Here is a 563,770-nt window from a genome sequence, read left to right on the forward strand (position 1 = left end):
AACAGCCTTTCCACTCAACTACTACTGCTGCTGCTGCACCACAAGACTAATACAGCTACATCTACTGCCAGAGCAAGGCTACCACAGTAACACCTACACCCATTATTACTACCTCTACAAGACTACTGTAAATAATGCTACTTTTAGTACAAGGCTACACCAATCAATACTACTTCGACTACCAAACTACTACAACTACAACCAATACTTCTACTGCAACTATAAGTAACATACGGTAATGTAATACCAGTGCTGCTCTACAAGGCTGCTACAGTTAATACTTCCAATACGAGACATAACGTTACACATTCATTACAGTCAACAGGCTGCTGTCACTACAGGACTGAGTCTGGTACCTAACATCAGCTGAAAGCTTTCTGAGTATAGACATTTTGTTGTCACAGGAGTTACGACACATTTCTGAGTATAACCACTTGATGGAAGAACAACTTCCTGCAGAAAAAAAGTCAAAAGGTGACAAACCTCCTGTTTGCATATTAAACTCTTGTCTTTGACTTTAAAGCTGCTGCTTAGTTTACACATTTATACAGTTGTTATAATGAATAGTGATGAGAGCTGTGCTTCAGGCTTAAACATCTGTTGCTGCTGTGCATTTTGCACACATGAGAGTGTACCAGCAAAACAAGCTCACTCCAACACAGATTGTTTTTCAAAGACAACACACAACTGTGAAAAGAATGTGGCGTACAGTTAAAAAACAGAAACGTGCTCAACCACAGAGAGCGTTTTCAAGAAATCTGAAAGTGTCAGAGCAAAACAGGGCACCGGAATCCACTCTGAACTGTGTTTGTGAGGACAAAGGTGAGAGCCTGATTGTGGTGCAAGGTGTCCTTATAAAGGGTTTATTTACACATCCAAACAATAGTTTATTATGTAACAAGTCCATGAGAACGATGCACCATCTACAACACAACTGCATGGGGCAAAGGCCATACTGCAGCTATACGTCATGTGTGTTTGATCTTTTATTTAAAAACACAAAGGAAGAATGACTATCTATACAGACGTGTCTGAGCTGGTAATGGCAGGGATTCAGTCTGCTCTGTGCATGTTGTATTATTTATGCTGTCACAAATCATTACACTTTATTAAAGGGTAAACTGTCGGGGTTGCCACTGTATTAGCCTCTTCTCATTAGTGTTGACAGGCAGCCATAATGTTATGTAAGCAGCAGGGAAGTGCTTCCACAAATTTAACCCTTGCACAAGTACAGCAAAATTGTCTTTGCCAAACTACTTTATTTCTGAAATCATAATGAACCTGTGTTTGAGGCGCCTGTGTTGCTGCCAGTAAGCCCTTTTAATGGATCATCATGTACTCACCTTTCTAAAAAACAGCAGGTGAAGTTTGAAGCAATTACACAAATATGTGCAGTAATTAAACTCGATACAAGGGGAAAATGTTTTTTTACCTGGCGATAATGGAAGCTTTTACAGTAGTGCAACTGAAATACAGCTAATTAATGCAATGTGGAGTAAATTGTACAAAGGCGTTCAGTGTTTGTGGGCTGGATGTAATGAGGTTCTGTAGTTCAGGTCATATGTAGAGAAGATTGAAGCAAGGCGTCTGGACTTGTAGAGTTTTCTTGAAGACGTTTCGCTGCTCATCCAAGCAGCTTCATCAGTTCTAACTGTTTGGTGGGGAAACATGTGGTTGCAAACCTGTGGCTACCCGAAGTGGGCACTCACAAAGCCACAAAAACAAGACCCCCCAACAACAAGAAGAAGGACAACAACCGGCGGAGAATCATGGAGACCTCTCCATTCCATATGTGTCAGGAGTATCAGAGAAACTCCGCAGGATCTTCAACAACCATGACATCCTGGTCACAACAAAAAGAGCATTATACTGCATTGTATCTACCTCCTGTTTGATGTTTCTATATTAAGCACAAGTGTGACAGCACCTTATTTACTGCTGAATACACACTGGTCATTGCTGCATTCAGTGGAATTCATGTTGAGTGTGGTTGATAATTAAAGAGCTCATTAGTTTGAACTGATACTGGCAAACATAGCACACCATCTAGGATCAATAAGCATTCACAGTGAGCCCAGCTGAAACAATGCATAATGATGTCACAACAGTGTTACAGACAGTGAAAGAAATTACACAATCATCTGTTACATTTACTCCACCTAAATATTCACTACACTCTGTGTGTTTGGGAACTTTTCACACTTGTCACACTTGAGTTCCTTTTCTGTGGCTGTGGTTGTTCCTGTCTTCAGTTCTCCTACTGGAAGGATGGTAATGTCTGAGAGGTTTGAATGAGTGCTGGAATTTAACATGCAATCATTCTGTTTTACTTCCTGAATGGGTGTATATAAGTCTAAAATAATTCATTTTGAATGACACTTTTTTTTTATCTAACACTGGTTTTCTCTTGCTGCCACATAATTCCTCTACTTCACACTATGAGGCCTCCGGATGTGTCATTTCCCCAGAGGATAATTATTCTTGTCCACTTATCTTTATCAAATCACATAACAATAACAGAGGGGATCATTGATAGGATATCTGCTATCACTGTGCAGAGTGTGCTTTGAACATTTTATGAGCCAGGTGTCATCTTTCAGGCTTTATCTCATTGACAGAGATTGTTGAGGGACTTGCAGACTAACTTAGCAAGGCTGATGACCTAAACAAGGTTTGCAATTATCAGACAGAAACCAGAAATGCAGCTACAGAACTACAAAATCACATGATATGTTTTCTTACCAACATTCCTCCAGGAAAAAAATACATACAATCAAAATTACATAAAATATAAACACAGCCCATAAAGGTATGAGTGAAAAGAGGCTGGAGACTGGAGACCAAGGGTGTAGCTTTTGCATGGATGGAGGGAACGCGTCCCCACCAATAACTGTGTCCCTTCCTAAAAAAAAACAGATTCTCATTGGGTGCAGAAAGGGTTAAATTTGTTAGGTCCCCATGTCAAAAGCAAATCTACACTCCTGCAGGAGACCCTTTTACACAGAGACGCCACTAAGAAACTGCCATTATGACACGTCACGTAATGTTTCCTAAGAACCACTGCACCATTGTTGAGTAACATTATTTCCACTGTCACACAGCCATTATGACAAGTTGCACACATGGACTGCAGGTCAGAGCTTTAAAGAAGGCAATACAAGTTAAATCCTGCAAGCATCACTGACCTTTGTGCACAATGAGGGGTTTCTCACTCTTTGCACATGACTACCTGTGCGGCATTACAGTAATAACACTAAATTCCATGTAAACTTATTAAACTTATAAACTTATTTGCCTTCCTGTTACCAATAGGTGGTGCTTTAGTTAATTCTGTTTATTAGCATGAGACTTGCAAAAGTTATGCAAGTGAAGGAGGAGGGTCAGTTCACAACAAAAAGAGCATTATACTGCATTGTATCTACCTCCTGTTTGATGTTTCTATATTAAGCACAAGTGTGACAGCACCTTATTTACTGCAGAATACACACTGGTCATTGTTGCATTCAGTGGAATTCATGTTGAGTGTCGTTGATAATTAAAAAGCTCATTACTTTGAACTGATACTGGCGAATATATCACACCATCTCTGATACTTAATAAGCATTCACAGTGAGCCCAGCTGCAACAATGCATAATGATGACAGCTGTATAATGTGTTTATTGTGATTTAGACATAAACAGATCAGCCTGTTTATAAAGGCCTTCAAAGTATGAGGCACAAGTGAGTTGTTTTTTAGGGTCATGTCTGCTGGATGATTTATTCATAGTTCCTAGACGATGCTATTGACTGTATTGAATAGTCAAGAGTAAGTAAGTAAAACAAATGAATTAAATGTTGCCATGCAAACGAGGGTGCAGAAACTTCTTATTTCAGACCAACATAAAACAGGAAGTGGAGACACAAGACTGATTTGGTTACAGAGAGACTGCTGGATGGTGGCAGATCAAGGTGACCAAAGCACAAACAGAGTGACAAGCAAGTCGTATTAACATGTAGTCCTGATAATGGCAACACGGAGGTGTTCTAGAAGTTTGATAGCAACACACACAAGCAGTCCGATCAGGTGGTACCAGCACCCATGTGCTTTTTGTCCTAGTAGTCACATTGCGATGGCAGTCTATTCAACCATGATGTTAAGACATGTATGTAGATGTGGTGTGATAGTGTGTGTTAGTGTCTTAGTTTAGATTTGGAAAAACCCAGCAGCTGGGGTTGTGTGTAGATCTTTCAACAGCTATGTCATTGTGAGTGCTTCATACTGATCATTGGAATCAGGTGAGACCTCAAGTTTATTTTCACTCTTTACTTGAGAATTTGTGAAGACTTTTTCCATCACTTCACACTTCCTGTGTTTGATATGTGATAAGTATCATTTAGGGAGGCCTATAGTATTGGATTATTACATTACACTGTTAAAAAAAAAAAAAGGCATTTTTGTCTATTTTTCCAGTTCACTTCAAATCAGCTGCAAATTTTGCAATAAATTAAAAGAACTTGTTGAGGAAGGAAACGGTCTGTTTGAATAGTTAGAAAGGAAGGAAGAAGAAGAGGTGGCATCGGCTCATCGCGCACTCAGACAAGAGGAACAGCGATTCAGAGAAAAACCAAATCCGTCCATGTGACCACGTCTGGTTTCCTCCTCTGTTAGCAAACGGTATGTGCCAGAACACACTGTTCTCTCAATGAGGCCATTGACTTGTGTTACGCAACACTAACGAGAGAAAGTGTAGTTACTGTCCTCGCGTTAACTGTGTGTCTAATGACTCTGTTGTAATGCCATTCAAAGAACAGAGAAATCAGACACTTATTAACTTTGTCATGTTTTATTACCTTTAAAACTACTCACGGTGGATGTTGACGAGTCAGAAAAGATTACACATGTATGTTTCTTGCTATCATTCTTTATTTACATTTTAGCATTAAGACAGCATACTTAATGATCAGAAAAGTGCTTTAGTGTAGTGGAAGAAAAAGACTTCAGGAAGTGAAGTGAAAAAGCAAAACAAACACACAAACAAACGAAATGTGCTCAACATGTTACTGTACAAATAATACTTCAACAACACATTAAAAAAACCCATAGCATATTTTATCACAGCAAACTGTGTTCATAGCTTCATAGTGATAGACTAAATATCTATCATGATAACTACATATAATTTAATATTCGTACTATCAATAGCACTACCAGGAAAGTGCAACCACAGAGGCGGCACACGGATGACATTCATTCACAGTGACACAGAGCTGGCTACTACAAGAACTCGTGCAACCAGCCACTTTAAATGTGTGAGAGTGTCGGTCGTCACTATCCACCTCTTTAGCCCCTGAGGGATTAAAAGAATAGGGAAGCTTGTTGGGTTCTTTTAGCTTTGCCCACTGATATCTAGTCTGCACATCAGTTTCGAGGTCCGTCACACATAGGACTCCTTGGCATAAGAAAATTCCTCGAACACAGGCTGGCTGCACCTCCGTGACACCACCTCGTGACGGCCTGCGGACACAGACTCAGACATGGCCCTCTGGCGGAAAGGTTGCCGGTGCTCTACAGTGTTGGCTTTGTCATCTGGAGGCAAGTAGTCCTGATTGTACACGTACTGAGTGCCAAAGCAAGAGGGTGGAAAGTCATAGCTGACAGAAGATGGCCGGGACCTCCTCTGCAGCTCAGAGGCATCTTGTACAGTCATTGAGCCATACTGTGGAGGGGGACCCATGTTCTGCACAGCCTGTTCATATGATGGAGGCCTGCAGACAGCTGAAAGGGGGCGTGGTTTGCGCTGAAGGGGCGGGCTGGGCTGTGGATCTGCCTCACTTTGTGAGTCCTCTGGAAGTGTTTCACAGGGGAAGGAGGTGTCCTTCTGTGAGTCTTTCTTCAGGCTGCTCCTGCTGAATGTTGCTAGGCTCCTGGACCTCATCAGGACTTTACCGGCTGCTCTCACTGACCGTGAGCGCCTCTTTTCCTCTGCAGTTGGTTTGGCAGTGTCCTGTTTTGTCTTTCTAGCTTCTGAAGGCTGGCTGATGGTGTTTGCTCTCCTGAGACACCCCGGTGACACTTGTGGAGAACTGGTGAATACAGAGCCCTCTGAGTGGTTAGAGGTGGCACTTTCAAGGGAAGAGCACGAGCAGTCTTTGCTCATGTAGGACAGCTGATCCACATTTGAGCTGCTGCTGAGCTTTGAAAATGGCAGAACTGCCTTGGCTCCACCTCGACCTTTGAGCAGGAAGGAGTCGTCAGAGATCTGCTTTTTTAGGGGCTGCCCATCAAAGTCCCTGCTCCTCTCTACGGAGAAGTCATCATGGCTCCTGGCGTGGCTGCGCAGGCTCTCCAATTCAGCTGAGAGGAGGATTATGGGCTCGGAGCAGCGGCGGTTAAAGGCTGGTTTTGTGCCAAATTCAGACGACCAAGAAGAGGCAGTTGTGCTGGGACTGAGAGAGGAAGATGAGGATGAAGAGCCACACTCTCTGTGTGTGGATGTGGCGTTGACCTCAGCGTCTCCATCTGGGTCAGTGCTGTCATACGCAGAGTCATGATGCTGGGAGGACACAGAGTCTGTAGAGAAGTTGTAGAGAGGTAATAAGCTATCGTTGAGCTAGTGTGGGGTAAAATTGAGAATTCAGACAGAAACCAAATATTAAACCAAAACCAAATATTAGTTTTGGAAAGAAAATAACATCCGAGTGACTTACCTTCATCAGTATCCAGCAGATTTGGAATATTCTCTCCAAGAATCTCACAGTTCTCAATCAGGTACTGAGTCAGCTGTGTGGCCTGCAAAAACCAGAAAAAGGAGATGATTAAAATTATGTGAATGCTCTTCAAAAATAAAAGACATACAATCCATACTTCGTTTTTTTATAAAGCGCTCGACTAAACAGCCCTGAGGAGTCTGTGCAATCTAACTTGTGAAACCTTCAGAGGTTTTCTGCTCTGTGAACCACAAAGCTTCAAAGCACCAAAGGTGAGAAATGTATATTCATAACAAAACTTTCTACCTTCTCCATCTGTTCCTGTTGCTTATCTAGCGGTGTGTCGTCCAGCTGCAGCAGCGTGGGGCCGATACACACTGCCAGATTTGAGGCATCCATCTTGTTTACATCTGCGCTCTTCAGGATGTGATGGAGGACGCACATTAGATGCTGCAGGAGGAGTTTGTTGAGCCTTGGAAGATCGTCTACCACCCTGAAAGAGGAAGGAGATGAGAAAAAAAGACAGGAAGAAGTTAGGTTGGCGCTCCTTTTTTAAAAAGGGGTGGGTTAAAGATTCTTCCTTTTTTTAACAGAGAACAGACTGAACAAAAGGAGAAGTGGCTTCTAGTCTGCTTTCAAAAGAGGAGGCTGGGAGTGCTTTGCAAAACTCCACTCCAAAACCGTTTAACCACATAACTATTCATTCAAATACTTTCAGTATGTTTTAATAATAAAATGTCTTAGGCAGAGAGTGTGGACTCAGTAGCAGATGATTGCTTACTTTGTGATTTCCTGAGCTCTCTTCTGGGCATCTTCAAAGTCCAGAGCTGCCATCCACTTGTCATGAAGTTCAGACACCAGCAGGCTGCCAGGAAGTTCCTTCAGAAAGCTCTGCGATCAAATGAAACAGTGATCATTAATAAAAATGAGGTGTGTAGATGAACTACATTTCATTCATGATGATATCACATATTTAAATATTTCAGAAAACTAAGTACTTTGCAAATTCATGCTTCAGTGGCAGTGATTAAAATAAGTTATGTAAATCATTAGTGGTTTTTGCAAATTGCAGAAAGGATCACAGGAACCTACTTTGAGCAGTCCAACAAGCAGGACGACTGGCTGGCTCTCCATGTCCACCCCTGCACCGGTGTTCAGCTGCTCCCTGAGGTCCTTCATGATCTTGCTGTTGCACGGCTTCCGAAACACCCCCTCTGTGGATGGGCCTCTCTTCCTCAGCAACACCAGCATCTCCTGCAAAGAGGACGGGATAGGTGGGTCAAAGGTCACATAGGATTTCAAACAAAGCAGTGACAGACTTCTGAAACTACTGATTTAGGCTTTTGTCAGGCTTACGGTGACTGGTTTGGGAAGCGAGCAGCCGTCTGCACATATCTTGTTGAGGGGTTGTCCAAACAGCTGAGGCTTCTGCTTTGCTGCTTTGATGAAGCTGGAGCCCCTTTTGAGCCTCTTCATTAGGTTCCTCTTGGAGTCTGAGGGCAGCAGAAATGTTTTATCCATCACCATTTTATGTTACAAACAAAAAAAATGTTGGTGCGACATTGTAAGAGAACCAGGCGCACAAGAGGTGCAGCACAATGCTGCTCTCTTATCTTAGTTAGATTTCCTTTTTCAGTCTCTGTGGTTTTTTGTCACCTCTGCACATGGCACTCTTAACAAGGCCCTCCCCCCCCTCTGCTAAAACATGTAGAGAGAGACTTTCAAACTCACCAATGGACTGCTTTTCCTCTGGATTATTCGACTGTTTTGACAGCACAGACACCTTTGCATCGCCCTGACAACAAAACAGAGAAGCACTGTGGTGACGAGCACGCAAGAGGAACAACGAAGCAGGAGTGGGTTTTTTCTTTCAGTACCGTGCCGGCTGCACACACCCACGCCTGCTAACATGTGATCATAATTCACTACTGACAAATATAATAAATAAACAGAGACGCACAGGTGTAAGTCGGTGAAGGGGCTTTTACTTACATCACAATGCACAATTAGATGTTCCATGCCACCTCCTGTTAGAGTTTTAGTCTACAAGGTGAAACAAAGAGAGGATACTGAGAAATGTTTCCTTTCCTTTAATTTGTTGGTCTGGACAAAGAGATCAATCACTTACTGTGATGCTGCCACTCAAAACCTTCATGAGGACGTCCGGAGGTGAAGAAGCACAGCCTGCTCTTGCTTTTGCGTCTTTAATTTTTCTGTAATACAATAAAAAAACACATATTTACTTAAAAAAAACATCTAAATGTAGGGTGCCATGACTGAGCTTCAAGTCATTCAGTTTTCTCTCTAACTCCCCTCCACATCTCCAATGATTTTAATCAAATATAAGTTATAAATAAAAAATAAAATAAGAAAAAATAAAAAATATAAATAAAAATATAAAATAATTATAAAAAATTAACAGAACATTGACCTTTTATAATCCAAAATGTTCAAAACCTAATTTGTCTCAACACGACCTCATTCTGGAAAAAGATCTATCAAAAATCTATCAAAACACATGATTGATTTCTGATGTAAACATGGCTCCTCTTACCTGTGTAGAGTACCTAACCAGCGTTCTTTCACCTCAGGCGAGCTGCGGGCAAAATAACAGCATGGTGTGAGTTACTAATCCACAGAGAGAACACACCAGCACAGGCAGAGTGGGAGGACTGACACACAGCGAGCTACCAAGGCGTCTTTTAACAACTCTGGTGGAAAGTGTAACTCAGTCATGGGAACAGGAAGCAGCGTCACGGCGGGTCCCCAAACCAGACACCTTCCACTTCCTCAAAGACTATAGCTTCACTGCAGCTTGCTGTCCACCAGTGGAAAAAACCAAAGATGACGGAACACACACGCGTGCCTACGTACACACCTGAAGGGCCTCACCTTTAGTTTAGTGCCACGCACTTTTTTATTTTATTTTTTTTAACATCATATGGCTGCCAGTGTGAACAACAAGTGGGCACATGGTGTCTCATTGCAGCGAATGAAACTTTCCCACACTGAATCATTATCAGAGTCCAGACATCCAAACAGAAAGAGGTGTCTCATTCTCAGACACAACACTCAAAAACCCACCAGTGTATTCATCACTTTCTTGGAATACAGATAAAAGAGTAGGTTTTTAAGCTGATTTTGAGATTAATGTGGGAGTCAGTGAATAACACAAATGACTGACAAATGAACCCTCTTTCAATGAGTGACTAAAAAATGACAGTAACTCCTGATCTTTACAGTAAAGCTCATTGTTTCCAGATCAAGACAGAGCATGTTCATCCCCTCACATGAAGATTTGTCAATCAGCTTCACACTTCCTATTTTACTAGCTCCTATCTTGTGATGCTGCAGGGACGACTTTCTCCACACCACTTCCCTGTTTTAAAGGCCACAAATCATATGACCATTTATTACAAGTCCACATATTCTGTGTAAAGTCTCAGATTACAGTCATCCAATGACTGGCAAACACAGCCGAATAAGAAACAGAAAGCTCAATGGTTAGATAAACCTGCTAATAGGATGGTCTGCTATCATTGCGAATGACAAAGAATAAAAATGTTTAATCATCACCTTTTAGACTAGCTGTAACTGTAGGCCAACATGTTCTCACAAAAAAATGCCGCAATTGCTGGATAGTACATCCACCAGTCACAATCTCCCCATTTTGGGACAAATTAAGGCTTTCTTAATCTTAATCCTAATCTTAGAAACATATAATTTGGTGCTCGACATACAGCCACAAGGTGGTAGCTATAAGAAGGTACATACAACACGGCAGACTTCTAGCAGGAGTCAGAGGTTTGAGTCCCCCTGACACCATGAGCTGTTGTTTCATTTTTAATTTGGCATAAAAACACTACTAGTTAGAGATTACATACAGAGCAAGGGATTAAAAATCATCAACCATCTTAAAACATACAAATTCATAACATGAAGAGCTTACAAGGAAAACCATTTCCACTCTGCAGTTGCTAATTAAACACACTCACCTGTTCTGAAGACTGAAATATCAACCTCATGTTATGTTTACGGGCTGAGTATGAATATTATGTATTCTCTGTTTTCATATAACACACATGTTCTGTTGGGTAAAGCTCTGCAGGTTCTGTTTAGGACAATCTGTCTGTGCAGGGCTATATCTGTAAGACTATGACATAACAAAGGAAGTGCCATTCACGCTGTAAAAGTAACTATCCTCAAGAAAATAACTGACATTAGGAGAATTATGCATTAACAAGATTAGGATGTACAAGGAAAAATATCCTCACTGCATCACCGCTTACCGAAAACACACCAGACAAACAGTAAGAGCCCAGGCCAGGATGAAAGTCACCCTGAGGTCAATATCCCCTGTCATCCCATCTTCGTCCTCCTGCTCGTCCTCAAACCCATAAAGCCAGATGTCCTCGAGGCTCACTCTGTGCTTCAGACGGTAGCTGGCAGTCGACCTGTTGAATTAAAAGCAAACAAAAAGTCCTTTAAGTAGTCCTCTCATGGCTTTTTTCTTGGTATTACACTGCAGGTTTCAGTTCCATAAATTTCTGTCTCACTCTTTCTCCTCTCATTAGTGCTGCTGGTTTTGGAATATTGTTACAGAATAGAGGATATTATGACAAAGGTTACTTGTGTGATAGTCAATAGAAAAAAACATCAATAAATTTGTGTAAAGCTAATGTTTGATGTGTTTGTGACACCAAAGAAATATCACAGCGGTGTGTTCGAACTCTTTGTACCCTGAAGCTTTGTGCTGAGAGGCTCCTGGTAGAGCCTGAATAAAAAGCCTCTGTGATTGGCTCAAAAGCAGCTTCCACAAAGGTGACCAGACAATAAACAGGCAGAAATCATTTTCCCACCATGGCTTCATGCAGCCACACTTCAGTTTTAAACAGTGCCACCCTGCTGACCTGATTGTGTTTGTAGGACGCGCTGCTTTACCAACCCTGCAGCGTGGATGGGTAAGAGAGAAAATTACAAGTTGGAGAGGAGCTCAGGATGCAGGTGTTTATGGGAAAGAACCATGAAGAGACAACTGAGCTGTTGACCATGCAACATTGGGACAAATAAAGACAGATGGATTAATGTAGTGGGGGGTCCACTGTGCATTGTGTAGAAGGAAGATTATTATTATTATGTCTAGTTTTGATACATTTTTCCAGATTGCAACCGCTCTGTAAACGATGTTCCATGTAAGCCTACAATTTCCTGCCAATAATGTGCAGACAGCTGAACGGAAGGAAAAACATCTTTAAAACTAAGCTATGTATTTGACACAGCACACTTATTCACAACATAGAGCAGACAAACACCAACACGTCTAAAAGTGACAGACATGAGTAGTCTAGCTTTTTCACTTCCTTTAAAAGCAGAATTAGTTAATTAATTTCACACAAAAACACTGTTAAAACTGTGAGATGGAACCTTAAGGTGGACTGACCTAGCTTAGCTTATGGACATCAATCAAACACACTGCTTATTGAGAAAGACACAGAAGACAAAACTGTCCTCTCAAACAAACTACAAAAAGCTACATGACGTAGTAGCATGTAGCACAAAAACATGACTAGAAATAATGAGTGCTCATACGGCATATAAGCCTCCAGAATCTGTTTACTGTACTGTTGTCCCAGCTGTGAGCGGCTACAGGAACAGTGGGTAGGTCGCGGTACAGAGATGACTGTTTGTCCTCCCACTCAATGCGCTCGACTACGCTAGACTCACACGCAGTGTGACAAACAGATCCAATCCAACTCTATCTATCTATCGTGCAGGTCGGATCACAGCTGACCCTTCTCACCCTGGACATGGACTCTTTGAGCCACTCCCTTCAGGCAGGAGGTTACGATCCATTCGGACCAGAACCTCACGCCACAAGAACAGCTTCTTCCCCTCTGCTGTTGGACTGTTAAACTGTAATTAATGCACTGCTCTGCACTGTCACTTCACAAGGTCACTTTAGTATAGTCACTGCATATTGATGACGATTTGCACTGTTTACTCCATCTTGCACTATTTGTACACTAGTACCACCTCACCACTCAGCAGTGGACTATCTAGATGTCCACTGCTGAGTTTCCCCTCATGTGCTAACAGGGAACACCCCTGTGTGGTTTTTTTTTTTACTCTTAATTTACCAGCTAAGCATTGTTGGGAGATTCCCCAGCAGTCCAAGTGAGAAGGCCAAAAATACACAAGTTTTGATTTTAGTTCCTCTTTCACTCTCTAGTTCAAACTCTACACATCTCACATGTTCATCTCTGGAAAGTTGCTGAAATACCACATCAGCATTACTGTATTTCCCTGTTTTTTCATGTTTCTGTTACTTGTGAGTAATTTTATGTGGCATGGATGTTTATTCTCTTTACCGTGTAGCCTATGTATTAATATCTTACTTGAGTTTAGCAAAGACAATGACGTCGCTGAAGAGGAACAGGTGTCTCTCCCTGGTCTTTGTCCCCTCAGTGACCTGGACACACTCGTCCAGCAGCAGCTCTCCATTCTCACTGGTGAGGCCGAGGACAAATGGACTCTGCTCCACAGACACCCAGCAGGGAGCCTCTTCCCTGAGGACACACGCACACACACACACACACACTTAAAAAAAGGTAAGTGACAATGAGCCACACTCCTGTTTGATTAATCATAGGGCTAGCAGTAAACACTAACCAAAAGGAAGCTAGAGGGCTTCTAGACTTCATTTACAGTTGTACAGTGTAAACTTCAGGTATTCTGGGAAGATCAGGTGGGTTAGCCACTAGTTTCTCTTGCTACATGTGGTCAGTTTTAGTCTTTGTAGGATTAACCTGTGACAAGTAAAATAAATTTTGATCATTTAATCCTGAAGTTTGATCCCATAACATTAACATTATAAAGGAAAATAGGCAAGCTGGGTTGAAATCACACCTGACAGCTGATGCAGGGCTGCAGATGTTATGCAGCCCAGCTGCATAACATCTGCAGCCCAGAGACATGACACAGTTTCACATTTATCCACCATGTTGTTTTTCCATTAAAATATGAATATTTATCACATTTCTTTGAACTTTTACATGTTACCCTTTGCATACATTTGGATTGAGAAGCTTATGTAAGCAGAGGTTAAATTCTGAATTTGTATTCACAAAATTTACCATGGTTATGTTACCATATGTTATCTAATTCATTTTGTTAGAAATGTTGAATGATTGAAATTCAAAGCAAAGACATGATGAGAGCCAGTTAATTCGTCCAATGCTCCTTTATCTCATTGTTCAGATCTGTTTTTTAATTTTACACTAAACGGAGCATCAATGAAAATATTCTAACAACTCCAAAGTGTCACAGGTATTATGTTTTGGTGATTATAATCTAATGTGAACTACCTGAGGAAACTCACCTTTTACAGGCTCTAATCAATACAGCCTTCATCCTCCCCAAATATCAGGAAGTAATGCTTTAATATGAAGAAAATGTCAAATCCAAGCGAGAAGGTGTCACTGATCCAACCAGATCAATATGTGATTCACATCATAAACAAATGACTGAATCATGGTTGGATTTCATCTATAACTGGGAAGATTAACTCTTATCTTAGATGAAATTTTACAACAGTATTTATGCCTGCAGCAAAATAGTTTATAGTTAGTATAGTTAGTTGATGTTATTCTTTAAAAATAGAAAAAAAAATCCCTGCAGTGTCACAAACAAGTGAAGACCAGGCGAGTGAAGATGTTTGTTGTATGTGGTTCTGAAACTAGTTTGGTGATAGCTCGTCCCACTGAAATTCAAATTCTGACATTAGCGGTACTTTCCCTGTCACTCATCTGTGGTCTACTGAAGGTGACACATAAAACAAGAGGGAAAGCTTTGCATATGTGTGTGTGAGTGTGTGCGTGCGTGTGTGTGTGTGTGTGTGTGTGTGTGTGTGTGTGTGTGTGTGTGTGTGTGAGTGCGTGCGTGTGTGCGTGCGTGCTTGCAAACAACACAAACCAAACAGCTACAGTAGTTGTAAAGTCACACCTTGCATGATCACTGCTTGTTTATGTTCATAAGTGTGAGTTGTTTACAGCACTAAATATTACACATTTTTAAAGAGTGTGTAATAAGTCTCTTGTTGAAAGTGTGATAAAAACGACACTCTTCACTGCCAGAGGGTGACTAAGAAGAATTGTGCCTTATTGTGTTTCAAATATCACACGGTTTTGTATCAATAGACTTATCGATCTTTGCCCCAGAGCTTAACAATTATTGACCTATGAGGTCTCAACCCTTGTGACCTCCTCCACTTTACTGCCTTCATGGCCAAAAATGTACTCACCCTAAAAACTGCTATAAAATTATTATACATCAATAATATTTTTTCTCCTTTTTTTAAAAAACTAAATCACTTAAAAACTTCAGGAAAGTTTCAAATTTGTTGCAGTTTGAAAATAAATGATGAAAAATGATTTCAAACACAAACTAACTATTCTTGGGCCCCTTGGTGGTCACACATCGCCATAATATAACAAAAATACAAGAATTTCATTGGTCAGTTTTGGCTCCACAGGAAGTATCTGGTACTATATAAATTCGACATTTAAAAAAAGACGTTAAAAAACTATAAAAAGAAATTCCTGAGGAGGGCACAAGGGTTAAATACGTCAACGGCAGTCCCACAAGAGTGAAACTAACACCTACAGGCCCACCCACCCCGAACACATGATGTGTGTGTTTGAGAGCAGAAGGGGTGGATGTGTGAGAGTGGGATGTGTCTGACATTTGTCTTCTTTGCTTTGTGGGACTCGCCCACTGGTCTCCCTGGTGGTCTTAGTACAACTTGTGATGACAGTTTTAAAAGGTTAAAACGTCAGATAAACTAGAGAAGGTGATGCAGAGCCCACACGTCTGACGAGACCAAAAAAAAAAAAAACTTTTTATTGACCTGATGACTCAAAGCGTGGTTAGACGCCTCGTCACTCTACAGTCTAGAGTATATATAAATCCCTAAATCATCGTTTAATGAACAATTTCCTACATTGACACATTTAACTCAGCAATTGTGGAGAATAAGGTCCCTTCACAACAAAAGTCTGAAATCAGGTGATTAGTTTGTGTGACTGCGGATTAATAGAGAAGTCTCTTAGGATCTAATATGTCCAATTGTCTGAAGATGTCCACTTCTCATCAGGATAGGACTGCACAGAGACACTCCTAGGAGATACCTGGCTCTGTAGAAATGTACCATAGTTGTTCCTCTGAACACTGAAGCGCATGAGGAGGATGTTACAGCAGCAATATGAAACAACTTAGATCAAGGATCAATATCATCAGTGCAGCTTGGCCCTGACAGTCTGTATTGTAGCAAGTGAGGTTCAAAGAGCCTGTTGTTGGTTCAGAGCCCTGCTCAGTAAATCCCCACTGGGACATCTGTGCTTGTGGCCGGAGATGAGGCAGCTGTTTGCAACAACATGGTGACACTGTGACGTTCGACACGTGGAGAGAGTGAGGCAGTAGTGGTGATGTTGGGGGGTGTGAGGGTATCTGGGGTATATGATATGAGATATAAGCTTTCAGGTTACATGTGCACTGCCACCTGTAGGCCAGAGGCTGCAGGGAACAGAAGGTTTTCTCCTCTGAAACCAAAATTCTGATATTCAGTCATTTAGTCATTTTGAATGGGCCTAGAATAGACCGATACAACTGAATAGAAAAGAAAATAAGTCCTTGGCTTGACAGTCCTTGACTTTTACAATCCAGCTCAGGCAGTTTTTATTGCACTTTTATGGTTGGAAAAACTAGTGCTGTGAAAGATCATCCCTGTAAAACACATCAGCAGTGAAACCTGCTATGATTGTTTCTCTGTCTCTCTCTTTCATCTGTGAAGCTGTCAGTGAACAACTCCACAGGTCACAAACATACGAAGTGTTATTTGTGTTTATGCTGCACCACACCTCTCATATTACATTACTTACATTCGACATTGATTTGACCTTTGACCTCTTATTGTTTTTTTAATGAAATGTTTCATAATATCTGGCTCTCCTCTCTTGGTATGCATCGATTTCCTCATGTTACATAACTGAAAAATCATATCTCAGTGGGATTATAATTGGGTGAGAACAAATATAGATCAATGCCATTTCCACAACACAGCACCTTTTAGATCTCAAGACACACACAGCCTGAGACGCGCTTAGAGATGCTCAGAAGGGATGGCAGAACAAAAGTGCAGTGGGCTTTAAAAGGTTTAAAATGATGACATGCAGACCTGATAGGAGACCACGACATCCCCAAAGCCTTCCCAAACACCAGTGATGGAGCAGAGCGCCGTCTCTGAGCCAAGTGTCTGAGGTGCTAAGAAAACAGGAGACATGTAACGGTTAAACTCATAAATGTGGACTGTTTTAATGTAAATAAGATGCAACTGTAAAATCCATGCTTCCAAACATCCTACTCCTGATTGATCAACTTATAGGAGAAACCAGAGGGTTTGTATAAAGTGTTACATAAAGATAAAGTACACACGAGCCTGCAGAAGTAAAAAATACATCTAGCCCATGCTCAGCTTATGGGCTGACTCTGCTGAGATGACAGTTTACATGTTGCTTAGCAATGAGGTATTAAACTTAACACAAAAGAGCTTAGAGGAGGTTTTAAAAGTCATCCGTACACAGATGACATCCCTGTTTGTTTATTAATTTGAAACAAATAATGCTTCATTTTGGATCTTTAACATTTTAAAAGTGGTCGGTTGATTTCATGATTAGTTTAATTTCTCAATTATATATCACATAAACCAATGATACACAGACCAAACATTGCATGACAGCTTAAGTTCTGACCAGGCCTGTAAGAATGGATTATTAGATGCCTTTGTCCATTAGTTATCCATCAATTTACCTTCTGAGGTGAAACAAGGTGCTAGAATAAATGTCCCATTGTTAGAATTTCTGTGGAAACTGATCCACTGGTCTTATGTTTCACAATTTCTTTAAACAGAGGACTTTTTAAAAAATGTTGGATGGCACAGCTGTAGTGTTGAATGATAATAATTTAATGTATCTTTTCATTTTCCCAGCAGGAAGCCTCCTTTAGACAAATCATCATTTGTTTGCTTGTGTGAAAGAAAACAAACAGGCCCTCTGTGTTGTTTTGGCTGTTTTTGTGCTCTAATTGCTGGACAAACTGAGAAATTGGGTTAAACAGAAAAAAACAGCAACACAAAAGCTGGAACACTTAACAAAGCGTCTCTTTCTGGCTTCCACAAGGGGAGACAGGCTGGCACATGAAGTCCACTGACTCATGATGGACAGCGCCAAGCACACAGAGGAATGGAGTGACCTGTCTACCACATGTGAGGAGCTGGACAGACAAAAGTACCTCATTATATCCTCCATATTTCAATATTGAGACTTCTCTGTCCACAAGCTTTCTCTTCTGTGTAAAATTCATAAAGCCTTTCTGTCATATGTCTTCTTCTCATGCCATTAAGGTCTTTAAACTATAGGTAGTTATTCTGTCAAATGACTCAGTCCCTCTATAGTGCAAACCTGCAGTTGCAGGTGACTCATCCATCCACACACTGCATGCTCTGCTTAGGTTTAAATACATCGATGACATGACAAGATGACATAGGATAGAATAGGTACTTTATTAAACCGGAGGAAAATTCAAGACATGGCTGCATTAAGTCCATACAGTCAGTTGTACCACAGACCGCCCTGCCTAACCTTCAGGCCTTCAGGTGAGATTTCTGTAGGACACCACAATATGGCTGCTCTAAGTAAAAAAACTCAAAGGATGGCACACCCATGGTGAAGCCCCTCCCACTGACATGGAGGCAGTCTTATAGGACAGCTGGCTGCATTTGACAGTGAATGCATCTCACCTGGACATATCACAGTATGATACACTGTGTGTGTCTGACACATACATGCATATAGTAATAATCAATTCTCAGCTTACTGAGGTGCAATAACTCTATGCATAGGTTGACAGTCAGAGAGACATATAGAGACCAACAACTGACCACACTCACACCTACAGCCAGTTTAGAGCCATCACTCATTGGAATGTGGGAGGAAGCCGGCGGAATGTCCAGGGGCTCCACAGAGAGGTTCAAGCCCTAGGCCTTTTGCTGTATCACAGCACAGTGGATGTGGACAGAGCTGCACAAGGCAGCTTCTACCAGGTTGATGGTAATTTCCTATTTGCCCTGAAATCCTGAGCTACTCTTGCTAACTTCACTAGCATTAACACTTCTCCATAGTTCAACCATTTTGTCCAAATATATTCATATTGAATGCTAAAAAACAAGATGGCACAGGCGAAGCAGAGTCTAATCTGATGTGACTGGTTGACAGCATCCCATTTTGCTTTCATCTAGTCAAAATTCAATTAACAGTCAGCAACAGGATCCCTTTCACCTTTGCCAGCAGGCAGTGGATCAATACTCACAAGAGCAGGTGCAGCATCATCATAGCTTCCTCTTCTCATGGCTGCAATTCCATATTCGGCAGTGTCCATGCTGGAGTTTCCAAGTGAGGCCTAAACCCCCTGCTGCCCTGTGCTGCACCGTGAGCAGTCAATATGCTGCTTTCAATTTTGCAAAGCAGATAAGAGGCAGTCTGTGCTCCCAGTTTGTGGGGGCTTTGCTGTGAATGGGACGGGTGGAGCGGCAGGACAGAAATGACGCCTCCTATCCTGCACAACAGCTTCTTCTAGCTGGTGCTAATGAGGGTTTGAACAATGGAGGCCTGGCTGGCACACAAAACCCTCTCCAACCATGCCTCCCTCCCTCCATCTCTCCATCCCAGCCTGTCCTGTTACGCTCCACTGGGGCAGCTTCCTCCCATAATGAGATCGCCGTGCGTCCCATCAGGGACTGTCGCCTCGTCCTCATTTCCAGACTAACGAGGGTGAGATGTCGTGACAGCCATTGCTTCCAAAAAACAGGGTCTCACAGATCGCCCCCTCGTTCCTCATAGACATGATTCCTAAAGCTAGAGGGAGTTCATCTTTGTTGTTATTTACCTAGTTTGTGCATTTGAATATCAGCAAATTCTACTTAATGTGTCTTTAATGACAAAACCACCTGAAGCAGGACAGACACACATACGGACAGCATGTGCAGTCAGTTGTTGATACTGTCCTGCTTCCAGTCTGGACCTCATTAATGTTCTGTGACCTTTTGTCTCTGAATATTTTCCTCACATTTCATTTCAGAGGTACTTTGGTTTAAACAACAAATTAGTGGCTGTGTGGACATCCGCACCGAACCACATGTTCTGATGGACACATAGGACACATAATTGTTCTTCTTATACACATTTGAGTCCATACGTGCAGTGGTTAAAGGTTGTATAGTGCTCACACAAACAGGCGCTTACACTAACTTAATAGCAGGCCATTTTGTTTTCCATCGTATGTGAGCGACCTCGCAGCAACAACAAAGTCGTAAGTACCTAGATGTTTACACCACGCAGGCTTATGTGTATTCAGAGAAAGAAATAACATCCTCAAGGAAAATGACTGTGATGGCCCATTCAGCCACTTCAGCCTCTTCCCTGTGAGGCTTTGTTCTGTGACAAAATCACCTACATTTGCAAAATACATTAACGCCATTGACGTTAAATTGAAAAAACAAAGTGGAATTGTCACTTGAGTGGTCTGTGTAGTTTTGTCATCATCACACATTTCTGACTTAATACTGTGTAAAGACAGGAAGATGAGCAGGGACAGTAAGCAGACTCAGAGAAAACAAAAAGGTGGTGACACTGTCTTTAATCATGTTTCTTCATAAGTCTGCTGTAGAGAAAATGGCTAAAATTTTAAAAATCTTTTCCAAAATCATTCTGAGCAGTGATTCATATCCTCAAGCTGACTGAACAGCAGATGACTGTTATAACAATGTCAGTGTGTTATTATATCATTAGAGGTGAACCAGAAGGAGAGATTTACATAGAAATACATATTATACTCCTGTGTGTTTGCATCATTTCTCAGATTTTCTTACTTAAATTTAAAAAGAAAAACACTTTGGACTTATCCTTACAATAACATAATAATAAGGCCAATTAGCTTAGTATTTTATTTTATTTTATTTTATTTCGGACCTTTAGGAAATGCTCCTCAGCAGATCATCATCACTGTCAACTTGGTGCTCAGTGAGCTTCTTCCTCATCTCAGAGGGGGTACAGTCTGAATCACTTTTTACTTACGACGCCCACACATCAGCAGTGGACATTTTGACTCTGGTCCTAGAGGACCCTCCTGCCTGTGTGTTCTTCTGACTGCAGGTAGTACTTACAAAAGCTGCTGCAGACTGTTAAGCCTTTCTATGTCCAGATGCAGCTTTATCTAGCACAGTCAAATGTTTGACCACAGTATTTAGAGCTCAGTTCACATTTCTGCACCTTTTTTTTGCTCAGTGTTTTTCGCCTGTGTGATTTTCTGCCCTGCAGAGAGTTCACACAGGAAAATGCAATTAGGTTTTGCCACTTATTAGAACAATAGGAGGTGGAAACACTACATTGCTTTGTGCCTTCGCTCATCAATGCAGCCTATTGTTCAGAGGTTACATCATTGGCAGCACATTATACACATCGCTCTGCTCGTGTAAAGAATGGAAACAGTATCTACAACTGAGGCTTTAATGCGCTGCTCTTTGCTGTGTTGGAACTGTCACGTTCCATATGTGTTGTGTGTGTATGTGCATGTGACTTCTTCATTAATGGATGTGCTTAGGAAATACTTAAGAGGATTGCATATGCAAGTCCATCACACAGGATTACCTTACGATGCTCATACTCCAAGACATCACTCCAGTCCACAGTGGGGACCATCAAGGAGTGTGGATGTGAACTCATCCAGCAGCAGCTCTGTTCGCTTGATTTAAAGCCCTCGGATTTCTTGCATAAGAAGAAGATGGATACAGAGCGAGAGCAGCAGACAAATAGTTCTGCCACTCGTTAACATGCATGAAGCTGTTAAGGCGTTTACACAAGAACTCAGATATGGGATGGGTCAGCTCTGCGAGGGAATTTCATTTCCCTCTTCATGTATAAGAAGGTATTGAGTCATCAAACTATCGGATCATGGACTGAATAAAAATTAGCATATTAGGACTCTAGGTTCTGAAAACACATTTGATTATCCTGCTAATATAGATCCGATCCTGTCCCTTCTATCAATTAACAAAGCTCACATTCACAGCATCAGATTCTTACATTTGAAGAACAGAACCCCTACATCTTGCTTTGTGCACATCATTTCCTCTCTCTGCAGCTGTACTGTGTGTAGTAGTTGCTGCCTGTCTTGTGTGATTTTCTGCCACTTATGTCAGTCACTTATTCTGCTGCTGCTCTGCTGCCCAGCGATTTAAGAATAACCTTTAATTTTGTCCTCAGACCTGCAGTACTTCCGAGGCAATTTAACGTAAACATACAATATATACAAGTATATACAAGTCACTAGACACATTTTCACAGCAGCAGATGAAGGACGTGCTGGGTACGTCACATAAATCCACTATTAAGAGAAAATACGAATTACTGGCTTAACCTACGTTCAAAATGTGACATCAGACATGTAAAAATCACAGGAGGTTTAAATTCACAGGCCAAAACTCTGTTTAATGAGGTAGATAAAAACACAGTGACGTCAGATAACATATTGTAAATATTACACATATGTCAACAGATTTCTTCTGCTGCTGCTAAAATAAAATAACAGACCTCCAGCTGTACAAGTTTACATAAATGTAAGTCACAACATCAAACACACCACTATACAATGTAGCAGCTACAGAGAACACAAACAGCTTCATACACATTACAAATATAACAGCAGTGTGTGTTACACAAACACAAACATTTTACACACATCACAGTATGGAGCAGCACATTCATTTCTGTTAATATTGAATGCAGGACTTATGGTCCAATATATTTATTCCTGCTCCGCTGTGTGCATAAAGCTAAATATAACAAAACATAAACATAACATTAAGACAGCTATGAAACACCCCATAACCACAGGTTAGTGTGTCCTAAGCATCAACATTTAACTCGATCAAGGAGAACCACACCAGTTCAAAAGCGTCTCTCAGCAGCAGCACACAACAACGGCAACACAAAGGCACAGAGGTCATCACTGCAAGCTGGTGTGTTGTTTGGCCAAAGCAATACAATATGCAGAATGACACGCACATGCTGGATCTTTATTATTCAGTTTCACCTCCTCATGGCTGCACATCAGCCCTCTGCTCATTCTGTTTCGTTACCATAGGGACAACCTTTCTGTCAAGTTATTCAACTTATTCAAGACACATCATCCCGTTTTATTTATTATATATATTGATAATTCTCTTATTTTTGGAATCTTTAATTGCCAAAACCAGCAATGCTGATAATTTTCCTCAGTGAAACAGCCCAGGTGTTTTGGTCCATGGCTGTGTGGAGCTGTCATATAGAGACAGACAGGGAGTTCTCGGGAAGCTTTTTGTCTATGATGGGGGGGTTGCTCTTTGTTGAGGACCCCCAGCAGATGTGCACTGGCCTGCCGTTTGCACCGCTGCTGCCTGCCTGCAGGACTTTACCTTTGGACTTGCTCATGTTGTGCGTTCTGTCCTGAGACACGTTCTTCTTTTGAAAGCAGCCGTGTTCCTGCAGCTGGATGTGGATGGGACAAGGGGCCTGATGGCCCGTCGTGATGTGGATACCCACCCGGTTTCCCCCGATCTGCTGGTAGAATGAGAGAAGCAGGCAGCGCAGCTCCTGCTGGAAGGTTTTGTTGAAGTAGAAGTAAATGAAGGGGTTGTAGATGTGGGAGCATTTGGCAAAGAGCGCAGGGAAAACAAAACCTTCCGGAGCCATGTACCGGTGCTCCTTGTGGAAAATGAAGAGGAAGGACACCACAGTGTAGGGGGCCCAGGCAATCACAAAGCCAAAACTGATGCAGAAGAACATCTGGAAGAGGAAGTAAGAGAGTGGAAGAGACTTAAAAACAGAAACACAGTGATTCATCTGTAGTAACTCTGGAAACATGAGGCACGTTTCCCAGGAGACCAGCTATTTAAAAAACAAACCTGTGGTCCTATGATTAAGCAATGGCCCAATTGTCATGTGAGTAATACAGAAAAGTGACAGCGAAAATAGAAGTAGACACCGAAAATACCATTTTGTTCTATTTTCAGTAGCAAAGCACACCTCCCACAGACTGAGTGAGGGCAACATGGCTGCCTTCTGTAGGGAAACCTAAATTAAAGGCAGCTGGACTCAACAGTGATACTCAAACATTACTAAAGAAGCAGTGGTCCATAACCATTGTAATGTGAGTGACATGTAAGGTTATGTATGTATGTATGTATTATGTAGGTTATTATGTACATGATATCTTTGCCGGGAAGATGCTTGAGGCGAAGCCTGAAGGCTACAGAAGCTTTGAGACTAAATAAAGATAGCACAGCGCCGGGCTGTAGAGGGTCATAGCTCTTTTTCCTGGAACAAACACAATGTTACTAGAAATTAATCCATTTTTATTTCCATCTGTGTACAGGATAAAATGCATTACTTTTCACCAATGTACAGGGTCATAAAGTATCTTGAAAAGCTCTATATAAATAAATGGCTTATTAAATTCCCCTTGTGGATCCCTTGATTTGAGGAACAAAAGGCACATTATCAAATAAAAAAGGATGCTAAATGTCATCTATAAAAATCTGGAAGCTCTTCTCCTTTATTTTTTGCCACAGTTTTAACACAATGCTGCCACTCATCTAGTTTAGTAACCGCAGTAACTTCTGCATCCCGTGACATCACACGCATACTCTCTATTTTTAAATATTGTGATACTTTTTCACCATATTACATCATACAAACGTATACACAAGTGTTAAAGGCTCAGTGTGCAGGATTTAGTGACATCTAGTGGTGAAGTTGCAGATTGCAACCAAACGCACATCCTTCCACAAGTGGTCCCTGAGTAGCATTAAAAACAGGATTCATCCATTGAAAGTGTTCATTTGATATGTTAATCAGGGACATACGTATAAAGTTTAAACTCACCATGGAGAGTCTCTTTTCAGTGTGGCGCAGGTTGTTGCGGATTCCTCTCGCAGACAGCAGGTAGGAGAAGTGGGACACCTTGTAGAGGATGCGACACTGCGAAATGACAATGAGGAGGACAGGAACCAGCGTGAAGCAGGCGAAAGAGCAGATGACGTAGAACGCGTCCTTCGCGGAGGTGTGATAGCCCCTCCAGGCGATGGTGCAGGACAGGCCGTAAGGCTCTGGGACGTACTCGCCCCAGCCGAACAGCGGAAAGGAGGACCACACCACAGCCACCAGCCAGATGGCGCAGCAAACCAGGCGGATGTTGGCGCCTTTCAGCCACACAGCTGAGAGGAGAAACAAAACGTTACATACAGTTCAGAAGACTTTTTCCTCACTCAACTTCTAAGCAGCTAATCTTAACAACAACAACTGCCCTTACCGTAACCCAAGCTGTAGCAGGTCTTTAGGTATCGGATGATGCTGATGGCGGCGATTGTGAACATGCCGCACAGGCCAAAGATGTAGCAGCCAAGGCCGTAGTAAACACAGGTGATGTTTTCTCCCAGCCAGGCGTGGTTAAAGGAGGACAGGATGGAGAGCGGGTAGAAGCAGATGCAGCAGAGGAAGTCCACCACAGCCAGGTTGACACACAGCAGCTCTGAGCCCACCATCTTCTTCCTCCTACGGCTGCAGATCACCAGCACCAGCCCATTCCCCAGCACAGAGAGCAGGACTACACAGCAGAGGAGAGGACCAGGACTAAGAGAGGCTGCACAGATCTGAAGTGATGACTTGTTAACTGTCAATGTTCTGATTGTTCTGACACAAACACTTTGGAGAAATACACAATAAAAGGTCTAAAACACACAATCATACAAAAATAAAATAATTCACAAGACTTGCACAAAGACAATATATGAAATAAACTGACCAGATAACAAAAGGTGAAAAAAACATTTCTCCTATTTCTCCTAACTTTAAAGCTTCTCAAAAGAAAAGTCAACATTGCATAAAGTTTAAATTAGTTAATTTTAATGAAATAACTTTTAAAACAATAAAACGTACACGTTTTGGTTTTGTCTAACTTTCGCAGGGATAAAAGGGCGACCTACCGACGGAGAGGATGGTCAGCCCCACACATATGTCCGCAGCCGGGGTGAGTTTGGAGGTGAAGGCAGAGAGGGTCCGGTTCTCATCAGAGTAGTTCAGAGTCATCGCGCGTCGCTGCTCCTCAGGCTGTCTGCAGGTAAACAACCAGGAGCCGGTCCTGTCCGTCAAAGAGAGGAGCGCGCGCCAAGGCTCACTTTCTTTTATGCTGGCGGAGCGTCGCCTAGGTAACCGGAAGCCGTCTTACTACTAAGGTAAACAGACCCGAAGGGAGGCAGTGAACAGATGATTGACTGATCACTATAGTTATGATGTTTTCTCTTTTTTTAAAATGACGAAGAGAGTACCAAATGTGGAAACAGGCAAAAAAACAAATAATTATAATAAAACAGTCTCCCATCCATCCCTCCAGCTCATCTCAAATGGTTGAAAGTTTCCAGGTATTTTGTCTATGCTCACTGTATTTCCTATAATGCTGCGCTGCATGTGTAATCCCCGTAAACGTACAGATTAGCCTCATTCATTGTGGTCACAAAGAAAAGGAACTGAGGAGACCCCTACAGAAACAGAACCCAAAACCACCAGGAGGTTTGACCAAGCCAATGATCAGAATCCTCCTGTTTCAGACAAAATTAATTCATAAAAAAATACATCCAGAATCTACAGTTAATTAAGTATCTTATTAAATTAAATATCTTCTCAAATATCACTGGTTCACTCCTTTGGTACAATTTGCTCTAATGGCAGTTTAAGTTATAATTATCTTGCTCTGTCATGTGAATTTTTCTAATCATGTAGATTTGCTGTATTATTAAAGACTCGTCTGGTCTTTCAGTGGTTTAATTTAGTGTATGTACACACAGTTTCTACTCTCAAGGTCATAATCAGCAGTATGTAAGCAACACAGTCTCATATAGAATGTTTACAGCTCTCATTGCATGTACACAGTACGGTACTTGTGGCCCACCATACCTATTTAAAAGCTCTATGATTACGTTGTATGTGTACTTTATGACACTTTGTTCCATTTGCAGCTATGAATTGTCTTTTTTTTTAAAAAAATCTCACCATCGGTCTGAGGTTTTAAAGAACTATTTAAAGAAATATATTTGTCACTGTGGTTCTGGAGTCTTTAAATGAAACATCTTGCGCCATCTGCTGACCTCCATGAAGAACTACACTCCTATGAGTAAATGAAAAGGAGACCGGTGGTTAGACTTTGAGTAGAAAGATAAAGTAGACTTTATTTGATGGTGAAACCTAAATAAGATCTGTGATTACAAAACAGGTTCCCCACATAGACCCTTTAAACTTCACAGAGGCTGGAATGCTGTACTGACAGAAAGGCATCAGAAAAGACTGGACCTAAAGTATGAAGTTAAACATAAGAGAGCAGACACCGAGGTTCAGAGGGAACAGCGTTTCATTCAAAAGGTTGTTCCTATCATCTATGGCAGTCATGTTAGGTTACTGAACACATGTATCAACTCTCAACAGAAGAAACTGGAGAATGAGACTCAGAAACAGGCATTGATGGTACTGACTGTAACAACAATGCTGTTACGTTATTTTCTTCACTACGTCGTAAGTTTTGTTGGGTTATAAATCAAATAGCTGCACAAGAGCTAAGAAGTCATTGAGAGAGAACCATTTATGTTTCTATAACCATTGACTGCACCACAGAAACATTACACTGTACATAAAACCTGAAAACTGAGTGGCATGTCCCTTTAAGTAGCCTCTGATCTATACACATACGCCACAAATATACACTCAAGCTCATCATGATCCATCAAAAACAAACTCTTGTCAATACTCTGGAAAAATATAGCACTATTATAGTACTGTTTTAGGTAGGCAGTTCAACATTATGGTAAATATGTGACCCCCTTTAATGTTCAGCGAATGCCAGTAGCCAGTTAGCTTAGCTTAGCAAAAGACTGGAAACACAAGTTTCATATTTTTTCACGAATTAAAATAAATGTGTACATTTTTTTGTATGCCCATAGACTGTGATTCAGTGCTGGAAAATTAGCTAGTGCTAGGATGAGGATGTTAGCTACCTAATGAAACAAAATACTCATCCAAATTACCAGGGCTGGTCAGCCCCTTCATCAACTAACTAACAAACTACTAATCAGCTATCATCACAAAGATCTATATGCTAAGTTACAGCTGTTTTGCTTGTGCTGCATGTTGTCTAGCTTGCGAAGCTAACTGGCTCTAACTTCATTCAACCACTAATTTCACCTCTTTGAATGTAACAATATTTCTCAAAAGAAGTTGAACTATTCCGGTCATTTAACTCATTCTTTAAAGGCGCTCTCTCAATACTTTAGTGTAAATCCTTTGTAATATAAATGAAACATTATCATAACTATTATCTTCATGTTTTCACCCAGATTAAAAAAATATTTACCAACACCTGAAACACAAAAATAGACCCACATATATAACATTTACCCACACTGTTAATCAGTTTTTAAATCAAGTCACTTCCTGATTTATTACCTCACACCTGGGATGCATTTCCTAATGATTTTTGGCCATGTAGCTCCTGTTCTCTCTCTCTCTCTTCTAACAGGAAGTGACTGTCTGCTGGTTACGTCTGCCCCTGACAATGTCCACGTCTCTATACTCATCAACACTATACATCTAATTTTGGGTCTGGTCCCATCGGCCCCAAAAAACCTCCCAAAAAAATCTGCCATTCCCTTCTCTCGTTAGGTTTGCACCCAAGTGTTGGCAGCGAGGAGGAAAAGCACATTAAAAATAGACATCTTTAAATAGCTATTCAGCTTTTCTAAGTGCAGCACAATCGGAAACATTAAATTCAAGTCATTATTATTCTCTCCCCTCTCGTGTATCATACAACGAATATAATGAAAGAAAAATTCAGTTAAGAAACTAAATGTGAAAGGATAAATCTTTGATCAGACAAATAATCAATATACTGCAGCCACACTGTAACATCCAAAAATAGTTTTACATTGAAATTATATATATATATTTATATATATAATTTTTTTTCTGCCAAGAAATGCTGCCGTTCTAAGTGTCACTCTAAGAAGATTTAATATACTGCTGAGGTGAAATTTGTGTTTTGACGTTTCCTCCCCTGGCGGTCCTGAAGGCGGCCGTTATCAGATAAAAAACTCCAGCATCTGCTGTCATTTGGCACATGGGGAGCTCTCCATGGCCGCCGCGCTGATGTCAGCATCGTTGTCGTCTGTGGTGATGGCAGCAGCATCAGCGCTTTTGTCCTGCTTGTCATCATTGTTATTGTTACTATTGTTGTTGTTGTTGTTGATTTGGACACTTGGGAGGCCGTGGCTGTTGTTCTGCACCAGAGGGGCGTTGCTGAGCCTGAGCTCATCCAGCTTCTTCCACAGCTCATCCCGCTCCTGCTCCTTCTTCTTCTCCCTGGAAAAAACATAACTCATCAGTGCATCATTTTGTATGGCCAGTGTGAGGTTTATTCTAATAAGCAGAGCCGTAGGAGTCATGATGTACTCAGTTTGCTTTGACTCTTCCTCAGTCCTGCATCTAAATAGACATTAAATCAATTTGCCTGAGTGGGCGTGGATTTACTTTTGACCTGGCACTCATATTTGGCTTTTATTTATGGAAACAACATCTGGTGTGTTGGCTGTAGCATTTCCTGCCAAAAACCGAATATCAAGTAGAGACAGAATATGTGTGTTAACTCATTTATCATGCATATGACTCAAATGGATAAACACATTGCTGAATAAAAGTAAAGCCTGAGTCCTCATATAGGAAGGCAAAATACACATTTTCAACATTAAACCTGTTCAGCTAAAAGCAGAACGATCAAATCAGTGTCATACAGACCATGTAGAATAAGTCTCTGGTTTTAGGGTGGATTTAGTGGATGACATGAGGACAAGCATGGATACTGTTACTTACCGCTGCCTGTCTGCTTTGTAGGAGGATGTCAGCTCATCAAACAATGTGCAGTTCATCTCCATCAGTGTCTTCAGCACGTTGTAGACCAGAGCTACGATTGTCCTGGTACGCAGCAGAGACACAATGACATCAGAAACACACTAACACATTACATATGCTAAAAGATGAGAGCTGTCTGACAGTTCAAAAACGGGGAAACAATCATAGACGTACAATAGAAAAGCCCCTAGTAAAAAATTATGAATACAACAACAAAATAAAAGTAGATTGAGGTGGACCGACATGCCAAGAGTAGGCACTGCAACAGAGGTGTGAGAATGAAGGGATTGACAGAGGAGATGGGTTTTCAGGAGCCTCTTAAAATGTTCAGGATTATGTAGCATGTGATCATGAAGGGATAGTACTCACGGGTTCCAGTGCTCTTTGGAGATTCTGTAGAGGCTACCGAACATAATAGGAAGGACCTTGTCAATGTTCTCCTCAATGAGGCTGAGAATGTACTCGTTATTCCAGAAGTACAGCGCTCGCTCTGCGACCTGTGAGGACAGAGACAGTCTGATGTAAAAGATATGGTCATTTTAAAGGATGTAGTCTGTTCTGTTGCCTAAACTGTGGGTGGACAGAATAGTCTTCAAAAAAACATTTATGTTTGTTGTGAATGCACCTGAAAATGTGGATTGGCCACACATCTAGAAATCTGTTTGAACAACGGCTCCTGGACTTTTTTGAATTGTGTTGGTTCAATGACGTCCAAAATCTCTTCGATTTCCCCCAGGAACATCACCTGATTGGACAAGAGATGCAGAGCATTAAAATGTGCTTGACAATAGACACAGTTGTTAAGTGTGCAGAGTATTTATAGACAGGCACAGAACCTCCTTCTGGCTGCAGGTTTTAGGCCAGAATTTGAGCAGACCACGGATCACCTGCAGAGAAAAACAACATTTCTTGAGAATTTCTCATGTCTGTGTGAGTGGGTGGTTTTCTAGCACCCAGTACAAATTTCTCTGAAGTATAGACCAATTTAGCACTCCAGGCTTTGTGCTTTGAGTGGGTGGAATGATAAAAATAAAAGTACCGGCTCTGTGAGCGTAGGATCCTTCTCCAGAAACTGGACCACACAATAAGCCAGCTGAGGAGCACAGAAGGAAACAAACTCAAAATGTGTGGAGGCAGTGAAGAAAGACAGTGACACACATACGCATTATGCACACATACTGTTGGAACAAAAGCCATACCTAAATCTGACAGTAACTGAAGATACAGTACATTAAAATCAATAAGGCAAGTATTTTCATTTCTGAGCCACTAGAAGGTGCTATAGTCCAGAGATTACACAATGCTGAGACATGACATGACACTCCTTTAACTCTAGATATTATCCATGCAATGACAAAAAATAACAATAATGGATTGGACACTGGTTGATCAGCAGTTTCTTCTACCTGTGCGTGGAAAAGGGCCAGTCCTTTGGCTGTGTGTAATGGGATGAGCACCTTCATCAGGAACTGCTTGTGCTCTGCCTTCAGAGGCAAAGCAAAACCGTTGATGATACTGTAAACAGAGACACAACAAGATTAAAGACAAAACAGCAACACAAACCTGAAACATGGAAAGAATTTCTGACAGACAACCCAAAAATATTCTATTTACTCAAAACTCACCTTCCCAGAATCTCTAGCAGTTCAGCAACACCATTGAAGTGCTCAGTCTCATATATGAACCTGCAACAAAAACACATAATTAATAATATGATAATTATGAAACATGTCACTCTAAAAGTACAAAGCACAAAATCACACTGATAAAATAACCGATGCAGACAGCTCAGTTTTTCTTTAAATATTGTCACTCTGATTTGGGAATACATTAAGTAGACACACAAAACTCTTACATGACAACTTTGAGCAGAATGATGTAAAGCTGAAACCAAACAAAAACTCATAGCGGGCTGCAAACACATGGAGGGATTACAGATAAACAGAATGATCTGTTTTAGAATTATCTTAAAAAATTCAAAATTCATCTGAACACTAAAAGCCTCTTATGTAAGGTAATGATCCATACAGTGCGTCACTCACTTCCTCTGTTTGCTAATGTATTTCCATCTAGCAGTGCAGGATTGGTATGTACAGACAGAGCTTGACAACTGTGGCACTATTTTTATCTTCGATGGCAGATGGTCAAAGTGGGTGCACCCGTTTTGCCACCTTGCCTGTTGGAAACGACATCAAGTGTCCCCTGTTTCAATCATCTAAAGCTCATTGTCACACAGCAACAGGAGCAGTAAATATGCAACACCATGCTGCTGTGAGTAAGTGATGCCTCCAACTGAACATGTTTACTTCTTTCAGGGCCTAAAGGGCACGAGGGAGTCTGTCATAAAAGTAAGACCAGACCACTTCACACCAAAATATCATAGAGATATGTCAACACTCCCTCAGACAAAGTGTCTTTTATAACCAATGGAGAAAGACAGTAAGTAATAAGCTTTAGTGGATCAAATAGTTCCAGGTAATGTGGTGCCGAAGGAGCCATGGACCCTAATCAGCCCAGTCCAGCATTAGGGTTTACACTGCAGAGTAGGATCCACCTGGCTCATGAGGTGATGTGAGAAATCAATAACTCTCCACTTGACCCACAACGAATTAAGCTGAGCTAAGCTGAGCCTCCTGGTTGGTCTTTAGCCCCTTTCTGACAGCCTCACCATTTTGTGTGTAAGATATAGAAGCAGGGCACTGTTATGTGTGCTTTGAGCTGGCACAGAAGCACATTGCTGGACTGGTGACTGTATGAGGAGACAGAGCTGTAACTGTACACATCTGATGATAGAACACCGGCATAGGGCCTGTACACTGAGGTAACATTATGCGTTGTTTGAGGTGGGTCCTTTTTAAATCAGCCTCCAGTTCTCTATCCTGAAATGGAATAATTCCTCTCACTTTCTCCATCTCTCAGTCTATAACTTGTGGTCACAGCATATTTGCATACAAGAAGCTGAAAAGTTTAAAACTTTAACAAACATGACACGAAATTGCCATATTTGGTCAAACATATACATGTTACTGGCTAGCTGTACTAGTACTAGTGTGCAGCTAACCTGATTTGGACAGTACCACAGCACCACATCACACCATAGTCCCTGATAAAGTTAAGATAAAAGATTGTGTAAATCACACTCTACCGATCAAATCTTTCCAAAAAACCATAGTAACTAGTTTATGTAAAAAGAAAGTGATTATAATATCAAACATGTATCCTGGCTGCTGCTAACTTACCGCAAGAAAATGTTGTTGATTTGCTTCCTGATGAAGGCTCGCAACCCCAGAAACTTTCCATAAATCCGATGCAGGATAGTCTTTAAGAAATCCCTCTCTCTAGGATCTTCACTGTCGAACAGATCCAGCAGCTGCAAAGAGAAGGGGCAGTTGTCAGTCCTGATCCATCATTACAGATGAGTCAGTGACTCATTTGTAATGATGAGAATAATTATAGTGTGAGTAGCTTTTCATGGTCTGTTGTAGTTTTTGCTACTGAGCATGTGACACATTCAAGGGCTTTAGTGGTAAATGCAGGTTTGGAGCAGTGACTGAAAATGCTGTGATGTGCTGCTCTGATTAATAAAGGAGAGGCCAACCTAATCAATCAATCAATCACCGTTTGAGCTGAAGACAGAGCCTGACACATTTGATGTCACAGCAGTTACCCTATGAGTCACTCGGTACACTGCTTTAATGGGCTTGCTATAACACTGTAGCTTATGAAAGTGTAATAATTCCTGTGACGTAGGTACAGGCTCATTTTATTTCATGTGATAAAACGCTGCTGGAAACCCTAAATGGTGACATTATGTTAGTAATAAGCATTTTAATATCAATTTTCTCTATATTACCAAATCCTGGGTCAGAATTAAAAAAAATAGATAAAACTTAAACATGCAAAATGTGAGTTTTGTTGAGTTCAGGGCAGTGAAAATAAGCTTAAAATACAACATGATACCTTAATGTGCTCAATTTTAAGCATTTCAGGCAATATAGCTAGTTGCTAAGTCGATTTTGTGAGTTGTTGTGCAGCTAGCTCCTTGTAGATTGTCAGGGTTTCTTGGCTGAAAACAGAGTGAGTACAGGTTGCTTTGAAATCCCTGGCATACAACAGCTATTTGGAACATACTGTTGAGGGCACCAGTGCCACTGATTTCAAAAGGATTGTGTTTCCAGGCTCGATCAGCATTGGGCTATGCTACTCATTCTCCACTAGCATGCCATCAGCACCTTGGTGACAGGTCTGGCAGTCTATTTTTAACCATGCGTATATCCAGGAAAAGGGGTTTCATGTTAGTGCACACATGTTTCTGCTGTACTGCTGATTCAAACACATTCAGCTCAATACAACTAAAAGGTGCAACCAGCCTTTCTCTGTCATGCTGGTATTTAACATGTTTTGTGTTTTTTTGTACCCAATTACTAGAACTAGCTATTGATGATGTAAAAAACTGCAGTTCCTGTGATGGCCTTCAGGTTGGATCAGAAATAGTTGATTTGAGGAATAGTCATCTATATGTGAAGTCTAAGCTGACCAACCATGACATAAAAAAGTACCAAACATATCAACAGCAGAGTGTTTGTAGGAGTTAAACATGCAATCTGCTGTCTTTAACATATGCCTTTCACCAAGGTATTTATAATCTATGTGGAGTCAGGACATTGTGTACAGTACAGTAAACTAATATGCGGAAGTGCTTTATAGCCAGTAAAGGATTTAGAGGGAAGTGATAAAGCGTGCTTGTTTATGTGTCAGGTATCTGATTCTGTCAGCTAAGTCTCTCTTTCTTTTCTGCATTTACCAACCCTATGTCAAATTTACTTTAATATCAAGCATGTATATTGCAGAATTATTTAGTCAAATATCAAAGTCAAAATATAAACAACACTTGCTGTACCATGAGGGGTTAAACCAGCATTAGTGCTGAAACAATTAGATGATTGATGGAAAATTAATCGTCATTTGGTCCTGATCTCTCAGCTGCACTTTAAGCGAAGCCGAATCTGACTTCTATTATCAAGCAAAAGCTCCCAGTGTACTCTGACAAACTGTTTATGCCTAAGGTTAATGTCAATATTCAATCACAACAGGTCACACCAGAACTGAGATTTCTCAGGAGCCTGCCCAGGATGAGATAGACGACAAAATAAGTCGATACAGGCTACATGTTGTCCATTTGTATCTAAACTGTTAGTTTTGATGTGATTGTTTAAAATCCTGACTGTGATGACTGTCAAGTGAAACAGCACACAAATCAAACCTCAGGCTTTCACTGACTCTGGCAAGACAATGCCATATTAAAGGGTCATCTGTCCTGCTTCAGTGCACAGTGCCAGGACTGTGTTAGCACATAAAAATGCTGAGTGTGACTTCTGACCTTCATGTGATTTCATTTTGTTAGGCGATTAAATGTCTTTACTTGTAGTAAGTGCAGGCACGGAAAGGTGCCGACAGGGATATCAGGTTAGATATATATATATATATATATATATATATATATATATATTGAATGAGTGTACTCTGTTACATGACTGCAAGCAAACAGAGCTGCATACAGACAAAAAAGCAACCTGAAACAGACCGAGCCAATAGTTGAGCGGTTAGGATGCCGTCAGCAGTGAGTCCCTGGTTCGATTACCTTTAATGGACGTCATACCCCTGCTCTGTTGCTCCTCATTTCCTGTCTGTAGTGCATAACAGCCTCTTAAAAATACACTAACATGTGGTCAAATTTGCAGAGTTGCTGCCCAAATGCAAGATCAAAATGTGTACACGAGTAGCTGGTAACTGCCATATACTGCATTCTGTGCAGTATGGCTTTAACAAGACAAAGCTCCCACACACAGCTGAAGGGAGTTCAGATGTTATTACTCACTCACCTCAGCTTATGCTAGGCTTATACTACAGGTCACACCAAATACTTAAAGAGAAATGTAAGATTTTCTAATCTCAAACACGCACCTGGTACAAGTGTTGAAAACACATTAATAGCTGCCAGAAAAGGCTGAATGAGTCAACGGAAGGGGAGAGATTGAAGCTAAGTCTACAGTAGTATGCTAACTTTAAGGGCTACAATGTATATCATGCTAAAAATCAACCTTAAAGTATGAATGTAATCAGCCCAGCTTATCAAAAATTGTTTGATACTTATTAATGTCCTGAATACACTGTGAGCTGTGCAGAGGGTTAAACACACATCATAACATTTTACCAATGCTCCTTGACAAAAAGCCTAGACCACATGCCTCACCACATGTTCTGCTCCTAGCTCCACAAATGGTTGTTTTCCCATGGTGATGCCTGTTTTCTACAACAGCTGTGCACTAGTTGATCCAGCAACACTAGAGAAGCGACTCAAGAACTAAAAAAAGGATAAAAGAAACAGGCCTAATCTCATTTCTAACATGTGGCACAGAGAGCCACTGAGACTATACTTTGTTCTGGATTTGCACCCTTGTGATTCATATCCCCTTCACATGCTCACAGGTTGCTTACACATGCTTCAGTGTGCTTTTTTTTGTGCTTTTACTCAACCATTTCTAAAGGGAGGGCCTGCACAACACAAGTGCAACAACAGAAACACCTTGATGTAGGTATTGCTCCCTGGTGGCTTCTTTTTGGTGATCTTTTCTCTAAACACAAACTGCAGAACCTCTTCCTCCTTTAGGACTGCTTCTACTATCTCATAGGGATATTTGTGGACCTGTTTCTATACAATGTGTCTTATGTCAAGTGAAAGGCAGCCACAGGCCTTCTCATCCTGCCACCCAAACCTCCACTTCATTCCCTTTGCTTCGACCACACTTCACTTCTCTCTTCTTGAAGAGTAAACAACAGGCAGCTATTTAAAGCTTCCCCAACGACATGCTCACATCATGGAAAGTCGGACCAGGCACCTCGGATGTGGCCCAGCCAACATTCCAGGCCTTGTGGTCCCCATTAGCTGCTACTTTGCAAGAAGTGGAGCATTCCTGCAGTAGGTGGGTACTGTGCCAAGACAGACGCGAGACAAGCTCCAGCATATTAATGGTTTGACTCATCCAACAAAGCATACTGTAGGCTGGTGAACTCACATTATAAAGTGTTAGGCAATTACTGTTGTGGTATGTAGCACATTCACAAACTCTAATTAATTGAAAAACATTTAGACGTGTCAGAAATATGAGTCATCCAAATGTTTAAAAAGGGAACCTACCTGCAGAACAAACTTCTGATCAATATACCGCTTTGCAATGCTGGGCTGGAAATCTGGATTCTCTAAAAAGCGCAGCAGAAACTCGTAGACCAGCTGGAAGATAGAAGAAATAGCAAAAACTTAAATTAAGGTTTGCCCAGCAGACAATTATGTCACCTTAATATTTAGACATAGAGGGTTTTTTTCAGGAATCTGGTACATCTCACCAGTCATCATATCATTAGAAAGGGTGAGTAAAAAAAGTTGAGGGTGAACTGGGAATCTTAATTTTATGATGCAGATAAGAAAAGCATGTATGACAGTGAGAGTTTCCAGGCAAATCAATAAACAGGTTTCTTAGTCAAGAGTGATGATGCTACGGCTGAAAAATGAAAAGATTAAAAGTGCACAGTGCTGTTTGCCGTTAAGTTCTTCCTTTGCAGGAGATAATTAATTTATCTGTGCTTCTCCCTCTCTTTGCACAACTTTTAATTAGAGATAGGCTGTATTAATATGAATTAGTTACCATCTGCAACACACAAACACTGTTGCAGGATGCCTTAAGCTGAACTTTGTCAATTTCAAATTAATAACCCAATTAATCAGGGCACCCTTAAACAGGAGGGAAAATCCACCAGTGCCACCTTTAACTTAGAGGGACACACAGAAGGACAAACAAGTGCAAGTTTCACATCCTTACTTGGATGTGAGGCCAGGAAGCCTCTAGAGTGGGTTCATCCTCTTCTGGGTCAAAATCTGGATTATCACTCGGCGGAAGAGTCCGGAAGATGTTGGTGCAGATCTACAGAGCACAGAGAAAATCTTATTAATTAAAAAAAACTGATAAGAGATATTTTTTTCTTGATAACCTAGAAGTTGCACTTAATCTAAACATGCAACAAGAAACCACAAAATGTTTAAACAATTATTCAATTTCTAAGCCTCCACACAAGAGGCTCTAATATTACAAGTCTGTTACTACGATTGGCTGCCATTCCTACACATGATCCTCCTCTCTTAACCACACACTGTACATAGTGTAGTGCAAATGAGTACAGTCTTCTTATAGCGTGACAAACCTCTAAATTTGGGTACAGTTCATTTGTATATACCTCAAACAAATCCTGATGACAAGTACTGAAATAGATCACTCTTTGGGCAGGTGGTTTGTATGTTATGTATTTAGTTTTCCAGAGAATAAAAAACTAGAATAATAACAAACATACATGAATCACACGAATGGCAGTTTGTTTATTGGAATGGACTATTTGTGTTTAATTCACCTGATAATGTTCTATACTGTGACCAAAACAGGAAGGAGCTTGATTAAACCACTACCAATTCTGCACCTGTTGCAGCTGCCCTATTAAAATTCTGTACAGAAGACAATCGCTGTAGACGGGTCACTGCCACCTCTATCCCACCTTGTTATTTTTAGCAAGGGTAAATCCAAGAGTGACATATTCGGCAGCAGGGAGCTGGAAAAGCCAGCATTATGTGATTGGATGCATGCTCACATACTGAAGTGATAAAGACAATATCAAATTAACTATTGGCAGCTGGAAAATCCAACTGACACTAATGGGAGAGGAAAGCCAGCAGAGGAATTTGAAACTAGACAGCAGCCAAAATTCTGCCACGCTGAGGAATACACAGAAAAAAGCCTCTGCACCTGCTGGCAGCACTGTCACAGACCAAGTAAAAGTAAAACATTAATTGGTGTCCTACTAAAACATACAACTAATTGGAGCTTGTTACACAACACTGAAGAGATCAGTCAGTGAACTTGATCCTTTTAAGAGGAAGATCTACAAGTCCTGAGTGTTGGTTGCCAGAGGAAACAGGAGTGCATGGAGCCATTGTTATGCGGTTCTTTATTGCTATTTTTTTCTTCCATGCCTCAGCTTGTTATAATAATAATACTATTGCAACATAAAACAAACAACTTTTTGTTACCTTGCCACAGAAGATGATTGAAGCACTTTCCTGCTCACCACAAAATGGAAGAGAATAAGACACAAGCACTACTACACTGTCTTAGAAGAGCGAGACATGTTTTACTTATGGCTAAAAAAAGTTCACCTGTGTTTTTTTCAATTCTTTAAAAAAACCACAAGACGTTACAGTCTGCTAGAAATGCCGATCTACAGTACCCAAAGAAGTATAGCTGTCTTCTTCACCAACCTGTTTACCTTCACTTCTGTCACCCATATTTCACCACAGCAGAAAAGTTAGATGCTGTTTGCCAACCCTGATATGTTCCTTTCTATTGCAAAGAAAAAATCAAGATGTACTATATTTTCTCTCACCTCTTTTTTAAGGCAGTCTGCAGTATTGTGGATTCTTTCAGCCATAATAATCGTGTAGTGAAAATCTTATATTGTGACTGATTTCACAGTTACATTTCTACATAACAGTCAGTTTGAAAAGCTACACATAATTCATAGAAAAAAATCTCTGACATGCTGCTTTAGAATTTGTTATTCATATTTTTTTTGAGAACTTGTTTTGTCAGCTGCTCTTGCAAAGTCACTGTATTTTTCCCTGGAACTGTCCAGAGATGATGAGAGCTATGTAACATTTCACATCGCCCTGCTGAAAGTGTCTACTGAACAGAGGTAAACTACGTAACTATGCCTGGTTTGCTGTAGCATCTCAACAATCCAGATTTAATTTGCTCATGTCTATCTTTAGATATTAGCTGAAAGGAATTGTAGTAAGCTTGATCTCATGCTGCTATAGTTCATTCACTCCAAGGAAGAACAAGCCTTCCAGCTCATCACTGTTTCTCATTACTAAGCTGTTATTAGCCTGTGCGTCCTTCCTGTTACTTCAGAGATGTCTGACTGCAACCATTTTGTTGAAAAGGCATCTGGCAATGATAATCAACTCATTTACATCAAGCAAGCCATCCATGCTTAGCCAAACATCAAGACAACCTGCTGATTACCTTCAGTGTTTAAACAGAACGTCTGTCTTTGGAGCTACACACGTCCAAGTCCTCTGCCACTATATCTCACTGCTTCTTTCACAATAATATTGCCAAAGAACACACATTTAACATCACAAAAGAGCTCCACTGTGAGTCCACTGAGGATATTCATTTGGCTGTAATTCACACCAATTACAGGTTACATAATTTAACACAAACATCAGAGGGCTTTTTAACTCCTGCAGTCACTTCACAGTATTGAAAAATAACAACAGTTATTGGACAAAACAAGAGGAAATATTGTGGGAGGACAGCAAACAAGGGAGGCGTGTGTGAAATGATCATGAAGACGAGAAAGGAATTGCTTATTTGTGTGACAGAAATGTGGCTGCAGATGAAAGAGATGTGCAGCCTATGATGTGACCTCTGAGTCTGATGGTACTACACCTAGCAACGCAATATATAAAAGATAGAATGATGAGGGTGTAGAGTCCAACAGTAGCAAACACTACAAAAAAAGTGTAAATTAAAATAAATAAAAGAGGCATTAGGCAGATAAACCTGCAGTCTTTTCCACACTACCCACTCCAGGAAGAGTTCAATCACAACTGCCAGAGAAAGATGATTTTATATAATATACTACTAACACTAATTACTAGGGATGCACCGCATTTTCGGCCACCGAAACAGGATGTTGTTGCGATGACGCTCCAGCATGTCTGCTGTGTCTTTTCTTGCTCCATTTGAGCAGCTAACCAAAGAGATCCGCTCCTCTGATGCATTTGCAGCAGACGTTATTCCTTTAAACGCAGCACAAAAGCATCTTCTAGGCAAAGAGACAGGCCGCAGAGTGTAAACGATGAAAAGTACACTCGTAGTCCGTCAGCATGCATTTCACTGCTCGGCTTCTCTGCACTTCATCACGGCATTGATCCGCGCTATAAAGATCATCCTTGGATGTGGGAATAAAGCAGCGCACATGAGAAATGATCCAGGCCACGTGGATGTGTAGAACCTGCTTGGAGACGGGGAAGCGCACAGCGCGCCCTCGCTGTCTGATGTGTTCAGTCAGATCCTGCAGTAGAGTGCCTCAAAAAAATCAGAGACAGGCTATTCTGTTCTGATTTACTATGTGACATCAGATTTATTTTTCTGCTGGCCATTTTTTTAATTTAACAAAATGTTTATTTATGCACTGACCCTATTTAAATAAGATGTACACATAATGTACACATGAGTGGGGTCAAGCCAAGTTATTTTATTTTATATTGTGCATTGTTTGAATGTGCTAAATAAATATTTTGAATTGCTTTATTCTTTGAAACATTAATATTAAGTTGTGCATTTGAAATGCATTGATTTTAGTGAGGTTAGTACACAGTTATAGCCATAAACGCAATGGTACTAATAATTGGCATAATACGGTTTGTTTTGGTGTTTCGGTTTTCGGCCTTGGATTCCTCATTTTTGGTTTTCGGTTTTTCATTTCGGTGCATCCCTACTAATTACAGAGTTGGCGAAAGAGGTAAAATCTCCTTTCACATAGATGAGAAACCTTGCTGTTGTTACTTCCAACAACCTCAGTGATCAAAGCAGTCCTCCATGCAGCAGAATAATGGGCAGCACTTTAAACACTCACCTCTTCATTATCATGTGATGCCAAGCATGTAGTATCTGGGAGAGCTATTATCAAGCCAGCTTTCTGAAAGAGCAGCTGCTATTTGTCTAACCTCATTCAGAAAGTTGTCCGTGGAGCAGACACTTGGCTTCTTTCAAGCTTAACACCCATGTTCCTTTTCTTCTTCATCTAAAAACAAATTACGTTATAAAGAAAGACCTCTAAAAAAAAACAAAAAAAAACGACACTATTCCAGGCAACAAACCTGCAAGGCCTGTTGTGTTACCTGTAGTAGGGCTGGGCGATTAATTGAAATTCGATTTCAATTTCGATTTTGGCTTCCTAAGATTATGAAAACAAGATAATCGACATAAAACGATTATTGTGCCAAATGCCTTGCGTGCGTGTTGCTCTCTCTCCTGTGATGAAACATAGCAGCGACACGGTGCTCCGCACCCCGCCCCCCCAAACACAAACAGTAACTTCACTTTCAGCAGCTACTTTAGCTCCCCGGGGGAAGTTGTTTATGACCAAGTGATAAAGGAGCAGAAAAAGTCACAGAAAGTTAAAGTCTCCTCGTCTCCTGCCACCACCTGTCAGGCATCCATCGAGTGCACTCTTTGTAATGCAACAGACTATCCAACCAGCTCCCGGTGACACCAAGGAATCACAGAGGGCATCACATTCATGCTAGCCAAGACGTGCACAATCAGCACCGTTAGCAACCCGGGGTTCGAGAAACTGGTGACTACTTTGGACAGGCACTAGACAAAGTGTCTTAGATTTCTTTTTTTTTCCCTAAAGACCACACGGGGCAAAACATTGACGAAGGCCTGATGCAAGTGGTGGCTGTGTGGGATTTAAAGCAGGAGAACATAGTCACCTGTCTGCGCCAGACCATGTGTTTCTTGCTCAAAACATTTAAGAGGTTTTATGAGGAAGATTGCAGGGAGTCGGAGGTTTTCTCCTACATTTAGTACTTTGGAAAGTTTTCTATTTAAAAGGGGAAAGGTTATTGCATGCTGTTTTAATTAACCCAACTTTTGTTACAAAGTGTGTTACTCCTTTTGGCCTCAAAAACAATCGTATTTAAACATATTTAAGTTGAACATTAATATAATAATCGTACTATACATTTGTTTAAATTGCTCTGAAGTTCACTGTGGCATTGAGTACTCTACCACATAGTTTTTTGTATTTTTTGCATATATGTTATTTTTCACTTTGTTGTAATTTATTTTTGTCACTTTAGCTGTAATTAAACATTAATTGATGTGTGAAAAAGAAAAACCTGTTTCAAGTTCAATAAAAGCCAATTTTCAAATCCATGAATAATCATGATTTCAATTTGAATCATGATAATCGTGCTTATCGCAATCAAATATTAGGTGTTTTTTGCTTTTGGGTTGCTGTGATTTATTATAATTACAATGGTATGACTGATAAACTCTGACCTGGAAGGTTTTGCTGCAGTATTCACTGCCTGTGTTGTCATATGCTGATAGTATAATTACAGTGAACTGTACAACACCTTAAAGTCCTGAATCAATAGTTGCAAAGCATTGCCTGGATTACTGCCTACAGTCCATTAGTAATCTGAAGACGCCTTGACTCAGCTCACCGGTGTTCATCATGATAAGCTGTAGTGTGGTGTGAATCACTGACTACAGGACCCACTGTTGTGTTTTAAATGCTGCACATGAGTCACTATTGTACTGTGGGAGTAAACTGGGCAGCACAGGGCACCTTCTTATGAACACAAATCTATACCATGCCGGCCAAAGATACTCTGTACGGTGTTGCACTGGAAGTTAATGTACTATTGTGTAAGACATCTCCTGTAACAGTCAAGGTGTTGATGTTTCACAAAATCTGTTCAGGAGGAAGGAGGGAAAGGAAAGGGGGGTGGGGATAATTCAGAATATGGATTTATTCATTTCTGTTTACACTGTGGCCTCTGTGTTGAAAAGGTTAAAGGGTATGGGGGTTTGCATGAGGATTATTAAGTTCCTCATATGCTGCTGACTTGACACAGGCCTCCAGCCTGAAGAAGCCACTTGGGGGAGTGGCAAAACGTCTTCAAAAAAACAATCCTTGAGTCCAGTTGCCTCGATTTAAACTCTTGGAAATGATTATGACCTTGATGAATGAGAGCATCCACAGATAGATCAGCCTCCATGTTTAATCCTGCCCAAGTGCATGGGACACACAGCGACACAGAGACGAGGCTTCTTTGCTATTAAATGACAAACACTAGCATTATTTGGGAATTAACTGCAGCTGTTGTGACTTTAAGCTCTGCATGAGTTTCAAACCTAAAAAGGCCAAAGGAAGTTTAGACAAGCATGAATAACGACAAGTGCATCCTCACCATATTAATGATCTCTGGGTATGCAGGCTCCACCAGCACTCCTCTGTTGGTAGAAACGTAGTCCACCAGCTCGTTGAGTGTAGCTCTCTTGATCTCTTTGCTTTTCAGGTCTGTCACAGAGTCCAGGAAGTCAAATAGCATGCAGCACTGTTGGAGTTTCTGCGTGAACAGTTCCTGCTGTTCCGTGGAGGGGGCATCTGGAACCACACATAAGGAGGAAATATGATAATTTACTCATTTAAGAACTGATGAAAAAAATGATAATTCTCTAAGCTCCATGCAGTTCTCTGTGCTTTGGCCTCAGACATATTTCAAATCCATGTGGTGTCATTTTTTTCTGCAATATTAAGATCTGCATCTCTGTGTGATGATGGTAATATCACAATCATAGAATGTGCCTTTTTGTAGAATAACACAATTACAGCACTATAAATAATAATAACTGATTTGGTGTTTTTACACAAATGTAAATTGGCAATAAAAAATTTGAAAATACACACAGGTGGAAGTGGAAAAAATGGGTCCGCATACTACACATATTTTTATATCCTCACCAAACCAGTCTTTCACAGTACTTTGCATCTCCAGCTCTACACTGATGTTTGTCTTTGCCGGCAAAACAGTTCTAACATCCAGCACTGTGCCACTCAACACTTCCTATATGCCATTTTGCTGCATTTATGGTTTGGCTCAAATAGGTTTTATTGTCACTCTTGTTCTCCTCTCTGCTCTGCACAAACACATACTGCAGATCAGAAGAATACATACAGAATGCATAACAATTTTGGTCCAATGTCCCAGGAAAGTCCACAATGGTTTTCTGAAAGCAGAAACTTTAAACTAACGGTAAGACAGAGGCAGACAGAGACAATGCACCAAATAATAACCACACAGAAGCAACCCAGTCGTTCTCAGCTTTGACTGCAAAGCCTTTTATGGATTAGGCGGTGAGAGCATTCGGGGTTATTAGAGCTGTAAAACTTGACCCCAGCTAAGCTATAAACAGCGCTTGGCAGCCGTCCAGAGATGCAGTGACACACTGTACAGTGATGTCCTGTTCCAGCACATCTCATCGCTGCATACACTGAACTCTTTTTGTAAGCACGATGATAAAGCTGACGTGAAGCTGAACTGCTGGTCTGATTTATAACAACTCAACAACTAGATACCCCAAAGGATCCTAGGTTACACAAATATAGATGCTGCCCATGTCAACTGTTGACAACGAGATGTCTACAAGTGTCTTCATTAACCTGAATGTCTATGCTGCATTTTCTTTGCAAATTAAATGCAAAACGATGAACAAATTCTGCCGATTTCTATAGATGAATATATATACTTACAGTGATGCTCTGTTATTTGCTGCATACTTTTTTATACATATGCTCTTTCTTTATGAGAAAAAAAGAGGCCAGTTAACAGATGCAAAGACATTAATCAACCATAAAAAAAAAACTGAAGAAGAGTTACATTTCTCTTGAGAACTGAACAGACATTACCCCATTAAATGGTGCAGTCTCAGTCCAGAGCAGCCCAAAAAAAATTCACAGTGGTTTCACACATAGTGAAAATATTCCTGTAGTGTTGACAGCTGACGAAGTATTTATGCAACTGATCTCTGCAGGTCAGACCCTTGCTGCTGCTGAGAGTGAAGCCAATATGTGAGTGTAACTGTACCAAGCCGGCTTGTTAACGCACTACTTTGCTGTAATGCCAATTTTCCAAAGTATCAAATCTCAAAGGATTCTATACTGAAAGGGCAGACTGAATACCAAACTGGAACAAGAAAGATAAAGGGCCACGATGCCCCTAAGGCCTGAATGTGCTGCTTACATGACACATGGATAGCTCCCATTTCTTCCCTGTCAGTAGTAGTATGTAGCAGAAGAGTAGGGCTGAGGGTCATCACTTTCACAGATTCAGAGTCAAGGGGACCTGAAGTAAGAACCTAGTACTGAAGAAGATAGTTAGAAATGCAGCAAGACCTCTCCATGTTAGACCAAGTGAAACCACAGAACGCACTTCAGCATTTTATGTTGAATTTACATTTGAGGTTTCTTACACAAGCAGATGATGGTCCAGGTGACATAGGGAATATGATGAAGGAAAAGGTCACTCATTTTAGAGGGGTGATGCCAAAGCTGCTTCTTCCTCAGTAAATTAAATATGTAAAACATCCTTTGTTACAGGGAATTGTCTTTCCTCCCTAAGAGGAGAGATGGCTGTAGATGCATTCCCCTGCATGTGAAGCTAATTTTTCTATCACATACAGATGCATTAGAGCACCAAATCCTCAGGGTACAAAGAAAGAAGAATAATTCCATTAGAACCAAGAAGCTATGCAAGAGAACAAAGACCAAGAAGCGACAGAGATCAGAGAGAAAAAACATCCAAATTATACCAGCTGCCAAAAATGTAAATTGATTTAGTTTCAGAGCAACAAACACTGCTGTTAATTTAAGGAATAAAATAGGACTCTGTTACTCCCACAAGAAATATTTTATCTTGGAATCCCAACTACAGTGTAGAAGAAAGACAAGACACCACCATTTATTAAAAAATAATCTCTGTGTGCTGCTGGATCTAAACAAAGCTCAAGAAATCACTTACATCTCTATCCAGATGCAGTAACATGCTATTTCAAACCACACATTGACATGAGTCAGAAAGTGGCTCAAGGTTAAAAAAGTCACAGATGGCTTCCAGCAGACATTGGTGTCTTCCTGATCAGTTGGTTTTACAGCTCCAGGTACAACCACACAAAAACCTTGATCCCGATACTAAAAGAAGACACAGCAGCTCAGCTGCTTCCTATTTGCATGGTCAGGTTCTCACTGCTGCAGACCACTGTATAAACCACATATTATACACTCTGTTCAGTTATGATATTTTCTGGGTGTCATTTTATGTTAGTTCCTATTTTTCAGTCTGTTGTAAAGGAGAGAATACCACACTGGTTTGTCACTATGAGAAGCATGCCATGTCAGCGGTGGGTAGGGCACAAGAGGCCTCTGGATGAGTTGATTGATTTTTGCATGTCTTATCATTATCACAGCACAGTACTGTTTACACATTCGAAGCAGTTGCTATGAGAACATGAAATTTAACATGCACAATTGCTGTGAGTGACAGGTTGAATGAGTTCAATAGTCCATGGGCTTTAGCACTGAGTGCATGATTGCATGCATCAAGCAAATTATAAGCATAAGGTTTTAATTTGATATACACTGGTGGCAGGTATATTGTATGGTTTTACATTTGCAGAATCCATAGGAACTAACAGAAGGAATGTCCAGTATGCTTAATATTGAACCAAATAATGATTTATGTACTTGAAGATACTAATATACCAGTGAGCATTATCATAGCTGCTAGCTACCATTTTGCTATGTCTTTTGCTGTAAAGTAGAAAGATAATTTCACAACATTTGCAGCCCCTTGCTCACATATTCACAGCTAAGCCAATGTGTCTGAGCCCTGAAGTTAGCTCACACAGCAGCTAAGTAGAGACAAGCTTGTGCTGACTTCAGACTAATTTATTGAAATCATCATAGAGGCCGATTGTGCCTAAATAAGGCCATAAAGTCTGAGTAACTCTCAGCAGACCTCTTACAGGCATTTGGGATTAAAGAAATGCTTTCACTTCCCAGGATCAATCAATGTGAAAAATGTTATCAAAATAACTCAGTCCCACGTAGGTTAGACTGTTTACAAAATCCAAACAATGACTGCATCATTGAGGGTGGTGAGTTTTAAATAAATTCCATGACTGACAGGCACACTGTATTTGACATTACTGCAGTTACACAATGAGTTTCCATTTTAGCATCACTCGTTTGACTGATGTGTTAGTGAGCATTTTGCTGTGTTATCCTGCGGCAAAGGGCAGCAGTCCATATTTAAAGCAACCTTCTGAGGCAGAGTTTGTAATGATTATGAACAGTGGATAGGGTTAGGGTGAAATTAGAGATTCATTTGTCATAATAAAAACTGTGTTATTAAAGATAGGCTGAAGAGATTTTCAAATCTTTCACAGTATGGCAATGAGTGCTGGTGTCAAGTGTTTGACCTATATTTGCATCTGGATTACCACTGTTCTGTAGCAACATCCAAACAGAAAAAGGGTTGATGGAAAATGGAAGCTGGAAACTGAAAAAGTTCTGACATAGAAAACATTAAACTGACAGTTTAGAAGAAGACTGACCTTGAGTGACAGCTGTTTCTGCTGACGTATTTACCGTGTTTAATAAAGTGTAAAATGTGTATAGAAGGGGAAAAAATACACTTTGGCCCATTTTACGATAAAAAAGCAACAACAAATACTGACCAAGTTCACTCGTTTTATTTTCGGTTTCTAACCACTACTTTTTCGACTATGTATTACAGTCATGTACAGTGCGCGCCCCATTTCCAACTTTTAGATGTAAAAAAGCTATTGGGACCAGTTCATAATAGAAATCACAACAATGGTGGAACACCTGGGAGATCATGACATGAAATATACAACAAACATATTTATATCTCAGAATTTTAAAGCTGGCCTCATCAAATCAACTTCATGCTAATACATAATACCTTTTGGTGGACATCAACAGTTCATAGAACTAAAGCCAAGCAAAAAGACACCAAAACAAACAGAGGAAAAGTATGCTGGTCAGGTGACCTCTGAACAGTGACAGATTTGTCCTGCTTTTATCCCCCTATAATACAACATTTAGGACTTTAGTTAGACTTGACAGCATTCTGAATATACTTACTTACAGCTATACCATCTTTTGTTGTCAATTTAAAGACCCTAATGAACAAACTGTGAAAGCTTTTGACTGCACATCTGCAGGTGTTCATGTAATGAGCTCAGCATCGACTTAACCAACTTCACCTGTTAAGTTTGCAGTCTTCACTTCACAACAAAAAAAGGAGCTGCCAAACTGGTTGGATAACATGGGACTACTGTTATTTAGAGAGTTGTCTGCACATTTGTTTAGACTGAAGATTATTATAATGCTGGCATAATGTCACAACAGAAGCCAAGAGACTCTAGAAAGTATCCTGCAGCCTACAAACTCAAACTTCTACAAATAAAAGAAACCTATAAACTGCAAATCAATACAGGCAACAACCATGTACAACAGCCACAATCAATGTTTTTACGAGAGCACTATGAGAAGCAATAGAATGACTTAAGAGTTATAAATTCTTGGATGCAATCTCAACCTCATAGTCCGAGGATTATTTCTGAGAAATGAGAGTGCAGGACAGTAACAGACTTTAAGAAACAGCAACACAGTTGCAATTATCATGAGAAAATTATGTTAAAACATAATTCCAATATGGAGTCCTGTCTAGGGTGAATGGATTAGATGTCCCACTTTCTATTTTAGTAAACAGGTTTCAAAAAAATCTTTCTAATAACTGATCACCTACCCCAAGCTGAACACTTGCATGATTGGCCACAAGTTCAATTAAAGCATGAAGTATGGAACATCAAGACAGAAGACTGAATGCCAATCAGCAGATGGTAGTAAGTAACAGCTGAGGCTAATAGCTTTGTTTACGCAACTTCAGCAGTTAAATCAACCTGTAATTCAGAGGTGCTTTTACATCTTAACAGAGTGAAAACTAGCTAGCAGGGATCTGATTCTCCAAGTTTAAACCTGTCAAAGTGTCAACTTATTGGGTTCCTATTACATTACACTCAGCATCCAATGTCAATTTAAAGATGGACACACAGACCACATATGTCAGATGTCTTCTCTCTCCATGAATGACCTGTTAGGTTCTATTTTAATCTTGCACTATGAGCAGTCAAGCTAGAGAAGAGAGGAGCTAGCAAGCTAGCAACCCTGTTTTACTACCTCTTAACCACCTCTGTGGGGTACCGTGAAACCTAAGCATGTGTGAGTTACTTAGACATGAACCTCAAATGATCTGGCCAAAAGAGGTCATGCTGTGCATGGGAGAAAGAGAGAACTGGACAGTTAGGATGGCTTACACATTCCTATTTTTGCATCTGCTACAAGATTTCAACACACCTTGATGTGCTTTCACATGAATTCAAAATGCTGCCGTAACACAATCACACACCAGCAAATCATTTGCTCATAAAAAGAAATGGAGAACAGCAACAAAATGGATGTATTGCAGATGCAAGAGGGCGATGAAGATAATAAGTTGGTGGTAGTTTAGGAGTCAGTATTTTAAAAACTTTTTAACTTTCAGGTTTTAAACTTAACATAAGAGATAAAAGAAGCATCTGATTACTATTTGTTTCGTAATAAAAACTTAATATGTACTCAGCAGTGTCACACAACCACCATCTTCAACCACCAGGCACAAAATAAAACTGAAGCAATTTTTTTTTTCTGACAAAAACTTGAAAGCAAATCGCAACCTGCCTGAGGTGACAATTATGACACAAACAGCAACACACGCACGCCTCTTTGTTTCCCACAAAATTATTTATCGATTTGCCATCTGCTGGCAAAGATGATGGAAACAGCCTGTGTCAGACACGCATGTGGATCAATAGGCCTGTAGAGTGAACATGTTTTTCATGGCTGGGACATTAATGAATGATTTCTAAATGATCTATTAAAAAATGTCTCAAATATAACAATATAACCTGCAACTAAAATGTTTTTATTTATTTTATAAATCATCCATTGAGGGTTACATATTTATAATTAATGACTTTCAGGGTGTACCTGGTTTTGATTATGGATAAATGTATTTTAATGAACAGTAAATATTTAAAAAATACTCACTTGAGGCAAATTGTGAGAACCTGGGAGTCTTCAACATGTGCATAAAAGGCTTATAAAATATCTACATTCATGTGGACATAATAAAGGAAAGGACTGTATGGCAGCTAAAAATCAAATTAGTTAATTAACTGAAATGTTATTAGAAGTCACCTGAGGCATAAGGAAGAAAGCATACAAAACCATACTTACCCGAAGGTCGGGTTTAATCAGGATAGACATATGTCACATTTAGCAGTTTAAAGATTGTAAGCACCATATTGAACAATCCCTCAAACTGAACATCTTGTGTTAATACTACATACTAAAATCTGTCTAAAGGCATTTAAGAGGAGTTTTTATAGCTTTGCAAAGTGGCTATGTAAAAAATGTTGCAGCAGTGTTAGATTATTTCCCTCAAGTTGAGCTTCTGTGTGCATGTATGTGTGCATATGGTGGCCAGCAGCCTAATTATAGGGGCTTATGGGCCACATATTTCGTCTGTGTGGGCTTTGGTGTGCTTTAGACTTGATGTGAGTGGTAAAAAAGTGAAATTGGAGTAGGACATCAGGCCCTCCCTCCATCCAAAAACATCCAACTGTGTGCCCTCTTTCCTTGCTTCCGCTCACATGCTCTGCTACTGAACTCCTCAGTAACTCGTACAACCATTTCCCTCATTTTTTAACCCTTGGGTTAGGACTATTTGGGTGCCTTTTTCTCTATTGTCTCCAACTCCGGTTGCACTTGTGTACAAGGATAGAGTTGTCCAGACATTAGCAGGTGTGCTGCTGCTGGCTGCTCCTCTTTTTTTCTGCTCAGGCAAGAAAGTGGTCGTAAGTGGCTTGTAGGCAGACAGGCAGTTGTTGCACAGTTATCACCCCCAACTGTCTTCTGACATAATGCCCAGTTAAAGTGGAGGCAGCACAGCTAGATCAACTGTCACTTGTGCATCAAAGATGTGCGGTGACCTCTACTGGGTTAAACTCGGCTTAGTGACAGCAAAGTGCAAAGAGAAAAAACACAAAAAAGGAAAGAATCATCAACAGATTCTCTTCATGGGAACAAATCATGGAAAATTAAAATCAATGCACATTTTGTCAGACTTTATAGCTGCACTGTCGATTGTGACAATAACCTGTCAAATGTAAGCTGAGGTCTAGTTAGGACTCTTTCCAGTGGCAGAAATATCAACCTAAATGAAGCAGTCTGTATTTGGAAAGTAAAACATTTCCCTGGCTTGCTCTCAAGGCTTCTGGCTGCCATGGAAACAATGTTGGTCTCTGAATGACTCATCTTTTCAGTGTCTATCACACAACAGCAGCTATAAGCACTCCAGCATCTCCCCTGCAGGAGGGAAGAAGCATCTTTGCAGGCTACTATCTTTTAGCATCCAAAAAAAACAGGCTGCAGACATTTCCATTCGTTGGCTAGGTTACTATAGGAACTAGGAATACATGTTGTAGCATGACTTTGAGCAACACAATACTACCATATATTGTGTTTTACCTACAACTAGTGCATTCTGGTCGTCATGAAAACAGGCAACATTACTACAACATAATATCAGCTTATTACACCCTGTATATCTGGACAGCTCATGTCCTGTATATAAATTATGACTCACACTGTGTGCTACTAGTCAACAGATGGGCAATCAATGAATAACAACCAAATGGAATAATTGTTGCTTGTTCTGCAAAGTCCTCTAGATAAGGGGAAAATGGGGTCAAAATTGGAAATGTAATATTAATGGATTGCCATTCATGAAGCTGGTAAAGAAGAAGAACACACCATTACGCAACAATAAGAAGCCTTTAGAGTTCTTAAAATAACAGAGAAAACTCCAAGTGCTAATACATTCAAATGTTTGCTGCAGAACTAGTAAGCAAGCTGGGACATAAGAAGTTAGGACACTTTTGTTGACAATATCTTAAAGTGTTTTTGTGAGAGGTGGTGGTTTATGGTAGGGGTGGGCGATATGGCAAACTTTTTTATGGCACGATTCTTTAATGGTAAAATCACAATCGCGATTTTATCACATTTTGTTTGTTTTTGATTTTATCACGTTTGTCAGAGCTGTGTCCTTATATGGAGGACGTCATTATTGTTGCCTCTGTCTGCATCTGATGTACACACGTAGGGTTGGGTGATATTGGCAAAAAAATTAACCACGATTAATTGTGGCATTTAGCCGATAACAATTAATTTGACGATTAATTGATGACAATTGCACATGTTTTTGACTCTAAATTAGCACAGTGTTCTAGCATGATACCAACAAATCATCAGTCAAGTTAACTACTTCATTCTAACGGGTTAAGCTAGTGAGTAGTGATTAGGCACCAACCAGCCATGGAAATATGTATTGATAATATTGAGGCACAAACTGCTTCAAAATAATAATGAAGCAAACATTTAAAGTAACTTTGTGCTTCAAATGTTTTTATCTTAAGGTCACAAAGCATGTCAACATTAAAATTAAACAGACAAATAGACAAATAAGTTCAGAAAAGTCACATCAGTGATTATTTCAAGTTAAAAAATGTGTCTGCGAAAATGAACCTGTGGTTGGAATATGTCCCACACTAGTGCATGTTTTCACTCAGACTGTAGAACAGCAGCAGAAAAACAAACAAATAAACAAACTGGACAATTTCACATTTAAATGTGTGTCTGTGCAAATCAACCTACGTTACATTCTTCCAGCGCTTAGTTTGGTCGTAAGCAGCACAATGACTAAACGTATCGTGGATTCTCGGCTGAGTGGAATTCTTTCCAATATCTGCTGGAGGAGACTTCGCTGTTGTAATGTTTCCTATCTTGCGGGCTTATGGTGATAGACGTTGAACTTATGTTAGGAACGTGCTGCTCCGCATTATTTAACTGAACACCACTGCCTTCCACCATTATTGTTATTGTGGGCTCACATGTGCGCGGGTGATGGTGAGAGTACACCGCACACAAAAATGCATCATCATGACAATGCACTAATCGCCGTAATCGATAAGTGGCAAATATTAATCGATGACAGTTTTTCTGACGATTAATTGCACACGATACGATTTTGCACAAGCCTATACACACGCGTGCACAGACCTCCTTATACGGCCCTCCCACTTCGCGCACACACAGGCTTAGAAGACGCGTCGCTGGGGTGGACTAAGGGTGGAGTTTGTTTTTGCGACCAATTCCTCCATTTTCTTTACGTTTTTTAGCCGTAGCTTCCTAACAGGGAGGCTGCCATTGTTGGTCGTGTTCACATTAAGCACACAGAGTTGGCAGAGGGAAAAAAACTCATGCGTCTGCGCGAACACAGAACTGCAATTAATCGAAAGTGCTCTATGGATGATAAAACACTGTCTGTTTTGGCAAATCGCCAACACATTCAAATCCTTTACGATCTTTTATCGTCAAATTGCACACCCCTATTTTATGGTTAGCAAGCCAGACAGGACATAAGAATATAACTCCAGGCTAACTTCCAAAAGTTGCATGCATGTAAGCAACTTTTGCTGCGTCATCCCAACAGGAAAGTTTCCACAAAATAAACAAAAGATCTAAACTTTTTAGGAACTGAAATCTTTAACTGTATTCCCTTGCCAAATGACAAAAAGAGCAATCCCATGCACAAAGACAAAGTGGTGAGAACTCGCAGGTTTGTAAAATTGAGCTCTGGGGGCATGTTCAATTATTATGGAAAACCATGCAATACTATATTTTTTTCTCTTTAAAATAATGCTTACAAAAGCATCAAAAGGTTGATGGCATATCAACTCATAACAGTATGAATGCTCTCTCTCTCTCTCTCTCTCTGTCTGTATTTGAACTTTGGTGAACAGTGACGCTGCTAACATGGGGATGGTTGTCCACTTAAAACAGCGCTTAAGAAACAAATAACATCATAAAAGATTCATCCATCTGTTTTGTTACTGTCAATGTTTAACACTGTGAAGTTTTTGGTCAGTAACTATAAACTTCATGTACCTCATGTCCTAACACCTGGCCCTAAAAAGCTTTATTTATTTATTTAGATAAAAAATTAAGTGTTTGTATAAGCTCTCCAAACATTTTTTTCTAAATACACAAAATATAGAGATTACTTTCTCTGTAACTTACAGTACAAACCAAGGTGAAGCATGAATCGCCCTCAAGCTTTCAGTGAAGGAAAGTGGGATAATTTGCCTGTCACTTTCACCCTTGTCAAAGCAGTGGATGCTGTGCTGTTTCAAGTCAGTCTGGGGCGTTGTTCTGCCGAAATGCAGCAGTTTAGGAAAATTACACTAAGTGATTCCTCCAGAATAACTGTGCCTCTCTCTACATCTGCATCACACCAGATTAACAATAAAACATTAAAGGGTTTTATACAATTATCCGCTACCAGTGTGTGATATATTTGTGACACAATATGTTTTCAACATTTGGGAAGTTGCATCATGATAAGTTCCATCTACCTGACCAGGCAGGTCTTTCTCACACAGCTGGTAAGCTGTTCAGGCTTGTCTAAGTTATAAGTAAGAGAAAATAAAATTTATATCTAGTTGCTAGATTGAAGAATTGTGCTCAATCCTTCTTTGGTCAAAAAATAAAATATAAAATATAAATTTCCATTTTTGAACTGTGACATCCATTATTATACATGTTGTGGCATGCATCCCTCTGGATTGCTAGATTAATGCAAGATGTATTTGCATCATTTCCAGTTAAGGGCATGCTTTGGTTACAATTACAAAAACCTAAACTCAACTAAACGTAGGGACTTGACAAAACTCAGCCAGGCCTCCAGCCCACATTCTTTTTCCTACCAAAAACACACTGACAACAGTCTGCAAGGTTTAATACTGGCCACCCATATTATCCCTCCAGTGTCACATTTCACTTGAGGCATTTTTGCACTTCTGCATTCTCTCCATTTCTTGCTAGTTGCCACTGACAAGACAACAGCACACACCCTTTCAGAGCAGACATGACTAAAAGACAAAAATACCTGGTGTCCAACAGGAAACAGGTGGATCTTACTTTCTCTCCTCCTTTGTGTTGTCTTAAGTATTACTGATTACAACTACACTAGTTTTAGTATGTTTATCACACTTTGTTGACTGCTGGGGCAACGCTGCCTCTGGCAACATACTGGAGTTTAAATTCTTCAGGTGTGCACTGAAAACAGGTTTAAATCCATTACAGAGAAAGTCATTGTAAAATGTTCCTTCACTATCAACAATCTCAACCAGCGTCAACAAACAGAAGAGAAAACATGCTGCTTTTTGTGACCAGTCACAGTGTCTTATGATTTTGACATTATCTTCAAAACCTTAACCTGCAGTGTTTTGTAGAGGGATCTGAAGATGGTGGAGATATTGAGCCTGTGGGAGTACCAACTAAAAGACGTTGACGCAAAAGCATAAATCCCTCTTAACCCCCTCTTCAAAATCTCTGTGCGCCTGTGCATGGCCCTTTGCATGACAAAGTGGATGTTATCAAAAAAGAAACACTGATGCTGACCTATTCACAAAAATCTTTAAGGAGACAAAACTGATGTAATGCACTTTGGAAGAGTGTCATGCAATCTTTTCAGATGCCCTGTAGCCCTTTAAGCTGCATGCATGGAGGAAATGAAGCAAATAAGTGAAGGGGAATGTTTGTACCACTGTTTCCTTGTAGCTACTCTATGTATGCACAGAACAGCACTGCCATTTTTCCCCCAAACAGATTTCCTGCAACTGTAGTTACAGGTACATGCAGAGTCCAATTAGCCAGCAGTGGACACAGCACTCTAGTAATGACAGACTATTTTAAGCGGCAGACCCTTCATCCTCTTACCGTACCTTTGAGCTGCGGTAGCGGGGAGAGCTCCACCGGAGCGCTCTGTGTGCGGTACTGTGAGGAGCCTTGGGATTTTCTCTGTTTCTGCGCCTTCCTCATGGACTTCCTCGTAAACCCGTCCACTTTCTCGGATGCAGAGATGGCCGACATTTTGATGCAGAAACTGACTTTCAGACAAACTGATGTATCCTTATAGGTCAAATGAAATGTTTTCCTCTTCACATCCGCAGCACCACAGTTAATGGGTTCACCTTCCTGTTCACGTTATTCTGTATGATCCAACATGGTCCGGAGGTTAGACTGTATCCGAGAGCTGCATCATTACGATATCTTGTTTACGGGGACAACCACCAAAACACGAACCAAAAAGACTCACGACGTCGCAACCTGGAGTTATCCTACATAAAACGTAAGAAAATATCACTTCACTTTCTAAACTGCTCCCGTGTTTTGCTGCTTTATCGTGTTTGCAAAATGTCTACCTGTTGCAAAACGTAAGAAGGACATGATCATTAAAAAGTTGTATGAATAAGTCGCAACAGCAGCAGTACAGTGGAGCTAGGCTGACAGCTAATGTACCTAGCTAGCTTGCTAAAATTAGCAAACCTTAACGTGAACGGCTACAACTATTCGCACCGTAAAAAAAAAGTTACAAAAATAGATGCTCTGTGAAATCACTCGAATTCTTCGTGAAAGCATCGACTCCGCGTCTTCAAGCGCTGGTTTTAATCCTAGTTCGACTTCCGCTGAGTATATGTTCAGAAAAAACTATCCGCGGTCGATGAAGTTGAATTTCGCTTGACGACTCTTTAGCTCGCAAAAGTTAGCTGTGTCTACGTACGTGCGACTCAGTCTTAGCTACATTCCCCGCTGAAAACAGTGCGACAGTAACGTTTTCACGGCCTCCAAAAAGGCCGAGTAATCTTACATACAACAAATTAGGAGATGTCGTGCAGAGCAGGCAGCCATAAACACTCCCAGCACTGCCGTCTGTCTGTGCGCTGGACTGCGGAGCGCTGACAGGGCACGTCACAGAATGACGTTTCGATTTGCCAATCAGGCGCTGAGATTTTCAAACCTGGAAACTTTTTAAGCCAATCAGGTCGCACAGAAAACGGGCCCTGAACATGTGACATGTGAAAACAAATAGGTGACGTACAGTTGAATGATGACTGGCAAGCAGCTGTAGTAGGTATTTATGACCAAGGAAAGTCACTGCAGTTAAATCGAGCCAAACCATTATGTATAATTACATGTGAGTTTCAGTGATAAGATGTGCCGTTGTTAAATATGTATGAACAACAGCGTGTTGTCCAATATTGTCACTTCCATTCAAATGTATAGGGATAAACTTTCACATAAGTCAACCTACATCTACAGCCAAGTCGCTACTATTGGAAACTGACTTCAGATATTTTAAATCATACACTGTATCTAAAATCTGGAAGAAATGTGTAAAATGTCATCTTGAGCTTGATTAATTCTAACCCATCAATGCATCTATTCAAATAATACCAGGAACAAATGTTCTGCAGGACCTAAAATAAACCACACAAAATTGTTTTAAAATTTAATAAAAACGGACAAAATTTGTGTCCATTAAATACAAACAAACCAAGCAACATTCATTGGTTATTTTGTACACATTAACAACTTTGAGCATTTACTCTATAAAAAATATAAAATAAATGCGTGATACAAAAGACCTGTACATAGAAAAGGCCAGAATTAGATGAAGGCGTATATGGTTTGCAGATCTGTGACAAGATCATGACCTCAATAAATGGGGTTTTTAGGAAGAATTTAAAACATTTCAAGAATCAATATCTGATCACCAGAACAACCTGCTCTTGTATTAATTCCTATTTTACAGATGTCAGACTTCAGTAAAGTAAAATATATTTTTCTGCAACCTGCAGCTTCATTTGTCAGCAAGACTCTGCAGGGGATCAGAAAATTGTGCAGGAGGTGACTGCAAACCTTACAAACCAATTAAAATAAAATAGCGCTAGTTAAAAAAAAAAAAAAAAAAAACACACACACACACAAACCCTTTAGAATGTCAAAACCAGAACGATTATTCAGTCAATCTGTATGCAGCCCAGGTTCATGGAATCTTTAAAGGCTTTTTATGTTGTCCCACTTAAAATGTCCATAATGAAAAGAGCCTTTGTTTAGCTCACTCCGTTGGCCTTTTTGTGAAATACATGGAGATTTTCTTCATGTTTTGAGGAGAGCGGAGGGTCTGAAAAACAAAAATCAATCCATGTAAACATTGAACTAATAAGGAGAGAAAGATGTCTATTAGCCAGGTTAGAAAAGTTCTTACCGGTGAAGCTGGGATCTTCCCCTCCTGTTTCTTTGTGCCACTGGGACTTCTGGGAGTACTTGGGCTACCATCTCCTTTCTTCATCTTTTGGCTCATTGCTGACAACCAGTTGGTTGCTCTGGGAGAGCAGTTCTCCTTTCCAGTCTGTCTGGAAGAGGCTTGTTTGTTGTCCTCTGTGCTACAGTCTGTTTGGCTGTCTTGTGCAGGGCAGAAGATACTCGCCAGGGCTCGGATCCTCTTGGCAGCAGGGAAGAGTTCAGAAACACAGTCACATTGTTCTGCACCCTTGCATGCTGCCGACAAACTGCTTCCAGTTTCCAACCTGCGTTTGACCCGTCGCTCTGTAGGAGAGGTGCTGCTTGCTGGGCTCTGGGGACGTGGGCTTAGCACACGATGGAGTGAAGGGCTGACCTGACCAGCGGATCTATGGCTTGGGGACAACCACTGTTTGATAGAAGATGGCGTTCTCTGTAGAACAGCAGCTGCCTTAGAGTTCTGAGAGGGGACGGGTGACGTGGTGCTGGAAGGAAGCGGCAGAGCAGCTCCACTGGGAGCGCAGGCGGCAAGCTGAGGGGAGGCAGGGCCGCGAAGACTCTCTGTTCTCTGGGTTTTGGCTGGGGTTGTCTCCATTCTGACCAAAGGTCCTAAACACAAGCAAATCCCATGTTAGTTCAGATGTTTAAATACAATACTAAACTATACTATATGTGTGATGTTTTACTACACGCACTATCAGTACATCTGTTTAGAAGGTAGCTGAGTGGTAATTTACTAGATGGTAGATAAAATACTTACTTGCTGTAGACATCTGACGAGCCCACCCTACTAGGTTAGCCTCTCCCACTAATGACTGTGCTTCATCAGCTTCCCGCTGAAGCCGCCAGATCCGTACAGTGTGGTCATCAGAACAGGAAGCAATCTGCCAACAGAGTGGCGAGGGATTAATACAGACTCATTAAAAGACCAGCTTCACAGCAGGAGGACTATAACGACCTCTGCAAAAAGACAGACTTTGTGTGGGCAGTTTTATATATTTTTTTACATAGTTTGCTGCTTACCTTTGTGAAATCTGTTGGACACCATGCAACGGATGTCACCTCCTCGCTATGACCTTGAAGCGTTATGGGAGGCTGTCGAGGATCAGAGATCTGAAAAAGTAAAAAGAGGTGAAAAAAATGCCATTATAAAACACAAATAGCAAATCTTAACAGAATAATGTCCAATAAAGCCCAGAATGTACAGTACCTTCCAAATATACGTCTGGTTGTCACTTGAGCCGCTGGCCAAAAACTGGTCATCTGGGCTAATTGTGGACTTGACATAAAATGAGGAGTTCTGGTGACCGCTGAAAACCGCCACTGTGGAAGAAAATGCAGGTCACAATCAGGATCACTCAAAATAACTTCAATTTGGGATATAAAGAAGGAAATGGGGTAAAAAAAAACACATATGTGTAAAAAATGACTGCCTATACTAATTGATGTCATTATTAACCACCTGATCAACATTATAACTTTATTTCAGGGCCTTGAGGAGGAAACAGAGCATCCCTACTTTATCTTTGTATCAACTGGGCTATTTAACAGTTGCTGTTCATGCCCCGTGACAGTTAAGACACAGGGCTTTAGCGCCATCTAGTGCTAGAGTTTGGATAAACTGGAAAATGTTCAGATACACAACATGTATAGGGAAGAGTTTGGCTCACCTGGCGTTGTTTTAATTCCACAGACATTGAACATGTAGATGTTGTCATCTGTGCAGTTACACATCACATTGGATCTCGAAGAGTCAAGAACTAGTCCAGAATAACCTGCAAAATAACAATGTAACAATATTCAGCTTATTTGTGGTCATTTGGTGTGTTACCTGTAGATGTGATGGGCAGAATGTTGCAGAGCTAACCCAGACGCATGCGCATGCAGGAACCAGGATACGGGTATGTCTGCAGTGGTACAGGATCATGATGGTGTGCGGTGTAGTTCTTCCTCAGATCCCACATCTTGATTACTCTAAATGGAAAAAAAAAGGAAAAATAAATACAGTTTTTACACTTGTAGTCATGTCATCCCAATGAGCATGTGGCAGATTTTTTTTTTTACCCGTCAACAGCCCCTGAAGAGATGAGGGTGTGCTGATCCCGAAACAAAACCACGGTGACACTTTGCTGAGTGTCCTGCAAAAAGAGATCAAAGATCAGTCTTCCATCTGCATCCCCACTTTTTTTTTTAATTTAACAGCTGCCGCTGAGACTCACCACGCTCGGAGCCATGCCCCGCATGCTGCTCCGCCTCTTCTTTGTTTTAGAGGGAGGGTTTGTATCAGCTTTGTTGTGTGCACCACTGATCTGTTTCACTTGTCTGTAGAAACCATCTGAGATGATGAAAAAAAAAAACATAAACATTCTGGCTGATATTTCTCTTTCTGCACATGTACACTATACATATTAAAGCCTGACAGGCTGATTTTAGTGATATAGAAGATATTTGAACATAAACTTCTACATTGTAAAAAACATTTTCTCTGATTAACATGTGTGTTTACTATGTTAGCACGGTGGCTATTCAGCCTGTCAATATCAATCACACATACCTAGTATTACACAGACTCTATTACACATTAGAAAAGTGAAGCCTTTATAATATATACCTTTTTTGCTGCATCTGATGTCCCAGACCATAATATTTCCATCCCTGGCTCCAGTGCAGAACACCGCTGATTAAAAGAACACACACAAAAAATCACTAATCTGATACTAAAAAAATGTTAATGCACATGATAGCTGCAGTTCAATTAAAGACATAAATCAGGTTTTCAGCTCTAGTAAATATAAAGTTGTACTACAAGTATCAGTACTGTTTTATAATCCCATGACACAGTATCTGCTGAGTATAAAGTGTACCTTTTTCCTGTGGTGCAAAAGCCACCGACTTAAGGCTACAGAGGTGACCCTTGAAGCTGCCTAACATCTCCCCAGACTTCACATCCCACAGCCGGGCCATCTGGTCACCTGCAGCAGTCACCTGAAGATAACACGCATGACACATAAGAAGTTTATATATAATAGTTTAGACAGGACTAGAAAATATGATGATAATGAACTTACCAACTGATGCTCCTCTGGAACCCAGGCAATGTCAAAGACAGCATTCTCATGAGCCAGCCATTCTGCAAAGTTCATAGATTGTTATATTTCCTGATGGTCAATGGGACACCTGTGAACCAAGGTGTCTCTAAAAAATACCTTTAAGAAGCGGGTTTTCTCGGCTTTCAGTGTTATAGATCCTCACAATGCCTTCTTCGTTAGCTGCTGCCAGGACGTTCTGAATGCTTCCTGCTGGGAGAAGAGAGACTGTCAGTCAGGCAAATGACAATGGTGCCTTCTCACAGATATGCTGACACGGGAAAATGTATTACCAGAAGAGAAAGCTAAACCAAACGGTGGCACAGAATCACCCAGGTTTCCATATGAGATGTGCTCGTCGTGTCGCACACACCGATAGCCTTCCAGCAGTGAGCTCAGAGGATACCTGGACCTGGAATCTGCAAAGACAGCTGAAAGGAAAGTACAATTACAATAATGCAATAGTTTTAACGTATGATTCAGAAGTCAGTAATATTTCTGTCATTGCCTGCATCAAGTGTCAAAAGGAAGTTGCAAGTAACTGTTTTCATTATTAAGCTGACTGACTGGTTGCTTATAAGAGATTAGAAAAGTCCCGCTTTTTAATGTCAGTGCTGTGACTACTGCATTTAGGCAGCAAAGGTAATTATCAAGCAGATAACAATGCCAACTTTGCAAAATAATAAATAAATAAACAGGTTATCAGGGAGGTGGACGTGCACAATCACGCTTCTGTGCCACCTGCGTAAATTGCGCACAGCCACACACAGTCTGGAGGCAGGAAATACATTTTATATAGTTTAGTGTTTCCAGCATGAAACAGTCTTAGAACTGCTGCGGGATATAGGCTAGTAAGACAGGGTTGATGGCGGCACGCAGGGGTCGGGAGTGGTGCTTCAGACCCGTACGTGCGCTAACGCGCATTCAAGACTTTCATTGAAGCCAAATTAGAATGTTAACATTACACTTGACAGTAATGGCAACAGAAATACTACAATCCCAACAATCTAACTATCTATACAGGCTTCACGTGTACAAGCATATACATCAGAAAGTTTGTCTAACATTTCCCTCGATAATAGCCTAGCTAAACCCTGCACAACAAAGCCCCCAGCACACACTGGTTACACACAAGTCACATCACGATCTTACCATTCTGCCTCCGTCTGCCCACTCCTCTATCAACAATCGCGTGGAAAAGCATCCCGACACACCAACAGAATATAATCTGCAATACTGGTTGATATTGATGAGAAATGCCGCAGATCGCTGGCCGCTGATCTCTCTTTTCCGTGTCCGACTCCGAGTCTTTCCCGCGAACAGATCGCCTGAACAGAGGGACTGAATTCCCCGCTAAAGTTACGTTTCTCCTTACTATTGGTTAACAGAGCGACTTCCTGATCAGAGCACTTCCGCTTCCACTATCTTTGTGGTATGTTTGTGTAAAGTGTGCCAGAGTCCCCTTCAGCATAAATGAACCTCTCTCTGGGTTCACTTGGTTTAGGATAACAAGCACAGTAGTTATGCTAAGTGATTATGAATTATCATAAAACGATCGAATGTTTTGTATACATAACAATAGCAAATAAAGGGCTTCCAATGATTTATATATAATAAAAAGGACATAAAGTAGAGTACACGACTATATATTAACACTTGAACTGTATTGTGAAAAGTCTTCACCGGATGCAGTATAGCTGTTTCTTTCAGTTACCCAAGGAGCACCTAAACAGTCAAATGCTAACGGCTCACGCTGAGATATTATAGATTTTTACCAAATCACAAATGCTAAGTAATGTCGCTTTCAACAGCTCGTTCTTTCTTGTCAGAGGCTTGTTATGGCGAACAAGAACTGGACGCCAATTCTGCGCTTATGGAGCTGGATAAAGGTGCGTTAGCTAGCTTGCTAACCAGTTAGCATCTCGCCCATTGATTCTTTTCTGCTCCTGATGATTCTACATGTGGCACTTTTTATGTTAAATAACATGTATAAATGTATAAATAACTGCTGTGTTGTAACTGGTAAAATTGATGTGATTTCAGGGTTGCGGTCGGGGAAGCTCGGAGAGCAGTGTGAAGCTGTGGTGTTGTTCCCCAAACTCTTCCAGAAGTACCCTTTTCCCATCCTCATCAACTCTGCGTTTCTAAAGCTAGCAGACATCTTCAGACTCGGGTATGGTTGATTAAAAAGACCACATCACTAACGTCGGTGTCTAAAATCCATCAGTTAGTCATTCTATTACACTTGTTTACCGTCTTTAGTACACGATAGTGTGAGTTAAAGTGCTTTATAGTTTCATGTAAATACGTTTACAGCCATAACATCACTTTCCATTTCATGAACCCAATAAACTGAAGCTATATTAAGTGAAGCCTCAAGTTTGTTCATTACAGCTGCTTTCATGCTATCGTCATCATTATCGCAAGTAATAAGTAATAACTTCTCCTGTTCCACAAACATCTGTGTTTATAGAAACTTGTCTTGTTTTTTTTTTCAGCAACAACTTCCTCCGGCTCTGTGTGCTGAAGGTGACTCAACAGAGTGAGAAACATTTAGAGAAGATCCTCAATGTGGATGAATTTGTTAAAAGGGTGTTCTCAGTCATTCACAGCAATGACCCGGTGGCCAGAGCCATCACTCTGAGGTAACTGTGAGCAATGAAAATGAAGCAGAGGTGTACTGGAGTCATACATTGTGCCAACATTTGATGATTTAAGATTTAAAAGAAAAAAATGCGTTGTTGTTCCATTTGTTCAGGATGCTTGGTAGTTTGGCTTCCATCATCCCAGAGAGAAAGAATGCCCACCACACTATTCGCCAAAGCCTCGACTCTCATGACAATGTTGAAGTGGAAGCTGCCATTTTTGCTGCTGCAAGCTTCTCTGCACAGTCAAAGTGAGGAAGGAGAACTACTAATAAAACTGTATTGTGTAAGATGTGATGACATTCTTAGATGATTAAATATGTTTTTGTTTTGTCTTCAGAGACTTTGCAGCTGGAATTTGCAACAAAGTTAGTGAGATGATTCAAGGTAAATGTTTATTTCACAATAAGAAACAGCTGCTGTTGATGGACATTGTCATGTGAAGGTCAGCTTTTACACTTGAGTTTGCATTCCTTTTTGATGTGTTGTATACTTCCAACCTAGGTTTAGACACACCAGTGGAGCTGAAGCTGAAGCTGATTCCAATGCTGCAGCACATGCATCATGATGCCAGCTTGGCATCTAGCAGCAGAGACCTTCTGCAGCACCTGGTCAACTCTTACCCCTCCACCCCCATGGTCATCGTCTCACTGCACACCTTCACACAGTTGGCTGCCTCTTCCCTCATTGATATCCCTAAGCAGGTCTCCCGCCTCAGAGTTATATTTGTTTTATTAAACAGGAGAGAGAATGAGAGAAAGACTTGGCACTGCTGTTCTTTTTAATGTTTGAACTCTCTGTGCAGTTGCAGCTCTTGCTTCAATACCTTAAGGATGATCCAAGAAAAGCTGTGAAGAGACTTGCGGTTAATGATTTAAAGCTCCTGGCTAAAAAGGCTCCTCACCTGTGGATTAGAGAAAACACTCAGGTAGCAAAGCTAAAAGTTGCATCGCAGGATTGTTTTATGGTTGGTGTATAATGTGTGTGTAATAGTGTGTTTTTATCTTTTCAGACCCTGTGTGAATGTGCTCTGACAATCCCTTACAACAACTTGAAGCTGGGGATGTTGTCTGTCCTGTCCACCCTCTCTGGGACAATTGCAATAAAACAGTATTTTGATAATGTGGCAGGTATTTTCCACTTGTAAATAATTACTTTTAGTGCGGCATGCTTTTATTCCTGTCAGGCTTTATATTCCGCTGTTGTACATAAATACAAAATGTTTCTCTCAGGTGGATCATTGGTTGCTCCCCGGCTCACTGACCTGGTTAAACTGGCACAAGAATGCTGTTACCACAGCAACCTGGCAGTGGCTGCTCACGGGGTCATAGTGCTTTCCAACATTGCCATTACCTGTCCAGAAAGGGGTTAGTTACAGTGAGCAGTAGTGTGTTTCTGGCTTGATCTGTGTCATTACTTAACATGGTGAATTTCTCTTCCCTAGATATTGTACAGTTAGAGCATGACACTGTTTTGGGAGTGAACTCTCTTCTGATGCTGTGCAGTCAGGACAACAGCCCCAGTGCACAGGCTACACTTAAAGTAAGATGCTACAAACTTATAGTATATGCTCTTTGCTAATTAGCTGATCTAATATAGATTAGAATATAATAAAATGTAGTTTAAAATGCATCATGGAAGGTGGTTTTAACCTTGAACATCTGCCTCTACTGCCATCTCATTCACCAACCCTTCTGATGTCTCCTTCACCTTCCACTTTTGTTTGACTCAGACTGCACTCACCTCACTGGTTAAGCTTCTGAAAAGTCGACCCCATCTCAGCCAATCAGCAGTGGATTTCCTGCTTGGACAGCTCCACTTATCCTGTGACTCTTCTCGGGTTCTTGTGTGCCACGCTCTGGCGGCCATCGCCACCCACCTACCTGTACTGGGTGACGGTATGCTAGGGGATCTGGTGGACCTCTACCGAGTGGCCAGTCACTCGTCCACTGACAAGCAGCAGGAGCTTCTGGTGAGAGATGCATGTGTCACTTTAGCTAGTTTAAAATAGCTAGTGTTCAAACAGTGATTTGAAGCTTACAGCAGGTAAAAGTACAGCAGGCAACTGCTAAATGAATATGTATATGCAAGTACCTTTTGCTGTTGTCATCTAGATTTCTTAGACCAACTATTTCTAACCCATGTTAGAATTGTTGGCACTTTGTTGTTGATTTTTGGAGTTTTCCTTTTGTCCCCCACTGTGATTGCTGCAGGTATCCTTGGCAACTGTGATTTTTGTTGCCAGCCAATCTTCTCTGTCAGCTGAAGTGAAGACTATCATCAAACAGCAGCTGGAGAATGTTGCTAACGGCTGGACAGTGTATCGCATTGCACGGCAGGCCTCCCGCATGGTAAGCCAATGTTTTAATTATGATGACACAAGGAACCATGACTCATCTGAATTAAAATTCTTCTCAATTACCTGCAGGGATGCCATGAGTTCTCCAGCGAGCTGTACCAGTGTCTGCGGACTCGTGTGGCCTCAGAGCACTTCTACTTCTGGCTAAACAGCCTGAAGGAGTTTTCCCAAGCTGAGCAGTGCCTCAGTCATGTGGAGGACGGAGACTACAGTGGAGCAATGGGTGCCATCGCTGAAGCCCTGCGCTCCTACCAAAAGGGCATCGCCTCCCTAACAGTCAGTCATCTGTCAGACATCTGCTTGTCAAAAATCATTAATCCAGTTCTTCTTTCAGTGGTGACAGGAAGCTGCTGATAGTTAGTCTTTGCTGCTATTAGAGTTTTAAGCATCACAAGCTGCTAATGGCTCAACTGACCTGACAGCCACAGTATTCTACTAGATCAACTCAACAAAACCAGTGCAACTATTTAACTGTGGTGTCTATGTGTCTATCTAATTACTCACTGCAGGCAGCAAGCACTCCTCTGAGTCCACTCACATTCCAGTGTGACTTCATTAAGCTGCGGATTGACACCCTGCAAGCCCTGTCGCAGCTCATTTGTACCTGCAACAGCCTGAAGACCAGCCCTCCTCCAGCCATTGCCACCACCATTGCCATCACTTCGGGCAATGACCTGCAACGGTGTGGCCGCATCTCATTGCAGGTGAAGTATCAGAGTCTAAATGTGTGCAGGTCAATGTGGATGTTTTTTTTGTATTAAATTCTAGGAGTTTGCGAACCATGGCAACACATTTGGTTAGAAATGAAAACCTGAATGTGTGGAAATTAGGCCGACCAAATTGACGAGGTTGTCCACCATGTAGGGTCAACACAATTAAACTGAGGAAAAAGATATATGGATTGTAAAATGTTGGTGATGTGGGAAGCTACAGATCAATATCTGTATTTTGAAGTTATAAATCAATGAAATAAATAGACCACATTGGTCATTGTTGAGCATGATTTGCACCTCTTACAGAAATAATGTGTTTTGTTTCCTCCCCAGATGAAGGTGTGCATGGATGAGTTCCGAAGTCTTGCTGCTCGCTACGCAGATTTACACCAGTCATCATTTGATGCTGATTACGCCACCCTTCGCAATGTGGAGTTGTATCCTCAGTAGTGTCCTATTCACATACTGCACTTGTTTCTTTTTGACAATCCATTTTTTTTGCTATTGCTTGTATTTCTTTATCCATCTGTCCAGACAGCAGCAGAGCTGTTTGCTTGTCTCCCATGTTATTGAAGCTTTGATACTGGACCCGCAGGCTGCCAGGTGAGACCTGATGTGTATGTCAAGAATGATGGAAGGATTTGCATGGAAGATGTAACATATTGTCTCCGTTTTTGTAATCCAGTTTTCAGGAGTTTGGCACCTTGGGGTCTGTCCAGACAGAGAGTGAATATGAGCGACGGATGATGTCTGTCTTCAACCACGTGTTAGAGGAAGTGGAAGGCCTCACCAAGAAACACCCTCCTGTTTCACACTTGGTAAGATTAACAGAGCTTTTGTGAGTTCTTTGGTGCTTACAGCAAGGGGTTACAGTTGGACTACAGGGTGACAGAATTTCAGTGTAAATACTATCTAGTCCTGTATTATGGATAAATTAATTTATAGAGTTATGCTTAATTGACTAGTTTGACACTCATAAGACCCTGGTTAAAGGTAGGGTAGGAGATTTTGAAAACTCAGTGAGAGTCAGCCAAATTTAGAAAGTAAACACACGCCCCTTTCACTCAGAGCCCACCCCGAGGCCACGCCTCCCAACCAGTCTGTGACTTCGGCCATCATGCACGTACCTCTCTGGTGCGCGCAGAGCAGGAAGAGAGTGACAACCAGCCAACTATAAGCGCAGGAGCGCCTCGTAGGATTGGCTGATGTTTTTAGCGTTTTATAGCTTCCACAGATGATTAATATTCTTCGTTTTAAAGCGAAACTGCCAAACTAATTGGTTGCTATCAGATTGTAAAGAGAAGTTACACTAATTTAACAAAAAGTGCATCAGAATGAAATCTCCTACCCTACCTTTAAATCAATATAATTGCTAGAGTTAGTTAACAAGTGGAAGCAAAATATTTAAGTCGTGTAAATATATTGTATGTATTTGTTTTTCCAGCATACAGGTTGTCTGTGTGATGCTGTCATCGCATTGCTGAAGGTGCCGCTCTCTTTTCAAAGATATTTCTTCCAAAAGCTGCAGTCCACCAGCATTAAGGTAACGGATAACCAAAGATGTTTTCTATGTGCCATCATTTTAAGTTTTTAAACCTGTGTTGGGGTTTCACAGGGGTTAAAATTAGATATGAAAGACAAATATAAAGTTAACCTAGTTCCGAATAAAACAAATCTGGCTGCTTGCATCTCTAAAGTCCACTAATTAACATGTTATGTGTAGGACTGTTTCTTGGCAGGGTGCAGTCACTTCCTGGAGTCTGGTTGTTCAGTGACAAGCAGCCACCTTCAAGAAGTCAGTGTGCTTAGCCAAGAAGGAGTCCAAGAAAATAGTCTCCTATGAAAGAAAGACATGAGAAACAAGTTCTTCTACAAATAGTGCTTTATGACATCCAACATAAAAGTGACTTGTGTCTAAATAACACAATGGAGTCATTTTAGGATATTGATGAAGCCGGACATGTTGCTTATCGCAGGTCTTCAGTTACATGGCTGTCACATCTTCTCTTCAATACTTGTAAATGTTATCATTGTGTCTTCCCAGCTCGCCCTGTCTCCATCCCCACGCACACCAAGTGAACCAATACCAGTGCAGAACAGCCAGCAGCTGACTCTGAAGGTGGAGGGTGTGGTGCAGCATGGTTCAACCCCAGGACTTTTCAGGAAGATTCAGTCCGTCTGTCTCAATGTCACTTCAGTTCTCCAGAGCAAGATGGGGCCTGACTACAAGGTACTAAAACCTTACAGCCAGAAGAACTTTAGTACTTTACACCCTGCTTTTCTTATCAATTCTCATATGTGTGTGTTTTTACTCTTTTAGATCCCACTGGACACTAAAACAAATGAGATTGAGCAGCGTGTAGAACCCCACAATGACTACTTCAGCACCCAGTTCTTGCTGAACTTCTCCATCCTGGGGACCCACACCGTCACTGTGGAGGCTTCTGTAGTGGATGAGAGCGGCATTGAATGGAAGACAGGGCCCAAGACGACGGTATCGGTCAAGTCTCTGGAGGATCCGTACTCCCAGCAGCTCCGCCACCAGCTACAGCAGGGTGGACCTCCGCCCCCTCCACAGAGGGGCGCTTACACCCGCTTCTAGTGATTACCCTGAAGTGTTTGCTTAACATTATGTATATATTTTTCAAGGATTAAAAGACTGTATTTTGATTTAATACCATTTATGTGCTGTACTTCTTTTTTTGATTGCAATATTCTCTAGGGAAATGCAGCACTGTTTATCCTTGAAATAAGCATGTCACAAATGCAATGACACAGAGAGGCTCCAGGGGGCAGGCCATAGTCGTAAGGATCATTGTCAGTAGAGCTGTAGAGAAGATTGAAGCAAGGCGTCTGGACTTGTAGAGTTTTCTAGAAGACGTTTCGCTGCTCATTGCTTCAATCTTCTCTACGTATGATGACCTGGATGACTGAGAATCTTCATCAACACGTCAGTAGAGCTGGGAAATCTTTTCATGATAATTTAAGTCCACATTGTGGGTAATAATCACAAATGTTTTAGCAGCATTTAAATTTGTACTGTACTGTTTTTTAATATTTATAGAAAGTACTTACAAATAAGTTGTTTGTAGGGTGGTTTAAAGTCCCAGCTCCACCCTGAAGTCTGCAGTCTTAAAATAACTTGAGGTTTCACGCAAAGTCACAAGATTTAGTCACGAAATAAGAAGTTTTTAATAGACATTGTCCTCAGCATTCACATTGGAGCATGTGCACTACAAGACGAGAAGCTGGTGAACACCAAGGACTGTCAAGTAAGAGGGGAAAAAAGGATGTTCCGTTATAGGTTTCCAACATCAATTTAAATTTAATTTGTAATGTCTTATTAAGCCAATTAAGTCCGTTAAATTAATTTCTATTAAAAATCCATAGCTTTCTTAATATTGACAACTTCATAACCTATACTGGCTACCATGCTTTGTGATTTACTTCACTCACATTATTCTGGAATTAGAATATTATATTAAAGAACAATATTAAAGGGTTTGCACTTGGTTTAAGTTGTCTATTTTACACGAATAAAACTATAAACCCTAAAAACAGACCTAAGATCACAGGTTACATAAAACAAGAATAAATAATATAGAAACATATAATCTCATTTACATAAATAAGTGATTTATTTTTAACATCAATATTGTGGTAAATTAATACATTTCAGTGGTGCTTTTATTTTGAAGACAGATGGGTTCCGCTTCCGCTTTTGACGTGATTCCCTTTTGTGAACATTGACGCGGTGTGAATCGGGATCCGGAGGAAGGAATAACGGGTCCTGCCACCCGGGGACGAAAAAAATCGCTGCTTTTCGTTTTTGACTCGCCTGTGTCGTGTATATTTTGTGCAGCATTTGTCTAACGAGCAGCACTGATCCAGGGCACGTCCATATTCGCAAAGGGAGGCTCAGCAGCTAGCTAACTTGACGACGATGATGATGATGCATCAGAGGAATTATCCCGGTGTCTCTGACTGAGATGGAGCCAGCGACGCTCAAGTGGAGTTGCTTGCTTGCTAGCTAGCTAGCGAGCTAACGGTGCCCGCCGGGACACCCGAGCAGACCTGGATAACGTCAGCTAAATGGGTGCAACTGCAGTTTTATTGCACAGGGTTTGCTGTAACATTATCAGACACTTCCACCTCTGTGCCCTGATTTGATAAGAGACGGACCATGCCAACTAGCAAAAAATTGCTAACTTAACCATTCAGGTTAGCCACACGTGACATAATTTATCTCGCTTCAACAATTAGCTACACCTCCGGCCGTCCGTGGATGCTTCAGTGACATTTAATTGGGTAAGTGATGCGAGCTACTGGACTTTTACTTCTAAATTACAGGGTCAGACTATAATCAGGGATGAGGCACCCGGATTTTGCGCTCTGCACCAGCCTCCAGACATCCAGCGACCGAGTTATCATCTGGAATTGTCTCATAAATATCAGAGTCCTTGAGCATTTTTAGCTGCTTCTGCTATGCGTCTCAGTGTATTTTGCAATCATGTGCCAGCCAGTGGGTTGTCATATGTCACATATTTCTTGACATCTGCACCAGTTATGCTAACTCACTCTCTTGCTAGCTAGCGTGCCATGAAGTACTCGACCACGTCCCGGGCGACTGGTCCTTTTATGGTCCTGTCTTTGCATGTATTACTGTTACGGCGGGACAGCTAGCTAACAGACGGTCACGAATAACCCACAACCACAATCCCGAATAAATCCTCTTCAATAATAATCAAAAGATTGTGTATGCTGCTCGTGTGTTAGAGATAAATTCCGTATAATAGCCTCACCCTCATCCGGTTATCGACAGTCACTTCTAGGTGTGTTTCTAATAACACTGGGTATTTTTTTGCGGATGTGTTCAGAGCACGACAGTTTGTGTATGGACATATAAGTTACATGGCTTGTTTTCTGTTTTGTCAGGCAGGTCGAGACTAGATGCTAACTGCTGCTCTGTGTGTCTCTCTTGCAGACGGTGTGTATCAGGATGGCACAGCTCTTGGACGGGGCCGGCAAACTGGGCTGGGTTCTCCTCAAGGCTGTGCTCCGTTTCGTGTTTATGTTCTTTAACAACGGTGTAGCCATCCCATCCTACTGCTTATACCTGCTGCTTCTTCAGCCCCTGAGAATATGGGACAGCTCCACTTTCTGGCACATTGAAGGAATCATGTTTAAATGGTTGCTAGCCATGGTGTCTTCATGGGGCTGGATAGCAGGGTACACAGGTAAGATAGATGTCATTCATTCTGCTGTGTGAGCACTTACTGATGCACTAGATTGATCTGAAGTCAGACTCTCCTTCACTTTTTCAGAAAAATATTATAAATTGGTAGGCATTTGCCAATATGTGATTAGCACATGAGAAAGAAACTAATTCCCTTTGGAGCCCAGGCCTTTGAGCAGACAGACACCACATCAGACCCTCAAAACTGATTTACCTTACATTTATCTGACACTTAAAGAATGAACGAACTGATGGGTTAATTGATAATCATTATTCACATCCATACAGCAAAGATGCAGGAATAGTGTTGTGTAATAGTGAGACAGACTTGCCTGACAGGTACGATGGAAGAACAGGAGGAAATCAAAAGTGTTCCCTTTTAAATAGTCGGTTGAATATTTTGAAGGTAGTCAGGCAACAGTGGTGTTTGGTTGCACAGTGCAAAATGCTTACAAATTGTTAAGTGGTGAACATGGGGAGCAACAAGACGCACTGATTAATAATTCAGCGTGTACAGCCTATAGAACACCTGGGCTGACGCCAACGAATGTGTGTTGTAGACCTTGATTGACAGTATTTGGAGGGGATGTGCTGCATGGAAGTGTCATGTTGGGCGATAAAAGTTCAGTTTGGATTAACGTGTAGTGTCATTTTCCCATTTTAGTAGCACAGAACCATAAAAACGACTAGTAAGGTAGACTTGTACAACCTCCACTTCCCTGCACTGTGTGAAGAACCTTTTAGTTGTTGTCCAAGGTCACAGCTTCACTGTGACTCTTAACAGTACTGTACAGATCTTTGGAGTAACAGCTGCACATTATGTCGGCAGCATATAGGCATTGCATTCTTTACATGCAAGCAGTTGAGAGGAATAGTGACTGCATATGCTGGACATTCACCCTATATTATCCCAAAGTCAAGTCATGTTTGTGGAGTCTTTAGGTGTCTTTTAGAGCTGCAGTTATCAGTGAACAGAAAGTGAATCTGCAACTGTAGTAAATCAGTCAGATGAGACATGTTTTTAGAAAAAAAATCAATATTTGTTTTTTTTTGCTACATTTAGACTCAAGTATCACTTGTATCACTGAGTTTGCAACAATTCCAACTATTTTTAGGGTTTTATGTTTATTCATTACCTAAATAATGTTATTGTTTTGTTTATTTACACTAAAAAACTACAATTTATCAAAGCAGGAAGCTGTGAAAATGAATTGTCAGACTTTCAACACAATGGTTCTCAAAAGTAACATGTGTGACATATGAAAAATATATAGGGTTAAAGGTAAGATGCTTAATCAAAACCAAAGACATTTTATTTTAGAGATCTTCCAATGCTGCACTTGTAGTCAAGAAATGCTACGTGTTTTAAAGCATACTTGCTCACAGTTTGATACACGGCAGACATGAACGATGTTGCATCATCTCCGCTGGAGAAGCAGAACAGTGGTGCTTTGTAGATATCATGGATCATTTTATCAGTAACAAGCTGCCATGAACAGTGTCACTGGGAGAGTCTGTATAAATATCATTAATTATGGAGTTCTTTTACAGCTTCTCATACAGGCTTAGTTTTACTCATTTAATGAAGGGGAGAGGTTAGAGTAGCTGTGGTAGTGTGAGGTGAATGCACTCTCAGTCTCTGGTGTTTATCTTTAAGTGTTTTTTGATCTTGAAACTCATCCTGTAGTTATACATAATAAACTATATGGGTATTGGTGGGAAACTGGGGCCAAAAGTATGAGTTGTTCTGGTCAAAATTTTCTTGAAAGACAGGCTACATTATTTGACTAAACACTGCACCCACTGTGCAAACAGATTCACTCATCAGATGTTATCTTAGCGTAGCAGATCTTCTGCGTTAGTTATCCCAGAACTGTTGTAAGGGATATAATGCTGGTGTTCAGCTCTCGGTAAAGTGAGGACATATCACTGCACGGATGATGTGTTTACGGCATTCATCCATATCTTAAAAACTGAGTCTCATCAGCTAGCAAATAGTGGGTTTACTGAGAAACACCAAGCTAGTGCTGCTTCTGCTGCTAGCTCTGTGGCTTCACTTAGCATCATAAACCCCCTCCCAAACCCTCAGTGTGTTATTTGATTATATAAGCTAATGGCATTGTAATGTCAGCTAACAGATCGCTCACATGTGATCATTAAAGCAACATTTCAAAAGCAGAAAGCTAACATAACCAAAAACTATATAAACCTGCCTTAAGAGAGCCACCAGAATATGAACATTTAACTGAAATCTCTGTGGTATTGTGTTGCATCGTCATTCAGGCTGACCCCCTTTACCCCTGTTGTTGTCAAAAGCATTGCAACTGTATTTGGTCTGATGAGACTCACACACACACACAACAGTGAGCACAAACAGGTGCACTAAAGCCAGCAGGATTAAGTTTTCATTGGATGTTGTATGAGTGGGTAGTCTGTTGGACTTGTGAAGAGATCAAAGTCTGAACATGCAGACAGTGTACACTTGTTTCCTGGTTATAAGTTGCACTTTCCCGTATTTGATTGTAATGTAAAGTCAGTTGGTTATTTTAGAGTGCAATTTAACAGTGATTGATGCGACGTTATCAGTTCTACAATATCTATGACACTTATTGTTCAACATAATCACCTTGTCGACTGTCTTTATACTGTCTTTTGTTGAGTATATGTATTTGTTGAGCAATGACATCATCATCATCATCATCACAGTGTAGTGGTAACCACTGTTTGTTGAAGAGGTAGTGTTGTGAATAGGTGAATAGAGTTAGGATCCATGTTCCTGGATGATCATCACTACTGTGCGGTAGTGTGCTTGAGGGTCGCCCTGGAGGAAGAGCACTCCTCAGATCTTCTTGATGTCCTCATGTAGCCGTCTCGGAGATCAGCATAGGGCCTCCGGTATAGTTAGGCACCTTTTAAGGTCTGTCACTGTCATCAGTCCCCTTGCATCCCAGAAAACAGTGGCCATCACAGTTCCTGCAGACCTCTCAAGCTGTCAGAAAGACCACCCTCCAAAGTGTTGCCAGCACAGTACCCTTGTAGATCTCTGTGTAAAATCTTTATACTCGATGACTCCATAAAGGCCTGGTTTTACTTACAAGTTACACAAAATGGAAATACTACAAGCTTTAATAACCTCAAACTTTCTGCATTGTCACTTAGAGTTTCAAAATGCCAGTGGGCACTGAGAGATCTGAACAGGTCATTTGATTTTTATCACCCTGGACTTGTACATTTTTCTGCTCAAACGTGTTTTCCTGAGGACTTTTCGGTTTCATAATCTAGAAACGGATAATTTTTTTTTTTTTCAAAAACATACATGTAGTTATTTGCTGGCATGTAGCCCTCTATCTGACATCTAGTAAAGTGAAAGTAATTGTATTGCAGTGTTTCCTCTCACTTTAAGTGAAGCCCAACATCAGCGTGGTAAGCAAGGAGTGACATGGAAACAGCTCTTTATTCTGCAGTCATAACTAAGAGTGTTCCTGTGAATATTGTGGTAAAAGAATGATCAGATTAGCTGAGCAGTAGGTAGATCATCTCACTTTGAAGCTGTAACACAAGTGTCTTGCATTTGTTAAAGGCTACATACACCCACAGAAGTGTTATCAGTTTATTGGCTGATTAGACTTCTCTGGACTGCGTGGGTGTGAACAGATCATCTTTGATTGACATTGCCCTGACTGTCCTGAATTCTTTGTTGCACCTGTTAGAGGCAGGCCTCTTTGATTCTTTTCAGTAGATTATCAACATTTTGCTGAGCTCTGTCAGTCTTCTGATCCCTGTCATGTTGCCTGTGATAGCACAGAAAGGCACTTCTGATATGTTTTATGGCTTGCTGGCAGACTTTGGTAGAAGTTTATTGTGCATAGTGCTTGCAGACACATTGTAGGTTGGGATGAGCTTGCAGTCATGTCTTAAAGCACAAGTGAAGGAGTGGAACAATGGCACTGCAGCTCAGCATTAGTTGAGAGGGCGATAGCATGAATGGAAATTAACATCTCTTTTGTACTGAGGCCCTGAAACATGTTTGCATAAGTGGAGGCTGATGTTTAATTCCCTGGTGTACCGAAAGACTGTTGGGTATTGATGTGGATGAACAGCACATAATGTGGTAAATCCATATTTTAATGTTGATGTGGTGTTATTGATACAAACTTTTAGAACAAGTGGATGGTGTCAAATTGGCTTTTAGCAATTAATGAGGGTGAGAAGGTGCAATTCATATAACTCATAATAACTCATTCAACTCCACTGAACCTTCATGGAGACTGTGATGACTGGATGTATTCAGACCAGATAGGTTTACATATCTAGTAAATATTCCTACAATGCCAAATATTTTTTTTGTTGAGCTAATTGGATCATCTCATCTCTTAACCATCAAATTTATGACTATTTAACAGTGTTATGTAGACTGAGTAATTCACACTAACCCACAGTCAGCCATCTATAAATTCTGACCTCTGCTATGTTTTTGAGGCAGATATTTTAAGAGTTTCTACTTTTCACTTTTTTCAGATGGGTGGTTGAGATCACTCAACTTCACTTTGGCCCACACTATAACATTTGAGGAATAGCCCTGACAGTTTGTGGTATTTTCTTTGGCTTCTGTCTACAACTATTTAGGAATTTATACACACATCCCCAGTCCTCCCCAGCATGAATCCTACAGATTTTGAATTTCATTGTATTTTCTTTAATTGGTAAATGAACTTGAAATCTAACATAACTTAAGGACTTGAGGATCTGTGGTCCAAACAGATCTTTGTGGACACACTCAGGTAGATGTCCACATTTGTGAAGGTGATGTCACAATGGAAGTATTGTGATGAATGGCAAGGTCAGTGGTACACCGTTTAGCTGACCACAGATACTGGATTAGACACTGTGCCTGCAGCGTGGCTGTCATCCTGCTGTGCTAACTGTGTCATCTCTCAAAGACAATTTCCCTAATGTATTCTATCTGACAGATGACCCATCTCTGATATCATTTACGCCTTTCTCCTGCAACAGTAGGGACTTCAGCAACCATGAAAGCATGCTCCTTATGAAATGACATTGCCTTCAGGGTACATACACCCGTGCTCGAGTGTCACAGATGTGTCACTTTTCTGAAAGTATGCTCCCGATTCCCGTGCCCATGAGGATCGGTCTTATTCTTTACAAGACAGGAGGTGAAACAAAGGCCTAAATTGAACATGCCAATGACTTGTCTCCTGCCATATTTTTTGACTCTAGTGGAAACGGATTATCTACTCTATTTTTTTGTTCGTGATTGTCTGAACATTCACATCTCTTTGTGGAAGTGAATGAACAGTGATTGTATTGATGTTGCCAATTTCCTATAATCTTTCCATAATGCAAAAGATTTAACAAACTCAAATGTCTTAATGGCTTAAATGTCCTAAATGTGACTGCACTGTGACACATTAAATGGAGATAAACAACAGGGAGGCAGCTTCCTGTATTAAGTGCTTAGAGTTGGTGAGTCGGGAGTGTGTGCTTCCATTATTTGCTAATAAACTGAATGAATGTTAACATTACATAACTGTATCTAATTGAAAATGGCTAGTAGCGTCTACGGTGCAGTGGATCGAGTTTCAGAGTAGACTGATGTACACACTTGTCACAAACTATTCTGTCGAGGCATTAATTCCGATTTTTAGTGCGAGTCATGCAGTAATGGGTGTAACTGACATGCTGCTTACATGTTTTTTTTTCCTTGGGGTTATGGTGGCAGATCTTATACTTCAATCAGTGGAGTCTACACTAACATTAAATTTAAAAAGGCCTGCAGGTTTTAGGCGTGTGCCTGGTTTATAATTGAAGCAACACAGACTTAGAGATCATTTTATTTCAGAAAACCTCGTATTTACTCAAATAATTTGACCCTAGAGTTGTAGGTCTCAGCTAACCTGTTCATTAACAATGTGTTTAACTGCTGCTAATCTTTATATTAAAATGGAACAATCAATGAAGATACAGATCATAGTTCTTTGTTGCTGTTGACTATCTAGTACTGCAAAACTAAACATGGCCCCTTGTCAACACAGCTCAGTTTTCTTGCTTAGTTTTGATCACTCCCTGAATTCCCGTGTTCAATAATTATGTTTTGATCTCATAGACACTCTGTATTTTAGCCTCATATTGATCTATGAATTGTTTCTTATTCCTGCAGAAGTACAGAACTGATGTTTACTGTAGCATCCGGGGTGCATTCACTTCAAAAATAACGCTTTAGTTTTGAATAAATATGGTTAATTTAAATCAAGTCATGGTAGTTTTCTTACTTACAATTGAAAAGCATTGGGTTCTACCTCTGCTATTGATGAATGTGTTCTCTCCTTGACAAGAGAGAGTTGAAGTTCGTATTAGTTGGACAGAAAATACATTTAGAGCGTGGGTCTACCTGACGACTGAACACACACTTTCTGTTCCACTGTGCCAGCGGAGGAAAAAAACTCTTGAAATGAGTATTACTTGCTTCATTTCCCAGAATGGCTTTTGACTAACCCTGAAGAGTGTGTGTGACTCTGATGCTTAAGTGTATAGAGACATAGGAGTAGTAAGCGAGGCAGTTTGTTGTTTAATGGCAAAACATTTTTTTTTCTTAAAGCTCAACAGTCAATTCTGTACCGGCCTCTGCTGTGCTTAATTTGTCCCTTATTGCAGGTGAACTTTACACTGACATTAATTTCTCATTGCGATGTGATATCGTAATTGTTATGTCAGGGAAATCGCCCATTAAGTAAGAAACATTTAACAATCAGTGATGAAACGGGCAAGAAATGAGATAAGCTTTGACTTTATTAGTGTTTTTAAGGTATTTTTTCAGCTCTCTTGCATTTGGTGGCACTATTACTTAATAAAGATGTTACTTGTTACTTGGTTTACAAACCAATTCTGATCAACCTCTTTCAGCCTGCAATCTTGATGTAAACTCCCCCGCAGACAGGAGGTGCCCATTCACTCTGCACCCCAAGCCCTCACTGATTAAACATTTGCATCACACAGACCTAGTCAGTCCAGCCCTGAACTGCAGGGATCACCAGTGAACGATTGCAACTTGACTAATTCTCTTCACCTTTGGTTCTCTTTTAATATGCAAAGCTGTTGAAGTGTGTTTCATTTGCAGAGGAAGCTCATGTGTTCTCCTGGAGTGCCATTGTTGTCAGCCCTCACCTCACAGCCAGGTTTCCTCCTCTGCTGCAACTCCCATGTGTATTCTGTTTGCAATCACATACAGGTGAATGGATTGTGAAGTAGCTATGTGTTCTGAATAGGGAGCAGACAGTGTAAATCAGTGAAAGAGAGCCTGAAGATCCACTCCTGTCAGTGCTGACAGACATGCAGCTTTGTCAGGTTGAAAGCGTTTGTCAAATAGAGATACTATATCACTTACAAACAGCAGTGGAGGTCTGTTAACAGGCACTATGTGGTTTGTTAACAACCACGTTAAATCCACATCTGTATCCTTGTCCTCTGCACTTGTGTCTTCAAAGGACAGTTCAACCCGATAACTAAATATTAGATTGTTTTGGGGTGAGCTGCAGAGTTTTTGAGTCCTTCCTGCTCTCCTGTTATGCTTTGATTGACTTGAATGAACAATAACTGCCTTATCACTGATATGACGTCTACATCACTAATTCACTTTTATTAATCCAGGCTGTCTGGCTGTGACATTTGAATGAAGCTGCCTGTTAAGTCACCAAACAGGAAATGACTCATATCTCCACAGCGTTTTAACACATCATGATCAAATTTGTTCTGTGGGTCGAAGAGACCTCGATGTACCTGTGTGCAGTGTACCCTGCCTGATGTGTCTGTACTAGGCCCAAAGAGCTGCAGCATACAGCTATACTCTGCTTTGTATTATTTTTATCACTTTGACAGTGAACAAAGCCCTGGATCTGCACTCAGATGTACACTGATGCCTTCTGTGGTGAAGAGGGAAGCATTATTTATGGACATGCAAATAAGCCTCCTCTCCCAACGTGTAGCGCTGACACACAGCTTCCCCAGGTGTCTCAGGCAGGGACCTCTTACACCAACGAGTCAACTAGTGTTGTGTGTTAACACAAAGCCTGATGATTGCTTCTTTAAACTAAAGAAAGTCAGACTGCAATGTTTGAGGACCTTTTGACTAAAAATAATCTAATGCTAGCAAGAACAGAAACAGCTGCACAATTTCTAATACCCAGTATGCCGCTTCAGGCAGTGACAGTATTCATACAAACACTGTCAGTACAAATGTATTTACATTTACTATTCATAATTAAGGGATTATTGTCTTAGACCTTATTCGAATTTTTCTTCTGAACAATATCCTGGGATTTTCACCCCCCACTGTTCATCAGTGATTTAAAAAAAAAAAAAATCTTCAGCATTAGAAATTTCTTTCAGATGCCTCCTAGGTTTTTACTCCAGATGCTGCACTGCTCAGCAGCTGCCTCTCAAATCGGGGGCTGTGTTCTTCACAGGACACAGGGTACACTAAACAAACTGGGCGAAATATGGACAATTTTTCACAAATATTGCAGTTACAATTTGGATTAAAATTATATTTTTTATTATTACTCTCAGGGCGTGACATTAAAGGTAGCCTGGTCCAAGTAGGTGGATTGAATGTCTTAGGAAACATAAATTGATTTTTTTTTTTTTTTTTTTTTTTACTATGGGAATGAATCCTTCTGGGATCATTACAAGGACATTCGTTTCATACTGTACTGATGCCTCAAATATGTCTGAAATCTTCCAGTTAAAACCACATTTTATTTTTTATACTATTGACATTGATGCTGAGAGTTATGTCCTAGCTACTGTATCCCTGGATCCTATTTACAGACTTTTTACAGAATTACAAACATTCATACACTCATGCACATGCTGTCATGGATTTTAACATCAGCGGGTTTAGGGCTGAAAACCTCTAGTGTTGCAGGTAAAGATATAACATTATCCATGTGCATGAGTAGTCGATATTAATTAGCTCCTGTGTGCACTGTAATAACCTCCATATAAAGATTCAGTAATCTGCGACCCAGATGTGTTATGTGGCGTTAAAGAAACTTCTTAATAAGTTGAACTGTCGATGATGTGGTGGTGTCTGTGCGTTTGTGACTGAGGGAGAGAGGAAGTGTGTTCCTCGTGCTGCAGACACAGCAGAGTCTGCATGTGGATCGGACTCTTAGTCCAGCAGTACAGTCCTCAGGTGTCTGTCCGGTTTATTGACATGGCCCAAAAATCTGTGTGTTTGTATTGTATTAATGGTAAGGACTCTCACTCTTTCAATCATTCACGCAAGCAATCAGGAGAGAGTGGGACATCTGTGTTATAAAAGATCTTTGCAGCACCATAAAGATAGATGATAAGACTGATCAGCCACGATTGTTTGTGTCCGTCCCAGTAAAGTGTCCGGGTGACATTGCACGTTAAAGTTTCATGTATTTATCGATGCTTTAATTTAATAATCGACTCAGGATTGTCCACGGTCGAGCCGTGATGCATCGATTTTTCTTTCCTCCCACCACTAATCAACAGTGAAAAGTGACTGTGCACCGTTTCCTGAAATTTGCTTCTTTTAAAACCAGACTAAAATATTGTCATTCACTTTCTACATGGATTATTATGCATATTCAGTGATGACTAATCCCAAAGCCCAGCAGGATATATAAAATCCCACTGTATGTGATGTAATCATGCAGACCACCTCTGGAGGTGGTCAGAGGCTCATTTGGCCACATTACCAGCAAAGTGTAAATGTTTACACGTCCCACTCAGCAGGTGGGCTCACAGAACTTTATGATCCAGGCAGAAAGAAAATGCAGACCATATGGGGAGGCTGGCAGTTTGCTATCCAAATGCTGGAATACTGGGGAACAAGAAACACCAAGTGGACCTGTCTGTCTCTGATCTTTCTTGGAAACGTGTTTCCTAAATTACGATGTTCAGGTGTCGAAATTGATATCAGGATGGGGAAAAACGTTTACAGATCAGAGGGAGGAAAACGCGAGGACGTCTGAAGAGTAACTTCACTTAAGTTTCATTGACAAACTTAGACTGCAAATGGTTATATGAAGTTATATGAACTTTGACCATGTTTGAATGATTATTTCTACAGTTTGTTAAATGTACTTTTGCTTTTTTTTCTTGGGCTTTGCAGTAACAGAGTGGGGTGATGATGTGCGGCCAATCTCCGAGGAAGAAGCTATGGTTATAGTGAACCACCAATCCACAGGGGATGTGTGCACGCTCATGATGTGCTTACAAGACAAGGGCACGGTAAGTGGAGACAGAACTGTGTTACCTCTCTGTAAGGAAAAGTGAGAGTGCAGCAATGTGGAGGTTGCAATGGCGATGTGAGGGTAAATTCTACGGATGTCTGAACCTGCGGGCTGCTGTCAAAGCTTGTTTGCAAATAAGGAGTTCCTGTTCAATGTCAAACAAAACCCCTTTAGCCTAGGTGTGTTTGTTTACCTAACTTGACTTTGCTATGCACAACAGAAGTCATCCTAAAGGATGCAATGTGCTCATTCCCCGAATACTTTGCAGGTAATTGAATGAACCAACTCCCATCACACCTTAATTTAAACCAATCAGATCTCTTCTCGCTGTTTTACTTTACTACAGTACGCTGATTGGGCCAACCCACTGTTTTTCAGGCACAAGCACGTAATGATAATGTGTGATTTCACATGTCTCATGGGAATTAAGCTGTGGTGTGTTTTCTTGTGTCACTATGTGTCATACAAACATTGCACTTCTCATGTATGAAGAAATTCAACTTGCACAACCTTGCATGACTCAGGGATGTTGGAACTAAAATGTTTTTATCTGTTTGCATCAAATAGTCTGTATCTGCATACATTTCAGAATCAGAATCAGAATCATGTTTATTGCCATGTAAGTGAAGGGGGTTCACATTACTAGGAATTTGCCTTAGTGATTGGTGCATACAAAGAACATATAACAATTAACATGCAATAAGATAAAAACTAAGATAAATTGCATTTATCAGCTTCAGCTCCATTAGCAGTAATGAAAACATGACAAATGGGTGGAGAAGTTAATTTCAGAGTTTTTCTCAATCTAGTGACTTTCTTTCCATCTCATGTCTCTAAAAATGTGCACGGAGATCAGCTCATCCTTTCCTTGAATCCCTATCTTAGAGGTGCAAAGTGCACAGTTGGAATGATCCAAGTTGAAATAAACCTGAATAATCCTTAAGTCTGTTTGTCAAAGGTTAGCCGGTCTTTCAGCTGATTGTGTGTTTAGCTATATGCCAGCTGATAAAATAAAAATGGGCTTGACAGCTAAATTACAGCAAGCGTATGTTTGAAAAATGACATCAAGTGTAAATGAAATGTTAAGTGTGTTTATGGAGTTGAGCCATTTGTGGTATTGGACTGAGTTGAGAGGAGGGAGATATTTCCGTGTAGTTCAGGTAAGAGACCTAGTAATAGGATAATGCTTTTCAAGTCAAAACAGGTGATGATGGCAGCGGTAAACAGTGCTGTGGTGTGCTGCGTTCAATATATATGTGTGTGACTGTTCAGCATCTGGGCTCTCAGGCAGCTGCCAGCAAGTGTTGGAAGTCAAGTTGTGTCGGCTTTGCATTCTTCCCCACTGATCATTGTAAATAAGCAAGGGAGCAAACCATGTCTAAACAGGGCATGCACCTATTAGTCTGTTGCAATTGGTGTCTTTTACTCACATAGTTGTCTGGCAACACAAACACAAATCAGGGGCAGCTGTGTTGTTGTGTGAGTGTGGTTTGTTTTTGTTAGTCATGGCTAGTGCTGCATTGCACAAACATGATGCCATGATCTGCCTCAACAACTGCATCCCTGGCCCAGTTTATCCTCTTAGTACTGAAAGGACAGTAAGCCAAAGCTGCATTGGTGCAGGTCATGAGGATGGAAATGCTCTGATGGGCAGTTATTCAGGTATTGACACCAAAGACTGAAAAAGATGACACAGTGTTACAGATGTTTATTGTATTTTTATTCCCTTTTTCAGGTGGTGCGGAAAATGATGTGGTTGATGGACCATGTGTTCAAATACACCAATTTTGGCCTAGTGTCCCTGATCCATGGGGATTTCTTCATCAGACAGGTAAGAGAGCCACAGAGCACGCCAAACGTCTCACATTAATCTGGATTGCTTCACATTTTGAAGCTGCCTGAATGATTTGCAGGTTGTATTTTTGCGGTTTTCCATAAGTGTGCTTTCCCTGAAGGTCTGAGGATTAAAACTACAAACCTTTTGGCCACATCCATTTAGCCTAGGCTAGTGGTAAAAGGGACCATGCTTTCTATTGGTCAAGTTTCTCCCCATTTGTGATGGGGAAAAAAGCAGTGGACAGTATAGTGGGAGGGCTGCTGAGCCCTACTGGATCAGGCTGCTTTGTTGACAGTATTACACAAGAAGCCTGCTGCCTTCAGGCACCCTGTGAGTTAAGAATTCATTGATATCAGGCAAGTTTGACAGGTTATTCTGAGGTCAGCAACACTAAATGCCATCAAACTGAGCAGGTGTACAAATTCAGAAAATGTCTGACCAGAGATGATGCTCAAGAATAATTTTCTGCAATTTCCTTGCAGGGCAGCTATGGACTGTCAGCATCTGAGCCATTAGTAATAATTCGGCGTACCTGAAGGAGGTTAAAGTGTTTGTTGCATAACCTTTAGCAGGAAGGGCAAAAAAATCACCTAATAAATAAATACACTGAATCTATGCGGAGTTGGTGATAAGTGTTCAGTGTCAGTTTATTGGTTTGTACACTTTAGACAATGTTGACAGAAAGTGATTCACTTAAATGGCTGCTGTCAGCTAATCTGTCCCAAGATTCACTTGGAGGTTACAATGTGCACCTTGCCTTCTGGAGTCAGTCAAGTAATGAAATAGTTTGGACCATACTAAAATGCACAAAGATAGCATTACTTTTTTGTCTGAAAATAGATGTTGCTGATGGGCTGTTGGTGGTAGCAGAAAGTGGTTGTCCACCTTTGTTTTGTCAAAAATCTCACACTCTTCTCTCACTCTTTTGGGCAGCAAAAACAGCACAGTGAGAGGGAATTACATATTTTTTTGGGTCAAGGAAATGCTTTGCCATGGAATTTCACATGGGCACTGTGCCGAGGGTGAAGCACCTGGAGCCTGCTAACAGCCAGACGGGTTGTAGTGAAAAGTCTAAGCAGGATCGGTCATTTCTGCCATCCTTCTCTATCTCCATCTCTGTGATGCCCTCTAGCATTCTTGCGTGTGCATTCTTGATATCTTTCCCCAGAATACTTTGCACATCCACACAGCTCAGCATGCAGCTGCCCTGGCCACCCAAGCACCTGCTGTCCACTAAGGCTGGCAGACATGGGTCTGGCATCATCATAACACAACACAGTGATGCCTCTTTGCTTCATTTTGTCACATCCGAAGGACATTTTCTTATTGTTGGATGCTTGAAGGCACATCGGTGTTAGCTTTGTCTTTAGCTTTTGCTGTAGTTTATGGGTTGTTGTTAAATTGTTTTCATTTCAATATGTCAGCATTTAAAGCACTCGTCATCATGGTCTACATGATGTCATGACCATGAGTGTCCGACACAAACATTGTCTACAGCATCAGGCTGCTTCTGCTGGCTCACCTTATTCTGTGTCCTCCCTATAAAGTAGTGCCAAACCAGGTCACCTTCCTACATTGCATTATTGTCCAGCAATGGCTGCTCTGCAACTTAAATATTGTTGTCAGTTTATGTAACACTGTGAGGCGTCAGTCCAAATTTCTGTAGCTCGTTGCTCTGTATGTGGTCAACTTACAGGTTGATACCTGTATGTAATTTCTATATATTAAGTAAAGTATGAAGCAGTTCCTTCTCACAATGGTTGCTGCTGTCCATCATATAATATAGTTTGGCAGACCTGATAACCAGGCAATTGAGTGAGTAACCTTTGTTCTATCATGTGTGAGTGTAACTGAAAATGAACCTGAACAGGTTGTTCACTTTAGAGATAGGTAGTCTTCCATCACAGAGCTTCAGTTATGTTATAAATCCACTAATGATTCACCCAAATCCAAACCAAAGGACAAATGTAACATATTAATTTGTAAAAGGGTTTGTCCTCTGAGTACTCTATGTCTGCACACTGCATAGACAGTGCGACTAACAGCAACACTATGGAGTACAATTTTACTCTGTTCATATGGCTCTTCATCTTCAATTAAAAAAAATAAAATAAACAGCGGCAGCCACAAGGTCATGTGTACTACAGTCTGGGATGTGTTCCTCCTAATGTCTGTAATTTTTACAAACAACTCTGAGACCTATAATAAAAGATAAAATGTTTATTCTTCCCACTGTAACCAGCATTAGCAGTTGCAATACACACATCTACATAAACAGACCTGACAGGCCATGCTAATACATTTAAAATGACTTTTGACCAGGCCTAACTAAAAATCAATCCAGCTCCTCCTCATCCCCGCCCTGTTAATGCTCTTGCAGTTGTCAAGGCCATCATGTTTTGCATCCATTTCATGTTGAGCCATTAATGTTCAGAGTGCTTCACAGTGTCCTGTAGCCAGTGTATGATTTGGTTTTAATTGATGGTTTCTAGTGTTTGTTCTAATCAGACAAACATACTTTCTATTTCATCACGTTAATTATTTTTAGCATTTAGCAACAGTTTTTTGTGTTCTTAGGGCAACTGATGAAGGTAATTGCCCTTTTCTGTTTTTTTTTAACAGGGTAAAGCTCACAGAGACAAGCAGCTGGTCTACCTGAAAGATCACCTAGAAAAATACTACCATAGCCGTGACAGGAAGTGGATAGTGCTGTTCCCAGAAGGTGGCTTCCTTCGCAAGAGACGGGAAACCAGCCAGTTGTTTGCCAAGAAAAATTCTCTCCCCCATTTGACCCACGTCACGTTGCCTCGCCTTGGGGCCAGCCATGTTATCCTGAAAACCCTGGCTGCCCAGCAGGAGAATGGCAGTGTGGGCAGTGACACCGGCATCCCGAACCAGACAGGTAATGAGAAGTCTGTTAAGCCTAATATGCCACTGTTAGGTGCAGGACTTTTTTCAGACTGAGGTTTGGGTCTCAAAGGCTACACTGCTATTTCTGGGGAAGTCCTGGAAGTTTTTTTCTTCCTTTATTTAACAGTGTGTGATGAACACCCCTCTGCACACAGTGCTCTGTAGTGCTTGATCAAGGAGGCTTAATGTTGTATGATGATAGCATGCTTCAGACGTGAAACCTTAAATCTCTTATCGCAGCATACCCGTGTCCTCTGGGAGTTCTGTTTTAAATGGTGGTAAAGATTGCGAGGGAGAGGAAAGGGGTGACATGTGCAGAGGTGCCAGAAATTGCATCAGATGTTCCTGAAAAGCCCAGCGGTGATTTGCAGGAGAGTCATTCTTCTGTCTGGAGACCAGCCCTAAATACAGCCAGTGAGCAGATACCGCCGCAAGCCTTTTGAGAGTGAAAGGGGATGATTTCATTTTCTCACTTATTCATAGGAATTTAAAGAGATTTTACAAAACAAAAATAGAAATCCACCTAATGTGTATTACTTTAAGCCTCCTTCTCATTCATCTTTCAAGTTTTTTTTCTAAAAACAAATGCATCTGTCCATTGACTGTCCTTAGAGATTCCATTTTTACACATATACAGGTGGCTTCTTACTGCCACTGCTATCCAAAATGTAATAAGTTGCTTCCCTCAGGGATCTGACCTAATTTCCTCTTCAAAAATCTGGCGAATCTCATGTCCAAAAAGTAATAATTGTCGGCTTGGTTTCGCTGAATCACACTATGAAGTGCATGGCAGGGGTACAGAAAATATTCTGCCAGATGACACATGTCATGTAACCTACCAGACTTTTTGTTCACTGAACAAAATTGACATTGTATTGACATTGTTCATTTACACATTGTGCTGATACAAATCTGCAAAGTTTGCTTTTATTGTGGATTCTGTACTGTGGCAATAAATGTAAGGTTTAGGTTTTGACTTGGCAAGAATGATCAGATTAGCCAGTAAAGCTATTCTTTGGTGCCTCAGCAAAAAGTGCAGAGTTAAAACAGCCATAAATGTACGGATTCAATGACTCCCACATGACTGTGCACACTGCACACTCCATTTACCCTATGGACTCCCCTGGCTTCTGTTCAAAATCCATTTTTTAAGGGTGTGCTGTGTTAATAGTAAATGGGAGAGACTTTGGGCCAGCATTATTGAGAGTGTGGCTCAGAGACTTTAGCTAACACAGCTCTGTGTGCTACAGCCTCAGCACTAAGAGCTGTGTATCCCTCTGCAGGACAGACTGTCAAGACAAAGGAGAAATATCTGTTAACCGGACAGTATACCAGATTTTGAATGCACTAAATGAAGTGCTGGTTTCTGCTAATTTAGCATAACGTACTTAACTAACCTGATCAGAATCAACAAACACTAATGAGTGTAGAGGTTTTGTTTATGACTCCTGGGCAAGAAGATGTGTTTTTCTTTAACATTTGAGACACATCAGTCTTATTCACATCTAAATATACATTATGTTTAGTATACTATATCTCTAGTCCATATGCCAGTTGTTTCATATAGCTTTTTTTGTCCTTCCCTATGTTCCAGCGGCTCAGGAGGAGGGAAGCTGGTTGCTGCAGTAGGGCTCGTCCTTGCACTTGAATCTAGCTAATGGCATTAAAACCTAGGGCACGAAAACACACATACCCAGAAGAGCACTATGTCCTATCCTTTGTGTGTGTGTGTGTGTGTGCATGATCAAAGACACAACTCTGTCTCCCTCTGACCCTCGCTGATGCTCTGCGGAGGTGCCTAGAGCTTGCTGACTCACTCAGAGACAAATGGGCCACTTGGAGAAAATAGGATTTGATGTAAATGTGTGTGCCGCTGTGTATCAACCATGCAATGTCACCCAGGCTAAATAAACTGCACAGTGCAAATACAAAGTACATGGGTCACTGATCGTCAGTGTAGCTCACAGCCTGCAGAGAGGCTGACTGATAAAGAGTTATGTGTTGTAAAACCATATTTACAGTTGGCGAGTAGACAAAGTTCACGGTTCTGAGTCATGTTAGGGTGGGAATGGAACTCAGGGCAATCATGTTGGGTAATACCAACCAATCAGAAGCCTCTTTTTCTCCATACTTCAGGGAGTAGGAGGGACAGGTGGGGGCTACACGTGTTAATTGTCTACCAGGGTGGCCCGAGGGAGTGCCAGATATCTGCCAGTGCGCTTCCTTCCTCCGTTTGCAAAAGGACAGGGCGCCTCTGATGTCAGTTGCTCCTTACAGTATGGTTTGTCACAACATATAGGGCACTATCAATACCTTGGCTTAGGGCCTTGTGGCTGGCCACTCCTTGGAACTGGATGTAATTACCCACTGAAAGATAATTGGGGAGTTGTCCATGCCCATCAATAGCAAGGGTAACATTAGTGTAACCTAACCAGCTTTCTCCATCGTGTGTAAACTTCAGACACAGATGTGTGAACCAGGTGCCAAGTGCATACCCTCCATGCAACCTGCTTCCAGAGCTCTCTTGTTTTTTTTACTAGCTTAAATCCACCATGCTTAGACTACAAAATAGTAGAAGCAGACTAGAAGTGACAGTATATGTGCAACAGATGTTTCATATTAGGCCTTATACCAGGCTTAAGCCTCAAGATAGTCTGATTACGGGTAACTGTTTGTAGCAGCATCCATAGGAGAATGTAACAAGTCCAGTGCGTATTGAGCTATGCTGACATTCACATAGTGTACTTAAGTTTGAGGAACTGTGTTGCTTATGAACCTTAACCGTCTGTTCTGCTATAATGACACACTGCTCAACCCTATTTGCTTATTTTCTGCATTTGCTGTGAAGTGTTGACATTATAGCCTGTTGCAACATTTCCTGTTTTACTGCAGCTAACCCTGACAGAATGTAATGTAATGTGGCCAATAACTTTTTTTGGTCCCATGGCATTTGTTTCCCCATAAAGAAGCCACTGTGCTTGAAGAGGGAAGTGCTGGCTGCACAGTAACAGCAGCTTGAGCTATGACATTAGCCAGGCAATCAAATATGCTGCGCTGTCTCATACCAAGCTCATTTTAGAGTTGTCTGTGCTGCTCGTGCTCTCTGTTTTCTGTTTGACAGACGTGTGTGTCCTAAGGGGAACAGTCCAACGTTTCAGATGCTAAAGTTATTTCATGTCTGTGCATCCAGTAGAGAGATGGGCTGAGACATGCTGAGACATGATTATGTGATCATGGTTCACCTGACTTCAACATTCCCTAAGAGGCACTGAATACTATCTATATCTCTGTCCATATGTGTGGGTTAGAACAGAGCTGGCCCTACTTAATGCAAACAAATGTTCACACACTGCAGCTAACTGCACCTCTAAACTGAATCCTTTTCCCCCTTTTACTGTTCAAATCAAAAGTAAGGTTAAGAAGTGTCTGTTTGGTGGTTATCTTTAGTAAAATGACACGTTACGAAAGATTTGCTTTTCAGGTGAAAATGTAACTGTGACTCATGAATGTAGCTACCAGCCAAATTATGTCAGGTTGGGACTTCAGCTGGTGTTCCACCAGTCACTTTGGCAGCTTACCAGCCTTCATCTGCCTGCTTTGCTGTTATATAAAATGCTCTAGGGACACCTACAGGTTACAGACTCTGTCCTAAATCAGGAGCACCAGGGTGAAGTGATGTATGGAGCTGTCACTGCTTTTGATTATTTTTTGGTTGAATGCAAATAAGAATGTTCTCTGTGTTTCTGCTTCTTTCATGACAGCCAATAAACGTAGAAGTCTGCAGTGGGTAATAGATGTAACCATAGGATACCCTAAAGCAAGACCTATGGACATCCAGACTTGGATATTTGGCTACAGGCCTCCTACAGTCACACATGTACATTACAGGTAAGTACTAAATGATCAATACATTCTCCTGTTTACTTCTGTTTATGGACTGTTCCTCTTGTCACAATGGTTATTTGTCACCTACGTGAGTTGGCTGACCATGCAAATACATTATGCAAAAGCCTCTCATGTGAAAATGAACCACATTACATCATGAAATGAGTCTGCACAGAGTGGTGAAAACTTTTTGTCAGTCTTGGGTTTGCTAGGAAATCTGATATCCTACTGAAACCCCACCAGCATGGTTTGGAACACTGTCTGACAATGCTGAACTTACATGTGTCATTTACAGACTAAGAGAACAAGACTAGTATTTAAACTCACCTCCCAGGGTTGATACTGGAGTTTTGGAGTGATTTGAGAGATATGTTGCTGCAAAGTTGCTGCAAAGCTGTTTTCCCTCCATGTATTTGTGTTCCCCGTAGCATGCAGACTCCTCTGTTGTTAATCTGTGATGGTGGGCCGGAAGTACATTTTGTGTTGATTCGGGACAAAGTGCATTGTCTCTGCAATAGTCTTGATCAGAAAGAATGTGCCCAGGCTCCAGCAGTAGTCATCAGGCCTTCATGACCTTAATGACCTTAGCACCCCTGACACAGCTCATGTGTGTTCACTACTCTGTGTGGAGGGTGGGACAGGGCAAAGTAAATGGTGATTCATGAACTATGCCTTGCTTGCTCCTCCCTAGAGACTTCTCTGCCCACCTAGACTAAAGCTGAGGACTCATTAAGTCTGTAATTAGACGAGCAGAGGAGCCTGTCGTCCCACCTCACCTCCGGGACTCTCTAATCAGCCATCGATACAATCAGCTTCCCTTGCTTGGTCAGCAGGCTCAGTGCACACAGGGAGGCACCCAACCACAGCTGTTCCTGTGACAAGCATACACATTCAGTTCTAGCCGTGCACAGTAAACGGTGCTGATCACAGAGAAGTTAGACCCATGCTGGTACAGGTGCAGCGTCAACAAGAGGATTAATCTGCCTGCTGATCAAGGGAACACTGTGGGGGAGTGAGCAGTGCGATGCACTTTGGTGCTGCTGGTAGTAGAGGCAGCTAGACAAGTGTGCCACCCTTACAACAGCATTTATGCTGTGTCAGTTATGAACAGTTTCCACAGGGAGTGCAGAATTTACTGCTATAAATAACATCTCAAGAAAATCACAGAATCTTTAAGAATTTGTTCAGTTCTGAAGATATCTGTTCAATCAAAGGTTCAGTGTGCAGTAGCCATTCCAATTAAAGAGTAATTTGAGTGGCAAACCAGCAGTCTGTGGAGATCTACGGGCATTATAATTTACTTAAGAACAAATACTAACACTGGATTGGGTGGTCAGACCTTTGCCAGTGTAAAGGTTTGTTTTCGGGTTTTGTATTGAATCAGATCTGTCCCAGTTTCAGTGTGTATTCCAGGGTGTTACATCATGCTTGAATCCCTTAGATTGGCTGTTGTATTATTCATTTTAAAAAAAATAGATATATCAGATCAGATGTTAAATGTGTCATGTAGATTTGCTTAAGTAGTGGTACAAAATAAAACATGATTTTATTCATTTTAATTGCCTCAAGCAGACCCGTTCTAGCTGTTCTGGTTTGCATCTTAACAACGATTAGCTACTTTTCTGTTGAGGTTCACGTCAGCTATTGCATAGATTTTTTTTTTTGTTTTGTTTATTTTTGTCTTCCAAAAAGATGGCAGCCCCTTTACTATACTGACCATAGCATGACCATCAGCTCAATTGTATTATTAAATGTTTCTCCTTAATATCTCTGAAGTATATCTTAAGGATTACAACTAAAGTGCTGTCAAAGGCAAAGAGTATATGTTAGCTAGATGTCCACTGTAGTCTTTGTGGCATGTAACAGCACTACATCCAACAGCTTCAGCCTCTTTCTCTAGAAACTGACCTTGATAGTAGGCTGGCGTCCTTCTGCGTTAACATTTTATAGGTCTGTATAGATTATACGAGCAAGCATGAGCCTCAGCTTCACAACAGGCAGCTGAGTATTGAGTAATATTCTAGATGAATGTGTGTCAAGCTCTCTGCACTTTTTTAAATCCTTCTACCTCCCTCCTCCAGTTCTCACCCTTTAGCTTTACCCTCCCTCACTGCATCTCCTGCCCTCTCCCCATCTAATCTCAGCATCCCAGATTGCAGCATCATAAGCTCTCAGTGAATGGCATATGGGAGGGCTAGGTGGGTGTACAGGGGCTGAGCAAGGGCAGCAGTGGGTGTTACATACGTTGATCTCCTTTTTCTTTTAAATGCACCTTCTCCTTGTTTCCTTTTGCTGCTGTGTGTGTTTCTGAAAGGTGCCGTTTGAAAATATCTGAGAGGTGACATGATTTATGGAGTCAGATTCTGCCTGGTCATCACATGGATGCTTTTGAGCTGCACACCTGGTTTTTCCCAGGCGCAAAAACATTGTGAGCTTGCAGGCTGCTTGTTAGGATTTTTTTCCTAGCAAATACTTTGGTCAAAACATTTGTACTTTTATGATATAAATTATACATTTCCTTCTGATTCTGATAATTTTGTGCCAATTGTGGTCGTTTAGCATTTTATCCACGATCAATATCTCTCATGCTCATGTCTTAGCTGTGATTGTAATGAGTGTCTTGGGATGATAAATGAGTGGAAGGATTTTTTTTAAGCTGAGAGTACTTGTGTCGCCATAGAAACTAATTGCAGAAGTCATCCCTCACCCATGTTCACTTAATTCAAAGCTAAACTCGCCTCCAGAGTTCTTAGTGAGGTTGAAGGAGAGAGCTGTGTATGCCTGTCATGATCACAGAAATGTGTTTCAGATAGATCAGATGTTAAATGTGTCATGTAGATTTGCTAAGTAGTGGTGCAATATAAAACATGATTGTCATTTTAATTGCCTCAAGCAGACAAATTCCAGCTGTTCTGGTTTGCATGGTAACAATGATTAGCTACTTTTCCGTTGAGGTTCACGATAGCTATTGCATCGATTAGAAGGGAGAGAAAAAAGTAAGTCGGTGTAGTTATAGGAGCTGTGGCACCAATCCACTTCTCCACCAATGAGCAGAAATGATTAGACTGGCATTGAGTTGATATAAACAGAGCAGCCATCTCTGTGATCCTTAATGCACAGAGCTGCATCTCTATCTAGGGATGCATCTATTCTCTCTTAATATTGTATACGAGGGATTCATGCCTGAGCAGCAGGTTTAATATGTTGGCAGACTTGAATCAAACAACATGAGTCAAACAGTCAGCTTTGTGGAGATATTTCATGATTTGTGATATCTGCAAAGGAACTGGTATCAGCTCTGTATCGGACAGAAGCTCAGCTCAGGTGTCAGCCAACCAGTCCACACTGCTACATGGAATAGATGGTGGGGGAGCTCCCTGACTTTTTTATTATTCCTCACACACATCATGGCTTTGGTTGTTGTCTGATATCTCCTTCCTGTCTTGTCGCACAGAGGGCAGTCTAGACATCATGGCTACATCACTGACACACCTATCTAGTTCAAAGTTGTGTTAAGTGAAGCTATAGTACCGTAATACATGTACTCTGCTGATGTATCCTTAAGTTAATTTTTAGAACCTGTGAATGTTTATACATTCATGATATTACAAATTGTGAATTAGCTAATGTAATTTCATGGTAAATAGTGGAGCAGTAATTCATATTCATACTGTCTAAGTGAAAGCACCTCAAACTTTGTTTGTTTGTTTCTGCCTTTTTATTTTATTTTTCAGGTTAAAATGACATTGACCGTGAACCCTCATAAACAGCAGGACGTACTGACTACCAAGTCATATGAGGCCATGTACGGTAGTCTGTTTCTACCTGCCACAGAGGTTTTATTGCCCTTTATTCCTGACCTGTGCACTGATAACAGGTCAATGCTCTTCTGTGAGGTTGTCATTAACCTCAACACAGCAGCACTCTGTCAGTGGCATATGGTCACCGCAGCAAGATGAAAGCTTGGTCCTGCCACGTAGACACAAAGCGCAAAGTGGGGATAAATCCAAACCGGTCACATGTAAAGGTCACCTTTTTTGGTTATGTTTGTTTAAATTGTGTTTTTATAAACTAACATCATTTCTAATTTGTACTGTAAAGATTTCCAGTCAATTAGAGAAAAAGCAAGTTTTATGTGATCAAAAAGTACTCTTGTCTCCATGTTGGGAAGGCCTCACCTTTTCTCCCTCTGGCTGAGCCCTGTTTTGGTTTCTGTCAAACCACTTCCTGGAACATAGACAGATCTGAGAGAGAGGAAGCAGATTAAACACTAACTGGAGCAGTTAACAAGCGGAGTCTTGACGTCCCTCAACTTCTCTCTGAATGCAGATAAGGGCTTTCTGCAAGCAAGGGCCTTTAAAGGTTGTGTCGAGTGTGTGGTCTGCTTAGGGATCTCCATCAACTTGAAGCAAGTCACATGACTGTTGATGCAGCTAGCAGCGGTTTGGGATTTTGAGCTTTTCTACGCGTGGTTGAGGACCCTTATCTTAACTAGAAAGAGACAGGGTGCAGGACAGGTGACTTCCTCTAGTCCCAGAGCCTTGCTGGCCGCTAATCTCAATACTCACCTTTGTAACATTGTGCCCAAGAGCAGGCCTCTCAGGGAACTTCTTTGTTTCTCTGAATTTCACAGGCAGAGACTTAGGGCCTTATAGAGTCCCCAAACAATGACTGGCTTTACTCCAAAGAGGCTTGTTGAGTGGACAGACTTTAGTAGCTACAGTGCAAATTTAATTAGCTTCCTCGTCCAGTTCAAAGTGGAAACAGTATCTCAGGAATAAGAGCTGAACAGAAGCTAAATGGTTCGAATGAGGTAATAAATATGATGACCAAATTGTTTATTACTCTAATTACTTTGCTCTTTTCTAATAAATGAGCATGTGCACAACTACCCAGCCATTAAAATCTGTCATCTTTAAGTGAACACAGGAGTTGGGGCATCACTTGTAAGGAGGGATCTCTATCATTTGTTAAATGTAATGTGGGTCGACACATGGTAAAAGCCTGACGTTGAAGGTTATTGACAGGAGAAACTGCAGCCCTCTCACAGCTGTCTGTCTGTCCGCCTGGGTGTCAGGTTAACAAGCTGGCTGCTGCCAAGTGGGTTAGGTTGGAAAGAAGAGCGCAGCCATGGCCTCACGCCAGCACATCACCCCCAGTTCCACACCACCATCACTGTTGTACGCTGTGACACATCCCACTGAAACTCTGCACACAACAGAAACAAACACCGCCATACTCTGTTTCTCATTCTGCACAATATTGACATAGTAGTGCAATGTTTCCATTTTTTACACGGTTGCAAACAGCGGAGCATTGTTACAGACTGTGTGGCTCCCTGCTGTAACCTGCAGGTGAGCTAATGCCCTGATTGATCAAAGTCTGTTTGTTTTCTGTGAGCCATAACGGCCCGTTGATGTTGGCCACAGCTTAGTTCAGCCTGATGCATATCAGCAGCCAGTAGTAGTAGAGTAATACAATACTGGCTCCTCTCCAGGGCAGCTACACATGATTCCCCTTGCATTTTTAGGCCTGTAAGATTTTATTTTAATTATGTGAAGGGGTGCTGTTGTCCAGTGCTATTTTGGTTTCTCAGCCCAACTTTTTCATCAGACATTACAGGGGTCAAGTCGACTGCCACAAGTCACTGCTACAGCATAGAAATCATCCACCCTCCAGCCTGAATGCTGATCTGCTAAACAAGCCACGTAATCTCACTTGATGCCAGTGGCTGGAGGAGGAGACATCATAAGTGGTGTGCAAGGAAGCAATAGGCTGCAATAGGTCCTCTCTAGACTAAAACCTACCCCTGCAGGTCTGCTCTCTGATATGCTGCACTTCAAGAGCTTTCACCATTGATGCGCCTACTGTACCAATTATTGTTGGTCATGATTGATTAGTTAGAATTACAGGTGTGTCTTCAAATTCTCTTGATAATTTCATACTTTTGCAAATTGTACATTTTTAAAGGTGTTATAGTTTGTCATTTTCTTTGGTCTTTTGATTTTTTCGCTTATGATTTGTAATCAATCAATTAATGATAAAGCTATCTAAACTAAAAGAGATAGATTAATTGACATTGATATCATTGTTCCTTGCAGCCATAATAAAATATATTGTCAGGTGTTTTTAGGATTGGCATTTAACTCTCTGCCTCCTACCTGCTTATTAATCTAATTTCCACAGACATTGTTCTTTAAACAAACCAGACTTATAAACCAGTGAAAGCAGCTGATACAAGGCTCTCTAAGTCTGTTGTTTTCCTGTGCCTGAATCAGCAGCGCCTCCTTCATCCTCAGCTGCTCCAGCAGCTTGTGCAGCTGTCCTGAACACCAAAAGATCCTGATTTCTGCATGAATATTTCAGCTGCAGGAAAGCACTGTGGCAGCCACCTGCTACCCGACGCTCTAAATGCTCAAACCCCGCGATAAGTGGCCCGAGTCGGCTCGGCTTGTTTTCCTCTGCCAGGATTACAGCAGCGCTATCAGTTCACATTCCAGAGAAGACGGAGCTCTACCTATAGTGGAGCAGGTGTGAAATGCTCTCTAGGCTCACACATGTGATGTTGTATATTTGTAAATTCATTTGAAAAAGACTGGAAACAAAATAGAGACTGTGACAAGAAAACAGATTTTGTTGTTCTAGAGGTGATTTGCTCTTTGCTTTCTTTGCTGCTCTCTGTGTTGGTAGAAAGAGGCTGTGATGTGGCTGTTATTCTCAGCCTCTTTTTGAACGTTTCCCTTCTTTGCTAAATCATTAGGGGATCCTGTCATCAGTAACGACATCTGATATCCACAGACACAGGAGGAGAGGCTTTGTGGAACGTCTTGCTTCGGCCTCTAATCGCCCTATCAGGTGGCTACAGCAGTTTGGCTCCAGTTTTGGGCAGATTGATCAGTTCACACAGGGCGGTGATGTGACTGCTGGTCAAACCCTGTTGTCTCCTTAAAACTTCTGCTTTATTAGAACCTTTAAAGGATGAAAGTGGTGGATTTTAGTCAGCTCTATCTTGGAATTAAACGGACATTTCACAGCTGCCACAGTAATGACAGTGACAGTACTCAGACAGGACCTTGTTTAAACTCTCCAAAAAGTGACGCCCACACAGTGAACTGCTGGATAATGAGGAGAATGAGTTCACAGATATGCACCTAAAATATACGAAGCAACGGAAGTGTGTGTTGAATCAGTAGCTCCAGCCCCTCCTGTCTATGGAACAAGCCTTTTCCTGATTTGGTCATTTTACACTGAACCAAAACAAACAAGAGCCTTTTTCACACAGCCTGTTCAAGGTGGGACTGCTGCGCCTCGCTGTTCTGTGCTTAAGGTACAATAGCAGAACAACAGGTAATTTTGTTGCACCTCTGAGCTGGCAGATAAGTTAGTCACAGCTGCCACAGCAGGATGTAAAGACAGTTGAAAGTGTTCACAGAGGTGAGGGCCTGAGTGTAATCTCTGTGCCCACAGCTGGTTTTTGTCTTCCAGTGGAAGGGGGACTTCTATGTTGAATGGTATCATTTAGATCATTTTTTAAATTACTTTATTACTTTTGATGGAATAATGTGTATGACTGTAAATAACAGTATTGTATCAGTAAATCAGCCTAGGAAATAGCAGAAATTGATGTTTTGACTGGTGATGACATCACTGTACTCGGATATACAAGTTCAGCCTCGACTGTTCACATTTGAGCAGCTGAAATCAAAGAGTGTCTCTTGTCTGTTTAGAAATGACTCCCAGAACAGTTGATCGATTACCTCATCAGTTGCTGATTACGTTTGTGTCCAAACAAGTCTTTTTAGGGATAATAAGAATTCATTCAAGCCGTTATTTTCATTGTGTCCATGCCTGTTATCAGCTAAACGACAGACTCTTGCCTTTCCTTCGATTGCTTTTTAATATCAATCACTTGGTGATCAATAGTGGTATTACTTATTACTCCCCCCCACCCCCAATAGTGAGGTTTTCCTTATTGCTGCTTTTTACTGTGGACATTATCTCTTGGGGAATATTGAGCCAGTGTTGAGTGCAGAGGAAATGCTTGTCTGAGGGAGGAGACTGTAACCTCTATTTGAAGGTGACCAGGAGCCGGCTGTGTGGGAGTGCAGCCTACCAGAGACCCCTTCTGGCTACAGACAAGATTTCATCAGCATTCTCCATCATGGCTCATGAAAGTGACCCTTTTTTATCAGCCGCCTACTGTTTGTGTTTTGTCAGCCGCTGAGTCAGTCACTGTGGTTTTGTTTAAAAAGTGTTTTCTCATTTGGAATTGCCAGAAAATAATGGTCTACAAATAAAATTATAGTATTTAATTATTGACAGATAAATAACCATAGAAATAAAATGTACACTTAGAGGCCCATTCTGAGCCAGGAACCCTGTGTTTATCTGACAAAATAAGAGGACTGCTTTTGCAGGTTGTTGACTTTCTGTTGACCAAATGATGCCAGAACCTCTAATGGGTAAAAATACACACTTGCCGCCCCACATGGATCAAAGTTGTTGTCTGATTACAAAAAGCATCTTGGCAAAAGGTTGAATTGGGTTTATTGATTCTGCCCCTTCTCTGACTCTGAACTTTTTCTTGATGGCTAAACTGATTTAACTTTTTCAGTTTTTTTTTTCTGACTGCTTCTTCCCACTCACTGCTATCCGAGCCATTTTGTTGAGCTGTCTGTCTGCTGTCAGGGCTCCCCTCAGCACTTCTGTCTTCCTGTGTCACAGTGATGAGCCTGCTGGCTAATGAAACCCCAGAAACAAGCTAAAGCTACAGCAAACACAGTCTGCTGTAATAGACTCCAGTCTGAAATAGACTGCTCTGCTCAGGGACCACGGCTCACTCCCTGGGTTTGGACTGCAGCTTCCACGACAGATCAATGCAGACAGTTTTTGCTGAGTGAGACTTCGGCAATCCTTTTTTTTTTTAAGGTGTATGTGTGTTTCATCTTTCTCCTTGTCTGCTCTGTCTCTCTCTTCTCCTTCAGGATGTACCCAATAAAAGAGGTTCCTGTGGAGCCAGAGGCCCTGACTGACTGGCTGTATCAGAGATTTGTGGAGAAAGAAGAGCTGCTGGCCCACTTCTACGACACAGGTCTGTCTCACTATGTCAAGCAGAAACACTAGCATACTGCAGCTGGATGAAGATGCTCTTATTATATCAATCATTGCATAGTATCAGCGTTTTAGAGAAGGTCTGCAAAGCATGTTAACTTTCAGAATAAATGCAAAACCCAGGCAGATTTCAGAGTTGAAATGTCAAGCTGTGTGTCCAAGCAGCTGTATGCACAACACATCATGAGCTCTGCACTAAATCTGACCTGTCAGGGTTCGATACTACCCCAAACCATTCTTTTTTTTCCTACCCAAAACAGCAGCTATAGGGCTATATATATATATATATATTCTACATTGTATTTATAGAAGAGTAAGACATCATGCCGAGTGTTTTCCTTCATGTTCCTGCAGGATCATTCCCTCCTCCAGAAGGCCAGATGCAGGCGATTTCCCGGCAGATGACCCTTGACCCTGTGTGGCTGTGCTTCATCCAGTCACTTGCTTTCGCTTCTGGCTACATGTGGTACAGCGTCCTCCAGTACCTCTACTGCTGTTTATTTTGAGTGCGCTGATGAGGCGAGAATCTTTTATCGGACCACTGGAAAAGCCTCAGGATCAGATGGTGTGTGGCCTGGCGTCATGCTTTCCCCTTACGATGGATGAATGTACATTTGCAACAGGGGAGAGACTCAACAGGAAACAAATACAAACATATGAACACACAGATTTACAAAAAGAAAAAGCCCATTCAGTATGAAACTGGTCACAGGCATAGTTAACTTGCACACAACCCTAACGCCACACTCTCGCTCCACTGGCCTAGCAGAATAATCTCTTTCACACTCATCACAACTCACATTTTGATGTTTACACGTCCTCATACACACTGACGCTCACACATACATGACTTTAATGAAATGAGGCTCAGGACTCTCCAGATGATGCTCTGGACTGGACTCTCTTCCCCTCCTAGGCTTTAGCCGTAGTAGTTTTACAGAGTATAGTATGTGTGTGGACGTGTGTATGTGTGTGAATGAGATATACGTGACTAGAAGCATAAAGTCTGCCCGTATTCTTCTTCCTGGTGAGAGTCGATGAAGCCCACTGGACCTCTCTCTTTTTGCGCCTGCTGACTTGTCAGCTGGCTTACACCTTCCAGAGTGAGCGGCTGTATGAACGCTGAGGCTGCCGCTCCTCTGGCCTTCATTGCACTAAGAATCCATACTGCCCTAACTGCTCCCTGTCCCAGGAAATACTCCTGAACGGTAGCTGTCAATGTCTTCATTTTTGTTGTTTTGTTCATTTAACCCGCATATCTTCACAACAACAGCCATTGTATTTGTTGTTGGTGTCTTTTTTTGTTGTTGTTGTCGTTGTCTTGGACTTTTTGCCACCTGTCTGTCGAGGCAGTATTGTGAGCTTGCTAAGAAAAGGAGGGGGATGATCACACTGCTGAAAACCTAAAAGGATGGTGGCTGCTGCTGTCATGCAGCGGTTCATACAGGATTGTTTTTTTTTTTGTGAAGGGAAGGAAGAGGAGATGTAAAGAAATAAAAACAAAAAAAGAAAAGGTGACACCGTGGGGCAGGATTTGCAGTCTGATCACCTTAAGAAAAACTGGATTCCCCTTTTCACGCTCTGCTCTCCAACACACACACGGCCATGTGCAGCTACACACAGCAGAGTCTGTCTGGAGGATGATGACTAAGAAGGCAGAGACTCTTATTCCCCCATTGGACTACATAGTTTTACAAATATTTAAGCCATATGCTTAGTGTTGTCGGGCGGGGAAAAGAAGAAGAAACATGATTTTTATAGAAAGCTACCCTAATGTTCAGCATTCTGCAATAGAGATTTTGGCTTACAGAACTATAGGTGTCATTACTGTAAATTTACAGCATAACCTGCCTAAGTGAGTGTGTGTGGTGTCTTTTCCCCCGCTTCATTTTTGATATATATGATTCATGTCGTGTTGCTCTGTGATGTCAGAGTGTGGCGGCAATTTCACCTGCAGTGGTCAAATTTTATTTCATTTTAAATCCTGTCTTCATGTCATACTATGTTTAAATCTTGTACATAACAAAGTTGAGGAAGAGTTTTCATTGTTGGAAGTGGTCTGTGATAATTTCAGAGAATTTTATTTTAAAATGTGAATGTTTAAAAAAAAAACAGGAATTAGAAAGCAGGATTTTCCCTTCACTTCTCAGTGTTTTGTTTGTGCTTCATATAGCTAGTGCACTGCACATGGGCCCAGTTTCAGACCTGCACCTTTTTAAAATCATCAAGATTTAGCAGAAATAGTTTCAAGCCTTACCAGGTCTCCTGGTTGACCACAGTCCCAAATTATGATGTGTCCTCACATTCCCTCCTGACAACTGTGCCGTTCTGAAGATGGTTTCAGGGTGTCAAGCTGAAACTGGGCCAGGAAGGAATCACTTGTCACTTGCGAGGGAAACTCTGGCAGGGCCCCTGCGTTGATGCAGATGTTCTCTCTCGAATGTACCCGTGTCGTGGTTTCAGTTAAACATGCTAGGCCTGCTTTTATTAAGGAAATTATAGAGGAGCAGTAATTATCATTGTCATAAATGAATGCTTAAAAGGTGAATTTTAGCAGTCCCTGCCATCCCTCTGTGCCACTGTTGGTTTAAAAACTGTGTGAAATGCAAAAAAAAGGGCTACCTGACTAGGTAGGTTAAACATTTTAAACGGGCTGTAAATGTGCTCCATCCTGCGGCCCTCACAGATTCCCCCATCATCGTGAGAGTGACTTGAAATGAAGCTTCATCTTGTTTTTCTTTCACCTTTTTCTTTCTTTTTTTTGACCATGTCTCCAAAGAAGGCAGGGAAATGATGTTTTCCTAGATGTGGTTTTAGGAAATAAACACAATAGGGACTTAAACAAATTATAATAGTACTGTCTGTAATTTTCCATTTTGTACTTCTCCTTTAATTCCTAGCTACACAGCCATTTTACAACACAAAAAACTTGTGCTGGAATAAAACATCATAAAGATCCTAACTGTTCCTCTTACTTATTCTTCGTATTCTTTTAAACTGTACATGAAGCATAATTTTTAATTATGGAAAATTCTTTGACACCCACGGATGAACGTTCCAATATTATGACATCATAAGGGGCTGTGAAGCTGAATGTTTCATTCAGATACACGCTCATACATGCAGGTGGCTTCAGGAAGCAGACGTTGTTAGGAGGTGATGTCCTTACACTCCACTCCTCACTGAGGTGATCAGGCTCTGGTCTCTGGGTAACCGAAGCCTGTGTTTGCTTAGCGCTGTGCTCCTTGTTTAACTGTGGAGTCAGTCTCTGGCTGTTGAAAGTAACTGGTTGATGTTACAGAGCTCAGATTTCAGCCCTGACGTCAGGGAGTCTTCACGGCTCAGCTGATCGTCAGTGTGCCTTCACATTACAAGACAAAGATCTCCTTACCTTAGCAGCACTGCATGTCCCAAACTAATGAACAAAGAAAATGATAGTTGAGTAAATCAATTTTATTATGTCACAGTACTAGAACTATCATATGTAACCTTTCCTGCTGGTAAGCTGCAAAATTAGCCAAATTTACAGAATAAATGCAAGCTGAGGTCAGACTGGCGTGTCATCAGTTGTTTTACAGCAGCTTGAGTGGTCTGTGGCCACGCACTTCGAGCAGCCGATGGGAACTGAGGGTGAAAACTGCAGGAAGTGAGCTGGAAAACGGCATTAAATATGCACCAAGCTTCACCAAAAGTACCAAAGGGCTAACAGCCAGGAGCCAAGGTGGCTGCTGCTCAGTGTGGAGTTGGACTGTATAGATACCCTTTTCCTAAGGTCACCCACATCACACAAAGAAGTCTCTAGAGAAACTTTACTGTCCTCTGCAGAGGCACCAGTGTTTCTTTACAGACACCTGCAATGAACTATTTCACGGACACTGCTCCCTGAGGTCCTCGATGCCACGCTTTGATGCCTGCTCCCCCGTGAATGCAGCGTCCCTTGAGTCAGCAAGCAGTAAAACATCCAGCTGTGGAGAGGAGGGCTGGGTTGAATGTCACTGCAGTCGCCGTGGGCTTCACAGAGTCTCCGTGTTCACCCTCCTCCTCCTCCTGCCTCCTGCTGTCAGGCTGGTCAAACCGTCTGTGCTGTTAGATCATATATCTCATGTGAAAACAGCGTTTACATGTCCTATTGGAGATGACCTCATTTAGGAGTACATGAAATATAAAATGAAACCCTTTGTGGATTCTTTTAAAGACTGGAGTGTAACATGTTCATTTATATGAACATTTCTGTACAATCACTTTATTTATTATTCATTGGAGCATCTCATTCTGCAGGTGGAGATGCTAAGCAACATAAAGCATACAGGTGAGTCTGATTAAGAATGTATGTCACCCCTCTTCAGAAAAGTCACCCAAAAAAGAGGGAGTGAAAGGTGACAGAGGCCTCTGGTAACCCTTATTACTGCCCTGCAGTCACTCCTGCAGAGGTGAGGGGCTTATTATGGGATGGAGTTGTCTGTCCTCCCTGTCGCTTCCTCTCAACTCCTGGCCTTTTAACGGGGGCAGCTGACGTCAGAGCGGCCTCAGGCACACGACTGTCTCTGTTGTTTTTAGCTGTCAGTTTTCCACCACCATCACCCCCACCCCACCCAACCCACCCACAACTGTTCCTGGCTGATGTCCAAATTCCTCCAGCTCTTTGTAGGAGTGACCTTTGCAGAGGCAGGCTGACTGACAGACCGGCCCGGGCGCTCACTCTCCTGGTGGTGTTAGTGGTGCCAGTGTGTGGTGCTGGCAGCAGAAAACCCAGTGACTGTGTTCTCACATGGAGGGTTTACGCTTAAATAAGACTCTTCTTTTGTGGCAGAAATATAATAAAAAGGGGAATAATGACTAATATCAGTGAATGGCAGCTGTATGATAGCTAAGATGTTTGAAGGATCAAATGCGTAAAGGATCTTTGAACAAATTGTTATCCGATTGTGTTATTAACAGATCAATACCTGCCTCGGTAACACAGCTCGGATTTTTTATTCTCTTCATTAACACCAGTCAATTCACAGCAGACTGAGTATATGACATATGCGCATGCCATATGTGGTAGCCAGATATAGGAGCAGAGTGAGAGGTCGCTGCGTGTAGCCACTCTCAGATGGTGACCCCTCATGTGGTCCTGATGGTCAAATCAAATGACCAGTGAAAGCAAGATGCAGATCAGCCTCCCCTCTGTGGCACACACTTCCAGCCATGGAGACTGCTCCGATGACTGCCTGCGACCTTTCCATGTGTTCTGGGAGTTCTGGAGAGACCCGGTAAGGCGGGGATGCCCCCAAGGGTCGTGTCAGTCCCTCACTGTCAGAGATGTGGAGAAGCTACCAGTGTTTTATTTATTTAGCTTCTGGTTCGTCTTTGGAGAGAGTTTGGTTTATTATTTTTTTAGGCTATGGATATTCTTTGCTTGAATAAACTGCTCATACTGGGAGATTATAAATAGTCATCATTGTAGAAAGAAATGTGTTGACAGACCTGTTTTTTGTTAAGATTCCAATTACATTTTATAACTGCATATAACTGGTGTATAAACAGGAGGCTTGTGTGTGCTGTTAGGAGTCACATTATCAAATGTGCAGAATGCACAACTGCAACAAACTGCATACCGAAGAGAAATATATTAAATATACATTTAAAAAAATCACTTTCTTATCTTAAATGTCATGTTTTCAGATAAATAAAAAAAAATAATGTCCATGATTCATTCAAATGATCGGCAAACGCATTACACTGTGTAAACTGTGTGTTTTTGGCGCCACCCCATGGACAGTGCAGCGCACATCCTCTAGCCCTGCTCTAGCCCGCCTGTTCTCGCGGTATTCAGGCTCCGGGTAAGCGCACAACTTGCATCCTGGAACTGGCCAATCAGGAACCACTGTACTGCGTGAGCGGGCCAATTAGCATCAAGGATTTCGGCACCGATTTAAACCGAGAGCGAACACTTCCTGTTTTGCAAACAGCAACAACCACGAGAGAGGACGAACGAAGAAAGACGAACGCTTTGTTTTTATCGATAACAAAGTCAGTCCGAGCACAAATCTCAGTGCGTTCAGATTTAAAGCCGCTAACGTTAAGTTTGGTAACTTTTTACGTTAGAAACGGTTGATTTAAATCAATATGCCATCCTGTGTTGAGGACTACGAGGTGTTGTACACTATTGGCTCCGGTTCTTATGGAAGGTGCCAAAAAATAAGACGAAAGTCCGACAGTAAAGTAAGTAACTTCTTACGAGTCACCACCTGAAACATGCAGGGTTTAGGTGACGGTTTGTCGTTGCAGCCATCAGACTTTCTGCTTGTTATCATTCAGTCGATAAGACTGAATAGCTAAAGAAAAGTTAATTATCATTCACAGTTATATTCACACTTGTCTGGTGCAAACAGCAAAGGCATCTTATTTCTGTTAAAATGTATGTATGTAGATCAGTTGGTCTTTCCAACACAGCTCTTAACTTTTCATTGGTAACTTTGCTTTAACTTTGTTTGTTGTTTTTTTTTTTTTAGTTTGATTGCCGTTGCTAGGCAATCAAACTAATATTCTTCTCTTTCTTCTTCTTCTTCTTTTATCTTTCTTATTCTTCCGTACGTTTTTTGGCGCAAGGTATCTTCAGCATACACTGCCCGATTTCAGCCATTCAACTATCAAAATGTTCATCTCACAGAGGACATTCCGGGTCAACTTCAAGTTTTTCTAAAAAAATTATAGTTTTTCAAATATTAAGTAATTTCGGTGTCATTTTTAACATGGGAGTCTGAGAGAGCCCTTCAACGAGGGTCATCTGCCAAATGTATCTCCTCCTACAAATTTCAATCTACAGACTCCATTTTAGTCTTGAAACGCTCATTGGATGCTGCTCTATCAAACTTGTATTCAGAATTTTCTAATTCTGAATCGTTTCCACACGCCTGGCTCTCAAATATGGAGTGGTTTATGAGGTCTCCTCTGCATGGTGACAGACTGACACACAGAGGCATGCAAAGCTCTGAATCGTTCAAAGCAATGCTTCAGCTGCAGCAATCAAAATTGCATTTTCTTCAGGAAATGCCCTTTTCTAGTCTAACCTCCATCCTGCTGGGTAGTTAAAGTGTTTTTATTTCTGCAGATCCTTGTGTGGAAGGAGCTGGACTATGGCACCATGGCAGACAGTGAGAAGAAGATGCTGGTGTCTGAGGTGAACCTCCTTAGGGAGCTCAGGCACCCAAACATAGTGAGGTACTTTGACCGCATCATAGATCGCACCAACACCACGCTGTACATTGTCATGGAGTACTGTGAAGGTGGTGACCTCTCCAGTCTCATCAGCCGGTGCATCAAAGAGAGGTAACTGTGTGATGGGAGGGGAAAAAAGCATACAGCTCTTAACTCCACCTCTGAAAACTTAAAAGTGCCTCTGTCTCTGTGTATGTGTTTGTACTTTAATAGGCGTTATTTGGAGGAACAGTTCATCCTGCGAGTCACGGCGCAACTCATATTAGCCCTGAAGGAGTGTCACAGGAGGAGTGATGGCAGGGCCACGGTGCTTCATCGGGACCTGAAACCAGCCAACGTCTTCCTGGACATCAAACAGAATGTCAAGCTCGGGGACTTTGGCCTTGCGAGGATCCTGAACCATGAAACTAGCTTTGCAAAGACATTTGTCGGCACTCCTTACTACATGTCTCCAGTGAGTTCTGTATTGCTGCATCTGTAATTTTTCTTTTTGATTAGTTTGAGTGCCGTTGCTAGGCCATTAAACTATTGTTATTCACCCTCTTTCATCTCCTTCTTCTTATTTCGTTTTCTTATCTTTCTTATTCTTCCGTACGTTTTTTGGCGCAGCGTATCTTCAGCATACATTGGCCGATTTCAGCCATTCAACTATGAAAATGTTCATCTTCTTCAGCTGCAGCAATCAAACTTGTTCTTTTTAATTTAGGAAACTTTTGGAGCAATTTAATGGTCCTTGACTGATTGTGTGATAATTAATCTACCACTGTTCCTTACCTATCTATCTATCTATACCTATCTGTTTTTTTCTTTTTAGGAACAGATCAACAGAATGTCATACAATGAGAAGTCCGATATTTGGTCACTGGGATGTTTGCTGTATGAACTGTGTGCATTGTCGTAAGTTTTTAAACTCTTCTGCTTCATCTGACAGACTGCATGGTAACAGTGTGACTTTAGGTTTGACAGTACTATGTTTTTTTAGGCCACCATTTACCGCTTACAACCAGAAGGATCTGGCAGAGAAGATCAGAGAGGGGAAGTTCAGAAGAATCCCATATCGCTACTCAGAGGAACTGAACGCTCTGCTCAGCAAAATGCTCAACTTAAAGGTTAGAAATAAATAATTTAACAATGCTAATATATATTGTTTAAGTCTTACTTTGCCAGGCATCTGTCTCTGTGCCATTAGCTTCCCAGTTAGTGTTTTCATGTATAACTGTAGTTCCTCTCTGACAGGACTATCTGAGGCCTTCTGTGGAGTCTATTCTCCAGAGCAGCCTGCTGAGTGGAGCAGTGGCTGAGGAGCAGAGGAGGATGCAGGCACAGCCAAGAAGGAAGTCTGCGAACTCGGGCTGTCCTCTGCCTAAGCCGGCTGAACCGGCACCTGTCTCGGCTGCTGAACTTAGACTCAGGGATCAGGCACTGCGAGACAGAGAACAGGCACTGAAGGAACGAGAGGAGAGGCTGGAGAGTAAGACTTCTTATCAGACCTCTTCTTTAAGCCTAGACCTCAACTGAAAGAAATCATATTTCTGATGAAAATCTGCAGTGTGCATTTTAGACATTATTTTAATTTATTTATGGACTTAAATATAATATTTTATATCAAAATTTTACACTATCCAGCCACATTAATAGCACCGACAGGTGATGTGATGAAGATTGATATCGTTTAATTGATTTCTTTAAAGGGATATTAATATGTGATGGGTGATTAATTTAACTTGGAGGAAGATGAGCTCTTACTTTTACTAAGAAGGGATCCACAGGTGTGTGCATGCATCTTTATTATGGGAAGAGATCACACAGGATGCACTGCAGGAAGAAGGCGAGCCAGTGGAAGCTGTGCGAGGCTCTGCAAGGTTCCCTTAAATCCTGGCATTCATGTGGATGTTGACATGGTTACATACCACCCACCTGAATGTTGTTGCTGAACTCTTCATGTCATTACATAGATGGTGTTAATATTGTGGCTGATTAGTATCTGTAATAAAATAGAAAATCAGATCTACATTTCACGTAGAATGTGAATTGTAGTGCAGCCCGCTTGGTGGATCATGTTCATCAAACAAAAGAAACGGCAAATATTGACCTACTTCCACACCTACAGTTCCCAGCTGACAGTGGAGATTACACACGGCAATGTAAATATGTGTGTGCACAAATGCAAAGAAAAACTAAAACGGGCCCTTCTTTTGTGTTTTAATGGTAGAAAGGGAACAGGAGCTGTGTGTTCGTGAGCGGCTGTCAAATGAGAAGCTTGCACGGTAAACCATCTGTATAAAGTAGTTTTGCCTTTTATGTGATGAAGTCTTTCCCGCTGATGTTTACATTTTTGAATCCATTGTTTTTAGAGTGCAGAGTTTAATGAAGACATACAGCTGTCTACAGCAGCAGAGGGAGCTGCTGCAATTCTGTGGCAAAGACATAGGTACGGGAATCCAACAGAGACCTCTGGACTTACTGAGACGAGACAAGAAATGAGATGGTTTTATACATTTATTGCTGCTGAAATCTAGTATATTTATTTTTTATCATGTTAATAAAGTTTTTATACGTTAATAAAGCACTAATTAAACCTTTGTGTAGCTCATAATACATACCTATGACCTGTAATCAGCTGTCATTTTGAGTTGCAAAGATGACAGTTGCTAATCGCTCATTTGTCTTTTTGCCATTTGGTTCCAGATGTGGAGAACCAGTCTCCGGGCAAGAAGAAAGTCCACTTTGCTGCTGAGAGCAAAGAGAACCAGAGACCTGACAGTCGTCAGAGTGTAACATCCCAGGAGCTGATGTTACTGAGGAGGATTCAGGCAGCAAATCTACGTGCACAGGCTCTGAACGATGTGGAGAAGATGTGTCAGTTAAAGAGCAGGCAGATACTCGGCATACGCTGAGCACACACACTGAATGTACACACTACTGATGACAAGGAACCACTGGATGTATGTTAAGATTTGTTTTTTATTTGATAATCTAGTAGCTGTGATAATATCTGTTTAAAGATTTGTTTAGTTTTGGTCTTGTGTTATTGCAGGCAGCTGTTGTGATTGTTAGTGTACTGTATATCAGTATATTCTATAGTATATTCTGTTTTTTCATTAGTTTCTTGATGCGTACAGCATTTTACTTTTCATGACAGGGCAGAGCACATGTACAGTAAACTGTCCACAACTGTACTTTTGTACTTCAATTGATCTAAATTAAAGGAATTGTAAACATATATATATATATATATATATAAATATTTAAAGAATATATTGTTTTCACATTCATCATTTTGTCATTATTAAAATTAAATTACAAATTACAATTAAAGTGTATTCAGGTGCTGTTTAATCAAGATTGATAGTTCCCACAAGGGGTCATCAGTTTCCCATGAAAAGCCAACGCCTGCTCAGTGATCACAGGTAAAATGGTGATGAACTTTCAGACTCGGAAGTCCTTTGTTATTCATTCAAACAGATTGGTTAATTTAATTAGAGACGGGTATTTAATCAGCGTTCACGGTGAAATAAAAAGATAAAGATAGCTTTCATATGCGCAGCTATTTAGTAAAACGCTTATGTTTATATGCTTTAGCTCATTTAAAATGTGGAAGTGTGAAAACCCTTTAAAAACATAATTAGTTCCTTGTGTGTAGGGAAAACACCGTGCACATATAGTTATAAGTCATAATTTATATCTGAATGTTGTAGTTTGATTGCTTTATCTTCACGGATGATAAATCAATAAAGAAAGCTAATAAAACGGCCAATGTGTCTGAAGCACCGATACCACTGGATTTAGAGATCGATCAAGAGTGTTATCGCGAGATTATACGTTTCTATGGCGTTCGTAGCAACCGTTGTTGTCTGGCTTGTTTGCCCCGCCCACTTGTGAGAGTTGCGAAATCTGACCAGTCAGATTAGTCTCTGCGTATCATTGACCAATTGGAATTCCCCTGGGCGTGTCAACATGGGGCCGTGTTCCGTGTGGAAAGTTTACCGGTTCGGGTGCAAAGTTTCAGCCGTCTGCAAACCGGAGCTCGTCGGCAAACCGATCTCGAAAATGCTGGAGGCGTCCTTATATACCAGAGTCTAGTATCTCGCACTGTTTTAGCCCAGGTTTGTCTTTAGATATAACCGAGTGATGCTGCCGTTGCCGAATAAAGGCAGAGTGCGAGGACGCTGTTAGCTTTGACTGTATTGTCTCAGGGAGCCAGCTAGCTTAACGTAACTCGTTAGCTTGGAGTAAACCTGAGAGCTAGCTAGCTGATGTCCCGGTGATTTCGTGGGAAGACACGGTAAAACGATATTAAACTTAATACTATAACCGGCGAAAGACCGTCAGGAGAGGAGGAAAAATGGTTTGTGAGCCAAATCGTGCCCGGCTACTATGCATGCTTTCATTGACTTTTGGGTTTTTCATTGTGGAAGTGGTGGTCAGTCGGATCACCTCATCTCTATCAATGCTGTCGGATTCCTTTCACATGCTATCGGATGTCATTGCGCTGGTAGTGGCTCTTGTCGCGGGGCGATTTGCCGAGAAAACCCATGCGACCAACAAAAACACCTTTGGGTGGATCCGGGCGGAGGTGATGGGGGCTCTGGTCAACGCCGTGTTCCTCACGGCGCTGTGCTTCACCATCGTCCTGGAGGCGGTCGAGCGTTTCACAGAGCCCCACGAGATCGAGAGTCCGGAGGTGGTCGCCGGGGTCGGCGTCGCAGGGCTCCTGGTGAACCTGCTCGGGATTTGCTTGTTCCATGGGCACGCTGGGTCAGGCCACGGACACTCGCATGGAGGTCACTCTCATGGGAATAAGAGCAAGAGGGGGAAGGCTGGCAAGTCGCTAAAGGCTGGGAACGGGTCTTCAGGAGAGGAGACCAACAACCTAGTGGGCAATCATAGCAGTCCGGGAGACGTCAAACCAAGACATGGTACGTGTGAAAGTCACTGTGTTTTACTGTCTTGTGTCTAATCTTTTGTTATGTTGTTTGTGTATTAAAGACCATTAAGCACTGTGTAAACGCACCCTCTTTGTGTCCTACTATTAATCTGACAGTCTGTGCCAGACTTTATCCTCATTGTTAGAAGTCCAGATTGCGTAACAGTACATCCATATATCTCCTGCCTGCCCCCGAGGACCGCCTGAGTGACTAATCCTTATTGTTTCCTTGACGGCTGCGGTATTTAGACATAACGTGTTTGGTATCACACGCTTGTTTGGTCATTCTATCCGCGGAGACGTGGTTACCGTTTCTCAGAGACAGCATTGGGTAAAGGGTCAGGTTTCAGAGTTTGTGATACTGACCACTTATAAATAAAGACCTATCACTTAACATATTATTTTAATTTGCAGCTGTGGTACATGTTGAACAGTGATGGCCTGGTGTTTATTTACAGTACACAAAGAAGCAGCTCATTCTTCAGTCTGTGCTGTTCCATTCACAGCATGACAGCGAGGAAACAAACAGCCCCAAAAAGCCTCCCTGATTCTTCTGACGGTCAGTCTGTCGTAGAGTCTGTTCCCCTCACTGAAGGGTTAAACCCATACAGAAGACCATACATTTCTCCCCCCACACCGTTAGGCCCTGCCAGTTTCAATAAATGGGGTCTATTCCCTCCCTCCTCCATGGTGCACTGATTGCTGTTACTGGGTCATACATCAGTGTAACTGTGGAGTCGACAGCCCCAGACACACCATTAGCTGCTGATGAATGACCCGGCGGCGTCCTGGGATAAAAAATGTGAAAGTGGTGTTGCTCAGGTGCCCGTTTCCCTCAGAGCAGTGCGCTCTGTGCCATGCTTTCTGTGATTACTAATTAAATTTGTTTAATGTGAATTACTGCACAGTGTTTTGGTGCGTTTAGGATCCCACATGCTGGGAGTTTTCTCTCATGTAATCCACCATGACTGTCTGGTATGTTGTTTCTCTGGTGTGGAGCCCCAAGCTGTTACAGCAGTAAGTCATGAGGCCAAAAATCTGCCTCAGTGAAAGCTTCACCATTATAGCAAAAAAAAAAAAAGTCTAAATTGAGAGCTCAATGTCTGGCAGGATGACCATACACCATAAAGGTAGATTGATAATTTGTTGTTTCTTCCAATGTTATTACATGTTTTGGTTTGTATGCCATATCTCCTTTGAAGGCAGTATTAGTATCTCAGTGCTAAAGTCCATTTGATTATTTAACTGCCATGTTCCAGTAAACTAAACCAACCTCTGTTTTTATCTTCAGAAGTCAGCTGTAAAGACGGCACTGAGGTGCAGATGAATGGCAACACCCATTTCGACGAGATGGAAGAGGATCAAACCTCCTCATCACACCTCAACATGCGCGGCGTCTTCCTGCATGTGTTGGGCGACACCCTGGGTTCTGTCATCGTGGTGGTCAATGCTTTAATATTTACCTTTGTGTGGAACCCCTGCAAAACCGGTGAAGAATGTGTGAACTTGTGCGGCAACAGCCATGTCACAGACCACCAGCATATCAACCACACTATTGTTGATCTGACGGAAGCATCAGTCAGGAAGATCGCCGGCCCCTGCTGGGTTCTCTACCTGGAGCCCACGCTCTGCATCGTCATGGTAGGCATCCTACTGTGCACAACCTACCCACTGCTGAAGGAATCAGCCCTCATCCTGCTGCAGACCGTGCCCAAGCAGATCAACATGCACAGGCTTAATGAGCAGCTCCTGAGCCTGGATGGCGTTCTGGCCATTCACGAGCTGCACATCTGGCAGTTGGCCGGAAGCCGCATCATTGCCACAGCACATATCAAGTGCCACGACCCCACTTCGTATATGGAGGTAGCCAAGCGCATTAAGGACTTCTTCCATAATGAGGGCATCCACGCCACCACCATCCAGCCAGAGTTTGTCACGTTCAACTCGGAGTCTCGAGACTCCATGTGTGAGCTCTCCTGTCGGACTCAGTGTGCTCCCAAGCTGTGCTGCGGCTCTGTGGACAAACAGAGCGACAGGAAGGCCAGTTGTGACAGCAAGGCCCCTCCTGCTCCTGCCCTGGGAGTGATCAGTGAGACTCCAGAGCAGGCTGCAGGTGTTCAGGTGCACCCCCGGTCTGAGGCTACGGTTACTATAACTAGAGAGGTGGAGTCGTCTCTGTGAGATGGTGAAAGAGACGGGGGAGAAGCGGGAAAACTCACATTTACTTTGGGCAAAAGGTTCACTGTCATTTTCAGGAAGCTCTAATCTTTTGTTGTCCTGTTAAGGAAATAATCTTCCTTTGCCTTTTTATTCTCGGTTATACAGTGTTCCCTACAGTGTTCATGCATTTGAACCTTCTCTCAATCTTCTCCCTCCGTATGTATTTCCTGCCTCTCCTCTGCCACTCGGCCCCTCTCTTGTTGTCTGTAGCCCTGGCGGTAAGGGTGCAATGCATGTTAGGGGTTCACTGACCTTTTCTCCTCCAGGACTGGAGTGAGGCCTGCATGAGTGTCCCTCATTAGCACCGTGTTGTGATGCGTCATCTTGTCCCATGGTGTTTCTGCGCCAAAGCTTCTCACTGCAGGACTGAAGGAACTGGAGAGAGGTTCTCCTTACCAAATGGACACACTCACAACAACACATGCAAGTCGGAGCACACATCACTAGGTTATTTAGTTTAGCCTATGGACCTTTTTGGCAAAGTCTACCTTTTGGTTTTTTTCATGTGTAGGCTTTTGAGCAGATCTATTTTCTTACCCTCTGGCCCCAAGTGGAATAGTATTGTATTGGATAATAATTTAAGTATTTAAGTTATTAGAAATGATCTATTTCTCTCTGTAGATGCTTTTTTTAAATATTTAGTTTGGATGATAAACATGTTTTTGTTGCAATTTCTACTGTCTTGGAACTTTTTGACAGACCATCTATGCTGTAGTCAGTTTTTTCATTTTTATAATTTGGTTTTTCAGATTTTTCTTGGGCCTTGACTCTGTTTTAATTGCAGTCATCAGTAGGATACAGAAGCCGTATCAACACCTCTCTCACATTGCCTTTTTTAGTAAAAACTGCTGTGGTATAGCACTAAGTGTAGTTGACACCGTGTAATGGAACTTCTTGCGATGGCACAGTCACTAATTAAATGTTTGTTTATTCAGAAATTTGATGCCTTGCCATTGGTGAAACAACATTCTGTTTACTGGAAAGCTTTCTGATGATAGTTGATTTGTGTGTGTGTGTTTTTTTTTAAATCCTCATGAATGTGTTCGGCACCTTGTCACAATCCATGCTGGAGGAATTTTTATATTCTTCCAGGACGTTATACTATATTTGCATGACCAAACTGAGACCTGGTGTTCGACTTTTTAACAGCTCCTCTAAGAGCTCTAGTTGCTGCTTACCAGTCTGCTGGTATCCTCCAACATTACTCATAAGTGTGTGTAGGGAATGACTCATATAGCTCGCCGGTCCTCTGCTTCGGACAGGCGAGAGGCTGAATTTAACTACAATATGGTGGCCTTTGAAATTGTATGACCTTTTTTCCCCCTCAACATTGATGAGTTTCAGATTTCCACTTTCAATTAAATGTGTATGCAATATAGAAAAATGTGCTGGGTGTATTTTTCTTCTCATTTGTAATGTTTGGTCACTTTTATCCTGTCTTTTATGACTTGAGCTCTATGTGCAAAATGAAAACAAAAGTGTTTTTTTTATTTTAGATATGACACATCGGCTGATGTGTTTTTTGATATATATATATGCATTATATATACATATATCTACAGTACTTGTTCAATGTGTCATTGTGAAATAAAAACAAAATATGGCTGTTTAGTACAGTTGACCACAAGTTTGTCTTGGTGCTGCTTTGTCTATGTTTGTAGTCAAATATGTGTGTATGTGGGGTGTATGTATAATCACACTGAAGCTTTATTTTATTGTCATGTTCTAGAAATATTTTTTTATTGACTTGATGATTTGAGGCACAACAGTAGTAAAAAATGGGCACCTTTCACCTGCAGGGTCAGAAGTAGCATCAGATACTAAGTCGCTAAGGCTAAGAATAGTAATTTACCAGGCTTGCAGTGTTTTGTTTAGAAAAATAAACTAGTTAAAAGTAAAAGTAGAAAACAGCTGAAATTTGTTCAGACTGAAACTTGGACTGACCACACCTCATTCAAAAAAAGATTAGTTTTAAGACTGGATTTGGAACTCTCCAACATCAAAAGTGGGGGGAGGGGGGGTTAATCTTCTTGTATAACAGGTGGGAAATATATATATTAGCCTATTGTGAATTGAATGAATTCAAAAGCTCACTGTGTAACATGTTTATCTATAGGGATATTTGAGGCTTTTGTCCTCTGTCCCTTTACAAAGCCTCAGCTACCTAAACAGTAATAATGGTTGGGAGTAAATCCAACCATACTGAGTGTGGTGTGTGAGGCTGCAATTACACACAAGTCCATAATTGCATGATTTCACAACTCTTCCCCGCAGTGTGAAGAAGTGGATACTGGCCTCAGTCTGTGGTTTCAGTGGAAAGCTGCTGACTGTGAATGTGAGGCTGGTGGAGCTGCTGGCGGAGCTGCCGCCGGCCCTGATGGGACTTATGTAATCGGCCCAGGGGCATTCCAAAGGCAACGAGACGTGGAGCCCTCACACAGCATTCCTCAGCGCTGCCGGCCTGCTCGCTCCTCAGTCACTGTCCCTTAACTTGTGGACAGAATGGTTCATGCGTCAGGTGTTCTTTGCACTTTGTATGCACCAATAAAATGGGGTCTGCATGCATTCACTTTATGCTTCCTGTGCATTATCATTGTGTCATTTGAGTTGTAGAGATAAGCATCTGAAAAACACGATTGCTCAGCAGGTTGTGAAAAACGATAAGATATATGGATTATACAAATGTTGGTGTGTAGTTCACTGTAATGGAAATAACTTTCCATTTCAAAGAGCTAGCTCAGCTAAACAAAAAAAAAAAACAAACATCAAATTTTTTTTGTTTAATCACTTCAAAACGGAACAATATCATTTTCAAACAGATACAGTGGGTGGATGGTCAACAAGAAATAGCAGATTTTTTCTATATAATAATCTACATCACTGGTGGCTGTAGGCTTTGAGATTGATACACCCCTGGTTAACCACTAGCTCTGTACAAAAATGAGTCACCTTCAGAAATAAAAAGCTCACTGCTCATTAAAAACATGTGTGAATTTATAAGCAAACACCACCTAAGTGACCATACTGAGTATTAAAGGTTGTGTGTGTGTGGTCACATCAGGCCTTGTCTCCCCAGCTTTGTCTGTGGGATTTTCAAACTGGCTGAGCACTGCCTCAGGCAGGAGGGAGGGGGGGTTAACACTGGACTTCAGGGTTAGAGGTCACTCTACTGCTAAATGGAATTACCTTTGCCGACACAGCGTTTGTGGTCGAAGTCACACACGCAAGCTAAAACCCTAAAGTCATTCATCGGAGGGAGAGCAGCACACAATACCCCCCAAAAATGGCACCATAATGCACTTGGCCAATTTGAGCCCTTGTGTGCTTCCTTCATAGATGCTATAGTCAGAGCCAGCTGTCTTTATGCTAAGCTAAAGTAACATGATTTTAATTTTTTGTACATGTAGCTCAGGCATCTGAATCCTGCTACTGCTGTAATATCCATTCATATACACAGAGCTTAGTCCTGCACAGCCATCCAGGCTTTTCTACTACTTTCCTTCTGGTCCTCCTGAGGGTATCACAGCTGATCCCAGGCCTGCTGGGAGGTACAGTGTGATCCCTCCAGTGAGTCTGTTAAAACGCTGGCTGCTGCAGGTTTTCCTTCAAAGAAGCAAATACAGTAATACTGAACTGAAACACAACCATGTGAACCAAAAAGAGGAACTCCTTTTGACCAAGTGAATCTGGAACAGATGCTGCTGATGATGCAGTTTTGTGTACGTCAGTTTCTTTCATTTTGTTCTTTTTTTTTGTTTTGGGGGAATAACACTGTTTTAAACAAGAAGATCCAAATTACAGAGAATAAAGGGAATCACTTTGGGAATCTCCCTGGACTTCATCACGCTCACTCCCACACTTTCTTTCTTAAATCTGACCACATGGCAGGTCTGTGTAAAGCCCTGTCAGTCTTACAGAGAGATTAGGAGGGCTGGAATGTTAACCAGCTCTGTGGCTCACTGGTAGTGATGATGATGATGATGATGATGATGATGATGGAAGTGTCTGTAGGACAAAGCTTTAAATGTTTTTTTAATTGCCCTGGATAACACCATTTCAGTCTTAAAATCAGGAAAATAATTACTATATTGATTCATGATAAAATATAAATTAGTTTCTATTCATCCTTTATAAAGCCATCTATACATTTGTGCTTTCTGTAGATACAGTGACTGCTTAACTACTTACTTAACTATTGTTTACATCATAGTAACATTTATAATCCAAGCTACTTTTTTATAGCTTTAGATTTTAGATGTTTTATCTGGATCTGAATCCTACACAGCTTGATAATGGGGCAGCCTGTGTAGTGCTCATCATGCAGGTTGTGGAACTTAAAAACCTAGTAAGTGAGATCAGATTTATTGATGCTTCAACGAAGCATCACAGTGACAGGAACTCAAGATCAATAATGATGTAGAATACATGGAGAAGGAATTATTGATAAATGCTGAAAAATAAGTGTTGAATCAGCCTTGTGTTTTCTCAGCACTGTTGAAGGAAGGTGTTTGAGTTAATGTGTCACAGACTGTACAGTCAGGCCTCTCTTGCCGGCCTCTCAGACTTTGATCACTGAGTTGAGTGGGTTCAATGAGCAATAATTAATTCCTCACTGATAAACCTAACAAGTGATGGATGAGCAGATCAACACCCAACACTCACTCTATCCTTCCGCCATTATGCAATCTCCATACAGGGAAAGATAAATGGCGTCTCGTGCACGTGAAAGCACACAACAGCCGTCATTCAGCCGCCACTCAGAGTGTGAGGACAGCAGCAGCAGCTCATCACAAAGAATCTGAAGAGAGGAGAGGTCAATATTAGCAACCTGCTGACTATATTAAAACTGAATGTTAAATATAAAAACAATAAAGTGTGAAGAAACAATGGCTGCCAAGTCAACAAGCTAATCAGCCAGGCCCAGCCTGTAACAGTGAGTCCTGTCACAGAGGGTTGTATAGTCACATAGGCCCCAGTCTGCCGTCAGTCCTATGTAATAAGGAGAAAAATTAACTTTAAATTTAAATCACACAGGTTTTATTTACTTTTAACAAGCAAATAACCAATATGTAATGTTAAACTGGAACATGGTTAGAATGGTTTGATGATTTATACACAAAAACACCAGAAAAATGCAGATATAAATTAATCAGTGTAACATTTTAAAGTACATTGATGGTAAATTGAATTAAAACACTTTGTGTTTCTTCAGCTTGTCTCTAAATAAATGATGGTTTGGTGATGATTTCATGGCCTCTGACTGCTCTGTGTGTCATTGTACGTCACCATAATGATGCCAACAGATTTCTGCTGTTACACGATGTTTGCTTTCCTTCCTCCTCCTCCAGCTCACAGATTTCTACAGTTCAGATTTATCTTCGGAAACAAACACCCAGGAAAGCACTGCTGTCGTAGCTACAGCACATACTTCATCCCTCCCCCGTCCGTAACACACACACACACACACACGTGTCATCACGAGGATGTGTGTAATAACTGTCAGCAGTAACTCTGTGAAAGCAGCAGCTGTGAGGACAAACCAACACATCACATAACTGACTGATGTGGTTTTGATATACTTGCCTCCTACACACACTAACACACACCCACACACATCTGCCTGATAACATATGACCACACAGTGTCTCTTCTCACCATGATGCTATGGTTAAAACACATTTGATGATTTGAGCTTTTTTCTTGTATTAGAAGCATGAAATGTGGGTCCGCTGCTCTCTGCACCACTTCAGTCTGACATTGAATTCAATACAATGATCCCATACGGATGAGTTGAATGACCAGTTTCACATAATATTAAAAAAAATAACCACCATCAAGCTGTTCTAAAGATATTTTTTGTCTTTTCCCTGAAACACTTTGCATTTCTTCACAATAACACTTGTATTTCCTCTCAACCACCGACAGAGGAGAGACTGTATTTGTGTATTATACAGAAATCTGACACTTTGTTTGTATGAGGTAAACCACCTGCTGACCCCTGCTGAGGCTGATGGAGACAAGCCACGAGCTGCCACTGTAATTGTGTCAGCAGCAGTGGATGCTTCCTGAATTTCACACGAGGATTACAAAAAAAATTAACTCCTCCCCGCACAGTGACAGCTATGCCTCACACCTATTTGCATTGTGTTGCTGAGATAGCTAATAAAGTTAGCATGCTAATCAGCTAGCAACAATCTGTACATTTGTGTAATACCACTTTGTACCACAAGATGGTGAAGTGAAAATGCACAGAACCTGTGTCCTCTGCAGATGTGTAACTACATAGTTACACCGACAATGTTTGCAGAAATGTAGACTTTCACACCTAATCAATTACACACTATAGTCACTCCCAGGGTTAAGAGATAACACTCTGAACTCCAGTTTACACAGAGAAATGACTTCTTTAAATTTCATTTCTGACCATCTGGCTTCACAATATGGCCGTGCAGCAGTCAGAGAATCAGGCCTCAGGGTGTCCCTGCCAAACTGACTATGTGACTGCAAGCTGGCATGCAGTGGGGGTAAGCAGGGACACACGGGATGAGTTTTATATAACATGTTTTTATAAAGTATGTATTTACTTTTCTTCTTCATGAGGTCTTTAAAGTTATGCTGCTGAATAATCACAGACACTGTAGTGACTGTTAGAAGGAGCCAACCAGCAGACAAACACAAAGGGTCAGACATTGGTTAAGACACTAATAATGTGAATCTTTTCTCTCTCCTCCATTCATCTTGTTGTCAACAAATTGATGTGCCGGGGTTTACGGCAAGAAAAGAGCCCGCAAGCTTTGAAAACATGGTGAGCCTTTAGGCCGCTGTGATGAGTGACTGCGCCTCATTTTGCACTTTCTTTATGTCTGTGAGAGCATTCAGCCCCCAGCACACAGTCACTGACCTTAGTACGCAGTCCACAGAGGCTTTTCTAGTGAAATGGGATGCTGGACAAAGGCCAATGAAAAAGGGGATGTCAGCAAATTGGAGTTTTTTTTTTCACTCTCTCGCTCTCATGTGATCTGCCCTGAACTTCCTTCCCTAAAGCCACAGCAGAGGGCAGCTTGGGACTGTGCTGCTGGGCATTTTGACATTCTAGTCAGAAGGTAAAGAACATATCTGATATTGCATAGTGCTGAGATTACATAATGAAGACTACGCAAAGGGAAACTTTCTAGTAGTTGAGTCAGATAAGGAAGAAGCTGCACACGGAGCAACCAGTGTTTACACCAATGTTTTTTTTGGTTAAAGTAGCCATGTAAATGAGAGATGAGATAAAGCACCTGAAAATAAAATCAAACACTGATGAAATCTTGCTGCTTTATACTGTTAACTGTGGAACAAACAGGAAACACCAGCCCACATGTACATCTGTGTTGACGTAACTTCAGAGTGACCAAGACTCTCCTGACTCTATGGTAATCCAAGCTGATTGGCTGCTAGCATTCATCTTTGGAGGGATATAAACTGCTGGTTGGGCTCATAGACTGTAGATAGAGACGGACGATGCAGTTCTGCCTACACACATCATTCAATATCTCCCTGATGTGTGAAACTGATGTCATGTTGCACAGTAGAGGTCGAGCTGCTTATCCATCGAGTTCACTATCAAACCTAACATCTGACGGTGTTCGGTGTCAGATCGTGGATCCAGAGGTCATGTTCTCTCATAAATATGCATTGTCAGACTGCAACAGTGTTACATGAAGTAAAGAAGAAGCCAGCTGAGAGCTGTGAGAACAGGATCCCTGCGTTGTGCTCGGCTCATCATGTGACTGTTACTCACTTCAGTGTGGAGTGCACAAAGCCTGACACATGTATATGGGAGCTCCATGAGACAATCAGACAAAGCTCACATTCAGCAGTGTGTTTGTGTCCACAACACTTTGCTGATTGTTTTTTTCGTCACTGGAGGAGCCTGATCGCCCTTTAATGTGCTGCTCGACGAGCTGCAGAGCTTCATGAGGAGTGAAACACAGTGTTGATCCCTGCCCACCAACACGTCTGATTCCTCTTATCGTTATTGTTGAAAGTTCAGTGAGGAATGTGTTCATGCATGTGGATCAATGTTTGTTTAGCAGGTGAGGCTGCGTGTCGTTTATTTGATAAACAGTTCAGGCTTTCATCTCAACAGTGTGAGGTATGAAGTTTCAGAACATAAAGATCATTCCCCTGCTCCTTTTTATCTCCACCCATGCAGCACCACTCACATCATCAGAGAATGTCTTTATACAAGCAAACAGAGATGTTACCACAGGGATAAAGAGCGGAGTTCATGGTGCCTTTTAGCTGGTGAGCCTGTTCCCTCTAGTGGTGCTTTTGAGTTCTGCAAGATAAAAGAAAAACAAGCAGACAGATGCCCTGATTTATCAGTACACACATTTTTTAAAAGGACTCACAGGAGCCAGATGTCTGTGCATGTTATTGTTGTTCAAGCTGTACTCTGATCAATGTGTGCCTCCCCCTTACTCACACTGACTCACTATCTATATATGATTATAAGGTTTCATCAGGGTCAGTTATGGTTTTATAAAAAACCTCAGACATATAAAAGAGAAGCTTTCAATAAGAAGATACCTAAAATAAATAAAGTGTAATAAAATAAAGTAAAATAAGTGCAACATTTCTTAAAATATGGCAAACAATGCTTTACATAGAGAAGTATTATTTGGCTCCAGAGGTATGAGATGCCTGTGTGGAGACAACACGCAAAAATACAGATAATCAGATACACATAAAGAACAGAAACTAAAGAAAAAAAACTGAATGTGATTTTTGACAATTTACAGTCACCATAGCCACGATCATCCATTTTTATATTTTTTGTCTGAGAACTCACAAATAAATACTTAATAAAGATGAAATGGGTGTACATAGGTGAAAGAGTTTTTGTTGAGATACAACAATTAAATAATTTTATTGCCTTCATCCACGGCTCGGCATTCTAGGAAACACGTGCATTTATTCAGAGTATAGGCTTAGCTGGCTAACATAGCTTAGCACCAACACGAGAAATGGACAAACATGCACAGCTTTTTCCGAATGTGGGTTATTAGTAACGGCAAGTCTCATTCATTAGCTCATTTATTCGTTTTATTTGTGCAAAACATACTTGTGCAAATTTTTCTGTGACAAACAGCCATCAGCAGCTTCAGCTGCAGCACCTGTGGATCCATCGTGCACTGATACAAACCACACAGTCTGACTAACGGTGTGACTCAGGTCTGAGATGTATTGATGATGTAAGTAGGAGATCCCATCATGGGACAGATCACACAGCAGTATGTGCCAAATCTACCAAATAACATGAGTGCTGGTGACTCACCATCAGAGCCCTGCAGCCGCCGATCTGTGAGGTCAGCATGGGGCTGATGGAGAGAATCACTTTAGAGGATTAGGACTGTCATCTGTTTGGATTACGGAGGCAGTTTACCTGCCCATCTGTCACCTTCAAACTGTGTCAGACACAGTGCCGGTGCATGCAGGAGGCCTCGCTACTCACATTTATCTGTTCAGACAGATTAAAAACATGAGATAATGGATGTGAATATAGTGCCTGCAATACCTTTACAATGTCTTCCAGTGATAGAGGATGAAGTCTGGCAAATCTCATCACTATTACCTGACTTTGTGTGTTGTCCACATAACACACCCACCTGAATGGCTGGCAGTGTCATGTCATATATATGAAATGTTTGGATCTTCATCATTTCCCATAAAAAACATCATCATCACTATCAAAGGGATTCCTTGGCAGAACTACAGTGTGGGTACCACATTCATTCACAGTGCAATGTGCAATAATGCTGAAGTAATCCAAAGTATCATTTCAAATAAAAGTGCATGTCTTCTGTTGTGAAATTGTTTTTTTTAAACTGACTCTGAATGTTTCTTGCAGTGACTGATCAGAGTTCATAGATCAGCCAGCATTTTCTTTAGCAGTGTTAACAGGGAGGAGGAGGAGGAGGAGGAGGAGGAGATGGTGGAGATGAAGATGTGGTGAGAATTTCAAGGTTACTGTGAATAAGTGCAGAAGGAAACCGTCTGAGGTTAGCTGTTCACACCTACACACAGAGTAAACCAACAAACCTTGAAATCCACCTACACAGTGACAGCACACACAGTCTGGACTCCTTCTCTGTGCTTCTGTATCATCTGACACACACACACACACACACACACACACACACACACACAGAAACATTTCCTCCTGTAATTAGCACATTTCCCCTGATTCATGCACAGCTGTTATGGGCCAGTGGCTCTCATTAGCATTAGCAAGTTAATTTAACCAGGATGACCTCTTGCACGTTGCACCACTTACAGTAAGTAAGCCGTCACCGCACCCACACTATGCTAACCCTGCTCACAGAACAACATTTTCTGATTTATCTCCTTCTCTCCATCTCGCCACTCAACCCACTCTGTCCTCTTTATCTGCCTCTTCATCGCTCTCTAGCTCCCTTTCAGCTGATGGAGCTTATTGTGGACAAATAGGCTTAGGAGCATCACTATGGCAACGGTGCATCGTAAAAAGCTACATAAGCACTTCATCAGGGGCTGTGATCCAAATGCTCCCATTGGAGATAGTAACCCCAACCTCCTGCAACAAGTAAAGGCAGGCCAGAGAGGCCCCTGGGAGGGGGAGGAGGAGGAGTGAGGGAGAGAGAGGAGGAGATAACGCTCTGAGGAGGAGAAAACATTTTCCTTCTCTCTGTAACTGCTTTTCATTCAGCCGGTCTCATCTCTACAGCATCCTTCAAGCTTTTCTGTGGACTTTTATTTTTCTCCTCTGTGGTGATTTTGTTTTCTTTCTTCGCCCAAGCAAAGTTTAAGAGAAAGAAGAAAAAGGTAAGAAAAGATTTTAGATTCTGTAACTAATCCAAGGGAACCTTTCAAAATAAAAGCTTGTTTTCTATTTCGATTCTGCTAAAAAGTCATTTTTGGAGTTAGAGCTATATCTGGTTTAAGATGAAACACTACGTGAATATAAATGATTAGACTGATATAAAATCTATTGATAAATATTAAAGCAAAACAATCAATGGCTACAGGGTCCCAGCTGAGGACTCCATACATTTCTGGACTTCACAGTACATTTAATACTTTGGACACCTGTTGAAATCTTCGTTAAATCCCTAATGAGCCGGAGCATCGCCCCTGATGCCTTCCTTTCTTTCTAAGGACAGGATGCAGGAGCAATATATGGAGGCTCGGTAACTTTCTGGCTCCATTTTGAAGGGTTAGTCACCTCAGAGCAGGTCAGCCCCTAATCTCACCGTGTCGCTCTGTTGTGAAACATTACGTCACCTCATGCTGTTAATCTGAAAATAACATTGAACATACAGCAGCTGTGTTTTGGTGGACAACCTCTGCATGTAAACCACACTGTTAAACTACAGAACTAGCACCTTATGGCCGTCGTCCGTCTGCCCTAAAGGAAGCGTTTTGCAGAACATGATGCTTTCACAGTGAAGGATTTATCTTTAAGACTTACATAAGCAAGGTCAGCTTATTTAACATGTCTTTGACCATAAATATAAAGATGAATGTAAAGAATGTTTGCATCAAATTTGAGGAAAAAAAGCAACCTCATGTTTTAAGAAATAAACAAAAATATGTTGTGAGCAATGAATCAGTTTAACAAGAACAGCACATATGTATGTATGTATTTGGGTGTTACCAATGTGCAGGCCTAACAACTGAAAGAATAAATAATCACACAACCACAACATGTGTACAGTTATATTATGTTTGTTCAAACAATGCAAGGACATAATTATCCTTTAATATAATTAAAATATGTCTTTATTACTGGAAAAACTGGATAAATCTACAAAAAAGGGTCTGAAATCCAAAAAAATGAAATCTTCACATCTGGGAGGCTGGAATGAGACACTGGATTTTTTCTTCTTTTACAAATTAGTAAAACAATGATTGATCTAATTCACAAAACTCACAGAAACAGCTGCTCACATTTATCAGCCTGCTCTCCTGTAAAACCTAATGAAAGCTTTGATTGACACACAGCACATAAATCAGCAGACTACTCTGGTGTGTTTTGTTTTGTCATAAAAACATACAAAAGAGCATTGATCTGCCTGATTGCAGCATCCGTGGCAACGCACACAGACACCTGTAGAGAACAAAGAGGAGATGGAGGACATCGTCCTTTGAGAATATGTCCTGGTGTGCTTCACACTTCAGAGGATTTTAAATGATGCTAAAATATACAGAGTACACTGTGTCTGTGTGAAAAAAGTGAAGCTGATATAATACATCTTCAGACGGCCTTGTAAAAAATCTATTCAGTCATTTGCCTTTTATTCTCCACTCATCCTTGTAATCCTGAACATTTTTGCCTGAAATGTTCTGAGGTCTCTAATCATTTCACTGTGATGACTCTGGTGGTCTCTTCCCTGCCAGGGCACGGTGAAGGAGGACAAGACCATGGCCTCCTGGTTCAGCTGGAATGAGCCATATTACCGGACCCCCCGCCGGGACCCGGCTGATGTGGTCGCTGACACCCTGATGCTGGAGTTCAGCTGGCAGCTGAAAGAGGCAGAGAGGCAGCAGAAAGAGAGGGAGAGCGAGTACCGGCGCCTGAAGACTGGGGTGGACTACAGCTGGCTTGCCAGCACGCCCCGCTCCTCCTACAGCATCAGCACCGGGGAGAGGCTCGGCCTGGAGGACCTCTGCTCCAAGGTGCCCCCATCCTGCTGCGGGCTGGTCATACTCAAGTAAGGAGACACAAAAACACTAAGTACATTCATGATAACCTGGTTGTAGCTATAATGTGAGTATGTGTAATAATCCAGATTACAGGTTTATATTATAATAATTGTAATAATTTCTATTATCACAGACAAGGAGACATTTCCTAATAAAAGCAGAACACTTCTGAAATATATAATGCTGTGGTGTGTCCATCCTTTCAGCAAAGACGTTCCCGAGCTAGGCAGTGTAGCAGCTGTTCCTAGAAAGCTGCTGGGGTCTCGTGTGTCTTGTTAGAGTTCGACAGCTTTAATGTGAGTGAGCAGTGAGGTGCTAAGCGCTAAGTGGAAGTCCCAAACACAACAGAGACCAAGTGCAGCATGTTTGTGTGATTCTAATTACACGGAGACCGCAGCTGTCAGATGAGCTGTGAGGTGTAATCATGTCTTGATTTTTGAGCTTCTTCATTTTTATTGTTTATTTAGATTAAAAACCAGTGAGTATCTCCACAATAAATACTATTCTAATATTACACAACCAAAATGTACAAGTATAAACAATAATATAAATATGTATCTGTGGAGTTTACATACATGTGTTGGTGGTGCGAGGTTAATTATCACGGACAGCTCTGAACACTGAACGCATGTTTGTCTATTTAAAGGCCTGTTAAACCTTCATCCACCTCTTGTTAGGAGGAGGAGGAGTTGGCAGGATATTGCTGGTCAGGCAGGTGGGGGTGGGGGGTGCAGTGTGCCTGCAATGTTCTTTTGTACAAAGAAAAAATTGAACCCTGTGTTTAATATAGTGATGAGCAGCATGCAGTTCTGTTCTGTGTCATGTGTGCAGTTTGCACTTCATCCTCATCTGCTGCAGGTTCTTGGCTGATTTTCTTGTACCTCTGTAGTTGAGCTGCAATAGTTAAAACTGGGACTCTGCCAACTGCATCTGTGTGTGGGTGTGGAATGAAGTGATTAGTTTGTTTGTTAGCGAAGCGGCTGTGATTTGCAGTTGAACAGGTACGTTCCTATAGGAATTAGTATTTCTGAGCATAAAGTAGATCTATGTAAGAACAGCTGCTTTTTCTATTTATAAATATGAGGCATGTGTCTGAAACACATTTTACAAAATGGGAGAAAAGCAACTGGCATTGCAGGACGCTAATCAAACACCATCCAACAGATTTTGAATCAGGTCTAATTGGTGGGAGTGGATCTGATGATGGCAAAGTATATGAGGGTCCCTGGGGTACACACAGATGGTCTTAAACAAAACCAGGACTACTAAGCAGTCAAGAAGCCTGTCATTAAAAGGTGAAATATCTTGGTTGTCTTCAGCTCACCTGTGTTGTGTCTTCTTTGGCCCAGGTTCAGGGAGGTCATGCAGGCTAATGAGCCTGAAGTGCATGAGGTGTCTGGCGTTTTCCGTTCTGTCCTCCTGGATGCTCTGGACCAACTGAAGGAGGAACAGGAGGCACAGCGGCTCGCCCGCCAGTGGAACAACAAACGTGCCACGAGCATTTCCCTGATGAACTTCAGGTCCAGGATCAAAATCAACCCATTTGGAAGCACACTGGGTCTGACCACTTCTGCGGCAGAGGGGGCGGGGATGAGCGACCTCAAGACGGTGTCAGAAGACGTGGAGAGGGGGATGGACAGGGATGAGAGGGCACAGAGGGCGTGGAGCATGCCTGACTTCAGATATAAAGGCACCAACAGCAGCAGTAAGGTCATCTGATGTGTTCATGGTCGGAGATGACAATAGAACATTTCAGTTGGACAAATAGACTCAGCTGCAGTATTTCACAGGGGAGGATGAATCAATTCCTCCTGTTGATTTTAAGTATTGAGACTACTGAGACTACTCAGTTTAACTTTTCTTATCTGAAAGGGAAACACCAGATGTTTTCCTCTTGTTTTCATGTCTTGCATGAGATTTGAGATCTGAGCATTGAGGGTTATTGAATGTAGCCCAGTGGAGACTGTGTAATTAAAATGTTCTTGTTGCAGGACAAAGTCGGTGCTGGGTCAGACTACATAAATGACCTGTTATGTGAATGGTAATTTATAATTTGAATGTTTTTTGTGAGATTTCTGCATAAATAGTTCACTCAGTCAGAGGCAGCATCAGACTGTGGCTCCAAACAGCACACAAGGATGGAGATGCATAGTTCACTATCCAAGGAAAGCACACCGAAAGCTTTCCTCCTGTGCTCTTTATTTGCAAGAAGGTGTCAAAAGAGATTAAATGTTGAGTTTTTTTTGTGAAACATTTTAAGTAAAATCTTACCAGCAGTTAAAATGCTGTTTCTTTTCCATTTGTCACACAAACATTTGCACCGTCCATACAGAGCTTTCAACTGGTTTGACTGCAAGGGGAACTAACAATGTTGTAAAACTGACTGATATCAACACAACATCTATGATAGAACTTGAGAATACATACTGTGACTAAGACTTACAGTAACAACTCATTCTCAGTTGTAACTTCATTACAAGATGACAATACAGTGGTTTAAACAGCCAGGTTAACACAGGAGACATGACAGGTCTGTTATCTACAGGAAAAAAATGAATGACTGCCACAGCCAGCGTGTGGATTTTAAATAGTTTGGGGAGAATTTTGAAAGCTGACAGTGAGGAGTGACATTTTTTATTTGAATTTGTGTGGGTGGTCTGATGGTTTGAAAAAAAACTGTGGGTGTAGTTCATTAACCCTCTGTAGCACACTCCTCATCTTGTACTGTATATTAGGCTGGAAGCTTTGACATCCTCATATACACAGAGTACACCTGAAACTCTGACTAAAGGCTGTTTTGTTTTGTTCAGATTTATTCAGAGAATTCTCAAGAATGTTTATGTGTGCGTTCATCATTCATTATCACAGTGACCTCAATTCTTTACTTGCATACAAAGACGGTCAAAAAAGCAAAAGCAGGACCTTTTCCATAATGTACATGTCTTAGTCAGGTCCATCATGTGCTCTCCAAGCAGGAAGAATCATACCTGGCCTCTGAAGGATAGAAGACTATCCTTGCTTCTGGAAAACAGCAGGTATTTTTGGTTCGTATTTGATTGATATTTTTGTCAATGGAGTGGTGGCCATTTAAAGTAGCGTTCAAACTACAAGCAAAGTCAAGACGTCAGTAACAGACAGCAGTCAGCAGTCTTTATTTCTGTCTGATCAAGCTGGCCAAGTTGGACAATGTGAAACGTAATTAACACTTCTTAAATAACAAAATGTAATCAGACTAAGCTAAGGTACTGACCACCTGCACAGCCGCATGGTGACACTGTCATCACTCCATCGAGCTTGGTGATCCCTCTGTGGCGATGAGTCGGTGTTGTTATAATCGCCTTTCCAGAAAACTTCATTTTTGTTCTCCTGGACAGCCGAGGTGTTTCCTGAGTTCTTCCACTGTATATGTGCCCGACCACCAGGACTGGTGTCTATGATGGCTTCAGAGGGTGGAGTTCAAGAACTCAAGAAGTTCTGCTCGATTTTTATCCCGCTGCCACAGAACAAGAGCATGTTACCCAAGGCAATAAACGCTGTATTCAAAATGATAAAAAGGGTGTCAGAAAATACTACCTGCTTGTCTTTCTTTGACTTCTTTACTTTCATCTTTATCTTCTTCCCTGAAATCATGCTGTACTTGCCTTTTTTTCTGTCTTTCAAATACTGAAAGAAAAACACATCTTAGTGAATAATATCTCTGTAACATAAGCTATAAATCTGTAATGAACTGATATAGAGAGGTGGAAAATTCACAGTCCAGTGGGAACATTAATGGACTGGTACCTTGGAGATCTGTACAGGTCCCGAATTTTCCTCTCCCTTTGATTTCTTGTCTTTTTTACGTTTTTGTCGCTTCTCTTTTTTCCCCCTCTGTTTTAAAACACACATAAATTAAATCTGTTAAGTACAACACCAAAAATGTGTTGATGCAAGAAGATCAACGTTCAAAAACATACTTTTTTGTGTTTCTCCTTGTTTCTCTTCTTAGTTTGCTTTCTGGATTTACTCCGCGAATCTATAAACAACAATAAAGGCACCGTAAGTCAAATATAACAACTGATTTTAAAGATCACTTCATGAAAGCAAAAACAAGACAGTATTTTAGATTTACAAAGATCAGATCACAACAAGTTTACAAAAATTGTTGGATACCTCAGACATGGACTGCGCACTTACCACTACTACTAGAGCTACTCCGGCTGCAGCTGGATGAGCGTGATGAACCAGAAGAAGAGGAGGAGGACGACGATGAGGCTGATGATGAAGATGATGAAGATGAACTGGAAGACGACGACGAAGAAGATCTGCTACGACTACGTTTCCGCTTCTTTTTTTCTGGTCCTAAAAAAAATGAAACAAAATAACACTGTTAAATGAGGGTTTGTGAGGAATTAGTAGGAGCAATAATCTAATGACTGTATGTACAATGTGTAGCAGCAACAGATTTGTTTTCAATGTCTGAAAGAACAGAATAGAGACAAAGAAAAAAGAACCAACTCAACTGCTTAACGATTTAAATAGATAAACAATGTTTCTAGGAAATGACAGTTCATATCATCATAACATGCATCTTGAACTCCTGGTGTTGTGAAAAGGTGGCCTTGCCTCTGCTCGTTGATCTCTTCCTTTCGTCCGTTCTGGAGCTGGAGCTGGAGACCCTGCACTCCGCTTTGGTGGACTACAAACACAGAGAAGGTTTTATCTCAGTGTGGCCGCAGCGGCAATCAGGTTTTGAGTGAAATCGGATCTGTGCTACAGAAAGCGTACGCTAATAATTTAATAAACAATAAAAGCTACAGCGATCCGCTTAGAATAGGTATACTAAGACATACAATGACCGCATCGCTAATAAGCTTGTTGTTAGAAGAATATTTAAAGCGATGTTTTGGGCTTTCTGTATTGCTAAACATTACACTGATACAGCTATGTTTACTGAGCTAAAGCTAAAACGCACTGTGAGTATTGATCATTTAACGACCACTGTCGCTGAAAGAAAACTTTTACACTCACCATTGTGGCAGCAAAATCTAGTTAATATACCACATATATATAAAACTTAACCACAACCTGTGGAAAACGACAAATTCAATATTAAATCTCTGTCATTTTCGGTACATTAGCAATAGTTAGCAATCTTAGGAGACATTTTGTATCCCGTGATGCAACGCTGTAAGTTGCATTCAAACCAAGCGGCAACGATGCAGGCTGAAAAATGAGGCCAATGCGGAAGTGGCTTAAACTGCAATACCGCAGTACTGTTTTCACTCAGTTTTCGAGAGCAGCACACTCAAAATATGAAAACGGACACCTAAAGACACCTAAGCTGGTTTTGGTCCCGTGTCAGCATAAGCAAAATAAATTCACTGACTCACTTTCTGGTCCCTTTTTTCCGCCAGCAGAGGTCGCTGTTTTACCCTTTTTTGTGGACAGTTATGACTGCAGTTATGCATGAATGCAGTGGGCCAATGCACTACAATAGGGCCTAAATAGTGTAGTTTTTATGTATTCTCCATGTACCTGACTCTCTTTGTGTTGATTTATTGTTATTGAGGTGAAACTTTGTCACTTTATTCAGAGCTTCTTGTCATATCTTGTCAACCCAAAAGAAAGTCTGGAAAACTGGATGAAGAGGCAAGGTGCCAGTAGGTTTGGGAGTTGATTTTGAGCCAATCTTCAACCTGAAACGATCCACCTTGATTATTTTTTAATAATACCAGCCCATACCAGTGTCCCATCTACACCTTGCTGGCGTCTCAGGCGAAGTGGAGCCGATCCACCCATGGGTCCATTCATCTGGTCTGTCAAGAGCAACTCTTATCTCATCAGTCCATAAAAGCTCTTGGCTAGGCCTTGATGTTTCAAATAATGTGTCTTGTTCTGCGGTGCTCAGATTTCAGCCTTCCTTACCGTTGGAGGATTCTGGAGAAATCCCACCCGTGTTGTTAAACATTCCTGCAAACTCCCTATAATGTGATTTATGAATTCCTGTTAACGTTAAGGCTTTGTTTGGGAAGATGTAGCATGCTTCCTCCCTATGTGTGTTATATGTGACAAGTATCCCTAAGGGGGAAAGTGAAACCAGTGACCATCTTGTGACCGTGCATATGTAAGCTTGATATATGATTTTGTTTTCTTGCATATGACTGTCCTGAGACAAAGCATCTGTTAGATAACAGGAGTTACAAGAAGGGAGCTGACCTTGAGCATTCCTGCAGAGACTTCTGTCTGTGTGGCCGCTCCTTCTTGCAAGAATAAAAACACTTAAGTGATTAACAGTTGATATTTTTGGTTTTATTCCTAACACATAGCTTGTCCATGTGTCTGAGCACTAAACTCCTTGTTCTTCTAGGCAAGCAGGCAAGTTGCAGTTCTGGTACATAGAGCATGATGGGTTCCTGGTAGCTTCATGTTTTAATTCTCAAATCTTTGTCAGTTAATTTGCATCTATTTTTCTCTTTTTGTGACCCTGCTGACTAGTTGCAAAAAATAGAATAAAACAAATAATGGTTCTTTGGTTACGCCCAGATATCTTTGCAATTTCAAGAGTGCTGCATCCCTCAGGTTTTAGAAAAGAAGCGGCCTAATAATTATGCACACTGTGATTTAAGGTGTTGAGGTCCTTAGGCCACACCCTCCCTCACACTAATACATATTAATATACAAAACATATCACCTGATATGCCTAAATCCAATAAGCATTCAATTTTTTACAGCTTGGAGTTGGACAATATGCATAAGCTGTGAGGCTTGATCTGAATAGTTGCAATCAAACATCCACCCATTAGCTACACCCACTTTATCCTGTGCTACAGGGGCTGGGGCCTATCACCACTACACAACGATAACCACTTTGCCACCCTGCTGCCCTGCTACAACCAAACGTGAATGAATGACTCAAGTCGCTGTTTTAAAAAAAACCACCACATAATCACCAGTATTGTACAAAAACATATTTATTATGACAGTATTAGTATATTATACAAATTAGAGCATACGCCACCTGTATAACAATACAAAATCTGGTGTTTCAGTGTTCTGGGCTTCAAAAACCAGAATATCATTGATTAATTCAATATGTAGTCAGTTTCATCTATCTCTCAGTCCTATGCTGTTCTGTTAAAAACATTAAAAAGTTGACCTGTCATACGACACATACATACAATACACACAGGCAGCCCTGTTGCACATGTGAGAGTAACATCAGACTGAAACAGAAAGTAACAGTAAGATACAAAAAGACCAACTGTAGTGGTGCATTAATAATGACAGTTGTTTTTTGCTATATTGTCACTTCATATCAGAATGTAAATTCTTCATAAACAGAAAGATATCTGAAAAATAATTCAGTACCAGTCGTTATATATTTGATAAAACTGACCATGTCAATCCATCTAAGAACTAAGATCTGTACATGTAAGATTACATCTCGTCTCTAAATAGAAAACAGAATAAAACACAAAACCTGTGACACCCAGTCTAATGCTAATGTGTACAGCTGCCTCAGACAGAAAATGGTTGGAAGTACTAGAAGATAAGACACACAGGAACATTATGCGACTATCCCTGCCCATGTCAGAGCCACGCTGCTGCTTTACACACAGTTGCACCCCGACTCCTCGCACAAGGACTGGGCTCCAGTGAGGTAATGTGAAGCATGAAATGAATGTAGTATGAAGAATATATGCTAACATCTTAAAATGTGTTTATTTAAGAATATAAAATGACATAAGAAAAAAGCTTTTACAAATGTATCAGCAGTGATGCTATGGAGTGGCCCACTGTGTTTTGTATGGTGGTTCATGAGGGCTGTTTAGTATCTATCAAAACTTTCAGTGAAAAAAAAAATCCCTGAAGTTTAACCTTGTTTTTTTTAATGTAAATTGGATTGATTACTTTTTGGGGGAGCTCAGAACTTTGTTTTTTAAAGGATAACATCCATCCATCCATCATCTGAACCCGCTTTGTCCTGCAGCGCAGGGTCACGGGGGGCTGGAGCCTATCCCAGCTAACTACGGGTGAGAGGCGGGGTACACCCTGGACAGGTCACCAGTCCATCACAGGGCAACCCACACAAACAACCATTCACACTCACACCTATGGGCAATTTAGAGTGACCAATTGACCTTGTCTTTAGAATGTGGGAGGAAGCCGGAGCACCCGGAGAAAACCCACGCAGGCTGTGACACGTATTTGTGGACAAGGTTAAAGTGAAATGACAATCCTTTACTCATTGGTTTCTATAGTTGAGGGGATAGTGAGCGGATATTTAAGCTTCGGCTTTGTTCTTTGAGTGATCTGCGTGAGCCAAGCTCTCCTCGTTCTCGTCCTCCTCCTCGGGAACCTGAAAAAACATGCAACACAAATGACTTATCTGCAGTGTAATGAAATATGATGCAGACAACAAGCAATTATTGTCTAATAAAACACAAAGTTGCTGCTTGATAGAAATTTGATTTTGCGGATGAATCAAAAAACCACAAATACTCCTAACCTGGCATGATCTGATAGTAAGTTAATCAGTGATCTACAGCAGTTCTTGGCAGTCAGAGGCTGGAGGAAATATTTATGAGGAAGGGGATTTCTTACCTCCCAGTAAATGGAGTCATCGAAGCAGTTCTGGTCTGGTGGCTGTCCCCAGAATGGCAACTTCATTATTAAACCTTGGTTCAAGAAAATACATGGTTTGATTACTCAGATGTTGCCCTTTGGCCAAATTATGAGGCCTATCCACTGAATTTAATAAACCTGTGTCTTGTTATTTTTCAGATCCACCAACCTGTAACAGCACCTCCAACCAAAGCAAACCCCAGGGATGAAGCCAAGGCAGCAGCTTGCATGGCAGCGTTACCACTGAGGGGGAGGCGAGGTGGGGGAGACAGGATTGTAAAAGAGAATATTCATAAGAATAAACTGTAAATTTACATATGTGCTGATATATTTGTTATGTACGTTCATATCTGCATCTATCACTGTGCAGGATTTGTGATGAGTGAGGTGACCATTACTTTTCTTTCTTCCCGAAAGCCACAGCCACAATACTAGCCAGTCCACCCAGGATGCCAGGCATGCCGTGCAGATTGTGGACACCACAGGTATCCTGGATACCCAGTTTGGATGCCAGGATGGGCTAGAGAGGAGGGAAAGAGGTGACTCTCTTCATGGAATATGACATTTACAGGATTCAGTCTATTTATTGATCATTTTAAAGAAGTTTATATTTTAATTGAAAAGATTCTATAAATATCTAACTCACAGTGAGGAACTTGAAGCCCGTAGTAGAGATTATTCCAGCTACAAATCCGATCAGCATGGCCCCAAATGGTCCGATGTTCATGTCAGCACATGTTCCCACAGCAACGCCACCAGCCAAAGTGGCATTCTGAATATGCACCTACAAGGTATAAAAAAACAGAAGTAAGTGACTGAATCTGTGTTTTTACATTTGTTTTAAACATTAAAGGGATTGCTGATTGACCATGTCCAGTTTTCCTTTGTGCTCCACGAGACTGGAGATGGCGTAGGCAGAGAGCACACAGGCAGCCAGGGAGAGGTAGGTGTTGATCACTGCAGTGAGCTGAGGTAAGCCAGTATCAGCGATGGCAGAGTTAAAGCTGGGCCAGAACATCCACAAGAAGACGGTTCCTTGAGGAAAAGAACATGCAGTCGTCTATTACATGTATTCTCTTTAATTTCCACTGAACAGAACCACCCTGTCTGGCACATGCTTTGTCCACTAGGTGGCAGAAGACATGCTTGTGCAAGAGGACAGTGATGAACCAGTGAGGGGAAAGTACAGGTCAACAGGTAGGCATGCCACACGATGAGCCTCTTTAAATACTTTGAATTGTCTCTCACCAATCATAGCAAACAGGTCGGAGTGATAAACAGATCCGTCGTTGTCGTGTCCATTTCTTAAACCTGGTCGGTAAAGCACACGAGCCACTGCCAGGCCGAAATAGGCTCCATAAGCGTGGATGATCATGGATGCTCCGACATCACTGGCCTGGAGGTACAGACGCACATCAGTGTTTCTGTCAGTGAATGCTTCTGGTTGTGTCACTGTGGACTCACCTCTAGAACATTAGCCACCAAATGCTCATTGATGGAGAAGATGGTGATCTCCAGTATGGTCATGATAAGGAGCTGCACAGGGCTGGTTTTACCCAGAACGGCCCCAAAGGAGATCAGGACTGTGGCTGTGCTGAAGTCTGCGTTGATAATTCTGCAGAAAAAAACAGTTGTTCAGGAATAACCCTATTTTTACACCTAATTTAATTTTGTTTCTAAAATAGATTGATGGTATCACTTTAATGCATCCAGAGACATTCATACTTGAAAATGCTGATTTTGATCTTGCCGTCTTCTAGATGCCAGATGCCCTGCATGAGGAGGCCCCACTGCAGGCCGAAGGCAGCCAGGAGCAAGTTGATGCCCACGCTGCTGAAGCCATATCTCTTGAGGAATGTCATCAGGAACCCAAAACCAATAAAGATCATGACATGGACATCTTGAAACACTGCAGAGAGAGGAGAGAGGAGGTCAGTTCTGCTGCTGACTGAATGACAGGTTATGCTGGAACAGTCCCACGCCGCCTTAATTCAGTGTGGACATGAAACTAAATAAGGTGAAACACTTATATGACACATCAAGAAGCATCAGTTAGAGTCAGTGGCGTTTGACTTAGCGGACTTCACAGGAATCCTTTCTCTCCACAGGAGCTGTACGGTCAGCTGCAACATGTTAGATGGAAAAGCAATTCAATAACACTGTGAATGGCATTCTGGGAAAGTGTTCTCACTGTTCCTATTGGATTTGTCTCCCTGGGCGGTTTCTATTCTATTAAGTGCATACGATCTTAAATTAAGTTTAGACTCATGAAGTCTCAAGGGGGAGGGTGCATCTGATGCACTCTTATCTCTTAGGGTCAGCTGTAACATGGCGGGGTTGGAAAGTTGGATCTTGAATTTATTATCCATACATGGCGTTCTAACTGCATGTATGACTGCATGAACAGAAAAAAACCTTGAAGCAGAGCAACTCTATAAATCACAGGTGATGACATGTTGAAAGAGCCTCTCCCTCACCAGAGGAAGTAGGACTCTTATTTCCCGAAAGCCTTTAAGCTTTGTGTGATGAGCCGCTCATGTGGAAAATGCATCAAGGTGGATTCATGTGCAGACGTAAAAAACAATGGGCTTCACTTCCTCACTTCATAACGAGCATGATGCAGTCACTATTGTCTAGACAGGACCCACTCAGGCATCCTGCTGCGTTAACTTCTTATGCTTCTGCAACTTTATTGTGTAGGTTAGACCTGCCTTCCAGCACCTTTCATTTAGTTCTCTCGGACCCCCACGGGACTCACACAAGTTATGCATCCTGTGAATGTCTTAATTCAGGGGTTACATCCTTGGAAAGATGTGGCTTACAGATGATTTTAATACTGTGTCACCTTTTTGCACCAAAAAAGAGTGCAACCACTAAATGCATTTGAGCAGTCACAGTTCATTTTCATCATACACAGAAAATACTGCAGCTTCCCATTCATAATAATGAGGAAGATGAAATTCACCCACACCCATTTTCATAAACAATATTTGCATATAGCGTGTGTCAGCAGAACATGTTCCTCAGTAAAGAAATAAACTCACTCACTAGCTTCTCTTTGTGGTTAATCAGAAATTTGAAGACTAAGCACAACTCAGCGGGGGTGTAAACATCTCTGGGTGTACCTCCACAGCTTTGCCCTCTGACCCCTCTCTTTCTGTGTGACTCAGTTTTCCTTGTAGCAGTAGACTAAGGATGGGGATGTAAGATAAAATTGGAACGCAGCCACAATGACTGGCACCACGCCCAGATGTTAGGTAATCATCTGATGAACTGGATGAGCCAAAAGATCAGAGAGAATCCCCCAAAGAGGTGCACGAGTGCAGACTGTAAGGGTGATGCAGCCCGTGCAAAAAAAGGTGAATTATAATATATATATTTTCTTTTTGTAAACATAACTATGATTAGTAATGCTGTGAATGGTCTACTAGCACATCTAGAATTACCCAATTTTCTCTACAATTAAAAAAAGCTTTTATAGTTTTTACTTAGTGTAGTATATTTACTTATTTGTCTAGTTTGAACCTATAATTACAGTTTCTGATGTGTGTATTCAGCATATGTGGAGCTGTTGCGCTCCCAAAGTTAAAGAAATTCCTAATGGACTTTTGCACATTTGCATATTTATTTATTTTCTGATGAGGGAGAAGGTGCAAAGGTGATAATAAGAAGTTTAACAGATAAACTTCTATTCAATAAAAATGGAAAACGTAATCCTGTAAAGTAATTTCTTGACCGAGGTGCATCCATCTGAAGTGAAAGATATCCTCAGCCTTAATGCAAAGCTAATCTCTTTGGGTCTTAACTGCCCCACCCAATCATGAACAGACATCCATACAGTAAAACAGCAGTTGAGACTCGCAGCTATCTTCGTGCAGATAAGTGGTCACGACGCATGAAAACCACTTGACTGTAGTAACTGCTCTGGGTGCTTTTATTACCTCTCTTTGACACATTAGAGTAAATCACATGTGACCTCCTCTGTATAAGACCTGCACTTCTCCTTGCATGGTCTTCTTGACTCCTCAGCTGTATGTGTTCAGAAAGACGAGATGAGAATACAACCCCATGACTCCTCTTATTGCATTCAGCAGACCTGCTTTTGGAAACAACCTCCAAATACTTCTGTGTCTGTTTGCAACTAATTAGGAAAATTATTCCCCTAAAATAGGATTCACATTATTCCAGCGAAAGAAGGCGGCCTTTTTCAGCTCACTCTTCAGACTACACAACTGAAGCTTGGAAATTTTGAAGAGTTGTAGTTTCATTCATTTGAAAAAAATAGGATTTTTTTTTACCTTTTGAAAGTCACTCTTAGTCATATTATTTAATGAATTAATTAATTTGTACCAGCTCACAAATATGCATACAAATGTGTAATAATTGAGATCTACATGTTATAGCCTCCTATGATGTTACTCTTGCAGCATCCTTCAGCATGCAAACTTACTGGGGTAGAGGTCCATAGGCTGCTTTTCATGCGTCTTATTGGAGTGTGAGTCATGGCCATGACTTTTCCCATCGTCGTAGATCACAAACATTGCGAACAGAATGATGGTGATAATCTCCAAAACCAAGGCCACGATGGGGAACTTCAGCCTCATGTTGGTGGCATACGCAGGCATCCTGGGACCAAGGACTCTGGTTATCTCTCACCAGCTCTGTCAGTCTGTCCCTCCCTGTCTGTCTTTAAGGGTAGTGCAGTGTGAAGGGAGGGAAGAAAGCTGCATTTGGTTTTAAACTGGTGCAGATTTCGTGGTGACCAATGACAGGGCAGAGGAGTGGGGCCTCAGTGGTTAACACCCCCACATGCACTTTGCTCACGAGGGATGGGTTCTTCTCTGCAGACAGCCGAGGGACAAAGCAAAACACAAACATAATACCACTCGGCAAGTGAGCGGACATGTGGGACAGACTTAATGACTGCAGCTTCCCTCTCATTTTTCACTGTCAAAGTTATGTTTGTTGACTTCAGTTCAGACTGAACCTTTAATCTCCTGAAGTACAGTAGCAAAGTACAAAATACAAGAAAAGGAGCATATATTCTTCACAACTTTTTTCTTTTTTTTGCTCTACTGAACCTTGTTTATCTGTAAACGGATAAAAAAAAAGTTGAAGTTCACTTAAGCAGGGAGTCCACCATAAATCCTGATATATCCGGGTGAGGGTGTAGGAGAACTGAGTCACATTCAGCCTCATGCAGCTGTTGGAGTACTTGCAGCTTTTGATGTTTTCTTGCTTTTTTTCACTCCTTGGATCATTTTGCATCAGCTCTGCTAGTAGAGAAGGTGGATCATAATCGCCTGAAAGCACCACTGGACACAAAAAAGTATTCACATTCAAGCAGCAAAATACCATGAAGACAACCTAAAGAACAAGGTTATTGGTCATAGTTGGACCAGAGGATGGTGCATGGGGGATTTCCACCTTTGAACTGTAGCATGGTGACATCTCTGGTCGTTGTCTCTTGTTCTAAGGTTCTAAGAAATACAGCACATTGTCATGGCAATCATGAACCCTGCAGACTGTTATCAAGTTACTTAAGAGTTCACTGTCAACTGTTTGCCAGAGTTGTCGTTACAAACACCACATACCTCTGCTTCCTTTCCCACTGGAAACCACTCAGGCTTCCGTCGACTCTGATTGGCCTGCGTGTTCTGATCTAGTAAGAGGCTCCCACAGCGAGCGTGGGGACAATATGGGGCTTCTCACCAAATTACCTCAGGCCAGAGGTCCTCCGTTTGGGCCAGGAGGTTTGAATGAGCAAAGTTGGTAATCACTGCTGGCAACACATTTCTGTTTGTCTTGGAGCTGAGAGTTTCCCAGAGCCTTTGGGAAATTGCTTCCAAATGTTGAGAGATATCAAAAACTCTGCTGCGCCGCTACGACTAATCTACATGCACTGAAGTATTATTCAATCACTGTGCACTGCAGAGGTTTTGCACTTACTTCTTGGCAGGCTGAGGAGGTTTTCTTTGAGGTCGGCATCCCTTTTTTTTAAACAAGTAGCAAATTTGAAAAGCATGAGAGGATTTGTGGTCCAGCCCCCAGAGTCATTCATCCATGATGGGCGCAGAAATGCTATGGCATTAGCTCCCAGTCTCTTAACTCTTATTTTATTGGCACATTTATTAAAGAATAAACTGTGGTAGTGTTATTGTTTGGCCTCTTGTAGTGGCCGTGGCTGTGTGAAATGTTTATATGACAATGAAACCCCAATTTGCCACCAGTCAGCTTGTGATTATACAGCCTGGAGGATCGACGTTTCTCCCCAGAGCTGTAATCTGCAGCTGACAGCACTGAGAGCATGAGAACTGTTTACATTTGTCAAGACTGTTCAATGACAGTAAATGCCTACAGTCTCACATTTCACAGTGGTCATCCCAGAGTTATATGTGCTCTTAGGTTGTTATCTTATGTGGTGCTAGCACGTTACACTAAAATCTTTGAGTAATGGTCCATCGAGTAAAACTGATGCTAAGACCATGATTGTAATGGTGATGGTAATCTTTATGCGTTCTTATATTTCATTGATGTAAGTAATAGCATGACATGCTGTAATATTTTTCACACTCATGAATACAAAAATGAGGTTGCAGCTCTCTTAGTCTCTTAGTATTTGAAGGATTGATAGCTGAAAAAACACCATGGGAGTTGTAGTTAACTGAAAATTACACACAACCTTGAACTCTTCAACTTAAACTATCAGGGCATCAATATATTTTTGGAGCATGGTTGTAAATCATTGACTTTCACTGTTATACAAGCCACAGAAGTACTCCAGTTGGTCACAGAAGAGAAAACACAGGGCAAGCATGTAAGTTTCTGACAGATTCACTATAACTTGGATACAGGATCTTCTCAGCTACAGATTTGCTGAGCGTCTTTCCAGTGACTAAGTCTTACTCGTGCCAGGTTTGCTGCCTGAGTGTGTTTACACCATCTGTCTTTTTGCTTGTAGTCTTTTAATGAGGAATATTGAGTGTGTGTCAGCTTATATTAGAATATTTTTTTCTAATCACCAAACATTTTTCTCCACACTCCTGTTATTGGGTCTCTTGATCAGGTCACAATCATAGTACCTTCAAGTCTGAGCTCTGGGAGTCTGGGCTCAATTGCAAGAGCACATTACATCACATCACAGAGTGATCAGCGCCATGGAGCTCAAGCACAAACTATGAATTGGCCATTACACTCAAAAAGAGCCTAGGTTTGAATGTTATAAGCAGAAGCTGAAGTGCACTATGGTTGTGCAGTATGGTTGTTCAGGAATTTGCCATTTGAGCAGTCTCAATACTTGCTTTGTTTACCTTTTTGTTTGTTTCTCTCAGTTCATGTCTTGCACACAAGATAGTCATTTGGGCACAATGAGATCAGTATCATTTAGAAGATGCATTACATTCAGAACGGCTGGTTTTCTCTTTATAACGTGCAGTCTTACAGTGCACGGAGTAAGCTGCCAGTTCTATCTAGTTATTTTTGCTAAAAAGAAATGAGTTGGCATGGTCTCGCTCAAGAAATCTCACAAGCTTTGAACATTAAAGAATGAATCAAAGAATAAAACGGCTTTCTCTTATCAGCTGAAATCACTTTTAATCTAGCCTCCCTGTGAACTTCACATTCCAGGAAAGCCATTAAGCCATTTATCTCTCCTCACTCACAACCCCACCGTAACGCACAGATTTGGTGAAAATAAACAAGTTATCAGGCCTAAATGCGCTCCTTTTGTCTAAGATCTCCACGTGCCATTATACAACGTACTTGAATACACTGACCTCTTTGATGTCCAGCTCAGTGTACAGCTGATACCATGTTCCAACTTGGTCCATATGTCGCAAACGTGAGTGTTGCTGTAATGGTCTGACGACTTGGTGAGTGGAGGGGATCAAAGAGTGAAGGATTTGGATGATATATTATGTCTTCAGTTGGCTTTAGTTTTCAGTGGCAAAGCATTGCTGCACATGTAAAGGTCACACTGAGGGTTTGGAGGTTCATTGTCTCATATTTGCTGTTTGATTTAGGAAAATGTTAATTTTATGAGATGATATAGGAGTTGAGGAGGGGGTTCATTTTATCATGTTACCTCGTGGGGGAGCACTTAGAAGCTGATGTTTTTGTGTGGTTGTTCCCATGCAAAGGTCACCTCCCTAAGCATTGTTGCTGTTAAGTATGAACCTCTTATCACTGGCAATTAGGAGCAGCGAGGAGTATTCTCTTTGCTCTGCAAGATACAGACCTGAGCGCTCGTGCTCAGCTTCGCCTCTTGTTGGATACTCAGGGGAGAAACACCACATTCCTGTCTGGAGAATTCCTCCATGTAGAGATATGTATGCTGATGATTAGAAACAGAGGCCAGTGCGAGTGACAAAAACCAGGTCTGTTCTCCTCACCAGTAAAGCAGTTCGTTTTTTTTTCTTGGGTGGAGTAACCACAGTATATATCACACACAGCTTTCCACGCAAATGTGCGTGAGATAAAGGGAGAAGCATGTGTGCAATAGCTTCAGCAATCCAGCCTGATTTATGAAGCCTGATAAATAAATCGAGGGGAGTTACTCAAGCGAAGGCTGACCTCCACTCGCAGCGAGGCAGTGGGGGTACTTTGAAGTGTTTGATGAAGCCGGTGCATCCACTGGGAAGCATTCATTGTTGTAACGTTTCTGTTTTCAATCTGCTTTAGGTAAAAAGCAGCACTGCAGGTCCGTGCTGCCTGCAGAACTCCAAATACTGGCAGCTTCAAATTAAAAATATAATGTTTGAATAACCTGTCTTGACTGTGTCTGTGCTGCTGGTTACTGCCATTTTCTACGTGAATTTATGCAACATGCAGCAGGATCAAGAACTGTTCAGTTTCCATCTGCATTACATGATATTATTGGCAGCATGAGCCAGTTCTGGGACCTCCCTGTCATTCCATGTGCATTGCTGAAAAGCTTAAGGTGCCCATACTGCTTGGCATTCTGGTGTTGAGCATGTGCAATACAGCTTTTTAATCATATGTTATCTTACAAAAGGAGCATAATCGGCCCAGAATGGACAACAGACATGTTTGCAGAGAAGATCTTTAATCCCTCTTGTATAGCTGCATAAGAAAGATAAAGAAGAAACATCACACTCCAGCCCTCAATTCTATGCCGGCTGTGTTTACAGCATATTTGTCAATGTGCATTGGATCCCGGATGACTCATGATATGTGTGGCGGCCATCATTCAAAAACAGCCTTTATTGTCTCTTGTAGAATCATACACATTTAGCTCTCTTATGCTTATGGACACAAGTCATTCGGTATTTTAAAGACATTTTGACAGACATGACATAGACGAGGATCACCAGCTGCCACACACCACAGTCATTCTAGTATGGGATAATACAGGAGATGATGCTGTTCTCTGGAGCATTTCGGCTTATGAACAATTGTAGTGTATTTTTTTCACAATGAATACACTTGGTAGAACTGGACATGTAAGGAACTGTATTCGAATGTGCTGGAGAACGCCTGTGTTTTTTGAGACAGCAGCTGTTTCACTGGAGTTGTAAAAAAGCTTGGCGATTTTTTTTGTACTTATCTACAACTGACAGCCTATTTTTGTGTCATGTGAGATGCTCATTATTGTTGTCTTTAGCATCAACAATAATGAGCATCTCACATTGACAGATTGGGATAGAAAAGATGAAGATCTTCTTTCAAAGGAAAGTTTTTTTTTAACAGCTGTTATTGAGTTGTAAAATAAACCCACGTGGTCTTTTTGGCCATTTTTCTTTTTTTTCTTAAAGCAACAGGGAGAGATATGGTGGACATGCAGTCTCGCCAGTCTCTAATTTTGCAGACATGGCCTTAAGTGAACACAAAGAGTGAGGTGAGACGAGAGAGGTGTGGAACCAGGCTGAGAATCATCCTCTTAGGACCATGATCGAACTGTCATTCCTCGGAACAAACTTACGTCCTTGTTCTCAGCGATTCATTCCCAACACGCCTAAACCACAGGAGTGTGAACTGGAATGCTGAGGATGATAACGCATGGACGCTCCCGCTCTCGCTCCTGAAGCTGCTCTCTCACTCCATTCCCATCCTGAACGTACCCCACCCCTCGTTTCCTGTGGCGGGGTATGAGGGGAACAGTTGTACACCCTGATAAGCGTGGTCAGAGGGAAGCCGATGCAGAGGGGGTGGGTAATCAGCATGTTGGATGCAATCAAGAACAATCACCAGCTCTCATCATGTTTATGTTGCGGTGGCTCTTTATACTATTTAAGTGCAGGGTAGTTATTTTCCTGTATAGCATCCTATAGTGTGGGACATTACATTTGTATGTACTGTGGTGCAGAGGACAAACATTAACTTTGGTGACCAAAAGAAGCCTGAAATAAATGTTTTATTATATAAATATATATAATATATAATAAAATAATATAATATATTATATAATTATTATAAATTTTGTTGTTTTGTCTTCATAATGTTCACATGCAGCACCTATGCATTTTAAAGGCTTTACCCTCAGCGGTGAATGCTGTATTTAAAGATAGCTGAGAGCCCTCCAATGTTTAACAGGTGTGTGTGCTGCTCCTGTTACTGTGGGATGTGCAGCAGGCATCCGTCAAAACAGAGTGCAGACAGAGGAGCGTGAGTTCTACAGCGTGGGACTGAAACCACATGTGCAGAATGCGATACAGAGAGATTGCAGCTATGTGCTTCTACATGACAGCAGAGAGATGTACAGCAACTGAGCCTCTGAGGTCCGTTCATGCTTTTTAAAGATGGTTTTAAGAAGCTAAACTTAGGGATTCAGGTAAACATGCATTGAATGTTGAAATATGTTACCCATTATGTCTACAAATACATTCCATGCCATGCTGACTGTTTACAGAGACAGTATGCGGTCTATCTGTAGCACTATGTGTAACATGCCAGCTTTAGAGAGGCAGGGGATGGAGGGAAGGGGTGAGGGAGGGATGAGGGGGGTTGTGATTTGGTTGTTTTGCAGTGTCATGGGATTTCTTCTGTTTGCTCTCATACACAGATAAATCTTTGCTTTACTTTCTAGTTTCCTTAATTACAAAGATAACACAAGCAAATTCTGACCTCAGGCCCAGGGAAGTATAAAATAAATATATAAAACTCTATATTATGAAGCTGATATTTCTTCTAGCAGGTGACAGGAAATGCATTCAGACAGGCGATGTGTCAGCTGTGCTAACTGAAGACACGACACAGAGCACAGCAGGAGCAAATATACATTTTAAAACACACAACACCACCCCTGTTGTTTTCTTGTTTATAATTTCCCACAGTACTCATTCTTATATATAAACTGCCAGGCCTGAAAGCCTGCATTTTATTCTTGGATGAAAACCTTTGAAAGCCAGCGCTGCAGCTTCCTCTGTAGTACATCCTGGTGTCACACTGCCTTCTAAACACAGAGCCTCCCTGCAGTGATGTTGTAATTGCTTTATCTAGCATGGGCTTCTTTAAATGACGCCTAATTGAGGGCTTCTGCCGCACCCTTTCCTCATGTGGCTCCACGCAGCAATCAACCTGCCGTGTTATCGCCACATCTTAATAAAAACTAAAATGATTGGGCCACAACCCAGGACTTCCCACAGAACTAGAAAAAAAATGAAAGAAAGGAGAAAAAGGGCTGGAGTGGGTCGCAAAACCGAGAAAACATCCTGACTTACATGATGTGGGGAGTGGGCCTTCAATGCTCAGGATGTGGAGAGAGAAGAAGTAACAGGAAGAAGAAAGAAAAAACTACTTGTCACGCAAACAACAGGCCCCTCGCAGGAGGAGCTCTGTATATATATGATGTCATGTATACATATGATGAGTTAAACCTACAGTGTGTCAAACACCTTGCAGAGATGACAGTCAGCAGAAACAAGGGCAGGTTCAGCTGTGTAACCAAATCCCTTTAATTCAGGTTAATTGTTTGTATGATTACGCAGCTGTTTAAATGTAGGACCACATGCTAGTTATTACTATGGACATGATAATTACATAAGAGCTGCAGACATGTACATTCACTGTATATGGGAAACTATGTGTGAAAGATGTTCTCATGACTTTTTTAACACCTTGAGTCATAAATTAAAGGGAGTTGTGGTTAATTTCAAGTGTAGCAGGCTGCAGTCGGGTCGTGCAGACAGCTTCTTGCAGGGTATGTGTGCGTGCAGTGTTGATTTAAGTTAAGTTCACCAGGAGGTTGTTGGACTGGCAGTTATTTGAAGCTCAAGGTTTAAAAGGTTTGATAAATGCAGTGGTGCATGTTGAATCTGTAGCTCCCCTCAGCTTTACAAAGCTTGATAATAGTTGTTATCTAAGCAATTTATGTTTGGTATCTACTATGAAAATCATCCAACAACCAACCTGTATGACCTGCATAGGGAGAGGTGTCATTGAAATCTTCCAAAGCCATGATAGTAATTTGGACTAGAATATGTGGAGAGAATCTGGTTTTCACAGAGATGTGGCTCAGTGCCAGTGTTTGGCTGTGGTGTTAAGCTAAACACATATTTCCCTTTAGAATCTGGTAAAGAATAAAAACAGATCTAAAAGTGAGTACATTCACTTCGCCTGACAGGTTTCAATCATTTTTAATATAGCCACTATCGTAACTCTAGTTTTCACACACAGCTATTATAAAGGAATTCTTTCAAAATGGTGCCATATGTGTGGCCAAACCGAGTGTGAAAAAGTGTTTTTTTATGTCAAGTAATTATAGTTGAGTTGATGATTTAGATTGGATTTTTTCATGTGTAGAAAACAATGTGAATACTTCACATGCCTGTGGGTCATATAGTAAGTGCTGCTTATAACAGAGCTATAAATTCAAAGATGATGAGGACAATATGTTTACACACACTGTTGATTGTTGTTCAGCGGTGAGGCAACAGCTCTGGTTATGCAACTACACGCATAACCACTGACTATGAATCTCTCTGCAGCTCTCCAGTCATTTATACCTACCAGCATGTCACAGTGGAAAAACAATGTTTATCTCAGTCACATGTGTGGTCCAGTAAAAATAATCTCAAATATTATTGTACTGAAAGCATGAAAACCTCATATGAATAAAACTGAGCTTCTGTTGTTTCCATTGCTGTCATAGCTACTGACTGGTTATATATTATTGACATTAGATGTTAATAGGATATAATGTAATTTGGGATTTAATGAGATAGAACACATAGTTTTCAGTCAAACTCAAGCTCCTGGAGTCAGTTCCACTGAAGTGTAAAAAGTTGCCCTTTATGTTTAGTCTTGCTGTGGATATTAGCTGCTTTTGGAGTCATCCTCAGTGGTCATTCATAGAACTGCAGTTTTTTTGCTGCTTGATCTCAGCACAGAGCTTCAAAACTGCTCCTCAGGGAACCTCTTTGTGACATCACACAGTGTTCGTCCATCTTTCTTTAAGACACAGAAAGTGATGAATGCTGCACCAAACAAAAGCGCCCCATATGGTAGCTAACAACATTAGACCACCCTTGTGTGCTGCATGAAACAGAAGTGACCAAAAAGAGGCACAGCCATAGTGTTAGCTGACTGAACTCCTCCCTAGTCACTGTTGTGTGTTCTTGGGCAAGACACTTCACCCTAGCCTGTGGCGCGCCTTGCTAGTCATTGTATGACACTGCTTGGCAGCAGCTGTAAAGAATTTCCCTCTGGGATTAATACAGTATCTAAAATAAAAAAAAAAATAAATAAAAATAAATGGGCTCCTGCATGCTAACAGACCTTTACACTCAGGAGTTAAAACAGTAATACTGTTGGCAAAATCTGACCAAAATAATAATGGTCATAGTTTGAGCTGAGAATATTCAAATGTATTTTCAGAATTCTAGTACATATGAAAGTTTATTTTATTTTATTTTATTTGTGCTGATGTCTCTGGCACCCAGAAGAACCTGCACTCATACATACATACGTCTAGTGTTTACTATGAACTTACTACCGTGAGTTTCTCTCCAGGAAGACTTGACCTTTCAAACTATGTTCTCTCACATCACATAACTGCTGATCCAGGAATGTAGTATGTGCTGCCCGCTGACATAATGAACGGTGAGTGATTGACCGTTGCGTGACCAAACCATTCCTGAGTGAAGCTTATGGATTTGGTCCTTGCATCTGCCTGACAACAGCTAATGGCAAACAGGCTTACCAGGATGAGAGAGAGGAATGTTCTCCCCGTCTTCTGTGTAAACGTCAGGCCTGGCAAACGTCTGTCTCAGATTACTGTGGCAGCAGCGATAAGCAGATGCAAAGACCCGTGGGGGTTATTTATTATTAAGGCCAAGATTGGGGGAAAAATACCCCGAGAACTGCTATGAGAACAATGCTGTGGAGAAAATAAAGCACTACTCTCATGCAATATTTGTCAGAGCCCTGTGAAAATACATTATGACAGATAAATTGTTCAGGCGTTTTCTCCAGATATCAGTTTTCAGGAATCTCATACTGAACTGCATTTCATGAAATATAATATTAAAGTCGACATGGAGGTTTGCATGAGGCACAGAAACCATCCTTTGAAGACACCAGTAGCTCAGAGAATGTATTGATCTGTTGATTTCTTTGAAGCTGGTTGTTTGGGACATGTCACATGTGTCAGTGTTTTCCACTGTGTTGTTTTTATTATTAGTATTGTCTGATATATATTATATTTAAGCTCTGTTGTTGTCTAAAAATGTGTAAAAAGAAGCCACACTGGATGATACGCTCACTCAAACATTGTGTTTGGTTTACCTCCACACTGTCGCTGGCTGAGGTATACAGATTTTACTGTAATGCACTGTACACTGTACAGTGGGGAAAAAAAGTATTTAGTCAGCCACCAATTGTGCAAGTTCTCCCACTTAAAAAGATGAGAGAGGCCTGTAATTTTCATCATATGTATACCTGAACTATGAGAGACAAAATAAGAGAAGAGAAGAAAATCACATTGTAGGATTTTTAATGAATTAATTGGTAAATTCCTCAGTAAAAGAAGTATTTGGTCACCTACAAACAAGCAAGATTTCTGGCTCTCACAGACCTGTAACTTTTTCTTTAAGAGGCTCCTCTGTCCTCCACTCGTTACCTGTATTAATGGCATCTGTTTGGAGTCGTTATCAGTATAAAAGACACCTGTCCACAACCTCAAACAGTCACACTCCAAACTCCACTATGGCCAAGACCAAAGAGCTGTCAAAGGACACCAGAAACAAAATTGTAGACCTGCACCAGGCTGGGAAGACTGAATCTGCAATAGGTAAGCAGCTTGGTGTGAAGAAATCAACTGTGGGAGCAATTATTAGAAAATGGAAGACATACAAGACCACTGATAATCTCCCTCGATCTGGGGCTCCACGCAAGATCTCACCCCGTGGGGTCAAAATGATCACCAGAACTGTGAGCAAAAATCCCAGAACCACACGGGGGGACCTAGTGAATGACCTCCGGAGAGCTGGGACCAAAGTAACAAAAGCTACCATCAGTAACACACTGCGCCGCCAGGGCCCGTTTGAAGTTTGCTAGAGAGCATTTGGATGATCCAGAAGAGGATTGGGAGAATGTCATATGGTCAGATGAAACCAAAATAGAACTTTTTGGTAAAAACTCAACTTGTCGTGTTTGGAGGAGAAAGAATGCCGAGTTGCATCCGAAGAACACCATACCTACTGTGAAGCATGGGGGTGGAAACATCATGCTTTGGGGCTGTTTTTCTGCAAAGGGACCTGGACGACTGATCCGTGTAAATGAAAGAATGAATGGGGCCATGTATCGTGAGATTTTGAGTGAAAACCTCCTTCCATCAGCAAGGGCATTGAAGATGAAACGTGGCTGGGTCTTTCAACATGACAATGATCCCAAACACACCGCCCGGGCAACAAAGGAGTGGCTTCGTAAGAAGCATTGCAAGGTCCTGGAGTGGCCTAGCCAGTCTCCAGATCTCAACCCCATAGAAAATCTTTGGAGGGAGTTGAAAGTCCGTGTTACCCAGCGTCAGCCCCAAAACATTACTGCTCTAGAGGAGATCTGCATGAAGGAATGGGCCAAAATACCAGCAAAAGTGTGTGAAAACCTTGTGAAGACTTACAGAAAACGTTTGACCTCTGTCATTGCCAACAAAGGGTATATAACAAAGTATTGAGATGACATTTTGTTATTGACCAAATACTTATTTTCCACCATAATTTGCAAATAAATTCTTTAAAAATCCTACAATGTGATTTTCTGGATTTTTGTTTCTCATTTTGTCTCTCATAGTTGAGGTATACCTGTGATGAAAATTACAGGGCTCTCTCATCTTTTTAAATAGGAGAACTTGCACAATTGGTGGCTGACTAAATACTTTTTTTCCCCACTGTATGTAAACACAACATACGGTACTTTTCCAGGTGGCTAGAACATAAGTAAATGTGTTCACACCTCCGAACAGAACCTTTTTGTTAGCACGCATTAAACACCAGGGAGAGCAGAGTGACTGCCAAATGTTTTACTGTCTGTTTGGAGAACTGCAGCTCATCTGCAGCTGTTCATCTTCATGAAGACCTTTCCTTTGGACATTTTTATGTTCCTTTAATTCAATTAAATTTTATTTATATAGCACCTTTTACAATCAACATTGTCTCTAGCAGACCTGGATCATAAGGGAGAAACTTCCTGCTCATAGCTAGCTGGGTGAAGGAGGAGAAGAAGAGGTAGACAGGGAAGAGAGGATGACAGAGAGAGCGAGAGTGAGAGAGAGAGACATACATGCAGTAACCATCATACATTACAGAGAACAAACATGACAGGTTGTTATAATTGTAGTGCTGAAAAACTGTGTATTGTTTTTATTTGTATTTTAGCTGAGGTGTTAAGTTAATTATACTAGTACTACCTAGAAAGCGACATATGCAGGTGTTGACAGTAGACACTGAGTTTGTCAGAGGGCCGGATGCCGTTCAGCATGTTGATCTGGACGGAGAGAGGGAGAGAGAGAGAGAGAGAGAGAGAGAGATCTACAAGGAAGACTGGACACACACTGACTGACTCAGTGACGTGAAGTAATGGATCATAGGTCGGTCTGATGAGGGGAGAGGAGGTAGGGGAACTGCTCAGTGGATCATGTTTGTGTCCCCTGGCAGCGTAGATACTTTTATTTAGAGATGATCTGTCTTGGGGACAGATGTTGGAATAACTTAATGATAGTGTAAAAATAGGTTTATTATAGTGCATTGTAAAGTTTAATAATCTCATAATCAACTATTTTGTATGCAATAATTAGCACTGGCAGTAATTCATATACTATTGGCACATTGACACCAAGAAACCAAATTCATTCACTGAGAAATAACAGTTGAACAAAAACAGAATACCGGTAATTAAAAATAAGCAATGGAAAATAGAAAGTGGAAAAAATTCCTAATCAATAATCCTTATTATATAAACTCACATTAATGCTGTAACAACATAAAGAGTGAATCTTAGTTCCATAATTTCTGAAGATATCATGATCACATCAGGCTATAAATGTGTTTTGTTTAGTCACCTCTGGACAGGACTAAACTTAAAAACACACATTCATTTGAGAGTTCATACATACACTTTTATGTTTCACAGTAGTGGTTGTGTGTGAATGGATGTTGTGTCATATATTGTGTTTGGAATACTCCCCCCTTTAACCATTTCCTGTTCTTCTGTTTTGGGACCCGTTTCCAAATGTTTGTTTAATGTACATTGGCTGGAGGACTATTGAGTGAGACTAGCTATCAAGTAAGAGAAAGAACAACACCCATCTGCTAATGGCTGACGTGAACCAGGTCTGTTTTATTTAGCCGCGTATGCTGGGAGAGCTCCGTCTTTGGCCACTGGTTGAACTCCTCACCATCATGCTTGCTCGTACAATAATAACCAAAGTTGCTCTAACAGGCACTTTAGGAAGCACAGGGCACACAGAGGCCCCATACAGTGAATCCAGTCCCTAGATTATGAACTTTCAAAGACAATATAGGGAAGTATGCGGTTACTATAGCACCAGCTACGATGTACAGATTAGAAATGAGGTGTTTGGCGTGCCTACAGCCCCCCTTCCTCCTTCTTTATCGATGAAAGTGATCTGTCAGTGTGTCGGTATGTGGCACAGCAGATCTGTTTTCAGTGGGCTTTGGATCAGATGTATCCTTGTTTGTGTGTTGAAAGCTCGAGGGGCGAGCTGACGAGCCTTTTAGCGAGCTTTGTTGTGCTGCATCTAAAAAGCACTCAATGAAAGGAAGGAAGCTGGACAACTGCAGCTCTGCTTTCATTAGATGCCCCTCCGACTGTTCCTGTGGCAGAGCCACGCTTCCCGCAGGTGATACGTTAGTGAGGCCTCTGAGACCAGCAGCTCCAATCCAAGGAGCAGCTGTTATGATTCTCTGTTGTGGTGTGTGGGTAATTGTACTTACTGCATCCACTGGCGTGTAAAGTAAATCAAAGAGAGAACCTCTGCATGAACGTCTATGCACCTTTCAATTTGTTTTATATAGTAGGTTTTTAAGAGCATATGAAGACAACCACCAAGACAAAAGTGTCATTCAAGCTCATTTTGATAGTCCTGGTGCATTAAAACCCTCCATTTGACTTTTTGTTACCATTGGAGGCTAGTTTCACTTAGAAGTATTTAATCTTTGTTTTCAAGTCAGTTTAACAAACTAAATCAAGAGTAGTTTGCCGCACTGAGCCCTGAGATCTTTGGTTGTAAATGGAGTGCAGCACTTTTTTTCCCCCAGCTTCCTGTTTCTGATCTGAGGGGACTGTGATGTAGAGAGATAACAGCTCAGACTAAATGAACTGTCCTCAGTCTGGACAGTCTGATGTAACTGATCATTTTCTGTCTTCCTGCCCTGCAAGAATGTCTATTCTGAGCCTCTGCCAGCTTATTTCCAGCCCACTTTTTGCTTTTTTTTCCACATTTCATCAGAAATATTGCAGGAAATATCTTCTGCACTTAAAACTCTGTCAACTATCAAGCTGTGCTTTGATGTGTGGTTGTAGATGAAGTGACGGCACATAGGCCTGTGTGGATTGGTCAGTGTAAATCAAATGTACAACAGCTTTAACAAGCATGTACATAACTTTACACAATCTACAGTTCAGGAAGACAAACTGACGCCAAAGTCATAAACACTTTCTGGCCCTGGGACTAACTGTTGAGGCTTGCTGTTGTACTTGATAAGCCCCACAGGATGGCAAGACCGGGCTTATCGAGCTTGGCCAAACCAGTAGACCTCTGCTATCACTGGCCCCACTGGCAGAGGAAAAACTCATCCCCTTATCTCCCCTCTGCTGGTGGAATAACACTACCCTGTCCGCTCGCTTCAGGTGCTTCTCTCATTTTGCCTCCTTGTTAACCTCATGGGGAATCCGGTGACGGAGCAGAAACAAGAGGCCCTCGCATCTGTTCAGCTCTTATGCTCGTTTGGCACACAGACAATGTTACAGAAATTCAGTCCAAGTGTTTATTTTCAGTGAAAGAAGTCCTGTTATCACATGGAAAGAGAGCTAATTCCCACACAATAGCAGTGCGTGTGACAACGTGGCAATAGGAAATCTAATGTTTACCTTAGAGACGATTATTTTATGAGCTGAAATGAAAACAACCTTGCTTCTTAAGTGCTGAGTGCAAAGGCCTGTGCAGGAAAAAAAATACAAAAAACTTCCAGTCAACTGCACGGGCCTGTAGATCCATCTGTGCTCCTCGAATGCAGACTGCATGAGGCTAACTCATACAAACACAACCTTACTTGAACCGGGGGCCTGCTGTGCAGCTCGAGCGTGTGGTTGACCCCTGAGGAGAGGCGGAGAGTCTCTTAGCCTCAGATGGTGGAGAGACGGAGAAACAAATGTAAAGCAGGAGGTTTGCTGCATCTTAGTGGCCCTCCCTTTTTACATCAAGGACCTCAGGGGCTGAGATATGAAGTCATTATGAAAATGCCCAAAACTGCACCACCCACTTATGATACAACTTGGATTTTATTCCTTCATGTATTCCTTTTATTTTCATTCCTAAATGAATGTGACCCTCCTTGAGTGCCAGTGAGATGCTCCATGTACTCACCACAGCTTTGCCCACATTTGGATCAGGCATTGCCAAGATTGCTTAGGCTACATTCACTGTGTGCTAACAAATTGCTTTTGGACACTGAAAAATGAAATCGTGAACCATTAAAGGACCTGTTTTTTAGGATAAACACAGTATTATTTAATGCTGAAGTGGCAGAATGCAACTAACTCAATACCAGTCCCATTCCAAGTGAGTAAACAAATGACAGTGGATGACACTTTAAAGGCCCTCACCGCAGTCAGTGTTTTATCCCTGAGTAGCTACAAAATGCCTTCTGCTTACTTACAGTACTTCAATATATGTATTAGACATAAATGCAGTGCTCAGTATTGAACAAAGATAACGAGGAATAATTATTACTGTCAGCAGGTGTGGCCTCAGACTGTGGACGTTTCTTGGCTGAGCTTTGGGAAATCTGTTTTTAACTTTTTCCTCCCACTACTGCCAAATCCACCCTGTCAGGTCCGTTCTCCTTCCTCTCTGTGAGTTTACACCTCACGTACAGTCAAAGGACAGTCGACCCTGCTGGCACTGTTTGTCCAGTGAGTTTGTATGCCAAAGCAAATTTCCTCTTTAATCTCAGCTAATCACTGCGCAGGTCAGACCGCCCGAAGTGTTAGGCCTGAGGGAAGTGCTTATTTGTTTACTGACAACACACAGAGAGGACACATTTTTAATCTAAGCTGAGAATGCACCACAGAAATTTATGATTGTGAAGATTGATTTTTATTGAAACTGACTGATGAGTCAGAGCACACGTGGACGTATGGCATTCAGATTATCTGATTGGTGCACTTGCAGGATGCAGGACACCAAGAGGCCACGTCACTGTGGCTGCAGCCCCACTGCTGCTTCAGCTCGGGACAGTTGCTGTACTTATCAGCGTAGGGACAGGGGTTGGCTGGAGGAGACACAGAAGCAGAGTGTGAGAAGATCGGGAGAGGGGTGCAGTCTATAAGACAGTGTCATTGACAAACACAAAAAATGACATCTTCTACTTACTGCACAGTTTGTCGTCACAGGCGTTGGGGCAGTCGCCGCAAGAAGGTCCTGATTTGTACGGGTTAGTGTACTGGTAGTTTCCACTGTAATGTAGGACACAACTTCAAAAATTAAACACAGTTAAAGACTGAAGAGCCCAAACATGAGTCTCCTCTGAGCACTTTTTATTTTAAAAAGTGAGAACACATGCTTACGGTGGGCAATAGTGGCAGACGTAGAAGTACTTGTACTTAGAGTTGGGGCAGTAGGACATGGCACATCCAATCTGGTTAGACCTGTACCAAATAAGCTGTGCAGAAACAAAATACAAACTCAAGTAGAGATCTACACTCAGCATTTTATAAACAGGCGTGTTAGCTAATCAGAGTCCGCAAGAGAGTCTCTCTCCTTCATCCTCTCTCTCTCTTTCTCTCTCTCCTTCATCCTCTCTGACTAGCGGCAGGACTGGTTCCCCCTTAAGCTGACGGGTCCTGCTCAAGGTTTCTTCCTCTTAAAGGGAGTTTTTCCTTGCCACAGTGCTCTTAGGGGGGTTCCTGTGAAGCGCTTTGAGACAATGTCTGATTGTAATATGCGCTATATAAATAAAACTGAATTGAATTGAATTAAACAAACCTGTGTGAAGTGTCCCACCACTCCTCCATTGATAGAGCCCACTCCGTAGCGCCAGTCCTTGACCTCGTCATACCAGGACTGAATGGCATTACCCCAGGTGTTCTTGTAGCTGGACATGTACAGATTTTCCCCACATCCACTGGCTGCAGTGAAAAAGGAGGAGATGAGAGAGATGCATCAGTCACTGTCAACCACATGACTTTCTAATTGTTGAGTTTTTTTACACCTTACATTACAATGACATAACCAACAAATTCCAGTCATTTATGGTTTATTACATGAAAAAAAAACTATCAGGCCCATTCAAAATCCCTTCTACTGTAAGGACAGCTAGTTTTGGTGTCTTAAAAACAAGAAGAAGAACTTACTGCTGATCTCTCTGGAGCTGGCAGGGCTGTGTTTCATGGAGCAGGTGTTGGCCCATCTCTGAGCATTGGCTGCAGCCTCACTGTTCCAGCTCTGTGGGGAGCAGAGGACACAGAGCGGCCTTTAGATGAGCGGATGCAGACATACACAGTTCATTCTTCATTCTTAAGCATGTCTTAAGCATGTCTCTCTTTTATTATTATGTGTCCAACTGTGTTGTGTCCAACTAAGCCAACAAAATTTAATTGTGCCTTGCATAGTGACAATAAAGATTCTTGATTGATTCTTGATTCACTCATACTGCTAATAAAGCTTTGAAAATAGTGTTACCATTTTCAGCATGTTGCTAGCAGTGGGCTGGACGTCCCTCCTCAAGGTGTTGTGTTTGTTCACAATCTCACTCTGCTCTGAAGAGGTGGTCAGGACAGTGGCTAAAACAAACAAACAAACAAACAAATGAGCATGATGAGTATTAACATACAGCATATTTGTGAATATAACTGTGTATAAAATACACTTACCCTCCTTCAAATAGCATTGTTCAGAGAAGAGAGACAAAATAAATGAATGCATTAAAGAGTAAATCTTAAATAAAAATGTACATTTTTTTACATTTTCTATTTTACTTACACCAGAGCCCTCTGCCTCCACATCTGCCAAGGTGCTGGGCACCTGAAGGGCAACGACGAGGCCGATGGCGCACAGGAAAGAGAAAGTGTACAGATCCATGGTTAAATCCAGGGCTGCTGATCAGGTGTGTTTTATATAGACAGGGCCGCACCCACACGAGGACTCAACACACACGTTCAAGGGCATCAAAGTTTGTAGAGAGCAAGCAAACTTAAGATAATGCTGCACCTGTGGCACGTCCTTGGGATGTATGTTTCATACATCTGTACGGTGGCCAGGAGGGGCAAACCAAAATTACTAAATTTAGAAGATTTAGAAAAATGTACTATTGGCGAGACAAAAACATTTTAACAAATCATCAACAAAATGACATTTCTAAAACACATTTACAAGTGACGAAACAAATGTAGGCCTACATTTCGGAAAACAAATTAACAAGACGCAAAACACTTACTAACGCCAAACCGTATGGCTTAAGTTTATCATATCCGTCCGCTTGTCACATATAGTTCCGGCCTATGGAGGGGTAAGTTCTTCTTATAATTATAAGAAGAGGGTTTAAACATTCTGCGTGCTCTACACTCGCACCCTCGAGGATTGAATTCATCACATGATCCATCTTCACTCGCAGATTTTGTTGCTGTCCACCATGAACTCCAAACACAACAACAACTCAAATTGTCCGCTCTCGTTATCACTTCCGGGTCAGTTGGTACATTCCATTTTCGGTTGATTTTAGAAGTGTTTGTAAAAGTTTTTTACGTTTTGTGACGTGTGATAAAGAGGCATACTCTGTACTTTACACATATTCTAACCACACACTTCAGTGTGTACACCTCTGTGACCTTTACAAAGCAGAACATGTCCAGCTTTGATTGACACTGTCAGAGAGAAATAAATGTGTTTATATAAGAGCAGAGTTTTCAATGATGAGGACGTCATTTCAGGACATCATCGTCATGGTGATTAAAAGAAAAAAAAAGAACACACACACTGTGGATGGATGTTCCTAATGATGTGACCAGGAGCCGGGACATCAGCAGAGTGAGGAGAAGGTGAACAATCAAACACAGCATGTATCTTAAACAAATTCTGATAACTGCAAATGTCAACCTCAGATCGAGAACACTGACAAGACTTTGTTTCTCAATTTCTTGACCTTGGTAGTTTAAAGAGTCATTTTCAGCACAGCACAGTCAGTATGACAGGAGGAATTCCCCCATATATCAGTCAAATTAAGACAACTTTACCAGTATAATTTATTTACTAATTAACACTCACAGTGAGTATTAATTAGTGATTAGTTTGCACTATATGTCAATGTTTTCCAGCAGAATTCACTTCTTCATGTTGTCTTCCACTCCCTCCTTAATCTGAACCTTGCCTTTGGATTGTAATGTATTAGTATGTACTGTATTTTATGATTTTTGTTACAGCTTACACAACTGATAATCAATATTTATTAGTACACTCATTCTTTGGTTTTGTTATTACAGTTGATAAAATAGTGATAAAAGTTGTTGGGTTAGACTAAAAGAAGAAAAAAAAATAAAACTTTAAGTTAATTATAGAGAGTTATTACATAAAGGTACCCTTTACCTTCCACATAATCTTTTGATATTGATTAGTTTACATAATGCGTCTTAATAATTAAATGCACTGTTGTATTTATCCAAATGAGCTTGTTGTTCGATTACAAAGCTGGCCTGTGATTGATTACTACCACATAGTTGTTCAATGTGTTGATTTGCTCCCCTCCTGTGATTAACGCTTGCAGGTACCACTTCCTCTGAGCATGCGCAGATCCAGTGCTCGCGGACATCAGGTTGAAGTGAGCGTCCTCGTCCACCAGGAGGGAGCTGGTTTGTTTTATTTATCTACGCTCTCTGGTCCTTTTTTCCTCCTCCTCCTCCTCCTCCTCCGCCGCCGCCGCTGCTGCTGCTGCTGCCGCGGTGTAAAACAACAACAGCACGGAGGGAGTAGAAGCCATAAAATGAAGAAACGTTATGTGGACGCGAACAGGCTACGGAAGATGAAAAAGCTGAAAATCACGGAGAAGCTGTCTGAAAGGTAGCAGATAGCGCCGCCAGCAGCAGCCGCCGCCGCCGCCGTGTCGCCTGGCTGCTGCTGCTGCGGCTGCTTTTGTTGTGGTGCCGGTCTTTGTGTTCATTTCAGCCGTCGTCATCCTGCTCACCTGTGCGCCTCACATCCCATCACTTCATCCGTGATTTTACACAAACACGTCTGAAGCTGTTAGAAGCGCAGACTCACTTCAGCCTACATTTTGTACAGAAACACACAAAATGTGCAAGTTGGCGTCGGCCTGTTTTCCTGTCTGCCTTGTTTTCCACACCGCCTCCTCCAGCCTTTGAACCGGGAGGTGTTTGGGAAAAATGTGTCTTTTATTCGGTTGAACAAACACATTTTATTTTGCACATAAAAGCAGGAGGTGAAAACGTCTAGACGGAATCCAGACATAAAAAAAACACTTGTCCTTGTGGAGCATCTCTTTCACAAAGGCAAGACCAAACATGAGGACTGTGTTGTGTATTTTAAAGGCTTTGCTCTCTGTGTGCTTTTTACTGTGACAACATAGTGCTGTGATTATCCTTATTCAGAATAAATTCTACAGTTAGATTTTTCCCCCTGTGCATATTTGACAGATATATACAAAAATATCTTTAAAAAAATGAAGATGAACTCTTCCACTAGCACATCACAGCACTCATTTGAGCAGTTGTGGTCCTATTACAATTAAACTACTGCTACTGAAATTAAAAATTTTCTTAGCAAAAATACAAAATAGTGTGATAAACAACAGTGTAAGCCTGAATTGTTCTCATAGGGAGGGATTGAGACTTAAATAATGTTGTTTTTAATTGTTAAATTAATTGATTTATTGTGAATAAAAACACCAGTGAGGTAAACAGCCGTGCATTATTTACAAGCAAAATTACAAAGCAGATTTGAAGAAGGATGTCGTGGTACTCCCCTTCTCTCCTCCAGATGAAATATTGCCATGGTTACCAAACAAAGAAGGGGCGATGTGATAGCAGCCTATGGATGAGCAGAACAAAGGAGGAAAGCTCAGCTCCTGTTTGGCTCCTGTGGTCGACTAATAAACTGAACGAGGGAGCAGTCATTGTTCTTCAGCGCCCCTACTTAAAAAGGATGGACCGCGGTTTTAAGTCGAAGCTCAATTATAGGTTCAGCTCTGTGTATCCCATTTATTTAGATTCTTCTATCTCAAAGTGCACACGTTTGTTTCAAGGAGCTCCACAGTAAACATCCACATGGTGACATTTTGTGTGTAATTACAATGATTTTATTTCCTTTTGTTTACATTCCGTGCATCTCTCTGCAGCGCGTACACCTTCCTGAAGTTTATGGTGATGTGGACGCTGGTGCTGCTGGCAGATTTTATCCTGGAGTTCAGACTGGAGTACCTGTGGCCATGCTGGCTCTTCTTCGGGAGTGTGTACACCACTTTCCACTGCCATGGGCTGGTGAGGACTCCTGCTATGTGTGGTTTCACATATTGTGCAGTGGCTGTGATGATGATGTAGACACAGAGAACATGGCTTTATTCAGTTTGATGGATTTTACTCAAACAGTTTTTGTTTTGTGTTTTTTTTCCAGGTTATTTGTGTTGTTTTTGTTTGTGCTGCCTTCACTCTGGACATCTTTTGTTTAATTTTTGTTCCTTTGCACTGGCTGTTCTTTGTGGCAAGCACCTATGTATTATTCAACTACATATGGCACACAGGTGAGTATGTGCATTATTTATTTGTCTGGAGTTGTTCCTCTCACAAATAATATGAGACTTCATGTGAATGATTTGTATAATATATTTCTTTTTAGAGAAGGGCATCTGTATTTCGACGGTGTCCCTGTGGATTCTGCTAGTGTACACAGAGGCCTCGCTTCGACTCAAAGACCTTAAAACCTCTCATGCTAACCTGTCTCATCTCTTTGCTGCACATTGGTATGTTGAGTTTAGCATATTTAAAACATCTGGTGGTGTTTTAATGAGTTTTAACGAGTCTGTAAAAATACTATTAGTATTATTTTATATGACTAAAAACCATGTGTACTTTAATGCTGCTTTTATGGTACCTCGTCCAAAGGAGCTGTACTATTCCCTTAAATGTAAAGTGTATAAATACACCTAACCTCATCATTAGAATAAGCAGCTCTAATTAACGTTCTGGTGTTTTCAGTGATGAGCCAAGCTGTGCTTGTGCTTTAGTAACAGTATAATCTGCCTTGTTTTCCCTTCTGTGTTCCTCTTCAGTATTGGATACCCTGTGGTTTATCTGGGGTTTGATGCCACCTGCTACTTCAGCAACATCTTTAAGCTGCGCACGCAGAAAGCTGTGCAGAGTGAGAATGACTTTCACATGCACCTCCTTCAACACTCACTCCCTCCTGGTCTGCAGGTTTACCCCAAGTCTGGCCCAGATGGCAGCAGCAGTAAGTCTGTGCACCTGCTCCATTCATTCATTTGCACCTCTCTCCTCACATCCGGTAGGATTTTTTTAGCAGCTCTAGTGAGATCAGAGGTTTCTGTAGGAGGAGGGCTTAAAACAGCAGTTTCAGTCAGTCGTTATAGTTACATGCAAACAGATTCAGACATTTAACATGGAAAATATGCCAGTGTAAGTTTTATAAGTTAAGTATACAAGATGTAAAAGAGTGCATGTTCCATATGATGTTAGATGTTTTAACAGCAGAACTGTTAGGAATTGATTGATTTTTTGTCTATGTTTGCAGGTTCAAAATGGAAACTTAAGCCTGAGTCAACTCAGTATCAGTGTCAGAATGGTGCTGTGGTGGCTCATGATGAGGCGCACACTGTGGACTGCCTTCAGATCCGCAGTGAAGAGAGAGCAGCAGACAAGGAGATGATCCGGCGGCAGTCATCATCATCATCGTCCAAACCTGCTGTAGGCGAGTCCAAAGATCTGCTTCACAGCGGGGCTGGAGGACCAGAATCATCTACAACACCAGAAAATCTACCTCAGGAGGAGCACGCAAGCAAAGCCACACGGGCGGCTAAGAGCTCTTCACCAAAAGCCCGCAGAGGCAGCACAAACACTCCTTCACCACCTGCAGGAAGGACAGAGAAGAAGCAGAGATCCAGCTCAAAAACAATCAGCCCCAACAGGGACGCAGTGGACAAAAGTGCAGCGGCTGCCCAGAATTACCACGCTGAACAGATGAGCAAGTAAGTCACCGTCCAGTGTACACTTCAACATGTGAAGGTCATATCAGTGCTAATAATAAGACTCTCCTCATCTGCCAGGCTGGAGCAGGAGCTGAAGAAGCTGAAGAGTGACCTGCAGACGAGCAGGCAGAGCGAACAGGAGCTGCGGAGTCACATCTGCAACCTGACCAACAGTGAGAGGAGCCTCAGACCAGAGGTTTCCCTGCTCAGGCAGTCCAACATGCTGCTTCAGAGCAAGTGAGTGACTCCTTCTATGGGCAGTTTTACACATGACATCAGTCTATAAATAATAACATGATGGGGTGAATGTAGGCACATGTGCAGTCTAAACATGTTGCCATGCAAACAGCATTTAGTGGACAGATGTCTGATCTGTTAGAGCACACACACAGACATGTTTTTATAGAGAGGAATGCACTCAAACATCAGAACTCTGTGGTTATAGCTCCACTTGCAGCGATAATATTTGAAGTGCACCCAAAAATCAATTATTCATGTTATTACTGTTGACCTAAAGTGCTCTTTATCTGTTGCGATGGCTTTGATGTGGGTTGCTGAGTCTTAGAGATGTTCAGCTTTCTCTCCAATATGATGGAATTAGAAAGCACTCAGCTTGTGCTGCTCTTATGCAGCAAAACAATACAATTGGAAAATTCAATAGCCGAGACTCTTTCCAGGAATCATGGCCCAGTTTCTTAAGGAAATCCACAAATTGTGTTCTGAACAATTTAACGTGGGAACTAATCATGCCACTGCACAGGAGACTAGCATCTACGCAGTGACGAGCGCTGTGACTCATCCAAGGAGGACGTTGATAATATTCACATCAAGACATGCTGTCACCAATACGAGCATGTTATTACAGCTTTGTGTGAAAAATATGAGAATTTACAGTTTGATTATGGGCTGAGTCATCTCTTCAATCAATCAACTCATTGTTGATTAATGTGATGTGAGGAAAAGGGGAACAAGTGTCGCAGTTTCGCAGTTTCCCAAAGTTGACGTGAAGTGATGCTAACCAACAAACAGGGAAATCTGTACATTGTTTTTATTTTTACTTCACTAAAGATGTTCCTCCACTGCTGCATTTTCTCTAAAATGTGACTCCACAGACATTAGCATTCTGAGCACATTAAAAAGTGATAAAATGTTCTCAGTTCAACCAGTCCCAGAGGCACATATAGTACATCAAAGGTGCATCCGGCAGCCAGAGGCTGTGGGTCCTGTTTAAGATGAGCATGTTTGATCAGCACCACAGCTTTGATAAGACATGCTCCACTTTTTAAATGAAGGGGCTCTTCAGTGACTTAGCAGCTACCCTGATGACAAGAAAACATCTTATCTTCTGTTTTTTAGAGTTTGCTGACACTAATCTCCAACCAGACTATTTGCCCGTGGCTGCAATCCACCTATTTGCATATAATGTCATCTTTGCAGGATTTTGTGCCTGACTAAAAACAAGCAGCGGGACAAACAGACCAGTGCGATGCTGGAGAAGAAGACCAGAGCAGAGGCCGAGGCCCGACTCTCTGCTGAGAAACAGTTGGCTGAGCTTCAGGCTCAGAAACTGGAGGAGGCAGCGAGCACAGCACGCAGTCTAACAAACAGGTAAATCACACCTACCAGACCTGTAAACTCTCTCTGAGTGCAGGGAAAAGTAACCCAACCTCTAAATCTGTGTCTGGGTAGAATTAAAAGCTGCTGCATCAAACAAAACTATTCCTTTATTATACAATACTTACATTTTGTTGCTGGCTGTCAGTAATGTATTTGCTTCATCTTAGCAAAACACCCATGTAAGCATTGCTGCTGAATGTTAATGTTTCTTTGTGAGTAATTGATTTAAATTTCCTCTGACACTTCCGCTCATGCGGCTCAAACCTGTTATCTTCTCCATCTCCTATACCAGGCAGGAACACTGTGAAACCCAAATGTTAAGGAAAAGAGTAAAAGATCTAGAGACAGAGTACAAACAACTACAGCTGGAGTATCAAGTGAAAGAGAGTCGTGTGGTAGATCTAGAGAGTGATGTTGAGGTATCTTTTTCTCTCTTTGGGAATGAACCTGTCAGTGTCTGTGAGTGATCCAGTTGTGATGGTGATGAAGTAGTTTGAGTTGATTCTTGTTTTTGTTGTGACATCTGTTAGAATGGGGACATGTAGTCTTTTTATTTTGGCCTGCAGTAAGTTCACATATTGCACTTTGTCATCACATCAGTATGCAGTGTCAGTGTATGGTTGTTTGTCAGGTCTGTACATTTTACTGTGTGGCATTTGATTTCATGTTTTCTCCCCATGATGCATGCCCAACAGAAGCCAGGTCTTTCATAAAAACATTGCACTGATGCTGTAAACACAGAAAGAAAGAGTCTTACAATGTGCAGCTCTCATGTTTTTTGAATGGCTTGCTGTTTTCATCATCAGTGTGTAAATGCTGTGGTTCCCGCAGGAGGACGTCTTCCTGTTGGTGTTTTTCACTTTGTTCTTACGGCTGATGTGTGTGTGTTTTATTTTATTTTTTTGTTCGACTCAGGCTCTGGGAAAGTACCGCTGCGTGGAGAAAGAGACAGACATGCTGCTGTCCACTCTGTCAGCCATGCAGGAGAAAGCTCAGCATCTGGAGTACAACCTGAGCGCTGAGACCCGCATCAAACTGGACCTGTTTTCTGCACTGGGAGACGCCCGTAGACAACTGGAGATCGCTCAAGGTTTGCATTATATTTATGAAATTAATCAGTTTGCGAATTTTCCCTGTGCACATTTTGTGTAAGTTTTGTTCTCTGTTTTTAGCCTTGATTAATTTTTTCACAGAGAAATGAATGTAATTTTGAGGTACAAACGTGAGCTAAGAAACAAGTGATAAGACTTTGTGGGGAAATGGATCCAACAGCACCACCTTGTGGAAACAATGCAGTCTATGTTTGAGCTGTATGGGCAGGGTGTTAACTACAGTAAAAAACAGTGGTACAGACATGGAAGCCAGGCAATGCACTGCAAAGCTGTGAGTAGTAAAAATTACTGTTCACCGGTGGAGCTGTTTTCTATGAGGCTAGTTTTCCATGAGAAATGACTGCCTGATGCAGTTAGAGCTTTGATGATAAAGAGAACTGTATTGATAGTTTTAGTTGCTAAACAGTTTACAATGGCTTCCATATCTATCCAGATAAACTGATGAGGCAGGACAAGGAGATCTGTGAAATGAAGCAGAAGATTGCGGAGGTGATGGCGGTCAGCCCCGGCATGTCCTACATGGCTCCTCGGCCACAGGTGCCTCAGTATCTCACCAAGCTACTCAACTCTGAGCGCTACATGCTGAATCCACGGGCACTAATGTACCAGTGTCTTAAGAAATAGAGAAGCTCCGACACACCCTCAGACCTCCTGGAGTCCATCGCACCCTGAAGACATCTACTTCCAGCCATGAGTGAGCCTCTGTGAGTCGAATGCCTTTTGCTGCACTGGTGGTGCTACTTTGATATTATTCTGTATATTTCCTGTTTCCTACCACATCGGGGCTCTACTCCAAAATACAGTTTGTAATATGCAGAGCTGTTCAAGGCACATCATTCAGCAGAGAAAAGCACATCATGGCTGACCCTGAGCCTTTGAGTAAAGATCTGAAGCTGTGTGGAGGCTTTTATGCTGAAATAACAGAGAACAGGAAGTACATGACTGACGGAGGAAGCTTTACTTTTGTTTGCAGAGATTCAAAAATGTAATTTAACGATACATTAAGCTGCCTTTAGTTTTAGTTTATTACTGCAGCTACAAAAATATTGGATGATCAGTCTGTACAAATTGCCATCAAAAATATTTAGAGATCATACTCAGCTTAAGAGTTTATGTTATATTCTCTAAAGAATTTAAAGTAACAGTAAAAAATAGTCAAATATTTTTTTTTGTTTGAGTAAAACAGAATGATCTCATGGCAGACATGTTGATGTGTAAGCACAGGTGTCACTGATGACCCTAGCACTAACCTCCTATAGAGCTATGACAGTGAGGCGGTGCTGATGTTTGGAAAGGACACATGCTAACATCAGCCAGTCACACAACACACTGCTGCAGGTGTTTAAAAGCTAGCAGTACCTAATGCTTATAGCATGTTTGATACTGGGACAGCTAAATGGAATGCAGCCAGCATGTATTTTATCATTTACACCTGTGCTTTCCACTAAAAAGTAATTTATATTTAAAGCTGCAGCAGATTGTGGCTAAATGTATTGATTCAGAGAATTGTGATCCATATCTCACTAAGATTATGAGAGCTGAATAAGGATCAATATTGAATTGTATTGTTTATTGACCACATCTTTATTGGAAAAAAATACATATTAGGTCCAAATAAAAATCTATAGAAATTTCTCTCAAAGCATAAATCTAACATATTGTAAAGTTTTAAGGCAAATATGCAGCAAGATGTTCTTGTCTGCGCCTGTAAATAGATAATCATTTGAATTGTGCTTAAATTAAGAGAAAAGTTGTGGGTTTGTCAAATTAACCTTTTCGTAATGGGACTCTTCAGTTACAATATTTCTGTCTAACAGGCATCTTTTTAATAAGCTTCCTGGCTGCAGTCGTGAGACTCTATAATGATGTTTTGTTGTCAGTGACCTGATGAAGTAAAGGAGACACAGTAAGTGGAGCTCGCTGTGAGCTGCAATTCAGCTACAACTTCTGTGTTTGGGAGCTGTTGGCTTCACAGACCAACTGCTGTGGAAAAGCGACCTGACCGGTTGCCACTTTTAAAGGAGGAGTTAAATAAGAAGGAATGGTGTCGACCAAAAGTGGCTCACAAATTCATTACTGTGCCTATATACATTACTTTCGAAGCGGAAAGTAAAACACAAATTCAATGTGAAAGAGTAATGTGTTTGAATTGAAGTGCTATGTACTGTTTTTGTAGTTTTTTGTTCCATGTTTTTTACTCACACTGTACAGAGTTAAAAAAAACACTCATTGAACTGGATGTTGCCATTTTGGTAGCTCTTTATTTAGACTGTGTTTCTAGGGTGTTTTATATGGGAAAAATATTTTTTAGTCTTGCTGTTCTTCTTATTATACTGCTGTAATTTTGTACGGCAACGTGTTTGTCAGCATGAACGTGTTTTATTCAACTGTTATTGGAGCACACATTGTGACGTTATGTACATGGATATACTTGTACAAGGGCTATGGTTTCTAATAATTGTTAATTCAGTGATGCTCTGAGGACGGAGATCACACTCCTGATACACCAGGATGGAGTTTTGTATAAATAAAATGAACTGTTGAATTTCATCTCATCTGTGTGCGCATTATTTGACCTTATTTAAATATTTTCATGACATTTGATGTTTTTCTTTTCCAGAAATACTCAAGCCAAGTTAAGAAACAAAGCAAATTTTCTTCCACAGAGCAGGTCTAACAGAGATTTGGTTTTTGCCAAATTAAGATCTGTAATAATGTAATTTATGTAAAGATGACACCAAACAACGCTATATAGTGCTGACAGTGTAGTTTTTTTTTTTAATTCATTTCAGGAAGTGAAAAAAGAAGGTAAATGCATTGCAGAAACAGAGCACAGTGTCCAGCATACAGTGTACAAGATGGTTACAAGCATGCCGGGCAGCCACACACTTGTAACTCGAGTATCTACAGACCCTGTCAGTCAGAATACAGAAGACAAGAATGGACCACTGACTACATTTTCAATGACTCACAAATCCACCCAATTCCCTCCTGTTGGTGTGCAGGACATTTCCAACAGGATGCAGAAGTGTGCAAACTAGCAGAGAGATCCCCAGTCAGTTAACAGCAGAGAGCGGTCTGAGCCAATGAGAACATCATAGCACACAGAACAGCTCAGACGTGAAGGAAACAAATGCTTCAGAGCCATGAAATTTAAAGTGTTGATGGGCTTAAGCTGGAATAATGAACCAGAAGCAAGTTTACTGCATGAGCTAACATGATCTAACCAGCCTCTACTATGCCACCTAAAGACATCTTTTCTTTGACCTGATTGATAAGTGCTGCAAAGATCTACTTGTAGTAGTTGGGCCACAGTCAAGTGAGTACACCTCTTTGTCAACAAAGAAAACGGATGATTTAAAGAAAGCATACATTCCAACAACCACCGGCCTTAGTGCTGCAAGTGAAGTACATGACACACTCAGGAAAAAGATACACAAATAAATAGTTTGTCTCTTTAGAATATTTTATCTCTTCAGACTATGTTGCACAATTACAGAATTATTTGAAGTAAAATTGACACTGGTATCTGTTGCATTACAAGTGTGATGCACTCAAAACTATCACGAGGCAAAAGGATGCCTGCCCTCGCTGCCCAGGAGAAAATTTAAAAGGACTAGACTTAACCTTACAACGTTCACACACACACACACTCATACGGTATGCCAGGACAAAGAGTTTGTTTTTCTTTCATACAGACAACCATTAAACAGTGTTAAGTAAAATGTTTAAAATACAATTTCAACACTGACTTAAGGAAAACACTGCTGTTATCCAATTTGTTTACCTCCCATCATTTCTTCAACACTTCAGTTTTTGAGAGAAAGAGCCAAACTGAAAACATTTGTATTTTCCATTAAGTTGAATCTAGGATTTCCTCTTTTCCTCTTTTCAAAGAGAAGCAGATGGCTGTATTGGGTGGGAAAACCAAAAATAAAAGATAGTATAGCAACAACCACTTAGTGGCAGCTTTTCCCACCAGAAGAAAGAAGGACAGGCTGCAGGATCTGAACTCAGACCAAGGCTTCCTCCTGTCCTCGCAAAGCTTTCTTGCAACTTGAAGATGGAGCAAAAGCTAGTCCTATTTGTAGAGGACGAGGAGGGCTGAGAGAAGGCCTGGAGAATCCTCCGCTATGAGGAAACTGTCACTGGATTGAGAGAACCATTCCGGCTGTAGAACTTTGAGAAGGCCTCTTCAAGAACAGATGCAAGTCGCGGCTGGTCGCCCTAAATCAGAGAGAGAAGGTGAAACTGTTTACAGCTGCTACTGGTAACACATAAGGTAAGGATGCCATAACATCAGACAATAACAAGCCTACACAAGCTAACGTTAGCCAGCTGCAAGGGATGTAGAATAGGAACATTTCCTTTTATAATTTGACTCTCAGACACCATCTCCAAACACAAAAACATTTTTCTTCCAAAATGTTGCTCCATGTGTTACATTTAACACCTGCTTCCAAATGCCTTTAACTACAGATGTAAGTCATCATGCTGCTCTTAGAATGCACAGCTATATTATTACTATATCTACTACTGAAAAAGACCAACATCATCTCTCCTGATTTGTACCAAAGTACTGCCTCTTGTGAGTGGTTACTAACCACTAATGAGTGGCTGGTGAGTTGATATAATGTAATAATGACAAACTCTTACCTCACTGATGAACCCCAGCTGAACAAGCTCCACAGCTAGCTCCTGCACATTCTCATCTAGGCAAAAATACAAACATAATCTCTTGTCAATATTATCATCAATCAAAGGTTATATCTTATTTATTACTAAGGTGATTGACAGGTAGGCTGCACAGTTTTGAAGGGACTCACTTGGTAACAAATCACAGCTCAAGTGCCTGTTCAGTTTATCCTCAAGTTTCAACAGCAAGGTCAGCTGAGGATAGAAAACATTAGACCATTTTAAAGTCTGACAGAACACCTTCATATACCACATGAAGAAAACCTTTGCATCATTGAATCAGACAGACATGAGAAACCTACATGATGCTTTGTGCCCTCATCAACAGGCTCAATATTACACTGCATCTGAAGGACCTGGAGGAGCAAGCAGAAAACAGATCAATACATGCGCATGCAGACTGATCGGAGAGATATAAATAACATTTTTAGGAGTTCTGTGGATTCTATTTTTTTTAATAAACACAAGCAGGATTAAAAATATTTGATTTCACTTTGTCCTTACTTTCCGCGTCTCAAGCTCTGCAGGTTCAGGAGTTGGGGTTTTAACTGAGGGGGGCACTATGGGTGACTTCACAGCCTCCTGCTGAGGCTGCTGTGGACAGGGCATCCCAAATGCAGTCAAAGGGTAGATCCCATTTCTGATAGATCAAGAGACAAAAAGCATCACAACACTAGCTTCTTTGCAGGGCTTCTGACAGAAGAAACAGTGCAATATCAATACCTGAATCAGTTCTTTTACTCAAGTGAAAGTAACTCACAAAGTCACTTTAATGTAGGCTTGTGCAAAATCGTATAAATTCAATTCAAATCAACGTCTGTCACCATAAGCTGGAGCACAAAGAAAGCCAAAGAAAGCCAGACGAGGCCACAACACCGGCTACAGCTACGCATTAGGTGTGAAGCGTGGAGCGTTGGTTGTTGCCATAGTAACGGAATGTTTGCTCGTATCAAAAGAATAGAGCGGCCTCCCGATCTTTATTTATTGACTTTCTGCTGCTGTTCTGAGTGAAAACATGCACTAGTGTGTGACATATTCCAGTCACAGGTTCATTTGCACAGACACATTTTTTAACGTGAAATAATCACTGATGTGACTTTTCTGATGTGACTTGTTTAATTTTAATGTTGATATGCACTGCTCTGTGACCTTAAGATAAGAACATCTGAAGGACAAAGTTACTTTAAATGTTTGCTTCATTATTATTTTGAAGCAGTTTGTGCATCTGTTATCAATACATATTTCAAACATGACTGGTTTGTGCCTAATCACCACTTTAACCTGTTAGAATGAAGGAGTTAACTTGACTGATGATTTGTCAGAATTATTTAAGCACAATGTGGTGATTTAGAGTCAAAAACATGTCAGTGCAACCGTCATCAATTAATCGTTATTGGCTAAATGTCACAATTAATCGTGATTAATTTTTTTGCCAATATCGCCCAACCCTACTTTAATGTCTGGAAAATTTTAAGCTTGACAGTGTACATGTGGAAGGAACCAAAAATGTTCTAAGCTGACTCAAATGGTCTGGAGAATCAGGCCCTGAAGTGAAGGGCTGATCCGAGACATGTTCTAACCTCCTGGAAATACTCAGCTGGGTCCAGAAGGCAGATTAATAAATAAACATCAACGTCTCTATGTTGTTTTGTAGCAAAACTTAATGTACTTCAGCGTATATGTACTAGACGTGGAAACAAACAACAACAACAAATAGGTATTACCATAAACCAGCACACTTAGGCTCAATTAGACATTATGCACTTTGTACCTGGCAGAATAAAGTCTGCTTATTGTGCACTGAGGCATTTTCAATCTCAAACACAGCTCCAACTGAGACAAACAATCTTTTCTGGACTGCAGTGAATGTGTGAAAGAAGCTTTACAGTTTCTTACCTTACATCTTCCAGGAACTTGTCCAGCTCAAGGGCAGGAAACTGGGAGAGCCTGAAACAAAATGAAACTAATTTCAACTGCATTTAACAGCTGGAAGGTCTTAGAAATTGTAGCACTTAGCTCTGAGGTAAAGACCGCATTTAAATCGTATTGATAAATAAAACATCCAGACACAATTGCTCTAGTATCTTACAGAAATTATTACAGAAAACAAGACTACACTCTGACTTACTTCATCTGAACTCCCTCCTTGCCCTCCACAATTACCAAGTTGGGGTCCATGTTTTTCGTCATCTCCTCTAAAGCATTTTCTGGAATCATGTCTGCAAAGAAACAGAAACCTGCTATTAGGCAAGGCAAGGCAAGGCAAGGCAAGCTTTATTTATATAGCACCATTCATACACAAGGCAATTCAGAGTGCTTTACATAAGATGAAATCACAGAATAAAAACATTTTAAAACATTAAATTATGAAGGAAATTAAAATCATAAAAAGAATAAAATCATAAAAAACATCAAATAGAATCAGGATGATTAAATGAGAAGAGTGCAGTCAAGTAATTAGGAGAACGCTGCAGTAAACAAATGTGTTTTCAGGCCTGACTTAAAAGAAGTGACTGTCTGAGCAGACCTCAGGTGTTCAGGAAGGCTGTTCCACAGGTGAGGGGCAGAATAACTGAATCCTGCTTCACTCTGTTTGGTTCTGACCCTGGGTACACACAGTAGGCCTGTCCCTGATGATCTCAGGCGTCTGGATGGTTCATAGGGAACCAATAAGTCCGGGCTGTATTTTGGTCCAAGACCATTCAGTGCTTTGTAGACCAGGAGTAAAGTTTTGAAATGTATCCTTTGACTCACAGGAAGCCAGTGCAGTGATTTGAGGACCGGTGTGATGTGGTCCATTTTCCTGGTGTTACTCAGAACTCTAGCAGCAGCATTTTGGACCAGCTGCAGCTGCCTGACTGATTTTTTGCTAAGACCTGTGAGGACGCCGTTACAATAATCTAGCCTACTGAAAATAAATGCATGAATAAGTTTTTCTGTGTCTTGTTTGGACAGAAAGCCCTTGATCCTAGCAATGTTTTTTCAGGTGGCAATAGGCAGACTTAGTAATGGCTTTTACATGGGTGTTAAAATTCAGGTCTGAGTCGAGTATTACACCGAGATTTCTGGCTTGGTTTGTGACCTTCAGTGACATGGAGTTAAGGTAAGCGCTGATCTTAGCTCTTTCATTTTTGGGGCCAAAAACAAAAAATCATCTCTGTTTTGTCAGCATTGAGCTGGAGAAAGTTCTGGCTCATCCACTCATTGATTTGTTGAGTACACTTACTTAGTGAGTGTAAGGGACTGTAGTCATGTGATGACACTGATATATAAAGCTGTGTGTCGTCTGCATTAGAAAACATTTCCCCATGCCATCATTTTAAACAGGAGTAGGAGTAAGGAGTAAAAGTTTAAACATTTTTAAATGTCTATTTGTTTCATAATACTGTAAGGAAGGAGTATTCAATTTCAAGTTGAAGAGGTCCAGTTAGAGAAAATTTCTGGAAGCAAAGGTCCAAATATATATATTCGGACCTTTGCTAGGATTATATATAGCCTATATATATGGTTGGATGGATGCATGGAACCAACACGGCAGTACAATACAGCACAATTTAAAACCTTTGACAATATTTTTGTCACATAATATAGAACTGTAGAATGTTCTTTCAATAATTACATAAAAGTAGGATTGCATTTTAAAATAAGGGGAAAGGAGGGGGTGTATGTTTATTACATAATGTTATATAATGTTCACCATAATATTCATTTCCATGCATGTTCATCGCAATGCTGGAAACACTATCACTTCGGACAAAGTTTTTGTTTAATTTACTTAATTTGAATAATACTTTGCTACATATCCACCTCTAGATAACATAACTTATGCCAGCTAATATTTTCAAATCTCATTTCCATTCAGTATGCTTGAAAGTAACCTGTAATCCTGTGCTTGGGTCCTCTCCTCATCCTCATCCTCCACCATCCAACATTAGGCTACTATAAGACTATTTAATCGTTTTCCGAACACATATCTATTTACAGATGCTGCCGGAATGCCGTACTGGACCGTTCTGGTCCACTTTCTTGGTCTTCTTTCTTTTCTTTTCTCTCGTCTTTTCAAGTGCGTAATCTGTCTGCAACTTGTATTGCAATCGCAACCACCCGAAATGCCCAGATTTGATTGGCTGAGAGTTATCACGTGGGATGGATAAACTCGTATGCAATTGATCTGTGCGTTTCCTCATGCGCTAAGCCACTACCGTGAAGTCAATGGAAGCTGCGGCAGTTAAAATAGAAGCGTCCCATCAGGTTTTAAAGAATAACCTGCTGTTTAGACTATAAATTTGGGTCCGTATGGGACAGCTTCTGGGTCTGGACCCGGACCGTGGTCCGCCATTTGGTGACCCTGCTGTGGAGTATAAACATTTATCCGTATTTATTCAAGTATATCTGACTCACGCTGGTGGCTGACGATGCAGTGTGCAGCCAGCAGCTTAAGTAAGGGCACCTCAAACAAGGCCTGGTGGAACAACAGCTCCTTGGCTGTGGGTCGCTTACTGGGGTCCACCTCCAGACACTTCTGGATGAACTCCTGTGGACGTGTAGAGGAAACGAAAAAAAAAAAAAAAGTTATGAACCTTTCCCATAAACAGACTTTAAATGTCTGCCAGAGTGACACTCACCCGTTGTAAGGGGTCCTCTAGAGACTGAATGGCACTGTTTATTGCTTCTTGAGACACATAAGACGAATCTCCATTACTCTGGATTTCCAGCACAGCCATCTGAGGAGTAGATTGGACAAAGAAGGGATTCATAAATACAAAAATGTTTGTTAGACAGAGATGGTGATTTTCATTTGCTACAAACATTAAATGTAACAAATGTACATTAAAGTAAGTAGGCACATCTACCAGTATATAACACAGCTCAGAGCAGAACAAGTATCCTCTTACCTCTAAGGCGCACATTCCAAAGGAATATATATCCACGGCTGTGGTAACATTGGCAACAGCTAAAAGCAGATGAAAAGTTGATTATTACACGAAGACAAATGTGAGTTGAATCTCAGGCAAATGATACACTGACTGAACCTTACCTCCATATTCTGGAGCGAAAAAGTGAAGGCTCTTCTGCTCTTCCCGACAGGTTTTCACATGATTGTTGATGGTGTCAGGAGCAACTAAAATATTAAAGAGAGGGAAATGGAAGTGAAGAAATCTATAGTACAGAAATGTGACAAAGAGGAACAAAGAAGCCCACCTGAGCCAATTTTGATGAGGCCATTGTGTTGGATGAAGATGGTGTCACAGGTCAGGTTGCCATGAATGATGGGAGGTTCACATGAATGCAGGTAGCTGAAGGCGAAAGAACAAGGGTTAAGGGCAAGGACCAAAGAAGAACATATGTACAGCTCCACACAGGTTAACACATACAAAACATAGCAGCAAATACACACTTATTACAGTGTGAAAGAAGATAACTTTGCTGACTTCCGTATTTTGGAGGTTACACTAACCTAAGAGCTGACAGTATCTGTGTGCACCAGCGCTTCCAGGCCTGTCAGAAAAAGTATGTTAGAAAACATAAGCCTCTCAACCTGTCAGAATAATAAGAAAGGGTAATAATAATAAGAATAAGAAAAGTAACTACATTTTAAGCCTTTCATACCTTTTCATTCATAGTCTTGTGGTTTTTCTTGGTCTTCTTCAGAAACTGTTTGAGGCTTCCTGACGACATGTATTCAGTGATGAAAATGACCTGCGAACAACAACGTCACCAATGTAATCGAATAAGCACAGAAGCCATCCGTGTTCCCTTCATGTTTGAAGTAAATGGAGGCCGTACCCTTGCTCTGTTCTCTTTGACATCCGCCCAGTACTTGTGGAACTTCACAATGTTCAAATGCTCCAGCTGGATCAAATTGTCAAACACAGCTTTGACTTTTTCCTTTTAGGAAAAAAAGAAACAGAACAAATGACCTATTAATACACAACAACTTATGTTTTTAACAAAATCATACGTCTGTGCAAAGATGTCATTACAAAAACCTCAGGATTAATGAAACCTTAGAACCCAGGAGGGCAGCTTAAAAGATGGACAGGGAATGTAAGCATAAAATACAAACATCACATCCTTTACTAAAGTGCATGCTTTTGTTTTTAACCACCGATGTTACACTGTTCATCCCAGCCAGAAACTATGAAAACAGGAATGACTGTCTAACCACACATTGGCAATGTTTCTCTAATTAATTAATCTGTAATTAAAAAAAGTAAGCAACACTCTGGATCTTCGACTAATGCCCTTTGTGGAGGTAACACTTGAACTGTAAGTCACCACTGAAATGCCTAGAATGTCAAAAATAAAAATGTATGCATAACCCTAAATAGCCCACATTTTACTGTACTTCTATCCTGATTTCGTTCTGCAACTAAACAGGCACAGTGTGTCCTTTGCTATGCAGCTGGCAACAACAGGCAGACCACTTGGCTAAGGAGCTTAAAGCCAAAGGGAAAAATGAAAACCTCTTCAAATCTGAGGTCAGAGTATAACAGAACATTAAAGACATTAAGACAAACCATAAAACATTAGTGTTAAACACTTGCTAATCACAGTTATCCTGTAAATGTTGCAGATGTATTTCTTTAATCTCTGCACCAACCTCCTGCAGCTTGAAATTCTTCCTCTCTGAGAACATGACCTCATTCCACACCACCTCAACTCCTTCCTCTGTGTCCATGGCCAAGTAAGCATTATCAATCCCAGGGACATTGCGCTGATTCACCTTTCAGAGAGGGAATTAACAAAAACAATGGATCAGTCACAATATCTACACCCTAATCCAGATGAACATGCCTCATCTACAGAAATAACCCCCTTACCTCTTCTCTGCGTTTCTGCCAACGTCCACATGGGCTCTCCTCCAAAATTTCTGACTCATCCTCACTCTCCTCTTCCTCATCCTCTGTGGCAGCAGTAGCAGAAGACTGGGTCACCATAGACACCGGAGGAGACACGGATGAAACTCCTTGTTGACCCGTGGGTGCCGCAGCCACGGACTCCGGCTTCACTTCCTGGACAGTGTCCGGGCCCTGCTTACTTTCTCCCTCAGACATTTTCTCGGGTTGTCAGGCCCAACAGCCTGCTGTACGACACAGAAATAATATAAATACTACATAGTCCATGGCAACGTATTATTGCCGGTTAAGGACATACACTCAAAAAATACCACGACCTCATAATAGCCTCACGATAACAACAACTGTATCTTTCCAACAGTGGCAGAAGCAACTGTCCCGTAGGAAGCTAGCTCGAACAGGAAAGGCCACAATAAGCTGTATCAAAAACATCAGTATAGATAATAAATGCAGGCACATACTTGTATAAGACGGGAGATGTGTCGATGCCAGCTCCAGTTTAACAGACTCCCACCGTAGCAGACTAAGAACAGCTATCTAGTTAGCTCTGTTAGCTAGTAATCTTGTCGGTGTCTCAGCCGAGTTGCAGCTAGCTTCGTGGCGCTGCTAACTTCTTGCTTGCAGCAACTTGTCAAGTTATCGAGTATACACAAATACGAAGAAATACGACGGAACAACGCTGACTGTCGTGCCTTTATTCACTTTAATGCCTAAACGTATCTCGATACGTGCTGGTTAGCTAACTCGCTGCTAACTAGCCACAGTTTTAGCAGCCCACCGCCTCTTGCTGCTTCTCAAGACTCCAGCCCTGCTAATGTGTGCTCAGAGAAAAAGCTACTGCTAATGTGAATAAACTACACAACACAGCTAAAGTCCATATCGCGACTTGTAACTACTAACATCACAACAGTTCATAAAAGGTCGACATTAGAAACCAAACACGGTAAATGGTTTCATTAACTTTATATCCTCGAACACAGCGGCTGACTTGAGAGCTAGCTTAACATTTAGCCTGATACGATGGCGACAACTTCCAGATGCACACTGCACTACTAGCTCGGGAACGTCAGTGCAAGGCAGGTTGCCAGGTACGAATGATCAAAGCCTTCAAAACAGCACATTAAAAACACAGGAAAGGAGTTCAAAACAGGGGCACACGATAACAGAAATGTTTCTAGGAAACACAAAAAAGACAGACCTATTATTTAATTAGTTTGATTGCCGTTGCGAGACAATCAAACTAGTGTTCTTCATTGTTAAATAGAGGCCAAAATAATAACTAAGTAATAATGCAGGGTTCTATCAAATCTGGCAACCCCGTTCTCAGCAGCCTCCCCTCTTATTAGTTTGAATGCTGTTGCTAGGCAATCAAACTATCGTTATTCTACGTCTTTATTATTAGTTTGATTTCAGAGCAATCAAACTTTAGTTCTTCTACTTCTTTATTTTTATTATTATTATTATATTTTCTTCCGTACACTTTTTGGCTCAGCGTATCTTGGGCATACTTTGTGCCAAACCGTTCAAATGTCAAAATGTTCAGCTTATTGAGGACATGATGGGTCAACTTTTAGTTTTTTCAGCTATTTATAGTTATTAAACCAGTTTCTGCGTTTCTATCCTGCTGCCACGTCTGCACCTTTTATCTGACAGGGATAATTTGTTCGAAGGAAAAATGGTCTGGGTTCTGATGGTGTCAGTCTTAAAACTCAACACCAAACTGTTTTGCCTGTAGATCCAGCTGTTCGGGGGGAGTGCCGGTCATTCTTCCATTAAGACATAATGTAAAACCAAAAACAGAGAAGCAGAGCTGCCATATTTTCTAACTTGCCGCCATCTCCACATCTTTAATGTCACAGGCATAAAAATTATACCAGTTGTAGAGCAACTTCTTGTGATTCTGATGGTGTTCTTATTTTGAAGGCTTTGGTTTGGACAAAAAGAGACATTGTTCAGAGGGTGCAACCCCCATTAAAATACATGGGATCTGCCTGAGAGGGGTAAAAGGAGAATCACACAGGTGTCTTAAATAGGGGTTAATTAGGCAGGCAGGGCTGTTACCATGGTGACAGGCTGACACACAGAGGCATACAAAGCAGCCATATTTGTAGTCTTTATCCATCATTACGCATGATATGTGCCATATTCATTGCTATGGAGCTGTTTGCTACATATCTACATCAAAATCATTTAGTCTCTCTAAGCCTCAGCTATTATTCCAAGATCAGACAATTCACCTGCTGTTCAAAGCAATTATTCAGCTCCTGTTCAGATTAATTCAGCTGTTTTATGAGTGATTCAGCTAATATTCAGATTAACTCAGCTGTTTTATGAGTGATTCAGCTAATATTCAGATTAATTCAGCTGTTTTATGAGTGATTCAGCTAATATTCAGATTAATTCAGCTGTTACATGCAGATTTCATATTCTCAAAGAGTTCAAAGCAATCATTAAAATAAGCGTTCAAAGCAATGCTTCAGCTTCCGCAATCAAACTTGCCTTTTCTTCAGGAAATGCTTTTTCTAGTTATTATTATTCCGTACGTTTTTTGGCTCAGCATATCTTCAGAATGCATGGACCGATTCAAACCATTCAAACATCAAAAGATACAGCTCATTCAGGACATACCCGGAAACCTTCAATAATAATTACAAATATTATAATATTAAAAATATTAAACCTTTTCCACCCTCAAATTAACATGGGAGTCAATGAGAGAGCCTTTCAAACCATCTCTTCTGCAAAATGCTACTCCTCCTACAAATGTCAAGATAGAGAAACCATTCAAAGCTTAAAATACTTCCAACATCTTGGTCTTCAAAACTTGTACAGAATTTGGAAGTTCAGCTCCGTCTTCAAATGACCAGGGATTAAAGATGAAGTGGTTTTTGAGGTCTCTTTTGAGTTTAACATTAGTGTGTATTGTGTGGAATGTTGGGAGCTAGAGTGGGTGAGTCATCACTCAGAGTGGAGAGAGGCTGAGGAGATGCCTAAAAAAAATTTCTCTAACCTGCGCTTAGACCTGCACCGTCCATATTACTGGGATAATTTTTATATCAGTTCGAAGGAAAATTTGTTGGCTTTCTTATGGTGTCCCTCTTAAAACTCCACACCAAACCGTTTTGCCCTGACAGCCAGCTGTTCGGGGAGAGTGCCGGTCATTCCTCCATTAAGACATAATGTAAAACCAAAAACAGAGAAGCAGAGCTGCCATATTATCTAACTCGCCGCCATTTCCACATCTTTGACATCCCAGACATAAAAATTATACCAGTTGTAGAGAAACTTCTTGTGATTCTCACGGTGTTCTTACGTTTTGTCTGAAGGCTTCGGTTTGGACAAAAAACGAAGTTGTTCGGAGGGTGGTTTTACATAGGAAATATGCATTAGGAGGGGCCATATTTGTAGTCTTTATCAGACTTTAAGCATTATAGCTGTCATATTGATCATCTTTCAGCTGTATACTACTTTTCCACATTCAAATCACACAGCCTGAGCTTCTTAGTCTTATGGTATTATTCCAGCCTCAGACCTTTCATATGGTATATTCACAGGCTATTCTTTAAGGTCGTGACTTTATACTGTTCTTGTCTTCAGCTGTTTCTCTTTCACATCTTCATAATATTAAAACATTTTCTACTTTTCCAAATAAGAGCTTCATCTTTCTAAATTCTTAACTGTGTTTCAGCAAATTAAGTTCAGATTGCAGATTCTCCAGCAATTCAGAGCAATCCTTCACATCAGCGTTCAAAGCAATGCTTCAGCTGTGGCAATCAAACTTGCATTTTCTTCAGGAAATGCTTTTCTAGTTTAGTATGGGCACAGACTGACAGAGAATCAGACCAACTGAGCACTGATTCATGATCAATGGTTGGTTTAGCAGCTACAACAAACCACTGACAAGGAAGTAGATTTCAGGGTGTTTGTTTTGCCACTAGGTGTCAATGTAGCAGACCATATAAAAGTTATACATTATACATACATAATATATGGATTATTTAACTGCTTAATGTTTTTGTACACTGCCAAATCCAACAGTAAGCCATCTAAATATCCAGGAAAATATAACTGTGGTTTAGCCATTGATTGGTGGTATCTTTATCTTGTCAGTCATGTATAAACCTTTGTTATTTATGTATTTATGTATTTATTTTCTATCTATAGTATTTATTTAGAGAAGTGGCTACTGGAAAGGCGTCCGTGCAAGCCACTTCTCAGACTCTCCTGACTTAGACCTACATAGACCTACTAAGATCAATTCAATTTAATTCAATTTTATTTTTATAGCGCTTTTTACAATCAGAATTGCCTTAACGCGCTTTACAGAAACCCAGAGCCTGAACCCCCAAGGAAAAGCTCCCTTTGTTAAAGTAAAGATTCTATTAATTCAGATTGATTGCAAATTTTAGACTGTAGGCTATGCCTGAACATGTGACATGGTATCTTTAGTTTCCCTTTGAGAAGACTCCTCCCCGCCTTTAAAGAGACCTATATTTAGGTGTAGGTATCCAGCTACACAACAGTGAGAGCTGGTGTGGGAGGCTGGTCAGTGACAGTTCACCAGCAGCAGAGAGGGGGAACTAAAAAGTTAAAAGGAGCATACAGGTTTGGGGGTGTTTTGCAACTTCATGTGCTGCAAGGACTCCAGTGTTTCTTTTCTAGAGTAGAGGCTGAGACGCATACTGACAAAATGGGGGATGAGCAAGCTGAAGTGCCCCTGATTGAAGAGATAACGGTGAAAGTGCTCTTTGACAGTGAAGCATCACTCGGGCCTGATGCTTTAGCCGATTACCCTTTTGCTGGATCAAACTCCATCTACTCAGCAATTCTAAGCAGAAATGAGGCTGTGAAAGATGCTAAGCGTCTAAAGACATTTTTGGAACTGCGGGACAAATACCTGAGTAAGAATATTTTGTTTGAGGACCCCCTGTTTCCTGCAGATGACTCCTCACTGTTCTACAGTCAGAAACCTTCCATGAAGTTTGAGTGGAAACGCCCCTCGGTGAGTCTTTTAGTCATCATATCCTTTAACGTGCACTTCATGCAAAAGAGTCTCTAACATGTTTACAGAGGCTCTTCTCTATAATCCCCTGTATCTAATTACTAACTCCACAACACATGGGTGTGGTGTAAGGTTGGTATGGCTGCATAGATGGTGGTGCATAGCTGTGGGTTATCACCTTCTGCACTCACAGACAGCTGACTCTCACACAGAGCAACACTCTCAACTCGAACTGGGAAACATAAAGGCTCTTGTCATGCTCTCATAGTTCTTATAGTTTACTGATAAACACTTCTGAAGGGGTTTGAAAGTTTTCCAACATTTTGCCTGTGACAGAAAAAGGATCTGACTGTATACGTAATGATAGCAGCTGTTAAAGGACGTTTGGCAGCAGAGGTTTAGCTGGATTTGGCACGAAGAGACATATGTCCTTAACTATATATTTAAAACAAAATACTGAATGTTATCAAGTAACAGCACTTTAAAAAGACAGCAATTAACACATATTAAAGCATTATATTAGGCTCCTACATTGTAAATCAAAAAACATTTTATAGTATTTATATTTTAATCTGTGATTTTTTTCACTGTTCACATTCAAATACATATATTTTCAAAACAGGAGCATACCCTAAAGTCTTATTAAAAAAACAGGATTAAAATAAAAATATAATATGATACATAACATAGATGTAATAGTATTCACTTTGATGTGAAGTAAACTCATCTTTGCATGGTGATGCATCTCCCACTGTTTGCAGTCCTAATGCTAAGCTAACTTGTATGAATCATCATACATCATACATTATGCCTCATTTATGTGCAAATGTTTGTTTTGTAGATCGGCTTGATTGCTGTTTAGCGGCAGCTGACAAAGTTGGCGTGAGACACTTAGCTTAGATTAGTGACACATGAATCCCGTCCGGGGGTCACACGGGGGGGCTCTAATTTCAGAACATAAGATTGACAGCCTTAGTTTCCAGTTTTCAGTGGTATAATGAGGAGTCACTGCTGCTGTCAATCCCCTGAAATTATAGAGATCTCACTTTATATTTGGTCTGTTGTTACACAAACATTTGTGTTTATTGATTGCTGCTTGATAATTATGCATATTACATGCATATTATAGTTTGTATGTCGTTGACACCATCTTAGCATTTGACTTCTATTAAACATCTTCTTGAAATAATAATGCTTTCTTTAGTCATCTTGTGGCCTTTATAACACCCTGGACATCCAGGGACAAAGTCAAATGTTGGAACCGTGTAACATGACTAACACTACATCCTTTCCCCTCTGTTAGACCTTCATAATCAATAAAGTAAACAGTAAGGTGACACATCTCCAACTCATTTTCAGCTTCAGCTTGATATATTTATCAACTGAGTGGAGCAGTGCTGTTATGAATTTTGGACCAATTTGAGTTGAAGCTCTTCCATGTAACCTTTTTCATAATGGGGATGACATATGCTTCAACATGCTCATTTCGTCTTCTAGGAAATTTGTGAAAATCCCCAGTTCACCATAGATGGAGCCAACAGAACCGACATCTGTCAAGGAGAATTAGGTAATATGTGTTTCTGCTTCTGAATAATTAGCTTCCTTTTGCTGAGAACACACAGCACACATAATTAAAATATCAAAGTGTTGCTGCTGTGTAGTGAAACCAAAAATATACCAGCCAAGACTATAGTCTTACTCACCCCAGTGACACCTGCAGGTCTAATCTGTGACAACATACTTTGTGAAGTGATATGTTTGGATGAAACCTTTTCATAGCTCATGAATCTGCTGTTGACAGGTGATTGCTGGCTGCTAGCTGCTATCGCCTGTTTGACACTGAATGAGAAGCTGCTGTACAGAGTGATTCCTCCAGACCAGAGCTTTACTGAGAACTATGCCGGCATCTTCCACTTCCAGGTTTGACAGGCATAAACATTTCTATTGCTGCTTTTAACATTACAATAACATATACAAAATAACGTCTTGTTGCACACAGTTCTGGCGTTATGGCGAATGGATCGATGTGGTTGTCGATGACCGTATTCCCACCTGCAAAAACCAGCTGGTGTTTACCAAATCTTTCAGGAAGAACGAGTTCTGGAGCGCTCTTTTGGAAAAAGCTTATGCCAAGTAAGCAGACTCTATTAATGTCCGCTGTAGTCATGCAGCTTTCACATGAGCAGCACCCATGTGTTGCTTGTTAATTCATTCAGTCCGGTCAGATTTCATTCTATTCACTAAAAAAAGAACTCTGACATCAGATCATTTTAGGCATTTTAAATTCAAATCCACCTGTTTTATTGTGTGACAAGTGTGAAGGTTGAGGAAGAGGGAAAAGTTACGACCATTAACCCTGACCATCAGTGTATAGCCACACCTGTGCACTCTTTCTCATGTGTCCTATAAGTTGGCTGCAGATGCTGTGAAATGTCTAAGTGTCAGAGAACCAACATGTCAGCGCCCTGTTCTGAGTGATTGACCTTTCTCTCACAGGTTGCATGGATCGTATGAGGCCCTGAAAGGGGGCAACACTTTGGAAGCCATGGAGGATTTTACAGGTGGAGTTACGGAGTATTTTGAGTTGTCCGAGGCACCCACAGAGCTTTACAACATCATGAGGAAGGCGCTGGAGAGAGGCTCGCTGATGGGCTGCTCTATAGATGTAGGTGGTAAAGAAGCAAATACACACAACAGCCATGAAAACAGAAAATGTATAACATGTGAAAACAGACAGACATCAATAATTGTCTTTATAAAACAACCATTTCTGACACGTGTGTTTGTGTCAGATTACCTCAGCCGGTGAAATCGAGTCTCAGACTGAACAGGGGCTGGTCAGAGGTCATGCCTACTCCATCATAAGCCTAGAAGAGGTGCAGTAAAATGTCTGAATGCAGGTTTTATGGAAAGATGAAGCTGTTTTCCATAAAAGATGATAAGTGGCATTTTGCTTTCTAGTGTGACGAAGTTTCCAAGGACTCGAGAATTCGCCTGATCCGGTTACGTAACCCCTGGGGTTGGGTACTCTGGAAGGGACCCTGGAGTCCAAAGTAAGATGTACTATTTACACATATGAACTTCTTTTATGTATATTATGATGATGCTCTGTGTTTCTGAGACTTCTAATCCTGCAGCAGCTCTTTGAGTTTGTTAAGTCTGTTATGATTTTTCTGTAGTTCGAAGGAATGGTCGACTATTTCCTCTGCAGACAGGGAGAACCTAAAGAAGCAGACTGTAGAGACAAGTGAGTTCTGGTGAGTGAAAACTACTTCACCACATTACTAATGTGCTTGTAGTAAAATTTTCCCCTGATCATTCAAGAATTGTCCCAAATTTATACTACTTCTTGGGATTTAATGCTGTTTTTTGGCCTTTTTTGGAGACCCTTTCTGTATTTGGTCTTCACACAGTGGGACAAATCTGATTAGTTACAGTTTTTCTTTCATATTTGTGTTTCAGGATGTCCTTTGATGATTTCATCAAGAAATTCACCAAGCTGGAGATGTGCAACCTGACTCCCGACGCGCTGCAAGGCGATGAAAGAAACAGCTGGACAGTGTCTGTGAATGAGGGCCGCTGGGTGAGGGGCAGTTCTGCTGGCGGCTGCAGGAACTTCCCAGGTAAACAGCTTTTTTTTATACCTTTAACGGGTAATACAGCAAAAAAAGGGTAGTTTTTCTGTATTCATTATCTTTGTGTGTCACAGACACGTTCTGGACCAACCCTCAGTATCGCCTGGAGCTGTATGAGCAGGATGACGATTCAGAGGATGGGCAGGAGGGCTGCACCGTCGTGGTGGCTCTGATGCAAAAAGGTCGAAGAAGGCAGCACAATCAAGGCCCCAGATTCCTCACCATTGGGTTTTCCATCTATGAGGTAGTGATCGTATCACACCTTAAATGTCCTCTAGTATGAGTCAGTTTGACATTTACTCTGAGTTACTCTGTATGTCTGCAGGTGCCAAAGGAGGTATGCCTGTCTTGAAGAAGGACATCATTGTGATGAAGTCAGTCAGTCAGTGTTCACATTGGATATACACACATAAAGCACCATACATTACAACTGTCCTCACCATCCTTAGAAGTGGTTACTTCTGCGCTTCCATCCACAGATGTGTGGACAGAATCAGCATCTGCAGAAAGACTTCTTCCTCTACACAGCCTCTAAGGCCAAATGCCAGAGCTACATTAACCTGAGGGAAGTGACGGAGCGCTTCCTGCTGCCTCCCGGGGAGTATGTCATCATCCCCACCACCTTTAACCCCCATGAAGAGGGAGAGTTCATCATCAGGGTCTTCTCTGAGAAGGAGAGCATGTCTGAGTGAGGATCAGTGAGGGTGGGGCGTACGCTAGCAAGTCCATTACCAATGAATGGCAGCTAATGTTTGTCTGTTTTTCTTCAGAGAAGCAGAGAACACCATCGGATCTAACCAGATGCAGGTTTGCACTGTGATGGAAGGAGTTACAGATGTATATTATGAATCCTATCTGTGTGATTGACGTCTCATCTGCACTGTTCACTCATACACCAACTAACAGACTTATAATATATAATAATATAATATAATATTTAAGTGTTTTCATCTCATTTCATCATTCTTTCCCTCCTTGTCTTATTGGTCATCAGCAAGACAAGAAAAAGAAAGACAAGGTAATCAATGCACGCGGTGCTTCAAACTCTGCTCTTCCTCTTCATCATGTGTCCTCATTTAGCATTGCCATTATTAATCTCCAATCACAGGACGGAGTATTAACCTTTTCTCTTCTTCCTTCTCTTGTATAACCCTTCACTGCTGTTACCCACATGCCAGCCTATTGTATTTGTGTCAGACAGAGCACGTGCCAACAAAGAGATCGAGCATGAAGGTATTCTGGGCGAAAAGAGGAAGAAACCAAAGGTAATTTCCTCTACGTCATAGATTAGCAGACCTCACCGTGACCTTTGTCCTGTTGTCATTTCTGCTGACTGATGCCACTGAAATGAATCTTCCTAGTTTAGTAATGGGAATAAAACAATTGAGTCTGAAGCCAGTAGGTATCAAGTGGCTCAGCTGCACCTGTTGTCCTTTAGGGCCTCAGTGTCTAGAAACCTTCACATGCTGCCCCCTACTGGTACCACAAACACATGTACGCAGAAATAATCAGTCACATTGTGGGTTCTGTAAAGGTTAAATTATTTATCAGTTATTGACTATTTTTGAGTCAAAATGTGTCACTTGGAAAAAAAATTTGTTTTAATCTCTTCTGAAGCGAAAACAGCTTGAACCCGAGAAAGAGAACGAAGAGGAGAAGCATTTCAGGGCCATTTACAAACAGATTGCTGGTGAGGTGAGTGCAGCAGGAAGAAGGACAACTCATGCAACTCATGTGAGTGTTTAATTTGAGCTAATAATGAGCTAACTGTTCCTCCATCCGTCCCTCAGGACATGGAGATCTGTGCCAATGAACTCCGGAAGATCATGAAGAATGTACTAGACAAACGTGAGTATGCTGAATAACAAACCATGAAGAGGTTATGATTGCTCAGTCTCACATCGACATGAACATTTTTTTTTACAGATAGTGAAATAAAGACAGAAGGATTCAGCCTTGAGACATGCCGGAGTATGATTGCTTTAATGGATGTATCCTTTGAGCTTAAAGGCCATTTCAGGGTGGCAGTTAGACTGATCTGAAGGTGTTAAAGGTTGCACAGAGGTCTCTCCTTTGAATACAGCTCTGAATACAGTCCTATAGGGGAAGCACTTTTTAGAAGGAACAAAGACGATAGTGAGGGCTTCACTAAAACAGGAAGTGGTTCCTGCATTTGAAAAACCATACGTTTTTATGCCTCCTGAACAGCCTGATTATGTCCCACTGGTGCAGTTACACGCATTGTTTTTTCCCATAACGGATCCTTCCTCAGACTGATGGGTCAGGAAAGCTGAGTCTACAAGAGTTCAAACACTTGTGGAAAAAGATCAAGGAGTGGCAGGTAGGACAGTTTTCCCCTCCGGGCTCATATAACAAGTTAAACTGGTTTAACGAGACACTCGGGCTCTTTCTGTGTACAGGTGATCTTCAGGCGTTATGACAAAGACAAAAGCTGCTCTATCAGTAGTTTTGAGATGAGGAACGCTGTTAATGATGCAGGTGGGCCATAGCTTAAGTATTCTTTGTTCTTAAGATGAAATAAATAATCTTAAAATAAATATCTCCTTCCTTCTGACAGGGTTTCAACTCAACAAGCAGTTATATGATATCATAGCAATGCGCTATGCAGACGAACATCTCAACATAGATTTTGACAGTTACATCTGCTGCTTTGTGAGGCTAGAGGGAATGTTCAGTGAGTAAAAATATCACCAACATTCATCTTTCAAATTACTGTATGCCTTCTTAGCACCCGTATGTATTTCCCTTGCACTTTGTATAACTCACTGGAAGCCAGCTTGCAGGTCTCAGTGACCTTACACTCACCTTCATGAGACAATATAAACAGACCGGTGAGGGATCATGTGGTCTGTCTCTTGCAGGAGCTTTCAATGCCTTTGACAAAGACGGCGATGGAATAATCAAACTCAATGTCCTGGAGGTGAGTCACTGCGCAACATGCTATTTCCTAAGTCACTATTCCCTCAAGATTAGTGCTCAAAAAATGAAGCACTGATCATTGTTTCCTTTTCTTCTCCTTCCAGTGGCTTCAGCTGACCATGTACTCATAGGTCACCTTCTTATTAGACGGTCTTTGACGTTTCAAACACAGGATTTATCACCTTCTGGTTTTGTCATCTCTCATATCTAGATTTACTTTACAGCTAATGGGACAACTGTTTTACTTTATAGAAATTCATAATGTAAGCTGATTTAAAATAAAGTGTAGTTCATTTTGTGGAGACTTTGGGGTTTGTATGTATGTGATCTGGTCATAACTGCACAGTATTTTTAGCTTTTTAATCATAATGAGTTTACCCAGTTCTAACAGTCAAAACATTGTATGTAACAGTAAAAAGACTCACGAACAGAAGCAGACAAAAAAAATGCTGTACGTGAGGTGCCATTACGTTGTCTCTCCAGTAGAGTGCACTAGAGTACATTCCATGATTAAAAAACATGGGTGTGGGGGATGGAGGCTAAATGCTATCACTTTCTGTTTCATTATGCGCCTTATTTTGTCCAAAACCCATCTGAAAACATGTAGATTATTGAATAAAAGTTACATCATAAAATGAATACAGAAGCGAATTCTCACAAAACACGTGCTTTCGTAGTTACCCAACAAAACTTATTTTAATTGTAAAATACACATATATATGAACAAACAATATTCAGACACAGCTCTTACAGGAGTATGTGGGTGGCCCTTAAAAGGGCCTTTTGTGTGTCCACGTTAACAGCAGGTTTACTTGGAGCTGGTGTACTTGGTCACGGCCTTTGTTCCCTCAGACACAGCGTGTTTAGCCAGCTCACCCGGAAGCAGCAGGCGCACGGCGGTCTGGATCTCCCTGGAGGTGATGGTGGAGCGCTTGTTGTAGTGGGCCAGGCGGGAAGCCTCACCAGCGATACGCTCGAAGATGTCGCTCACGAAGGAGTTCATGATGCTCATGGCTTTAGACGAAATCCCGGTGTCTGGGTGGACCTGCTTCAGGACCTTGTAGACGTAGATCGCATAACTCTCCTTCCTGGTTCTCCTCTTCTTCTTGCCGCTCTTTGAAACAGTCTTGGAGACTGCTTTCTTGGAGCCCTTCTTCGGTGCTTTCACGGTCTCAGGCATGGCTGAAAGTTGCTAACTCACAATCAGATTGTTGGAGTATTGTTAGTGCGCTCGATTTGTATTCACTCTATGCAAATAGAACTGTGCTGCTGCTCACACATGATTGGTTGTTGTCTGAGTGACAGTGAGCATGCGCAAAACCCCCTCTGACTGCAATGTGCATTATATATTCAAGATTCAAGAAGTTTATTATCAAATGCACAGCAGAGGTTACACGGAGCAATGAAATTCTTACTTTGCGAGTTCCCTTCACCTGACTAGAATAGAATAGAATAGAATAGAATAGAATAGAATAGAATAGAATATACTTTATTAATCCCTTTGGAAAGGTCCCTCAGGGAAATTCGGGTACCAGCAGCAATACAACACCAACAGTCAGAGCAAGAGTTAAATAGAATAAAATAGAACATAGTACAGTAAAAACATTGCACACCAGCATAAATGGTACAGATGGATTATTGCACATATAAATTATTGCACATGTGTTGTATCAGATGGGCTGTACTCCTCCCTCCTTCTCCCCCTCCTGCCAAAAGCAGAGTTGTAGAGTTTGATGGATGGGTAGGAGCAGCCTGTGACTGTTCAGGCTCCTCTGAGCGCTGATGACAGTGTGCAGAGGATGACTGGCATCGTCCACAATAGTTTTCTTAGTGTTCTCCTCTCTGCCACTGTCACCAGGGAGTCCAGCTTCATGCTGACCACAGAGCCGGCCCGCCTGATAAGTCTGTCCAGCCTGTTAGCACACCTTTTGTTTATGTTACCCCCCCAGCAGACAACAGCATAAAAAGTGTACTGGCCACCACAGAGTGGTAGAACATCCACAAGAGTTTCCTGCAGATGTTGAAGGCTCCCAGTCTTCACAGGAAGTACAGACGGCTCTGGCCCTTCTTGTACAGGTGATCTGTACAGCATGTCCAGTCCAGCTTGTTGTCCAGCCACAACCGGAAGTACTTGTAGTTGCCTACAATTTCCACCTCGTTGTCCCTGATGGTCACTGGACGTGGTTGTGGGCTGGACTTCCTGAAGTCAATGACCAGCTCCTTAGTTTTTGAGGTGTTAAGCTGGAGATGGTTCATCTGACTCCGGGTGAGAAAGTCGCTCACTACATTCCTGTACTCATCCTCTCCATCATCCCTGATACACCCCACCATGGCTGTGTCATCTGCAAACTTCACAATAGTACACAACTAAACTTAAGATAAAAGAAAATGAACTTATTTTAAGCATAGAAAGAATAAATAAAATAAGCAAAAAAAGCTAATGTGTAATTAGTACTTTGTATTACACTATATTTGGATTTAAAACATGCACATTATATCACACTAAAATGCTACACAAAGTGTACATTTTATTTATTTATTTAATATACTCTGTTGATCTGAATGGGACTTATGTCTGGGGGAGAATAGAATAGAATTAATCCCTCCAGTCGCACTACAACACCGACATAGCAAGATTAGCACTAAAAGATGCTGGTATCATAATATAATAGAAGAATAATATAGAATTATAGTGAGAGTTGTCACTTTATTTTACTATTGAGCTTTCATCGTATTGCCAATTATAGTGACATGATGATCGATTTATATTGACATATTTCAGCTGTATCGTTAGTTTCAGGACAGAGCTCTTGGGCTGAGGTGGGTGGCTCTTAGAAGAGCCGTTGGGGTTTCAGTAGGAGTTGGTCAGGATCCGTTTAGCCGCCGAAGCCGTACAGGGTGCGGCCCTGCCTCTTCAGGGCGTACACCACGTCCATGGCGGTGACGGTCTTCCTCTTGGCGTGCTCGGTGTAGGTGACGGCATCGCGGATGACGTTCTCCAGGAAGACCTTCAGCACACCGCGGGTCTCCTCGTAGATCAGCCCAGAGATACGCTTCACACCACCGCGGCGAGCCAGACGGCGGATAGCGGGTTTGGTGATTCCCTGGATGTTATCGCGGAGAACCTTGCGGTGACGCTTGGCGCCTCCTTTCCCGAGTCCCTTGCCTCCTTTGCCTCTGCCGCTCATCTTGAGATCTTCTTCGGTCGAAGTCGAATGAAGCGTCGAGCCGCGCACTCTCCTATTTATGGGACCATGGGCGCGAATTTGGCCGGGCGGAGCGAACTCTGTGGATCCTCCTACATAGAGTGTGAACGGATATCTTGACTGTTGCTGTGTAGTTTTAATCACATTTTATACAAAAATAATTTACTATTATTGTGTCCACCTAAACCAACTCCACAACCACAAACCTTAAACCTTAAACTAACAACTATACACATTAAATATTAGTCTTCTGAATCCCATTCCAATTTAATATTTTCAGTAGCTATACCAAACTAGTTACATCTTCATGAAGATCAACAACCAGGTCATCGGAATAATTGTGAGAACATAAAAACATATTCATGAACTAGGGGTGGGCGAATCGATCTAAATGTTGATAGTATCGATACCAAAGTTAGGATCAGTATTTACTCGATACTAGCATGGTGAGATCGAACTTCATTCGTATTACTCGCGGTGCAGACAGCGCTCCTCTCTCACTCTGCTCAGTGCGCAGGCGCACTCCGCCCCTCCCCCTCCTCCACTCTGCCGGAGCAGTGCAGCTAGCGTCCTGGAGATGGCAGAGAGGAAGAGGGGCGCTGTGTGGAGTTATTTCACAGCGACAGACGTAGAAGAAGAAACCGCTACTTGTGAGGTGTGCAGGAAAGCGTCTGCCACTGTGGCGACTCAATTAATTTACACAAACATAAAGCAGCAGAGCCCAAAGACCTCGAGCTGCAGAGTAAACTGAGGGAGGAGGAAGAGGCAGATCCCCAAACACGAACCAGAGACTGTGATCACTGACAAAGGCTTTACTGCATAAAACTGCAGGTAGATGATTTAAAAAAGTGAAAGTTTAGATTTAGCAGAATGACTGAACAGTCATCATATCACCAGCTGAAGTAAACTAAAAAACTAAAACTAAAGCTAAAATTCTCAAATTCCAAAATATATCAAATAATGTAATTATATAAGTTTATATAATGATATGTAATTCAATATGATTAGTATAATTATGCTTTATTCTTCATATTTAGGCTACATATTTAGGTTAGTTAGGTTAGTTAGACTTTTATAAAATTATCTTAGGTATGCTGTTTCACCTACTATTTATTACTATATACACTATACTATATATTAATATTTATTATATTTAAAGGCAAAAAAGAATTTATGATCATGAAATTTCAAAGTAAAAGTATCGGTATCGGCGATACTGGCCCTGTACTTGGTATCGGATCACTGACATTTTCAGTATCGCCCACCCCCATCATGAACTTAGTGCTAACGCCCCCTATTTGAATATTAAGAGCTTTCATGTCGTCTACAACTAGAATCCAAATGTGAGCTGTTAAGAACAGACTATATTGATTGATTCATTGATTTAAGATCAGTGATTATAGCTCATACTGTACTTTTGATGGTGGAATGACCCACACACAGTTTACATGATAGTGATAGAGAGTAACTTGGTAGGAAAGTTTTGCTCTTAATCAGACTGTGGGTGGCTCTTAAAAGAGCCGTTTTGTTGGAAGCCGACTTCACATTTTACTTCTTTGCGGGCTTCTCAGTCTTCTTGGGCAGGAGGACAGCCTGGATGTTGGGCAGCACACCACCCTGCGCAATGGTCACGCCACCGAGCAGCTTGTTGAGCTCCTCGTCGTTACGGACAGCCAGCTGCAGATGACGGGGGATGATTCTGGTCTTCTTGTTGTCGCGGGCAGCGTTGCCAGCCAGCTCCAAGATCTCAGCGGTCAGGTACTCCAGCACTGCGGCCAAATAGACCGGAGCGCCGGCACCAACTCGCTCAGCATAGTTTCCCTTCCTCAAGAGCCTGTGAACACGGCCGACAGGGAACTGAAGCCCAGCACGAGAGGAGCGGGTCTTGGCCTTAGCTCTAGCCTTGCCGCCGGTCTTTCCACGTCCAGACATCTTCAGAGTATTGTTCTTCTTTCAAACACAACAGAAAAGAGATGGTTTCTAACAGCGTGCGCTGGCTTCATATAACAACGACGAGCGCGTTCATTGGCTACAATAAGCGTTAACACAACCGTCCAATCACAGACCACGTGATGACACGCCTCCATAATAGTGTCTCGTGGGCAACATTTCCGCCAACAACCACTTCCGGAATTCAAATTTTAAACATTTTCCCGCGTCCCGTCAAGGCGGGATGTTACAATTTTTATTATCTTCATTATGTTGAATATTCTCAGTCATCCAGGTCATTTAGCTACATTCAAAAGAATTTACTTGAAGATGTTTTGCTGCTCATCCAAGCAGCTTCATCAGTTATCCTTATGACAAATTTCATACATTTATTAGTAGTCCCCAAACTTCAAAAATGTCTCAGCACAAACACTGGATCATTATATTTTAAATACATGTGTGAATTCAGTTATTTATGTTACAATCAATGTAATCAAATTGCAGTCTAAATGTAAAATATTTAGACCATCAGCTATTAATTTTTTTAAACGGGATCTAAGACGACCAAATAAACTGAAAAATAGAATAGAAAAGAAATACTTTGTTTATCCCAAGCTGGGTCTTTTCATGATTGCGGCAGTAAAATACAGGCACTCAAGCATACTAAAAATATACCTCTAACAGTAAGAATTAAACAATATAAACATATAAGCATTTAGTATAAGTATAAGCATTTACAGCATAATGAAAAAATAAACAGTTGCAAAAACACTGCAGAAACAATGTGCAATTGGTTATGCAGGTATAAATATAAGTCTAGACAAGATAGACCTTTATTCCAAATTGCAGGACCAGAACAGTGCAGTTTGAAAGTTAAAAACCTAAACCTTGTGCAAAATCTGTCCATTACAGCAGTCAGTCTGTATTATCTCTGGCAGAGATGAGGTGTTGTCTTATGGCATGAGGCAGGAAAGATGTCCTGTAACAATAACTTCTGCCTTCAGCATATTGAGCCTCAGGCAAATTCTTTAGTTTTGCAGGGTGAACTGGGCTTTGTTTCAGACAAACACAACATACTGCTTATCCAGGAACAGAATAACTGACTATGAAGTTTTTTCAGTGCTCAGTAACAATGAGACGTGTTGTTTAATACAGTGTTTTTAGCATGAACGTGTTTAAGGACATGTTCTCTTTATGTGAAGATGTGTGGCTCTTAAAAGAGCCGTTTTGTTTAGGTGGGTCTCAGATCAGTTTAAGCTCTCTCTCCACGAATGCGGCGGGCCAGCTGGATGTCTTTGGGCATGATGGTGACTCTCTTGGCGTGAATGGCGCACAGATTGGTGTCCTCAAACAACCCGACCAGATAAGCCTCACTCGCCTCCTGCAGAGCCATGACCGCAGAGCTCTGGAAGCGAAGATCAGTCTTGAAGTCCTGAGCAATTTCTCTAACCAGGCGCTGGAAGGGCAGCTTACGGATCAGCAACTCGGTGGATTTCTGGTAGCGACGAATCTCTCTCAGAGCAACGGTACCGGGCCTGTAACGATGGGGCTTCTTCACTCCGCCGGTAGCTGGGGCGCTCTTACGGGCAGCTTTGGTAGCCAGCTGCTTCCTGGGAGCTTTCCCACCGGTGGACTTACGAGCGGTCTGCTTGGTTCTTGCCATTGTAGCTTTTTCTAAAGTCTTCTCCGAACAGCAAAGAAGTAGTAGTAAAAATGAATATAGTAGCTCAAAGCCGGGTCGTGGGTTTATATAGCACATGCAGAGCAAGCGTCGCCGCTGATTGGCCCAGGTAGAGCTGCGCGCGCAAAGACTCAGACTAGCTATTGGTTACTGCGATTTGAAAAGTTAAAGGAAACCACACCTCCTCAAGATCATAAGGGATTTAAAAACGAACAAATTAAAGCCGAAAAACTAAGAAACATCACAAAACAATCTACAGTAATGTTTCCTAACAACTTGATTTAATTTAAAATATTAATATGTATATAATAATTTTAATATTTAAAACTATTAAGTAATTAGTTGTCGTTGCTAGGCAAATCTTGTTATTCACTCCCTTTCTTCTTCTTCTTTTTTATTCTTCCGTAAGTTTTTTTGGCGCAGCGTATCTTCAGCAATGTTCATCTCACAGAGGAAATCCCGGGTCAATTTCAAGTTTTTTTCAAAAAATTATAGTTTTTCAAATATTAAGCAATTTCGGTGTCATCTGCCAAATGTATCTCCTCCTACAAATTTCAAGCTACAGACTCCATTTCCAGTCTTAAAACGCTCATTAGATGCTGCTCTATCAAACTTGTATCCAGAATTTTCTAATTCCGAACGCCAGGCTCACAATGTTGGAGTGGTTTTTGAGGTCTCCTCTGCTGTTGCCATGGTGACAGGTTGACACACAAAGACGTACAAAGCTCTGATTCTCCAGCAATTCAGAGCAATCCTTCACATCAGCAGTCAAAGCAATGCTTCAGCTGCAGCAATCAAACTTGCATTATCTTCAGGAAATGCCCTTTTCTAGTTTAAAATTATAAATAGACAACCAAACCCTGCTATTCTTCATCTGTATTGTCAGTAAATTAAAAAAAATCAGATTGAGTAATTGCTTTTTTCTAGTTATTATTTTCACAAATAACATATACTGCAAACAATCACTACATATACTCATTTTTATACCATGTTAACTCTACATAACATTTACCAAATCGCATAACACTGATTTTTGTAGAAACTAAATTGGAATGTATATGATGGCTTAATTATGTATTTTTTTCAATTTAGGATGCACTGAGCTCTGAGTGTAGTCTGCTAATAAAGTGGCCTAATCGAATTAGTGCAACTGTTTCAATAAACATTTTGCTTGCTATGGATACTAAATAATAAAGGATGTCAACACCTGTAATACTGCAAATTGTCTTTATTGCTGCACATACATACTGTAGATGTTGAACAAAAAAAATAACCATTGTACAGTACAACATACAAAATTTAAGGCATGACTTTAATACAGTATCTATTAACAATGTCAGAATCACCAAATACTAAACTATTTTTTTTTTCAGTTATCAGATATACAGCAGGGACAACAGTCAGGTGATGTGTGTGTTGAGTGCATTGTGCATCGCCATTTCAAAAATGCACTGTGGTTGAGTTGAATTATAAAAAAGAATATCACAAGCTGCTGCATCCATTTGAATGTGTTATTATACTCTTATCTTTAATGTCTACTTTAAAATAACTTATGTTATGTTGACGGTCGGTTGGTAAATGTGTTGATCTATGTGTCTGTGTGGTAATAAGTAGTAGGGATAAGCCGATTCAACATTCTTCTGACAAGTTTATGCTGCATGTTTGAAACTTTGCACGCAGCTACAGCAACATACCACTTTATTTGTAATACTTTAATGCAAACAGCAAAATCCGAGCATTCTATTAGCCAAACAATTGTTTTTTTTAAGTTGTAGTAGGTTTTTTTTTAAGTTTAAGTAGTTTAAGAAATTCTGTATCTACAGAAACAAAACAGGAATGTGCCCTAACTGTATGGAACTCCACTCAAGTCACAGCTGCAGTTTACTGTCGTCCTGCACGTGGATCTGCATGTGTTCAGGCACATCCTGCAAGGAAAGCCAAAAAATAGACTGAGGATTTTTTTTCCTGCGCTCACAGAAGCACAGAGCTAAGTGTCCTCTGTCAATTCGCAACTAGACAGTAGTTACATACAAGTGAATTTGCTGTTCTTAGCCATAGAGTGGTGTTGTACCACTAAAAACCTCATGACTTAGTGTGCATTAATTACCTGTCGAACTGATTGTTGTGAGGTAAAAAAGGTGTCACAGCCTCTCCAGCGGCATTTCATAGTGTGGAGGTTTAGATTGCTGTGATCATTAACAAGGTGCTGTAAAAGATGGTCTTCCACGCCGAAGATGAGGGAGCAATTTTGCCACTGTAAAGAGAGAATATATGAACAAAATACAAAAACCTCATAACTCAATATCTTAAAGATACACCCTTTAAAAGAAGTAAAAGTTCTTACCCAGCAGCGGTAGTTTTTCATCAGGTTGAGTTTAACAGCTTGAACTGTGCCATCATAACAACCTGTGTAGATCTGTGTCAAACAAATAAATGTACATTTAAAGCATTTATTAATTTTTTACCTCTATGAAACCAGCCTTGTAAGATTGCTAAAAATGCTGGAGGAGTTTTGTTTTACTTACTACACTCTTGTGTACAGCCATGCACATCACCATATCACTGTGACCTCCATACACTTGCAGGCGGTCATGGGACTAAAAAAAAAAAAAAAAATCAACAACAAAAATAAACAGTCCATTTAAAAGACTTAGATTCCAAAAACCTCTTTTAAGTGTTAAGAAAATTTGATGAATTACATAAAATGAAATATATAAATACCTGCAACTCATAAACTCGAACCAGTTTATCCAGACAGGCTGTCACCATCACTTTTCCCAAGATGACAATTGACGTGACTGCATGACCGTGACCCTTGTAGATACGAACCAACTCGCCCGTCTACAATCAAGGATGGAAGACAACAATAATGGTGACAATGAAAGCATTGAATTTAAACAGAAACAAATCCAAACACAAAGAGACAGTACACAATCTATTAGTTTGTTTTGTTAATTGAGGTTTTAATATACTGGTAACACATACGTGGATGTTGTGAGCATGTACGGATGTGTCACTGGAGCCACTGAAGACCAGATCATTCACCACCTGAAAACAACAAGAAGGTGAGGTTTAGATAATGCTTAACATGAAAAGTAATAATTTCTACAACAGCCACTTTTTCTCACCTTCATACAGAGCACCGTCTTGGTGTGACCCTCCAGTGATCGCAGCAGCAGGCCGCTCTTGGCATCACGTACACTGATGGTGCTGTCATAGGATCCAACCAGCAGCAACCGACGTGCGCCCTCCTGAGTTGTACCAAGACAGCTCACTCCTCGAGGGCTGTGGCACTCAAACACATCCAGCTGCTTCAGGGTCTATAACAACAGAGTAAAACATGGCTGGAGTAAACTGAAAATGAGGTCTGAAAAAATGATCACTGCCGCTGTATTTAAATAGTTTCACTCACCTTTAAATCATAACTACTGACTGACCCATTGGCAAGGCCAGCATACAGAATGTTCCAGGCTATGTGCAAACACAACACTCTGTCTGGTAAAGAGATCTGCTCCAAACACTTGTTAGTCTACAGATGGAAAAAAAAAAAGAAGAACTTTAAGAAAGCAATGTTAAGTAAAGCCTTTTGGACAGATAAAGATGATTTTTCCCATAAGTATGTCTAGGCAGGTGTTAAGTTTTATACCTTTATGCTGAAACAGCGGATAGTCTGGTCACTGGATCCAGTGTAGAGTCGTGCTGGCATGTTTGAGAAGGATGACACCAGCAGACAGTTGACTTTATTTGTGTGACCCTCAAACACTGTTAGACACTCCCTGGTCTGGACATATAGACACAAAAATATAAATTATTAGTTAACTTTGCAGCAAAATAATGTACACAGTAATTTAGAACAAAAAAAATGAATATATATAATATGAACACATATTTTCAAAAGGTCTAGTATGTGTAATTTAGTGCCATCTAGTGGTAACATCGTATTCATAAATCAACCTCTCCCTTTCAATGCTACAGCAGCTGAGCTTCTCTCTAGAACCAGTGTTTGGGTTTACTGCTATGGAAACATAGTGGAAGAAGATTTGACCTCCATGTAGAAGGGTTTGACAGAAGAGTGTATTTTGAACTGGTGGCAACATACCAGCAGACTATAAGCCCGCACTGTGTTATCCCCTGAACATGTGTACAGTCTGCCATCATGAACCTGGAGGCCATGAACAGACCCGGTGTGATTTAGGAAGGCTCCTAATGACGGCTCCTCGTCCTCAACAGGTGCTGAAAAAGAAGTAAATAAAACAATTTATTTACATTTTCAATACAGAAAAAAGGGAACACAAAACACATTGGTGACAGACTAGTAACAAAGCAAAACAAGACAAGACAAATAAAGCATCAAAAAATTACACACTGAAGGAACACTCACCTGCAGGAGTGTTGGCATCTTCTGATGGCGTAGCAGAAGGCTTAAATTTTCTGAAAAGAAAGAAATGATGTTACATTTCATATTTGCTTACATGCAATCTGAAAATAAAGATCTCGACTGCCAATGCTGACATGGATGAAACTCACCTTTCAGTGTCTGTTTGCTGACATGTCTGTGTGCTTGAAGAGGTGGACTCCACAGTCTCAGTGTTCTGAGGTACCTCTGTAGTAGCAGGTGAGTCCTCATTGTCTAATTCATCAACATCTATGATCTCCTGGGCAGAATAACTGACCATTTCAACAGAGACATCGCTCTCATTACCTTCATCGTCTACAGCAGAGGTGTTTTTTACTCCTTCTGCCGCAGAATTGTCAGTTGCTGACTCTTTGCTTGGATTTCCTCCTGCATCCTTCACATTTTCATCTGGCTGTGCCTGTTTTGCCAGTGTCTCTGTCCTCATACTGTCCTGTAACCCCTCCCTCATCTCTTGCTCCTGCAGCTGGGCAGATAATTCAGGATGTGCATTCAGTGATGTGGAACATTGTACTTGGGGTTTTTTAGCAGGAGCTGCAGAGTAACTGGTCTGATGGCAGACTTCTTGCTTTAGTGATACATTGGGGCGGGCAATGGGAGCTGGATGAGGTACGGCAATAGAGGATGCTGTGGTTGTGGCTGGCGATGGCTGGCTTGAAGAAGTGGGGAAGGCACTTGAGGCAGCAGCCACTGCTGATGAGGTGGTTACTTTCTCTGGTACATTCAATGTTTCAGAAAAGCCTCCTGCAATGAAACAGAGAGTTGAGTATTTATCATGCAAAAACAGTGTGAACACACAGTGTAAATCCACTCTACCCTGTATTCCTTGCAGGATCTCAATCCGCTTGGCTCTCAAAGTGTTGACCTCAGTCATAAACTAAAACAAACACAAGATACATGTGATGTCAACATGGGAAAAGAGAAAAAAAAGGTCAATATTCATTGCAGGACTTTGTCTGCTTTAGTGCTGGCACCTGCTGTCTCAGTAGAAGCAGTCTTTGGACCTCTGTGTAGGCAGCTTGCAGGGCGTTGCGGGCCTGGACCAAGGACTTGTCTATATCCACTAAAGAGTGGCTCAGCTGGTCCTCACGCAGAGACACCACTAACAGCTGGTCCATTGGATCTTGGTCTGTGGGACTGACTGGAGAACATTTGGAAATATTCACAAGAGAATGAAATACATATAGTGATGAATGATTTATCAATTAGGTTTACTATGTTACTGTGGTAGCTGGTAAATTTGACACCTATAATCTTATGTGTCAAATTTGACACGAGATATTCTTACTATTAAAATAGCACAGAAACTGAATTACAGTTACCATTGTTTGACTTTTTCTTCTTTTTTGCACTTTGTTCCTCGTCAAGAACACTATGATCCTGCAAGAATGAAAAAACAATAATTAAATCCATCAATTAAACTGTTTGGCTTTGTCCACAGTACAAAGCAATACCCACTGTCCTCATGTTTTTCCTCTTGCTGGCACCATTGTTCTCGCTTGAATCTCGACTTTCATTGTCCCAGTTTGGTTCCGCTTTCACAGGGAGTCTTGCTTCTGTCTGGCTGCCACCCTCTTGTGTTGTGTCAGGCTGTTCCAAAGGTTTTTGCGTCAGAGAAACTGACCGTGTGTCTGCTGTGTGTTGGGGTGGAGGTTGTAAAGCCCAGCGTGAGCCTGATGGACCATCTAAAAAGGACTCCCAGTGGAAACCTTCGGATAGAGGCAGGTCATCGACTACGGGTTGTGTTGACTGTTCTTGGTCTGGCACACGGTTTACCATCTTGGTTGCAAACCTGGGGGTGTTTTTGATCTTCTTCATTTTCCCTGCATCACTCATCCTGCTCGGGTTCTGTTTACTCCTGGTCCCTGATAAGCTGTGCAACTTGTTTAGGGTTGGCTGAAGTTTAGACTTCTTCAGTTGCAGAGCTTTGGCTGAATTGTGTGCAATTCGGACCTTGCCCTTGCCGTTTGTGGGTTCACAGAATGTAGTCGTGATTGTACTTTGGCTAAGAGAAGTCTGGCTGTCAGGGGCTGGTTGAGATTTCTTTTCCTTGCCCCCTAAAAGTCTATTTACAGTCACCGAGCTGTTCTCACTCTGTTCTTGAGTCTTGTTGAAAGCCATATTTTTTGGTTTAGCATATGAGATAGAGTTAGCTTGTGTAGATGTTACTGGAGTTACTGAAGCAGAGGTGCTTGCTGGCTGCTTGATCTCAGCTCCAGGTTGTTTACGAGCGGTCACATGGCTGCCAGCCTCACTGTCCTGCTTCCGAGCTTCTCGATCTGCTCTACATGGCTCCCTCACACCTAGAGCTCTTCTGATCTGCTTCAGCATGCCACTGACATCAGCGTCCCTTGTAGGAGCTGTGCTGACAGATGGATTTGTGGAAGTAGGCTGAGCTGAAAAGTGTGGCTGAGATGATCCCTGACTCACAATTTGGTCCTGACCACAAATAGATCTGCTCTCAGGGAGGAAACTGCTCACAGGGTAATCCCTGCTGAAGTCTGTTGCATAGTTGTGGTACTGGCCAACCCCAGGCCATGGGGGTTGTTCAGTAAACCTGCAAGAACTCGTAAGATATGGGTCTGTGTACTGCCTGTTGACAGGTGGTTGGTTGTACTGGTGCGGAAAGGGAGGGTGATGCCCAGGCCATTGTGACCAATGCGGTCCTCTCCAATTTGGATTCTGAGGATATGAATGGGCGGGCCAAGGCGGTCTTTGCGGTGCAGACACTTTGTTTTCGATATTTTTGAAAACAGCGTTGTTGCTTTCTTTGTGAGTGCCGTGGATTGGGTTGGATGTGCCTCTCTTCTGTCCACTGGATGCCTCAGTGTTTTTTCCTTTGGCCTCAAAACCTGCACACTTCTGCCCAGCCATCTGCTTCTGTTTCTTTTTTGTCTTTCCTTTTGTCTTCCTCCTGCATTTGAAAGAGATGTCAATCAAACCTAGTATTTCAAAACAGCATATTTTGACTCAGTAACAGATCAAACACTTACTCCTCTTTCTTCAGTGTCTTGTTTCTTTTCATGATCATTTGTATGATCTCCTTGTCAAGAACTTTCCACACCGAGAGTGGCTTTACATTGTTGGACGTCATCCTCTTGAAATTGGCTTTGTGTAGAGCAGTTGAGATGTGCTGGGCGTACTGTTGTAAATCCATTGAGCATACCTTGCAAGCCTGGCACATATGAAGTTTCTTCCTGTTCAAGGAAGGACACAAAGCAATGTCTGATGTCACCAATTATAGTGTTAAATCTTAACTTCAGTATTTCAATTTTAATGTTGTCAAATTATTATTATTTAGGTTGTTAGTATAAATCTCATGTTTTCAGAATTTTCTGGCACAAAATACCTCAAAATATATACTCCTGGTTTCAGCCCTGTATCACAAGTTAAAATACAAACTTTTATGCTTAAAAGAGGTCATACCCAGCAAAGACCACCAATATGGCAAGAAAACTAAAACACTAGAGTTCAACTGTACATGTCTGAACCATCCAAGGATGAGGATTTTTCAAACATTACTCACTTGTCCGTCACTGCATCCAGCTCTCTGTGATGCAGCATGCTGTGCATATGGTCGTGTCCTTCCTATAGTCATAAGATGTTGACATGTTGAAAAATGTTCTTCATTACAGCAAAAAGGTCTTAAAAATCGGCACCACTTACATGCTTTAAATAATTTCTGCGACACACAATACAGTAGATAGGATTGGCCTTCTTGAACGATGGTGAAGGATTCTTCTTCTTAGGTGTAGGTTCTTCCTTCTTGAGTGGAGTTGTAAAGTCTGCCATGCCTGAACAGTTGAAACTAAAACACAAGGAATTAAAACAAAGATTTAGTGCATCATCGTATAAAATGCAGCATAATAACCATCATGTTACAACAGCATGAAATAATAAGTAGCAGACTGGTTATGACACAAAAAAAATCCCTGCGACTGTCAAGCATAAACTTGTATATTTAACACAACGTGGTCTTCAAGCCAGCAGCAGTCCAGGAGTTACACGTTAACGTGATGTGCATTACAGTTGCTACAACCGATGCGTACTGCTAGCGGTTCTATATGGATACAGCATAATAATTAAGCTACATAGTAAACATAATAAAATTACCGAACAAATTTCACATGGCAACAAAACTCAACTGCTCCTATAACGCCATGTTTGCCTCACATGTGTCTTCTTCTTTGTTTTTAAATGTAATATTACAGGTATACCGCCACCTACTGTACGATGTAGAACAGGATTCACCGCAATCTAATTAAATAATTTAAATAACTTATAAATACAAACAATACAAACTGCAATGATTCCGCTTTTGTTTTCGTTTTTGTTCTTTTGTTCTTCGTTTTTTCCCGTTTTCTACTTACCAGTTATTTCTTCTTCTTCGCTTTTATGGGTGATTGTACGTCCACGAATGATACGCTAAAGCTGTAACCGGAAGTTGGGCGGAGTGCAGTCTCCGTAGATCTACAGAAGGTATGATAGAAGGGTTTTAGGCCTATAATACGCTGAAGATGTTTTACAGATCTAAAGAACCGTGGAGGGACAGCTGTGTCGTGCGGAAGAGAATACTAAGTACCTAGCATTGTTAGCCGTATACGGTGTATTACTGCAGAATTTACTTTTGTTTTTAACTATTGCAAAACAGATTTTAGTTAGAATGTGCAACGGCTGTGTGAAAAAGGAATACCCGGACCGGGTAAGTAAGTTTAGGCAACTAAGTGACCTCACTTCTTCTTGCTTTGACGCTAACTTTACATCGTATATAATGTATAAGCTAATGTTGTGAAAGCTAATAGTGACGTTTATGCTTAAAAGACAATATGGCCCTATTAAAACGTTTAGAATTAAACGAAATTACTACACAAGAAAGACAGAAAAGTGTGTGATAGTTCCTTTTATTGTCTGTGTAGGGGAACACGTGTCTGGAGAATGGCTCTTACTTGATGAACTACCTGGGCTGTGCCAACTGTCATCAGAGGGACTTCGTGCTCATCAGCAATAAAGCAACCGAGGATGAGGATGGAGAGGAGATTGTCACTTATGACCGTTAGTCTCTCTTCTCGTGCTCCAAATAAGCAGATAATACTTAAGGCTGAAGGTTACTGATATCACAGTCCATATACAAAACAAATATATCTTAGATGTTTCACACCAGTTTGTAAGGATATTTTAGGCAATGTTATATGGGGCATTACCCTTTGTATATGAGAAGTTTTATCAAATTTTCACATAAACGAGAATATAGATATTTGTTTTGGTCAGTTTTTGGTGTTTCTAATTGTGAAAATCTGTGAAATCCATTCACTGCTCTAATTTACAAACTTTTGTCTTCTTCAGACGTTTGTAAAAATTGTGACCACATCATTGCCAGACACGAGTACACCTTTTCTGTTGTTGATGAATATCAGGTTAGTTGTTTATTTCCCTTGCCTAAAACAGAAAACATCTAAGTTTGTGTTACATATACAAGTCATACAAGTCTGTCGTGTGTTATCCAGGAATACACAATGCTCTGCATGTTGTGTGGAAAAGCAGAGGACTCTATCAGTGTGCTTCCAGATGACCCCAGACAATCTGCGCCTCTCTTTTAGATGTCACAACACCAACCCTGCAGTATGTCAGTTCTGAAATATTCTTTAATAGTCTTATTATACATTGAAACTGTTGTCTGTAATGAAGCATGCCATACTTCGCAGCTTGTTATTCACTCTTTTAAGAACTACTCTATGCTATGGCAGACCATCCATGATGATAAAGACATCCCAGATCTGTCAATAATGTAAATAAACATTTTTACTATGGAGAATTATATTTCTTTGCATTTTACTGCATCTTGACATGATTCTATAAAACTTAATGAAAAACTACTGAAATTGTCCAGAATTAAAATGTCACAATGTAGACTTTTTTAGCTTCATGTTAAGTTTCTTAGTATATTTCATGTTTTGTCATAGTTGCTTGTGCTCAAGGGTGAAGTTTTAGCATGGACAGACATGTGTCCAGCAGTCACTAAATTGTCCCCACCAATTATTTGATCCCCTCCAAAAAACAGATCCTTATTGGGTGCAGAAAGGGTTAAATTGGCTTGGTGCATATCGAAGAGATGGCAGCCATAAAGAAGGTCTATATAAGGAGTTATTTTGTAAATAAACCTAGGAGTAACAGTTCGCTAATGAAATGAGTTCATCATAATAATTGTAGTCTTTGTCCCCAACAATGCCAAAAGCAAATCTACGCCCTTGCCTGTGCTACACTAAAATATACATTTATCTTCCATTATAGACCTTTATTCTCTATTTGTTATACATTTTTCTACTAGTTTTTTTTTAATTCTTGGTTTATGTGTTACAAAACGTATCAGTGTTGCAAAAAAGTACGATTACTCTACTGTGTGGACAGATTTAAAACAGTCCTTAATCAGCTCTGTGTAAATCTGTTTTATACATGCACATTTATAATAAAAAAAATCTGCTTTAAATCTTATTTTTGTCAGTTGCTGATTTTAAGTTGATTACACATTGCCTTTGTTGCTCAATAAAATGCAAGTAACCTGTATATGCTCATTGTTGTTGTCATCTGTCTCTCTCAGCCTCTCCACCGTCAGCAATCTCTTGTGCCCGCAGTGGCGTCTGTCACTGCAAGCAGCAGCTTCAACAAAATCTGACATGCAGTTCTCAGGAGATTCTAGTGTTATAAAAATGTTCTACTTTATCATCCGAGCATGTTTAGTCGAGGTCGAACTGTGCGTCTCTTCCCGTTATCTGATATCTTCTAATGGAGCTGTGTCAAATAATGATGCAAGCTGATGCCAGTCTACTTTATAATGTATTTTGATCAGAAGCAATTTGATAAAAATACAGATGCTTTAGCTGAATGTACAAATAAATAAAAAAAAACATTTGCAAAGATACTCATGCACTTTTACAATACTTAAGTTTGAGTGCACTTAACATGTACATTCTAAAATGCTTTTTGCATGACATATTTTCTAGCAAAGTAAAAGCACGCTACTACACAGTGATATGCCAAAATGAGCAGTCTGTAGTTACATAATGAACAGTATCAGTTTATCCAAGAGTGAGGTCATTATGGGGCTGCATGCCCTGGTTCTGTACATGAATGCTGATGTTGGTATAGTGATTGGTGTCTTTTTCTAATATTAGTGTAGTAATGTGAGTACATAGTTACATTAGTGTATACCATCTTTGTAATGGTACATATCTACAGTTAGCATCGTTTTTACATCCCTCAAGTATTAAACATATTTTTTGGTCTCATAGTAGGCCTATATGGAGTGTTGAAGGAACAGAGAAGAATGAAATGAGAGGTAAGAGTTGGCATTCTCAAGATTTTCCTTTTGTTCGCTTTTGTTGCAACTGCTGTTATCAAGCCACAATGTCAAGTATTTTAAGAGACATGTCAAATGAAGGAATAAATAAATAAATACAATTTGTCATAAATTTTACATTACATACAGTACATTCCCTTGAGTAAATACCTTATTTACACATGCTATCAGGGACTGGACGTGAGGCAGCCTCTCACTACAGTTGCACAATCCGGATCTGTCACTTAGTGTGAAAATAGAGTCATCGAGTCACTTTGCCAGAGCCTTTACCCTCATAGATTGGACCTCTTCCTCTGGAGCTGTGGCTCCACTGGCCTTGCCCGGACCGGTCTTGTGGGTGAGCATGGCGAGGAGGCGGGGAGCCGGAGAAGCTAGATGGAGAGCGGCTGCGTCCCGGCAGCGCCCCGCCTTCACGGAGCTCCTGGCGAGAAGGTGAGGAGCTTAGTGAGCGCTGCAGGGAAGAGGAGGAGCTGCGAGGGCGTGGAGGAGGGCTGAAGAGCATTCCGCCACGGTCCTGCATCAGCTGAGTCAGACTGGCCAGGAAGTCTGCATCACTGGTGCTGCTGGCGCGCACCCTTAACCGCCGCCGTCTGCAGAAACAGAAGATGAGCTATTAGCAACAATGTAATAAAATGTATTATCAATACACAACATTTATCAATCCCTGCTTCACCTCCTGGGTGCAGGACACATACCTGTTGTCCACACACGGTCGCATAGGGGGTTTCCCAGGAGGTGGTCGAGGCAGAAACCTGCTGGTCAGTTGCTCCGGTACAAACGTGCCACTCACAGGACGTGGTATCTTACTTTTGCTACCTGACGAGGACGACAAGGACAGAGGGTCCTCTCCTGCACAATCAGATCTGGAACCTCGCTCTGAGGAGAGTCTGTCTCTCGGCAGAGCGCAGGGCAGGTTGTCACAGGACAGAGACGGCGAGGGAGAATGGGTGGGGGAGCCGGGCACTGGACTGCTCCAGCGATGACGTCGCTCCAGGTTCAGGTCTCTGCTTGGAGAGTCCAAAGGGTTGTTGGGATCTCGTACTGGAATTCGACTCAATCTTGGGGATGATGGAGAGTCTCTTTGTCTGAGCAGAGCAGGAGGTGGAGAGGAGGAGACAGTCACGGTGCTCTCCGCTGCACCTCCAGCTGTATCGGCCTGAGGCTGCTGATTCGGCTCTGAGGAGCGATCAGGCAGACCAGAATCGCTCTCTGGATCTCTATCATTGGTCAGGTGGGTGGTGGGGCCTTTGGCTGGGCACGGCACTGAAGCCTGCTGCCCTCCATCCTTTAGGATTTCTTTAGATTTTCCAGATGGTGCCTCAAGTGGTATTGCATCACTCTTTTCCTGTGCAGGTGATTGAGGTGCACAGCTGGAGGACTGGAGAAGTTAAATAAGTATTAGTAGTTAGTATATAAAAAAACTAAAAAACTTCAGGAAGAGGTGTCAGACAGCTACTTCCAATGAATCCTGATCATCTATAACATCAACATTTGCACAACAAACAAAGTTTGCACTGACAAACTGTGTTTGGCTTCCATCAGTTCACATGCAACTCTACCTACCTGTTCCATCTGGGGTCTTCCCATAATGACTGAAGGCATCTGTCCCAGCATCCCTGGAAGCCTCCTGTGGCCCAATAACCATGTACCCGGCATTGCCATCTGAGACAGGACCGGGCTGCTGGGAACTGCACTAGACTGGCCATCCTGTGGTTCTGAATAGTGGTTCTCAGTCTCAGCAGCTGGCTTTTCCTCCTGCAGGGCTTCTGCTGGAGCTTTAACTCCAGACCCGCTGCCTTGCTCCAGTTCTAGCATCACCCACTCTTGAGAGTCTCCCTCCTGGGGTACAGGACTGAAGTTCACAGCGACAAACCCACTGCTTGCTGCACCTTCCTCCTGATCAGGGGTTGCAGTGCCAGAGTGTTCCTCGTTGCAGGAAGGTGTCTGCTGCCCACGTTCCTTCTCAGGAATGGATTTTTCCCCAACATGAGAGAGGACCTGACGCTGTTTACCCAGGCTGAAATGGCACATTGTAAGAATTAACGTAGCATTTTGTTCGTTTGTGCTTATTATTATTATTATTATTATAAATGGTACTTACTAGGCCTCGAGGAAGCGTTCAATGGTGGGTTTTGGTTCAGGTGCGAGCCTCTTCTCGAATGCCAAGCTTTGACTGTGCCTCATCCTCCGGAGAAGTGGTGCAGCCCGCTCTAAGAACATGGTCTCTGATCGCACTCGTCTGGGCGAGCTCTGCATGGAGCCTGTGTTGGGACTCTGGTTCCCTTGGTTTTGACTGTGTTCATCTTCACTCACCACCTGAGAGGAATGCAGTGCACTTTTTCTTAACTGAAGTATCAGAAATGCAGCAAATGATTGCAGTAAATTGAATCAGTCAGCAGTTACTGACCTTCCTGATCATCGGCTGTGCATGTTTATGGTTCCGGTTGCGGTCCATCTCCTCCCATACATCTCCACCAGGAGTGGTTGGTGTAGGGATGGGGGGGCAGTTGTCAGCATCACTGAGGCGCTCCCCTTGCAGGACATCCTCAGTGTTCTCCCTCTGCAGCTCGCCTGGCAGCACTGAAGCATTGGCCATGCTGTGAAGGAGAGGGAAGGTCATCCTGCAGCTCATTTCCACAGCAAAATTTACAGCAGTGATTTCTCAGGGATCACTGACTCTGCAGAATTACAGTCTAAGAATAGCTGCAACTATATATATATTTGAACACATATTCAATAGAGTGTGAAGGATGTTTGAATAGCACTAGTGAAACTGCAGGCAAGGACCAAGTGTCAATAATGTCAGAGTTTTCTTTAGCTGCAAGTACCCCAAGTAAGCTGGTGTGAGGCGGGTGAGCTGCTGAGCAGTGGTTGCTGCAGCAGTGATGGTCAGCACATCCTCCGAGTCACATTTCTCCCAGTCATAAGGGTCATTCTCCAGCACATTTTGGCTCTTCATGGCATTGTCAAAAAGTGACATCAGGAGCTGTCATAGAGAGAGACAGACAAAACCACATGCATCAGCAATTCGCCAGCTGGAGCAAAATAAACAGGCCGAAATGCACAAAAAGGCCAACCTGATAGTCAGGCTTAGTGAAGTAGTCCAAGGTCAAGATGTGATCCAGGAAAGTACTGAACTCTGAGGGAAGGTGCTTAAGCATGAGTCGATGGTCATATGTCTCTTTTAAGTTGCCCACTTGTTCCTAAAAGGAAAACAAAATTAAAATATATGAGCAAACAACTTTACTGTGGGAAAAACATTCTGAAGACATGATAGAAGCCCTTACTTTGTCTTTAATCTTTCTCCAGGGAAGCTGGCCAACCATGAATTCAACCAGCATGTAGAAGAGGGACCACAGGTCATCATGACGACCCATTTCCTGCAGATTCAGACAGACGAAGCGGATTTAATAATAAAGACAGGTCCGACTAAACAACATGTAGGATTACAGGAGCTGATGTTTTGAGTATGTATAACAAGGTGTTTTTCTTCTGCAGGAATGCAGGTCAGGTGCTTGGAAACTGGTTTGAATGACTTGGCTAGGCTCCTTGCAAGGAGCCTGCAAGGAGCCAGTAAAGTCTCAAGGCATAGGGCTCATCATAACGCTACAGTAGAGCCTACTGTGATCCACAACTAAGGAGTTCATTTAGAGTACAATGTGATACTGTTCTCAATTACTATGCCTAAATAGATAAATTGCAAAGTCACAGAAGACAGTACAATGTCCCACATAAAATGGTAGCAGGACATAAGAAAGAGACTACATTGGTAAAAATGTCTAATGACCAATCTCACCTTATTCTTGTGAGCATTGATTGAAGCATATCGCACAGTCCCTCTGAAGCCTGCTACAGGACGAGGCTGAAAGAGAAAACACATTCAACATGCAGTCACTGAAACATATACAGTAAAACACTATGCCCTTTACATCACGCAGTATGCTGCGTATGTTTCTAGATGCTATAAAAAAAGGAAATTGTATTTACTGCCTTAACAGAGCTTTATTGTGAATGATGAGTCCATAGCACTGATGTCTCATCAGGTGACAGACCATAAAAATAAAAAAGGATAGATGTCCTTTATAAGCCACAACTACGCTTTAATGTACTTACAGGACGGACTTCCTGGGTGGAGTTGGTAAACTGACGAGCCAAACCGAAATCAAGCATATAGCAGCATCTGCAAGTACTGGCTAGTCTTCCCATCGCAAAGTTTGACTGCAATTTTTACAGACATAAAAAAAGATTGTGATAAGCAGTTAAAAGCAGTTAAAATAAATTATAGACATAACAATAAGTAAGCTTACTGGTTTGATGTCACGGTGCAGGAAGCCTACAGAGTGGATACTTTCAATGGCCTCTAAAATCTGCTTGCCAAGTCTTAAAGTTGTGGAGACGGAGAAAGTGCCACGGGTCATCGTCCTGCGTAGATCTGCCAGATTCCTTCCCTGTAGACAAGAAACCAGTATTGCATGTCACATACACGGCACACAGCTATGTGGTGTTTAAAATGACATGCTTTGACTGAAGAATCTCACCTGGAGCTCCATCACCACGTAGTTGAAGCGATCATTCCTGCCACAGCCCACAAAGCGACACACATGGTCTTTGCCTGAAATAAGGAAATATTCATGGTTAGTCAGGTTTATAACCTATTCAAATATATGATATTATACACTGAAATCCAGATTTAATAAAATCTTTAATAAAAATGAATTATTATTAGGCGATAGATAGCTATTATAACTTCTCACTCATTTACCCAATGTAGCAACAAGATATCAGAAATCAGAATCAGAAATTACTTTATTTATCCCCAAGGGGAAATTCTTGAAATTCTTGATATAGCCCCTAATTCACAACTAATGGCAGATATTTTCAGTGCTTTACCACATTTCATTCTGACCATCAATATATTCTGATTCTGCAATAGAGGGGGGTTGGATGTTGCATCAGGAAAAAAAAACAATTCTGCAATCCAAGAGAGAGGATACCACGTGCCATCTGCACCATACAGACAGAAAGTGTGATCATGAAGTTGCTAAAAACACTACTACTCGTCAGATGTTTGAACGACTTCAGTTTCTTTGTCAGTGACAGGAGGAAGCAGGTATCACTCACCCTGAAGTTTCTTCAGCACTGCCACCTCCATCTTCAGCACCTGTTTGGGTTGCTGAGCAGACTCCACCTTTAAGGCAACAGTGGCCTGGCTGAACTGATCCAGAACCTCATAAATCTCCCCAAAACCACCTCCACCTATCTTCCTCACCTGCCATCGCAAACACACAAAAAAAATTATTAAAATTATTATTATTACTTTGTATTTTAGTGAGTAGACGCAGATGTTGTGATTTCACTTACCACTTTCCATCTATCCCTGACCACATCTGCCACTGACAGGATGTCTGTGTGCTCTCCAGCCCCACTCATCCCGAGTGCTCTCAGCTACAACCTGCACCTGGCATCAGTGTTGCAAGACGCTCACTGAAAACAGAGAACAGATTAGCTCTGTTATCAACACACACTGCAGAGCCTACAGTGAAGAGCAAACATTGGTCTAGATGAACCTTACTGAAAAATATGAACCATTTTAACCAAGTTTGATTGCTGCAGCTGAAGCATTGCTTTGAATGCTGATGTGAAGGACTGCTCTGAATTGCTGGATAATCTGCAATCTGAATTTATTTATTTATTTAATTTATTTATTTGCTGAAACACAGTTAAGAACTTAGAAAGACGAAGCTCTTATTTTGAAAAGTAGAAAATGTTTAAATATTAGAAAGAAACAGCTGAAGACAAGACCAGTATGAAGTCACTGACCTTAAAGAATAGCCTGTGAATATGCCATATGAAAGGTCTGAGGCTGGAATAATACCATAGGAATATATATAATATATAAAAAGCACAGGCTGTGTGATTTAAAACTTCTTGTGTGTCAGCCTGTCACCATGGTAACAACCCTGGCTGCAGGTATCCATGGCAACCTGAATGCTTATCTACTGTCCCTCACTCCAGCTCTCTCTGTCCCCCTCCTAATGCATTTCCAATGTAAAAACACCCTCTAAACAACTTGTTTTTGTCCAAACTGAAGCCTTCAGACAAAAAATATGGACACCATCAGAATCGCAAGAAGTTGCTCTACAACACAGTATATTTTTATGTCTATGATGTCAAAGATGTGGAGATGGTGGCGAGTTAGAAAATATGGCTGCTCTGCTTCTCTGTTTTTGGTTTTACATTATGTCTTAATGGAAGAATGACCGGAACTCTCCCCGAACAGCTGGCTGTACAAGCAAAACGGTTTGGTGTTCAGTTTTAAGAGTGACACCATCAGAAAGCTAACGAGTGTTCCTTAGAACTGATATAAAAATTATCCCAGTGAGATGGAAGGTGCAGGCCTGAGTGCAGGTTAGAGAGATTGTTTTAGGCATCTCCTCAGCCTCTCTCCACTCTGAGTGATGACATCATCCACTCTGGCTCCCAACATTCCGCGCAATACACACTAATGTTAAACTCAGAGGAGACCTCAAAAACCACTCCTACTTTGAGAGCCTGGCGCGCGAAAACGATTCGGAATTAGAAAATTCTGAATACAAGTTTGATAGAGCAGCATCTAATGAGCTTTTTAAGATTAAAATCGAGTCTGTAGCGTGACATTTGTAGGAGGAGATAATTTGGAAGATGGCCCTCGTTGAAAGGCTCTCTCATAGACTTCAATGCTAAATGGCTTTTGAATTTTTATTAATATTTTGAGAACGAAACTTATTTGAACAAATCCAAATACAAGTTTATTGGCCCTCAAAGAGTTGAACAGAATGATGTTTGAATGGTTTCTGTAGCTGAAAGCATGTGGAACTAGTTACATGTCAAAGTTGCTCCTCCATGTATTCCTATGAGAAAAAAATCTGAAACTGATTAATATTTGGAATATTATAATATTTAGAAAAAATTTGAAGTTGACCCGGAATGTCCTCAATAAGCTGAACATTTTGATATTTGCATGGCTGAAATCCCTCAATGTATGCTGAAGATACGCTGCGCCAAAAAACGTACTGAAGAATAAGAAGAAGAAAGAAGAGAAGAACAAGTTTGATGATAGCCTTGCAGCAATCAAACTAATAAAGAGGGTGAAGAACAAGAGTTTGATTGCCTTGCAGCAATCAAACTAATAATAAAGACGTAGAATCTCAAGAGTTTGATTGCTTTGCAGCAATCAAACTAAATATTAGCTTCACCACACGTCTTCAAGGTGCATATAAGAATTACCAGTGCTAGCTGATGGTCAAAAGACAACAGCTAGCATCGCGGGGTTTGAATCAGATCCAAACATTACACAGTTATCATAGCTCAGCGACACTCACGGGTCGTGTTTATCCATTAGCTAGTCGTTACAGAATCTTAGCTGTTAAGAAGCTAATCTCGCTGTTTGGATGCTGCGGCTCCGGTGGTCCTGTAAGCCAGCTAACTAGCATGTTTACCCGCTGACCTCTTACCTCGCTTCGCTGCACCGTTGCGATTCCAGCTAGTGTGTAAAATCCCAAAAGTCTCCATGCTTCCAATTCTGCACCGAGCTAAATGAGTCACCACAAGCAGCAGCAGTTTATTTTAGAAGTGAAACAGTGGTGATGGACCATAGCTGCAGTTAGCCCGTTAGCCTGCTAATGGATGGATGGGGTACGACAACCCGTGCGCCTTCAGAAGGCGGCGGTGCTGACGTCACAGTGCGAGTGCCTCCTGATTGATCCGCAGACTCCTGCATCCACGAGAGGGGAGACACACTGAATACGTAACAGAGCACGGAGAGAGTCCACGGACATCCTGAGAGGACAGTGGAGAGAATACAGGAAAGACCAACACTGAACGTAATCACTGAAAAATAAAAGCTGCAGAGGTGCTGCAGGGCACGACAGCACACCTCCTAACAAATCCTCCTGCATCATTCATGAATCACTCATTTGCAATCTGGAGCACTAATGCTGACGTCATGGCTGGAATTAACCATCATATAGATTATTATGATTGGCATGGATATTCTTGAGATCGGGCCACAGTGACCTTTGACTGCTAGCTGAGGCGGCCATTGCTTAACAGTCAAGGCGTAAACCACCACAGACAGTGATAAAACAGCTGACAGATACTGCAGATGGCACCCCAAAGTGTCGATGCACGTCATTCCAGTGGTTGTTTAAAGGGGGGGTGGTCGTTGCATTGTGTTAAAGTTTGTCAGCCCTCTGGGGCCCCTCTAACAACTGGGTGCCTCATGCAGTTGCCAGCATGTTTTGTGTGGCACCTCTGACTGCTGTGAAAGCAAAACAGAAACAACTTCTAGTCCAAATATGATGACCACTCATCCAGAAAACTTCTACATGCTCTTATTGTGGTAGATAGAAACATTGTGTTGATGCAACAACATGGCTTTCCTTAGTATAAAAATATTTTTTATTTGACTTCAACTTACATCATATATTTGAATCCATTTGAAATGGATGTGTAGTCGACCTGATATATATATATATATCTCACTTGGTTTTTTCCTTTATACGTGGTATCCACGTATAAAAGAAAAATCCAAGTGATTGGGGTAATAAACAGCATGTCAATGTATCAGTTGTGCTTGTGGTTGTAAGTCTGCTTTGATTTGAGTTATAAAGTCGTCTGTGTCCCTGTGCGGAGCTGGGACTCGCCCTCTCCGGTGCAGCCTGGACAGCAAAACGAACGCACACGGATACAGCGATGGGAGTGGCCAGACAATCGGATTGGATAACAGGATGTGAGTTGCGCTGTTTTTTGGGGTGAGGCGGTGCGTTTGGAGGTGCACAACTTTTCTGTGTGTTTGCGCAGTTTCACTGCGTTTCACACACTCCGGACAAACCTAAACAGCAGCTTTTCAATCAGTCCAGCTCCGCAGCAGCAGCGCTCAGATCAGAGGAAGTACCCGAGCAGGCCGCTGCACGGCAGAGTTTTCACACCGTCTCATGTGCGCTTTACTCGCAGATGAGGGGGGAGAAAGTTGTGGACATGTTTTTTTGGAAGTGCACGGTTCTGCCAAAAGACTGTGCAACATTGCAGCTGCAGCGTTAATGAGTCTCTCCAGCCTGTCCGGACTTTGGAGCGTGTGTTCGTGGGGCTGTTAACTTCGTCTGATCGCCATATTGTGCGCCGTGAAACTCGAAGGAAAGTTGTCAGAGTTATGACATTTGCTGCGCACAATCCCTTCATGGAGCTGCATGCAGTCGACTTTGATCGAAACCAAAGTGACTCCATGGGGCTGTTCACGGAGAGCCCCGTGTACCACTGATAAGGTATATATGCTGTGTTATAAGTAATGCTTCTTAATCTGCCTAACAGCACGCAGCTCCTCAGACGCTTCCTTGTTGCTTATTTTTAACAAAACATCACTGGCTATCGGGTGATTGCTCGAGCCCCTTCGTTTCCTGTATTTCTTGTTAAGCCAAATGGCAGCTACTGTAAGCGCCTCCCTGCTGACTGCCGCCTCAAAACTTTTCTTATGTCCTCTCTTTGCGCGCACTTGGACGTTAAGATCAAACTCGTCTCATGCATAAGCTTTCTTCTGCAGACATTCTCTTCTGTGAATGTTCACTTTCCTCACAGGGCTATCTGCTGGTGTAGGCCTCAGTTTCCTCTTTGCTGCAAACGATTAAAAACTTTTAACTTCTTCTTTCTCTTGTAAGGTCTGGCTCACTGAAGAGGAGCAGAGGAATGGACTGTCGGCCTCACTTTTGATTCTTGAAGGAGGTGCTACATGTTCCCCACCCTGCACTTTCCTTTGGGATTTATGTTTCCTCCCAGAGACCTCTGCGTACACAGTTAAAGAGTGAACACACACTAACTCTGAGAGCACTGACTCCAACATTTTCATACCTTTTTAATAGTACTATGAGTCTTCCCTCTCAAGTTAATACAGACAAGAGTGGCAAGCATCAGAGCACAGCCATGAAAGAGGCTGTGCAGCATTCAGGGGAGGTTTATTATGGTATGGGACCCCCAGCTCTGGAGTCTGGCCACAGGGAATCTGCTGGCGGCTCTGGAGTTTATAACCCAGAGAAAGGGCCCCAAAGCCTGCCACATTATCAACAGGCCACTCCAGTAAAATGGATGCAGGACTCCATACAGGCCCCCGGCTGGACTCAGGAAGCGCCTGTTCCTGCCTGGGGGCAGAACTTTGGCCCCTACATGAGCGGCATGAACGTCAGGGGTCAGATGGCATTTCACAAAGGAGTCCATGAAGGTGTAGCTCTACCGATGGGTGGGGAAAATCAGCTTCCTGGACCTGTGGAGGTTTACAGGGATGCCTCCCAGGCTCAAGCTCAGGGGAGAGGGCTCGAGTGGGAACAGCACGCCGCGGCAGCAATGCACCAGGCCCAGCTGCAAGCCTATCAACATGGCCACAAAGGCGTCGAGCTCCAGGGTCAGCCACATGTGCCATCTCACACTCTGCAGAGCTCTATGCTGCAGCCCTTCCAGGCCACGTTCAGACCCAGCAAGCAGCAGTTCTCATCTGGGTATTATTTTCCAGGAAACAAGACAATGCCTAACCTGGCCTACAGTGATCAGCCTAAAAGTCAACAGCAGCTTCTACACCAGATGCAACAGCAGCAACAAATGCATCATCATCATCAGCAGCAACAGCAGCAGCAACAACAGTTACAACAGCAGCATCATCATCTCCAACTGCAGCAACAGCAACATTTGCAACAACAACAGATCCAACAGCATCAGATGCAGCAGCAGCAGCTGCAGCAAATGCAGCAACATTATCACCAGCAGCAGATACAGGAGCAACAGCAGCAAATTCAGCAAATGCTGCAGCAACAAAATGTGCCACAAGAATCAACACAAACACAGATGCAGCCAAAACCACAACAGACTCAAAACCCTACAGCTTATCAGCCTCCTGAGCCTCGTCCACCAGACACGGTGTCTAAAAAAGAAAACGTACAGCCAGCGGAGCAGACACAAGAACCTGAGGCTCAGACATGCGAGACACCAGCACTACCTGATCCATGCCCTGCAAAGGCCACCACAAGTCCAGCAGAGCCTGCAGATGCTGCAACAGCTGCCCGTCGGCGCTCCCGTCGCCTTTCTAAAGATGGGCAGTCCCCAGTGGGTCCTCCTTCGACAAACGTCTGGTCTCAGGCCTCTAAAGAGCCTCCACCTTCCCAAAATGGAGTAGCAGGTGTGCAGGCTGCAAGAGGTGAGAGCCAACTGACAACAGGAGGCGTCATCCAGACCACCCGTAGGAGAAGGAGGGCGTCCAAGGAGATCAACCTGGAGACCCTCGCCCAGAAGGCGTCAGAGATGGAGTCCCTGCCTGCAAAAACTGTTAAGGTTAATTATGTATTTAAAATTCAATTACATTTGCTTCAGGCTTAGTTTACAAAGTGAGAGATTTTTGTTTCTCATCTGGCAAACAGCTGTACAAAGAGGAAGAGCTGTGTTTCTATGCAGAACTTCCCTACAGTTTACAAAATCCTTTTCTTGGGTCAGTTTACTCCACTCGTACAGCTGTCAAGTCTCAGCTATTGCAGGCTGTTTTACGAGAGTGTGCAGTCATGCTATACTGTGCATAATTCTGCACCACGTCCTGGTGCAACCTGAATATCAGATTCAGATTTGGAATTTGAATGATCCCTCTCACATTATGCTTCATTGAAAGATGATACTTTTTTTTTAATCTCGTTATTCAGGATTCATGTTTACATTCTAAAGGCCACACCCACTTCTTTATTTTCTCTTCTTCATAACACAGTCAGCAGACAGAGCAACTAGGAAAGTACAGTTTTCCTCCTCAGCACAGGGACATGTAGTCCTCTTCCCTGAGGGGCTGTACACACACAGCCTGTCGTAGGTTTTTGTGCATGGTGGATGTAAAGTTGGAGCGGCTGCATGTCTGCACACCTCCACATTCCTCAGGCCTATTCCCAGTCTTGCAATGGAGCTAGGGAGGGGCTGAGCTGTCAACCTGCACAGCTACTACAGTACACTCCTTTCTCCCCAAACAGGTTTAATAAGGCTATTCACAGCTCAGAGCTGTTGTATTGTCGTTTGCTAGCAGCAGTTTTTTCTGGGTCAGGAGATTCTAAGCTATTGTCCTGAATGTCCTTTGCTTGAAATATAAACTATAAACCTGATTTATAGTTTTCACTGCTGCTGGTAGTATTTAGGATTGCTGAAAATTTTTATCAGTTTGACCAGAAATACCAGAGAGGTGTGTACACTTCTCTGAACGACCACAGAAATATGTGGTCATAAAACGTCTGGAAAATTTCTGCACAAGGTAAATGTGAAATTAACATTTAAGATAAAATAGCGATTACATCACAATTATTGGAAATAATCTTTACTTACCCAAAAATGCCAAATACTTGCAAGATGAAGGACTTTAAATGTGTGTTTATTTCTTATGTTTTATGCTATTACATACAGATCTTTCATTTATCTGCAGTCGGAAACCTTACCACTAGATGGCACTAAAATCTGCACACTGGTCCTTTAAGTGAAAATGTAGCTGCTCTTAGAATTCTGTTTGCTCCACTTCTTTGAAAAACTATTTGTATATGAAGGCAATCAAAGAATAACAAACTGTTGAAGTACTTAATGTTTGTTGTTTTTTTTGTCATTATGTGTCTTTGGAAATATGCTAATTTTGCATCCATATTGTCAGTATTAAATACAACATAGTATGTATATACATGTTCCTAGTAGGAACTTCCTACAGGAGGCATATATATTAATGTGTTTTATGTTAATTTCACATTCAACAATAATGCACATCATGCTTTTTTTTCCCCATCTACTTTCCCAACCTCCCTGTTCCTTTCTCTTCTCCATGCTCTCTGCTTCTTCTTCTGTGTTCCTGCCTCAGCAGGAAGATGGTCCATCAGGAAGACAAACCAACATGGCGCCCCTGGTTATTCCTGTGTCTGTGCCTGTGCATAGGAGTCAGGTGGATCCTCAGGGTGGCTGGGCACAGGGACGCCTTAACCCGCCTGTTGGACTACCCGATCGCAAACCTTCTGTCATTGTGGCTCGGCGGCGGTCCCGCAGAAACTCCATGACTGAGAGTTTTGGGCAGGTTAGTTCTCTGAGGAGGGGAGGTTTGCAGTAACTGTGTTTGTAGATGTTTATCCAGACTGAGACCACTTTACGTAAATACCTTAAGACCCCCTTAGAGAATTGTGGAGAATTTTTAGCAATGATACTGTAATCCCACCCAGTTACTCAGACGGCCTCAAAGTTCACGTTCTCATGAGTACTAGAAGCCTCACTAGAGGTCAGACTTTAAGACAGTTTTGTGAAAACATGACCCACAAATCCTGAACTGCACAAACAGCGGTTAGGAACAGGGTTTAATGTTTGCACTGAAGCAAAGCTCCACAGGGCATTAATCACTGGTTTAGGAGAATTAAGAGGATACCTTGACAGCCAGTAAATTGACTGATTGATGTGATAGATTCTGGAATTGTTGTGTTTTTTTTGGAGCTCAGAACAGACCTACCAAACACTGAGTTTAATGTTTATGTAGGCAGATATAAAACTGATATTCATGCTCAGGTGCAGGCCAATAGATGAATATGAAAAATAATAAAATGCTGGTATATTTTCTCCAATTGCACTTCATTTCTCCTCCACCCAGGATGCGGAGAATGATTCCGGGATGGATGAAGATGGAAAAGCTAAATTTAAGCGACGGCCCCGCCCTGAACCACTCATCATCCCTTCATCCGTCTATCCTAACATCACTTCCTACCAGAGTAACCTGCGCTCTCCTGTTCGTCTGTCGGAGAACCCTCTCACCCTGCCCCCATACACACCTCCACCCATCTTGTCTCCTGTTCGTGAGGGCTCAGGACTTTATTTCTCCACCTTCCTCACCAACATAGCTGTTAGCAATCAAATCCTGCCACCGCCGCCTACACCCAAATCTATGACTCGTAGCCTGTTGCGCTCCAGTAAGTCTCACTACTTCCTTCAGTCTTTCTGTGTTTTGGCAGCCAGGTGTTCTCAGACAGGAGCTTTTTCATTTGTGTCTTTCAGCAAGCTCAGAAGTCACACCTCCTGTCTTACCATTGATCTCCGATGCCACACCTGTGAGCCTTGAACCGTAAGTACCATCTCAAACAGCCTATTGATGGTTGTTTATGACAGCAACTTCATAACTTTGCACTGGTGTCCAGGCGCATCAACATCGGACTCAAGTACCAGGCAGAAATTCCTGATTTGCACGATCAACTTTCCTCCCAGTTTGACCAGCACAAAGCTGACCTGGTTTGGTGTCCTGTGGAGGACTCCAAGCTTAAACATGGCGACCAAGAAAGCAGTTAGTATCTCATGTTACACTGTTTATTTTGTCAAGGGTTTTTTTTGTCTCATCTCCTCTTCACTACTTTTCCTTTTCTAGTGAAGGAAATGATGAACATGGCTTGTTCAAGTGTCCTCAGTGGGGGAGGAACCAATCAGGAGCTGGCTTTACACTGTTTACATGAATGTGGAGGCAATTTCCTTGTGAGTAAAGTGATTCAAACAATATAGATAACCCATTATTAAGGTAGAGTAAATGTGCTGTATTAGCTGTATTAGCATCAACAGTATTTGTGTAATTACTCTCAGACAAACCTACTGCACTGAAGCTTTAAATTAAATTCATTTACAACATTTCCATAATGCAGTTTACACATAATAAGGTATATTTTCACCACACTTTGATGCTGCTTTTAAGGAAACACTGGAACGTTTGATGCTTCAGGAACCAATTTTCCCCAAAGATCATCATCTGGCAGGCTATCACTACTCAGGTGAAAAAGCTTTTTTTTCATGTCTATATCACTCCTGTCAACTCTGATATTTCCTAATTTATCTCATTTGCTCAGTTTTTTCCTGTTTCTCTTTAAAAGTTTCCTCATTCCTCTCTGTTTCATTGTACTGCCTCTGTTTTCCTCACAGGCTCCGACAGTTGGACTGCAGAGGAGAAGCGCTACTTCAATAAAGGGATCTCAGCCTACAGGAAGGACTTTTTTCTGGTGCAGAAACTGGTATGCCATATTGATTTTAGCCTGCAGCATTATCATTCAATGTAAATAAGTCTTTAAAAAATAGATTTGAATATGATTAAATGGGCTCTGTGTGTGGCATCAGTAAATCTGTACCACACTCACAGAGGCATTAGTGTAATTACTTTAAACAAACAACACAATTAGAGTCAGATTCAGACATGATGGGAAATATGCTTTTACAAACAGGAAGAAAATGCTCTTTCAAAGAGGGCAAGCAAGAATTAAACTGGATAATTTACATCCTCTTTGTGGCAGGAACTTAAATTCCTTGAAAACATCAACAGTAATGATTCCAATGCTGTGAGACAGACTTACCCAAGGCTGCGTGTGTTTTATTAGAAGGAGAAAATACATATAACTGTTGGTTTAATGTGCACGTTTCTTGGATTATTTCTAGGTGCGGACTAAGACAGTGGCTCAGTGTGTCGAGTTCTACTATACATACAAGAAGCAGGTGAAGATTGGTCGTAATGGCATATTAACCTTCGGACCTCCGGATTCACCTGTGGAGAAGCATGCTGAGTCTGTGGTAGATGTTAAGGTAGCTCTGCACTCTATTGTGTTATACTAATGTCTAGTTAAACTTTACAATATCTTTATTGATCTTAACAGTTGTATGTTCAACTCAGTCAATACAATAAAGTGATTACATAGTGAATTTCCTCCCCTCCCTCCCCAACTTATGAGTAGATGAAAGCTTTTGACTTGAGAGTCAAAGACATGTGAATGAAATGCTCTCACATGTGTTAACTCAGCTTTTCTGGTGTGTTCATCATAACACAGAGCTCGCAGCAGTCTAAACTGACTCAAGCAGAGGCTGAAGAGGACAAGAAGGATGCCTCTTATGACCAGAGCTTTGAGAGCAGCCATCAGGCAAGAGTTGCTCAGTCACTACAGGCTCATGACTATGTATGTATTTCACTACATAATCTAGTTTATTGATTGGTAGTATTACTCATACAATTCAAGTTTGAAATGATGATAGCTGCAGCCCACACTGATGTATTATTATTGTTGCTCCAGGTGGGAACAGTGCTGCTGCCGGTCGCTCTGAATAAGGATGCTCCTCAGCCGTCAGCATTTCCCAGGCCGCGAGCAGAGCCTACAGCAAAGAAGAGCAAACCACCAACGAAGCCACCACCAGACCCTGATGCAGTATTTCCATGCAAGAAATGTGGCAGGTATGAAATCCTCTGCAGCGGAGTTTAATAAGTCGTTATTGGCTTCTTAGCCTGTGTACATGTTGTATTGCATTATTCCAAACAGTGTGTAATGTTCTTTCTGTACTACAGGGTGTTTAATAAAGTGAAAAGCCGTAGTGCCCACATGAAGAGTCACGCCGAGCAGGAGAAGAAAGCTGCCGCTCTGCGTCAGAAAGAAGAGGAGCTGGCTGCTCAAGCCAGGAAAGCGGCAGTGGCAGCGGCGGCAGCTGCTCGCCAGGGAGGAAATGGGAACAGCGAGAGGGAGCAGGTCAGCAGCCAGGAAGACTCATCCGAAGGGGAGGATGACGATGATGAAGACTGGCATTGAGAGGCAACAAAGAACAAAGAACGAGGAGATGGACTTATGGGTAAATAAATAGCAGAGGTGGGGACTGTGAGAGAAAGTCCTCATGTCAATTTTCACACTCCTCTCCTTACTGAGGCCGTCTCTCTGAGCTTTACACCAGCACACTCCACGTTTTCACATCTATATCTTTTAAATTTTCAGAGTAACTTTATTTTATTTTTTTTGTAAATGCACTTATACTATTTGCTTTTGCTTTTGCCAATATTGCCTTTTTTATACCCTTTTATTTAATTGAATTTACATCAAAATACATCACATCTACTTTAAACGGATGTTAATCAGGACACATGTCTATCAATAAAATGATCTCAATGCAATCTTTACTAGATTCCTAGAAGCCCTTTTAACTAAAGATTGAAGTACTTCTATTTAAAATATCTATACTGCAGAGTTCCATCAGATTTTTAGGTTGGTTGTACACTTATTTTTACAACTAAGGGACCTTTTCAATTGTATATGTAAAAAAAAAAGTATATATGAGATTGTCATATATTTATGATACTGCATTTTGCAATGATTTTGGTAATATAAAAATAATCATGTTGGCTGCAATATGACTGGTGAGTTGAAAAATATATTAAACAGTCTACAATTCTGAGGAGTGCATCTGTTTTTTTTTTTAATTTTATGTTAAATGTGGTAATTGCAGTACATTGTTGTACCAGCAGGTGGAGGCAGAGGTTCAGTTTAGTGGAGGACATTTCATGTTAGTGTGGAGATGAATTACTATTTTGCTTGTCTTTATTGATTTAAATGAACTCCGTGTGATTGTCTGAGAATCTATTCTTAATTTTATCTACTCAAAATACTAAATGTAGTCGCTTAAAATGCAGTCCTCATACCACCCTCCATATTTGACGAGAAAGAGAAATTTACCTCCAATATCTACTGCACTCTCAGGTCTCATCCTGTGTGCCAGACAGGCTCCACAGGCCTATCATTTTCAGATTAAGAGCTGGAAAGCCAACTCGTCTTCAGACACTAGGGTGTGGTGAAACTGTGCATTGATCAGTGGTGACATAATTCAACCATTTAAGTGCATGCTCAGTAAAGTGAAATGTTGCCAGTTGCCCTCAGGGGATGTGATACAAGGCGTATTGCCCTGAAATTGTGGCAGAGAACTCTGCTTCCCACTCATCACTGACTGATTGGCTTTTATGTGCCTTTTTGCTGTAGTAAGCTTGCTGGAGGCACAATGCAAATTAAGATGGAAAAATAAAATCCACAGACCTTTCTTCATTCATGTAGTGTACTGACATTTATCACATAGTGACATTATGAGGGGTGATTGATTACTTGGTGAGTGGAGGTAGAAGGAATCTACATTCCAGGATGCAGACCTCACCACTGTAGGTTTGTGGGCTAGAGTGTTGGTCTGATGGAAAAGCACTTCTCTTGTCAGCTTCACTGACTTCTGTCCTGTCTGACATGTTGTCACTGAGATCAGTGGTATTCTTGTAAAAGGTAATCCACCAACTCTTTGTATTACAGAGCGCCTGATGAGGCCGACCTCACTGATTCCTTAAAGGCTGGTGATTCTAGGTGTTTGCACTGTTTTGACTGTGGACTCCCAGCTCATCTATGGTCATAAACTGCAGGATCTATCTCCAAGATTAGCAGGCTATCTCTACCAAATTGTTGTGTGGACCTATTCACACAAAATACCATGCTTTATCATCATGTTACAGATCTAGCTCATGATGTTCTATTTGGTCAGAGTGACTCTGCTGTTTTTTTGTTAATCTGAAAAAAAGATTCAATTATTTTATACTGAACACATTGTTTCACTACATTATTTTTCATTACTACCAGTGCTCCAAATCTGTCAGAAAACCAGGACAAAATCAGGGACAAGGGGAAGTGAATTTTAAGATGGAATTACATAGTCTTCCTGCTCTTTATTGAGAACACATCTACACCTGCTTATTCATGCAGTTATCCAATCAGCTTGTTACATGGCAGCAGTGCAGTGGGTAAAATGGTGCAGATTTAGATCAGGAGCATCATTACATCAGAAGAGAGTGAATGTGATTTCAGTAGTTTTAAAAGCAGGATCAATTCTGCAGTTGTAAAACCTTTGTTATAGGGAAAAATGGAGGCAAACAAAATCATTATTCCTCATAAAAATGGCAAAAAGAATAGGCCCTGAAACCTCCTTTTAAAACTGTTGACTTATCTGTCAGTGCTTGAACTGACAGTGTGGTAGAATCACTTCTCTCAGGGCTGTGTGATGAAGCACTGTGGTTTTACAGTGTGGATTAAATGTCTTCTCTGCACACAGGGCCTGCTAATAAGGCCCCATTGGAGACCCAGCTACATGAACAAAATAAAATAGGTTAGTGATAGAGGAGAAGATGAAGACATCATGCTGTGGAAGACTGTGAAGAGACAAGGGCAAAACGCTGAATCAATGTCACTGAACGCCAGGAGGACAGATGAGGAGATCAATGGTTCTCCTCCAGCAGGGCCGAGGTTAAATCTGACGCAAACCAGGAATGTACATTATGATTATTTATGTTCAGTCATTCGGCTATAAAAAAAACTTTGATCATTTTCTGGATATGACCTGTGAGGCTGCAGGTCAATGTCATTCCTGCTATAGGTAACAGAGGCCACCCAGCAAGTCCACGTACTGAACCCAGCATCATCATCCTGAATATTGGCTACAGGATATAGCAAAGAAATTGAAAAATGTATTTATTCCATTTAAGATTAGCCATCTTCAAAGCTAAAACTGCAACATAAAGACACCGAGCAAGTCAAATGAGTTAAAAAACAAACAAAAATCTAAATAAATGTTTCTTTGTGGGACTGAAAAAACATTTTTGGAGTAAACAGATCACCTTCCCCTCTGCCACTCTAAATCATCACTGAGAGAAGAGAAACGACATGGACAGCTCTGTGTCCATGTCAGCTCGCTTTCTGATTGTAGCTGAGATGGAAAAATGTGCTGCAGGCATATGAATTACATCTTTGAATCACAAACTGTCAGTTTCAATACATCCTGACAGAAAATGTTCTGTCACATCAAAATGGATGCAAATATGGACCAGGCACGTGCACGGATAGACCTCAGAGCGCCTGTTCATCACGATTTAAAAGGATACATGTTGCTCTGTCATCACACATCACACTTGATCCCAAACCTGTAAAAATAAAATGACCTCTGTGTAAGATGGTGGAGGCTAAAATCAATAATAATAAGTAAAACATTAAATTCTTGTATACTCGATGCAGAAACACCATACAACAAGCAGCTCTTATTGTGAGTTACACATCATCTGTCCAGTACTGATTACATTAAGCTGCCCTTGATGCTGAAACTAAATTACTTCATGTAATGGCTATGGCAGCCATATAACTGATAGACCACTCAGCTCAATTTCAATGTGCGGTCAGTGGCCTTGGGAGACACACTCTGCCTCCGTGACCTATCCACCCCCGGACGTCTCTCACTTTGATTGGTTACATGTGTGTCATTTTTATCTACAGCGCTCCAGCATTTTAAGAAAATTCTCTGGTCCGTGTAGACATTAAGGAGCCCAGCACTCTGCTGCTGTGGATCAGCTTCTACTCATACAGTGGCTCGCTTAATGGAATTAGACCCATCTGTCTGTATTTTAGCTGGAGTCAGCAGCATTACTCTCTCACCATTATGTAAATCACTGTCGACTGGACTCCATTCATCTCCAGCGCAGCGGGGCTGTGATGCCTCAGAAACAGGCGGTGTCTGTGACGCACTGGCACGTTACACGAGATCTATCTATCTGCTCATTTTAATGGAACATATAGATCTCACCCTCAGTCCATTTTGTAAAGTGTTGTTTCTGCTGTTTTTCAGTGAAGAAGCTCCTCTGATGTCAGCTGCAAGAAAAGGACATTTTAATCTAATTCATGGCACAAAATCCAATATAGGGGCCACGGTTTAGCAGCTGAAATTATTAAATGTGTCTTGTTTATTTGTCATAATAAACCTATTTATAAGTTTGTCTTTTTTCATTTTCTATGATCATCAAAATATGAATATATCTTCAATCATTACTTGACTCTGAAATCAGTGGACTACCTCAAACACATATAGATTTATGAATGTGTATGAAGATTTCATTCTTTACACACAGTCTGTCTACTTGCTAGCAGACATGCAAACACACAGCTATGCTATAAGGCACATGCAGGTCTCAAACAATATTATTTTACACTGTCATGTCTGATGTCTATGGTCTAATGCTAGCTGAAAGTCTCTTTTTCTCTATATTTTTTGCTACCATCTTTAGGTCTTTACCTTGATTTCCTTCACCGAGCACAGCGGTCGGTAAAGTCGCCCCCTGCCAGGCCCAGCTCGGATACAAAAACACACAATGAGAAACACACATCAAATGTCACTGCAGAGGTCCAGTGCAGTGTGAAGATGTTAGGTGTGGAAGAGTGGACGTTTATTCTGACCTGAAGAGTGAGACACGTTTAAACACAACTATTTAAATCACTGCAGCAGGTGCCCACACATCACAAACAGTAAAGTCATTGCTTGTTTATCACCACAGACTCCTCCTTTGTTCTGACTCTGCAAAAAAACAAAAGCAACATGCAAGGCCACCTTGCTGAAATTTGAAATTATCCACAAGATGGGCTGCAGCTCTGCCAAAAGCACTCACTCACACAAAGTGCTCCAATTCAGTCTTCATTTCCTGACTCCTGCCAATCTTCCAATGAGAGTTCAAGAGCTTTTTGGCCCATCCTCACTGAGTCAGAGCTTTAACAAAGACAGTCTGTACACAAGGACATTATTTATTGCTTGCTCTGCAATAAAACACCTTTACAATTCATTAGAAATGGCTAAAAGAATACTGCTAAGCACTTTTGCATTGAGCAGTAGTGACCTTGTAATTTAATTTTAAACATGGTGCTTTTAGCTGCTTGAAGCAGCCGCTCAGTATCAGATACCGAGCAGCATACACACACTAGAAGCCTGTTCCATACATGTGTCCACACTGACAAACTCTCTTTACTGGGTTATGTTTGGTGCACATTTTTAAGACTTAAGCTCATGACAGCCTACATACAAACCAAAGACAGAACTTTCTATGGTTTTGAGTCCTTTTGGGAGGCTCCGACCATCGCCATGTTGAGTGTGTTACAGCTGTCATGAAAAGGGAACTTATCCACTGTTTGTTTTGCTTTTACTAGGGTGTAAACATGCTAATTTCTGCTGTCAAGTTGGACATTTTGACATGGGAGACTATGGGGATTGACTGGCTTTTGCTGCCACTCCCTAGAGGCTGTGGAGAACTTCTTCTATTGCTTCATGTTTTCAGCCCAGGAAGCTTGATACAAACGAAGAAGAAATACCGGTATTTATATATTCTCAGGACTGTGATAATTTCAAGTGTAAGAATAAATTGAGACCTCCATGTTAAAATGGTCAACAGCAGTAATAGAAATTTTTACAGCCTTTACACTTTGATGGACAGGTCAGTGCTGCATTAGGCAGGAGTCAGGTAGAACCAGGCTAAAACACAACATTTATTTTTTATCATTGTACAAATAGTGAATTATAAAAAAATCCATGTCAAAATCATGACATGCAACTTCTCTTAAGCATGTTATGGAGAGGCGGAGCGGTGTCTGCCTATTCAACAGATACAGTTTGATGGTGCATACTGCTGACACATCATAATAAATTTCTTTATAATGGTGTTTATGAAATGTGCTGCTTCAGCTGATGATCATTATAAATGGACCATCGTGCTGTCATTTATCTTGTTCAAACATTATACTCTCACAGCTCGAATTGTTTTGCAAGAATATTTCATTCCTGCAATTTTATTTAAATAAATATGTGTAAATACATACTGCACTTCATCAAGATAAAGCATCATAAGTAGAACACCCAGTGTTTACTGTCTGATTTTTTTTTTTACAGATATCACTGAGTCATACAAAAAAATAAAAAAAACACTCCACTGAACTCACAGTTAATATACAAAAACCACCTCAGCGTGTTTCTTCTCTGCATGAGGATGTCTCCTGAGCCAACGCTTTTAGCTTGGCCAGTATCCTGTTCAATCTGGCTGTGATCTATCTTCTGATCTGATGGATACTGAGTCAGTCATCCATCATAAAGTCATCAACATGCAGCCTTCTCCTCTCACAGGGGAGGTGATGTAGTAGTCGGAATGCTCAGATTTATCTCAGTGACTGCTGTTTTTTTTTTTTTTTTCTGCGCACGGTGCCTGTCCTGTCATGCAGTGCTCCTTCATCCAGCTGTGATGGAGGGTCGGTGTGTATCAGCTAAGTAAACTAGAGTTTGGGTGAAAGGAAGTAGTATTCAGTTTTATTCATGCAAATAAGAAAGTACAATAATTCTCACTGAAAGTGTAAAAATAAGATAAAACAGAGATACTTGACATTACAGCGCTTGAGTAAATGTACTTACTTCCCATCAGTGAGGAAGCGTTGTGATTTGTTGACATCAGGACTTCGGCCTTGTGATCGATCCAGGCGTGCAGCCAGAGCTCCATTAGAGAACATGCAGCAGTGAAAGCTGAGTGATGGGGCTTCCCTCAATTTGCCTCTGACATCTACACTATTATTTATAGAAGTATTAGCACGGGTTTAGGCATTAGGTCATACATTAATTATATTATATATAGGCCTTTTGCTGTTTTATTAAAGAGGTAAAATCACAGGGGACCTTCCGTGCAGTCTTGTGTTTAATGTGGAACAACATTTCAGTCCCTGCTCAGAACAGCTGTAAGTGAGGACGAAGATGAAGGCGGCCAATTCATTCACACCATGCTTTGTCAGAGGATTATTCACTAGCCTGAATTACATTGAACAGTAATGGAAGTGAACTATGTGGGAACCTCTGGGACAAAGAAATGGAGTGCCAAAAAAACTGCAGTTCTTTGAGTGGCCTCTGGGGGCTTTTTGTCAATTTATGCATAATTAGGAGGGTTCATCCATCTTTGTCTGCAGAATAAACACGTTTGCACAATTCAGGCCTCACAAAAACAGAAAGACAATCAACAATATTAAACTAAAATCACTAAACAGACATTGTTTTGACAGCAGCTTACATTCCCCTCATAAACACTGTATATTTTTTATTTGACACATTTGTATGCAGAAGTGAAGACAACACCACATAAATCTTTGTATGCTTACACTTTATTGTACAATCGATCAATGGAGAAAGGTTTTCTCTGGTGCCGGTAACAATCTAAATCAGACTTTATTGCCTCTTAATGACCGCTCAGATTGTTGTTATTTCAGCCTCTGCTCAGCAGCTACCATTTGCACGCTGCGTGTTATTGGACAAGACTATTGCTCCGTCCAAGAGTGCCTCCTCTGTTTACATGTTCAGGTAAATACACTGTCTCTATCCATTTACACAGAGAGGATCAGGTTCGGGCTCTAATTTAAATTAAACTGACAACTCCAATAACGTCTATTTCTGTGCTCTAACATAAACAACTGTGCTCATTCTCTGCAGCAGATTTGTGTTTGTATGGAAACATGTTATGTAAGATGCCACCAGGATGGAGAGGAAAGTGCACAGTCTGAACACCACCCTCAGCTGTGCTCCCCTGCAAATGAAATGATACGGTTAAGCAAGCAAAATAATAATAATAAAAAAAAATCAGTTGGAGAATATATTAAAACGGTGCAATCTCAGGGCTATTTATTCAGTACAGGCTAAAGATAAATCGACTAAATTAGTAATGAAGAAAATGAGTTTGCTCCTTTGGGTCCTGTCCTTAAGTAAATACTGGACTCCTCGATCACTCTGGCAAGATCACACAAAATAATTTAATGGCTCAATAAACCAGAACAGGAGTCCAAGATAATTCTGCCTTATTTTAACTGCTGTGTACATCTACAGAAATTAATGCTAAAGTACAAACAAGATCAGAACCACATTTAAAAATAAAATACACACGGTAATTAAGTGTACTCTCACCTCTGCAAATAAGATTTGCGGTGACAGTAATCATTCTGCGGTAAGTAAAATTTAGAAATCAATTATCCACAAGGTCATCCCGAGCTAATCAAAGTGATCACTGGGGCGCAATTCTGCTAAGAAGCCCAACGGCCAATTACTCAGTGAATAATGTCTTCAGAGCTTTGTTAAGTGCTTCTGCTCTCACAGCACACCCAAGTCGATTTCCATTTTAATGTCATATCGACAACACAAAGTAAGTCACAGCAAACCTGATGGTGATGATGATGTCCCCAAACTTTTATAAAAAAGAGACTTTTTGGGTTAATAAAGGAGCATTTCACCCATTCACCATGCAGTTAGAGACAGATTGATCTGAACAAGTTGTCAGCTTCATCCACCTTCACAATGTTCCTGTGGGATTTGCAGATTGGAACTCATAATGTTTCACCTTTCTAAGCTAAACTAAATGTCGAGAATTAAATCTCCATTCACACTTCTGTGAGGTTTTCATATTTCCTTGCACATATCTTCCAGATGTGCCCAAAATCATCCAGCACTGCAGATATCAATAAATCTAACCATTGATTAGAAGAGATTAAACACAACGCTAACTCAGCTACAGCTGGGTATAGATTGTCATTGATTTTTAATTTGCAGACATTTATTGATGTCTTAAATGGCTGAGTGGACATAATTATTGTAGCACTTGCATTACATGGTCCAGGCAGTTACATCCACCACGGTCATGGAAAATGAAATCACGCTGCAGAAACTTTCAGGCTCAGTACTGATGGATTCTATAATAGCATGGATGCATTTTATGATTATGGCCTCAAAGTAATAAAATCATACATTTATGTGCCTACACCTATAGGCAGGCAGATTGCACTTCATCTGGATTTACTGATTCACTGCATGTACCCTGGCTGTTTAATCATCTCATAGTACTTGCTAACCTTAATTGTTATCTGGTCAAACCAGACATGTGCAAAGATACCATGGAGTCTTTTTTATTGTTTGTGATGTGGCTTTCACAGAGGTCTCTAGCAAAAAGGTGACTGTTATCCTCACATTTAGCTCACTGTGCAGATTTGTGGACCCATCTCGAACTAGAGTTCTGCAGAACCAGGGGAGGCTCATTTGTCTTCTGTTTAGCATCCCTCTCTCCCCCCTCTCAGTCTCTGATTCATTAGCAGGACTCGGAGCCCTTCTGCCCTCCTTTACTGCCTCCATTAAATCCTCCCTCTCTTCATTGCAACCCTCCATGGATGGCGAGTGCGTCAGTTCATCATCCAGGCAAAGAGCCGCAGTCATGTTGTTGACATTTGTCATCCTGCCTACTTTATCCGTAGTCAGGCCCTGCCCAGCTCCGCTCTCCGTCACTCTGAAACAAACACATAATGAAATGTAGATTCAATATGATGCTATACTGGGCCTGTGATTAACAGTTCCTCAGTTAAACAACTTTATCAGCCTTGCCAGGTTTTCTTGTATCTGCTTTGGAGGTAAACTGAATAAAGAATATTTGTTTATAACAACATGTTGTTTATTGGAGCATATAATGAAATGGGACTGCAGCTAATAAAGTGTCCCATAAACAGTGACTTAGGAGTGAATGTGCATTGATTAGTGGTGGGAAATTCCAGAGCACAGAGACAAAGGTATTTTCATTTTAAAATAATGATTACAAAATAATTTTTCATGGCATATCAGCTCATAACATGTAACAGTCCACCCTCCTTACTAGCCTGAGTGGCACCAGTACAGGCATACATCACTACAGCCCAGGCTTGACAGAGCAATGTGTTGCTTTAAATACACAACAGAAGCAGCAACAACATGATAGTAACATGAAGGTTTTTTCCACCTTTCACTGGTATTTTGGAGAGCTTTCTAGATTTTTAGGAAAAAAGATTATTTATCAAAAATGATTCTCACATCCTAAAGAGCCTCAGGGTGTGTAATATTGATAAAGATCTACACAGTACAGTTTTAAACAAAGTGCATTTTTTTGTCTTTGTGTCTTAAATTATACACCGGTTTGCAGGAAGCTGCACAACAACCTTGCAGCATTTAGTTGTTAACCTCATGTAACCTGTCCAAACAAACAGGAATTGAATCTGTCTGCAAAGTCAAACAGTGCAGGTCCCCGAGGAGCTGATGCTGCTCTGAGTGGTGAACTGGAGCAAAGGACTGAGAGAGACACCAGGGACACATGGGACACTGGATTATCTGCTAATCTCAGCCTTCATGATTGCTGAGGGTTTCCTGAGCATGAGTATAAGGGTGGACAATGAGCATGACCAAAAAAGGCTTACAGCAATGCTGCAGTCTTCCCTTGTTCTAAATGGGATAAGTCACACTGCAGTGTCCAAGGTGAGGTGAAGGTGATTTTAGCCTTGGCTGCTTATTTCTTGTCAGACATAACACTTCTACATTCATTTTTAAATCTAGCTTAGACAAAGATGTAGAGTGTTATACATTTGCTATATTTTTATTAAAAGGTGAATAAATAAATACTGTATATATATATATTTAACCATGGAAAATGCAAATGTCATTTCTGTAATGGATAATAAAGGTTCAGAAGTTCAACGGAACATATTTGTCTGTGAAAAGCTCATGGATCTAGCTGTAGTGTGGCAGACCTATGAGTTTTCCAGCCAGAACCTCAACCCTCTGTCAGTGTAACAAATGATTATGTACATGCACAATAACAATGTCCATCCTGTCTGTGAGCAATAAACGTGCACAGGGAAGAAAAAGCAGGATACAAATATAAACACAGTGTTCTATCTGAGCTGATCTGAAACCACACAGCTTCTCATAAGAGCTGAGTGGAAGTGATCTGGCTATACTCTGCAGTGAGCAGTACCAAGCAATGACCGAAATGCTGCATTTAAGTTCATATGAGAGCTGTTTTTTTATTCACCTCAGGAGCAACAGGAACACTTTCCTTCTTTTGATAAACAGACCTGCTTCTAATCATGTTCAAGCTCATTAACATTTCACAAACCGTTTTAGTTTTGATCATGATCTGCCAAACACTGATGCACAAGCTGCATTACACAGCACTGCCACCACGTTTCTCTCAGATAATAACTTCTTATAAGTGGTCAGCGACCTGCAGATTGGAGTATCACTTAAAGCTTATTGTGCCGTTAGTCACTACAAGCAACATTAAACCTCGATGTCTTTGTTAATAAGACTTCTGTAAATCTGTGACTGGAGGATGAACTTCACTTTTAACATGCAGAATAACAAGGTTTCTTTGTATCTGTGGATGCTCTCATTCATCCAGGATCAGTCATTTCCAAGAGTTTAAATCGAGGCAACTGGACTCAAGGATTGTTTTTTGAAGACGTTTCATCACTCCCCCAAGTGGCTTCTTCAGTTCTGCTGGGTTTCTTTGGTTAAAACACATCAAAGAGGTATAGTGGACAATGGGAAGGGGCTATTTTGAATTGTGCAATGACTTAAACACATTTTTTCATAGATAATTAGATAGAAAAGATAGTATAACGTGAGCTGGCGGGTAAAGAGAAATGATTTATCCATCTGTCCAAACATGCTAAAAAATGTAAACGTAACATAGGCTGTAATTTAGCATTTAGCATGTTAGCATGCTAATATTTGCAGAGACTAATCCAATGAAGGCCCTAAAGGTAAAAAAAGAAAATCACTTTTAGTGACAGTTAGGAGTCATCCATTCAGGATGAGGCTTTGATTCATACTCAACTAGTCAAGATAATTTAGTTCAGAGTGATCTGCCATTCTGTATGTGTAGTGTGTAAAAATCTGTCTTTCTGAATCAACCATGTGTTTTCCAACATCAGGTAGTCCAGAAATGTTTATTTACACTCTTTAATGTGTTGTAGCTGATTAAATTGCATAAGTCTCCACGTGTCATAGTTTAATGTATGAAGAGCTGTTGCAGCTGCTTCAGCAGAATTTCACACAACATAAAACTCCCCTTTCCTTTTGCACATTCATCACTGCATGCACTGACCTTTTCCTGTTGTGTGAGGTTCAGGGACAAATGCCTGTATAGACCCCGAGGCTTTATGTAATTTACAAGTTCATACCTGGAAACAAATGTCAGATTTTGCTGGGAAAGATTTATGGCTCTGCTTCAACAAACTTTAAACCGCACAGATGGGTGTGAAGTGAGTGTGAAGGCCGGCAAAGCCTCTGCTCTTTCCTTTGCAGTGACTTTTGTTTTCACGTGAATGTCCACCAGACTCTGCAGAAAAAGGAGTATCCCCTCCTGACAGCACTGCAAGCTGAGAAACATCACTGTCTCTACTCTGCACACAAACAACTCACTTCGAATTAACATCAAAGCGCTGCCTGGAGATCACTAGTAGAACTCTAAAAGAGGAAAAAAAAGGAGCTTAGTAAGTTTTATTGATCAATTTTTACATGCCACTCATGAAAATGATCACAGTGTTTCTGACAGGAATCCAATTGTTCAGTGACACCTTTTATCATGGTAGTTTAATGCTCCACTACATCCAATCAGCTTGGATTAAGATTTTATTTGACCCAGCAGAGGTCCTGTGGTATGCAGCTTGACCTCAGCTTTGACGCCATGAAGGAGTTTCATTTAAAGAAAAAAAGCCTAAAGGGGAAGTTCGAAGTTAATTTCTCCTCATCATTCCTGCAGCTGTGACATTTATGCTGACACAATCAATGGGGCCTTTACAGCCACTGGCATTTTTATGTTTTAATTTATATTAGCAATACTCTGACCAATGTCAACTAATATGTCCAGCTTAAGTACATTTTTAAAGCAATCGGTATTATCTTATTATAATCACCAGCAGTCCCCTGCCGCTGCAGTTATGTGGCCAGTTGAGGCTGGCTCCAAAATGTGCTGACCTGACGTAAAGATGGTTGGTGCACTAAACTCTAGGAAGTCTTTCCACATACACATAACATTTTTGAAATCTAGCAGGCAGCCAGTGAAGCTGGCTTTGTGTAGCATGTACCCGCTATTGTTTTTGAACCAACCAAGCACACAGCTTCCAGTCTGACAAGGCAGCTCCTGTGTGACCTTACAAATCTCACTAGTATCCAGCTTCCTTGTAGAGTAAAACATTTGTAATTCTTAAGCTAATAAACTTACTGACTAACAAACTGATAAGCTCCTATTCTTTATAAAATCTGCAAGTCATACTCCTCTACAAAAGTCATATTGTTCTGGGTCAGGAGCTCTGTGATGGACAGGTGAGCTATCCCTGTGGAACCCTGACTCTCCCCAAATGTCAGCCCCACTCTGACCCCTCTACAGGACAAATCTAATGGATGGGTGAAGACAGGAGTGGATGATATAAATAATAAACTGTGCTCCACGCTCACTTGGGGAGTGTCCTTTTTAGAAATTCTACTTCTAAATGTTCAGACTGAAATACCAGCAGAATGTTACATGAGATGAACATCTGATATATTAACAACATAATTCTATTTTTTCAGTGTGTAATCAATAGAAGTTGTTCTGCAGAGTAAAGTCACCTACAACAGCTACAATTAAATGTATAAAGCATCAAACTGCTGCAGTAAGTACACGTCCTGAAGTAAGCAAACCTCTTGCTGGCAGCAAATTGACAGACTATCAAATCAACTTCCCTCATCTGAATCAATGTCCAAAGCCACAAGGATTCTGAGAGTAATAGTGAGAAACACATGCTATCTGTTCATTTGCAACTACTGCAACTACCCCCCAGGTATAGATCCATATCATTTTCCACCAACATTGTTTTTCTTCAATGTACCTTTTACACTCTAGTGTGATTATTAATTAATAATTTAAATCAATCAATATGACAATGATGCATCATTTTATCCAAATATCATTACTTCCTTTTTTATTTTCTTTATAGCAGTTGTTTGTCTTAAACTGAGATTATAATCCACTGTAGATACTACTCTGACCTGTGGACAATGATTAGCATCTACAGGATGGACGCTAAAACACATTTTATTCTGTTGATCTGAGCGATCTTCCTACACGTTTAGTTAATAGAAGATGCACAAATGCAGGCATAAACCAACCAATACACACAGGAGGCCATCTTTCTGAATCTGCAAGCATGCAAAGGTCTGTGTGCCACAGAGCTGGTGTATCCACCTATCTGTGCCTACGCAAACTTGTGCGCACACTGGAAAACTGGAAAATCAAAACAGGCCATATGAGGTCGATCGCTGCCTGCACCTGTACAGTTTGTCCTTAAAAGACAGAAAATGCCCCTCAAGCCGAGAAAAAAAAGAAAGAAAGAGAGAAGTGTGTGTGTGCACAGACTGTAGACATGTCTCCATGTTGATCAAGGCTTTCAGGCACCGACGTGTTGTGGTTGCAGAGTGCACACCCTGCAAAACAAATCGCTCTGAATCTCACATTCAACCTCTGATGATAACATGTGCTTCACACAGGTCATGTGCAACAACAAAAAATCAAAGTATAACAATACCACAAAATCCACTTGACCCCTAATTACAGCTTGCAGCATTTTTAACACAAACTATAAGCAGGAGGGGCTGAGTCATTTGCTGTCATTTGATTTTATCCATGTAACTGCATAGCCACTGTGATGTAGTGTGCTCTTTACATCTGTATGTAAATAGACTAGTGACAATCAGTCACTAATTTTCAGTGTCTGTCATTACAATAAATGGAAACTGACAAAAGCAAAAAACCTGAAGTGTGGATTAAGCAATATGCTAATGTGCTAGCTGATACAGGAAGCCAAATGATCGAAGCTCATTTGCAACTGTTAATGAATAATAAGAGAGTAATTGGGTTTACAAGCTGATGTAAAGTAAGATGGCTAAACATTCAGCCTCCAGAGAAGAAACCGGCTTCAGTCAAAATAAATAGTTCACATAACAGCTTGATGTTAAGCGAAGATGCACGAGCACCTTAGAGACCCCTGCGGAGAAAAGATTTTCTTTATGTCTGTTGCTTGTTTGTGGGACAGCAGCTCGTCTGAGTGGAAATGATAACACGAGACAGGAAATCAATACATTCAGGAAGAGTAAAAGTGTGAATTTGCCTTTTCGGTGCCAATGAAGTTATAAACTGCCAGAAATGAGAAGCATCTTTCTTTGGTTTTATTTTATACCCACCCAGCATGCTCAATCCCAAACTTTATTATCTGCACATCTGTGCTTATCACAGTGCTCCAACAGAGAAATGAGGCTTCAGTTCACCAGTTCATCAATAATATTGCATAATTCTACACAGCTATTTTTATTTCTGTCTTTCAAAAATGCATTATTTATGTCTAGTCATGCAGGCACTAGAGATCTATAACACCATTTTTAAACATCAAACTGTTGTCATCCTAGACTTTTGCATTTGCGAAACTCTGAGTCTGAACATTCAGCGAGCAGACAGATCAATAAAGGACATTACTTTGAAAAACATTAACATTATGGCCTCCTACATGCATCATTGCAGTTTTCTCGAGCGGAAAATGGGCTTTCAAACCTCTGAGCAAGGTTCAGATAATTCCCTTTAGATTTCCTGGTTTTAGCGACGCCGTATATTTCACAAGCGATTCCCCTGTAAGAAAAACTTCATGGCCACAATATTTCTCTGTCAAATTGCTGGAGGAAGACAGTGCAGGAGAGAAGGTCAGTGATGAAGCACTCTGCCCTCAGAGGCCTCGGTGTGACTTGCAGCCATAAAGGGAGTAATACTCAGTGAAATGGCAGGGATGTCATTTTGCTGCTCCATTTTCAGTGTCATTATCGTACACCTCGATATCCTGGAGACTGGAGGCATCTGTGTCGTCTCCTACACTGCTCTCACTGTTCCTGAAGGTGATGCCTCCTATGAAAGGATACACACTCCCTGTGAACAAGTCTCTGATGTTGTAATAAGGGAGTTCAGGGTCTTGCCTCTCAGGCTTGGTGATGCACTGCCCCTCGATGGCTTTGTTTCTTTGATAATATTTTGAAAACTTATTGAAGATGATGGTGATGGGCAAAGCCACTACTAACAGGCCACAGATGATACACAAGGTGGCTACTATCTTCCCTGGCAGCGTCACTGGGCACGTGTCACCATAACCCACTGTGGTCATTGTAATTGTGGCCCACCACCACCCTGAAGGGATGGTCCCCAAATCTGTGTTCTCCTCCTCTTTCTCTGCAAAGTAGATAAGAGCAGAGAAGATGGAGATTCCCACCGAGAGAAAGAGAAGAAGAAGCCCCACTTCCTGGTAGCTGTGGCGCACAGTGGCACCCAGTGCCCGCAGCCCGATGGAGTGACGGGCCAGTTTCAAGATTCTAAGAACCCTCATGAGGCGCAGAACCTGCACCACTTTTCCCACATTTTCCAGGTCCTCATTCTCCTCTGCGCTCTCCTCGTCTGCCGTCTCCAGAGCTAAAGTGGCATAAAACGGTAAAATGGAAGCAACATCGATGATGTTTAAGGGGTTTCCGAGGAATTTCCTGCAAGAAGGTGCCACAATCAGCCTGATGATGAACTCCAAGGAGAAGCAGGTGATACATATCCCCTCCAGAATGCCCAGAACGGGGTCCTCAATGGGCCTCTCATTGTTGTCCACACGCTGAAACTCAGGCATGCTGTGAACACACATAGCTACAATAGAGGTGAGCACCATGCTGAGGGATGCCACAGCTATGATCTTTGAGGCTGTGGAGTGACCTGGATCCTCCAGTCGGAGCCAAACATAGCTCCTCAGTTCTGCACACCAGGCACCTTTGAACTTGGCGAGGTCTTTATCGAGAGCAGAAAGCTCCTCGAAGGATGAGTGAAAGCTCGGTTGCTGCTGGTCATCGCTCCTGATGTCCCAGTCTCTGTCTTCGATGTACTCCTTCCTCTCATGGTACCAGTTGCTGCAACAGGAGCTGAGGTGGAGCTCCTGGATGCCCCAATACTCAATCTCCTGGCTGAAGGAGAAGACGCACAGCTCCTCCATCATGTGGATGCGTCCTGTGTGGTAGAAGTTCAACACGCACAGGAAAACACGTGGATTCCTGTCAAAGTAGTACTCCTTCTCCGCCGGGCTGTAATCATCACAGAGCTCCAGGATCGCCGCCTCGCTCTGGCAGCACAGCAAACGAGCCAGGCGCGTGTGAGGAAAGCGGAGCAGCATGTGTGGGTCCACTTCATGTCGCACGCCTCCCACATTGAGGTGGACCTGGTCCTCCTCTTTCCCACGCCGGTGGAGGATTTGCCCATACCCCATGATCCTGGTTGTCATGATGAGAAACAGAGTCAGTTAATTTTTGAAAGATGAGAAATACCCCCAGAGGCATCTATAGTCAGGATAGAGAGCATAACACTCATGTACAGGGATGTCCATCAGGACATATTTGACTGCACAACACATTAGTCCTCCGAAGGAAAAAAATCAATATGGCACACACACAAACACACACAGGAAATGGCTTGTAGTGGAGTGAGCAAAGAGGCGTGAGGTGCTGTCACTTCTTGGAGGGCTCATGCAGAATTATCACTGACAGAATCAAATTAGAGTGGACCAGACTAACTCAGAGGAAATGAGAGACAACAAGTTGAAACTGAAGACACCATCATTTCGAACAATTATTACATCTGCCTGATTTCCAGCATGTGGTTAATCTCTGAATCTTCTGTTGTTTCTCCATTCTTATTTAACATTTTTAAATGTTTAACATTTTAAAACCTACCTGCACTTGAAGCCTTTCTTTCCATGAAAGTAACTTTTATCTGGCCGGTTTTCTGCTCATGTTCTTCTGATATGCCGCGAGCAGCAGGTCGGTGGAGGGAGTGCGGTGTAGCAGCTTCACGGATGGGACAAGAAGGAGAGGTGGAGGCGGGACAGCAGCAGATTGTTCCCTTTTACAGGGAACAGGGAGGGGCGAGAGAGGAGGAGAGGAAAGGAGAGAGAGAGAGAGAGAGAGAGGCTGCATATAGAAACAAATAAGGCTGTAAGTAGTAGGAATCTGGAAAAAAAACCTTTTCTATATATATTATCTGTATGTTATTATAAGACCATGTGATGTGCTGTCACTGAAAATTATTTTTTTAATGACTTGGCCTGTACTTGTAACTGCAGCTAAATACAGCAGACCTCACTGGGAAGTTGCCAAAAAAGTAAAATCGGACTCTTGACATTTCAATCCTGTGAGAAAGCACTGCTGACAGGCCAACTGCCAAACCAGACTCCAACACTGTATTTGGCAGTAAAAAAAAAAGGGAAAGACAGCAGACCTTAAAAAAATAACTGTGAGGGCAAGGCAGACAATATTTACAGCGATGAATCGATGAGGTTTTCATATATTTGTTATTTCTGATGATGCTAGCTAAAACACACTATTATCATCAGTTCTGTCAAAGTTTGCTGCTTTTAGTGATGATCTACTGTAGTTCTCAATATGCTGACTGCACATGTTTACCTCCTTTTATGAACACATAAATAGGCTGGATGTTCTGAATCACATGTTAAAGCACATTTGTCTAGAAGACTATATGTTGATGTGTTTGTACTGCCCAAACATCGCCACGCTAACAAACGTTTTTATGGGTTTTGCTTGCTTATTTTAAATTTAATATTGTAATACTTCGTGAAACGTTTTAACAACTTAGCAATGAAATAAAAAGCATGCTTCATTTCATGTTTTACTCACAGCAATAAATTCTGTGGAATGCCTTGTAGTTTTATTGGTGGCTGCTCTAATGCACTGCAGCCTCTCTGCAGACACTCCCTTGAAGTCATCCACACAATTATCCCCATCAGGCTGAACAGGATCCACCTGTGTGTGGCTGTATTTGTTCAGTCTACCTGTGCAAAGGCTCAGGCTCGCAAAGTTTGTTCCCACCTCAAATGTCCTTAAAAGTGTAAAACAGGAACACAGACGTTTCTGGTTCCTCACCTCTTGTGCCATGAGTCATTTGTTTAGATTGGGGTTTGTAGTTGTTTCCTTTTCATGTGTTTTCTCCATGTTCACGGTTTTCTGTGAAAATGATTTGATCATTTTTTCAGGTGTTGCTTTCTGCTGATAGGTTTTATAACCACAGAGGCTCAAAATAAGTCTTCTATAAGTAAGTGTCAGTTTTCAGTGCCAACACGGACACTTGATAATATTACTGATCTTCTATGAATGTTCGCTCCCAGATATCAGCTCAAAATGTCTGGGGAATGTCATACGTGTGGAGTTTGGTCCACTTGGTGGGAACCTTCTGGACGTTGCTGCAGTAGTGGGTGAGTTGAATTTTCTTTTTTTTTTTTTACAAAACAAATGTTCAGACTATTTATTTTCTTTCTTTCTTCTAAGACAACATTTCCATCCCTCTGACAAAACATTTGGCATCTCGATGTGGCTTCAGCATGAGGACAGACCAGCAGGGGAACGCCTTGATTTCAGCCTCTATTCAGAACTGTTTTGCACTAAATGTGGTAAGAGAAATGAAGGTTTCATTTTGTATAACAGCAGTGAATGTACAGTGTGTGTCTTCATGCATCATTTATCTGTGTGTGTGTGACTGTAGAAGGATGAAACCTTCACAACCATATTGCAGCTTTGGCTGCATGGGCTGGTTAAAGACGAGGTGTACCAGGTGGCAGAAACCTGTCACTACACTCCCTGGGCCTCAAGAGAAATCATCTGTGACCCCAACTATATGGAGGTAAGTGAATGCAGCACGACTCTCGGGGTTATGTTTCAGTCTAAATGATAAGTGGCTCTCAGGCCCATGTGAGGCAGGTAGATGTGATAGATTATCACTTATGGATCGGCCTCATTTCTAGGTGTCTGTGAAAATGGCAGCTCCAGATGAATATGCCCTGCTTGAACAACCCATCCCAGAGCCTAATTCAAGATTTAGTCACCTTCAACAAGCTGCAGAGGTATGAGATTTATGTCTTTTAAATAAAAAAGTATCCAGGAGCCATCTTCTCTGCTCATAAAGAAACCTTTTCTTACGGAGCCAGCCTCCTGATGCAGAATTCACAATGATAGCAGTTGTGCTGTACACACCAGTGAAGAAGGTGATGAAGGTGCGTGAGATCAACAGAAGAGGATACTGGATCCAAAACAGCCCTACAAGACTGATTGTGCGAGGTCCAAGGAATCCAGCTGATGCATACACCCACAGTGTGAGTACATTCTGCCCTTCAGAAAGACTCACTACTCAAAATGGATTTGGATCAAGCTGCCTTTTTAACCTGATTACATTTGTGTAACATCCATTTGGCACTGCACGTGCACCAACAGGCTGCTACTCATTTTGTTTACACAAACCTATTACATAATGTTTATTTTAGTTTTGACATCTGTGTCACTAAATGTTTGTGGATTTAACTTTAATCTGTAACCTCTCCCTCACAGGTAGCAGGCGTGCCTATGACTGTGTTCAAAACCTCTACAATCTTGGAAAACAAAGGGTTGGTGACTCACATTGATGCTGCAACAGCGTGTCCAACAATGGCAGGTATGTTGTGGACTTTAGTATTTTGTAGGAAGTTTACAATGAACAATTAAACTGGCATGTCATCAGCTCAGCAGGCCAACCAACAAACCGGTGACACCTCGTCCCAGGCCAGAGCCTTTTTGTGGCGATCTCTAAAAGCAAAAACAGTAGGGTCATATAACGCCAGGTGCCCAGGTTTCTGAGTATGTTCCCCAAGATCCACGCAAGCTAAGAACGTCTACATTCCAATTGGTTGTCAGTGTTTTACAGCTGAAACGCACTATAGGGTATTTGCGTAGAGTTCAGCTCTTGCCCATAGAAAGTGAATGACCTGGCTATTTTACAGCTTTAGTCGCTCTTGGTGTGAGCGCACAGTAAGCCTGGATTTTAAAAAAAAAAAAAAAAAAAAAAAAAAAAAAAGTCTGAGGCAGACTCCAAACATGAGACATCTGCCACAGTAGCAGACTGTAATCACATTGGTTTTTATGTTAAAAACAAACAAAAAAATGATTACAGCCTGCACGTTAAGTGACTTTACATCTTAAGACTATTCTCAGGATTGTTCTAACCATTTCATTTCATTTGCAGGTTTTTGGATTATGGCTAAAATCAGAGGATTTAGCTGTTTTTATAGACTGATTGATTACTGGGCAGTTATGAAAGTGATGTTGACCTTATCACCAATTCTTCCTAAAATGTCAAACCAACTTTTTTTCTGTCTGTGAGGCCTGCAGCTCTAACTGTTGATCCATAAATCATTTTTTTTTTCTGCTGTACAGGCAGCGTTTCCTTCTCTTCGAACACAATCACCTGGTACGTGCCTCGCCACATTGACCCGCTCATTTCTTCAAGTGACTTCCAGCTGTTGGAGGTGCATGTTGGACTTGATGGCCAGAGGATCACCTTTGCTGATATGGAGGCCAGACAATTCAGCATGTCTGTCAATGACATGCTCATCATCCTTGAGATTCCTGTCGGGGCTGCTGGTGGCTTCTTTCAGGTCAATGTCAATATTAAGCAATGCAGCTAATAAAACTATCGTAAAAGATTTGTCTTAAGATAGGATTTAGGAGCAAAACCTTTTGTTTAATGTACATGTTTTTGTAATCCGGCTTTGCAGAGTCATGTTCAGGATAATCAGTACCTCATCTCTTACACGATTGAGCCGATGCTCGAGCTTCTCTGGACCGAAGATGCTGCTCACAAGGACACCAGATACAAAGTCTTACTTCCAACCACAACACCACTAATGTCTCAGCCGCTTCAAATTTTTGACTGTGAGTCTCATCCTTTTGTCACACTCAAGTAAAGCAATAAATCATCTCCCCTTTTTGCCCCACAGACACAGTTCCTGAGGAGCAGGTGTTTAAGGTAATGCTCGGGCAGTTTGCCTCCGATGTGGCACTAACACACATCAACTGCTCCTCTGAGGTTCTGTCTGTGACGGAGCTAAATGACAATGGCTTTAACCTTCTGGAGCACCAGTCCCCTAACAGCAGCTTTAAGTTCTTCACACTTGAAGTGCCCTTCACAGCATCTGTGGTTCATCAGAGGGTGAGATTATGCTTTCATCTTGGGGAAATGAAATTGAGTCTTTGGTTTATTTCTTGTGCATTTCTCAACAGAAAGAAATGGGGAACACTGTCTACTCTCTTCTCCTGACCTTTGGTCTGCTGGTGCTGGAGAGGTTCATTCCATTTTCTCACACCACTTATCTGGAAGCTTCTTTAGGCGACACAGGTCTGTGTGTAGACTTTAGTGCATTTTACCTGACAAAACTAATTTGAATGTCAGGGAGTAAAAAATACAGTTTGGTGAGCCTGGTAATGCTTCAGCCAAAAGCCCCGAGGACACCCGGTCAATACATTGTCATGGAGCCAAGTTTCAACCAGCAGGCCAACTAGAAGGCTAGTAAACAGCCATGTCAGCTATCAAGCTCTGTGCCATTATATCATTGGATGGAATCACTACCACTATTGATGTTTGTATCATAGATCATGTTGGTCAGCTGGCATGTCATATTACTTCACCAGCAACCCACTGGGTAACACCCTAAACATGGCATCAACCTAGTGCCCTTGGTTAGCATTGTCAGATTAGTAATTTGCAATACAAGCTAGCCGATATAAATATAATCTAATTTTTGCAGCATCAGCTGAGGAAAGCAGCATCCTTTGGATTTAGTTTAAAAGCATTAAATTGCTTAATGACACATGGTTCTCTTCCAGATCATTTGTGTACCCCTTCAGTTCCTCCCTCCGTCTCTGGTCACTGTGGCGATCAGAACTTTTACATCCTTGTGGAGTATGGAACCCCACGCCACCCCTTCCTGACTGTAGTCGGAAAACAAATTCTGACCCGCAGTTTGGCTATTCAGTACCACCTCCAGGAGAATGAGACACACTTCAGCTTTGTTGTGCCATTTTCAGCCCCTGATGTTGCATTTGAGGTATGCAGAGATTTATTCTCGCAATCTTCCAAATAATTTGACTTTTTTGTCATTTAAAACTTTCTCCATCATTTCCCAGTCTATTGAGTCCTCATCCATTGGGGGCAGACTCAATGTGACTCTGACTAATCCAGAGACAAACGCAAATATCCAAGAATTCTCTGCGGCCTGCAGGTTCTTCTCCACACTGACTGGTGTGTTTGTGAGATCTTTTTTTTCCCTCTGCTTGTGAATACAGCTGCCACACACTTACGTCTGATCCTCTTTTACTCAGAGTGTTTCCCTAATGGAACCATGACGGCTCTGGCTGTGAAACTGGAGTCTGTTCCCAGTCTGAACACCAGTCAGCTCACACTCAGAGATCCTGCCTGTGGTCCAGCCTACAGTGATGCCCGCTACGCCTACTTTGTCTTCACTGCCAACTCCTGTGGGACCACCAGGATGGTTAAGTGCTGCTGACAAGCTCAATGCAGATTCTCAGTACAGAGATGGAGCTAAATGATGTTTTACTTTGTTCTTTTTTTTAGTTTTTGGCCAAAACCATGATGCTGATGTATGAAAATAAAATCTCTCTGCCAGACGAGATCGAACTGAATAGGGTGTTAAACTCAGAGGAACCGGAGTATGAGTGAGTTACACTTCCTCTTCCACAGCTGTCACTTCATGCAGCACTTTGTGACTAGATAGAGCAACCATATATTAAAACAAAGCAGACATAAGTTCATTTTATGTCCCCTATTAATGTCTCCTAAAAAGTAATGCTCAGCATTAAGTTTTAAGACTGTCACAGCTTTTCAATGGGTTATCTCTTCAATCAGGTTGAAGATTTCGTGTTACTATGACATCAACAAATCCCACACAGTGGCCTTTCACACCAGACCTCGCAGGAGTGAACCCTATGCTGAAATTTCAAAGGGCCAGCTGCAAGTTGTGATGAGACTTTCTCTGGGTAGGAAAAGTTAGGATGTCTTTTTAGCATGTAAAACACAGCAGAGGATTAGAGACACCATTGTCTGTCTTTAAGAGTATAAAGGTGTTGTTGGTTCTAAACTGACAGTGTCCTCTGAAGTCAGGAGGCAATCTCGCAAATTGATCTTGAACGAGCTGCATTGGTCAAGTAATTGGACCTCCTGACATCAAGTTCACTGCAGAATCTTTAAACCTAATCACCTAACTACTGATTTAAGAAGACTTGTGGACTGTGTGGATTCTTTAACGGTGTCTGTCTCTCCGCTCAGACAACTCCTACAGAGTGTTTCACAGGGCCGTAGGCTACCCCATAATCAAATACCTCCAACAGCCGCTGTACTTCGAGTTGGAGCTGGTAAAGGCAACAAATCCAAACGTGTCACTGGAGCTGGAGAACTGCTGGGCGACGCTGGATGAAGACAGGACATCCCAGCCCAGATGGAATCTCATCATCAACGGGTAACTTTCCAGCTAAAAATAAAATAGAGGTAATATATTGTTCTTCTTCTTCACCTGATTAACTGTCATAACATTCCAGTTGTCCAAACCCAGTGGATACGTACCAGGTAGTTTTCCATCCCATCTTGTCAGATACCAGAGTTCAGTATCCCTCTCACTTCAAGCGCTTTGAGGTCCAGATGTTTGCCTTTGCTGACGACAAAGATGACTTGAGCCGCCAGGTAATGATGCTCATTGTCCTTATTTACAAAGCCAACTATGCAAATTGCAGAAGCTGTGAATGTGTTTATTGCAGGTTTTCGTCCACTGTGACGTTGCAATCTGTGATGCCAGAAATCCACTTGCTGGAGTTTGTAATGGGCAGTGTTCAAACCCAGAGAATGGGATAAAAGGTACGAGGTGATGCAGTGTTCCTCTGGTTTTAAACTGGATATTGTCTTTATGGTACATTGATGTTCTTTTTCCACAGGTCAGAGACGAGCTGCTTCAGATGTACACAGTTTCACACATGTATCGCTGGGTCCAGTACTTATGAGTTTATATAATGCTAATGAAGATGTTTAGAATTCACACTTGGCACAAAACATGCAATACAAAATAATCTGAATTCTCAGTCACAGTTAGTCAATTTTAAGAGAGTGAAAATAATTACAAAATATGTTGCGAATAAATAAAACCTTCTGCCAACAATCTTCATTGCCATCAGTATCTTTTCCTCTCCAATCAACACTACACCACGCACACTACCCACTGCGATGCAAACTAAATTACCTGCTCAACTTAAGAATAAGATGAACAAATTTAACAAATCAACCTACCAAGCCAAATTTACCACGCTACCACAACTTATAGAACACTGAGTTGAAATGACTAGACATTGTTAATGTGGTAAATGACTGTTCTAGTTAGAAAAAGCTGCTTTTTAATGGAAAATATACAAAGGTATACAGAGGCCCTTTTTGAGCAACCATCATTTCTATGTTCTAATCGTACATTGTGTTAATCATGTGCTAATCATGTTAAAAAGGCTAATTGAGAATTAGAAAACTCCTGTGAAATTATATTAGCACAGTAGAACTGTTATGCTGATCAGAAAAGCTATAGAACTGGTCTGGTGACCCCAAACTTTTGAACATTAGTGTATTAAATAGTAAAATGTATATAAATTAAAAAGACAAACTGTCTACTTTGCTTTAATGAATAATGGGATGCATTTGGCCCACATGCTCGATTGCCAACAGCTACAGTATATCCATATAGACATCAGCACTTTGCCAAAAGGAGCTGATCGTTGCAAAAAACCTCTTTAAAGCATTTATACGCCTTAGTTGAGCAATTTCCCCCGGGATTATTAAAGTATTTCTGATAATTATGTCTCAGTGTAGACCCATTTATTTTAAAGTGCTAGATAATCTTGTTTATTCTACTGAACAATGCCCGTCAGACTTCACAGGTTTGAATTCACTCAGGAGGACTTATTGAGACTTCCTCTGATGCCATTTTAGCATTCACATTTAAAAGACAGCAACTTTGTGAAAAAGGAAGCCTGTACCTGTAATCCTGGTAAATGAGGACTAGCACACCTTTAGTGAATTTCAGGAGAAGGACATGAATAGAAAGCAGACTCAATCTGCAGCAGGCCTCAAAAAGTAGAAACTCCAGATACACATATGAAACAAATGACCGTTTGGGGTGCATGAACAAAAAAAATATTTCAGGAGAACACATAGCTTTACGAATGTTTATTGGAGGTTTGGCTGTAATAGAATAGGTCCAGAGGAGATCTGCTTCTGTTGGGTGGAGTTTGAACTTCTTTGTTCTGGAAATGCAGAAAAGAAGTCAACAGCAGCACATTTGAGTTTGCTATTAAGTGCTCGGGTTTGTTTGACATGTACTTCTGCTTGCACCTTTGATCAAAGGAGGTTTAAAGTTCTGGATGCCTGCAGGATGAACACACTGCCCTGTGCAAGCAGGTTCCGCCTGGCTGGTGTCACAGATTATTGCATCACAGTGGACATAAATCTGTGGACACAGGAGGGTTTGGTATAAAGGGCTAAATGTAGTCACTATTCTGTGTTCAGATATTTTACCTCATCCATCAGAACCTCTTCATCTTTAGTGAAAGCGAACATCTTCGCAGAGAAGCGTCTGATGTGAGACGGGACCAAGTCTGTGGTGTCACTCAAAACGGGATGGAAGATGGTCACATAGCCGTCCTCATGGTTCTCACAGCTTGTAAGGAATTTAATAGAATTATGCAGAAGAATTGCTTCAAATATTTAGAGAAACTTACACTTCACCTGTCCACAATAATGTCCCAGCTCGGCAGAGACGTTCTGTCTTCTTGAAGAGTAGCCCAACAGTTCTGCAAGATGAGTTCCAGCTGGGGGTCCGTTGAGTACATGAGTGCCACCTCAAAATACAGAGACTGCCTCAGATACTTCACCACAGGATAGTCCTCTGGTTGGTAGAAGTCACCGTAGGAAGAATCTGCAGGAGGAAAGGTAGTTTGATGGATTTACAGGAGTCTGAAGGCACATATCAGATGAAAACATTGATCTTTACCTAGAGCTAGCCTCATCTGCACCATCAGCTGTCCTGAACCGATCTCTGCACTGGGCTCATAGTTACTTGGCTTATGAGTGAAGGAAATGGTCTCAGTCTTGTTGACCGCATAGTAGCAGGAAATTGTTTGCCTAGAGAAAGTTAAATGGTTGATTAAGTTGCAAAACACACATAACTAGATTGTATATATTATAATATATTATCCCACCTGTATGCTGGATCAGGGAGGGATGTGTAGGCTACTCCTTTGTCATAATACAGGCCAATCTCATTTTCATACAGCATGTAGTCATCAAAGAACTGAAATTAAAAAATAAAGTGGTAAAAAACTCATTGAATTCAAACCATTACAGAGAAAGTAAATTTACCATTCTTGTTGTCCCACAGGAATCAGCCGTAAAGGTAAAGTGGGCGAAGCGGTCGTCGCTGAAATCTGGTGTGCAGGACTGGTCCTTTAACGACAGCCAGCCTGGGACAAGATTAGGTACCGATTCCAACTTTACAGCCATAGCAGTTATTGTCCCATTGGGGTAGCAACCTTTAAAAAAATGTACAAGAGGATTAAGACGATGTCTTGTACAAATGCTGCAGATGATACAAGACAATCATGTTACAAGTTGTGCTGAAGGGAAAGTTGCAGGCCAGGTAGAGATCGCCGAGCACCCTCTGGTTGTCAGGGTCCCACAGCAGCATGTCAAGTCTGGCTCTGATGGAGTCTGATGCAATATGCTGCAAGATAAACAACATTATCTGGTGCAGAGCGTCCGTTATGAGTTATGATGTGCAGCTATGACATACCTCAAATGCTACATCCATGGAAAGGTACGGCACCGCCATGCTGAAGTGTGTGCTGTTTTCTTGAAACTTGTATTCTTCAGCCAGCTGTGGCGTCAGCTGTCGAGATCCTACCATGGTCTGAAAATTGCGGCCTTTATTGCCCAATGTCACATTGACATAGAACAGAATCTCGTCACAGGTTCCAACAAGTGTAGGCAGCACTGCATGATGGAGGAATTCACAGGTTATCAAATTTGACCTAGTAACACAGGTTCAAGAGTTCATTGTCGAGTCAAGTCTGTGCCAAATTTTAAGAAACTTCTTTAAATGTGTGCCATTTCCTAAAGTAAAGGTATATTAATTTAATCTCACCAACATCCTGCAGGGATGCCTCTAAGTTCACTGGGTGGGCAAAGGGAGTTTCATCAGGCAGGATAATAAACCCAAAGATCAGGGGGAGGAAGTAGGTTGTAACCAACAGCTCAGAATTCTTCAGATAGCAAGAAAGTTCATGGTTATGTCACAGGTATGTAGGGACAGTTTCAGAATCAGACATGACTTACATGCTTCAGCACAACATCAGCATCAAAGGGCACTTGTAACAAGAAGCCTTTGGTTCCACTGGGTAAACTGTGCTCCTGGATAGTGAAGCCTCTGGCTTGGCTCTCCTCAACAGTGAGCACACCAGTAGAAAAGGTGATGTTCCTCAACTCCACGTCACCAAGGAAATTCCCCAGATGGACTCTGAACGTGCGATCTTCTTGGGTGGTACCTGTGGAACAAATACTGGCAAGTCAGACCTATTCCATGCACCTGGGATTTTACATCTGCTAAGTAGCACTTACGATCTTCAACAAGAGGAAGGCGAGGCATCAGAGGGGTTGTGATTGGGAACAAAACTCTGTATCTGGTATCTTCTGCGTGATCCGCCCTCCACAGCACTTCCAGCATGGGCTCGATAGTGTAGGTGATGTGGTACTGGTAATCTGGGGCATGGCTCTGCAATTATTCATGGCATGTTAATAAAACATGCAAATGGACTGAAGCCTTGAAAATTAAATCTAGAGACTCTCACAACCTTGTAGTAACCATCAGGTGAGCCCACTGGGATCTCCATGATGATGTGAAAGCCTGTGGTGGACAGTGTGTACCCCCTGGCGGCCATCTGAGACTGATCCAGCCTCTGCCCGTTGATGCCCATGTACATTTCTTCAATTTTAAACTTTGCATCCATAACAGGGGTCAGACGACGTGGCACATGCCAAGAGATTACGTCCTCAGTGAAGAGGACGCCACCTATTAAGGAAGAAAAAGTTGAATGGTGTAATATTTAATGTTTTACAAAAAAATCCAGAGACAATGGAGGCTCACCAGTGGGACAAGCAGCAGCCAAGTTCACCACACTCAGACCATCTTGTGCCTTGTAGTAAGCACTCACCCTGAAAACCTCCATGGGGACTCCAGCTATCTGAAAGTGGGTTTTAAGTGTCATTTATGAACAACACTAAATGAATAGTTGACAAGAAGAATATGCAGCTTACATCCACTGAGTAAGTCTCTGCTGTATTGTATGGGCTTCGCATAACCAGACGACTGGAGGTGGTCATGGTACTGTAGCCAGCTTGTTCAGCCTCTCTCAGCATCATTGTCACTGGTTCAGGAGTAAAAAATGTAATTTTCCAGACACTAGGTGATGCCCCAGACACCTGCAGCAAAAGGAGATTTTTGTTATCTTTATTTTTTCCAGTTCAAAAGGGGGAAAAAAAGCAAGTTGAGGCATAAATGTACATACATTAGGAATAGCATTGACTTGAGAGTCATCTTTAACATTGTGTGGCTGCCTCTTAGTTCCTCTTTGTGAATCAGGCGCAGCCATGTAGTTTGACACCTGAAGATAGGACAAGCCATAACATTACAGTTTAATCACACACAAACAGTCAAATCAAATGCATAAAGACACCCACTTCCACGTAGTTCCTGTCACACAGAATCTCTTTGGAGGCCCAGCGAGTGTAGCTGCATGTCTGAGTCACATCATGGCTGACCACGTTTGAGGGGCCGTGTCTGTATAGTCGCAGTTTCAAGCCAACATTGAATGTTGTATCATCCTATAAATGAACAGCAGGACATTAGGAGAAAAGTCCATTTCCAAATATCTATGTATAATTTAATATTTTTAGGAAGTAATGTTGCACTGCAAATATGTTCAAATAAGTTCTGTTGCATGCAGTGATACCATAACCACTTAGAGACAAACATCTGGGGGAAATGTGTATTATTTTTGGTGACTTGTCACTGATAAAAAAAAACAAAATAAAGCTGCAGCCTCAGCTTAACAAACCTTGTTGTCTACATAACAACCCAGAAGAGATGTATAAATTCTGGTGTTCCCCCATGGGTCAGACTCCATGCTGTATCCACACTGAGCAGCCAGGCTGGGTGTCAACACAACATGCTTGGTGCCATCTGCAGAAGAAGAAATGTGACAGGTGTCACTTCTCTGTAACAAGCCAACCTGCTCAGAATAAGCTCATTTTTCCTTCTTCTTCTTACTGATTGCTTCCACCTCAAGCTGGTTCCCCACTGCAAGAGCTTTGTCCAATGTCAGCCTCATCAGATTCCCTACGCAGTCAGAATTTAAGCCACTGCCTATGGAGAGAAAGCTGGTTAACCTGAAGTTTAGCCTGTCTGAAAGCAACTCAATGTGGGTTAGTCTTACTTGACTGCGGACCAAGCTTTGTGTTTGGCCTCGCTTGACCCAAGAGACACACCACAGCCACCACCAGGTTCCATAACAAACTTAGAAGAAGTAGATGCATCAATTAGCAACATTAAACTGACTCATTAAAAATGAACTAGAATATAAACTTACATGTCAAGTGTCCACATGTTGTGACAACGCAGCAAACGAACCACAATCAAAGTTAGGCATTAAATCCCAGCAAGCCCCATTAACAATTCAGCCGTGAAGTGACAGCACTGACCACCTCAACCAGAGGCCACCAGCTGTTTTATGTTATCAGTTAATCACTCCTGCACAGGTGCTGTGCATTGCTGAGGCTGCCTGTCTCACTCACTGAGACCGGCTTGCTGGAGAGTGAATCAGACACATGAATCAGTGTGGTAAAAAAATTTATTGGTTACCGATTTTAAACATATATATATATATATATATATATAAAAGACTGTAGTTTGAGCTGACAAACCATCAAAAATCTTGAACGCGACTCCCTGTTTCACCCACTGCTCCTGCATCGATTTGCCTGTCCACTCTCAGACTTGTTCTATAATATCCGTTTGTCTCTGAGACTATTACATTTTTTCTCCAGCTGAAAGGATCTTGAGTCAGTGCAACGGAACATCAATGCTCTGCTTCATAAAAATCTATCAGCTGTCACACCCAATCCGCCAGGATGTCAGCTCTGTCTTTGTTTGCACAGATGAAATAATGGCATGTTCTCATGCAGTGAATAAAGAAACTGGCAGTGACTGACAGTATGTGTATTGGTACACTTTGACCCTCTGCATGTTACGATGTGGTCAGTATCCCCTGTTTATCTTCTGCTGCTGGTCCACAAGTGTCTGCTGCAGGCTCACTTTGGCATCTTCAAAATCCGGACTGAGCTTTAATGCATGCTGGAAATCACTCTTGGCATCGTCAAAAAAGCCTGGAAGATAACAAAAAAAAATCTCCTATGAGGTTGTGTTTTATAATAAACTGCCAGGCCGCTTTGCCTGAGCAGTAAGGAGAAGGGGCAGGCATTTTAGTTACAAATACACAGCGCCATCTTGTGTCTCATAAAAAAACACAACAAACCAAATGTGTAATTGTGTATGTGTATTTGAAGTGATCGCCTGATCCAGCTGAAAATATAATAACTTGTATTTTTAGTGTTTATATTCAATGTATGAAATCAGCATTTACTTACTGCTGCTGTCTTTAGGTTCTTTGTCTATTGTGCTATTGCTTCTAGGAACTAAATATTTAAAAACACGATTAACACATGATCAACGCATCAGTATCGCATTCATCCTCTTCAAAAATTCATTTAAATTGCTCCTTGTATTAGAATACTGATAAACACTTTACTACAATTTGCTTGTAGTAAAACAGATTGTTTTGGTTTTCAGCTGGACTTACATTATTAAACACAGAGATGTAGACATAAATTAGACATGCGCAAAACAACATTATGTACTTGTTTATTTCGTTCTGTTAGAAGAAAACAAAGGCAAATATGTCTTTGTACTTTGTCAAACAGTTTCCCGTTCTTACCTAATCTATAGTGGATGAGTCCTCTGTTGTAGAAAGGTATTTCGAACTGGCTGTCAACCTGTATTGCGGAAGTGTAGTCCTCTATCGCTTCCTTAAAATCCACCCTTAGGTATTTTATCTGTCCACGATTGTTGTAAGCCGTGGCCAAATTACTAGCTTCACAGTCCCTGCACAAAAACGACACAGCAACATCAGTTTCATTTATAGCGAGTTTACTGACACCACAGTGCAGAGACATGTAACTGTCATCAGCTTTTTGACAGCTAAAAGAATACGCTATGACACTAGCTTAGCTAACAGCAGCTAATAGCTGGTTTACCGTCTCGAAAAGGGCAATGGTACCTGGACTGTAAACAGGAAGAGATAAACTTTGTGTACAGCTCTTCTGCATCTTTAAAATTCCGACTTTTAAACTCAGAGTGCGCATTTTCAAGTGTTTGAGACATATCTTCCTTCATGAGTTTGTGTTCCTCAAATGCGGATGTTACGTCATACATAAACATCCAATCACCTTCTACTACACAACAAGCAGGGTTGGTTTGATAATGCATCACGTCCGGTCAAATTTTGCATTCCATAAATCTATATATTAAACAATTACAAGAACATTACTTTAATATCAATACATAAATATATGATATTATTATATTATTGTATTTTATTTTTTACGTACTGAGCTTTTTAGACACAAATGTGGGAAGAGGGAAAAACTCAAACCTATCACATCACATCAGAATCTGTTGGTGTGTCAATAATCCTCTTGTCCCACAATCATTATGAAAACGTCCTGTTTGACAACTCAAGTGTGCAACCATTGTTTTGTAACAGCAGGTGGCAGGCTTGACACAGATGTGATTAAAACAACACTGTGTGTATGTGTGTAGTACTTTTGGACAGTACAAACAAATGAAACCTACAACATCCGATCACAGCACCCCCTGTAAAAATGGAGATGTTTTCCAATAGAATGCTGTGATTAAATTCATCACACAGGACACTCACTACAGTAATTTAAAAAAAAACACCACCTGTAAAGAAATGGGTGAAACATTCTCAGACAAATTCCCAGTTAAAGAGGTCAACTGTCCTGGTGAAAAACGACACCTTAAGGAACTCTGGGTCACTCAGAAACCGCGTTACTTCCCTTTTGCGGCCCATTTATCTCCAGACGAGTTAAAACACATCAAACGGAGACCAGTTTGACCTGGAGGAAAAAAGGTCACTGACTCCAGAAAAAATGGAAATAACACTGCTGACCATTACATCACACAAATAAAGGAGGAGGTTTCTGCATCTGAAAATAGCCAGAAAAAAAACTGGATGTTGAGATAAAGATGATGAAGTCAGTGAGAAAAAGAAACAAAATCACCAAACTCCTTTTCTGTCCATTCAGATGTTACAAAATCAGGCTTAGTATGTGATGGACTTGACGTGAAGGTTGTTATGTTCGGATGAGCCTCTCTAGATGTTGCTATTTGCTGGGAGAATTAACACAAAGCATCCAAGTCCTCTTTGGTCTGGCAAAACTAGGACACGCATCAATCACACACCTTTATCTCTTCACAAAGACCCCCAGCGCCTTATAGTGTCAGGGGAGGTCTGTGTTAGGTTAAAGTTAAACATTTTTACACTTTTGTTTCATAGAAACACTGATTTTTAAGGAAACAATGCCAAAATAATTTGCAGTGACAGTTTTCAAACATCACAGCATTAATCACATCTTCATCATGCTGTCAAAAGGAACATCTTGCACCAGTGTGTCCCCCTCAGGTGATAAGCCCTTAAGATAACAGCATAAAACTATACTGTTGAAAAATGACAGCTGCTGAACAGGGATGCATTGTGTTACACTTGATGTGTCTCTTCCTCTCATACACATGTGAGTCTCATTTATCTTTTTTGTGGTGTTGTGTGTGTGCTGTGTGTGTGTGGTAACCATGAACTGAACTAGCAAACAAACATAAAACAGCTGTCTGCTTAAAAGAAGAAGGAACACGGTCCAACCCAGACTCGAGGTAAACGTTGGAGTGTTGACTCTCCACCTCACACAGGCAGCGCAGACAGAGACGCTCTGTTGTCAGAACGGGTTTGGGCAAATAGGCCGCCTCATTCCAGAGGGAACAGGATGACCTCTGTCTGTTGTTCTTAGGCAATGCGGAAGGTGTAAAAAGGATGATGGTGATAACAGAGAACAAAAACAGATGGCAGCTAAAGGAAAGTTGTTCAAATAATCACTTCCTGTTAACAGCTCAGTCCAGCCGTGAGAAAACTTGAGACTTTAAGCTGTGATATTACAGTCTGATGGTGGAGAAAGTCAGAAAGCCATCTCCCTCTGACCTCAGATATCAAAGTAGCTTGACCAGTTTGTGATGGTGAAGTGAACTATAGCACATTGTTAATAGATGTCAGAGCTCCACCATCATATTTGCCTTTCTATATTGACATAGAAATACATATATGGCATAGAAATTTACAGTTATGTAAGAGAGACTGACATAAAGCCTCTCTGTATCTGCAGACACTATTTTTCCAAATATTTTTCATTCATCCATCAATTTTCTAACCCTCTTCCTCCTGTGCAGGGTCAGGGGGTGGCTGCAGTCCATCCCAGCTGTCAACAGGTGAGAGGTGAGAGAAGTTCAGGCAACAGTATAACGTGTTAACACTTTAGATAATTGTAATAGCTCGAGTAAAATATTAAATATAATGGAACCTTCCTCAGTATTAACCACATGACCCTCAGTGTTATACTGCATACAAGATGCAAATAAATGTGAAGAAATGTCAAATTTTTTCAAGGCTATATTATGAAACTACATATGCTAGACTCTATCAATCAACAGTGAGACTAAAAAGTATCTTTTATTTATTTTGATATGACTACTTTGGGCAGTGATGAGTTACAAATCTGAATGGCTGCACACTGACAATGGCAAATATTACATATGGACTGCATATATAGACCTGTAGCTCAGCTTTAAACTTTTTATTTCTACACACTCACTGTCATATATAACACACATAACGCACACACACATATATATATGTGTGTATGTGTGTGTGTGTGTGTGTGTATTTCTCATTTTTTGCTGTGGTAACATGAATTTATCTCTCCCTCATGGCTGCAGAGAGAGAGAGAGAGAGAGAGAGAGATCAATGAAATGCAACATCAACTGGGTGGGTAGGGGGCATGGTAGGTTGTTCTTTGTGACAGCTGAGCTGCATACAAGAACCCTTTCAAAAGTCATTCTTATTGTTCACCATAACACTGTACAGCTGCTCAGTGTGTGTGAGACAGGTGAAGTTTAATCAGTTGAATGATTGTAGAGAAAAAAAAACACATATACCTAGGTTTGTTGCTTTATGTGGAGTAACAATCTTTATTGCCATAGAAATCTCATTTTATGTGTACTGACCACTTCACTGATCATCTTCACTTCACTTCTCCACATCATTATTGCTTTAAAATTGTGATGTGTTGACATAAAAAATACAACATGTGCCCATGTGATGATTTTATTTTTTTCAGTTTTATTACATTTATATATTTTTTCTATACTGCTATCAAAAACTCAACAGATTAACTTGTCATTTCTCTAATGTAAAAGTAATATAAATCCAGAAAATATGAAAAACATATTAATAATTTCTTGCTGATAAAAAGTTTACCTAATATGGTATAAAAACTATTTACAATATTCATCTTTATACAATAATGATGCAATCCAGCACAGGAGGAACATAAGCCGGACAGGAGTTTAAGTAACAGCAGTGTTATAAAAAGTATTTTTTTAAATGTCAGTAAATTGTTGGATTGTTGGTTTATGGATCACAGCTTCTCTCAGTTTCTGTACAGTAGTAAGGAGGGCAGATGACAGGAAGCTCATGTCCGTGTTGCAGCTGCCTGTGCAGAAGGTAAATAAACAGCAGGTCAAAAAGCGTGGAGGGCGGAAACGTTTACTGCCAATCACTCAGGAGAAGACAAAAAAAACACATTCACCTCCACAGCTTTAACTTCGGCCCAGCATGTTCTCCAGATGCTCTATTCTCCCAGACACATCGGCCAGTGTGACCAGTCAAGGAAAATCAGTTGACAATAAAAATGGCTTCCCAGTAACAGTAACCACCTGTCAGACACGGTTTATTATAAACTGTGCTCCATCTGAAACAACAGGAAGGATATGCTTGGCTGTGAGCTGCTGGATGGCTGTCTGCGTCTGCTTCTGGAAAGCCAGTCTGGCCTCACATTTGCAGGGATCCTCCACCACCTCCACCTTCACTTCTTCACCGAGAGAAAGCAAATTTCACATGAGCGTAACAGATCATGTTGAGGAGCACACAGAATACCACCCACACTACCTTTTTTTTCCATTTTTTTTCCAGACAAGGCTGCTGTTCAAGAACAAATGAACGGGAATGCATTTTCACAGCAAGGTAGAAAGTACAAACTGTGCAAAATAAAGATTCATTTACTGTTACTGTTAATTCTATAATATTACCCAGTTATTGTCCAACAAATGCTACAGTCAGCAGTGAATCATAGTGTTGTGCACCAGTTGGTTGTGATGTTGTGAAGCCCTGCATTAGAAATGAAAGCAGCAGGAATCCATACAGCGTGATCTTACGTTTCAGGGAACATGTTTTCTTGTCCGCATTCAAGATATAACCATTCCGGCACTTGCAGTAATAGGAGGCGTTGCTGTTGACACAAATGTGCTCGCAGTCATGTCCCATGGCACAGGGGTCCAGACCTAGAATAAGCCGGGATTAAGGGAATGCGCTGACAAGATGGCAGCATGGGAACAGATTCATGTGCTAGCATACAGCATAATAGGCAGGTAGCTGGTGGTATAGGTAAGGTTGAGCTCTGCAGCTGCAAAGAGAAGTAAAATCACCTATTTTTACTTCATTTGTTTTTTTTTCCACCCAATTATAGATACGTTTCTGTTTGTAGCACACGTGTGGTCCATTCAAACGCCTTCACCACATCTCAGCCAAGGTCAACTGCCATGTGTGTTGGACAACACAGGTAAAATCACAGAACCCTGAAGTTGTGAGACAGTCACAGCACATGGACACACGGTGTCCTTAATCAGGAGACAATTATGAAGAAGAAAATTTCAGGTTTACAGCAAAGCCTCCAAACTTTAAAATACATTCAGGACTTAAAGCTACAGTATGGAATGTTTGTCTCCCCCTTCTGGCAGTGAGAGTAATGACACCAACATGCTGCCTATTGGCTTAATAAACAGTGTCAGCAAATGATCATTTATATAAAAAGCTCCCTAGTGTAGCTTCAAATTATGAACTCACCCTATGTGCCTGAATTCCCCCCGTGGATCAATAAAGTTTGTTTACATAGGTGTCAGAGTTCAGAGTTTTCAGAGTTGTTGTGAGAACAACTGAGGATTTTCTGTACATTTCAGTCATCTTAAATACGAAGCACAGAATCACCTTATACATTTTTTGCTTAAACAAAAAATAAAAAAAGAAGAAGCTCAAAGTTTAGAGCTGCATGGCTCCAAAACTTTACGCGGGTTTAAAGCAGGTTCTAGTGCCGACATCTGCAGTCCATGTGGGGGTTTAGACATCTGCCCTTTTTTCAGAGTTTATAATTCACCAATAACACTATAAATATTCCCCCTTTAGACTGTAGGTGCCCCTTACTGAGGAACTAGAACCAGGGTTAATGGCTGTAAAATGTATTGCAGGCGCCCCTTTGTCCTACCACACAGGGTCTCCCTGAACTTGGAGGTGAGCTTCTCGATTACACCGTAGGTCTCCACGTAGAAGACGTGGTCATCCAGTGGGATGCTGGCCATCTGCTTCAGGGAGCGCATGTCTGCACGGTCCACCCCAACGGCGTAGATCTCGATGCCGGACGCCCTGGCTGCAGCGGACACTTCTTCTACCTGGTCTTGAGGTCTCCCATCTGTCACAATGATGGCCACCTTAGAGATCTTCCTGGAGCGAGGCCGGGCCCCAGACTGCTCTGTGAAGGCCTCGTTCATGGCAGTCTTGATGGCGAGGCCGGTCATGGTGCCGGCCGCCAGGGGGTCGATCTTGGAGATGGCTTTCTTCAGGTCGAGCTTGTTGAAGTGGTCTTTAAGCAGGAACTCGATCTTCACAGTGCTGGCATAGTTGACCACAGCGACTCTGGTGGCATCCGCACCCACATCAAGTGTGTCGACCATGTCAGCCAGGAATATTTTGACCTTCTCAAACTCACCAGGACGCACGCTGCGAGAGCTGTCGATGATGAAGACCAGGTCCAGAGGGCGGCTCCTGCACTCAGAGTCTGTCTCTAGTGATCAACCAAACCAGGGCAGGATTAAGTCCATATGAAAATCATTCTTAATATCAAAACAAAACAAAACATGACGGCTTGTTGTTTGTAGTTTCACAGTGACAGTGATACAGTTAATCAGCCACAGCAGTTTGATGCACAACAAACGGTCTCACAGGAGAACAAGATGTTGTGATGCTAGATGCTGCTGTGTAAAAATGATACGACACACTGTGCATCATTTCTGTGCCTTATCCTTTCATCTCATTATCCTGAATGAAAAGGATGCCCAGCCCACAAGTGACATCACACCTACACATGGAGACAGTGTTAGGATCCGTGCCTGTCCAATCACAAAAACATACACTCAATGAACTACAACTACTGTAGTCTAGCATCAGATTCTCTCGGTGATTGTAATATTTTCAACAAAAATGTGATGTGTGTGTTTTTAGGTACCACCTGCTGACCTGATGTTTACCTACAAACATGAGTGTCTTGGGCCACTCTCAACAATAAACAATGTCTTGCTTAGTGAAACAACAAAAACATCTGACCTGAAAAGAGGAGCAGTGTTTGGGTTGGAAAGCCAACCTGACTGGTAATATTCTACCTGTCTCCACAGGACTGACGGTGCTGATGAAGCCGCTTTGGGTACTGACCGGTAGCGTCACAGGAGCGGCCGTGGTCTCCACAGTGGTCACCACCATTGGCAGGACGGTTGTCAGCGGTACTGCTGTCGTCACTGGCAGAGTGGGCAGCAGTGTCGGCTCTGGTAGAGTCGCAAGGATGGTGGGGAGTTGTACCACGCGGGTCGTTGGTACTGTTGGGTCCGACTTTGTTGGGCATGGACCTTTCACTTTGTAAGGGATCAGGCCTTTGGCCTTATGATGTGGATGATGAGCTACAGGTGGAGACAGACCTTTGTATATGTGATGCATGTGCGGAGACACTGGCCCTTTGAATCTGTGCTGATAAGGCGGCATGGGGACCGAGGGTCTGTGGTAAGTCACTGGTGGAGAGTGAGGAAAAGGTCGATACACTACCGGTGGAGGGATCCTTGGTGGCTGGTAGTGGTAGTGATACCCTCCTCTATATGTGTAATCACTTCTGTGAACTACAGGGCCACCAGAAAGGAAAAGTGATAGAGAACATTAGTAGAAAGTTGTGTGAGTAGTGACATGTACAACAATCACTTGTGTTTCATTACAAGACACATGATTAGTGGAAGCATGAGTGTATGTTCAGCCACCTGGGTGGTTTCAAACAAGCAGGGATTACACTGTAAAGTGCTTGTGAAACCCTCCAGTCCAGATGTCAGACTCCATGCATGTTGTGTTTGAGACAAGTGTAAAATCCTGCTGTTAGAACGAATCAGGCTCAGATTACATATCTTATGTGTAAAAAAAGTACTATCACTTTCCTATCACAATTATCTAAGGTATAAAACAACAGTTTATTCGCATTTATATAACAAACAGTTAATCAGAAAATAATAATTAATATAATCCTAAAATCCTAATCCTAAAAAATAGGACTCACTAACTTTAGGAAAGGAAGGATTTCATCTTAATCTGAAGTCGCAAAAAAATAAGAGAAACTTTTCAAATTTTGCTCTGAATTGCAGTAAAACAAAACAAGATAACTTAAAGTAACTTAACTTTCATCTACTGCTAGTTTAACAGCTGGAAGTAACCAGAAAATGCACTCTCTCTAAAAATACACTCTTGGTATTTTATAGGACTTACTTGATGGGTTGAGCGTTCTGAGCGGTGGTCGACCATTATTTCTGGTCTGTGCGTAACTTTGCGCGGCTATCAGCTGCGGGTCACCCGCGCTGAAGTGGTACGTCGCCAGTGCGTCAGACAGCAGCAGCGCAGCGCCGTACAGCAGGCTGCAGAGGGAAGACTTCATCATGCAGGCGTTCTCAACCTCTCACTCTCTGTCCACTCTGTCTGTGAGGGTCGGGATCCTGCTGCGCTCTGCTGGGGTCCGACCACCTCCACATATGAGGGGAGGTCAGAGAAACACGTCACAACTGTCTGACCAATCACAGCCGGGAAGTGACCATCAGGAAGGTAAACTATATGAGGGAGCTTTACTGTTCTGTCCAACCCTTCCTCAGTCAAACTAAGTTCTTAAACATTCTATGTATTTGGTGTGGTCTGAAGTCATATTATATGATTATATTTGAAACAAATATGAAATATAGGGTTTATTTATACTGTATTTTTTTTCTTTTGATACAATTACAGTTACCAGCTTGTTATCAGATTTAAAATGTTAAATGATTATTTGTATTCTTGGAGGACTAAAGTCATCATAAAAAGACAAAAAAGTGTTGTTTTAAAACTGGCTACATGAGGCTGGGACAAAAAGCATGTCAATCCTGAGTTAAAAGACTGAACACCACATGTAAATGTTCTGAAACCTTTATTGAAGCCAAACGTATTTTCCACTATAGGATAAAATCATATCACCAGTAAATAGGAGGACGAAGGTATTGATAAGCATGCAACAACTAATGTTCACAAAACCAGCCATTTGCAGAGAACAGCTGAGAAAGCAACAGAGGATGTCTCTCCCCTTCTTCAGTCTCAGCTGGAAAATAACTCACTAGCCTTGCTAACACATCAGGGAAGCAGAAAGCGCCGTCAACGTCTGGGGTCTGCAGTGAACCGAACCACGGCAAAGCTAAATAAATAAAACTGACAAAAGTGCTACAGACTCCATCCAAGGACTGAGGTGGAATAGTCTAGGAGGTCTTAATATTTAGGGGAACACAGTTCAACAATAAAAGCTATAATAAGTGGATTGTCCTTTTTTTTTTTTTACACTTCATATATCAATCTATTTATAGGATGGTGCTGGGTTGATGAGAGCATTTCAAGCTATTTAATTTTCACATATATATCCCTTTTACTAAGACATAAAAAATGCCGTGGGGGGGGGGGGGGGTCACTTCATTCATTCATTCATTTTCCACACAGATTTCCCACCTTCCTCCTCTCACATCTCCAGGATGCTCTACGTATTTACACTCTGAGTTACAGCACGGAGGCCGAACTAAACATCTTCAGAGGCCTTACACATACTCAGGGTTGGGGTTAGTGAGGGGATGTAGGAATGCATATGATGGCTGTGTGTGCATGTGTGCAATTTGGCAACAGGGTTGGTGCTTAGGCAGGCATGTAAGGGGGGGGTGGCTCCTTTTCTGGCATCTTCATTGCCATCTCGTAAGTGGGCAGGATGTACTGGAGAAGAAAACAAGAGGAAAACATTAAAACCGGGTTACATATACTGTACAGTAACACTGAGCAGGCTCTGTAATAAACAACCATGTGTGATTGTTTGTTTTTTCTAAAGATGTTTGCAGACACATTTTACTACAATAAGTGTACACACTTAAAGTCACCTAATAAGCCATCATTTATGACAACGTTTTGTTTACAAAGAGAAGCAAGACTCAACAAGACAGACTGGCAGACTAAAACTGATGCACCGACTAATGTGGAAATATACATGGGAAGAATGAACCAACTCTCTGACATGCTATGGTGTTCCTGGCAGATGCTTTTTGTACCGATTATGCTCCAAATGTGGGGATGGTGTGCCGCCTGCTGGCCAGACTAAGGCATTACACTTCATATTTTACAGTGGCCTGCAGGCTGAAAATCTCCACCCATACTCTAAGCACTAAACCATGAAAAAAGCTTATACAAAGTCTGTGTGTCTTTTTAAGACTGTGAATTGGTTGCATACCTGCGGAGGGGTCTCAAAGGCAGGGTAGACAGCAATCTCTGGCATGTTCCTGTTGTTGATGTACTTGTAGCAGTTCCACACACAGTTGATCAAGTACGCCTGGAAGACAGAAACTCACATAATTTGCACTGAGTTTAAGCAGCAGCTTTGCGTTAGGCTGCAGAAATCGTGGGTCTGTCTCTTTGCTGTGAATTTATAACAGTTTCACCTTCAGGATGATAAGGAAGGCAAAGAACACCAGCACGAAGAGCAGCAGGCAGCTGGAGTTCAGAGACAGGAGGCTTTCCTTGTATGGGAAGTCCGGCTGAGGAAGAAAACAACGGACAAGGAATTTATGTAAGTCACACGACCGTCAGTCATTTAAGAGAAGAAAAATGAACCAACAAAAAAGACGACTTCAGACTGTGTTTCATGAAGACTGTGATAAATAAGATGAGAGGGACTGACCAGCTGGTCCAGGTAGTCCCTGATCCTCGGTAGGTAGGTGAGAGAGCTGATGGCCACCAGGCAGCTCAGAGCAAAGTCAAACAGCTGGTAGCAGAAAAACGGGATGAGCCAGCCGTCACGATGCTGAGGAAGTTTAAAACAGATGAAGCAAATTACTAATCTGAGCAGATTATTTTGGAAGGACCATTATGCTTATTTTAACCTCATCTCCACTTGTTACCAATATTCTTACAGGTAAGCAGCTTATGAATGACTACTAAACCTACAAGACAGTGTGCACTCACAGCCTAAAATAGAAAACAGTGTTCGTAATCCCAGTTTGTTTTCCTAAGTGTAATGTGACGACATATAGCAGTGTTCTTTCCAGAAAGCGGACTATAACCAGAGATCACTTTGTTTATAGAGTAGCTCCAAACAGACAAACTACACTGACTCTACAGGGAGCCTCACATTTTAAGAATATAATGTATAAGTATCAGCTACTGTAGGTTCTCCTACACACATTAGAAAAGGGAGGGGGTGTATATTTAGTTGCAATCTCCAACATCACCACTAGATGTCAGTTTATTCTTTTTTTAACCCTCTGGTTTCTTTTGTCACTTTTTAAGTTAAGACTACAGAAAGAAGATCAGCTGCCATTATAAAGCTTTATAATGCCTTTTATTACTGTAACAAGAACAGAGAGGATTTAATATCAGCAACAGGGTCCTTCCTTTGAGTTGTAAGAAACTCCTAAAAGCAGTCTACTTTGCCTTTGACACAAATCTGGTTCAATGCACTCCTACAGTAAAAAGCATGTGAAATTTCTTTGGTGTCACAGTTCAAACATGTATGGATTGGATATATACTGGGGACGGCTGCCACACTACACTACATCTGTCTGGGAGTGTGTGATTGCACAGCTAAAGTGTAGCTTTTGCACAGAGTGCCCAGCCTGCAAACATATATCATACTTTAACTGCGCAGTCATCCCAGCTAGCAGCTTAGTGCGGGTCCTTGTCAAAATACTATCAAACCTGTCAGTCCTGATGCCGTCAGGCAGGCCTGTGAGGTGAAGATTACAGGCAGTGAAAATAAAATCCCACTACATCAGGATTTCTTCACAACCAGCTAACATGTGCGCTAAAGGCAGGGTTTTTTTACACTTACCTCTGCTGACACCTGAAAGCCATGCTTCTTTAACACATGTATTTTAGGATTATATATTTGCATTAAAAAAACCATCACAGAACTTCAAATATGTTTTCGATAAACAATTCTAAAGGAAAAGCCTGCTTACAGTGATGGCTCCATACACCATCATGGCACTGATAGTGACCATCAACAGAGAGATGGCGAATCCAACGCAGGCATTTTCTGTATGAGGAAAAAAAAGGAAGAATAAACACAGTCATTTAAAACTGGAGTGTTTGAACTGTAAGTGAGAGCAGATGCCTGTGCTCTTTAAGGCAGCTAAAATTTGCATATAATGTTAAGTCTCCAGAGCTTTTGGTTTCCAGTTAACTCTCCTTAAGCATTAAGCCTCTCCCTTCCAGCTGCATAGTGTCAGTAAGTACACGATGAAACTCAACCTGAGAAAATGAAAAGGTCGCTCAGTGTCCCACCTCCATAACTCCTCTGCCTGTTGTACTAAAGATGCTCTTGAGGGACACGCACTGCAGCACCACAGTTATTCAACAAAATCCTTATCAAAACTGAATACATTACACATCTACCCAGAGGTTCTACTAAAGATGAATATTCAGCTTAATCCAAAGTAAATGGCAGATTGTTCTCAAATGTTCTCTCTATTTGTTACATAACTTTACATGGGCCAGGATTCTGGGACAGAATATGTGCAGGTCAATGAAGCTGCACTAACGGTCGGTAGTAATGACAATTGAACCAGTGTGAATGTTAACATTGTCTCAGCAGACTGTGGACAGCCTCCACTGGCCTGTATGCTGGCAGGAGCCGGCGTGGGAAGGTCAACCCACAGCAGTTATTTCCCCTCCTCTCCTGCTGAGTCACTGTTTTAGAAAAATGAAGAGGCCTTCACCAAGCCAACAAAACAACCACCAGCTAGACAGAAAAAGCCCTCTGACAGTCCCGCCAGCCCTGCCCCAGCACACACACAAACGGCACTGATGAACATCAATCCTTGAACAAACACAAAAGAAACAACTCCAGTGCCACCTTGTCACGAACTGCATTTTAAGACAGGATGTAAACAACTCCACAATGTTCAGATGTCCTCATAAGTTGTTTTGTTTGGAATTCAGCGGGGAGCTGCTCTCCCTGGGGGAAATGAATCACAGGATCAACCACGGAACAACAGCAGCTCATGGGTTAGTGGAAAGTCCAAAACATAGATAGACTTCTTAAGTCAATGAATATTGTTCACTGATGTTTTAGCGCTGAGCTCATTGTAATACAGGACACAGAGGAAATCAAAGGCCCAGCATTACTGAATATGTCCTCGGTTTTTCAGGATGAAAGGATGTTTATGCTTACCCGACATCCGGTCGGAGGCAAAGTAATGGTCAAAGAACTCAATTTCCAAGTCAGTAGTGGGTACATTTTCTGGGTGAGTCACAGCTACAGTCAGCAGGATTCCCATCAACAGGTTCACTACCTGAGTGGAGAAAACAGGAGCTTTAATTATTACATTGATGTTATTGCACATATGCAGGTTTTTTATATAAACAGAGTGGGTTGAGAAAGGTGACTCCTTCTTCCTAGAAGATAAGTCTGGGTTTTGTTTTTTGTTTTTTTTGCACCTACAATGTCACATCCAAGGCCATACCAGAAAACCTACACTCAAGAATCTGGGAGTTACCGACAGTATAAACAATATAACACAACATGGAAGGGTAGTTTCTGCCTTACAGTGGTTACTTTTTGTTTCCTTTTTTGAGTCAGCACTGAATAAAAAGTGTAATTGTTAAGTTTCTGAATAAAAACAGGAAATTTATGGCAGAGGAGATGCTTAATTTGCCAAATAATGTGTGCCAAAAATGTAACGCTGATCGCAACCTTTACCATTGCAGACATTTTCTTTAAAATAAACAGATTTATTTAATAGGCTCTAACAATGAAAAGGACAAAGTTTAGATGCTATGCTACACTAAACAAGAAAATTATTAGAGTGGACATAGAATGACCCAAAAATAAAAACTGTATGTTGGTGTTGGTGCATATTATTTAATATCCAAAAACATTCATGCGGCCTTCATTTAACAGGAGAATACTCTATAAATACCCAGCTGTTTACATTTAAGAAGAAAATGTGTGTGAAAGATGAAGGTAAAATGTTCAGATTAATTTCCCACTGTCCTGATAATTACGGTGACTTCGTGTCACAGTGCTGTATCACTGATTTCGTGGAAACAGAGGGACAGATAGCTCACGTGTTTCAGATTGTTAAATCTGGGGAAAAATCAGAGCAGGATTTAGAAACCGAATCCTGGAACATCTGCTCTGTGACGCGGGGAAACGAGAAGGGGATTAATCGTGCTGCAGGAACAGTGTGTGCAGAGGAATGGCTAACAGTTAGCTGACATTAGCTTTAAGGTGCAGTCTTTGATTTGCATTTTAATACTCCATCATCATTTAAGAGGTACTGTACAGCAGCAGGACTATACGGTCCACCGTCCTTTCTGCTTAAGCCTGACACGACATGACAACCTTCATGTTAGCAGTTAGCCAAATGCCGTCCCGCTTAAATATTAAACCTTAATTTCCGACCCAGCTAATACAGTTAGTGGATGTGAGTGCTGTTAAATTGCAGACACCTTCTGACTGTAATCTGTTTTAGAGCATCTTCGAAGTTGTGCGAGTAACATCAGATTGTACTGAATGCTAACGCTAGTTAGCAGGAAATGATAGCAGGCTCTGCTGAACCTAGCATAAACTCGAGATGTAATGGCTATGTATGCACTAAAGAGTGATGCTTAGCTAATGTTTAAATTCCTGACATCGATTATAAAACATTATCATCGCCGTCTGAATAGGCCTTTGTTTTGTAAGTTCGTACTGTAGCGAACTTCACGCTATTAATAATCGGCGCTAGGTGACGTTGGTTTGCTAACTTACATTTCGAGAACCATTTTACATACCATGTACCATGTCCCCAGGATGATGGTCCCCGTTCGGACATGGCAACATCCGCAACACCTAGTGGTGTACAGTCTGTCTCGACTGGGTTTAAAATGATGCATGTCCTCCACGAGTGTAGGAAGAAACATCGGAAAGCTGTTCGTGAGGGAGAAAAATCTCAGCATCAACAATCGCCGAACGAACACGGAGGAACGCCCCCACGATCTCTTCCCTGACGATCTGCGAAAACAAACGCTACGCGCTGACGGGGGGAAGAGGCGGGGCTACGCGTTTGACTGACAGGAGTTTGAACTAATAAAATGTCAGTGGTTAAATTACAATACAACCTAAACATATACAGTGTAATACACACACACAGATTAGAATGGTTACAAATCTCTTTATTGACCATTATCAAATAAAATAAATCTGCATATAGTACAAGGGCAATATCATATATTATGTTATAGCAGCTTGTATTGCCATTTTACATTTACTATACATCCCTGAATATGTTGATGAAGATTCTCAGTCATCCAGGTCATCATACGTAGAGAAGGTTGAAGCAAGGCGTCTGGACTTGTAGAGTTTTCTAGAAGACGTTTCACTGCTCATCCAAGCGGCTTCATCAGTTCTAACTGTTTGGTGGGGAAACATGGTTTATATGTGGTTACAGACCTATGTGGGTGGGTCTGGGTAAAACTTTAAAAAACTTAAAAACAATAGCACTAAATGTTTCCATACTTACCTGTGATGTTCTGGCTGACTGGGCCAGGTGTGTCTAACGACTGGCTAACGACTATGAAACTGTCGGAGGGGGACTGGTTGACAGCCCTTTGTTCTTACTGTGAGTATGTGCAAACTTCCTGGGAATGGATGGAATCACTGCATTGTATGTGGTAGAAAGATGATGTCTGAGGCCACCACCTCTGTTAAGGGAAGGTTTTTCCAGCTTAACATAGATGGCTCCTTTAACTCCTCTTTCATACCACCTTTCCTCCCTGTCTAAAATGTGAACATTGTTGTCCTCAAAGGAGTGTCCTTTGTCTTTGAGGTGGAGGTGAACAGCTGAGTCTTGTCCTGAGGAGGTGGCTCTCCTGTGCTGAGCCATTCTTCTGTGGAGTGGTTGTTTAGTGTTGTTTCCCCACCAAACAGTTAGAACTGATGAAGCTGCTTGGATGAGCAGCGAAACGTCTTCTAGAAAACTCTACAAGTCCAGACGCCTTGCTTCAACCTTCTCTACGTATCCCTGAATATGTTTCTTATAGGCTACTTCTTCTTGATTATTGTCTCAACTGAGATTTACACTTGAACTTTTTATTTTTTAAGTCCTAAGAAGGATTTTATGTTTTTTTTATTTAAGTGCTACAATGTGTAAAGAGTATGGAGCTGCCAGTTTAAAGCAATTATACATAAAACGTACATGCAATTAATTAATAAAATAATTAATAGTACTACACTTAACATGTACTTTCCCCCTAAAGTGAATAAAAGCACCAACATTTCTATCCGAGAAAATAAATCATGTTTTCATATATAAAAAAATAATGGATAATATTATTTTCTAAAAAAAACAAAAATGAATCAACATTTGAACAAGGCTACATATGCTGAAAGACCTTCACTGCACCGTCCTTTCATGAAACAGGAAACACTGACATTATATGCTAGAGGTTCCATTAAAACAAATGGAGGAGAATCTTATACATTTCTTTGATAAATCATTATACAAAAGCAATAAACTAGGATCATTACATACAGTACATACAATTTTTATGTTTTAACGTAAAGTTTTAAATGGTATCTCACACATTATGATGACAATTTAGTTGGAGAGTTCAGAATCAGTCAATTTTTCCAGTTTTTAACAGTTGATAGATCAATATTGTGAGATATTCTGAACCTAAACTATACTGGCCCACTATTATCAGCTTATAAAACCAACATTGATGCAACAGAGTTAAACAATAACATCTCTTGTGGGTTTGTGATAACCTTCATTTGCATCCTTCTTCCAGGCTAGAATGGGTCCTTCCTCATCATGATTCTGCATTTGGTAGATTAATACTGCCATCAGCATAGCTGCAAGTATCGCTCCTGTCACTCCCCCTGCAATAAGGGCTGTAAACACATAAATAAATGAGCTGAAAGACAAACAAAGACAAACGCACATGTTGGTCAAATTCACTGCACAATGCTGCAAAGTACCTGCGTGGATGTCGGGCCGCTCCCAGGGCCACTTGCTGCTTTCTATAAAAACAAATCCAGAGTCTCCTGCAGGCCAGAGTGTGCTGTCAAAGGTCAAACCTGAAGAACCCTGAAGCAACAGAAGGGACAGTTGCATAAGAACAATTCCCTGCTCCACCAGCCATTTAAACACGTTAGGAAACACTGAGATTTAATACAAGCAGTTGTGCCGTACATGTAAAGTATTATCGTTTCCTCCTCCTGCTGCAAGAAGTCTGACATCTTCGCTGTTAACTGTGTTGCTCTCAGTTTTATCTGCAGATAAAAGTGATATATTGTTGTGAGTAGATAAACATGGATCATAAACATTTTATAGCAGTCAGAATTACCTGGATCTGAGCCATCTCCTGAACCAGAACCTGAGCTGTCCAGATCGTACCCTGATCCCTCAAGGTCCTCCGGAGAGGCGGAAAGCTAATTCCATGCAGAAAAATGAAAATAAGGATGTTTAAATTTGCAGAAAACATTGCTGCATATTGTCCTGGTGTAAGACATATAATAACATCCAAGAGGCTTTCTTAAGAAGGCAATAAAGAAATCAATCATATCAAAGTCCCTCAGCCTGAAACTGCACCATGTGCCTGACAAACCCATTATGACTCATTGTTACAGAATAATGCTTCTTCTACTACTGCTGCTTTCTTTATTACATTTTTTTCCACCACCTGCAAAGTTGGAGTTGCAAAGTTACTGGACTTTTTTTTTTAAATGTGGAAGTGATACTAGTTATTTCTCTTTTCAGCACTTTAAAATTTTGTCTGAAGTTGAGGACTGAAAACACTCCTTGTGACACCTACACACACATTCCACAGTGTTAAAAATAGAACAGTGAGCAGATTCCACCACTGTGTACATTTATTTTATAATGACAACTGTTCCCAACATTAACAACACAAGATTCAAGCCCTATGCTTACAATAAGTTGCCATTTTAGATAACAAATACAGCATAACTAGCAGGTTAATAACAGGAAGTGAGAAGAGCACAAGACTGACGTAACGTCTCTGCAGTGTTGCAAACAGACAGACTTACCAAACTGTTGATCGGATGTATTAATCCAAATGTTATAAATAAAGAAGCTGTCACTGATAACCTCATGTTTCTGCTGAGCTGCTTTACACCTTTATTTTGTCCTCTTCCTCACTGAAGGACCAGCGGAGGTGAAACTGGAGCCTTGGTCTGCCAAAGCCCCGCCCACCAATAAAATCTGTACACACCCGCAGCTGATAACAGGTGACTGCCACACACTGTTTATGAAAGTGATCATAACATCTTATACATAAACTGCATGAGTGCTGACATCATTCACCAAAGCCTGGGGGTCCCAACATAGGGTTCTGGACCTCTGTGATGGGACGCAAAATAATGACTATTGTAGAAAATGAGGTATTAAAAAAAATTATGGTGAAACAGTGAAGTTTCACCATGTCAAGCCTTTAAAATGAGTCTAAAGTGTTGTAAACCATAGCCAAGAAGTGAGATATTTGACAGTAGCTAATATAACTGTAATTCATATTTTTAAAGCCTGCTCACTTTGAGTTTATAAGTAGTTTTGGTTGGCTTTAAAGTGAAATTGTTAGTTCACTCTAGATAAGCAGGGATACAAAAAACAAACCACCAAGCAGAGACCAAAGCGATTCACGTAATCTATATATGTACACACAGTCTTATACAAAAGTTTGGGCACCCCTTAGGAAAATCACTGCCTGCCTGATGTTTTGCTCACTTTTGCATTTTGTCAGTGTTCTCACCCCTAGAGGTAGCATGAGGCGGTGTCTACAACCCACACAAGCTGCTCAGGTAGTGCAGCTCATCCAGGATGGAACATCAATGAGAGCTGTGGCAAGAAGGTTTGCTGTGTCTGTCAGCACAGTGTCCAGAGCATGGAGGAGATACCAGGAGACAGGCCAGTACACCAGGTGACATGGAGGGGGCCATAGGAGGGCAACAACCCAGCAGCAGGACTGCTACCTCCTCCTTTGTGCAAGGAGGAGCAGGAGGAGCACTGCCAGAGCCCTGCAACAAGACCTCCAGCGGGCTTCTAATATGCATGCAAGTGGGGCTTGTGCTTACAGCCCAACACTGTGCAGGGTGATTGGCATTTGCCATGAGAACACCAAGATTGGCAGATTCACCCTTGGCACCCTGTGCTCTTCACAGATGAGAGCAGGTTCACACTGAGCACATGTGACAGACGTGGCAGTCTGGAAATGCTGTGGAGAAAGTTCTGCTGCCTGTTACATCCTCCAGCATGACCGGTAATGGTGTGGAGAGGCATTTCTTTGGAGGGCCGCACAGTCCTCCATGTGCTAGTCAGAGGTACCCTGACTGCCATTAGGTACCGGGATGAGATCCTCAGACCCATTGTGAGATTATATGCTGGTGCATTTGGCCCTGGGTTCTGTCTGATGCATGACAATGCTAAGTGTGTCAGCAGTTCCTGCGTGATTAAGGCATTGATGCTATGGACTGGCCTGCCCGTTCCCCAGACCTGAATCCAATCAACCACATCTAGGACATCATGTCTCGTTCCATCCACCAACGGCCCGTTGCACCACAGACTGTCCAGGAGTTGACTGATGCTTTAATCCAGGTCTGGGAGGAGATCCCTCAGGACAACATCTGCCGCCTCATCAGGAGCATGCCCAGGCGTAGCAGGGAGGTCATACAGGCATGTGGAGGCCACACACACTACTGAGCCTTATTCTGAATTGTCTTGAGGAATTTCCACTCAAATCCAGACCTCCATGGGTTAATCATTTTGATTTACATCATTGATCATTTTATGATATTTTATCCTCAACCTTATCCATTCTATGTAATGAATGGAGATTTTCAACTGGAATATTTCATTCAATGAGATCTAGGTGTTATTTTAGTGTTCCCTTTATTTTTTTGAGTAGTGTATATATTCAGGACAGTGTCTTTACTGTGCAAAATCTTTAGAAAAGGACCATTTCTCCTGAGGTCTCCGAGGTATAAACACCACTCATTCCTTCCTGTTGCTGTCAGATTTTTCAACACTTCCTCTCTGCAGTAATGCTAACTTCAACCAATGTGCCAACTAATATTTTGCCATACAGTCAGTCTAATAAAAGGACATTAAATTAAACAGTATTTGGATCAATGTACTTCCACCAATAGTCTAAAATTAAGTGAGGAGTGTGGAGCCTAGGTTAGATGGGAGTCATTTTTAGGAACCCTAGAACACCAGTTTCTCAGCGTAGTGCCATCTTATATTTACACTCAGCAGAGATGGAGCACGGGGAACTCAGAAGAACCACAACAATGCAGGTCAAATGTTAGAAGAACAGTTTAATCATACATAGTCACAATTCTGCTTCCAAAAATGAGTTTGTTTTCTTCATCTAACATCTGGAAATGTACATAAGGCCACCTGAAAATGTACATGACTTTGACAGTGTGACAAAACTCATATGTTCATATTTATATAATTGACAATATTTTACATTGCTTTTGCTTACAAGGTAGTCGCTGTTCCAAAATACAGCACTCTTCTGTACAAAAATAATTCTTGTCATATCCTGTGAAGTTTCCATGGTAGCAGAGGACTAAATGCAGCCTCAGTTTTTAGTACAGAGTGTTTCTTTTTTATGTTTTAAACTGTCACACATCAGAAAGACTATCAACAGTGGATGTTACAGCTTCAGTACAAATAAGAGGCTGGCCTTTTCCATAACGGATTAAAAACAAAAAACCATGCCAGATTGTGAAGCCATAAAGTTTTTTTTTCCTTTTAAAATAACACTAGATCAAATAAAACTGTATACATTATATTCAAGGGGAAAGGAGTGATGAATATACACACATCTAAATGCACAAGTTTGCCTTTTTCTCCCCAAAAAAGTGTAAAAGACATCCCATTTACAGCATAAACGTTTACAAATGTACAACTGTACAGATGAAATAAAAGCATCACTACAAATTCAGAGCAAGGCCTGTCAAAACACCACGACTAGACATTTTTTTTCCATTTAAACTAAGAATCTTACACTTATTAACTGCACATATACTACATGTATTCTACAATTCATATGAAGCAAAGAAGCCATCACTACGAGCATTACAGATGAATTGTATAAGCTTTTTGATGGCCCCACCCGCCTCCACCAATGCACTTGCATACCCAACCGAAACAAAAAAAAGTCTTTTAAAAACAAAAAGAGAACCATTAAAAAAAAGGTTCATCCAACATCCCTTTCTTCAACCTATCCCGCTACTTCTAGTTCATTTCACTTCAGATATAAAGCCGGCATCAACTCCACTTCACAACATTTGTTTTCTTTTGACTGATCAGACCATAAGGCGGTGGGGGGGTTCCATCATTTGCAAGCCCCTCCAAACCCAAAAGCAACAATTTACTCATACATAAAGATGCTATACATTGCTAAACTACTTCTACGCAAGAGATGATTATTCAGTACATAAAGATACCGTTTTCTAGGGCAGTGTTCATCTCAAACTACAAGACAGATAAGATGTTACACAAAACATGGTAAAGAAAAAAAAATCATTCCAAGGATTAAAAACCTGTCACAGCATGCCAACGCATACCCTGCCTTCCCACCCCCACTACGATAAGCGCCCCTCCCTACTACTATGGTTGTTTGTGTTACGTGTCTCGCTGTACAACCTAACCTCATGCTCTGCTTCTTTAAGTTAGCTGTTGTCCCCTCACTTGCATAAACCCGAGTGGATGAGTGAGACGGCTCAGTGGATGCAGCGGTCTGTAAGGGTTAGTACCAAAACATCAGGCAGACTGCGAGCTGCCACCAAGTCTGGAAAAAGGAGGCAAAGAAAAGCCACCAAGTGGAAAATACTACCCTAAACTAAAGCACCGAAATCCACAATGCCAAGCTAGCACAGAGGCCTGGACGACCTCTGGGTGACCGTGGCACAGGATACATAGTACTCACCTGTTGAGACGGAGGGGTTTGTATCCCACATACTATGTAGTGCTATTTCAAAACTAATCCATCAGCTGCTTTGGCATGGGAAAACACTTTTTACTGTGCGTGGGGTTAATATACAAATATAATATTCAATCACCTAGACTTAATTAGAACAGCTGACATAATAAGTCTGGTTACAAAAACAAATGGAGTTGTGTGTTTTAAAAGGATCACTCAGTTTAGCCTTAGAAAGTCACTTGCTGGTGTTAACTGTAAGAATTGTAAATTTCAGCAAATGTGTAATTTTCTACAGAGAATTTACAAGGTAAAAAACTAAATGTACAAGATAATATGAAAAGCAGTCAAATACATCAATTACATCATTAACAATGGGCTTGTGCTTTACCCAGAAAAACAAAAAAACAAAAACAGCCTGCTGACTGTGCGTCCCCTGGGGGCCACACTGGGGACCTGCACCAGGGGTGGCAGAGTGGCAGGGGTCAGTTGTCACAGCGTTCTTAGGTGAAGTTGACTTGTCTTTTTGTGTGATTTTTTTGGTAATTTTCCCCCCAAAAATGGGATGACAGTGTGTTTTTAAAGGCTAACCCCTATGGCTAAGGAGCATCTCTCACAGAACAGGGGGTTTGGGGCTTCTTCAGGGGACCCGGGAGGTCAACGTGTCTACATGAGGCCGTTCGTGGGGCCGCCGATCGGACCCAGTTCAGATCCGCTCTTCATGTAGTATTTTTCTAGCTTGGCCAGAATGTGCTTCCCATAGGTGTACTTACGCAAAGTGGCAATATGAGGCCGGATCTAAAAAAGAGGAGAGAGGAAAAAAAGATCAGAGTCCAGAAGCAATCCTGTTTACGCTGAACGTATTTCTCTTCTATAAAAAAGAAAAGACGCAAAAATATGTTACGTTTGTGTCCAATGTACTGTTTACAGCTCGAGGAAATGAAAGAGTCTTTCCTAATAGGCGATTAAAAACAACAATCAAGTCTGTGGGGAGCACTGCTCTCACTCATTTGAATAAGGTTCTCAAGACTGGAGGGCTGTGAGGCAGCAGCTTCTTCTGCTTGTTTTTCTTTAAGTACCACTAAGATGAGTAGTTATGTTAGTGTAGCAAACTCTGTTTCTATTATTTATGTATTTTTACATCAATAGTGTGGGGTTGAACTACCAAAGCTAGAATTAAATGTCTCTCAAGCATGATCTGTATAGCAGTGTGAGATATACAACAGTAACGAGTCAAAGAGACACTGTCATCTACATGACTACTGTATCACAGCCAAGAATTATGTACCGACTAAGCAAAATAATGTAAATCCTAACGTAACGTCTCTTTTTAGTGCATTAGCTGATGTCACATGTTTACTTCTATTATCCAAACCAGAAAAAGGCCCATCCTAGCATACTGCTAATACCCCCGACTGAACAGCTTCATTCTGCACATGTAGACGGTTTCAAACAGCCTCTGTTTCATCACAGGTGCCATAATATTTACCCTTGTAGAAACAGCTGCTTGTTAGTTTCATGGTTTCTCAGCAGTTTGAGGTTTCTGCTGCGGTGCACTCTTACATTGTCATGATTCACTGCACTGATAGGATGAAATTTTATTTTGATAAGAGGTGGTTTACCAGTTCAAACCACGTACCAAGTATTCTTTTGAAAGTGTCCGCCCTTTTTAAACAATTTCTTTGGAAACGCCCGCAAAGGGTTATGTATAACAAACCATCTGGTGAGACAGAACTTTGCCAGCATGTACAGAGGGGTGTGGTTGATATCTCACAGTAAGCTCTATTGCACCTGCTAAGGTGGGACATTGTATTCAATCTGTATAACCCTTCATACCCCCACTTCTAATCCGAGGTCAATCAGCCACTAACAGATGCCTCTGTGTAAGAGTTGGGCTTTCAACAGACTACATTTTGTAAGAAGTGTAACCTTGTAATATAAACCAGCCAAGTATCTGCCTCACCTTGTGCATGATGATTTTCCGCTGAGCAGGTTCTGCCATGTCAATCATTCTTTGGACAACATAGTTGGCATACTGGTCCTTCATCATGGTGTACAAGGCGCTGTGGGGGCCGTCTTTCTGGCAGCACACTTCATCTATTAGCAGAGCTCTCTCAGCACGCGAAGAGTGGATCACACACTTCTCCACAACATTACTGAGGAGAAATATACAAAGTTACACCAGAGATCAAAGAATCTCAGTCATGACTTGCCGTTTTTTTTTTTTTACATAAATCAGGTCATAGTGCAATAGTCTATATTTCACTTATATTATAAGTATTATATTATATTTGAGTTCACCCTCAGCACTATGTGTGTTTTTTTATTTTTACTACTACACATGGTAAATTGCGAAATGTAGAAAAGCTTTAAAAATATTTTGAACAAAAGTTTTCAAATCTGACATTAGCATGTAAAACTGTCTGTACTGACATACCATTAGCACATGGAATAAATGTACTCTTTGAAACAGTGTACTGATTAAGGTTGTAGTAGGAATAGGCTCAGAGCATATAGACATGTTTTACCTTGCAAATTTATGCTGGCTCAGGACAAGAACCTTCCCGCGAACCTCTGCCACTATCTTGCTTTTATCTTCTGGTCTGCCATGCTCCAAAACATGCTGAATGACGTAGTTACCATACTGATCCTGCAGGAGGCAGCAGTAAAAAGTAAATCAAGCATAAAGCCATTTCAATACTTACACAGCATGTAATCACAGAGGAACCAGTGAGAAACCCTTTAAAATCGGTATGATCGTCATGCACTACTTTTCACCACTGGTCTCTTAGCTGGTGTGAGATAATCATGCATTTCTACAGTGACAGGTTGACGGTCGAGTGACACCCCCATTTGTAGTATTGCAAATACCCTTACGTCATCACTGCAGAAGGTCAGACAAAACAGATGCTGCTGATTTGAAGTGTTGCTGACCAGGCAACAAAACCAATAGCATCTTTGCCCCTTCAGAAATGGGTGATAGACAGTTATGGGTGTAACAGGATGGAGACAGGAACTCACCTGACCAAGCAACAAATAACATCATTCTCATCTGTTATTAAAGTAGTAATTTGTTGGGTAGGTAATGTGATCTCCACCTTTTAATTTGGAAGTATTTGCCTTCAAATCCATTTCCTGCCAATCTGTTTAAACAAGAACCTGCGCCATGCTCTTCTAGGGTGATTTTTGTAAGTTATTTAAGCATCAATTATGAACACTTTGGCTTTCTAAAGAGTTTAAAAGTCCATTTAAACAATATTGTGTCAGTAAGACGTAAGAGAAAAAACAGATTGGCAAGGAATGGCTGTAGGCAAAAAAGGGATCAGACAGCAGATAAGCATGTGCCTTGTGAATCCTCAGTGGCATAAAGCAAGAGGGGAAGGGTAAAGGCAAGAAAAGGCAGCTCATTGGGTTAGGAAAAGTCTGTAAGAGTTGGGAGTTGGATAACTAAATGTTAAATTAGATTCTTTACAGAAGAGAGAAAGGGAAAGAGGAAGGGAGCACGGGGACATCCGCAAGAGAGGCAAATTGCTCTGACCTTGAACAGTGCATCACGGGACACTGTATAATATGTTTTGGGTGTCATCTCCAATGATACGCCTTGATATTTCTAGATGGAATAAGTGAGGGGGCAGGGTGGATGTTTAAATAATCACATATGTCAGATGTAATGAAAGCTACACAGCACGTTCACATTCAACCTTACACCTTATGTTTAGCATACCACGACTATACAACACAAATGACAGGCTAACAATACAAATTGTTCAAACATGAAGCACATGCAAATACACGAGACACATATCAATGGTCACAGCTAGCAAACATAAAAGACTTCCATGTGTAATCAGTGGGGACAGACTGCAGACAGATGTGCTCACCTGGCCCAGCTGTTCAGAGTGCTGATGCAGCTCTTCCAGGATGGGCAGAGTTTGCTCCTGGGTGCAGTGCTCCAAAATCCTTTGGATAACTCTGCAGCCATAGGGGTGTGTGGAGAGCACAAACACCTGCAAAGTGATGTAAAACCAGGAGAAGATCAATGCCAACGCAGCTGCACTAAATAAAGAAGTCAACACTTTTATATGTATAGAATTATTCTTAAATATGAACCACACACATTTTCCACACGTTCAAATGATCGGATAGCATGTTGTGTCAACAGTAATTCTATTCATATCCTTAAATTTGCTTCCCACAAAACGGGATCATGATTAATTTGCATAAACAAGTGTGTCAATATTACTAATACCCACCTGCCCCTGGAAGGCATCAATAATGAACTGCAGGGCCTGAGGCTGGACACATTCAATGCATTTCTGCACCACATGGTTCCCATTCTGATCCTTCACACACTTCAACACGTGACCATCGAGCTCCCGGACAATGTCGTTCTGAAACAGAGAATTTTTAAAACTGATTAGATGCCCGAGATAAAAATCAAAAACTGAAGAGGTGAAGAAGAGATAAAAATCTCACTTACAATTACCTGCTGGTCTGAGGAAATGGACTCTAAGGCTTTCTGAATGACTCTGCAACCATACATCTGCAAGGCCAGGGGGAGGACGTGCCCACGGATACGCGTTGCTAAAGCCAGCTTCTGGTCTGCACTTCCAAACTGCAACGCACACACAATCATATTACGATTATAATGATTAAAGTAGATGATACAATAAGTGAAATGATGGCAAACTTCCACACCTCAAAAAACTTCTGGATGACATAGTTCCCAAAGACATCAGTCATCAGTTGGTATGCTGCTTGCAAAATCTCTCCAAACACCATCTGCCTCTCAGCAGGAGTGGCCCTCTCAAGCTTCTGTTGAATAAATCTAGAAGGACAAGATCAGACAAAGCGTTTAAGAGAGAGAGTCAGATTTCTGTAGTGTTCAGAACTAATAGGATCTAAACCTTGAGAAATTGCTGTATTTTTTGCCAAAAAAAACAGATCTAGGTAACCTGGATCCATGCTGGTCTTGAGAGAACTCCACCATGTGTCCCGGCAGGTCACGGAGTTGGAGATTCGGAAAACGGTTGTTCCTGAAGTCCTCCAGTAGGCGGCTGCGTCCGGACGGCATGACATCAGAGCGGCTGTAGCGGGGCCGAGAAGGAGGGAACAGCTGGCTGCTGGAATTGAACAGACTGGACGTGCCACCGGTGCTTCGGTACTTGGCCTCGGCTCCAGGAGCCGCAGAGATGTAACGACCACTGCCATTTGTCAGGCCACCTACGGTCACACAATGTTAAAGATTAAGACCAGTTACTTTTGAGGTCTTGGATATGACGACTCGCTTCTTATTATGAAGATGGCAATTTTTGGGGGATTCAGGCCAAAACTTTTGAGGGGGTGCCCATTTTTCTGATCCAAAAAAGTCCCTGGTGATGCAATGAATAACATGTACAGTCATATCTAAAGTCTGACACAAGAAACAGTGTCTTCACATTCATGCAATTAAGGATGAAATATTCTGGGCTCACACTCAGCAGTTCAAGCATGACTGATGTCACAACTTGAGCAAGTTCTGTGGTCCCAATTGCAATTTACACAACAATGAAGAGGAAGTTAAAACCACAGCAGACACTGTGCTTTTACTATAAATTTGTAATTTACAAATGTTTAAGATCGACAGGAGATGTTAAAGCTTACCTAAATGAAGGCTAGAGGAGGATCCATGAGAAGAGGGCAGAGAAGGTGGAGGAGTGAGTGGGGAGTGACCTGGTGTCAGGCCAATCGGGCTGGGCGAAGAGGAGTAACCCAGGCTGTTGTAAAACGGCTGGCCAATGGGAGTTAAACTACTGCCACCTCGTTTGTACAGGTCAGAACTTGCCAACAGGGAGTCCCTGCGAGAAACGCTGCTACTGGTTGAGCTGGACACTGCAAAAATTACATATAAATAAATTACATTATAATTACTTTATTGACTCCAAAAAACGGTAGGAGAAACGGAAGGTTATCAAAACCTGTTTAGACACTGACCAGAAGAGCCAAAGCCTCCAAGAGCAGAGCCCAGGCCCACGCCAAGAGAGCCACCTGTGCTGCTGAACCCCAGAGAGGAACTGGATGGTGGTGCAGCAGAGGTGTGTGAGAAAAGAGAGCTGCTCTGAGAGGTGTTAGGGACTGATCCAGAGCCGTAGAATGAGCTGAGGCCGCTGCTGGGAGGGGGAGCCTGCTGCTGCTGCGGTTGAGGTTGTGGTTGAGGCATGGAGCGGTACAGTCCATTGGCTGGAGGACCAGACATGTTGTTACCAGAACCAGATGCAGACACTGCAGCTGATGAAGAGGAGTGAAAGGTGAGGCAAGGTCACATACATAAATTATAAATCATTCAAAAACATGCACTAGTGAATTGTCAGATTTCTATTCAACAAAGTTACAGATTTAAATTTAGTGATAGCTGCAGATATTTTGACTACTATTTACGATAATAGTACAAAAATATGGCCAGCACTGAATTATCCATGTGCTAATGTTCTCACCAGCCTGTGCTGCTGCAGGGTTGATGAGGAGAGGTGTCTGGACCAGACGAACAGGGCCACCTAGACCAGTTCGGGCACCTGGACCCATCACCAGGGCTCCAGTCTGGTCATAATAGGCTGCTGGGGCCAACACCTGATAACCTGAAGAGGTAAAGGATCCAGAGAAATCTCAGGATATGTTATACACCTTCCAAACCTACAACACTGTAAAAAAATGCATTTGGCTACACTATGGTATAGTGGCTCTATGAAAATCAGGTACCAACCTGGCATTCCTGTATATGCCAGTGCAGGGTTTGCAGCTGCTGCTGCAGCTAAAGATTCCTGCTGACTCTGTTGACCTTGCCCAGGTGTTAGAGGTCTCTGGTTTGTACCTGTGCGCATCACCTGTGAGAAAAGGTAACAATACAGTCACACTGCAAAGCAATCATGTAAAAGTCATATTCTCTTTAGACAATTTAATTTGTCCCCCAGCATCTTGCCCGTTAACAGCCAGCTATGCGTTTACTAAAACTAATGGACCAATAGTTTACAGGGGTGAGCAAAGAAATGCTCATATTTCTGGCCTAAAGGACACATCTTCTAAAAAGTATGAACACCTTACATGTCAACTGATTTTTACGTTCTGAAAATAGATTCAGTGAAGGAAAATCAATAATCATAGTGTGCTGTTAATGCCTCTTTCATCTTTGTTTCGCATTTTTTTAGTAGCTCTATGCCACTAAATGAGTAATAACAAATGTGGTAGTGAGCTTGGTTTGCTTAGATTTAGCTCCTGCCAAGCATAAAAAAAAACAACCTCCAAAACAACCATGGGATGAATCAGATGTTGCCCAGTGCTGATGGGTGCACAACATGGGAAATCCCCCATTTAACTCAACCCACAAAAACACCATGAAAGATTTTGTGCATTCATGTAGGGCACATTTTCAGACAGCCTGAAGGACACAATCATCATAAAAGAGCTAATAAAAACAAAACTGAACTGTGGAAAAAGACAGCAACAGCTCCTACCTGAGGCTGGCCCGGCCCCTGATTGGATGCTTGCTGATTTGCTGAGTGATTGGCAGTAGATGCAGCCTGCTGCTGGAACAGATTGGCTGGGTACACACCCCAAGGGACACCATAGTACTGTGGGGGCACAACTGTGGGGCCTACACAAAGAGTTTTAAAGTTACACACAGCAAAAGAAAGATATTTATATCTGAACACAGGACAGGACCCTCACATGGGAGGAAATACTACTAGATATAAAAACAAAAAATGTGTTCTGCATGATCACCTGCAAGTGTGGCTGCTGCTGCCAGCCCAGCAGCAGTGTATGGATCAGCTCCAGGAGGGGCAGCATTTATGATGTAAGGGTTTGGCACAAAAGCAGGAGCAAGCCCAGCTGTGTAATGTGAGGAAGAGTAATGTCATTCATCTTACAATATTAGATCTCATTCAGACAGATGCAGTGCAGTACACTAAACAGCTTGTCTTACCAAGATGCTGCTGCTGAGCTGCAGCCAGAGCATATTGTTGCTGCTGAGCTGCAGTGAGCTGTTGAACAGTCAGGGGATTAGACCTCTGGAACAACTAAAACAAACAAACAAATGATCAGAATCTGCGGATAAAATTCACAATTAAACGTTCAACGATTATGTTTTATGTTTAAACAGACCTGCTGCTGAGAGTTGTAGTCAAACAATCCTACTGGAGTCCCTGAGGAGTCCACCTGAATCTGGTTCCCAGCATAATCAAACTGTAAGGACTCTACACCAGCTTGCTGCTCCATACCCCCCATACCCTGGGCCTCCTGGTTCTGGAATTCCTCAGCTTGGACCTTGTTCTGAACAGGGTTCTGTTGTTGGAGGACATGGGGGTGGTGCTGTCCCATCATCTCCAAGCCTGTCTGACTGGGACCCATCCTCTCCACAGCCTCAGTGGGAGAAGCTTGGCGGCTTCCAGGGGTTGGACTGGGAAAGTAATGAAGTGAAATTAGCCTTTTTATTACAGGTTTAGCTCTGAATTGTATAAATTTGGCAAAAATTGAGAGGAAATTTATTTTAAAAGTATGGCTGTGGAAAAAGGGTCACAAAGTACACCACATATCCTTATCCAAATAAATCATCGGGCATAAGGAAAACAATTACTGACTTTACATCACTGTTGGAGAAAGACCTACTTGAAGTCTTTGCAGTCTCTATCCATGCCGTTTAGAAGACCCCGTCCATTGGCTTTGGTAGGATCATTCTCCTCTCCCAACTTCATCTCTGGGCTCTTATCTTCTTCGAAGGGCGACACCTTTTCTTGTGCATCACTCTTCTCCCTCCCATCTTGGTCAGTATCTCCTCCACCCTGTGTTCATAAAAAAATATTAAGTAAGATCATCACTCAAACGTGACAATAAAATGAAGCAGTGACAGAGAGGGGGTTGACTTACAAAACCACCGTTCCTGTAGCGACCGTCCATCTTGTCACCGGGAGAGGAGCTCAGGACGTACTCCACCATGCTTACCCCAAGGCCTCCACCTTCTGAGCGAGGTGAAAGCACAGAATTCGCATCACCATTCCCGTGGAAACCTTGGCCTGGTCGCCGCTGCACCATGATTGGCTGAGACACTGAATGATCTGAATGAAACAAGTCCCAATCAAATATAGAGGCAAGAGAAAAATGAATTTACTGCATTCACTGGTCACAAGATTTTTTTTTTATAAAAACTTCACTGGGATCACATGTAGCAACCAACATGCTAGGATCACATATGCATGAATATGATAAAAATGTATGAGCCACTCACGTGATGATCCCCATGCATTATCCCTCCATTCCTCCCCAAGAAGCATTCCTTTCCTTCCATCCTTGGCCAACTCATCAGAATCCCAGAGCTTTTTTGCTGGCAAAAGCTGCAAAAGAATATAGATACAGCTAAACCATGTGATCTGACCAATGATTATTCTCTTTATGTCCACAATCTCACAACATTGCAGGAGAAATTCTCAACTGCAGGTTCCACCTACAACATTTCAGCATCACACCAGTTATTGCATCAGCTGTAGCTTCCAAGTATAAGGGTTAGTGTGTGTGTGTGGAAAGTCATATGTGCAGGCAAAACAACTTTTATAAACTTGTACTGAATATTTAAATCAGCCTAGTAGCATAGCCAGGACATCTTAATTCACTTGACCTTTAGCACAAAGGTCCCTGTCAGTTGAAATTAAACTTGTTTCTATGCAGACACACATATGTGTAGCTGATATTAAAAAAATACATTGTTCTGATGTTTGCCTCTCACACTGTGGAGCTGCCTGCGTGTTTACAGGAAGGTGGGGCTCTGCACAGTTAGATTAAAGGACACACAGCTAAGACTAGAACAGACTTGAGTCGATGATGGCAGAACTTGTTATCCCAGAATGCACAACTAAATCTTACAATGAAGGATGCGGAACAAGCCATTTATCAAACCTACTGAACAAGTAGAACAACCTTACATTAGAGAAATGTTTTTGACCACCGCCACTACTGCTTACTTATTACCAATGGTGGCATTACATCATCTATACATTGTAATTAATTTGTTGTGAATGCGTGAGATGAAGACTGACCATCCGCTCTCAAAGAAGGCCCTTGACATCAGCCCCACAGAGCATGAATGATGCCACAGCACTTTAGTTTAAAAGGTCCTTTTAACTGGTCGTGTAATTAAAATTATTAGATTTTCTATAGAAACTATTTTCTCTTTTTTTTTTTTTTTTTAACAGTACAATAGCGCTCTGTAAACACTGCGGAGGTATTACAAATATAAAATAATCCACTTGCCTCTACACAAAGTTTCACAAGTAAAATAAAAAAGACAAAGGTCAGCCCTGAAATTCCACATGCGTATCTCAAATGTGGAATGCCTTTCTCCTCAAATAATGCCATCAACCATCCTTGCTCTTTAAAACAGATGCAAATGAGCCAACATTATTATTTTTTTTTAAATCTATTTGACTAAACACTGTATGGGAGTAGAGAATGGGAATGACAATCTTACCTCTCCCATCCCCCTCGACTCCAAAGCAAGAGCTTGAAAGTCATAGTTCATTTCATCCACAGCACGGACCTGAGATGATGGAGTGGGAAAAAAATGTTGAGGAGAAATTTAATCAACCAAGATAATGTTTTTCAGATAAGCTAATGGTTTCAGACCCAACAAAAAAAACAAGAAAGGCATTTATAATGAGTCCAAACAAGGCATCCATTTCCAAATCTTGGTTTGAATATTTTTATGTGCATTTTAGATATTCAAACCAAGATTTGGAAAGGGAGGAGGAACTGCATGTGCTACGCTGGAGGGGAAGTTCACTTTTTGTGAACATAATTATTTACTACAGTAAATTGAAATAAATCTTAACAGGCCCTAAAGGTTAGCATTAGGCATTAAAATCTGTCCCATTTAAGCATGTTACATACTCCACGAGAACAGAGAAATAACCGTTTACCATAAAAAGGGATGATAACCAGCCAGCAATGTTCAGGATGTAGCATGATAATAGACTGAACAATAGGTCTGGTAGACAGTATTGTTTGACGTGTGTGGATTCTGCGCACCTGAAGCAGCTTTTCCACTTCTCCACATTCACCACACCCAACACACACAATATCTCTCAAACACGACCAAGAAAAGAGTTCTGCTCAGATGTTGAGTCGAGAAAAAACTGCAAGATCTCCCAAAGCAGCGCTCCAAAAAGGAAGTGACGTCATTTTCTTCTTGGAGCACCGAGTTTCTCTGTTCTCGTGGAGTATGTAACAAGCTTCAGTCAAAGTAATACATATAAACAAACTACAAACAGATCAATAACTGTTATAATATTCAGTGAAACGTGCCTCTTCAGCTGTTCATGACTGTCATTTGTGTCACACTACATTATATCTTTGGCAGTTTGTCTGGATCTTTACCTGATCGACATGATTAGCGTCTCCAGTTGGCCAGCGGTGCTTACTGGGCGTGCACCCTACGAGCTGCTCTCCAGGTTGCCTCTGAAAGAAGTATCCAACAGTGGCATCATCCTGAGATCTCCCACTCAGTGGAGGCTGCGGGGTGCCCGGGGTAGTGTTAGCACCCCTGTCCATGCCCTGTAAATGTGGCCCTCCTGGAGCTTGTCCCGCTCCCCCAACTGTAGTGAGGGGCACTCCACCGTGAACTCGGACACCCCCAGACTCAGGAGCACCGTTTGCATGCAGCATCCCACCTCTTGTCTCCTGCCAGGCCACGTCATTCATACCTAGGATGCTGCATGGAACGCTCATTCCACGGGAAAGCCTAAACAAAACAAAAACATGTTGAGTTACTCATAAGCATCGCCAGACTCGTTACGTCTATATATAACTCGCAGGTGCTTACTCACAATCTGCATAGTAACTTATAAATGACTTGACAGTCTACAACAGCGACTGCATGGCACGATTAACACAAGTATTTAAATTAATTTTACAACCACCTAAAGCCAATGCAGCACCCATTATTAACATCACGGTTACTAGATCCTGATCCAGGGTATTTGGATGAAAATGGCTGTAATTTAAATATGTCATCAAGCGCCGCGGTATCGCCGCCATGTGAAGCTACGGACAAAAAAAAAACAACGTATGTGCTAGACATAAAGAAAATGAATCACCTCAAAGAAAAATACGAGATGGGTGATGGGTTAATTTTCTTCGCTGGGACACGGCTAATTCCTGAGCTGCTAAGTTCATGCAATGACTGCCTAAGTCTTAAAAAATAGCTACTATAACAAGGGAACTTAACGTTGAGGGAGAGATTTGAAATTTAACAAGTTGCTGATTTACAAAACCGTTCACAACAACGAAATCATAAGGATGCCGATGACCAACGATGCTAAGTAACGTCGCTAGCCAATGGCTAATTGGTCAACAGATTGCTAACGCTATCTGCTACGCTAGTGACCAATATTGTATTACCGATGGCTAAAAGTTCACAAATACGGAGACCTATTAATTCTAAATCCAAGTTGCAACGGCAATTGTTTGTTAATTTAACGTTTTTGTAATAAGATAAAGCGTCCCATCCTACAACTGGTCGTTGTGGAACAGCGACGAGCAACGTTTAGCAAGGTGGCAAGCTAACCCAGTCCGGTGCTAATGAGAAAGCTAACTTCACGACTTGAACTGCAAATGTTGGTATTAACAGACAAATGTCTAGCAGCTGTGTACATGACTGTCTGTCAATGTCGGGCAAACATTAGCTCACATGTTAACACAGATGAGAATCGACGTAATTAATGTTAGCTGGTGTTGCTTAATGCGGGTGGGCATTCGCAACCTCCTTAGCTAACTAGCTAATGCTAAGTGCAGCAGGCCTGTTGTGTTTATTATTGCTTGGCTACACTGGACCCGAAAGTTAGATCTGTGAATCCACCATTGTCTTATAGCACATCATCTTGTTTTACACGTTAGATCCGACACGATCTGTTGTTTTGTTTTCGCTTGGATTAAACACAGCTACCGTATGCAGTAACAACACAGCTAACATGAGAGCTAGCATACGCTAATTGCCAAATTACTGTTGTGTGAGCTGAAACATCAGCCCAACACTCGGTGGCTAAACAACATGGCCCCCCTTCAAGTTCCAAACAGAGGGGCCTTAACCGCTAAACAAAAGGGGAAATACTCACACCACGGCACTCGCTTCCAAAGCTGTCGCTTTACAAAGCTTTTGTCTTCGGTGTGAAAAAAATAAGAGGACATACTCACGCCTTGTCGTTTCGAGAGAGGGTCTATGCTTGTTGCACGCCGTCAACCCAATTCTATATTGTTTTGTTTCCTTGGAGAGAGCGGTTATTTAGCTAAGGCTTGATAGTCAAAGCTAAGAGTTTGCCTACGCTAGTGCCCCCTCCCTGTAAACAGCGTGAACTACGTAGACATGCGTGTGACAATGTCAATGTAAATTTGCCTTCCGAAGGTAGCTTTTGTACACCTACACTGCTCCAATAGTATTTAATTTGTTAATCAATGATTTTTATAAATTAGCAGTTAAATTTAAACCAATCTCCACGCGCGCATTTTAGCCTATAGAAACGTCTTAATATCAATGTATTGGTTATTATTTCATTTATTTTTTTTAACAGTGTGACAACGTAGCAGTGATTATAAACAGTGTTTCCGGTGTGGGGAGTGTTTTAATGAAAGGAACATAGATGGGAAATACACATTTAAAAAAAAAGAAAACGCCTTGTAGCACCTCACTCATCATCATCATCATCATGCAGTGAGATTCGGCTGGTTTTGGCTGATCCTGGGTCGGGTGGGTCCTCGTGGTCCATGACCCTCCTCTACATAAGGAAAAGCGATGAGATCCAATCACCTCTTTCTTCACAAACTGTGATCTCACCTCCCTATTTCCGATTGGATTGCTATATTTAGGAAACCACCCTTTGCTTTATAAAGAGATCGCAGTGGTGGCTGGTAAAGGTTTTGGAGTTGGAAGAAAGGGTCGGCTTGCGGGACGAGTCTATCCAGTGTTGGTTAAAGTACAGAACCAGTTTTTGGAGGCTCCATCTGAGCGAGAGTCGGGGAGAGAGAAGGCTGAAGGATGGCGGACATACGAAAGAAACTTGTGGTGGTGGGGGACGGCGCGTGTGGGAAAACATGTCTGCTGATCGTGTTCAGCAAAGACGAGTTCCCAGAGGTGTATGTTCCGACTGTGTTTGAGACATATGTGGCGGACATCGAAGTAGACAACAAGCAAGTCCAGCTGGCGCTGTGGGACACGGCCGGACAGGAAGACTACGACCGGCTGCGCCCACTCTCCTATCCGGATACTGATGTCATTCTGATGTGCTTCTCCGTGGACAGCCCGGACTCTCTGGAAAACATCCCCGAGAAGTGGGTCCCTGAAGTGAAACACTTTTGTCCGAACGTGCCCATAATATTAGTGGCCAACAAGAAGGATCTGAGGAACGACGAGAACGTGAAGAACGAGCTGTCCCGACTGAAGCTGGAGCCCGTGAAAGCAGAGGATGGCCGCGGCATGGCCATGCGCATTGGCGCGTATGACTATCTGGAGTGCTCTGCTAAGACCAAGGAGGGGATTTGGGAAGTATTCGAAACTGCCACACGGGCAGCCTTACAGAAACGAACCACGCCACACGGCGGCTGTCACAAATGCTGTGTTTTATTGTGAATGGATGGACCTCGTCTGTAGAACAAGCTTGAAGCGCAGACTGGGTCTCTGTGTCTGGACATGTTCGGGCAGTGACCGTGGCTTGGACCCTCCCCTGTAATCAGATGCCCTTGGTTGAACCAAAACGAATGACTTGTTTTGAAGACAGTTGAATATGATCAGATATCGGGGTGTGTTTGAAATGCACTGGTGGGCCACATGATCCACAGTCTGACTGCTGGAGGGGCAGAAAGGACAAACCCTTTATAGGCCCTTCCACACCCCCCCTCCTTCTCTCGTGTGGACATGGCCTCTCCTAAGGCTTGCTTGCCAGCCAAGATTTTGCATTTCTTTTTTTTGTTGTTGCATAGGCCACTGCCTTAATGCCAAGGTTATATACTCTGTAAAGCAGACATATTGCACTGGTTATTTATGTCCACTTGGTAACATGACTGTACTAAGTTTGTAAAGTTGCACAGCATCTACAGTAACTCACAGAAAGATGGTTGCTCACAGTGTTCTGTACAGTTTTGTTGAAATGTTTTACACCATGTATGAACAGACTGTTTTAGGTTTGTTTGTTGGAACCACATGTAAAAGAGTATGTGTTTGATTCCTCGGTGTTCCAGTCTGGTTTAGTAGTTGTTATGCAACAGGCCGAATATCATCCCAGCCTGCAGCCAGTCTTGAAAAGGGCTAACAGTATTCTTATGTTTGTTTTTTATGCTCTGTACAAAGACTGTCCTCTTTCCTTATGACTCACCAAATCATGCACATTTGCAGGAGTCTCGGCTGTCTCACAAACCTGCTTGACATTTTCTTTTTTTTTATTGTTAACTGGCTGATATTTCCAAGAGGAATTGAAGCATGTGAGGCTGTTTAGCATGCTGTGCTGGACTCGGTGAAGCACTTTTTTTGGTTGTGTCATAAAACTATACTGTTTATGAGCCAACAGCACAAGTAAGTGGATTAAGTCATATGATGGCAAATCAGTTGAAGGTTATCATGCTGTGTTATAAGCAGCACAGTCTTCTAATAATCACACAGATTCAATGTGTCGGAGGAATGATTTCTGGCACCGGTTAAACTGAAACACAAAATACTAATGTTCAACTTCAATGTCTTCCATAATGACGGTGAATGTACTTCTAACTTATTTGGCCGACAGAAATCAAAGTGTTTGTATTAAAAGAAAGATATTCAGCTCTCCTTTGCTTGTGTTGTGCAACTGTCCTCTTGCATGAGTGGGAGTGGAGCTTGTTCAAGTGACAGCTATGAACATCAATTACAAAGACTGTAGCTACACCCAGGATCAAGGGTAAAAAAAACCCTGCTGGATTTACTGCTCAAGTTGTTTTTTTATTTGGTTACAAAAGATAAAAAAAATTCTCTTATCATTTTATTTTTTGTGCTTTTCAATAAGCAGCCCAGTTCAAAATGCTGTGTCTTCTCTGAATCCAAACAGAGTTACGATGGTGTAAAAGTCACATTCCTCCCGGCCTTGTGTTGCTGGGCTTTTTGCTGACTTACAGGACAGGAATGCATTGTGCTGGTACTGGTTAATTTTCCCACACTGGCCCCCCTCATGTGCCTCTGATTTACACTGCTGTTAGTTTATCACTCACTGGTCAGACAAGGAGGGCTTCATCTTCTTTAATATTACTGAAACACAGAGAAGGAGAATGTGGCCAACCTGGTTTGTCTGTTCTGTAACAGCTTCGGCAAATGATGACAATATTTATGTGATTAGATGGCTTTCAAAGCCACGTCGGTACAATGGAAATTTCATGAGGAAAAACGATACAGAATCTAAGGGAACAAATGGTACTGTTCTGGGAAAGTCAATAAAACAATCAATGTGTTTCACCATCTCCACTTTTCCATTCTTTTGTCTCATTTTCCTCACACTAAGGTAAACCATTCTGCTGCAGCTTCCATTACATTTGACTAATAAATATACATATTTATTGACAAATATTTATCTGCCTTTATCAGAATACATTCAGCCAAGCTTACAGGAGAGTAATAAGTTTGAATAATTGAGTTTTATTATGTTTAATCATAAGTGGTAATTGCAGGTTTGTTTTAGAACCTCACTTCCCAGATAACTGCTTTGTTCAGTTCATGTGTTGCCAAAGGAAACTGGACAACAAACCAGCTAAGATTACATCTAATATTTGACTTTTTATCTGGAATTTTTGCCACATATTTCCTAAATGCAATGTGATATTCATATGACTGTATGCCTTGTGATTGTGTGTGAGTGTCATCACGGACGCTTGTTGTTTTGATGCAAGTTGCCAAGTTACAGAAACAAAATCATGATTCCACTATGCAAGAAAATTCAAAACAATAGATCGATACATAGCACAACAGGCTACAGGAATAACATGGATTTTTGATTTTAGGGTAAAACGTTTTTTTTAAATAGTTCCTACTGTTCACTGTATGATGACGTATAGAAAATGTCACTGTCACTGGAACAAATGATGGTTCCAAACGCTGTGTAGTCAGTAATAGGGCTTGACTTCTTACAATTGTGTCACACTAACAACTTATTGTTTCATGAGAAAAAAGCCTGTCACAGAAACTATTTGTGTCCCGTCTAAATTTGGACCTGAGGATGCAGATGACTAATAGGCAGCCGGCTGGAGTGCATTGAGGATGGTGACCAGTATGCTTTAAATAGATTCACATTTTGGATGAATACTCTAATTTTAGAGCAGTACAAACCTTGTCAAAGGCTGGATGAGACTTCTATCTCAACAAGATTCACACCAAAAGTTTTTTTTCTTCTAAGTTTAAGATTTTAAATTACACATAAACAATGATCAGAGACATATATGCAGTACAAACTCTTTTTATTGAAGCTCTCACAAGTTTTAAATAGTACAAGACACAAAGGGAGCACAGCAGGTGTTTACTGTGAAATACTAAACAAATGGAATCAACAGTGTAGTAGCATCGTTAGCTGTTTTTGTTTCCATGACAATAATTTCACTGTTGTTCAGATATAATTAATACAAACACTGTTTTATACCCTGGTAGCAGGCCACTTAGTTGAACCTAGCAACAAATGGCAAAGGAATGTCAACCTCCATCTGTCTGTCACTCACTCTCACATATGGTTCGACAGCTTTGCTCATCTCCTGCAGGGTCCTGATGACATTGTTGTGGAAGGCATTTATGCGTTTTACCATAGAGTCAATCCAGGACTGGATGTCAGCTTTAAGTTGTTCACTAGACATGTCGGCCAAGAGGCTCTGGGCTTTAGCTGTAACTACTTTCAGGTATTCTATAATGATTCTGTGGACATCTTCAACCTGCTTGGCAACATCAGCCAGGAAATGAGAGTTCATGGCATCGTTGTACACATCAGTCACAAAGGTGGAGAGCCTCTCTACATTCTGAGATTTTAGGGTGTCCAGAAACTTCTCACTCTGCTCAATGGTAAACTGCATGATTGCTGTGAATTTCTGTACAATGTCCTCCAGCTGGATATTGCTAAGTTTTCTGACCTGAACTATCACTTTTTCCTGAATTTTCCTCATAAATGCCACCAGGTCATCAAGAATTTCTCTTCCACTAACAACACTGCCAGAGCCAGGGAATGTGAATTCAATGGTCTGCACATATTCAATTGTGTCTGCAAACATAGAAGCAAAGTACTTAGGGATCTTCTCTATAGCCTCCTCAGTTACATCGGCAACAAAAGCATTATACTCCTGGTAGACCTCAAGCCCTGAAAGCATCCTGTCATAGCCAGGGATCTGAAACTTGGTGTCCCTCAGGCATTTAACAACAGCATCAAGAACAATTTCTACTCTCTCCTGGAATTGCCTGAGGAACAGAATGGTGTTATCTGTGACAGATGTCATAACAGCAGAAGGATTTACTGCAGCAATGTTGGCAACAGCCCTCTTAAACATCACTTTACCCTGCTTAAAAGAACCCTCAAGGTTCCTAACTTGCCTGTTGACTTCTTCCATTGTAATAAAAGCAGGATTAGACACCATGTCCATCACTGCAGGCACCTGTTTCTTAAGGCCCAGCATCATCTCATAGGGCATCTCCATGTTCCAGGTTGTCTGGATGTTCAGCTTCTCCATGTCCATCACAGACATCTTCAGACCAACAATGTCAATGTCAATAGTTGGCTCAGACTGTTGAGAAACAAAACAAAAGTAAAATACACTATTTGCATTAACACAAAGTGTCAATTTATTGAAAAAGAAATGAATTGTTCTCTCACCGGGTAGCGTCCGTAGAGTCTTGTTTTCACTTGTGCTGGCCGCTTAGTCTGCATCTGAACAGCAAGGAAGCCAGCAGATGGAGTGGACATGGAGACAACAAGGCCTTCATCTCGATTTCCAGTAATCTCCTGGTAGAGTTCCATTTTCATGTTAGGGATATTGACCTTTGCTGAGTTGGTGATGGAGGTCTCTACATTGTCAAAGCTCAGGAAGATGGTGCTGTCATGGTTTCCCTCGAACAATGGGTGTTTTACAGAGAGGAGAGAGGCCATTTTGAGGCCACCCATGGTGTTCACATTGGCACTGCCTTCAATCTTTCCAGTCAGAACCTTCAGTTCAGAGATTGAAGAGGCATCCAGCTTGATGCTGATGCTGTTCTTGTTGACCTGGGTATCAGTTTTGAATGTGATTGTTGGTGTTTTCACAGAGAAGTCATAGGTCAGATCACCCATTAATGGGATCTTGATGGTCTGGATTGAGGGCAGAGTGATCTTTGGAAGAGTCAGCTTGCTGAGGGCAGATGGAACATGCAGAGAAGGCATCGTGATGAGCGTGAAGTCAGGCAGTGGGATTGTGTATGTGGACATCTCGACATTCATTACTGGAACTTTGTAGGCAGGGATTGTGATGGTTTTAGGCAACTCAATGCTGTACTTTTCATACTCTTCCCTTGCTTTGTCGTAAGATGTGGCAAGTAGGGCCCCAGCCTTATCTTTGGTGATCAGGGCATTTTTGTGCAGTGCCTTAATGTTGGTGTTAATGGTGTTGATGATTGGCTCCATATTAACATCAATGGTGAACATCTCTGGGTTCTTCACGTACTTCAGCTTGGAGTTCATGTCAAATGCCTGCTGGGTTGTGATCAGGAGGTAGGCCAGACCAGTGTCTTCCCACAGTGAAATGTCTTCCAGTCCTGGTGTCCTCACACCAAAAATTCTATTTATGGTAATTGGATCCTTCAGAATATCAAAATCGACCTCCCCGTTGATCTGGGAATAGATGTTGATTTCTTTCTCACCATTATCTATGTTGAAGTAATGGGAATACTTCTGCTGGTTGAACCTGGCTGAACCGGTCCAGCTGGCTTGACTCACTTCAGAGTTCAGGGTGAGGGACATGTCATTCTGGAGATCCATCTTTCCAGACAGCTTGACAAAAGCTCCATCCAGGAGAACAATGGAATTTATCTTGTTCTTGGTGTCAAACATGAGCTCCTTGGGTGTGACCAGCGCAAGTGCAGAGCTTGACAGTGTTCCCTCCACCTGACCAAGCAGCTCTGCATTGTGAGAGGCAGTGAGATCGATTTTCATGTCTTCAACATTAGCCTGGAACTTGACCTCTGCAATGCTGCTCTTCATAAACGGTGTTTCTGTCTCAAACTTGGCATCAATAATTGCATGACGGAAAATGCAAATATCAGCAACCACATTCTGGTTCATTTTGAACTGGCTGGAGCCTGTTTCTCCAGTGAAGGTCACTTTGGTTGTGTGGATGTCCACAGTCACCTCCATGTCACTCTTATGGGTTGCCTCATCTGAGAAGTCCTGAATAGCATATTTTTCATTGACCTTGTTGTTGAAGGTCAGGCGCGCAGTGCCGGCTTCCAGCATGAAGTCTGTCTTCTGATTCATTCTAGTTTCAGTGAAGATGTTGAGGGCTGGCATGTTGAGGTCATGCTTGTAGCTTGTTTCCACTTTGGCAGAAATTCCATTTTCTGTGGCGAGGAAGGCACTGTTGGTGAGATCTGCAGCATACACACCAGTAGCAACCTTTGCAGTAGTTTCAGCAGAAGCTTGAGCAGACAAGCCGTAGATTGTCATGGTTGCCTTGTGGTCAAGTGTGAAACATGACTGATCAACCTTGATGTTCTCAGAGAAGGAGACACGACTCATTTTTGGGACAGCAAAATGGGCACTGGCATCCATAGTGTAGTCAAGGATGTTCAGAGTAGATGTAGCCTGGGAGTTGAGGTTGATTTTGAACTCTGGTGTGACAGATGTGGTTGTGGTGTTTTCCAAGTCAGCAGTGGTCCTCAGATTGTAATGAGGTGAAGTAACTTTGAACTCACTATAGAGTTTTCCAAAACAGGGGATCTTGCTCATGTCTGCCACTTTCTCCTTCAGCTCCATGGTGAATGTTTCATAATCAAAAGATCTGACTTTCTGGACCATCCTCATGAAATACTCACTCATGTCTTCAATCAGCTGCTTGAAGTCAAAGGTATACACCTCATTCACAAGCTCCTGAACAGGTACCATCACTCTTTTCATCAGGGGCTGGATGTCAATTGACCTGATAGCATCAAATACATGCTGAATCTTCTCCCTCACCTGGTACTGCTTCATGATTTTGACAACCTCATCCATGATGGCAGCAATCATTTTTTCAACCTCGTAGCTGGAGAGGATCTCTTCCATTTTGGTGTAAATCACACTAAACTTATTTGCAATGTTGTATTTCTTGATAAAGTCCAAGATGGCATGCTTAATGGTTTTCAGCACATTCATGACTTTGTCAGTGGGGAACTTGGCTGTCAGGTTCACCACGTAGTTCTCCACTGAGTTCATAAACTTCCTGAAGTCTTGGATGAAGAGGTTGAAGTCGAAGTTTTCAATCACCTCCCTCAGTTCTGCCATTTTATTCTGCACCTTGGTGCTGATCTCATACCTGGTGTTGATGTCTTTCAGCATCTCAATGCTGTGGTCCATCAGCCTCATCACTGTGGCTGTCATGTCTTCGATGACTGCAGGCAGATGCTCAATGAAAGGAATCTGAATGAAGTGGCTGTCACTATTCTTGTCATACTTTACAAATCCAGAGATGGCATAATCTTGGCTTGCCTCACTGAACATGGGGGTGGAGACTGCTCCTCTCATCTCAACACCCAGCTTCTCTGCATTGTTAAATGCACTCATTTCCTGGTCGAAGGTGTGCTCATTGACTTTGGATGTCATCTTCATTGTTACAATTTGTTCCCCTAGGCTAAGCATGCTGCTGAATTTGTGGTCCATGTTGGTCTTGATAGAGGTTCTGCCTTCCAGTTCGTGTGAGGTTGAGGCTCTGCACTCGAAAGAGTGGGTGAATACCATAGGTTCTGCTTTCAGGAGGAATTTGCTGTACAGCTCGCCACTCTGCTGTCCGAACAGGTACATTGCACCATCTGAGTTGAAAATGGCATCAATGTTTAGAGTGAAGGGTGCAGCCACAGTTTTGACTGTGCTGCCCAGGCGAAGAGATGGTGAGTTGAAGTTGGCCATGGTGTTGAACTTCATGGTCAGATCAGCAACCTCCAAATCAGTGGCTTGTGTCATCTGAGATCCCAGGAATTTACCGTTGGTATTGCACTTTGCAGACAGGACCATCTCGACAAACTTGATTTCATAAGTGTGCTTGAGCTCTTCCTCTCCAAAGACTCCCATCATTGTTCCAATCACTTCCATGGTGTATGGCGCTGCCTTGAACTGGGCATCATTCACAAAGTTGACCTCCATTATCTTCAGGTCATTCTTCACAACAAGTGAGGCAGTGAAACGCTCCATGTTGACACTAATGTCATGCATGTAAGAGTTGCTCTTGTCAAGGAAGTTGTCAGTCTTGGACTGGAGAGTGAAAGACCTCAGGGACAGAGACAGCGAATGGGTGTTTTCAGTTCTCATTTCCATGAAAGATCCAACCATGTTGTTAGAGAGGACCAGGCCATCTTCGTTCAGTCTGAAGTTCACCCTGTTCCTGCTGTTGATGTCAAAGAGGTTGCCCTTAAACATGCTGTTGAGATATACTTCTGTGCTTGCCATCTTGCCCTCAACATTGAGCTCAGCTTTGTTCTCTTTAATGGCTGACTTTGTTGTGAGAGACATAGTGGCACCAGAGGCATCAACTCCACCATGGAAAACATTCTCAAATGTAAGTGGGCTGTGCTGAGCAGTGGTTGTGCAGCTGGTGGTCAGGCCATTTGTGTTCAGGGTCAAAGTTGCTTTGTGAGAAGCGAGGCTTGAAAAGATGTTCATGGAGGCATCAGTGTTGATCTCCAGGCCGGAGGGGTTCAGGGATCCGGTCAGCAGAGAGTAGAGACGGTTCTCTGTATCATCAGCTTGGTTCTCAATCCTGAGGCTGGCCTGTCCTCCAGAGGCAGAGAACTCCACCTGGCTACGAAGCATTCTCTTATCAGCCTTTGTCACAGAGTCAGACTGGATGGAAAGCTTGACATCTTTGTAGCTCAGGTTGATTTTGGTGGTGTGCTTGATGGGATTGCTGTTTATATTAGTGTTAGACTCAAACAGGAGTTCTTCATTTGCATAGGATGCCTTCATCTTGTTAACTACCCGCAGAATTTCAGAGTTCAGTCTCAGGGTGCTCTCCATCTTTGCTTCTTTCTTTACTGGCTCAACAGAGAAGGTGTGGAGGTAGGTGGTACTTGCAGTCATGGGTCCAACAGTCACACTTCCATCTGTGTTGAGATCTCCAAAGAGCATGTTTGAGTCCAGGGTAAACTGGGTGGTAATAGTCAGAGAAGTGTCCAGACCGGCAGGGGAGGCAGCATAAACGTTGTAGCGTCCTGTTGTCAGAACACTGTCTGTGACTGCAACAGTCTCCAGCACATTAAAACCTGTGTTGATCATCATGTGTTTCAGGGAACCATCAAGAGTGAATTCCATAGTTTTGTCTGCTGTGTCAATGACATGTGTGGCTCCTTTAAAAGAGAACAATCATTGGGAAAATAATATTTAGCATCAAGATTTATGAAGTTTCTTTAGTGGTAAATGACAAATGTATTAGGAATAAAGAGAAAATTACCCTCAGCAGAGAAGGCCAAAATTTTGATTGGACTGTCAGCCCTGACACTGAACTTGGCCATGTATTTAGGGGACTCTGCAGTGTTGTTACCAACAGACATGGCTGCTTCCCAGTTGTAATAGTTGCTGTTGACCTTGGCAGACATCTCCACCATTCCCATCAGAGGCAGAGTGACATCGTACTCAGAGGGTATGGTAAAAGTTGGGATCTGGATCTCCCGGGAGGCGAACTCCATGCCCACCTGAGGTATGGAAATCTGTGGCGAGGTGACCACTGGTGGGATCCTCAGCTCCTCAGATGATTTGCCGCCAAGAGGCAGAGGGAGACTGATTGTCAGACGGTTCTGGTTAAATTGGTACCTGAAGGTGCTTTCCCTGGTGGCATGAAAAGAGCAGATCGATAAATTTGTTTCTATATAGTGGTAACAATTATGTAGATGTTAATTCAAATATTCTACTTACAGGTTCATGAACAGGTTTTCGGGCACAGAGGGCATTTGCAGTGTTGAAATGCTGTCCTTCAGATTCTCTACATAGGGAACATCAGCAGAGATCTTGTCCATCCAGATGTTGCCAGCCTGATTAAAAAAAACACATTCCAACATTTTTAGTCTAAAAAACATTGAGCAAAACATGAAGTCACTGTCTGCTAAAAAGCTATTGTTAAATTCATATCACCTCAATTCCTTTGTTGAGGATGTGACGCAATTTCATGTCAGTCTTGACAACCCTCTGGTCCATGACATCCTGCACAAACTGCATGAGCCAGGCCTGAAGAGCTTCAGCGTAATGCAGGGGGACCTTAGTATCAGCATTCATGTTGGACATCAGCTGAACCTCAGCCTGCTCCTCACCTAAGATACAAAACATTTAAAGTTTTACTTTTTACATAGAGATGGTGTTTGGATAGACAAAACTTGAATGTTAAAAGCCATTATCATAATCTTTAAAACCTGATTACCATATTTAAAGGTGACTGCCTGAATGGAGGAGATCTCTGGGAGCTTAACATCACTTCTGATCTCAATGGTCTGTCCATCAGCTTTGCTCATGGTGGCAGTGACAGTGGCATCAGTTCTAAGAGAGGGGACTAACAGCTGAACCTGCAGCATGCCTTCAGCCATGGCCTGAAGCCTGTGTTTGATTAAAAAATAGCCAGTCAGTCTCAGACATTAGTAGAATTATACCACATGGATTGAAGTATTAGGACAGAGCTGGGTATACTCACTTAGCACGGCCAATCAGAGAAAGCTGGGGCACGTTCTTGTTGGAGATCTCAAGGGTGATGGATTTGCCTTTAGAGTTGCTGTCTGTCATGCCAATCTTAACACCCGCCTCCACATCAAAGTCAGGGATCTGGACTTGAGTTGTGAAGATGTTCCTGTTTCTGTTGTATTTCATGGTGACTGTAGCTTCAGTGGGCTGAGCACCTGACGTCAGAAAAGGTAAGGCTTTAGTAATGATCTGTGTAGCACAATGAGATAAAAAAGGAAGCTGTGGCTCATGTGAAAACAAGTGATCATACCTTCAGCACTCAGGGTCATCTTCAGAGAATCAACCATATGGCGGCCTTCTTTTCCCTCACTGAGGAGTTTGTAGGCGATGGTGGCTGTATACTCAGACACCTCTTTAGTAGGCTTGATGTCCACAGCAAACCTAAGGTGACATAAATGCCTTAAGAATTTTCATCACTGCATCTCTTACATCTGTATCTGACTAATCAAAGGGCTATCTGTTGTCACTGATGCTGGTGCTGATCTTGAGGTCTTTAATGCTGCTCCACTTGCCATGATGCCCCTCAATTTTTCAACCACCATTCTCCATCAGAATTAAATATTACATTATATATATATAATATTACATATTATATATAATTACATAGGGTTGGCACTTTTATAGCAATTTTCAGGTGAAATTGAGAATATTTTAACAAAATCCTTTACTTACATTGTCTCTCCATTTAAGGGGAAGTAAGGAACAGCAGTCTTGTCACCGGTGTCAGCACGGAGACTCTTGGTGCAGTATCTGACTCCAGAGAAGAGAGGGCTGCAGTGGGATTCACCCTCTGTGTGTGGGATCACTGTGGCCTGGTTGGCACCCACAATCATCACCTTATTGCTATTTGACAAAAAAAACAAAGTTTATATCTTCTTATATAAGAATATATTTGTTTAGTTAGACACTGAATGTGATTTTAATGATGTTTGTTACCTGATACTAAAGATCTTTGTGGTGCCCTGTGGAGCAGGGATGGACAGCTTGACCTGGTCTGACTCCATGCTGATCTTGGCATTGAGAGCGCTCTCGTGGTACATGTTAGTATGCATTTCAACAGCAGAGTCAACAAATTCAGGCATGTGGATTCCCATCTGAGTCATGAACTCAACTCCAGCGGAGGGCATAAACACCAGTTCCTTCTGTGAAGGAGAACAGATCCCATGAAAAAGGCTGCAAAATGTATTGTTTTAAGAGCATTATTGATAGGCTGAAGATTATTTACCATGTTCCTGGAAAGGCTAAGACCTCCTTTTGCACCAGGAGCAAAGGTACCAGACAGAGCAAAGGTCAGGGGCAAACCAGATGCTGTTGACATGATGAATTTGTTGTCCATGAAGATGTAGTGAGCAAATATCTCGTTGTCAGTGCGTGAGATCAAGTCAGTCATCACCTGCCGAAAAAGAACACATTTTAATACTCTATTGTTGTTGAAAAGAACATTAAGCCAAACATCAAATTAGTGGAGTACAAAATAATACCTCTTTGGGGATTAACTTCATGAAAATGTCTGCATACATTGCTGCATTATTAACAACAAAGTCCAGGTCACTGCTCTTGATGTAGCCAAGTTCAGCTCCCATGATCCTCAGGTAGGCCATGGCTTCAGGGGACTCCAGACCCTGCAGATCTTTTACCAGCTTGTTGAAGTTTTGAACAATTTCTCTCACAAGATTTTCAGGAACCTTGAGAAAGAGAGAGCATCAGTGTGTGAGTTGTGGGCTTGATGAAATAACTACGAGTATTTAACAGAAATAACTATACACAAGCGTTACCCTACCTTGTGCCCTTCTGATTTCAGAGGAGCAACCCATTTCTCCAGAACTTCTCTGATCTTTGGTGGCATCTTGTCCTCAGCCCAATACAGAGCCTTGGACACAGTGTCAGGGAAGAAACCGTTCTTTCCAAACAAAGCCTCAATGGTTGGCTCAAAGCCCTTTCCGTCCATCCCAACCTATACAAACAATTCAAAGAATAAACAGTTGTACTTAGCTTCTCTCAAATCATTCTTTTACCTGTGCTAATTGTAATAGTAATACATACCTCCCAAATGTCCATGCTGTAACCAAAAGCTTTCAGGGTAGTCTCCAGCAACATCTCTCTGGGCAGCATGCTGCTAGGATCAAAAATGACATTACCCTCGACATTGGCCGCCATGCTCTCATGTGCCATGCCCAGTTTGTAGTTGCGAGACTTTGTGGTGAAGTCATTGTGTGGCATGACATCACTGTCAAGCAGTGCATCCTTTAGTGTCATTCTGAGCCTGAAGAAAAGATTTACCAATTAGCTGGACACATTCACCGTGCAGTACTTTCATAAAATAAAGAAATGTAAAGGTGATTCCTTCTTACCTCTGGGTGTCAGTGTCAGTGGTGGAAAGGATGTTGTAGATGTGGGAGGTCACAAAAGACTTGATCTGTTCATTCTGCTCCTGGTTCAACAGCTTCTTCACCATCTCAATGTCACTGTCCTGAGGATCCCTCATCAAGATCAGGTAAGCAGCCAGGCGCTTCTGCACAGCACCCTTGGGGTACTGGCTGACCCTCTGGAGGTTGGAGCGAACCTGCACAGAAACATAAATGTGACTTCCTCTAATTGACAAAATAACACTGAGAAACTACACTGATCACCTGGAAAAGAAGGTTAGTTACCTCATCTGTCACAGTCATGTGTCTAAAAGCCTGGATAGCAGCCAGCTGCACAGACAACGTGGTTGCAGGCTGTCTCATGCACTTTAGCATGGTGGTCTTAATTGCAGGGTTAGCTGCCTCCATAGCATCTCCCATGTTGCCAATAACCTGGATAGAATAGTAAAGAAAATCAACTGAAGGTTGCCCCAGAAAATGTACCGTATACAAAATTTGTAGGATGTTCGGAGTTTGTTCATACCCTCAGGGTCAGGAACATCAGGTCTTTCTCCCCAGCACAGTCGGCACCCAGAATGGAAGCCAAGTATTCATAGACAGCAGTGATTTCTGGGGTGACTCCCTCAGCCTTGTACAGTCTACAGACAAAAGTAAACTTTAGATTCACAATAGATTCAGAGCAGAATTCACAAAAGAAGCCACAGCTCAGTGTAACAGTATTCTTTAAGGTGATGCATATGTTCACTTACTTCCTGGCTGCATTGCTCAAGGCATACATGATGGGTTTGCTCTGCTTGTACTGAGCCATTGCCAACAAGTCTTTCACCATCAGACGGGAGGGATTGGGCAGCAGTCCCAGGGCATAGACAACAGCATCAACCTCCAGGGAACCCTTAGTGAAGCTCCTGAGAAGCCGCAGCATGGCGCTGGTGCATTCTGGGGTACCACACTGAGCCAGAGCTTGCCATGTCAGAGAGTTGGAAATATCCATCATCTCATCAACAGCATCACCCAGGACGTCAGCCTTCAGACCACGGAACTCAGACACCAGCTTGCGGAAGAGACCGGCACGCTCCTCTCCCTGAGTGGTCTGTGAGAGGGTGTTCAGCTTCTGCATTGTGGCGATGGCAGCCTCCTTGGTCTGCACAGGGCTCTTATCATCAGCAACATCCATTGGCAAGTGCTTGATATTGTCCTCATCTGTACAGAATTAAAGCACAATTATTAAGGCTGAACACACAGATTTGATTTACAATGTATCCCATTTTTAAGAAATACTGACTGCGGTCAAAGATCCTGTCATTAATCTTTGCTGTCTCCCTCAGTGTCAGGGTCTGCTTCACCACAGCTGAGATTCCATATTCACTCCTTTTTACAGGAAAGAAGAAAAAAAACATTAAACGTATGCATAATTAAAATAAAACTGAGCACAGACGATTGTCCTTCTTTTAAAGCTTACTCATGGGAGAGGGGCAGGAAGATGTGTTTCTCAGTGCAGGTTCCAGCGGTCATGTGCTTCTTCTGGTTGTCAAACTTGTAATCACAGGTCTGAGTGCTGCTGATCATCTTGGACAGAGGGAAGTTCTAACAGAGGAAAGACAGCATCCATGTTATGCTTAAAATATGTCTTCTTTCATATTATAAAACTAATGTGTATGTTTTAAGGGACTCTCACCATGCCAGAGACAAGAGCCAGAGGGCTGGTGTACTGTTTGCGGGCAGAGAACCAATCACATCCGGACAGGTCCCTGCTGACGGTCACATCAGTAGCGATGTCCTCTCTGGAGTTAACAGTGAACTTAGTGGAGCACACTCCGTGGACGGTGGGCTAAAAACAATTAGAGGATGTTGGAGGCCATTCAAAAACAAAGCTGCTGTGAAGGTACTTTTTGTGCACCTTATCTCCCTAATATCAGATAATCAATGAGCCTGAAGATAAACCCCCCTCATTATATGAGCAGGTGATGCCAATATGGAGATAAACTTATCTAGGACTTTGACCTCCAGCTGAAGATTATCGCTGTGAGGACATGGTATTTATCACCTGTGACTGGGACAGCTTATCTGTGTATTGTGCAACTTATTTATCTTTGCCTGACCCTATGGTACAAATAAAATCTGTGCAAAAAACATCTATAAATGAACAAAGACATAAACAGGCAGGTGAGCTACCATTTCTTTGTTTTGCTCCTCTTCCATTACAGGCACCATGAGCGCAGACACGATTCCTCTCTTGACATTTAGGATGTTGACAGGCTCATCATCCTCAGGGTAGAGTTTGACATCTGTCTGTCCTTCAACTGTGATCTTCAGAGGATTCCTGTTGACGTGGACAGATTATCATTTACAACCTGCTTTCTGGTCTTATTATCTCAGTCTACAAAGGGTTAAAAATCATTCTTATAACTTACTTGGCCATGGCAGCCTTGAAAGCTTCAGCTCCAGCAGCAAACCGGTACACTGGGTTACCCTCAGCATCCACACCAGAAATCTCGCTCAGAGAGCACTCTGTGGTGCGGAGGATGAAGCTACAGGTCTGGGGCACATCGACCTCGACCTGTGCAGCAGATTAAACACAGCTGTTGTTGAATTTTCTGTTCAGGGTCATGACAGTCTTTTGGCGTAATGATGGGGAGACATACTTTGCAGAAGACTTTGGGGCCGCTCTTGTTGTCGGTAGCTCCGTTAATGCCATTAAAGGTCTCGGCTTCATAATTGTACACAAACCGGCGGAAGTTCTTGAATCTTTTGGCCACTGAAAATTGCCAAAAAAAACCCCAAAACAATTAGGACATTATAAACCTTTTTAGTAGAACTGGTGAACTGGTTTTGTGACTTGATGAATAATAATAATATCCACAGTGATTACTAAAACATTAACAAAAAGAAACTCACAAAAGCAAACTGGAGATTGATCCTCAACACTTCCAACATCTTGCTCTGTAAAGAATAAACACATTTTACATTGTTCAGTAATTTCTTCTATTAGTAGCAACAACATTAAGTCCACAATATACCAACAAGCTTTTCTTGTCTTTTCTTTTTTAGGTTACATAATTGTCGCAATTTAAAAAAAATCTACTTCTTTTAAAATAAAAGCATGATACTTACGGGCTAGAGTGCTGGTGCCCAGAAGCAGCAAAAGGCAGAGCTTAGCACCCCACATGATGGGCTTTAGCTCTTGAAGCCTTAAGGAAAGGAGAGTCCTCCTCTTTCAGTGAAGACTAATCTTTGTGCTTTCTACTCCTGGCTTTTATAGGTCTCCAGTCTTACTGTATGTGATCACTGGTACTTGCAAATGTGTTGCTCTGGTTCCAAAGTCTGAGCAGTCCTTGTGGCAGGCCAAAGGTAAAAAGACTTGTCTGTCAGCACTGGGTGGGGGTGGTCAATGTGATTATGTGAAAGAAGTCTGGGTTTTATCATCTTGAGGATTTTGTAATATGATGAGGTCATAAATGGAGACCACCAAAACACACACAGACATGTATGACCGTTAATTGTTAAAAAAAAAAAAAACATGTTACTTTATTCGAAAAAATAAACTGTGGCCAGATGAATCACGTAATGGCTAATATATGATCAATAACTAACTTTGATTGCTTGTTTGTTGTGCTCAAAGGGCAAAACACAAGCTTATTTAGCAATGTGGATTTTGTTTAGATGTCTAGTCTAATATCAACTCAGTATTGAATTTGTTGCACAAGGTAACTCCGCTATTCTATAAACACACACAACTAAGACAGATAAATTGACCTTTGCTCCATATCTGCCATACAATTTGACGCACATTGAGACCAGTAATCGAAACCTGAGTCATCTGCTCCTACTTAGAGTGTCTTATAATAAGTTCTCAAAATGTGTATCTCTTTAGGCTGTTCCAGGGCCATGTACTATCACAAAGCATATCACAAAAGCTCAATCATTAATATATAATATAATTTAATACAGGAAACATATCATATTTAAAGAAAAAAATATATTTCAATTTGGCTGGAAAATCTAGGCTTCTCCATTAGCCAGAATGCTGCCTCTTACACATCTGTGTCTTAAATCATAATACTGCTATTTTGGGTGTGACAAGAATAGTAACATACAGTGCACTATATCAGGATGCTGTTCTCACAACAGTGGAAAAAATTCTGAAACAGAGGACACACTTATTATATTTAAAACAATATAGCTTTGCCAATGCTAGTGTCTTCACATTGCTGGCTAACCTTTCACCTATTGTGAGATGTCTGTGAGGGCAGTTTGATCGGGGTTACAACAGAAGTGAACCCAAGATAAGTTAATCAGACACAAGGAGACTGTTTGATGTTCCACACTTAATGATAAAGTTACATAACAATAATGTTATTGACTTGAAACTTTTCTGCTTATTCACTGAAAGTATTTGAGTTCACCTTGTGCATGTAAGACTGCTCTTCTACCATCAGCACCTGTGCTTTTACTGTGGTGGAATTTTGTGTTGAAACTTCTCATGAATATCTGTATGGTGGTATTAGGATACTTCTGTATTAGCAGTCTCATGCATAGAATATCCCAGGTGGTAGGGCTTTTGTAATAGTCATGCATCAACTACAGTGGTGTAGTTAAAGCCAGACGGACATGTTGATTAATGATTAGTAATATTTAATGCTTTAATTAGACACGGAGGCGTTTTTTTACCCAGGGTATCAAGTTGTTGTCCATGCCAGTCTGTTGGCACACAGCATGCTCTGAATAACAATCAACCAATATTATTAAACCTAGCTTGCAAGCTGGGGTATTACAAAGGTATTGTGGTATACCAGGGTGTTTAAAACCAAGGATTATTCTGTGCTGCAAAAAATACAATTGTTCCTTGTTTCAGTCATAAGGAGATGATGTTTTGTAGTACATCTTTACTATTTTCCCGGAGTCTAATGTGATAATTGTGCATTGTGATTAAGTGGTAAGTGTTGTGGAGCTTCAGAAATATGGTATTTCTGTTTTACTGTTGATGTATTCTAAGTCACGTGTATCATTCTGTACCTGTTAAAGGGCAGAGGACAGAACTCTAAAATAATTGCCCTACATCTGTCTGGCCAGTATCTTCTGTATCTTAAGGAACTGCTTGATAACATGTTCTTGTACTCTTAAGGAAAGACAGTCATGGATCAAAGGTTTCAGTCTGTGACAGTCTCCCTCAAAGGGACCTTTAATCAGGGCTGCAGCTCAACAAGGCTTGAACGAGGCTTGTTTTGATTTACTTACCTCCACATTTGTTTTAATTTTTATTGTTCAGGTATATCTGCAGTGTATTAAACTGTGTGTTCCTGACTTTATCCCATCAGACTGCTGAGAAACTGTCACTGTTGAGAGCCATCTTTAGTGTCTGGCCTGTGTTTTATAATCGTACCCTCAGGCAGACTCTTGTTATTTATAAGCCTTTATCTTATGTCATCAACTGTTAACCTCTCTCTTGTGATTGTTTTTCTCTGTGTACCTTTCTACAGCTATCTCTGTTGCAAAGCTGCATGCTGACCGAACTGACCTGTCCAGTGTTGCCAATTTTTAGCAGACTATACGTAACTTTGTATCAGCTGTAATGAAAATAACCACATCATTAACCTGAAACATCTTAGTATTCCATGCATGTTTTATGCATATGTATATTCTGCCTGTATGTTCTTCCTGTTGCAGTATGATAGTTACATCCACAGAGAAGGCAAATAGAGGTGCCCATGAAATATTCACATTTCTTCCTTCCAAGTATCTGTATTTGCATTGCACACACTACAAGCCAAACTCACTGGCCAGGAAGCACCATGTGCTCTGCCCACCTTTCAGTGGCTAAGATGTCCTGGCTGCTTGATGATGAGGAGCCCTGAAATTATGATGCCACCTATTGGATATATGCAGTACTTGGCTTGCCTTCTACTACAGAAAGAAAACAAGAGGGTGGTGCATGTCTCACTAAGGATTTATTTTCTTATCAGAAGGTACATCAAGAGAGCAGATACTTTACGGAACTCTCAAGTTTACTATATGTACAACTCAGTTCTGACATATCAGCCTTTGGGTGATAACATGTTCCCACATAGTCAGATAATCAATTAATGCAGGTCAAAGACAAACTTTCAAGTGATACTCATAGTCTCTGTTATATTCGAAGATGCAAAAAAAATACTCATGTCCAGTGGTCAATACATGTACAGACGTATACAGATGTCAAGTGTGAATGAGTTCCCATCTAGGTATAAAAAGTAAAAGGAGATAAATACTAACATGAGTTAAATTTCTATTGATTCTGTCTACAAACAACAAACTGTATGTATTGGGTGAAAGGACAACTGTCACGGACTGCACTGACCTGAACAAGAGAGAGATCAATGGATATCAGTGAAAAGAGAAGTGGATGGAGTGTGGGGTTATGATAATAAACATGTGTATTTACATGTGTATGTAACAAGGAGATACTCTTTTCACATGGATCTGTTTGTGTTTATGGGGTGTTTAGTTGTAAATGTGTGTTTTTCACAAACATTTGTTCTGTAATCCTTTTTTCAAATGGATTGAATGCTGACTTAAATAAAGGTGTGAGGTGTGAGGACCCAAAATGCAGCACCAGGTCTCAGCAGAGTGCAAGTTCTCAGGTAGTACAAGAATCCAAGTTTATTCTTAAGTTCTCCACATGAGGAAACAAACACAAAACACACAAGACGATCCAGCACAAACAAAGGGGATCACAAGTAGACACACACTACAAGACACAGGTGAACACAAACAGGTGGAGCAGGTAAGCAAAACAGGCAGGAAACACAGGGGGAAGTAAAACACATGGGACTGCACAAGGAAGACAAGACCTTCAAAATAAAACAGGAAACATAAAAAACAAAGGTGACAAATAAACACACATCGTGAAACTCTAACAATACTAAAATAACCAAACTAACCAAGAAACCAATGATTAATCCACAAACAAGACACTGGGTCATAACAACACCATCACACAGATTGTAGTCTTCACAGAAGAAAAAAAAAACTGACCACAAAGCAGCCACAGAATGTGACATATTCAACTCCTGGAAGTCTTTTCAAATCCACAGCTTTATTAGTAAACAATGCATAAGTCACTTTCTGGGCCTTTTTCGGTGGTGTTTCACACTACTGTTCAAAAGTTTGGGGTCACTTGGAAATGTCTTTATTTTTTTAAATAAGGATAACATTAAAGTAATCAGGCATACAGTCTAGACATTGTTAATGTGGTAAATGACTATTATAGTTAGAAAAGGCTGATTTTTATTGGAATATATACAAAGGTATACAGAGGCCCTTTTCCAGCAACCATCACTCCTATGTTCTAATGGTACATTGTGTTAGCTAATCCTGTTAAAAAGGCTAATTGATGGTTAGAAAACATCTGCGAAATTATGTTAGCACAGCAGAACTGTTATGCTGATCAGAGCTATAGCTATAGAACTGGCCTGGTGACCCCAAACGTTTGAAAGGTAGTGTACATGGGATCATCACTAGGCTTATTCACATTTTAAACATATCATTCAGATAATGTTGTGTGTAACTTCAAATGCATGTCATTAGAACTGACAGTAAGTATTCTAGTAGAAGTATTATTCATAGTTTTTGTGTTTGCAAATACTGCCATCAAGTGTTTGGTCTTAGAACCTGCAGGCTCTCATGCTGACATGCAGCACAAAGATCTGTGCTCAGTCTGACTGAAGAAAATTGAGGAAGACTTGAGAAAACTGATAAAATACAAGCTATTGATGTGAAATTGTGATGGTCATGTTGTGGTCTATCAGTCACAATGCTAAATCTTAGTCATCTAAAACCTTTAAGACAGTATTGACAATGTCTGATGAAGAGAAGGTTGTTGTTTGGGTATGATGTGGCACACACAGAGGTAAACAAATACATGAAAACTGTAGCAGGGACACCTGCAAAACAAGCATAAATGCAACAAGCCATACATTCTGTTTCCAATAGAGCCTTTTTATAAAGGTACAGTATTGTTATAATATTTAACAAGTCAGACTCAGAACCTTATGCAGTGGAAATTAAACCTTAATGTTGAAAATGTACTGCACGGATAATTATAATGCTTCATTTTGATTAATCAGTATTTATTGAAGTTGTTAATTTTATAGATGTAGATTTCAGAAGAATATTGTACCTTAAAGATCCTCTCAGTCAGAGGAAAATCTTTCACCTCTAAAAATATCTTTATATTATATCTTTATATAACTTGATGTATCCTTACATAGGCCTATTATTAAAAATCACCGTCCTTCTTATGCCCAGTTTACCGATTGTACCCAATCAGAAGTGCGGTCTCCTTATGGCGCGTCTCCGCTTCCGGCTTGTGACGTCCGGGATTCTTCTCGCCCCTCCCAGAAGAAGAAGTGCCACATGACCTGTCAAGTAGGAAGTGTCGAGCTAGCGAGCAGCAGCAACAGCAGCAGAAGCAGCCACCGCCACCACCAGGAACGCAGAACGGGAAGATAGCTCTGAAATCTCTGAAGTGTGATTATCGTCGTTAGCCCGCAGATTGATTTCCCCCGTCAGAGCAGACTGAGCAGTAATTTGGCCGCAGTCATGTACTTGAAGCCGGTGTTTTTCGCTGTAGCTCTGGCTGTGATTGGCGCAGCAGCCGCAACAGACTCAGGTAAGTTTGACGACCTCTCATCCTCGCTGAGCTAGCGGCTAGCTACACACAGGCTGTCCCCTCTTCTAGCTAAACATCCCCGGTACACTGACTGATTTTCATGTGACTGTTTTTGGTCTCTCCCAGGGCCCACTAGATTGAACGCTTTTTGGTTTGATAATTGTCACAAATCGTCTTTCTGGTGTACAGAATTATATTTTCTTTTTTGGCAACTCTTCCACGCTGACCAGTGTGACTCAAGTTGCCTGACCAGCTAACGCTTTAGCCTGCTAGCTGGCTGTGTGTGACCTGAAATTATTCTCAGATTGTGTAACGTTAGCTGCTATATTTTGTGCCATTATATACCACATGAGGGGACACGGTGCTGAATCGTGGGAGCAGAAAACAGACAGGTTTAACCTAAATTGTCATATCCAGCTGTTAAGGGACCAGATCAGCTTGTTATGCAACAGTCTTACATTACAAACGCCTTTGTTGTGCCACATTTCCAGAATTATTACATTGTGATGTGTGATGTGTTGTGTTTGGTGTAATATTTTTCAGTTTCCGTTTCTATTCCACAATTACCTTTTTAATTACCATAACTAAATCTGTTTTTTCCCCCAGATGAATGTGCCTCTATCCTGTCATGTGCATCTTGTGGAACCAAAAGTGACTGCCAGTGGGTTAATTGCACAACATGTGAGTATCTGTCCTAAATGTGTGGCAGGTTGTGGATGTACAGGTTGCTCTTTGTGTGTCATGAATTCTGTGCACAGCTGAGCTGCTTGGACATAGGATTTCTAGCTATGGGAGGAATGTATGGCAGTTGATGCTGACTTTTAGATGATGTTATCATCCCATTTCCCTAAAGCACAAACAATACCATGATGTTGTGGCGACTATGGCCAGTGTTGTGGATCCAAGCAGGCTGGCTCTGGAGTATATTAGCTGAATTGTGAAGATCTTTGCACAGACTTGTACCATAGTAAGTTCAGTCTTGAGCGTTAAAAGTTCCTATTTGAAGTGTTATTTTAGTTCTCATTGTGGTTTCCTGCTATCTGTCACTGCAATGCTGTTTCATCATACTAATGTATGTAGTTATGTGTCAAAACCTGAGTGTTGTGAACAGGAGGAATTTCTTGACTTATGCACTATGACAGGGCTGTTCGGAAATATGCTGCAGTTATATATATATATATTTTTTTAATAATTTGTGATTAGAAATATGCATTATTCCGTTGAAAAGGGCTTCACTGCATGACAGATTGTTTCCTGAGTCAACCAACCATTTTGCTTTTTTGTTCACGTCATCCTGCCCTTACTTTTTTTTATTGGGTCAGGGCAGGAGTTGCTTGTTTTTTATGCTGTTATCAGTGTCGGGAAATAAGGTTTGCAGTTTTATGGGTAAAGAGGAGATCAGTCAGCATGATTGAGTTGTAGATTTACCACCTCGATCAGCAGATATGAGCATGATTACCTTTGTAATCTTGTATTTGTTATTAATTCTTAAAGCACACTTTTGCAGTGAATAAAAAATTCTCAGACCCCTCAGGGGAGATATTGACAAGACTTGTTCAGCGTGTGTTTATTCAGACTGAGATTGTGAAAAAGATGAACAGAAGAGGAAGAGAGGGGATGTGTGGCAGGAAGTCTGCAATATCCTCGTGCTGAGAAACTTAAAGGAAGGAAAGGATAACGGCACAAGTGAGAGGAAGGAGTGTGCAATTAGGATAAAAGACTGGTTTTGTGTGCCTCCTTTTTATAATTTAAGTTTTGGGTGTTGCAAGATAGTTTCCAGTGGTTCAGACTAATATTTGTTGAAGTAATAGAAGACGCTTATGTAATCTCATCCGTGTTTGGCTAAGCTTATGTGATTTAAATTTAGTAAGACAGACACAGGTGTTCCAGCCCTCATGGGAGTTGACCTCCTCGACAGATTCACCGATGGAAAGCTTTAATTTGTTGATACTGCTTTGTCTCTGAACTGGGCTGAAGGGGCCCTTTGATGATACATTACTTTAATGAATTATTGTGTGGTTGAACAGGACTGGCGGGATGGCAGTTTTCTTTCCCCCAGTCACGCAAGACTGGATAGGTTGGTTTCTTTCAGTTCTCAGGGGAGAGCACTGTTCAGTCACTGTTCAGGTTTACAATTACATTTTACAGTGCCCCACCCACACAGAGAAGAGACTACTGTATATCAAGAAATGTTCTCTTTCTTGATGTATTTATTTTATGAAAAATGAAAGTTATTTTTTTTTCCTTTGTTCAACTTAGAAATCTTGTGATTGAAAATGTCTTTGATTACCAGAAACTCTTCTGACTCACCAGAACAAACAATTTACATGAGCCTACTAGCATAAAAGCAGGCGTTACACTGAAGAACAATACAGATTATCACATTAATACACATCAAGTACGTAAGCTCAAAGCTTTCACAAGCTGAGTAATGGATCATCTATTGTACTTTAACTGCAGCAAAAACCCAGAAAAGTCAGTCCTGGCCTTCTGACATGCAGCATAACCACACGGCTGTACCGAGTGAACGCCTACCACATTGTCTTTACTAGATTTATCTTTGGTTTAAGGCTTTTGTGTAAACAAGCTTTTGGCATCAGAAGCACCTTTCCCTGAAGCTTGGCGTTTTAAATGCTCAAAAACCCGACACGCGTACACACACCAGGCTCTGTAGCGCCTCTAAGTGCAGACTGTAGTCTGAAACAAGGCTTGTTGAGTGCTCTTGACTCAGAGACTGTTTTCTGTGGTAAGCTCGAGGCACCCACTCACACCTTTTACATGAGCAAGTTGTGGCGGTGCTACATGGTGATGATAATGTCACCATCTTGGAAATGGCTGAGAGCGAGTTCTACCTTTCACAGCTGCCTGTGAGATAACATCCGTCTGACCTATTGGAGAGTGGAAAAAGAAAAACGCCTCACACGCCGTTCAGCATAAAGAGATTACAACAGCGGTTCAGTCACAAACTGGAAAAAATTTAGCCTTTGCTTTAACAGTTGTTTTATTATGCACCACACAGAATCACAGTTAGAACGGCATTAAGTCGATAACGGTTTAGCTCTAAAAGTTTTTCTGCTAAATTTGGTTAGAGTTCCAAACTGATGTCAAACGACATAAGAATGAGGGAAAGGTGCATAAAACGGGGAGAAACCATGTTGGCTGATTTAAAAACTCTGGTGGCAAGTTGGTGCTTTCAGGCAGCATTAAACATCGAAACCTCAAAGCAAGCTTTGCATTATAGGCTCCACGTCCTAGTTATAATCAGTTTTGGTACAGTCAGTTCACACAAAGATAAACGACAAAGACCACAAAACATCACCCTGAGGCGTGTGAAAAATGTACCACAAGCCTGTGAGCCATTTTTTACCTTATTTGGAGATGGCCGAGAGATGCTTTTACCTATTGGTATAAATTTGGTTTTTCTGTAATTTATGGGCAGCCATCTGGTGAGAGTCATCACATTTGGTTGCTGTGGATTATCATGCAGGAAGGTGTTTTTTTATGGCAGCAGGTGCACCACAGTTCCCTTATGATGTTCCTGTATTCAGCATTATAATGCTGACATAAACAAACTAAGGAGCAATATAACACAAAGATGAGGTCTGTTGTAAAGGTACAGGGTTATGTAGTAATTGACCTACTCCACAGAGAATTGGAAGTGTGAGCTGTGTTTTTATGTTTGTGTCCAGTTAGCTTCAAGTCCTTTCAATAATGTATAATAATCTATCTTTTGTTAAGAACATGCCCGAAGGCTCAAGGTGTAGCTTGGCCTAATGTTACACTGTTGAACAGTAAGCTTTAGCTTAGCTTGAGCAACGGCAGTAAAGTTATAACTGGGTGTGAAACGAGCCTAGAGTCACATAGTGCTGACAGTCCCCATGACACATTGTCTCGTCAGTGACGCATTTAAGTTATACCACTGTGGACACGGGCACAAAGGAATGAATTTCCAGAATTTAATTTTGCCATAGTCAACCCTGTCTGTCAATCATTAGTGATTTAGTTAATAAGTAAAATTTCAAAATCATTGCTGTGCTTGTATTTTTGATTTGTTGTCCGAGTAATTGGGTCATGGCAGGGCAAAGTTCCCCTCTATCGTGGTTAATAAGTAAAGGAGTTATGCAATACAATGGAAAACACCTCTCAAACATACTCAATACACAACCATCATGGAGTCTGACTTCCTACAGTTATTTATTATTATAAATATATTATTATTTATATTTAACATGCAGATTATACATCTAACACTGCAACTGCATCTAACTGCTGCAACTGACGCACACACAGACGGGCCCAGCTTTAAAATGTTCAGGTGGTGTGATGGTGGCAGCAGGATAAAAGACACACCATCCTCCCATGACAGGATGTGGGCCTGTGTGAGCAACAGCTCTGACCTTCATGTGGAGGAGATGAGGGAAGAAAATGACTTCACTGCATGCCATGTTTAATTATTTATTTGTATCCACAAATTCTGTGCAACAACAGGTGTAGCTATGTCATCTTTGTAAACCTGAAAGGACACATTTTGATGTTGGAGATTATTCGACGTGTGACTGTGACATCGACTTTGATTCATTTTTTTTAATCCATAATTCTTTTTGTCTCTTACAGCATTTGCCTGTCTCAATTTAACTCTTAATGCAGGAAATGAAAGCTGCGTCAATATGAGCTGCTCAGGTAAGTTCAACAGGAAGGTGGTGGAATTTAAATTTTTATCTTTATACGTTATTTGTTTTAGAATCAACAGTTATAATCTTTGCAGATTATATTTGGGCCTAACTAGTGTAATACTAAGGTGCTAATGGTTAGTTAATGGCAAGTCTGAGCGCTTTGGGCCTGTCCTGTATCTGTCATCGTTGTTTCTGTCCAAAGCAGAACATTATTTTAACCTGCCTCGGAGAAACGAGGGGCCAGTGTGTAATTTCTGGGCATAACCTAACCTTGTTGTTTGGGTGCTTTCTCTTGCTTTCCTCTTAACACCCTGTCCTGGTGTTGGTTCCTTGTCCAGTGTCTGACACCACAACAGTCCAGTCTGCAACTTCCCCTGCTTCTGCAACTACTGCCCTTCACACTACAGTCCCCCCTACCTCTGTTGCAACCACCGTCTCTAACAGCAGCACCACAGGTAATCACTGCCTGAAAAACCTCAGCTACCCCCCCCTGTGGATCTGTGTCATCCAGTTTGAAGTGTGCTTAGATTAAATGTCATCTCAAGTTATAATCTGTAAGTCATGAAATCAGGACACTGGTTTTGATACTTTTGATGCAGTTTGTTGTGTCTGATACCTCTTGGAACTATGTGTCCATGGTGTCTTTAGCTGACCACTGCTGTTACCTGACGGGTGATACCAAGTCAACAACTGTAAAATCATCAGGATCACACCTGGAAACATGCCATTGACTTGATTGTGTAAAGGCTAATGGATGGATTTTTACTGTGATCCTACTACAGATAATGGAACCGTTATTTCCACCGTTGTTCCCACTCAACATGGTAACATCTCCACCTCCACATCTGCATCCTCTACCACAAGTAAGTTGGATGACAAAAGCATTTATTTTCACTGCAGGAACACACTGACTGATTTCAAAGGAAGTAAAACATGTATGGTTTTGGGCTGGATGCTGATTGGTTCAAACATCCCAACATCTTGGTTCCCTTCTACTGTTTTGTAGAGCAGTTTTTTTTGGAGGGTAAGGAAAGAAACAAAAAAATGTAGAAGAGTTGAATTATGCATTCAGCCACAAAGCATTACAGGAAATGTCCTTTTTTTAGATTCTCCCTATCTCACAAGTCACACCACAAGTTCCTGCTGTGTCAAAAAAAAATGGTAGAAAAATTTTAACTTTGTACATAAATAAAGATTACTGATCGCAACCTGTACACTGACGTTTCCCTCAGTTGGAACCAGCACACCGAGTACCACTTCAGTTGCCCCTCACAAGAACTCAACCTTTGACGCTGCGAGCTTCATCGGTGGAATCGTGCTGGTGCTTGGCCTGCAGGCGGTGATCTTCTTCCTCTACAAATTCTGCAAGTCCAAGGACCGCAATTACCACACCCTTTGAAGTGGCTGTGCTGTAGGTTTCACATAATTTGATCTGTGCCCACCAACTCGACCCTTCCAGAGACACCTCCCTTCTCAGCATACGCTCACCGAGGTCGACTCAAACAGCGTTTTCAAGCACGTTCTTTATTATGTTTGTGCCACTTTTGGTTTTAGCCTGAATCAGTGCTCCTGCTGTTGTAGTTGAGGCACATGCCTGTGTGTGTGTGTGTGATAGCTCACCTCACACCGATGTGTAGAACAGATCTGTAGTGAGGCATTTAGGCCTTCAGCATATGGATTACATCATCTGGTAGCTACTCCCACCTTCATCGTGCTGTTAGTCACTCTGCAAAGACCATTTTTTCATCGAACTGAGTGGGCTTGTGTTATTTACAGCCCCTCTCCTCAATTAAATGCACCACATTAATTAAAGAATCAGTCACATATTTAAAGAGGTTTTTATGTTGATGCTTGGAAATGCAAAGTGGTAACATTCACACTATTTCTTCAATCTTGATTTGAAAACGCTGTTTGAGTTAATCTTAAGTGTGATGACTGTGAGGATTCAGTGCTGCTTTTCTGTTACTGTGGGTTTCCTCCCCCCTTTCCATGCAGCTGTATCATGTATGTGTCCTGATGATGTAAAAGGGGCGGGGGTTACTTACAAGGAAGAAAGAAAAGCAACAATCATCTAATCAACTAAATTTAAAAAAAAAAGTCATTTATGCTGATTCTGAAATCTTTCACCCAGTTCAAAATGCTTAAAAATGCAAACTGCCAGTAGAGCAGCTCAGTGCAATAAATCCTGCATCGAGTTCAACCATTCATCTCCAAGCAGTCATCGAATCCCAGCTGCTTGGGTTGCTCATTTGAGCTTAATAGTCAAAAGGGGTCAAAAATGAATGATTATAGAAGGTTTCAAAGATAGAATAGTAATTCATTTGTTTAAATAATGTATAAAGTAGAGAATGAGGAGATTTAATAATGGCATGCACCTTTCTTGATGTGGACAGTGAGAGGAGAGAAGTGCCTTTAATGTCCAGTATGATGTATGAGGAGAGAGAGAAAAGGAAGAGGATGTCTTCCTGGTTGAGGCCTGAGTGTTGTCATTAGTTTATAAGAAGGAAAACTGTATCGCGGTGCTGATATTGGTGAGAACCGTAGTATCCCAGCTGGACTGAAGAGCCTTTTTTTTTGTTGAAGAATACAATAGATAGTCGTCACACAAGGACCTCGATCAGTTGGGACATTTTATGGTGGAGAATATATAGAGCATGAAATGCACTGGTGATAGTGTAGAAATACATTTAAAGCTATTCTCAACTTTGCAGCACCTGATACAGCCCCCCCCCCCCCCATGATAAACACGAGTGTAGTGTTATTTTAAACAAGTGGAAAAACTATTGGGCTTAATTTAAAAAAAAAAAAAAACTTGGAGAGGATACATATGGTGTGAAATGTTGGACTGTTTGTCAAATGAGCATTGCACCGAAGATTTCTGATTTTGCCATGTAGGATTGTAAATGAAGTGTAGAATTTCAAAAAACTGTGCTAAAGCTCGTGTCCAGTCCTCTTAATTAGCTAGCTGCTAACTGTGATTTTAGTTTTTCTTCCATTCTGTCCCTCCTGTACATAGCTATGCCCTGTTTTGTTTGTGTTCTAGGTTTCTACTTAAGAAAGGCTTAAATGAAAAAGTGTTTATCAGACATTTGATTGTCTGTGTCTGGAATGTTTGGTTTAAATGCATTTTCCCCACTCATTATTGCATGCTGGATGCTTGGAGTTGTGATTTGTCCTCCCTTTGTAAATGCTCTGGGGGATTTAGATACACCTAAAACCACTTGATTATTTGTGATTAGCTCATATGCTAGTTGAAAGAATGCCTTGAAAAAGTGTGCATTAAGCCAAAGTTCTCGGTTTTGGCATGGAAATTGAGCATTGCACTGACAAGCTTTGTTTTTTAACGTTTGCCTTTGTAATTGTTTTCATTGTTCCGCCAAAAAAAGACAAAAAAAAAACTGATGCTCGTATAAATACTCAGTCTTTAATATTACTAAATGACAGATAAATACTCACCTTGTTTTGTACGACCACAGATAGTAAGAAATCCACAACTTTTACTTTGTATTTTCTCCTGAATACTTTGGAATTACATGTTTTCTGCTGCTCACCATTAACACGCCTTTTAACCTACAAGTCACCTGGTGGCATTAGGCTACACCCCAAAGACCCACTAGTAGTGTGGCAGGTAGGCTACAGAGTTTTGCCTTAGCTGCACCCATTCGCACAAAACTCTGCATATGGAGTCCCTTCTCCCGTATTAAGAGAAATATCTTGAGTTTTATTCACAGCTGTTATTGAGTGGTCTGCTGTGTCACCAGTGCAACACAGTGGCTGCATTCCTCAAAAACACAGAATCACATTGTGCTGTGTCAAAAACACGTCTGGTATCCACAGATACAAGGTTGTGTTGCATCTCTGCAACTTCTCCTGCTAACTCAACTAAGGAAAAAAAGTGCCTTATTCAGTTAATATCCACAGTTGTATTGTAACATGTATTCAGTATCATCAGGATTCAGCACTTTCAGGCCCCTGTGAAGTGATTTTTCTGTGTTGTATTCTGCTTACATGTGTGTTTTAGTCACACTCAGCCTTAACTTCTTTATCACATCATCTCAGAGCTTTTGCTGGTGACTGTCTGGGCAATTTGACATTTCAGTAGCATTTAGTTATCAGTACGTTTTGACTATTCACACAGTAGAATTGTATTAAATGCTAGTTAAATTACCAGATTTTGGCATAGATTCAAGCCCAGACAATCTCACAGCAGCACCTCACCGGTTGTATGTTGTAACCACAGCCACAGACCTCCAGTGTTCTTTATTACAACATTCATACTGTAAGCAGTCACGTGTTCACTTCAACTCCACTTTGGTTGTAATTTGCAAATTGTTGCATATGGATGACTTGTTTTCCAAATTGGCTTGGTCATGGAGGCTTCTCCTGTCAGTTTTCAGCCTTGCAGTGTTCAGTCCACAGAGTGATGAGTATCAGGCTTCTTGACTCCCTCCTTTGCCTTGTAGCTTTATTGCTAATTGCACACAGTTGTAGTGCCGTATCTTTTGCTCGTTCTTTTAGAAGCCATCAGATTGTGTAGGTACGAGTTTTGGCTTTTCTCTCACTTCCGCACACTCACAGCCATATGTAGACACTTGCAGGTGCCACAATGCCTCCTAAAATGTTTTTGTGCTTTTTTTGGTGCCCTTTTTCCTCCCCCCCTTTTCCTTCTGCTTTTAATTTCTGACCTTGTTTTCTAGTGTTGCCTTCAGTTTCACAATGTTAAACCAATAAAGTTTAAATATTGTTAAACAAATCACTGTATTTACCTTTCATCAGAGAGCAGTTTAAACTTCCTTGTTATCTTGTAATTTAAATGAGTGGGATGACGATAAACAGAAGCAGGTCTTCTGGGGATGTGTTGCCATGGTTACAGTGGAAAGGGCCAGTTGCCCAGACAACAAAAGGTGGTGTATCAAGTTCTGGTTTGCTTTCTCTTGTCCCATGTGTGTAACTAATACCAGGTCAACAAATGCTGTTGAAGAGATGCAGTGCAATCAAAATGTGGACGTTTGTGTTTTTAGATTCAGCACTTTAGGCTAAACCAGATTAGCTGTTTCCAGACTTACAAGTAAAAAATGACCTACATCCAGTCCGATTTGTTTACCTGACATTCAGTGACTGTATCTGTCACTTTCTTTCTGACCTCCTCTTCTGTCCTGATTTTTAAGAAAATCAAGACAGAAGCATAGAACTATTTCTATGTCCTAGTGCAGTGCAGTGGGTGCCAGTGCTGGGGTCATGATCTGCCATGGGCTCCCAAGATAGAAGATTACAGGAATGAGAAAGAAAAACAGTATTTTGACCGTACATAATCATGTAGCTTTTTCTGCACAAAAGCACACGGAAGCATATGTCACTTCCTCACTTAAAAAGAGTTTTTAGAGAATTATTGCTCCTCCTAATATTTATTTATAGGACACACAAACATCTGGCTTGTATAGATAGCTTAAGCAATCATTTATATAGTCATGTTTATAATAAAGCATACAGAAAAGACATGCTCTGTGATTCTATAAATAACATTTAATAGTAGTAAACTGAATGGTTTAAATGAAATGTCTAATTATGTGTTTCCAGGGCCGCAGCAAGGTTCTGCTTATGCAGTGAAAACCCATATCTCTAAAGGAAGTGTGTGTGTGTGTGTGTGTGTGTGTACACACACTGAAGAATCACTGAGTCTAAGATGAAGTGTGTGTGATATGTACACTGTATTCATTCTGAGTAGACTGCTCTAGTGAGTTCCTTTTAGAAGGGAATGTTTCTGGATGACCCTGCAACTTTGTCCATTAAAAGCATTTGTCCTGTTATGCTGGCAAAGCTGGTGAAGTTCTATTGAGAACCTCCCTCAGGAGCTTTTAAATAGGAAGTGGAAAATCTGCCAGCTTTTGCTGACCAGCAAACATGTTTCCACAGACTTGTGATGCTTCTTGTTGCTGTGTAAACTTTTAACATCTCATAGATATTATTTATGTTTAAATGCCATTACACAATGCCTCATATGGACTCACACCATTGCTGTCCAGGCAAAAAGAGGGGTGCGCAGTCACAAGGTAACAAAGTTGCAGAGTCAGGAGTGTGGGTAGGAGGGGGGGATAAGAGATTCTTGTATATATGTGAGCATGGAGGGATCTTGACTTGCCTTAGCTAACCTAATTGTCGTGTCCAGTCATGCTCTGTAATCTAATACAGGAGCACAGAGAAACAATGCATTAGGTTTAGTCTCACTTGCAAACACCAGCCCAGTCCGGTTAACCATCAGGTGAACTCTGGATCATGCCAAGAATACCAGAACTAAGCTATGTTGGCTACGAAATGAACTGAGTGCACAACAATAAGTCATCTGTTTTCGTCCCCTCGTCATCCAGAAACTGTTTAGTAACTGTCCAACACATGCCTGGTTGTTTATTTAGTTATTTGCAGTGTAGGAAGTGACATAGATGAGGTCAAAAATGCTACATATGCAGCAAAAATGTGACCTGATGATACAATAAACATGTTGTACTAACTGTAATCTGATAATGAGGACATAAATGTAGGAAGGTTGTGAGGCAGCTTCACATGTAGTTCTTCATCCCATAAAAGGCAGCTGCTCAAGTAAACAAATATAAACATGTCAGGCAGGCAAGAAATGTGTCCTGTCATCCAAGAAGAATACGACTGAGATAATAATAGTTAAAGGAAGAAAATGGAGATGTTTTGGCTGTGTGTGAAAAGGAATTCCTCCTATGAACAGTTTAAAAACCCACATCTGCTTGCCCTGTGGTTTTACCTTCATTTACCCAGCTGTCCAGTCAACTGTTGTAGCAACATTTTGTGCTGCTCTATTACACACTGTATGATGCTGCACAACACTCTACAAAGTCCTGTTTCATTGTTGTTCAGGCAGTCAGATCATGATTTGTAAAAGTTAAGACCTTATACTAGAATAAGCACTGCCACCTAGTGGTTGTAAGTTTAAAATATGATCAATAGAGAATATACAATGTAAAGGGAGAGAAAATAATCTTTATTAAGATTTAAATTAAAAAAAAAACATTAAATCCAGTTTCATTTCACATGAGAGATCATTCATTTACATCATTTAAACCTGGTTCATGATGGACCCTGTATGTGCAATAATTCATTTACATCGAACACCCATTTCTTACTAGGTGTAACAACAAAGTCCTGTGTTAAAATACTTAATTCCCTCTTTAATTATAAAGAAAGAAAAAAATACAATGCAAGGAACCAAGGCGAGTCTCAACCCAGCACAAAGATCTTTCCAGGAAAACCTCATGTTTCCCAAGAGAGGTCATCTTTTTTTAGGCTGTTTCTGAACTTCTGGACATCTCTGAGGAGCTGCAGGTTGTTTTGAGTTGTAGCTTTTCTCCCTTTCTTTTGTTTAGACTTCACAGGAGAAGGAATGGGGGGCTTTATCCCACTTAACTTCTTGGCTGTGTGTTCCTCAGCAGATGACTGCCTCTGGGTCCATTTTTGGACCTGTGGAAGAACAAAGGACATTAGACGCGTACAGGTATAGCAATCAGCTTGCACTAACAGACATGTAAGTAAACCAAAATACCACCATGGTATTTAGTAAGCCCGACAAAGAGTCTGTAAGTGCCAGTACAAAACAAGGGGTGAGTTAAACAACTCTCATTATATTCAGGTTATGATGCAGAAATTGTAATCCCTATATTTTTTTGGGAAACTAAATTTTGCAGGTCGGTAGTACACTATAATGTTCAATAGTGTCAAACAAAGCGTATTGATATCTTTACAAGCCTCTTGTTGCACTGAGCCATTATTCACATACTGTCTGCTGGTGCTTGCGGAGTTTAGTGATCTGAGCTCCTTTCTCCTCCATCCTGGCCACCAGCCTCTCCAGTTCTCCCTGCAGGTCCTGCCTCTGCCCCCGATCTTTGGTCGCATCTATCTGATGCACCAACTCCTGACGCTCACTGACAAAAACAAATCCATGTACAAAGATTAATAAATGTTAGAAGTGGAAGTTAAATATAACAGCAATAAAAAAGGCGTACTTACAAGCTCATCTGTCCAAGCTCATCCTGCAGAGCCAGGAGCAGGTCAGACAGTGAGCTCAGCGACTGATCCACAGAAGGGCCGTCGGGCTTCTGGAAAGCAGTGGGAGATGGAGCAAAGTCCTTCTCTAGGCTTTTCTTGGCTTCACAACCAGACCTGTGCAGGCCGCTAACTCGTTCACACAGCTGGGGCTGGTGGTGTTTCATCATGTGGAGGATACTCTGCACATTGGCATGGACTGAATGGCTGGGGCTTGTCGACTACAACAGGCACAGAGAAATAAAGTCAATCAAAAGAAACAAAAAAAAAAGTTTTTAAAGTTTAAAGCATTAAGACTTACTGTTCCTGCAACAAAGGGTGTTTTTCTGTGCCTCAGGCTGCCTGTACACAGCTCATTCTGTTTAGAGGTTTTCTGGAGAAGAAGGAAGCTATTAGCAAATATTTTCCTCTTTAAATACTAGTAGTTAACTAGATTCATCGTAAGAAAGTACCCTAATGGTCTTGTTTGTTTTCTTCTTTGGCTTTGTCCCTTCAGTAGATGGCACAGACAACCGAAGGCTGACGTCCAGCTCTCTCTGCAGCTAAGGACAAGGAAATAACAACACATGTTATTATAACTTATATAGAATAGTTCACCTAAATCTGAATACTATCACATAAAAGTACATTAAAGTAGAATGCTACAAAGTAGCATGTCCCTAATAATTCCTGATATTTAATGTTGTGGAATGAAGAATAAAACCACATAGAAGAAAAAGATGAGTGAGTCTCATGTATTGATTGAAGTGACTTGGACTGACCTCATCCGCCTTCTCCTGCACGAGTTTACGCTCATGCTCTTCCCTCTGTAGTTTATGCTCCAGAAAGGTAAGCTTCATCTGAAAATGTATTGAAATCAACTAAGACTAAAATAAACTCACAGCTCAGCATGCAATGATTGGTCTTCAGTCTGATGCAGTGGAAAATCTTGTGTTACCTCTGCCAGAGCTTGTGTTCTGCTCAGTTTGACACACTCAGATTCAAGTTTCTCCAACTTCTCCTGCTGAGTTTGGTTGTTGGAGCTGCATGTTGGCTGGTTCTGAAGAAGAGCCTTGTTGGGAACAAAAGACAGAGGGAGTTACTTTAAGAGAGATTAACAGTGTTTTCCAAACTGTGGCAGCTAAAACATATTGTTCCTCCTACCTGATTTACCATCAGATTATTCCTCTCCTTTTTGGCTTTTTCAACCATTTTTCTCATGTAGTCCAGCTGCTTCTCAAGGACCTTACAGCGAGCCTCAGCACTTTGCAGTTGTGATTCCAGCTCTGTCATTATAAGCACAGACTATTAAAACATGTATGGATAATAATCAAGGTTTTCATGCTGTAGTGAAGTGTAGTGCCCCCTCTATTTAGACCCTACCTTTCCTCGCTGTATTATCTGTCCCCGGCGGGCTGGCTGCTGTTTGTCTGTGTAATGCTGTGACCGGCTGATGCTTTTGGATGTCATGGCTAAACTGCTGGTAGGACTTCTCTGCTTGCTTTCTTTCCAATTCCAGCCGATGAATTTTCTCCTGGAGGGTCTTCAGTGCATTGACAACAGCTGAAGAGAAGTTAACCAACAAATAAACATACGTGACAACATGTGAGGGGAAGCAGACATATCACACTATGAGACAAGAATGTCTTTTCCACACCTTTGCTGTCAATACTGGGTTTGGTCTGAGGCTGCATGCTGATGGAGGACTGTGTAGGGAACTCCAGCTCTCTGGATACAGACAGAATCCTGTCTGGAGGCTGGTAATAACTCCCAATGTAGCTGTCTTTGGAAGGTGAGTCCAAAATCTACAGATAACAAGAGGCGGTGTTAATTAAAAAAAAATGTGAGAAGGTTGTGAGTAATACATTTTCTTTGCAACTTATTTATACTATACATATTAGTTTATGAATATCACTTTGAATTTAACTAGTTTATTTGGTGACCATGTTTATACTATGCGATTAAAGAAATATACTATAAGAGTTTACCGTGTAATTACACATAAATAATGTAAAAAAAATGGAAAAAAACTTGAAAATTATGGCGCTGCGAGCATCTATGTACAATATACATCGTCGGGTGATCGCACTTATTAAAATGTCTGAGGATCAGCTAACTGTGCTGCACCATAATGCACCATTTGTTTGCAACAAGCGAGACCCCGAAAGCGCCAGATGTCAAAAATATTACGGAAACAAAAATCAAGAGAGTTTAATTAATAACTCGTAGCGATAAGGTGATGTGCCGTGTTGGTATAAAGCTTTAACAACGTGTTCATTGCAGCGGGATGACTGGTAAGTAAACAATAATATGAGATCCTTCAGATAACCTAGCAACTAAAAGCTAACAGCAATTTAGCGAAAGTAAACAATGCTAAGCTAAAATTTTAGCCACATTCGCAGCTAACGAATGCGGCTGATTTGTTGACTGAAATGTTACCTGATCGTGGGATGTCTCCATTATGTGTTAGGATTGTATTAGAACTAATAACGGTTTTATAGTTAACACCCGCGGGAGTTATTAATGATTTAAGTGTCTAGTGAGCTAAATGCAAGCGACTCCTGCTATCACTAGCAGACCAGGAAGCCAGTCCGAACTTTTTAAATTTCCCTCCTCTTTGCCGCCCTCCTCACAGTGGTTCCGCCTGCGCACTGTTTCTTCCTCTGCTTTCACTAGACTGTTCCAGACTTTTCAATGTATTTTCAGAAAAATACCTACATCTAATACGTGCAATACGCTACCTGACAAAAAATAAGAAATGGTAAAGTAAAAATCAAATATAAAATGAGTGTTACAATGAATTGTTGTGGCATACTTTGTTTTTTTTTTCATTTTGGCACACACACTTCCCATCTTAATGGTGAGCATATGACCTAATTCATAAGCAGGCCATGATTAACCACACTCAATCATAGACAGTAGGCAGTAGCTTATATATATCAGCACGTAATGTGTTAAAGACTATTGCAAAATGTAAACAACATGTCAAGAGGCCAAGGAGAACATGACAACATGAACCAGGGCCAAGTCCACCGTCATGGCTGAGGAGGTCAAAATTGTTAAACACTGCAAGCACTTATTATTTTGGAAAGCAGGAAAACAGTGATCTAGAAAAAACATACAAACTTCTGTAAAATGGCAGGCTGTAGTATATTATATTTATATATCATTTTTAAATAATCTGTTTGTGTCTAATTAAGTCAATGCAGTATTTATTCAGTAGCCTAAAACATTCTGGTCAGCATTTGCAAAGCAGTATATTATATAGTTTTTTACTGCAGCAAAATACAACACGTGTGGTTCAGCTTGTTGAATAAATGTCTTTTTTACAAACGATACAATACGACTCTAAAGGAAACATTGCTCTTCCACCTTTCTACTCTGTTTTTCTGTCTGCTATTTCTGATAAACAAGAGTGGGGAGGGGGGCAGCTGCTGACGAAATGCACGATGGGAGATGTAGTTGTGAAGAGGAGCCGTCTGAGAAGAACGCCTTGTGAAAAGAATACAAATCCCATAAACCCTTCGACCTGGAGGAGGGCGACTTGTTACTAATCAATCATATGCAAGAATCTCCTCGATACCGCCCTAAACTGTCCTCCGGCGCCGCTCATTGGCCAGCCCGCTCTGCCAATCAGATGTTTACCATCAGTTGTTGCCTCCTTGCGTTTGTTCCTTGGGTCTAACGTTACTGGTTAGTGCCGAGAGACGAGGCGTCCAGCAGAAGAAGACCTGCACCAAAGAATGTGGATAAAGTGAGTATTTGACACTGACACTTTCTGCCGTAGTCCCACGGTGAACGGTCCGTGTGTGAGGATGTTGTTTTCCAGCGCAGGTCGGTTGTACTTCACTGGTGTCTTTGTTAACGGGCAGCTTGAAAAGCCTTCACGCGAAAGGCAGAGAGGCAACCAGGGAGAGATTGAATGGGCTTCACTGGCAAGCTGTGTGGAATCATAATGTGTCGAGTTAATGCCCGAACAAAAAACTTTTTATCTGTAAAAGCAGTTGCAGCTGCAGGTTGGCCATGTCACTGTGTCTGCCAGGTGTGTAATTAAATGAAGTTATTAACAGGCAAAATGCCATTAAGGTGCATAAAAACTGCTAAAAGCTGTTCAGCATGATGCGGGTTTAAATCCCTGCTACTGCCACTGGTTTGTCAAATTAGGTAACACTTCTGTGCAGTTGCATATATTTTTTAATGTTTTATTGCATGAATTGTAGATTAGAGGTACTCATTCTGGCCATATATCTATTCAGGATATAATCATGTTACAGCCTGTGTCATTTATTTTAGCATGGTTGTGAGCTCCTGCATCCATCAAATATTTAATGTGCTGGAAGTTATATGTCTTGTAATATAAAATTCAAACCAGTCTAATATAGGATGTTGCCATTAATATCTGCTGGAAATTCCAATATTGATATCTTAGGCTGACTAAAGAGAAGACAGGATGCCAAAAAATAACAACACCTTAAACTGAGTAGTGCAAAATGTGTGCAGTTAAAAAATTGTCTGCCATGGTGGCACAACAAGCATGAAAAGTCAGCCTTGCCTAAAGTTTTGAGTATTTGTTGTTGATTACTACTCATCCAAAACCTGAAAAAAGTGGTAATTAGGATACTCAAAACTGATAGCTATAAAAATCAATGTCTTTTGTACTGGTTGGGGTCTATTTCATTTATAATGCTCATAATGCCCATACTGAGGTGGGCATCAAGTTCAAACTGACAATCAGCTTAATCTTTGTTAAAATGTGTTCACACATTCTAGCCACCGATAGGATATTATTGCGTAACAGCCTGGCCCGTTTGTCTGTACCTGACACATAACATGCACATACCTGCCCCCCGTCTCTGTGTAGCATGAAAAATCAAAACATCTGCTAAAAATGTGTCTCACGTGTTATGTGTCTGTAGCCTGTTGTAAGACATACAAACAGCAATCCTGTGTGAAGTGATGGAGATGCAGAACCAGGAGAATCTAGGGAGGTGGGACGGGCTGGGCAGCCGCGATGCCAGCTCCAGAACCGAAGCAATGGAGAACATCTGCCAGGAGGTCATGAAGAAAGTGAAAGCCATCGGTCCTTTACCAGCATTGACCCTCTCGTCCCCGGCCATTGGAAGTCCTCCCAACAGTGACCTGAATGACATCTTGGCTCACCTCCTCATGCTGTCCAAACGGTGTCCTTTTGAAGATGTCAGGGGGCGATGTGTTCGGCTTCTACAGGCCGTCCAGGTAGGATATATGATTTATACTGACATCCTTGTTGAAGCTGCAGCAGCCTGTGATATGTCCTCCAGTGCAAGTGTTTACTGTATTGTTCTGCTGCCACCACCTTCCTTTCCTCACCACCTCATAAGCAATGCAAACATTGTGCTTCAGTCAAATACTCAGCAAGACCGATGCACTTTTTGTCTTTCGTCTCATGGATTATACAGTGCACAATAAAATGCCATGAACTCATTAATCTACAAGAGCCAAGGATTTACCAGTCTGACCCCTCAGCTGCCTCATCAATTAAATATACTGTAGTATTTACCTGAGATAAAAATACTATGCACCAATTACTTGATTACATCTTGAGCATATACTATATGACCTTAAATAATATGCAGTAATTGATTATTTAAACTCGCATTTTGAGTTCTGATTTATGAATTTATTCTACACTTTTTTGTTTTGTTTGCACCCATGTACTGTTAATACACAGCAGACAGTGACGTCTCAGAGTGCTTCAATGTATTTAGCAGTGCCCTTCATCATCAACATCATTACAACATGACGCCCAACACTTTTTTACTTTTTAGTGTATTTATGTATGTTTTACTCATTGCTGGTGGTTTCTGACTTGTCTCTCTGTCCATTCTTAATGAATGGAGGTGTATATAATATCACAGGACTGGCTGACATATTTAACCAACAGTTTCTTTTGCCTTTACTAATATTAAGATTTATTCGGGTCAAATTGTTTATTTTATTTTGTCGTTAATCAAAAGCAGTTAACCAAATATTGGGTTTATCCTGGCTTTAGTGTTGGGTGAACTTCAGCCACTTAATAAATCCTCTAATAACTAACAATCCAACAACTTTTAATAGCCTGACATGTTATTGTGAGGAAATACATTGTGTGGCTGTGGCATTAATTCCTGTTTGTGAGGAAGTGTTTTTGTAAGATGAGGAGAGAGGCAGAGCAAGATGAGAGAGGGAGAAAGCTGCTTTGCGGGTTTAGCGGAGCACCACAGTACACACCGTCTGGTATTTTTGAATTATGCTAAGCTGCATTCGCAGACTGTTTGCCAAAGGCTGCATTTATGAGCCCAATGTGGTAGCCCGTGTCATTTCGGCCCCACGGTTAAAGAACCCCCCAACACACACACACACACACACACACACACACACATCAAACCAACACACACATACACACCTTTCTAATGTTGTCAGGGGGCAAAGGGAGGGGGCTCCAGCTCAGACAGACCTCTAAATCCAGCAGATCCGCTGATTAAAGACAAAATCTTTGAAAGCACAGACAGTTTTTTTTCCTCATGTCCTCGAGGAGAGGAAGGCCCCCTGCTTGGTGAGAATAATGTACTAATATCCACATGGCTCACAAAAGTTTGGCTTGGAGCAGTTTTCTGCTGGTTTATTGCCAGGTGTTCACATCCATTGTGTACATTTTATGGACTGTGAAAATAATCCCAATGCTAATTATAGGAAGGGTAAGGAAATGTGTGCATATTTGTGGGTGTGGCACAAAAAAACCATACAAATTCCAAGGCACTGTTACAGAGCAAGGTTAGAAATGCGCTTCTTAATCAGGCACAATACATATTCATATTTTTTCGCTGCTGTTTCTCAGAGCATGGATGTGCTGTTAGCATTTTGCCCACATTCTGCTGCGTTGTTCTCTAATGTTTCTTTGTTTTTTAGATACAGTAGAGGTTGTTGGTCCCAGATGGTTGAACAGACTTTCAGTAACATCTCTTATCTGAGTCCACAGACCCTTTTGAGTCTGTAGTTGCCTCACTTACACTTTTTGTGCTATCAGTCATTGTTTGTTTTTCTACGCACCCTGTAAATATGCAGGACAACTGTGATCACAGTTAGAGGAATGCACTTGAATGTTTGTGATGTTATTTTGCCCTAATGTTGCTGAGCCCCGGGGGTCAGGGGTTATGGGGTAGCAGGCAAAAATTGGGAGGGGTCAGGTTCCCATAAGCCATGTTTGTGGGTGAACGAGGGTGCTTACCCGTGCGATCCAGCGAGTGTGGTCAACACAAGCTGTCAGATGGTCCTCCTGGGGTTTATGAAGGCGGAGGCTGAGCTGTATCTATCAAAACGCATACACACACAACATCCAAATACACACATTCACACAAGTCAAAAGAAACAAGTGTTTGTTCTGAGTGTATGAAAGGGGTGGGCAGACTCCATCGGCTGACTCTCTCTCTCTCTGGTCACCATGTTCCCTCGCTGGATGAAAGAATCCCAGTCTTATGGGCGGCTGGGCAGACAGAGAGGGGTTTCTTTGTGTTATGTAATTACACCATTGTGTTAGCCCTTTACCCCTACTTGAATTAAGAGCTGGTTTCAAAAAGATCAACCTGTTCTTGTGATGCGGGCGAGTGCTCCTGGGATTCCAGCGGCTTGGTCCACATCTACAGCCTGCAGGAATGATAATATGATGTAATGAGTAGATGAAGTTGAGAATTAAATACCAAATGGGCTTAGTGTCTCTTTTAATTTGATTCAGCTTGGATCTTTGGACATGTGGTAAATGTGCACACTTCATTTTTTTAAAAAGGTTTTATTAGAAAATTGTAGAACAGAATGTGTAGTCATCTTTATTCAGCACTTTTTTTCATATTTATTATGTCCTGACCTAGACTCCTCTCTGACTACTCTTACATAGTTTTTTAATTTTGCGAATAGAGGCGGTCTTTATGCAGTGTCTGTGGATGTCAAAGGCAGCTGTTGCTGCTTCTGTCTTTCACACATAGCTGTTTAGGCTAATTATCGACATTAAGAATGACTAAGCAACCCCTGTAATAAACACTTGTGTGTGATTAATTAAGTGAAATGGCTTCTGGGATCTGGCCTCCTCCCAGAATATCCCACATGAAAAGCTCTCCACACCTTCAGAGGTGACATCAGAGATTGATGGTGTTCTGGTTGGATTTATTTGTGTAAAGTACATAAGGGCATGCACTTCGAGACAGTATGTCTGATTAAACAAAAACAGCACACAGGTGATTCATCTACTGCAGAACTTCTCAGAGGGTTCAAGGTTGATGATGTTTGAGATTGTGTTACATAATTTATGAGCTATTGTGGATTAGGTTTGTTCTCAGAAAGCCTGTTGTCTGTATAAGCCAATAGTCTTAATGGTGGCATGCCTTTGGCGAGGCTGTATAAACAAACTTGACTTGTCAACCTTGACAGGCAGCAGTGTGGACACATACAATATGGCTTTTCTGAGAAGGCAGAGTCAAAGTCCACTTGTATACTGCGGTATTAGTTCAATGGTAAAACGTTTGCTTACTTTTCCTTTTTGTTCTGTGTTTATACATGGGTTTGTGATTGCCTTTGTTAGCATTGCCCATTCTTCTCTAGGAAGCATCTGGTTACTGTGAAAAAGACGTGGGGACCCATGTAGAGAGAGGAAAGAGCTGTTTGGTCCAGACAGATCTGCTGGATTATGGGCAATCTCTGTTCGAACCAGGTCAGGTAAATTGTATGGTGTAGGGGGGGCAGAGAGAAAGCAGCAGCAGCAGCAGCAGGCAGTGACCTTTGGCACAATAACTGCACAGTGAAATGCTCCATGGATAGGGAGGATATGGTAGAGAAATAAAGCTGAGGATTTACAGCAGCCAGCCAGCTGGGCAGAGTGGTGGGACAGATCTGTGATAGAAGCCGTGGTGTGTGGGTGAGTGTGTGTTGTTTGGCAGTGGGTCTGAAGATTTATGTTTCAATCATATTGTGGCCACTTAAGGCTTGTCAACATTCCTTCTTGATTGTCCTTGGCATTGGTGATGCTGATAGAGGAGATGATATGTCACTTCCTTGATGACTTGGTGCAATGAACCCTAAAAACAAGATATCAGTCTATGAGGCCCTAATTATTCAAGATTATTATACACAAGCAAAAAAGATGCATTTTTCTTCTTCTTCATTCCTTTCTTGCCAGGTTATTAAAAGCCATTTCTGCCATAGTAGGAAAGCATACTAATGCACAAGCTTCACTTTGATCCTACAACACAGGCAGACCCCCACCTTCCAGCCAGTGCAGCATGCTACCGGCTGCACACTCGGGAAGACTAAGAGAGGAGGGGGCATGTGGGAAATGTGCAACTAGGTCACTGTCAATCCTGTTGTAAGCCTGAATAAATGATAAAAAGACACCATTTTCCTCTTTTGATACTTATTACTAAATGCACAAATATCATTAAAATGATTTTCTGGAGAAAGAAGAATGCTTTTATTTGTTCCCTATATGCATCATCAGCCTTTTTTTTATATAACAAGTGCTCCATTAAAACATGTAGAGGCTGTATTATCCTGTCACAGAGGGAGGGATGGGTTAGTGTTGGCCATGGGCTTTTGCACAGCATAAGCAGTCGTCATGGTACCAGTGGCATGAGGTGCAATGATGGGGTGGGTTGGTTGGCACCGTCAGTCGGGGGGGTGGGGGTGCTGGCTCGTCTGCGATTATTTCTGGCCATGCTATTCAGAAATTGAGAGGGAGAAAGAGAGAGGGAGAGAGAGAGAGGGACTGAGATAGAAAGAAAGTGGGAAAGAGAATGTGGCAGAACATGGTGTCTGTGCACTGAAGACGCAAGAGAGCGTTAATGGTGGGAGAAGAAAGGGGAAGGGGTGAAAGCAGAGGAGGAGCAGGAACAAACACTGTCTTTCTCTGCATTCAGTTTGAAAACTCCAGTGGAAAACTACTAGCACCCCACACAAACAAAGAGCCTGGCGCTGCGGTACCTGAACATTCTCACAGTGTCCAGAACCAGACTCAATACGGTTAGGTTTTAATAACACAACACACAAAGTAAATTCAATATGATGTCATTGTTTTCTCAAGTCACCTCATCGGATCAGACATACAGTACATTAACACCTCGAAAGTGGGTGCTGCAGCACAGTGTGAGACATTCTGTGCTGCATGGCTCATACAAAGGCTATCACTGATTACACCTTATGAGTGTATGAAGTAATCCATGTTCTCCTGCCTTGCATCCATGTTCTCACCTCAGGCAGAGCAGCGTTTTAAGAGCAGCAGTGTTCACATGGTGCTGTTGAATAAACAAGCCTCTTTCTCTCTCTCTCTCGATGATTGCCATTATGTGACATATTTATAACTTGCATATGGAATTACAGTAAAGTTCACAAATTATTTATGAAGCCCTCTGCTTCTTTGTTGGCTCCTATTTTTTATTTCTTTTCCCTGCACACTTCTCACAAGAGTGTGACTCTCTCTCTCGCTCTTTCTGTTGGTTTCGTGTTGCCAGTAGAATTGGAAACAGTCTGCACACCTTTAAACAGCAAACATTATAATGCACATCATGGCATGGAAAGCACAGATGTAATAACATAATGTGAGAGCTGAGTTCCATTTAGGATCTTCCTAAGGACTGGTACAGTGTATATTTAGCTTATTGAAATGGTTTTACAGGGGCACTAATGGAGATGAGTAAATGTAATTCACTACACTACTTTCCTGACATGCCTGCTTATCTGTGAGTAATCTCATCATTACCTTGTAGCATTTCTCATTTTTCACTGTGGATATCTAGTCTTTTAGACTGCAGGGAAATCAGATTTGTTTTTTCAAAAACAAACTGTCCACACATTTGATCAGATCAGCTGTGTGTGTGTTCCGAAGTCCTGCATAACCACACAAGGAGTTAAACTGCACTCCAATGTCAGTTGATAGTGACACAAAAGACAGGACCTGTAGAAAACAGGTCCCAGTCGTATTTCAAATCCATTTTCAATCTACATGTGTCAAAGATTCAGACTTGTAGTGTGAAGGAGGCACCTGCACAGTCTGTTCTGTGGAAAGAGAGGAAAAGGATTCAGCAACAGAGGTTTGTTCTGTCCTCTTGAATATTTGTGTACAAAAATATAAAAGAAATCTTGATTGCAGCTCAAATGCCTTCCTGGAGATATGGTCTGAAATGATGGTATCTCTCCTTTGAGTGGGGTTATACTTTGCCTTGTTTTGTTTTGTCAGACTACATGCTTTAAGTACACACTGAAGCAGCTGGTGCTATGACATTTATTTGTCAGGCGAGACACACACTCTGCTCAGTCTTTTTCGTGGAGCTTGAAATATGAAAAATACCTCAAAAATGAATATTTATGTGTAAAAATATCTTTAATTTAGTTAGAACTGCTTGATAATAAGTTAAAGATAAGATATGATGATAGATGCAAAACCAAACTTTTGATTCAATCTAATGTCCTTTGCATTCCTGATGGAACACTCATTCACACACACACACACGCACACACATAGCCCCTAACAAAATGATATGCTGATATCACCCCACTTGCCTCACACACTCAGCCACTGGTCTTGGACACTTTCATCTATTGACTTGCATCCCATCTGTTCAGGATTAATTTGATTGAATTCATAAATGAATGATGAAGGTTATTGCCCAGTGGATGCAGTATTTGAAAAAAAAAATCAATATGTGCCTTTTATCCTCCACCCTCTTTACTGCCGGGCTCTTTACTCGATGAAACAGAATGGACCATTGAGTGGTTTCCTTCTTATTCACACAGCATATTAAGGGACCGGAGAAGCGGCAGTTCACCTGTTTGGACACAGGGGGGTGCTCTGTACCAGTTGTTGGCCTTGCCGTTTCTCTCATCTAAAGTTACTTAGTGGAAATTTTCTATGTACTGGGCTGAATGCATTCAATGCTGCACATGATTTTAATTTTTTCCTTTTGCCCTGGTCACTGGGCGTTCATCCAATGTGTGTGTGTGTGTGTTTGTGTATATTTACACGTCTTGAGAGATTTATAGCTGTGAGCATGCAGGATTCAGAGGCATCTGCGGATCAGGTCACAAAGCATGAATAGCCGTGTGGCTCTGGTCCAGGCCTCGGCCTGAGGTAGACCCTATTAGGATACAAACCACACAGGCTCAACACCAGGCCAAGCCCTCTGATATACACAAACAAAATATTAGGGACACTCACTCCTGTTTAGATCAAAAAAACATTGTGTAATCACTAAACTCTTCATTTTAGTTCACTGATCATAATTTAATCAACCTAAATATTTTACTAATTGATAGAACAGAGACATCGTTTGCTTCTGCACACTATATTTTAAAGGTACAGTTTGTAAAAACAAAACAAAAAAGGGCATGAAAAGGACATTAGCATGTCACACCTGTAATCATCACACAGTGAAAGGACCATTCAATAACCGATTATGATGACAGTGGGTAGACTAGTCCCTGACCCTGTTTGAAACTTGTTGTGAAACCACCTCACAACCTGTCTGCTAGTAATCCGTGTACAGTGAGATTAGTTTCAGTTGTGGCCTTGAACCTTGAAGGAGAAACATGCAAATAAACCCAGTTCTCACAAAGGCTCATCTTCCTCAGTGCACATCATCTAATCTTGCGGGGAGACCTCACGCTTTGAGACTGGAACTTAGCTGTGTCAGCACCTGATGGATCATTTCCCATCGCAGTCATTGTGTGGTGCTGCTCGCCGAGTGGTGTTGCTTCAAGCTTCGGCCAGTGCCATGTTGGCTTAGGCCTGGCTGTGATGTTGTTTTAGCATGTGTGGTATTGTTTCAGACCCAGTGTGGAGCTGTGGAGGTTATTGTGCTCTCTTCTTGTGGGTTATTGTCCCAGGCTGATGTATGTGTGCTTGTTTATGTTACAGGCCAGTTTGTCAGGACGGTGACAGTTTCACGCTACGGGACCTCCGCATTCCCACAGCCGTTCACCTCTGACCTCAGCTCTGTTGCTCCAGAGTTTGAGACTGAGAGTGTGTGTCTGCATGTGTGATTGACATGCAGTGTTTGTAAAAGCTGCTTGAGTGGGTTTGCTTCATGGTGTTTACTTAGGGTAGGAAAACACACTCCCACACATTGACTAGTGTGTCTGGCCTAAATCTGGACATGCACCCTTTATGTTGGAGGTTATTTGGTGTCACATCACACACACATACAAACACTTACAAGCACGTACTGTTTATAAAGTGTAGTTCAGTCAGAATATGCTGACTACATTGAAGTTGAAATGTATCACCATCAGAACCACGGCACACATGTTGGCACACTTATCTTATATAATATTTTATTATTAAAAGCTCAAGGGACATACGGTCTCATATCTGCACACTGTGGTTGTTTATGGTTGTGTCATGACACTTCTGATTTGGTAATGAGATACTGTGGCTTGTTTACTAGAAAGACACACACATTTGACTCCTGCTGGGTTCCCTTAGACTGGATTATAAAAAAGATATAACTAAGGATTTACAAACATTGATTTGAACTAATAATTTTGATAATATACAGATTCAGGGTTTGTGACACTGAGAAAAACATCTTTCCTCTCTACCTTACCCTCTGTTAATGCATCAGTTATTGTATTGGACGATGAATGGAGCCTTGTCTTTGTCTTCTCTCTTGTTTCGGTCCCTCCCTCCTCCACCAGGTGTCCCTCAGACCAAACAGCCTCCTTCTCAGGCTACGCATCATCCTTCTTCTGTTATTTTGGTCACACAAAAAAGTCAAATTTCCAACCACACTATTTTGAACAGGAAACAAATAAACTGTCTGATTAAGCTGCCTGTTTACTCAATTGACCACAATGTGAATCAGTACGTTGCTCCACTCTACAGACGGGATGGGTGTGAAATTCATTGTGGACAAAGCAAATGACTGTCTGATGCAAGCTCTGTCTGATGTTCTCAAATGATCTAAAAATACGCCTGTGAGTTAACGATGATAATCTATGATTGGACCATGAATACAGCCTGTGAGTTCTTCACACTCTGCCCTTCCTCTCTCCATCTGTTTGTCACATGTGTCTGGATCTGCCTGTTTCTGTGGGCCTGACTGTCTGTGGTAAGTGAAACTACGAGGTGTTTGGACCAGTGTGATTGCTGTCTACATGTCGATTTGGTCACTTCAGAGGCCCTTGTCTTGTCCCGTGACTAAGAGAAGACTCACGTGTCAAAGAGGAAACAGTGATGTTCCCTTTTTCGTCTTTAACAGTTCAACGGTTTTAAAGTTCATGTCTGAATAAAGAACGGAAACTTCAGCTTTAAGGTGCAAAGTTGTTTACGCTCCTGACACTCGTGTACTTGTACTTCATGTTCTAACACTGTATTTGGAAGAGATTCAGTTTCATCGTGCTGTCATCTATCATACCTTGAGGGTTATTAGACCCCTAGTTGTGGCTGGTCACACTGTGACACGAATACACACGCATTCGCCCCATAAAAACCACGTCACACACACACAGAGCACAACTTTTATATCATCTTCTGACTGTGTACTACACAAGTAAGCATTTTTGTCATACCTTTGTTGACTTGTTTTGCAGGATTCAGTTATACTCCGGAAGCTGAACATTGAATGCATCATGGGAAAATAGACCCAGTCAGCTTCATAAACACGGCAGGAAAAATCTGGTCATTTGTTGTTTGTGCCAAGGTTGCCCCCCCCCTTCTTTAAATTATACCATATGATCCACACTGATTGTATATGCAGCTGATTCACCTGCTCATTTGTGTACAGGATTAAATGGCCTTAAAAGTTGGTTGATGTCATAGTAAACATGATGTTTTCTCTCATTTCTGTTGCAGTGAGGTGAGGATGAGGTCAGTGTTTTTTATCATTGGACTGTAGAAATATGTCTTAAGGATTTTGATGGGTGGGGCTTGTACTTGTCTCTAAGTTATGAGTAGATGTTTTTTACCTGCATATAGCAAATAGCCCCTTGTGTTTGTGTAGTATGGAACTCCAGTTGGAAGCCTAATCAATACATTTTATGAATTCCTTCCACACACAGTGAAACTTTATCTTGCACTTTCTGGTAGATTAACGGTAACAGTACAAAAAGCCTTTATAAGAGCATTTCTGTGAGCTTACAGTACTGTATTTCTCTGCTGATGCTGAGTAAAAGTAAAACCGAGGCCCCTCACTGAAAATACCAGGCATAATCTCTGAGGCCAAAGAGCACGTTAGACAAAGATCTAAATATGTAGAAGTATTTGGAAACAATGCAATCCATTGTGTGATGAGAAGGAGAGAGAAAATGAGCGGGTACAATGAGGTACAGCAGAAAGTATGTTTAAATGTAGGAATGAAGAGAATAAGGAGAGGAAAAAAATGAAGCAAATTGATGGCCAAAGCACAAAACCTCCTATCTGAGAAATAATAATTGTTCTTTTTTTTTGCAGAATGCTATATTAAATATACCCAATATAAACTATATATATATATATATATATATAACTAAATATATACGCGATTGTTTTGACTATATCACTAATATGTATTAACACATACCAACAAGGCGTTGGTAGGAAAATCCTGCAGATAGAAGGTTTTGCACTTTCAGGCTACAAAAGGAAAACTTTTTATTGTATCTTCTGACAGTGAAGTACACAATAAGATTTTATATATATATAAAATACATCACTAACCTGTTTTTGCAGGTATCAGTTAGACATTGAACTGAGTGCCAGCTTCATAAACATGGCAGTAACAGGCCAGTGTAGCTTATGCCAACAATCAAGATCTTTACATTATTCCACACATTCGCTTTTGCCACAGATTTAAACTTTTTAAACGTTTTTTTGTATTTACAAAAAAAAAATGGGATTGATTTAGTCACAGGTGATTATCAACTCTACTTCTGACTGGCAGCAATGCACCTGTCCATGCTTGTCTCTGTGCTACTTTGTCCTATTTGTTAACACACTCAGCCAGTGTGCCAGCCAGGTACATACCTGGAAAAAGATGCAAAGCCGCTGTTCTCACAAATTAATAATGTTAAATTTGACACAAAGAGAACACAAAATGTGGTAATTATTATAAAATGTTGGTGTATTGTTAGAAATGTAAAGGTATATCAAACAGGTGTTTAGTAGGGAAGAGAAATGTGAAGAATAAAAATCCAATAGTGGAATTTGTAAAATATTTTGTCTGACTTTTAGAGAACCCAGACATACAATAGTAGGGGCCAAGCCTCACTACACTTTTGAGAGAACAGAAGTATCTAGGCCACAAAGAGATAGATGGTCTGAGAGACAAAAACCATGTCTCCATCTGCTCCTTGAATAGTTTTTGCTGGCAGGTTGCCACACCTTGTCTGTTTCTCTGTAGGTCTCTAGGCATCTAGACATGTTGCAGTAAACACTCTGAGGCCCTTATGAAACCAGGCATGTAAAGGTTGGCAGCCAACCAACACAAAATATACACAAACCCTTGAGTCGCTCAGCCAGCTCAGTGTTTTTCTTCACCCTTCTTTACTTACTGCTGGTTTTAAACTCTTGGTAAATATCTGTAAAGTCTGATATGTCATCAGCGTTTCTGATTTTCATATATTAAATTTAAAAAGGCAGAGAATTGTCGTATTTGCTGTAAGGACATATCCTCTCATTATCCACAAAGACTTATTTGGATAAGAGCTCCCCTCAGGATATCAATCAGCAACAGCTGTTCAATGGCGTGTTTTAAGGGAGTGTTAGTGGGACATTGACTCACTTCTCATCACTTGACGTCAGGAGAGAAGGAGGGGACGGAAGGAACTCTATAAGGACTCTTTGTCGTATACTTTACACAGCACAGGCCACAGTGTGATGTGAGGAGAGAAAGCAAACAAGCGATGTTCGTTAACTTATGTACGTCAGTGAGCAAGGATTCAATTCAAGACAGGACGTCATCACATGAAACTAGCAAACTGGCTATAGATTCCTGTCTAAAAATCAGAACATTAATTAAGTTGAAATGTCTAAGCTGGTCTTTAAATGTAGTTAGATTAAAGCGTATTGGTAGATTGGGATAGAAAACCCTAATTATTCAATCATTAAGTGATCAAATACATCAAGACAAAAACATGTTCTATTCTCAGTGGCTGCATTGCCCATCTGTCATTTCCTTTGTCCAGTCTGTGTGTTTGCTCATCTTCGTCTGGACGCTTTGCTTGTTTTTCTTTGCACTGTTGACTTGCTGCAAAATCTGCACCACACTGTTTGTTCGCCCATTATATCTTGTGTGCTTAACAAGATATACTAAGCCAATCGCTCCTTGGTAGTCAGGTGTTATGTCACATGCTTCCACCCACGTGTATTTTTAATTTGTTTGCGTATAATTTGAATGGGCAGGAAATGATAAACAAGTGGTTTTTAGCCAAATGAATTCGCTTGTATAGTTCAATCATTTCTGAGAAATAAGCTAATAAGCTACACAAATCTAAAAACCAAATCTGTAGTATGTGCAGTGTAAGAGTGACAGTGCACTGACAGAAAATGGTGTGGACCACAGGTCATTCATATGTTATGACCTAACAGTGGGTTACAAAGAGTGGCTTTTCAAAAAAAAAAAACATTGACATTACTCATATTTGTCTGAACGGTGCCAGCTACAGTACTGTATAAAATATGAAGGTGATAAGTTGATACAGGTTGATACAGGCATTAGTGTGTGGTATAGGCATAGAGGTGAATGTAGGCATAGTGATCAGGTTTCACAACTGTTTTATCCTCTCTTAGGTATGCTTTAATCTGACTTTTATAGTCCTGATAACAGTCCAATAACTGAGTTTGTGAATTAGGTGATACTCGATACTGATTGACACCATTTTCCTCGCAAATGTTGCATGTAGTCTTAAAACTTGTTGGTGTAGCCTGGCTCATGTTATGTTGTTTCTCTACATGTTTGTTGCTGTGCATGCCGCTGACACCCGACAAAGCACATGTTGGACACATGGAATTGAAGTGGATAGATTATCCTTTCTCTGTTAAATAAAAAAAAATGACTGAAAATCGCAACCCAAACCATTTTGTGAAATGAGTCCAGCTAAAAAGTCTTATGTATTTCCTCACATACAAATATGGGTCAGCAGGACTCAGGTATATGTGGGTGAAGGTGTTAGTAGGTGTTGTTGAACTAAGGAATCTCTGTGAAATACCACAAGTGTCCGTGTGTTTTCTGCTGTTTGACGATGATCTCAGAGGTTTTTTCTATACGCATCCATGAGAAAGAAAAAAAAATGCCTCAGCTTAAATCTGGGAAGCTTGTTTTTTACATATGAAAACAATGCTCTTTGTTAAACAGATGCACCTTCTTATCACCTGCCGGTCACAGAAGGACTGAGCGAAGTACAGTTGCCTTGATAAGAGCAGTGTTGTCTCAAGATTTTAAGCCGTTACAGATTAGGAGTTAAAAACAACACTCTGGATTCTTCATTGTGCAATACAGCCCTTATGGCATAAATTTGGCTGGAAGCAAGATGAACGAAGAGGGAGAAAAACAAGTCATAGGCTCCTGTGTTTGTAGATTCATCTGTGTTTGTATCTGTTGTTGACTGGTTGGTTTGACAAGTGCACTGTTTGTACTAGGTAGACAGTCCTTTCCCAATTGCCAGCTCCCCACACCCTCATGACCAGATATAACCAGTAACTGTGAGCTTGTGTGTGTGTGTTTGAGAGAGAGAGGATGTGAATGATGTTTATGTGCCAGAAACAAAGTCTGGTCTGTATGTTTGAGGGAGGGAGGGAGGGAGGAAGAGGGAGGGTGAGGGATAGATAAGTGAATGCTGTGCATGTCTTGGGTAAAACAGAGTGCGTATATATGTGTGTGTCCATGCACTTCGCTCACAGACATAAATTTCAGATTAGCCCCCACCTAATTGTGGGGAAACACTCAGAGCTTATTAATGCCTGACCTGACCTTCTCTTTATTCCCTCCATCCATCACTCTGAAGACTTGCAGAAAACACAGAGAAGCAGGAAAACAACAACTGCCGTTAACAGAAGCCTGGACGGCTGTTCCCAGCCACCGCTCTGATTGGTCTAGATTCACTGCTTGAGACGGATTCTATTGGCTAAGAGGAGACACACCTCTAGATTGTGTTTATGTGCAGCCAGAAAGCAAAGGGGAAGACGGGGTAAGGGGGAGGGGTTGGCTGGGGGTTAGAGCCTGATTGTGCAAAAACAGAAGGGAAGAGATTTGGGAGGAGGGGGTGTTACATGTACACTCTGGCCTACATCCATTGGAGCTCGTTCAAAAACTTCTAGGAAACTAGGATGTTTGTTTGCTTTTCTCCACTCTGTGGGTGTGTGTGGGTGTGTGTGTGTTTGTGGGTTTATGCTGGGCCTCTTTAAAATCACAACCAGGCTAACTTAATTTAGTCACACCATTTATAAGGCAGCAGCACTTCCCAGAAAACTGACCAAGAGCTACATGTAAGCTTTATTGTGATAAAGGAAAATCAGCATCTTTATCTCGTGTAATCGCATCAACATGTTTCTGCGGTCAGGCCTCGCTTGCTATAAAGGCACCAGTCTGTCGTCAACAGCAGCTACAGCAGTCACCTGTGTTTTTCATATTTGACATACATGAGCTCCAGAGCTCACGGGAAGGGCATACATGTCATTGGCGTGTCATGCTGCATGTGACAAGAAAGCCACTATACATTAGAGTTGTGTCTGTTTGTGGAAGGCTGGTGTTGGAGGTAGGAGGAGCTTGGGAGTGTTTATGTCTCAGTACAGATGTAAAGCACATTGATCGAAGGTGAAAGGTCAGTTATTGTGTCAACAGGTACTGATTTTAACAAGACACACATTGCTGTTTGATATCAGCCAAGATTAGGACATGTACAGTGTAAGGAAAGGTCCTTACACCCATCTTGTCCTTAGATGGGATTAGATGCAGACACCAAAGACATGTGTAGATTTACCATGTCCTTAGTTGTCTTTATGTTCTATTAACATGCTTACTGAATGTTTTACTTGATAACTTGTGTATCTCTTCATTTTCCTAAATGTTTGGACTAATGAGTTATTGTTTCATTACTGTACTGCACTCTCAGCTGTCAAAGTGACCATAGATGTCATATACAAGTAAACTTAAAGAGTTTCAGAGTCTGTCCAGTCAGCACTGACTGGGTGTGGTGTACTTTATTTAGAGTGTTTTTATTATCAGGAATGATCAGGAATGTCAGGAATATGTGGTAGTTATGAAAGCAGAGTTCACTGCAGTGTCATCCACTCCATGTTTACCATCTCAGTGTTTCTGTGTGTGTTTGTGTGTCCGTGTGTGTGTGGGTGTGCTTCGAAGCATTAAAGACCTCTGGGCAAGCCTATAGGGTTTCTAATGCGTGGGTTACTTACGTACATACACTCTCTCCTGAGCATCATGTGACAAAAACAGAGGGGGCAAGGAACCAGTAATGCATCAGTAGCAGACCTCCCTGCTGTTCCACCACACCCCGTTCCTTATGTCACCTTTGTTGTTCTTCAGTCCTGATGTTTTTTTTCTCACCTGTTTTTTTTGTTGATCAGAACAGAGTTACTTGTCATCCCCTGACTTCTGTATCGATGTACCTGGACGGGAAGAGGGGAAGAAATGCTAACAAAATGTCTGATTAGATTCAAATTAGATCAGGTTGTGTTCAGTGTGTATTTTTTGGCCTACAATCAGGGTTTGATAACTTTAAAAACAAATTTATCATTTGGAATTCCTATCATTTTTAGAGATAGACTGAGACAAAAACAAACCAAAGCAGACTCTTATTTTATCTGTTGACTTTGGCAGTGAATCGACAGTTATCATTGGCAGATTTTATCAGCTATAAATTTAGATAAATAACATTGAATCCAAGAGATGTTTATGAACTGTCAGTGGCTGACACTGAGAGTCTGGTTCATTGCAGGCATGGGCTGCATTACATCATCTGTTTTACATTTTCACATCTTCGAGCAAATCTGCTGCAGTATGCCAGAAGCATCTGGTAGCCGTTCATAGTATAGAAGCCAGGATGGCTATTCTTACCCACAATTCTCTGCACTGATGATGAAATAAAACACAATTTGATATGTAAGAATGAGACAATATCACAATGTCAACACCAGGACTCCATGTGCACTGCTGTCAGTGTTATTTGTTGTATTTCCAGTGGTGGAGGAAGCTCACCCCAAAGCCACGCCTCCCAATCACATGGACGCACATTATCTGTGACTTCGGCTTCAACGGATGATTAGTATTCTTCGTTTTAATGCCAAACTGCCTAACAAGAAGTTACACTACAAAAAATGCATCAGAATGATATCTCCTACCCTACCTTTAAAATTAAAATTGAAAAATATGTAATTAATTTACAATTTCATTACAGAAATCTTTGAAATGTACCCATAACCACCTATGGACAGGTCTGTGTGTCATGAGGCAGGCTGTGGGCATCAAGTAAAAAGAGAGATTAATTTTAATCCGACATTAATGGATGGATTTGTGTTAGCAGACAGTAGCTAACTAGTTAGCTAACTGAGCCAGCGCACCGGCATCATGATTACGGCTCATTATAGAAACACAGCTCGCAACGTGACACCATCTTCATGTCTGAACTCACATCAGTCCAGCAGAACAGTCCAGCACAGCTGTATGAACACAACTGTATTCATAAATGTACTTGTAACTACAGACATTGTAAAAATGTAGTGGAGTAGAAAGTACAGATAATAGCTGCAAAATGTAATGGAGTAAAAGTATAAAGTATGTACTATTATTTTTACTTAAGTAAAGTATAAATACATAAAAATTTACTTAAGTTCAATAATGAAGTACAAATACTTAGTTTATTCCACCACTGTGTATTTCACATAAAATAAATGTAGTTTATGACATTTATTTCACAATATTTAAATCATGTACGCTTAAATGTCAAAGGAGAAGGTGCCATGCTTTGTCCCCAACAGAAGGCATACACCTAGTCTGATTAAGATTAGCCCCACAGTGGGGACATTTACAGTGTCACAGCAGCAAGTGTGCCCTCATGTCATATTATGATGTACCTAACGTTGAAAAACAGGTCTCGGGAAGTTGACTGTAAAGCACCTTAGAGTGTTGGAGTGTAAAGTTGTCCTGCCTGACCTCTATTGTATATTTCACAAAAGTTATATTTGCTCTTTATATTTTTTGTCGTGTACAATAACATGTTTTTGCTGTAGAAAAAAAGCCTTGAGGGCGATGACTAACTGATGATTTTGGCAGGTGCACCTTGTGTGAACTTCCCAAATAAGAACATGACAAACCTGCCACCTCCAACTGTTTTTTCCCTCCTGAATGTTCAAAATCAAGAATTTCTAGAATTCTGTCATCGTGGTTTAGCTTGTCTCCAGGTCTGGTGTTAAAACCACGTATGGATTTGACCTCTCATTTGGCATTAGGTAAAAATATTCACAATAAAAACACTTTTAGGACAATCTGGTAAAGAGTACCGACATGGAGTGTGAGGATAGATTGGTATAGTTTTGTAGAGTCATATTTTCTTTTTCTAATTTCAACATATGAGAGGACCCCAAAATCCCTCCTAACTGCACAAAACATGTATTGCTGTGCAACATCCAGGTACCAGCTGATATTTGAGGTAATGCACAGTGAGTTAATCATTCCTCACACTTCCAGCCACCTACTAAAAATAAATAAATTTGGCCGCTTGCCCGTCAATAACTGATATATCACCTTGTTTTTGACATTACTGGTATTTTCTGCTGTCAGTCACACCTAAACTATTTCATAATACACTCAGATAAACAAGTGGTATATTAATATGTGTGAATATATCATTCAACTGCCCATCACCCCCTGCAGGAGACTGCTGAAGGCTGTTTTTGCTGAGAGTTACATGTTCAGGCATGTTGTGACAAGATATCTAGTCTCATTTTCTCCTGGCAACCAATTCAAATTTAACAAGAGTTTGGATGTTTTGTTTTCTGTGTGCATCAGCCCATAAAAGAGAACAAACCGTATCTGTCCCAACAATAAATGTAGTTACACAGTCACCAGTACATGCATATATAAATCATATACTGTTTTCTGCACACTGAACAGTTTTATACACATTCCTGCTGCCTGCACCTGATGTTCTTGCTGTCTCCAAGTCAGTTTACACAGAGTTGATGGGTAACAGCATTTACCAGAATGGTGCACTCTCATAAGTTACAGTTACATGCATAAAAAGTGTGTGCAAACACACAGCTACACAAGCTAACTGGCAAACCATTCATGGAGTGGATTTGCAGCAAACTTGTGTGAAATATTCCATCTTTGGGCCAAACTGCCTCTGAATGTGTTAATGTGACACTGCCCTTCACAGCATCACAGCATGTCCAACTGTGTGCAATATAGGGTCCATGTTAGGCGGTGTGTGTGTGTGTGTGGATGCTTGTCTGTGTTTGCAGTGATTTTGTGTCCTTTGTATATGGTCTGTGGTCTGTGTGGTGTGTATTGGCTTCAGGTTACAGTCCTCACTGGTTCAAACTGGCCTTTTAGTCACTATGAGGCGAATGTGGTTGTGTCAGTGCCACACAGAGCCACTTGTGATAACAGAAGGATTTTGCAGTGCAGGAAAGATGGAGTGAGGTGCTCTTGCTTGGCTACATTGCTCTTTGCAGCCTCCACACTCCAGCGAGAGCACCTCCAGCAAATGGTGTGACAACAGAATAAGAGAGAAAACTAGCATTGATTTGCAATGGAAGGTTGATGCTAGAAGGCCTGTGAAGTTTGTGTGTCTGTCACAGGAAGTGAAGCTCACTGTGTGCTACCCCACACAGGAAGTAGAACAAGTGGGTAAGAGGTCGTCTGAGCCCACAGGGGGAAGTTTCTCTTAGGTTTCAACAGCTGTGTGTGAAGCCTGTTGTAGCCTGCATTTACATGTAGCTGAATGCAAGATCAACATGAGTGCACAGTTAATCTTGTTTGGAGGCTTTTAGGCTTTGAGATTGTTTTTGTTGTTGTTAAAGGTAGAGAACAGAGCAATCCCATTTACACTGATATAGGGCTAGGGATGCACCGTAGGTAGATCAGGCTGATCACTGGGGGCAATGTATTCACTTTAGTTCTATGTTTGCAAAGCGTGCTATGTTGCATGTACGCAGCACATGCAGCTGCAACAACAAACACATAGAGCAACAGCATGCAGCAAGGGGAACAGTCAGCTGTACGAAGATATTTCACACTTGTTACACCAACATGTTTATTGACTACCTAAAGTATCTGCAAAGGAAATTTTATTGGATCGCCTGACATGCAAAGCCCAGCTGTTTCTATATGTGCCATACTGCCTGTGATAACATCACACAGGCATGATGGCTACATTTGAAATGGACAGTCTTTTGCATTATAGAAGTGTAGCGTGTATTGTTTTTGGCTGAGATTATGTTTACCTGCAGACACCACAGACACACTGATGTTGTGATTTGGAGGCGGCATTCCATACGTGCACATATGAGTGTCCTCACATAGTCTCTCATCACATTCACCATGTCTCGTTCAAATAGGGTCCATTCCATCTCTGGAAACAAGGATGTGACAGCCTTGGTGCTTCAAAATGGCTGCTTATGAATTATATGCACATGGCATTTTTCAGTAGGCTTTTTTATTAAATACTTTAATTACTGGAAACACAAAAAGATGAAGTTCTTGCATACAAGAGTCATAATCTATTTTTCTTAATATTTTACCATCACCTGTCACACATCTAATCTCATGCTCCTACTTTCACTCTTTCTTCACACCCATCTCTTCCTTTCTCCCCCCTTTTTTTTTCTTTCTCACACACAGACACACTTTCAGAATCACACACACACTCACACTCGCTGACTGTGACTAAGGTCGGCTTGTTATTGTAGGCAGCTGGTGGAGGGCTTTCCTGTCCAAACAGCCCAAACGCTGAGGTGGCAGAGCTGCGAGGGACACGGAGAGAGACACAGAGGACAGAGAATAGGCCGAGTGGGGTGACCACCAGCTAATCCTCGGGCTTGGGGGTGGGGTGGGGTTGGTGTTGGAGCAGGAAACACAGGGCATGGGAGGTGGACGAAGGCCATCGAGTTCTTCCGCTCACACCCCAAAAGGCTGGGTGTAGGAACACATTCACACGTTCATGAGTTTGTATTTAAAGCCATGTGCTAAAAGACATAAATACACACTTGGAATAATGTTATAGAGCAAAAACAAACCTGACCCGCTCCACCACCCTCTGAGTTTGTCAGAAGAGAGCTATGGCATCGCTCCCCTCTGAACTGCATGCTCATACGTCTTCTCCCTACTTGACATGTGACAGAGGTTGAAGACTTTATTTAATCTCAGAGGAAATGTTTATTAAATCTGCACTGTGGCCTAATCTTGAATAAACCCAACAAACCCACTAAGCTGAAACATGACACAACACAATTAAAAAGCCTGCCCAAACACTCCGTCATGCCTCAGGTAATATTAGAGGATGAGTCATGCTGCTCAGTTAAAGCAGGTGCTGTTGGTGCTCCACTGCATGACAAGCAAGAATCTGCCCATGATTTGTTTCTGTGCACTACCTACTACGTTTATGTTGTCAATCTATACCTGAAACAATTAAGCATTGGCACAGCTGGACCACAAATCGACCTCAGCTCCAATGACTAGATCACCACATGAGAGAAGCTGCTCTTATTTCCTTATAGACTCTCATACAGGCCTAACTTAGCCTACCTACTCTTCACAATGCATTTTCAGCCCAGCTTGTTGTTGTTATTGACGCTCTGTTCTTTACTGCGGCTCAGTCCCAGAACAGATCCATACCACCAAGTATAACCTCCCTCAAATAGAAACTGAACCTGAAACTTACAGTGGTTTCCAGTCATTAGTAACATGACATGCTCTGTTATTGCCACTGAGTAATATGTATATCAGTACAGTTAGTACTTAGATTACTGATAATATTCTTATTGTTGCAGTTTTTTTCTAGTTCAAGCTTCTCTGACCCACAAATCATGTAATAGCAGGACAAGATATTAGCCTTTTCAAAACCTTTATCACTGCCCCATTGTGTTATTGTTACCAATTTTATCAAAATAATTAGTTACAGCAGCCACAGCTGCAAGTTAATGACAGTAGCACACAATAATATAAAAACGTAATGAAAAATAATATGAAGGAAAACAATTTAATACAATAGAAACATCTACAGAAAATGCTGGGGTCACCAGGTGCACTTATTGCACATGTGCAAACATTGAGCTGTTCATGTAAACAAACATTGCACAGGGTGCAGTTGGTAAGTTTGAATTGCGAGTGGCTCACAGTGGCTCCTATCCCAGTATGGGGTGGACCAAAAAGAAGCCAAATGTAAAGCAGGCTTTGTGATGAACATACTTTTCTGTCATATGCAAAAAAAATGGCAAGGAGAATATGAATATAAAAGCAACAAGTTAGGAATAATGTCTGACAAATGACTGAAAGAATGAAAATGTAGACAAATGCTGGGCTAGCTAAAGTTAGTGTAAAATGTGTTGGTGTAGTTAATCCTGCTTCAGCGTTACAGGCACAGATGTCAGCAGACATCATGAGCTGTTTTACTGGGGTAAAACATAACCTGCTGATGGTCATGTGACCCCCCCCCCCCAAACTCAGCCCCTTAGTGTTATGTAACCCAGGGGTAAGAATGACTCTTGCAGGGATTTTATTTCCGTACTCTGACACTCCTGTGTGACATTCTGCACTGGCCTCCACTGAAGTCAAGTCATGAAAGCACACGAGATGCTACAATATTGCATCTGGAAGAGATAAAACAACACGCTGAAAAGGAAAGGGAAGGGCCAGAAACAAAACAAACAGCAGAAGCAGTGACTTGTGTGCCTGCTCAACTTTGTGCAGCTTTCTTTCATACCTGCTTTGTTGCAGGTTTATAACTTATCAATGTCCATAGTCTCTGTAAGGAACAGAAGAGGGAGGGAGGAAGTGAGCCAAAGACAAATGGGCAGGTGGGGAATTTGTGTGATGACTGAGGTGAGATAATACTGGGAATTAGAGGAGACAAAAAACATTCTGAGATGCTGAATAGACAAGGAACAGAGTGGGAGTGGTCATTTTGGCAGATAGTCCGTGCAGCTGCTTTAGACAAAGCCCCTCAGCGGCAAAGATCAGGAAAATATTAGACACACGGATACAGACGCTTTCTCTCATGCACGTTCATTTTAAAGAACTTTACCTCTTGGCAGCAGATGCCTGTTTTTGTCTCTTGTGTCTCAAAGAGTTTTCAAAAACGTATTTAAATGTCTCAGAAATAAGAAACTGGGTCAGAATGGTAACCACACGGCTGCTGCTGACACATAACATAGTAGTTAAAGAGTACACAATTCTCACTAGAAACTTTTTTCCAATCCAAATGCTCACATTGTAATTCCATCTGTTTTTTTGTGAACCTTTTAGAAACAAGATGCTAAATGTCTTCAAACTACACTCTCAAAGTGAAAAGCCAGCTGTCTCAGAGAGGAGTAGAACTGTGAATAACATCAAATGGAAACAGCCTCTCCTGTAAGAGATTCACACTATCACAGAGAAAGAAAAAACATAGGATAAAGAGCAAAGTTGAGCTTCACAGAGGGGAATTTAATGCTAAATGGGCCCATTGTTGATATTATTTTGTCCGGCTGCAATGTGTAAACCGGTGTTAACTTATTTGCAGTGATATCCATCACATCTATGGAGGCACAGTAAAAAACACTTGTGTGACCCAGAACAACTTTGCCACAAAGTAAGTCAAACAGCCTGTTCTTTACCTTCTGATGACATAACATCCAATCTAGAGCAGCTTATAAACAAACTTACATGCTGTTTTCAGTCTAAGTTCCTGAAGTTTCAGAACTATTTGCATAACACGTGTGCACGTTCAGCCGTGCCGTATCCATCAGGCGGCACAGCAGGGAGGTGACAGTTAGGTGTCATGCATTCACCTACAGCACACGTTTGTGTACGCAGCCAAGGCCCTGTCCTGAGGGGACACAATGTTCTTTTGACCCTGCAGTTGGAGGACAACAGGGGGGATATTGGGAGCTGCAATAGTGACATGTCTATTAGTATGCTTGTGAGAAACAGCACCCCTCCTAGACCCCAGGCAACCTCTGCTTATTTCATTGTGTCTGTGTGTGTTCTCATGAATTGTATGCCTGCAGGCCATTGTTGAGAATCTCCATGCAACGGTTTGTGTTTTCTGACTCTAAAGGTTTTGAGTAAAAAATAGTGTCTATCCAACTACTAGTCCCAGAATTGTGATGATCAGGAACAGTATATCTTATTTTCAGCACAGGTTATGCAAACTTGACAGCAAATGATGAATGTTACAGCTGTCCACTCACTTTCAGGGTTTAGGCTCACAATCATGAAGCTGTAACTCTCTGTGTGTGTGCGTCCTGTCAGAGTCCTCTTTCCTGGCCGCTTCCTGTCCAGATCCAGGGGTGTGCTCCATTTCCTTCCTGCGCTGCCACAATCCTGGTCAGGCTTCCTCCATGTCTTCCAGCTCCATGAAATCTACTGTCTGTACTGTACTGTGTCTCCGTACGTGCACATGCACACATTTTGCATGCACATTGGAAATGGGACACAAGGCTCCTGTGCTGTGTTTTCATGTGATCATCAGTCTGTGCATACAAACACCGCCTGCACCCCTGAGGTCAGAGACAGATAAGAGAAGACATGGAGCAATTTTCCCACACAGTGATGTCAGCGCTTGTGAAAATCCTGTCACAAACCAGCCTGTCTGTGGCCACTTTGACATTTTTTTGGGGTTCTCTTGCTCCTCCACCTCTTTTATTCAATTCAGTAAACATCAATGCAATAAACATCACACATTAGAAAGGACAAACATGACAGGTTGTTGTAATTGTAATGCTATAAAACTATGTGTTGTTTTTATTTGTATTTTAGCTGAGCTGTTGTTAATTATACTTGTACTACCTAGAAAACGACATTAACAGGTGTTGACAGTAGACACTGGGTTTGTCAGAGGGCCGGATGCTGTTCAGCATGTTGATCTGGACAGAGAGAAAGAGAGAGGGAGACAAAACTTATGAGGAAGACTGGACACACAGTTAGTGATGTAAAATAATGGATTATAGGTCAGCCTGACGAGAGGAGAGGAGGTGAGAGGAAGAAGATGAGAGGAGGTGGGGGAACTGCCCAGTGGATCCTGTTTGTGTCCCCTGGCAGCGTAGACCTAGCAGCTTAGCTATGATAAATATTCAAGACAGCGAGTTAGTCAGCCTGTTCTACTGTATGCCTGTATGTCAACAAGTGACTGTATCTATACCTATCAGCCCTACACACTTTTGTTTAAGGCTAACTATACGCTTTACTAAACAGAATGGTTTTAAGTCTGGTCTTAAAGGTGGAGGCAGTGTCTGCCTCTCAGACCCAGATTGGCAACTGCTCCCATAGTAGCGGTGCCTGATAGCTAAAGGCTCGTCCTCCCATTCTACTTTTATGAATTCCAGGAACTACAAGCAAACCTGCACTCTGTGACCTGAGTGTTCTATTAGGAACATATTCTGTTAGATAGGTATAGAGGAGCTAGTCCATTTAGAGCCTTGTAAGAAGGAGAATTGTAAATTCTATTCTGAATTTCAGAGGAAGCCAGTGAATGGAAGCCTATATGGGGGATATATGATCCCCTTTGCTGATTCCTGACAAAATTAGCTGCTTCATTCTGGATCAACTGCAGGCTATTAAAAATAATGAGGAATACTTAACAGATTTGCTCGTCAGGCCCACCTGAGCAGAATTTGCCATGCGTCACTGGTATCTGATGGCTCAGACTCACAAAATGCAAACAAGAAGAAAATCTTGGCTCTTGTTTGTGTAGTTAGGACTTCTCCATCGTTGATGAATTGTCAATTTTCTTGCAACACGGAGGAGTGTCTCTGTTTCCTGTCTGGGTGTTGTTGCTTTGACCACTGAAAACCTTATTATTGGCTGCTTGTTGTGCTTGTGTTACTGCTTTCAAAGCTCTTTTTTTGTAATCTGTGTAAACACAGAAAGCCTCTTGTTCACTTCATATGACCCTATGATATTGAGAATTAGGCCTAGAAGCTTTAAAAGAGTCCCTTAAGTATATACATATGAACATGCACTCCAACAAGTTCTTATGTGCTTTTTGATGCTGATGAGAAGTGAGTGATGTAACAGTGTGCATAGTTTTCTTAAAGGTGGAGTGACTGTGAGGTGTGGTGTATAAATAGATATGATCAGGGTCAGATTTTTAAAGCTCCGGTCAGTGTTACAGTATCTGGAAACTGAAAGCTTCCCTGGCCTCTGGCCCATCTGAGGTCATTTGACAGTTTCCATGTTTGAGTGTGGCTGCCACAGAAATGACAAGGGGCATCTGATAGGACAACCTGTCCCCATGTCTCACTTAAGAGTTTAGGCCTGCAGCTCTTGTGAGGCTCTTTAGGGAAAAACACACTTTAAAGCAGTCACAATGTCAGACACAATCACAAATGGATGTAGACTGTGAATTTGGGGGTACGACTGATGCCCTACATGCCAGAGCTGACCAAGCAGCAGCTGCAGCAGCAGTTCCTTTATAGCTCTCTGTTAAATGTCATCATTTGTCTAAAATTGAAAACCCAGCCAGAGGTGAAACAAAACGGGAAGAAATCAGGAGCAGTGCTGAAATCAGGAGCAGTGCTAAAAGCAGATGCTGTAAAAGCAACCAGTAGACAAAAACAGAAAGACTTGAGTTGTCATGTGCCCTCTTGACTGCTGCAGACATTTTAATACACGTTTCAAAAAACACCCTTTCCATTAGTTTTTCAGACTGTCCACAGTCTGTCTATGACTGCTATTGTCTAGGTCCTCAGACTGTCTGACTTCCCACTTCCCCAGACACCCTCCCCCAATATCACAGATAAAAAAAAATGCTGATTGCATCAACACTTCCATTCAAACACCTCACTCGCACCTCTCAATCCAAACTCGGTCTGTAAATATCTCACACACAGCCTGCCTCTTTTTATTTTCCTGTAAACAAGACTATCTCTGCATCCCCAGTCCACAGCAAACATTCTCCTACACAGCCACAAAACATTATACTATCCCCCAAAGAAAGGCGTCGGTCTGACTTGACCGAGGATGAGAAAACACAATTTGTCTTCTGTCAGAAAAACACTTCTCAGTAAGTCAGTGTTTTTTATCGTTCGCAGAAAGCAATTTTTTTCTCCACTTTCTACAATTGTTTCCATGTTTAATAACCATTTCAGCTGTAGGAGTGTCAGCGTGGGGAGACGTCACAAGCACAATGTTTGTAACTAAGACGAACTGATAAAGAAAAGTAGCATTGATTGCTGTGTCAAACCACAGATATGATTGTGCAAACAGCAGTGCAGGGACCTTATTAAGATGGAGAAGGAGTCACTGTTTTGGAGTCTAGGGACTTGAGGGTCCACTATAACTGGGTTGTCTTAGCGGCAGGAGGGCTGTGGAGCCATATAGAGGGGGCCCTGTTTTTCATGTGTGCTGTTCATACTCTCGATGTTTCTCCGCAGGCAGGCTGTTGGTATGTGGAACAGCCGTGGAGGGCCTTGGCTCTGGGCTTTTTTTTTTCTTTGGCAGAGCTGACGAATTTGCTGGGGTTTGAGTCGTAGCATCTGTTGCTTTGAGGAGGCCTGCTATTTATCAAACTGAAGTCTGCTGGGAGCCCAAAGGGAAAGAAACATGGCTTACTATATAGGTTAACCCCTCTCAGCCCTCTGTTGCCTCGTTCGCCCAGTCTGAAGATATGTTACTCAGATGTGTTTGTGTGAAGGGGATAACGAGAAGGGGCTATAGGGGGATACTAAAGGACGGAGGAAATTAAAAAAGCTAGGACATGACCTGCAGTATATTCTACAACTCCCCACAATGTGTGAAAACTTTATGCGTGCACTTGGCACCTGAAGTTGTTTTTCAGAACTGTGCTCAAATAATTGATTGAAGAAATGCAGACTGCCCCCAGCTTTTCAGGAATCCAGCCGCCTTTCCTTAGAAGGATCATATGGGGGAAGAACTTGAAAGTTTGCCTTTTTAACAGGCACCTTGAAGCAATGGAATATGTGTTTTTCTGTATGCAACAAACAAGATCCCTTGTTGCACACTGAGACATGCCATATTAACCACCGAGTACAACAAGTCACCTTTTTTGACAGTTTGTTTGTAATTCATACATACATACAAAGAAACACAGGCACAGCTTGAGAATGAAACAGCTTGTCCTGAGGTGCGCTGTGAATCCTGCTTTAACTGTCCCATTGACAAAAACAACGATCTGTGGGGATTGCTTCAAGGCAATGATGAAAGGCAACACTGAAACAAATTAACAAAGGAGAGGAGGATTGACATGGCAAGTGGACGATGAATAGCAGCGGTAAAAGAGGGGTATTGATTGACAGGACAGGAGTAAACAAGTTGATGGAGGACAGTCCACAGGGTGTACTTAGACGGTGCTGCTGTGAAAAGGAAAATTAGGTTACATATCTGATCCATGTAACCATACTGTACATCCCTCCACATTCAACGAACCAATTATTTATCCTTTTTTTCCTGTTTGCTCTAATCACCTCTCCTTTCTCCTTTTTCACTGAGCGGCATTCCCTCTCTCATTCCTCTATTGTGATGTAACTCTCTTAACAAACATGTTTTCTTGATGGAGCTTCACACCGCTGGGCACACACAGGCTCCATTCATACTGAGGTTGTTTTCTGTGCTGTACATCTTTTAACACAAATTGCTCACATGTCTGTCCTGCAGTCAATGGCTTCTCTATTTATGCAAGATGACTCTTGCTATAGGTTTAGCCTCTTGTGACACGCCACAGAAAATAGAAGAAGGGAAAAATGATGGACTCTTTTTCTAACATTACTCTGGCTTAGAGCAAAAGAAAACACTTTTTACAGTGTTTAGGCAAGAGGATCTTTGTTCGCTCTCTCTCACACACACACACACGCACACTTACTTCTGCATGGATATGGCATTTCATGCTCTCCAATCAAAACCTTCACACTGAGAGGCAGCAACTGGTCAACAGGATATGAAACCTTCCTCTCTGCTTTTCTTCTTTTTCTTTTTCATGTCAGAACTGACCTTTCCCCTACTTTGCTCTTTCTGCACTAAAGCTCAGCCTCTCACAGGAGTATCTGAGCTGTGCTTGTGGTTTAGCCGGGTTTGTTTGTTTGAGCCTTTAACACTACTGGAAGCTGCACCCTCTGTCCGTGAAAACCATGCATTTCACAGAGTGCATCTGGGCCTTGTAATCTTTCCATCTCTGTGCTTTAAGTCTGTGCCGACTTGTAGATAATCAGTGTCCAGCTCATTTGCTCCATATGGGTGAGTCATTCCCATGTACTTGGTGAAAGGTGTTCAGACCACTCTGCTCAGGCTCACCCCTCCCTCCTTGACTGGTGTTAGTGGAAGGGAAGATGACCATCTGCTGCCCCAGTTGCCCAGTGACTGGACAACAGCCTTCCCTTATGGCACAGTTCCACTGTCCATTGTCTGCTTGAGACTCGACTCAAGTGTGTGCAAGTCTCTGTGTGTGCGCTCAGTTGCCTCCATACAGTGGATGTGTCTTTGTGTGTTTGTGTGTCCTCGTCAAGGAGAGCCAAGTATTGTGTGAAGCTTTCCTGTGGGAGTCCTGTGGAGAACGCACCCTCACCCAGCAGGACCATTCTCGGTGCAATGTGAGCTGACTTGGCCTTACAGGCGGGTGAGCAGAGGGTCAGATTTAGAGGATGCAGGCCAGAAATTTGCTCTGGTGCTTAAAGAGAATAGATTTCCTCTCCAGACATGTGTCCATAATCTCTCTATCTCTCTCACTCACACACACACACTGGAAAGAAAATAAGCTTTAAAGAATCACTTCGAGGAATTCAACATTAAAGTCTGAGATAATGATTGGTGGCTGTGTTTACCCTCAGTGTCCATGCTGACATGATAAAGCATTTGGAGTCTCAGCAGGACATGGACAGACAGACAGACGATGCCCCGATGAGCGGACAGAACAGAACAGAACAGCGGTGAGAGGGTTATGTTTAGTTATAAAGCTCAAAAACCAATACCGAAAGACCTGCAGTGGCTAACCACACATATTGCTGCTCACAGGAGCAATGTGAGGTGGTGAATGTGATAATGAAACCCCATCTGAAAAAATACACCCACTCAGCAGATGCACCATTATCTTAGTCACCTCCGGAGGCTGTTTTCCATTTCTGTGTTTGAAATTGAGACCAAGAGTCACTTTTAATCAGATAACAGATTTTTGTCTTTCTCTGTTTAGCCTGTGTGACAACTTTCATGTTGTTTTGATATTTCTCCCTGTTTCCATTTTTTGTCACTTCACTCCTTCCTCTTGCAGACTCTGCGTCTCTCCCCCACACACATGCAGGTGATGCGGGACTTGCACTGGGCTCGGGTATTCGTTATTCCCTCCATCCAGTCCTGTCAGTTATCTGCCTGGCTGTTTCACTGCTCACCTTGGCAGGGCAACAGCGGCAATCTAAGAGCCGGGCACATGATGCCGAACTGTTACTCCTAGACATTTATTGAGGAAAACAAGCTGGGAGCACTGCATTTCTACTTCTACTTCTGTCAAAGGAGTTTGAAGCTCAGACCACATACCAGACATTCGTTTGTGAAATTTATGAGGAGCTCTTTGAATGATGCCAACCGCCTGTGTGGTGCAAAATGTTGTCAGGCTCAACATTTTAATTACCTTGAGTCAGCCTTCATTGTATAATAATACACTGTACACTGAGCAAAATAACAAACAAAACAAAAAACTGGCAGTGTGACTAGAGGTTGACAAGATGAGCAGGGAGATCTGGGAGATTTGTGGATTGGAGCTGAGCCATGCTGCTCTGGTTTTTAGGTGTGTGTGTTTGTGTGGGAAACCTGATAGAAATCTGATTTGGCAGAGCCATTATCCCCTTTAGACTTCAACAGTAGGCCTATACTGTGCTGTGGCTGCCACTAATCCCATAATGGGCTGACTCTGCACTGAAGCTGCACAAATAGTCTTCCCCTTGATGAAAACTATGACAGCAGGTTTGTTTCTGTTAATGCTTTCCATGTATGTATACTCTGTGTGTGTGCTACCTCAGGTGAGCGGGCTAAGATAGGTAATCTAGTGTACAGAGTCATCGATTTTTCCCGCTGCACAGGAAGTGTCTGGTTATTGATTCTCTGGGACAATGATGTCACTCCAGACGGTGTGGCGTGTTTACTTATCCATGATAAGGTACGAGGCGCTTTCTGTCCATGCACTGGTCAAATAATCTTCTCCCTGTGTCCCCTCTCCTTTTATCACTCCTCTCTCATCACTCTTTCCACCACCCATCTTTTCTTGCACTGTGAATGCCCTCTTTAACCCCGTACACCCATTATGCGTGACATAATCACAGATGAGGGATGCATCTTTATGACAGTTATGGGCTGCCGCAGTAAATTTTGCAGTTTACTGTTCCTGCTTATCGTACTTGATGCTAATTTTTATCAGGGGAACACTGCCTCACCTCCAGGCAAAACGCAAAACATCACAAAGATTTCAAATAAAACTTCAAGTAACAACTCTGATTAGAAAAGCATTTATTTTTCTCGTCACTGCTGTGGTACAGCTCTGAACCAAAGCAACCTTATCTTCTAATTATATCTCCCACTTGAAAGTGAGAGAGATGTTTAAATCAGACTTGAGTTCATGAGGGGAAAGATTTGAAAGTTTTTTAGCCGTTTAGTCTCACACAGGCCTGTCATTGATTAACCACAGAGCAAATATGTCCAACACTACCTGTGGCATGACACAGAGGACCACACACACACACAATGCAGGCACACTTGTGTTGGGGTTACGAGGTCCGCGGAGAGTTTGTAAATGTCATGAACAAGCACACACACACACACACACAGACTATACATTAGCCATACATTTAAAAATATGATGAAGTAAGAAGCCCAAAAGAATGGCCTTGTGTTTATATCAAACACATGCATAAAAGATGCAAACATCTTATACATAATATACATAATACGTAATAACATCTTATACAGCTTATAACATGATTGAGTTATTTTACACGTTATTTAATTTTGTTTTAATTTATGTCAACACAAATGAGTGACTCAGCAAGCACGCTTTGCATAACTAGAGGGATATATGCAGACTTTTGCCGAGGTAAGCATTTCCTACATTTTTTTTCCACTGTTTTAGACAGTTCCGCTTTAGACCGTGCACAACTCCTGATCTCATTGTCATGTGACGTGTTGTCATATTTGAGGAACTCGCTGGGCGCAGTCTCAAGAGGACAACATGCATGCACATGTGCTGTGAGTCTGTGTATGTTGGTACTCGTTCCTCTTCTGTTTGTACACACTGGATCTGCTGGCTTCGCTGTGTATATTTCCTGCGCCCGCTCATAGATGATGTTTGAAGTTTAACCTGCCATGCAAGGAAGTGGCACATCTGAGAGGTGGAAGGAAGGCAAAACAAAGTGACTGTAAGCAGTAAACAGGCCATAGTCATAGTCTGTAATCTTTCATCTATTATCTGTCTCTTGGTGAGTTTAGTTATGATTTTCATAGCCATCATCAAGACATATTTTTTATGTGATTTTGCTCTAATCAGAATAGAGCATTCAGTGAGATTCAAATTAATATTTTAATATTTTTTTCCCCTCACTACTCAGCATCATATGAAGCATCAACAAAATAATCTATAATAATATAATAATCTATAATAATATATTCAACAACAGCCAGAGAGGAGAACAGAGACTGAGGTGATTGAGTTTCCACCTAATCAAACAGACATTTCATAAACGATTAAACATTAATGGGGCAGTCGCTGTGACGTCAAGCTCAAATGAGGTTCTGCAGCCAGACATTTTGTTCTGCAATTCAGTACCAGGGCTCGTTGGCTATTAATGAGGTAACAGGACACGGCCAAAATTGTTCTGAGGCTGATGATTAGGCCATATCGCTTCCTCCCCCCTCAAAGTGCAACAGTATCGCATCCCCTCTTCAATCAGTATGCACCCCGGTGAAGGTTGCAGATTGAGATGATAGCGAGGTAGAAGTACAGATTAATTCAGGATACAGTGGTTTCTAATCTTTGCTCAGGCCTCTCTGATATATAACATCAGAATTTATGAGTGTCCTCACAGTGGACTGGCAGTCCTTCCTGTAAAACAAATGAGTTCATTGACTTTCATATGTTCTATGAGAAGCTACGCGGAAACAATAAAACTCAAAAGTCAACGGCTCATTGGGTTTTTTTTATCATCTTAGATAGAGTGAATCGTCTGCATTCTGACAGAAAACAGGTGAATGGGTCTTTTGTGCGAAGTTTACAATGGCCATTAAGAGTTATTGGGTGGTGATCAACAACTTTTTTTTGGCTATGTTCCCAGTGAGATGAGTCACTTTTTGCTCAGTCAGCAAAGCCATGGTCTTGTCAGAGGGAGAGAAAAAAAAAAGCAGCTGTGAATATGTGGAGCTGAGGGGCTGTTAGAATCTTAATCCTGATACAAGGTCAGCTTTGTTAGTCCCATGTTTCTGGATAACATGAGTGGTAGAGATAAGCTTGCCCTAGATTTTAGTCCTCAGTATGTGAAGCATTCGCTGTGATACTTTGAAACACTCTGAGTGATGTCTTTTGAAGTTTTGGCAGCACCTCTGGACTTGCCTTGCAGTCTTATCTCTTGTGTTTCCTATCAATAAACTCCATGAAGTCAAAGGACAGCTGAGGTTGTTTACACATATAGAGAAAATATATAGAGACAAGAGGACATCGCAGGCAAACTGAAGAGCGTTCTACTGATTTGTGGTGGCTGTGTCATATCAGGCTAAAGATAGCAGGGGAGGGTTTGGTATTTTCTGTTTTTCTATGGGATCTTTTCTCTTGGAGCCTGTTATATTGTGACAGCTGCCCTCTCCCTGTTAGAATAACATCCCCGGGAACTCACTCTTCCTCACGTGCACACAGGGGTCGCAGGCCGACGCCTGTTCCCTTCAATTGTACTGCAATGCATATAGGTTACTTAACAATTTGTGTATAGTGATTAAACTGTGAGGTTAACTTTTGTTCCACATATCTCTTTCCCTTCACTAGTTTCTGTTTTTTTTTCTGTGTGCTCCATGAAAACTCTGCAGTTCCTCTGCATTTAATGGAATCCAGGGAACATTGCTTCCTCCCAGTGTGGGTGTTCGCTGGTCCAGGACCCACTGGTCTGGTGGTGGTGGTGATGGGTGGGTGGGGGGGGGACGCCTCTCCTCTCAGGAAAGCAGGCGCTTGGCGAGACCACTCCACTCTGATAGCCTGCCAGAATACACACAGATCTGAGAACAGGCGACTGAGAGAGAAGAAGAAACAGGATCAAGAGCTGCTCAAAGTGGGCCAAAAGGCAGCTCTGGTCCAGTGAATTCCCACACTGACTCTTTATATGAAGTAAAAATGGCCTCACATCAACGCTCATGTCTGATTCTTATGATCTCAATGGATCTGAGAGCTTAGCACCACTCCTGTACCTCTGCAGGTTGAAGCCTGATGGCCAGGTAAGGGTTAAATCTCCAGTCTGCTCTGCTAAATGCAGTGTGATAGATGAACAGACTTGAACCTAGAGCCTGCCTGGTTTGAAGAATGGGGTGAGGGATATCCTCTCCTGTACAACTTAAAACTCTCTTTGTATTGACAAACTCAGTGCAAACTTAGGTTGTTTACATGGAAAAAGTTCCTCAGTTGTTTTTCTCAGATGTGGGTTTCAGTTGTGAGGCTAATTTGAAACATGTGGTTTTGTATGTGCTATGAAGTTAGGAGAGTTTTGTTTTGTCAAAGGGACGGGAAGAAGTTACAACTTTGCAAACACAGAAGCAAAGTGAACAACTTTCTATGAAACAGACCAGATTAGGTTGCTGAGTGAACTTCATACCTCGGCAGAACTTTTTTTTTCTGTTTTCTTTCTTTTTTTTTCAGAGAAACAAGAGAGGCAGCCAGAGAGAGAGAGAAGATTGGTTCCTGAAACTGTTGTTGTGCCCTGTGATTGGTGGAAGCCTGTTGCTAGGCTTATGTCAGTGTTGGAGAGTTTTCTGCTTCCGCTCCTCTGCGCACTGATAGGTCAGGTTTGAACTAGTCTGGTGGACTTCTGCCACTTGTTGAACATCCCCACAGTTTCTGCGGTTCTCTCGTGTCGCGCTGCATGAAAAAACACAGCAGCCGCAGCGCTGACACACACATGTGCAGAATATACGCCTGGCAAGGCTTCCTCTCTGTTTTTTTTAATCTTATTAACTTTTATCATCCTCTTTATTGGTTTAAGGCTGTTGTTAATTCTTCTGTGCACTCGTAAAGGGAAAAAAACAACCACTTCTCTTCCATACTTTCTAACTTCTAAAAAAACAAAACAAAACAATCAAACTACCTGTTGATCTGTAGAATCACACTGAAACTCTTTTGCTTTAAAACAGCTCATTGTTTCAGATTTAGGATCTAGTTTTACTAACATCGTTCCTATCCTTCTAATGTGTTGTAAAAAAAAAAAAAACTCCAGTGACATGGAAATTGTTGCAGGCTCAGTATCTGTTTACTGGTTCACCTCAGCTTGGTTATTGAACTTTACACTCAAGGGTTCACTGTTTTTTCTGTGGTCTTTTGTGTGTGGTACAGTCAGCAGAAATTTAAAGTGGATTCCATAAATGACAACATTTCAGTGTCAAAAAGATTTTAGTGTCCTTTTCTGGAATGTGTTAAAGTTGCATAGACACACATACAGTTTACACAGTATGATCCCTGCTTCCATCATTAAGCTTATGTTACATTTTCTGTGGTAACAATAAGCAATTAAGGAATAATGCTAAAATAAAAAGAGTGAAACAGGGAAGACTCACAAGTTCAATAAACTGACTTCTGATTATAAAAACCTCAGTGAACTGAACTCAGGTTGGTTTTATATTGTCATACTTGCTGCTGGAGTCCCAGTTTGTGCTGTGCGTGTGTGTTTCTGTTTCTTTAACATCTTTTTTAAACTAACTGTGCAGGTTAATGTTTTGAAACCAGTCAAGAGCATAACTGGGTTAACCAGCCCTTTATCAACAGAAACAAATGACTCTTAACATTTAACTATTGATGGGAGTATTATTTGTATTACCACTAGGGTAAAAGTAGTGGAAATGTGTCCATTGTTCAGCCTCTTCCTCCAGCTGATAAATATCTGAGACAAATCTGAGATGATTCCTGTTTCCTTTTCACTATAACTAATCTTTCCTATGTTGTCCTGACCCGAATCCCAACGCCCATCCTATCCACACGCACACACACACATAGTCAAATCTGGCATAGTAGCACTGTGGCCTTCCCTTAGCCAACTACAGCTGTCGTCCTCTCGAACAGCAGCCAGACATTTAGAAACAATTCAAACTCAGTGTAGATGACATCAGACGAATAACTCAAGTGCAGATAGATGTAGGTTTTAACACTCCCCCAAGACACCTGCAGTGTGGTTTTCAGATGTCACACTTGTTCACAAGTCACACATGAATATGTACAGGATGTAATATAATGAAGTCTGGAGTCAACACTGAACAGTTCAAACACCAGAGACAGTTTCAGGGGCTTGATCTGGAGCTTCTCCATTTTCTGGAGCATGTTTGATATTTAAGTATTTGTATGTTTGATACATGAGTCATATTCGCTCTGTTTTTATCATATGCGCTGCAGCATTCACTCAGAAAGCAGCGTGTACAGTATTCCTCTGGATCACTGAGACGGGTACTCTGACACCCCTGATGTGAGTACAGTAAAGCCCACAGAGTAACCAGTGCGTGCGCTTCGACAATAGTGTTTGGCCCCGTCTGCGAGGCCGGACCCCCCGAGCCTAAGCGCTTTTTATGTGAAAAGGTTTGGTGTGTCGTCAGCCCTAACGCTGACCAGCCTCTTCTGCAGCTTTGCTGAGCCATGGGGCTCCCAGCGGCCCGGGAGTGCTGACTCCAGCCCTGGGAACATGTTTACCGCTGCCCTGCACCCCACCCTGTGGCATCAGGAGAGGGACCAGTGGGGGGTGTAGGTGGTGGCTCCGTCGACACAATGAACCTGCTGAATACTGTGCTATCGAGTTATCGGTGCTGGGGACTTGCAGCCGGTTGACAAACTGGCCTGGCAGGCTCTTGCTCTGAGGACACAGGCAGAGTCTTTTCTTGGCCTCCTCTTTGACTCATCACTTCTAAATTTAACTTGTTTGTCTGCTGCTTATCGGGCCCGTCTTCACAATTCATCCAAACACTAGTGTAGTCAGAGTTGTTGCAGGAAAGACGTCAAGTACATCTTTTCACTAATTTTAATGACTCTTTCAAACAATCAGAGTCATTGTGCAGCTCCTCCCCTCCAGCGAAGTCTTGTCTGTTTTGCTTGAGAAATGTGTTATTTTGAAATCTCATGCAGAAACATGAAGCAGAGCTGTGCATGTGAATCTAAGTCGATATATGTGGGTGCTTTTTGTAACACTTGACTCGCATGTGCTGCTACAAGAAAAACACCTCACTGTTTGTTTGTTGTTTACCCGGAATGTTAAAGATAAGTGCAAAAATAACCAAACATGGACACTGTGGTGTAACGTAGGATGTTTTTTGGAGCATCTCATCAGATATAATTCTGAGTAATTATTGACATGTGATAAACTAGTTATAGACTTTTCCACTGGACCTGTTATTGTTGAGCTGGGACAAACAAAGCCATAAGAGCTGCCTGTCTTATCTCTGCTTCCTCCTGGCTTTTAAAGGACTACTTCAGCTCTTGGCTGATTGGTGGAGGAATGACATTATCTCTGGTCTGATAGGCTGCGGTGGAAAACCACTAACTGAAGGGCTGTTGTTGCAGCAGGTCTTGCAGCTACCATCTCACTGTGTGTTGATGCTGATCTATGCACAGTGGACCCCTCTACCTTTTTTTTTCCTGCTGGGGGCTCAGTTTACACCTGCACCCCCCACCCCCTGCTCACTCCTCCAATACAGCAAGAAAACAACAGAGGAGGACTCGCTGCACAAAGAGCTGACATTGTGTTGTTGTTGCATTGAGTGCATATGAACAGAAATGCTTTTTGTGATAACATAAAAGTATCCTGGCAGTGTGATCAGAGTTGATTAGGTTGATGTAATTGCTGCCATTATTTAGCATATAGTGTCATACATAACAGTAAAATCAATCATGATCAATGGCAGCAGGGAACAAAAGCAGAGAGAAGTGATGATGTTTTCTTGGAGGGGTGGGGGGGGTTATTCTCCCTGCTCACGTTTAGGACCCCCTCCTCTCGCTCTATCCTCGGCTTCTAGCTCCGCCCTCACGTGTACCTCGCGCCGTCATTGGCTGGCAGGAGGCTGTTTTCGCCGCATGATTGGTCGCCGGGCGCGTCAATCACACCAGCCTCGACTTATTTACCGAATGTATGAGGGAGAGAGGACGGTATTCTGCTGTGGGGCTGCAACAGCTGACTACTGAGCACTTTGTCCAGTGCCTCAAGGAACAAAGAGAAGAGGAAACAGCCATTCACATTACATTTTTTTTGCTTTTTTGTTTTTTTTTTATACCCATAAAAACAAAAGGGTGCAGCGAGAGCACGAGATGAGGCACGCAGTCGCACCGACACAAAACGTGGAAAATACTTCTTTTGCTGTGACAAACCTGTTAAAGATATGCACCCATTGTGAACGGCTGAGCAAAAAGGTAAGAAAGACAGAGGGCTAATAACAGCTTAGTGTTAAATGCACCGTGTGTCAGTGATGCTGCGTCCTGCTGCTCGCTTTTTAGAAAACACATTTAGTTTTTTGATGCGTTAAAGCGAGATTTCTCTCCTTTGACAAACAAGCTGCAGTGCAGTCTTTTGTCCGGGCTTGTTTATGAGTCTGAGGAGTTCAGCGGACACAAGTCATTGACGGGAGTTCTGGTGTCTTTTGTTGGCTTCAGTGTAAAATATAAGTATTATAGCATATTCTAAATGACAGTCAGAAGCATGTTTTACATCAAGTGTCACTTGTGACTACTGCTTTTTGTTGCTCATTCATTCATCCCCTTCATTGTGCGCTGTGGGACACTGTCCGCTGGCAGACATGTCTGGACAAGCAGCGGAAAGTTACAGGACATAGAGACAATGTAGTAAAGGTTTCTGATGTGTGTTTAATTTTGTATGAATGCAAACTTCGGCTCTGTTTGTGTGTGGATGTGTTATTTATAATGTCATTTTAGTTTGATCAGGTTATTTTTTTTGACATCAGCAGCAGTGTGTCGCCTCTTTCTGCTGATGTGTTTCTCACCTTGTAGAGATGAGAAGTGGTGATCGCAGTGCTTTTCCGTGAGATTTAAACAGTCTGTGTCTTTCTTGTTTTTGTCTTCCAGGACTTGGGGGTAAGGATCCCAAGACCCCTAGGAAACGGGCCAAGCAGATTTATCCCTGAAAAAGAGGTATGAGACTCTTTTTAATTTCTGCAGCACACGGTTTAATCTTAAAGGAAGTATTCTCATTTATTGATGTTCTCTGATCAGATTCTTCAAGTCAGTAAAGTGGACACCAGGACACAGTCGATATTCGAGGATGCGTTTGCAGCCCTCGGACGCCTCGACAACATTTCCCTCGTCATGGGCTTCCACCCACAGTACCTGGAGAGCTTTCTCCGGACACAGCACTACCTGCTGCAGATGGATGGACCCCTACCTTTGCACTACCGACACTACATCGGCATCATGGTACAAGCCACATCCAGCCTCTGTGAATTCTCTTGTGAAGTGGTTCGATATCTCAGGTTTAACTGTTATCGTTCGATTTCTTTTCAGGCGGCCGCTAGACACCAATGTTCCTACTTGGTCAACCTGCACGTGAACGACTTCCTCCAGGTGGGCGGAGATCCGAAGTGGTTAAACGGCCTGGACGAAGCCCCGCAGAAGCTGCAGCAGCTCGGAGAGCTCAACAAAATCCTGGCCCACCGACCTTGGCTTCTCACCAAGGAACACATGGAGGTGAGGGGACGGGCATGGAGTGGAGGGTGGATGTGGGTGTGAGAAGTCTGATGTAACAGGCTGAGATCATGGGTGGAGGCTGGAGCTGCATGACATGCAGTTAAGGGAGCGGATAGAGAGTGATGGGGGATGAGGCTTGGAAAAAGAAAAGAGATATAATTTAGATTGGAAGGGTGAAAGCATTTTTTCCACTTCCTAAAAGGTCAGTGTTATTGAAGTCACTGTTTGGCTTCAGTTAATATCACTCACAGTTTTTCCCTCTGTGTGTGTTTTCCAGCACCTTTTGAAGGCTGAGGAAAACAGCTGGTCCCTGGCAGAGCTCATCCATGCGGTGGTCCTGCTCACACACTACCACTCCCTCGCCTCCTTCACCTTTGGTTGCGGCATTACGCCCGAGATCCACAGTGATGGCGGGCACACATTCAGACCCCCCTCCCTCAGCCAGTATTGCGTGTGTGACATTGCCAACGGCAACGGCCATGCTAATCACCACGACAATTTGTTGAGCGACCACGTAAGTGTTGACTCAATGAAAGGATTGTATTCAACCTGTGTGAAAGGCACTTCATATCTGACCCATGGATGTGTGTCTGTAGGACATGTGCGGCGAGGTGGAGGTGCTGATGGAGAGGATGAAGCAGCTGCAGGAGTGCCGCGATGATGAGGAGGCAAGCCAGGAGGAGATGGCAACTCGCTTTGAGAGGGAGAAGACTGAGAGCATGCTGGTGGTCACAGCAGAGGACGAGGAGTGTGTCCCTTCCAGAGACATCTCCCGACACTTTGAAGACCCCAGCTATGGTTACAAGGACTTCTCCAGGAGGGGGGAGCATGTTCCCACATTCAGAGCCCAGGTAGAGATCAGATACAGGCTGCATGCCTTCATGGGTTGATTGTTTTTTTTGAGTGATTTATTCATTATTTCCGTCATGTGCAGGACTACAGCTGGGAGGACCATGGCTTCTCTCTGGTCAACAGACTGTATCCCGATGTTGGTCAGATGCTGGATGAGAAGTTTCAGATGGCCTACAACCTGACCTACAACACCATGGCAACGCACAAAGATGTGGACACCAGCATGCTGCGCAGGGCCATCTGGAACTACATCCACTGCATGTTTGGCATCAGGTCAGTGCCTGGATACTTTCATAATAACTGCTGCTGTGCTCCGCCAGTTTGCATCATAATACTATTTCTTTGTGGTGTGCAGGTATGATGACTATGATTATGGAGAGATAAACCAGCTCCTGGACCGTAGCTTTAAGATCTACATTAAAACCATGGTGTGTAGCCCTGAGAAGACCACCAAACGAATGTATGAGAGTTTCTGGAGGCAGTTTCAGCACTCTGAGAAGGTAAAAGTGAACTCCTCCATTTCCTTTGTGTTATCTATTCAAGTTGTACAGCAGTGTTTTAATAGCTGTTTCTTTTCTCTGCAGGTCCACGTTAATCTGCTTCTTATGGAAGCGCGAATGCAAGCAGAACTGTTATACGCTCTGAGAGCGATCACCCGCTACATGACATGAAGTGCTTTTTGGTGTTTTTCATTGATGTCTTTTTACTGTCATTGTTGTTGCTCATTATGGGACAAAAAATCAAAGGGGTGGGTGGGAATTCATCAAAAATGTGGAAGAGATGTGAGCCCTGGGTTGTGATGGCACTCGGATGTTGAGAAGAAGATCAGAACAAAACGAAAGAGAGATCGTTGTTGGAGAGACGTCATCTCAATCTACAAGTGGATGCACAAACTCTTTTTTTTTTTTTTTTTTTTTTTTTTTGTGTGTTGCCTGCAGTGCCAAAACTGACCAAGAGAGGGCAGCCTGGAACAAACTCCTGCTCTGCTTGTGGAGTTTGTGCCAGGCTCCAGAGGCATCCAGGACTACATTTCAGTATTTTAGCAAGCAACACGTTGGTTGCCAATATCACCCGTCTCCTGGAAAAGTGAAGACCCAGAGAAAGTCCCCAGAAAGAAAAGCTGTGCAGCCTGAAACAGTCTGCACTTTGATCCTGTCATCACTGTTATATTGTTTAGTTTCTTCAATATCTTGTTTTTTTTTTTCATTTTGTATTACGAGGAGTGGATGTTGTTGTCGATGTGGTTGCTGTTGTTGGTAACTGGAGTCGGACGCATTATTTTGGGCGGTGATTTTTACGTGTGCCTGAACTATCCAGCACAGTGTGCATACGTGCTGATGCTGCTGCTCCCATGTTGTATTCAGTGGGGTCATATTGATCCCCAAAATCACCCCTTACCCAATTCCCTTATATAAGCCCCTGTCCATTAGAAATCCACTGCATTACTCCCCTCCGTCCCTCTTCTCCTGTACCCCCATCCCAACTGTCAGTGTAAGCTAATCCAAGGAGTGTGTGAAAACCAGAGGTGTGAAAACTCAAAGAACACTGTCTGAGCCCTTTTTGAGTTTGACTGTACGTGTGTGGATGAGGTCTGTGTTCATAATAAGTCAGATATGAGTGTTTGTGTGCATTTCACAGAAATGATGGAGAGGATGGAAAAAAAAGTACCTCTTTGGAATTTCATGTGTCAAAAGAAAAAAAAAGGCGAGGCACTTTGAAGGATAGACTTCTTGCTTCTGCTGTAGCTCTGTTATTGTGAGATAACTCTTTGTCATATGTTGATGAGGACGATGTCCTTATTTTTCTGGTAATGGGAAAAAAAGAAAAAAAAAAGCTAATTAAAAAGAAAGTTAGAAACCAGGTTTTCCAGGAGGGATTTGCTTCCGGTTGCCCTAACCACACCTTATCTGTCTTCCGCTTATCCCAGCTGCCTGGTCGCCCTAACACTTTCAAAGCTTTGGATTGTGAATTTTACCAGTGAACGAATACCTCTTCTGTTTTTTCCCTCTATAAAACATATAAGAAGTGCTCTTCGGTGAGCAGAGACTCTTTTTTTGGGGGGGTTTGCTGCGTTCTCGCTGCTCGGGGACCCGGCGGGCCCACACAGGGGGTTCGATAGCTTTTCGAACGCAAGAGGTTGTAGCTGTGCTTATTTCCCTGCAGGGGAAAGTCTAACCAGTGCAACAGCAGCTTATTTTATTTTTTTGAACAGAGGTGTGAAACCTCTGCTGTTTAGTTTTTTGTTTACTAAAATCAGTACTGCATTCTTCTGAGGGTGGATGACGAGTGATATTCAGATGATGGATGAGGAGCAGGAGGAAGGCTGTGATGATAAAGGAATGGTACATTTGGAAGTGGTTTGAGAGGAAGTGGATTTTTTTTTCAAACTTCTGACTGATGTCAGTTACTGACACTTTTTTATATGAAAATATATGAAAAAGATGAAAAAAATAAACTATAATATTGAATTGTTGTGTATCATTTGTAGTTTTCTCCTGAACAGATTATTTCATTGCTTCATCAAAGAGATTGCATTAGATGCAGAAAGACCAACACAGTTCAGGAATCCAGCGGTCATAGCACAATCAGTGTCAACATCAGCTGTCAGTCTCTGCTCAGCTGCACAAGAATAGGAATAACATAACCCATGGTAAATAGTAAGCATATTTCTAAGTGATGTTATGCAAAAGATGAGTCATGAAAATGCATGGACGTTAACTCCGTCCACTCAGCTTTTACAAAATAAAGCTGACCTCATCAACAGTATGCTGAACTCAGGGGAACAGTTCAGTTTAGTGTCAGTACAGAGACTTTTATGTGAATTTCACTTTACTGAATGACTCAGTGAGAACCAGTCATGGTCCCTCCTCTGGTGCGGTCCAGGTCAAAGTCGAACTAAAGGGGGGGGAATTCCTTGTAGGACACCTTTACCTCTCTTTGCTGTTTGCGTGCGTGTCACGCCTCGGTGTGAAAAGTGTTTCACTTCCCAGCTGAGGCTGGTAATCTGTCTGAAAACGTCAGGGTGTTTTCCCGGCGAGGCCGTAGAAGCCCCTCTGTCAACACACAATCACCAGCAGAAACTCAGTGTTATCCCCACTGACCAAACTCTTCACATTTCAGTGGCTTTTCCTGACAGCGTATGGAAAAGGAAAGTCAATATCTGCCAGCCAACTGTCTTTCATATCAACCAGAGAAAATCTATGTAGAGAACAATGTTTGTTATCAGCTCTGGCTAACAAGTTGTTTAGGGGTTTTTGAAACGTCGGCTTGTCTTGTGGTTGTTTAAAGTCACCGCTGTGTGAAAAACTAGGGAAACTGACACCGGGGTTTTTTTTACATTAAGTGCCGTTTTTGATCTGTTTTGATGTAATAACAATGTGATTTTTGAAATGCTGTACTTTAGGCTACTTGGTGTAACTTGTAAGCACTGCCTGGCCCCATATCTGTGTAATAATAAAGGCTTTGAGAAGCAAAAAAGTTTCCACTTGTTTCCTCTGCTTTATTTTTCTACAACACAGTCAACAGACAAAAATTAAAAAAAGAATTACACACATTTGAGGTCAATTCCAGGTCAGTTGTCTGTTTTTTAAAAGTATAAAAGCAACTTTATAACATAGTGTGCTTACAAGTCAGTGCAAAAGTGTTATTTAAATGTGCAAAGAGACTGCTTAAAATCTATTTTGTATTTGTAAAGATACCCAGAAAGGAATTCTGCAAGATTTATGGAGTCAAAGAGGCCAAAAACTGGTTAATAAATATAGATTTAGACATCTGGTCCACACACACACACACACACACATTCCTACCATTTAAATCCAGCATAGTTGCATTCGTGTATTATTTAATTGCCTTGTGTTTCATATTCTCCATCTGCAGGCTCTAAAACTGGATGTAAAATGTTTGTAACTTCATCCCCTCTGAAAAACAGCAGCTGCAGTCAGCTTTAGAGTAGTTAGTCATAAGGTGGCAAAATGATATGCACGTTCAGCATATTTAGAGGATTAAACTCCAGGAGGAGTGGGTTGAGCAAGAACGCTTCAATGGGAGCTTGTAAATTGTATAAATTCTAACGGGCGTCACTTGTTAAAAAAGAGACAGAGTTACTGTTACAAAGCCAAATGATACGTATGTATAATAAAAATATACATTTAGTGTTATTATAATGTTTTTTTTATCACAAAACTCCATGTGTTACACAGTCTGGAGCACCTTCACCAGTTTATGAGCAACAGGTAGGAACTCCAACTCCCAGCATGCCTTGTGAAAGTCCTTCAGGTCTTCATTTTCTATCCACTTCAGAGCCTCCTCTTGGTCTGAGGATGCAGTTAAAACAGAAAGGACAGTGCAGTGAGAGGTGTCAGGTTTATTTTCATTGACAGATTTTGTGTTTAGCATCATCCAGATGTGAACATGAAGGTAGTATATTCATGAGAGTGGGGATATGTGCACCCCTCCCTTTCCCCTGAGGGCCACTGATGTGAATAAGAGTGTGTTCTTTCCAGGGTGTATCCCTCCCTCCTTCCTTATGTAAGGATTAACAATAACACCAACCTAAATATGTAGTGAGGATCTCCAGCAGAGCTTCTCTCTCCTGTGTGTCCAACAGCTTTTCGGAGTCGTCACCAACCAGGTTCCACATGGCCTGACAAACCTGACCCGCTAGCTGCCAATCGCCTGGGCCCAAGTCTCTCAGACAGTCCACCAGCCTGTTCACACACAGATATACACACACACACACACACACACACACATCATATGACTTGAGGGAATGGGATTCACATGACTGTCAGATTTGTGAGCATTAGCTCCACTTCATTGGACCTTCCTCTGAAGGAAGACAGTGGGTGTGTGTTTGGGCGAGGGTCACTGCTGGACTACATCACAGAGATGAGAGACTTTTACACATTTTCCAGTCTAAGTCCATTCAGACGCATTTTTAAACCACAACCTTTTGTTATCACACTTCATTGATTTGATTTGTGAACTTCACACAGAGCTTCATACTTCCTGTGCAGTCCTGTGAATGGTTACAAATGTGGAACAGACTGCATCCATCTCCTTTCATGTTTGCCTTAAAGCTGCAATGTTTGATATACACCATGTTTTTATTGTGTGATATGGTGTTTTTGGAAATGTTTAACATTTAAATCCATTATCATAATTTAGCAGCAGATGTCATTGAAATTCAGCTTCATAAACACACAAACACACACAAGTGCATTTGTCCTTACTTGGCAGGAGCCCCCTCTAGTGAGAGACAGACCCTGTTGGGAGGGTCCACAGCCAGGTTGGTGAGGACCCCGCAGGCTGAAAAGCACATCTCAGTGCTCTTGGAGTCAAGCAGCGTCACCAGAAACTGGTGCACTAAGAGAGGGCAGGAGGACAAAGCAAGACAAAGATAAGAAAGCTGCTATCACCACACTCATCGGGCATGTTTCTAGCTGACTAGCCTAAACAAGACATAGTGGGGGATGGTGTGGTGACTGTCATATAGCAGCATTACTGCTCTATAATGTACATAAAATACATTTTACCTTTGTTTTGCATGATGAAGTCCCGCACATCCTTAGACTTGCTTGACAAGTTTCCATACACACGGGTGGCCTCAAGCATGGCGTTCATGCAAGAACTGAGCACCAACTTCATCATTACTGGAGCACAAAGAGTAAGGTGCGTGAGTGAGTGGAGGACGGGGTTTTTACATTCATTACTTCTCCTTTCTCCCAGCTTACACTTTGAGATGATAAGCTGGTTGTGTTTGATTGCAGAGCTCTCTTCCTGGTAGAAGGACAAGTTGTTGATGGTGGCAGCCACATTCACCAGCAGCTCCTCGCTCTCCTGCACAGACCTCAGCTCTGCACCGCCCACCCACACACACACAAGAAAGAAAATAATCTTAAGTTCACATTTGTTGATCTGAAGTGACCTGTTTGTTTGAGTAGATTATCTAGATCTACTCCTCGAATTAATATGAAAGACGAACATAGATGAATAAATAAAAATTGCACAAATTATACATTTTAAATAAGACAAAAGCATGAAGAAGCTGTGGAACACTGGTATTTTCGCACATTACAGCACTGTTGCACTGACATAAAGCTGACATTATGATAAAAATAGCTGTGATCTGTGGTTAATTTAGACTTGATACAGTTGGTTCGATTGTAGGCTGACTTTCTGAGGTCAAAGCGACCCTGTCTAACCAGGCATGGCATTGTGAGACGCTTGGAAACCGAGTCTGTTCCTGATATAGTAGCAGATATCGTGTGCTCGGTCATAAATCGAGGATATTGCGGTTGCATATTCAACTGGTGCCTGTGTCACACTGAATTTGGTTTCTGGTTTTGACTGGAAATGGTGCTTTGTTGCCCCTCACCTCACCCCACACCTCAAAGCTCTGTAATGGAAAGCAGCTCAGCCTGTCCTGGACTTGATCAAAACAAGACATCGATCAACTGAGTCTGCTCTTTCATCCCATGTTGTTTTGCGCTCCATATGCTACTTCAGTCACTTACTTCATGTTTCTGTCTTGAGTTACTTAGCTTACTTCCCATCTTACCCACTGGCCTCTTATATTTTAACGTTATCCGGTTTAATTTTCTCTCTCATCTGTCATGAGGGAAGTGTAGGAGGCAGGCAGCAGAAAAGAGAGTTTCACACCCACTTATGCATCAATTCAACCTGTCCTGAAACTGTCTAACCACATGGGAGAAATACACACACCCCAACCGAGACGTGACAGAACATCCTGCTCGTGCAGTGAGGCGCCTCGCTCCGTCAGACTTATAAAAAAAAAACCAGGTAAACCAAAAGAGGATGTGCTGAGAGGAACGCAAGCGATGGAATGAACACACAAATGTTTTCGACCAAAGTCATGTCTTGTTCCAGGCACAAAGGAAGTGGTTGGGTGCCTTGCAGTTACTAGCTGTACTTACCATGCATTGAACAGCTATTTTTAAACTAATTTCAACTCCAGATTTGCACACACTGATTCCTTTAAGTGACAAGTATGAAAGGAATAAATACAGAATAAGTCGAGTTTCTCTTCTCTGCTCACCGAGTGTCTCCATCAGTAGCTGGATGCAGGCTGTGTTTGTGGCCATCGAAGGACCAACGGCCGGGTGGATGCACATGTTCGCCAGAACCCTGACCAGCTTCACCAACACGTCATCAGCCTCCTGGGCGCTTACAGGCGGAGTGGGAGGCTTGCTGGAAGAACAGGCGCCTTTCTGCATGGGTGTGTTGTCTTTTCGTTGATAGTTGCTGTACAGCTGGAGGAGTGTGTCCATACAGCCGTCGCACTGAAAGAGCTGCAGCCGGGACTCGTCACTTTTGGCTGTGAGGTTCCCGAGGGTGAAGAGGAGGCGCACGATGAGGTCCTGTGGATGCAAAATGAAGATCTGTGGTCAGATTCTGAATCAAAAACCTTTGGCATCAAATTTGTTGGAATAATGTGCTCCAAGCATTCCCTAAATCTTATTGATTTAGCCAGTTAGCATGCAGTATATGACATATTATGAGCTGAGATATGTATTACCTCCAGCATTTATATGTATCTTAAAATGTATTGACTGTTTTGGACTTAAAAAACAGCCAGCATATAGCCCTTTGAGACTTTGAGACCCTTTCAGACATTTGAATGAAATGTGAAGCCCACTTCACCTGTAAGACAATAAGCCCCACTGTCAAGCAGTGATATTATCGGCATCACTCCTTTCTATTTGAAAGCTGTGTGTCATGTTAGTCACCAAGAAAAAGGCGACACCACCGGTACTCAGTAAATAACATGCAGATCAGGTGAGGAGACCTCATTTCTTCTTTGAATGTGCAGCGAGGGCAGGACGGTCTGTCCCAGGAAGAGGAGCTTATTACATGTCTTGCTGTGCTGTGTGTGTGTGTGTAGGTATGGGTGTGTTTTTCCAAACAAGTGTAAGAACACATGTCATTCAAGTCTGCCTGCCAGAGTCCCACCCCTCCACCTCTGTATCACCTCTACTCATGTATCCACTTAAATAACTCCCACATTTTCCCCTTTTTTTCTCTCCCATCCCTCCTCCCTTTTCCTTGACTAACTGAGCCCCTTCAGGGATGATCAGATGTCAAAACACACACAGCCGAGCAGTGGAAGAGAGACACACACACACACTAGGTGGAGATGGACACAGTGTTCTGTAAATGTGCTTGGACTTAAAGTTCATAAACAACTTGCTCTGAAAGTACACTTGCTTGGAGAAGCTACATCGTAAAACACTGGAAAAGGTTGTTTTTAATACACAAGCTCAAACACACACACACACAAAGAGATGAGGCTTGTGGACTCACCTGTTTTTGGTGGTGTTTGCTCAGCAGTTCTAAAAATAGCTGGTAGCAGTCAGGGGTCTGAGCCAGAGCGAGGCGGCACTCAGAGTAAGAGGAGAGTTTACTGAGGGAGAAAGGGGACAACAAATACCACTGACAGTCCACACCGCTACAGGGACTAAATATGGTCATATTAAAATTAAACTAAGCTAAGCTAATGGACAAGTAGAAAACAGTAAACAAGTAAATGTTGCATGAGGGTTTACTACATAGAGTACAAACACCGTGTGAGGTGTGGCATCATGTTAAGTTACTATCACCTGTAAATTCTAGAAATGTTGGTGCAGATGTCCTGGTCTGTGCAGTGACGACGCAGCACGTCACAGAGTGATGGCAGCGTAGAAAAACAAACAAAGAGTGGACGGGAATCAGGGTGATCAGCGAGGTTCCTCAGGGTTGCTGTCAGCTACAGGGGTCACAGTGAGAAACCACAATATGAGTGTTCAAGGAGAAGCACACAACAGTAACCTAACATAGTGTATTTAAGCCAGTATCATAGTTGTGTTGTAGCTAACGCACAATGTCGGTCAAATGCCTATTACAGCTGGCTGCCTGCCTGTACAGGATGCTATACAGCAGAGAGACCGGAAACTGTTCAGGACTGAAATAAATCATTCTATCAAAAGAGGGAAACAGTCATTTCCAACACACGGCAGCACTGAAAGTTCTGGAAAGTCATGGCATGCTCATTTCCCTCTTCTAACGGGATAACGAGCTGTGTTAGATATCAAATGAAGCACTGGGTTTGCGATGTTTACTTGGGCCTGCCTATGTGCTGTGCTACAGTCGTTTTCAGCGGAGTGAAGCAGGGTGTGTTTTGGACCAAAGTGTGGCCTGGCCTGCAAAGAATACACATGGAGCAGCTTATATGCCAGACAAAAACAAAAACATTTTTGTGTAATAGCTGGAAAATATGCAGGGGCCAAAGAATATATAAAAAAAGTACTTTTGGTCCTTTTTTATTGACATGTTTTTACTCCACATAAAGCAGTTTTACAACTGCTAACTAATTTATTTGACACTGAATGTTACACACCTGCACAAGGATGTACCCCGCTATGGTGAAGTCAGCGTTTTCTACTGTGCAGAGCTTCTGGATGAGTTTCTGTGCCACGCCAATGCAGTTCTTATCCAGCATGATTCTGAGTATTGCACTGTTTCCTGAGAGAAATTTCAAAGTACCGACGCAGTACAGCAGAGCTTCACCAGAAGCAGACACATCCTCACTGCTCAGCACACCCAGCAACGAGTCTAGACAGAAAAAAAAAATCTATTGTTACCATCCACATGGGATAGGATTGGCCTTCTGTAATGATTGAGCACAGACACAAGCAACTATATTTAAGAATTTGAGGAAATCCTGACCGATGATAGAGTTGTTTTGAAAGAGGATGTCATTGCTCTCACTGCGGCTGATCTGGAAGATGAGCTTACAGATGTTGAGCAGGTTTTTTCCACTGACACACAGCTGGGAGAGAGAAATGCAAATAACATCACACGACTTTCAGATTAAACATTGGCCTGGATGTACACACAAACTCACAGACAACTCACAGCAAGGCAGAGCTTGGCGATGTGCAGGTTGAGCTGGGCAGAGCCCAGGTCAATGAGGGGGAACAGCGTTTGAAGTATCCCCGACCTCCTCTTACAGCGCCGACCGAGCATGTCTGCTTCTGCCAGGGTGCCGTGGAGGCCGTCGCACAAATCACACAGGCGGCCCACCGAGCCCTGAGAACTGCCTGGCATTGCAGCCCAGTGCACAGATCGCAAAGAAATCATGTCGAGCTCAAATCAACATGTCGGAAACTCACAGAGAAGACAAACAGCCCAAAATAGAAAAACAAAAAAATCAACCACTTATGTGTATTAGCAAGTGCACATCTATACAAATGCAAGATAAGTGATCTTTTGTGTACGTGCAAACTGCTACCACTCTGCTGTACAGTGTGTATGGGAACGTGGGTTAAATTCTCGACATCAATAATGCATCGGTCAGCAGAAAATTAACATTCCCTTCCCTGTTCTAAGAAGCAGCTTTGAGTTTCAATGGTCAAAACGTCAGGGAACAATCAACAGGCAGCTACGCTCCACACGCAGAGGAAGGGTGGAGTCTTTTCCTTGTGTTTGAGGTAAAATAAATGTTTTCTCTGCATAAATAACAGGGTCTGGCCATTTCTAAAAAAAAAAAAAGGTTGAACACACTCTCACACTCAACACTTTACTGCAATTTCTCTTTCAATCTAAGAAGTGTTTTATGCATGAGCCAGAAGGCCCTTGGTTCTATAAATATTTAATATTTATCTTTCAAATGAATTTTCCATTAAATTTGTAGAATGCTAAAATATTTACAGCCATAGATTTTATTTCATGGCTGCCAGACTCCAGTTTCAGGCTAAGACAATTCTGCACTGATGCCAAACACAACACTGTTATTTGTATTTCTTCAGATGACAGTGTGTGTGTGTGTGTGTTGTTTTTTTTTGAGTTTGTGAGACTTCAAGAATGATTATTGTGTGCTACTGGTGAACAATCTATATCTCAGACTTGCTGGTTAAAAATGAAACGTGACGAGGAAACACAACACAAGCTTAGCACTAACACAAAAGAACATAATCACCTTAACCACAACACATTTTAGCTGATTAGCTTTAGATAAACTCCCAAGCCTGAAAAGAGAAAATGGAGGGTTTTGATGAAATGTATGTTTGGTATGTGTTTGGTTTCCTTATACCTGCAGCCACACTCTCTAGTTGTTGCAGAAGCGGATCAATAACATTATTCCACAGCAATGACTCTCTGTCCTCCTCTGAACCCGAGGTGTTGTCTCCCTTCCCCAGCTCTGAAACATGCAGAGAAAAGAGCAGGTGGTTCAAAAGTTCAAACTTAAAATACAACAGCAGGAAGTTTGATGCCACAGACAAAGGTCACCAACACGCAGCTTCACTTCCTCTGATTTGTCCCTTAGCTGATGTGAAATGGTCTGTGTGATTAAAAAAAAATCATGTGTGCAGTGTGCTTTATTTAGGCAAATGTCTGCAATCGCTCTCACACGCCATGTCTCTATTTTTGCTGAATATTTGCATACCGCCCTCAGCTTGGTGCTTGGTGTGATGCAGGAAACTGTGGTTGTACCAACCAACAGCTCTCTCAGCTATTGGCTGGCTGCCTATCGTGGTGGAAATTAGGCCCTTAGCAACAACGCACCAATCAAAGTTTTACAGTTTTGAAGTTTTAGAGAGACAGACAGAGAGAAAGAGAGAGCTGTGTGTATCACTGGTTAATTTATTGACTCAACACTCAACACTATGACATTAAAGTGAGGCTTATACTGACTTCACTTCAGGTATGAGTGGTGTGTTACATTAGGTAAGAACTACATTTGTGGTCGCTGCATAAAATGTACTATTTGTATTAAATATGAACAGATTAGTAAAAAATAATATACAACACACACACAAACAAAAAACTGTGGTGAATTTAGTGTATCTGGACAAACCTGTTCTCCGTTCTGCTTTGCACTCTGTGGGTCCTGAGTCACCACCTGGTTTCATTATTTTGTTGCTTACACAAAGGAGCACAAACACACAAAGAGCTTTGGTTAAAGACATGCCACTGTTGTCTCATTAGGCATAATAAAACCTTTAAAGCAAATGAAAATTCATTTTGCTATGACAATCATACATCTCCATTAAAAAAAGTTGCTGACATTCTATTCTCTCTCAAAGACCAGGTGTATTTACATCAAGTGCCACTAGGTGTCCCTGTTGCAGCAGAGGTTGAGATGTGCGTGCATTTAGTATGTACATTTGCACACATACACAAATGTGTGTCAGTCTGTCTGTTTGCAAGTGCATTTAATGGGTGTGTGTTTGTGTGTGTGTGTGTGTTTGTGTGTGTGTGTTTGTGTGTTTGTGTGTGTGTGTGTGTGAATGTGCTGCAATCCCCAACAGACAGGAACTAAGATCTGCACTCTGTGGCCAGTCTGGTTAAAGCTGCTCATGCTTTGTCACTGTGATCTGTCTCCACGTTCTTATCGTCTCTGCTGCTGTAACCGTAAAGTGAACCCAAAAACACACCTAGCAGTCGTGTGACGGTACGTGTCGTGGCTTGCACCTTTTCTTCCAGTTACATGTTACACTTTGAAATCTGCACTGCTCCTCTTACACGCAAAGAAAATGACTCGTGACAGGTGGTGTGTCTTATGACTAATTATTACTACATGACAAGCTGAGAAAATGAATACATACAGATAAACACAAAGCAGCCTGTTTAGTCATTCTAATCAACTTCATAACTGTGATCACACATCACAGATGAAAAAAGGAGTGAATCAGCCTCAGAAATATGGAAAGGTATAATTTAAAAACATTATAATGAGACTCACATTGTATGTTGTCAGGACTGTAGTACTGACAGTAATACAAAAGGTTGAGGATGGCTTCTTTGCACTTTTACACTTAGATAAAAAGTGGCTGCAGCCTTAAAATGTCTTCATTTATTTTGCTGGAGTCATCAGAAAGTGTATGTTTGATGACACAAGCATTAATATAAAGCACACTTTGGATGGGTGGTAAAAGCTGGCACACAGGGTACATGCAGCAGGGAGAGCTGGCTGAGGCATGTAGTGCAGTGGATGTCAGGGAGCTTTGGCTCTGTATGATAGGATTAAGAGCCTGATAATAAGGCCTCTTTGTGTGATTCTGCATTCTCTGAGACATGACCTCATCCCTGTCTTAGGCCTGGCCAGTGCACTGCAGTCACAACACACGCTGCTGCCAGCCTTACCCAGATGGGCACCCAAATCTAATAGAGAGCCATTTGGAGCTATAGAGCTCTGGCTTATTGGAGTAAAAGAACCTAGTAGATGTCTAATCTCTCCTATCTTTATATCTCATCCAACTCATCATTTTAATGTCATGCTGTGTCTATTTTCACTTGTAGTTGGTGTGCTTCTGCCTCGACTCTGTCTGCTGCACCTTTTAAATCGTGTTACAAAAACTCTGACCCCACACTAATCAAAAACGGGATGCCTTTCAAGACATTCCATTTAATCATGCTTAAACTGACCAGAGTCTGATCACCTGGGACCTCTCTTTGTCAGTAACAAGTTACACAAACATTGCGTGTTAACTTGGCTTGTGAGGGAAGAGGCTGTGCTGCAGGCAATGGCCCAGATTTCCTGTAAAAGTGTTTTATGGTCCGTTCCCCCTCCTCAACAGCCCCAGCTGCCCCACCCAATCGATAGGCGGATGGATTGTAACGACAGACAGCCCCCGACCTCATGCCCAGAGTTATGCCCCTCGCACTGACACACAGCTGATGAGGTCGGCAGAAAAAGGCAGAGCTTTTAGCCTCTCTGCGCGGCAAAAGTGTAAAAGCTGACACATGATAGTAATGAGAGATAGAGGCAGTTTTGTTGGGAATGAAGCCTGTGACCAAGATGTAGTGTACAGTAAAGTGTATGAGGCTTTAAAATGGAGTGTCTTAAGCTGATAGATCTGTTCCATCTACGAGTTAGTGACACCAATGCTGGTCTAACTGACTTCATATATCCGGCTGTCACTGGTGGTGAATAGAAATATGAAGGCAGATTTTGGCTTTAGGTTCAAGAGTAAATAAAGGAGGGGTTCTTATTATTTTTAACCATAAGCATCACAGTCCAATGTATTACTAGTTGAATGGTTTGTTACAAGTGAAACATTAACAGTACATAAATGCTATGTTCATAGTAAAAGAAAAAAAAAGACATAAACGACAGACACACAGAGAGGCAAGAAAACAGGAGCAGAAGATGGGTCTGATGAAAATGTGAGGCACAAGCAACTCCATCACGCCACTCCTGTAACCTTGTGTGCCCATAAATCTTACACTCATTGTCATTCTGTCATTATGGCCAAAGAGAAGGAGCAGCAGAGGGTTGAAGGACAGAGAGAGAGAGTAGGACGAATTTTGCAAGTCAAACAGAAGGACAAGAAAGCATACCTTTTACTGGCTGTTCTGCGTGGCCTAGCTTTGAGAGGGCCGCTGTGAACTGCTCCATGGACTGCTCCGAAAGGTTGTTTAGCTGACAGCTGCTTTTGTCCTGGGTCTGGATTTAATCGTTCTTTCACTGAATGCATAAGAAAAAAAGATGTTTTCAAATTACTGCTTTTACCAGCTGAACACAGATTCATACACAATCATACTGTCTCTCTACAGTATGCAGGTGAAGTCCTTCCATCTTTTATTGCAGGCAGGTTTGCAGAAAAAGGTTTGAGAGAGAGAGAGACAGCAGTCATTTTCCACTCAAAACAGCAGTAGTAAATTGTGTTTTCCACCGAGCCCAACCACAGAGGATGTAAATCAGGTAAAATGTCAGCATGTGAATGGCTCCATTCATTTCCCTTTGAGAAAACTGCTTGAGCACTTGTGTCTGCACAAAAGATTTACAGCTATGCCATGAAATGAATGGCGGGTTGTTTTCTTGATTCGATTAGTATTTATTACACAAATTCACAGTTAAGTGATTTCTCTTATAAGCACAGTATGGATAATTAATTATTATTAGATAATCATAATTAGTATGTGTTATAGATTTAGTAGCTGTGCACTTTTGCTTACTATCTGTGTGTCCCTCTACAGGTGGCAACGTAGTGAGAGATCTGGCCCTGAGGAGGCGAGCCCGTACCCCTGTCAGCCCCCTCCTCACTTCCAAATTCTCAGTGGGGGGTTTGGGTAAAGTCTTGAAAGGATTCTCATCATCATCACAGGGGACTGGAACCTTTGGTTTCTGGTGAGACACAAACATATCATTGGCTTACGATGGTGTAAAGAATTAATCAGAAGATGACTTCAAAAGTGAAATCCCTTACATCTTAAAAATGTCATAATCCCAGGTATTAAAACCAGATAAGCTTACATCTTTTCTATAAAAACACCGCTGACAGTGCTTAGCTGGCATATATAGGCGTATAGTGCCATTATACCATTTACTGCTTTGCTCAAGGAATATGAGTTCATATAATACCCTGAATATTAGGGGTGTACATCTGCATGTATGTGTATGTATACATCATGTGTGAGGGAACATACATAATTCAGAGGAGAGAGACGAGTCCCTGATCCTGGTCTGGAGTCTGAAGTGTCAAAATGTTGAGCATGGAGACTGAAAAACAATTGGTTGAATTGTTTAGCATGTGATATGAGAACCACAATGTCATACTGTGAACTATGTTTAGGTGTACATATACCTAAAGGTAGATGGAGGCCTGTCGTCACGAAGAGAGGTCCTCCCAAAAAGTTGTCTGTGTCCATCTCTGGGAGTAAATGGTCGCTGGGTGAACTGAACTCGCAGGGACTGTCTGGCTTCACTGATGATCTCTGCACATGTTTTCCTCAAAGTGTTATGCCGTGGGATAAAAGGGCTCCAGATCTCATTTTTTGTTTCCTTAGAAGCCATCTATGCCTGATGCACACAAATGACCACAAATGACTTCAGTGTCACTGATAAGAAACAGTCAAAAAAATAGATTTGAGCAGATGTAAAAAGCCTGAAATCCACATCCAGCATCAATGAAATGTTGATGTAGAAGCATCAACAGTAAACTGCAGCAAAAAGCATCCTGTCTGGTTATAATTATCTATTATCTGTTGTAATGTAAACAACAATCTAATTAATCTAATAAATTGTTAAACAGAAAGAAATATGTATGTAATATGTATAGGTGAATAATTTGTATAAGATAAAATAAGACATTATTTATAAATGAACAGATTCTAAAAAATATCAATCAACTAAATAAAAATCTATCTAAACGCTACTGATGTTTGATTTATAACTTTGCATTGCACATTGCGGGACCATTAATATTACTCATTTAAAATCTTTATCTGCACACAGTACATATCAGATTAATGTGGTAATATCAACAGCAAGCTGTGATGAAATGCAGCCACAGGTCAAAACAACTTAAAATAAGAGTCTTAAGTTAAGAAATGTTCTATTTTAGAATTAGATTAGAATAAAAAAACAGCCACGGTTTGGATTTATTTCGGTTGATTGCTGTAAAAGTATTTTTTAGTTATTTTTTATTAACCTACAGAACAAACCCTGACAGAGAATGAGAGGTACGCTGCGCGTTCACGCTCCGTCTCCATGGTGACAAAATGCCGCTGTAGCAGCTTGGACAACAAACACAAGAATCAAACAAACCTCAGCAGTTAAGAAGAAAAAGAAAAGAAAGACCGTTCACTAGTTCATTAAAAAAAAAGCAGATAAAAAACTTGTGCGGCCAACTTTTACACGAGCAAACGGAGGGATGCTGGGAAACAGGAAGCGTTTGAAGAGACTGAATGAAAGCCTGCTGCTGCACGGGTTAACGACAGATAATGAAGAAAACAACAACATGTCTTACCGTTTACTGACTCAGTTCAGCTACTCTCGTACCCTAAAGTAAATGAATCTTATTGTGATCCATTTCGTTCATTTTTACAGCCGGTGGCGCCGTGTCCCTCTGTAGTATAGTGCCGCGCATTGATATAGGTCAAGCGGCGACGTGCATTAGGTGTGAAGCGTTGAGCGTTGTGTGTTGCTATGGTGACTGGACGTCTTGTCGGAACGTGAATAAAAAGAACTGAAGAAGCCGTGGCCGCGGTTCTCAAACACTAAATACTGAAGACAACATGGTTTGCTTCAGCTGACAAAGTATAATACACAACTACCACAAGCAATTCAAAGCATGTGAACACATAAGAGAGCAAATACACACCACAATAAAGTGACTTCTGTCCTGCAGCCTCCCTGCCAGTGCTGTTTAACAGCGCGACAGGGACTAGATAGCTGTCACGTGACAAATGAACGCGCGTGTAGTGCTTCCCTTAGAGCGAATCTGTGCAGCCTGAACTGCCTGTCACGTGACCGCTGGTAGCGGAAAAGTGAATGCAAAACTCATTTTGACAATTAGTGAGATTAAAACAAGTAACAAGTTCTTCAAAATGTTTACATGATGCATTTGTGTCCAAAACGTGACATTATGTTGTCCTTATTATTTGTTGTTATTATTGTTATTGTTGTTGTTGTTGTTGTATTTTATTATAATATGGCAGAGTATAACACAAAAACAACCTAATATAATTTTCGAAAGCATTTATTTACAAACACACTTTACATTATATACACAATAACACTACACATCAACAAGAACCAATTAAAGACCACTAATTAATTATGATTTCATAAATACCGTAAATAACGTATGCCGGGTGTCACGTGACAAATGAAGGAGCGTCAGATATCAGACATTCCTTGTTTGTTACTCAGTCCACAGCCCTGTACCGTCACATGACAGTGTTTGCAGTGTTTGCCACACAGCCTGAGTGGCCTGGCTGCCATGTGACAATAGAACAAAGATCCGGGGGCGAAGGACTCGTGAACGAATCATTTCTGTTTCCTGTCCTGCCAACTGAGCTTATGCAGCTGCTTGCCATGTGGCGAGAGAACGAATTGCTCACTGAGGTGACTCGTTAATCCAAGTCATATAAAAGATTCGTTCATATTGAACAATATGTTCGCGAGCAACACATCACTACCCTTAACCCCTGTACGCTCCTCTGCGGGCAACAGTCAGGACAGCTATCACTCCAGATCTTAAAGTAGCCTTCCGCGACAAAAGTAGAAAAACCATGTCCGCTAAAAACTTATTGAAAAGTGTCAACTTAAAGAGCTCGCAGCAAGATAGCCCGAGGGCGTCACGTGTCAAGCTTCAGTGGCTGTCTCGTGCAAAATGGGTCACGTGCCCACTGGTAATAAACCAAAGCAAAACAAAACTGTGTGACACAGAGTTAATTTCCACATTATTTGTCGATTTAAAATGTGTTACTGAAAAGGTACTCAAAAATACGTCTGTTGCTGTGGACGTTCTACCTGGGTGACCCGGAAATGTACCTGAAGAGGTCCTGGAGTGCTGCACTAATCATCACACCAGGTAGTATCAGTTTCTTTAGTTAAATCAAGCATAAAGTTCTCATATGACACAATTCAATAACGTTAATGAAAATATTCTTACTAGAAGGTTACTTTAACTACTCTGAATAGAATAGTTTCTATATCCTGGACAGCACCAAAACATACACAGTGTCAACACAGAAACTCAAATCACTTCAGAACAGACATTAAGACACAGATTTATTTTTAATAATTTATTGAATTGAATCTTGCAGAACTACACAGGCTAAAATATGACACAACAAATTGACATACATTTACCATATGGCACACTGTGATGTTAATGAAAATGTGTTCTTGATATATGTGGTATGAATTAAATGACATTTTTCAGTAAAATTATAAACAATATCATGTCCACGAAACCGGCTGATCAGTTAACACTCACGAACAAATACCCACATATGGAACACACCATATTTCCATAGAATACTGTGGCTGGAAAGACTGGATTATGTCCCCACCCCCACCCTTTAGTGCAGGACGAAACAAACAGTTCCAATAAAACTGAATAAAATTGCAAATAATTCTTCATCATTACAACAGCAGCTTGGAACCTATTAAAAGTCAACTGCACCAAAAGCAGCTTCCATACTTAGAAGTATAGACATTACAAATGAGAAACTCAGTGACATACGCAGAGACAAACAGCAGGGATGACCAGTTACTCCAGTCAGGGGAGTTCTGCTGTTATTAGAGCTGTAGTCTGCTTTCACCTCATTTCTTACTTCATTTTAAAGACACATTGTTCTGAATGTAAACAAAATACAAGTGGTATGTGTCATTTTATTCAGATTTGTCTGCCATTTTGTTGTTACGCACAGTATGATGTGTAAAAAAAAAAAAACGTACCCAAAATGGCCGCAGACTTAGACTGTGTTCGTCAGCAAGAGTTTCGCTCTGCAGTCGTCATTAAAGACCAATAGCTTGCTGCACCCCCATTACCTCCCTTGCCTTGTCCACTCGATTAACCAAGCCATCTCTGCTCTCTTCAAGCTTCGTGTGCTGCAACTCGAGCATTAAAGCAGCGAAGAAGTAGGATTTGATCAAGAATCATAGATAGATTCAGAGTTCAGGAAGAGTACATGATGGTGAAGTTCACTCATTCAACTGGCGCACCTCTCTGGGTGTCTGTAACCCGTCTGGATGGGCTGACCACTTTAAACACCAATCAGGTTTGTCTGGATTTTCACATTCATCCACTCGTAAACCTTTTCCCCTGGCTTTTTATTTTTTTACACTGTGAAATATACATCTGAACAATCTTGTGAGTCTCTGGTTGGATTTAAATAGCCTTACATGCTCCAGTCTCTTGGATACAGTGAACCTGATTGGCCAGGAGTGCATGCTGGGCATGCCCAATCACAGGGCATCACCATGGAGCTTACTAGCCAATGGGACGAGGAAGATGGTCTCTGTGATTTCATTGTCACTAGGGGGGGGGGGGGGGGGGGGCATACTGGCAGGACAGTTGGCAGTAACATGCTAAGCGGTGGACTCTATTATAAAGACAGTGAATGTATGTGGTTGCGGTAACCTGTGGAGCCAGATCAAGAATGTTGCCATGGAGAGAAAAGCACAAGGCAGGTCTAAAGATGAAGCTCCCTTTCACCAGGAGCTACACAGTCCCATGCAAATGAGCTCATAGTACACCCACGTCACTGCTATCAGTGCTGCTAACGTCACAGGAATGAATGGGTTGATTTGTGAGAGCCATCGTCCTGCTTGAAGGTGGTGTGTCTCCTTGGCAACCAGCTCCATCTCTGGCCAGAAGCTTAGACTGACAGAGAGTACTTAGCTCTCAGGACAGGGGCTTCTTTACTCTCCATTCATCCCTGGTTTCACCGCTAACAGAGCGCCATCCCTTCTTTAAGTCCATCTATTCTGCTGACTCCTTTCTCATCAAGTTTACTCCTAGATTATTTTTTCTGCTCTTCATCCCTTTTAGATTTTGTGCATTAGTCACAGGTTTGCCACATAGTGTGTACTTAATCATTCAAACCTGGGACTTATCATCTTTTATTTCATTTAAGAGCTACGATTGCAATTTATATTTTGATCAAAAATACTAAAAATTCAATTCAGACATAATCAAATTCATTTTTGTCTAAAAGTAAAAATTAATTTGCCTATCATGATAGAATAAGTTTAAAAAGCAGAAGAGATGCATTCAAATTGCAACATGCACAAACACTTATCTATCTACACCTATCTTATCTGTTGACAGTATTACCTTTCATGTTTGCTGATCTAAAGAAATGTTTTAAACATTTCCTTATCGCTTGTCTCTCTAACTTATCTTTGTGATCTTTTTCTGGCAAGTTTTTAGTCAGCTTTTCCAGCAGTGGCGTAAGCGTCCGCCTCAGTAAAGTTTTTATGAGCCAGCAGATTGCGATTAGAACATGACTGACATTAGCAGTGACTTGTTCTCTAGTTTTGCTCTTAGTCAGCATCTTGCTTGCTGCTGACAGAATCTGTGTTTGTGCTCTGAAAGGAAAAAAAAACTCAAATTTCTCTGCGCTATGCTCTAATGACTGTACAAGATTACAGATTCAGCTGTCAGAAAATTAAGTGCAAAGAAGTTTGTGGTTATGTCTCAGGACAGAACTGTGTGTTCTATGGAGATAAAGAGATACTATGCAGATACTATGTCAGCTTTAGTAAAAATGATGAATCAAATCAGTACACTATATGTGCAATGAAATTTCCTTTGGAAGCAGTTTATTTAAAAATAGAAAAGAAGCCAGACGCTCCTGTTGTCTGTAAGGATTCAGAGTGAAGCGACACTGTACACAGACATTCAAATAAAGCAGACATGCAGGCCAGACAGTCGTTGTCTTATCACTCATCTCTCTTTGTGTGGATGGAAAATAAAATATTTCACACGCACACACACATGCATTACACATAAAGAAGCTTTTTAGGAGCTTCACCCAGGCATTTTGAATTCTTAACATGTTTTGTAGCTTTTTGCCTTCTGGACAAGAGTTACAGTAAACATGTCAAGTCTTTCTTTAATAGAGCTTTATGTGTCAGAATTATTTTTAACCAGTAGAAAGAGGCAGGGTGGTTTTTATGCTAAGCTAAGCTGCTAGCTGTAGATGTATCCTCATTTGAGAGTGATCTTCTCATCAGACATCTTTGTATTCCATCATTTTACATTACAAAAGGGTATTTCATATAGACCCAGTGGGAAACTGGTTTTTGTTTCCCCTCAGATTACCATCACCCTGACCCCAGTGAAGCATATCCATCTCATTTTGTATGCTAATCAAAATGCAGGCGACTCAGCCCTACCTTTATGGAGCTTATGTGTGTTCTATGAATAGACACGGGAGTGAGGGTGCTGACCTGCCCGTGCCTGCTCTGCAACAGTCCTCACTGCACTTTTTTATCACCATGGCCATCTGACCACATCTGAACATTTTCAAACACTCACTGACTCATTCAAATATGGCAGTCCTCCTTTTTGAATTATTATTTATCCCTGTGCTCTCACAGTTAGGCTTTAGAAAAAAAGGTTCAGTATAAAAGTGAGCATCAAGGTCTGTGATTGCACTCACATAATAGGCTTTTCACAACAAGTACACATACGGGTTGGTGAAGGCCATCACTGCCAGCTTTCGTCTTAAACAAGATTCTGTTCTTTTTTCAGGCTTTGTTCATCGGGCTGTGTCTTCTTTGCTTGTAGGACAATAACTAACCTTCTCCTTTTGCTTGAATGTCTCTGCTGATTTGTGTTACATAACCATAAGTGCAGTCCTGCTATTTGTACTAATAAGACATAATGGAAAAGTAAGGAATTTGGAACTAGCTTTTATATTCCAATGGCTGCTCTGATTTTAGGAAAAATGATGCTAATCTGATTGTTTCAGTGCTTTTAACTGTGAGAAACTTTAATCCAAAATATTCAGTTTTACTTTCTATAACAACATTTCTCAAATTACAGACATATTTTATTCATTTGCATATGTTCTTTATAAAAACTGCTGCTTCACTCTTCCAAACCCCCTCCTTAATGTTTTTTTAATAATCTGTTTTTACACAGCCAGAAATATTGTAATGATAAAATTGTAATTGTGCTATAATTAGGTTGTGAACTGTATGTATGTCCCAACAGACATTTATTAACAAAAATGACGAGAAAATCAGGAGAAAAAGTGAAGGCTGATGACATTCCAAATACAACAAAGGCACATAACACAAGGAGCCCACAAAGCCTCAACAAATTGACCAACAAAAGGCTCAAAACCTAAAATAACTACAGCTGGGCCAGATGTTACTGGGTTTTAGTCTAAATTCTAAATTTTAATAACAAGAACTTAAATAGATTACTGTGTTGCAATTTGAAATCTTTAGAGGGGCTTACATTCTTATATACACCTACACAATGTAGAAATCAGACACTGCTCGACAGTTTTATATATGAACTTTTAGAACGTTGTTGAAAGATATTGGACCCATAGATACATCTTAGGCTTCAGGGCAAGAAGTAGGACAAATGTCAATGCAAATTCTCTTTCATAGAGCAGACAAGCACACGCTGACAGGAGTGTATAACATGTTTTTCTCTGCTTATCATATGGAAAAAAACATTCCCTTATATTGCTGCTGTACATGCAGATACATACAGAAAGTCTGAGCCAAGTGGAACACAACACAAGCTCATACTGAGCATTCCTATCTAAACCACATGTTGACCCAAAAGCACATTTTTTCAAACTAAAAGTAAACGTCCAGAAAACACTGTCAACAAGCTCTTAAATAGTAAGAAAAAGAAACTGAGCCCGCATGTACCAGGATGGCATCCATTGCATGTCAATCTGAAGGGCGTTTTAAGTGACACACACACACACACACACACACACACACACGTCCATCCTGTTATCACACCCCTCCCCCAGATCCTTTGTCTCACTATAAGCATTATCCAGGTTGATATTTCAGGAGGGACAATTTTTTTTGTGGTATTACAAAAAAACTTTTTCTTTCTCTTACATTGCTTTTCTCGCACGACCCCCCCCCCTTCTATTAATAGTGTATTTTTTTCTTAGTCTGGACTTGCTTGCATCTTGCACACACATGCAAGGCAAACTAACACAGTCTTGGAATCGGTTAACAATCAGCTTGGCTGTCTTAATGAAAAACAATCCAAGCAGCATTCATTCAAACATAAATTCACAAATACACACACATCTTTTTCTCATGCAATGGTGGTTCTGCAAGTCTGCGAGTTTTACTGTGCAGACATCCACATACACACATGGACACGCTAAACTTATAAACACGCAGATGTATGTTTTAAAGCCTGCACCAGAACTCATAAACACATGTGAAACACAGATGAGAAAGAGGCCTTTAAGAGAAGGGAGGGGGAAATTATTACTGTCACACAAGTATAAACACATAAACACCAGTGCACGCAAACACATGTGCATGCTGTCACGCATATAGGAACAAACAAACACAGGATGGAAATTAAGGTCATCAGGGATCAGTTTTTTCAAATTATTTTCTTCTCCATTTACAAGATATGACCAAGCTGATGAATTGGTCACACTGGTGTGATACCAAGTCCTATTAATGTCTAATTTCTTTTACTGACAAATATGAACTTGACCCCCTCTGTAGGCTCGTTCTTTATGGTAGCTCCTCCTTGTCTTTCCAGTATCGACACCATTACTTAACACATGGAGAAAATGGGATGAAGAGAGAGCAGGACGAGGCTCTGTATATGCTTTCCCTGGTGGTTTTAATGGTGAGTGCTGGCCCTAATTCACTCCAACACACACACACACACACACACAAATGAATGCACAGTCATACACGCCTGTGCACATGCACACAAAGCAGTACTTTTGTCTTTCTCTTTGTGTCTTTGTATGTGTCCTACCCTCCGTTTAGGCCAGTGCAGAGAAGATATATGGATGTGTGAAACAGAGTGACCTTGACATTCTGTGTGTGTGTGAGGATGGGGGTGGGTGATGGTCCACGCTGACTGTGCACACACGTATTAATCATTACAGAGGTGAACCAATTTTCAAGTAAATGCAGTAATAAAAAGGCAAATATAGAGATTCACAATTTATTTAGATTATGTAAATATTATTGTTGATATTCTGAACACAGATTAAAGCTAATCGAATTCACTTCTTGTCAGTTTAATTTACATATATATGTATGTATGTACATATGTATGTACCACAAGATCAGCAGCACTGGACTTTAAATATAATAGCTTATCTCCTGCAGTAGTTTCATGAGAAATGCAGAATTAGACTGCACAGCAGCTGCTAGCATAAACAGCAAGACTTGCAATACCTGTAATGACTATTAAATTAACCACTGGAAGTCAGAGCTTGTGGAAATGGGTCTTATAATGGGGTAGGAAAAATCAGGACTCTAATAATAATATGATAATGATAATTTTTGGCAGCTTAATATACTACTTAATAATAAGAGGATAATAACGAGGAAAAGCAGTAATCACATACACACTCAGGCACTCACAGTCTCAGCAGGGGTGGCTTATTTATCCAGAGTAATGAACACACACTCCACCAGATAACATCTTGCCATGCAGGTCATAGGTGCATGATGCAAGTTCAATAAGAAGCATAGACACATCTTTAGATGCTTTAGTCGAGCCAAGTGACCTATCATATAGAATTGTTCACAAGTAGACTATGGTGTAGTATGTCCTGTGACCCACTGCACACACGCATTGTGTAATGTAGTGACATGCAGTCCCATGTCAGTGTGGGAGGTCATACTGCTCAACCTAGAGGGATGTGGGGGATGGGAACATGATAGGGTTAGTAGTCTGATGCAGCAACAGGATTGACCACAACCTGAGTATGATGTTCTTTCACATGAGGAGAATAAAATGTGTGTGCGTGTGGTGTGTGCCAGGCAGGCAAGGCCAGGCAGCTTTTCTGTTTCCTGCATAATTATTCCACCTCATCTCCTTCTCTGCATCCAGCCCAGCATCACCCTCTCTCTTTCTCTGTGTGGGGCTGCTTGTGAAGAAAAGTGGGGTTGACAGTGTAGAAACAGGAGAAAAAAACACACTGTAATGATAGAGGAAAGGGGTGTGAAATGAAGGTGAGGAAAATAGAACAGAAGGTGAGGAGAAAGAATTTTTATTGCTTTATTTCTTGATCTTCATGAATAAATCAACAGATACAATCAGATTATAAGGAGCGGTTATTGTATATAACTCAGATTACATCACTTACTCTCACAGGTTCAAAACAAATCAATGTGACAAATGAAAAGCATCAATCGACACAACCGTTCCCCTCTTCAGACAGTCCACTCCTGCACTGCTGCCGCTGCGTGAGGTGATCCAGTTCAATCCCATCAATGAGCGAGATGGAAAGAACAAAATCATTTGGAATCCATGGCAATGTTTGACTAAAGTAAGATAACAAGAAAGAGCAGGAACATCCATCACCCTGTGTGGCTGTTTTTTTTTCTCCTCTAAATGATTTACCTTCTTCTCCTCATCCACAACCTCTAAGTTTCAGATGAGGATTCAATCCATAGTGTTATCTGTAGCTTAGGCAATATCTAACACTATCTGTGTGTTTGGTGTGTCTGTGCAGAGGTCACAGAAGAAGAAGTCAACCGAAAATGCAGAAAGACTCACTTTCTGTGATCTTTTGAGAACAAATATTCACTGTACATGTATGATGACTGTGATGTGCCCATAAACACAGACTTGAAAGCATCAATGTGTTAATGGTGTCTACAGCTATCCGTGTGCACATCTGCAGGGAAGTATAATCAAAGAGATAGAGATAATTATTCTCTGATGTTGTGTTGTGAGTTTGCTCTTTAGTATAACCTACAGCTATTGTGATAATATTCAAGGCACCTCTAGCGCTGGGAATATTATTATATTAGAACATGCCAGTTTCAACATGCTGCCACCTCTGACTCTCACAGTTCTTATCACTTCCTCCCCTATCTCTATTTCTGTCATTGTATCACACCTCACCTCTGCCTGTCACATTTCACACAATACTGTGCATCACATCCTCTCATGCTTGTACTTGTGATGTGTCCATATGGGATGATACTGTAAATCTAAAACGAAAAAACACTGAAGGTCTGTTTTTCATTTGTAGTGCTGTCTAGAACATGATGATGTTGGTACATGTTCATGTGTGTGTGTGTGTGTGTTTGAATCTGTAATGTACAAAAAGGCTGCACAGTGTGAAAAGGATCTGTTGTCCCACCACAGGCTGTTAGTTGCTATAATCTGCCTTGATGACGCTGATCACAGCCTGTGAATGGAGGTGCTGCGGGACAATGCTCAACCGCTCTGTGCCAGTGTGCCATTACAAGGATGACATCATTCCTCTGCAGCACTTAGCGTGCGCATGCACGCTCTCTCTCTCTCTCACTCACACACACACACACAGAAGTATCGTTTACGACTGCTTAGTTCTCAGGTCTCCCGCCCCCTGTGTCATCCATCCATCCTCGTTCCGCCAGCAGCAATTAATGCATGTGTGTGTATGTGTGTATGGTGTGTGTTTGTGGGGCAGCAGTTCAGATAAGGTACAGAGATCAGGCGAGAGGCAAGCTATCACGATTAAGAGAAGCCCGAACACATCCATCAGTAGGGCAGTGTCAGTGCTGGGGGGGGGGGGGGGGGGTTAGGGTTAGGGGGGGGGGTGACAAGCCCACTAATGGCTATATCTCAACAGATCCATCACATCTCCATCTTGTTTACACTTTGAACCCCACACCACATGATGACTCTAACTTCTCATTAGCCAGGCAGCGCATGTGTGCAGGACAAGGAATGGATAGATAGACAGATAGACACTGCATGCCTATTCTGTCTGTCATCCTATTACTCTGTACTCAGCTTGTTTCAGCTTATGCCCAACCTGTCATACAACCTGTCATTATGAATAACAGCGTTGGAAGCCAGAAGCCAGAGTGGCTCCTCACTCTCCGGTCCGGCCAGGCAGTTGTCTCTGTTTTCCTTGTTTCAATTGCAACATTATTAACACTTAAGCCTTTGTTATGATTCCGAAGGAGTTTGTTGGATGTGCTGTCCACCCACATCAAACAGCGAGGTTGCTCATATGTATTACAAGTCGCCAAATTTGAAGGTGGGGCAAGAATCTGTACATCACTGGAATTAGAAAACAGAGTTTAGTCATAGGTCATGAGCTGTGAGTCATTAATAATGTAGTAGCACACAATTGTAAATTCAATCCATCGTGTTTCTTGTGTGTGAACATTTTAATCAAATCTACTTCAAATGATAACATTTCTGTTCCTAATAACCTAACATTAAGATCATATCTGATTGAGCTGAGTTTTTTGCTCAGACATTAGTGGTGATTGTCACCATTTTAAAAGCTGTCTCTTCTTCGGCTGGCCGATCCTTGGTTTCTTCTTTCGTCAGGTGACATCAGGTCTTCTTATGAGGTCTTATAGCTGTCACAATAGGTGAGACTCTGACTCACAAAGCTGGCTTTACAAACACTGACGTAAACAACATTCTCCACGGCCAGATCAGGCATATTGTAAGATTAAATCCAGACCTTTGAATCTAAGGCCATACCTCAGATTGGTCAGTAATTTAATAAGACCCTGTCTGTCTTTGTTGTGCTTTGCAGGTTGGTGCAAGATGGTGGATTCTTCCTTTGTACCTCTTGTACTACATTTATGTGAACAGTTTCACACAATGCTTGTTGAACGTATCAGTGGAAGGAAAATGTCCAAATATCATAGTGAACTTGAGCTTGAAGTCTGTTGTGCTCCCACACTGGTGTTCGAATCAGTGCTTCTAGCATCCTTTGTCATTCTGAAAAAATGATGTACCGGTAATAATGGAATGATTTCTAATTGACATTTTTCAGACCAGGCTATGTTTCTAAGCTGGTGTTATATTCTGTGGCTGTCATAGAGAAATACACACACATCATATGCACATGTTGACAATGTGTTTGCAATGTTAGCTACTGTAAATTGAACAAATGACACTAACCTTTGTCTCCCCCTAAAAAGAACATTACAATTTAGATTCTATTGTAGGTCGCCTCTTAAAATAGACACAAAAGGTTAGTCCACTTTGAATGTGATAACTGGTGGCTTAAGGCATCAGCTGTTTGAGTGATTTTGTACACAGAGTTCCAAACAATGACATTACATGCTGCACAATGAACAAACAAAAGATGGTACATGAGTGTATAGACAGAAGGACACACCTGTCACTCAAATTATGGTCTTTACAAACCACTCCCTCGGCTAGAATTACATACACTGAAAGTAATTCAACCACACATTTGTTTAATTTGCATACACAGAGGTGTACCCACATGAGAACATCTGGAACTTTAACATATACAGATAACATGTGAACAGTTGAACGGGTATCAGTTTCTGGTAGGTAAACATATTTGAGGTGATATGTGAAACACATGCACATGCTCAGAGTGCCCCAGCACGTATAACCACTCACATGTTTACATAAAGAACAACTTCTCACAGGTTAAGGGATTCCGGCATTAAATAACAGATGACATTTATAAAATGCCTGTGAATGGCCCACTGACACAGAACAAAGCAGAGGCAAATAATAAAATGTAGGTGGAGATCTGGAATCTAAAACTTACATTTAATACTCTGTCAAAACTAAAAGAGTTGAATTTAAATAACCAAAAGAGTTTGTTAATCAGGCTGGGTTAAGAATGATGCACAAAATTTGGCAGCAATAACTATGAATGTTCTGTTGTTGCCCTAAAATAGGCAATGAAAAACAATGGAGTTTTCAGCCATTCAGTCACCTCACTGACTTTGACCAAACTTATGTGACTGAAACCAGACCAGACATTTAGTCGGTCAGCTGACCAGCTGACCACCAGCTGACTGCCATTTCAGTGTGGCTTTGGTTTTTGTAGTTGCTTTCTTCAATCATAAAGTTTTAGTATTTTGGAGCATGCAGTCAACCCTGAGCTCTGTGCTTGTTATGAAATGTCTCTTATTCATTAAAGAAAGCTTGAAGACACAGAGCAAACTGAGAGGATTTTCTGTTTGTTGAAGTTTTTTGTATATATAAGAACAAATATAACAGCCACCGTGGTAGACCTGAAGTACCTGACACATGTCCTAGGCTCGGTACCAATGACAAACGTGGTTGTGGACAAATGTTGTTGTGAAACCATATTGTGTATGGCAGCAGAGCTAGGGCCTCACAAATGGGTTTTAATGCTGACAAAGAAAAGAAGTGTATCTATAATAATCATTGTTTGGGGCAACAAGTTAAGTAAATTGTTACTTGAACACTGTAATATATCTGGCTCACCACTGGAAGGTATTCAGGTCTGTTTCTCAGTTTATTTTACAAAACGGAAGCTTTTATGTTGTGGACGTTTTTTAGTTATTTTATGAATATTAAAACTAATTTATAGATATTTTCTTTATAAAAAATACAGTAGTACAAATTGAAGATATAAGATTTATGTAATGTTTTAATTCACAAATGAGCAGTTTTAATGATTTGGTAATTTGTAGGTGCGACCGACTATCACTTATCTCAGTAAAGGTCAGGTAGAAGGACTGGATGTTTTAAACATAAAGCTGTCCGGCATCACTTAATATAATTATGATAATTTGATCCTAATTCTTAATGGCATTTAGGTCTTCTCACAATTGATCATAATTTAAACTGATTGTAAATAATTAAGTGAGAAGCCCGAGCACAATGAGATCAATATAATTCCTTTAAAAGATAAATTGATATTAATGTTATCAGAATAGCTGCAGTCAGTTTTTTTTGTTTGTTTCTTACAGTTACACCCAGAAACCTCTGACATAATCTGACATAATCTTTCCATGATTACAGGCTTGACCTGTGACATCAGGGCGATGTGGTGTTCAGGGAGAAAGCAAGAAAGGGGGCTGAGACTTTCGACTGTGTGTGATTTGTGGTAATGCCTGTTGGAGGCCTGGGGGGCATTTCAAACATGCAACAACAACCCCCCCCCCATCCCTACTACATCCCTCTTTATGTTTCGCAACAGCAGAGGAAAAGTACCCGGCCCATGCAGTGTCAGGTATCAGAGGCTTGCTGTACGTCTGCACTCATTTAATGCAGCCGTACACAAAACAAACATTGTGCAAGAGGACTTCCAAGAAGTAGAGCAGAACATGCAGAGTTGTTTTGCTATTTGGTTCCCCCCAGACTGACACGAGAAGGAGATTTATGTTCTGCAGGGAGTGTGAGGTTAAATATGTTCACGCACAAGTGCTCCAACTCACACACGCACACACACACACATTGCGAATTAACAACACATGTGAAGCTAACAAAAGATGTCATGTCATTTTTTTAACTGTTAAATTACATGAAAAACGAATACACACATACAGAGTGTGGAGCTTCACCAAGCTTTATTTACATGCGCACCATTTCTTATACAAACTAGATTACAATTCAAAATGGAATACACAGGAAAAATACCCACTAACATCAAGTCAAGAAGAAGCAAGATTAATAAAGGGCAAAGGTCATATAGGGAAATGAAGGGGAGCTGGCCTGGCCTTCTTAACAAGGATGGAAGGATTCAATATTAAAAAGGAAATGTCCAAGAGGTGATTAAGGTATCTAGTGGTATGTCTCTATCTGTTTTTTTTTTGTTTTGTTAGTTTTTGTTGTTTTTTTTTTTTGCTTTTTATTTTAAATGAGCACGTGTTGTGCTGCAGGTGTGTCAGCTGCAAGAGAGGATCCTCTGCGCCTGAAATAAGCATTAGCATTGAGTGGTTGTGTGGAAGGCCTGCTTCACCATGCCTATAAGTGTAAACTACCTGCCTGAAAAGCCAAAACAATTTAACACTGATTGTACAAAATTCTCTGTGACTGAGAATTGCAGTTTATCAGAGATTGATATCTCCTCTAAAAGAACGATGGCGCTCCCTGGATTCACCTTGTCAGTCTTCTTCACACACTATTTAGTACAGTCAGTGTAGATGAATTCAAATGCTTTGCAGTTCAGGTGATGGCTCAGGATTCCCCATCTAAAGAAATGACATAGTGTTCTGTAAATTTTAAATGTAACAAGGTGTTAGAAACTCCAGCCGGTTGTCAGATGACATTTTTACCTTGTCATGTTATAACCAGAGGCTCGCTGAGAGCATGGGCAATAATCCACATGGAATAAATCAAGTGCGAAGCTGAGGAACATCTGTGTCACTGTACACACACTCGTCATGATAACAACATTTAATGTGGCAGGATGGTACAAGTGCTTCTCTGTAAGCCCTGATTTTAAAAATAGGTTCAGAGAGTGTGTTTGAAAGCGCAGGGTTCCTCAATATTTCTCTGTCAAGGGACGGCACCACTGGAAGGGGGTTTAGCTGGGGGTTCAGCTAGCTCATGCACTTAATCTCAGATAGCACAGGAGATCATTCCAGCCAACCATGCACACCCACTCCTCTGCCTTGGCCTTTATGTGATATACAAGTCTGTACACTATTATACACAGCAGGGAATACACTTTGTGTCACTACCCCAAACAGAGAAGGAGTACCAGGGTCTCCAGATGCTACAACAATGGTGCTGGCCACCATTTTCAAAAATCTGGTTCAACAATTAAAATTGCTGCTAACAGTGTTCCCTCCCTACCCGGCGTTGTTCGATATTTCTTCAACATTAGAGGTATCACAAAATCCAAGGGTCAAGTACTACATGAGTATATAAGGACATACAGCGAGTATATATGCATTTCACACAATTCATAATGCATAAATACATACATGCATACAGTCGGCTGTGCTGTATGCACTGTTAGGGATTACACATCCATGTCAGATTAATTCAACCAAAATGAACTCTGTAGATAAACACATACAGTACACACAGCAACATGTACTCAGGAGATACAGGAAGTCACCTGCAGGAGCACCAGGCGTGTCCATGAGGAGGGTGTGTGTCACAAGTCCAACAAGAAGGGAAACAAAAAAGAAAAGTAATGACAGCAAACCAAAAATAACAGACTGCGGGAAATAATAATCCTGACGGTTTTTTTCTTCCTTCCTGCTCTTTCATCTTGACGGCCAAAGTTTCACAGGTTACAAGTTCACAAACACAAAGCATTACGTTTTTCAAAAAGTCAAGAAATGTTAAAATACCATTGAACGTGACTTGATGTTTCTTAAATGGGAAGCCTCTCTTTTCCCCCCTGAGTGATTCTGTATATGCATAACAAGCCCCACTAGCTCATGACAAGAAAACAGCAGAGCCGAACACAGATCCCTGTTATTATTTTTTTTTCTGTCTTTGTAATGTAAGTGTGTGTGCACGTGTGTGTGTGTGTGTGTGTGTGTGTGCATGCGTGATTTGGCTGCCAGCATATCCTACTGTTTGTTTCAAGTAATTTGGCAATATACAGAGATAGCTTATTGTTTTTACTCAAGAAACAAATGGCTTCTAGAGAAATGAGCCTAAAACCCTGCTCCCCTACCACTGTTGTCTACAACCTCATCATGCTACGAGTGGCTGCAGCTCTGGACGTCCGCAGATCAGAGAGTAAAAGAGAAAAACAGAACATATAAAATGCACGGCTTGCTCTTAGGACAGGATTCAATACTGTTTATGTAGCACCTGTTATGGTGTAGAAATGTTCACAACCCCTAGGATACAGGTATACATTTTGGCTACATCATATGCTGCAAAACGATCTCAACAGAACTCACCAGAAGCTACAAAAACTACGACACACAAGCTTACCCCCCCCCTTCTTCTTCTTCTTCTTGAGCTTTCCTTTGCCCTGCACTGTACAAAAACCCCTGATAGAGATTTTCTTCTTTTTTTTCAATTTTTTACAGTTTGATATACACAAGGATAAAACATATGTATTCAAATAATTGTAATATAACCCTCAGAATGCTGAAGTTTTAATTCAAGCAATTTATAACAACAAAACAGCAAGTGCATGGCATTACATTTGTACTTCTAAGGTTTCTGAGTTGCAAACTGGGGCAGGTTTGTCTTGTATGTGTGTTTGCATGTAATGTATGAGTGGCCACTCAGTGAATCTATTTCCATCTCTTCATTTCACCAATACACCAGTTCTCTTTGTATACGTACATGTATGATCCAGAAACAATCATGATAAAACAGAAAATCCCCCAAAAACACAAACACAGATTATCACCAGTTTGTGATCAGCATAAAACATCCCAGGAAACCACCGGATCAGATTTACACATCACTTCTTGATTTTTTTTCACGTTACATTTTTGTCTCTTTTTTTTGCCTTCAATGGGAACATCTAAGCCGTGCACTCCTTCTGTCTCAGCTTGATATTTAATCCTTAAACCCCTTCTGAAAAGTCTCTTTGATATCAACAGACTGGGTGTCAAAAAAATTGCATAATTCTAGGAGTTGTGAGTTTGTTGTGATTGTTTTGACATAGCTTTTCTGTTTGTTGTTGTTGTTGTTGTTGTTTCGCAGGAGGCTTTGAGCACTGATGTGCAGCATCTCTGGAGTCTGATGGATTGTTCATGGTTCACCAGTGTGGGAGAGAAGGTAAAGCTCTCAAGAGGAAGTTTTCTTCTGTAAACATGGGATTTCTATTTTACATTGTGCTGATGGCAGGTTTGGCAAAAATGGTTGTTGTGTGTCTGATCTTCTCTTGCACCACACACTTCTGACCTGGAGAGGTGAGAGATATTGTGTGATCAGTTTTGAATATTTAGAAGTTAAAAATGATTTTTAACAAAGACTCTTAAAAGAGCTACAGTATATTTTTACAGAGCACATTGTTTTGTTTTGGGGTTACAGGAGTGGTTAATAAGTGAGAAGACATATAGGTTGCAGTTTTTCTTTGTGAAGACATTTCTGACAGAAACTCCTAAACATGTTACATGCATTTAAATGTGTCCACAGTTACAAAGTCATGATGCACTGTGATGCATTTCTAAACAAAATTATGTAAATTTTTATAGAAAGTCATATATAGTTACACTTGCAGACTATCTTACACATATCTCAATCAGTTCTATACAGCAACATTTATTGTAGTTTAGGTGTTGGATATGTGTTATCCTAATTTATACACTCTCCTGCACTTAGACATACACACCTGCTCCCACCCTCTCAGCCAGGTACCCAGCTTTGAGAGGTCTGCTTGGTGCTTGTGAAGTTGCTGACTCCATTCATGTTGGCCAGAGAGTCAAAGTTAAAATCCAGCCCATCTGCATCCATCAGTTCATTCCTGATGATAGAGTCCATGTCACACTCTAGGCTGCCGTTGAACATGTCCAGGTCCAGATCTGTGGGGAAACGATCTTGACTGCTGCTTACTGTTCCATTCAGGAAGATGGAGGTGTCAATCTGCATGGAGGAAGACCCGTTTCCTCCCAAGGGTGAAAGCAAAAGCTGCTGTTTGGCATTAGCCAGAGTGTTAGCCTCATTGGCTAGGTTCAGGCCTCCGTTTAAAGATCGCATGGAGCTCTGGTTGTGGTTGTTACTTTGCAGCATCTCCCGTTGGTTTCCCTGAAGTCCTCCAGTGGTCCCGAATGTCATCACAGGATCATTACGGAGCATTAGCCCACGGCGGGAGTTCTGGGACATGACGGCTGCCGCACTGGCCTGTGACATCAGTGGGTCAGACTGGGTCATCATGACATCACTGTGGTTGTGACTATCAGAATTGAGCAGGTCTTGTAGTGTCTGGCTGCCAAAGCGAGACATGCTGATGCTGGAGAAGGACGTTTGCTTGTTCTCCTGGATGGTCTGCATGGGTGATGGACAGAGGGACGAGCCTGTTGTGTGAGAGCCAAAGATGGAGTTACTGAATCCCTTACTTCCACCATTAGAAGAAGAGTTGGGGGATGGAGAGGAAGTGGAGGAGGGTGAGCCCATGCCATTGGGTTTGGACCCAAAAGTGAACCCTGAGGAACCATTTGGTGTGGTTTGGCTGGAAGTGGTGGGTACCAGATTATCCAGCAGCTCATCCATCAGGTCATCTGTGAGTCCATCGTTCAGGTTCATTGTACCTGCCAGGTCTGCCAGTCGGGGCAGCTCAGTTGGCAAAGCCTTCCCATTAGTCATGGTGCTCCCAGGAGACAGTGCTCTGCCAGGACTGGAGTAGAGCATGGGTGAGAGTGGAGGCTCATCATCTGGCACTTCATCTAGCTCAGGGTTGGCCAGAATGGGTGAGAGACGGCCACTCAGTGTGCTGGCATTGGAGTTAGTGCGAGAGCGGAAGTCTGTCCAGGCATCCAGCTCTTCACTGCTGCGTGACGTTGGGCTTCCAGGCCACTTAGACAAACCTGAAGGACTGTCTGCACCACCTTCACCTGCTGCAGCAGCCGCAGCCTGCAGGGCAGCCTTCTTCTTGGCTGCGCGGCCACGGGCAGACTTGGTGTACTTGTTGCTGTTGTCCATGGAAACTGCCCTTCGACGCGGAGCCTTGCCACCTTTTCCTCCCTCCGGGTTGATCATCCACCAGGAACTCTTTCCTGTTCCTTCGTTCTGGACACGGATGAATCGACTGTGGAGAGAAAGGTTGTGCCGGATGGAGTTCTGCGAAACAAAGAGAAGAGATTACATTGAGCGATGTGTGCGAAAGCCTTTTGAAACAGTTAAACTATAACTGTCATCAGTATTGATTTGTTGTATTCATTCTTTCCTTTTGCCAATACAACATTCAATGAAAACCTCTCATTAAGTCTAAGAACACTGATCCATAAACCACCCACTACCCCTGATTCCACTGTAATGTGACTAGACATACAAACAAAGCACAAAGCTCATTGTTTCAATTGTTCATCCACTAAATATAGACAGGCTCACATAAACGTGGAGCAGCACTTAGTGCTGATGTCTACATTGTTCTTGCTGTAGCTTTTGTGTGGTGGGTATAAAAGGAAAAAAAGAAAGAAAAAAAGAGATGGTGGTCTATAATCAAGCGTCTCCTCAATTATGAATGACAGACAAAGAGCCCCTGTGTGTCAGATCATGTGCGTATGTGTGCTTGGTCTTGGTTGGTGTGTATTGATCAGCTCTAAGCTGCTTCCTTGTGAGGGTCATTATGGGGGAACTGGTGCACATGACAGAGTTTTATTCACAACACGTAGACAAATATACACATTAAAGGCCCATACTGTAATTCAGCATCTATTGAATGACTTGTTGTCGTACTGCTGACTTGTTAATAGTTTACATTTATTTTGTAGAAAGTGTGCACATATTTTTGTAACAACACCACTGTGGCTATATGAATATAAATGCCGGTCTGTTGTCTGGCCTCAACTTTGGCTCCAACTACAATATCTTAATAAATATGTGGTGGAGTTAACACACACGTTCATGATCACCAGAGAAAGATTATTGAATTCCTGGCAGTCGCCATATTTGTATTGACGTTTTTAGCATGCTGCTGATGTGGCCACGGACTGTTGAAGTCAGTGGTGATATCGAACACACACAGGGCTCCCACGAAGAACAGTAAGGCTGTGGGTAATGACATGCTTGGATCTCAGCCGATATAAAGGAACTGCAACACAAGTTTACACTTTAAGGATGTCAGTTCATTTTAGCTTCATTTTTTCAACTGATTAATGTTAATTAAAATACAGATTGTATGATGTAAGCTCTGGTTACACAGTTATTTAAGACTTGAAATTCCAACTTCACTTGATCCGTGAATTATACTCATGTACATGTCCATCTGGAGTACTCCCCTGCACACACAGACACCCACGCAAACATGCACTTGCAGCCATCTGGTTGCTCAAGAAGACATCATTTCATGGTTCCTATATATTACAGCACAATGATGATTGAATTTCCACTTATATAGGACATAATTATAAATCTGCATTTTAATGAATTCTCTTTTGGATCATTAATGTATATGATTATAATCCTTCTAACTTGCCTTAAGCTATCATTGCACTTTCTTCTTTTGGTTTTCTTCTTCCCTTTGTACCCTACAATCTACTCAAGGCCTTGTTGAATTCATTATTTCACCTCAGTCTCCTTCTCTTTCCATACCCCCTCCCTCTTCCGCAGTTTCTGTTGTTTCACAAAGACATAGCTCTTATGGGCCCTGAGGGACTCTGAGGCTATGCTATATCCTCTCATATAAACAACCCAACCGCCATCCACAACATGAACGCATTTTTTCCCTGTCCGTTTTCCTTCTATGTATATTTTTACTCCCTAAAACAGAACAGATTTCTGGGTTCAACCCAGCAAAGACCAACATTTTCGAGTTTTTGTGGGAATCACAATATTGTTTTCCATGAAGCAGTCTCGTCTTTCCTGGGCAACAGTTTACAGGACAATTTGGTTTGGACTGTTATTCTGGTCAAAAGCAGTTCAATCAGAAATTAGAGAGAGCAGAGTTAAATTACGTTTCTGGATGCAGTGTTGGCAGGGAAAGAAAGTCTCAGGGGCCAAAATGAACCCGTGACCCCTTTGGGTGTGTGTAGATTTGAAATGTATGTGTGTTCTTATAAGCCATTTCTTCAAGCCCTCATGCTTTCTCTCTGACCACTGCTGTGCATTAGAAAATCTATAAGAAGTTGCACTAAATCATGAATGGCATGTGTGTGTGTGTTGGTGTGACTGTGCGATGAGGTAAGATGAGAAGAAATACCAGGGAGACCAGTGTTTATCCTCTGCCAGCATCTCTCGAGGCATGACGTAATGCTGTTTTATTGCAGAACATCTTACACACACACACAGTAAAATGTTTCCAGCTGCCAGGAAGATGTAAATAATGACAGAAGATGGATTTCGCAAAGGAAAAACAACTTTTGGTGGGATGAATGAGAAGAGAATGAATGGAATGTGAGTTTCACTCTTGCTAACATTCACCTGCCAACACTTGACACTTCATCAGTTCTTTTCCCTTGCTTCATCCTTTTTCTCTAACAAAGTCACTTGTTTATAGTTTCTCTTTTCTGTGCCACTACTTGTATCCTCCAAATGGTGAGTTAGATTTTTCATAACTCTTCATGATGGAGCAGCAGTAAAAAACAAAAGGGACATCTGCTACCAAAGCACAGGCAGTTAAGGAAAAGAAAAACAATTTGATGACTGAAAAAAAACATGCCTTTGTCATCTTATGTTATTCACCGAATATGAACTGTACGGTTTAGTGTGTTTTTTTTTAACTGTATGTACGTGGCACATCACAGTGTGAGTGGGATGCTGTGTATGCTCACTACTGTGGCTCCTCTGGGGTATTCCCAAAGCCCATTAATAAAAACAGCTCACTGAGACAGCAGTTCTGATTCATAGCTCCTACTATGCAGCCACAGGAACCAAAAAGCACACACAGGCATACATACAGCAACACAGCTTTTAGAAGAAGCTTTCCGATGGATAACAACACTGCTGACACTTGCCTAGTTAAAGGATTTTTGGAAGTTTCTCTTTTTGCATTGGGATTTCTTTACATCCGTTCTCAAGTGAGCATTAAGTCAGCTGTTTCACAAAGGTAGAAATCCTTTTTGGGTGTTGTTTTTAATATATGCTTGAAAAAAACACTTTTGGCTAACACTAGAAAATTGATATCACTCTCCAATCTGTTGGTTTAAATATGACCTTGTGGCCAGCAGATGGTTAGCTTAACTAGGCATAAAGACTGGAAACACGGTGGACACCTGTTGCCTGACAACCAAGATGCAACAACAACTCTTTGGGTTTAGCAAAATTAATATAATAATTAATAATGTGTTGATGTCAAATAATAATAATAAAAAGTGCTCTCTCTTGATGTTTTCCACAGAAAGATGAAAGTTCAGATCAAATTGTCAACTGATGATGATATCAGTTATCCAGGTTTGTCAGTGGTACAGTTTCGTGAAGCCGACTAACTCAAAGTAGCCTGACATAGCTGAACTTGCTTCGTGCGATAGGCCCCAGCTGTGTTTGTGCGTGCGTGTGTGGGTGTGTGTGGACCAGCTGCAGCCAGAGCTCAGGAACACAGAGACCTTTTTGTCCGTCAGCAACATGTGGGAACAATTAATCACTGTCAGCAACCACGCTAGGAATCTCTCTCCCTCCTTTCTCTCAATTGTCTCATTTCTGAAGGTGCATAGGTAAACTCATATATTTGAATTTATGCAAATCTGAATATGGAAGGTTTGTCCACATTGACAATTTTAAAGGAAGAAAATTCACTCAGTATAAATGTATAGAAATTAGCACCCCAAAGGGTATTTCAGAATCACATTTCTCTGATTGGTCCCGATGATTCTAAGAATGCACTCTAATTGGCTGTAGCTGTATTAGCTCCAGCAGCTGTGATTGGTGGAGTGAAGCTGGTTTATGTAGCCAGGCAGTACAGAAAAGGGAGGGTCTGGATGGTGTTGCAAGTGTATTTCATCACCCAGCGACTACATGCATCTGAACTCAAATATATGCAGTGGGCCAGTTTCATTTTGCCACATTCCACTATGTAGGTCTATGTAGTGGTGGACACAGACACCACTTATCTGAAAAAGAGTACTTATTGCTGCAGGAAAAAAAACATTTTCTTAGACAGTTGAAGTGTCTTGGAGTCAGGAGACAGCGCTCAGTCAAAGGTCAAAATGCTCTGAGGTTGCAGCTCTCACCTCATTGACGACATCTTTAGCCCCACCCCTTTAACCCTCTGCTCTCATTTCAGCGATCGGACAAACTCTCTGACCTGAGCCTAACACCTCTTGTATACTTAACCACCCACTGACACACTGTGTGTACTGTAGATGTGTGTGTTCGTGTGTTCCTTTGTGTGTGTGTGTGAGTCATAACCAAACATAACACTTTATCAGCCATTATGTAAACCAGCACTAATCTGAGTTTAATGTCAACAGTGACTGCTGCTGGGTCAAGGGAGACAACCAGCTCAACATTTGTTACCAATCAGGACGAGCCATTGACAAGCATAAGACTTTATCAAATTACTCAATGACATTAAATTATCGTATCATTTAGAGGACAATACAAACTAAACCTAAAGGTTTTATTTAGCCACAATACAACAGGAGACAATAAGGTACTCATGTATGATTTAGTAAATCAATACCTATCTAATAAGAACAAGAATCCTACATGATGATGCATTTGCTGTCATCATTCTTGCTTGTTTGCTTATAACAAATAGCATACAAATATGTACAAATAAATGCTACTGATAATGTTTAAAGGTAGGGTAGGAGATTTTGAAAACTCAGTGAGAGTCAGCCAGATTTTGAAAGTAAATACACGCCCCGTTCTCTCGGAGTTCACCCCAAAGCTACGCCTCCCAACCAGTCTGTGACTTCGGCCATCATGCACGTACCTCTGATGCACGCAGAGCAGGAAGAGAGTGACAACCAGCCAACTATACGCGCAGGGGTGCCTCGCAGGATTGGCTGATGTTTTTAGCATTTTATATTTTCCACAGATGATTAATATTCTTCGTTTTAAAGCTAAACTGCCGAACTAATTGGTTGCTATCGGATTGTAAAGAGAAGTTACACTAATTTAACAAAAAGTGCATCAGAATGAAATCTCCTACCCTACCTTTAATTTCAGACACAATACAGTGTACATAATAATTCTATATATAGGGTAGAGTTAAGTATGTGGTCACATCACCCTCAAAAAGCGTGAATCATGCATGCAGAGGTGATTTGTATGAATGTATGTTGGAGGAGTGAAAAAAAAAATAGCAAGGTGGTGCTGGCTGTAGACGAAATGCAGGCCTTTGACACGTATGAGGCAGTTTATAAATAAACTGCCTGGCTGGTCTGTGCTAACACCACCGAGAGGACGGTTATTTATACTGTTAACCTACACAGACACACACACACTCAGAGACACACAGTCTTGGTCCAGGTTCCAGCTAGCCCTGAGCTCTGGACTGGAGACAGAACATTCCATTCTCTTCAATCATATGTGCATTTCCCGGCCAGTGGCTGGTCTCTCTTTCTCTCTCTCTCCTGTGTGTGTGTGTGTGTGTGCATGTGTGTGTCCAAGTTGTGTGTAAGTTGTGTATGTGGCAGAAGTAATCCTGTTATTTTCTTACTTCTTTTGTCACAGTTTTGGAAATATGTTAGGGTCTTCATGGGGCACACTTACACACTTTAATGTTGAATCAATTCAAAAAATGGATTTCAATTTCTTATCATAGCTAATCTATAATATCAATATTAATATATTGTAAATTAAATCGAGCTAAACCGTAGTTAAAGCACACACATACACAGACTGCTCTCCAAGACCTGTGACCTTGTTAAATTATAAAAAGCCTGCTCATCATCACAGAGGCCTATCTGCTGCAATGTCATGCTCTCTCCCATCTGTCTTCATCGCCCTCTCCTCTCACTTTCTTTGCCTGCATTGCGAGTGTATCTCCTGTTGTGTGAGACCACATGCTCAAAGAACCCCTTGTTTACTCTTACATTTCCTCCAATCCATTTGCCTGAGGTGGGGGAGTTGGCTGACCCATCCCACATAAAACAGCCAATCAGCACAGGCCAGTGCAAAGACGTGGTTAGTCATGCTACTCTAGTAAGTCTTCATCGGGTCAGTGTGATATGATTAGAGCTGGACGGTCACCTCAGTTCCCATGCAGCATATGGCTCATGGTCACAGCGGGAAGACACACACACATACACACTTTGGAAGGAGGATCAGGCACATGAAACACAAGAAGCTGCAGGGAAATCTGTGACAGGATTTTTTTTATGATTTGCAGCTGGAAAAAAGTCACATGTATTTATTTACATTTATAAACACATATATGTATATTATTGCATAGTGCAGGGTACCAGATATGCACTCTTTGCTTCGGGACAACACAGGACATGGGCTTTATCAACCCTGAGTTCCAGGACACGCCGTCCTTAAGCTACGAAGCAACTCTGCCTGCCAAGAACACACACATGCACACACATACACACACACAAAGTACACAGACAACAGAAACATCTCAGCTAAGACAGGATGATTTATTCAGGCACAGACAGAAGGATAAACAGACTCACAGGAGAGTTAAGAAGCACAAATGTATTTTCTCATCCTTGTGTTGTTTAGTTTTTAAAAAGAAATTAAGCTGTACCACATACTAAATACTGCAGATGTGAATAAATAAACTTTTCTATAAAGAATATGGGAAAAAATCTTCTCACACATTAACAACCTAACTATAAAGACTGAGCCATGGTCATCAGGAAACCAACAAAAACATAGGTGGTATGAATGGTGGTTAACCCAACAAACCAACAAGCTTTCACAGGCAAACTGCAACAAATACCTTTACTATTTTCTTGGCTAAATAAGTAATAAAGTAAGTAAGTCAACCCTCAACAGAGGTTTCCTGGAGAACAGGGCTGGAGAGCAAAATCTGTAAATGATGTCCTTAGTATATACTAAATATACTCTACAGTGAAATATCTCAAAATCTAAAAATAAATGAAGAAAACAAGCCATTCCAGGAAGGACAGGCCATCTGTCAGTAAAATACCAGGGAACAGACTTAATATATTTAGTGAAGCACTGCTGGTGGATTTAAAATAATATAGTCAGAGTGAATCTGGTTTGAGTTTTCCTCCTCTGTCCTGGATTTGGAACGGTCCTGTGGTGACATGCTGCCTGCCCTTTTTAAGATCTTCAACTATTTCATCATCTGATGATCTAAAAATAGAGGTAGACCAGAAGCCAAGTGTCCATGCAACGATTATGGTACTTATTTTGGCGTATGGGCATCGATGACAGCGTAACACACATGCACACAGAGGGGGAAAAAGGCAGTGGCATGGTGGTGCATAGTCTTCCAGTGAACAGAAAACAGGGCAATGCTAGACCCCAAATGATCCTACTCAAGCTTTTCTGTGTGAACAAGGGATTAATGAGAGCTTCAAACTATGCAAGTATGTGTGTGTGTGAGAATGAGATAGTGAGGCACTGAAAGAGATTGAGGTAGACAGAGCTAGAAGAGTAGAGGAAAAGAGGGCACCCTTAGTATTAAGACTAGCAGGGTGTCTATGTGATTAATTACATCGCTGTGCGATATGAAGGGAAAGGGCTGCACACAGAATGGGGGAAGGGCAGAATCATTCATAATTATCAGGAAGAGGAATGTTGCTATTCGTGTGGGGAGATATAGTGCAGGTGACAAGGAATACGTTTGGGAAATGAGCCCGACATCTATGCGTCACCCCTCAGACATATTTCAAGGACAATGGGAGGATCTATTTTTGGCCTTCTGGCATGTTAAAAGTAAAAGTCCTGAAAATCATTTATTGATACTTGAGATACTTGAGTCTTTTCGGGGACATCTCTGAAAGGAAAAAAAACCTTCAAAGACAAATTACACACTGTGCAATTCTATGGAAAAGGACCATGGGTAGCAGAACGATTTATTCCGATGGATAGAGGGAAAGGCAAGAAAAGAAGCAAGGGCCGGGTCAGGGCAAAGAGAAGCGGAGGGGACAGTAGAATGAAGGGAGGTGGGGAGGAGGACATGCTGCTTTTATGTGTGTGCTTGGGTGAGGGGTTGAGTGAGGTTTATTACCTCCCTTAACACCACTCTGCCCCGTGTGCAGAGCTGGATTTTCGCTGTTGACTTCTGCACAGAATAAAAATAGTTTTTAAGGTGAACTGAGGACACCGCTTTGCTTGTGAATTACACTGTCATACATGATAGATGAATACAAGATATGTTTATGACTTAAATGAAAATGGAATACACACTAAAAGCCATAACCTTGCAAAGATCACATTATAAAATATACAATATACTACTGTACTAATAATAAAATGATCCGATCAGATGATCGGTGCTTACATAATCTCTACAGACAGTCATGTCAATATTAGGTATGAGATCAGTGTTACAGGCGGCTGTAAGGCAACCGATGCCAATAAAACGTTCAACAAGTTATGTAACACAGACATGTGCATGTGTCCTGCTGACACAGAGCATTGCTACCAAATGGTCTTTATATAGGTCTATAGACATACTACCACAGTCACACTTAATCTTAATGGAGATCGATTATTGACAAATGATCCCATTTGACAGTGGTTCTTAGCAGCCTCCCATTGACAATAAACTGCAATCCCACTGTTTTCAGTTTAAAACAGGGTGAGCAGCATTTCCTATAATCTCAGTTTTAAGGGTGTTTATATGTTGGAATAGTGAGGAAGCTAGTCCTAAATGTAGGAAACGTCTGTGTTCTCTGAAAATGAATGTAGCCTTAGAGCCCCTTGTTTCTATACCATGCACAAGAAGGAACTCTTTTCTGTCTTTTCAATATGTATTGACTTTTCACAGATACTACAACAGACTCACTTTCTCTCTGCATTTTAGCACGTCATCTGTCAATATGTGTGTTTGAGCCTCCTTTGCTCTAGTATGTGTGTGTGTGCGAGAGAGAGAGAGACACAGAGGTGTGTGTCTTTGATCCAATGTTTCCACAACACAGCCTACTTAATGCCTCAGGATTTATCCAGGTCACGCCCACAGGACTTAGTTTGGGTAGTTTTCTATCTGTTGATGTTTGCACTTTAATAACCTCAAACCTTCTATTGACTGCGCTGAAGGTGAGCTATGATCTCATTGGGACAGATTACTGTGATAATAGCATTACACATAATCATGTTGGCTAAACTAAACAGTAGACCGCAAATATAGTTCGAGTTCAAAATTTGAAACTGGTAATGTGCTGTTTCTTGTTTGTGCGTTTGTGTGTGTGTGCTTGTATGTGTGTGTGTGTGTGCTTGTGCGTGCATGTTTTGGTTAAGCAGTAGAGTTCACATCTGGTCCAGATTTGTGTAGGGGCCCTGCTGGTATTCACGGGGTCTTCACTCTAATGGTGCTAAAAACAGATACAGTACATACTACACACACACACATGCACACAGGACCATTGACCACTGATTTTAACCATATGTTGTACCATGTCACACTTAATAGGATAATTCTGGTTTATTTCAGCTTGAGATTTATTAATTTATTTAATTTTTAGCATTTCTCGCTGTAATAAAAATTGTAATCAAAAAGGAGCTGTGCAAAAGACGTGATGGATTCTTAGTTATTATTTTCACATAGCATTCAAGTCACACCACTTGGAGGAGACATTCCATGCATGTGCAGCATATCAGCAAGATTGTATATTCTGCACTGACATGCGTTTCTTCTTCTTCTGTCTGGGCAGTTTTCCTGCACATTTGAAGTGCAGGTATTGAGCACCTCTTTAGGGCTCACTTTTGAAGGGCATGTTACATAGTGGCATCAGAGGCATGCCATCATGACAACTATCTGCTTCAGCCTGAACCGCCATGCTGGCTCATTATTTGCATATTTAGAGCAGTGTGTTTCTTTTAAGTTGATACCATTTTGACCTCTGAGCCTGCTGGTTTACTGCTATATTAGAGCCAGTGAGAACTCATATGAGCACTTTGTTAGTTTAGCTTCCCTGGCCTGATCTATTCACCACCTCTCCTCTAGAAAGTGCTTCTCTTTGTGTCTTTATGTGTATACTTGTCTGCGTGTCTGCTGTTTCTGCTGATGTCAGCAATTTCAGGCCTGTCAGCTCTCTTCCTCCTACACAGCAGCTGAGCAGCTGGAGAACAGGGAACAGGGTGGTGATGGTGGAGGTCTTTGACACGCATATGCTCAATCTGTCCCGAGTGTATATCATGTGCGCAAAGGGAGATCCTAACCTTTGCTAGCCAAACACAGAATGACACGCACGCACAGACACCTATGAGTTTTCCCCCAGCAACAGTAAGCTTCATTCTTTGCCCTCTGAGGAGTCACATGACTTCCTGTTTCAAGACAAAAGGAAGGAGAGCAGCAGCTTGTCTTAACTCTCTGTGCTTTTCTAATCTTGACCTGGATTCGCCTGTTTCTGTAAATGTACGTTGTTGATTCAGAGATTCCTGACTGCAAATGTGAATATTTCATGAAATGGTACACAAATCCTGGAATATAAAGTAACAAAAAATAGAAATGATTCCCTGTTGTCTTACTTCACCTCCTGTTTTTTAAATCCTGGTTTTTAGAGTAAAGCTATTGTTCTCTGACCACATAACCCACTTCATCAGTGTGCATAAGTGCATGTGTTAGTGTGTCGGACATGATTGCGCTTGATGTACATCAGTGCCTGGAAGCTTGTCTGTGTGTGTGTGTGAGCAAACGTGAGTACCCACGTTTACCCAGGTCTATTTGTGTGTGTGTGTGTGGAGCGTGCAACTGTTAAGCTTATTAATCATTGCCAAAGGAGATGACGATGATGACGTAGTCATGATTCCAAACTCCACACTGCTGTGTCAGCTCAAATCTGCACGTCCACCCCATCAGACTTTCTTGTCTGCATATTTTTTTTTTTTGTTTATTCTATCTCTGCTAACCAAAAAACACACTACATGAATCAAGAATTAATCCTGAAATGGCCAAAACAGGATGTTAACACTAAACAGAGATTGTAAACCACAGCCACTGAGCAAAACATAACAGAAGCCCACTTTTTCAGATGTTTTTCCTCTCTGCTTTCTGTCTTGGAAAGTCCTACAGTTGTATTGTAGTACAAAAAAAATCTTACACAATGCAGACTTTTTTTGGTCTGTCTGTAGTTATGCTGTGCTGTTATGGCATTTTGTTTTTATGAAAAAGTACACAGGAAGTCTGGGGGAAACAAGCTGAAGAGGTTATAAGCCAGACTCTAGTGAATTTTAAAACATGCGTTTTTTATCCTAAGGGACCCATTCACCCACTCCTCTGCTTTTTTTTCTTCACTATTCGCAAGCCAAGCTGTTCTTTCATGAAGCAAGCAAGAAAATAACTCATTTTGTATCCTCTGAAAAGTAGCATTCATGTTTAATGCCTGTTCCAAATGCTTCAAACCTCCACTCTGTCCTCTCTGCTTGAAGTGAACTTCACTGCCATGGTGACTCTGGAGGAATTTCATTAGCAGACTGTATATTGTTATCAAGTATTTATTTTCAGCCCAAGGGTGACATGACCACTTAAATGCCCTTCTTATAGAGGTTTTTTTTTCTTTCTTTTTTGGGGGGGTGCAAGTATGGGCACATGGGCCCCAGTTTATCTAGACCAGGGAGGGTTCAGCAGGAACACAAGAGGCCCTCCACCACCTTCCTTCATCCATCTCTTTGTCCTAGCTCTCTCAAGTGCTCCCAGCTTAGCCCTTTGCTTCATACATGACCATACATACACAAAAATAGCTGGTCTTTCCTTGCATAACACTCAGATGAAGTGTGAATCACAGTGTCCCCTCACTTTCAAGCTATTTTCCCAAAACAGCACCTTATATTTATGCTATGAAACTATTTCTAATAACGCTTTGCTAATATAAAGGAAAACGTACAGCTAACCCCTTCCTATCTTCTGTGAGTGATTGTGCATGTGTAGTTTGCTTCTGCATTACATGCACACATGCTGGCACGACAGGAAACAAAGGTCTCACAGATGTATATAATCGCATCATCTAAGATGTTAGTGGCATTGCCCACAACTGCCAGAGAGTGACTCAGTGACATCAGCGCACTTCCCTTGACCTCGCGTATAGGGCAGAAACTAGAACCTGCAAAGTGTGCTCATTATTGCATACAAAGTTTCTCCATTTTACACTGGAGAGGAGTCAGTCACCTTTTTAGTGTGTTTACATTAATAATAATGTGCTAATGTAAGATTATCATCTTATTAGATGTTAGTGTGGGGGGGAGGGTGAAGAAAGATGAGAGGGTGGAATAATGGGCAGAAGAGTGTAACTATGGCCTGATCTTTTAATCTACTGTACATGCTCATGAATGAGTCTCTATCATCTGGTTTAAACCCTCCTCCCATTCCTCATTTTTTCTTTCTTTCCCTTTCTTTATTTGTCTGTCCTCTCCCTTACAGCTCCCTCGTTTGAGATTATTTTCCCCCCAATCTCCTCTCTCAGATGTCCTCTCTCATTGCCAGTTTCTGTGTTTTTCTGTCATCTCCTACTCCTTTCTTCCCCTTTCTGAAAGGTCTTTTCTGAGTCAACCCTTCGCACAAAGGCTATATGGTGGCACTAGTTGGCTGCAGGCCAGAACTCTACTCTCTGAATCTTTTAGTGGCTCTGTGTTGGTGAGTGGCAATCACTCAATCTACATCCCCCCAACTCCTCTGCTTCTACCGCTCTTTTTGTCTTCCCTCCTACACATTATTTTCTCGGAGGAGGCAGAGTGGGTAGAAAGTGTGAGGTCTCAAATGCTCAAATGTTCACACACACACACACCACTGAGCTGTAGGGCTCACTGCTTCTGAAAGGGGTGTGTCTGGTAATCCTTTGGAGCTTGTGTGTGAGGGCCTTGTAAACCAGAGGGGGAAAAAATGGAAGGAAAAAAAAAGGAAGAGAAGAAGACAGAAAAAAAGCGCTGACAGGCTTTTGAGTAGCGTGGGCCTCTTTCTGCGAGGCTCAACACCACAGCTTCCACATGCTAATAAAAAAACACTCATATGTTCAAACAGCATCTTAGTGTGTGTGTGTGTGTGTGTGTGAATGACTCTTCTAAAAAACATCCCCTTGTAGCTGATTGACAGCCGTCTGGCCCAAATGCAAACATGCATGCACTAATGAAAGGGTTGGCGATGAATGCTAGTCATGCAACAAGTTGACATAGCTTTAGACAGCAAGTCAGTGAGGAGGTAAAATAACGAAAGGACAACAACTAAAGGAAATTTGAAGTAGTGGCACAACACAGTGCGGTGTATGCATAAAAACAAAAACAAAAAAACGTGTTTTCCGATGTCCACTGTCAGGGTAAAATACAACTTGTGACTTTTAGCCCTCTGAACTCACATGCTAACCTCACAGCAGTCTATACAGTGTGGCACGTGCAGTCTGCAGCCACCAGCCCCAAAATGACAGAAATAACCGAAGGAAAAAGGAAGTGGTGGAAGTGCATTAGTTGGTCGGCCTGTCGCTCGCTTGCCTGGTCACAAGATCAAGGAGGAAGACGGGGCTGAACAGGCTTGACGAGCTACTGCCCCAGCTTCAAGTGCCGCAGCTTCAATGAGCAGTTGTCTGTGCACGTGGAGTACTGTCTGATAAAATATACTCTACAGTTTCTATGGTGTGTTTTGTGTTTAAATTGCAATATGTGGTGACACTATATTACATGCTTTGTGGGTGTGTGTTTCTAACTGTGATAAATTTCCTTTATCTCATTTACAACGGATCTTTATTCATAATGTTTTTGTACAGATTAAACAGCTGCGTCTAAATTTTCAACAAGAAAGTAAATTTGCATATTTCTCATGTATTTAAATAGAAATAGAAAATAGAATAGAAATATGTGACTTCCTGGTATGAGCAAGTCAAGTGATGACATCACTGCTCAAACTGGCATGGCACTACTGGCAGAAATGCAAACTGTTTGTTTCATGGTCTGCTTGATTAGACTCTGTGTAAGCTTGTTCATTTCGTGTCTGTGTGTGTGTATGCAGACAGTATGTATTTGGTTGTTTTTAGCTTAGATTTCCCAGAGTGCCCTGGAGTCCGTCTGGTGCCCTATTCTGTGGTAAGTGGGTCAGTGGATGGCTGAGTAAGGGGGTAAAGTCAGGCTAAAGTCAGTCTGTGTGTATGTGTGTGTGGGGGGGGGGGGGGGTGGCTTTCTTCCACCATATTAAGTTCAAAGATAGGGCAGGGCGAGATGAAGACAGAAACAAGAGGGACGAGATTTAAAAGAGGAAATAGGAGAAAGCCAGACAGGCGGGAATGTTCTTTACCTAGCGTGGGCAGGGCTTCATCTAAAACGCAGTGAGCCCTACTGTACTGAACTAAATGGTGGGTTCCTATTAAAAGAAAATGCAGGCGGGTGAGAAAGGGTGAGATGTGTAGATAGAGACAGAGAAAGAGGGAGGGCTGCAGAGAGCACAAACTGCTGCGGGGTGCTTTTAATGTGAAGTAAGCAGACAGACATGGGTGCAGAGGGAGTAGTAAAGTGAAGTGTACAAGACTTTATTTTGTCTGCTTTTCACAGTCTGCTTGTCTGGGTTAGTCTACTATGGGCAACGCCTAGGGAGCACCACTTACAGGGGGTGCTTTAGTGTGTGTGTGTATTTCTGTCTGTCTGTGGGAGCACTTAGGGGTAGAGTAAACAGTGTAGGAGAATTTGGGTTAGCGTGAATTATTCACCGGTGTAGTGGAGTACAGAAGCGTTGAGCCGGCCTCTCCTTGGGCGGCACACTCACTTGAAAATCTGGAATGAGACGCGTGGGGCAGCTGTGGCAGGATTATCGTCTATATGAATGGGTTTACTGTGTCCACAAAGTCACAACTGATCACATTAGAAACCAAAACATCCCTCTGTCAAAGTAATTGTGGACCAGAAAACTGTGAGGATGCCCTGCTGTTACTGGCGTCTGTGTAAGGAGCCAGTTGCATGCAGTGATTCAAATAGTAGAAAATCAATTCAGCATCTCCTTTCATCAGTTTTATTCGTGATACTCTTCTTGTCCCATCTCTTTCAACATTCAGAGAGAAAATAAACACGATGTGCTGCTATATTTGCCAGGAGGTGTCTGTTTGTATAGTGTCGATGTGAGTGTGTGTTTGACTGACTTACACACTGTACTATTGCAGTGTTGAGTGCAACAGGGCACCTCATGTTAAATTATTCCCTTCCCCCCACCCACTCTCCTTTGCCCTCCTCCTCCTCCTCACTTCTTCAACTTCCCTTCCTCTTTTAACCTCTCTGCTTTTATTCCCCCTTTCCTCTTTCGCCTCAAGACTGGGTTTGAAAGTTGGAACGTGGCCAATTAACACAACAGCCGGTTCACCAAACCGATGCTGTGCTGGAGGAGGGGAACGGAGCGAGAGAGAGAGAGAGAGAGAGAGAGAGAGAGAGAAGGCTCACATCACTACACACTGACCTACATACACTTCCACCCAGCTGATTGAATCCTACGTTGAGGCCTGCGGCCAATCATGAGTGGGGGTGGAGTGCCAGCCAGCCAATGGTATCAGCCACTCTTCGCAGAGCTCTTGCACTGTCTCCATACAGTTTTCAGTAATCATACAGCGGCAGAGAGAATGAGAGAGACAGATAGAGAAAGGGTGAGTCTGACAGATGAGAGTGACTGAAAATGAGCAAAAGAAAGAGGCAGAAAAAGGGAGAGGGTAAGGCTGAGAGAGAAACATTCGAATGTCAGAGAGAGGAGCCAAACAAATAAATGGTTCTTCCTTCCATGTTTGCTCTCAGCCTGAGTGTCTTATGGTGCTACAACCGCAGACAGATGAAGGCTAATACTGGCTAATGCTGCAGAGTGGATTAGTGGCCCATATTTGTCTTTGCTCCTTTCCCCGCTCGAGGCTCGGGTTAGCCTTTTCTGTACCTGAGGTCTCTGCTCAACCTCTAAAAATATCAGAAGCAGCAGAATTTAGATTAGTTTGGTTTCATGACTGCTTCACATGTATGAAAGCCAGAAACAAATCCTGTAATTAAAGGCGCTGAATTCAACATCTGAGTGTTGCCGTTTTGACGTAACACCAGTACAATGACCTGTGCTGTCCATTTTTAGCCGTTACCCATCTCATGATTAGCTGCTAAACCTCATAATCCTGTGATGTCTATGAGGAGCTGCATTAGATCTGTCCTCTGAGCTGTCATTTTCCTAAAAGCACACACATGTGGACTTTGATAAAATAATTGATAAAAGTGTACATTACAACAACATTACATCTGCATCTGTGGCTGACAACAGAAACACTGAGTTCATCTAAATGCAGCAAGTAGACAGAGATACTGAGATAGCTCTTAACCACACGCACACCTTTGACAGCATGATGCCACCACAGAGAGGATGAGGGCATCCCTGGCAGTGAGTGAAATGGAAAGTTCAATCTGCAGCCAGCTAACTCCAGGCTCCAAGAGAAAAGCTTACATAAGCATGCGGGCTATGTTTACGTGCAAAACACATACTGCATTTCTGTTCTATGTTATTCCATTTGCCATCCTTCTGCTGTGGAGGCAAAAATAAAGGGAAGGAAGGGAAAAAACAGTGTCAAAGGAAACACAAAGGAAACACAATCAAAAGGAAAAGCAAACTGCAAGAAAAAGTGGGGGGCAGTGAGGAGGGGAGTGAAGAGGCACCATGAGGCACACTAACCCATATTTGAAGAGATGGAGGCTTATGTAGCGCTGCACAACTGAGCCAACACTCTGAAAATGGATTATTGGGCCTCCCCCCTTTTTCACTGGAGGGCTGAGCATATTAGGGGTGATGAGACTTCATGAATAATGCACAAATTGACACAAGTGGTCATTTGACAGTGGGTTCCTGACCAATATTGACTTGCTTGTATATAAAAAATAAAAGATCAGCACTCATTTAGCTCCAGCATCTGTCTGTGTGTGTGTGTTGGGGGGTTAACCTGGGATAATTACACTGTACTGTGAAAACGAGAGGGGTGAAGGGGCTGGTAAGTCCCTACGGCCTGAACAGATCAGGCCTCCACTCGAGATGGTGCAACACCACCTCAACGCACTCTTTCTAAAGCTGAGATTCTGCAGTCGGAGGTATGCTGTTTTGTGTAGTGTGAGGAGGGATAGTTTGCACTAAATGTCCCTTTGTGTGATTGTTAAAGATATTAGTAAAAAAGCACCAGTGTGTTAATTTTAAAGGTCCAGCAACCTGATATTTGACGTTGGTCCTAGAGATGTATACGTTAATGGATGTTGGTGTAAACAGGGTGTGTTCCTTTAATTATCCTCATGCACAGTTATAGCGTGTAGACTCTGTTGCATAGATAGTAACAGTGTAACAGGGTGGGACTGCTCATACTGCCTTGCTCGCTTGACTCTTGAGCCAGATCACGAGTTCCAACACTGTACATGCCCATCCCCCACCACTACCACCACCACCAATATGTTGAGGGAATCACTGAAGAAAAGGAGAGAGGTGGAGGAGGAGAAAAACAGAAGGCAAGGGGCCCTCTCTCTGCTCCTCAACTCTTGCTCTTTTTTGCTGAAATTGTCACAGTGACCTGAAGGCTTCCTCCAGAAAGCAAAATGTGTGTGTGTGAGAGAGAGAGTGAGTGAGTGAGAGAGGGAGCTCTCTCTGGGGAAAAATGTACAACAACAGCTGAGGCCAGGGCTTTCCCCTGCATTAGTGCCCCCTGTGCGTACAGTACTACACACACAACACGTGCCCATATATTCATAGTGAGCACAAAGCCTTTACTATCTCAGGGCTCCTACACTTTCAAATGCCTGGAGCAAAACATGGAAATAAGTCCACTAAAGAATGTCTCCATGACTGGGGGGCAGTTTTATGTGCGTATTCTGTCTCGTGGTGCATACTCGTTCCCCCTCCCACTGTCCATGTGTTTATTCTGCATTCTGTCCTTGCTATGAAGACCCTCCAGGTCTCGGGGTCAGTGTCTCTGGGTATCGGTTACTCTCCTCAGAAGCACTAAGGCACTAAGTGATTGATGGGTAGTTGGTTGGGATAGAAGTTGCCGTGGGAACAGAGGGATGATCTACAAGTAGAGAGGAGTCACAGATGCATGCATACATCATGCATACAAACACACTGCCACACAGGGTGAAGATGAAGGAAGGGCTAAGGGGAAAGAGCGTGTGTGTATATAAAACAGAGAGGAAGGTTCTGTGTCTGGGTAGAGCGGTGCCCAATGTGCCTTGGGGCTTTGGAACGATTTCATGCCCCCATAAGCAATGAAACGCACAGACACACACACACACACACACACTGTTGGGCATCCTCTCTGTCCAGTTACCCGCATAAAAAAAAGCATGGCACGTGGTGAGAGATAAGAGCAGGAGATCTGCACAATGATATGTAAAGAGAGAAGTCTGCCACAGCGTGCAGTAGAAATACTGTGCTCTAACTATTCATAAATCACCATCCTTTCAGTGCTATCGGCTAAAGAATACATACCCAGCTTTTCTGGGACAGCCAAGTCTTGAGCAATTATTTCTTAGAAAGCAGTAATGCCTTTGTAACCTTTGCACAGATAAAACATGCCCTGGTTATTGTACAGTGTGCGTACAATATGTACTGTTACCATTTGCACAAAAGAAACAGTGAAAAATTGATTGTTTTCTACATTGGGTTTCGACATACATCCTAGCTTGTGGGCACGTGCAGCCTGTGTGGTCATAAGTTTACATCAAACAAACCCTCACAGACTGTTAAGGTGATGCAGATGCAGGAAGTAAAGCAGTTCATGACCCAGACCAGCACAAGGGCAAAGTACAGTTTAGTCCTCTCCTCTGGGATATTTCCACACTAGCTGTGACTTTTTCTTTTTATTCTGATACAGACTCAACTGGTTCTGAGATTTCATAACTCATATCCTCGGTGTGCATCAAATACAATACATTCATACTGAATTTGAGCAGAAATTTTGGAAGAAGGCGAAAGAAGTACAGCTGCCCAAACTGAGGCTGTAGGTTTGTGGTTTAGAGGTCCCACAGAAATCTTTCTCTCTCTCTCTGGGTTACTGGGCCAGCAGTCAAGTTCCAACCTTTTCCTGTGTCAGCTTAAGGTAGATATTCTCCTGCCCACAACCGTAGCATCCAATTTCACTCGCGCTACATTTTCGCCTTCAGCCTTAAAAGAGCTGAATTCATCTTCAAGATTCTTCAGTCAGCTCTTCAGCTCCGAATTATTTCCCATTCAAACAAACCTGCCCAAAAACTTTATTGGCTGAAGGTCGAGTCAGTTTGTGCGCTATCAGCATCTCTATCTGCATGCTTATTAGATCGACCTATATCTGCTGTGGCTGTGTTCTGCAGGTATGTCTCTTGACACTTATCACCCCCCCCCCCCCAACTCTCCCTTATAAAACCCAGGTGTGCAAACACAGAGGTTTACCTAGGCCTCGTAAACGATAACAGATAAGACGAGAGAATGAAGAAATGAAAAGAAAGGAGCCAACCTCCTCAGATCCACACTGACCTAGTAATCTGGGTTGTGACATGGTCTGTTTCTTCACTTTGAGATGACAAGAAGCACTCATAAACTGATTCAGGACTCACCAAATAGTTAGGCTGCATAGCATCAAATCATTAATTCCTGCACATCTGAACAGTAAAGGCTGAGTCTGCAAACTGCAGAGTAATGTATGAAAACCATATACCATGGCTAAAACAACAGAGATATTGCGTGCAGACTCCATACATTACAAATGCAGTTTTTCCTTGCTCCACCCATAGCAGATGGATCCCAGTGACTTTACAAAAATGTCTAATTGAAATTCTATCCCCAGTGTGTTTTCCATCGTGGCCACAGTTAGCCTCTCGTGCAAACAGAGGGAACTGTAAAAAACCTAAATTATATGAAGCAAACAACATTTTCTCCTTTGTATAGAATGTTTAAACATGAAGACATGAAGGAACACACTCTTTGATGTGACCTCAGCTGCTACCATCAGCCTCCCTGTTTTGTTTCACAGGCTGAAGCAGGCTCAACAATGGCTTGCCTTCATCCCAGTGACTTTCTTCCCCCCCTCACACACACACAGGCACACACAAACATAACCTCTGAAGTCCAGGGCCATAGCTGTGACTTCATGAAGAGTAGGATTAGTGCTAAAAAGCTGATGTGTGCGGGACTCTGAGGCCCACTGGACTCTAAAGCTGCTAGCTGAGTGGGCCCTATACGCTTAGCACACACACACACACACACACACACAGTGACCATATTTTGTGAAAAGAAATGACTTCAAGGACATTATGGGAACAATTATTAGATTCCCAGAAAGGAAAACATCATTCCTGTATTTTAATGATGCATGGAGGATGTGGAACAGTGGAGCCCAGCATGTGTACAGCAACACATCTCAAGCTGTGTAATTTATACCAGAAACTAACACGCTTTGCATGTGTGAGTCTGACCTATAGGATTTCACAGAGACAAGAGAATCCTGTGTGTCCCTTACAGAAAACCTGTGGGTTGAACAGGTGGCTGGCAGGATGGCTGCTTGATGGCACTCTCAGCCTTTGGTTATCAAATCTGGGAGTGCCCTGCCTGTGGTTGGATGGCAGGAGAGATATTACATAGCAGGTAAAACTGCTCCCTGACCGGGACAAAAGCACAATAGACAGGACGATCGATTTTTTTTTAATATTGATGAAGATTAATGCCAGTCAATCACAGCTTTTTTTATGACAGAAAATTACTGTACTGTTACTACCATGGCAGGAGGATGTCAGTGTTACTCAATAATAAATAGCAGAATTAATTTCAGCCCTGAATTCATTGACACTGCTAGTCAATCAGGCTGCATGTTTACAATTGTGACTTGGATTTTCCCTAAAAAAATACATGCTGCCTTTGTCCTTCACAGAACTTGTACTCAAGTTCTTTATCAATTCAGTTGGCTTTGCAATGGAAAGTACCTGGTGTAGTAATGACAATGGTTCTATCATTGGTACAAGACTGTACATCACACCACTCTGACAGCTAATCATAATCACTTATGAGAAGTGTTTAACTCTGTGACTCACGCTTATGATACATGCTGGCACACACACAAACACACACAAAGGTGAGTAAGCTTAATTTAGCAGCTACGATGACTTCCAAAACATCTAATCTAACATAATCTGGGTTTAATCTGCTGTCATCAATCTGGGCTAACCCTGAGTGAAGAGGAGGGGTATGAGTGGTTTGGGAGGTGAGAGATGTGGAGGGAGAACAGTACAGTGAAAGCAGATAATCTTATGGTTTTAACAGTGACTCACATCAACGCAGAAAGACTTGTCAGCAGCACATCACTTTCACCACCTATTCCTCTCCTCCTTTCTTCTGTCTTGCTCCTCTGACACAGAAAGCTTTATTGTAGTAAGTTAAATGTTAATCAGGAACAGTAGCTCACTCTGTCCTTTGCAGACTCTGTGATGCCAGATAGGTGGAGTGGTGTAATTGAAAGAGACAGGCTCAGAAGAAAACAAATTAAAGTTTAAAGAGAGTCACATTTGGTGAGGTGAATTCAGAGATGATAACTTTGAAAAAGCCACGGGCTGATGGCTGTCGACAGAGAGCGCAGGGTGTAGAGAGGTAAGGAGCTTCACCTGCTCATTCATGTCCTGAAATACACAAATATAATTTTAAACTCTAAAAATATGTCACCACATATGACACACACTCTCAGAGGGTGTATGTATGGCATGCATGGTGGTGAAGGGAGTCGATTACAGAGGTGGAGGAGGAGGCGAGGGGCCCGCTTCAGCAATGTGGTTATCAGAGAAGTAGGGCCAGAATGGGAGGCATGTACAGGCACTGTATGTGTATATATGTAAAGGGAGGTGCGTTCACTGGGTCACTCTGTTATCAGCTGTCAGCCAAACTGTCTGTCATCCCCCCGGCCAACCTGCTTGACAAGTTATCAGTTGCTATAGAGACACATAAGCAACACCCCCCTCCCTCTTACCCTCCTCGCCCTGTCGACCCAAGTATTCATACACACACTGTGCAGCTGAGGGCACGGCAGCTTTTGGATGGTCATTAACAACCCTGTAGACTTTTTTTTAAGGACTTTCCATTGCTGCACAGTCAGATTTCCTGTGCTCTGCTGCCCATTTCCTGTTTATCAGAAACAAAATGTTTCCTTTACTGTTTGCACGCCAACTCTTTAATTTGCTGTATCAATCATAAATATGGTAAATGAGGAAGGCGGGAAATGATGGGGTGACAATTGGCTTATATATTCATATTCTCATGAAATAAATACATTTAGATGCACAGTACTTATGGAAATAGATTGGGAAATATTTTGTTTTTTAATGTATACAGCGCTCAAGCCAGCTGCTAGCAGACAGAGCAAACTGGGTTAAGTGGGGTGTGTGTAATTGCTGGTTTCCTATACATGTTTTATTTATTTTTACAGAGCCAGACAGACAGTATATCTTGGGAGTTCATAGCATGATTTTCCAGTCAGACTGGCTCTATCAGGCATAACTATAACTTTTTCTGCTCTGTGTAATTTATTGCCTCTGCTTGAGAAAAATGTTCTTTGTTTAACCTTTTTTTCTGAGGTGGTGGTCAAAGGTCAGGGCTAGAGAACAGTCAGCCTAGAGCAGGAATAGAGGAAGCCTAGAGACAATCCTGCTAACCATAGTTAAAAATATGCCTATAACCACCAGACAAACCACTGCTCAACCATTCTGAGCGTGACAATGTGTGGTTTGGTCCTATTTTTATTCACAGTTTCTTGATGAATTCTTGCATCTTAAGCAGTGCACTTTGCTGCACTTATCTGACTTTAACAACAGTTTCATGCACCAACAGTTGGAAGAGATCAGTGTAATCTGACGTTGCATAAACTGCTGAGCAAACATACAGTGTTGGGGTGTCTTGATAGCAGGACCAGAAATGTTCCAACAGACTCTGGAAGACACTCAGGCTGTAGTTTTACACCTCAAGGAGCGACTTAAGTTAGTTAATCTGCAGTGAACATCCTACTTCAGCTTTGTTAGCATGCAGACTGTGGAAACCTGACAGCATCAGTGTGTTAGGCATGCTCACCATTACTAATAGAATGAATATTACAAGTTTCCTTCCTACAGGAGTCTGAGATTTAAGAGAATATTTCAACATGATGTAAAATATGTGAACATTTTTTAAATTAACAGATGGAACAGATGACATAAGGGCAGCTTTTAGGCTGGAAAATAATATTGTAGTTTGGTCCGAACTTGTTACCATGGTGACTTTTTTGTTCCTTCACCTGACAAGTAAATAAAAAATAAAGTGCAAAAGAGTAATGTGTCCTCGTGAGAATCAAACTTCAGTTTTGCAGTTAGCATCTTTGGATAAAAGTCCTGTGTGACTGATCCTCCACAGATCTCCTCCTCTGCCTAACACTGACTTTGTGGCAGTCTTTGCATTCATATTTACTGACTAACCTATTGAAAGCTGATGCTGAAACTCCACCTGGAGACTTGCAATATGACTCAAAGGAATCTGAACAAAAATCTGTAAGGCTGTGAGAATGTGGAGCTATGTACCTGGAGCCAGTAGCATTTCAAATAAGCTTAGCATGCATTGACTTGGACTGTCTACTACCAGACCGAGCCATGTTTTCTATAGTGTCAAACCTGTCCTTTAAATTAAGAATCTCTAATTACATACTCCACCATTGAAATCTATTCATCGGCATGTAATCAGAGATGCAAGTGTTTGTATTTTAGATATTATCAGGGGCAGGGCATGTGCATGCAGCTGCCCCATGTATGTGTCGGATTAACACACACACACAACATATAAATTGTGTGACCTGTCTGTCCTAAGTTATTATTGTCAAAATATGCCTCGGACTGGAATTTTTTGCTCAGCACTATGCTGCTGAGCCACACACAGATTTTCAGACTATTCATTTCTTTTACAATATCACGATTGTCTCAAAGGGAAAAGGCTGCAGTGTTACCATGATGGCTACAAAAAGTATCCCCCGACTCCTTCTCGTCTTCTTTCATAACAAAAGGAGAGGGCGAGATTTATCTCCATTCATTAGAGCCAACAACAGATTTCAAGAGTTGTGTGGTGGGCTACAAGGGAACAACTTGTTTTTTGCTCACCACAGAGTTTTTACATCCAGACAAATGAGGGAGCTGGCAGGGAAATAATGAGGGATGGCGTGAGAGAGCGAGAAAGGGGGAGTGGAGTGAAAGAAGAGTTCAAGCAATGAAGGAGGGACAGAAACTGTAAAAGAGGGTTAGCCTTTAGCCAAGAACAGGCTCTTAAAAATTAATACCGTGATCTGAATTCATCCCAAGTGCACTGAATAATTGAGAAGAGTCTTTGAGGAGAACAGATCGTGCAGAGGGTGACATGGGGTGGTGAGGACGAAGAAGAAAATTCCAAGAAAAAAATGAGCAAAACAAAAATATGCTCTTTCTTTTCTAGTCTTTTATCAGTCATTTTATATAAGAAGAAGACAGATAACAAGTCACACACACATGTACTTATTTCTGCATGTTTTTCTGCCTGGACTAATGCTGACATAAAGTTAAGGTGTTTGACACCTTTGATCACTTCTACCCGCAAATCTATTTCTGGTTTATGTTTCTTCAAACCAATTAATCTTAATTCTTGTGTACACAAACAGAGTTTTTGCTCATTTAAGGTCAGGTGAAACAAGCTGTAAAAACAATGCTGACCTGTGAACAGCTGCTTATGTAGCATTCATGGGTCAGGATGCATCCATTGATTCAAAACAGAACTAGAACAGAACCGGAGGGGTTTCTTCCACGTGGAAGTGGACTGGTTCTGGGTGACATTATTCGGCTTGGAGAGGAGCCTGGAGCTGGTGGGTTCCCATAACCCACCGTCCCTTTGGCCTTGCAAAGCCTCAAACCTCTCCATAGGGAATCACAGCCAGAGGGTGGTTGTAATACAAAATTTAGAGCAAAGCTTGTTAATTTACTTCCCTCCCCCTTTTTTCCCTCCTTGTACTACCCCACCACCCCTCTCCCCCTTTTTTATTGCTTTTTTTTGGTTCAGTACCTCCAGTTTGGCACTGAGCCACATCCATCCCAGAGCTCTTCTGCATACACACATACATACACACACACCCTCAAACACTCCACCAGGTTAATTCTTGTTATTTTCTTCAGTATTTCCTTCATGTCAAACTCAGACAGTGCTTCAGTCTAGCCACTAGTATCCATGTCTTGGCTTACACTGGGATCTTATCATCCAGATAAAGCTCCCCCCTACTCGGCATTGATGAACAGCCAATGAAAGGACTAATGTGTTTTTGTGCTTGAGCCCCCTTCCCCTTTGTCCCGCTCTGATAGGAACAATAAATAATTTCAGCCGTAAAGAATCAACTTTTTCAGTGGGCTAGGCCATTAAAATGATAATGGCTGTTTTCCATACGCCTCCTGACAAAGTCAAATGCATGAATGTGTGATGGGTACGTTGTTTGTGTTGCAGCTGTTCTACACATGAACCAGGATTTTGGAGCTAGACACATTTTTGGTATAACCTTGGCCACTGCACTGTTTGGAGAATTGTCACCAGCAACACTTGCAGTAAAAGAAATGTACTGAAATAATCAGAGGCCTGTCTGAATGAAGGCAGCAGAACCTCACAGTCATGAGCAGCGGTGATACGTCTGAACATGACCAGACAAAGTCAGTGTATGTGTCTCTGCATGTCTGGGCGGGAATGTAAACACACGGGAGAACTTGAGGTAGTCAACTTGATCTGTGGTAGAAAGAACTGTATGTACTGTATGTTATGTGTAGAAATCTCTTAAATAAGAATGTGACATAAGTAGGTCTTGGCCTGTGGTGGCCTTCTATTGGGATCAGTGAGCCTGTTACAGCAGGGTTAAGTAACACTAGAGTACAAGGTTCACTTTTGCCAGGAATACTTACACACACACACACACACACAGACACACACACCAATGCATACACACGAGTGCCTAATCTTTCGTTTATGCACAGACACGCACTCAGAGCGTTATGTGTGTGTTTACAGGTGCTATTTTGAGAAGCAGCCCGTCACTCCCACTCCAGACAAGCCCCTCCAGGACATCATTTCAACACAAGCTGGCATGATTAAAAAAAAGGGGGCTCAGCGCTTGAACTGACAGGTCTTAACATACACAATAAAGATTCTAATTTGATTCTGTTACTATGGACAAAGTTATTTCATAATGTGGAATAATCAGTAGTCATTGGGCTAACCTTCAAGAACAAGCCAAGTGATATGAACTTATTTTTGAGCTTGACTGACTTCCTTTAAGAAGAATTCTCAACTACCACAGTGCCACAATTAAACCGTCAAATCGAAATTTACACCAGGAAACACTATAATAGGAGAATCCAAAATCCAACACAAAGTGTGATGTACAGTGCATGTTTACAACTTTCTACACAATGCACAAACAGACTGTATGTTTCTATTAAAAGCATATCCCTTTCTTGGGATGACAAAAGTGTTATTGCTGACCATCTGACGGTACACTGATAAAGATATGAAGCAGAATGACGTAGGTGGGAGCCCGGGAGAGAAACCCAGGGGGATTACTAGGATTTGCTCAGCAAATCTCCTCAACAAAGACGCCCTCGCTGCATGAAACTGTAGGTGTTCAAACCTGGCTCTGCTGTGTGGAGGTGAAACCTAAGAGTGAAATAGAGAGCAAAGAGGTAGTCCTCTGTAAACCTGGCTGTGTAGTTTGTCTTTGGTTTCATGGACTTTCTGAGAAGCCTGCCCATCAGCTGTGAATGTTTCATTGTAGAAAAGAGGTGATTTGTGCCACAACTCTGCATTTGAAGAGAAGCAAGAAGAGTCTGCCCTGAAAAAAACGGGTGTCTTATAAGAACACTAAAGAAGGAATTGGCTGTGAGCTGCTGCCAAGATTTACTGACAGGCTGTGTGTAACACTAAACCACTGACAGCCTGGCCCTCATACCCGAAATTCCAGGAGTAACAACCTCTGCATGGAGATGGTGAACCCGGCCTTGACTTGGTGTAACTATACAGATAACCTCCTTTGCTCTGAGGCAAATCAAAATTTGAGAAGCCTGGACTAAATGTGGCCTATAGGCTCCACACCCCATGGTACTGGTCTTTTAGCTTCTGGTAGGTGTTAATCTCTGCCCTCTGACCTTTTGTGCCTTCCCCTTACTCTCCTTATCACAGGTCCCATATGTCTTTTGGGCGTCCAGATCGATTTAACACACACACACACACACGCACACACAAAAAGACGCTCACACAAACTCAGGACAACCCAGTCATTATGTAATTCCCTCATGGCAGGATCAGCAACCTTGGCAGTGGCCTACCTGACCCAAGAGACTGACAGATCCCTGCCAGGTTTACATAACAAACAGCAAACAGGGCAATGCCTCTGTGGTTTATAGCATGATGGAAATTTAGTTTCTAAATATAACACCACGCACAAAAAGTAAGGGAATGACTGTACTGGACCGTGATAAAGTTTCACTGTGCAGATAACACATGAAGGAAATGTCTCTTTATAAATCACATGTTTCCACGCTGTAATATTGTTACAGTGTTTTGTTTACATTCAGCTCTTTGGCTCATTATTGGATTAACTGCTGTTCACTAACTGTCTTATGTAATTGTATCATTCTCTGTGCGTCTCAAACAGGATTGCATCACTCCAAATGGGCCACTGTGTTTCCAGACAAACTGGTTTCAACGTCTGTGTGCTCCAAATCCCTCCCAAGCAGGTCAATTGACAAAAAAATGGCATGAACATGCTTCCAGCGTGAATTTTATGGTTTGGTTAAATGTAAAAGATGCAAAGATCATCAACCCCCACACTGAGTAAAGAGATTAAGGATGTGAAGTGACCCCCTGATGTGTTTCTTTCTCATTTTTCCTCTGTTTCTGACTGATCTGTAATTTCCATTAGTATGATAATGAGAGGTATAATGAGTGCCAGACTTTCCAAAATAGGCGCTCGTAAAAGCTCGACAGAGCTGGCGTAATTGCGTGCGTGTGAGTGTCTGTCTGAGTGTGTGTACGTCAGTGGGTTTACAAGCCACATGCTTTTTGTTTTTGTTTTGATGGAGGAAGGAGGGGGGCCCCGGGGTGGGTGAGTGGTGGGGACTGTCTCTCTTACCTTCCATCCTGCAGAGCTGTTGCTGTCGCCTTTGTCTTTGAAGTAGGGGATGGATCTCACCATCCAGTCATAAATCTGGGACAGTGTCAGTCTCTTGTCTGGTGCGCTCTCGATGGCTTTGGTTATCAGGTCGGCATAGGAGAGGTTACCCCAGGCGTTCCGGCGAGAGGATGCTTTCCTTGGGGTCTGCGCAGCAGCTAAGCTGCTGGGGGTCAGTGCGCCAGAGGTGGCCGTCGGGGAGTGTGTGGAGAGCGGGGAGCCTCCGCTATCCTGGCCGGGGGAGGAGAGCGCTCCATCGGCAATGGGGCTGTTGCTACTCTGGTCCTCTGCCAACACACCAGAGGCACTGACACTGGCCGTGGGGGTTGCATTGTCCTCTTCGTCATCCTCTTCCTCGGGTATGATATCTGTGTCGTTGCTCTCTGGTTTCACCGAGCTCGAGTCTGGTCGTGGCAGCGGCCAGGTGCAAGATCTGGGCCGCTTTTGGGGCTCAAAGTCCGGGTCGATGACCACGTCCAAGTCCGGGAGTGCGTCGGAGAGCGGAGCCTCAGCCATTATCTCCTGCTCCGGTCACAGTGTCACCCCCCCGATGCCAGATAATAAAGTTACAAGACAAGAGATGAAGAGCTGTCAAAGTCGCGTCCCATGTATGCGCGTTCCCGTCCTTTGTTGCTATTCTTCACCAGCGGAGTCCCAACAGGGCCAGCAGCAACTTAGTTATTAACGCCTGTTGAAGATATAAAGAGAGAATAAAACATCTGTGACATTTTGTGAGAGCAAAGTTAAAGCATGCTTCATCAAAACACAATACAGCACTGAGCGTGCAGGTCTGTCAGTGAAGATTCGCTAAACGGACCCTCAGAAAATCACCAGAGTGGTTTAAATGTAGCGACTCTATAACGCGGCTACACAAAACCCTGGTGCGAGGATCTGAATCCACCCACTGGAGCGCGGTGGCTGAGGAGAAAGTGTTCAGACGAAATCCCCCCCTGAAGACTTTAAATGAAATACCTTGCACGGCCAGTCACTTGCGCTCCGTAGCAGCTACAAAATAATAATAAAAAAAGAGTGAAGACTAGATCCCGGATTGTCCACAGCCACTTCCAGATGCCATCTTGACTATTTTCTCTCTCACTTCTTAAGTGCGCTCTGCGATATGAAGATAGATAGGCTGTATGCAGGGCAAGTCGATGTGGAATAAGACTGCCACCTCACTCTGGGTTACTACTGTATCTCGATTTGCGCTCACACACATACACACACATATACACACGCATGCACACACACTCACACACACAGCATGCAAGTCGATCAAGGGCCAGCCCCCTGAATCCTGTGCATGGGATCGCCTTTTAAAGAGACACTACAGTCCGGAGCGCATGCAGGTGGAGGCAGAGACACGTCCTGACATGTTAATAACAGGCGCACAAATGAACGCACTCAAGAAAATAGAAACACTTATGTTCGGTAATAATGTGTTTATAATGAACAACTGAAGTGTGCTGGTTCACTGCAGTTTGCGGGTCATTATCTCTGTGCAAGAAAAATACATTTTAGTGCTTTAATGATTCATTTTAGTGTCAAAAATCTTTATTAAGATGTTTAAACTGAACACAAGACTTTTTTTAATTCAAAAAACACTATCAACAATTATACTTGCATAATAAATGACAGAATAGCTGCTAATAATTAACTCATTAATTGATTATTATACACCTAAAAAGGCAGGTTGCTTGAGTGTTAGAAATTGTGCTTCATTTTAAGAAATGATGTGTACCATGTGATGCCTTGGATGTGTGTACATGCTGCTTCCTCTGAAAATTCATATCGATATATATTTATTCTACATATGGGAGATATCAGTGTAAACATATATCAATATCGTACCGTGAATTTCCACCGGAGTCAGCTGTTAAAACATCTTGACTCTCTTTATATTCAGTCCTCAATGGCTGATTGTGCCTTTAATCAGCTTGGCCAGGTTGTCAATCACGCCTGTCACGGCGCTCAGGCCACGCCCCCACATCTCGTAGTCCAGGAATGACGTAACCTCGTTTATTAGCCAGAGATAAGGAGAGAAATCCTAGATGGTCCTCTATCCTGTAAGTGATGCTCTGGACCCTCCTCCTCCCCCTCCTCCCCTTCCACCTTGGATCAAAACAGCCTCCACTCCACCACCGTCTTCTTTGTTCCAACGAAGGCTGCCTGTCGTGCAAGATGCGCGTGCTCGGTGTTTCTGTGCAGGAATGCGCGTTCACAGATGACCATAACAACATATAAGGCAATACTTCAGTACTTCTGTTTTGTTTTATTGTGGGCTACACTTTTGCTTATTAGCTTATTGTCTTTTTATGTCATTTCTTAAGCATGTGCAGTTCATTCATTTATTTAAGCTTCCAATCTGCAGCCTCTTTATGTCTGTATTCACAATCATCAAGCTGAAAGACAGACTTAAAAAACAAAAGGATGAATATCATCGTTAGACTGTGCACACTGACACACATTTAACAAGGCAGCTCATTTACAGCAGCACCCTGGAGTCTTTACTGTACAGGATTACAGCAGGCAGAGTGTGTACTGTGGCTCTACACATACACACATTGTTTGATTTTTTTTTGTTCCCTTCACATCAAAGAGAATACCTGATGCAGCAGTTTAGCTCCTGCAGAGAGCTATAGAGTTAACTGCTGGCTGCATGTACAGAGGGAGGTCAGGGTGTCTAAGCTTCTGTCTGCATGCAGAAAAAGCATCATGTTGGCAGCGAGCACTTATGTCAGACTGAGTTGAGATTTTCTTGTCTTTATATGTTTTTTTTTTTTTTTTTTTGTCGGGCTGGATTGAGTGGTTGTTACATAAACATTGTATGGTTTCATTTGGATTGGCTGTTTGTGCAGTTGGTGCTCATACAGCATGGAATTAGGGTTTCTTTCTGATTAACTGATGAACAGTGTTTTTAGATTCTTTTAAATGTTCACATCAAAACACAGTTTTCAGGATTACAAATAAGTCTGGGTCCTATATATGTTTAACACTGGGCACTGAAGATAATTGTGTTCTTTAAATCTGCTGCAGGATGTCTCAGCTTCATATCTACCCACTCATTTTAAAGGCCATTTTATTGCACAAGGACACACTCCTTTACTTCATTTCTACTCAGGAGACACACTAAACAATGACCTATGACCTCACCCAGCTCAGAGCCATTCAGTCCAAGGTTGTACAGTGTGATCAACTGAAAACATAACTTTTGTTTGACATGTATCTATTAAACATGCTGTTACTGCAGCTGTCATGTGTGTTGTTTATGTGTAATGGTGCTCAAGTGCTAAGATGTGTTACAGAAACAAAACTGAGTTGTGTCAAAGTTTCCCTCTGTCAGCATGGGGTGTCAGAACTGTGCTGAGACAATGGAGATGACGACCACTCCTCTAAGCCACCGTGAATCATCCAATTAAGACAATCACAAAGCACGGTGGCCATCTCTGTTTGTGTCTGATGTTTGCCCCCAAATGGCGTAATGCTGTGATTGGATTAGAGGCCTCGGGACAGGCCGTGATTGATTTTTTTTTAATTGAAAGTTATGTTAGGGCTGTCCAGTTATTAGATTCATACACTTCTACTGTCTGAAACTGTAAAACTATGTATATGGCAGATACTATAGTAGTCGTCTATCCAAGCTGGTCCAGGCTGGAGTGGTGCACTAAGATGACCTCATCCTCAGATGGACAATAATAAACCTTGAGCATTTTGTTGCCCTCTGCTGCCACCTACAGGCCTACAACAGAGACTTACAAACCACTGCAGCCAGTAGAAAGATATATTTACCCTTTAATTGCTCCTAAAATATAGTGATAAGGAGATAGTAAACCAAAAGTATTTAATGAGTTTTGCTAAGATGGTAAATTATCATTTAATGACACAAAACCACCTAAGCACTTAAGTGAGGCGATTACTTTACTGCAAAATATATAGACCTATTCAAATGTTCTAAAATAACATATTATTACATTTAACAACATTTCATAGAAATAAATATGGGAAAAAATGAAAATGAAAAAATGTATTGCTTTTGAAGAAACTATCAACAAAATTGAGCCCTTTAGCACATAAAATATCTTCCTTTTAGCATTTAAATGGTGTATTAAGTTTTATTGTCCATTTGCATACCACTGCTCACCACTGAGGCTTACTTAATGCAGGGTTTAGGAGTGGTGTGAAAGCTTTTGTCTTAACAATTGTGTTGTATTCAAATATAGCAGATTAATAATAGTACCAAAAACTATGGTTTAAACTTGTGGCAAATAATTCCTCTACCAATATAAACCTCTTTTACTGAGACCTGACACTGTCGTAATTGGAGCTTCGATCAAAAGGTTACATTCATTGATATCAATCCACATAGGATTGATATCAATCATTTAAATTAGGGACAGCACACAGAGCAAACACAGCTTCAGAATATTTCACGTCCTCCCACTAGAGGGCAGTATCTAACTACAGTGAGGAACATTTGGTCCTCTTTATGTGAAGGGAACACCTGTGTGTCTTGTAGTTCACACATGTTGGAGGCCGTTTCATTTCCCTTTAAATAAATAGTCCACAAGGGGGAGAGAGCACACCTAGCATGTACTATGAGGAGACAACTGCTCGTTTTTTGCCTGTATTTTCTATGTAATTAAAAAAAAAGATGTTTGTCTTGGAGGTAGATAATTGTCATAGCAGTTGGTCACAGTTGTTAGGTGTTTTTGTGTTTCTTCCTGTAACTGCGGTCTCCCTCCACCCAGTATGACTCAGTCTGCATCTCCATCAGTCTGGAGACAGTCCTCTGGAAGGCAAAGATCTCCTCCTCGGCTGTGAATAGAGTGAGCTGCTGTGCTGCCTCCTGAAAAGAGGAGACCAGAGTTAGCATTACACACTGTGCATTACCCCAAATCTAAACAGACGTAGATACAGACTAGAGGAGAGAGATAAGCAGGCTTGTGATCCAATGGTTGTCTATTAATCTCCCTGTGAGAGATGCCTGTGCAACTATGCTAAGTGAGAATAAGACATTTCGGGATAAGACAACACACACCTACTCAGTTTTAACGCCACCATAGTGACTCATGTTGCTATATGGGTGACATCTGATATAAAATGCTCAATAACAAGGATGAGATCATACCCCACTGAGGCCCAGGTCATCCAGCAGCTGTCGGTCCCTCTCGTCATCCCCGCCACTGTGGACGAACAGCCGGTCCAACGGAGCCGCCGCCAGCAGCACCACTCTCACCTGAGACAAGAAAGGGTTTAGGCCATAGACCAAAGGATAGCAGAAAAGACAGAAAACCAACATTCGCAATCCTCCCTGAAGCTGCTGATTTCATTCATCACCCTGCTAGTAGAAGGCAGCAAGATTACTCCTGGAGCCAACAACCCACTTGTGAGATGTGCAGATGTCTTCTCCCTAGCAGGCTGGATGTAGCAGGTGCACAAGGCCATTACCAGTCCCCAAAATCAAGAGATTGTTGGCAAGGAGCATGAGGTACATGAGCCGAGCTTGGCTAAAGAGAAGCTCCACTTTACTGCTCCGAGGCCACCAATTAAAAAAAACCGGAAAGGCATGGATGTGACGATGGCAGAGTGTAAATCATACAAAGAAGGGTTGCCCTTGCATGCTCCATCCACCAACGCTAACATCCAACATCCAGCACAGCTTCCCATGGTGCAGGACTACACTGACTTTGATGCACTACACAGATGGCATGGCCAGGTACTGAGGAGGAAAACAACAACCATCTCACAGCATTTGATCCAGTTCATCAGGCCTGAAAACATGAGGGTTGCACTCTCATCCGACTGCTCTTCTTATTGAGCTCAGTGTTATTTTAGGAAATATTCTGGCTCATATTTGTGTGGCATGAAATACAAGGAAGGAACATCATTGACAGGGGTTAAAAGATAAGGAAGCACAAATAAAGACAGAAAATAACATTTTGTGGTTTTTCAGCCAAATACCTTTTTTTCATAGAAGTTGTCTATGAGGGTGGTGAAACGTCTGGCCTTGTCCTTCAAACTCAGCGTCAGAACGGGAATATGGCGGATAAATACAGTGTCAAAGAGCCGTGCGATCTCCAGGTAATCACTGGCACCCAGAGGCTGGAAGACAACGAAGTGGGTTACATGCTGAAACAAAGTCTGCCCTTAGCTTCCACGACAACAGCACACATGCACACACACACAGAGGGAGTTTTACATGGCCTAAAAACATGACAATTGCACAATGAGAGCACCTTTCGATGCAATTTTAGTCTTTGTCCTTGGTACTCTGCCATTCTGTTCAATTGCTCTCAACATTAATGAGGACATGCCAATGTATGTCAGAGGAAGCCTTGAAGCTCAGATGCCTTCTAAAACTCACCACTGTCCACAGAGGACTCAACTAATCATTAAACTTTCAATAGACTGCTTTTTGACATTGAGGAGAAAAACGACCAAGATGGAGGCCAAAGGCTTGGGCAATACACACACAGATCAGGGAAACACAGAATAAAGGTAATAAAGAGGCAAGAGAGGAGCTTTGAATTTGAACAGTTTTGATTAGAGGGGTGTTGGATTTTGAGTATGTGAGAGTCAAACTGAGAGTAGGGCAGTGTCTGTGGTTTGACTTTGACAAAACATCTTCGCCATGAAGTTGTTAAAAAAGAGGGAAAAAAACTCAATAACCTCTGCATATAAAAAAAATCTGAAAACTGTGTTAAGTTTGATATAATTGTCACTTTGTCTAGCACTTTGTAAACACTTCATATCCTATACAGCTAAAAGAAGATAATTATTATTCCACAACATATCTTTTAAATGCAGAATATGCCTACAATTAAGAAAGGAAATGATATGAACACTACTCACTCTACCACACAGCTCATCAAAACTACAGTCAGCGATGGAGCCACAGGTCCTTTCCAGAGTCACATCTCTGCCCAGCACGCTGAGCACCTGAGGACCTGTAACTATGGAAACACACAAACAATATAAATGATTCTCATACTGAACAGTTGTTATCCTCATAGCTGAATCTTTATATTAAGCATCCAATGAGGGACTGTACATACACTAGAAATGTACTCGTTGCTTTGCTGTGCTTCTCTTTAAATATTACCATACATTACGGCACCTAGATGCTTGAAGTTTGCAATTTGAAGTGCATTAACATAAAATACAAATGCAATTGATGCAATGCAATGTAGACAGCAACAGATGTAGTTAGATAAACTCTGGAGCTACTGCTGACTGATTGAGTGGGCAAGAGCTCATCTCCTTCACATGTGTGGCCAATTACAGCCCACCAGCTTCCTTGTAAGCATCTGTTGTTTCTCACTTCTGTTTTGGCTTGCGCATTTGAATTTCTTATTCGTTAATCTGCTAGTGTCTTGAGCTAATAGCTAGCTCATCTGGTAACAAAATCCTTGGCAGTGCTGATGTCGAATTACAGGTTAGTTTTGAGCTGACCAATCTGAGAAAATAATATGGTGTTTTGTGAGAGGAGCAGTCTTTACAATAACACAAAATTAAAAGAAATGTTCTTCCTTACCACTCTTCTGTCTTATCGCCAGCTCCTCAAACAGTGCATCCATGAGGGCCTCTGCAGCAGGCTCCCCCGTGCTGCACAGCACACACACATACAGGCAGCAAAACAGAGAAGAAATAATAGGATATGAAATTAATAATGCTGAAGTGGCCACATCAAACGGTGGCAGCAAGGAGGGCATAGGAGGGGGTACTTAGCTTTTCACTCCATCAGTAAAAAACAGGATGTTAGACTCTAAACACAAGCATTAGCCTGTGAATGGACGTCAAAATGAGATGGTGAAGTGTGTGTTTGTGCCTCCGTGTGTGCTTGTGTTTTAACTCCAGGTAAAAGGGTGTGATGCGCTCTATTTACATACAGTGAAAGGACGAAAGCACTTGTTTGTCCGTGTGTGCATGTGTTCCTAACAGCGTATACGTAATGAGGAAAATAGAAAACTAGCTTTTAAAGCTCTGCCATTTTCTCATATTCTATTGATTCCTCTTTCATTCTTTTCATGGATCTCTCAAGGTAATGCAGGTCTTTATAAAACTCCCTGCCTGCTTCTCCCCATTTATTCATCTGGTTGCCTTCTCTTTCTGCCCTATAAAAAAAAATCAAACTACATGATGTGCACAAACATTTCTTGAAGGTGTATGTGTGTGTGTGTGAATGCTTGTGTTTATGTTGCTCTTCCTGGTTAATGTTCTAAAACCACTGTAAGACCCCCAAGACCCCTTTAACTTAGCTGGGCTGAATGAACATGCATGAAAGGTGTGTGCGTCTCACAGGTAGTAGAGTTTCCCTGCTGCAGGCTTGTCCAGCGTCCTGTAGTCAATCCCAGAGTTGAGGCAGATGGTGTGACAGTATTCCTATACACATGCGTGGACACACACACAAACACACACAAACATACATAAAGGGACCATTGTTTGTGGAGAAATGCACCACTAACTCTGTGCCTATGTTTGTAGCATAAAGGTGACTTAATTTAAAATCCTGATATTAAAACATTGGCCAAATGAAGATAAGCTTAAGACTAATGAATAATATGATAAGATGACAACATAAATTAAATAAAAATGTCTTTTTCATTTTCAAAACTACTGACCAGTGGGTCAAACACACTAAACAACACTTTTAGGCTTCTCCTATGTTGTCCACAAATCTGCACATTCTTTTCCTTATATGCAGTGCATTTACCTCTTTTGGGCTCCATACATCGTTCCCTAGTAATGATGTTATGGCTTAAAACTGTTCAAACATAAAGTATACTGTCATTTTCATGATAAATAATGTCAGAACACTGCTGGGCAAACAGTAGTTTTTGACCAACTGTTGCTCAAATAAGCCAATGTAGTGCATTTGTGAGGGGCAATTTCCATTTGTGGGAACCAGTGTTGTGCTTTTGACTCTTGATATTAGAAATAAACTCTAATATGTGTGTGTTCACTTTACACCTGATGTATTTTTTAGTGCCCGTCAGCTCAGTGACAAGGGGAGCTTTGCATCAGTGCTTCCTTCTCTCTACAAATCATAAAAGGAGCAAATAAAGACCGAACAAACTGACAGGGCAACACAGAAGGCAGCAGGCATCTTACGATCCTCTGACAGTTCTGAGATTTTGTGTCACATCTTTGTGGTTTACTGAGCCCGTCTATTGTGTTGCAGCTATTCAAGTGTTAGCACAGGGGTGAACCTGTGATGCAGAGTTCAAACTTTTCCAGATAGTGTAAAACGTCAACAGGATTCATGTCAGGGAGTACAGCACAAACTATAATCATCATCTCCACTATTCTATCAAAGAAAGGAGAGGAATTGCATATCATCTCATCCAAGCCGTCACCAGCTGACTGAGTATTCAGCGACAGCTCCAGTAAATTATGAAATCAGTGAATTTCTGCCACTGGCCTCCTTAAGCTGCAGGATAATTAGTAATCATCACAAAGCAAGGGGACGGAAATACTCTATTCTTCTCTGCTGTCAACTTTTTATCTCCGTGTCCGCTCACACAAACGGAGTTCCCACTCTGAGCCAATTGGCTGAATCAGGCTTAATAACAACCTGACAAACTCGCCCTCCCCCACGCACAAAAGGGAGGTGTCATTTCATCAACCTACTGTGACCCCACCAACGGGTAAATAGTCCCTCCAAAAAGAAAAAAAGGAAAGAAAAAAAAAAAACTTGTCAGTATTGCCGCCACATCATTAGAATCTCAGTTTGTCCTTTCTCCTGCCATCTTTCTACTCCCTCCCTCCATGAGCCGCCTCTATATACGGCAAAGACGGCTGATGCAGTCCTTGACGGAGAAGCAAGGTACAAATAAGAGAGAGGGGAAAGAAGGAGGAATGGAAACACAATCAGTGATGATGATTCCATTGGTTATTTATAATCAGATGAGGCTGAGGCCTTGCGGGTCATTACTTGATTATCCATCTTGAGGGGATTGTCAAGTTCTTACTCCTCCAAGATTTCATCCGCCTACACATTGTGTAGCCCCCCCACCCCCACCCCCCTCACTGCCTCCGCCACACTCCTCTCCAATCCTAGTCAGTCTACTTTGCAACTTTTGCAACTTTCAGTCTCAGAGTGTCCTTTTAGTTTAATCTGCAAAGCAGCTGCACAACATGCTGGATGCAGTTTTCTGGATTTATGTTTGTGTTGAGTAACAAGCTCATCAGTGTTATGATATAAATTAAATGTTGCAACCGAGTTGAGAACTTAATCTTTTTTTTTCTTTGTTTAGACACTTTATGGTCTTAATTTTAATCACGAACTCAGTCTGGAGGTCTGAGTTTTATATTATTTTGTTAACTAAAAACTAGATTAATTATTGAAAAGGTCATTTTTAAAATCATAATACGGCTTAATTAATAAGATACTGATTGTTGCAGCCACCTTAAGCCAGGCCTCAATCTTTGGGTGGTGTTCCTCTGGAGTACAAACTGGACAAATGTGTCAAGCAGCATGGAGGCAGCACAACTGCAAATTAAGAGTTTCACTAGTTGCACGGTCGCATTCACCAACTCAGACACAAGAGGGGACTGACACAAGAGAGACAGAGATGACAGACATGAGAAGCAGGCACTCTTTAGAGGAAAGTCATCCAAACACATGTAGCTCCAATCATGTCATTGTCCGAGCTGTCCACTCCTCTCTCTGGACAGCCGTTTAGCATAAAAACAGAGTGGCTTTTTTTTTTTTTTTGCCTCTACTCCCCTCTGCGCCCGCTCCCTCCACGACATATCTTTCTCTATCCTTTACTCCTCAAAAAGTTGCTTTTGAGTTTTTCAAAGAGCGCGGTGCCATTGAGCTGCAACAAAAGCCAAGGATAGCTGACTATTGGGCCCTGATGAGGTCCACTCCCTCATTACCCAGCAGCAGAAAACATTTGATGCTTTTTTTGTTTGGCCTGGAGAATTGACCAGGCCTCAAAGAAATGCAGGGTGGGAAGACTGAAAAAGAGATGGAGGGAGGGGGAGAGAGTGGGGAGGAGGGGAAAGGTTGTCGTTCATTCAACCATGTGTGTCTTACAGCCCTGTGTGGGCGACAGAAGAAAAGTGGGAGGGGGCAGGGATAGAGGGGTCGAGAGAAAGAGAGAGAGACAGAGAGAGAGAGAGAAAGCTTAAAACACTGCCTTTATGCTGGCAAGTTCTGGACGACTCTTCTGACATCAAAGTGTTTTCACTAACTGGGGAGAGCTGTGTGTGTGAGCGAGCGAGCTGGGGGTGTATCTGGTGATTTTATTCATTCTTGGGTAGTCGGGGGGTACGTGACAATGTGAACACCCTAATTACACCTAATGATCTATTCCCTTAAAGTGTGACCGCCTTGGGCCAGCGGTGGATTGTTCTGCAGGGTCGTTCTCACAGCCTCCCCCTGCCTCGGCTGCTCCTCTTGGGGAAACATCCTTTAAGTTGGAGGCCCCACGTTTTGTGATGCAGGACCCCACTGGACCTCCCATCCTCAACCCCTTTTACTTTTTTTTTTTTTTTTTTTGGGCCAAAAAAACGGAACCGAACCAAAACTCCGACCCGGTTGCACTGCATACACCTGGCCAACAGAGGCACCAACACAAAGAGTCACAGGAAATAGGAACAAGTGACGTGTGGTGAAAATTCGGCACAGGGTCAAAACATATTCTAACCTACAATAGCTCATATCAAGATATAGATAAGATAGAGAAGTCAAAACAGAGCTCTATTAGTTTGAGAGTATGCACATCTTTGGCATGCATGATGAATGTATGTCTGAAGTAATAGAAGTAGACCCACAATTTCAATGTTAAGAGAATCAATACAAAAAGAAGACGTCTCAATTAAATCATGCTGTGGACACATACATCTGCACTCTCAGCTTCTCTGCTGCTCTCACACCACACTGCAACAAAATCTTTGAACGATTAAAAGTGGCCTTGTTTGATTTAGCATGTAATTAGCAGAGAATAATCAAAAGAAATAATGTTTAGGAAATCCCATAATAATTAATAATAAATGAGATCAAACATCATGGTGCATTAACTGCTATTATGGGTATTGATCAGGCATTATAGCCCTCATTATAGCTAAGAGTAGCCACAAAATGGCAGCACAATAATATCAAAACTTTTCATTATTAGCTTTTTAAGGTTGTAATGTACTTTTGAATTTGTGCATTTTGTGTAGCAAATTCCCTGTTTGTGCTACAGCAAGATAACAATCTGCACATCATTACAGTTTGAGTGACAGAGTCAGAGGTCTGCATTACAAATGAATACATACAGCACAGCTCAGTATAAAACATCTGTGTGTGCATGCTCCATCATACACACATGAAACGCAGCTGGGCAAACTGAGTCAAGGTAATTGGATTCATTTTAAATTCGATAAAAATTAAATGCCAGAATTTATTCCCGATGTTCAAAAAGAGAAAAATGTTCTGATATATTAATCGCTCAGGTTCCATCAAAGGGAGAGACAGTGATAAAAAAGAACTGAGCTTTGCCCTCGAGGCTTTACAGTAAATGGAGCTGCCCTGCCATTAAATGTTTTGGAAGACAATGAGTGTCATCAAATATCAAAATCTATTTGATTTAAACTGGCAGGCTTCCGGCTCTTCACACACAGTCCTTCTTACCAAGGTCTCCACTGGAGGACCACATCCCTCCCGTTCCTCAATTTTTCTTTCTCATTCTGTCTTTATTTATATATTTCTCCTCCTCTCATCACTAACTGCACATAGTAATTATTAACAATGACACAATAAAAGAGAAGGAGAGCAAATCAAAAGAAGGGTTAGAAACAGCAGGAAACCCAGAGATACTCAAAGTTGCCTCAGGGTTGTTGTCATGTTTTCCTCTGCAGCATTATGCGCAACTGCAATCGAACAAGCGGAGGGAAAATAAAGTCACTATTCTGCTACCAAAATACAGTGACCTGACCTTGGGTGAGTTATGCCAGTGAGCAGAACAGTACAGTGATAGAATAAAGAGCGGGGATGGAGGGGTGGAAAGAGAGGAAGAGCGATGAAAAGTGGAGTGGAGAGGGAGGACACTTTGTGAGGGAGAAAAAGTGTCTTAGTTACAATACTGGTCCATTAAAAAAAGCCCTAAAACCCTGTATTTTAGAGAACTCCCGGCCCTGCCGTGGCTGTAAAGGAACAGAAACCTGAATACATTCGCCACAGAGATCTCAAAAAACGACAAGAAATTACAAATGACTGACTGAATGAAAAAAACTAGTACACAAACAAATAGTAAAAGACAGTTCAAGATGCTTCACAACTGGCTCTACTCAAAACATCGCGCTTGATCTATGGAGTTCTTATCTTTAAGATGAGGGGAACCGGATGACTGTGAAGGATGGAGCGCTCCAGAAAGAGGGTCCCAACTAATCAGAAGTCAATAGTTAAATAAAGACATCAACTCAAGCAGACAGAGGTTGTGGATTAACTCCTACCAGCCCAGGTGATAAGGCAGAGAGGTCAGAGGCTATTTTTACATCCTAACTCCCTCTTTCTGTCCTGCGTTCGCTATAGAAACCTGCTCCGGCACACACATCCAGGAGAGATCGGCATCACATTCCTGCAAGCATTAATTCAATCTATTAAGGGTCAGCTAGTTAGCAGTGTGACCCCCGCTAAAGCATGCTTTAACATTACAGAGCAGGCCGCTATAGAGAACCCCCCCCCAAAAAAAAAAAAAAAAAAAAAAAAAAACTCGACCCCAAAAAACCAGATGGCTTCACAAAGGAGAACATGGAACCCTGAAAGAGAGGAGCTAGTATGGGGCAGGGCGGGACAACAGGCATTCAGAACCATGATGAGGGTGGATTAGAGAGGGCAAGGGTGCTGCTGGGGTATAGTGGGTCAGGAGCAGGGTGACTCCAAAACTTTGCCAGTTGGAGTGCATTTGTATATGTGTGTTAGCGGTTGCTTGACGAGCCTGAAACTGTGGTCTGTGGTGTGGAAATGGCAAATCAACCTGTTTCATTGTGTATGCAGCTATATAATCTAGCAAAATACTAATTATGATGTCTAAAATATAACCAGTGAGGAGTGTAGAAATATCCAAAGATGACTGCCTCAGAGTGGTGACATGGTTTTCGCACATTTTATACACTTATTGTAAGTAAATGTATCAGTTTCCAACATTTTAGCACATCTTGTGTGTTTATGCACAACAATATCAATGATATTTTGGTTTTGTAGTGTTTATTAATCTATTATATGTTTTAGTATACTAGTGAGGCTCTTAATGTTGTATACAGATGTATTAATAATAAATAATTCAAAAGCTGTTTTATTCACCAAGCCATAAAATTCAAGTAGCAGTATGAGTGGCAATTTTTAGTAATCTACTCACAAGAGAGCATTTATCTGCTACTTCATACTGTGAGTGTAAAAAATATCTCCATTCAAATTGCAGGCCATAATAATACACTGTAAGTCACTAATGAGGTCAACCAAGGCCATTAAGGTAACTATATTGGCCTTAAATTGTGAAATGTTGATGGCCACTTGTCACACCTCATTTTGATTAAATGAAGCTGGAATGTTGTAAGCACAGTGTTGTTCCTGATGCTCAGTGTACCTCATGCCTCTTGTCGTGTTTTTTTTCTTCCTAATAGTGGACAACAACGTTCGCTCTTATTATTATACAGAATACCAATAAAAGGCACAAGAATGCCGCCCTCCTCTGTTGCAAAATGCATGACAACAAATTATTATGCAATTATTTATGATCATGATCACTCCAAACACATCAATGATCATCTGAGATGCAGGCAGGATAATGGTGCTACCTGCTTACAATTGCAAAGCAGATTTTTCGCTAGAAATGCTAACTGCAACATCACTCCTCTCCTCTCCTCCACCCCCTACTTTTGAAATGCAAGCAGTGTGGGTCAGTCACACAGCTCGTGCACCCATCTCCCTTTCACGTTACCTGTACCCACTCATGCTCTTTCCATCTCTCCGTACCTTTCTGTCTCTCTCCCTCAGTAAGTCTTTCAGTGTGCCCTGGTATGATCAAAGAAGGCTTTGTGACACTGTGCGAAGCATCCAGGAAGCAGAAAACATCAAACCACTAAAGAGCAACTTGCAAAAAGACAGACACAGAAACACAGAGGGAAAGAGGTGCACATGCAAGTGTGTGTATGTGTGGTCTGTGTGTGTGTGTGTGTTTGTGTGTGTGTGAGACAAACAAATGAATAAATTAACAAGACAAGAGAGAGGGATGACTTTGTCTCTACCTTCAGCATGTCGATGAAAGGTAGGAAGGTGTCCCTCTGAAGTCCGTTTTTGTACAGATCTGAAAGAGGAGGGGAGGGCCTGTATTAGAGCTGCTGTTTAGCCTCCTAATAATGTCATTCCCCCGCCACAGATTGGCAGATAAAGTGGCTATTGATGAACTGAAGGATGGGTGGGGAGGCATGACAAAAGGACTGGGACCAGGGGAGAAAAATGGATTTCTCTACCGGCAGCGGCAGCAACATAAAATTCATTACATTCCCAAACAATGGTGGCGAGAGAAAGGACTGTCGCCTTTTCAGCACGGACAATGTCCACAGCAGCTCGCTGAATAGAGGTTTCAATTAGCTCGGCTGGAACAAATTACATCTGAAGTAGCATCCCTGATAGACAGATAAAACAGATAGGGATTCACACACAAACAGGGACAAAGACACACACACACACACACACACAGTGAGGTTTAAAGCTCTCTCCAGCTGCAAATGCAAACAAGTGGCTGTTGGTTGATGTTTGTGCTTCAGTTTGGTACAGTGGGACCTGACACACAAATAACCCTCGTTTGATAACTCCTTTAATGAAGCACGCTGTGTAGGAGACAATGACTGCTACAAAGGTTAAAAGAATACAGATCAATATTTTGGGAGTTATTTACGGGGCAGTACATTTGATAACTCAGGATGATATAATATGATGCATAAATAGCAGAACTAAAGGTTCAATTTAAAGCTTTCTGTAATTTCTTTTGCATGCTCTTAGCATTTCTACAGCACAGAGACCATCCAACAACCAACCTGCATTATAAGGCGAAGCTACATAACCTCTGCTTGCTCATGTAGGCATACTAGACACTACATTGACTAACTATGTCATGATGGTATAGTCGGATGCTAAGTGGTTAGCATTTTAAAAAGTAGCAAGTAAGGGTCATTGGTGTTATTTTTTATACATCTTGTTATTCAACTCTCAGCCTGAGACCAAATAAGTACTTATCTATGCTTAAGTACTTCCCTATACTTTACTATGCTACTACACTTGAAGTATTTATATGTCTTTGTCCCACTGTAGTGCATGTTTAATGTCTGTAAATGGAGGCAACCACTGCTCTCGTCAATGAAAATCATCACCCGCACTTATTTGAATAAATCTTACATAGACTTAATGCCATTAATGTGCAGCTACAATGAGGCTGTTCTACTCCAAGGAATTAAAAAGAACTACCATTTATCCCCCTAAACCTCTCCAATCACATTAAACTCTATCAGTATTCGAAAACAACACTAAATTCTCACTCCAAATACATCTAATGCTTTTTTGATACCAGCATCTCCACATCAATACAGATGCAAAATGTATGCCTTTCATGTTCAGTTGTCTCGTATGGCTTTCAGTGTTCCATTAATCCTGTAATTAATACCAAGTAGGCACTCTATCAAGTTTGCGTGGTTTTATTGCTTTGTTCTTAATAGCTGGTAAATATCAGAGATTCACATCTTTGTCTACGAGAGCCATCTTGCTGCCATCCACTTCGTACCCACTCAAAGCTTTGAGACATCAACATCTTTCCTCTGAGGAAGTAGGACGTCGAAAAGAGGCACATCGCGCATTTATCTCCACCTTGATCACTGTCTTTGCTAATTCTTTGTCCTTCCTGGCCCTGCTGGCAGTAAATGCAACATCAAAGCCTGTTTTAAAGACAGTGTCACGTCTATAAAGGTTAGAGGTACAGCAACTGATCCTCCCCTTTTCCCTCTGCTTAATTGCAGTAGACAGGAAGAAGTCGGTTCAGTTCCTTAAAGCTTAATTGATTCTTCGAGCCAAACACTTTCTGATAAAATAGGCTGGTAAATGATTTTGGACGTGAGTGAAGTGACAAATGTGTTGTGAGAGGAGAAGGCGTTGTGATGCTCTGTAGTATATACACTTATCATTTTAACAGCAGGAACATAGTGTATAAAGGGCTAAAGAAATCATGGATAATATTTTACTGTATGCTTCTGGCCACTTCAGCCTTGAGCTGAAGTGCCAGTGATTTATTTTATTTATTATTATTTTATTTATATTCAGTATGTTGTATTTGGCCTGCAGTGGCATTTAATTGTCTAGATTACTGTGCTGTGTGTTGCAGAGTTATCAGAGATATCACATTTCTGGCCTCTCTTCAGTATAATGGGGAACATTTTACTTGTGGTGTTAAAAGCTCCAAAAATACACCTGTGAAACTCAAGAGCACCAACTTTTTCCTGAAATTCTGACCTTGTGATTCAAAGAAATCTTCACAATCTGTCCTGAGCAATGTTATAAGGAACTGCCTATCAGATTACAGTAGATTGACTGCCCTTTAATAAGAGTCGGTCAGTACATGCCAATTATTCCCTCAAACAACCCCAAAAGGACTCAAAATCACATGACCAACCAGAACTAATATAACTGAAAAAAACACATGTCCAAGGTTTGCTGTGAAGAAGTTAAATTAGGGCAATCATTACTCGGTGAACAGTCAAAAGAACAACATATATTTTTTTAACATTTTCTTTTAGTGCAGCCTTGGAAAAAAGTTTCTCTGAACATAGCACTGAAAATAAACAGAAACACAGCAAAGTGCTCTTATATAGCATTTACCTGCTTAACCTTCAACAAAGATTTATATGGTTATACAGAAATGTTGGATTGTGTGTCTTGTGAATGGGTAATCAAGTGTGTGAGGTGTTGTAGAAGCTGCAGTAAAAGAAGTGGGTTCATTTTAATACGTCGATATGTGTTCCTGCATCATGTATCACATCTTACCTTAATCAGATAAGGTCTATGCATTTTCCTCCTATGATTGACCATTTTAAAAAACATGCTGCTTGTTTAACATTTCTGCAAAGCACAGTTAGAGAGAGAGAGATCTGATTTTCACTGTGGCTAAAAACTAAAACGTTCTTTTGACACTTGAAGCTTTTAACCAAAAAATTAAAAATAACTCATGAGTGCTACAAGTTTAAGGCTAACAAACAATATTAAAAAAAATAAAAACCACAGTACACTGCTCATACCATCAGGGGGTCTGTTGGAGGTAGCAACCACCACCACTCCGGTTTTAAACAGCGTCTCAAAGAGCTGCTTCAAGATCATGGCATCGGCGATGTCAGTCACCTGTTTGAAAAGCAGAAGAGGGCCACATTCAGCACTGTGTACCTTTTCTTGCCACACACACATGTGTGTGTGTGCCTGGGGTCAAACCATGCCATCAACACTCCATGTTGATTAGTATCATTCAGGTGTGCTCATTCAGTCCTTTTTGTCTGGTCATGGCCATTCACACTTGCACATATCCCCGCACATACACACAGAGACACACACACCTAAAGCACTTGAACTGACTCACAAACGGTCACGAAGCAGCTTTCTGCTGAGGACAAGTAGCTGAGGCAAGGCAGCAGACCTGAGATAATCAACACCGCCAACGTGAGAATGACTAGACACAGGCACAAAAACAAGAGGAAGAAAAGAATAATGAAAACAGAGCAATGTGAATCAGCACTGGGGTCATAATGGCAAGCAAAGCCTGCATCAAAGATGGCCATCTAAAGGTGTGCCTGTGTGTGTGTATGAGCTTCACACAAGGGTATATGAAGTTAGAATAAATAAATCCAATTCAACAGTCTGCTGCCTTTTTCATCTACATCATTTCCATGAGTCCACAATAAACAAAGGTCGATGACAACACTGAAGCAAGGACATTTATGAGTCGCTGGCTGTTAAATGAAGAGCTCTGACCTTTCTATTAGTAATACAGTGCTCTCACTTTTGTTCTTATTCTCTCATCTCTCCCTCTTCCACCTATGTTGTTCTTTTGAACATCCATAAAGGGAGAAATCATGTTACCGTGTGATGCGTGGTAGTCAAAGCAGAGTGTATTTAACATGCCTGATTAGGCGTGATGACCGACTGATGAGAGCTGGGCATGAAAGAAATGAAATTATTTCAGACTTCTTTTATCGCTTCAGTCTTGTGCCAATTGCAGTTTTTTTAATTCAATGAAATACAAATACTAAGAAAAATATCACTAAAAAAATAAGTATCCCAACAAAACATTGCTACAAAAGAGCCCACGTAATACTGCTGAATATGATATTTTTAAGTATTCTTCATTTTAAACCTTTACAGTAGAATGTCTTGAATAAAAACAACTTGAATATTGTCTTGTGTGTGCGTGTGTGTCCCGCCCTCTCCTCTTACCTATTTCTTGTATATAACAGGCACTTCTGATGGCCATACCCACAGCATATGCCTCCTTTCATGCTCTGGAGAGTCTTCTGCTTTTGCATATTAGCCCCACTGCCCTTGCCAATACTTGATTAACATTTGTGTTAAAGCCTTGATTTTGCTAAGGAGAGGTGGCTAAGGGCATCAAATTAGTGTGTGTGTGTGTGTGTGTGTGTGTGTAATGAGAATCAACAGAAAGCCAAGGCTCTATGTCTCTCTAAAGGGCCCCCCCCATTTCCTTCGACCACAGGATTTTATTTTCATTTCAAAAGAATCATTTAAAAATGACCTTTTATACAACATGGATTTGTTTATTCATGTGCCCTCAACATGGGCATAGTATGAGGGGCAATATTGATTGCTGAATGAGTAAGGGGAGAGGGAAAGAGAATGGGTACCCACAGAATGAGAAAAGGTGGAGGGGACCGATGTAGCACTTGTTTAACACAAAAATAATGGTGCAATCTCTGTCAGCCATTGCCGATATTTAAATGAGCATCCAATTACTCAAGCGGCTGTCAGTTTACAGCAAGGCACACGGGTGCCAAATTAAACCTCTTTTGATGTTACACCTCTTTATGTACACAACCTATGAGCAATTTCACAGAGGCTGCACAGTGACTGAGGCCCTGAGACAATGACACTCAAGCGTTTTCTTCTCACTCTTCTTCCTCATCCTCTCTCACTCTCTGCCCATCCTTCCATCTCAGACCTCTCAATGGCAAGTATTCATTAGGGGAGCCGGGTGGGGGTTGTAAAAGGAAGGAGGGGGGGCTACAAATTACTGATAATGGCATGGCGCTAATGAAGAGAATGGAGAAATGTCATTAGCATTTAAGAGGATAAGATCCATCTGACCCGCCGCCGCCAGTCGCTTTCTAGCTCCACTCACTTAAGGAAGCAGGAGAGTGCGACTGATACCCAGAGCCTCATTTGCATGGCTGAGTGGAGGAGGATGCTGATTGGTATAGACCCCCCGCACCCCCAACTCTCTTCCAACCTCGCAACCTCTTGTTTATGCATCACAAACAACGCGCACATGTCTACTTGTTTTCCCCTCCATTCACCGGTAGCAACAGTCGACAAGCAAAAACAGCAAAGCTGGCGACGGCAAACAAAACAAATCAATGAGAATGCACAAACAGCGCCGCAGTTTAAAATGTGAAAGACGGGCAGATGAAAGGAGCTGCTCTTGATCCTCACAGATGCACAGAGAGTGATTAGAGGGAACAACTACACCTTCTGTGACCTTTGACCTGCTGGCATTAACTGTAATGATATCAGTGAGGAGAGCATGATTGTGCTGCTAACAGATGTGTTTGGCAGGCTGATGATGAGCACGGAAACACATCTTTCTTTACCAAACTGAAAGAATACGTAACTACCTCACAGCAGAATAGAAAAGAGCTTCAGTAGTGGCCCTCTCCTCTGACACCGAAAGGTAAAATATTGAGAAATTCTGCATAAACTAATCACTGAATGTGTTCTTCAGTTGTATGAATCCAGCGTGCAAAAACTGTGACTGACGGTCTAAAAGGACCACTATAAGGCATACAGTGAAAATGTCACATGCATTCTGTATTACAGAATACTATATATAGTTTAACTAAGGAGGAAGAACGGTTTATTGGTACTGGAAGTCATTTTACATTTCTGCTATGTTTAAAAGTAACCACTAGGTGTCCCTGTTCCTGCTTTTTATCAGGATCAGAAGCACATGGATGTCTGGACATCAGAGACTCAGGCTGTGATTAAACATTAGCAGTCATCACAGACTTACACTCAGTTCTGAACTCAAACTATATGGAGGGCAGTTTTTTGTGTATTGTCTAGATAGAAAGGTAGAACATAAATGTTTATAACTTTTACGGTTTTTAAGATTACTGGAATACAGTATATGACAAACGTGACGTCGACATTTAGATCCTGTTGCTTTTGGTTGCCTTGGCTTACAAAAGACAGTGTTTTTTTAAAAAAAATTCAATGTGAGCTAGCATTCTGACTGTCTTTTTGCAAAGTTATTTTAATATTTAAACAACTTAAAAATACAGACGTGACTTATGTCTCTCATATTAAAGCTGCACATCCACCTAATGATCTACAGTCATTCAAATTAAGCATTAGAAATTGCAATAATGTATGTATTTATAAGTAAAATGTATACACTCATATAAGTCAAAATATAGTGCAGTATTACACGGTCTCATTGTTCATTAAGGATTTCACAAGCAAGTATTAAGAACAGAGAAACACACAAACAGTGCCTGTAACACACTCACTCACCTGAAACTCATCAAAACACAAGAGGCAGGTCTCACTGCTGATCTCCATGGCAACCGGTGATATGGGGTCATAGGTGAACATTTTCCCTAGCCTTCGTTTTGGCAGGCTTTGTTTCCTCCGATGGATCCCTTTAAGCAGCACACAAACGTCAGGCACATCTTAGAGCACACCTGCATCATCGCCAACCCAAACCCACTGTGACAATACTGAATAAAGCAGTAATTTCACCTGCACGCATAATGGCAGACAATTAGCAGCAGCGCTTCAGGACAAACAGAAAGATAAATATAGGATCGTAGGAAGCGTGCAAGGAGTCAGAAAAACTTCCACAGAGTCATGCAAGCAGTTGGCAGTGCTATGGGAGTGGGAGGATGCTACTAACTTTTATGGATATCCAACATGAAGCCATTGAAGTGGACTCTCTTTTTCTGACTGTTTTTCACAGAGGAGTAAAACAAATCCATTAGCATGGTCTTCCCTGTGCCTGTGAGGGAGAGACATTAAGAAAAAAGGGTGACTATGATACCAGGCCTGAAAGCAGGCAATAATAAAAACATGTTCTACATGTGATCTTACCAACATCTCCATAGATATAGAAGCCTTTGGGTGGTGGCTGTGGTGGTAGAAGCGCTTCGTCCTATGGGGCAAATTGTTGTTTAGGTCTTAACAGCTGCCTATCATCAAAACCAATAATCCACCACAGTTAACGGCAAATTGACAAAATGAAAGCAGTATGGCTGGTGACCTAAATAAACTTCTTTATGTTCATTAACAATATACAGTATGTCTGAATTATCATTTGATAAACAAAGTATGCTAAGGCATTAAGCCACCACTACAGTGTGAGGTTTCACATTCTCCAGACTAGCCCACTGCGGAGGAAGAAGACAAAGGGGATCTAATCAACAAGACAAGCCAGGGTTCCCACGAAAGAAAAGCATCATCAGAGGAACAATGGGGGGATTTGTCAGACAAAACGGAGAGGACTGGATGAGGCTCCATACGAGATGGAGTGGACTTGTCTGTGCAGCCTGTTTAGCGCTGCTAATTGTGATACGGTACTGTTGCACTGAGGTGCTGCTGGAAGTCATTGTGCTGCTTGCCTCCTATTATCAAAAGGTCCTTGCTTCAAAAAATAAGTCTTCTGTGTGACCAAGCTGGGAACACTGAGTAAAGCCAACTATCTCTAAAGACAACCCATGCCTTGTAAACACCCCTATTGGTTTAATCACGATATCTGATCATAAATTAGAGTCCTATTTCATGGTCATTTTTTTATATATATATTTTTATACAGTAGAAAATTGTCCATCGCTGTTACCAGACAGCTTTGGAACTAACTCAGCCGCTTGGACAGAAAGGACTGTGTTCATAAAATTTAATTTAGGTGACTTAGTGCCAGGAGGAGCATTTGACTCTGGTAAATGTCGACAACGGCAGATTAAAACACAAATTAAAAAAACAAGTATCTACACATCCTCTCTCGGCACTCTCCCCACTACACCCCTCTTCTCTCCCCCACCCCACACACACACCAACCAACAGAGCTGGATGTGAAGCAGCAACAAGCTTTTCCTGTCTGCTCTGGCATAACAGTGTGTGACTTCTCCCTGACTTCCCAAGCTGCCCTCTGGCATTGTGGGGTAATTGTCAGTGGTGGCTCGTAGCCATTCTGCTACGGCAGAGTGGAGAAGAACAAGGCTGTCCCTCAGCCACTCTGTCTAGCTGAGCTCTGTAGCCTTGTCTCACCTCCTGGTGAAAGATATAGACTGGCACATGGGTGGAAAGTTCACAAGGCCACTTTGGCTTTTTTACAAAAACATGTTTGAACATGTTTATCTTCAACCAAAGATGCCCTTCTATGGATAGAGCGATTGTGTGATTCTCAGGTATAACTGTCCTTCTGCAGGCCAGGAGGACTCAGTGATGCAGGTCTGACTTGGAGAGGGTGGCTCCCACTAAACAATGGCCCATTGTCAGCCAACCATCCGCAAAACCACGCCACATTGGGTCAATATTAAGTCAAGTGTACTCTCCTCACAGACTTGGTCAGTTAGTGAGGACAATGGCGGCACTTTCACAGAGAGAACAGACACCGAAAGGACAGTGGTATGACCTGATTCAAACTAGCATAATTGCGTAAGTAGTACTCCAGCCAGTGTGTATGTGCATGTGAGAGACAGAGCAAGAAATAAGGTGAAAAAGGAGAGGGGTGGGCTTGGTGGTTGGTGGTGGTGGTGTTGATAGCCTTACACCAAAGTATTTGTCAGAGTCCCGAATCAAAAGCAAAAAGGACAAGAATGGCCCAGACAATGGGGATCCCCTCATTACTGCATGGGGACGGTGAGAGAGTGAGAGGGGTGCCGGGACGGTCCCAGCAGGAGGTCTGCCCTGCTGCCTTCCAAAATCTCTGCCTAACCCTATGTGTCTGTGCCAGCCAAACAACAAAAACACTCCCACCACCAAATAGTAGACAGTCAGCTCCCCTGACCTAAAAACAACCACAGCCCCCCTGCATTATGCCATGCCAAAACTCACATGCACAATAAACTTCCCAGACCCCTACCCTCCCTTTGACCTGAACCACAGGGCCACCATCACTGATACAACTGGAATACAGTGCAGTCGACTCTGTGAAGTCCCTCCATATGTTAGACGTCAGTAAGGCTTTACACCAAATGAGAGTCCAGATGCCACGCTATAGTATATATTCAACAAATCCATGCTGGCTCCAAATACAATAACTCCTTGTTTTTTTTTTTTTAAACTGTTTATGTAACACTAACTTTCTATAAAACATCAAATGGAAGGAAAAACAAGTGTCTGAAGCATGCTGCATGTAAAATTAAACAGAACACAGTGGTTCAGAAGTGTTCAAAGTCTGAACTGCCTGCTTAGTATATAGTCTATGTTATAAAGGGATTATTGAAGAAGTGAATGAGAGAGTACTTTCAGCCATAACACTAGGTTTGAGCTAAGGTCTTAAACCTAAAAAATAATCCAAGTTTCTTTCTCTCCTGCATGAAGCATGACAGCATGAGTAGTTTTTTTTTTTTTACATCCTGCTTCTTGCAGGGGATGAACATCGGCTACATCAGAGCATCATTGAACGTAGCTCTTTGTGTTACATTTACATTTTTTAATCTTACAATCTTGACTTAATTCAGCTCAAAACATCATCTGTTTCCATACCCTCTGAATTAGAAACTGTCATTAATGCTTTTATTTTTCTTTACTGTAACTCCCTCTTTTGTGGCATAAATCAACAGTCACTCTGTCACGCAGCTGTTAACTTTAGACAAGCTGTATCTTTCTCTCTCTTTTTCTCATTTGGAGGCAGCCGACACATCATAATTACCTTTTCACTGGGTTCTCCAGTCTTCTCTTCAGCTGTTGAAATGCAGTGACCTTTGTCATTTTGACTGCTGTTATCATCTTCTGAGTTCAGCCTCGGTGGGTTCAGGTACATACTGTTGCTGTAAGTCATGAGCTTGTCCTGCAGCTGGACCAGCTGCTGCAGGACATGTCTCTGCTGAGCATCTTCTCTCAGTGAACCACACTGAACCAGGCGCTCAAAGTGTCCCACAGTCTCACTGCAAGCTGCTGAGTGTGAGGAACATGATGCTGCGGATGGACTGCATGTCCTCCAGCTACTGTAACCTTGAAAAAACATGACAAGGCGTGTATTTATAAGTGTTATCATTCTATATGTAATGAAAACATGCCTGGAAAAGGCTGGGACGCAGCGTAATGCACAAGTTGTTATATTTATGCTAAGTTAAAAGTAACCAAACGAGTGTTACATACAGTGTAACTGTCACAGCATCGTTACAGTCACCTAAAACACGACACGTACCTTTTCTGCTGCAAATGCAAAACAGAAAACTGATTTTGTTTGGAGTTAAAACACCATCTTTTAGTAAAAACTTCAACGAGCTTCTGACAGTTGTAGTGACAGCGTGAGTCGCCATGCTGTTTCAAAATGCTCAAACTTTATTGAGATTCCTGTTTCACACATAAAGTCCCATGACACAGGGCATGGGAGGGATTTAATTGTCTTCCTTGTCTAGTTTAAAATATACTTCACCAACTATAGCGCACAATACATTTCTGTTAATCGCTCGTTTTTACATTGTTGTTTTTTTTATTAACATTAAACACATGTTGCTAGGTTACGCAGACCTTTCATGTTTTAGGAACCATTTCTATCTATAGTGAACTGTGACTGATCTGAATGATTAAAAAAACAAATACATTTAGTGTACGGTTTAGTCAACAATCCGACGATTATGCCCACAGGCTGGTTGTAAACAAACCGAGCAGCAGGTGGCCAGGCAGCATCAGCTGAACCTCAGCTGATCGGAAGTGCAACCCGATGGCTTTTCAAGCTAGCGATAGTAAGAAAAAGCGCAATACCGGAACTTACGTAATGTACCTTCAATATAAAATTTACAATTATACTTTTTTATGGCCAACTAAGACAGCGTTGTATGAAAAACTAAAAAAAATATAAGTTACAATACCATTAAACAGATTTCCCCCAAAGTGCAGCTCGCTGTTTGCAAAGAAAGCTTTTATAACATGGGCATAAAGCGCAAAATCTTTTATTTTGAAAAGAATTAACGGAAGGCACATATTTGTAACCTGTAAAACTTAACATTGTCCATAGCTGCTAGAAGGACGGGGAGAAATGGCTGATGCCATAGCTGATACAAGAAGGCTCTTTACTAAGCCTCAAAACTTAAATGACGCTTACGGACCCCCAAGTAATTTTCTAGAGATTGATGTGAGCAACCCTGAAACCGTCGGGGTTGGCAGAGGCAGATATACAACGTATGAAGTCAGACTGAAGGTGAGCTGTAACAAGTGCTAATGACGTTAGCTTTTAGGCATCTAAGCTAGCTACCCTATCATTTTTTTAGGTTAAAGAAAGGCATAACTTCTTGACATCGCAACTGCTCCTGGCAGGCAGACGCATATATAACCACAAAGCCGATATTTAACGTGTGAGTGGCCATGTGTAGGTGATTCATTGAAAAACAGCTTCGCTAAAGCTAGCTAGCAAGCTAGTAACATTCGCTTGGCTAACTGATTAGCTATCTGACATTTCACTAACTAGCCAACGGTAATTGATGGTGTTAGTGTCCAGTATCAGTAATGTGGTAATGTTAATCAATACATAATCGAAGGGTTCAGACAAATATGCAAATAAAAACCGTTGGACACAGTAATGTGTGCCTTAGCGGCCAAGATGCATGTAGCAATCGCTGTGGGAGAGAGTAATAATTTGTTTACATTAGCTCAAGTGTTTTTCCTTGCACTTCATAGTGCAGCTGTGTTTCCAGTCCACTAAAACATTTGTACTAATAAACTGCAGTTATATCACATGTATTTAAAATAAACAAACGATAAGGGAATAATAACTTGTTCCAAAAAAAGCAACGCCTTCCCAGATAGTTTCTTTAGACTTAAACTCCAGCCACACCTCACTCCTTCTAACTGTAATATATAGATAACAGTATTGGTTATCATAATGATCATTCTGACATGACGGTGGGTCTAAATGTCTAACTGTCCCTCCACACACTCCTTGTTTATAGGTTGGGATGCTGATGGCTTTATGTTGTTGGTACTTTCAGTGCTGGGTTAAAGCAGAACATGATATTGAGTCAGCTTCTCTGGAAATGTAGACAGGATGGGAGATAGTTTTGTCCACCCCCTCTTCAGCACATTTCCTTCCTCCATGCCTCTAAAGAACCTTGAGGGGAGAACAATTACTTTAGTCTACCGAAAAGTTCCTGTCATCCCTAATTTGTAAGCTAGGCTAATAGGTAGTTTGTAACAAATTTCTTATAAAATGAGAAAATACACATTTGGCTGATGTTGCACTTGATCTGACCGTACTATTGAGTAATTTGTGAGAACTTTTAGATCACAATCATTGCAAAATACACTGATTGAGTATATAGTTTCTCTTAAAAAATGGTCAAAATGATTTTAGACTACTTTTTAAAATTTTAAAACGGAGACTAGAGGTGATTATATAAATTAAATATCCTGTAGATTCATCTGCCTACTTGTTCTGGAGCATTCAGCCATACCACATGGTCATGATCAGCACTCCTGAGTGAATCTACTGTGTCGTTCATGTCAAGTGTGATTAAAGGCTGTTATGACAGAAATCTTAGAGGTAGAGGGGCTCAGAACAATAGAGAGTTTAACTACCACTGTGTAATGACAGCTCGGCAGACTTTCTTTGATGGTCACAACTGTGATCGGCTTGAAAGCTCCAGAACAAGAAATGTAAAAGTAAGGCAGTAAAAGAAAATATTGGAAGTATTTCACAAATTCTTAGCTGCTTTGAACATCTCATATTGTCTAAGCCTGTCAGGCAGTCACTTGATTGCCTCATCTCTTAATGCTAAATTGTCATTTCAGTTGACTGACACCCCTGTTGTTAGCAGCTTGGAGTATTTAGATTGGTTACCAACCCTCAAGTATTTTATAGTTTCCCATTACCTTAAAGAAATGGGAGTGCAAAGAAGCCGTCTCCAGGCATTAACGTTGAATATAAGGCTACTGTACTTGATTAGCGTGTAATAATTAGCATATGCGTGTAATCAGCATTATTGTGCACCTCATAGCCCTGTGTGACCCTGCTTTGCATAAGACCACAGAAGAAGCGGCGCATCCCTCACTTCCCAACAAATGTGGTGTCAACTTAGCTTTGCTTCTCTCCTGCTCCTTTCTTCAGCTTTCTTTGGAGGTATTTTACTCAAGCTCCAGCATTTAAGAGTGTCACAATGCCTAGGGCTAGAATGCATAGTGTTTGCTTTGTTCCTACAACTTTTTTTTCCTCATGTCTATCTTATAATATTTCAGACCACTTTAATTTTATCGTGTCATTATTCTATACAGTTTCAGTCTATAACCTTTTCCCCCCATTCTCACTGCTGTCCCACTATCAACCCTGAAATCGAGAGAGCTCTTGTGGCTGCACTGAGAGAGTCTGCCTAATCCCCTCATTGAGAGAAAAGAAGAATGAAATAGGCCAGGGTGTGTGGGGGAGCTGGAGCATTTACTCTCCAACCTCACCCCCCCACCCATGGGAGGGCAGAAAGCCACCCCCTCACCAGCCTTCATCCTATTGCCCACTTATCCCATTTCACTCCCAGCTGTGTGCAGTCAGTTGCCTAGTTCATAGTGGGGCTACTATTGTTGCTGTGATAACTATATAGAGTGAATAGATAAGTTTGCTGTACATAAACATCAGAGCCTTGGCTTGTTCTTACTATGAAATTGTAAAGTTTGCTCTGACTAGATGAATAAGTGTCAGTGTGTTAGCTTGTGACTCACTGGATGTTTGCAAAGTAAGAGGCCAAACAAATTGTTTGTGGATTGGATCATCATGTGTGAATCTCACAGAGAGGCACATTACACTGTCTCTTGTTGGACAGGTCTGCATTGGGTGTTTGAAATCGATAGGTTTTTAAAGAAGTTGACGCCAAGTTCATTCTTAAAGAAGGTAGATGGCTGATTTTGCCTCAGCCGTCAGCTGACGCCCAGGGTCATGTTGAAACAATAGATTTCTGTTCTCCTATAAACCCATTCATTTTAAATGTAGTTTTTGAAATGGCTTATCGACCAATGGAAGCTGGATTTTTTTTCCTAATCTGAACAGGTTTTTTTATATTGGTTAATGGAATATAGATCGCCTCACATTCATGTTTTTTTTGTAGTTGTTGCTAGTTTGGAGGACCATCTCAAGCAGCACAGTGTGTTTGTTTGGACCCTCAGCAAACAGCGAGCTGGAACTGGGATGTGTGAATGGGAGGAAGGGGTGATGGGTATTATCAAATTTCTTGTTTTTAGTTGGTTCCCATCTCATCCAGAGAGCATATTCAGGGGAGCGAACTTGGGGATCTCACTTTGTTTATGGATAGGAGTACATAAAAGGGCTCTTATAGTTCTGTCTCTCACTCTCACTCAGTCTTCTACCCCTCCTCTTCTCTTCTCCCATAGCTTCTCCCTCTCTCTTTCTTTCTCTTTTCCATTTGGGCACTGGGGTGGGGGCTTTTGGTCATTAATAAAATGGGGAGAGATGGTGTGTGTGTGTGTATGTGTGTGTGAGGGAGGGAGGAAAAGGGGGGGGCTTGTCAGGCACAGTCAAGTGTAATCCAAAGTCTACAGCATCCTCTTCGACAACTATTTTAATGGAAATAGGGAACATATTGTATCAAGGCTACCATATCCTACTTGAAATGACAGTATCAAAAGTGGGAGTTGATACTATGGCAACAAAGCAGCTTTTTGCCAGCTAGGCGAGTCGGAGAGAGGGTAGGCTGTCAGGCCGCAGGGGCCGGTAAGCGAGGGAACGAGTGAGAGAGTACATGGAGAGGCGAGAGCAAAAGACCCATAGCCCCAACGCTTTTGTTCTCATTCTTTTTTCCCCATTTTGGAATATGATGCAATGAGATGGTATTATGTTGCCATTTTTAATGCTATTATTCTGAAAGGGGACTATATGGGAGGGGTAAGAAGGGGGCATGGGGGGGAGGTTTAGGATGCGCACTCTCAAACTTGACTTAATCCATCCTGCTAAAAGCTAATGCATGGTGGCCTTGAACTATTCTCTCAGGAGATGAGTGATCTTTGTCCCCTCTCTCTCTCGTTCTGTGTCTCGCTGTTTTTAAGGGTTCTGCCTCTTTTCAACCCATTTTCAATGAGCCTAAGGTATTGTGTCCCACACATTAGGAATCACATGCTCTTCCTATGGAGCGCAGATTGCACCTTGTACATTCATAATTGAAAGTGAAGCTAGGATATCTTCTTTGAAGGTGCAACATCTAGCTTTATGCTTCTTTTAAAAAGAACATTTCTCTTTTATACCTTCCATACTTTTTTACTTGATATGATTCCTTATATATATATATATATATATCATTTTGCCGTCTGATAACTTTATTTTTTATCATTTTTTCCCTTGTTCTTTGAAGAAGCAAAAGTGCTTTTTTTAGACAATTAATGAAATGCTAAGTCCTGACAGGGTGTGGGCTTGTCCCATGTTTTAATCACTGCAGGGGCCAGTAAGTTGAGACACCCAGGCCCTAACCTCTAACCAGCCGTGAAGAAAACAGAGACCAGTGAAACCTGATCTTTGACTTGTAGAGCTCTCACGCACCGCCTCTTTTTGTGTGTGTGTGAGAGAGAAAGAATGAGTGAGTGAGACCTCTCATTTTTCAGTTCTGTCGTTCTCGTTCCTCCCCTTGTCCTGCAAGGGCAATCTCTTAATCACAGGGTTTGAGAGGGTGAAGGAATTGAAAGGCCAGGTGACTTTCTTTGCATACGCTCTCACTGCTAGTTTCATTGTCTTGAGATGAGTGGTCTAAGGTTGACTGTGTTTACACAATCAGGACTGAATGCTTTGGACTATTATATTTACCTTGTTAACTGTGTGACTGGTCAAGTCTTGTGTTTACCTGTGTGTGCATGCTTTCTGTACGTCACTGTGTTCTTGCGCGTGGTTAAGTGTTTTCTGTGTGCACATGATGGGATTAGAGTCACGGCAGTGGCAGATTACCTGTAACTGTGATCTGTTGTGGTGGGGATTAACTTTGTGGCGCTCCATGCTGTGAGGTAACATGAAACAGCGGGGACAGACCACGGTGAGAGTGGAGTTAATGCTAGAGCACTGGGGCGATAAAGCTAAGATAATCCACTTCTCCTGTGACCTGAGAAAGGAGGAGGAGTGAGGGGCTCATTGACAACTTCACCTGGAGAGAACTTGAAATAAGTGAGTAAGTGGGACGGGAAGTTTTCAGGGCTGGTCACATAAAAAAATCACTGAAAGAGGGAGTGCAAGAGATTGTACCCAGAGTAAGGAAATACTCTGGAAATTCATGTAATTGTTATCTTACCAAGGGTATTTCATCAGCTCTAATGTCACAATATATGTAACCTTTTTAATTTGGTCTTGGTTGTCTGCTCTAGCTGCTGTTTATCTAATAGAACAACAGTACATACCACAATAATGTGGTAAATGTCAGCTTTAACTTTAGGAGGTTAATAAGGTGTGAGGGCAAAGCTTATTACAAAGAGCTTACATCTGGGTTTATGGCATGTGTTTTTGTATCCAGATGTGATTTTTAGAGTTTCTCTCTAGTGTAATTGTTTCTAGGTTACAAAACTTTTTGTGTCATCCAGTATGGATATTATAACACTGCCTCTGTATTAAGTTTGATTGGTTGGTCAAGAAAATTTTAGGCTCTGTGGTGTCCTACATTTGATCTGTTTCCAATTTGATTCAACAGCTGTCTGCTGAAGAGCTACTGTCAAGGCTTTCTAGGAGCTAGCCCAGAAAACAAATGCTCCCAGTGCAAACAGACCTTAAGAGTTGTCATTTACTTTAAGGTGAAGTCATCTGTCAGACTAAACAGTAATTAAATAGTGATCGCGCCAATGCAGAAGATACTGAGGCTAAAACAAGCAGAAACAAAAATGACACAAGTAATTATTTTTGCCAAAACAAAAATAAGGTACCCAAGGGTTATCATAGATTTATTTTGACTGGGAGTTTGGGATAAACATTGGATACAAATATTTGTGTATTCACATAAAGCCGTTGTCAACATTTTATAATCAGTCTTGAAATCATATGTGTTGTTAACAGGCAGTTATCATCATTGCTGCGGATTGTATTGAAGGAGTTTTTCCCCATCAAATTTGGGTGGGATCCATCATTTTATGCAGTGAGGAGAGGGCAGAGCAAAGAGGGACAAAAACTAATGCCTGTGTTTTCCCCATTGAAACACCATAAGAGGAGTCTCAAGGGCACAAAATCTGACTTATTTTTGCAGTTCAAGGGAAATAAAGAGGGAAAAGACTGAAAAGGAGAGACCATGAGAGCGAAAAAACCACTCCTGGCCTTCTTCCTCCTCAATTAGTCTTGCACAGAGCAGATGAAGCTCCAAACCTCTCCAGTTTTTCTGCTCTTCCTTTATGACCACATACACCCCCTCCCTTCTCTTTTGTTCAGCCATTTACTCAGCCTTCTAGTTAACTCTCCATTTCCTTTACTGCACACAGTCACAGTCTGCTCATCGATCAGTCTGCTGCTCACGCTGTATTCATGCTGCACCTACTTGCTCAATTGCTTTGCTCTTGTGATTCCTTCTTCCATGAATTCTGACCTTCTGTGAATGTGGCCTGCCAATGAAATACTCATTCACCCTCTCCTTGTTTGTACATTGTCATGGGATGGCCATGTGCTGTCAGGATTAGTGAAGAGGTTTGGCATTGTGCTATAATGTGCTGTTTGCTTCAGTGTTCTCTGTCAATGTCGAAACATCTCTTCTTTTTAATATGAAGTTTGCTCTCGAGTGCTTGTCAACAGCAACTTAGAATTATGCACACATCTGTGCATTGGCGTATATTAGCACATGAAAAATAGCAAAACATTCTGCGCAATTCAGTGTGATAGACCTTGGTGAGCAAAACATAAGCAAACTTTTTTTTTTGCCTGGAGGCCAGTTTCAATTTTTTCTATTCATTGGTGTGGTTCAATTTGAAGGAGTCTTTGTTGTTGTAGTTTTTTTTGTAGTTGTTTTTTTTCGCTCTTTTCCCTTTTAATAAAGTCAGAATAGATGACACAAGGCTATGGCTAAAACTAATGCAATAAAACGCATCCTTCTTTTGTTTCTATTTGGCATCTGTCCATACAGCTTTACAGTAATAACTGTCCACATTACATTTCTAACTTTGTATTATACTATTACTATTTAAAACACAACAGTAAGTTTAGTTTGTAGTTAAACTCGTATTTTAGGACATCATCGTGTATACGTTCAGTTTAAAATGTGGTGTGTTTTTTGTATTTAAAAGCATCAACAGCTGCTACCATATTGGTTAGGTGTACTTCATTACAATAACCACAAACCACTAATAAGGTAAAGATAAGTATACACAGCTGGAACTGGGAGGACACCCACTTTATTAAATATTAATTCAATTAATAACATCTTAATTATCTTTGCTGAAGTGCTTTGCACAAATGTAAATGGTATTTTATTAATTTTACAACAAAATGCAGCCTCAAGTTCAAAAGCTACATTTTATATCCATCGCATCTCCACTTAATTCATAATTCAAAATCTTTCCTCACTGACCACAGCATATGTCAAAATAAAGTATCACGTGGCTTTCCATGTTTATAGAAGGTAGAGGTGGATAGGAGTGCGGTGGAAAAACTTTTTTAACAATCCATATTGTCAAACCTTTTAACAGTTTCTGGGTTGATTGGCTGTTTTACAGACAAAAACGATTTAAAAAGAAAAAAAAAGTGAAAATAGTTTGTGAACAAAAACAACAACCAGCTGCAGTAAACATGAGATCACAGAAACTTAACTGTTCTCACCTGCCTGAAGTCTACACAAAGACAATTTCAATTGTTTTTAGAAAGAAGATTATTTCTTATAAATAGCAGCTGCAAGAACAATTCCTTTGGCAGTTAAAGCAAATGACACCTGTAACTGTGGCTGTGTTTGCAGACCAACTTGCCCATCTTCAAGCTGAAGGAGTCTAGTGTTCGGAGGCGGTACAGTGACTTTGAGTGGCTCAGAGCGGAGCTGGAGAGGGAGAGCAAGGTAAGCCTCTGGGGTGAACTCGACATAAAGACTGCGGAATATCTGGCTTATAATAATCAGTATGTAACTTTGACCACGTCTGTGTTTTTTGGAATGAGAGAGATGTTGAATAAGCTTCCAGCCCGCTGGTGTGTTAAAGTTAAAAATTTTCCCTATTTGAGTCTGTAGCTAGTCTTGTCATCAGCCTCAGAAATTACACACCTAAGAGTTTTTATTTGTGATTATTAGCACAGTGTACTAACTGGTATATTGTTCATGTCTGGTTAACTGCTGCTATATGTTCTTTTCTGTTGAAAATCTCAGGTGGTCGTGCCACCTCTCCCAGGAAAAGCTCTTTTCCGGCAGCTTCCGTTTCGAGGGGATGATGGCATATTTGATGACTCTTTCATCGAGGAGCGGAGACAGGGTCTGGAGCAGTTTCTCAACAAGTAAGCCTGCCTGCATCCCTCAACTGCCCTACTTTGGCACGAGGCAAAAATGATCTTTGCAGTTTCTTCTTTGCAGCTGCAGTCATTTGCAGTGAGGTATTATTTTAACTCTGAGGAACAAAGAAACACTTCTTGCAATAAGTAGATTCAACTTTTTCACTTCCTCTTCATATTGTTAACAAAGTGAACCCTCTGAGACAGGCAGGTCTTTTTCTCACTATCCTCCTTAATTCTCTTTTATAATTACCTTGCAAACGACAAGAACAACCAAAGAGGATTCAAGTGCGCTCCCCCACAACATAATTTTTCCCACATTTGTTTTGTTGTTGATGTGTAATTTATGTTAATTGCAGCACAAATTACAGCGCGTGGTTCCATGGGATGGTGTGTGCACCTCTGCTTATTTTTGATCCAGCATGTCCTCGTTTTCAGCTGCGGAACAATAAAAGTTACAGTGTGATTGTAATTATTTGCTTTGATTGCAGACTTGGCCATTATCTTTGTTTCATGTGCAAATGCATCAATGTTTCCCATTGGAATATTAAGTGTGCAAAGACAGTTGAGAAAATTAAAATCCATAAATATGTTTTTTAAAGAAGATGAGGGTGTGTTGGTAATTAAGATTTCCCCCTCTTTGCTTTCTATGAATGAAACACTGCTGTTGATCATATTATTGTTCAGACTTAGCACTGGCCAATGTGCCTGGCAGCATTGTTTAATCTGTGATTGAGAGCATTGTGAAGAGGAAATCTTTTGGAATGCTAAACATGATTGTCACCATGAAACAAGTAGGAAGGAGGAGAAGGGAGAATGATCATTTTGATTAGGCTAGTCAAACATAATTCATGCTTCAGGTAAAAGGGAAAATGTCTAAAAGCGGGCAAGGCCGTGAGATTTGAACATGATTTTTTTTTTTACTGCTCCTTTTTGTCAACATTTCCAGAGCTATTAAATGAGGATTGTTGGGGGGAAAACTTGATCTTTTCTGTGCTCACCCTGGTATTTGACCTGTGAATCATTCATTTAAAATATTTCCCATCAGTGGATAAGATGCATGCATATATGCACAATGTGATCATGTTGATTTGTTCTGGGTCATTTATAGTTTAAGAAAGGTCTCAGGTGCTCTGGCTTGTTCCCGTTTAGCTCCTTTGTGTCATCTAAAGGGACATTCAGACCTGATGTCAGAGTGGTTTTAACAGAGGAGCACCATCTCACAGTCATACAGCGTTTCCAAGTGACAGAGAAACATACTGCATGAATTATATATTTATAAAGATTTTAGAGAAAAACACATGCACCATAGTCCCAGGGAGACCCTGGTATGTGGACCCTGACATGAGCAAAGAAGTATCCCTGTGTAAAGGAATAACTAGAAAGTCATAGATGGCTACAAGCAACAAATGTTTTCGGCTGGATTCTGACATAGACATTAGGGCGAACATAAAATGGCAGTCATAATTCTGTTAAATAGCTATGTTTGTTAGTTTGTCTATACTAATTTACATAAATCTGTGTGGCGTTATGGGCACATGTTAGCCCCTGCCTGTATCTTTGAGGCTTATCTTTCACACCTGCCGTTTGCTCCTGTGTGTTGCAGAGTGGCCGGTCACCCTCTAGCTCAGAACGAACGATGCCTGCACATGTTTCTACAAGATGAGTCTGTGGACAAAAACTACACCCCATCCAAAGTCAGACAAGCCTGAGGGGGGAAAAAAAAAGATGGCTCCACCTGGCCTGGTCTGGTCTGGCTCGGCCCTGCTCAGTTTAGCCTGGCCCAAAGCAACCCAAAGCTCTCTTCACTGCTCCAGGTTTCTCTCACAATAAACTTTTCAGTGACAACTACGCTCCCCCACCCAGCCCCAGATTATATAATCCACTAGTTTTAGTTCAATTATGTCCCCTGATTGGTGTTTGTTTTCACCTTCTAATTGGAGTCAGATATGTTCGACACATGACTGTGGTTGAAAGTAATATATATATAGTCATTTTTTTCTTAATGTCAGGAAATGCCACTAACATGGATATATTATGTATTTATCAGTTAGCTACGTCTTAAATATATTCATTTATATAGTAATGTGGAATGAGCGTTGTATGTATGTATGTATGCAGAGCTCTTGTAAACATCCACAGCATTTTCCATCCAGTACTGGCATGTTGCTCACTGTAAATGGCAACTAAAGACACACGGACACACATTTGACGGGTCTTTACTTTTCCAATCACACTTAGTTGATCCTCTCGTCAAAGGAAGCATGTGTGTGTGTATATCAACCAGCACCTGCCCAATTTATCACAATGATTTTCTAGTAAGAAATTTACACAGAGGGAACTGCAGTATTTCTACTGGTTAGCCTATATGCATTTTGAGATTTGTATACTGCTGTGCCATTTTTGTTTATTTTGAAGATTTTCCAATAAAATAGGTGAAATGTCTCCACGCACATTTATTGATTTGGACTGTTCACCTCTTACATTGGGTGGTCAGCGAGACACTGCATGTTTCCACAAGTTATCCTAATTTTATTTTTGCATCTATCATTCAATAAATACAAAAAAGCTAAAGGCCTGTGACATTTGAGAGAACTTCTTAAAACAGCCCTGAGTTGTTATTTAGAATAGTGTAGGCTACTTAACGGTGCAAAACACACATAATGCAAAACTGAAGCATCACTTGAATGTTTAACCCATGTATTAATACACGATGTAAGTCATTCATTGTTATCTATTGTTACATACGGACATTTTAGGCCTGACTTAACTAAGCATTTGCACATTTAATTTGAGGGAAATTATTATTAAATTATTAATGTAATCCTTTTTCCCCACAGCACTCAGCACATGTCAGGTGTGTGGCACCGGTTTGCTTAAACAGGTCTGAGGATTTAAAGATGTCTTAAATGTGCATCCCATTAGCTCATAAATGGGACTGTATGCATGAAATAGTTTGAAAAGATATGAAATCCTCTATTTTTATGACAGGATTCATAATTTGGTGGCAAATTAAGAAGAAAAATGGCAAATGTGACCCTTAGTTATACAGCTTCATCTGTCCTGAGCTGTTAAAAACCCCACTAACATTCAGTTAATGGTCAGATATTCTCTACATGTCCAACTAAATCAACAAGGCATGCTTTTGTTATAATTTAGCCTATGTTTATACCTGTATTAAATGTTTTCAGGACCTTTTTTTCCAACTTGCTTTTGTAACTACAGCTGCTCTGTATCAGTGCGAACAACATTTAATTCACTGTCTTTTATTCTCTTGGTTACAACTCTAGGTAGTTATAACTCCAAATATTTACAGCAGAATAAAAACGTCACAGACCACAAAACATTTCCAAGTGCTGAATATTGTTTTATCCAGTGTTAGTGTCTAACTTCACAAAGTCGACCTAATTATTTTTTTTTAATGCTGCGCCTCGGATAGGACACACCAACACAAACAGGACAGTTACAATACAAACACCATCTTCAGATGAATGTATAGTTTAACACTCAGTAGGCAATTTGAGAGAGTCTGTCTCCTCCACGGTGCTTGATGGAGCCGGCACCTCTTCACCGCTGCCCTGCGCGTTTGGTTTCAGCACCGGATCGAGGAACAGCGACTCACATCCCCCATTACGCATGCGTCATCTTTTTGGTTTCCTCCATTGGGATTGAACTCAGCAATAAATGATTGAATTGGTAGTCAAGCTCATTGGTCTCACAGACACTCTAAAAACATCTTAATATACAATATTTCTTTGTCAGACGTACTTGGCAGGTGCTCTCCAGAGCCTTTAGGCCATATTTAAACACTGCAGGCTGTTGGCTACATCACAGGTTGCAGTTCATCTGAATCATAGAGGCAGTTCTATAGCCTAATGAAATGTGCATGCTAATCCTTAACTAGACACTGTTAACAGGCTAATTGGTGATCTGGTTGTGTTGCAGTCTTTGTTTCAATGCAGTCTATTAGGCCTAAAGAGATTTTGTGCGCAGCAAAACTTCAGCCCAAGCCTACACCTGCTGTGATTTGACATTCTGGTCACTGCTGGGTGGGTCCCTGCATGGGCTCGAGTCTTTTCCATGTGCCTGGACAGAATTGGCAACAATTCATATATCGCTGGACTTGTACATGTCAGAGAGGAGCCTGGTGATGGGCACGTTGCCGATGGTCTTTTTGAAGAACACCTCCTCTATGGTGGACGGGCTGACGGAGCGTAACGCCGGCAGGAGCAGGAGCAGTTTACCAAAACGACAGGGTTGAGTCGGGTACCTGAAACACACACACAGAAACCGGAGTCACAAACAGCCTCCCTGTATTCCCTCTTCTACATGCAGCCTGTCCAATTAACGCACACCTGTGACAAATATGAGGTTCTTCTGTTACACCTGCGCAAAATTACAGGAGGCTTCAGTGGCTTATTGCCTCATTAACTTTATAATGAGTCTTACTGACAAAAAAGCCTGTGCGTAATGGGTGCGTCATGGTGGATTGATTGTTACACAGGGTCACTTATGTGCCAAAGCGTTGGATTGGAGACTTACCTGGTATGGATATAACTGTTGAGAGTGAGCTGTGCCTCATCTTGTAGTGCGGCGATGGCGCTGGCGTTGCGGAAACTTCTTAACTCGGTGCTGCCATGCGTGGGAACTGTAAAACATAGTTTGGTCAAGGGCACTTATAGGTGCTTTCCAGGCTTTAAAGCGTCTCTGATTTCAGTGCGTAAGAGAGTCAATAGTACTCACCAGCTTTGAATGTTACGATGCATTTCAAACAGGCGAACTCTGTTGCGTCAAGACGCATCTGTCTGAATCTGGTGACCACCTCTTGAAGTGCTTGAATCTCAGACATGATCTTGTTCATCCGCTGAGACTCCGTGTTTTCAGTGTTCATGCCTTTGATAAACACGTAGAAAATATCAGCAAACGTGCCACGTGCCATATCAATTTCCAGCTAATGCGTGTTCAGATAACCTTTCTTGTACTTTATACACACCTGAAACGGCAAGAAGAGTGGTGGAGTCCACAGGAATTGCCCACTGCGCGATGCCCAGAACGAATAATTCCCTCCAAGCGTCCTCCAACAGAATCAGCTGTGAGGAAGAAGATTCACATTATTATTACTATTCACTAAATAACTCTGCAATATAATGATTAGACGCCTTATTGTTTCTCCCTTAGGTCACCAATCCACAGTGTAGCCCACCTGATCAGATAAAGGGAGGGTGGAGAACGCAGGCACACTCTTTGCCCACTTGATGCTCATGAACAAGAGGCGCGCCGCTGACTCGCACACAGACTCCGTCGCCACCTCGTACAGGTACATGGGGGTTCCACTGACCTCATGAGGATACTGCAGAAAGTGTGTAAAAAACACACACAAAAACAAAACAAAAAACAAAAAAACATGAGCTCCTTTACCACTGTCGTGCATCGGTTACAATGAAAGGCGGAGAATAGTGAACAACAAAGGTCAAATTCCAAGTCCCAGCACCTGCTTTTTATAATGATGTATGTTGGTGTTACTTGTGCTGGATTTACAGTGGGAAATCTAATAGGCGGATTTTTGGTTCTTAAAGGCTAAATCTGGACAAGAATTTCAACTTCTAACCCTTTAAAAAAAACTGTTAATCCTATAATAACATTGGGAGGGTTATAATACAAATATCCACAGCTTAAAGCCAGCGGAATCATCTGATCATTCTAAATTTAAAAAATAACATTCTTATAACATTTGAAGAATGGATAAAACACAAGAAGTGAGAAGCTAATAATCCAAATATACCTTCGGGGTTGGCTGTGCCAGACCCACGATGGCCTGTCTTTCTGGTGTGGTGGCTACTGTGCTCATTTCCAGATTGTGAGGCTCCAGTTGCGTGACGGTGGTGAAGAAGGGAGGCCCGTGCAGTGATGATCCAGGAAAATGCGCTGAGGATCCGTTCACCTCTTTGTGGCCTCTGAAGTACAGAGCGACCTGTTTGCGGATTGTGGACGTCCGGGGCCCCCTCTCGTGCTGAACGGCTGTGGAACGGAACAGAGAGCACAAAAAGTGAAGGAATGAGGGCTGCTTATCCCGTTTTATTGTACCTTTTGCAGTCTGTTTATTGAATTATAGGCTAACTGTTTGTAAAATAAAGGTGCGAATGTTTTGCGTGAAAGGAAAAAATAATTGGCTGTAATGAGTTTCTAGCAGCGCCCCCACAGAGCTAAATATCCCCCTTTAAAACAAGCAAAGAGCAGGTAATTAACTTGATTAACAGCCTTAATACACTTTTCTATCTGAGTTGCCCACCTCGAATCCAAACGACACAGCGTGGCCATTCTATGCTGAAAGTGATAATTCAATTAAGCCCATTTACCGTCTTTATTCATGTTCACTTCCAGACACTTTTTCAAACGGCACGCTCGGCACTGGTTTCTGTGAGTTTTGTCTACTGGACAGCCACCCTGTACAGAGAGAGAGAGAGAGGGAGGGAATAAAGAGGGTTACAGCTTGTAGTGACAATTCTCACGGCTCGCACTAGAGAAAGCTTCTTGCTATTATCCTCCTGGGAGGCCAATCTTCAGGTGAAAGATCGCGCCATTATCTTGTAGTTATGGACCTGCTCCCCTGCAGCTACAGTGCGGCCCAGGATAAGTACTCTATCCCCGCCCTCTGGTGCTTAAATCCTCGCCTTCGAGTCATCACATTAGATTGGATTACACCTGATATATTGCAGCTGCGCGGTGTTTAACCCAGTACTTAATGGTCTAGGCATGACACAATTAGGCTCATCAAGACAGACTTAACACAGCGCTAAATGGAGACAGCAAACACAAGTCTGTGCGTAAAATGCGCAATTCGTGCGTAAAGCTGATCATGGTCTTTGGATGATAACAGGGATGCAAGGGATGGCTCTGATCTCACTTTTGAGCGATACAGTACAAAATGCTAAGATTATTTGTTGAATACTACAAAACATTAGAAGCACTTTATGGAGCACTTAATGCTTGGTTGGATTTTAGTAAAGTTTAATATGTTTGGCCACTCGTTTCTCTAAAATGCTTATAAACTTCTGAGCTCACTCTAAGTGCAGTTTTCCACTTCCAATTCAGAACCGCGTAAAAAGACCTTGGCATTAGTTAAAGTCTTCAAATTTACCATAGGCCTCACCTGAGAGCCAGATTTACAGACGTAAGTCCGGTTTCTGCGGATGCTTCTCTTGAAGAATCCCGAGCAGCCATCGCAGGCGTAAACACCGTAGTGTTTTCCTGAACTGCGGTCGCCGCACACTTTGCATGGGATGTCCAGGATCCGACCTAGGAGAGGCCCAGATGTCAATTAGATAGCATGCTCGCTAAATTACCAAGCATTAGAAGGCACTCCACCTGACTCCACCCGAGGATAAAAATGTGCTTTTACCCCACGCTATAATCATAAATAATGTGGAACAGCGCTGGTTCACCAATTTTTCAAAATGTTGGTGGTTTAGTTCAATGAGGTGGATTTTACAGTTTCAAGTGCAGCCGTACAGTAAATGTGCTGATTTGAGATACACTGGACTAATGGACGAATGACTTTTATTCAGTATCATCGAACACACACACACACACACATAGTGGACAACGCCCCGCGCCTCACCCGACCATGACCACGGGAATTCATTGCGTACATTTCCAGAATAAAGTCCGGTGGGAAGCGTCATATCTGAGCTCTCTAAGACAATGGCCTGAGGGCGCACAATGGAGACATTAGGGGAAAGTGTTAACTTAATGATTTTCCCCCATTGAACCTCGTCTGACTGCCTGGATCTCGACAAGCTGCCAACTCCACTTCATAATAGGACTCGACAGCTGCTTTATCCCACAGGTCTATAGGCCCCAGGATTAGGGAGTGACACTGCACCATGAGAATAATGCGCACCAACTCGTTTCACCAACTCAAATGAAGTGTATGTAAATCGACCCCGGTGTAGATGAAAAAATGTGATTTTTTTTGTGAAGATTTTGTATTCAAATCGCTTAAAAAGAGGTATATTTGTATGTATATGAGGGAGTCTTTTTTATCCTGGAGGGAAAAGCCGTCTATGTAATTACACTGACGTTTTGCCACCTGCTCATTGATTCACCAGTGACCCGTCAAAGAGGGTAGCATGGGAATAACTACTCAGCAGCGAAAACACTGACTTCAGCGGAGAGTTATAGGAATTCAATTGGCTGTTTATACGGAATCAGAAGGCCGTGTAGGCTATTGAAGTTTGGACCACAGACATGTAACTGCTTTAAGCTAAAACAACCAATATTTATATGTCTATAAAGACTGACGCCAGAGTTTGCGTGGCGAAAGTCACCTTCTCATCTCGGAGGTAAGCTGTGTGTTATAAGTTCCAGTGGGTGCAGTGTAGGGTCATTTCAAGATTTTATTTAACTCATTAAAAATACATTGAATAACTTACAGGTAATTAATTTAGCTGTGTCAAGTTCATCTGCGCAAAAATAAATCCAAAAATAAAGTTTAAAGCGCAAAATTCTAAGCAAGAACAGCGCAAACAAATTTGAAACTGCGGTTGCTGAGAGTCAATTAAATAAAATGACACACAATTTTGTTGTGAAAGGGGGAAATGTATTTAACTTCCCGCTGTGGGGGTCCAGTGCGTCTCCATTGTGTGCAGTAATTGGTTGAAGATATATGGCATATTCTATTAACGTAATCACCATCAAGGCGAAAACCTGCTAAAAAATGGGAATCAAGTTTTAACAGAGACGCAAACGTTTCCTCTGACCACCCATAATGTGGTTACAAACTTTAGAACCGGAGTGTTTTAATTTACAGTATATTCACAGCAACTGAGGACGTTTAAGTAAACGAAAAAAAACAGGAGCAGCAGTTTGACATAAATAATCCACATTTGTACTGTGTCAAAATAAATAAGTGACAGAAACAATGTGTATTTTACAGAAACACAGCAGCAGCCTGCATTAGGCCTATAATATCACCCGTCTGAAATCATGATGAGGCCTGTAGTTACAGAGGAATAACTGCAGGTTAAAGCTAAGAAAAAAACGCTCACATTTTAATTTGATATAAACCCATAAACCACAAGAAAAAATAGGCCTCTTTAAAATGTAATAATTTCATTTTTAATGACTAAATGTATTTTAAAACTGCGCTCGCACCGACCCAGGTGAAATGTCTCTAAAAAGAAGAATAAAAGGAGAATATTTCCCTCACATTTTTAACCATTAGGGATTAAATGAAGCAAACATTTCACGTTTGTTGCGCTGTGCTGCTCTTTTAAAGACTGAAAATAAAATTACAGGCAACAAGTGGCACCAAAGGGGGAGGCTGATGAGGAGGATCATTAGGAACGCAGCTGCGCCTTTTTTATTTTCTTTATTTGTTTGAAATATGAGCAGCTCTGGAAATATTTATACATTTGATATAAAATGTCTCTATGATCAGGCTTTAATTACAATTGGTGGACGTGGAGACGGACAGGAGCATTCCGCCGAATCTTACAAGAGGAATAAAATAAGTTCATGATTATAGTAAAAATGATGAACTACTTCAGTTATCATGAGACTTTTTCTATTAAGCTTCTTCTTTTATATTTTTTTAGAGCTGCTCGGTGTCAGAATAAGTGCCTTTATAGAGCACTTCGGCGGTATCGAAGAACACATGAAGGAAACTTACTTGATTTGACATTCAGAATATCCAAGCAGCCACTTGTTGAGCCGGTGGGTTTGCTCATCATGGATCCTCGATCTTTTTAAAGAATCAGAACTGGGAAAGTCCTCCTCTTGCTGACGGGAACAATCAAATTAGTAAAAAGCGCAGCACTTTCTCTGCTTTCTTTACCAGCTGGAACAAGATCGGCGAGTCAAAGTCCTGAACCCAACTTGATTATGTGTGGAACCTCCGATCGACAAACCCCAAATTAAGACATGGGTTCAGCGCTCTTTTCGCCTTCGGTGCGCAGAGAGAATGGAAATGAAGCCCCCAGGACGCCAACCTGTTAACGGCGACAGCAGCCCTCCACCTCGGTGCTCAACAGCCGGTGCATAAAGTTGGAGTTGGGAAAACGCATCAGACTGTACCAAAGCGACGAGAAAAATAAAAAAACGCAGGAAAGTTGTGATATGAAAGCGGTGAAAGCTTGTTAAAACCAGGACACGATGTGACTTTGTGGTGCGAGCTCTCCGAGTAAGCCTTGGTAATATTTATGAGAAGTGTCAGGGGGAGGCTGGAGGGTGGAGATCTCCACTTCCTTCATCCACTTGGCTTTCTACTCCAAACTCCAGCCTGACGTCACTGGCGTGTGAGGGAGTGTGTGTTTCAATGTGTGTGTGTGTGTGTGTGTGTGTGTGTGGATGCAGAGCCACTGCTAATAGAAAAAGAAACACGTGTTGCATGTATGTTTGCAGCAATATTTAGATCCATACATTCATGCCATGACTTCACTCTGCTGCAGGACGACAATGATACAGACTGAAAACTCTTATTTAAAAAGTATTAAACATATTATTAAACTGTGAACTGAAGTGCAGCCTAACTGTACAGTGATAACATGCAGATAAATCAAAGAAGATGCTTCAACCCTCAGTTATGACCGGTGTGACTCTTTTAAGGAATGTGGAGCTGTTCTGAGCATTAACCAGAGGTTTCTATTCTCATTATCATTATTCATGCAGTGTGCGGAGGCCTCCACCCTAAACTATGTCAAACTAAACTTGTGTGTCTAAAGGAAAATATACACAATATTCAGGTTTTACACTCCACATTATTTTTTCGCGGATTTCTTTCTTTCTTTCTTTGTTTCTTTCTTCACGCCTTTTTTCAACCTGTTACATGTATATAATTAAAAGCTGTGCTTGTTTAAATGGATCATTTAAATGGATGTTTAACAACATCCATTTAAAGGATTTGAAATCTATTAATTCATGTGATCGATAAGTTAGACCTTATTTGACAAACAATCTTTTGGCACCATGTGGCAAAAAAACAGAAAAACAAACAAAAGAAAAATCAAGATTCCTGGATTGTGACGAAATCAAAATAAAATGTAAAAAAATTATAAAAATGACCCTTTTCTATAAGGAAGACGCATTTTATTTCATATTAAAAACACACGCAGACGTAGAAAAAAACATGAGATGTTGACTTTTTGCCCCCTAACCCTCTGTGAGCTAACACTGCATTTTGAACATTAGCTGCTTAAAAAGCATAACATATATATTTGCATTCATTACCATTTTGTGTAGTTAAATATTTGTGTATTTGAATCTACTTTTTTTGTTTGATTATTTTTTTTATTCTTACCCTTATGGTATGAATTGATTAATAGCCTTTTCTACAGGCCATCAGTTGATTGGTTGTACAAAGGAAATGAATATTCACATTAGAAAAGTCACTGCACCAACACAACAATTACACACATAGCCTGATAATTCTTCATAATAATTCATAATCTCTCTTTTGAAGAAGCATGTTCATTTAAATTCATTCACCTTTGTACTGACTCTGTGAACGTGGCTCACTAGTTCAGTTGGTTGGGTGCAGTCCTCCTCCTGGCAGCCCCTGCAGACAGTGGACTGGTTCTGAACACCCTGGCGGTCCGGAGGGCCGGGGTCGGGCTGAAGGGCCCGCTCACTGACACCATGACCTTGACAGCTTGCTGTGCTTTCACCGGGTAACTCCAGAAATCCATATTCTGTTTTTAATTGTGTTCATTCCCACGGTACACTGAAGGCCATATGGACGCACAAAGTGTCGATTTAAGCGGACAGGGGAGAGGCGGAGAGGCGTAGTTAATTGCAATTAGCCATTGTTGTGTCTTTCAACCTGCCCTTTAGCTGAACAGCTACTGCTGGAGCCTAACAAGCCCGAGGAGAAATCACTATATATTCCTTTGATTGTCCTGAAGGGACACATGGAGAGCCTTTGGCTCTCAATAGGAAGTTTATAGCCACATATTGTGTTTTTTTATCTCCTATAAATAGTTCACATTGTAAAAGCTACAATGCACCTTTATGACGGAGTCTTTGCCCGACTTCTCCTGTAGTCTGATTTTTACTGAAGTTAAAAACACGTGTTCTAATCTTATTGGATGTTCTCACGTCATCAATAACAATTTTAGTCATTTCTGAGTGCACGTGTGCGTTATTTGCGTGCGCGCGCATGTGTGAGTGTGGGTGGCTGCTGGGGTGGGTGAATGGTGAATGTGTGACATAATCTCCTTAACTCGTCCTAATCCTCGTCATTCACTGATAGCCTTAACACAAATATAACCAACATCATGGTTGCCCGGGCTGCCTTCTTTCACTTTTTTGTATTAGTGACTCTCTTCTCCTTCAGCAGTCAATGAAATGACGCTAACAAAAGGGGGCAGTGGATTGTGTATCTGTTTTTTTGGAGGGGGAAGCTCTGCATCAGTATGAGGATACTTGACATACCCAACCATATAGGATAGACTTTACCAAATGAAGTCAACACAATGTAGACAGAGTGAGTGTCTGGAGAACAGCTGTGCAGATATGAGGGGATGCTGGAGGTGCGCTGGATTTACACACCTGTTGATTTTTGGCCCTAAGACGTTTCTACTGTGGGAAACGTGTAATGAAACATTCCAGGCTGAAAACAGCATTTAAAAGATCTCTGCAGCGGATTTTCCTTGGCCGAGCGGCGGACGCCATATTAACCGTCCTCTCTGCACCGCTATCACCATGCAGGCCCCCTAACCAACCAGGCGTAAACAAATTGGCTTTAGGGAGAAGTCACTAAGCTCCACAGAGCAAATAATGGGGTAGAAATCAAGGCGAGCAAAGGCCCATGCAGCCGTGCGTCCTTTAAGTGTCCTGTCCGGATCTTACAGCGCGCAGACTCACTGTGTGATGTTGTGACGACAGTCTGAGAATGCACCTGTTGATAACAACAGTGTGTCCTCAGCACTGCTGCAGCAGGCCTTTCCCAGGTGATGTTAACACCTGGTGTTTAAATATGTTCCGGATTTTCAAATGGAAAATATTGAGTCAGATTTCAGCACCACGGACAGTTACACAACAGGAGGCGCTAATTAGATGCAGGTTACCTGCCCGCGTGCTTATTCGGATATTCAAAGAAACCTCAGATGTGTCCTACGTCACTGAAAGTCCTCTGAGGTTTCAGCCACATCAAATACACATTTGGTGACCTATCTTCATCTGTCTATCCAAAGCATGCTCACACGTCAGCAGCCTGACCAGCTGATCTGGTATACAGTAATGTGCGTTTAGACGCTTCTCTTCATGAATCGCCAGTCAAGACGTTTTAAACAGTGACTGTACAGTGCCGGGCGTTCACAGCGTCGGTGCCTTATTTATCATTAAGAAGAGCGTTGTGCCTGGCTGCAGGAACACAATATCTCTGCATTCCCTCACTAACCCCCCGACACACACTCCGGGCTACACCACCGCCTCCTCTATATCTTATGGTACACCTGTGCTACATAAACCCGCGCACTTTTACGCACACGCCAAGGCCTCTGTTAGTCCTCAGACCCAGGACCCAAACCCAGAAACCCACAAGTCGGTGCGGTGCAGTTGGACGCTCTGACAAATCTATTTGGGGCAAATTGTCAGTGAGAAACTTCCGCTCGAACTGCCTTGGACAAAACTGGCTGTTGGGGAGAGCAAATCCCGCTGCATGAGGGTGGGGGACAATGGGGGGCGAATGTGTTGATGTGCGGCCGGTGGCTGGGGAGGGACAATGGACGGATTAGTCAGTCCCCTGGCTGACTGATTTGAGATGGCTCCTCTCAGCCTCTCGCCGTGGGGAGTCCCATTGTCCCGCTTCTGATTCCCACTTCTCACAAACTCCAAACAAAAGTCAATCTCTTTCTCAAGGGGGGGAAAAATATCGACCCGTGTTTCAGCTGGGGAAAGTGACTCAAAAACTTATTTGCAAGAGATGGCTGACTCTCTAACTCCCCTTCCGCTCTTTCCGTCTTTTTCCCTCCTCTCTGCCTTCATCCTCTTCATCTGCAGTCTTTATTGACCGGTGCTGGTGGATAGCGGGGTGTTGAATGATCCCTCGAGTGGGGCTGGGGGCACCTGTTGGAAGCTTTGAGGCGGCTTTGCGGCCTGGGTCATTAATATTAAAATATACAGAGATGCCATCACGGGCTGGTCTGAAATCGGTCTGATGTCGCCCCTGGGTTCCCTCTCTGGATGGACCTCTGCTTTCAGTCACTCGTGAAGAGCTTTCTTTTCTTTTTTCTGTCTTCTCTTTTTTTTTCTTTTTTCCCTCCCTGAAAAGACTCGTTAACAAATTATGACAGCTGAGTAGAGGGGCTTAGTCTGTTCACACTGCAAAGACAAACATGTGAGAGCCGAGGAGCCCGCGATGTGATCAGTGTATCTACAGTTCATTTATTATTCCGCCTGTGGTGTGTGAAAGTGGTGGGGATTTGCCAGAGTTGAAAGAGCAGGTTTCAGGCAGGCAGAGGTGACTGTGTGTGCTGGATTTGTTAGTGCACTTTTAATGATGATGACAAAAAATGTGCTTATAGGGTAAAAAAAAGTTTTAAATGAAAAAGTATTATTATTATTGTATGGATATGTATTTAGTGGCTCACCCTGCACTGCTGATGATGATTGCCTTGTTTGTGTTTTTGCATCTTGTTGCTAGGCATCCATCAGTTTTCATGTAAAGTCGTCCAACATTAGGCTAGTAATTTACAACATTCTTCATTCAAAGTTCAGTTTTGTAACTTTTTAAATGAAATCAGGAGATAAACATTGACTGGTGAGAACTTGACCTTAACATGCTGAACCCACTGAGGTCTGTGATGTCATATTTAAACAAGTTTGAAATTCTGCACTGTGAATGTTAAAAAAAACACAAGTGTAGAGGGGTACCACATAGGCACTGTGTTTAAGAAGCAGCAGCAGCAGTGTGAGCGTTGTTCGCGGCTGTCACACAGATTATCCACAGAAAGGCTGTCACCAGCTCCTCCACAGCAGTCGTTTACCTGGAGTCACTCTGACGGTCATTCTGCTGTTTGTCTGACTCTGTTCAGCAGTTAGTCTTGCGTCTGCTGATGTTGTGTCCTGCAGGCTTCACAGGTCAGGTTCAACGATCACGGTCTGAGGTCAGACATTCCTCTGGCCTTGTAACCCCTTGGGGACTCTGCAGCACAGGAGCTGTCATCAGCTGCCTCATACTCACATCATGGGTCTTAATACACATCCAGACACACAGGCACAAGGCGGACGGCCTTGAAAAAGGGCATGTGGTCTTGTGTGTGCATGTCTTTGGTAGTATGGTGTGTGTTTGTAACATTTGTGATTGTGTTTTTGTATATTAAACTGGCACCACATCTTTTCCTTTAACTAGTGCACTGGTGTATTTGTACTAATTAAAAAAGAAGACTTTACTACAAATAGAAAAAGTCAACACTATCACATGTTGAGTGGTTGAGATACATGAATCAGGAATCAGGAACATTGATGTTCCCCTGAAATTCTGTTTAGAATTACATTTAAAGGACCATTGTGTATGATTTAGGTGAATTTACAACCAAAAAATGAAAGTGAATAACCTCTTCATATCTGCGGAGAGAGAGAGAGAGAGCTCCTTTCACAAAGAGTTGCACGTTTCTACAGTAGCCCAGAATGGACAAACCAAAAAATGAGTGTAGAAAGGGTTAGACTGCAATCTGCAGCCTCACCACTAGGTGCCACTAAATTTCACACAGTGGTCCTTTAAAAGTAAAGTTTCTTGCACAATATTAATAATATAATAATTAGTTTGATTGCCGTTGCTAGTTAATATTTGCTATTGACGTTTAATCAGCATTAGCAAATATTAAGCTAAACCCCTTTCACAGAGAATGGGTTGCACTGGTCTTCAGTGGAAAAATTCATTCCAGGTCAAATGATTCTGCAGCATGCACTGGTATTTATGTGTTTATCTGTAATATGCTAACACTGCCCTGTCAAAGACCATTTGTGTCATTTTAAGCCAAGCTCAAAAATAATATATTTTTTTGAGTTTCAAAAGATTTAAATTAATTATGTAAACAGCGTTTTTTTATGCTTTCTACTGTTGACTGATCCTGTTTTCTGGAGCATGTGTAATGTACCAGTATTGCCATTAGGAACTGCTGTACACAACTGCTATTGCTTAAGAATTGCAACTTCTCATTGGCAAAACAGAGGTGCTTCTTTCATTTTGACACAGTTGTTTAGTAAAGTCTCTGGTTGTCCAATGGAACAGTGTGGCAAATTCAAAATGACTGGCACTAATGCGGAGGCACTAATACTATGAAGACACACATACCCGTATGCAGTTCAAACAGTTTAAGACCTTAACAAGATTGTATCTTCTTATATTAAAAATTACAACATGTAGGTGCTATCTCTGTCAAAATATAAGTAATGTAATAAACATGGCAGGAGCAGACTGCGTGTCAGTAAAAGGCCTTTCATTACTATTAAACTTTATTTTGAAAAATAAAGATATGAAAGAAGCTGGGGGACATGGGGTCCTTTAGAAACACCCAGACAATAATAAGGGCAAAGAGGCACTTATTTTTTTCCCCTCATATTCACCACATTTTCTCCATCATCCACCCTTTTCTCAGTCACACACCCCACCACCCAGCATCTCAGTGCTTTCCCATCCTCAAATTCCCTCAAAGTTTCAGATGCTCACAATTCCACAATGCCCAGATGCTGTCCTTTGGCCCTTTACCCCCCTCAACCCAGAGCTATCATTCATAACCTTTCTGTGGAGCTGGGAGTGAAAGAGGTGGGATAAGGGAGAAAGAGGGGGAGCGGAGAGCAACATGGCAGCTTATTTAGAAGACTTCCTTTATTGGAACATGTGCAAGCAGTTCACACACAAAGGACTTAAATAGGATATTTTCTGTTCCCTATAGTTGCTTTCCCCTTTTAAGTGCCGAGGCAAAAAAAGTAAGTTTACAACTCCCTCCTCAATGGGGGCTCTTCACTCTCAGGTTGCGGGGACCTGAGTGACCTAGGAAAGTTAATTAGGAGGCGAACAAAGAGCGAGCTGGAGCAGAATGCCTCGCCTCTCCTCCAGCCAAAGATGTCATCCATTAATTAGGAAAATCTTTAAGGTGGCCTTATTGAATTTACAGAAAGCCCTGTGGTTGGCGGGCAACAGTTTTTTGATCAAGCCCTGACTCAAACAATGCCTTTCTAGGGGTTAAAAAAGAAGAAGAAGGGAGGAGATTGGTGGTAGAAGAAGAGAGGGAGAAAGGGAAAAGAGCGGGGAGAAAAAGAAACGTATGGGTTTGCGGCGCAGTACAGTTTAATGGGGGGGCTGCTGATTGTGACAGCTCAGATTCACATGGGTATGGGGGGCATAGTTTGGGAATGATGTCATGCAAAGGCAACCTGGGGGCTTGGGAAGTAAGAAGGAGGGGGTGCTGAGCTTGAGCCACAGGGGCCACTCAAAGTTAACATCACTGCCTGCATCTGGGCCAAATCCTTTTCTTCTGGCCCAAGAGAGGCTTTCCTGCACGCCAAGCCCTCCACCACTCCTCCTACTCCCTCGTTCACAAATCAGGGCTTGCTTTAAAGCTAACCCCTTGCTAACTGACTAGCTAACTGCCTATTCAGCCCCGGCTTACTATGAATAACATTGCTGGATGAAACAGACCTGCAGCTCCAGTGCTTTTTACAAATTGGCAATTTAAGTATCAGCCTTTATTTAGTTTGTGAGTAATGTTGTATTTCAACCAGGATACATACAATTTTTTTAAACATTCTATTATATTTATATTGAATTTTAAATCACATTCAAACACTCAGGATACTTTTTAAAGCACAAAGGTGCAGCTTTCACATTATACTTACACCATGACCATCAATATTTATTTCTGGTGAGGGTCCTTAAAATCATATAAGTGAAGTATGAACTTTGGAAGTAGCCTACCAATTAATAAAGGAACCCTGTGCAATTTCTGACCAATAGTGGCGCAATATTAAAACATTGCTAAAAGCAGAGTTTAGATTGTTGACACCAGTTTTTGTGCAATAAAAGAAGAATTCAGCAAATAATACAATGCATTTATTAAGATAGAGAAGAAGATTTTCTCATTTTAATGCATAATGTTATACATGCAAAGCGGGTACTACAACTAGGCCATTAAAAATGTAATACAATATTTTAAATATGACTGAAGAAAGCCAAGTACATTGCCCATCATGTAATTGCACAGATAATATGTACTATTACTAATTACTACTAACTATTAAGTAATTAAATTCTCTTAAAGATCTTAAAGATATTATGTAAAAAGTTAATTTACTTCCTCATTTGCAGATAATTTATTGAATTAGAGACAGAGTTTCACAGAGTATGAAGATAATTTCACTAAGTAGACAGAGATAATCTTGGATTAAGTTAAACTGGAAAGAGGGAAACGAGCCTACCTGCTGAGTCACCCCCCCTTTCATGACTTAAAAGGACCAATTGTGTGCTGCACTATGTAACAATGGTAAGTTGTAATGTAATTAGAAACACGCTCATGGAGCCTTATAAGGAGGAAAAGCACACATAAGTTTAAGCAACACAAATGAATGCCAGTTAAATGTGAATAAATGAACTAGTCTTTTACACATTTAATTGTGGGTCACATCCTTTGTGTGCAAAGAAAACACACCACCACGTTGGATTAAAGTCACATGCATGCTCATGCTATACGCAGGCATGCTGTCATGTCCATGTGTCTCCTGGGATGTGAACCCCTCACCCCACCCCCTCCTGGGGGACTAATTTGAGGGGAGGGACGATGTGTTTTGTTGCTTGTCAGAAACAATCACCCCTGGCCCATTACATTTACAGCACGTCGTGCTTTCAGTGCTGTAATGCACTGGGCTCTGAGAGGGGGAGGCTGCCTCTGAGAGGACCGTGAACACAAATCATACACTAAACAAGGAGGGAAAAAGTTGCCAAACTGTGAAAGTGGTCCAGATGAGCCAAATGTTAGATGTCTCAGTTGGCTACTCGAGACTGGACAAATCAGTTTTAAGTGCAGTTTCTTTGTTTTGTTTCTCTCTCTCAGATGTAAGTGAAAAACAACTTTATTTGGTGTGCCCTGTGCCGCCGCCCCCCCTTGTCCTCTGTCCCGGCCCACCCGTCCTCTCTCTGTTCTGTTTGGGCACTGGAGGTTGTCAGTCGGGGTTTATGTTCAGTTCACTGGAGCTGAAAGAAGTCAGTTTCGCGTCTTGTTATGGAACAAGTCGTCCTGCCTCTCGGGAGTGATGAGAAGAGGTCTGAGTGAGCAGGGTGAGCAGGGAGCGGGACCATCCCCTGGAGGCGACCAGCAGTGAGGAAGTCAATGCAGCTTTTGTGTTGCTGCTGTCGGCTGCGTGTTTGGTAATTATCCGCCTCTATATGAACACAGACTGGACTTTCCAGGAGAGATCCTAAACCCAACCGGCACACGGAAGAGTGCACAACACACCATCAACAAAGATTAGCTTCTCACAGAGATGCCTGATGTGGGAGACACAACAAATACATGAAGCCCGCTCTTATGTGACAAGATGAGCAGATCTGCACTGATAGGAACTGTTGCAGTGGTCAGTGACACCTGTCACACCACTAATCCATGTATCCATCTATCCAAGTACTGTAAAGCTGTTTAATAGTTTTTATATAAAGTTAGTCATCAGTTTACTCCAGTGGTTCCAGGGACCCCAGCGGGTCAAGTCAGACAACATAAAAGGTCAGAGGTCATGAATGCTTAATGGAACAAGAAAGAGGAAGAATATAAAGTCATGAGTGAATATAAAGTTTTCCTAGTTATACAAGTTATAAAAAAAACTGAAGAAGCAGCTTAAATGCAGCTATGGCTGGAAAACCTGTTGATTCACTGGATGCACATATAAGTGCAGGTTCATTCTGCATCATTATGGGTAATTAATGCCATTAATAATGCCATAAAGTCATGTGATTCATAACTTTAGTTTCTGTTTTTCTTCAGATTCTTAGCAGGACTGCACCCGAGTTCTTTTTGGGGGTCTTGATCCAGTTGTTTTCATTCACACCAAAGTGTGATTGCTGTGTTCACATCAGACGAATGAACCTCACCATCAGGAAAATGAGTTTTTTTTTTTTAATTTTTTAATTTAACCAGAGTCTAGTTATGTCAGCATGGGACAGCAAATCGAGCAAAGCAGCTCAGTTTCTGGATGGTCCCCACTGGCTGTATCTTTTTGTATGGATTACAGCCTTGAAGTCTCCAAACATTTTGTTTGCTCATCAGTTATTATTCATATTTACTGTTTATGGACATATACTGTTTGTATGTATCTGTATCTATTGTCCTTGTTTAAATGTTGTGTTTTCTCAAGCATTCTTTCCCTGAATTGTGTACAGGAGTGAGGATCCCTAGATCGTGGACTTTAGAAACTAAAGTCCACAAGTAAACATTCTGATACTGACCTATCTTCATCCTCCTTCTCTGCCTCTTCATCATTGATCATCACCACTATATCATTATGAGCATTTCTGCTATTGTTAGTATGGTTATACTAATCCCCTGCTATTACTCTTCATCCTCATCAGCAGCATAGCTGCCCTGACATTCTCATACTCATCCTCATCCTCATCAACATCTCTGTCATTCCTCTTGTGATTCTAATCATAGTAATCTGATCACTGTCATCATTATCTTCTTCATCACCATCACTGCCACCACCATCATCACCATGTATACTTTACTTCTCACCTCATCAGCTGCTTCTAAATGCTTCCTCAGCATCATGTAGTCTTTTTTTGTTTTAAGGTTACTCAGTAAAACATTACAACTGAACTCTAGGAGCTAATTTTGTGGGGAGCAAGCTGAAGCACATCCGTTTCTTCCATTAAAACTCCTTCATTTGAACCCAACTCAGATCGCTTCCCTTTCAAAGGCACAGAATAGGCCTGCCTTGATCTGCGTCAATTGTCATCTTGGGGCTCAGGGGCACTTCGGCGGCCAGTGTAGCGGGCGAAGTCAGGGCTAATCCCTGGAAAAGGGGAGAATCACGGGAGAGGAGAAAAGCAACAATAACCAAGTCAAGCGTATAAAATGAAAGCGAAATCTCTATTATCACTCCCCGCAATTCCCAGCAAAGTGGTGAAAATCAGGGTTAGTTTGTGATTCGAGTCAGACGCGGAGGGAAGAATATGGGGGTCCCTACGGGTTGGGAGACTCACACGACGAAAAGGGCAATATTCTGGAGAAAGGGGGAAGAAGAAAGCCCCTCTCCCATCCCGACATAACCATTAAATGCAGTCTGACTTTATGTTGTATAGAGAGGGGGGGACAAGAAAGGAGGCACAGTTCTCCGATGAAAGAATGAGGTTTTTGGCGGATTAGGGACGGCCCGAAGGATGAAGAATAACTTCTGCATAACTTTACAGCTATTTTCTCTCCCCACGCCAAGAGCCAAGTTTAAGGCTGAACCGGTTTGAGTTAACCCCTTTGTGAGTGTCCAGTTTCACAAAAAGGTCAGATCACAATCTTTCATCCTCCAAAGGGGCCAGATTAACTGAGAGGTAACTCATTACAGGCGCAGGACAAATCAAGGTTTTACATTTTTACATAAATGCTACATGTTAAGGCAAAACAGACTACTTTGACTGAGGCAATAATTGCTTATAGGCTATCATTTTTTTCAACTTAAGCTTTTTCCAGATGTAAACTAGCAATGGCATCCTAGAAATGTTAAATATAGTGCCTGCTAAGGTTAATTTAAAAAAAACACATTGCTGTAATTTTAGATTCTAATAGCCATGTTTGCTCTCTGACATCTTCAGATAGATTTGTTTTAATAATTTGTGACATCAAAGTGGCAAAAATGCATATACCAAGTTTAATAGAAAACAAGTGAAATGCAGGAGTTTTATCTTCTTATCTGTCACATAAATTAGCCCAAGACCCGATTTAGGCTACTCAGTGTCCATTCGGGGGGTCCCACACCTAACATTGGAAACAGCTGGATAATGAACACTTTTACTTTTGATAAGTTGTTGATAACAGTTTATCAGGTTTCTTCTTGCACAGAAGTTATCATTAAACACTTTACATTAGTAAAATATCTCAGTACTTTTAACTTATAGGGCAGCTGATGTTAGTGATACATATCTTTTTTACAGTAGAATCTTTTTTTGCATGGTACTGTATATTGTTCTCTTAATCATTAGGAGCTTCTTAGACTCAGTCCTGAAGGGCTCTCATCATCACATTCATTTATGGACCTAATTAGTGATTTTTGTCCTCTTGGTTTTTCCCTCTATCATATGCTAATGAAAGAATTTTCTGCCATCTGACAATAACGGTCATCTGTGATAGTGATGATTTTACTTTCTGCTCTGCTGATTACATGCAAGATTTGGTGAATAATAACGACCAGTGCAGCCTGAACCTATACAAGACTATAAGGCCTTCATAATAATAATAATAATAATAATAATAATAATAATAATAATAATAATAATAATAATAATAATAATAATGACGTATAGGCTCAGTTCGTGCATTTTAAAGTTACTGTGTGAAGCTTGCTAAAAGCTGAGGTGTAACGGTCCACAACTGTACAAAAACGCCGATCACAAAGGGTTTACTTTGTAATCACTCCTGCTTTCTGAGAGCAGCACTAGAAAATAATAAAGGAATGGTTGAACATCTGAACAATTAGGTGAACTCTGGTCAGGAGAAGAAGAGTTAATGAGCTGCCGGTGCCATATGAAGAGGAGAGGAGCATCAGGGGCCAGAATCCATATTTATTATCAGCGGAGCTGTGCACAGGCATCAGAATAGGCCGCTAATGCCGCGCACATTCTCTCCCCCCTTATTTTCATTAGGCTCTGATGACTGCGGAATTGATGCGGCCTGCAAGTTATCAAGAGCCACTAATTTCACATTAACGACCATTGACTGCGGTTGCTTGATTCGAGGGGGTTTTTGACAATTATCACAATCAGGATTGGAGCCCAAATCGTTTACCTTGACTCCGTGATTATTTGCTCGGTGCCGAGCGCACATTGCAAAATTGTATGGTGTCAAAAAAACGTAAATAATGAGGAGACCATGAGGAAGGGCCATCGCTTTCCAGCACACTCTCACTCACACCTCCCCCGTACTCAGACTGTAGGCAGTGACCCACACCACACAGCCTGTCCAGTACATACAGACTGACAGCCTGATAGATAGATAGATAGATAGATAGCTTGTATTTATCTAAAAGGCTAAACTTGTATTTGTATTCTTTGATTTTGTAGCTCTTTCAGATATTCATTATGAAAATAAGTTTTATGTATGTATTATGTGTATATATAATATGTTATAATACATTTGTATTATGTAAATATTAGTTAGTATAAAATAAAGGCCACTGTAAACACTAAATGAATTAATTTCAAAGTGTACCACTGGAACTAAAGTAATACGAGCTATAAATGTTCAGCTTCACATTTTAACACACATCAGCTTTTTATTTATTTATTATTTGAGTAAATCTCGCGAATAATGTACCAGGGAGACATACTCTCGCGAGACTTTATCACGTTACATCCTGATCACATGACCGCGCTAGGGGGAAACGAGGAAGTCATGGGATGTTCAGACTAAAATCCAGAAGGAGACCTACCTCAATCTAAATTTTCAGCCATGTCGTCGCATAAATACAGTTTTTGTATTTTTTTAGTGATAAGTATTTACGCTGTTGTTTGTATCGACGCTGTGAACTTAACCGCCTCAGAATTGCCGGACAAGCTCAAAACAGTCCCGTCTTTGAACGCTGCCTCCGATTCACCCAGCTCTGTCGTGTTTAAGCCTGCCGTGGACTCTTTATTGCCCCTCACTCTGCTTTCTTCTTTTCCTGAAGACCTGGAAATTAGTGAATACTGCAGCGAAGTGCTCCATGTATTCGGCCAGCGGTATGTTGACTATGTGAAGTGTTTGGTGCCTGCTGCAAGACCCGTCAAAGTGTGCCAGAACTGTTTCTCCAGTTATGGCAAACTCGTGGAGATTTACACGAACATCTCAAACCAGGTACGTGCTGAACACACAGCTGTTTCTTGTCTTATAGTTTGCAGTAATCTGATGGGAAGGACAGGCCTCGCTGCTGCGCAGTCAGTCACGAGTCTTGTGATGTGGCTGTCTGCTGATGTCAATATTGAGGAAACACTGAAGTTATTACCAGCACTGTGTCTTGGATCAACAAGTCCTGTCATTATTAAATATAGACACCTGTCCTCACCTGTCCTCAGGTGGGTCCTGGTAATGAGAGCTGCGGGGAGAGCCTTCTGCACAGTGATCGGCTGATGCTGGTTTATCTGCTTTACAGCAACCTGGAAGATGTGTGGAGCAAAGCTGCCTGTGAACGTAAGTCTTCTGTAGAAATCCATGCAGTCTGTGTGGAGTGTATGAATTTCAACTCAAACAAACCACATCCCCAAAACATTGAAAGTGCACCACACAATGCTCAAATGAATACACACACTATGAGTTGTACATTGCACTGAAACCTGGTAAAAGACGTAGGCAAGGTGGGATATGTTGACTTCTATCTCCACAGAATAGCACAATACAATGTTGCAGAGCTATTGGATTAATGTTTTTGTTTCCTGTTTTGCAGGGTGTTTAACTAAAGGGTCCCAAAGCCTCACAAACGACACGCTGTACTTCATGGCTACTCTCAATCACACTCAGAGATGCTTTGACACGTACAAAGAGGTAATGTCAAGATCAGATTCATGGTGTGTGTCTGTCTGTGAGAAGGAAAATGTAATGATTGCTCTTTCTACACAGGGGAACCACACAGAGCTGTGTAAAAACTGTAAGAGCACATACAAAGGCCTGAATGAGCTTTACAGCCAAATGGAGAAGAATCTGACTCTGTGTATTGACATAGAGGATGCGGTATGTATCGGCAGAGATGTTTAAAACTGTTTGAGATAGGAACAGAGAAGGATCTGCCCCCTAGAGGAAGAAAAAGGACGGTACCTAGAAAGATTAAAAGGGGAATTAGTCATAAAGGTCTTTTCCACTTCCTCTTCTTGCACTTTTAGCTGGTAACAACACAATGTGGATTTTTGCCACATCCCCACAAACAGGGACATGTTACAGGTAAATTATTAGGTTGAAGATACACAACTTAATTTTCAGGACATCACCATCATGTTATAAATATAGGCAAAAAGTGTAGAGGGTTGAATTAATAGTAACATTGTGATCAAGTGAAGATTAAGTTGAGTTTTGGTACTGCCTTGTTTCAGATGAATATGACCCGCAAACTGTGGAGTAAGAATTTCAATTGTTCCTTCCCCCGAGAGGAGACGGTGCCTGTCATCGCTGTGTCCAGCTTCATGCTCTTTCTGCCCATCATCTTCTACTTGAGCAGCTTCCTTCACTCTGAACAAAAGAAACGCAAGCTCATACACCGTGAGTAACCAGCTTAATTCACCTATTGTCACACACACATAGAGATTCAGAGATTTTTTGACAGGGTTTTGAGGGGTTTTTGTAGGGGGGTGGGGGGCGGGTTACTAGACTGACTGTGATATTTAGGGGTTTGGCTCTGGACTATAGTCAATGTTTAAGAATTTCTTTTGTGTGGATGCGGATGGTGTTAGCCTTGTATTTGAAAGCAATGACTGTGATCACAAGACAACAATAGTGTTTTTATAGTCAAAAACACATTGGGTTGCATGCAACCCCCCCTCTGGCAAACATATTTGTTGTTATTTACAAGGGTAATCCCTTGTAAAGAGGTTTGTGGTGTTCATAGTCAACAGTCCACAACGGCCCTCTCCTCATGGACTGTGCTGCTTTGGAATGCAGCTTCATGTCAGGCAGCTTCCTTCCTGTGTCTATATATGTGTCGCATTGTCAATTTATTTGATTTGCTTTGGATTTCCTACCAGGTTCTTTACTTTGGATAGAACTTGAAACCCAGTTGATGTTTGTTCTCAGGTAGAACAGGTAGCCTATATAGAAATAGGGATGGTGATTATGTACATGATAATGGCTTCTTATGCCTATAAACAAACATTACAACCAATGGAAAGTAGAATAATCTCAGACTTGCTGAGATTTGAGTAAGAGCTCCTAACTGGTCTGGATGACACCATGGTTTCAGTCATCATGTTTTATTTTTCCGATTTCACTATGAGCGTCAGGTCTTGTCATTGGTAATAATCAGTGTAGTTAATGTTGGATGGAAGTTACTACAATAAGTAAACAGTCACTTAGTATGGTGTCAGAATTTGAATGTGGTGTTAGTGATAACACACTGTGATGTGTTGACCACCAATGAGTGGTTTGCCAGAGCTGAAGAGAGATGCCATAGAGATCCCACTATGTATGAAATGGCCTCAACTCCGATGGAAAATTTTAAGAAAGTGTCAGAGTTTGTGATTCTGTAAATTAAAAAAAAATACAAACCTCAGCATTCAGAGGAAGAATTGCACTCTATAGAACAAAGTGAGGACACATTCTACATAGCCAATACCAATCTGTCGAAGAGCAACATGGAAGCATCACTTTCTTTTCTTTGTGGTTTTCTATGAATAAAAACAACATATAACACAAGTGTGCTTATCAGCCTCAAAAGAGGTCAATAATATGTCACAAGTTAAAAACCCCAACGCTGCAATGCTCTTAGGCTGCTCTGACCCATCAGACTGAGTTCACCTGTGGGTGTATATTCTACACGTGTCAATGGGGCATCCACTGTTCTGCTCTGTACCTTTAATTTATTTTGTCAAATGGTGCTCTTCATTGTTTCTATATAGTAATGTTTTTTTTTTCTCTGTACAGCCAAGCGAGCGAGGTCGTACAACAGCCTGATGAACATTCAGGACAAACTGAGCTGAAGAGGACAAGGGTGGACAAGGATGAGGACAATATTATTTTCTTTAACAGTTACAACCTGGGAGTACTTTTTTTTGTTGCCTGAGCATTGACTGACTTCTGTAAATGCAGAAGACTGAACAGCAGCTCGCCTGTTGTTGTCGGGACGCTGTGATACCAAACAATGCCCGGAGGACTTGAAGGATTCGACAAAAATGGAAGTGATGAAGGAAAGGCACTCGGTAATGCATTAACAAGACTTTTTAGGAACATTAGACATTTTTCCACATCTTCTAATATTTTGTAAAAATGTTCTAATCATTGTTGGATGCACATCAAATTTCAATATCTACAATTTAGTTTTTCTTATTTTAAAATAAATATTTTTAAAAAGGTAGAAATTGTTCTCCTGTCTGCCTATTAGAGATCAAATCATGTTTATCAATTTGTATAAAGCAGTGCGGGAATCAGTGCAACTTTATGAACTTATAATTAGTCGGTTGTTTATGTTGCTGCATGATGTGCTGTTAAACCTCAAACAGCATCGGCCTGCCCTTGCTTTTTAAGTTGTTAACAATCTTCAGGTTGTTCATTGCATCATGCTGTGTGTGTGTGTGCGCGCGCTTGCTCTATTTATGGATTGAGAAATGGGCTTTCTGTCTCTAATGTATGTCCAGAAGAGAGCTGTGGAAAAAAAAGAAAGCACTTGATGTCCATTAGTGGTGACATGTATCTGCTGTAAGAAGAGGGGGTGCACATCAGCGAGGTGGGGTATGGGTGGATGGGGGGGAGGAGGAGGAGGAGTAAATAAAGACACAACATAATGTAAGAGCACTCCCACACTGTGATGTTACCTGCGAGTGTTTTTTTTGTGGTTGCATTAAGCTTTTAATGTTCTTTGTTGTCATTTTTCACTGATGTTTAACTTAATTTGTTAAAGGGTTTCTGACTGCTCCTGATACTGGAGTCTCCTTTGGAGTGTTGAGCTGATGAATTTGCTGTTAAGTAATGTAAATCTTAATTTTGAATGCATAAGTTCAAATAAATAAGTTCAATGACATAGATGTGCTGCAGATACTTCTGTATTAAGTGCTATAACAGACAGATATTTTTCCCCCCTTTGACTACATTTCATGCTGCACCTGCATACAGTACATACAGTATCCATTAAACACATTTAGTTGCAAATACTGCCATTGAAATGCCTGTAAATGCAAAGCAAATAATTCCTTCACCTTTTTATTTATATTCTTTTTATATACTTATTTATTCTGTGAGAGTTTACCTGTGTATAAAGTCCTATGAGCAGAAAGCAGCGCAGCAGCAGTGTGACAGCAGTTAGCCTACATTATGTCTAATGAGCCCATGTTGTGCTTAAAGCTGTTTCTTCACACAGGAGTGGCCCTTGTTCTCAGGTGGCCCTGTGTTTCTCGCAGCGAGGCTTTTCCTCCGTCATTAGCAGCTAATCTAAACGTGGGATAAAGATACTTGGCCGAATAATCGCAGCAACACATCCGTTAAACTCCTTTGGCTTTTTGGTCTTATGGAGCGCAGCCACCGCTGGCCATTAGCAGCTCTGTAAGAGCATTACGGATGTGCCGAGTCATATGATCCGGTTGCGGCCAGCAGAGCGGCTGAAAACGCGGACTCCCCCCTTTGCCGCGCGGGGTTGAAGTGTGCGGCGCTGCCCCGGAGCTCAGGAATGGACAGCTTTGCTTCCCGTTATTAAAGCCCCGTTGGGGTTTTTCGAAGGCGCACCGGATCCTTAAGCAGGGCTGAAAGTCACAGCATGAGAAACGGACCGGAGGCTGCCACGTGACGGAGAGGACCGATGGAAAAGCTGAGCGTGTAGATTCAGAGAATTAGACTATTACAGTATTCAAAAGTGAGAGTGAAAAATACTCATGTGCAAATAAACTTTATGCATTTTATGATTATTATTATGATCTCATGACACCAGGCCAACAATAATGACCCCGATGAGAAAACCTCCACCATCAGTTTGAATGGATTGTTTGCATATTCAGGAGGAGAAGGAATTATTCTAGTTAATTAATTATTTAATCCAACTAACTCAAATAAGCCTGTTATTCATATTGAAGCAAAGCCGTCTAATTTTCAGTCAGCCAGTGATGACCACAGGCAGTGGTCACTAAAATAAAATAAAAACAAACAAAATACAAAATAGAAAAGAATGAATGTTGAGAATTAACATGAATCATTATAAAAAGCTCATTAAGTTGTGTGGTTAAAATCACAGAATTCACAATCGTGTATTGGATCAAAGTAAAGTTTGGCATCAAAGCATCCTTATAGAAGAAGATTAATCAGACTGCAGCTGAGGACAGCAGCCAAAGTCTCCCACAGTGCTCATAAAATGACAGTGAACAATTCTGTTATAAGTTTTTAACTGCAAAGATGGAGGAAGCTTATTTGTTAAAATAAATAAATAAAAAGTAAAATCCATCAGTATTTATGGCTTAATGGCACACACAGACAGCTCTGATTTTTAAAAATGACTGCAGGAGTCTTTATACTGTGTGATTTTGCAAAATGACACACATCTTGTCACACACAGCACTTAGCAGATTTATGTTTACTTTGCACCAAAAGAGACAAATATTGTGATAATTTCCATAATAATTTCATTTCAAAATAACTGAAAACATGTGTTTTATTTACGTATTTTCATGCTACATACTGTGAGTTACATTGATGAGGGTTGCATTGGATTTTGTAGACATTCCAGAGACATTGTAAAATGTAATATGGATTTTTAGGTAGCCCACTTATTTTAAGAGCTCTTACACAGTGTGTTAACTTTCATACTATTTTAAGGCTATTTAAGGTAAAAACAGGAATGCTGGAGCTTGATGGCTGAAAAGCTGAACCCGATGTTGAATTGATGACACTAAACCAAACAAGAGACTGCAGACACCGACTGCACAGACCTTGAGGTGCACTCATTCACTGCACAAATAACCATGCACTGTATGTGAATAGATGATTTGTCCTGCAAATGTGTCTTTCTGCTTCTGAATATTTAACGGTTGAAATTAAAGATTTAGAGACAACAGAGTTACATTGGGGAGAAATTACTGTGCGCCTGTTTGCTGTGCTCCACAGTTGGCCAAAACATACTTCCCTTTGCACAAGTTACCTTGGGACAAGGCCAGTACATTTCATATTTGAAGAGCAGGGAGATGCTCTTCATGTTGTTTGTGAATCTGGCCTTCTGTTTTCATTTATGAAATTTCTTTTTTTGTTAAATTACTGTTGTGCTGTTCTTTGACAAGGTCATGTCCTCTTCAAGACTAAATGCCTTTGTCATATATTCTGCTGTCTTCTGCAAACATCCTCCACTCTTCTTCTCTTGTATCCTGCGATGTGCATCCCACATTACTGAAGCAGTGCCTTCGTCCTGGCAATATTAAGAAACTGTTAGTTAGGGCTTAAAACGTTACGCAACCCCCCCACCACCACCACCACCACCAACACAACACTAAGCTGTCAGTTAGTTAACTGGCTGAAGGTCAGGCTTAGATTATGCACCTCTCAACCCCTGAGCAATGAATATGATGCTTTGTTAAACAAGGAGTAAACATATGCCCCTGGGTGTAGGAATTAGCAGACGCACTCACACATGCACCCTCTCATATCAGAGTGAATGGGGCTTATTATACACCTGCGAGTGGGGTCAAAGTCTGTCAATCCCTAGCTTATGGTATTATGATAGATTATAGAATCACTCTCTAATGGCAGTCATTCAGTTTGTAATCTCAGCAGCTTGATGCGAAAGCGCTCAGCGTTCCAGCTAAAGGTCTGTTGAAAATAAGGCCTTCTCCTCATTCATTCCTCGCTTCCCCCTTTCTGAAAAGGTCTTATGACAAGTCAGCTGTTGGTGACATCACATATGCTGGATCATATGTCAGAAACCTTTGCTGGCTGACTTACATCCCTTGTGGCTCAGCAGCATCAGAGGCCACTTGAGGCCCAAAGAGAGGCGAGGCGCCCCGCGGCATGAGGCCGAGTGTGGAGGTGGTGGGGGGCACTCTTCAGGGCAAGAACATCTGACCCATGAGTCCGTTTGTTTGTGTGGGCAACCAGCCAGTGCACATCTTGCTATCAGCTTGAGAAGACATTTATCTTCTGTGTGGAGTGTGTGTGTGTGTGGATTGGTTCAGATTCTGTACATGTGAGTCTCCGGGTTTCAAATGAGGGTAAGTCTTTTGAGTATAACACATTTAACATTTCAAGGATATCAGTATGTGGAAGTTCAGTCAAGGTTTGATGACAAGGTAGTAGCGCCACCTAAAGTCATCTTTTAAAATTACACTAAAAACGCAGATTAGATGCATCTATTAGTAATGTTGTCTTTTAAAGACATGCAGACCCATCAACATTGAGCAGAATTATAATAATTAGATTAATTGGGCATGTTTTTTTATTTTTAAAATACATAAGGCCTAGTTTGTTTTAGAATACTGTGAAAAGTGCCCGTTTTGCCTTATTTTATGACCTGTGACAAATGTGCAAGATCAGGATGCAAAATAAAATATTCAGACAGAAAGCCAAATTCATATCCTTAATGACAGAACGTGTTTCTCACAATTGATCACTATACCCAGATGTTTGGAAACAAAGTGACATTGTCACTAGATGGCAGTAGCAAGCCATTTAAATATTCTCTGACTTCTCCACAAAAAAGTTATGGCATACATGCTGCACTTGTGTCAATAAAAAATAAACTTTTTAGAAATGAAGTCTACTGTTTTAAAAATGCATGTATGAGTGTAACTATCATATCAGATATTTGTTCCACCTAATACATAGAAAATAAAGTCTAATTTATATGCATCTTTGCATTACCCCCCCCAACACACACACACACACACCCCATCACACACACACACACACACACACACACACACACACACACACACACACACACACTGTTTTTATGTAACATTGCTTCATGTATCATTTCCTCTCCGTTGCCTCTGTTACGTGAAATAATGTAACTGTGGATTGCAGATACCTTGGAAAGCTTAATAAAAAATATTATATTTATTGGTCATTTTCCTGAACGATTTGCAAAAACAGTCCAGTTTTATTACCATTTGATTTTCTATTCTACGAGGGGACGTGAAGGCAGCACCCCTCTCTCTGTCGCCATAGCAACGTGTACCAAACAGACAAAACGAAGCTCATCTTTCAATGAGCTTGAAACACTACGTGATTTTTTTAGCAGCTCTAACTTTTTACACAACACACTCCGAAGATGGACGAAGCTGACAAGGACACAGAAGTAGCGCCCGAACCTTCTGTAGCGACCGAAAATCAAGAGGCTGGAAACGGGTAACCTGTTAGCTTAGTTAGCCTCCTGATGCGATGCCTGCGATAAATAATGTGATGTATTTCAACTGTAGTACGATAAAAAACTTAATTACTGGGTCTATATTACATCTATAGGTTCTCTAATCAGAACGGCGAGGAGGAAACCCAAGAACCTAATGTGGAGGCCAAGGAGGAGCAGACTCAGGTTGTTGAACTTTATTAGTTTGATTGCTGCAATTCTCTTCTGAAACAGCTTTTTCTAATTTATCTATCTATCTATCTATCTCTTTGGTATCAGACCAACATCCAAACAGCTGATGCCAGAGAGTTGGTGAAAAGGATTGAGCGGGAGAAAGCTCTAAAAACCAGGTAGTTATTATCATAAAGTCAGCCACTGCATATAAAATGGCTAAAAGGTTAATGTGGAATTTTTTCCTATTTTCTGTTTTTTTTTCTTGCAGAACAGAGATGATAGAGAAAGTTAGAAAGTCATGCCTGGAAAATCTCCCGAGTGTGTACTCAGATGAGAACGTGATTGATCATGAAATAAAGGAAACCCTAGAGAGGCAGCAGCAGTGCTGTGATGTTATCATAGATGCCGAGAAAGAACTCATAAACACCCTGCAACAGGTAACTCTTAATGCTCTTATGAGTCAAGTCAATATGTGACTGGTTGTTGTAAGTTGATAAGTGGTGTCTAAGTCCACCTCCTGTTTAAAAACAAATGTCTGATTTTACAGCTCAAGCCGGTCCAGCCTGCTTTGTTTTAATATTTGGACAGGGTTTCATGTTTGTTTAACTTTGCTCACTTTGCTGTGTCGTGCTGAACAGGAGCTCAGGATGAGAGGCAACTGCTATGTAAAGGACTTGAGGGAGTTTTCAGAGGAATTCAACGTGACGTGTGAGAGGATGCAGAAGCAGAACAACAGCCTGACAGAGACCTACAGAAACGAGCTGGCTCAGATTGAGGTAGGAGCTTTAAATCAATTGTATCATAGTCGTGGACGGGAGTCAAATACATGCATCTGCAAGCTGCTGTAGACTTCTTTTTTAACACATGATTGCACTGTTGTTGGCAGAAAACGCACAAGGGGGAAATTGAAGACTATCTTACAAAAGACAGGACGGAATGGGTACAACACTTGGCGGACCTTTGGGACAAAGTGGTCAGGATACACCCAACTTCCAGTCTACTATATTCATGTTATTTCTCGCATATATTATCACTGTATCCAATGGCATCTTATCTGTTTTTTAGCAAGAGAGTCTGACGGAGAGGAGGAGGACAGTGAAAGAGTATGAAGAACACATTAGAAGCCAGAAGATGGAACATTTAAATGCATACATTGCTAAGCAGATAGAATTCAATGAGAGAATTCAGGTTTGAAAAATTTTTAACATGTCCCATAATAGCCAGAGTGATTGTGTTGTCAAGAGTATAACAAAAGTCCTGTAATGAGAGGGCTATTCTTCCCCCTCGCACAGCATCTGGAGAGAGAACTTCAATGTGAGAAGGGCACCAAGAAGATGATGCAACTACAAGAACGTTCAACAAGGAAGGATGGTATTGAAAAAACAGTCCTCAGGTAGTGCCCGTTTTGTCACCCAAATATGCAGTCATACATGCAATCTTATGTTGATATGTTTTTTGTTGTACAGGCAGAGGATGCAGACAAACAGACAAGGTGACAAGCATACCAGCCAAGACAAGGATTTAACAAAGCAGACCTTGAAGTTATCTGAGGACTACAAACGCTGCATCCAGAAATATGAACGTGCACAGAAGCAAATGAAGTGAGCCATAATAAACCTTTAAATTGAAAATAGTCACATTATTTGCTCATTTTTTATACTCAAATTTTATTTTTCGTTCGCCTCTACCCCTTCTTCATATCATGCAGGCAATTTGCAGCCAGTGATGTTGCAAAATATAAGAAGTTATGGCTAATGGTTGAAGCAGACCTGAAGCAGCAGGTGGAGAAGGCTTTGGCCATTGACTCGCAGATCCACAGGCACCTTGGTTTAGCTTGGAAGCGTCCTTCTATGCCCTTCATGGAACGCTCTGGTCCAATCCAGCTGCAGAAACAGACCTCCTCTCCAGCCAAGCAGCCGATTCAGGTTGAGGTGGATTTACGATGCAGCCAGGCCATGATGGATGGCTCTGAGTCTGAAGCAGACACTCTGGAGAAAGTGATGGAGCTGCTGTGTGATGAAATGGTTAGAACATGCAGTCAGTTTTTGCTTCAGTGTTTAACCTCATCCTGGCCCTGTAATGGGGACAGAGAGACTTGTTGTGCTTCAAGTGTCTCTTATGGTTGTTTATTTTGTCCGACTGACTTTTGGGAATTTTCGTTTTTTTTTACATATCCATCCGTGCAGTCTGAAGATTGTGAAAGCAGTCCATAGAAAATATGTGTGGAAAAAGTGTTACAGCAGCAACATGTTATCTCCCATTTCAGGGTTTCCTGATGGAGGCTGAACTCCTGAAACAGCTGGCTCCCCTGGAGAAGGAGAAGCAGGCCGCAATGAAGCTGGGTTATCTCCTTTGTGTGCGTTCACATTCAGTTATTTTTTTTTTCACAGTATCCAGCTGCTTTACCTGTGCTGCTAGTGTGAGTTTTTGTGGCATTGTAAATCTGTGTGTTGTTGGACTTTCTTTGTCTTCCAGGCTTTGGGCATTAAAGAAGAAGATGCGCCCAAATTGTCTGATTTTTTATTAAAGTACAAACAACAGCAGAGTGAGCAGACTGAGGTGAAGTACAGTCAACATTATTAGTATCGCCATGGTGATTTGTTTCTACAGCTTCTATCAGCATTCTTTTTTTCCTGCAGGATGCCTGTGCTGAGTTCAATGACATGGCAGAGACCTCCAAACTCATCCACCCTAACCATGTTCTGCCTGCTCTCAAAAGTTTCCTCCATCAATACAGGAAGACCAAGTGAGATTACACGCTAAATTAATAAACTGCTTATTCATAATGGATTTGTACAATGCAGAAAAAAAAAAAACACATTCTGTTTTCAGTCCTTCTAAGTCTGAACATTTAGAAGACCGGGACACTTCAGAGGACGCAGCCTATTGGGAAAGCTTTGGAAACATCATCTCTGAGGACAAACTCAGAATGTGGGATACAGCAGAGAGCAAGCTGAAGCAGTACCAGTGAGTAATGCACTCACAAATCAGGCATTCATCCCTGTTAGTCCATGGGCCAGACATGGACCAGACATGGCTGACATAACATCAGCTGTTAAATTTACCCTGCCCCAATGAAAAGAAAAAAGCTCCTCCCCCGGAAAATTCATTTTTGACACAAGTGACACAAGTGTCAAAAATGAATTTTCCGGTGGAGGGTAACTTTAACAGCCGATAACAATATTCTAGCTGTGTCTTCAATGGAGTTATCATACCAAAATGTTGACTACAGTCATGTAGCTTTTAAAAAAGTATAAGAAACCTTTGCCAACTCGAGTGGTACCGACGTCTTGTCTGACCCATGGACTAATGTCTAAAGTGAATATATGCATTTTGTGTGTGTTTCCAGTGCGGTCCTGGAAGAGATTTCTGAGCTCATCCCTAAAACTGAGCGTCTGAAGCAGCAGAACACAGAACTGCGCCAGCTGCTGCAACAAATCGCTTGTAAGCTTTGAGGACTATTACTAATGTGATTAGTATTGTAAATACATAAATTGTTTCAGCTTCTTAAATATCAAATATGTGGTCTGTTTTACAAGCCACCTGAAGATATGGCATGGGGGTATATATGTTTTTAAAAACAAAATTAAGAAATGCTCATTAGCATGACAAGAATTTAAAAGTCTGACGTTTGCTTCTCCAACAGGTCCACAGGTCCACGGGACAAACATGAAACAGTTTGGATGCACACAGTAAATGTATTATCATAAAATTCTAACAAATAAATCCAGTCTTAAGTAGTGTTATATTGGTACTTTTTATTTTTTTTTACAATCACAAAAGAAAAATGCTTATGCTGCACAGTGCGGTTCCTGTATATACAGTAAAACACATTAATGAGACATACTGTGTATGTGTGTGTGTGGTAGTTCTATCCAGCAATGTTAAATAGCTTGTGGGTCAGCTCTGAGGGCAGAGAGAAGAAAAGCAGAGCCAGAAAGAGCAGACCCGACACAACAGCCAGCAGCACCACACAGTGAAGCTTGTAGTGCCTCCAGGCCAGGATACACATCGTCCTCACTGGGCTCAGCAGCCACGACATGCTGGTGTTGGGACGACTGCACAGAGAGATTCAGACACCAAACAGTGGTCATCAAATGTTTTAGACAGAAAGAAACAGTACAGCGTTGACGTCAGCTAATCTAACCACAGTCCACTTTCAGTTCGTCATTAACCTGGTCTGCCTCCTGGTGCTGAGCAGAAAACAATGTTGTGACAATAAACCAGATCAAGAGCTATGTGCTCAGGAAGTCACACAAAGAACTGAAGAACTGGGGCATAAACATGATCCATTGTTTATGTAAAATGACTACCTGTAGCCTCTGTATTAACCATAGCCCATTAAATTCACTTTATTTCAAATTTTCAGAACAAACAAAAACCAAGTATTGCACACATTTCAACACAAACATATATATATTTATATAAATACACAAATGTATCATAAAAACAGGCATAATTAGTGCAAACAGTAAACCTGTAATCAGTGAAACGCAGAGTCACAAACACATATGAGGTCAACCGCAGGCAAAATTGATTAATGGACACCGCACACAGTGCCATATGAAACTCTTTTCAAGTGCACTTTTAACATATTTAACAGGGGTCCATTGGATTTGGTTTTCAGGAAAGACGACTCATGCCAACACACGTGACCACACCGGTCAGTTGTCACAATGACGCATGCGTATCAACATATATGTTTCAATTTTTGGTAGACAACAGTGATAACCTTAAAGTATTTGTACCTTCTGAGGACATTTGCATCAGACCTGGTCACATGATGTTTAGAAATAATTAAGTTTATTCCTCCAGTGAGGATTTTATCAGTGACATAAGAAGGTGAAATTACATAATCATGGGACTGAACTGTGCTCTCCACATCTTAATTATTGTAAAGTAATCATTCGCAAACATTATTTGACCCAGGTCTGACTTGATTGCTTTGATTCTACACATTAAATATTTAACACTGCAGTTGAACTAAACCCCACAACATCATCATGCGAGTTGTTGGGTTACTTCATTTTAGGCCATCTTGTTCTATGTCTCATTTAATTTTATTAGGAAAATATACATCTTTTTTGTTTCTTCATATTATTTTTGTAGAAGTGTGCAAAGACTGCAAGAGCAATAACAGTTTTAAAAAGGTTACACTTTAACCCCCATATTTAGCATTTATAAGTATTGTGAAAACGTTCCATTAATGTGAGTATGAATGTTGAATAATGCATGTTTCAGCAGCTTGTGGGCAGTGATAAGTGAAGGTTGAGTTATACACAGAACAAAAAACATTTTAAATATATCTTCAAAGGAGATATGTGTACATAATAATGCATTGGAAACATTTATTAAATAGTTATAAATCCTAAGCAGGGGCTTATATTTGTTCCCTATCAACCTAAACCAACAGCAGTACTGGGGGATCCTACAGCATCACTTGAAATGAATGTCCATGCAATCGTCTGACCACTGATCTGATCCAACTTTAAAATAAATGAAAAGCTGAATGACCAGATAAAGAAACATTGACTGTCATGTAACACTGCCTGGGAAGAAGGAGGAGTTAGATCAGGAGTTACTTTGTGGCAAATGATTGCTGTTCAGTCAGTTCAAGCGTGGAGCTGTTAGGCTTGTTGCAGATTGGTTAGGGGATTAGGCGGCTCCTCGTTACTTGGGGGGGTACAGTCACTTTGTAATGCTATCAGACCTCTCTCTGCCTCCTCCCTCTTTGTGTCTCCCCCATTCTTTTCTCCTTCCATTTATCTGACTTGTCTGGCCACCCCCACCTCCCTGTACTCCCAGCAGTGACTTAGGCACCCAGCAGCTTCTTGACAAGGTAGCCCGGCATGCTGTAGAGGAAGAGGCCCAGCATGATGAGCAGCAGCAGGGCCAGCACGATCTTGATGATCAGCCACTTGTAGCGGTTGCACACCAGGTAGCGAATGGCTTTCAGCGGGCTCAGGAACCACAGGAAGGTGGTGTCTGGGCGGCTGGGTTGGGACAGATGGAGGTTTTAGAGGTGGGAAGTAAAGATATGGTGAGGAAGACATGCGGGTGGATGGAAGGGTGAGGCAATGAAGAATGAGTGAGGGTGGATGATACAAGGGAGGAGTAGAAGACAAAGACAAAGCTGGTATTAGTACTTATAGAACATGTTGCATTTCTGAGTATTATTTGTCTCCTCAGCATGCTCACGGTCCACATTTCTATCAATATAATGTTTCAGAGGAGCAAAACACACACAGAGTGGAAGCTTTGCCATATGCAGAATGGATATGATGATACACATGAAGATGAATGGATGGATGACTCTCCAGCAGCTCTAAACAAAGGCATTTGTATAAGGTCAAAAAAACTCATTAAATCTCATGCCTTCTGTGATTATTAATGCACTTACATCAGGACAAGATGATTCTCTCACAAAGAGTGCATTAAGGAAGCAATATTAACTCTGATATGAAACAAATTAAACTGCTCTCATGGCTTTCTGGGATTATATGTGTTCTATGCTATTATAATTGAAGAATATTACACAATGTTTCCATTGATGCCTGATGTTATCATTTTGTGGGAAATGTTTTCATTGTCAGCATATATACTCTCCAGCTATGGTCCTTCTGAGTCAAGGTTTGTGCCAATGTTGAGAAAAATCCCTCAAGGCATATTGATCCTGTTCACGCAAATGGGATGGCTATGAGGTCATATTGACCTTTGCTGGATATTAGTGGATATTTGTTCAAAATTTGATATTTTAAATTTGGTCAAAACATTCCTAAAATATTACGTTTGCGTATACATGAATGGATAACCTGAAAACACAGTGTCTCTGGCCACTGCTGTCACCAGTTCAGACACATTTCTTCAGGGAGCATGATGAAAGACACTGGCTCGCAGAAAGGGGTTAAAAGCAAAGGACACAGAGACACTGAAGGCTATTCTAAGACAGATAGGAGAGGAGGGAAAACAACACATTACAAGAGTCTGGCAGGACAGAGATACAGGAGCTGTAGTTTAAGGAGCATCCAGAAATCAAAAGCAGAGACAGTGAAGAGGGGTCGGAGGCTACCAGCGCATCAGGCCCCCAGCATCTTCTTCACTAGGTAGCCAGGGATTGAGTAGAGGAAGAGGCCCAGCATGAGCAGCAGCAGTATCAGCCCCAAGACCTTGAGGATCAGCCAGCGGTAGTTGTGCCAGATGAAGTAACGAATGGACTTCAGAGGTCCCAGAAACCACATAAGACTGGTGTCCGGACGACTTTGTGGAAGAAGGGAAAGAAAGAGGAAGGGAAGGAATGCAGATGAGGCAAATAGAGGGAAGGCAGAAGGGGGGGAGGGGGGAAGAAGAACCACATGCACAAAAATAAGGGAAAGGGACGAAGGGAGGGGAGAGACAGGGAGACAGTTGAAGAGATGATAGGAGAGGAAACGAGTGTGTAACAGTGGACTTTTGACTGTGCAGAAAGCAGCGCTGGAGGTAAAATAGGCCAAATCACACATTTGTATATGCAATGTTGTTGCAGCTGTGTTTTTTGATACACTGCTTTTTGCATCGAGAGAATGATTTTCTTGTCTTTTTTTCTGCTCCACAAAGGCATCCACATCTGGTAACTATGTCATCAGCATGTGTGTGAGTGTGTGAGTTGTATTCTTTATACTTTCTTACTTGGGTTTCTCCAGTGGATCAGGCTCGTTTCGTCCCAGTCCAACAGGACTTTTCTCCGCCTCTTCAGCTGTCACCAGGTGGAGCTCAGCCTCAACCTTACCCTGTAATGACAATGATAATAACATTTGTATTTTGTGACATCATTCATAAGTTCACTCATCAGGGTTACACTTAGTATTTCACTGCTGTCTTACCGTCAGCTCCATCTCATCGTTCTCATTACGGGCCACGAATGGCCACCATCCTTTGACCCTCTTTTGTTTGAAGATGGAAATTGTGGGCAGCTCCTGCTCATTTTTGATCATGTCAAGGGAACACTGCTTGGCTGTCTTGGCACCACGAGGGAACCGGTTCAGGTCCAGCTCAATTGCACCTGGGGGTGATGATAGCAAAAGTAGACAGAACATGGTGTAATGAGACTCCTGGTTAATGACAAATGGACAATTCCCCGAGTAGAACTTGAGGCAATAATCTTTATCTTTCCTCACCCAGGAAGTCATCGGCAGAGAAGTGGTCTGCATCCCAGACCTGCAGAGTGAGGCGAGGAGGGATCTTGTACTCAGTTTCATCCCAAGAGAACATGGACTCTTTCTTAGAGATGACAATCTTCTCCTCAGCCATGAGGTACTCAAACGGGAAGACGAAGCGCCAGTTAAAGTTGCCCTCACCGGTCAGGGAGTGGTAGTGCACATCTGTGTCCTGTTTGTCCTCCTGCTGGCCTTTCAGCCATCTATGGGAAGAGTCATGGAGATCAGAGTGAGTCAGGCTGATCTGTAGGAGCATGGTTTTGTGTGATGAGTAGGTAGATTTTGTTGTTGGATTTTAGTTTTCATGCAATTCTATGCAGGATCTTTTAGTCTGTCAGTCACTCTGTTTGAATTTGGGTAATTTAAACAAGAGCACAGGACATATTAACTGCACCAGGCTGTTAACAAGAGAGATGATGCTAGTAGGACAAAATCATAACACAGAGTGGCTCTCCAAAAGCAAATCAGATTTATAGATGAGTGGATGCTAATGTCAAATCTGTTGTTGTGTGATCCATACAAATCTGATTTGATGTTGGAGTTTCACACCATTTACAATGCATGCAAACACAAAACTTGCACAAGTGCCAGTAGTGAAATTTATCCAACATATTTCTTCATCCTCAGTGTTTGGACGCATAGACTCAAAGTTAGTGATTTTACTTTGCTTCAAGAGTTGAGTGAGGCTGGCATCATGAGTCAGGAGGAGCAGGAGTGAAGCTGCACTCTCAGTTCTCACAACGCACCATGATGAAAAAGTGAGCTGACAAAGTTACTGAACAGTAAGTATGTGCTATGATGACAACTGAGATGCATAAATTAAGCTGGGCGAGAGCGCTTTCGAGAGAAAGCATGCCTGATCTTATGTGACCCAACAACTGAATCATCACTACTGTATCACAACACTGGATCCATCTGAAACAACCCAGGTTTCTTTCTAAAATCTGGAGCACAGAGTAAAACAAAAAAGGTTTCCAAAATACTTAAATAATGGTCAGGGCTGTTTGAGCATGACACCCTGCTTGTTACAGTAAAGTCCCGTGGTGACTCATCCACAGGTAGCACCACATTAGCTGAGAGCTGAGGGAAAAGTGAGTTTGGTTAAAAGTGCAGGTGTGACGCTATATATTCAAAAATAAGAGTCAAATCCAGGCTGCAAAATGACGATGTTAGCTCTGTCACACAGGCATGCATACATTCACACAGCACTTTATAAGGAGCACCTACACCTGTGTATTCATGTAATTGTCATGTAAACGTCAATTGTGCGGCAGCAATACAATCCACCAATAACAAAGGCTATCTGAGTCTGAAGCTGTTGATCTTTAGCGGGAGTTATGCATCCAATGAGAAGCAGTTCTGTGCACAGACTGGTTGGAACAAACAGAAAGACTGACTCAGATAATGACTTGTACCGAGCAGAAAAACAACTCAAGCCCAAAAGACCAATAGCAGGTACCTGAAGCTGCAATGCCACAGCGCCACCAACACCCGGCATTGTAAATACAACCTGAGACAGCAGCAACACCATCAGTGTCAACCATCCAGGTTAATGATAAAAGTGTGAGGAATGTTTTACCAAACAACCACAGTCTGAATGCATCTCAGTTCTGATGTTAGCCACTCACATCCCTTTTTGGCAGCAGCATCATCATGCATAATAATGCATAGTGTCGCAAAGCAAAAGAATCTTTGCATTGAGGATGAAAGGAAACCGCACTCTATACTGCTCCTCATAAAGTGCTCTATGAGTGTTAGTCCTTCCATGCAAGAGTGTTTTTTCATTTGTCATTACCAACACCTGAAAGGTCTTTACTTGTAAGTAATGTCCAGTATATACTGCAGTACAGGACCAAACCACAGAAATACAGCTGTTTTCTTCTCACCAAATATGACTGGTTGTAACAGCTATTTAATTTTTCTATTACTGTTTTAGCTTCATACATTTGAGATGATGATCACAATGTATTTTTGTTCAACAAAAACAAGTCACACTGAAGTTATTTATGTGGTTTGGTCCTTTCTATACCAATTGTCCACTAGTCATTTATTTTCAACGTGCTGACAGGAATGTTTGAGGCAACTGAGGCTGCGTGCTGGATTAAGATTTAAAACAACAGGGTTTATAAAAAATGATTAAAGGGCTTCAGGAGGAGGATAGAAGGGCATTTGTACGAGCCATGCGATGGTATCGTGTGTTTACCCCCTGACATAGATGTCAGACATCTTCTCTCCTGTCATGAAAGCATCGTCCTCTAGAATTACGTCATCAGTGTTCCAAATAACAACACGAAGCTCAAAGCTAGAACCAGCAGAGCATTGACCAGAGAAGAGAGAGAGGACGACAGACAGACAGACAGACAGACAGCACAAACACAGAGACGCGACACAAACACGCACACACACAAAATGGAAACAAAACAAAACAAAAAAAATGGTTAACCGCAAAAAAGCATCCACACACAGCTCACACCCACGGGAGGAGGCTTGGCTGCCCCGTCCCGCTGTACCTACCCCCTGACAAATATGTCACTGGACTTTTCCCCAGTGAAGTAATCATCGTCCTCCAGTATTACTTCGTCTGTATTCCAAATAATCACCCTGAGCTCATATCTGGTAAGGGGGGGAGGAAGGAACACATACACAAATTGTTGGACTTATATTTGACATTAATAGTGAGCTAGCTAGATAAATAGACTCACCATCATTTAACCTGGGGGTAAACTACATAATCTGTTGAAACAAATCTCTCAAAGCAATAAATAATGATCTTTCCCATCAAATTTTAATTGGGCTTATAAATCAGAAAGTATAATATTCAATGATATTTCAGTGATTAGCATGTACCTCTTTGGTTTCCGTGGTGATATGTCAATCGCAGGTCCAGGGGCAGGCATGTCCATAGGAAACATGTCAACCCACATCTCAATACGGCCCTTTGACAGAGGAAAAAACATTAAAATAACAGATCAATTTACGAGTAAAAGCAATGTGATAATTCCTACCTGTTCAATCCCTGGTTTGTCAGGGTTCAGCAGGGGCCTGGTCTCCACATGTTCAGGGACGAGCTTGCAGCCAACTCTTGGGATTTCCTCCCAGTGGTTCAGTACTGTCAGGGCTAGATGCTCCTCAGTCTGCTTCTTCAGACCTGGGAGAACAATACAAACTGTGTGTAGGTATTCTGAAAAATTCTTAGTGGCATTCTTATAGATGTTCATAGAAATACATCACTAGGATAGTATGGCTTAAAGAGGTATAGTAAAACAGGCATACCATTTTCATCCTCGATCTCTGTTGCTCCTGTAAAGATTCGATTAGCTACTTTGACCTTGCCTCCAGGCCCGTAATGAGGTCCATCAATCTTGCCTTCCTTACAGAGCTTTGCCAGGATCTGGCTGGGCTTCATAGGGTCCCGCCAAACATTGTATCCATGTCTAACATCATTAGAAAATAAACAATTACCACAATGTCTTAGCTGATCAATAACCTGCAAGTATTCATGTAGAGGTTAAAACAAATAGATGCTCACAAAGAGTAGTTAGATGAAACGCCGCAGGTAGCTCTATATTTACTGTAGAAACGATTCTCCAAGTCAATCTTTGTCTCTCCGATCAGGTCATCGGTACCAACCAGGTCCCAGTCATACACAGACACTGTTAGCATGGACTCCATGGGGAATGTGGCCTCAATGTCGAACGATCTGAGAACACACAAGTGGACAGTTCACATAATAATTTAATTCAGCATGACTTTTTTTCTTTTACTAACAACAAACTGATACTAGCTTCTCATGACTCACTTGCCAAACACAGGATTGAGCTGTTTGGAGATATAGTTCTCTTTGTCTTTGACCTCTGACTTTCCCAGCTTGATGACAACATAAGGATCAGCCTTCCCATTGATGTCAGCAGGATGGAGGTCTGTGGCCTGCGGTAGTGGAGGGAAGAGAAGAAAATAATAATAAAGAAGAAAATAGCAGAGCATATTGACTGTTATGTGCTCATTGTTTTTGACTCTAGTATAGATGTAAACATGAGGAATGTCGCTCACCCGGACCACGTAGACTCGAACAAGGACATTGATTGGATCATTATGTGGAATGCTCTGGAACATGCCCATGTTAGGATCAAATCCTGCCTCTCTTGTGATTTCCTCAGACAGTGGAAGCTTGTACATACATAATGATCCCTGGGCCCCAGAAAAAAAGCATACTGTCAGCTAAGTGTGGGTTTGAGAGGCAGCATGATCTGCTCAGTGTTTTTCCACCTTAAATCTGCCAACAATCCTGTCATCATCAAGAGCATGTTCATCATCATCCCCAGCCTTTCCTCTGTACAAGTTAAAGGTGTGAAGCCAGTCTTCAAAATTGCCATACTCACTCTCAAGCTCTTTGTTGTACACCTGCATGATAAGAAGAAGTATAAAAAGTGTCCTTGGAGGTTTTTGTGCGCTGGCTAACTTGTTGTCTTAATGTGAACTCACCATCAGCTCATCCACTTTTGCTTTGACTGGTTGCTTCTCAGCACTGTCTGCAGCCTGACCCTTCTTCTTGTCTTTCTTCTTGTCTTTGCTCCTTTCCTTCACCTTGGGGCCTTTCAGAAGAAGGTCATCAGGTTTGATGTCTGATTGGAAAGGTGAGTGGATATGGAGGTGGACAATGGAGGGTTTGAGTCATGGGGAAGAGGACTGAGAGGGTTGCATGCAGCACTGAAACATGTCACGTAACATGAAAGCTGACAGATCTGTTTATCAGGAGACCAAATCAGCAGTTCTTCACCTAATTTGTTTTAAAGAAAAACAGAGGAAAAGTATCTTGCTAGATATGTTTTCACTAAAAGATTGACTGTCAATCGTGCCAAACATTAGTGTCACAATAAAGGCACAAAGAGTCTTTAACAATGTAATGCATGACCCCTTTTGAACTGTAAATGGGCTTTTACAATTAAAAGTCCACTTACATTCTATCTTTTATGCTGTGTTAGAAAATATTTTCTTAATCTAATTTCAGATTTAGTCCAGCCAACTTTCATCGGTGCTGCAGAGCTGGGAGGTCATGCTAATATAAAACATGGTTCGGCTCTGATCCAAGCCCTCATGAAGGATGGATGGTTCCATGGGATGAAGGAGAGGAGGAGCAGGAGGCATGTATGATGCCTTTCATGCTCTAATACAATACATGTTCACAGAATCACAATTTAAGACTTGTGATGGCATGCTGGCAGACAGCCAGGCTAATCTGGAGCAGTTTAATAGACTACCTGCGGCTTCAGCTGCTATCTCGAGTTCCTCTCTCTCCTCTGCCTCAGCCTGAGCTGCCTCCTGGGCTTTGAGGGTCTGAAAAACCAGGCAGAAACAATCAGCCAGTCTAATAGGATTTAAGGGCAATCCTCACATAAGACAGGTGTAGATAAACAGAAGCGCCTAGGAATGAATGGACAAACCTCCTTTAGTGTCTCTATTGAAGCAAAATATTTGGACCACCAGTCCAGCAGGCTCTCGTCTGTCTCATCCTCTTCTTCCATTCCTCCTTTCTTTTTCTTCTTCTTCTTTTTCTTTTCTTTGTCACTCTCTTCTTCAATCTGTAAGACAAGTGCAAACACTAAAAGTGACTCTCAGTAGCTTCAATTCTAATTGATCATGCCACACCAGTTCAACAGACCACTCATTTCTAGGAAAACTACTCACCATGTCAACTTTTACAACAGCATCAGACATCTATGACAGGGGGCGTTACACAAAACAACACAAGGATTAATACACTTAAAGGAAGATGCAGGTATGAGAGGTGCATACAGAGGCAGGTAAAAAGTACTGGACACAAAGCAGACCTACTACTCACACCATGTATAAATATATATGATGAATTAAGAGGAGACATAAAAAAAGCTCACTGCGTCTAACTTGACAACTGTGTCCATCTTTCGAACTGAAGGGTCAGTGTCCATGTTGACAGTGATGTCACCTGCGGGGCGAGAGAAGGTGCGGGAAGAAAGGCTGGGTGAGGAGCGGGGCTGGGAGCCGCCATTGGTTAGGACCATGTAGCCATTCATTAGCTTAGCTGGGGTGAAGCCCAAGGGTAAAAACAGCAGAAGCAGCAGCAGCAGCAGCAGCAGCAGAAGAGGAAAAGGAGAGGACAGCCGGGGACATGCAAGAGAGGACAACAGATGGAGGGAGGATACAGAGAAGAAGCGTTGTCAGGGCAGAAAGTAAGCAGAGAAATCAGCAAAGTTATTGAAGAAGAAAATGTCTTCTTTAGGAACAAGAGACCTGAATCAGACGTGTGTACTGTAAATGTCATGTAAAATGTCAGTTAAACTTATTTTTTTATGATTTTAAATAATTGTTCAAACGTGGGCAAAAGATTAAAACTACATATCTATCATCTACATTAAAATGTGTGACTTTGTAAAATTAATTATATAAATGCCACTGAACTATTGACCCTGTTCTCTTTCTTTTGACCCAAAAGTTAATAAGGTAGAAGTGGTGGACTCAATATTTAGGTCTTAAAACAGCAATAAACTTAAATGTATGCCGTTATTAATTATATCCTGTAGGCTGTGGTGCTGAATAAACAGTTTTTTGTACCACTGCATGGCTTCTGTAGTAAAATTATTTTAATGCCTAATTTGCAGTGAGTAATAAGAGCCATCAAAGAAGAAAGTAGCATGAATACTCAAAGTACAAGTACTTAAAATGTACATTTAAGTACAGTGCTTAAGTAAATAACACAGATCCTCCTAGCAACAGAAACACAGCACCACTTCAAACACACAGAATAACTCAGAGACACCTAACAGATGAATCTGTCCCTTCAGAGGACTGTTAGCACCTGCTGTGGCCCAGTTGTTGGAGGTCTTGTCTGGAGCACTGTAGATGAAACGTCTCAGGCTGGTCACAGCGTGAGTGCCCACCAGGATGTAGCGGCCGAATGCTCTGCAGTCCACCACCCGGATGTTGAGAGGAGGATGGAGAAGCTCGTTTTCTGGAAGGTCCTGTGGTTAGAACACCAAAAGCCTTTAAGCTTAAGACACAAGATACAACCTTGTTAATGCTCTTAATCTCAAATCAAGACTTGCACTCACCACCTCGAACCATTTAACCAGGGTGCTGAAGTTGGGATTCTTCTTGTAGTTCTGGATGACTGCAGATTGCACGCCCCTACCTGCACACTCTATGTCTACACGTGGCCGGTCCACTTGAGCTAAGTTGATCCTTTTAAGGTCCCTCAATCCCCAGAACAAAACCTGAACCATGATAAACTGCAGTGAGACAGGAGCTTCACCTCACAACGCACAGACAGAGGCCCTGTGGTAGTAAAATTCACCTCTATGCGGTACCGACTCAGGACAGGTCGAATGCCCATCGGCACAGGGAGGATGGGTCCACGCTCCAAATCTGTTGGCCCTTCAAGAGGGGGGAGGTCAGCCCTGCCTCCCTGACCAATCTGAGGTAAGGGAAAAAAGGAAACCAGGCTGAAACTCTTAACGGAGCACTTTAGGTGCACCTAATATTTACAGTCTTTTTTGTGGTTTATGTAACAAGGTAATGTGATGTTGGCAGAGAAAAATGACAAAGTGGGATGAAAAGATAGGATGAAAAAATGAAAAAAGAACCTTTATTTGAGGAACAGCAAAGTTATGGACAGCGATCAGAGCTCGCCTGATCTCCTCTGCATCAAAAGGTATCTGTATAGGCAGCAGGAAGAGAGAGAGGAGAAATGGATGTTTAAAGAGAGAGGGAAGAAGAAAAGGAAGGGGAAGAAGTGGTGGGGATAGTAACAGAGGAAACACAGTAGAAGGAAGTGGGACATTCCCTGTAAAAAAAAAATGGCGAACTTTCTGTTACCTGTAGCAGCTCAAAGGCAGCCAGCAGCTCCCCAGCAGTGCAGTTCCCTCTGTAAAACTGGTAGTACTCAAGCTGCGGCGGGAACCTCGGGGGGCCATAATGTTCATCGCACATCTTGATGGTGGGCTTTGCAAAGGTCCGACCTATGAACTCAGCCTTACCCTGTGCACCACATGGTGTGACAGCAGCCGGTCAAGACAACAAAGGGGATAAGGGAAGGAGGTTAGACACACAGGTGTGGGAGGTGCAGTTTCCAGCACAGCCTCTTAGTGGCAGTGTTGGTCAAAGTGATTGAAGATGACAAAAACCGGTAATTCAAACAGGAAAACTTTGTGAAGTAGCAAACACAAGGGGTACGCTTTCAAATGAGGACTCTTGTCAGTACTTTAGTTAAAAAAAACCCTCTACAGTAGTAACAGTTTTACACTCTATAGAGCCATCGCAGCATTTGTGAGAGAAACAGGGTGGAGGGAGACAAGGGTGGACAGACGATAACAACATGGGAATGAAGAAGCAAAGCACATTTTAGTAGCTCAAATTCCTTAAAATTGTTTAGTAAGCAGTTTCTTTATGAATTAGGATCCTACCACAGTGTCCTGGTCATAGATTTCAACCACAATGATTGGAGGGTCGTCTCTCAGCTCACTGGCCTCCCCAAACAGCTCCACATCATCGAACACCAGCAGCTGGTCCCATGTGGGGCAAAGGGTCTCACTCAAAACCTGCAACACACACACACACACATCAGGTCAGTTTAATCAAGAGACACAAACACACACAGACCAGTGCACACACACACTCGTTCCTGTTACCTCTGTAACCTGGCTGTGTGTGGAGAAGAAGACCCGGGCAAAGGGGTCTGAAAGGCCACTGCTGTCAGCAGCAAACAGACTGCGTGCCTGGTACATGTGTGCTCTGAGCTGGAACACCTGCTTCACTGTGGGACACACACAGAACACACACAGGCATACAACACAATGCATTACCTTACAATGAATTCCCCTTGTGAGCAAACATGCACTGAAGTGAACAAATTAGAAGTGATCGATAGCAGTGAAATATCTTCTGAATGAATTTGTTTGTGTTTTGCTGAATGATAAAAGTGGAGGAAGTCATTCAGAAATTTAAATAAAGAGTAAAAATACCTGACATCTGAATACAATAACTCCCTTGTGCTCCACTAGTTTAAGATGTTTGTGTAATTATGGCACATGTTAAAGGATCATTTGACTAAATGATTAACCGGGACAAGTTTGATCACAGTTTGTCATTTGTGGTCTAGTGCTTACTGTTGTAGACGAGGCTGACAGGGGGGATAGACTGAAGACCGGGTCCAGTTTGAACTGCCTTAACTTCTTCAAAACCATTCGGCAGACCACTGAGGAAGTCCTTCCTTTGCTTGTTGAGGCCCAGCCACAGATACAACTCCAGCTTAGCTTGAACTGTCCAGCCAGCAGGACCAAACCCCTTCTTACCAGGCAGCTGTAGACACAACAGCAACAGACTGAACCATTGACGAATAAAACATTGACTGGGAAAACTGCTGCTCAGTGATTCATTACTTTGGTATGATTATTTCAACTTAGTCATTCAACTTTATGCAGATTATGTTGCAGCATGTCCCAGTCCATGCATACATATCCATATTTGCAAGCCGGTTTACCATAATATGTAGTGTCCTGATAATACGATATTCTGACTTTTCTTTGGATCCACTGTAAACAGACAAGGAGAATAATCATCTTAATATTTAAAATATTGTACCTTAAGAAAGACCGCGTTGACTTTCCCGCAGTCTTTACCAGTTTCCTCATCCACTATGGAGTATAGAATGTCTTTAGAAGGAACCCGGGCATACGCAATGCGTTTGTTGTTGCTCATCATCCAGATGAAAACATCTGGGATGCTGTGCTGAGGCTGGAAATAAATAGAGCATTCACACTCTACAGATTATACTTCACAGTTTGTGTGCACTCATTCTGAGTTAGTCAGGTGTGAGTCTGTACCTCGTCAGCGAGGAAACGTAGCCTCTGCAGGAAGTTCTGCACGAGCTTCAGTTTGTCTCTGACTGTGTTCTTCTTCACTTGGGTCCGAATCTGCTTGGCCTGCTGGCCCATGCTGTCCTGCAGGAGGAGAGTGATAGATACTAACTGGGGGAGGGACTATTTTTTCCTGAACAGGTTTGTGCTTGACTACACTTTCATATTTCAACAGCAAATACAGGCAGTCAGAGAATGTGAAGATTGCAAATGCATGCAAAAGTATTACAGGGATTTATTATGAGGCAGAGATTATGAAGGATTTCCTTGTTCAGCCTTTACAGTGATTCTATATACACCCCATTGCTGAGATTAGCTGTTGAATAGCAACCAAATCGATGTCATTAATCACAGCTTCACCTGACTTTCTATCTCTAATACCACTTGGTTCCTTCTGTATTTGAGCAACATTAATCATTACCATCTCTCTCATGCAAGCCTTGAGCCGCTCTCGATCCAGTTTGGTTCTGCCTGCCTGGTTCACATCCTTGTTAGCCAGAGTCACGAACCGACTGGAAGCAAGAAGAAAAGACACAGAAGTTTGGATATAGAAAAGTTTACTCTAGTTTAAGGAGTTTTAACAACTAATAACTGGAAAGAGAAAGTCCCATTATCCTAATTAACCAGGTTCACCGAGTCATGCTGTGACACAAAATCATTATAATTAGCATTATTTAAGTGTTCACCTGCAGCCGATGCTGAGCTCCTCCAGCACTCCTCTGAGTCTGCGCTCTGGAAAGGCCTTCTCTGTCTTAATGATCTCCTGAACATCATTCAAACCTTCCTCCTGTCACACAAAAATACCGGTGCTTAGGACTAAAGGCTTGTCAGATCTCACAGGTTTGTATCTATTCTATAATCAAGTGTTTAATACTAACAGATATACATCTAAACAGGTGACCTTACACATTGTACCTGCTAAACATCAGTATTTAAGCTTTGCCACTGTGAGCATGCTGATGTTATTAAACATTTACTAGTGCCACTTTTCACTCTGAACGATCAGCGTTGACTGACCAGCTTGTCTGCTATCTTATCCATCATGTTGGAGTTGTAAAGTCGTCTTCTCTGGTCCTGCCACCAGCTCTTGATGTACACGCATGGCTTCTTTTCAAAGTAGGGGAGATGGAAGTAGTTCCTGCAAAGGTCAAGCAAAGAGAAAACATTAAAACAGCATTAGAGATAACAATTATTATTCTTACACCATAACCTGTGTTTTAGATTGTGGTGATACTCACCTGTCAGTGATGACAGGCTTCATGGGAGGAGTTGAGGAGATGGAGAGGATGTCCCCGTCCTCATCCGCCTCGTCCTCACTGGAGTTCTGGATCAGCTCACTTTCCTCTTCTTCATTCTCTCCGTCTTTCTTCTTCTTCTTTGATAGCGAAGGTTTGCTCACGCCATCAATCTGGTTGCCATAGTTACCTGTTACATGAACATTTTCAGTGGTTATGAAACATAAATAAGAATGTTGTAGTGAAAAGGGCAGTTTTACCAAGTTTTATTTACCTATAGTGATTTCAAACCCAATCTGTTTGTCGCCAATCTTCCTGTCGATCATGGTGGCCTCCAGGAAGGAACCAAAGAGGAAGAACTCTTCTATTTTCCCCGTGGCACTCTGAAGAAAGGCGATACACATTTTACTGATGTAAAGTATATAATAAAACATATCTAATTGCTCATCAAATGTAGTTCATTAATATACAATATTGTCCTACATGTGGCTGCATTGGCACTGATTAGTACCGAATTTGATTATGTATTCTTTGGTTGTAACTTAACTGACCACACTTTTCTTTTGTTGCACCTCTAAGGACATTTTTTGAGTTTTTAACCCTACTTCTTTGAGTATTTTAATACTTCCTAAAATAAATCGTCACAGTGTCTGATGATTGGCATCACTGAAGATGGCGGGGAGACATTTACAACATTGCCCCAAAGCAACAAATTGATGCTTCTGATTTCCCTAATGAGCTGTTAACAGCTTTGCTGCCAATACTGTGGTCAATTGTAGCATCCCAGTGTTACCTGTGAGGTCAAGAGGTCAGGAAAGGTCACGATAACAGCCTCTCTTTAACAGTTTTGCCTCATATTTCTTGCATAGTATTAAAGTTTTGAAACAACAGTGTTCGCAGCTCTTCTCACCTCTGAGATGTTGGAGATGGTCTCCACCTGGACGTCAGTGGAGCTGATGATCTCAGGTAAAGTGGTGTCCAGGATCTCTACAGCTACTGAGACCAGGAGGCGAGCTCTGAAGGACACACCTTCTCCAAGTCCATCATTCAGGTCCTGGTGTTCGTCCATCAAAGTGTACTGACGGGTGGAGCCATACATGTTGACCCAGGCTGGACCCATGGTGGGCAAGAACCCTGTGGATGGTCAAATGTCAGGTTTTACATCTCGTAATCACAGCAGGAGTTTCTAATTTTAGGACTCATTTGGTTTTATCTTGGCTAAAGTACATATTGATTGGAAGTCAGTTTGAAAATCTGCCACATTAGCAGGGTTCAGGTGGGTTGTCTGGCTCAATTCACCACAGCTAATTACTACACAGAGTATATATATATTAGGTAGTTAAGGCAGAATAATTAACAGACTTGACAGCCAATCATTGCTAAGACAAGACGAACGGCTCTTTTGACCCACCTTTGTCACCGTCATTTGATATCTTGCGCAGGTCAATGAAGTGGGTTCCAATTGCTACGTCGTTAACCTTATCTGAGTCTCTTATCTGGACCTTCATCCTTTTGCAGAGAGGAGGGAACAGCTCAGTGAAGATGATCTGCTCGTTCCAAATCGGTTCATAGCTGCTCTTTTGGACTGAAGTCTTTCCCTGGAGACACATAAACGAAGAACACTGAGCTCACACACAATACATTTGTAGCGGTCGGTTTCATGGCTGTGGGTTAAGAGTGACAGGTGTTAATGCTTTAATAAAGCAGCAGTCTCATATTACATGCTCCATCAGACCTGCAGCAAAATGAGGATTCAGTGCATATTGATGAAAGAAGTACTTCACTGTGAGAAGTGATGTGCATGGTTGTAAGCTGGTGTTTACATAACTGGGTCTGTGAGGGTGTGTTGATGCTGATTTATACTCTGAAGAATTCTATGAATTATTTCAACTAAAAGGCGTTCCTCTGAAACCCTGGTTACCTAACAGCCTTAAAATATTTAAACAGCAATGAAATCTTCATGGCTTCCAAACTAAAGTCTACCTGAAAGTGCTCATGAAAGTCTTTAACTCGTGTGTACAGTATGCATCCACATTTGCACATATAGGGAAAGACAAATTAAGAGCAGTATGTAGACGAAACGTACCTTCTGCCCTGCGAAGTGCACTTGAACATAGGGGTCTACCAGGTCTCTGTTCTCTCCTATGAAGGCCTTTTTTACATTTGCCATGATGCTGGTGTTCATTTTAGGAAGTCCCTCAGCACGATGGATCTTCACATAAAACCTGGCCCATTGCCTCTCTACTGGGATGCCCTCTGGGAGCAGGAGATTCCTGGAAAACAAACGACAGAACAAAAAACCATATTCAGAGTCAGGATAGTCATCGATCGATCTCTTTGATTGCACCAAAGAGAGGTAATTATTGGAGAGATTTTTTATATTACAGCAGTACTAATTATTTACTACTGCATGTCAGTCAAATGTCGATACTTCTATACTTAGACTCATTACATAAGTAAAAACAGCTCATAATCTTATATCAATGCAGCGCTCATTACCCCTCTATGTCGTCTTCGTCAGTCTCATTGGCCTTATGCGGGGTCTTGATGTTGTCACCCTTCCCGACCACGGCGATGTCACACTTCACGTATCCTTTGCAGGTCGCTGTGATGTCATCAGGATCAGACAGGATGGCCCATTTGTGGTAGAACTGGTGTTCTAGGGAAGAGTGAAAAGTTTACATAGCTTTAAATAACATTATGCAGATATCATGCTGTTTTTGGAGCTGGTGGTTTACCAGGCTGAGAGTAAACAGTCCCGACATCCATCTTGAAGGTTCCCACCAAAGTCCCACTCCTTAAAAGGTTTTTCGAATGAATAACCTAATTACACAGAAAGGAAATGAAAACTTTAACATAATATAACATTTCAATGTATAGCAGAACTTGTACAAAAGTGTTATGGATTACTTACTGAGAGCTTAATGATCTTGTCAAACATGACATCAGGAGGGACGTGGAAATCAAAGACAAAATACTGCAGAGAACACAGAGATAAGTTTCCTGTTTAAATAAGAACACGTCCTTTGCTTAGAGGAAAAGGTGCCAAAACCATGAGATAAAATGTAGATTGGGACTGAACTATAACAAATTATAAATACAGGATGACAAAAAGGAGTTTATTGGTTTTATCTTTAGGTTATGAGCACCTTTTTTGTGTGTAACTACTGGCTGAGGTGAGCTGACTAAACACACTGATATTGCATGGTGCAGGTGATCCTCCTAAACTATAAATGTGGTCTGTGTTTATATTTTGTTCATAGTGAAGAAGGGGAAGCTTTCTAAATCTTCCTAAAGCTCCCCAGCTCCACAGCATGGTAGCATGAGCCTGTGTAAAACATCAAAGAATATCATCATAGTGCGTGAGGAAAATCCTGACTTGTGACTGAGCCCTTGCACTTTTCAACTTCAAACAAATGCATGTTATTACTATAATCTATAATCTCAACAAAGACATATTCAGGCTAAAATAAATAAAAGGCAGAAGCTCAAAACCTTCTCATTCTAATTAGGAATGACATTATACTGTATTTCTCAGATGAAGTAACTTTTCCAATACAATCATCGGCCCTCTAAAGACTGGAGATGATTACAGAGTAAAATAGCTGAAACAGGACAATGAACCAAAGCAGTTTTGATAAGAGGACAGAAAGCTTGAAGGACTATTATCTTGATCACTGTGTCAACTGGGGATTTTCAGGCAAACCGAAAGAATCGATTAGAGACAAACTGTGTCTTTTACTCCCCGCAGAGCAGAACCAGGAGACTATTGAACACTAATCCTGATAGGGACTTTGCTTTTTGGAAACACAACACACTGCCAACAACTCTCCAGTGTAGAGACTTAAGGAGGATATGGTAGTTTTACAGTGAAGAAATTATTATGTGAAAGAGAACCCTAGTAGCTCTGCTGTCTTCACAGATCAATGGAACAGAACAAAACAGACTCATAATTTTGACTGATATTGAAAAACATCTGCTTTGAAAGATGATCTGAAAGACACTGAAGTGCTCTTTAGAGCTGTGAGAAACTAAAATGTCAGCTGATAACTGGGCACTGATGCTTGTCTCAAAATGTTTTTCAGTTGGATATTTTGCAATGCATGATCAGTATTGCTGCCATTGTTCTGAGAAGCTGAGGTCGATGTTGATTTGAGTGCAGACGTTTGAGTGCTTCATCATATTCTGCATATATAGGACAATGACTTGGTGTCATAGCACAGTGTTTTTGAGCAACTAAGCCCCAGAGCTGGGTGTATGAAATTTAAGGATGTCAAATTAAAAGCATGACCAGAGTACTGTGAAGGTAAACATTTGGAGCTGTTGTGCAGAAGAGAAAGGTCTAGCTTACACTTTATAATAATGCCTGTTTGCTGCATGCTTTGTTATGTACCTCATTATAGTATGGACAGTTGGTAGACTCCTTCATAGATGTGTACTTCTTGTCATCTCCAATCTCCACACACACCACAGGGTCCATGTTGAGGCCTATAAGCTGCCGGGCCTCGATCACTGTGATGCTGATCTGATGGGAGACATAACTGTATTAGAAACCTCTAAACAATATCCACACCAGTGAGTCGACAAGCAGCAATAAATCATTCATCTGCATGTAATCACACTGAGAAGAATTTAAAGAAAAAACTGAGGTCTTTTGGTCTGATTATACTATTTTAGCCTGTGATTTTACTTCTACAATTCCCCGTTGTATTAGATGGACAAACTAGATCTAAGCTGAAGGTTTCTACATTCGAGCAATATCCCTTTGGTTTAATTAGTCTGTGAATGATGAAGAGTATCAGAGGAAAACAAAGAGGAGAGGAAGGAGGGGTGAGTCTGCAGCCCATGATTACATCAAGATTTCACTCCACTTTTAAATTAAACAGGTCATGAAAATAGGCCAGGAGAGAGATGATGAAACAGTGACGACCGTGAAAAAAAAATGTAAATGCATTTTAAAATAAAAAAATACTTTCATTTTTAAATAAAATACTTTGAGCAGAAATGGGCCAGCCGTCCCTTGTTTCAATAGGTTCAATGTCTCTTAGCCTTCATTTAAAGGGAACTGAGAATGTTAATATTGCTATGTAACTCGAGAAAGCAAGCAATAAGCATAATGTGAAAATGTAAAAATGTTTCTGTAAGTAGGGTGCTGGAGGCAGGGGAAAAAAAATTAGCATAGCTTAGCATTAACACAGGAAATAGAGGCCCATACCAAGGTTTTTATATCAGTCTTTAAACGAAGCTAATCACCTTCCGGCTCATATGTATCACAGCTTACTTTGCTCAAGAAGAATATTAAGTACATTGTCATAATTTTAAATAACAACAAATTTATTCTGTGCAGCACTACAATAAAAATAAATGGAGCCAGTTGAACAGGAAGACTGTCCACATCCATCACCCTGCATTTTCACTAACAAATGCACTCACACAGAAAAATGCCCCGAAAAATCTGCAAGCACACACACGCACCTGATAATCCACTGGCCGGCCAGAGCTTGGTTCCATCTTGATATCTGGCTTTGACCTGAGGAAGTGCAACGCAGTCAGTGATTTTATGCAGGACGGACAGCACACACACACAAATGTCATTTTAAATATTAATTTCTTACTCTTTATAAATAAAATAAGTTTAAAATCATTTGAAAATGTGCCGTATCATATTAATCAGCTCCAACTCTGGTCCATTTATTATTATTGCCTCATGTTTCCAGTATAGATTGTTGTACATTTGCCTACAAACCTTCCTCAGACGTCATCATCAAAGTTGGGAGTTTTAAACTTCAGGCTGTACTTTCTTGTTTTTCACCAACCTGAGAAGCTGCAGCAGCCTGAGGAGCTGCCCTGAGGAGGCAGATTAAAACACACCCTGCTTGTTTTATGATGTTTACCTGTACAACTGTTTCTGTAGCAGAAATTACAGCAGATACGCAGCCTGCAGCTTTACTGACTGTTCAGCTCTGAGTCTGTGTGTATGAAGAGATTTTCTCTGTTGTGTGTTTCATTTATAAAGACCTCTTATTGGAGACATTGGTGGTGACGGCGGTGACAGATGCCAAAGAGATGGTGTCTGGGTCCAGCATCCCAGCAAGACGCATGGCCTTCTTGTCCAGGTCCTCCATGTCCAGGATTGCTGGCTCGTCTGCTTGAATCAAAGGAGAAAGTAACACTTGGTGAATCTTTAAATATATATATATAACCTCTTTTAGGCCTTTACATGAACTTGAATGTATTAATATTGGATTAAACTGGGCCTGTGCTGTGTGCTGTTCTACCTCCTTTCTTGTGGTCATCTTTCGAGCTCTTGATCTTGCCCAGCTTCATGGCTGAGAAAACTCCTTTCCCTGCTCTGGTGAAGAAAGACAGAAGACAGAAGAAAGTGATATCATGAAAGTGAACTGCCTTATTTATCCATCCAGATCGGCCAGCTTCCTACACACACAGATTAGTAAACAAAGTGGAAACCACACTGAGCTGTGCGGTTTGTATTTATACCCAAAACGCAATTCAACATCTATAAAGCGGTCCATATATCATATATACAGATATGGGCATATCTGTGTAATTTGTCCAGACATTTAATTCCAGTTGATTTAATCCCCCCATCTCCACCAAACAATTCTCCAGACCCTCAATCACAAAACAAGAGTATCCAGTGTCTCCACATTGATATTATCTGGATCGCATATCACCGCAGCAACAAAGGGATTGTGATGTCATCAGCAGGGCGACAAATGAGGTGCCTTAATAATTAAAAATGAGCGAGACCGTCCAATTTGCTGCGGATATGGATACATGTCAGGAAATTGATGAATAGGAGGGTTTTCCTTTTGTCTCCTTGAGCATTTGGAGACGAGTGTATCAGAGTTCAGGGTACGGTTTGATCTTTCCCCTCATTATTCAAAAGCAACCTGCAGCCTCATTTCATGGAAGATGGAAACATTCAAATGTGTGACAACATCTCATTTGAGAGATTTAATACTGAGAGCCAGAAGCAATTTAAAACTAAAAGTCGGGAAATATATATAAAAGTAGCCAAAAACATGGGAAATTGGAAAGTTTTCAGACCAATTAACAGTAGATCAATTTAAGAATAGAATTAAGTTTGGTCCTTTCATTTTCTAAAAAATAGGTATGTTTAATTTTATATATATATTTTAAATAATAAGCAATCAATCAATCAATCAATCGACAGAACGATAATGATAATACTTGTTTTTTCTGTTTCAGTCTTACAGAAAATGGAATATCTATTTAGATAAAGTATGATGATAGCAAGCTGAAGCTGCCTCAAATCAAATGTGTGCAAAACATACATACCACAGGACAGACACAGCAAAGAGGTCAGATCAGCATAAATCCACCCAAAAAGCTTCCTCCTTATTTAAAATATATTTCCAGCTTCACCTGTCAGGTGTCGGTGGTACAGACGAACCGAGGCGGACAACAGATGGACAGATGAATGGATGGTGCAGGGCAGAGAAATTAGAGAGAGAAAAAGGTGGAGGGACATGGCTGGAGGTACAAAGAAAGGAGGAGGAGGAAGAGGGGAAGGATAAAGGGGTCGGACTAAAGAAGTGCAATCAGGCAGCCTCCAGAGATACTAACAGAAAGTTATCGTACTTTGAGGAAAGTTTAAGGGAAATGACTTCCATCCATAGTGGACCTCTACATGTGGAGCCACAGCCAGGTCACTTTATTAAGGAGGCTTTTTCAGGCTATAAAAACTCTAAAACTCTTGTTCCTGTGCTTCTGAGAGAGTTACTATTTGTGTGGTTACCAGAGGTCACCTGTCAGAAAATATACTTTATAAATTATCACATAAATGACCAATGCTGACATTTTTTCCACTGAACTGCACGCAGCCATGCAAGCCTTGCAAGAGAAGACACTGCAGAGATGAGTCACTGGAAAACATTCATGGAGCCATCAAACCTCTGACTTACTTCTCTTTTGCTCCCTTAACTGTCTTCTTTCTTTTGCTGGGATAAATATACAAACAAACAGAACAAACAAAATCAGCGACAAATCCCTGTGCCAGCCTTCATAATGAGATGAACCTTGAAAGTTTTTCACCAACCAGCCATCCCTCTGTGTGGATGCCATAATGAAATGTAACCTTCAAAGATGTCAGTTGGAGGCAAAGAAACTTCACAACTAAGGTTTCCAATTAAACTACTGGAAATATGCAAATTCATCCAGTGCTTTGGGAGTCTGCAAGAGAAGCTCACAGGATGTCAAACTTTTAAGAGAATGAGGATGACAGGGTGAGTTGTTGAGAAGTTGAAGATAATGTTACACATTTTATTTCTTCTATTCTCTTTGCTTTAATCTAAATTCACCTCCAACTCCACACCAACCAAACACTCACATCATCACATTGAATGTGAAGTGATGCACTATCAAGACGTTAAGTAATATAAAGATTAAAAGCTGCTGCTAATTTATAAAGCTGAAAGGCTCAGAAGCACTGAGAGTGTGCTGTACATGAAATGAACTGTACAGTCTGTCTGGGGGTTATTGTGTGCTAATCAATAATTCATAAAGCCATGAAAAATTGTCTCATCACACATGTACATTGCAGCAACGAATGATCAAACCGAAGCAGAATTTTCTGCTGACCTCTGGTTTTCTGGCTTCTCTTAAAATGTGGTTTCAGACCAGATCAGATCAGATCAGTGATTATCTGGGCCATAATAAGAGCTAGCAGGGCTCTCTTATAGCTACATGTAGGTCACAACGTGCATTACCATGTTCTGTGATGAAAAATTAACAGAATGTAATCCAGATTATAAAGGGGAGACCTCTCGCTGTTGCATAAGGTGGATGCTGAGGTCTCTGCTGGGACTCGCCACCCTGGTAACCCAGGAAATGGGGGGGGTGTTTGAAAGGGTTTAATTTTTAGTTCTGATATTATTACTTTCCTTTTACTGACTAATCAAAAGATCAACAGTATTACTGCTCCAAAAAGAAAGTTTTATGCAGATGACACTGTCATGTATGTTTGTCTCAAAGAGCATAAAGCTTCATAAAGCCTTTGTTTGTATGTACAAATCAAAGATTATCATGTAACACCTCTCGTTCCAGAAATGCTCCCTATTATTTGAAAGGACACACTGGAATACCAACCAAAGACCACATTACATTCTAGACATCTTTGTACTGTACTATCTTCAAATCAAATCAGCAAACTAAGGAGATTTTTATTTGAATTTTACACATCATCCTAATTTTTTCAGCCACACACAACGTTCATTTAGATTAAAATAAATGCGTAAAAGGAAGAAGAAAAAAAAGCCCAGCAGCAATTAATAATTCATAGACATATACAATGCTTTCTGCTCTGGGGCTCAGCTGAATGAAAACCAACGATCACACAGCACACACATACACACCTGTCTCTCTCTCTCTCTCTCTCTCTCTCTCTCTCTCACACACACACACACAGACTGCATGCACATTTTCTGGTGTGTTTATAGTCCAGTGGACCTGAGCCAGACAGAGATCTCGTCTCTATCCGACTGCACAGTCAAACAATGAAAAATCTCACCACAGCTCTCACTGTTCTGAAACATTATTGAACACTCTGCAGTCATCTCTTTCTCAATACTTGATTTCTTTCTCTGGAAGAGTTGCTCATCTGCTGCTCAGGACATCAAATCCTATTATTTTAGCTTTCCACTTTGACTTATGTGACTTCACCCTGTAAAACAGAACATCAATGCTCTTTACCATCCCACTGATATTGACATCTTCTCTCAGGGATTTGTGTCGCTCCTTACAAGAAAGTTAATTGATTTAGTAATTGATATTCTTTACAATGATGAAGTAAGCTCGCAGCTTCAGCCTCATTAGTGTCACATAATTAAAAGCTTATGCATGTTTAATGCATTCACACAAAAACAGTCCTGACAGTGTTCTTGGCCTACATACAGAACATTTTAAAGAGCTGAGGTCCATGATTTGTTTTCTGTGTTGGTGAGGGAAACAAAATGGAGGGGCGTGATATGACAAAATATCCACTTACCCTGTTTCTATGAATGCATGACATTTTAAAAATTCATACACACTCCAAATAGCACCGTTGCATTTTTTATTCTGTTACTGCATCAACTGAGCTAGAAGGAATTGAGGGGCCAAAATGGTCCTTTCTTCTCAATGTCCCAGATAACATTTAAGTGATTTAAGTGAAAAAATGTTTTGTCCTCTTAATCCTGCCCATACTTTTTGCACAAGCACACAGCCTAGGTGATGCAGAAACTGGGATTTATCCCCAGAGGCATGTCATCATCATCTGCTCCCTTATCAGCGCTTGGGAAAGAAGAACAGGGTGATACCTACACAATAACACAAAGGATACACATGTCAGCATTCAGACAAGCTCAGACAAGCTCAAGGTAAAAACCACTGCAAACCACAGCAAAATACCACAGTAGAGCTGGGAAAGCAGGTCCCTCTGGGGAAAACACGAAGTAACAAGCAAAGATTCAAAAGATGACGAACTACAATCCAGCTTCTGCCTGAGCAGAAGGAAACAAGCTGGAGAACAGCTGAGGAGAGGAGCCTGTCTTTCACATAATGTCAGAGCTGGTTGTGTAAATAAAACACTAAAAAATACAAACTTTATAGCACTTGAACTCTGTAAAGCCTCATCTGTGGTTAATGTTCTGATTCACTGATCTGAAGCTGTTTTGCCGACAGGTGCTTGCTGTACTTTTAAAACCTAAAACAGTGTACAGTAATGGTGTATGACAGTGTGTCAGACAACTTCTTGTGTGTATTAAACATCAAGCTGTACATGAAGCATTTTTATACTTTTGGTGTTTAAAAGATCTCCCTGTGAAATTTTTGCAGTTACTTTTTGTCATTTCCTGGAAATTGACAGCGAAAAACTGCATTTTTATTTTTTTTTATTTGTTTATTTTTTATTTAAACTTTTTTCTTGTACTCAACAGAGAACTAAATAATTTAGTAGTCGATGGGTTAAGGTCTATGTCCCCTTATATTCAACAGTTATACCCACTTATCTTGTGAATATAATATCTTAAAAGCTGTTGTTAACATGTATTGTGTGCAGAAGCACTCTTTTGCATTTACATGCTGTCTACAGTATGCGGATTCTCCACTTGTGAGAATGCTAATCTAAATTATAGCCATAAGCATAGCCAGCTAAAGTAACTACAAGTTAAATCAATCAAATCTGCTTTATTTGTCACACACACACCACTGTATATAAAGCAATGCATAGTGAGATGTTTGCAAACCCATTCCGGCATTCAAATAAATAAATAAATATGTGCAGTTGGTTGTCTACAACTGATCAGATCTAATCTACAGTGTAAGGCTCATTAGTGGCTAATTTTACAGTCAGCAACTAGAAATAAGAAGTTTTGTCTTTTGTCTTTGTCTACTGTCATGAGTTAAGTCACAAGTGCATAATTCAAGGTCTTGCTAACAGCAATGGTACCCCAAGGAAATGCCATGGTTTGAGCCAGGGCTTTTATTTTGTAGTCACTGTTTTCCCTCTTGTTTCAGGTGTCTTGACCTCCCCTTCCTTGTATATGCTACCTCCCTCCCCCGCTGATTACCTGCTCCGCCCTAATGTGCCTCACCTCTGTCCTATTGTCTTCCTGCCCTCCTTTGTATAAAGTCTATGTGCTTCCTCCCTCTTGTTGCCAGTCCAGGAAAAGTTCTTATTCAACATGGAAAACAATGCACACCAACAAAAACCAACCAACAAACAACAAATAATTCGCTGATAATACATCCTCCGGATATGATAGTTACATTTATGCTAAGGGAACATATGGAAGTATTGCCTGACAATATGCTACATTTATGCTGACGGAACATATGATTAAATTGTCCAAAGCCATCAAATCATGGGACCAATATAGCCACAAAAGTGTCGGCATTTTCTGAATGGCTGTCCTTTAGTCATGAAAGTAGACAATACGTTAATTTGGAGGCTTAATTAGAATGTGTTTATGTGAATTGGAGCAATAAAAACAGCATAAAAGAGGCACAAAATCTATATTTAGTGTTAATTTATATACGTGTGTTCCCACAGGGAGTCCCTCTGCTGTGGGCAGAACCAATGCTCTGTGATGCCACAAAATCACCACGTGAAGGTAGAGCTGTCTTTGAAGACACAACTGATGATGCCATGAATCACACAAGTGGCACTGTATATCAGCACTTGAGTAAATTATCATTTATTTTATCCGATTTGATGTTATGCAAATGGTTCCTGCATATTTCAACTGAATCTGAATAAACACAATCTCTGTGTAGGGCGGTAATATATATTAATTTATGGACAGTCTTTCAACAAGGGGTTCTGTCAGGCCATTGCACTAGTGTTAAAGAAGGATAATACTCTGATGTGCAACACCATGTAATCTCAGTGCTCCTTTATTTGCAGTTTTTGATGTCTGCAGATCAAATGACAGCTGCAGCCTCAAAGCTATTCTCTTCCTCTCTGCCACATGCACTCGCCAGCTCCACACACACCACACAGAATGTGATTTATTCATTAGAAAGGACCAACGCTCATCAAAGCTGGCTTATTGTGGCACTGCAGATAGCACAAAATGCTTCATAGTTGCTGCCATAAATCACCTGGCAGGCCAGGAGACAGTGTGGAGCAGAGGTTGTAGCAGGGGGATAGTCAGGCGCGATTTCACTCAGGTAACAGGATGAGTAGAAACTGATATGCCTTTTTAATAAGCCGCCTACAGTGTTTGACAGAAAGACTCTAGAGATATAATGAAATTAGAACCGCACTGAAAACTATAAGGAGCACACTTTCTTATACAGGAGGCGTACGTGACCTTTAGGCAGCTGCAGCGAATCAACAGAAAAAGTCAGCACTCGGTTGAGTTATTCTGTTTGTTCAAATAACTCTTTATCTCAATGTTCTCATCCTCTTATATTTTAAAGTTCTCACCTTATCATAATTAAAACTGGTAAGACACTCAGTGAGTTTTAATCATTCAGCAATCTGAAAGCTGGGATGAAAAAGACACACAAGACAACACACTCAAAGACTGAAACACCAGCAGCAGGCTACAGAAGGCTAAACTGCCTTTAAGATTCCTCCACCTCCTCCTCCTCCTCCTCCTCTGACTTCTCTTTCCTATAAGGAATGAGAAAGTCACTCCACATCACCCTCTGCACAGTCTTGACCAGGAACAGCAGAATGAACAACAGCAGCAGAGCTTCAGAAAATTTAATTCTGAAAACCAAGAGGAAACAATAGCAGCTATTTTTTTAAGTATATAACAGGTATGAATGAGCAGCTGGCAGGCTATTAAAATGTGTCCACAATGCCATTAGTCAGCCCTGGTGTGAGGCAGATTAGAGTGGGATTTGTTGGCTAGACTTGATGTTATTGGCACTTTCACAGTAACTCCTAAACTTATTTTCCCCTGAGACAAAAGCACCCTACAACACCATATACAATCTGACTATTTGCTACCATGGCAACAAGGTCTCCTTGACTTAAAGGATGGTATGTTGTATGAGAAAAAATCTGACATTTTGGTACATTTTATCTTGATTCACAGTATTTCTCACCAGCTGAACTTTCATTTTTCTTTGACGACCAAATCTAAATAATGTATTTGTATTTGTTACATAACACCTGTGGGATGCTCTGAAACTTACATTAGTCAACTTTTCTTGTTTTCTTTAGGCTGTTTTCAACATTTAAAAAAAAAAAAATCTTATGCAGCATAACCGAGGTGTTATGTTCAGTGTCAACACACAAAAACATGTGCACAGCAGCGTTTATACAAGCATCCATTCAAAATGCAGCATAATGATGGGATTAGGGGTCTGGCTGTGCAGATATGGTCTCTGTAGAAATCAATACAACCCACTACAGATTATTTCACATTGAATTCAGCAAGAACACAACAATGAAACCATAGAGGAGGACTGAGGCAGAGAACAGTCTGCAGAGACTTTTTCACACTAAATCTAGGTGCAGCCTTGGGTTATTTGACTGAAATACATAAATAAACTTCAAAATTTGCTCAGCATGATTTTTCCTTTTTAATTTTAGTGCAAGTGTTAACAAAGAAAAACATTCTCACAGTGCCACTGAACCGTTCCTCCGTACTGATAATAAGAATGTTCTCAACTTTTGTTCCGATGAATCTGATGTGCATTGATTGTCTGCTCAGCCAAAATCATTCTCTTTTATGATTTTTTAATGAGATCTTCTAATTGATTCATATGTAACTGCTTAACAGCACCTCTTCTTTCATTAAACACCATTTACCATGGCCACAGACACACCAAACCTAGAAATTAGTTGTAAACTGTCTCCTGAAGTGTGCATCTATGTTTTTTTTGTGGCTTTGACGAGATGCTATGTATTTCCCTCTGTAACACTGACAGATGTTACACCAGCTGGGCAGCATGAGGCCCAATAAATGTGAGAAACCCATCTGTTAAACTGAACTTGATCAAGTTGTGCCTCACCAATATGTGTCTCAGAGGAATTGTTACTGGTAATGGCCTCTAGAAAGCAGCACAGCATTTTAGTTTTTTTGCAATTATGGCTCAAACAAATGAATATTCAAAGGTAATTCTCACAGCCCCGTTCACTGTGCTGTAATGCAGGAAAGTCTGAATGCTTGACTCACTTTCTGAAAGTCGGTATGGATCCCTGCAAAGACCGTCCGTGGGAAGTTCCGGATCCGTGGCTCTGTCCTGACAGCAAGCTGTCTGTTTCGAAGGCAAACATCCCATCACGGTCATCAGGAACATCCAGAAACTCTCCATCGCTCCACGCGCCCACTGTGCCATCCATCGGCTGGTACCTGATCTCTATGGTAACGCTGGTCTTTAAAAGGAAAGGAACGGAAAGTCGATGAAAGTGAGGTCATTCATGTGTTATTTAGTTTAAACCATTTAAACTATGGTAATTCAGATCAGTTAATGAGGAATACAATCAAAACACAATTACTGTGTTAACACTTTGCTTGCTTGAGGTTTTAACAGTAAGGCCACTATTATTTTAACCGTTACAAGCACCCTAGAATTGATTTGTGTTAAACAGAAGTTTTGTTTGAATATCTCAACAATAATGGTGCCTAAATACACAGTTGTGGTCAAAGAGTGAAATTAAAGCAGTATTTGTTGCGTCTCCTGTGACAACAAGGATGCTTGTTCTTGAGGGAACCACCACCATTTTATACTCATGCAGAGAAAACATTTCAATAGATGTAAAATTAATAAACATCTCCAAGTACAGGATGAGTCGCCGGGGTTATTTTTATTCATTATGATGACAAACTGCAGAACACTATTAGGAATACATGGCTTTTGGTGTAATTGTTTGCACAGATGCTGAAATATATACCTGCAGACATATAGTGTTATTCATATCACGGTGGATTTTCTTATTTGGAGAAAACACAGCCAGCAGCTTATAAGGCTTAATTTTAGCAGTCTATTTAATTGTGAACAGAAAAAAAGCTTCTAGCGTTGCCATTGCCGGCTTATAAATCATCTTGTCGCCTTGGTATTTGCAGGAAGAATTCAGAGTGACACTAACAGTTTGTTTGAGGCTGTCCAGAAACATATGAGGCACCGTAGTTTGTCTTTAGTGTCCTCTGGGCAGCTGTCTTGGTGCAAATATGATCCTCCTGACAATAACTTGATATTTATTACAGAGAGGCCAATTTATTCTGCTGACAAAGATAAATGAGGAACAAAACCACATGTGGGTCTCCAAGTCTCTCCGTGTCCCTCTGCCTTCCTTACATTCTCACTGTGAGGAGTTAGATTTGTTACTATGGTAACCAACCCGGAGCAGTGTTGTAAGTAAGTGTTGCTCTCCGATTATGGCTGGTTTAGTTTTACCAGTTTCTTGCTACAGGGATTTAGAGTAATGAAATTGTGTGTGTGTGTGTGCTTGAGGTGTGCTGAGCAGCTTTTCTGCACATATGTCAGGGGATGTGTGTGCATGTGTGTGAAGCCAAAGCACTCCCTATGGTGTGTTTTATCATCTCAAAAACGTCACGTCAGCACTTGGAGCTCCTGTGTGCACCCTGGGGTGGTTTAAAACCCCACACTGTCATTCCCCCTCATTGTGCTGCCCTCATTTCCACATTCATGCTCTGACTGATTATATATTCACCTCCAAATCAGCCTCACCATTGCTCTCTGTTGAGCTGTTCTGAATCCAATTTCTGATGGAGGATGTCTGGATTAATGTCAACGACGTGAGTAGTAATGTGCTGATGTTGCTAATAGACTATTTCCATCAGTTGCTTGTTGATGTACCAGATCTTCCATGCTGGTGTCTTTATAGGCCAAATGATGGCTGTTTTGTCTGCTATGGCCACCGCCACAGGCAGAATACAAGATTGATTTCTCCATTTAGTGTCCCCCTGTTTATATGTGAATGCATTTTGTGGCTAATACAATTCATTTCAATTCTACTACTGGAAGGTAATCCAATGATTTGCCAACTATAAACAGCTTAATTTTGGCTTCTGGCATCCAATGTGTTTTTTCTCATTAATTTCCTTTTTAAACCAGGTATTTGGAAGGAAACACCCCTTCTCATCTTCATCAGATTTCTTTAGTGAAGCTCTATGATGTAATCACCATTTCTTCGGTATGGTGTTCTTGAACATCTTCTGGTAGTGTCTTTTGTATTTAAACATTTAAATATGTATAAAATATTGGTTTTAACTGAAAAGTTGGTCACTTGGGAAATAGGTGTAAACACAGTTTAAATCAGGTTTACGCAGTCATGGTGAAAATAAGTTCATACTGATTTACATTAAGCATTCAGGTCAGTTGTGTGCAACACAGCATTCATTTGGAGCCATTCCATATATTTATTCTGCTTTCAGCTCTATTTACCCTGACAAGCTATGCATGTTATCTGCTATTTCCTGCTCACTAGTTAGCATGAATGGGTTTATATAAACTTCACTCCTACTCTCAGGACCGGAGTGGGCCAGCTAGCTCTTTACAATGCCTTTTTATTGGGTAAACGTTCAGGTATGTTGGTAAGTTAACAGAAAAGAATAGAATAAAGATAATCACCACTGACTGTTCTGTTAATATATTTAATTTTACCGCTCCAGTCAGAAAAGATGACTCGTGGGCCCAACTTAAACATTTAGGAGGGAGGAATTCCCTCAGATGGTAGAACCCATCTAATCTACTGCGATGTAGTTGATGTGCTGTCAGATGAATGGACAATGAATGCAAGAAGAAGAAGACTAGATAAGAGACTGATCGGTGTCAACATTGACCCACCTAACTGGCCCAAACTTGAGACTGGCATGAGCCGGTGTTGTGCCAAAAAGTTTAAAGCTGCATCAAAGAGTGCCTGTAGTTTGCACTACAGCTGTTTGGTGTTATGCAACTAGTCCATTTATGCCTGGTAACACATCTTTAAAAGGTCAATACAGCTCATGAACTGCATTTTCCACCTGCCAAAAAGAGACTAAAACCTCTACAGAGTGCCAGAGTGGTTATATCTTCTTCAGAATTGCTTGAAGTCATTCTTGACTGTGATATTTAACAGATTACCATCCAATCAACCCATCTGTACCTGTTAACACAACTTTAAAGGGCCAATACAACACACAAAGCATTGTTTTCCACCTGCCAAAAGGTGATTAAGGCCTCTAGAGAGTGTCTGAATGGTGATTTCTGCCTCACAATTACTTTATTGACCCTTTAAAGGGGTCTTCATTGGTATAAAGGGGCTGGCTGGATGATAATCTGTTAAATATCACAGACAAGAATGAATTCAGTTGAAGACAGAACTAAGCTCAGGAGCACACTTTATTGGCAGTAATCTTTTTTCATAACCACACAAGCAAGCAAGCTTGTGTCATTAACAGCCTCTTTTGCTGCAAAATTAAAGATTTTATTAGACACAGCAGCCTCAGAAATCCTATGAGTATGACAAACTGCAACGTTTCCTGGACACTGCTGTGACCATTTCCGTTTCACAAACTTTACCATTTCACAAAGTAATGTTGCTATAACCGCAGACATGAAGTTACAAGTATGTTTGCGCTCTTAGCAGTGAGCTATTAGGCTGCTAGCATTACCAGAGAGACAATCCTATAGCACTACAACAGTTTTTTTTAAATCATTTAGAGCTGCTGCACAGTTTTCCTACACCCTCTCCAGTGTGAGAGCCTACCTACCTTTATAGACGTGTTGTTGTCATCAATGAGCGTGTCGGTCAGCTGTAGGTGTCCCTCTTCAGCCACCTTCTGAAGCACCATACAGAAAGTCCCAACCAGTCTGCAGGAAAACACCAACAGGGAGCCACACATTACAGCAATCAATACAATCAATACAACAGTATTGTGTGTTTTTATGTCCTTTGTTCCTCCTCTGCTGAACATCTGTTCATCTCTGTGTGAATCTAACATCACATTTATATTATATATATTATATAGATACTGACATACAGTAGGTTTTTATTCACCTTTATTCATCTGTTTATCAACTTATCAGAGTGTGAGTGGCAGAGGTGTGTGTAGACTGTTTAATGGGGATGGCTACAGCTTTCAGTACAGTACATTGCACCCCAGAAGAAGAGTAGACCGCTTACACACACATGCACACACTAACCTAACTGGATATTACAACAATGACCTTTCAGTGAATTCTGTAACATGTTTTTATATATTTCAGCTGCAGACATCAATACCCAGTAACTCCTCTTACATTTTCTTCCATGCCACAAAGGAAAAGTAACTGACACATGCATTCTTCCTCCTCACACATTGACGAAAGGTCATTCTTTACTTTTCCTTCCAAAGTTAGCTGTTTCTTGAAGTTTGCAAGAAAAAACTTCTTTATAAACTTTCTTTGAAAACTAAAGCTGAAGGCAGCGGAGGCTGCCTTAGATTCAACCAGAGCATTTCTGACTTATTTTATAAACAGATGTAAACTTTTTCTTTTGCAATAAGAAATGATCTACAATAAATCAAACAACCTAATAATATGAAAAACAGACATCTCATTCAGGCTAATGCTTTTCATTCAAAAAATCGTAATCTTAGATAGATAAACGACAGACATATCATGGTGAATAATTTAGAACATGCAGCACAGTCTGACCCACAACTATATTGTGGTCACTTGCTATATTCACACAAACCACACAGATTAAAATTGCACATCTGATCTGCCAGTTAGACTGGTAGTCACACGAATCATCAGGAGAACCATTAGGAAGAAGAGACACTCAAAACACCAGGCTGGATATGAGTCCACAGGGAGAGATAATATCATTAAACAAGTATGCACACGTGCGCGTACACACAGCACATGCACACACAAAGGAAATCTGCAGGGATCACAGCTAACAATGTGAACAGGTAATTTACATTCGCATGAGAATGAATGAGTATAGTACACACAAACAAACACACGGAAGCTCACCATGAAACAATACTACCTATCTCATTAAATGTATGAACAAAGAATGACAACAGGCAGCACGCAGCTACTTAGAAGTGAGCAAATAAATGTCATACACTGCTTAGTAGCTGTTATTGTTCTTTTCTTCTACCTAAATTAATTTATCTTTCCCCCTTTGCCTGTCCTCTTTCCTGTGGAGCCTGTGCTGATGAACACAGCCTACAGTAGAAAGTGGGGCTACACTTGTCAGCAGAGCTTCAAAACTTAATAATGAGGTCAATTTCCAGACTTCACTTTGAATCCCAAGTCTTAAAAGTAAAAGTATATGCTCCCCCCCTCAGGCGCTGGCTCATGCTTTCACTGTGAAGGTGTAAAGCTGTTATACTCCCTAATGTATTATGCCATGCTGCAGGAAGAAAAAAAAATCTGCAAGGATACTAATGTTTTCCAGAGAAAACTTTTTCTTCGAAAAGAAATAGACATTTCTGCAGCAGCACCACTGAAAACCTGCTGCAGTACAGCCTACTGTTTCCTTCCCTGGACGTGGCTGATCAATATGTCCAGGGCTACAAATGGCCCGTCATTTCCTTTCAGCCATTGTAACGTGTGTACAAGTGTTGAATAATTGAACTGAGCGAGGCCTATCATGTTCTGGCTCACTTTTTAGCACTTCAAAAGGTGCCATTCATTATTGATTGAAGTTCTGCAAAACAATTTACTTTCATCTGCTCCATAATTCAAAGCTCCCTTCCCTTTCAATCTGTATTATTTTTCTTCTAGTTTCTTAAGCAAATCGAGGCGTGACCATGATGAAATATGTCTCAGGTGAACTTGAGGAGGAGATGAGCACAGCTTTGAAATGTAAAATATTCCTTTAAGTCAAACAGAGTGGTTCTCAAGGTTGCGCTAATCCAGTACGGCTGCTGGGAACTCAGCTGGAGGACAGCAAATGGAAATGTTACAGCTGACAGGTGTACGTGTGCGATTTGGCATTTATGAGCAACCTCTGCCAAGCATGGCCAGCGCTGCAAGTCTCACTTTGGTGTTCAAAGATAAATATCTATTGATCCATATAGACGCAATCAATACACCACTATGTCTCCTTTTAACACACACACAGAACATCGTAATATCACACACAAATATATATCGATATCACACACATCGACACACAAAGAGAGAGATCATCGTAATAGAATTCTTTTGACCAAAAAAAGCTATTAAGCCTTCACATTTTAGCCTTTATTGTCAGGATGTCAATCTATCTGTGGCGCTGTGGTTTACTTGCTCTTATTGCTGCAGGCAGAGTGAAGCTTCACAGCAGCTGTGTGCCATTGTAGTGCTAAACAAACACAAAGACTCATATGTAAATACAATATGGCCTAGGATTGTTTTATTAAAATCGCTTCAAGTGGAAAGAGGGATAATAGGCATTAATCAACAAGTCTTCACAGAAACGCACCACATTTGGTTGATAATACAGCTCCCAGATATGACACATGTTTATGCTAAGAGAACATATAGACAGAGTGGCTGACATATAACATTATGGCTACGTTCAGACTGCAAGCTAAAGTGACCCAAATCCATTTTCCAATTTCACCAAAAAATCCAATTTGGGCATTAAGACCTACAGTCTGAACGTAGCCTATGTTACATTTATGCTAATTACCCATATGATTGTTTTGTCCAACTGATAGAGCTGCAAATGTCTACATTAGAATTTAGTTTGGGGACATGCAATGGTGAGGTTCAGTAAGGAGTCTAAGGTTCGAGTCCCCCTAATACTGTGTGCTGTTTTGTTTTTACCTGCTGTTGTACCTGCCTACGCATTAAAGGCTTAATTAAAGATCATCTTTCACCATCCTCCATTTTACAAGGAAGGAAAACTATTCTCTAGTCTGGAGGAGCTTGGGGCTATAAAAACTTTACCTTAAGTGGGAAAGAATAAAAAAAATGTGATATATGGTTCATATCAGGAGCAGCTAACACTGCCCTATAGAGCCAAGGTGGGATTGCTCTGAGAGGCGCCATAGCTGAGCCACAGATTTACATTACTGTGGGTAACTCATAACCACACTTAAAAGATAAACAGGAATCTGAGAAGGGAAAAAAAAAGATTTAGTGTTGAAATCAGGACAGGAGAAGACATGTGAGCAAAGAGCAGCTTTGTGTAAACACTCTTATCTCACTACAGACTGGCTGTCATAAAACTCAAAGACAATTTTAAAGATAAAGCAGGGTGAAATCACATTAAAACATGAAACATAAGGTAATACAATAAAAGCATTTTAAACGTTGCATTATGCTGTTTCAAAGAATTTTAAAACAAGCATTCTTTGTAATGGATGAGTCTTAAACAGTGTTTAGAATTCAAGGCTGAATGTATCATCACTCATTTAATGATAAGCTTATAATCAGAGGGATTTGTGGACAGCTGTGTCATCAACCCCACATGGATTCATCTCCTATCTCCCATCCAACATAAATACATAACAGCACAACAGCACCTTGATGGAAGATATTTCATTTATGCTGACACAGTGGGATGATTCTACCAGAAGCATTCATGTAATATCCTGTGCAATGAGTCTTGTAATTACAGGAGGAAATAACACTTTAATTCTGCTGCATGATAAAAGCATGCTGCAATCTAACCTGTTAAAATGTACCAGTGTAAATAAAGCATTCTTACATCTCTCTCATGTTATGCTGTTGTTGTATGAGCTTTATGCCTGAACTAGTGCACTATTTTTTACTTAACAACAAAGCTTCCAGGCTCCAGTTTGAACACATTGGCCATTCATGCTTTTGGGAATTGGATTTTGAGACACTTCTATTTTAACCTATCACTGCATAACACTACAGTCTAAGTTACATCACTTCACATCTCTTCCATGCCAGCCACATGTAGTCAGAAATCACAGCCTTTTGCACAGAGCAGGAGACTGTTAGATGTGTTATCATTACAGAAATGTAACTACATGTGGTGACAACATCTGTGACTGCTCTACTTCTCTCTCTGTGCATTTTCAGCTGCTGGACACTGGGATCATGCTGCATCTAAAGGTAATAATAGATAATAAAATCATCAAACCATCTATGTCTCTCATTGGCTGGATGTTGTTCCTGAGTTCACTGATGCTTATTAGCATGCTTATCAATAATATAACAATGTAATATAAAAATGGTATGTTTACTGAAAGATGGATTACACTGCGTCAAAAGTTTCTTTCTTTTTTGTTTATTCTTGCTGATGACCTCTGGTCCTCTGCAGGGAGCCTGTGTGTTGGCATCCTGACTGGATCACCAGACTGGTCTCTGTCTATTGAATTAGAGCGGCTATGTTTTTTCTCAGAGAGGAGGGATGAGTGACCCTTGATGGTCAGGGGAATGGAGCCTCTGAGAAGAACTAGCCAGTGCCATGTTTTTAATGATCAGCATACTTGATCTAAAAATGAAAATCTTTTTTTCTGATCCTCAGGTTAAAGCCGCTGATTCATGTAGCCTCCTCTCTGTCTCACTAACACACACACACACAGTGAACTCTGTGATGTGCAGAATATGAAAGTATATCTCTCTGAGCCATGGGGGAAAACAAACAGTATGGTCTATATGCCACTGCAGCACAGAGCCCATCACACCCTCCTCTGCCTCCTCTTGTGCTGTGGTAATGTGATCGCACTTGTGGTCGCAGTGGTGTGACACGCTGTCCTTACACTGTGTTGGTACCTGCATTGATGCAGTAGATCAGTTACCCTGGTAATAATGCGACTGTGGACATATGGAGCGGGTGTGAGAACAACACAAGCAACGACTCATCCTGAATTATTTACCCATTTAAATGTGTGGCCGTGCTAATGTGAGTGTCTTTGCATGCATGAGTAACTGTGTGTGTGCAGACACATTAGCCTTGATGTAGAGTTTGCTTTTTTTTAATAGATCTGCATGTTGACAGATGAAAAAAGTCCTCCCCCCATGTTTCCAACTCCATGAATCCTGGCTCTCATTGTATCATTGAGTGTCAGCTGTTTGGATTTTCCACAACAAAATGATAATATTCACAATGACATTGTAGCCTGGTTTCAATCTTGTCAGTGGTGCTTTGAGCCAAATGCTAATGTGAACATGCTAACATGCTGTTAAGGCATGTAGGGCTAATTAATTATCTGGGGCAATGTACAATATAGGACTGAAAGTGACTGACAGACACTGACACCATGAGAGCCAGCTGTGACAGAAAATTGCTTATATGAGCGCAGTGCCATACGAGTAATATGCAGAAGAGTGGAAAGAAATTGTAGTTCAGGTCTGACTGATCAGGTTAGTCATGGTTTAAACTCATTGTCAGCTATCCTGAACTTGCTGGATATATAAATCCACACACGTGGCTGTGAAATGTTCTCTTTGTCTATTTCCATTTTTTCTCTTGGCACCAGAGAAAATCCTGATGACAGGGAGATGCTGCCTTGATGTAGAACTGATAGAGCATCTCTGCACACCTGTCAGCAGAGTTTATCTGTGCGTCATATTTCTAAGTGCATAGGGAGCCTGTCAGCAGCCAACAGAACATGCATTTACACACGACTATCTACACAGACATGATCAGATCACACGGATAAAGGCAGTGACACATACACATGCATTACCACCTACATGCACGCGGAGACAGGCGTGATAAAGGTTCTAATGACTGCGTGGGCGATGAACCGTTTCATCAGCCTGAATGGGACCGTATGGGACATCAATCTGTCCAACATACAGCACAGCAGCTATAACAGGCTGATCGGATTTTATTATTGCTGCTGCATTAGCAAAATTCCCCAGCTTGGGGTGACTACAGTATTTCTATTCTATTCTATTCTCTATTCTCTCTCTATTCTCACAGCTTTTCAGACCTCTACATATCAGCCTGGGAGGCTACAGTGCAAAAACACCTCAACAGGGAAACAAAAGAAAGTAGATGAGGAATGGAGGAGGAGGAGGAGGAGGAGGAGGAGGGGGGCGGGGCAATTATAAATTAGCTAATTTCCACACATGGACCTGCACAAAATATTTCTCATTCCCATCTACACAAATAGGCTTTTGCTCCAACTGTGTCTGAATGAGATGCATGCAGACAGCAGAAAGTGTTTCTGTTCATACAAACTGTTAAAAAACGGGTTATAATATATATATATATATATATATATATATATATATATATATATATTATAACCCCTCTTAAGAACTGTCCTCTCTGTCAAATCACATACATAGCTACACATTTAACTGAGTGACCCTGTAAGCATTGCTCTACACAAGTGAGGATGCAGTACGCACAAGCTATAACCTGTAATGTTTTTGCACCCACACCTGTGAAAGCATCAAGGCAAAAGTGACGTTCAGACTTTATAAAAAGGGATTGGTAATGCCCACGTAATGGGAGAAGGATACACAAGTTTATCAAAAAGCTTCCAAAGGGTGCGAGAGGTGTTTTGAAGAAGTCAAACAGACAAACTTTTCAAAGACTTTGGAATGAAAACCAGAGAGATGTGTGTCTAAAAACTCTACAAAAACTACCAAGACATGAGTGAATGATTTAGTCTGGAACTGAAGCGTGTCCAATTTTGTGTCCAATGAGTGTAGAATGATGACTCTAATGCCATGATTTTGGCTTTATGTGGACTTATTTGAGCAAAGTACTATACTTTACAACTATACAAACAACTGGAAACAGCAGAGGCATTGACTCCAGTGGCCTGGAGAACGAAGTCAAAGCTAGCAGCCATTGTCGTTGTCCACATTTCTTATAGTGTTGTCATGGCATCCTACCCTGGGTGTGTAGAAACATATATTTATCAAGAGTGGGCGTGACTGTGACACAGATAAATAAATTTTAGTCTGCTTGTGATTATTCTAATTATCTTCAACACAGCAGTACTCTATGACAACATAATTAAGGGGAGGGATTGGATGAATGTGAATTACTACTGCACGCTGTGTTTTTCATGATGTGATCTTGTGGGGGGTGTAAAAACTCTAATGCTCCTGATGCACACCTCACTCACAGCCAGCTCTGTGGATTGCAGTCTGTTACACAAACAATTGAGTCAATTTAGAGGGATCTCTTTGGGGAATTCAAGCTCATTCCCCTTTAGCTGAGAAACACGCACTGTGTGTCAGACTCAATTGGTCACAGGCGGTGACAGGAAGGCATGAAGGGTGCGGAAACCAGAAACTCTGGTTACTCTGAAATTCTGTTTGATGTTGGAAGATGTGGTAAATTAGGAAAACGTCACAGTAGCAGCTGCTAAATATTACCTGTTGGAGAAGACTTTGCTGTAATTGTACACTTGGATTTCCAACATCTCGTTTCCATCTAGCCTGCTGGCAATGGGCCATCGAAATGTCTGGAACAGAGACAGAACATAAAGAGTTAAGACTGACCAAAACTCAAAATCTTTTTGGAAATTGCAGATGCTGCTGGAGAGGGACCACCCAGCTTGTTATCAGCACATAGTTGAAAAGGTAGCATCTGAGAGGACAGAGGCAGCTGATCTACAGCAAATTCTTATATTGTCTTTGTACTATTTTTAATTAAATATGAATTGCCTATAATTGTGTTTTACACAGAACGCTTTCTGTTTATACATTTCATGCTAAGCTAGGTACATGACTGCAACATTTATTTTCTTCTTAAACCTTCAGCATGAAAACAAAAAAACATCCTTATATCCGCATACATCAATAACTCTGAAGTATCCTTCAGTTTAAGAGCCCCTATGAGCTACAGAGGTTGCTGCTCTGAGGGGAATAAAACATTAGAATGTTTTATTTATCAGCAAAAACATCTCCGGGTTATGTAGCACTGAGCAAGAATATTGATAGCTTTTTTTTTTTTTTTTTTTGCTAGGAGGTAAAACAAGAAATGTAAGAGTCGAGCAAGTAAGTCTAATATATTCTTTCATCCCTGAGCAAAAGTGTAAAAAAAAGCTCTGAACAGTAAACTTCTTTCTTTGGTGTTGTAGATTAATTATGAATGATTAATTATGCTTTGAATAAAATAGATTTTAGGAAATAATTAATTAGAAGATAATAGGACATACAATAAACAAGTGTTATGTGACATGATCTGTCATCTTATTTATGTTCTCAACATCCAAAGAGATTCAGCTCGACAAATTAAGGCTATAATATAAATGGCTTCTCGTGGGATTAATGAACTGTGTTGACTGCCAAATCAATCAAAATTGCATAATTTCCAATTGGCACCGGTGTATTTGTCTGGCTCATCAATAGATACTGTTTCTAAAACCGCTATTGACTGATATTTGCACGGTCAATTTTAAAACAGGAGTAATTAATAATTGAAGGAAGTACAATGATCACTCATGGTGGAAGCCAATATATCCATGTTGATGATAACTGTCATTAAATCAAGGTTAAAATCAAATATTGATATCTTAGTATAGTAAGTCTTTGGTTGCAGTGCTGATGCCACTTACACTGTTGGTCAGTTTTATAGTGGTGCAGATTAGCTCGCTAGTGTGGAGGTGTTTAAGATTCTGTGTGAGTAGGAAACACTAGGAGACACTTTAGGCTGCAGGACATGCCGATCCGCATTACCTGCTAAGGGGCTCACCCACATTCACATCCACAGAGAGTAATTTGCAGTTAGCTTGCTAGCCCTGAGGTGGGAAATGTTCAATTAAAGGTCGACCATCATGTTTAAATTAGGCTAGGACATTTTCTCCTGGTTGTTTGTTATTCAAAGAAGGACAAAGAGTCCAAACACTCTACCACATGTGAGAAATTCTTTCAGTTTCAGTAATTCTGGAAATGTGCTACAGATGACAAATTGGAAACCAAACTTTCTTTACCCTCTCAAACTTCTAATTAAAGCAAACTTTAGCAGGAAATAAGGGAAACCTAAATCTCTTAAGGTCTGTCACTGCTGGATTTACATTAAAAGAGGGAATTACTCATTATAATTAAGCTCTATACTTAAGGGACTGGTTTTGTTAATTCTAAAATATTCAGTGATTAGTGTAATAAGGAAAGTATAATAGATGTGCTAAAAGCAATCCCTGTTCACAGCTCCCATTAGAGGCATCACAGTGCATTTAGTGATGTAGATCCCTTAGCCGCACAATTAAGTACAGAAACAGAGGTTAGAAACATGATGAATTTAAATGTTGGTTCAGAGTTAACTGCAGTACATTATGATGAAAAAGAGGTTGTGTGAGGGCAGAGGGAAAAGGGTTGGACAGGTGATTTAAAACTCATTCACCACCAGCTGATATTGGCCTCTCATTCAGGAGAACGCTGCAGGCTGTCAGGCATGAGATCCATCAGGACAGTCCCATTACTGAACCCTGTGGTTCCCACCTGCTACTGTTAGAATCTGTGGTCATGCACATGTATGTGTGCACTGCATTATACCATCAGCCTGTCCTCTCTGCCCTGAGGATGAACTGTCTGTCAGCCAAGCGAGGCCGGTCCTGCTGCTTCTTTTCTTTGTCCCCCTCCCCTTCCCCTCCTGTACCCACATCCTGCAAACATCCTCAAAGGCCTCAGCTGAGATCATGGCTAATACTGTCGTACCACATCTCATTTACTGCTAAATCTCCTGCTCTGTGTTTGAGCAGCCCAGAGAGAGAGAGGGAGAGAGAGAGAGGAAGGAGGCCCCAGCATGGTGTTAATGTTGCACAGATGACAGCACACACTATGCTAATGGAGGAACTAAAGCCTAATACACACATACCAGCACAGAACACACACAACAATATGACCACGTTTTGTTTATCCAACACTGGGACAGCCATGTATATTTTCCTCAGAGTAAGAGAACCAATCACGATCAGGTGGAATTCAGTTTAAAAATAATAATAATAACATGCACTAAAATGTCTTTAATTTTCAGCATAACCATTACCATAGCTCCAACAATTGGGTAAAGTATTTACATTTGTCTAGTTAAGATAAAGTTAAACTAAAATATGTCCTATTTTCTGAGAACAAACCTTTAAGGAGGAAGTAAGACATGCTCCTACTTCCTGCCAGGTACTTTATGTCTGCACTCAAATTTCCTGTTGTTAGCTCTATTTATTTATTTAACAGGTACAATAAACAGGATGTGACTCAGCCAAATGTTTCATTTTAATTTTTAAATTTAAACACACAATGGCACCCCGGTGAATAGATGCAAGTACCTGTACGAGACACTGACTATTTTTGATTCAGTGTTGCCATGGTTATGACAATAAAACATTTATGAGATGACTGTAATGTTTTTAATGTGACCAGCACTGATAGAGAACTTTCTCATGAGGCTTTAAGGCTGCTGGAGACAAATGCTGTCTTTTGTTTTGTTTTTCTGGACCAATGGTGAAGCAGCAGATGATGGAGTGATGTTTTGACAAAGGATGAAGCATGATAATAATACCCATATCAAAATCAATAAAGCCTTTGGACATTTTCTTTTATTGTTTTTGTATTTCACTCAGGTACACTGAAGCTGCCAGGAGGTTTGTTTGACAATAGTTAGTTCACAGCAGAAATAAAGATGTTTACAGAATAAAAGAAATCAGTGTATTAGTCAGTCTATTACAACAAATGGTGAATTTTTGTATAACTCACATATATTAATGCTGAAAGTTATGCATGACCTCTGTGTCACTATGAGTGACAGGTAGGTGCTGTCTTGGATAACAAGCTACTTATTGTAGATTCTCTGACTCGACTTTTATGTTGCAAATGTTTGTTGTGCTGGTAAGAAATAAGCAAAGAAAGAATAAGTATTATAATGTAATGTAATGTTATGTTGTTGTGTATTAGTGCAGCTCTGCACAGCTCAAATTGGAGTTGTCAAACCTCTAACACTGACTGATATGAAAGTGCTGCATTGCAGCTACTTCGGCCTTCAGTCTGACTGGTTTTATCTTTCAGTGATTATGTGACTAAAGAAGTATGTGATAGTAACCTGAAAAACACAGGTTGTGTTCTGGATCTCTCTCTCTCTCTCTCAGCCTGTCTTAACATCACACATTACTATTCCCAGATCCCCCCTTTAACCCTTTGTACTGCATGATGCCTAATTGGTGGAGCGTGGCTGCTCATTAAAAGTGACAGCTAAGCTCTCTCTAACCGGAAGCCTTTGGGCCACAGCAGCCTATCAGAGGGGCTAAATGCTCAGATGCAGATCAGCTCTTATTGCTGTGAACCCACGGTGTAACACTGTGTGTGAACAGATGAATGACCCGGTCATCCTCAGTTCCCCCTGCTTATCATCCCTTGATATCTCATGACTGTTGCCATGGAAACAGAGGATGAAAACACAACTATGATTAATTATGAAGAATATGTTCTATCTTTTATACCACAAGAGCAGGAGGGACTGTGGAGCATGCTCAGTAGGAGCAGTTTTGATGCAGTGTGGTTCACAATCTTGTTGTGTCTGCCTGATGATGTCGCCCTCTGCACTTGGATTCTATAGGCTTAAATGCAGTGGTGGAGAAAGAACTGAAGCTTGGTACTTAAGGTAAAGTAAAAATTACCCAGCAAAATATATATTTAAGTAGAAGTAGAAGTAGAAATGCTACATTAACAATCCTACTTAAATGAAATTCTTAAGTACTTACTTTTTAATGTACTTTAAAGTACTCAATATCTAGGTGCTGCCATTTTGATAAAGAATGCAGATCTAGCTCCTGGTAATTCATATGCCTCTACAGATGTCACTACTAGTAAATCCCTGCCAGCAGCTCTACACTGGTCCATCTACCAATCCTTTTTGGGCCCTCTAAATTGTAAAGGCCCACTGGTGGCTCAGTGCAGTGGAGGCCGGCTCTAGAGGCCAGTGACAGTCTGGTCTACTGCCGTCCTGCTGCCAAACGCCAGCTCTGCTATCATTGGAGCTGATAGAGCCGTCTGATTGGTTTTAACTTCAGAGACAGCAACAAAATCCATATATTTCTATTCTGTAGAAATGTAGTGGAGTATATAATAGCTGCAAAATGTAATGGAGTAAAAGTCTAAAGTATGCACTATTATTTTTACTTGGGTGTGTAAAATTTGACTTAAGTACAGAAGTACAAATACTTGGATACATTCCACCACTACGTAGATGTATGCCTATGGGATAAATGAGATGAGGGCTGCTTCTGAAACAGACTACCTTCTCATTACAGGAAGCTTTAGTTGGCTCCAGGCGTGTCCATGTTTAATATTTAGGGCTGTGGGAGAATAGTTTTTTTTGGTTATCAGTTTAATTACTACAACACACTTGTAACTCCCTGTTTAAGTGGTATTTATTATCACAACTCTGAGTGTCCTTAATCTAAAACATGAACAATTGTGTATGCACTCGTTTTACACTGCAGTGGGTATCATACATAGCCAGTGCTAAGTGCTAACTAACTGCTTTAATCAATAGGGATCATTGAGAAAAGGGGTGCCTCTCCCCTATCAGTTCAATTGCAGGTCATCATGGTTGTATTCACATGTATTTCTCCGCGCCATTACAAAGTGATGTTGCATTTACTGTGTTATTATGGACAATCTCATCACAGACATTATAGCTTGGGTAAATTATACCTTTCAAGGATAATTTCCTCCCATCTGCTACAAGTGTCTCTGTCATTTTCCTGTACCCAGAAAGCAAGGAAACACATCTACCCAAATTGACAGATTTTATATGGGTTTACTCCAACCTGATCTCATCCCATAACATGTAATAGTAATCTATTATGAAAATTTCATAACAGCAACAACAACAGCCTCACAGAGCTGCTGCTATATAACCTGGTTAAAAAGACTGCAGGTTTGTCCTTTTTCAGCTGGACTGCACTGTATTGTTTGCAGTTCATATTTTTTCAGTAGTGTATGTTTGAGCATGTGTGCCTGACGGATGAAACAGCATCTCTGATAAGATGGATCTGCTGAGAAAGTCGACCTTGTTGAATTCACTGACAGCTCTGCACTGATGCCCACCACACCACCTCTAACAGGCTCAACAGACTTTTTTTCCCAATTCAACCATCCGTGTCTATTTTCATTTGTATCCTGGCTCTGTTTCTCAGCTCTGTCACTTTCTCTGCATGCTCCATTCATTTCAGTCTCATCTATTATATCTGTCAAATAAAATGCCAGGGGTGTAGACATGTTACCATTAATCACATTTGACTCTTTCAGGATGGATGTGTATTTATCAGTGACTGTGTCAGCCATCTTAATTATTACTGCAATTATACTCTGCTTATTAAACTACTGATGACACTGATTGAACAAATATAGAGAGAATGGATGAGTTTGTTTGGAAATGAATTACTCCTCTTAACTCAAAGAACATTGTATTTTGTTTCTGGCTGGATAATAGAAGTGCAGTTAGTTCCTGCATTTCTGCAGGAAGATAATGGACAATGCATTTGTCAAGTAAACTGCTTCACCATTTATTTGGCGTGCTGGTAAATAGCACTATTTTTGCTAAAATGCATTTTCTATTCCTCCTCCTCTTCTTTATAACAGCAGAAGAAGGTATTTATGTATCCAGAATTGTTGCCACAATCGCAGCCCAAAGGACCTGAACATATGTGAAATGGATAATCACAATAACTGCTTCGACCTCTTCAAAAACATAAGCACCTTTACCACCAATAAACAGCCAGTAATCTGCTAAGGGAGAGGATACAGCGAGCAATAAATCCCAGTCAGGTCAAATGACTTTGTAGTGGAGGTATTGGCTCCAGCTCCACTTGGCAGCAATAGAAAGTAGATGTCAATAGGTCATACCTCAGATGTAGAAAACACAACACAACAGTATCCTTTGAACAACTTATTCTACACTTTGTGCATGGGTTTTCTTCACCTAATAGTTTACTTCAGGGACTTATTGTTGTTTACTGAGGTATATTATCAATCCTGAGAGAGACTCCAGTGTTACAACCTGATGCACATGGGCACACACACAAACTTATATATATAAAAAAGAGAACAACTCTGTTTTTCTCTTCTCCTCAGGGTGCACAATAGCAAAAATAAACACTGTATGTGAGGAAGTTTTTTACCTCTATACACAAAACATATGCATGTTATGTAAAAAACAAAAACCCATAAATTGAGGCTCTGTACTGTTCACTGTTTGGTGCTTTCTCATTTGAGCTGCTTCTACTTCTGCTTTGAGCTTCTAAACAGGCAAAGAAAATATTCTGCTCATTTCATCATTTATTCATTTAACTGAGAAATGGGAAAGCACCTCCCTGGAGCATCTCTGAATCTAAAAAACTGGTGAAGTTCATAAACTATTTTTAGCTTTGGCAGCATTTGTCTTCAGTCCAGAGGCGACTGCTGTTTCTCTGCTCTGTGGTGAGGGTGGAGTGGACAGAAATATGACCTCCAGAGGAGGAGCACACTAATGTATGAAAGTATATCCTAAAAGTTTTTCTTTTCTCCAGTGACCCTGGATGTGGTATGATGCTTATTAGTTTATAACCCTCTCTCTGATAGTGATACAATATGTTCTCACCCTTTACTTCAACCCACTAACTTCCCAAACGTGATTACCCGTACAGTCTGGGAAGTGGTTTGGAAGTGAGCTCATGTGGTCTCGGCCTACTCGCTTTGATTAGCCACAGGAAGAGAGTTTAGAGAATTGGTCAGGCTGATGAGGCTTTCAATGGAGACACACAGCCACAAGCTGAGACTGTCCTCCCATGAAGAAAGACAGCACCAGCTGCCAACTCAGGACTCTCATTCATTAAAAGAACGTGTTATATTCTCAAAAACACACAAAGCTCACAGATTTCAGAGCTTCAGGTGAATAGATTTTCTTTGTGTTACTGGTGAACATTAATAGGACTAGGCCTCGGCCCAGTTCAGACTGATCATTTCCAGGATTACCTCCCTTTTTTTGTCCAGAAACTTCAACGTTATCACCAGAACACCATCCACTGAACTGCTGGCTCCCTGTCACATACTGTATTGATTATAAAATCCTATTTTCACCTACAAGGCTCTCCAAGCTGGCTCCTTCCTATGTCTCAAAACCAAATGTTAATTTATGAATGTCTTTATAATAAAATGCCAAATAATGCATTTTATTGTGCCTGTAGGTATCCTTAAGTGTCCTTGTAAAGCTCCTATTTTTATTGTTATTATGCAGCTTTTTTAATATGGGGCTGGGGTGTAATATGCTGTTGAAGCTGCTTAGTGCAGATGTTGAGACAATTCCTAGATAAAAGCCGATATGTGCTTTTTCTGTACAAGGAAGACTTCTAAGATGGCGTTGTGTCACAAGTTCATGTTGATCAATAAATTTCACACACACTGTGTACATTGGTTATGCATATATGCAATTACATCCATGCAGAGGCAAATTCGTATGCTTCAGCAGACACCAAGCAAAAGACTGCATTTTGCAGCTATAGATCAACGCTGGTTTCTTTTCACAATGTCCACATTCACAGCTGGATGGCTCCCACTGAGCCCTGATCCTAATAGACAGGTCTGCATGAAGACACCGTCTGAGAGAAAAAAACTTGAAAAAAACAAGGACTTAAACATTTGCATAAATGTAAGAGAAAGCCACAGGATTCAGTTCACAGAGTGGTTAAGGTGTCTCTTTTGTGAATTAGGATACTAAGCTGCATCACATACTAAAGAAGTTATTAAAAAGTCATAGGATTCAGACTCAAGTATTATGTAAGAAACAAACTTCTCATTAAAAAGTCAGTTTGCTCCCCACCACACTGTGGGGCTGTTGTAGCTCGAAGCCAGCAGAGGAGTCTTCTTATCCTCATTTTCTGTATGGTTCAACTCTCTTGACATCTTGTTTGTAAACCAAACACACATCCATTCTCATCAAATTCTCACATGTGCTCTGACAAATATTTTGACATACACACACAGCAGCAGCTCTGCATGCAGGCCCAAATCCAAACCCTGTGGCCGAACGCAGTGCTGGCAGCGCTCTCTGTTCTCTGCTCCAGTTATGTCTAATGAGTGAGGGGGAAGCCCTGGTGTTCTGCAGCTAAAAGCTCCACCACAGAATGAATAATGAATACAGATTCCCCATACAGTCTATCCGCACACTAGTTCAAAGGCGTCCTGCTAGCCTATGCATATAGCAATAACACACACAACTCTATGCTAATGGCCGTCCACTCCCGGAGCCGCACTGAGCTCACTGAGCCATGCAAATGTCCCACCACTGAGGATGAAGACGATGATGAGGAGGATTTGATGAGGAATAGCTCCAGCGTTAGTCGGGGTCAGGCAAATAGTGTGTACCGTGTACATGTATAGTACACTAGCAGCTCACAACACACCCACGCACCTACACATGCACAAACTACTGGAAGCACAAGTTGTTCCAGGGGAAGCCTGGATATTATATTGATGTTGAGTGATGCTAACGACCTCCCCAGCACTACAGGAGCGAGACGCAAGGATCGGATGAGACTGTCATAAGACATCATGTATCAATGCCAGCCGCTCAGCTCTATACCAGCTACAGTAGTCAGGCCTCAGGAGTAAAATATTGCACCATTATAAATACTTCTGACATATTTCTTCTTTTGTTTACTTTTCTTTTTTGGATTTTCCCCCAATGATGCTACAAAAACAACACTCCTGTACTACATAGGCACGTGTGTGTGTCGGTGTGTGTGATTATGTAAGTGGCCAAATGTGTACAGTCATTTAGCCATTTTCCTGATTATACTGAAAACAAAGCCTCAGTTATCAGCAAAGGAAGCGGCACTGAGCTCATGAGCATCAAAAGGAAAATGCTTTTCTCTGTAAAGGAAAAAAAAGTCAAAGCTCCTCTGGGAGGGTGCAGTGTGTATGTTTGAGGCACTCTCTTTTGTTTTTCGTATTTCATTCCCCGACTTTACCCCCTGCTTCTGTTCTGTCTCGTTTGCTTCTGCTCTGTGTGGGTTTCACACCTGACTTGATACCTCAAGCTTCGCCTCCTCCATATTTGCCCCGCTCTGTTCCTTCTGATCAACTCATTTACATCTAACTGTGTCAAAGGGAACGTTTCTCAGAATCTCTTAAATGAAAAGAGACCGTCCAATCAGCACCAGAGCGGTTTAGGTAAAATGCTTAGGGGTTTTCAAAGGGACTCAGACTAATGCGGTTTACTGGAGTGAAACAGTGAAAGAATTCATATCCACTAAACTTTCTTTTTCAAGTTAGGTCTGGAAGAGGAGCTATTTAGGGGAACAGCTCATTCTCACTAAAAAGCCATGGAGTCTGAAGTGTCTAGTTTAATTACAACAGTGTGCGATGCTGTGCATGGGTGGATATCGCTCCCCCTGCCCTGCCTCTTGGACACTGATAAGCCATCAGCAGACAGAAGAGGGTGATTAAGAGACACTTGGCAGAACATCGGCCATTTGTGAGGGGGAACCAGTAAGATTACTGAATCAGAACAGCAATGAGGTGATGGCTCACTGGTTAACACCGGCACAGGGGAAGGTATGCTGGCTCGTTGTAGGTGTCTGCAATGAATTTCATTTTGGTTGTGGTTAAAAGTGTCCACTTTCATCCATGTAGTGTACATGCATATTGTGATGATACTGGCTTCCATATCGCACGAGTATTTAACAACATAAAGTGATCTTCTGGCCATGAAGATCACTTTGATGTTGAAACAGAAATCCGATAAACACAAAGTTATCATTAATACTTATATATCTAAAGCAATGAATGGAAGTCTGGAACTGTCTGAAAACCACAACATTTTCAATATATTTTCCCCTGGTTCATCCATAAAGTGATATAATTCAGTCAATAAATAATCATGGACAATATCTCTGAACTTCATCCATATAATCCAGACAGTCCAGTTTATAATCTGGGCACAGGACTAATTTTGTTTTTGTCACACAGTAAGTCTGAGCACAACAAATGTGACATCATTACTGCTTCGTCTCATGTTACATTTAAGCTTTAGGTCCATTAATAAAATGCCTGAGTACATGTGGAGTATGTACTCCATTATCTCCAATAAATCTGCTAATTAGTAACACCCTGCCTCAGTTCATCAAAAAAGAAGCTGCAGCCTCAGCAAATTGATATCAGCAAATTGTAATCTGATCATTTCTCATTGATCAATGTTACAATGACAATGAAAATACTGACCTCATTAAAGTGGGCCACCTCCTCACAGTTCTCTGCCACATGGCTGTAGAAGGACAGACCTGAAAGATAAGGAAAAGTTTGGTGGTCAAAACATGGTTCAGTAACAGCAGTGATCACTGCCATCTCAGTCTGAGTGGACCAACTATGGAACATTTAACTACTCAGTATTATGGGCTCATAAAATGCAATAAAATGACACCTTTGCAGCAGTTCCACTCCTGGAAAATCTCCACCTTTAAACATACATGACCTTTGACCGTTTAGATATGAAAAGTATTTTGTTATTATAATTCATTGAATTCGTTTAATATTTTTGTACCCTATGAAACATTTATGTAAATTTTGTGAAAATTACACTTAGTTTTTGAGGTCAACATTGTGTTTAGTGAAGTCTCAGTTCACCTTTGACCACTAAAATCTGATCACTTCATCTTGAATTTCCTGAATTCATTGACTATTTTATACTTTTTGTTGATAATACTTTAATTAGAAGCAGCAGATTGCTCCACCCATTACTGATGCATATATTCATTAAGGCATTAATCAAAATAGTCTTCTAAAATGTGTTTGCTTGTCTCATTAAAAAACAGTGTAATGACAAATTAGTGACATAAGCACCTGACAAAACACCACACGGAGCCACGAGAGACAGACAAAAATGCAGATAATTAAATGGCTACAGTATGACTCACTATGCAACAGAAAAGAAGCAGAAACAAAGGTAAACACGGGGACTGCTGCAGACTTTAAAGGATATAAAACAACATTTTACCAAGGTTTAGAGGGGACAGATGTAGTCTTCCTAAAAGCTCATACAAAATTAAAAACGGCTGTTTATTCAAGGAGACAGAGGACCATTCACTGAATCACTCATGTGTGCTAAAGCTGCGCTCACCGAGTTGCTTTGTGATGCTGAATGTGCCCAGGCCTCGTTTGCATTCTGCTTTGTTTGTTTTGTCTGTTTAGGTGATCACTTATTATCTGTATACTCACACACAGAAACCTGTAATTGCAGCCCAAACATTTTTTTTTTTACAATCTCTAGGTAGAACCTAAAGCTGACAGACACTGATTAAGGGTTAATCAAGCCTGCGAACAGAATCAGTCCCAGTACAGAGCCCTGTGGAACTCCCATTCATATGACATATAACATTAACATATAACATTTATATAAAAAGAACATTAACATGAACAACTAGTGTTTATCTGATAATTATGATGTCAACCAACCAACTAGTAATTAATTTATTATGTCGAATGCAGCACTGAAATCAAGCTGAGCAAGAGAATCCTGACAAACAAACCACTTTTTCAAACATGAAACATTTGAATACAAATAAAAAAGATCTGATATCAATATTACCTGTGCTGAAAGTGTCTTTTCACACAAAGCAAACAAGCTGCACAAAAAGCACAGCTGAGCAGACATTAAGCTTCATACAGCCTTATTTAAAAGGCTCCTAAATATGACGCTGCTCGTGCTCCACTCCTACACTCTCTAAACTATACTCATAAAACCCCCGCGTCCTTTGCAATAATCTTTTTAGCAAATAAACACCACTTCAGTGTCAGATCAGGAGAGAGACAATATTCCTCCTACATTATTGAAAACAGCAGCACTGCTGTCATGCCAGTGTTTTCATGGAGCTAGAGATGTGGGTTTAGAGAAGTAGATCACATCAGGCTTATGTAAGGTGCTCCACACCGAAGTGAAATAACATTTCTGTTAATCAGCTTGACTTCTGGCCTTGATGAAACAGTGAGAAATAAAGAGATGGGAAAGCAGTGTGAAGGGTGGCGCTGAAAGAACTGACATGGTGAAAAGAAAACTTCTTTTTAACAACGTCTAAATAAGAGAAGAGAGGGTCGAACAGAAGTCTGAAAGGCTGTACAAACAGAATCATGGAGCTCATCAGATGGTCTTTAGTTTGTATGAGACGTATGTTTATTTCTCCTGCCACTGGTCAGATTCATCAGCAACTTTACCAGAAACCAAAATAAATGTTGAACCTAAGACGTTTATGACTGCCTGTATGTTTAAAAAAAGTGGAATTTGTCCAGATTCTCCTCTAAGTGGATCAGAAAGCAGACTAATAAAAACATCTGGTGTCCTCAGGAACTACAACTCTAAACAGGCATAAAAAGCCATTTATGCAATAATAAACTCATTTTCCCTGTATGATAGGTCCCTCGGTGGAGGTTCGATGTTGAGTTTCTTTTATTTGTTTGGACATGTTTGCTTTATGATCTAGTTTGATGACACTTCTGTGGCGCTGTACGTCTTTATACTATGCCCCCTGGCATGTTTGAACTAAACTGGTGGCAAATAGGTGCAATTTAAACCAGCAGTAATTGTTTAGCAGAGAAACCATTAAAAAAAGAGCAGCATAAAGGAAGATGAATTTTAAATGTGCCTGCAGTATACAACAGATTGCACAAAGCTCAGTTTCAGTGCTGTAAATTAGGATGACTCAAAGTTAGAAAAGCAACATTTAAACTGTCCAATAAGAAGCAGCAGAAGTTTTGAATGTTAAGAGGTATGAGATGCAAGAAAGGAGATGGAATAAAGAAGCTGTAATGAAATATGTTAAAGCAGAAAGAGTGCCTTCATTTTTCATTAATTCTTACATACAGTCCCACAGGCTGCTGTGCAGAGGAGCAGCATTACAGCGACAGAGCCAGTGCGCTGATAAAGCCAAGTGCTACAGATAACACCAAGAATCCATCAAAGGCATGTCGAGAAATCAATTAAGTCTTGACGCTATGCCTTTGAAATTAACTCCATTTATTGTTGTAGCTAGCATATAATAATAATCCTATTTTAGTGTGAGACATCGATACTCCATAGTCTTTTTTATATAATGACTTCCCTTTTCAGCTTCAAACTCTTTTTAGTAAACATTTGCAATAAGAAGATGCTGATATGTCCTTCTTTTCAAAGAAGACATCTCAGAATACCTGTTGATAAATTCATTGTTTGTGGGCAAAACTCAAAACTCAATCGTTTTTTTTCTATCCAGTCATCAATGATTTCACTCAATTAGCACACTGAATAGCTGCTGCAGCATCCATTTGTTTTGCTTGCTTGCACAATATCCCTCCTCTCCACCTCCCCAACCTCCTCCTCTAAAGTTCTTACATTTTCATTGTACACATTTATTCAAATGCTGTAAATGTCACTCTAGAGAGGGTTAAAAAAAATCATGTATGCGGGACCAAGCTCAGGGAAGGCTAAAAGCTTGAAAATAAGCACTAAAAGGTTTGAATCTCTCCTTATGAGCTCCTTTTCTCTGAGGGAGAAACATCACTGTGGGTTTGAAACAGCACTTTCTGTGTCCACGTTTATCAAGCTGTCATGCAGGATGACCAAACTCCACCTTGTGTAGGTCAGTTAAATAGTTAATAGACATAATGCATTTAAAAACACCTAAAATATATATATATATATATATATATATATATATATATATATATATATATATATATATATTCACCTTAACATTATCTTAACATCATCTTAACCAAGGCAAGAGGAGGTTTAGCTATTACTGAGTCATTTGTTTTCATACCAGCACTTAAAGCCTACTGTAGTCTGTCGGGTGAAAGATTTTATTCTGCATGGTGTTATTATGTAGTGTAATTTTGAGACCAGATATGGTTCACTTCTTCTTAATCAAAGAACCCAGGAAGATGGCTAAAATGATCTAGAAGGTCATCCCTAACAAGTCCAGACCAGTTTATGCTGAGAACCAGAGAATAACATCTTTCACCAGTCTCTCTGAGGGTCAGACATGTTTTGCTAATCTCAGGGGAGCTGGGATTTTCCGGGCAGCCCTCTTCCGCTCCAGACAGGAAGTGTTTTTTGAGCTGTAAGTACTCAGGAAGCTAAATTGACAGCCTGCAGAGAAAAGCATGAAGAAAGAAATGCAAGACTGACAGGGATACTGTGAATGGAAAAGGCATTTTGTTTCCATTTTAGAGTTGGAAAGTAATAAAATTACATATCATTATAAAATGCATTTTAAAAATTATTTGT

At 41.4% G+C, this 563,770-nt stretch overlaps 44 protein-coding genes and 2 long non-coding RNA genes across 62 annotated transcripts; 17 read left to right on the forward strand and 29 right to left on the reverse strand.

Moving 5' to 3' along the window:
• Positions 1-4,886: 4,886 nt before the first annotated feature.
• Positions 4,887-11,132, reverse strand: tagapb (T cell activation RhoGTPase activating protein b). Its single transcript, XM_028397539.1, has 11 exons — positions 10,978-11,132; positions 9,243-9,284; positions 8,817-8,901; positions 8,681-8,731; positions 8,420-8,483; positions 8,045-8,181; positions 7,781-7,942; positions 7,470-7,579; positions 6,995-7,181; positions 6,689-6,770; positions 4,887-6,551 (listed from the first exon to the last, which is right to left on the reverse strand). Exons 1-11 carry the CDS (start codon positions 11,049-11,051, stop codon positions 5,416-5,418), a joined length of 2,130 nt encoding a protein of 709 aa, XP_028253340.1. The 5' UTR covers positions 11,052-11,132; the 3' UTR covers positions 4,887-5,415.
• An 11,983-nt stretch (positions 11,133-23,115) lies between these two features.
• On the reverse strand, positions 23,116-25,920 carry opn8c (opsin 8, group member c). Its single transcript, XM_028397884.1, has 4 exons — positions 25,818-25,920; positions 25,145-25,438; positions 24,718-25,049; positions 23,116-23,619 (listed from the first exon to the last, which is right to left on the reverse strand). The coding sequence occupies exons 1-4, from the start codon at positions 25,918-25,920 to the stop codon at positions 23,116-23,118; spliced, it is 1,233 nt and encodes a 410-aa protein (XP_028253685.1).
• Positions 25,921-27,030: 1,110 nt separating this feature from the next.
• ppp2r5a (protein phosphatase 2, regulatory subunit B', alpha isoform) lies at positions 27,031-57,441 on the reverse strand. The gene is made up of 13 exons (XM_028397557.1): positions 56,442-57,441; positions 43,880-44,076; positions 37,659-37,760; positions 36,980-37,072; positions 33,021-33,151; positions 31,407-31,466; positions 31,188-31,296; positions 30,821-30,874; positions 30,618-30,668; positions 30,407-30,526; positions 30,151-30,278; positions 29,743-29,844; positions 27,031-29,235 (listed from the first exon to the last, which is right to left on the reverse strand). Exons 1-13 carry the CDS (start codon positions 56,587-56,589, stop codon positions 28,983-28,985), a joined length of 1,548 nt encoding a protein of 515 aa, XP_028253358.1. The 5' UTR covers positions 56,590-57,441; the 3' UTR covers positions 27,031-28,982.
• A 697-nt stretch (positions 57,442-58,138) lies between these two features.
• dtl (denticleless E3 ubiquitin protein ligase adapter) lies at positions 58,139-63,182 on the reverse strand. 2 transcript variants are annotated; one of them, XM_028397461.1, is made up of 15 exons: positions 63,042-63,182; positions 62,183-62,320; positions 62,010-62,099; positions 61,872-61,933; positions 61,668-61,788; positions 61,415-61,480; positions 61,023-61,138; positions 60,868-60,941; positions 60,671-60,777; positions 60,474-60,578; positions 60,014-60,126; positions 59,827-59,916; positions 59,564-59,687; positions 58,769-59,412; positions 58,139-58,684 (listed from the first exon to the last, which is right to left on the reverse strand). In XM_028397461.1, the coding sequence occupies exons 1-15, from the start codon at positions 63,091-63,093 to the stop codon at positions 58,619-58,621; spliced, it is 1,968 nt and encodes a 655-aa protein (XP_028253262.1). In that variant the 5' UTR covers positions 63,094-63,182; the 3' UTR covers positions 58,139-58,618. The 2 variants fall into 2 exon arrangements, with proteins under 2 accessions (XP_028253262.1, XP_028253261.1); XM_028397460.1 differs by having other exon boundaries at positions 62,010-62,102.
• A 422-nt stretch (positions 63,183-63,604) lies between these two features.
• Positions 63,605-70,286, forward strand: ints7 (integrator complex subunit 7). The gene is made up of 20 exons (XM_028397235.1): positions 63,605-63,778; positions 63,933-64,062; positions 64,388-64,534; positions 64,648-64,785; positions 64,875-64,921; positions 65,039-65,238; positions 65,340-65,462; positions 65,547-65,664; positions 65,767-65,901; positions 65,979-66,076; positions 66,267-66,506; positions 66,748-66,885; positions 66,963-67,169; positions 67,403-67,597; positions 67,940-68,043; positions 68,141-68,209; positions 68,292-68,424; positions 69,051-69,149; positions 69,651-69,836; positions 69,927-70,286. Exons 1-20 carry the CDS (start codon positions 63,685-63,687, stop codon positions 70,206-70,208), a joined length of 2,883 nt encoding a protein of 960 aa, XP_028253036.1. The 5' UTR covers positions 63,605-63,684; the 3' UTR covers positions 70,209-70,286.
• Positions 70,287-71,346: 1,060 nt separating this feature from the next.
• lpgat1 (lysophosphatidylglycerol acyltransferase 1) lies at positions 71,347-101,535 on the forward strand. Its single transcript, XM_028397814.1, has 8 exons — positions 71,347-71,914; positions 72,591-72,843; positions 83,005-83,123; positions 84,861-84,956; positions 87,585-87,864; positions 91,634-91,760; positions 100,742-100,848; positions 101,223-101,535. The coding sequence occupies exons 2-8, from the start codon at positions 72,606-72,608 to the stop codon at positions 101,372-101,374; spliced, it is 1,119 nt and encodes a 372-aa protein (XP_028253615.1). The 5' UTR covers positions 71,347-71,914; positions 72,591-72,605; the 3' UTR covers positions 101,375-101,535.
• A 5,293-nt stretch (positions 101,536-106,828) lies between these two features.
• On the forward strand, positions 106,829-111,210 carry nek2 (NIMA-related kinase 2). The gene is made up of 9 exons (XM_028397420.1): positions 106,829-107,075; positions 107,965-108,182; positions 108,285-108,525; positions 108,886-108,968; positions 109,054-109,180; positions 109,308-109,542; positions 110,284-110,338; positions 110,426-110,502; positions 110,760-111,210. Exons 1-9 carry the CDS (start codon positions 106,980-106,982, stop codon positions 110,966-110,968), a joined length of 1,341 nt encoding a protein of 446 aa, XP_028253221.1. The 5' UTR covers positions 106,829-106,979; the 3' UTR covers positions 110,969-111,210.
• Positions 111,211-112,037: 827 nt separating this feature from the next.
• On the forward strand, positions 112,038-116,845 carry slc30a1a (solute carrier family 30 member 1a). Its single transcript, XM_028397816.1, has 2 exons — positions 112,038-112,990; positions 114,290-116,845. Exons 1-2 carry the CDS (start codon positions 112,417-112,419, stop codon positions 115,177-115,179), a joined length of 1,464 nt encoding a protein of 487 aa, XP_028253617.1. The 5' UTR covers positions 112,038-112,416; the 3' UTR covers positions 115,180-116,845.
• Positions 116,846-127,665: 10,820 nt separating this feature from the next.
• On the forward strand, positions 127,666-129,666 carry rd3 (retinal degeneration 3, GUCY2D regulator). Its single transcript, XM_028397840.1, has 2 exons — positions 127,666-127,955; positions 129,297-129,666. Exons 1-2 carry the CDS (start codon positions 127,666-127,668, stop codon positions 129,664-129,666), a joined length of 660 nt encoding a protein of 219 aa, XP_028253641.1.
• Positions 129,667-130,647: 981 nt separating this feature from the next.
• On the reverse strand, positions 130,648-135,981 carry LOC114428505 (uncharacterized). Its single transcript, XR_003669591.1, has 3 exons — positions 135,086-135,981; positions 133,316-133,318; positions 130,648-130,657 (listed from the first exon to the last, which is right to left on the reverse strand). It is a non-coding gene; the product is annotated as an uncharacterized LOC114428505 (long non-coding RNA).
• LOC114428504 (pinin) lies at positions 130,743-133,133 on the reverse strand. The gene is made up of 7 exons (XM_028396966.1): positions 132,958-133,133; positions 132,553-132,625; positions 132,124-132,288; positions 131,904-131,962; positions 131,731-131,817; positions 131,521-131,610; positions 130,743-131,440 (listed from the first exon to the last, which is right to left on the reverse strand). The coding sequence occupies exons 1-7, from the start codon at positions 132,958-132,960 to the stop codon at positions 131,390-131,392; spliced, it is 528 nt and encodes a 175-aa protein (XP_028252767.1). The 5' UTR covers positions 132,961-133,133; the 3' UTR covers positions 130,743-131,389.
• An 18-nt stretch (positions 135,982-135,999) lies between the features above and the next one.
• rhag (Rh associated glycoprotein) lies at positions 136,000-141,252 on the reverse strand. Its single transcript, XM_028396967.1, has 10 exons — positions 141,005-141,252; positions 138,280-138,463; positions 138,019-138,169; positions 137,803-137,950; positions 137,423-137,589; positions 137,201-137,338; positions 136,953-137,074; positions 136,724-136,797; positions 136,534-136,607; positions 136,000-136,288 (listed from the first exon to the last, which is right to left on the reverse strand). Exons 1-10 carry the CDS (start codon positions 141,177-141,179, stop codon positions 136,214-136,216), a joined length of 1,308 nt encoding a protein of 435 aa, XP_028252768.1. The 5' UTR covers positions 141,180-141,252; the 3' UTR covers positions 136,000-136,213.
• A 16,070-nt stretch (positions 141,253-157,322) lies between these two features.
• On the reverse strand, positions 157,323-159,385 carry LOC114428403 (serotriflin-like). 2 transcript variants are annotated; one of them, XM_028396769.1, is made up of 8 exons: positions 159,230-159,385; positions 159,121-159,124; positions 158,930-159,030; positions 158,602-158,692; positions 158,234-158,376; positions 157,816-157,910; positions 157,622-157,704; positions 157,323-157,520 (listed from the first exon to the last, which is right to left on the reverse strand). In XM_028396769.1, the coding sequence occupies exons 1-8, from the start codon at positions 159,326-159,328 to the stop codon at positions 157,393-157,395; spliced, it is 744 nt and encodes a 247-aa protein (XP_028252570.1). In that variant the 5' UTR covers positions 159,329-159,385; the 3' UTR covers positions 157,323-157,392. The 2 variants fall into 2 exon arrangements, with proteins under 2 accessions (XP_028252570.1, XP_028252571.1); XM_028396770.1 differs by lacking the exon at positions 157,323-157,520 and having other exon boundaries at positions 157,614-157,704.
• Positions 159,386-161,185: 1,800 nt separating this feature from the next.
• On the forward strand, positions 161,186-169,620 carry LOC114428404 (macoilin-1). The gene is made up of 11 exons (XM_028396771.1): positions 161,186-161,299; positions 162,594-162,735; positions 162,869-162,995; positions 163,091-163,214; positions 163,524-163,702; positions 164,003-164,456; positions 164,535-164,693; positions 165,894-166,064; positions 166,366-166,492; positions 166,989-167,163; positions 167,619-169,620. The coding sequence occupies exons 1-11, from the start codon at positions 161,223-161,225 to the stop codon at positions 167,807-167,809; spliced, it is 1,926 nt and encodes a 641-aa protein (XP_028252572.1). The 5' UTR covers positions 161,186-161,222; the 3' UTR covers positions 167,810-169,620.
• A 317-nt stretch (positions 169,621-169,937) lies between these two features.
• nrbp1 (nuclear receptor binding protein 1) lies at positions 169,938-179,777 on the reverse strand. 2 transcript variants are annotated; one of them, XM_028396768.1, is made up of 18 exons: positions 179,202-179,777; positions 178,705-178,964; positions 178,485-178,607; positions 177,668-177,769; positions 177,491-177,580; positions 177,339-177,379; positions 177,083-177,177; positions 176,919-177,002; positions 176,776-176,834; positions 176,506-176,604; positions 176,282-176,414; positions 174,009-174,099; positions 173,777-173,827; positions 172,385-172,520; positions 172,183-172,236; positions 172,012-172,075; positions 171,842-171,897; positions 169,938-171,412 (listed from the first exon to the last, which is right to left on the reverse strand). In XM_028396768.1, exons 2-18 carry the CDS (start codon positions 178,936-178,938, stop codon positions 171,317-171,319), a joined length of 1,608 nt encoding a protein of 535 aa, XP_028252569.1. In that variant the 5' UTR covers positions 178,939-178,964; positions 179,202-179,777; the 3' UTR covers positions 169,938-171,316. The 2 variants fall into 2 exon arrangements, with proteins under 2 accessions (XP_028252569.1, XP_028252568.1); XM_028396767.1 differs by having other exon boundaries at positions 178,705-178,967.
• Positions 179,778-183,246: 3,469 nt separating this feature from the next.
• capn3b (calpain 3b) lies at positions 183,247-190,621 on the forward strand. Of its 2 annotated transcripts, XM_028396734.1 has the most exons (23): positions 183,247-183,742; positions 185,240-185,309; positions 185,544-185,662; positions 185,742-185,875; positions 186,239-186,407; positions 186,535-186,618; positions 186,704-186,795; positions 186,922-186,999; positions 187,205-187,365; positions 187,452-187,621; positions 187,703-187,714; positions 187,857-188,065; positions 188,148-188,184; positions 188,372-188,395; positions 188,556-188,642; positions 188,995-189,072; positions 189,168-189,225; positions 189,304-189,368; positions 189,650-189,718; positions 189,798-189,876; positions 189,956-190,072; positions 190,260-190,318; positions 190,422-190,621. In XM_028396734.1, the coding sequence occupies exons 1-23, from the start codon at positions 183,431-183,433 to the stop codon at positions 190,446-190,448; spliced, it is 2,310 nt and encodes a 769-aa protein (XP_028252535.1). In that variant the 5' UTR covers positions 183,247-183,430; the 3' UTR covers positions 190,449-190,621. The 2 variants fall into 2 exon arrangements, with proteins under 2 accessions (XP_028252535.1, XP_028252536.1); XM_028396735.1 differs by lacking the exons at positions 183,247-183,742; positions 185,240-185,309; positions 185,544-185,662; ... (4 more) ...; positions 186,922-186,999; positions 187,205-187,365 and having other exon boundaries at positions 187,480-187,621; positions 187,703-187,751.
• Positions 190,622-190,983: 362 nt separating this feature from the next.
• Positions 190,984-191,592, reverse strand: LOC114428382 (histone H2B 1/2-like). The gene has a single exon (XM_028396736.1). The coding sequence runs from the start codon at positions 191,495-191,497 to the stop codon at positions 191,126-191,128; it is 372 nt and encodes a 123-aa protein (XP_028252537.1). The 5' UTR covers positions 191,498-191,592; the 3' UTR covers positions 190,984-191,125.
• A 1,412-nt stretch (positions 191,593-193,004) lies between these two features.
• On the reverse strand, positions 193,005-194,043 carry LOC114428977 (histone H4). The gene has a single exon (XM_028397792.1). It carries the CDS (start codon positions 193,503-193,505, stop codon positions 193,194-193,196), a length of 312 nt encoding a protein of 103 aa, XP_028253593.1. The 5' UTR covers positions 193,506-194,043; the 3' UTR covers positions 193,005-193,193.
• A 634-nt stretch (positions 194,044-194,677) lies between these two features.
• LOC114428976 (histone H2A-like) lies at positions 194,678-195,476 on the reverse strand. Its single transcript, XM_028397791.1, has one exon. It carries the CDS (start codon positions 195,453-195,455, stop codon positions 195,072-195,074), a length of 384 nt encoding a protein of 127 aa, XP_028253592.1. The 5' UTR covers positions 195,456-195,476; the 3' UTR covers positions 194,678-195,071.
• Positions 195,477-196,506: 1,030 nt separating this feature from the next.
• LOC114428789 (histone H3) lies at positions 196,507-197,144 on the reverse strand. Its single transcript, XM_028397493.1, has one exon. It carries the CDS (start codon positions 197,113-197,115, stop codon positions 196,705-196,707), a length of 411 nt encoding a protein of 136 aa, XP_028253294.1. The 5' UTR covers positions 197,116-197,144; the 3' UTR covers positions 196,507-196,704.
• A 1,768-nt stretch (positions 197,145-198,912) lies between these two features.
• On the reverse strand, positions 198,913-205,731 carry znf106b (zinc finger protein 106b). 2 transcript variants are annotated; one of them, XM_028397162.1, is made up of 20 exons: positions 205,661-205,731; positions 205,214-205,355; positions 205,074-205,135; positions 204,541-204,744; positions 203,006-204,461; positions 202,870-202,927; positions 202,522-202,688; positions 202,364-202,424; positions 201,661-202,291; positions 201,515-201,564; positions 201,233-201,366; positions 200,780-200,914; positions 200,546-200,662; positions 200,262-200,453; positions 200,119-200,181; positions 199,855-199,974; positions 199,659-199,730; positions 199,478-199,549; positions 199,241-199,387; positions 198,913-199,058 (listed from the first exon to the last, which is right to left on the reverse strand). In XM_028397162.1, the coding sequence occupies exons 2-20, from the start codon at positions 205,337-205,339 to the stop codon at positions 199,002-199,004; spliced, it is 3,924 nt and encodes a 1,307-aa protein (XP_028252963.1). In that variant the 5' UTR covers positions 205,340-205,355; positions 205,661-205,731; the 3' UTR covers positions 198,913-199,001. The 2 variants fall into 2 exon arrangements, with proteins under 2 accessions (XP_028252963.1, XP_028252964.1); XM_028397163.1 differs by having other exon boundaries at positions 205,693-205,729.
• A 356-nt stretch (positions 205,732-206,087) lies between these two features.
• Positions 206,088-208,031, forward strand: churc1 (churchill domain containing 1). The gene is made up of 4 exons (XM_028397166.1): positions 206,088-206,249; positions 206,464-206,599; positions 206,891-206,961; positions 207,052-208,031. Exons 1-4 carry the CDS (start codon positions 206,211-206,213, stop codon positions 207,142-207,144), a joined length of 339 nt encoding a protein of 112 aa, XP_028252967.1. The 5' UTR covers positions 206,088-206,210; the 3' UTR covers positions 207,145-208,031.
• Positions 208,032-208,384: 353 nt separating this feature from the next.
• Positions 208,385-216,623, reverse strand: ttbk2b (tau tubulin kinase 2b). Its single transcript, XM_028397165.1, has 15 exons — positions 216,395-216,623; positions 214,263-214,385; positions 214,023-214,170; positions 213,440-213,513; positions 213,209-213,349; positions 213,015-213,119; positions 212,698-212,763; positions 212,189-212,281; positions 211,979-212,104; positions 211,730-211,887; positions 211,309-211,498; positions 211,003-211,217; positions 210,465-210,918; positions 209,597-210,279; positions 208,385-209,491 (listed from the first exon to the last, which is right to left on the reverse strand). Exons 2-15 carry the CDS (start codon positions 214,329-214,331, stop codon positions 209,143-209,145), a joined length of 2,871 nt encoding a protein of 956 aa, XP_028252966.1. The 5' UTR covers positions 214,332-214,385; positions 216,395-216,623; the 3' UTR covers positions 208,385-209,142.
• A 1,048-nt stretch (positions 216,624-217,671) lies between these two features.
• On the forward strand, positions 217,672-226,100 carry mideasa (mitotic deacetylase associated SANT domain protein a). Of its 3 annotated transcripts, none has more exons than XM_028397725.1 (13): positions 217,672-218,203; positions 218,594-220,250; positions 221,788-221,997; positions 222,559-222,874; positions 222,960-223,026; positions 223,100-223,242; positions 223,324-223,427; positions 223,642-223,717; positions 223,866-223,954; positions 224,373-224,516; positions 224,759-224,848; positions 224,999-225,156; positions 225,268-226,100. In XM_028397725.1, exons 2-13 carry the CDS (start codon positions 218,799-218,801, stop codon positions 225,503-225,505), a joined length of 3,087 nt encoding a protein of 1,028 aa, XP_028253526.1. In that variant the 5' UTR covers positions 217,672-218,203; positions 218,594-218,798; the 3' UTR covers positions 225,506-226,100. The 3 variants fall into 3 exon arrangements, with proteins under 3 accessions (XP_028253526.1, XP_028253524.1, XP_028253525.1); XM_028397723.1 differs by having other exon boundaries at positions 217,674-218,203; positions 224,759-224,884; XM_028397724.1 differs by having other exon boundaries at positions 217,674-218,203; positions 221,791-221,997; positions 224,759-224,884.
• A 14,574-nt stretch (positions 226,101-240,674) lies between these two features.
• Positions 240,675-243,299, reverse strand: LOC114428650 (potassium voltage-gated channel subfamily S member 3-like). Its single transcript, XM_028397248.1, has 2 exons — positions 243,171-243,299; positions 240,675-242,711 (listed from the first exon to the last, which is right to left on the reverse strand). The coding sequence occupies exon 2, from the start codon at positions 242,705-242,707 to the stop codon at positions 241,211-241,213; it is 1,497 nt and encodes a 498-aa protein (XP_028253049.1). The 5' UTR covers positions 242,708-242,711; positions 243,171-243,299; the 3' UTR covers positions 240,675-241,210.
• Positions 243,300-244,300: 1,001 nt separating this feature from the next.
• On the forward strand, positions 244,301-250,370 carry LOC114428649 (uncharacterized). Its single transcript, XM_028397247.1, has 21 exons — positions 244,301-244,409; positions 244,487-244,545; positions 244,619-244,705; positions 244,779-244,900; positions 244,993-245,130; positions 245,252-245,350; positions 245,435-245,599; positions 245,832-245,934; positions 246,693-246,913; positions 247,034-247,190; positions 247,256-247,467; positions 247,539-247,653; positions 248,142-248,362; positions 248,442-248,556; positions 248,637-248,806; positions 248,890-248,990; positions 249,181-249,311; positions 249,601-249,790; positions 249,870-250,011; positions 250,086-250,182; positions 250,260-250,370. Exons 1-21 carry the CDS (start codon positions 244,387-244,389, stop codon positions 250,352-250,354), a joined length of 2,763 nt encoding a protein of 920 aa, XP_028253048.1. The 5' UTR covers positions 244,301-244,386; the 3' UTR covers positions 250,355-250,370.
• Positions 250,371-251,532: 1,162 nt separating this feature from the next.
• On the reverse strand, positions 251,533-256,231 carry LOC114429037 (zona pellucida sperm-binding protein 2-like). Its single transcript, XM_028397885.1, has 21 exons — positions 256,005-256,231; positions 255,852-255,931; positions 255,686-255,781; positions 255,474-255,598; positions 255,097-255,240; positions 254,925-255,020; positions 254,674-254,838; positions 254,504-254,600; positions 254,211-254,428; positions 253,978-254,131; positions 253,696-253,904; positions 253,505-253,622; positions 253,154-253,353; positions 252,970-253,084; positions 252,724-252,893; positions 252,564-252,655; positions 252,356-252,486; positions 252,091-252,280; positions 251,881-252,022; positions 251,686-251,812; positions 251,533-251,609 (listed from the first exon to the last, which is right to left on the reverse strand). The coding sequence occupies exons 1-21, from the start codon at positions 256,019-256,021 to the stop codon at positions 251,533-251,535; spliced, it is 2,763 nt and encodes a 920-aa protein (XP_028253686.1). The 5' UTR covers positions 256,022-256,231.
• A 16-nt stretch (positions 256,232-256,247) lies between these two features.
• On the reverse strand, positions 256,248-257,891 carry ttc32 (tetratricopeptide repeat domain 32). Its single transcript, XM_028397901.1, has 3 exons — positions 257,751-257,891; positions 257,409-257,575; positions 256,248-256,800 (listed from the first exon to the last, which is right to left on the reverse strand). Exons 1-3 carry the CDS (start codon positions 257,864-257,866, stop codon positions 256,673-256,675), a joined length of 411 nt encoding a protein of 136 aa, XP_028253702.1. The 5' UTR covers positions 257,867-257,891; the 3' UTR covers positions 256,248-256,672.
• A 3,293-nt stretch (positions 257,892-261,184) lies between these two features.
• matn3a (matrilin 3a) lies at positions 261,185-265,661 on the reverse strand. Its single transcript, XM_028397445.1, has 7 exons — positions 265,443-265,661; positions 264,308-264,811; positions 263,137-263,712; positions 262,034-262,159; positions 261,592-261,690; positions 261,409-261,474; positions 261,185-261,312 (listed from the first exon to the last, which is right to left on the reverse strand). Exons 1-6 carry the CDS (start codon positions 265,609-265,611, stop codon positions 261,419-261,421), a joined length of 1,530 nt encoding a protein of 509 aa, XP_028253246.1. The 5' UTR covers positions 265,612-265,661; the 3' UTR covers positions 261,185-261,312; positions 261,409-261,418.
• A 449-nt stretch (positions 265,662-266,110) lies between these two features.
• laptm4a (lysosomal protein transmembrane 4 alpha) lies at positions 266,111-272,233 on the reverse strand. Its single transcript, XM_028397408.1, has 7 exons — positions 272,001-272,233; positions 270,397-270,517; positions 269,183-269,259; positions 267,904-268,026; positions 267,665-267,760; positions 267,457-267,555; positions 266,111-266,948 (listed from the first exon to the last, which is right to left on the reverse strand). Exons 1-7 carry the CDS (start codon positions 272,163-272,165, stop codon positions 266,874-266,876), a joined length of 756 nt encoding a protein of 251 aa, XP_028253209.1. The 5' UTR covers positions 272,166-272,233; the 3' UTR covers positions 266,111-266,873.
• A 1,441-nt stretch (positions 272,234-273,674) lies between these two features.
• LOC114428739 (syndecan-3-like) lies at positions 273,675-275,414 on the reverse strand. The gene is made up of 5 exons (XM_028397410.1): positions 275,260-275,414; positions 274,557-274,641; positions 274,403-274,482; positions 274,189-274,297; positions 273,675-274,101 (listed from the first exon to the last, which is right to left on the reverse strand). The coding sequence occupies exons 1-5, from the start codon at positions 275,323-275,325 to the stop codon at positions 273,941-273,943; spliced, it is 501 nt and encodes a 166-aa protein (XP_028253211.1). The 5' UTR covers positions 275,326-275,414; the 3' UTR covers positions 273,675-273,940.
• A 2,108-nt stretch (positions 275,415-277,522) lies between these two features.
• pum2 (pumilio RNA-binding family member 2) lies at positions 277,523-292,515 on the reverse strand. 5 transcript variants are annotated; one of them, XM_028397985.1, is made up of 23 exons: positions 292,368-292,515; positions 290,553-290,916; positions 289,648-289,716; positions 288,412-288,517; positions 288,054-288,241; positions 287,796-287,968; positions 287,292-287,586; positions 287,113-287,206; positions 286,911-287,018; positions 286,643-286,782; positions 285,895-286,015; positions 285,629-285,769; positions 285,129-285,422; positions 284,799-285,026; positions 284,111-284,378; positions 283,854-283,983; positions 283,642-283,770; positions 283,409-283,546; positions 283,037-283,162; positions 282,694-282,765; positions 281,684-281,805; positions 281,119-281,311; positions 277,523-279,953 (listed from the first exon to the last, which is right to left on the reverse strand). In XM_028397985.1, the coding sequence occupies exons 2-23, from the start codon at positions 290,901-290,903 to the stop codon at positions 279,822-279,824; spliced, it is 3,618 nt and encodes a 1,205-aa protein (XP_028253786.1). In that variant the 5' UTR covers positions 290,904-290,916; positions 292,368-292,515; the 3' UTR covers positions 277,523-279,821. The 5 variants fall into 5 exon arrangements, with proteins under 5 accessions (XP_028253786.1, XP_028253784.1, XP_028253785.1 ...); XM_028397983.1 differs by having other exon boundaries at positions 283,636-283,770; XM_028397984.1 differs by having other exon boundaries at positions 283,636-283,770; positions 292,364-292,515.
• Positions 292,516-293,054: 539 nt separating this feature from the next.
• On the forward strand, positions 293,055-295,646 carry LOC114429138 (rho-related GTP-binding protein RhoB). Its single transcript, XM_028397988.1, has one exon. It carries the CDS (start codon positions 293,206-293,208, stop codon positions 293,794-293,796), a length of 591 nt encoding a protein of 196 aa, XP_028253789.1. The 5' UTR covers positions 293,055-293,205; the 3' UTR covers positions 293,797-295,646.
• A 973-nt stretch (positions 295,647-296,619) lies between these two features.
• Positions 296,620-309,797, reverse strand: LOC114428729 (apolipoprotein B-100-like). Its single transcript, XM_028397395.1, has 26 exons — positions 309,574-309,797; positions 309,358-309,402; positions 309,105-309,217; positions 308,874-309,019; positions 308,635-308,782; positions 308,138-308,290; positions 307,922-308,046; positions 307,745-307,830; positions 307,212-307,662; positions 306,986-307,100; positions 306,748-306,894; positions 306,448-306,659; positions 306,140-306,359; positions 305,877-306,050; positions 305,578-305,781; positions 305,322-305,489; positions 305,033-305,238; positions 304,769-304,939; positions 304,347-304,477; positions 304,050-304,251; positions 303,783-303,955; positions 303,500-303,675; positions 303,284-303,399; positions 302,823-303,196; positions 298,028-302,718; positions 296,620-297,938 (listed from the first exon to the last, which is right to left on the reverse strand). Exons 1-26 carry the CDS (start codon positions 309,626-309,628, stop codon positions 296,832-296,834), a joined length of 9,909 nt encoding a protein of 3,302 aa, XP_028253196.1. The 5' UTR covers positions 309,629-309,797; the 3' UTR covers positions 296,620-296,831.
• A 5,052-nt stretch (positions 309,798-314,849) lies between these two features.
• On the forward strand, positions 314,850-323,196 carry cd164 (CD164 molecule, sialomucin). Of its 2 annotated transcripts, XM_028397049.1 has the most exons (6): positions 314,856-315,109; positions 315,716-315,790; positions 319,724-319,789; positions 320,121-320,237; positions 320,565-320,645; positions 321,015-323,196. In XM_028397049.1, exons 1-6 carry the CDS (start codon positions 315,040-315,042, stop codon positions 321,179-321,181), a joined length of 576 nt encoding a protein of 191 aa, XP_028252850.1. In that variant the 5' UTR covers positions 314,856-315,039; the 3' UTR covers positions 321,182-323,196. The 2 variants fall into 2 exon arrangements, with proteins under 2 accessions (XP_028252851.1, XP_028252850.1); XM_028397050.1 differs by lacking the exon at positions 320,121-320,237 and having other exon boundaries at positions 314,850-315,109.
• A 3,571-nt stretch (positions 323,197-326,767) lies between these two features.
• On the reverse strand, positions 326,768-330,433 carry cep57l1 (centrosomal protein 57, like 1). Its single transcript, XM_028397365.1, has 11 exons — positions 330,265-330,433; positions 329,483-329,630; positions 329,209-329,388; positions 328,990-329,111; positions 328,784-328,897; positions 328,608-328,685; positions 328,299-328,388; positions 328,148-328,219; positions 327,811-328,067; positions 327,581-327,725; positions 326,768-327,264 (listed from the first exon to the last, which is right to left on the reverse strand). The coding sequence occupies exons 1-11, from the start codon at positions 330,283-330,285 to the stop codon at positions 327,058-327,060; spliced, it is 1,434 nt and encodes a 477-aa protein (XP_028253166.1). The 5' UTR covers positions 330,286-330,433; the 3' UTR covers positions 326,768-327,057.
• A 1,031-nt stretch (positions 330,434-331,464) lies between these two features.
• Positions 331,465-375,182, forward strand: sesn1 (sestrin 1). Of its 2 annotated transcripts, XM_028397844.1 has the most exons (10): positions 331,465-331,579; positions 332,742-333,060; positions 371,245-371,310; positions 371,392-371,592; positions 371,680-371,862; positions 372,140-372,376; positions 372,459-372,713; positions 372,797-372,987; positions 373,070-373,214; positions 373,299-375,182. In XM_028397844.1, the coding sequence occupies exons 2-10, from the start codon at positions 332,782-332,784 to the stop codon at positions 373,383-373,385; spliced, it is 1,644 nt and encodes a 547-aa protein (XP_028253645.1). In that variant the 5' UTR covers positions 331,465-331,579; positions 332,742-332,781; the 3' UTR covers positions 373,386-375,182. The 2 variants fall into 2 exon arrangements, with proteins under 2 accessions (XP_028253645.1, XP_028253646.1); XM_028397845.1 differs by lacking the exons at positions 331,465-331,579; positions 332,742-333,060 and adding an exon at positions 370,296-370,575.
• On the forward strand, positions 366,136-367,268 carry LOC114429010 (uncharacterized). The gene is made up of 2 exons (XR_003669624.1): positions 366,136-366,419; positions 366,838-367,268. It is a non-coding gene; the product is annotated as an uncharacterized LOC114429010 (long non-coding RNA).
• Positions 375,183-376,187: 1,005 nt separating the features above from the next.
• On the reverse strand, positions 376,188-389,891 carry armc2 (armadillo repeat containing 2). 2 transcript variants are annotated; one of them, XM_028397843.1, is made up of 18 exons: positions 389,820-389,891; positions 388,302-388,516; positions 388,144-388,216; positions 387,673-387,841; positions 387,055-387,181; positions 384,569-384,633; positions 383,804-383,911; positions 382,627-382,811; positions 382,438-382,540; positions 382,109-382,323; positions 381,333-381,478; positions 381,037-381,136; positions 379,772-380,093; positions 378,447-378,569; positions 378,249-378,365; positions 377,946-378,078; positions 377,266-377,420; positions 376,188-377,027 (listed from the first exon to the last, which is right to left on the reverse strand). In XM_028397843.1, exons 2-18 carry the CDS (start codon positions 388,508-388,510, stop codon positions 376,906-376,908), a joined length of 2,472 nt encoding a protein of 823 aa, XP_028253644.1. In that variant the 5' UTR covers positions 388,511-388,516; positions 389,820-389,891; the 3' UTR covers positions 376,188-376,905. The 2 variants fall into 2 exon arrangements, with proteins under 2 accessions (XP_028253644.1, XP_028253643.1); XM_028397842.1 differs by lacking the exon at positions 389,820-389,891 and adding an exon at positions 389,466-389,577.
• Positions 389,892-403,709: 13,818 nt separating this feature from the next.
• On the reverse strand, positions 403,710-437,963 carry foxo3b (forkhead box O3b). Its single transcript, XM_028396657.1, has 4 exons — positions 437,651-437,963; positions 436,640-437,366; positions 407,167-408,611; positions 403,710-406,736 (listed from the first exon to the last, which is right to left on the reverse strand). Exons 2-3 carry the CDS (start codon positions 437,192-437,194, stop codon positions 407,181-407,183), a joined length of 1,986 nt encoding a protein of 661 aa, XP_028252458.1. The 5' UTR covers positions 437,195-437,366; positions 437,651-437,963; the 3' UTR covers positions 403,710-406,736; positions 407,167-407,180.
• Positions 437,964-440,591: 2,628 nt separating this feature from the next.
• afg1lb (AFG1 like ATPase b) lies at positions 440,592-462,418 on the reverse strand. Its single transcript, XM_028397971.1, has 13 exons — positions 462,304-462,418; positions 461,806-462,107; positions 459,024-459,084; positions 458,830-458,931; positions 458,448-458,575; positions 454,952-455,051; positions 451,916-451,974; positions 444,975-445,057; positions 444,210-444,280; positions 443,528-443,628; positions 442,637-442,777; positions 441,804-441,911; positions 440,592-441,521 (listed from the first exon to the last, which is right to left on the reverse strand). Exons 1-13 carry the CDS (start codon positions 462,416-462,418, stop codon positions 441,375-441,377), a joined length of 1,518 nt encoding a protein of 505 aa, XP_028253772.1. The 3' UTR covers positions 440,592-441,374.
• Positions 462,419-463,089: 671 nt separating this feature from the next.
• Positions 463,090-473,955, forward strand: snx3 (sorting nexin 3). The gene is made up of 4 exons (XM_028397819.1): positions 463,090-463,299; positions 470,993-471,088; positions 471,392-471,516; positions 473,117-473,955. The coding sequence occupies exons 1-4, from the start codon at positions 463,138-463,140 to the stop codon at positions 473,220-473,222; spliced, it is 489 nt and encodes a 162-aa protein (XP_028253620.1). The 5' UTR covers positions 463,090-463,137; the 3' UTR covers positions 473,223-473,955.
• Positions 473,956-475,617: 1,662 nt separating this feature from the next.
• On the reverse strand, positions 475,618-481,241 carry nr2e1 (nuclear receptor subfamily 2, group E, member 1). Of its 2 annotated transcripts, none has more exons than XM_028397599.1 (9): positions 481,181-481,241; positions 478,661-478,806; positions 477,867-477,954; positions 477,293-477,528; positions 476,714-476,860; positions 476,504-476,600; positions 476,254-476,403; positions 476,053-476,158; positions 475,618-475,780 (listed from the first exon to the last, which is right to left on the reverse strand). In XM_028397599.1, the coding sequence occupies exons 1-9, from the start codon at positions 481,239-481,241 to the stop codon at positions 475,618-475,620; spliced, it is 1,194 nt and encodes a 397-aa protein (XP_028253400.1). The 2 variants fall into 2 exon arrangements, with proteins under 2 accessions (XP_028253400.1, XP_028253401.1); XM_028397600.1 differs by having other exon boundaries at positions 481,214-481,238.
• Positions 481,242-495,066: 13,825 nt separating this feature from the next.
• On the forward strand, positions 495,067-499,039 carry ostm1 (osteoclastogenesis associated transmembrane protein 1). Its single transcript, XM_028398166.1, has 6 exons — positions 495,067-495,539; positions 495,758-495,872; positions 496,126-496,223; positions 496,299-496,409; positions 496,766-496,931; positions 498,309-499,039. The coding sequence occupies exons 1-6, from the start codon at positions 495,156-495,158 to the stop codon at positions 498,362-498,364; spliced, it is 930 nt and encodes a 309-aa protein (XP_028253967.1). The 5' UTR covers positions 495,067-495,155; the 3' UTR covers positions 498,365-499,039.
• Positions 499,040-503,529: 4,490 nt separating this feature from the next.
• Positions 503,530-507,326, forward strand: drc1 (dynein regulatory complex subunit 1 homolog (Chlamydomonas)). The gene is made up of 15 exons (XM_028397886.1): positions 503,530-503,699; positions 503,814-503,883; positions 503,977-504,047; positions 504,140-504,308; positions 504,510-504,647; positions 504,758-504,844; positions 504,937-505,059; positions 505,164-505,264; positions 505,338-505,472; positions 505,580-505,895; positions 506,138-506,227; positions 506,347-506,430; positions 506,511-506,617; positions 506,704-506,838; positions 507,221-507,326. The coding sequence occupies exons 1-15, from the start codon at positions 503,623-503,625 to the stop codon at positions 507,324-507,326; spliced, it is 1,809 nt and encodes a 602-aa protein (XP_028253687.1). The 5' UTR covers positions 503,530-503,622.
• A 414-nt stretch (positions 507,327-507,740) lies between these two features.
• otofa (otoferlin a) lies at positions 507,741-559,789 on the reverse strand. 2 transcript variants are annotated; one of them, XM_028397193.1, is made up of 45 exons: positions 559,735-559,789; positions 548,914-549,002; positions 541,383-541,482; positions 537,843-538,042; positions 529,464-529,537; positions 529,204-529,333; positions 528,661-528,715; positions 527,579-527,710; positions 526,100-526,162; positions 525,924-526,008; positions 525,685-525,844; positions 525,272-525,458; positions 524,597-524,783; positions 524,096-524,319; positions 523,460-523,568; positions 523,189-523,375; positions 522,968-523,088; positions 522,637-522,737; positions 522,372-522,462; positions 521,918-522,034; positions 521,676-521,828; positions 521,201-521,393; positions 520,724-520,848; positions 520,499-520,633; positions 519,912-520,073; positions 519,391-519,510; positions 519,149-519,310; positions 518,896-519,058; positions 517,955-518,121; positions 517,749-517,778; positions 517,505-517,642; positions 517,322-517,397; positions 516,546-516,685; positions 516,330-516,464; positions 516,114-516,251; positions 515,863-515,990; positions 515,593-515,763; positions 515,337-515,497; positions 515,069-515,211; positions 514,911-514,999; positions 514,578-514,676; positions 512,025-512,266; positions 511,731-511,909; positions 511,537-511,637; positions 507,741-507,929 (listed from the first exon to the last, which is right to left on the reverse strand). In XM_028397193.1, the coding sequence occupies exons 2-45, from the start codon at positions 548,958-548,960 to the stop codon at positions 507,743-507,745; spliced, it is 5,907 nt and encodes a 1,968-aa protein (XP_028252994.1). In that variant the 5' UTR covers positions 548,961-549,002; positions 559,735-559,789; the 3' UTR covers positions 507,741-507,742. The 2 variants fall into 2 exon arrangements, with proteins under 2 accessions (XP_028252994.1, XP_028252996.1); XM_028397195.1 differs by lacking the exon at positions 507,741-507,929 and adding an exon at positions 508,217-509,864.
• Positions 559,790-563,770: the final 3,981 nt, after the last annotated feature.

Source organism: Parambassis ranga, chromosome 24 (assembly GCF_900634625.1).
Source record: "Parambassis ranga chromosome 24, fParRan2.1, whole genome shotgun sequence".
In the NCBI taxonomy this organism is placed as follows: domain Eukaryota; kingdom Metazoa; phylum Chordata; class Actinopteri; family Ambassidae; genus Parambassis; species Parambassis ranga.

What these genes read in the sequence shown, in the direction of transcription:
- sesn1 (XM_028397844.1), top strand. Translation starts at nt 332,782, where the DNA reads ATGGAGATGCAGAACCAGGAGAATCTAGGGAGGTGGGACGGGCTGGGC. An exon ending in ACAATTTGTTGAGCGACCAC is followed by an intron (nt 372,377 to 372,458) that starts GTAAGTGTTGAC and finishes GTGTGTCTGTAG; the next exon opens with GACATGTGCGGCGAGGTGGA. An exon ending in CACTGCATGTTTGGCATCAG is followed by an intron (nt 372,988 to 373,069) that starts GTCAGTGCCTGG and finishes TGTGGTGTGCAG; the next exon opens with GTATGATGACTATGATTATG.
- ostm1 (XM_028398166.1), top strand. Translation starts at nt 495,156, where the DNA reads ATGTCGTCGCATAAATACAGTTTTTGTATTTTTTTAGTGATAAGTATT. An exon ending in GAGCAAAGCTGCCTGTGAAC is followed by an intron (nt 495,873 to 496,125) that starts GTAAGTCTTCTG and finishes CCTGTTTTGCAG; the next exon opens with GGTGTTTAACTAAAGGGTCC. An exon ending in GTATTGACATAGAGGATGCG is followed by an intron (nt 496,410 to 496,765) that starts GTATGTATCGGC and finishes GCCTTGTTTCAG; the next exon opens with ATGAATATGACCCGCAAACT.
- ttc32 (XM_028397901.1), bottom strand. Translation starts at nt 257,866, where the DNA reads ATGAAGGAAGATATGTCTCAAACACTTGAAAATGCGCACTCTGAGTTT. An exon ending in TCTTCCTGTTTACAGTCCAG is followed by an intron (nt 257,576 to 257,750) that starts GTACCATTGCCC and finishes GTTTTTGTGCAG; the next exon opens with GGACTGTGAAGCTAGTAATT. An exon ending in ACTCATCCACTATAGATTAG is followed by an intron (nt 256,801 to 257,408) that starts GTAAGAACGGGA and finishes GTTATCTTCCAG; the next exon opens with GCTTTTTTGACGATGCCAAG.
- LOC114429037 (XM_028397885.1), bottom strand. An exon ending in CTTTCCCTTCAGCACAACTT is followed by an intron (nt 252,894 to 252,969) that starts GTAACATGATTG and finishes ATTTTTTTAAAG; the next exon opens with GTTGCTACCCCAATGGGACA. An exon ending in GATCAAAGGTGCAAGCAGAA is followed by an intron (nt 251,610 to 251,685) that starts GTACATGTCAAA and finishes CTGCATTTCCAG; the next exon opens with AACAAAGAAGTTCAAACTCC.
- rhag (XM_028396967.1), bottom strand. Translation starts at nt 141,179, where the DNA reads ATGCCTGCGTATGCCACCAACATGAGGCTGAAGTTCCCCATCGTGGCC. An exon ending in GGTTGGAGGTGCTGTTACAG is followed by an intron (nt 136,608 to 136,723) that starts GTTGGTGGATCT and finishes TCTTGAACCAAG; the next exon opens with GTTTAATAATGAAGTTGCCA. An exon ending in ATGACTCCATTTACTGGGAG is followed by an intron (nt 136,289 to 136,533) that starts GTAAGAAATCCC and finishes ATGTTTTTTCAG; the next exon opens with GTTCCCGAGGAGGAGGACGA.
- LOC114428976 (XM_028397791.1), bottom strand. Translation starts at nt 195,455, where the DNA reads ATGTCTGGACGTGGAAAGACCGGCGGCAAGGCTAGAGCTAAGGCCAAG.
- dtl (XM_028397460.1), bottom strand. Translation starts at nt 63,093, where the DNA reads ATGCTTTTCCACGCGATTGTTGATAGAGGAGTGGGCAGACGGAGGCAG. An exon ending in TGGAATTAAAACAACGCCAG is followed by an intron (nt 60,127 to 60,473) that starts GTGAGCCAAACT and finishes TTTCTTCCACAG; the next exon opens with TGGCGGTTTTCAGCGGTCAC. An exon ending in GTCCAACAGATTTCACAAAG is followed by an intron (nt 59,688 to 59,826) that starts GTAAGCAGCAAA and finishes CTCTGTTGGCAG; the next exon opens with ATTGCTTCCTGTTCTGATGA.
- slc30a1a (XM_028397816.1), top strand. Translation starts at nt 112,417, where the DNA reads ATGGTTTGTGAGCCAAATCGTGCCCGGCTACTATGCATGCTTTCATTG. An exon ending in AGACGTCAAACCAAGACATG is followed by an intron (nt 112,991 to 114,289) that starts GTACGTGTGAAA and finishes TTTTATCTTCAG; the next exon opens with AAGTCAGCTGTAAAGACGGC.
- znf106b (XM_028397162.1), bottom strand. Translation starts at nt 205,339, where the DNA reads ATGGCAGACTTTACAACTCCACTCAAGAAGGAAGAACCTACACCTAAG. An exon ending in AAGACACTGAAGAAAGAGGA is followed by an intron (nt 204,462 to 204,540) that starts GTAAGTGTTTGA and finishes TTTCAAATGCAG; the next exon opens with GAGGAAGACAAAAGGAAAGA. An exon ending in AGAGGAAAAACATGAGGACA is followed by an intron (nt 202,928 to 203,005) that starts GTGGGTATTGCT and finishes TCATTCTTGCAG; the next exon opens with GATCATAGTGTTCTTGACGA.
- foxo3b (XM_028396657.1), bottom strand. Translation starts at nt 437,194, where the DNA reads ATGGCTGAGGCTCCGCTCTCCGACGCACTCCCGGACTTGGACGTGGTC. An exon ending in ACAGCTCTGCAGGATGGAAG is followed by an intron (nt 408,612 to 436,639) that starts GTAAGAGAGACA and finishes TTTGTTTCGCAG; the next exon opens with AACTCCATCCGGCACAACCT.
- LOC114428650 (XM_028397248.1), bottom strand. Translation starts at nt 242,707, where the DNA reads ATGGGGTATGGGCAAATCCTCCACCGGCGTGGGAAAGAGGAGGACCAG.
- laptm4a (XM_028397408.1), bottom strand. Translation starts at nt 272,165, where the DNA reads ATGCTGAGATTTTTCTCCCTCACGAACAGCTTTCCGATGTTTCTTCCT. An exon ending in TGGTGTATGGAGCCATCACT is followed by an intron (nt 268,027 to 269,182) that starts GTAAGCAGGCTT and finishes AAACTTCCTCAG; the next exon opens with CATCGTGACGGCTGGCTCAT. An exon ending in GGGACTACCTGGACCAGCTG is followed by an intron (nt 267,761 to 267,903) that starts GTCAGTCCCTCT and finishes TTTCTTCCTCAG; the next exon opens with CCGGACTTCCCATACAAGGA.
- LOC114428649 (XM_028397247.1), top strand. Translation starts at nt 244,387, where the DNA reads ATGAGTCATTTGTTTAGATTGGG. An exon ending in GCCGCTTCAAATTTTTGACT is followed by an intron (nt 247,191 to 247,255) that starts GTGAGTCTCATC and finishes TTTGCCCCACAG; the next exon opens with ACACAGTTCCTGAGGAGCAG. An exon ending in AAGATGACTTGAGCCGCCAG is followed by an intron (nt 250,012 to 250,085) that starts GTAATGATGCTC and finishes TGTTTATTGCAG; the next exon opens with GTTTTCGTCCACTGTGACGT.
- rd3 (XM_028397840.1), top strand. Translation starts at nt 127,666, where the DNA reads ATGGCCTCCTGGTTCAGCTGGAATGAGCCATATTACCGGACCCCCCGC. An exon ending in TGCGGGCTGGTCATACTCAA is followed by an intron (nt 127,956 to 129,296) that starts GTAAGGAGACAC and finishes TCTTTGGCCCAG; the next exon opens with GTTCAGGGAGGTCATGCAGG.
- churc1 (XM_028397166.1), top strand. Translation starts at nt 206,211, where the DNA reads ATGTGCAACGGCTGTGTGAAAAAGGAATACCCGGACCGG. An exon ending in GGAGATTGTCACTTATGACC is followed by an intron (nt 206,600 to 206,890) that starts GTTAGTCTCTCT and finishes TGTCTTCTTCAG; the next exon opens with ACGTTTGTAAAAATTGTGAC. An exon ending in CTGTTGTTGATGAATATCAG is followed by an intron (nt 206,962 to 207,051) that starts GTTAGTTGTTTA and finishes TGTGTTATCCAG; the next exon opens with GAATACACAATGCTCTGCAT.
- cd164 (XM_028397049.1), top strand. Translation starts at nt 315,040, where the DNA reads ATGTACTTGAAGCCGGTGTTTTTCGCTGTAGCTCTGGCTGTGATTGGC. An exon ending in GTGGGTTAATTGCACAACAT is followed by an intron (nt 315,791 to 319,723) that starts GTGAGTATCTGT and finishes TGTCTCTTACAG; the next exon opens with CATTTGCCTGTCTCAATTTA. An exon ending in CTCTAACAGCAGCACCACAG is followed by an intron (nt 320,238 to 320,564) that starts GTAATCACTGCC and finishes ATCCTACTACAG; the next exon opens with ATAATGGAACCGTTATTTCC.
- LOC114428729 (XM_028397395.1), bottom strand. Translation starts at nt 309,628, where the DNA reads ATGTGGGGTGCTAAGCTCTGCCTTTTGCTGCTTCTGGGCACCAGCACT. An exon ending in TGACAGGATCTTTGACCGCA is followed by an intron (nt 307,663 to 307,744) that starts GTCAGTATTTCT and finishes AATTCTGTACAG; the next exon opens with ATGAGGACAATATCAAGCAC. An exon ending in TCCTCAACAAAGGAATTGAG is followed by an intron (nt 303,400 to 303,499) that starts GTGATATGAATT and finishes TTTTTTAATCAG; the next exon opens with GCTGGCAACATCTGGATGGA.
- LOC114428382 (XM_028396736.1), bottom strand. Translation starts at nt 191,497, where the DNA reads ATGCCTGAGACCGTGAAAGCACCGAAGAAGGGCTCCAAGAAAGCAGTC.
- snx3 (XM_028397819.1), top strand. Translation starts at nt 463,138, where the DNA reads ATGGCTGATGCCATAGCTGATACAAGAAGGCTCTTTACTAAGCCTCAA. An exon ending in CGTATGAAGTCAGACTGAAG is followed by an intron (nt 463,300 to 470,992) that starts GTGAGCTGTAAC and finishes CTGTGTTTGCAG; the next exon opens with ACCAACTTGCCCATCTTCAA. An exon ending in AGCTGGAGAGGGAGAGCAAG is followed by an intron (nt 471,089 to 471,391) that starts GTAAGCCTCTGG and finishes TGAAAATCTCAG; the next exon opens with GTGGTCGTGCCACCTCTCCC.
- nrbp1 (XM_028396768.1), bottom strand. Translation starts at nt 178,938, where the DNA reads ATGTCTGAGGGAGAAAGTAAGCAGGGCCCGGACACTGTCCAGGAAGTG. An exon ending in TCAAAGAGAACAGAGCAAGG is followed by an intron (nt 177,581 to 177,667) that starts GTACGGCCTCCA and finishes TGTTGTTCGCAG; the next exon opens with GTCATTTTCATCACTGAATA. An exon ending in AGCTGGGGTTCATCAGTGAG is followed by an intron (nt 171,413 to 171,841) that starts GTAAGAGTTTGT and finishes TCTCTGATTTAG; the next exon opens with GGCGACCAGCCGCGACTTGC.
- LOC114428403 (XM_028396769.1), bottom strand. Translation starts at nt 159,328, where the DNA reads ATGGATCTGTACACTTTCTCTTTCCTGTGCGCCATCGGCCTCGTCGTT. An exon ending in CAGCTCCAGAGAGATCAGCA is followed by an intron (nt 158,377 to 158,601) that starts GTAAGTTCTTCT and finishes TTTTCACTGCAG; the next exon opens with CCAGTGGATGTGGGGAAAAT. An exon ending in TGGTGGGACACTTCACACAG is followed by an intron (nt 157,911 to 158,233) that starts GTTTGTTTAATT and finishes GTTTCTGCACAG; the next exon opens with CTTATTTGGTACAGGTCTAA.
- capn3b (XM_028396734.1), top strand. Translation starts at nt 183,431, where the DNA reads ATGGGGGATGAGCAAGCTGAAGTGCCCCTGATTGAAGAGATAACGGTG. An exon ending in AAAAGATCAAGGAGTGGCAG is followed by an intron (nt 189,719 to 189,797) that starts GTAGGACAGTTT and finishes TTCTGTGTACAG; the next exon opens with GTGATCTTCAGGCGTTATGA. An exon ending in GAGGCTAGAGGGAATGTTCA is followed by an intron (nt 190,073 to 190,259) that starts GTGAGTAAAAAT and finishes TGTCTCTTGCAG; the next exon opens with GAGCTTTCAATGCCTTTGAC.
- otofa (XM_028397193.1), bottom strand. Translation starts at nt 548,960, where the DNA reads ATGTTGGAAATCCAAGTGTACAATTACAGCAAAGTCTTCTCCAACAG. An exon ending in AGCAAAGTCTTCTCCAACAG is followed by an intron (nt 541,483 to 548,913) that starts GTAATATTTAGC and finishes GTTTTCCTGCAG; the next exon opens with ACTGGTTGGGACTTTCTGTA. An exon ending in AGAGATCGAGGATGAAAATG is followed by an intron (nt 515,212 to 515,336) that starts GTATGCCTGTTT and finishes TTGTTCTCCCAG; the next exon opens with GTCTGAAGAAGCAGACTGAG.
- ppp2r5a (XM_028397557.1), bottom strand. Translation starts at nt 56,589, where the DNA reads ATGTCGGCCATCTCTGCATCCGAGAAAGTGGACGGGTTTACGAGGAAG. An exon ending in CCCGCTACCGCAGCTCAAAG is followed by an intron (nt 44,077 to 56,441) that starts GTACGGTAAGAG and finishes GTGTGGTTCCAG; the next exon opens with ATGCCCCCTCCACGGAACAG. An exon ending in AAACCTGCAGCCAGAAGGAG is followed by an intron (nt 30,527 to 30,617) that starts GTTCTGTGCCTG and finishes TTGTCCAATCAG; the next exon opens with GTGATGTTCCTGGGGGAAAT.
- afg1lb (XM_028397971.1), bottom strand. Translation starts at nt 462,418, where the DNA reads ATGGCGACTCACGCTGTCACTACAACTGTCAGAAGCTCGTTGAAGTTT. An exon ending in CTATATCTATGGAGATGTTG is followed by an intron (nt 458,932 to 459,023) that starts GTAAGATCACAT and finishes TCTCCCTCACAG; the next exon opens with GCACAGGGAAGACCATGCTA. An exon ending in TGTGTTTTGATGAGTTTCAG is followed by an intron (nt 455,052 to 458,447) that starts GTGAGTGAGTGT and finishes CTTTTCAAACAG; the next exon opens with GTGACTGACATCGCCGATGC.
- cep57l1 (XM_028397365.1), bottom strand. Translation starts at nt 330,285, where the DNA reads ATGGAGACATCCCACGATCAG. An exon ending in AAACAAACAAGACCATTAGG is followed by an intron (nt 328,220 to 328,298) that starts GTACTTTCTTAC and finishes CTTCTTCTCCAG; the next exon opens with AAAACCTCTAAACAGAATGA. An exon ending in CACCCTTTGTTGCAGGAACA is followed by an intron (nt 328,068 to 328,147) that starts GTAAGTCTTAAT and finishes TGCCTGTTGTAG; the next exon opens with TCGACAAGCCCCAGCCATTC.
- mideasa (XM_028397723.1), top strand. Translation starts at nt 218,799, where the DNA reads ATGAGTCTTCCCTCTCAAGTTAATACAGACAAGAGTGGCAAGCATCAG. An exon ending in TGACTGAGAGTTTTGGGCAG is followed by an intron (nt 221,998 to 222,558) that starts GTTAGTTCTCTG and finishes TCCTCCACCCAG; the next exon opens with GATGCGGAGAATGATTCCGG. An exon ending in ACACCTGTGAGCCTTGAACC is followed by an intron (nt 223,027 to 223,099) that starts GTAAGTACCATC and finishes ACTGGTGTCCAG; the next exon opens with GCGCATCAACATCGGACTCA.
- LOC114428504 (XM_028396966.1), bottom strand. An exon ending in GAGTAGCTCTAGTAGTAGTG is followed by an intron (nt 131,963 to 132,123) that starts GTAAGTGCGCAG and finishes TGTTGTTTATAG; the next exon opens with ATTCGCGGAGTAAATCCAGA. An exon ending in AGTCAAAGAAAGACAAGCAG is followed by an intron (nt 131,441 to 131,520) that starts GTAGTATTTTCT and finishes GTTCTGTGGCAG; the next exon opens with CGGGATAAAAATCGAGCAGA.
- ttbk2b (XM_028397165.1), bottom strand. Translation starts at nt 214,331, where the DNA reads ATGAGTGGGGCTGGAGAGCACACAGACATCCTGTCAGTGGCAGATGTG. An exon ending in TCAGGGATAGATGGAAAGTG is followed by an intron (nt 214,171 to 214,262) that starts GTAAGTGAAATC and finishes TTGCGATGGCAG; the next exon opens with GTGAGGAAGATAGGTGGAGG. An exon ending in TCACTAAGCCTGACTATCAG is followed by an intron (nt 211,888 to 211,978) that starts GTTGGCCTTTTT and finishes TCTCTATGACAG; the next exon opens with CTCCTGATGTCACTTTTTGA.
- LOC114428977 (XM_028397792.1), bottom strand. Translation starts at nt 193,505, where the DNA reads ATGAGCGGCAGAGGCAAAGGAGGCAAGGGACTCGGGAAAGGAGGCGCC.
- LOC114428789 (XM_028397493.1), bottom strand. Translation starts at nt 197,115, where the DNA reads ATGGCAAGAACCAAGCAGACCGCTCGTAAGTCCACCGGTGGGAAAGCT.
- drc1 (XM_028397886.1), top strand. Translation starts at nt 503,623, where the DNA reads ATGGACGAAGCTGACAAGGACACAGAAGTAGCGCCCGAACCTTCTGTA. An exon ending in GAGAAAGCTCTAAAAACCAG is followed by an intron (nt 504,048 to 504,139) that starts GTAGTTATTATC and finishes TTTTTCTTGCAG; the next exon opens with AACAGAGATGATAGAGAAAG. An exon ending in CATCAATACAGGAAGACCAA is followed by an intron (nt 506,618 to 506,703) that starts GTGAGATTACAC and finishes TTCTGTTTTCAG; the next exon opens with TCCTTCTAAGTCTGAACATT.
- matn3a (XM_028397445.1), bottom strand. Translation starts at nt 265,611, where the DNA reads ATGATGAAGTCTTCCCTCTGCAGCCTGCTGTACGGCGCTGCGCTGCTG. An exon ending in CGTCAGTCCTGTGGAGACAG is followed by an intron (nt 263,713 to 264,307) that starts GTAGAATATTAC and finishes GTTGATCACTAG; the next exon opens with AGACAGACTCTGAGTGCAGG. An exon ending in GTTCAGGGAGACCCTGTGTG is followed by an intron (nt 262,160 to 263,136) that starts GTAGGACAAAGG and finishes GGCTTATTCTAG; the next exon opens with GTCTGGACCCCTGTGCCATG.
- pum2 (XM_028397983.1), bottom strand. Translation starts at nt 290,903, where the DNA reads ATGAGCGTTCCATGCAGCATCCTAGGTATGAATGACGTGGCCTGGCAG. An exon ending in AGTCGAGGGGGATGGGAGAG is followed by an intron (nt 288,518 to 289,647) that starts GTAAGATTGTCA and finishes ATTCTTTTGCAG; the next exon opens with CTTTTGCCAGCAAAAAAGCT. An exon ending in GCTACAGGAACGGTGGTTTT is followed by an intron (nt 287,969 to 288,053) that starts GTAAGTCAACCC and finishes TTATGAACACAG; the next exon opens with GGTGGAGGAGATACTGACCA.
- nek2 (XM_028397420.1), top strand. Translation starts at nt 106,980, where the DNA reads ATGCCATCCTGTGTTGAGGACTACGAGGTGTTGTACACTATTGGCTCC. An exon ending in GACGAAAGTCCGACAGTAAA is followed by an intron (nt 107,076 to 107,964) that starts GTAAGTAACTTC and finishes TTATTTCTGCAG; the next exon opens with ATCCTTGTGTGGAAGGAGCT. An exon ending in GCAAAATGCTCAACTTAAAG is followed by an intron (nt 109,181 to 109,307) that starts GTTAGAAATAAA and finishes CCTCTCTGACAG; the next exon opens with GACTATCTGAGGCCTTCTGT.
- lpgat1 (XM_028397814.1), top strand. Translation starts at nt 72,606, where the DNA reads ATGGCACAGCTCTTGGACGGGGCCGGCAAACTGGGCTGGGTTCTCCTC. An exon ending in CTGGATAGCAGGGTACACAG is followed by an intron (nt 72,844 to 83,004) that starts GTAAGATAGATG and finishes TGGGCTTTGCAG; the next exon opens with TAACAGAGTGGGGTGATGAT. An exon ending in GTCACACATGTACATTACAG is followed by an intron (nt 91,761 to 100,741) that starts GTAAGTACTAAA and finishes CTTCTCCTTCAG; the next exon opens with GATGTACCCAATAAAAGAGG.
- LOC114428404 (XM_028396771.1), top strand. Translation starts at nt 161,223, where the DNA reads ATGAAGAAACGTTATGTGGACGCGAACAGGCTACGGAAGATGAAAAAG. An exon ending in CATCTCTTTGCTGCACATTG is followed by an intron (nt 163,215 to 163,523) that starts GTATGTTGAGTT and finishes GTTCCTCTTCAG; the next exon opens with TATTGGATACCCTGTGGTTT. An exon ending in AACATGCTGCTTCAGAGCAA is followed by an intron (nt 164,694 to 165,893) that starts GTGAGTGACTCC and finishes TCATCTTTGCAG; the next exon opens with GATTTTGTGCCTGACTAAAA.
- opn8c (XM_028397884.1), bottom strand. Translation starts at nt 25,920, where the DNA reads ATGACTCTGAACTACTCTGATGAGAACCGGACCCTCTCTGCCTTCACC. An exon ending in CTGCTACAGCTTGGGTTACG is followed by an intron (nt 25,050 to 25,144) that starts GTAAGGGCAGTT and finishes TTCTCCTCTCAG; the next exon opens with CTGTGTGGCTGAAAGGCGCC. An exon ending in CTGAAAAGAGACTCTCCATG is followed by an intron (nt 23,620 to 24,717) that starts GTGAGTTTAAAC and finishes TTCCTCTTCCAG; the next exon opens with ATGTTCTTCTGCATCAGTTT.
- armc2 (XM_028397843.1), bottom strand. Translation starts at nt 388,510, where the DNA reads ATGGCTTCTAAGGAAACAAAAAATGAGATCTGGAGCCCTTTTATCCCA. An exon ending in TCAAAACAACTCTATCATCG is followed by an intron (nt 382,324 to 382,437) that starts GTCAGGATTTCC and finishes TTTTCTGTCTAG; the next exon opens with ACTCGTTGCTGGGTGTGCTG. An exon ending in CCAGCTTATCATCTCAAAGT is followed by an intron (nt 378,366 to 378,446) that starts GTAAGCTGGGAG and finishes TTTGTGCTCCAG; the next exon opens with TAATGATGAAGTTGGTGCTC.
- LOC114429138 (XM_028397988.1), top strand. Translation starts at nt 293,206, where the DNA reads ATGGCGGACATACGAAAGAAACTTGTGGTGGTGGGGGACGGCGCGTGT.
- LOC114428739 (XM_028397410.1), bottom strand. Translation starts at nt 275,325, where the DNA reads ATGAGGTTATCAGTGACAGCTTCTTTATTTATAACATTTGGATTAATA. An exon ending in TACATCCGATCAACAGTTTG is followed by an intron (nt 274,642 to 275,259) that starts GTAAGTCTGTCT and finishes GCATGGAATTAG; the next exon opens with CTTTCCGCCTCTCCGGAGGA. An exon ending in GCGGCCCGACATCCACGCAG is followed by an intron (nt 274,102 to 274,188) that starts GTACTTTGCAGC and finishes ATGTGTTTACAG; the next exon opens with CCCTTATTGCAGGGGGAGTG.
- ints7 (XM_028397235.1), top strand. Translation starts at nt 63,685, where the DNA reads ATGTCGCTTTCAACAGCTCGTTCTTTCTTGTCAGAGGCTTGTTATGGC. An exon ending in TCATTGATATCCCTAAGCAG is followed by an intron (nt 65,239 to 65,339) that starts GTCTCCCGCCTC and finishes CTCTCTGTGCAG; the next exon opens with TTGCAGCTCTTGCTTCAATA. An exon ending in CACGGCAGGCCTCCCGCATG is followed by an intron (nt 66,886 to 66,962) that starts GTAAGCCAATGT and finishes AATTACCTGCAG; the next exon opens with GGATGCCATGAGTTCTCCAG.
- tagapb (XM_028397539.1), bottom strand. Translation starts at nt 11,051, where the DNA reads ATGACAGGGGATATTGACCTCAGGGTGACTTTCATCCTGGCCTGGGCT. An exon ending in GTTTGTCTGGTGTGTTTTCG is followed by an intron (nt 9,285 to 10,977) that starts GTAAGCGGTGAT and finishes TTTTGCCCGCAG; the next exon opens with CTCGCCTGAGGTGAAAGAAC. An exon ending in TGCTTGTTGGACTGCTCAAA is followed by an intron (nt 7,580 to 7,780) that starts GTAGGTTCCTGT and finishes ATTTGATCGCAG; the next exon opens with AGCTTTCTGAAGGAACTTCC.
- nr2e1 (XM_028397599.1), bottom strand. Translation starts at nt 481,241, where the DNA reads ATGATGAGCAAACCCACCGGCTCAACAAGTGGCTGCTTGGATATTCTG. An exon ending in TATTCTGAATGTCAAATCAA is followed by an intron (nt 478,807 to 481,180) that starts GTAAGTTTCCTT and finishes GGCCTCTCCTAG; the next exon opens with GTCGGATCCTGGACATCCCA. An exon ending in AACAGTTATATCCATACCAG is followed by an intron (nt 475,781 to 476,052) that starts GTAAGTCTCCAA and finishes TGTGTGTTTCAG; the next exon opens with GTACCCGACTCAACCCTGTC.